At 46.9% G+C, this 572,627-nt stretch overlaps 12 protein-coding genes across 23 annotated transcripts; 9 read left to right on the top strand and 3 right to left on the bottom strand.

The window, feature by feature from the left end:
- The first annotated feature begins 15,893 nt into the window (after positions 1 to 15,893).
- On the top strand, positions 15,894 to 22,833 carry CTSH (cathepsin H). The gene is made up of 12 exons (XM_063314181.1): positions 15,894 to 16,130; positions 16,429 to 16,460; positions 16,871 to 16,979; positions 17,093 to 17,163; positions 17,777 to 17,881; positions 18,113 to 18,199; positions 19,706 to 19,761; positions 19,904 to 19,985; positions 20,081 to 20,149; positions 20,516 to 20,622; positions 21,814 to 21,939; positions 22,536 to 22,833. The coding sequence occupies exons 1-12, from the start codon at positions 16,028 to 16,030 to the stop codon at positions 22,609 to 22,611; spliced, it is 1,023 nt and encodes a 340-aa protein (XP_063170251.1). The 5' UTR covers positions 15,894 to 16,027; the 3' UTR covers positions 22,612 to 22,833.
- Positions 22,834 to 23,520: 687 nt separating this feature from the next.
- On the top strand, positions 23,521 to 69,098 carry BLM (BLM RecQ like helicase). The gene is made up of 21 exons (XM_063314049.1): positions 23,521 to 23,637; positions 32,779 to 33,473; positions 34,197 to 34,356; positions 39,861 to 39,970; positions 40,083 to 40,197; positions 41,146 to 41,864; positions 42,976 to 43,167; positions 51,576 to 51,694; positions 52,193 to 52,306; positions 52,523 to 52,621; positions 52,716 to 52,864; positions 53,015 to 53,121; positions 54,514 to 54,674; positions 55,446 to 55,641; positions 56,875 to 57,065; positions 58,901 to 59,042; positions 65,337 to 65,536; positions 65,770 to 65,962; positions 67,642 to 67,764; positions 67,982 to 68,183; positions 68,871 to 69,098. Exons 1-21 carry the CDS (start codon positions 23,540 to 23,542, stop codon positions 69,034 to 69,036), a joined length of 4,251 nt encoding a protein of 1,416 aa, XP_063170119.1. The 5' UTR covers positions 23,521 to 23,539; the 3' UTR covers positions 69,037 to 69,098.
- Positions 69,099 to 69,255: 157 nt separating this feature from the next.
- Positions 69,256 to 93,300, top strand: WDR76 (WD repeat domain 76). The gene is made up of 12 exons (XM_063314393.1): positions 69,256 to 69,621; positions 69,660 to 69,989; positions 70,433 to 70,488; positions 73,607 to 73,733; positions 74,107 to 74,199; positions 74,287 to 74,330; positions 74,413 to 74,566; positions 82,420 to 82,575; positions 83,654 to 83,868; positions 88,522 to 88,671; positions 92,805 to 92,858; positions 93,013 to 93,300. The coding sequence occupies exons 1-12, from the start codon at positions 69,256 to 69,258 to the stop codon at positions 93,266 to 93,268; spliced, it is 2,001 nt and encodes a 666-aa protein (XP_063170463.1). The 3' UTR covers positions 93,269 to 93,300.
- A 2,816-nt stretch (positions 93,301 to 96,116) lies between these two features.
- On the bottom strand, positions 96,117 to 219,473 carry FRMD5 (FERM domain containing 5). The gene is made up of 14 exons (XM_063313934.1): positions 219,238 to 219,473; positions 132,293 to 132,397; positions 129,645 to 129,687; positions 129,006 to 129,084; positions 126,185 to 126,282; positions 125,528 to 125,651; positions 124,174 to 124,261; positions 120,482 to 120,570; positions 106,823 to 106,886; positions 105,059 to 105,150; positions 102,421 to 102,495; positions 101,909 to 101,977; positions 101,629 to 101,735; positions 96,117 to 96,979 (listed from the first exon to the last, which is right to left on the bottom strand). Exons 1-14 carry the CDS (start codon positions 219,337 to 219,339, stop codon positions 96,417 to 96,419), a joined length of 1,698 nt encoding a protein of 565 aa, XP_063170004.1. The 5' UTR covers positions 219,340 to 219,473; the 3' UTR covers positions 96,117 to 96,416.
- Positions 219,474 to 238,378: 18,905 nt separating this feature from the next.
- Positions 238,379 to 254,993, top strand: GOLM2 (golgi membrane protein 2). 5 transcript variants are annotated; one of them, XM_063314299.1, is made up of 10 exons: positions 238,379 to 238,765; positions 239,623 to 239,677; positions 240,136 to 240,238; positions 240,799 to 240,889; positions 241,214 to 241,349; positions 241,631 to 241,711; positions 242,537 to 242,632; positions 242,743 to 242,901; positions 247,999 to 248,166; positions 254,604 to 254,993. In XM_063314299.1, exons 1-10 carry the CDS (start codon positions 238,439 to 238,441, stop codon positions 254,672 to 254,674), a joined length of 1,287 nt encoding a protein of 428 aa, XP_063170369.1. In that variant the 5' UTR covers positions 238,379 to 238,438; the 3' UTR covers positions 254,675 to 254,993. The 5 variants fall into 5 exon arrangements, with proteins under 5 accessions (XP_063170369.1, XP_063170372.1, XP_063170373.1 ...); XM_063314302.1 differs by having other exon boundaries at positions 241,211 to 241,349; positions 247,999 to 248,085; XM_063314303.1 differs by having other exon boundaries at positions 241,211 to 241,349; positions 247,999 to 248,085; positions 254,301 to 254,993.
- A 4,551-nt stretch (positions 254,994 to 259,544) lies between these two features.
- On the top strand, positions 259,545 to 311,916 carry CTDSPL2 (CTD small phosphatase like 2). Of its 4 annotated transcripts, none has more exons than XM_063314517.1 (14): positions 259,545 to 259,562; positions 260,867 to 260,972; positions 281,135 to 281,343; positions 299,471 to 299,609; positions 300,877 to 301,026; positions 301,243 to 301,458; positions 302,462 to 302,540; positions 303,098 to 303,209; positions 303,350 to 303,436; positions 306,818 to 306,880; positions 306,972 to 307,051; positions 307,846 to 307,972; positions 309,198 to 309,293; positions 310,365 to 311,916. In XM_063314517.1, exons 3-14 carry the CDS (start codon positions 281,158 to 281,160, stop codon positions 310,428 to 310,430), a joined length of 1,401 nt encoding a protein of 466 aa, XP_063170587.1. In that variant the 5' UTR covers positions 259,545 to 259,562; positions 260,867 to 260,972; positions 281,135 to 281,157; the 3' UTR covers positions 310,431 to 311,916. The 4 variants fall into 4 exon arrangements, with proteins under 4 accessions (XP_063170587.1, XP_063170586.1, XP_063170588.1 ...); XM_063314516.1 differs by lacking the exon at positions 259,545 to 259,562 and adding an exon at positions 259,570 to 259,760; XM_063314518.1 differs by lacking the exons at positions 259,545 to 259,562; positions 260,867 to 260,972 and adding an exon at positions 259,570 to 259,760.
- A 1,953-nt stretch (positions 311,917 to 313,869) lies between these two features.
- Positions 313,870 to 319,171, top strand: EIF3J (eukaryotic translation initiation factor 3 subunit J). Of its 2 annotated transcripts, none has more exons than XM_063313968.1 (8): positions 313,870 to 313,991; positions 314,075 to 314,184; positions 314,302 to 314,377; positions 314,462 to 314,553; positions 314,898 to 315,012; positions 315,314 to 315,472; positions 317,710 to 317,783; positions 318,278 to 319,171. In XM_063313968.1, the coding sequence occupies exons 1-8, from the start codon at positions 313,967 to 313,969 to the stop codon at positions 318,407 to 318,409; spliced, it is 783 nt and encodes a 260-aa protein (XP_063170038.1). In that variant the 5' UTR covers positions 313,870 to 313,966; the 3' UTR covers positions 318,410 to 319,171. The 2 variants fall into 2 exon arrangements, with proteins under 2 accessions (XP_063170038.1, XP_063170039.1); XM_063313969.1 differs by having other exon boundaries at positions 313,952 to 313,991; positions 318,218 to 318,320.
- Positions 319,172 to 319,908: 737 nt separating this feature from the next.
- On the bottom strand, positions 319,909 to 383,064 carry SPG11 (SPG11 vesicle trafficking associated, spatacsin). Its single transcript, XM_063313935.1, has 40 exons — positions 382,866 to 383,064; positions 382,137 to 382,321; positions 380,521 to 380,748; positions 373,878 to 374,073; positions 360,580 to 360,717; positions 359,998 to 360,440; positions 359,651 to 359,796; positions 358,703 to 358,835; positions 358,283 to 358,438; positions 355,717 to 355,895; positions 353,553 to 353,729; positions 353,113 to 353,184; positions 352,642 to 352,769; positions 352,169 to 352,344; positions 350,980 to 351,178; positions 350,638 to 350,841; positions 350,036 to 350,142; positions 348,804 to 348,949; positions 348,401 to 348,553; positions 347,405 to 347,471; positions 341,734 to 341,899; positions 340,797 to 341,002; positions 340,154 to 340,262; positions 336,063 to 336,213; positions 335,444 to 335,695; positions 335,035 to 335,235; positions 334,503 to 334,610; positions 333,094 to 333,256; positions 332,513 to 332,727; positions 331,314 to 332,073; positions 330,037 to 330,179; positions 329,747 to 329,948; positions 329,269 to 329,406; positions 328,477 to 328,610; positions 327,890 to 327,997; positions 326,471 to 326,639; positions 325,273 to 325,361; positions 323,125 to 323,280; positions 320,673 to 320,824; positions 319,909 to 320,513 (listed from the first exon to the last, which is right to left on the bottom strand). The coding sequence occupies exons 1-40, from the start codon at positions 383,048 to 383,050 to the stop codon at positions 320,333 to 320,335; spliced, it is 7,221 nt and encodes a 2,406-aa protein (XP_063170005.1). The 5' UTR covers positions 383,051 to 383,064; the 3' UTR covers positions 319,909 to 320,332.
- A 109-nt stretch (positions 383,065 to 383,173) lies between these two features.
- CIAO2A (cytosolic iron-sulfur assembly component 2A) lies at positions 383,174 to 388,660 on the top strand. 2 transcript variants are annotated; one of them, XM_063314253.1, is made up of 5 exons: positions 383,174 to 383,391; positions 383,482 to 383,646; positions 385,879 to 385,928; positions 386,866 to 386,911; positions 387,609 to 387,693. In XM_063314253.1, exons 1-5 carry the CDS (start codon positions 383,250 to 383,252, stop codon positions 387,617 to 387,619), a joined length of 414 nt encoding a protein of 137 aa, XP_063170323.1. In that variant the 5' UTR covers positions 383,174 to 383,249; the 3' UTR covers positions 387,620 to 387,693. The 2 variants fall into 2 exon arrangements, with proteins under 2 accessions (XP_063170323.1, XP_063170322.1); XM_063314252.1 differs by lacking the exon at positions 387,609 to 387,693 and adding an exon at positions 388,368 to 388,660 and having other exon boundaries at positions 383,178 to 383,391.
- Positions 388,661 to 391,131: 2,471 nt separating this feature from the next.
- ADAMTS7 (ADAM metallopeptidase with thrombospondin type 1 motif 7) lies at positions 391,132 to 465,358 on the bottom strand. Its single transcript, XM_063314392.1, has 24 exons — positions 465,355 to 465,358; positions 464,764 to 465,107; positions 463,176 to 463,374; positions 459,490 to 459,677; positions 459,191 to 459,274; positions 457,768 to 457,892; positions 457,303 to 457,452; positions 455,151 to 455,294; positions 453,903 to 454,047; positions 453,123 to 453,215; positions 451,752 to 451,897; positions 449,282 to 449,451; positions 446,617 to 446,750; positions 443,366 to 443,486; positions 442,596 to 442,840; positions 430,503 to 430,644; positions 415,099 to 415,225; positions 414,321 to 414,534; positions 411,970 to 413,676; positions 411,410 to 411,562; positions 410,084 to 410,257; positions 400,692 to 400,838; positions 400,408 to 400,567; positions 391,132 to 393,115 (listed from the first exon to the last, which is right to left on the bottom strand). The coding sequence occupies exons 1-24, from the start codon at positions 465,356 to 465,358 to the stop codon at positions 392,955 to 392,957; spliced, it is 5,277 nt and encodes a 1,758-aa protein (XP_063170462.1). The 3' UTR covers positions 391,132 to 392,954.
- A 9,387-nt stretch (positions 465,359 to 474,745) lies between these two features.
- On the top strand, positions 474,746 to 495,726 carry MORF4L1 (mortality factor 4 like 1). 2 transcript variants are annotated; one of them, XM_063313949.1, is made up of 13 exons: positions 474,746 to 474,863; positions 475,051 to 475,097; positions 475,272 to 475,339; positions 476,294 to 476,380; positions 477,262 to 477,342; positions 478,432 to 478,494; positions 479,808 to 479,833; positions 485,496 to 485,584; positions 486,115 to 486,216; positions 486,413 to 486,501; positions 487,503 to 487,675; positions 488,615 to 488,699; positions 494,974 to 495,726. In XM_063313949.1, exons 1-13 carry the CDS (start codon positions 474,824 to 474,826, stop codon positions 495,056 to 495,058), a joined length of 1,035 nt encoding a protein of 344 aa, XP_063170019.1. In that variant the 5' UTR covers positions 474,746 to 474,823; the 3' UTR covers positions 495,059 to 495,726. The 2 variants fall into 2 exon arrangements, with proteins under 2 accessions (XP_063170019.1, XP_063170018.1); XM_063313948.1 differs by lacking the exon at positions 475,051 to 475,097 and having other exon boundaries at positions 474,762 to 474,863.
- A 22,381-nt stretch (positions 495,727 to 518,107) lies between these two features.
- Positions 518,108 to 571,591, top strand: UACA (uveal autoantigen with coiled-coil domains and ankyrin repeats). Of its 2 annotated transcripts, XM_063314306.1 has the most exons (20): positions 518,108 to 518,203; positions 542,723 to 542,856; positions 548,764 to 548,852; positions 549,298 to 549,362; positions 551,665 to 551,722; positions 552,057 to 552,127; positions 553,605 to 553,711; positions 556,361 to 556,542; positions 558,384 to 558,424; positions 558,766 to 558,855; positions 560,726 to 560,833; positions 561,955 to 561,987; positions 562,312 to 562,410; positions 563,339 to 563,375; positions 565,360 to 565,409; positions 566,254 to 568,965; positions 570,001 to 570,024; positions 570,124 to 570,270; positions 570,660 to 570,725; positions 570,954 to 571,591. In XM_063314306.1, the coding sequence occupies exons 1-20, from the start codon at positions 518,138 to 518,140 to the stop codon at positions 571,023 to 571,025; spliced, it is 4,251 nt and encodes a 1,416-aa protein (XP_063170376.1). In that variant the 5' UTR covers positions 518,108 to 518,137; the 3' UTR covers positions 571,026 to 571,591. The 2 variants fall into 2 exon arrangements, with proteins under 2 accessions (XP_063170376.1, XP_063170377.1); XM_063314307.1 differs by lacking the exon at positions 570,001 to 570,024.
- Positions 571,592 to 572,627: the final 1,036 nt, after the last annotated feature.

The raw sequence follows: 572,627 nt of genomic DNA, 5'->3' as shown, positions 1-572,627 counted from the left end.
CTTGGTAAAATCCATCCCTAAAAGTGACAGTCCGGTAAACCCAGTTTATTTGGGGATTTTGCTGAACCAACCAGGGCACCCCCAAAACCACCAAGGGACCCCCCACTGGAGCCACGACAAAGGACAAACCTTCACGATGGCTGCCCAGCTGCAAGGCTACTCGTCCTGTGAAATGGGTGACTGGTTTGCCCCCTGCCATGGACCCATCCAGCTGCGTAAAGGCGATGGGTCGCTGCAAGGGGAACGTGGGTAGCTCCAGAGCCGCTACCACATCGGGGTGCATCAAACACCTGGAACACCCCGAATCTATCATGGCCCATACTTCTACAGTCTTGGATCGGGAGCCCAACTTCAATTTCACCGTGAGAATGCGGTAACTGCCACTCACCGATGAAGGCTCGCACCCTTCTTCCACCACCTGCCCAGCGGCACCCTTTAAAGCAGGTGGCTGCCGTTTCCCGCCGGCTGCAGTAGTTCGGGCTCCCCCTCCTCCTTGTAGAATGGCACCCCATCTCCCTCGCTTTCGGCCACCGCTGCCTTCTGTTTCCGCAGCAGGGAAGGGGACTTCGTCGGCGGCTTCCCCGGCCGTTCTTCCCCCTTTGCCTTCGGGCACGCCGCTACTCGATGTCCCTCCTTACCACATCGCAGACACTGCCCTTTTGCATACCGCTTCTCTCGCTCCTCTTCCCAGGCTCTTTGTCCGGGTTGTCCTCCGGTGCTCGGTGGGCGACTAGGCTTTAGCTCTCACCCCGATTTGGCAGCCCTCCGATGGGCGAACACCTCATGGGCATGCTCAGCCCTTCCTGCGAGCTGGATCCACTCGTACAACGTATATGGGTCGTCCCTCCCCAGGGACCAGCGCAACACCTCTGTGTTCAGGCCATCCTTGAATAACTCGATGATGGTGGCTTGGGACCAGTCATCGACTTTCCCGGAAAGCGCTTTGAACTCCAGCGCGTAATCAGCCACGGATCTCGATCCCTGCTTAAGTTCCTTCAAAGCTCGCTTTGCCCTCTCTTTTGCCAGGGGGTCCTCAAAGTGCTGCCTCAACACCCAGAGGAACTCGTTAAATTTCTCCAGTTCAGGCGCTTCCGACTGGCACATCTGGACGTACCAGTCTGCCGCCCTCCCTTTCAGCTTGGTGGCAATGGTGATGATCTTTGCCTTTTCCGATCGAAAAAGCGACCCCCATTCCTCCATGTATGCTTTAGCATTTGTCAGGAAGAATGAGAGTTTTGTCGGATCCCCATCAAACTTGACAGGGAAGTCTCTCAATCTGCCCGCCGACGGGCTGCGCCCCATTCCCGGGGCTTCAGTGGGCTGCGTCTCTCCAGCCAGCGGCGGCGCAGGGGCTGGGGCTGGCCGCCCGGACGGTGATGCTACTTCCATCTGGACCGCTTGTTCCCCTTCCCTCAGACGCACGGTCCGTCTCTGCTCTGGGGACTGCCCATGGGACGAAGGGGTCGAATGCCGTTGGCTTGACCCGTCCCGGGTTTCTTTCAACGAACTCAGGTCTAGACTTAGCTGTTTCAGTATCGTCTCTAATGAGTCCATTTTCGACTCCAACACCCGGATACGATCCGGGGTGGGGGAGCCCTCCTTGGGCTGCACCTGGACCACTGTAGGGGACAGTGGGTACCTCTGCCTCCAGGATGGACCCCCCGCCACTGAGACATCCCCTTGGGTCTCATCCCAGGTGACCAGCTCACCCGGGGTGGTTACGGTCGTCTCCGGGGCGGTTTTCATGCCCCCGGCCTCACCCTCCGACTCAGAGCTCGCCTCTTCCAGGATAGCTGACAGCTCCCCCACTTGGGACGGTCGGTCGGGGCGTCTCACAGTCGAATCCGGCTCCCCTTCTTCCATCAGCTCGATATCGGGTTCGGTCATCGCTGGCGCTCTCCCTCACAGGTTTAGACAACTTGCCCTTTCCTGGAAAGGGGCCAGCGGGGTCGGGATCTTTGATTCTCAGCTTTATGTAATGATTGCCCAGCCCCAAATACTCAGACTCACAAGAGGCTGCTAAATGAAATCTGATTTATTAAGGATCTTAGGACAAATACAGAGAAAGCTGAGAATGAGCAAAAAGCGTGCCAAATACAAACTTAAAACCCTCGGTGCGAACGTAGCCCGCCTCCCTGGCAACAGCCCCGCCCGGTCCAGGTGCTAGCAATCGTCAGACCTGCTAGCCTGGGAAAGTAACCTTGAACATAGCAGATAAAGCAAATACATTCCAAAGCACAGCCAAGAGATAACTGCTCTCATCCTCCCGTGAAAGATGAAACACGCATCCAGCTAATGACATGCAAAACATTACGATGTATCAAAGACATTGAAACGGCAAACATGACAGACGGTGTCTGTTCTCCTAAAAGGCCTTCTAGCAGTGTCCAAAGCTGTCAAGGTGAAGAAGGCTTCCCATCTTAACAGGGAGAAGAAAAAGGAGGATTAATCTTGGCAGAAACAGTGTGTGGAGTGTTCTTCATTAAGAATGAAAAAGGATTTGAAGGGCATGGCAGAAAATCATACTGAGCAGAACACCAGACAGCTCAGGCGTGAAAGGAGGAAAGCAGAGAAACAGCCCTAAGCCTCTGGTGGATACAGGACTGGTTCCTGAGCCAGTCTGACTCTCAGGGAGCTGGCTCTGGAGATGCCTGGGGATCACTAAGGTCTGGTGGCATCCACCTGGGAATACTCAGAGAACTTGAAAATGAAATTGCTGACCTCCTAGCCAAAAGATGGAGTCTGTCCACAAATGGAGTTCAGTGAGGCAAGACTACATCATAGTCAATATGACACCATTTTTAAAACAGGTCCAAAGCAGACCCAAATTAAAAAAATTACAGCCCAGACAGCCTATCACCTGTTCTGGGGAACTTGGCAGAAATGACAACCAAACAAAAAATAACTAAGCTGAACTAAGCTAAATAATTAAAGTCATCAAAATTGTCCCAGCCCAATACTGAGTCTGTTGCCCAGCGTGCCCTGCCAAAATTGAGAACCCCAAGGTGGAGATGGCAAAAATTTAACTTTATTCTGCACAAAAAAAAAAAGGTCACAAGGAGATCTCTCTCAAAGCTTGTGTGTCAATCAGAATTCACTTGGCACTTCTATACAGTGTTTACTGCACAACTATCATTTCACCATGTCACAAGATGCTTCCTGTCCCCAAAGTCCAACAGATTGTGCGACAGTCAATTAATACAGAGGTTAAACCTCAGCATTTCTGCGATATAAGCTGTTTTTGTTGTTTATTCGTTTAGTCGCTTCCGACTCTTCGTGACTTCATGGACCAGCCCACGCCAGAACTTCCTGTCGGTCGTCGACACCCCCAGCTCCCCCAGGGATGAGTCCGTCACCTCTAGAATATCATCCATCCATCTTGCCCTTGGTCGGCCCCTCTTCCTTTTGCCTTCCACTCTCCCTAGCATCAGCATCTTCTCCAGGGTGTCCTGCCTTCTCATTATGTGGCCAAAGTATTTCAGTTTTGCCTTTAATATCATTCCCTCAAGTGAGCAGTCTGGCTTTATTTCCTGGAGGATGGACTGGTTGGATCTTCTTGCAGTCCAAGGCACTCTCAGAATTTTCCTCCAACACCACAGTTCAAAAGCATCGATCTTTCTTCACTCAGACTTCCTTATGGTCCAGCTCTCGCAGCCATATGTTACTACAGGGAACACCATTGCTTTAACTATGCGGGCCTTTGTTGTCAGTGTGATGTCTCTGCTCTTCACTATTTTATCGAGATTTGTCATTGCTCTTCTTCCAAGGATTAAGCGTCTTCTGATTTCCTGACTGCAGTCAGCATCTGCAGGAATCTTTGCACCTAGGAATACAAAGTCTTTCACTGCTTCTACATTTTCTCCCTCTATTGGCCAGTTATCAATCAAGCTGGTTGCCATAATCTTGGTTTTTTTGAGGTTTAGCTGCAAACTAGCTTTTGCACTTTCTTCTTTCATCTTCATCATAAGGCTCCTCAGTTCCTCTTCACTTTCAGCCATCAAAGTGGTATCATCTGCATATCTGAGATTGTTAATGTTTCTTCCAGAGATTTTAACTCCAGCCTTGGATTCCTCAAGGCCAGCTTGTCGCATGATGTGTTCTGCATACAAGTTGAATAGGTAGGGTGAGAGTATACAGCCCTGCCGTACTCCTTTCCCAATCTTAAACCAGTCTGTTGTTCCGTGGTCTGTTCTTACTGTTGCTACTTGGTCGTTATACAGATTCTTCAGGAGGCAGACAAGATGACTTGGTATCCCCATACCACTAAGAACTTGCCACAATTTGTTATGGTCCACACAGTCAAAGGTTTAGAATAGTCAATAAAACAGAAATAGATGTTTTTCTGAAACTCCCTGGCTTTTTCCATTATCCAGCGGATATTGGCAATTTGGTCCCTAGTTCCTCTGCCTTTTCTAAAGCCAGCTTGTACATCTGGCAATTCTCGCTCCATGAACTGCTGAAGTCTACCTTGCAGGATCTTGAGCATTACCTTACTGGCATGTGAAATGAGTGCCACTGTTCGATAGTTTGAACATTCTTTAGTGTTTCCCTTTTTTGGTATGGGGATATAAGTTGATTTTTTCCAGTCTGATGGCCATTCTTGTGTTTTCCAAATTTGCTGGCATATAGCATGCATTACCTTGACAGCATCATCTTGCAAGATTTTGAACAGTTCAGCTGGGATGCCGTCGTCTCCTGTTGCCTTGTTATTAGCAATGCTTCTTAAGGCCCACTCAACCTCACTCTTCAGGATGTCTGGCTCTAGCTCACCGACCACACCGTCAAAGCTATCCCCGATATTGTTATCCTTCCTATACAGGTCTTCTGTATATTCTTGCCACCTTTTCTTGATCTCTTCTTCTTCTGTTAGGTCCTTGCCATCTTTGTTTTTGATCATACCCATTTTGGCCTGGAATTTACCTCCGATGTTTCTAATTTTCTGGAAGAGGTCTCTTGTCCTTCCTATTCTATTGTCTTCTTCCACTTCCGTGCATTGCTTGTTTAAAAATAATTCCTTATCTCTTCTGGCTAACCTCTGGAATTTTGCATTTAATTGGGCATATCTCCCCCTATCACTGTTGCCTTTTGCTTTCCTTCTTTCTTGGGCTACTTCTAGTGTCTCAGCAGACAGCCATTTTGCCTTCTTGGTTTTCTCTTTCTTTGGGATGTATTTTGTTGCCGCCTCCTGAACAATGCTGCCAACTTCTGTCCAGAGTTCTTCCGGGACCCTATCTACTAAGTCCAGTCCCTTAAATCGATTCTTCACCTCCACTGCATATTCCTTAGGAATATTAGTGAGCTCATATCTAGCTGATCTGTGGGTCTTCCCTAATCTCTTTAGTCTGATCCTAAATTGTGCAAGAAGAAGTTCGTGATCTGAACTACAGTCAGCTCCAGGCCTTGTTTTTACCGACTGTACAGATGTCCACCACCTTTGGCTGCAAAGGATGTAGTCCATCTGATTTCGGTGTTGTCCATCTGGTGAAGTCCATGTATAAAGCCGTCTCTTAGGTTGTTGGAAGAGAGTGTTTGTTATGCAGAGTGAATTGTCTTGGCAAAATTCTATCAGCCTGTGTCCTGCTTCATTTTGTTCTCCCAGGCCCTGCTTACCTGTAATTCCAGGTGTCATTTGACTGCCCACCTTAGCATTCCAGTCTCCTGTGATGAAAATAACATCTCTTTTAGGCGTGTTGTCCAGTAGGTGCTGCAGATCCTCATAGAACTGCTCTACTTCAGCTTCTTCAGCATTTGTGGTTGGGGTGTATATTTGGATCACTGTGATGTTAGATGGCTTGCCCTGAATTCGAATTGAGATCATTCTGTCGTTTTTTGGGTTGTATCCAAGCACTGCTTTAGCCACTTTACTATTAATTATGAAGGCTACTCCATTTCTTCGGTGGTCCTCTTGTCCACAGTAGTAGATCTGGTGGTCATTTGATGTGAAGTGGCCCATTCCAGTCCATTTCAGTTCACTGACGCCCAGAATGTCTATCTTTAATCTTGACATCTCACCAATAACCACATCCAATTTGCCCTGGCTCATAGATCTTACATTCCAGGTTCCGATGGTGTGTTGATCCTTAGAACATCGGATTCGCCGTTCACCACCAGCACCGTCGGCCGCTAGCCGTCCTTTCGGCTTTGAGCTAGCTGCGTCATCACGTCTGGGGCTAGTTGAGCTCATCCTCTGTTCCTCCCCAGTAGCATTTTGACCATCTTCCGACCTGGGGGTCTCATCTTCCGATGGTATACCGACATATCTCTGGTTGTACTGATCCATTTAGTTTTCACGGCAAGAATACTGAGGTGGGTTGCCATTACCTTCCCCAGGGATCGCATTTAGTCTGACCTCTCTGTCATGACCTTCCCGTCTTGGGTGGCCCTTCACGGTTTAGCTCATGGCATCATTGAGGTGCTCAAGCTCCAGCACCACGACAAGGTAACAATCCTTTGCTGAAGGATATAAGCTGTACACATCATAAAATAACTTGTTTCTGCAATATTTTTTTAATTTCAGCAATTTATATTTAGTTATTGCATCTGCAGTTCCTCTTTTACTTTTCCTGCTTCGCCATCTGCCTTGCTCCAGAATATGCCTTGGGGTTCCATTTGTGCTAGCTAAGCTTGGTGCTTTTTCCTGAACAGGCAAAGCAGCTTCATTCTTTTTGACAGCATTTTATAGGGGAACTGAGCCTTCATTGGGGGCTCCTCTATCATTTCCCCCCCTTTGATACCGGATGACATTTGCAAGGTCATCATAAGTCTCATTTCTTTTTTGCTCCTGCAAAGTTAAAAAATAGGTGGTATCTTCCGAGGGAACACGACAATGTTGTACAAGCATAACCTGTTGGGAACTCCTTCTGATGGTGGCACATCCCATTGTACATAAGGGATCACACTGAAAAAAACAACACAGTAACAATGCGATTATTATTAGACTCAGGCAGAATCCAGAAAATGCGAGTACCCATTGTAGATTAGGTTGACTGGTTAGAATGATTGCTGGCGGTTTATCGCTGGCATGACAGAGAACCACCCAGAGTCCCTCCGGTGGGAGGAGATGGGTGGTTACAAATTTGATATACAAACAACCAAACCTGCGAGTCACGGAGTAACCAGACTCGGAGGTGAGTCGGGTGGAGCTGTTTCCTTGTCCATCTGCCTGCTGAAAGGAATGTGGCTCCCCAGGCCACCTCGACTCCCCAGAGGAAGGTCCGCATTTTGAGTGGGGTTTGGACCGCGGGGCAGCACTGTTCCCCCCAGCCCCTACTGGGCCGTAGCCTCAAGCCAGCCCCGCCATCTGGAACGTGAAGGTGTCCCAATCTCTTGCGGAGGAATGTGGTTAGCGATGAAGTTCGCAAATTACAAGCTGGAGAGAAAAGCTGAAGCTGGTTTGTACATTGACAGAGGGAGGGGAGTAATAATAAAAAGTGTTCAGGGTTTGCTGAAGCCTGGCAAAGTTTCACTGATGCGCCGTCAATCCTGCACCGAATTTTCCCGACGTGGGTCCTGCGTCCTGCCGGCAGCTCGCTTTCAAATGAGGCTGAACGAGGCCAGAGCCAGCCGAGCCGAGCTCTCCCCCGCAGGATCCGGCCCGACGGAACTGCAGCCTCCGGGCGCCGAGGCGGCCGCCTAACCCCGAGAGAAGCCAAGAGGGTTTCCAGCCCGCATCCCCGGTGAGGAAGGCAGAGCCGGCCTTGGGCGGCGGACGGGGGGGGGGGGGGGCGCGGGCCGGTCATTCGTTGTGGCGGGGCTTCCGAATCCGAATGGCTGAACCGGTCCCGAGAAAGGGGGAAGCGGCGCGAGCGAGTAACTCAACGCAGCCCTGCCTCGGTTTGGCTCGGGTTTCCTTAAGGTGGGGCAGAGGGAGGGGCTGGAGGGCCTTCGGGTTGGGGGTCTGCCAAGGGGCGTCCTGGGACCCCGACCGGCCTCGGTCCTGACAGCCCGTCCGCGCCTGTGCCGCCCGCCTTCGAGTAAAGGGACTCCGGCGGGGTCTTCCCGGAGCTCTTCCTCGGGCCTGTCACCCTGTCGGAGTCGGCGAGCGACGGCTCGGCGGGTGGCTCCTGCCCTCTCCTCAGCGCAGCCCTGCCTCGGTCGCCGGGGCTCCTCCGCCGCCTCGCGCGCGGCTCGCTCGACGGCCCGGGCGATCCGCCTCGAACCGCGCCGGCGCAGGGGCAGCCCGTCCGGGTCTCCGGGAAGCGGCGCGACCGCAGCGGGTGACGGCGAGGCTCCCCAGGGAGGGAATCGCTAGCCAGGCGCCCGAAGGACTTCTCAGGGGGAGCGGCGCGTCGTTGCTTCGACGGCCCGAGTTTTCTGCCTCCGGAGGCACCCTTCCGGGCAAAGGGATCCTGGAACTGGCGTGCAGGGGTCCCGGGGGCCCCTTCCGAAGCGGCTCCCTTCCCCACGGAAACACGGGCTGGGAAATGCCCCGCTGCCAACCGAACGAGGGGGCCCACCTTGTTCCGGCCCCGTGGCTGCGACGCGCAGCCCTCCCTCCGCTGGGGCGCTTTCCGCGGGTGCTCGGGCGCCCGGCGGTGGTTGGGCCGGAGCCGCGGGCAGGCCGGGCGGAGCAGCAGCCGGGAGGGCTGGCGGAAGGCGGGATCCGGAGCTGCGGCGGCGGCGGCTCCTTCTCGGCTGGTCCGTGGGGACAGCGCTGAAGAGAAAAGAATCAACAGAGCCTCCAAAGGCAGGGATGGTCACTCTGAAAAAATTAGCTTGGACTTGTAACTTTTAGTTCTGAAACCTCTTGAATTAACCCAAGGGGCCATTCCACAAGGGGAAGTGTCTTATGTCTTCACTCTGTTATAAAATGACCTCAGCTGCATGTAACAGAGGGCTCTCTCTCTCCGTGCCTCTCTCTTTCTTTCCTCCTTATGCTTTTGGGTAGCAGGAATTTACAGTGGAAATACAAGGGTTGCCTTCCTTGCAAAATTCAGCAGTGGTGGTAACTTACTTAAGGTCCTGCGGGGAACCCCCAGTCCAGTTTTTATTCCGGGTCCCTGAGAAAGCAGGTGAAGCCTTTCATGTCAGTGCTGGGGAGGCTGCCTGCCCTGGCGGTGGGCAGTGTTCCTCCGCAACAGCATGTCTGCTTTCAGGAGGAGGCTCAAGGACTAGCTGAAAGGCAAGGGCCCTGGGCCTGGGAAGTCTGTCTGTTTGCTTCTCACTGAACTGAACAGAACTTTATTCACATAAGCTAAGAATTTGCACATCCAGCTTTGAACTGCAAAATTAGTAGCAAAGCCACTAACTCCTAATGCACATTGGGCTGGTCCAAAACTGCATTTCTCCTGTGGTTTTTTGGTTGATAACAGAGGAAAGCATTGCTGGGAACACATTGTCAAATTCATCCTCTGACTAAATTAAAGAGAATGACGTACCTCAATATACAACTGCAATTACATCTGTTTTAAGTTGAAATGCATGCATGATCTGTTGGTGTCACTGCAATGTTATTTGTGGCACTACTATTGTCTATTCGTATATTTTGATTTTTTTTCCCCTAGAATGCATTCTGCATGTTCACAAATATCAAAGCATTCCTGTGAAACTGTCAGCTATGATTTGTTTTTAAATCTTGGAAAATTAGATTATCACATTCCTTAAAAGAATATTGAAATCTGCTGGAATTATACACACAGAGACCAACTACATCCCAGAGGATTTCAAAATACCATGAAAAATGTGCTACGTGCAGAAAAGTCGGCCCTCAAAACTTTTGGGTGTTTTAATTTTCACAACTGGCTTATCCGCAGGCAATCCACTGACTGTCCATTTGGTTGAAAATTAGAGGGGCCCCTTATCTGTGGACTTCAGCAAAGGATCGTTACCTTGTCGTGGTGCTGGAGCTTGAGCACCTCAATGATGCCATGAGCTAAACCGTGAAGGGCCACCCAAGATGGGAAGGTCATGACAGAGAGGTCAGACTAAATGCGATCCCTGGGGAAGGTAATGGCAACCCACCCCAGTATTCTTGCCGTGAAAACTCAATGGATCAGTACAACCAGAGATAGGTCGGTATACCATCGGAAGATGAGACCCCCAGGTCGGAAGATGGTCAAAATGCTACTGGGGAGGAACAAAGGATGAGTTCAACTAGCCCCAGACGTGATGACACAGCTAGCTCAAAGCCGAAAGGACGGCTAGCGGCCGACGGTGCTGGTGGTGAACGGCGAATCCGATGTTCTAAGGATCAACACACCATTGGAACCTGGAATGTAAGATCTATGAGCCAGGGCAAATTGGATGTGGTTATTGGTGAGATGTCAAGATTAAAGATAGACATTTTGGGCGTCAGTGAACTGGACTGGAATGGGCCACTTCACATCAAACGACCACCAGATCTACTACTGTGGACAAGAGGACCACAGAAGAAATGGAGTAGCCTTCATAATTAATAGTAAAGTGGCTAAAGCAGTGCTTGGATACAACCCCAAAAATGACAGAATGATCTCAATTCGAATTCAGGGCAAGCCATCTAACATCACAGTGATCCAAATATACGCCCCAACCACAGATGCTGAAGAAGCTGAGGTAGAGCAGTTCTATGAGGATCTGCAGAACCTACTGGACAACACACCTAAAAGAGATGTTATTTTCATCACAGGAGACTGGAATGCTAAGGTGGGCAGTCAAATGACACCTGGAATTACAGGTAAGTATGGCCTGGGAGAACAAAACGAAGCAGAACATAGGCTGATAGAATTTTGCCAAGACAATTCACTCTGCATAACAAACACTCTCTTCCAACAACCTAAGAGACGGCTTTATACATGGACTTCACCAGATGGACAACACCGAAATCAGATGGACTACATCCTTTGCAGCCAAAGGTGGCGGACATCTGTACAGTCGGTAAAAACAAGACCTGGAGCTGACTGTAGTTCCGATCACAAACTTCTTCTTGCACAATTTAGGATCAGACTAAAGAGATTAGGGAAGACCCACAGATCAGCTAGATATGAGCTCACTAATATTCCTAAGGAATATGCAGTGGAGGTGAAGAATCGATTTAAGGGACTGGACTTAGTAGATAGGGTCCCGGAAGAACTCTGGACAGAAGTTCGCAGCATTGTTCAGGAGGCGGCAACAAAATACATCCCAAAGAAAGAGAAAACCAAGAAGGCAAAATGGCTGTCTGCTGAGACACTAGAAGTAGCCCAAGAAAGAAAGAAAGCAAAAGGCAACAGTGATAGGGGGAGATATGCCCAATTAAATGCAAAATTCCAGAGGTTAGCCAGAAGAGATAAGGAATTATTTTTAAACAAGCAATGCGCAGAAGTGGAAGAAGACAATAGAATAGGAAGGACAAGAGACCTCTTCCGGAAAATTAGAAACATCGGAGGTAAATTCCAGGCCAAAATGGGTATGATCAAAAACAAAGATGGCAAGGACCTAACAGAAGAAGAAGAGATCAAGAAAAGGTGGCAAGAATATACGGAAGACCTGTATAGGAAGGATAACAATATCGGGGATAGCTTTGACGGTGTGGTCAGTGAGCTAGAGCCAGACATCCTGAAGAGTGAGGTTGAGTGGGCCTTAAGAAGCATTGCTAATAACAAGGCAGCAGGAGACGATGGCATCCCAGCTGAACTGTTCAAAATCTTACAAGATGATGCTGTCAAGGTAATGCATGCTATATGCCAGCAAATTTGGAAAACACACAAGAATGGCCATCAGACTGGAAAAAATCAACTTATTTCCCCATACCAAAAAAGGGAAACACTAAAGAATGTTCGAACTATCGAACAGTGGCACTCATTTCACATGCCAGTAAGGTAATGCTCAAGATCCTTCAAGGTAGACTTCAGCAGTTCATGGAGCGAGAATTGCCAGATATACAAGCTGGCTTTAGAAAAGGCAGAGGAACTAGAGACCAAATTGCCAATATCCGCTGGATAATGGAAAAAGCCAGGGAGTTTCAGAAAAACATCTATTTCTGTTTTATTGACTATTCTAAAGCCTTTGACTGTGTGGACCATAACAAATTGTGGCAAATTCTTAGTGGTATGGGGATACCAAGTCATCTTGTATGCCTCCTGAAGAATCTGTATAACGACCAAGTAGCAACAGTAAGGACAGACCACGGAACAACGGACTGGTTTAAGATTGGGAAAGGAGTACGGCAGGGCTGTATACTCTCACCCTACCTATTCAACTTGTATGCAGAACACATCATGTGACAAGCTGGGCTTGAGGAATGCAAGGCTGGAGTTAAAATCTCTGGAAGAAACATTAACAATCTCAGATATGCAGATGATACCACTTTGATGGCTGAAAGTGAAGAGGAACTGGGGAGCCTTATGATGAAGGTGAAAGAAGAAAGTGCAAACGCTGGCTTGCAGCTAAACCTCAAAAAAACCAAGATTATGGCAACCAGCTTGATTGATAACTGGCAAATAGAGGGAGAAAATGTAGAAGCAGTGAAAGACTTTGTATTCCTAGGTGCAATGATTACTGCAGATGCTGACTGCAGTCAGAAAATCAGAAGACGCTTAATCCTTGGAAGAAGAGCAATGACAAATCTCGATAAAATAGTTAAGAGCAGAGACATCACACTGACAACAAAGGTCCGCATAGTTAAAGCAATGGTGTTCCCCGTAGTAACATATGGCTGCGAGAGCTGGACCATAAGGAAGGCTGAGAGAAGGAAGATCGATGCTTTTGAACTGTGGTGTTGGAGGAAAATCCTGAGAGTGCCTTGGACTGCAAGAAGATCAAACCAGTCCATCCTCCAGGAAATAAAGCCAGACTGCTCACTTGAGGGAATGATATTAAAGGCAAAACTGAAATACTTTGGCCACATAATGAGAAGACAGGACACCCTGGAGAAGATGCTGATGCTAGGGAGAGCGGAGGGCAAAAGGAAGAGGGGCCGACCAAGGGCAAGGTGGATGGATGATATTCTAGAGGTGACGGACCCATCCCTGGGGGAGCTGGGGGTGTCGACGACCGACAGGAAGCTCTGGCGTGGGCTGGTCCATGAAGTCACGAAGAGTCGGAAGCGACTAAACGAATAAACAACAACAAGAACAACTTATCTGTGGATGGGCTTATATGCAAGTACATACCAGACATACTTCAGATACTTCGGAACAGTACTAACGTGTGTACTCACAGAGAGACCCGTCCACAGATAAGCCAAACTCGATCTTTTGGGTGTGTTTTGGCACCTAAATTTCTCGGCTTATTCGTAGGTATATAAATATATTTGTGTTCAGGTGAAGGTAAAACATCTCCCTGGCTGCATTTTTCTGCACTACTGAATATCTCTCATCACCTTTTACAGCGTTAGGTGTTAGTAACCCTAATTGGCATTGCATTAACTCCTTACAATTTGTGGTATCTCAAGCAATGGCTGCCCGGAGAAGAATCTTATTTCTTTATAGCTGCATCTCTAAGTCAGATATCCACAATATTAGCTGTGATAAAAAGTCACCAATTCTGTTTGCCAACACAGGTATGTGCATGTGATCATTGACATGTTTTCAACATGAGGGAGGCATATCCTTGTAGAAATGCAGATGCCAACAATATTGCTGAGTGTTTGTTGAAAGATTTTGGCCCAATGCTTGGAAACCCTTTCCTGTATACACAGTGACAGAAGGACACACTTCACTGGCCAGTGAGGGTCCCAGCCAGAGTGCCAGTGCACAGGGCACGAAGGGACATTCACTTGATAGCTGAGGTTCATCCAGCTTTATTGTCATGTTCACTGTTTCAATGTGCATTGTACATCGTGATGTTTCACATGCCAAGGCGCTGACGTGCATTTCTGCTTGGGAGGGGGCTGCTGCGGCACTTGTGCCAGGAATGTGTTTGGGTTGTCTTCTCTGTTCAAGGACTTTTTCCCGCTGATCAGCAGAACTCGTTAGGAGCACCTGGGATTGTGAATTTGAGATGGTTGTACGGGGGGAGGGACTTCGCTTGCATTGGGGGTTTTTTAGTTCGAATTTGCCACGCTTTCCTCATTCTCAGCTTCCTTTGTATTTGCATACTATTCTTTAATAAACCAGATTTTATTCAAGCTTCTGCTTGTGAGTCTGAGAGTATTTTAGACTAGGCAATCATTACATAAAGCTGAGAATCCCTAAAATAAAACCGCTAGCTCCTATCAAGACCAATTCTTGTGAGGGAAGCAGTTAGCGATGGCAGAGTCGAAACTAGCGTCCGGGGAGCTTGAGGAGCCGACTGACCCATTACCTGAGTCGGCAATCCAGAGCAGAGAGCCGAGCCCCCCTCCCCCTGAGCTTTCATATTACCTGAGTAATACCACACACACACACACACACACACACACACACACACACAGCTTTGTTGTCCTTCTCAGCCTGGAGATTTGATCTACTTGAAGGCTTTTCAGGAAAAAAAACTGCCCTTGAAACCAGGTAGAAAGGCCTGTCCCAGATCCTCAGGCCACGGCCTTTAGGGTCAAGTATCCATCCAGCTCCCCTCCAGCTCCTGATGCCCAAGTGGATCAGCTGCTTCCACAACAGCAGCCTGATGCCCCAGAGTCACCACAGTACAGCTCAGGCCTGTTGTCTCCCTGTTCCCGGAAACTCCTATCCTGAGAAAACTCTTGTCAGCATCTGCTCCAGCAGGAAGTGTCTTCTGGGGCAAGCCAGGGACCTCCAAGGGATGCCTAAGATGTTGATTTGTGGTCGTTCCATTTCATCTTTCACTGTGTTGAGCTTCCCTGTGTCCCTGCTTCTTACGTCCCACGTCCCTACTGTAACTCTATCTCTGCGGCTTCGGGTTTTTTCTCTTCCTGTATGGCAACATCAGCAACTAGACGTCCCGAAGGCTTTGATCGAGCTGCCTCATAAACGCCGTTAGTACCCCCAAAGATCCTCAGCTCTTCCTCAGGAGCATGTCGGGTGCCATCCGACCCGAGGGGCCCATCACCCGGCACTACATCCGCAGCATCTTGTATTTCCTATCCAGGTGGCTTTCTCGGTAGAAACGCAGGAGTGGTTTACCACTGCCTTCTCCCGCGCAGATGAATTGATGCTTTGCCATTGTCCCCGAAGTGGTCTTCTGCCTCCGGCATCTTCCTCTGTCGCTGCTGCCCCATACAGGGGCCTGCTGGCTTTAGCCGGGCAGCTGGGAGGTGTATGCTCTTGGCATACACTCCTGATGTTCTTTACTCATCCCTTCCAGGAATGAACACACATACACAGAGACACAAGGTGAGGCAGCATAGCAGGACCTGAGGGGGTTACTTCATTGAATTATGTTTTCATCTTGTACGCTAAGGTATTCCCAACAATTTTCTCCAGCAGCATACTCCAAAGGAATCCATTTTTCTCCATTCACCCCTTCCAGCTTTCACAGCCATATCTTACAACAGGGGAAGTCTGGCCTTGATAGTGTATTTCCTTAGTTAATATTTTTGCAAGGAGTTCATGATCTGAGCCTCAGGCAATCCTCATTTTTGCCATGATTCTGGTGTTCACCATCTACATATAGTGTCTTCCCTTGTCGGAAGAAGCTTGCTGTAAAATGCTGAATTCTCTTGGTAGAACTATTTTGCTCCGAACTGCGGCATTCCAAGCTCCTACCGTAGGGATCTCCTCTTTGATTGGGTCAACAAGTGCCAGGGATTGTACACTTTGAACACACAACACAACGCCTTCCCTTGCTTCTGCTCCTTTGGATTCGCCGTGATCCAGTCCTGGGCAGTTTCTGCCCTACAGCCAGGAACCCGGAGCAAGAGCGGCCCGGCGCAGCTCCTCGAGTTTCTTACCCCGCGGCAGCGCCGCCGCCGCCGCCGCCGCCTTCCGGATGAGCCGCTCCGAAGCTGCAGACGCCGCCCGGACAGCACGCGAGGAGCGGGCGGAGAGCGAGCGGGCCAGCAAGCCTCCGAGCCACAGGAAGGGGAGGAGGCGGCGCCGGGGCCTCGCCGCGCCTCCAGCCGCCCGAGCAGGGTTCAGCCCCCACCCCGGCTCGCCACTTCCGAGGCAGCGCCGCTCCAGTGCCCAGCAGGACGCCAACAAACCCGGTGGCGCCTTCCCGCTCGCTCGCGTCCAGGATGGTCCCGCGGGCGCTGCAACTGTTGCTGCCGGCGGCGCTGCTGCTCTGCTCGGTGCTGGCGGCCTGCCTCGGCGGCGGCGGCGGCAGCACCCAACCCACAGGTACGGCAGGCGCCGGGAGCACCTGCCCCGCGCGCCCGCTCTCCTTCCCCGGCGCCCGGCCCCCCCGCAGCCGCCTCCAGCGCGACTCCAGCCCTGGCCGGCCGGAACAGGGCAGGGCAGCGCCTGGCCCGCTCGGAGGGAGCTTGGCCCGGGCGCCGGAGGCGAGGGGGGGCCGCGCGGTCCCGGGCGAAGCGGGTCGGCGGGCCGATTACCGGCCGGCAGCCGCCAGCTCCGAGGGAGCTGCTGTTGCCCCGAAGCGGACCGCCGCCCGCCCTGACTTGCCCCTTTCCCTCCACAGAGAAGCAGCTCTTCCAGGCGTGGGCCGCCCAGGTATAGCCAGCTGCCGGCTGCTCCCGCCCGGAGGCCGAGGCCGCAGCCCGGAAGCGCGCCTCTCCGGCCGCCTCTCCGCGCAGCAGCGACTTCAGCTGCCCGCGGCCCCGAAGCGGCTTTCGTCGCCTGCCCTTCGCGCGCGGCCGGAGGCTTGGCAAGTTGCAGAGCCGAGAGCCAGTCGCCGGCGGGGCGGAGCGGAGCGGGGGACTGCCGGGAGGGGGCTTCGCGGGCCCGCGGGGGAGCCCCATTCCCGAAGCGGCTCTCCGAGGCGAGGGCGCGGCCCCCCCCGGTCCCCGCGCGGGCGGGCGGCGGGGGATTCCGAGTCGGGCGGTGCGAGGCGGAAGCGGCCCGGAGGGGCTTCCCGAGAAGTTTCACTTCTGCCTCCCTTCTCTGTCTCTTCGGCGCCGCAGCACGGCAGGCGGTACCGCTCGGAGGAGGAGCACCAGCACCGGCTGCAGACCTTCCTTCGCAACAAGCGGAAGATCGACGAGCACAACGCCGGCAACCACACCTTCCGAAGTAGGGGCGCCGCTCCGGGGGGGGGCGGCTGCGCCCCCCCCGTTTCTCCTCGCGGTCAAGGAAAAAGCGGCCACAGGTTCCCCGCCCCTTGACCCCCTTTGCTCTCTCCTCAGTGGGCTTGAACTGGTTCTCGGACATGACCTTCGCTGAATTCCGGAAGCAGTTTCTCTGGCGGGAGCCCCAGGTAAAGGCCAGCCCCGGGATGCCCCGGCCGCAGACGGGGGGGCGCAACCGGAGCGGACGCTGCTGCCCCAGTCCGGCCGCAGCCCGCGAGGGAGCCTTCCCGTCGACCGTTAAGCGGCGTTTGGGCGAGCGCGCCACCAGACAAGCGAGAGAAGACCCCCACCACCTTGGACGGAACGGGGGAAGGGAAGGCTTTTCTCCCAGACCCGAGCGCTGCGGACCTGCCCCCGCCCCTTTGCAACGCGAGGGTGTTAAAAGCAGCCGCGCCCTCCGCAGGAGAAGCCAGAATTCTTTTCGGAGTTTTTATCGCCCTGGAGTAGATCCTTGCCTGGGTATGCCTCACGAAGCCCAAAGCCTTGGCTGGCCCAGACCCAGCACGACCCATCACAACACGGAGGACGGCCTTGAGGGAAGGAGGCCCCCACCCCAGGACCTCTTCCCCTCCCCCCAGTCCCTTACTTTCCCCAACTGTGGGCCAGGGACCCAATCCACTCCAGAGCTGCCTCGGGTCTGCCCCTCCCTCCACTCGGCAAAGCCGCCCCGAGGTGCTGCTGGGGGTGGGGGGTGGGGAGGGGCCTGATGGGGCTTATCTGGGCTTCCCTGCTCACCTCCAGAACTGCTCTGCCACCAAGGGGAACTTTGGGAGGAGCACCGGGCTCTGTCCGAGGGCCATCGACTGGAGGAAGAAAGGGAAGTATGTGAGCCCTGTGAAGGACCAGGTAATGTGCTGTGGGGGGCAGTTTCACTCATCCGTCCACTCGGTTTGTATAGCTGCCCCCCCCATGCCCACAGGGGACTCTGGGTGGCCAACAGGGGACTCTGGGTGGCCAGCAGGGTCGGGAGAAGGGGGCAAGAGGCTCCCATCTGGGTGCACAGGGCCCCAAGGACAGGCCTTGCAGAAAAGCAGCCAGGACCTTCTCATTCCTTTCCTCCCCCCCACCCCGCCCCAGGGCCCCTGTGGCAGCTGCTGGACATTTTCCACCACCGGCTGCTTGGAATCCGCGATTGCCATAAAAACCGGGAAGCTCCTGAATCTGGTGAGGCTCTTTTGAACTCCCTTCTTTTTTAACACGTGCCATAAGGGTTTTGTGAAGTATAAAAGAGGACCACTCGGTATAGGGTTTAATCTTGCACATGCTCAAAACCACACAACTTAGCATGTTGTGCAAACAGGAGCACAGCTGGAAATAGCCTACCCACAACCTACCTTGCAAGTCTTCCTGGGGAACCTTCCAGCCTCACAGGGTATCACCAGCAGCTCTGCAGACACACCTGGTGCTGGGCAGCCAGCCCTCTTGGAGACGCCCCTCCCCGCCCTGACCCCAACGGCTCTTCCCCCCTTGCTGGACTTGCACGGAAGGGCAGCAGTAGTGGGGGGCCTGCCTCTTGTGCGGTGCGCTTGTTGCAGGAAGAACAGGCAGCCCTGGCCAAGTCCCAGGGCCGGCACGCGAGAACCTCTCCTCTCTGCTGGTGGGTAGCTGCTGGGCAGCAAGGGAAAGCAGAGCCCCTGCAAAATGGCCTGTTTGCACCAACCTGGAGGGTCATGTTACACACGCACACTCCCAGGTTCGGCTTATGGTCACTCACTCACACACTCACAGCCTGTTGAGGCACATGGATCTTGCCAGCCCCCCTTGCTTTCTCCCTGGGTTTTCCAGAGAGGTGCGGCTTGAGCAGACAAGACACACAGCCCTGGTCAGCAGCCGGGAAGTAATTAGGGACACACACAGATCCCTTCCAACCGAACACTGAGGCACAACAGGTTCTTTGAAATACACAGAGAGACCCAGTGAATTTAAAGGAACAGCAAAATTTTATTAGTTGCAAAATACATTTGGTCTTTCTCATATGCACACGTACACTCAATCACACTTACACTTACCCACATCCTTCTAACTAGCCTGCCAGGCACTAGATGACTCCAGGAGTGGGCGGGCTCTGAGACCCTTTTTATCCCCAAAAGTCCTTGCTTTGTTGATGGGATTGGGGTGGGGGTTTCCTCTGATCTCCTTCGATGGGATCCACTTGCCGGCCAATTTGCTCGGACCCAATTTCCTTTGTCACTCAGGTGACATTTCCATTTCCTTAGGACTTGCTTCCTTCTTGTCTGCCTCCCCGAAGGGATCTTTAGACAAGATTCCTGGCTTTTGTCCTCTGCATAGGTGCCTGCTTTCTCTTGAGATCGTGGCAGCTTCAGCCTAGTCTCACAGGCTGTATGGCAGGCTTCCATCCCGGGTCCCAGATCACCCCAAGACAGCCAGGGTTGGAAGCGGCTGTTCTCTGGCTCCTCTGCCTTGGAGACATCCAGGCTCTGGGCAGCCGCGGCTCCTGCAGGGGCCACCTAAGGACAGGCTTCTCGGGTGCTGAGTACAGTGGCAGAGCAAGCCCAGTCTCCAAAGACCCCCAGCCTCCTCCAGCATCCGGGAAGGGCAAAGGCTGGGCGTGAGCTGGCTGCTCAGGAGACAGGCAGAAGGGCTGGGACCGGCCCACAGTACATACTTCCCCAGGCTGCCTGGGCTTGATTCACATGTCTCCTCTCCCAGGCAGAGCAGCAGCTGGTGGATTGTGCTCAGAACTTCAACAACCACGGGTGCAGCGGGTGAGTGATGCCTTCAGGAAGGGGTCTCCCGAATCGTCCTGGCTCCACCATAGCCTCTCCTCTCCCCACCCCAGGCAGCCTCCGCCTTTCCCTTTCCCTGGAAAGGTCCGCTGTTGGGTGAGGCCTTCCTTTCCCTCCGCAGGGGGCTCCCCAGCCAGGCCTTTGAATACATCCTGTACAACAAAGGGGTCATGGATGAAGAGGCGTACCCTTATCTGGCCAAGGTACGGGGGCGCTGCTCCAAAGCGAGGGGGCAACTCAGGGCAGCTCACCCCTTCTGCCAAGTCTCCTCTAAGAGGGCTTCTTTTGTTATGCACAGAATGGCACCTGCAAATTCCAACCCCAGAAGGCGGTTGCATTCGTCAAAAGTGTGGTCAACATTTCACTGGTGAGCAACCTGCCCTGCAGCATGTGCCTAGAGATGGGAGGCAGTGGCCTAAAGCCCTTTGCCCCTTTGGCTACCCGCCTTCACCATGCATTCCACAAACTGGATGCCCAGGGTTCTCTCTGCATTCTCCCTTGACTGCTCTCTTTTTTTAAAGCTTAAAATACTTCAAAATAGCTTGCTGCTTGGGTATAGGCCTACACTGCCCCCCTCCCAATCTGGGCTGAAACTCTGGTGGGAAGCCACAGCCCCTCTTTTTGGACATGCTCAGAGGGCCTTGCCAGCCTCTCCCTCTACCTCCTGAACAGCCCCAGCAGGGGCTGGCCAGATTGTGCCTCGCCTGGTAACACCTGGCCTCTGTCTTCCCAGTACGATGAGCAGGGCATGGTGGAAGCGGTGGGGATGCACAACCCAGTGAGCTTTGCCTTTGAAGTGAAAGATGACTTCATGTTCTACCAGCAGGGGGTTTATACCAGGTGAGTCCCCATTGGCACACCACACTGTAGGCTTGCTCCTGGATTATGCCAAGAGGCCACCATGCTGGGTAACCTCTGGTCAATCTCTCTCTCTCTCAGCCCAACTCACCTCACAGGGTTGTTGTTGTGGGGAAAATAGGAGGAAGGAGTATTAGGTATGTTCGCCACCTTGAGTTATTTATAAAAATAAACAGGTGGGATAGAAAATAATTATAATAAATTATCAGCCTGAAGCAGCCCTGCTTTGGCAACCCCAGCTGCAAGAATGGTCCCCTCACTGTGGCACCTCAGATCCCCAAGCCAGAGCTCCGAGGCAGCGCACCACACCGCACTTCTGCATGCACGTGGAGGGTCTGGAGGTGGCAAGTAACTGACTGCCTCAAGCAGAGGCACCAACCCAGTGCCTAGAAACAGGACCCCATCAAAGGGAGGGCTTTTGAAGCTTCTGTCAAACACAGTGCCCATTTCAGGCCTCACACTCGCCCCCCCCCCCCCCGTATCAGCCTTGTGCAACCCTGGCTTCCTGCATCTGGATCAAAGGAGCTATTACAGGCCTTCCCTTTCTTTGATCAGTCTGTAACTTATCACTCACGTGCAGACGAGCTGATCTTTAAAACCCCTCAGTCGGAAGGGCCCTTGAGTCCGTCCCCTGCCAAGGGCAAAGCCCCACACCAAAGCATCCCAGCCTGCGCTCCAACATGCCCAGCACCTTGCTGGGCCCCTGGTTCTGCTTGTGGAAAGGCTTGTGTAACATGAAGCTAGAACCCGCCTTCCTGACACACAGGGCCAGTCGCCCGCGATTGCCCTATTTGGGACAACAGGGAACAGCCCTTCGCCTCTTCAGATGCTTGGAAATGATATGATATTCCCCTCCCCCCATCCTCACTTCTCAGAGCTAAACGTGCTTAGTTCCATTTTTTCTCATCAATTTAGCTTCCAAGCCCTGATCATCCTTGCTGCCCTTCCGTGAGCCTGTTTTCCATGTGACTGTTTTCTTAAAATGTGGTGCCCCAAACGGGACAAGGCACTGACCTGAGCTCCTGTGCAGAAAAAAGAAACGCTGTTCCTTCCCACGATCTAGAAATTGTACTTCTGCTGATTCACCTTAAAACTGCACTTGCCTTTCCGGCACAGATTACCCTGCTCACACATACTTCGTTTGCAGCCAGTAGTAATTCGCTCTTTCCACAGCACGCGGTGCGATAAAACCCCGGACAAGGTCAACCACGCCGTCCTGGCTGTGGGCTACGGGGAGGAGAACGGGCTTCCCTTCTGGATCGTGAAGAACTCCTGGGGCCCCTCGTGGGGCATGGACGGGTAACGCGCTTCCCTGCTTTCCTGGGGACTCGGGGCAGGCAGCGCCCTCTGGTGGCTCCCCTCGGGCTACGGAAGCAGCCCCCAACTCTCGGGGGCTCCGGCCTTTCAGCCCCCGCGGCTCGCTGGAGATTCCGCGAAAGGGTCGCGGAACGGCGGCCGGGGCGCGGGGGGGGGACGCCCCTGCACAAGGGGGCGCCGCTGTGGGCCAGGCGGATCGCCCGCGGTGAAGGAGCATCCACGGAAACCGCCTCTTCGGCTCGAGACCCCGAGCTGGGGAGCCAGCCGAGGGGTTCCATTCCCCGGCAGAAACTCACCCACCGAAAGGAAAGGTGGAGCCCCAAAGCGGCCAAGGGTCCGAGGCAGCTCCCGGGAACCCGGGTCGCGGTCCGCTCCTGCCCTACAGTCATGCTGCTCCCGGAGGGCTTGTCCACCCCCTTTTTTTTTCAATGGAGGGGGGTGCTTGTGGCCCACACATTCCCACCGTTTCTGGGGATCCCCACGAAGTCCAGCGAGACGCTCCCCGCCGCGGGACGCCGCTCCTGCGCGCGGCCGGGATCCCGAGGTGCTGTCGTGCATGCGACTCTCTCCGCCCGCAGGTACTTCAACATCGAGCGCGGGAAGAACATGTGCGGCCTCGCCGACTGCGCGTCCTTCCCGGTCCCGCTCGTCTAAGGCGGGACAGGGCGCCTGGCTGGCGCTCCGCCCGAGCGAGCCGCAGAGCTCCCGCTGCCCCCCGGCACGAGGAGACGCCCTGCCCGGTGCGACGGCCCTCGCGCTGCTCCGCGGACCAGGGTTGCCGGCGGGGTCTCCTAAACCACCAGGATTTCGCGCTCCAATAAACCCACATTCTACAGCAAGAACCCAGATAACAGAATAAATCAGTTTTGAACTAAACGATTTTCACCTATTTATTGATAGGTCACTTTCTTTTGATTTGATTCCTCTTCACCGGAATCCTCGTAAACTGCGGCCGTTTCGTGAGAAATAATTTGCATCCTGAGCCTTCGCGTGCTGCTCCACCCTGAGGGTGGTTCTTTTATTGATCCCTCCTTTGGCTCCCAAGCCCAGGGCGAGCGAAGCGACGCTCCGGGGAAGGAAGGTGCGCCGGCCTGAGACGCCGCTCCAGGCCGCCTTGCTGCTGAAGGTCTGCGCTCCACGGAGCGCGATCGAGCCCAGGACGCGCATCGCGCCCTCCGGACTCGTCTGCAGGCTGCGGCGGAGTCACTCAGTGTCGAGGTGCATGCAGAATAAATAGTGCAACGCACACGAAAACTCAGCCTTCATTGAAGTGTAAAATTCGGAACCTGGGAAGCGGGCAGACATCGAGAGACTCGGACCCGAGCTTCGAGCCCAGCGCCGCAACCACCCCACGGCCGAGCGGCGGCGGCGAGCAGAAGCCCACCCCAAGAGCACGTGTGGTGGTGGGCGTGCCAACGGCGGGGCGGAGGGGCGTGGTCTCCTCGGAGCCGCCCCTGGCTCGCCGGAAGGCGTCGGCGACGCTTCCGCGCGCCCGGGGTGGGGCGCGCAGGAGCCAATCGAGCGCCTCCGGGCTGGGAAGGCGCGTCGTCCGAAGCGGGCGCCCGGCCTGGTCTCCGCCGCGATGGCGGCTCTTCCGCACAACAATCTCCGGGAGCAGCTGCAGCGCCACTCGGCCAGGGGCGCCCTCGGCCCGCGCGCCGCGCCCAAGCCCAGGCCCGCGTGAGTGGGGTCGGGGCCGGGGCCGGGGCCTGCCCGGCTCGCTCGGGGCCCGGGCGGGGAAGCGGGACGGAGCGCTCTCCGCGGCGCTCGAGGACGCGGTCGGTCGACTTGGCTGGGGAACTCCGGGAGCCGAAATCGCCCCTCCTAAAGTGGCCGAGGTTGACCAACCCGGCCCGGGAGGACGGAGCGGAAGGCGCGAAGGGGCCCGGCGAAGGGGCTGAGGCGCTCGTGGTGCGTCCGCCTCCCCGCCTCGGCGCGGGAGATCACCGCTCTGGAGCGGAGCGTTTTCCGCTCGCCGACTGGAGCCACCGGTGTCCGCGGCGGCCCGTCGCGGGCGGCTCACGGCGCGTTGCAGACCAGGCCAAGGCCGGCCTCGAGGAGCCGCTCCGTTCAGTCGCGCCGCGTCGCGTGGCCCCCAGGCCCAGGCGCGCCTCCGCGCCTTCAGTCCTTCGGTCCTTCGCCAACGGCCGTCAGGGTTGCGGCCAGTGTAATCTGGGGCGGGCGGGTTCCAGAGGAAGGAGCTGTGACAGGAAAGGGCTGCCCTCTGGCCCCGTGGGTGGGACGGAGGGAAACAGCCGGGGAGAGGTGGTCCCGCACCTGAAGGGCGTCATAGGTGGCAGCCAGCACCTGGAAGCGCACCGAGGGCCAGTGCAGCTCACTGAGCAGATGTGCAACGTGGGTGTCCTGAACCACACCCATAACTGCCCGCGCTGCCGCATTCTGGACCAGTAGCAACTTCCAGATTTTCAAGGGCAGCCCCCCATAGAGCACATTGCAGTAACCCACTCAGAAGGTGATTAAGTTATGAGTGACTGTGGGTAATGCCTCCCAGTCCAGAAAAAGGCACAATTGGAACACAAAACAAAGTTGTGCAAAAGCACTCCTGGCCATGGCTACCCACTTCAAACAGGAGCTGTGAGTCCAGGAGGATCCCCAGGTTGCAAACCAGTTTTCTTTCGAGAAGTGCAACTCCATCCAGAATCAAAGGTGGAAAAACACTGGATCCGGGGAGCCCTAAGACCTACAACCATTCAGTCTTGCAAGGTTTAAGCTGAAACCTGTTCTTCCCCATCCAGACCCCCACAGCCTCCAGACCAGCCTTTCTCAACCTTTTGACCCTGGAGGAACTCTTGAAATATTGTTCAGGCCTTGGGGAACTTCTGCGCAATCAGGCTCAAATATAGACTAGGAGTTACAAAATTACTACATTTGTACCAATCGAAGCGAATATTTGTAGCTCAGGGTTGACCTGTGGGGTCCTTGGTGCTCTCTGAGCCTTGTTTTCTTGCAGATGTTTCATTGCCAGGCTAGGCAACATCTTCAGTGTGAACAGGAAGAGGGCCTTGCTCTCTGTTTATATACTGTGATTTGTCCAGCTTGTGTTAGTGGGGGTGTTGTTCTCTCCCTGGGAGTTCCTTGATTGGGCTGTTGTTTGCTGCTTGGTTGATTGACTGAGTTAATAGTTCCTTGATTAGGGTGTATTGTGCTGTTTGATGGTTCTTCTGGTGTTAATCCTAGTGTTGATTTTTGCATATCTGGGTGTTGATTGCTGGCAAGGGAGTGTCCTGGTCTTTTGGCTTTTCTGTTGTGTCTTTCGTTACCTTGTCGTGGTGCTGGAGCTTGAGCACCTCAATGATGCCATGAGCTAAACCCTGAAGGGCCACCCAAGACGGGAAGGTCATGACAGAGAGGTCAGACTAAATGCGATCCCTGGGGAAGGTAATGGCAACCCACCCCAGTATTCTTGCCGTGAAAACTAAATGGATCAGTACAACCAGAGATATGTCAGTATACCATCGGAAGATGAGACCCCCAGGTCAGAAGATGGTCAAAATGCTACTGGGGAGGAACAAAGGATGAGTTCAACTAGCCCCAGACGTGATGACGCAGCTAGCTCAAAGCCGAAAGGACGGCTAGCGGCCGACGGTGCTGGTGGTGAACGGCGAATCCGATGTTCTAAGGATCAACACACCATTGGAACCTGGAATGTAAGATCTATGAGCCAGGGCAAATTGGATGTGGTTATTGGTGAGATGTCAAGATTAAAGATAGACATTTTGGGCGTCAGTGAACTGAAATGGACTGGAATGGGCCACTTCACATCAAATGACCACCAGATCTACTACTGTGGACAAGAGGACCACAGAAGAAATGGAGTAGCCTTCATAATTAATAGTAAAGTGGCTACAGCAGTGCTTGGATACAATCCAAAAAACGACAGAATGATCTCAATTCGAATTCAGGGCAAGCCATCTAACATCACAGTGATCCAAATATACGCCCCAACCACAAATGCTGAACAAGCTGAAGTAGAGCAGTTCTATGAGGATCTGCAGCACGTACTGGACAACACACCTAAAAGAGATGTTATTTTCATCACAGGAGACTGGAATGCTAAGGTGTCAAATGACACCTGGAATTACAGGTAAGCAGGGCCTGGGAGAACAAAACGAAGCAGAACATAGGCTGATAGAATTTTGCCAAGACAATTCACTCTGCATAACAAACACTCTCTTCCAACAACCTAAGAGACGGCTTTATACATGGACTTCACCAGATGGACAACACCGAAATCAGATTGATTACATCCTTTGCAGCCAAAGGTGGCGGACATCTGTACAGTCGGTAAAAACAAGACCTGGAGCTGACTGTAGTTCCGATCACAAACTTCTTCTTGCACAATTTAGGATCAGACTAAAGAGATTAGGGAAGACCCACAGATCAGCTAGATATGAGCTCACTAATATTCCTAAGGAATATGCAGTGGAGGTGAAGAATCGATTTAAGGGACTGGACTTAGTAGATAGGGTCCCGGAAGAACTCTGGACAGAAGTTCGCAGCATTGTTCAGGAGGCGGCAACAAAATACATCCCAAAGAAAGAGAAAACCAAGAAGGCAAAATGGCTGTCTGCTGAGACACTAGAAGTAGCCCAAGAAAGAAGGAAAGCAAAAGGCAACAGTGATAGGGAGAGATATGCCCAATTAAATGCAAAATTCCAGAGGTTAGCCAGAAGAGATAAGGAATTATTTTTAAACAAGCAATGCGTGGAAGTGGAAGAAGACAATAGAATAGGAAGGACAAGAGACCTCTTCCAGAAAATTAGAAACATTGGAGGTAAATTCCAGGCCAAAATGGGTATGATCAAAAACAAAGATGGCAAGGACCTAACAGAAGAAGAAGAGATCAAGAAAAGGTGGCAAGAATATACAGAAGACCTGTATAGGAAGGATAACAATATCGGGGATAGCTTTGACGGTGTGGTCAGTGAGCTAGAGCCAGACATCCTGAAGAGTGAGGTTGAGTGGGCCTTAAGAAGCATTGCTAATAAGAAGGCAGCAGGAGATGATGGCATCCCAGCTGAACTGTTCAAAATCTTACAAGATGATGCTGTCAAGGTAATGCATGCTATATGCCAGCAAATTTGGAAAACACAAGAATGGCCATCAGATTGGAAAAAATCAATTTATATCCCCATACCAAAAAAAGGAAACACTAAAGAATGTTCAAACTATCGAACAGTGGCACTCATTTCACATGCCAGTAAGGTAATGCTCAAGATCCTTCAAGGTTGACTTCAGCAATTCATGGAGTGAGAATTGCCAGATGTACAAGCTGGCTTTAGAAAAGGCAGAGGAACTAGAGACCAAATTGCCAATATCTGCTGGATAATGGAAAAAGCCAGGGAGTTTCAGAAAAACATCTATTTCTGTTTTATTGACTATTCTAAAGCCTTTGACTGTGTGGACCATAACAAATTGTGGCAAGTTCTTAGTGGTATGGGGATACCAAGTCATCTTGTATGCCTCCTGAAGAATCTGTATAACGACCAAGTAGCAACAGTAAGAACAGACCACGGAACAACGGACTGGTTTAAGATTGGGAAAGGAGTACGGCAGGGCTGTATACTCTCACCCTGCCTATTCAACTTGTACGCAGAACACATCATGCGACAAGCTGGGCTTGAGGAATCCAAGGCTGGAGTTAAAATCTCTGGAAGAAACATTAACAATCTCAGATATGCAGATGATACCACTTTGATGGCTGAAAGCGAAGAGGAACTGAGGAGCCTTATGATGAAGGTGAAAGAAGAAAGTGCAAACGCTGGCTTGCAGCTAAACCTCAAAAAAACCAAGATTATGGCAACCAGCTTGATTGATAACTGGCAAATAGAGGGAGAAAATGTAGAAGCAGTGAAAGACTTTGTATTCCTAGGTGCAAAGATTACTGCAGATGCTGACTGCAGTCAGGAAATCAGAAGACGCTTAATCCTTGGGAGAAGAGCAATGACAAATCTCGATAAAATAGTTAAGAGCAGAGACATCACACTGACAACAAAGGCCCACATAGTTAAAGCAATGGTGTTCCCCGTAGTAACATATGGCTGCGAGAGCTGGACCATAAGGAAGGCTGAGAGAAGGAAGATCGATGCTTTTGAACTGTGGTGTTGGAGGAAAATCCTGAGAGTGCCTTGGACTGCAAGAAGATCAAACCAGTCCATCCTCCAGGAAATAAAGCCAGACTGCTCACTTGAGGGAATGATATTAAAGGCAAAACTGAAATACTTTGGCCACATAATGAGAAGACAGGACACCCTGGAGAAGATGCTGATGCTAGGGAGAGCGGAGGGCAAAAGGAAGAGGGGCCGACCAAGGGCAAGGTGGATGGATGATATTCTAGAGGTGACGGACCCATCCCTGGGGGAGCTGGGGGTGTCGACGACCGACAGGAAGCTCTGGCGTGGGCTGGTCCATGAAGTCACAAAGAGTCGGAAGCGACTAAACAAATAAACAACATTGTGTCTTTTGAATGGTATGTACATGTTGTTACCTCTATGTGTCTGTTGATGGCTGCTTTATCTGAGTGCCAGGCTTCCAGGAATTCTCTGGCGTTTTTGGATTTGGCTTGGTTTAGGATGTTCACAGTTTCCCAGTTGAAAATATGGTTGAGTCTGTCCATGTGTTGTGAGATTGTGTCTTCTGACTGCTTGTTGGTGTTTGTGGATGCGCCCTGCTAGTCTTCTGCCTGTTTGTCCTGCATAGTGGCTGCTACAGTCCTTTCACTGTATATTGTAGATAACTGCTGTTAGTGGGGTTAGGGTAGCTACCCACACTAACCAAGTGCTCCATTACCAAAGCAACATCCCAACTTCCCACAAGAGGAGCTGTGTAAGAACATGATTCAGACAAGCATTAACGCACTGCAGAAACCCAGAACATGAGAAAAAGTGTTCAGGGTTTCAGACCACCTAAACAGCATCTTCCAGCAAAATGGATACCCGCTCAACTTTATCAAAAAGTGCCTCACCACCCAACCCACTCCAGCCAACAGAAGCTATGAAAAGAATAACGCTGCCATACATCAGAAACATCTCAGAAACCACCAACAGACTGACAACTGCATGGCATCACCGTAGCACATAAACCAACTAAAACATCTTAAGTAACCCAAAAGACCCAGTAGCCCAAGAAGGAAAAACAGGATTATCTACAACATACAGTGCAAGGACTGTAGCAGCCACTATGTATGACAGACAGGCAGAAGACTAGCAGAGCGCATTCAGAACACCTCCTCGCCAGCAATCAACATCCAGATATGCAAGGATTAACACTAGGATTAATACCAGATGAACAATCAAACAGCACAATACACCCCAATCAAGGAACTGTTAACTCAGTCAAATCAACCAAGAGGAAACAACAGCCCAATCAAGGAACTCCCAAGGAGAGAGCAACACCCCCACCAACACAAGCTGGAGAAACCACGGTATATAAACTGAGAGCAAGGCCCACTCCCTCTTTGCACTGAAGATGTTGCCGAGTCTGGCAATGAAACGTCTGCAAGAAAACAACAAGGCTCAGAGAGCACCCAGGACCCCACATAGTACATTCATTTCATGGGTAGGCCTGTATATATGCATTAACAGCGTTCTTAAACTAAAAATAAAGACTGAAACGTAGCTCTTTAATGTGAAATTGCCCGAATTTGAAATAATTTTTTAAATCATGATCTCCCAGGGAACCCCTAGTGACCTCTTGCGGAACCCGAGGGTTCCACAGAACCCAGGTTGAGAAGCCCTGCTCCAGACACTGAGACAGAACCTCCACAGCATGACTTAGTTGGCCTGGGGCAGAGATGTAGAGCTGGGTATCATCAGTATACTGATGGGACCTCACCCAGGGGCTTCATGTAAATGTTAAATAGGAGTGGGGAGAGCATCCAACCCTGAGGTGCCCCACAGAAAACAGGCCATGGGTTAGATCCTTCCTCCCCATCCATTCTGGAGGAAGGAGGAGTCCCAATCCCTGGAGCCAGTCCAGAAGGATACAGTGATTTATGGTATCAAAGGCACGGAGAGATTAAGGCATTAGCCCTTTGAGGTAGTCCAGACAAGAAGCACAACCCTGAGTACTAACTCTATCTTTATTGTAACAATCTTCTAGCAAAACTGAAAGTATTTCTCCCCTTGTTTCCTTTTACTCCCCAGAAAACTAGGGAGGGTCCCTTCTGAAATACTTCCCACACCCTCGCTCCTTCGGTGGGCTGAGAAATCTTTCACGTGCCAATTGTCCAGTCTGCGGCTCTTCTTCCTGTCTCCAAAGGTCACTCCCACAGACCATTACATAAGGAGAGCCAAGGTGGACACAGCGCCTCCATCCTGCTCTTGATAGAGGACATCCATAAATGCGATCAATGCCATTTCAGTCATCCGAAACCTGACTGAAAAGGATCCAGATAATCTGTTTCCACCAGCACAACCACCTTCTCAGAAACCTTCCCTAAAACGGGATGGTTGAAGATCCAATGAGAGTTATTCAAAATGGTTGGATCTAGCAATGGTTTCTTGAGGAAGATAAACAACAGCCTCTTTAAGCAGCAGCAGGACCATCGCCCTCTCTTAAGGATGAATCCCATCCCCACCCCCATCCAATGCATGTCATCTCCCAGGAAGCTTACTAGGAAGGATGCGGGTCCAACACAGAGATGGCTGAGCTAACAATTCCAGGTGCCCTCTCTGCTTTCTTAACAGTATTACCTAATGTGAGGAATGGGGGAAAAGAGGGAAACGGTGCAAGAGAGACGGCCGCCGGTAGCGAGCAGACATAACTAGGCAAGCTGACAGATTAATGCAAAACCCTGTGACTTCAGCTGCATTAAATGGTGTGAAATCATTGAGTTTCAGTTGACTGTTTAGGGACGGTCTTTGTAATCCCTTTTCTCAGTGATTGATACCCTGAGGCCAGTGATGGAGTGTCCTAGGGGGCTGAAACGTTCTGCCACTGATTTGGGGCTATTGCCAGTTTTGTGTCAGATTTAAGTGTGTTCTTTTGCATCGAGATTGGCTGGCTTGTCTAATGTAATGTAAACGGGGCATTGCTCACAATTGCTACATTGGAGGATTGATTTTGAGTGGGAACTTAAGACAAATGACATTCTGATTTTTTCTCTCTTCCACATCTATCTTGTAGTAGCTTATTCCTTTGAACTCTTGTGGTTTAGTTGATTGGTTTCAGTGGATGGATAGTTTCACTGTAATTTGAAAAATGCCTGTCTTGTTCCATAGTGCCTTGTTCAGATGCAAATGAATTGTAGGGCTTAATTGAAAATAATGAATGCTGTGATTTGGATGGATGCTGAAATGTGTGTACAGGTCAGTTGGCTTTCTGTATAAGGTGGCACATATACAGTATACGCTTTGTATAATTTCAAAATATTTATTTATTTATGAGGTGTAGCGTCTGCCACAATTCATCACACTGTAAGCTTACAAAATAACTTGTTACATAGATGGACAATCCCCCCAATCTGGACCTATTTGGGGGGATTGTAGGACATTTAAGGTACAGAATGACTATCTGCAATGCCCTAACAACAAAAAGATTAAACACTTTAGATACATGGCATAGGACCAGGTTACTTGAGGGGCCACCTTCTCCCAAGAACATCTGCCCACCCCATATGCTCCCACAAGGAGGGTGTGCCCCAGGTTCTGTAATGGTTGCCTTATTCTGACATACTCAGCCTCACAAGCAGGTTCTTAATGAGAACTGATTTATTGAAAGAATAGTGTGCAAATACAAAGAAAGCTGAGAATGACCAAAAGCGCGCCAAATACAAACTAAAAACCCTTGCTTCAAACCCGATCCCGCCCCTCGCCCCATCATAGCAACCACCCCCTCCCAGGTGTTGGTGACCGTTACACATCGGCCTGGGAAAGTAACCTTGAACACACGCAATAACCCAAACATACATTCCCCAGTAACAGTAAGGAGATTACAGCCCGGCACGGCTGAAATTCCCCCCCCCCCCAGCAAATGACAGGCACGAATCTGGACATTGACATGTGAAACGTTACGATGTACCCAGACCATTGGAACGATGAACATGACAGGTTCCTTCTTCTAAGTCTTGTCATCTTTTGGGACCTAGGAAGCATGCCAATTAGGGGCCGGTTGAGGGGGAGTCCCCCCGTGGTTGTTTTGTTGTGTGCTGCATCACCGTTTTATATTTTGTACTTACATATTGTTTCTTCTTTGTTTCTTCTTCTTTTTGATTTACTGTGCACTTCTGTTGTACGCCGCCCACACTGTCTTGAGTTGGCCAGTCTTAACCTTGAAATAAATAAATATCCATTTGTGCCATGATGGCATCCTGACTTTGTCCCCTGAGATTCCCAGGCAGGGCACAAAGGCAAAATTTGTTCCACAGACTAACAAATGTTATCCAACCCTAGTTTAGGTGCGGGTTGTTAGTGGGGTGAAGGTTTTGAAGCCCAGCTGGAATTTTTCCAGAACTTATTGACCATGAGTCCAGATACTGTAATAAATATGTTGCCAATGAATCTAGAGAAGGGATTTCTTGGGGCCAAAAATGACATTCTGATTTTGCCATAAAACGCTGGCATAAATTGATGGCATTTGAGTACCATCTGGTGTTATACATTTTTCTCAGAACTAAAGTAGCTGCAGAATTATTACATAAAGCACAGCTTCTTACAATATTCAAATATGTGTTTGCAATCAAACCAAAATACTGGCTTAAGGGACACATTGTTGAAATCAGTATCTCAGACTAGATCTGACTTGCTTCTAAGAGTTATAGTCTTATGACTGGCTAAAGTTGAAACTTACCCATATTTGCAGGGGATTTATATTCAGAAAGATGGATTCCCTTAATGACTGCACACCAGGATGTATGGGTGGAACAAAGTATTTGGCCTTGAAGGAGAAGAATATCAACTGTTTGGAAAAACAAAGTGGTGTTAAAAATAAGCAAACCAAAATTAGTGAGCTGTTTGAAACAACACTGAATGTTCAGGAAGGAAAACAAGAGTGTTCAAATGATCAACATGTCAACGATTTAGATTGTTTTATCTCTTCTGTGAAAGAAAGTGATCTGGACTGCAAACTAGGGGAATCTCAAATCCCTACCCCAGGCCATAATAATTGTTCAAACAACTCATTTATTGACCTTACTGATATTTGGGAAGACATGGATGACTTTGAAACAACTGGGCCACAGAAAATATGCCCAGGACAATCTGTATCATTTCGAGATAAGTGGTCTGTAAAAAATAGGAAGACTGCAAAAAGCCTGAATAACAGCAAGTCAAAGGTATCTAGCACAGGAAGAGACAGTGAAGAATGTAATGATATGTATATTTGTACAAAAAGGAAAACACTAATGCTTCACCGGGAACAAGAGACAGGTACCCTACCTGTTCCTTGTCTTGACCCTTCAAAGTCTAGTCAAAGGGAAGATTTTTCAGATGGAGAATGTCAAGAGGAGAAGTCTCTGGAAAGTCCCCAGACAGGCAAAAAAGAAAAGTCTTGGAAGGGTAAGTTGCTCTTTTTCTAACCAGTAAGGCACAGTTCTGTAGCAGGGATAACTTCTGGGAAAGTGAATTTACTACAACATGTCCCCTTAAACTTTAAGTTAGATGCTTTCAGGGGAAGTTCACCTCCTATTAATGTATGAACATAGATTATCCTTATGTTCTTCCGGGATGTTTTTCAACTTCCCAGTCTAGCTTACAACCCTGGAATTCCTCAGTAGTTTCCCATCCAAGAACTAGCCAGGCCTAACACTGCTTATTTTCCAAGTGTAGTGAAGGCGATGGGAAGATTTGTATCCTTATGTGTGCAGGCCTTCTGCCGTGATATTCCTTCCTCAAGGAGCTCGCAGCAGATACCCTCCCAGCTGTCTTCACATCAGCTGCATTAGGGAGGTTGTTCTCTCCCTCAGCCTGAAGTCATGTGAAGTGGTTTGCAGCTCAGTTGGTGATTGGACCGGGGTCTCCGTAGTCCAAGTCTGACCTCATTCCCTGTCATGTTACATGACTAGGTTAAAAAGGAAAAGTTTTTTTTTTTAAAAAAAGATAAGAGATATGTGTCTCTACTAATAAACACATCTAATCACAAAAAATCATTGGATGTACTTAATCCATGTTCATACTTAGTTGGTGTAATTTCACCTGAAATATTTCTAACTATTGAACATGTTCAGAAAGCATTATTTTTCACTGGCCTTTTGTGAAATATGTGCTCTTTTTTGGTTAAAGAACAGAATGATTCTGGCTTCCCATTAAGTGGGAATGAAGAACCTGGTGATGGAAGGGATGACCCTCAAATATTCAGTGAGTCTGAAGACTACGGGGACTTCATACCCCCTTCCCCAGAAGAAGATATGCTACCTGCTTCATTCTGGCTGAAGAGCATTAGGTACAGTAGGGTTTCTCTTAAGAGTTAGTATGAAGGTCAAAGACAGCATTTTTCTAGAACAGTTCCTTGTAGAAATAGCTGGCATTTATACACCTGAATGTTTTGCATGAGTGAATGATCAGAACTCTTACTAAATACAAAACAATGAAGGTAAAACAATAGAATGAGTAAAAAAACACATAGCAGTGGTATTAGAGTACATGAGTTTTGTCTCTAAACAGCCCCAGCAGAAAGGAAAAATGTTTACCAGTGGCTGTCAGCATAGAAACAAGCTTAATGTCTTTATTTGTTTTATTCTTCCCCCTACCACAACCACATGGGGAAATGAGCAGGAAGAGGATTGGTCCATAAGGCTCCCCCCACTTTCCAGTAGTGCTGGCCCCAACAGTACCCTGAGATACTTTAATTTGTATTTCAAAATACACAAAAAAACAGCAAGAACTGGCAACCTCTCAGCCACCTTTGCTGTGACTGGCCTTCTGGTGAATGAAGTTGGCTATCTTCATTAGTCTGGAGCATCCCTTATGGGGTGAATGCTTCCCCCAGGTAGTGGCAAACCTGAATAGTTTGGTCATGGAAATACAACCACTAAGAATTGACTTTAAAAATACTTCCTAGGTGGTACTACGCCTCTTAAAATTGCTTTGTGTCAACTAAACTTTTTCTAGCCAGGAATGGGTGTAATCAAGCTGGTATGTATTATTCTCAAGTGGCGATGCCCATTTTCCAGAGCAGATCATTCAGCAAAAAGTGGTCCTTCCCTCTTGTCCTGTTATCTTTGTTCTGGGAGAAGCAGTTCCAATCCTTCCTGGCTCACATTTGCAGGTCTTCATCTGAGCGTGACTGCTTATATTTTCCTCTGCTTGCTTTTGTCCAGAAAAGACGTTAGCGATAGCTGTGGAACAAATAGAACTCAAGCCTTTCCATCTGTTGCTTGGATTCAACTACCTTGGTTGCAGGAGAGAAGGAAAGAGAAACCATTTTCTTGAGGGCAGTCTCTCCGTAGGAGGCCTCAGCTCTATTCTTGTCTATAGACAAGAGGCACTGATTTTGCACCACACACCGTCTTCCGTCAGAAGGATCAAGGCATTGTACTATCAGCAGAAAAGTGCTTCAAGATTCTGCATGGTCCCAGGAAGAATAGGGCTTGGAAGGCCGTCTTGGATTTGAAAAGGATGATACGTAGAATAGAATCATAGATTTGAAAGGAACTATTTAGGGTATTGAGGCCTTTTCTCTTCCAAGTGTCGGAATCCAGGTTAAGGCTTCTCTGACATATGGTTGTCTAGCTACTGCTATAACCCATCACTTTTCTAGGTGTAAGTAGTCCCTGTTTAGTAACCACAATTGGGACCAGCATCTTGGTTGTTAAGTAAAGCAGTTATTAAGTAGAAACTGAGACTGTGCTTATGATCTTACTTCAGCTTTCCTTTGCTTTACAGACTTGTGATGGTCATAAATCTGAGGATTGGTCACAAAGTTACTTTTTCATCACCATCGTAACTGGACAGTCACTAAATGAGGCAGTCACTAAATGAGGCCTACCTGTAATTGGTTCCACGGTCAAAAGTTCCGGATGGAATCTCTGTAGAACAACAGAAGCTATTGACGCATACTGATTCACTGGAGATCTCTCTGCTTAACTTACCAGAGAACCCCCTTCCAAGATGTGGCTCTCCAGTTTGTTGTTAACACTCTGGGGGTTCTCCAAGATGATCATGGCCTTGATGGGGCATCTATACATCCAGGGCATCCATTTTTATCCATGCCTGGATACGCCTGTTATTCTTGTCTCTTTCTGTATCCTAGGAAAAGAAAGATACGTAACAGATTTGTTTAGGGAATCTACAGTTCATTGTGAATTAGGAGAAATGCTATCTTTGCAACTTGTCAACATCTCGGGTCAAAGAATCTTAGAGTTGGAAGGAGGCATTTAAGCCATCAAATTCACTTGCCTAGTGCAGAAGTCCAAGTTAAAGCATTTCTGACAGATGGCTGTATAGCCTCTTGTACATATTCAGGGTAGGAAACCCTGCACCCTTGGTTCCACTGTCAAGTTGCTTTTACACTTAGGAAAAATTTCCTAATATTCAACCAGCATTTGCCTTCCTGCAACTAAATCCATTGTTCGGTGCTCAGCACTGAGGTTATAAAGGCTTGACTTGTGTGAGATACTTCTGGTATTTGAGGAATGCTATGACTTCACTCTTCAGTCTTCTCAGGGATAAACAAGCCCAGTTCCTTCCATTTCTTTTCAAAGGAGTCAGTTTGTAGGTCATCTTCATTCTTTCCTGAACCAATTCCAGTTTCTCTGAATCCTAAAAGTATACTATTTAGAATTCAATTCTGGATGTAGAAAGATAGGTACATTTCTTCTGGAAGAAATAAGGCAAATTGTAGAACAATTTCTCAGGTTAATCCTCCATTTTTTCAAGTGTAGATCATATGGCTTTGCAAGGCTGCAGTAGCTTATGTAGAGGGCATAGACCTGAGTTATGTATACGAGCTCACTCAATTTCTAGAGTGGCTCTTTCTGCCACTTGTTCAGAATTATCACAAAAACTCATGTGTCTTTCCTGGTTCCATTTTTTGCAAGACAACCTTTAGGAGGGCGAAGCTGTTGAGTATTGAATTGAGTTAGTCACAAGAGATGCCAGCTTGTGATATGATGAGCTCACTGAAGGTCAGCCAAAGAATGCAGACAGAAGGTCAGTTTCATAGAACTATGGGTGTCCTGCTTTCATTCCCTGCTGGCTTGTCGTCATGCTCCTTTGTCCCCCCTAATTACAAAAGCACCTGTTCAGCATTAAAAGGGATCCAAGTCTACACTTTTGAGAAGGAAGAATCCAGGAATGCCATATCTTCTTTCTTTTAGCGGAACATATTCATGGGGTATTCAACTGGTGTGGTTTGCTGACTGTGGTCCTGTCTGCATTGTCAAAAAATTGCAGTGTAAAATTATTTCTGTCTTGGATTTCCTTCAAAGGGGCGAGAAGTGTTCAGTGCACAAAATTCTAGATAGAAATCTCTGTAGAAATCTTTGTACTTTCCACTGAATTCTAGAGAGCTAAGCCAGTACTTCAGAGGGCCTTGTGAGGGAAGAATTATCGCACAATCAGATTTCTGTTTCTAAGGTTTTGATATTTCTTCAGTCTGGTCTTAGTGCCTTCATATTTTAATAAGCACTGTTCTGAACAGCAAATTGGAGTTTCCTTCCATATACCAAAGGTTTCCTGCAAGAGGCTTATCTCTCGAAAACCCCTGCAATGCATAGGTTTGAAGACTTTTTTTACATCCATCATTTGAACTATTACATCTGGTTTCACTCAAGCACCTAATGTTGCCTTATCTCAGTTGGGAAGCGTGTCAGAATTGGGGGTTGTCATCCCAGGAAAAATCGCTCTGTTTCATCATGAAGGAGTCTGTAATTCTCTATATGGATCTTACTTTAATTATAAAAGTGAACTTTTCCCAGTTCCCAAAACACCACTGAAAAAGAGCAGCATAAAAGTGAATAGAATGATCAAAACAGACCTGCTGTTGGAGTCTTCACAGTAACCTGCCTTGGGCTGTAAAACTTCACCAGTGACCATTTCCAGGTAGATCAGGGCCTATGTACCTTTAGGCTTTGCCTTGCATCAAGATGAGTGCCTTCACTTCTGCAGCAGTCTTTGGGTGACTTCCAGGCCCTCTGCTTGGACCTTTGCTGGGCTCCATAAGCTGAATGTCAGTCCCTCGGAAAAGGGTTCTTCAACAACTTTTCCTTCCCATTAAGAGTTCTTTTCTTCAACCCACTTGCGGATGAATGCTGTCAAAGGGCAGCCCCACGTATACCCAGTGGGAGGTGAACGAAGGCATGAGTGGCCGTGAACAATGCCCCCCCCCCAACTATGAACAGTGCAACTGGCACAAAGGTGTATTTATGGAACACACACCCCCTGACACAGCTGCCACTTGCTCCTCGAGCAGGAAGTGTGAGTCAGGGAGGACCCCCCAAACTGCGCATCGGCTCTGCCTGGAGGAGCGTTACCCATCCAGAGTTAGCTGTGTGGACACACTGGATATGGAAGCCCCCAAAGCCCTCGGCCTTTACAGCTCTCCCCGTCCAGACCCGTACCACCTTCCAGCACCAGGAAAGTGCCCCGGTGGCATTGCTCGGATGGCCCGGGGCAGAGACACATAACTTAATATTGTCGGCATGGTGATCATACCCACGTGCAGATCTTTATTACAGCCATTGAGCAGAACGCAACAATCAGCAGCAGATGGAACAAAATGAAACAGATTGTGACTAGTTCAGTGAAGTGTTCAAAGTGTACCTCCATGGCCATATTCATAAGAATCGAATCGTACCGGTCGAATCGTACCGGCCTGATCATAACAACTGAGCACAGAATAAGTCAGAGTTGCCCGGATACTTTATAAAATGGGGAGGATGAGATGGGCCCTTGCAGTGCTGCCCAATCTCGGAAAAGGCACAATTGGTGCACAGGATCTTTATGCAGGAGCTGAGGGTCCAGGCAAGTCCCCAGAGTGCACACCAGAGTCGTGCCCCAGCCAGAGTTAAAAATGTTAAATCACCAGATATGGGGAACCCTAAAAACCCACAGCCACTCAGTCTTGTCAGGGTTGAGCCAAAGCCAATTCCTCCCCATCCAGATCTGTGCAGCCTCCAGGCACTGGGAAATCACCTCACTGGCATCACTTGAGCGGCCCAGGCAGAGATGTGCAGCTGGATATCATCAGCATACTGATGGTCCTTAACCTAGCGGTTTCCTACAGATGTTAAATAGGAGTAGGAAGAGATCAAGCCCTGCAGCACTCCACAAAGCAGGGGCCTAGGGCTGGTCCTCCCCTCCCCCAACCCTGACTGGAACCGGCCTTGGAGGAAGGGGAGAATGCCAAAGAACAGCGACTCCCACTCCCACCCGCTCAGCTGCCTCAGAAGGATATCATGCTCCATGGTACTGAAGCTGCTGAGATCATGGATTAATGCCATCTCAGTGCTGTGTCCCGGCCTGAAACCTGATTGTAATGGGTCCAGATAATCCAAAGTAATTGCAAAAATTACTCAACAATATTTGGTAATGAATTTTACTGAAGATTTGTTCTTTGTATTTACTAAGATTTGTTAACTGTCTTAATACAATAACTTAATACACCTTTTAATGACAGATTTATTACTGCAAAAAATTGGGAAATCAAATAATTTCTTTCTCTGGACTGGTAGTATTTAAGCAAATGGGAAGAAACACTCACTGAAAAATTAACACTTTCAAACTTTAATACGGTTGTTTTATTCAAATTTAATTTCAACAGAGTGGTTCCTAATGGTCATTGTCTACAGAAATGTATACAATTTTTTTGTAGAGAGAAATACTCTGTGTGTGTGTATCTAAAATCGCCATCTCATTAAAATTCTAATTGATGTATGAAGTATATCTACTTTATGATATATATATACTGTATATGGATTTCTTAATGATTCTTAACATTATTGTTAGGCATTTTCCCCAAAAAACAGCTGTTGAGACAACACCGAATCCTGAACTCTTGGTAAACCAACTTCCAGAGTCTGGAGAAACCACCAAAAGAAGCGAAGGAAGGAAGGAAGGTAGAATGTGAAGTATTCCCAGCTGTTTTCTTTTGGTGACTGCCAGCCAGCTTTGCACTGCTGGTGTCTTGCAAAATATGTGGTGCAGTAACTGAATCCTGTTACTTTTCAGGCAATTCCCTCCTGCATGTAATGGAGGATATCTGTAAACTGGTGGATTCTGTTCCAGAAAGGGAACTGAAGTCTGTGCTAGGTGGCCAAGAGCTCCTTCGGCTTAGAGGCTGCAGGTCTGTTGTGAGTTGTTGCTGGTTTGGAATATGATAATGTCCTTTGCTTTTTTAAGGTAAAGAAATTAGGATGTGCTAAGTTTTTCCAAGTTTCAGACTACACTTGAATAGCACTCGGTCCCCTGAGATTTTCATAGCTGCTAATGCAGGCTGTACGAAGCAGGTCAATATTTTTTATCTATGCCTGATAACTTCTGGAAACTAGAAGATTCTCCTTTTGTGTCACAGGTTATCTGTAAATGGAGTCCTTCTCATACTTATTCCAGAAGCAGAATTATGCAAATATGCTCCCTTGGGTTTCTTCATCAGGATTAGTATCCCCATGATTCCAGTCCTGTCCAGTTCAAGACTGCAAAACTTCCACAGAAGTCCAACTCTGGAAAGACTGCCTTGTCCATAAGGCGGAAAAGATTGTTAGTCATCTATAATATTAGAGGAACAGGAATATAGATAAAACACGAGAGTTCTTAATTATCAGAGAAAACTCCAGTAGCATTGTCATAGTTCTACAGGAAATTCATGGTTGGATAACCACCACCACCACCACCACCACTTTTTAAATGGGACAGCATTTTATTGTTGGTGGGCCATCTAGGGCCAGGAGCACAGCGATGGTATTGGCCAAAAATGTTTCTATCCAGAATGTGGAGTTAGGAAAGATTCCGTGGGACGATACGTTTTTATTAAGGGCAGATATACGTATATGATAGTAGGGATAATAGTAGAGCTTCACTTCATTGACCCAATCAAAATTGTGGAAATGCTTTTATATAATACACTCAAACAGAAGTTTTAATGACAATTATGTTTAATAGGCAGGTATCTAAATTGGGTTGTTTGTTATAAGCAAGGTAAAGATCAATAAGAGGAATGTCTGGGAAGGAAACAGCAAATTCATTAGGAGAGTTTAAAACAATATAATAACAACTTATCTTTTCTTATATCTAGAAGAAAACTGTTGAGTAATCACAGAAATGGAAACAGAAGTGGTACCGATACCTTTCTAGATGTAAACAGCAAACACAATTTGGACTATGGTGGGTCCCAAGATGATAGTTATTCTTCTCAGTTGGGAAAAAACCACTCCCCTCTTCCTCAGTGGGGCGCTTCTACTTCTAGACCATTTTCCGACAAGCTGCTCGGTGGGATGCATCACTGGCCCGGCCTTCGTCCACCGGGCTTGTCACTATTGAACTCTCAAGGATCGATCAGTGCGGATCCATCTGCTTTCTTGGAAGAGTCTGCTTTGGATACTTACTCTCTTGCCTTGGAAAGTTCAGGCATATCTTGTCCCAGAAGGGAAGCCAGTGGAATAACTGGATCCAAAAAGCCGGAATTAGAAGAAGAGGCACGCTGGTTGTGTTCAAAGAGCCAAAGAAAACTCCCTCTGTTTAAGAGCAAAGTTGGAAGTGAGAATTCTTTGGCAACTGGAGGGCAGAAGAAGCTTAATAATAATAATTTGGATATTGGTGATTTGGATGAATTTGATGGTGTAATAAGTGCTTCACCAACCAGACAGGCTTTTAAGGTGCCGGTCCAGTTTGCTGCAGAGGCCTCCCCTGCAAAATTATTTTTGGAAGAAAGCTCTCTAGCGTCAAAGGCAAATGGTCTTTTGCACAGCAATTTTTCTTACACAGGCAGTTCTGTCAGTGGCAAGAGTTGCCCTGGTAAGTTATACTAGTTCCTCCTTTAGTGTGTTCTGGAAAATAAGCTATAGTAAGGAATTACTGTGAAGAGTATAATTAACTCATTTGACAAACTATCTTGCATCAGACATTCTTATCCACAGATTAAACGTCCTCAACCTTTTTGAGCATATTTGGATTTTTAGGAACATGTGGACATTCACATCATAGTTGCTAGGGATACTTCCCAATTCACAAAGTGGCTAACCGTTTGTGCGTGTATCGGGTTACTAGAAAGTTACCTGCCACTACCACTAGCCCTGCTTACCTTCGTTCCCTTTTGGACTGGTAGGCATATTTCCAAAAAAAGTTCTGGGTTGCATCTGACTATCATTTTTTCTCTGTAAAGAAAAGTGTATGGATCCAAATCACAATTTTTTGTAATAATAATACTTTTTTTTAATGTACAAAGTCAGGAGGGGGCAGGGAGCTCGGTGCCCATTAAAGCAGGTATCTGCAAGTACAGTGGCACTCCTTGGCAGCACATCAGGAATGTGAAACTGCTGATTGCTGTCCAGCATCTCCATGATAGGTTGCATTTGAGTTCTGATACAGTTTAGGAAATACAACTTTTTAAATGCATTAATGTTAAATACAGCAAACAGTTATTTTCCAGTAGGAATATACTGTTAGGTTAATGTCAGTGAATGTTGTAAGGCCATATTACTGCTTCAATGGAAATGAACTAATTCATCTGTTACAAAGTGTCTATTTTGTGGTCAGTTTTTTGCATTTAGTTTTTAATGGACATTTTTAACCTGTCTGGATTGTGTCCAAAATTGCCATGTTGTAATGAGTGGGGACTGAAAGTATTTCACTGGCTGAGATGTGTGTCCTAAGACGTAAATCAGATCCCCTTCAAGATTTCACTTTGTTCTGTACGTGCATGATGGGGAACAGAGCAGGTGAAACCTGAGACTTAATCATAGATGTGGTTTGGTAACACACTCCAATCTCCACCCCTGAAACATGTTTAGATTTTTTCATGTAACATGAATTAAGTTTGAGCATCTGATGGGCTGGCTATAAAACACTGAAAATAGCAAGTATATTTTCTCTTCAGTCTTACAATAAAATCTTGTTTTCTTCCTAGTTCCGCTGATCAAGAATATACCTTCCAGAAATCCCACCCTAGAACCATTCAGAGGTTTAGCATTTCCCCATTCTAATGAGATGCTGAAGATATTTCATAAAAAATTTGGTCTTCATCACTTTCGGACGAATCAGCTTGAAGCCATCAATGCTGCTTTGCTGGGTCAAGACTGCTTCATCCTGATGCCCACAGGTATGTTTTCAGGTGGAGGTCCCTGCCAGTGGTGGAGACCATCACGATGGGACCCCATCTCAAATGCCATCCAACTTGTGCCCTAAAGGCTCCAAAGAAAGAGAGGGGAGCGGGAATCAAGGCTAACGTATGACATGTTAAACTGATTGAAATCACCAAGAAAAAAAGAGCAGTTAAAATCAAGTTGCTGATATTTTGCGTACCTTCTAATTGAGATATACTAATAAGCTGAACAGTTGGGATGAAATGATTCAGCCTATTCATCTAACCTTGAACTTCCTTTCTTCTGCTGCTGCTTGGACCAACTGTTACATCCAGTTCCTGTCAGCACACAACATTCAGTACAAGTGCTCAGACCCCTATATATAACTTATAAGTGAACCATAGCTATTAGGGGAAATTAAGTTCATCCATGAAATCCATCATTCTGTCTGTTTTGAAAAGTTATAAGTTATCAGTTTCAGAGCTGAATGCATTGCATAGTTTTGGTAGCTAGACTTTAGAACTGGGGAAAACTTAGATTTGAAACACTAATCTTCGAAGTGTTTTAAGGCTGAAAAACTCTGTTCTGAATTGAAGGTGCTTTATTTTGTGCTCAAAACTGTTCCAGGGTGTTCACACCATTGGAAAAGACACTGGTGACTGAAGACTGTTTAGATTTGAAATGCAGAACCCTACCAGTCAGCAAGTCACTCTGGACTTCATAGGTCATCCTTGTTGAAGAGAAAGTCAATAGTAATAAGTATAAAATATGTGACTTTGTTGTGTCATTTAACCTGATCATAGTTAATCTGAAACATTGATTCTGTCTATTCCTTTTTTTGTAGAAGAGCATTCAATGCTAGGTTATCATGACCCAGTTTTGAGAGATGGTAAGGATTTTTCCTTAGAAAGGTAAGGGTTTGTCCATATAGTTGCTGCAAGCCAACTCAGCTAGGTGCTGTTGAGTTGGCTTGCAGCAACTATATGGACAAACCCGTACCTTTTCAACTGTCTCCAATAATACCTGAAAGCTTTTCCAGAGACAGTCCTACACTTTTGTGGATCCTGTCCATCCACCTGATCCAATGTTTTCCTTTTCTACTTCCCTCGCCCCTGCCAAGGATTGTTAAAAGGACTATCTAGTCCATTATCTTCTCACATCACATGCCAAAATTATATACGTTTCTGCTTGCCTGTTCTCTCTACGAATATTTCCATCATTTATAGTCCATTTGGAAAGAGCTTCAGTATAGTCTTTCCATCTTCCTTTAACCTTCTCATTTCTCATTTTCCATTTCTGTTTTTTTCTATTTATCAACATTCTTGACTGAGATGTTTTTCCTTCTTCTTTTTCACTTGCGGTTGGAGGTCTGCATTCAGTTGTCATGCATCCTTGCATCTGAGGCTTTCATCTTTGACTATTATATAGCTTGTCTTGAAGACCACTTGGATTTTTTTCCTCTTTCAGATTGTGGAAATTCCATTTTTCCATTTCAGTTTTCATGAGTTCTCTTAACTCTTCCCATACTTCCTCAGTTTATTTTTTGCATAAGATAAGCATACTGTTAATTCCTCACATTTATCTTATATCCTGACTATAAGTTCTCCAGATCAAACTTGTTGGCACACCTCCGAGCTCTCGTTAATGCTCTAAATTTAACCTGTGCATTTGAAACCAGTAATTCATGATCTGTTTTGCAGTCTGCACCTGAAAGTGCCCTGGCTGACCGGATTGCACTTTTCCATCTTCTGTTTCCTAATGTGTAGTTCATGTTGGCATTTCCTTGTTCTTTGCAAGGAGCAAGCCATTAAGTTACTATGGTAACAAATTACTCTGGCAGAGTCAGAAGGTCAAACTTAAGTATCTTTAGTTTGGGGTGTGAAAAGGCATGACCATATAAGGTGAAGCTCCTGATTTGCCTGGAGGGCAGCTTGCCTGGGCTTGTTAGTTTTTCCTTTCTACACAGCCTCTCTTCCCAGTCCTCTCTGAGCACATGTGAATGCACAAGCTTGTAAATATGTTTAAATAAGAAGCTTTCTGTAAGCACATTTATTTTTATAGAAATGCCTGGTGTGTGATTTTTCTGATCTCTCGGGCCAAACGCTTTCCAGCACTCTGCCACAGGTTATGGGCCCAGTAAACCCCCAGAGAGAGCAGAGAGATCAGATCCACACCTCATGCACATATAAAGGCAGGTAACAAAGACCTGTGAAGATTTTCCTTGGAGCCGCCTGGAGATTTTCCAGCTGCTGCCGGTCTGCAGGACAAAGAAACCAGCTGAGATGACTTGCAAAAGAAGGAAGAAGCCATGGCTACCTCCCAGCCCTCAGTGATGCCTCTGAAGCGCCTATCAGCGATCAACTACCTGAATTGGGCCCTGAAGATGGAGATGTATCTTCGCAGAGAGAATCATTGGCTGCCTATTGGTGAGGAAACTCCCCCCAAATCCCAATGCTGAATGGCTTAGACAGGATGACCGGGCTAGAGCCACCATTATCCTGGGAGTGGAGGACAATCAGCTAGTGCACGCGCATGGGATGCAGTCTGCAAAGCAACTTTGGGATGCTTTGAGAGACTTGTATGTAAAGGCAACAGCAGGGAGTAAAGTTACTCTGACGAAAAAGCTGTATAGAGCCTACCGTGCAGAAGGAGATAGCCTTCCTGAGCACCTGCATCATATTCAGCAGCTGTTTGTTGAGTTGCAGGAGAGAGGAATGGAATTTACACCTCTCACAAAATCCTATATCCTCCTGTCCTCACTGAATAAAATGTGGGACACACTGATTTGTACCCTGGAGGCTATGCCTGAAGCAGACCTCACCCCATCATATGTTATACAGCGCTTACTCGCTGAATGGGAGAAGAGAGAGGAAAGATCCCCCCCCGCGCATCTCTTCTGGAAAGCTGCAGCACCAGAAAGGAAGGGAAAAGAAGAAAAAAAAAAGCTGAAGCTACAGCACTAGCCAGCCAGCGATGCTTCACTTGTGGTTCAGCTGGACATTTGCAGAAAGACTGTGCCTTGAGACCCAAGAGTAGAAAGACAGAGAAGAAGAACACAAGGGCAACACAGAAGAAGGCTCTTCAAACAACCCAAATTGCACAGGTTGCTGAGAAGGGTAATTCTGATGTATGGGTGTTAGATTCTGGGGCCAGTTGTCATTTATGTAATTGTAAAAGCTCTTTTGTGTCACTGTCTAAAACTGAAAGACAAAGTGTATCTTTGGCTGATGGGTCTGTGACCAAAATTATGGGACAAGGTGACTTGTATTTATCCTGCTTGGGAGAAACTGTAAAAGGTGTGTTGTATGTGCCAAATCTACAGTCAAACCTTTTATCTGTGGCACAATTGGCTGCAACAGGGTATGTCATAACATTTAAGAAAAATGGTTGTGAGATATGTAAAAATGGGAAATGGTGTGCTACTGGTATGTTAAAAGACTCCTTGTACGTTGTGCAAAATGCAAGGAAGCCAAGCTGCAAGGCTGCAGTTGGCAACACTCCGTATCATGACCAATGTGTACACCTGATGCACAGGAGATTTGGTCATGCTAATTTCAAGTATATAGCACAAATGCCACAGCTGTGTGCTGACCTAAAGATAAAACCCTGTGATAAACACTTAGACTGTGTAGTTTGCAAAGAATGCAAAACACTAAAAGCTCCTGTGAGTAAGCACAGTGACAGAGTTACAACTAGACCTTTGGAAACTGTACACTCTGACATTATTGGTCCTTTTGCTCCAAGTCTTGGACAAGCAAGGTATGCAATGACCATCATTGATGATTTCTCAAGATACACATTTATCTGCATCTTAAAACATAAAGATGAGGCATTTGAGAAATTTAAAGGTTTTGTGACATGGGCAAATGGAAAATTCCCAAGGCCAGTATCTGCACTCCAATGTGATAGAGGAGGAGAGTACCTTTCTCACAAATTCAAAAGGTTCTTAGCAGACAAGGGGATAGAACAAATTCTAACCCTTACAACAGAACAGCAAGGACTTGCTGATAGTAATCTTTTGCCTGGTGAAGACATTAAGCCAGAAAAGCAAACTGAAGATCTGTCTGATGAGACAGATGCTTCTCAGGAAAGTGATAGGAGTCAAAATTTAAGCCCTGTATTACCTCGCAGATCTCAGAGGAATAATAAAGGCGTTCCTCCATCACATTTTCAGGCTGAAACAGTAAAGGCTTTTCACATATTCACAGAACCTGAGTCCTTAGAACAAGTGAATGCTTTACCACCTGAGATTGCACAAAATTGGCATTCTGCCATGCAACAGGACTTAGCATCCTTGAAAGAAAATAAAACATGGAAACTGGTAAATCTACCTCCCAATGAACGCTGTCTGGGTTGTAGGTGGGTTTTCAAACTAAAAAGGGATGCTCATGGCAAAATCCAAAAATATAAAGCAAGGTTAGTTGCAAAAGGGTTCACTCAAAGGAAAGATTTAGACTTTGACAAGACTTTTGCACCAGTTACTAAAGGTGAATCAATTAGATTACTGTTAAAAATTGCTGCACTCAAAGAAATGTCAGTTCATCACTATGACATTCAAATTGCATTTCTCTATGGTGATTTAGACCACAAATTATACATGCAGCAACCCCCTGGCTATGAAAAAGGGGAGAATCTGGTCTGTGAACTGCAGAAATCAATCTATGGATTTAAACAGGCTACTAGATCATGGAACCAAAAATTAGATGAAAAACTGCAGAATGTTGGTGTTATAAAAGGAAAATGGAGATCTCAGTGACAGGAAACCCACTTCTGTGATTTTAATTCAATTTGCTGGGTCAAGCTTAGGCTGACATTCTAGAAAGCAAACACTTGTTGCTCTTTCCACTGCAGAAGCAGAGTTTTATTCTCTAGCACAAACCTGTAATGAAGTTGTATGGTTTAAACAGTGGTTAAAGGAGATAGGCATGGAAGTGAACCAGCCTATAACGATTTATGAGGATATTCAAGCTTGCATTGCAATGGCAAAATCTGAAGCTTGCAAGAATAGGACAAAACATATAGATATTAGATATCAATGTATCAAGGACATGATAGCCAAAGGGGAAATAATGTTAAAATATTGTGAATCAAAAGATATGATGGCTGATATTTTAACCAAACCTCTTGCTCTACCAAAACATACAGAGTTGACAAAGAAAATTGGTTTGTGTCTTACTCCTTAGCAAAACAAAGGGGAGTGTTGGCATTTCCTTGTTTTTTGCAAGGAGCAAGCCATTAAGTTACTATGGTAACAAATCACTCTGGCAGAGTCAGAAGGTCAAACTTAAGTATCCTTAGTTTGGGGTGTGAAAAGGCATGACCATATAAGGTAAAGCTCCTGATTTGCCTGGAGGGCAGCTTGCCTGGGCTTGTTAGTTAGTTTTTCCTTTCTACACAGCCTCTCTTCCCAGTCCTCTCTGAGCGCATGTGAATGCACAAGCTTGTAAATGTGTTTAAATAAGAAGCTTTCTGTAAGCACATTTATTTTTATAGAAATGCCTGGTGTGTGATTTTTCTGATCTCTCGGGCCAAACGCTTTCCAGCACTCTGCCACAGTTCATATGATGCCAATGTTGTGCATCAGGTGATACCTAGGTATAGAATCTGCATTTACGTTGCTTGAGGAAGGTGTTGGCAATTAACTAAGAATTATCTTCATAAAACATTTAACCATTTCCTGCTTTTAACAAATCTAATATTCCTCTAATTACATGTTCCTTCATTTCTCCAACTTTTGCTTTCCAATCACCCATTAGTACTAGTATGTCTTCTTTTGATGCTGTGTTTCTTGTAGATGTTCTTCATCATTGCATCTGTAATAGGGGAATATGCTTTATAACACTAATGTTCACTGGATATGCACTAACCCTAATTAGATATGATCCTGTCATTTATTGGATAATAGCTTACAGGCTTACCACTGCCTTTTTGTCCATCATTGCCACTCCATTTCTTTGTATAAATTTATGCTCTGCGTAGCATTTTGTGTAATCATGTCTATTAAAATGACCGATTCTAGTCCAGATAAATTCACTTTTTCCTAAATCATCCAATTTATCCTTCATGTCTGCTTTTAGTTTCAAGTTTTCCTTGGTTTGTGCTTCTCACATTCCATGTTCCATTTGCATGCATTCTTGTAAAGCAGGAAACTCTTCTTTCAAGACTGGTGCCCATCAGTAACTTGTAACTTGGTCTAACACATCATTGCATCCAGTTCTACTTTTGAAAAATTGAAGTTCTTCTCATGTAATTACCAGAATGGTTTCCCACCGTTTTATCATCTGGCACCCAAATTTACTTAAATGATTCAGCCAAGTTCATACACTTTTCTTAGTAATGGTACAGAAGTAGTTGGCCATTGCCTTCTTCCAGGTTTGATTCTGGAGTTCCTTCTCCTTGGTGGGCTGGCTTCTCTCACGTTTACAGAGCCCCATCTGCACGCGCGCACACACACACACACACACACACCACACACACACACACACACACACACACACACCCCGTGGCTCACCCTTAGCTTTATCCCGCCTCCTTGGAACTTACTGGCAGGGCAGCTGCACCAAGCGACCCCGTCAACATTGCTCTCAAAATCAGTGAAGCGGATGAGGCCTCCTAACGTGTCAAGGCTTGCAGGCAGGGGAGCTAAATATAACTTTATAGAAATTAAGTATACTCTAAACCAATTTTAAACTTTATCTACCCTGAATAAATGAGACTACTGGATTTCTTACTTCTTTGAATTATATATTTCCTAACACAGGCCCTGTCTAGACACTCTTCTGCCCATTATAAAGCTATTTTTTTCTGTTTTTATTTTAATGCATGAATTGCTGTTTATTGTTATTTATTTTGTTTATTTATCCAATTTGTCCCCACCCATCTCCTCCCATTGGGGGACTCTGGGCAGTTTACAACAATCAATTAAAACAACATTCACAAAATATACAATATAAAAATACAATAATAAGTAATATAAATAAAAGTAAAGATAAAAGGTCTAAGTGGCGAAAGAATGTAAAACAGTCCAAGTGTGGGAGGAGCGGTCTATAGCAGCCATCCCCATGTAGATCTATTCCCCTCTCCGCCCCAAGCGGGGCGGCAGAACCAGGTCTTCAGACTCCTCCGAAAGGCCAGGAGCGATGGGGCCAATATCTCACCTCTGGGGGCAGTGTGTTCCACAGGGCGGGAGCCACTGCAGAGAAGGCCCGCTTCCTGGACCCCGCCAGATGGAATTCTCTCACAGACGGGGTCCACAGCATGCCCTCTCTGCATGATCCAGTGGGGCAGGCTGATGTAATGGGGAAGAGGCGGTCCCTCAGGTAACCTGGCCCCATGCCATGTAGGGCTTTGAAGGTCATAACCGACACCTTGAATTGGGCCCAGAAGCAAACTGGTACCTACTGCAGCCCGCACAGCAGCGGTGTTACATGTGCCCTTATAGGGGCACCAAAAACAGCTCACGCGGCTGCATTCTGGACCAGCTGAAGCTTCCGGATACTTTTCAAGGGTAGCCCCACATAAAGTGCGTTGCAATAGTCTATATGAGAGATAACAAGGGTATGAGTGACTGTTCGAAGGGCCTCCTGATCCAGGGAGGGGCATAACTGGTGCACAGCACGTAGCTGCACAAAGGCTCTCCTGGCCACGGCTGCCACCTGCTCTTTGAGCAGTAGCCATGAGTCCAAGAGGACCCCCAAGTTACGCACCGGGTCTGTCTGGGGCAGTGCAACCCCATCCAGAACCAGAGATGACAATGTCCCGGATACGGAAGAACCATTAACCCACAGCCACTCCTTCTTACCAGGGTTCAGCTGAAGCCTGTTGTTCCCCATCCAGGCCCCCACAGCCCCCAGACACTCGGAGAGGGTAGTCATGGTATCACTTACTTCACCCGGGATGGAGATATACAATTGAGTATCATCAGTGTATTGATGATACCTCATCCCATGGTGATGGGTGATCTCGCCCAGCGGTTTCACATAGATGTTAAAAAGGAGAGGGGAGAGTACTGATCCCTGCGGCACCCCACAAAGAAGGGGCCATGGGGCCGATCTCTTCTTATTATGAATCACTGTGAGGATTTCAATCAGAGTGCATAATACACCCAACTCATATACAATCAGATCTTTGCTGTGCTTTAAAAAAAAGCTAGGGAATGATCCCCTAAAATGAATTCTATGCAAAGTATTGTATTTGGCCTGAAAGAGTGTTCAGGACCTTTCAGGGGTGCGTCACTTCTGCACCAAGCAGGAGGTTGAACTTGGTGGTTCTTTGCGTCTCAGTTCTATGGCCAGCTGTTGATCTTCACGGCAGCAGGAGTAACGGAGAAAATGTCAGTTGCAGCATTTAGCCTCCTCCATGGTTTGTGTCTATAACTCATGAACTTTGCAGCAGATCTTTCATATTGTGCTTATGCTCCATGCAGGAGGTGGCAAGAGTCTGTGCTATCAGCTGCCAGCCTGTGTGTCAGCGGGAGTCACCATCGTCATCTCTCCCTTGAGGTCCCTGATAGTAGATCAAGTTCAGAAGCTGACATCAATGGATGTGAGTTCAAGATGGTTTGCTATTTGATTTTCTGTAAATTACATGAAATGCAAAGCTGTATTAAAATAATCAGTATCTATCATGGCATGTTAATTTCTGCTCTTTGCAGCGTGACCGTGCAAATATAAAACTTTAAATCCTTGTAGAATTTGTGCTTGTACAAAAGTGTTGTATTTTAGCTAGTTAGTCCTGTTTAGAATCTAGGGAGAAAGTCTGAGTATAACTTGCTTTCACTAAAAGAACCATGTAACCTTGTCTTTCTCACAGTTGAAGGTCCCGCTAGGATTGTGTGATGCTTCTTGGGATCTGGTTCTGTGGCAGAAGGAATGGGCGCTGCCCAACAGCAAGCCATGGGTATTGCCTTCCTCACTTCCAGTACAAGCATTTGCCTAATTACAGATCAGTTTCAGAAAGAAATGATCAGCAGCAGCTAAGATTACTGTTCAAGCTATAGCTCTGTTAGCTGCAAATTGTGTGCCTTTTGTCCTCTTTGTCTAGATTCCAGCTACTTACCTCACAGGTGATAAGACTGATGCTGAAGCATCCAGAATTTACATGCAGCTGTCAAAGAAAGATCCCATTATAAAACTCCTCTATGTTACTCCAGAGAAGGTTTGTACAGAGGCGTGAGCAGCTCTGCAGCACTCCAGCTGAAGCCAGTGTGCTTGGATGGAGCCAGGCTTCTGCCATTGCCCATCGGAAAGTGATGGTTTGGCTGCAGTTGTTTGCCTGGTGGTGCATGTGGATGAGTGACCTAAGAAGGCCCTGAAAGGTGCCAGAGGAGTAGCTGTAACATGTTGGCCTCCTTTGGTTCTTGCTCTTCTGTAGGTTTGCTTGAGTGGCCGGCTGATGTCAGCTCTGGAGAATTTGTACCAGCGAGAGCTGTTGGCTCGTTTTGCGATTGATGAGGCACACTGCGTCAGTCAGGTGACCTGATTTAATTGAGGAGGCCACAGAGGGCTGCAAGAATTGTATGTACTTAATTGTGAGCAATGTTAACTTTTAACAATCTCTTGATTAGTGGGGTCATGACTTTCGTCAAGACTACAAGCGGCTTAACATGCTTCGAAAGAAGTTCTGCCTGGTTCCTATGATGGCTCTTACTGCCACAGCAAACCCCAGAGTGCAAAAGGACATCCTAAATCAACTGGAGATGCTCCAGCCACAGGTGTAAGTTTGAGTTAGGGGGTGAGAAGAGATTTCCTTCTTGGGCATTTGGGAAAAGGGACAGCTTCACTGGGATTCCTGTATAGATCAGCTGTATATTCTTTAGAAATTCAATAACCCTTTACTTCAACTAAATTACTAATATCCTTCTAGGTTTACTATGAGCTTTAACAGGCACAACCTGAAATACGACGTATTACCCAAGAAACCCAAAACTGTTGCTTTAGATTGCTTACAATGGATCAGAAAATATCACCCCTGTAAGTTAACAGCCATTCTTCCTCTGCCAATGTCTACTTGTATGAGGTTATTTTAAACCCAAAGTTTATTAGATTAATTCTGATATTTGATACCTTGGTGTTCCATAGTGAAATATATACATAATAGATCAGCCTTGTGGAATGATTCTGTAGATATCTAAAACTTATTTAGAAATGTCCCATATTGTAGAAAACTGGTGCACTGTAGTGGTTAATGCACATTTCTCCAACCCTTTTGGAACTTGGGGCCCTTTAATTTTGAAAAAGCATTTGGGCAATAGCACAAATGACCTGGTTGCAAGGGATGTGCCAGTCACAAAATTTTGGAAATGCCCTTTTTTCTACCTATATGTTTTTTCTGGAGTTGGAAACTTCACTACTCACGGCAAGAATCCAAATAAAAGCATCCCAGAGAGAAGGCTGTCCAGCCTCCAGTTGGACACACTCAAGGAAGAGGATGAAATGACTGGATTTTATATTTTTTTTCAAATGTGTTCTGTGTTGGGAAGGGCTAGGAATTTGGGCAGGTCTCTCCTTTCTCACACAGTGGTATGTATCCATGAGCATTACAGTATATTACATCCCCCAAGTTAAAGTATCAATTGAAGACTATGCTATGATGTTCACAGCAGCCAATATCATTTCCAGAGCCTCACCTTCTTCACTGTGTCAATGAATAGGGAAAAGCTTACTGTATTGTTTGGCTAAGAGTAAGGGATGGGAAAGGACCTTATCATCTGTTACAGTGTTAAAAGGGCAGGATAGAAATGTAGATAAAAGAACAACGTCAAGTCTAATGGTTGGGCTTGTTTCTGTCTAATTGTCAGAGGTTTGGCCCCAGAAGTCATAAAACCCCCTTCTGGGCCTTTTCCTCTATCATGGGTTGCAAAGGAGGGAGGGGGGAGACTTGATTGGTGTGAGTGACAGCTGGAAACATCACAGAGCCAGCAAGAATTAGAAACTTCACAGATTCAGCAAGTTGACACCAGAATGCTGTGGCTAAAGTGTTGTCTGCCAATAGGCAGTGAAGAATGTTGCTGAAGCCCATGTTGCAAAACAGAAGGCATTTGTAAATCTTCAATTTCAAACGAAGGCAGGGACTTGGGTCTGATAAAAGAAGAGGGCAGGGGGAAATACAATTACTTGAGACTTTAGATGCAGAGGGCGATGGTACTGTATCTTTCAATAAACGAAATACTTTACTGAGACCTAACTGGTTCCAGAGAGATTTCTTACTATTGGGATATCTGAACCCACGTTCCTCACACTAATTGAGGAATTGTTACAAGCTGCCATTAAGTAAAGGAAACAGATGGAATTCAAAACTGTACTGCCATCTTGAATAGACTTTTAGAGGGCTGAGACCCTTAATGTTTTTCCTTTGTGCGGCAGGTGACTCAGGAATTATTTATTGTCTCTCCCGGTATGAGTGTGACTCAGTTGCCAACGCTCTGCAAGGCAGCGGCCTCTCTGCACTTGCATATCACGCTGGTCTCCCTGACAGCACCAGGGACCTCGTGCAGCAGAAATGGATTAATCAGGATGGATGCCAGGTAAAACAAGTACACTATTAGAAAGTGAAATCAAATAATACAACCATGCCAGCAATTAAAATAAAAAGTGGAGGGTGTAGGGAATATGACTAATTCTCTACAAAGAGTAGAGCGATTGGGCTGTCTCCCATTGTTGGATCGCTTGCACTTTGTAAAGCTGTTGGTGTATCTGATGTTGCCCTCCCTGGGACGAGTTTGAGGTAGAACAGAATACAGAGGGGGACTGCATGCGGGAGATTTCTCTTCAACCCTGGCAGCATTCCTATGGGCTAGAAATGACAGAGAGTCAGAAGTATCAAGCTAGATGGACCCGTGTTCTGATTCCAGAGTATTACCCAACTTAGGGAAAGGCCAGCTCTGCTGGTCAGCTGACTGGATTCTCACTTTGGCTCTTCTCTAGCAAGGACCTAGACTCGCCTTGATCCCAAGCCACACCAGCACAGGCCCCACAGGGAACATGGCAGCCAGGGGCACAGGCAGTGAGCATGTGGGGACAGGCAGCCCAGAGCTGTTGCAGAGGATTACAAGCGCTCTGCCCAAGCTGAGCCTGCTTTGCCTCCTCTGTCGTTTCTTTGGGCAAAGAGATAAATTGAATGATCAGTTGGCAAGACCTGGAGTTGGACCAGCTAGATAACAGCCGTGCCCACGCCCATCGGAGGCGGCTTCCTGGGCTCCAGGAGTAGCACTGTGGGTCGGCCCCTCCAAGTGCAGGCAGGGGCGCCATCTTGCTTCTCTTGCGCGGAATAAGGGGTTTGTTCTGTGTCATTCCAGGTTATCTGTGCCACCATTGCATTCGGAATGGGGATCGACAAGCCCGATGTGCGCTTTGTAATCCACGCCTCCCTCCCTAAATCTATTGAAGGGTACTATCAGGAGTCGGGCAGAAGCGGGCGGGATGGAGAAGTATCCCACTGCCTGCTTTTCTACAGCTATAGTGATGTTGCCAGGCTGAGACGGCTCATCGTGAGTAAGTGTTCGTGGGTGCCGAAGTCAAGTGGGCTGCCAGGGGTTTTGAAGCTGGAGGCCTTTATTTACTTGCCCGCTTATGGTGCTGCTCGTTCCCAAAGGTTCTCGTCAGCGAACGGTGAAAAGTTAAGAAAACCCTGAACCCAAATACAGAGAGAATGTCTAGCCGACGCTCTGCTGATGTTCTTCTTCTGCGCCTAACTGCGTGCAGCACTTCCTGGAGCAATGCCCACTGCCCGCCTTGTGTTTAGGGCTAGTTGGTTCCTGGGGGAAGTGGTGTGGGGATGGCCAAGCAGGCGCAGCGTCCGCTCTGAGGAGACCAGCAGCAGCTTGTATTGTCCAAAGACTGCCTTTTCTAGATTGATAAACTCACCAGTCTTCTTGCTTGGGAGAAAAATAGGTACCGTTTGTCTCTAATGTCTTACTTTTCTTTCCTGTTTATTGTAATGCAAAGGAAAAAAATCTTGCCCACAACCTTAACTGGGATTTATTGCTTCTTCCTCTTTTGTCTGTTTACAAGTGCCTGGGGAGGCAGGGGGTCTCTGTGCCTCTCCCCCTGAGCTAACCTAAAAAAGGGGTTTCCTCTATGAATTTTGGATGTGCTTTTCCCCCATGTCTTGTACAGCTGCTGCTGTTCTTGTGGGGCTCGAAAAAGACCAGATTTAAGCATTCTCCAACAATATTCAAAGCCAAAATAAGACCGAACTTTCTATCTTGCTTGGACTATTACATGAGGGGCCGTTACATTCCAGCATTTCATAATTTAGCGTTGACTTTTATTAGCTAGAAAGTCAGCCAGCATTAATCTAGCTGATTATAACAACTGCCTAGCTGATTTATTTTGTTTTCTGTCTACCAAGGAATCTGTGTAGACAGGATGAGAATTGGGAACAGTTTGGGCTTTAATGGCTAGAACTGATTTTTCAGAAAACGGAAAATTTACAACATTGCCGGCTGCTTTTCCCAGCACGCTTTGGATGGTCCTTGTCATGACCTAATCTGACTCTGCATCCAGCAAGACCCATTTCAGGGTCTGAGGACCCTCCCTTGCTCCAGAAAAGTGGGTGCAAAGGGGTTTCTGAGGTCTGTTAGGTGTTTTTTTCCATCTTCACCAGCTTGCCTGGTAAATGGTTCCTCAGAAGGTTGCAGCAGCTTTGTGAAACTTCAGTTGCTTTATCCAGCTATTGCCTCTATGGATCTTTTTCTCACAAGGATCGTATTCCTTGCATTTCAGTGGAAAGAGAGGGTAACAGCCAGACCCGGCAGACGCACTTCGACAACCTCTACAGCATGGTGCATTACTGCGAGAACATAATGGAATGCCGGAGAATACAGCTGCTGGCCTATTTTGGAGAAACAGGCTTTAATCCTAGATTTTGTAAGGAACACCCTGAAGTAAGTTGTGACAACTGCTCCAAACAGCAGGTGAGCAGGCTCTGCCTTAAATTCTGCCTCTAAGCAGCTGAATCAGCTGTCTTCCTGGGAAGGGTTAAAAGCAGCAGGCTGAAGAAAGTAGTCCTGGGATTTTCCAACGATAACATACCATTCTTTTCTCTTGGGTATTTCATTGGCACTGTCCTTCATCCCCAAAGCGCCCATTTTATGGTATTCCTATTGTCAGTTATTAATTAAATTTACCTGTCTTAAGTTTTAAAGGCTATTAAGGTTGAAAAGGGACGCGGTGGCGCTGCGGGTTAAACCGCTGAGCCGTCGATCGGAAGGTCGGCGGTTCGAAACCGCGCGGCGGGGTGAGCTCCCGTTGCTCGTCCCAGCTTCTGCACACCAAGCAGTTCGAAAACATGCAAATGTGAGTAGATTAATTGGTACCGCTTCGGTGGGAAGGTAACGGCGTTCCGTGAGTCATGCTGGCCACATGACCCGGAAGTGTCTATGACAACGCTGGCTCCAAGGCTTAGAAACGGAGATGAGCACCGCCCCCTAGAGTCGGATTCGACTGGACTTTACGTCAAGGGAAACCTTTACCTTTACCTAAGGTTGAAAAATCTTTCTGTAGGGATACTACGTAAAGTGCAGGAAAAGGGTAGGAAAATAGATGAAACCAGGAGACAAGAGTTTGGGCTCCTCCCTCACTTTCATTGAAATGGCTGTGCGTTTTCTTTCTCTCTTTTAATCTTAACTAATTTCATCTTGCTCTCCGACTCCATCTTTGCAACTATCTTTTTCTGATACATGTTACAAAATGTCTTTCACGTAATCCTTCCACCACGCATCCTTTTTCACATTTCCCACTATCGCAACTCCGCACACTCGTGTGCCCTCTGCAACAACTTTTTTCAAAGCAGCTTCCTCTTTCTTGCATCTGCTTTCCATTTATTCTGTTGGGAGGTTAATTTATCTTCTAATACTTTTTCATATACTGTAGATCATGTGCTTTCTGTTACTGCCATCTTTCTAAATCAATTGCCCTACTTTCACTCTGATTTCTTTAACTTTTTTTCCCTCTGTCCATTTCTTTTCCTAAGGTGCATTATCAAACTATGGTCTGTCCTACATTCAGAACCTCTCATCACCCGATTGATTGATTGATTTGATTGACTGATTGAAAGTGTGTGGTACAGATTATTTTCTTTGCCACAGTATGCATAAATAAACAAATGCTTAAATCGTGTATTGAAGCCAAATAGGCCTTTTTCAAAGCAGATTCCACCACCACCACTCACAGGAATGTAATATGCAGCCACAATCAACTTACGAATTCCTATCTTCATAAACTCTCACAGTGATCTAGATGACACCAGTTCATCCTTGTTGTCAGTCCTTTCATTCTCCATGAAGCTTACAGTTTTACTTTCATGAATGTAATTTGTGAACTCCACTCCACCAAATCAGATCAGTGTAGTTCTCTCTCACTCACTCACTCACTCACTCCATGAATGAATTCAGTTCATGCTCTTTACCGTAGAGCCCTCCTACATTCCACGTTGTCATCTTCCCTGTGCCAGGGTTGTCACAAGATGGGCCCACAGAAGTGACCTCTACCTTTGGTCAATCAAGGATTTCATGAGCTGCTTTTTAGAAAGTTAGCGAGGAAATAGATTAGGCTACCAGCCACATGCAGCGTTCCCTTCTGCCAGTAGTGCCAGTGCCAATCAGGCATGTTTTGATCAGTGTGCAAGAGCAACACATTCATGCTGTTCTAGGCACACAAAGATCTCCAGATTAACTCGCAAGCCAATACAGGAGCTACATGCAGTGTACTGGCTCATTTGACATATTACATTAATAAAACTTTTTATTAGGTGTACAAGTTGAAGAATGTGACTGAAGAAGTAAAAAACATTTTGAGGTTTGTTAAGGAGCATTGTGGTGAAAAGGGAACTGGAAATACGAAGAAAAATGCAGGAAGATACACCCTCAATATGATGATTGACATTTTCTTGGGTAAGTTCTACATTATCCTTTCTATTTTTTCAACATTGTGTGCTGGATAGGCTGTAAAACTGGGTGGGACACTTTCTGCCCCACCCAGCCCACCCCCTTTTGCTAAGGGGGGACGGAACTGGAAGGAAGACCAGACGGCTCTCCGTGTGGCCATTCCCACGCGTGTCGCGTGACTCGCCTTCCCGCCGTCCTCCTTGCTCTGTCGGAGTCCGAGCATAGCGGTCTGTTCAGCCAGCAGAACAAGAGGGGCAGCATTTTGTGCCTAGCCATGGCCCTCCCTGCTCCCCTAGCTGCTAGGGGGACGGGGTCTCTCCCTCTGAGCCGCAGAGGAGCCGAGGGAGTTGCCCGAGGAGGGACGGGACGGTTCCTTCAGCTCACCTGGCTGCCTGGGTAGGGAGCGTGGAGGGCTGAGAGGGGGAGCAGGAGGGGCCCGGGCTCAGCTCCCATTCCTGCCTATGTGTGTGTAAGAAACCCAGGGAGACACGCTTGCTCCCGGTCGCCCAATCCGCGCACTCTCGCTCACACCTTCACAGCGGGTTATATCCGGATGCGGACCATACTCTTCCGTGCACGGTACCAGCGTTTCCGGTCCTTGGGCCTGTTCTTTCTGAAGGAGAGCCGAGAGCTGTCCAGATGACAAGCGTCTTGATTCCCTTATTAATCCAGGGCAATACTAGCTCCTGGGACAAACATCTTCTCCGATGCTCCACATCAGTTAGTCAGTTCCTCATCTGTTTATTGTATCGTACTCCCCTTTTCATGTCTTTGAATTATACATGAAAAGATGCCATTACTTTTCCTAAGACCGGCATCCATTCATGTCAGGGTCGGTCTCGCTTCGCAATAAGACACAGACTCACTTAATGGGTATTAAGGATTTCCGGTTTATTGGAATGATGGCTGACAGAACGAAAAACGGGAGCGGGGGTGGTGATGTGGAGGTGCCCCTTTTATACCCTCTCGTAGGGCCCCGGGCTCCTCCACCCTGCATTGTCCCAATCCCTCTTGATGGGACCCTTGATGGCTGCCTGGGCGTTTTCCTGGTGTCTTCCTTTGTCCCCCGGATTCGGTTGTGTCCTCCAGGGCACCAGGTGCGGCTTATCTCCGTTCTTCCGACGTCCTTCTTTTCAGCCGTCTATGGGTCCATGGGTGTGGGTGCTTTTGGGTGCTTGTGTTAATCCCTGGTTTAATTATCTCCTTCCTCTATTTCTTAATGATCATGATCTACGTTGTGAGGCTCTTTGTGCCTTGCAACGAGGTCATGACAATTCATCACCATGTTATGAACATAATTATTACAGTTAACATAAGGTTATTACTTTTTGAACTTCATGTAACTATCTTGAAAACAAAATGGACACTAATCCTAACAATTAACTCTTAAGTAATCCATTTTGTACGTAAAGTTCAGTTCAGTGAGAAGCAAACAGACAGACTTCCCAGGCCCAGGGCCCTTGCCTTTCAGCTAGTCCTTGAGCCTCCTCCTGAAAGCAGACATGCTGTTGCGGAGGAACACTGCCCACCGCCAGGGCAGGCAGCCTCCCCAGCACTGACATGAAAGGCTTCACCTGCTTTCTCAGGGACCCGGAATAAAAACTGGACTGGGGGTTCCCCGCAGGACCTTAAGTAAGTTACCACCACTGCTGAATTTTGCTAGGAAGGCAACCCTTGTATTTCTTATTTATAGATTTCAGTTGCCTGAAATGTATAAATTGGATGCCTATCAGCTTCCATTATTCCCCCTTTTATGGTACCCAATTTTGTGAAAAATCAAATATCTGTAATGTAAATGGTTGCAAGTACATTGAGATGTACCAAAAGACACTGTAAATCCTTGATTTAAATTACACATCCTGACATAGATGGAGCAAATCCTGAACTTAATCCATCATTTATTAAACTGAGAAAGCTAAGCAACATAATCCACGTGAGAGATCCAGCAGGGCAAAGGAATGTGGCCAAGGATGTGTATTTGGCAGATCGTGTCCCAAATTCCTCGTACAGGTAGTCCTCGCTTAACTACAGTAATTGGGACCAGCAGCTCTTTCGCTAAGCAGCACAGTCCTAAAGTGCAATGTCACGTGACTGCACTGCTTAGCAGCAGAAGTTCCAGCGCTTCCTGTTGTCGTTGTTAAGCAAATCCCACGTGATTGTTAGGCGCGATGTCACACGACTGCCATTTGCGATCTCCTGCTGGCTTCTCCATTGACTTTGCTTGTGGGAAGCTGGCAGGAAAGGTTGCACATGGTGATCACGTGACCGCAGGATGCTGCAATGTCGTAATTGCAAGCCGGTCGCCCAGCACCCAAATTGTGATCACATGACGTGGGGACCCTGCAACAGCCTCGTAAGTCTCATCCAGTGCCGTTGTAACTCTGAACAGTTGCTTATGTTTAGCGAGGACCACCTGTATATAAAGTCCTCCCAGATTTAGTAGTTCTCCTTGCCTATAACTCCAGTGGCCTTTAAAATAGTAATGGCCATCTTGTTTTCAAAGATAAAAAATCCTTGCTAATAGTTCCCTGGGAATGTTTTGGAATAATGGTATTTGTTCATCCAGTTTTCTTCTCTGTGAGAGAGAAGGATCATTATTCAAAAAGTGGATAAGAACACAAGGACGATAACACACAAGACACACATACCAACATACACCAACAGAGATAGCGCGTGCATTTGGCATAGAACGTATTTGACTGCAGCACAAAGAAACCTATATGGAGAACGAGAGAGGGAGGATTCTCTTTGAGGAGGTGTTCCCACCAATGCTCTCCTTTTCCTTTCCTGCAGGAGAAATGCAGAGAGGTACTGTGTAAATAATTTCCATTAAGCATGTGTGGCTTTGTTCATAATTTTGCAACCCCACAGCACTTTCTCTGACTTTTCTTAAACTTAACTTTTACAAACTGATGTAGAGATTGGTGGATGCCACAAACTAATTGTTCCTGGTCCACCCCATGTTTTATTCCTATTCTATTTATTGTCAGCTGTCCTGATGATTTACTAAAGAGGGAGGTCTATGGTCTGATACATGATCCTGCCCACTGATTGGTTTCTGGTGAGAGGGGACCCCTGGCAGGGCTCAGTGGCAGTGGAGCTCACTTCCCTGATAGCTCCTCCTCACAGGTCTGGTATACGGAGAGTCCTTGGTGCGTGCCTTTGAGTGGCAGCATCCTCCAGCCCATTCAAGTGAGTTGGCTTGGCCATGAAAATAGGCTATGCCCTCCTCTTCCTCCTCTACTTAATTGGTGGGCTCCCCTACTTGCAGTCTTATTTACCCACACGAACAACTCCTGCCAAATTCCAGCTGGTTGGGAGCTCTCCATTGTGATTCCCATCTATAAAAAGGGGGATAAGGGTGACCCTTCTAATTATCAACCAGTCAGTCTAATCGATATTGTAGCTAAATTGTATGCTAAATATCTTTTATATAAGACTGAGGATTGGGTGATTGAACAGGACCTGCTACCCAAAGAGCAAGCTGGTTTTAGACCTGGACACTCTACCACTGATAATTGTTTTATCTTACACCACTTGATAGACAAATACACAGCTAATGGGAATCAACTGTATACAACTTTCATTGATCTTAGTGCAGCATTTGCTCAATAAACAGGGACCTCTTTTGGAAGAAATTAACAGATATGAATATGGAACCCAGACTCCTTTCTCTAATCAAGACATTATATTCAAATTCCTGCCTAAGGGTACGTACTGGAGCAAAGGGTTCCTTAAAGGGACTATTAATACTCACAGAGGAGTCAGACAAGGATGCATACTGGCCCCTATTTTGTTTAAGTTACAGTTGTAATCGAAATTATTCAACCCCCCCTGCAAATCAGGTTGGTTGCCAAAATGTACAGACTTTCAGCTGTTTGCAGTGAACAAATCAAGCAAAAGCAATTGAAATAGCTCAACACAACGAATGTTTCAAGTGGTGTCCCCAAAGTCAACAGAAAATGCAACTTATTCTGACTTCTCCAGTCTCAAACTTATTCAACCCCCTGAATAGAATCCGTCACGACAGCACACATACAGGATGCAAAACAGGCGTTGTCTCAAGCACACCTGATGCAACTAATCAAGGGCTTCATTAGTTGCACCAGGTGTGCTTGAGCTGGAACACTTGAAATACCTGAACTGGCTAGGGGTTTGTTGAGTGTCACGTTTGACTGCATGTTAGAAATACAGTATGGCTAAGTCAAAAGAACGGTCCAGAAAGGTAAGAGAAGAGATCATTGCCCTTCACAAACAAGGAACAGGATACAAAATGATAGCGAAGGCACTGAATGTTCCCGGAGACACCGTTGGAAGCACAGTTCACAAGTTCAAAGTTAAAGGAGCAGTGGTGACACTACCTGGACGGGGCAGAAGAAGGAAGCTGTCAATGGCTGCAAGCAGATTTCTGAGAAGGCAGGTGGAGAGAAACCCTCGAGTGACTGCAAAAGACCTGCAGCAAGACTTGGTGGCAACAGGCACTGAGGTTTCAGTGAGCACAGTAAGGCGTACTAAACACAGAAGGTTCCCATGCCAGAACTCCAAGCTGTACACCACTACTGACCCAAAAGCACAAGAGAAGTCAGCTCCAATATGCTCAAAATCATATAAATAACCCACAGACGTTTTGGGATTCTGTTCTGTGGAGCAATGAAACAAAACGGGAACTTTTCGGCCCGATGGATCAGTGGTATGTCTGGAGGAAGAAGAATGAAGCATGCGCTGAAAAGAACACTCTGCCTACAGTTAAGCATGGTGGTGGCTCGGTGATGCTCTGGGGCTGCTTTGCATCCTCTGGCACTGGAAACCTGCAGCGTGTGGACGGCAAGATGGCTTCATTGAAGTATCAGGAAATCCTAGGAGAAAACGCCATGCCGTCTGTAAGGAAGCTGAAGCTTGGGCGTCACTGGACCTTCCAGCAGGACAACGATCCCAAGCATACCTCAAATTCCACTAAGGCTTGGATGCAGAAGTAGTCCTGGAAGATTCTACAGTGGCCATCACAGTCACCTGACTTGAACCCCATAGAAAACCTCTGGTGGGATTTGAAGAAGGCGGTTGCAGCACGCAAACCCAAGAAGATGACTGAACTGGAGGCTGTTGCTCATGAGGAATGGGCTAAGATTCCTCAGGAACGCTGCCAGAAGCTGGTGTCTGGCTATGCATCTCGTTTGCAGCAGGTCGTAGCAGCAAAAGGGTGCACCACTAAGTACTGAAGATGCTTGCCATGAAGGGGTTGAATAATGTTGAGACTGGAGAAGTCATGATAAGTTGCATTTTCAGTTGAATTTGGGGACACCACTTGAAGCATTCGTTAAGCTATTTCAATTGCTTGTGTTTGATTTGTTCATTGCAAACAGCTGAAAGTCTGTACATTTTGACAACCTGATTTGCAAGGAGGGTTGAATAATTTCGATTACAACTGTATATATAAGTGACATCCCAAAGTTTTTATATTCAACTGATACACATATTTATTTATTTACTTATGCCTAAACTCAAAAATAAACATGTAATCATACTGCTTTATGCAGATGATACGGCACTGATGTCACATGCCCAAGTAGGAATGAGAAGATTGCTACGCAGGATTAGCATGTATTGCACATTTAAATACCTGTCCATCCACAAATGTAAGGTAGTTGTTTTTGGGAAGAGGAGAATCGGGTATTACTGGACCCTGGACAGGAAACATACAGACCAGGTTAAGTCCTATCTACACCTAGGACTTGTTTTTACCAGAACAGGATCATGGCTCCCTCATTTCAAGAGGAGTTCCCTAAAGGCAACAGCCTGTGCCAACACCTTAAGGCAGCTAATCAGCCACAGTCACCTAGGATCGTTAACCCCAATTATAAAGGTATATAACAGTGAAATTGTCCCAATGATCACGTATGGTGCAGAATTGTGGGGTCACTTAAATGTCCCTTTGCTTGAATAGATACAGTCCTCTTTTCTGAAATGCATCTTGGGGGTGGACAAGTGGACACCAACTCGAGCATAAGAGCAGAGTTAGGTACACCCCCCATACAAAGCCACTCAGTAACAGAAGTATTTAATTATTGGCTGAAGATCCTATCCACGGACTCACAGATTACCCAAGCTTTGTTTTGAAGAGCAGATGCATAATATGCCTTCTCATGCTTGGGTGGCCCGACTTACCAATACCATTTCACAGTATGGATTTTCAATTCATTGTCCAGTCCAATCAGATCTTATTTCATATCTGATATGGTCAAAAGACTAAATCAATTAAGTATCTATCTATCTATCCTCTACTTCTACTTCTTCTTTTAATAGGTTCAAAAAATGCAAAGATTCAGCATGGTCTGTTTGGCAAGGGAGCAGCCTACTCACGCCATAACGCTGGGCGACTGTTTAGGAAGTTGGTGCTAGACAAGATTCTGGATGAAGACCTGTACATTAGTGCTAAGGATCAAGCGGTAGCGTACATCCAGCTGGGGGAAAAAGCTGGTGCTGTGCTGAATGGCTCCTTGCAGGTGCGTGACTGCAGACCAAGCTGCCCAAGTTTCTTCTGGTCCTTCAGTACAGACAGAACCTGAAGCTGCAGAGAAATGGTTCAGAAAAACTGAGAATAGCAAAGGTGGCTGCTTAAAAAGGGCTTCCCTGTTGTCACCCATCAGTTGTGCTGAACTGTCCCCTCTTCTTTCTTCTCTCATAAAGGATGTTTTGGAAGCTTTCTTATTTTTAATTTTAATTTTTAATCCTTTAGGTAGAGTTCTGTGAAACAGAAAGTGCCAGCAATATTCGCAAGCAGAAGGCTTTGGAGACCAAGATGTCCCGACGGGAAGAGATGGTTAAGAAATGTCTCTCCGAACTCACAGATGTCTGCAAAAACCTTGGGAAAGTGTTTAATATCCATTATTTTAATATTTTTAACACTGCCACGTTGAAAAGAATAGCAGGTAATGTATATCTTCACGGAAAAGTCTATATTATGTAGTGGAGGATATGCCCTATGTGTTGCAATAAAAATAACACGCTGGTATTATAACTGTCATGTCACTGACATGCCAGAAGTACAGTTTCCAACACCTCAGTGCAGAGCTCAAGTCCATGCGAGATAAATGCAATGCTTGTTTAAATAGTAGTCCCTGGCAATTTTTTCTTCCTTTATTTGCTATCTCATCCCCCCTTTTTTCTCACTTGCTTTCTCTGCTTGATGGATTTGAATCAGGTAAGAAAAGGCCGTGATACCTGATGACAAAAAATCTCTTCTTTGGTAAGATGCTGTAAGAGTTGTAAAATCTTGTCTTCAGATTTTCCAGCTTTTAAAAGTGCCAAGTTTCTATAGCCATGGCTCCGCTTCATGCAGAATATCTTCACCTCTGTTTGGTGGCCTTCAGGGCTATTGGGTGATAATGTTCTCAGTGAAAAGTCAGCCATATTTTTGATGTCATTCGGTCCCGACAGGGTGTCGGAAAGTCAAAGCCCATCCCAGAAGGCAGTGGTGGCAAGGCTGTATTGTCTTGTGGCGGAGTAACAGGGATGTTCCATGAAGTCAACAGGGAGCCATTTACAGCAGGTGCCCAGCATCTAGCTGCCCTTGGCTGATCTCCAAAAAGCTAAGCTGGGTTGGATCCAGTTAGACTTGGAATGGAGACCACCAGGACTGTAGCCTAAACTGGGAAGTCCAAAAAGTATCTTGGAAGACAGGGATGGCAAACCAGTTCGGTATTGGGGATGCCAAGGAAGCCGTATTGAGATGTCCAGTGTCAGAATCCACGATTGGACGAACACAGTGCCTCGGATCGTGCTCTCCTGCCAAGATGACAATGCATGTCCAGCCTGGCTGTGAACTGGAAGGGAGGGGGAGAATTCCAGAGAGATGGTTTATTGCTTGGGTGAACGCCAGGAGCCAAGGCCAGGCTCCCTGAAGACATCTGGAGCAGGCACGAAGGACACATTTGAAAGCGGGGTGAGAGGTGGCAAGGGGGGGCAGCCTGCTTGGGCAGTAGCATGTTTTTTAATTAGGGAAGGAAGCTGCGAAAACCCAGTTGCAGCTTTGCTTTTGAATTGAATGTATTGTTCCAGCAATAAAAGCTTTTCTGTTTCTAGACTGAAAGCTCCAATTTTGGGAGTTGAGCACTGCAGTTCGTACATCCAGGCTGTTTAATGTGGGGACGTCACTTTGCTTTGGATGCTGTGTCCCGCTCTTTCTGATGGCTACTTGGGCCATGTAATACGTAGAGCAAAATTCCTAATGGCTCTTTTCTTTACTATGACTTTCGCATGTATAGTAAATACTGTACTAAAAACTTGTTAAGATCTATATTCTAACTCTTTGTTTGATCAAACTCAATTTTTAAAATTGTGCTTTATTAAGCACAATATAAATTTGTGCTTTACAATATAAATTTAAGGAGGAAATAAAAACGCAGAGACAAAAGCCAGGAAATCTATATCCTAAACAAAACAATGACAAACAGTTGCTTAGAAATCCCCTCTGCCTGCCTGTTAATCAAAGAAGCAAATTCAAATAACCATCAGCGCATCTCAGCATTGTGCTGCTCCTGTGCGTGAAGCGCCTACAAGGGTCAGGCTCCAGTGACCCATTTGAAAAAGGACTATTTGTTTTTTTCAGAGACGTTGTCTTCAGACCCAACGGTTTTGCTTCAGATTGATGGTGTTACAGAGGACAAATTAGAAAAGTATGGAGCAGAAATAATAGGAGTGATGCAGAACTATTGTGCAAAGGCACTACCAGGTATTTAAATAACTTGGTTTACTTAAAATATGTAGGCTGGTCACACTGAAACAGAAAGGTCAACTTCAGGTCCGGTTGACTCTCTTCCTTATCACTAATACAGCTCATTTGCTTTGGACTACATGGACTCCTCAGGTGTTTTGGTGGCAGAAATGCTGCCAGAAGGAAGAAAAAAGCTTTAGGGTTGTATTAAGGAATGTGGGGGTTTTCTCCACAGTGGAAAACAAGCCTCTCTCGGCCACAGAGACTGATGTTAGCAGACTCGACAGCGCGGACGAGGCGGAAGAGGGAACGTGTATAGCGTCCAGCTATTTTCAGACAAAAAATGGCAAGGGAAGGAAGAGAAAGAAGTCCCATTTTTTTAGAGAATCAAAGAAGAAAAAAGCTGGATCTGGGGGACAGCAGGCTTATTCTAAGGGGTATGTTTTCTGATTCTTATAAAATTTGGATCAAACTCTTGGCATAATGCTAATTAAGAATGTTTTAACTATTTCATCATGAAAAGAGTCCCCGTTGGGGAGAGATGGGCAGTGATAGAAATTTGAATAACGAATGAATGAATGAATGAATGAATGAATGAATGTTCCTTGTAGTTACCCACTAGTAGGTATGTGTTGGGTTCTGACATTGACAGTAGCTTGGAATCCTTTAATTTTCAATTATTTAATGCAACAGTTAACTGGCTGTGTCTCCCCTTTTTCGCCTCACCCTATTGCCACAGCCTGGGAAGTATAAATATGTGAGCACCACAGATTCAGAGGTGATGGGAATGAAACTCTCGCTCTTCAGATGCTGGGGAAAGGAGTCTCACTGTTGTGTCACTATACAAATGTTTCCTTTACCCAAGTGGAAATTAACATTTAATTAAACTGCACAGCAGAAGTGCTAAGAACTCTTAAGTCCCCTGTGATTCTTGAAACCATAGATCAGGGTTTCTCAACCTCTGCCACTTTAAGATGGGTGGACTTCAGCTCCCAGAATTCCCCAGCCAGCTATGGGAGTTGAAGTCCACCCATCTTAAAGTGGCAGAGGTTGAGAAACCCTGCCATAGATCTATGAAGAGGATACGTTTATACTAATTGTTTTTTTTCCTTCCCCCTTCCTAGGAGTTCCAAAATCCACAAAAACGCATCATCCAGTTCTAAAAGTTCTACATCCTGCATTTTTCCAGGCAAACCAGGAGTTAGCAAGAGGCCTGGAATCATGGCACCACCAAAGCCCCAAAGCAGACAATACCTAAAACCTTCTTACACGCTTTTGGGTTGTCTCTGAAGTTATTTTCATTTCTATGAATGTTACTCAGCATAAAAGTATTAAATTTTTCACCGACTTTTCTATTAAATACTCGTGCTTCGTAGCTTGCTTAGACATAACGTAAGGAAGGCATGTAAATTAAGACACTTCTTCTGAGTTGCTGCATAAAGGATCTTTTGAGTTGGGAGTATAAATCCTCTGAAGGTGAAATAGGGCCTGGGAGGCGGGAGAACAGAAATGTGCTGGCAGCGCCCAGCAAAGCGGTTTGCCAGGCCTCCCCCGCGGTCGCCAGTTTCGGCCGGGAGTCTTCTCCGGGGCCAGAAGGTCGGCCTCGAGGAGGGCCGGGAGCCCCCCGGGCGCCTCCGGTCAGGGAAAGCGGGGGCGAGGAGGCTCCCCGAGGGCCCTCAGCCCGGCCGCTCGCGGGAAGGGCGCCGGAGGCTGCCGGTCGGGGCCCGCCTCCCACCCGGCAGCCGCCGCTCGCCCCTGCTCCTCTTCCGCGCGGGCCTCGCCTCGCCGCCCCCGGGGCCTTCCCGCGAGAGACCCCCGGCCCTGCCTCCAAGCAGGACGCCGCGCGAGCCGCTGCGGGGGCGGGGCGGCGGGCGGGTTTCCGGCTCGGGCGCCGCCCCGTTTTGCCCGCGAAGAGCGGCGCCGCGCGGCCCATGGCGGAGGCGCAGGCGGGCGCGGGCCGGGGGAGGCGGCGAATGGCGCGGGCGGGCGCGGGCCGGGGGAGGCGGCGAATGGCGGGCCGCGGCGCCGCCGGGCCTCCCTCGGGGGGGCTCGATCCCTGCCTCGACGCGGGGCCCGCGGGGGAGCCGAAGCCCCCGGGCGATGCCGACGCGCCCGAGCCGCCGACGCGCCCCGCCCCGTCCCTGCAGCAGGCCGAGGCGGCGCCGCTGTCGGCGTACGAGAGGAAGAGGCTGAAGAACATCTCGGAGAACGCGGCGTTCTTTGCTTCCCTGAAGCTGTTTGAGGTGGTTGTGAGGCTGCTCTTTCCGGTTAAAATAACGCTGGCCAGGACTGATAAACTGCCCTGGGCAGCTTTTTAAGAATACTTCAGCTGTCTGCAGGGGGCCGGTATTTCGCCGGTTACGTTGCGTTACAGGGTTAGAATTCAGAAGCGGCGGCGGCGGCGGCGGCGTTCCCCTGTCTGCTTTATCGCCCTGCCGAGTGGAGGCCGGGTCGCTTCGTCGCTGTAATGCCACGCAAGAGCGCTTCTTGCCCTGAACGCTACAGACCTGCTTAGATAATTTGTGTCGCCCTTATGCTGGAACACAAATTAGGATGAAGTACAGAGGGAAAACAGCTTAACCTGTCGGGCTGGCGTGACTTCGCTAAATCGGGGGCAAGAAAAAGTGTGTTGAAACGTTGAGCGCTGCATAAATGGTGTATCTCTGATCTTTCTCTCTCCTTCAAGTCAGCTGCCAGACTTCGAAAAATGACCCTGAAAAGGAAGACTCAAGGAATAAGGAGGTAAAACTGCATGTTGTTTGTAAATTAACCAATCGCAAATATCTGGCAATCCCAACAGAAAATTAATCCGTACACACTTGCCATTGGGAATGTTCTTGTTGCATGTGACCAGTGGCTGTTCCAATGGCATCTGTGGAACCCCCAAATTAAATAAAAATTAATTTTAATTTTTTAAAAGGTTGCATTGTATACAGTCATTAAATCTCACAAGATAAACAAAAAGACAGTTTATGACGGGTAAGGACGTGCTGAAAGGAGATGGGCGGAATACAAAAGTGAATGATCAGCACCAAAGAAGTACGTTGAGGTAGTCTGGTTGCATGCTGAGGATAAATGAAGACTGAATTGCAAAACGCAAAGGAAGAGCGAACAGGTCGAAAGGAAGGGGAAGATGGGGAAAGTCAGGGTCATTGCACAGAGTTACTGAGATCCTCAAAGAGGAAGAGGTGAGAAGAACCAAAGGCAGACTGCAACTCGGTGCACGCATGTGGTAGAAGCCAGGATGGGCCAGGATCAAGTGAGGAGGAGAGGGAATGGATCGCCTTGGTGGAAACAAGATTGAGGCAAATGTCCCTTCTCCGTCCACACACCCCATTATTTCCTGTTTTTTATTTCTTTTGCTTTTAATTTCTTAGCATGAAGATGCTTACCTCATAAGAGGTAAGTGTTAGGAAACCTAAGAAAAGAATCAGTCTGTCGGTTGCTTAATGAGAGCAGCAAAATGCTCCCTGGTAACAGCCAAGTTCTTACAGGCATTTTGGGCAAATATTTGGAACTACCTGTCTGGTTTAGTGGTTAAGTTGTTTGTCTAGGACCAGGAAGACCTGAGTTCAAGTCTGCCGTTGGTCAGAGAAGCTCCCTCTTGCAGCCCAACCTACCACGCAAGGCTGCTGTTGGGGAAAAGGAAGGGAGGTCCCAGTAGAGCATTTCAAGAAAGGTGGGATGTAAATCTGACATACTGATACTTGCCTTCACTTTTCTCTCAGTCTTTTCCCAAAACATGGTGGTTGCTCCATCAGGGAATTGTGAAAGGACAGGACTGAAGATGGAGAGTGATAAAAACATGGCTAGGGAATACCTCTTGCATCCAAGAAACCAGAAAATCTTGCTAATAGAATGGCTGAAACCCAATATATTGTCTTTGAAAAATCCTGGAGAATAAATTAAACACTGTAGAACGGCTGGTGACCCTATTTTCAGAAGGTGAAAATGAAAGATTTGGTTACTTTGACTTGTTCCTTGGAAGATTCTAGAGCAGTTCATCTGCAAGTCTCTTGAAAGCAATACATGAATTATCAGAAGTCAGCATGGATTTATCAAGAACTGGTCTAGGGAGAGTAATCTTTTTGATCAGGTAACCTGTTTAGTAAATTGTGAGTGCTATGGATGCAACATATCTTGAATTCAGCAAAGCATTTGCAAAACACTGTGTGTCATTCTCTGATTAGGAAGCTCATTAGATTGGATGGTAGGAGATTTCAGTGTATACATTGTTTGTTTGTTTATTAAATTTATACAGTGCCCATCTCTATGGAAGTGACTCTGGGCGGCTTACAAATAAAAGGTCATAAAAATCATTATAAAAGTACAAAAAATACAAGAAATATAAAGTTAAAAGAGAAAACCTAAAAGGCAGAGAGAGCGTTTTCAAACCACCAACTACCCCAGGGCTGCCTACCACTGTTGGGTACCCAAGCTAGTTGGCAGAGCCAGGTCTTGACGTGAAAGCCAGAAAGGGGGGCGGGGCAACCTCGCCTCGGGGCATGATGGTCCGCGGGGTGGGGGCAACAGCAGAAAAGTCTCTTGTCCTAAACCCTGCCAGCTGAAATTCTTTAGTAAGATGCCCTTCCTGCTGGACCAGGTGGGACGGGTCAATGTAATTGTTGGCTCAGCAGTCCTACTCTGGGAAGGATCCTTGAACATAGATATAGATGACCAGGGATACAGAGTGCCACAGAATTCAGCCCTGGGTCTTGTGCATACCAACATTTTTATTAACAGTATGGGTGACGAGGTGAGGGAATGTTTGTTAAATTCAGGGATGATCCAGAATGGGTCAGGATATCTAATACACTGGAGAACCAGGGGAAAAAAAGTGAGAGAAATTTCACAGTACCCTTGGTGTGTTGCTTGACCAGTCTGTCTTTATTTCTTAGTAGTACTTTGATAGAGCTCAGATTGCGCTGTTGGCTGTGGTACTGCAGCTTATGGATTATTCTAACGGGCCCACAGACTTTCCTTCACTGCAGTAAACTGCGTTCTCCAAACAGCTGAAAGGGTTTAGGGGAAGGTCAGGCCTCGTTCTCTGTCAGGATTCTGGAGTGAAAGATAAGGGATAGCAGATTTCAGTTATAAGAAGGCAGATGCTAATTCAGTGTTAGGAATCCGCTTCGAGCAGTAAGAGGGACTCTACCTCAGAAAGGTGATGGGTGCCCTTTCGTTGGACGTGTTCAGGCCAGGCAGCCATCTGTCCGGGAGCTTTAGCTGGGGTTCTGCTTGCCTGATGGCCCCATTGGGCACTCACAACCAGGATGCTCTTATAATAACTGTCCTGCCAGCTGCAGTTCTCAGGCAGGAAAAGGACATAGTGAAAAATGCTTATAGACCAGCCAGAAAAAAAGGTTATTTAGAGGGAAGTATAAAAATATGGATCTGTCCAAGAGCTTCGAGGGCATATTTTTACTACAGATCTCACACTTTAAGAAACATGTATGAATATTCTGAGAGACATGACAGTTTTCTTCTTTATCGTTTGGGGTGTTGGCTGGAGATTGGGCTGGAGGAAACCATTTGCTTTCTCTGGAGGGGCCACATCCTTGGAGAAAACTGGCAGCGCCTCCCCCCCCCCCCCCGCCAGAGGAAACGCTCCACGTGCAGCTGGTTAGCTGGCTGGGGAAGAGCTGCAGGGCTCGTGGTCCCCAGCCTCATCTAGCAAAGCTCACACTGAGTTCCTGTCTCCAGACTGTAGGGATGGTAAAGGGAGGAAATGATGGCAAATACAGCAAGGATTGAAACAGCAAGTAACTGAAAATAACAGGGCATAAGCAAATGTTTTAATGACCCAAATGTATCCTTTGAAGCACGAGATTTTAGAAGTGAACTCATATTGTCTCGGCAGAGTCAAATCTCCAAAGGCAGAAACTAAGACAGCTTGTCGAAGATCCGTGCGTTTGCAGGGAATAGATCCACTGGGCGTTCCCCCGCCAGAGTCAGAAGCACAGCTGGAATCTTCTGCTGAAGAGCACGTAAGAGGACCAAAAGGGAGAGTTGCAGGCTGGGATGTGCTCGTGCTTGGCCTTCCGGACAGCTCAGACCTGCAAGGGTCCTCTCACTTTTGCCGGCAAAGCCTTTCCGAGTGACAGTCGTCCGGCGCAGGGACTTCCGGTTCTTCCCGGTCGCCTTGGATTCCCACTGCCGCCTCACTGATAAGCGTGTAGTTGCTTTGAGCACGTCTTAGGATTCAGCTTTGCTCAGGGGACTTGAATTGTGCAAACAAAGCAAAATAATTTGAGCAGGAATCTATGAAGTGTTCCTGCTTGCCTTGCTGCCTTTCTGTGGACTGTACTGATAAGATGCAAAGGAATCCACTGCTTTTTATGTCCTCCCCTTTTCTGAAAGGCCCGGTTGCCACCAGGACCTCATCAAATGGTCGCTACTGTTCAGGAGCCAGAAGCTGACACATTCCTCAGCACATGGGCAAAAATAAGTCAGGTACTGTCAGAATTCACCAGTAAGTTTGAAAGAGAGCTTGAACACTTCATTTGTGTAATTTTGTATTGTTTTTCAACCATTAACTAGGTGGAGCCAAAGAAGAGTGAGAAGAATACATGTAACTTAGAAAGGTGACTCTGAAGTTCATCTTAACTTGCTTTTTAAATTTGGTTGATTTTTGTTTAAACTAATGTGTTAATTATTTCGGCCCAGTTACAGAATTCATCTCCATGGGATGGTCCTCAGGGAAGAACATGTTGCAAAAGTGGTGAAGAGCCGGATTTATTCTGTGGCTGTCCATCCCTCAGAAAGCAGAACTCTGGTGGCAGCTGGGGACAAGTGGGGGCAGATTGGCCTCTGGGATTTGGTAAGTAATTCCATAGTCTTTGCAGTCATGTGTTGTTATGCTTTCAGGATAGCTTCTGTAAGTCTTTGATTTCCTTGGGCAGGAATAGTTGAATGTTTAAGGAAACAACATTTTGGGCTGGGAAGATGCGAGGTGCTGGGCAAGTGAATACTGTTGGCAAGAAGATCAGACTCAGAAATGGCCCTGCTGCTATTCGGCTCCGTCTCCCTCTCAAGATGGCAGGATTTTGGTAGGGTAGCAAAGAGGCTTGTACTTTGTGCCAAGAAATGTAAGTCCTGTGATCTGGAAAGAGATGAAGGAGTTTAAGAAAGGCTTGCTGCCTTTCTGATCTCCCTGTCTCATATTGGATGATCTCCATGCTCAGCAGTCTTGTAAAAGTCTCAATGTTCATGAAGTCCTTTATAATTCAAAGGTACCAATGAAGTGAAAAACAGTGTCACAAGTGGGGAGTGAAAATACAGCCAATTTTAGAGTTAGATTAGTTTGGGCTCTGTGATAATTATTTTATTCTTGGGATTCATTTATTTATTTTTTTTAGATGTATATTGTCTGGAGTCCCATTTGACTAAAGTGTGTTAGTTGAGACTCCAGGCTTTAAACATCCAGAAATATCAGACAAACTACTAAAATGGTTAGGCACAGATAGTTTTTTTAATGTGGCTTTGCCCTTTAGATTAACTCATCCTGTGTTTTCAGCAGAAGCAAAATAATCTCCTTTCTGCGGGTAAAGAGGCAGCAAGAGGTCACCAGAGGGGAAAGCAACAGCGTGTCTGAGGGGAGACCATTCCGCTTCCTCGTGTTGAGCCTCTGGGCTGCTCAGCCATCCCGTAGTGCAGCTGTTCCTTTCTGTGTTTCTCTCTTCCCTCTCCTGAAGTCGTGGGGAAAGAATTTAGGGCAGCCTCTTCTCCTTCTGTCTGCCTGGTTCTGTTCCCCTCCTCCTGGCTGCCTGTGCACATTGCTCTCCCAGTGCAGAGTGAGGAACAAAGTGCCCAGTCAGGAACAAGAGGACTGCCCCTTGTTAAGGCCGCTTAGGTGCCCTGGAAAGAGAGAGCAATCTGCAGTTCCATGGCTTTCTTGGTGGAGAGAGGTTTACTCCTGCCATGTTGTTGGAGCTGCAGAATGTTGGAATTGCAACTCTGAGATGGTTGTGAATGGAAGGTTAAGTTCCCCAAAGTGGGCATGTGGCTGGAGCAATCCTTTTGACTTAGATGCCAGCCTTCCACTTACCCTTTTTTACTGCTTGGCAGAAGCTGCTGCAAGGCCTGTGGTGGCTCTTCCTCATGGAGGGATCTATAAGGATCTTGGCAGGTAGCAGGGGGTGCAGTTCCTTTTCACAGAAGCATAGGAAGGGTCCTTGAATCTACTAGTCCAACCCCCTGCCAGGGAAGTGATCCTCAGACCATGTCAGACAAATGGGCTGTCCAGCCTTTACTTGAAAACCTCCAGAGATGAAGCACCCCTGACTCCAGGAGGCAGGCTGTTCTGCTGCATGGTAGCTCTCATGATCAGGAAATTCTCCTTATTGCAAGTTTGGATCTCCCTCTGTAAAGCTTTCACCCACTCATTCTTGTTTACCTGCTTCCTTGTGACAGCTCTTCGAGTGTTGGAAGTTAGTCTCCAAGCCTCTTGCCATTCTGTCACTCTTCCTATACTCTTTCCAGTCCCTCACTAGCATAGAGCAGAACTGTCACTTCCTGTGATTTTGACATCATCCTTCTGTTGAAGCAGCCCAAGGTTGCATTAACTCTTGGCAACGGCAACACACTGGCTCCATGGTCTACCAGGACACCCAGTTCCTTCTGTAATGCCTATTTTGTATCTGTGCACCTGATTTTCCCTACCAACGTGCAGATCCTTACCTTTTGCCCCATTGAATTGCATATAGGATCCAATTTTCTAGTCTGTCAGTATCCTTTTGAACCTTGAGCCTGTCTTCTGAGGTGTTAGCAGTCCCTCCCAGCTTGGTGTCTTCCACACATTTGCTGAGCATCCCTTCTATCCCCTCATCTAAGTCATTTATGACAGTGATGAAGAGGGCTGAACTCAGGACAAAACCTTGAAATACCCCACGGAATAGTTCCCTCCTTGTAGACATAGATCCATTCAGGACCACTTGTTGGATACCGTTGTTCAACAGGAATCCATCTGGTAGTGGGGCCATCCATCTCTCATAGTCCCCTTTCATCAAGAAGGAGGTTATCGTCAACTTATCAGATGCCTTACTGAAGTCTAAGTACAGAACATCCACAGCATTCCCTTGCTCTACTGATCTAGTCACTTTGTCCAAAAAGACAGATTTGCTGGTATGACCTGTTTTTAACAAACCCATGTTGGCTTCTAGTAATTACCTTGTTTTCTAAGTGCCGGTGAAAGCATCAGATACTGATGTCAAGCTGATCAGTCTCCTGGTTCCTGATAGGAGACATTGTTTGACCCACTCTGCCTGACCTCACCATAGGAGATAGGCAGTCCCTCAGATAACCTGGATGTATGTCATGAATGGGTTTATAGGTGGTAACCAGCACCTTGAATTACACCTGGAAGCCCACTGGCAACCAGTGCAGCTCACAGGACAAAGGTGTCACATGGGCTGTAGCTTAGGAGTGGTCTTCACAAGCAGCCCCATGTAGACCACATTATAACTGTGAAGTGACTGGGGCACGACAGACTGTCTGGAGGATCACCAGATCTAGGAACAGGCTCAACTGGCCTACCAGATACAATTGGGCACAGGCTCTTAGCCACAGCTGCCATCTGCTCTTCAAGCAGGACCTGGAAGTCCAGGAGGACCCCCAGATTGTGCACCAGTCTTTACTGGGGAAGTGCGACCACATCCAAGACTAAAGATGGAGAGTCCACACATCCAGAGGGCCCAAAAATCTACAGAATCGCTTGGCTGGCCCAAAGTGGAGATGTACAACTGGATACCATCAGCATAGGGATGATACCAGTCCCCAAACCAGTGGGTGATACCAGTCCCCAGCAGCTTCATGTATATGTTGAACAGGAGGAGAGAGAGCATCATGACCTGAGGTACTCTATAGATAAGGGCATGACCTGAAACTGACCCCAAAGAAAGGAGAACTGCTGTAACGTGTTGTTTTGTTTGTTGTTTATTTGTTCAGTCTCTTCCGACTCTTCGTGACTTCATGGGTCAGCCCACGCCAGAGCTTCCTGTTGGTCATTGCCACCCCCAAGGTCAAATCCGTCACCTCTAGAATGTCATCCATCCATCTTGCCCTTGGTCGGCCCCTCTTCCTTTTGCCCTCCACTCTCCCTAGCATCAGCATCTTCTCCAGGGTGTCCTGTCTTCTCATTATGTGGCCAAAGTACTTCAGTTTTGCCTTTAATATCATTCCCTCAAGTGAGCAGTCTGGCTTTATTTCCTGGAGGATGGACTGGTTTGATCTTGCAATCCAAGGCACTCTCAGAATTTTCCTCCAACACCACAGTTCCAAAGCATCGATCTTCCTTTGCTCAGCCTTCCTTATGGTCCAGCTCTCGCAGCCATATGTTACTACGGGGAACACCATTGCTTTAACTATGCGGACCTTTGTTGTCAGTGTGATGTCTCTGCTCTTAACTATTTTATTGAGATTTGTCATTGCTCTCCTCCCAAGAATTAAACATCTTCTGATTTCCTGGCTGCAGTCAGCATCTGTGGTAATCTTTGCGCCTAGAAATACAAAGTCTGTCACTGCCTCTACGTTTTCTCCCTCTATTTGCCAGGTATCAATCAATCTGGTTGCCATAATCTTGGTTTTTTTGAGGTTTAATTGCAATCCAGCTTTTGCATTTTCTTCTTTCACCTTCAATACGCCAAAAAGAGATGTTATTTTCATCACAGGAGACTGGAATGCTAAGGTGGGCAGTCAAATGACACCTGGAATTACAGGTAAGCATGGCCTGGAAGAACAAAATGAAGCAGAACATAGGCTGATAGAATTTTGCCAAGACACTCTGCATAACAAACACTCTCTTCCAACAACCTAAGAGACGGCTTTATACATGGACTTCACCAGATGGACAACATCGAAATCAGATGGACTACATCCTTTGCAGCCAAAGGTGGCGGACATCTATACAGTCGGTAAAAACATGACCTGGAGCTGACTGTAGTTCCGATCACGAACTTCTTATTGCACAATTTAGGATCAGACTAAAGAGATTAGGGAAGACCCACAGATCAGCTAGATATGAGCTCACTAATATTCCTAAGGAATATGCAGTGGAGGTGAAGAATAGATTTAAGGGACTGGACTTAGTAGATAGGGTCCCGGAAGAACTATGGACAGAAGTTTGTAACATTGTTCAGGAGGCGGCAACAAAATACGTCCCAAAGAAAGAAAAAGCCAAGAAGGCAAAAAGGCTGTCTGCTGAGACACTAGAAGTAGCCCAAGAAAGAAGGAGAGCAAAAGGCAACAGTGATAAGGGGGAGATATGCCCAATTAAATGCAAAATTCCAGAGGTTAGCCAGAAGAGATAAGGAATTATTTTTAAACAAGCAATGCGCGGAAGTGGAAGAAGACAATAGAATAGGAAGGACAAGAGACCTCTTCCAGAAAATTAGAAACATCGGAGGTAAATTCCAGGCAAAAATGGGTATGATCAAAAACAAAGATGGCAAGGACCTAACAGAAGAAGAAGAGATCAAGAAAAGGTGGCAAGAATATACAGAAGACCTGTATAGGAAGGATAACAATATTGGGGATAGCTTTGACGGTGTGGTCAGTGAGCTAGAGCCAGACATCCTGAAGAGTGAGGTTGAGTGGGCTTTAAGAAGCAGTGCTAATAACAAGGCAGCAGGAGACGATGGCATCCCAGCTGAACTGTTCAAAATCTTACAAGATGATGCTGTCAAGGTAATGCATGCTATATGCCAGCAAATTTGGAAAACACAAGAATGGCCATCAGATTGGAAAAAATCAACTTACATCCCCATACCAAAAAAGGGAAACACTAAAGAATGTTCAAACTATTGAACACTGGCACTTATTTCACATGCCAGTACGGTAATGCTCAAGATCCTGCAAGGAAGACTTCAGCAGTTCATGGAGCGAGAGTTGCCAGATGTACAAGCTGGCTTTAGAAAAGGCAGAGGAACTAGGGACCAAATTGCCAATATCCGCTGGATAATGGAAAAAGCCAGGGAGTTTCAGAAAAACATCTATTTCTGTTTTATTGACTATTCTAAAGCCTTTGACTGTGTGGACCATAACAAATTGTGGCAAGTTCTTGGTGGTATGGGGATACCAAATCATCTTGTCTGCCTCCTGAGGTGTCATGAGTAAGGATGGCGAGCAGGGGGCTCTCACCCAGACTGTCAAGCGCATGCGTAGCACTGAGGAACTGTTCAGCCATTCAAAGAGACACAGATCGGGACCGCCTTAACCGTTGGGGTTTATATGGCTGGGTTTTCCCACGCTTTCTCAGTTTGTTAGGATTCTTGTTAAGTACTACTAATAAATATTAGAGAACAAGTCCTCGCCTCAGTGTGTTTCCTGGTAATCAGGACATGAGGAATCTGTATAACGACCAAGTAGCAACGGTAAGAACAGACCACGGAACAATGGCCTGGTTTAAGATTGGGGAAGGAGTACGGCAGGGCTGTATACTCTCACCCTACCTATTTGTAATGAATGCCTATTCTAAAACACTCTCAGACTCATGAGCAGGAATGCAAAGATACCTGATTTATTAAAGAATAGTATGCAGGATCACAAAGAAAGCTGAGAATGATAAAAGCACGCCAAATGCAAACTAAAAACCCTTGGTACAAATGGGATCCCTCCCCCAGTAGAATCTTCCCATGCTCACAATCCCAGGTGCTCCTAACGGCTTCTGATGGTCTGCGGGAAAAGTCCTTGAACAGAGCACATAACCCAAACACATTCCATTGAAATGAACATAGGTACAGAGCTTGGTACAAGGTTTCACAGCAGCTCCCTCCCAAACAGAAACGCGCGTCAGCGCCATGACATGTGAAACGTTACGATGTACAGTGCACATTGAAACAGTGAACATGACATACTGCCCCCCAAAAGAAAGAAAACACTAAGCAGCAGGCTTTAAAGGGTACGCCAAGTGGAAACGGCGAATTAAATCAGGGGCATTAACGTGGCAAGCAGACACCCATTCAGGATGAGGAAAGTGTTTCCATTGGACCAGATACTGGAGGGTGCCGCGAAGCTTGCGAGAATCAACGACCTCCTTGACCTCAAAGTGCTGTTGGCCGTCAGTCATGATCGGAGCAGGAGGAGGAGGTTGGGGATGCCAGCGGGAAGAGTGGTGGACAGGCTTGAGCAAGCTGCAATGGAAAACAGGGTGCAAGCGTTTCAAATTGTGAGGCAGGTCCAACTTAAGAGTAACTGGATTGATAAGACCAACAATAGGGAAAGGACCAATGAACTCGGGAGCAAGTTTTTTAGAGGGTTGTGGGGACTTGATGAATTTGGTAGATAGATACACTTGATCCCCAATCTTGAAATCGTGTTGCAAAGAACGACGCTTATCAGCTTGAAACTTGTAAGCAGCCTGGGCATCAGCCAAAGCCTGTTGAATCACCGGCCAGGAATCAGCAAGCTTAACAGAGGCAGAACATGTTTGGGGAGGGGGTTGTGGCAGTTCAGGGATGGGAACAAAGCCGTGACCAGAAACCACACGAAAAGGGGTTTGCCCGGTACTCTGATGGACAGCATTGTTGTAGGCCACTTCAGCAAAAGGCAGCAAGTCCAGCCAATTGTCCTGATGGTAGTTAATGTATGCTCTAAGAAATTGTTCAAGAGCGGAGTTCAAAATCTCAGTAGATCCGTCAGTCTCAGGATGGGACGAGGTGGACAGTGCCTGTTTGGTGCCAATCAATTTTAAAAATGATTTCCAAAACTGGGAAGTAAACTGTGTCCCGTGGTCGCTGACCAAATGGGAGGGGCTACCGTGGAGACGGTAGATGTGGATGAGAAATAGGCTTCCCCAGAAAGTCAGTGGGGAAGCCAGCAGTGAAGGTCACAAGTCACTGGGGTAAGTCTCCCCAACCCATGCACCCTTCTCAGCCCCCCTGTGCGTGCTCCAGCCACCCGGGCACCCCCATGCACCTTCCCCAACCTGCACTGCAGCCCCGCACAACCTCCCCAACCCACATTGCACTTCTCGCACACTCCTGCACACCCTCCCCAACAAGCGTGGCACCTCATGCACCCCAACACACCTCCCTGACCCACATGGCACATCTCATGCACCCTCCCTGACCCTCTCTGCGCACCCCTCCCTCCCCCACCCGGCAGCAGCCCCATACCTGCTGGCCGTCCTGGGACTTGCAACTTCCTACCGGCTTCCCCACTGACTTTGGTTGCTGGAAGCCTGCAGGAAGATGCCTCACCTAACCATGGTATTCAGTTAACAATGGCAACTGGGACTGCAGGGATTGCTGTTGCTAAGCAGTGCAGTCGTGCTTTATGACTGCATTGCTTAGCAATGGAAATTCTGGTCCCGGTTGTCATAAATTGAGGACTTGTTTGCAAAGAAGAAAGTGCAGACGCTGCCTCTGGCTGCTGCTGGTTGGTGCTCAAAAAGAACCTCAGAAGCCTGACTCAGCCAGCTTTCCCTGCCTTGATTAAATCAGAAACATAGGAATATCAGTGCAAAAGGCCTTTTGCTTTTGTTCCACCAAGTTGGGACTATTCTCACTTTTTGAGAATACCTGCCCTGGGCCTGGGCGGGACCCTCTCGGTAGACCACAGGCTCCTGTCCCTGCCTGAGGAAGGGATCCTCAGCTCCTGGTGCTGACCTTGTTGCAAGGTCTGCTGCTTATTGTGAAAAGCAGTGACTGTGATGCTGCTCTGGTTTGTGTTTTCCAGGACTGCAGTTTTGAAAGTGGAAGGCATGTCTTCATACCCCACAGCCAGCCAGTTAGCTGCCTGCACTTTTCTCCCACTAATCCTGCTCATCTTTTATCTCTGAGTCATGATGGCACATTACGATGTGGGGATGTAACCAGAAGAATTTTTGAGGAGGTGAATATTGATATTTTGCAGCCATTAAATAATGCTAGGAATCCTAGAATGTGATGCTTGGAAGGCACCTTGTGGATACAGATAGTCCTCACTTAACAACCATTCATTTAGTGATGGTTCAGACTTACAACAGTGTCGAAAAAATGACTTATGACTGGTTCTCGCATTTACGACCATCGTAGCTTCCCCGCGGTCATGTGATCATGATTTGGGCACTTGGCAACTGGTTCACATTTATGACCATCACAGTGTCCCGTGGGCACGTGATCGCCATTTTTTACCTTCCTGGCTCGTTTCTGGCAAACAAAATCAATGGGGAACCATGTGATTTGCTTAATGACCACGTGGTTTGCTTAATGACCATGTGGTTTGCTTAACGGCCACTGCAAAAGGGGTCATAAAATCTGGTTGGATTTGCTTAATGACCACTTTGCTTAGCAACTTAAATTCTGGTCCCCATTGTGGTCATTAAGTGAGGACTACCTGTACTCTACTTCAACCCCCTGCCCGGTGTGGGAGTCTGCTACTACAGGAACCTTTGACTTGACTTATTTTTTATGGAAAGGCTATAAACTTGATAGCGCTGTTCCCTTAGGAAGTGGAGCAAAGCTTGACTCTGTCAGGTACGGTGGAGTTTGGGATGGACTGTCCCGTTCTTGGCCTTCTGCCCTGTTCCAGGAGGCAGGCGGAATAATGCCCTCTCCTGTCCTCCTGGGGCATCCCTTGCTGTTGCGGAGAGCACCGCAAGTCAAGGCCTGGGGCGCTAGAGAGAATCGTTGCAGTTTTGTTCTAAGCAACAGCTCTTGGCTGTGTCCTTACCCTTTTACTTTTTTCTGAGTTAGAGATAGAATGTTCATTTTTTATTTATTATATATTTTTTTATGTTTGGGAAGGTAATCTGTCTGCAAGAAAGGCTGCTTTTCTCAGTCTTCCTTTGAACGTGCTAGATGTGACACTTGGAAACGGTGTGTGGAGGCTTAATCCCCAGCGGTTGTGAAAGGCAAGCATAAAATCAGCAGCTCAGGCTGAATTGTTTATTCCAGGCAGAGCCTACATGGAAGCCTCTTTCTCATTCCAGCTGTACAGAAACGAGAGCCACAGCCTTTCCTCCTTTGACTTCTTGGCGAGCAATGCCTCCACTTTGGTTGTAGGCACGTGGGATGGAAGAGTGGCCATAGTGGACCGGAGAACCCCGCAACACTCCCCTGAGCTCTCCGCAGATCTTCATGCAAAGACTCGGACGGTCCACGTTCACCCTGTCAATAGACATTGCTTTATGACCGCGGGGGAGAGGTAGGTTCCCACCCTGACGCCAGCGTTCACTCGGCTGGGAGGGAGCTGCCTGAGCAGGCAACAGCCACCCGTTTGCCTTCGAGCGGGCTCTGGGGAAAGGCACTGGGGTCGAGAAGGGTCCTCTGGGCTTCCCAGAGACGTGTTGGCCTAAGCAGGCTCCCGGAGCTTTGGGGCCTTAGGAAGCGCGAGTGGAATTCCTTCTGATCTCGCACTGTGGAGCAGGGAAGAAGAGGAAGGAGTCACCGTGGATGCTCGCAGGGACCCCCAAGTCACTTTTGCTGACTGGCCTTTTGGGTGTTCCCCCAAAGCACATTCTCTGAGCTGCCGTGCAAGCACTTCCAGGGAAAGTCTGCAGTCTACTCTGTAAGACGTGAATGGCCCAGAAGCAGTGGGACTCAACTTGATTGAAAGGGTGATGAGGACTTGTTTCTGTGCATACTTTAAAATCTTCTGTATCAATGTATGTAGTTGAATCCAAAATTTTTAACCTTTTTACATGTCCACGAAGCATAATAAAATGTCCCATCATGTTCACATTTCCAGCACACAGGTAGTCCTCACTTAACGACAGTAACTGGGACTGGAATTTCCATCACTAAGCAGTGCAGTCATAAAGCGAGACATCATGTGACCTCGTCGCTTATCAACGGCAATCCTGGCAATTCCCCTTGCCGTTGTTAAGTGAATTTTACTGGTCGTTAGCCGAGCACCTGCCCCAATCCAAGTCATTCTGGGCTTGGTCTCTCCCAGCCCCAAACCTCAGTTAGGTAAGCGACTGCCTCCAACTCCCCCCACCTCTGCCTTTTTGGCCGCCTGGCACCCTGCCTTGCAGGGCGGCAAACAGACCCAGCGCCGCGGGGCTCTGGGACTGCAAGAAGCCTGAGCCGCGGCCCAGCATGAAACTGCAGCCACCCCCGGCCAGCTGCGCGAAGCCACCCCAGGAGGCTCCGGCTGCCCCAGCCTGCACTCGTTCGCCCAGCCTCCGCCGCCCGTTCCCCGCACTGACTTCCACCTTGACCACCCGCCCGCCATGGGCGAAGCAGATGCACCCAGCTGCCTTTGCTGACTCCTTTTCGGACCCAGCTCCTCCATCGAAGAATTCCTCCACGTGGCTCCCTTCAGGACGCTGTCTTCAGAAAGCCACTCTCTCGTCTCAGAGCTTGTGGAAAGGGAGGGCAGCTCTCCGAAGTCTGTGCAACTGTATAACTCTGTCGATGCAGCCCAGAGTTGCGCTGGCTCTCGTGCCAAGCTCGTGCTTGATCTGCCGTCTCCCAGGATCCTCAGATCCTCCTCACTGCCCAGCCAGCTGCTGCCTTATCTTGTCACTGCGCATCTGGATTTTCCTAAGTTTCCTTACGTTTAGGTTGGGTTCAGTGTTCAAATCTATCAAGAACTTTTTGAACTTTGAGTTCGGTGTCGTCTGCAAAGTTGCTGAGCATCCCTTTTGTCCTCTCCTCTGAGTCACGCATGAAAAGCACGAGGTGATGAGCACCAGGCCCAGGACAGAACCCTGGGGGGCTCCCCTGCGTACGGGCCCCCACACGGCCACCGAAGGGGCGGGTTCAGCCCGTTGTGAATCCATCTGATGGTGGGACAGCCTGTCCCATGTTGCCCCATTACACTTGTCAAGTGCATCAAATGCCTTACTGAAGCCTAGGCTTGCTGCATCTGGGTCCACTGACCTGTTCACTTTGTCAAAAAAGATGGGTGAGTCTGGCATGAACTCTTCTTAACAATCCAGCTGGCTTCTAGTAACCGCCTTGTTCCTCTCTTTCAAACCCCGCTGCTCGGTGCTCTTTTCTGGGATTTCCCAGTTATGTCAAGTTTCAAGGGTCTGTAGTTTCCTGGATCCACTTGTTTTTCTTTCTTAAAGATTGGAAGAGCCTTCTGTCTTCTCCAGTCTCCTATCGCTTCTCTGTAATGTTGGCCAAAAAGTCACTTTATGTCTGATTCCAGCTTAGATTGCATGAAATTTTCCATTCACTTGAACTCTCACTTCTTTGACTGATAGACAGGGGATGATAACGTTCTGTTGCCTTACTGGCCCAGACGCCTTCTGTAGATACTCCGTAGTACCTCTGTGCATCTCACACCCTTTGTCTCTGCTAAAGCAGTAGGCATTAATCTCTGCTGGGAGGACGGAACAGCGAAGCTTTCCTTTCTTCTCATCTCAGCTGGGCTATGGACACCGCATTTTTTAATTAGTGAAATATATAGAACATAGTACATAAATTAAAGAAATCTAATTACTAGGTCTATCCATATTACTCATTTAAAACATTAACTTAAATATTACATGAGTACTTCAAAAAGTGATGCATCATTTAATTATTAAGTAATTTTAAATACTTAGGATATAAAGCATGTTATAAACCTTAAAATTACTTAAAAGTAATTTTAAATACTTAGGATATAAAGCATGTTATAAACACTTAGTTTACATGCTGAAAGAGAAGCTAACAGGTATGCATTGCATTGTTTTTCCCCACAAAATTCTTGTTTTGTTTGAACTGCTAGAAAATGAAAGATTTCTCAAACTGTCAACCTTTAATTTTTTTCTCTCTTCTCCATGCGAAGGGCACTCCAAGCATCAAAATCTAGCTAATTTGCATTGCAGATTGCAACTGCAGTATCTCAGAGGTTATCATGCAATTTCTGCTTAGTTGATTCCAGTGAAGAATCCGTATCTCCTATGCAGTCGTGTCGTGGCCAGGCATATCCAAATGCCTGACATTGCTTTCCCTGCAGTTCCACCCACGGGTCTTATTCTTCCTCTCTGGAATGGTTGAAAACAAGTCTGCTCTGCCTTCTTTGTGATGGCGGCTCTTACGGTGCTTTCACACAGCTACCATTCTGATTAGCGAGCCATTTAATTATGGGCTGGATGGTTAAGTGGCTACTGTGGAACATATAGGACAATTTGTCCAATATGATGAGAAGGTGAGAACTTTGTCCCTCCCAGATATGTCACCTCTAAATGTCTCTGAATTAATGTTGATGATCTGTGGAGTGGGAGGGAGGTCCTGATTTACAGGATGATTCAGGATCATTCTCCCCAAGACACTTGAGAGCGTGGAGTGTCCTCTTTAATTGTCCGTGGTGCATGGTGAGGCTACTTCTTTAGATGACTCAGGATCACCCAGCCTGTTACTGTGTGGGATTCCAGCAGCACTGAACATTTTCTGCTCTTGTTTATCAATGTGCTGGGCTTATTTCATTTATTTTGCGTATTTATTAATACAGACTGCTTCAGTCAAGGCCACTTCAAGTGGTTTAAGGTGATAAAGCAACGTGCAAGTGTGCCCCAGCATCCACAGAAGCATCTCCACCTATGATGTTGGATTCAGCATTATACTATGGCAGTAACGTTATGCTATTTATTTATGGATTTATAAACTGCTTTAGTCAAAATGACTAAGTGGTATACAAAAACAGTGGCTCTGGTCAACACAACCATAAGAACGATAATATACAATATATAATGCAATATATAATTACATTTTAAAGATCCCAGTTAGATCAACATTCCTGGCACTTTGGAAGCTCTACAGCACTCAAGTTCCAAAGGCCTTCTAAAAAAGTCAGCATTTTACGGGCTTCTAAAAGGCCCACAAGCCCAGAGGAGGGGAGCCCCTACAGAGAATGCCCCCGTCTGAGCCCCCTTCGTCATACAGCAGGAATCCTCCATGCAGGCAGGACCTACGTGGGATAGGCAATCTCAGGATTCCTGGACCCTGGGCCATATCGGGCTTTATGGATGCCAACCGGCACATCCCATGGACTTGTACTCAGAAGGACAGCAACCATCAGGGTAGCTTCTCCCAGCAGCGTTGCTTCGTGGTGGTAACGAGCCAGTAAGTCTATGGGCTGCTGTACTTTGCACCAACTGCAGCTTCTGAGTGGTCTCCAAGGGCAACTCCATGTAAAGCAAATTGCAGTAATCCACACAGAAGATGACTATCTTCAGTGCCACCTATGCTTGATGTGGGCTGTGTGTTGCTTGCTCACTATCTGTCTTGGTGGCCTTCCAAAAGTTCCTTTTGCCTGTCATACAGTCCCTGATAAGCTTTGAGTCTGTTTACTTTTCTGTATGGGTGGCACAGACATGCAGCAGCTGGCTTTGTGGGGCTGGGTTTTCTGCTGTCGTCTTCATCATCATCAAGTTCCCTGTCCCTCTGGTCCTTTGCTCCCGGGTGCGGGACACCTTTCTGCCCTCCTACGGCTCTGCACACCCAATCCCGTGGGAGCCAGGCTCAACTAGACTTCGTTTGACAAGGCTGAGGATGGTGCACAACAAACCGGAAAAAGAAGCCTCAAGCACAAACTTCATGTATGCTGAGCAGGTGACCCTGCAGGAAAGCAAGCAGTAATGGGGGAACGCCCCCACTGAATTCCAGAAGTGCATTCAAATATCCTCTGTCATTGTCACCTCTGAAGACCTGCTTGTTCCCTCCCAGGACACAGAGAGCCTTCCTGAGAAGCTTCCTTGCTGTGAACTTGGGTTCTCCTCCAAGGGAGAAGATGTGCATTCTGTTTCCTTGATAATGCTTGTTCCAGGACTGATGGGAGAAGATTCCCTTCCTAGGATCTCCTCCTGATCACTGGAGGAAACGGGCAATCCTGGTAAAGATCACGTTCCCATTGCTGTTACAGAAACGTCACTATTTATGACGCTCGGCACCTGAAGAACAGAAGCCAGCCGGTGCTTGCTCTCACTGGACACACCAAGAGCGTTGCTTCAGCTTATTTTTCACCCGTGACTGGAAACAGAGTGGTGACAACTTGTGCTGATGATACGCTGAGGTATGTATGAGTTGGCTTTGTGTTCGGTTTTGCTTCTGTGAGTCTTCCTTCTAATGCTCCTTTCCCGCAGCTCCGTGCAGCCAAAATAGCAAGGTATAAAGGCCAGGGGAATTGCCCAGTAACCTTCATGCTAGATGCTTCGTTCTTGAGGCAGATTTGCCCTCACGAGAGTTTTTTCTTTGCAATATGAGCAGAACAAAGGGAGTTAGTTTGTTTCTGTGTAAAAATGGGGATGAGACAGAAAAAGTAGGTTGAAAGGGGGGTTGGGAAAATGCTGAAGGACTCAACATGCATACCTTTGTAACCTTTTTATAAATACTGTGTGGAGTCCAGCAATGCTGGTTCTACCATTGACCATCAGGTTCGCCGACTGAAAGGCCAGAGTGTCAGTTCACAGAGCAAGAGGTGACCCGGTTCACTTCCCCCGGCTGTGACCCATCAGCCTCCAACCCCAGGGGAACAGAAAAACGGGGAAAAGAGCCTGCAGGATCCTTCTCCTTCCCAAAAAGTCTCTGGACGAACTTGCACAGGATCTGCAACTGCAGTAGGCATGGAGAAGTACCAATTGTCGCTGTGCAGGCCCAGATGTGGGCACACACTACCAGTCTGTGGCAGTGGTCCCGTTTTTCACCAGGGTTGCTCTAGGCATTGTTTTGCTCTCTCCAGCTCCTCCAAGTAGCATGGAGTCAGCTGGGATTGACAACTGGAGAACTTTGTGGATCAGTCAGGGTTGAGACTGAACTGCTAAGGAACTCCCCAACACTCGGGATCCTTTAGTCACTGGGGTGGGCCGTGTCAATAGGCTCCTCTCCTGTGCAGAGGTCAAGGGTGCTTGTGGTCCGCAGTCTGGCTAGAAAGTGATCAGAGCCTGGCAAGGGACAGACAGTAACCCGTATCCAGACCATGGTTCATCTGCTCTGATGGGGAAATCAGATCCAGCATCTGCTGGGGCCATGCCACGAAATCCCAGGCCGTCCCTGAGATCCCAAGGCATAGTGCCCAACCAGCTCACGCTAATCCACACCAGGTCAGTGCATTCACCCACTGCTGAATGTTGGATGGGCAGTCTTCATCAGCCCTAGTCTGAGTTGGGCTTCCTGGAGTCAGGCCACAAGAGCTAGGGTTAGAAGAGAAGACCTGCACCAACGTGCAAGTCCCCCTTCTCCAGCAGGCTATCCGGCGTCCCCTAGTGTGTCCTCCTCTGCCCGTCAGGGCTTTGGTGTACACCGCTATCTGCACCTCAGTGCTGAAGCCCACCCCCCACCCTCCTTGCTTCCCACACTGCATCCTGGCTGGTCAGCCATTCCCCACGCTGTCCTCGCACTTGAGGGAAGCCAGCTGTTAAAAGCCCACCCAAACCGGAGTCCGCTCTCCCCCCCAGCTGTCGGATTCAGTGCACTCAGGGTTCTACTTGCTCCATTTCGGAGGACCACAGCAGTTCCACAAACACACAGGGATGCTAAGCCACCTGTGTCTTGTTCCCCGTCCATCCGTGGTCCCCTTCTTCCTGCCCCCTTGCTCAGCCTGGACCTCTGATTACCAATCTTTCTGCTGCTGCCTGATAGGGCATGCTGGCGGCCATGTTGTTTCTCCATCCCGCAATGACCGCCACTTCCAAGGGCACAGATGCCTCCTCTCCCTCTCCGCCACTTCCACTGACGTCCGGCTCAGCGTCACTTTGAGATCGCCCGGTCTGATCCAACCATGTTCTCTGCATCTGTTCCCCTGGCTAATGAACAACCTCGCTCAAAACAAACCACTTCTTGAAAACCGGAAGTGAGTGGAATTGCTCTGCAGCCATCGCTCAGTCAGCGCAAGACAAGGCTGCCCTCAAATGTGCCTCTGTTGTCCAGGGCTGTGCTGCCCCTGCTGTGTCAGAGGCTGCCCCCTGTCCTAAGCAAGGGGGCTGCTTTTCTGGCTTTGCTACCCTCCTGTTGGCGTGCCAGCACCAGCGGTTAAGGGGCGGGTCTCCGCCTGCATTCTTCAGCTGCAGTGTCTGTCCCTTTTCCCACACCCTTTTTGGGGTTGAACTCACAACAGTAATGGTGAAAAAGACATCTGGGAGGGCAGAAGGAGCTCCAGAGAATAGAAAGGCCGTGATGGTCCTTCACACCCACTCTTCTTCTTTCCCCATTTGTCTCCAGGGCTTCCAGATCACCTGAGTTTGGCAGCCTCAGGGTCTTGATTGCAGCCTTTGTACTCATTTACTGATCTTACAGTCATCTGTTTGAATGCTGCTAATTCTCATTGGTTGACTATTCATCAGGTCAGGGGTTCCAGCAGGGGAGGTGGCGGCTTTATTGCCTGCCTCTCTCGGTTGTTTAACACCTGAGTTAATGCAGCAGCCTCCTGGCAGCTGTTCCCAATTCCTCTCTCCATTCCCTGATTTTATCCAGAGCAGAGCTGTTTGGGCTGATCTGGGCCTTCTGGGAGTTTTCTTGTCTCCCTGCAATGCAGGACTCTTTGCTGGCTCACTATTGGAGCCAGAGACCAGTTTAAGCTACTGGGGCTTCCTCCCCTTCCCCCCAAATATTCAGCTGTCCTGGTTTCTCCCTCTCATCCTCTTGGTTCACATTCTCTGTCAGGGACCTGGTCCCCAGCCCTGGAATCAGCTCCCAGTGCTCCCTTCGTGTTCTCTCCGAAAGTTTTAAGGAGTTTAAGGCCTTTGTGTTGGACACATGGGGGAGGAAAGGGGAGGAAAGCTGGTACAGCAATAATAGCTCAAGTTCCTCCCAGTTGCCTGGTGGGAGGTGGGAGGCAAAGAGAGGAATGGTTAACTGCAAGGGGGGAACGGGCTCTGCAGAAATAGGCAGGAGGAAGGAAACAGGCCAGGTCTGAAATTGGCAAACACAGTTTAAAACCATCAACAGTGCAAAGGTCTGGTGTGCAGAGCCCAGGGAAACCTTAAAATGAGGAACGGGAAAGCAGCAGTGGATTCTTTGGTGTTTGAGCTGCTTCACTGAAGCGTGTCGTTCCTTTCAGAACAGATGGGCCAAGCACCGGCTTTGCCTGGCGGCTGCCAGTATCACACTCATGATCATTGTGGCAATTTTACTTTTCAGAGCTGGTAGTTACGTTCTTAAGGAGACAACCTATGGACTAGGTGGTTCTCTATCTGTCTGTCTGTCTGTCAGTCTGTCTGTCAGTCAAATTTGTATTACTGCCCATCTCCCCTTGAAAGGAGGGACTGGGTGGAAACCAACTAAGTGGGAAACCACTTAGTTGGTTTCACTTCCACGACAGATACCAACTGACTTTGTAAAGAGGCTCTGAACTTTGAAAAACAAGTCCTCTATTGGGAACTTGGGACTTGAACGAAGAGGGTGGAATAGCCAAATATGGGGGAATAGTGGGGTACTAGCCCACTGAAGCTGTGCCTGGCTGTGTCGATTTCTTGTTGAGCTTGTGTCATTGGGGGGTGCCCCAGGAGAGGTGAAATTTGACCCTCAAGGAGGTTTTGATGGTCTTTGTGCAAAAAGAGATGGCTGACGACAGTACCAGTGTGATTAGCGCGCCCCCAGCATATGAGAAACACCTTCATAGGAGAAGCCTTGATGAGAATTGGTGGCAACTTTTCCTCCAGTTGGCGATATTGGCCAGGAGTAGAATGTTGGCTGGGGAGATCCCCAGTTGCTGTCCCCGCTGTGTGGCGCAGGAAGACTGCATGGAGGGGGCGCAGACCGCCCTGTTTCCATGGGGCAGGCTGTGGGCAGCACAGTTTATTCCAAGGAGGCTTCCTCCCAGCTCGGGGAGGGGAGGGGAAGGGAGCAAGGCTAAGCAACTTTGGGATAAGCCCTAAGTGGCACTTAAATCAATCAAATCAAATTGTTTATTACAGCGGTAAGCTAGACACAGTGAAATTTCCAATACTACAACTGTTATATACATCTATCTATCTATATCTATATATATATATATATATATAACAGGAAAAACAATGACTACTGTATCATAAGATCTAAATAAGAACATACATAATTCAATAAAATAAAAAATAGTATTATAAAGAGTGATAAATAAGTGGCACATAAGGCAGCAGTTACGATCTTAGCATTTGGGCCCTAATCCCTTAAAACCTAATCCAGGTGAAGGGATTTGTTATTTGGCTAAACTCTCTTGTTTTTGCCTTCCAGGATCTTTGGGACCAAATGTTTATCATCTTTAGCTCCTATCCTCACAACTATACGGTGAGTTAGGACGAGGAGGTTGGTACTGATGAGGCTGAAATTGTGCGCATGAATAAAACCATCCACAGTGAACAGGCCTTGGCGTTTGATTGTCGTTCGGGAATTTAGAGGGCAAGTGAGCAAAACCTGCACCCGTTTTCCCTTTTCTGAACAGGCACAACAACAACACAGGCCGATGGCTGACCAGGTTCCAAGCAGTTTGGGACCCCAAAAGGGACGACTGCTTTGTGGTGGGGAGCATGACGCGGCCGAGACAGATCCAGGCCTTTCACGCCAGCGGGGAACTGGTGCACTCCTTTTCCAGCGAGGATCGTCTTAACTCTGTGTGCTCCATCAACTCCTGGCACCCCACCAGGTATATTGTTGTAGGTGGAAATTCCAGTGGCCGCCTGCATGTCTTTAAAGAGTGAAGAGGACAGAAGAATGCTAAGAACAAAACAGGATTTGGTGTTTAGTTTAGTTTATGACATGTCTTGCCTCAGGACAAAGTTGGAAATTCATGCAGCCCAAGTTTGTCACTTTTTGAATGGGTTGTGAGACATTGTTAGGGTCAATTATTCACAGCAGCTTATAACTCTGTGTGAGGAACTGTGCAAGTTCTAAATGAGGTATTGCAGATACCTCATTTAGAAGTTAAATGCTGATATTTTTGTGATAGGAAATTTAAATGTTGGTGTGTTCAAGAGTGAATAAAAAGCTTATTTTATTCAATATTTTGAATATAAGCAGGGTGTTTCTATTGTTTAGTCCTGGTGTTGATTGAAAATTATGAATACACTGGAATCATAGGTCAGAAAAAATAACTCTTAAAAATCAGTGTTGGAGATGGCCACCGTGTTTGTAAATGTCTTTAAAAAAATACACTGTCTCAAACAATGGTATAAATCCCCTCCAAATGTTGGTTATTCATGCTTCTGTCATAGGGCCTCTTAAACATATTTAAATATTTCAATGATCATTGTGTACAATCATCCCAATTAATTTATTGAAAAAAGCAATATTTTCATCATACTTAAGTTTTTATTTAAATTTTAAAATACTTTTATATGGCATCAATGATTTTGCACTAACTACAGGCTGAATATGTAGAAAAATTTACACTTTTGAAGGAAAAATGTGACATACAGTATTTGGCACATGAATTATTAACATCTATATTATGAAAATGAAAATTCACATTTTCAGGTAATTCACCTTTTCCTGCTTCAGTGTGCAGCACATTAGTCCTTATTAAGAGTTTTTTTCCTCTGATAGAGCAACCTGTGGAAATCCCCCCCAGTTCATATTGTTGTGATTTGGAACAAATTAGTAGTTAACCGTGAAACAGAACCCAGGGCAGAAGAGGACAGCTTTGCTGGCCAGTGGGACTAAAACCCTTGGCAGGAATAGAGCCCAGTCCCTCGGAAGCTCTTCTGGGGCCCCCAGCGCATCCTGAAGTGCACAGGAGAAGTTTTCTTCTAATCAGGCCCAGGATTGTTCAGGGTCAACAGCTTTCTAAGAATGACTTGCCCCCACCAATGTTTGTATCTTGTCCATTTAAAAAATGTATTGCATGAAATAGTTACGAGTAGAATTGGACGGGTTTGAGGCATGAGAAACACCACCAACAATTAACACATGAACTGTTGTATCTTTCTCTGGAATGGAGAATACTAAATGAACACTTTTCACTCGCTGCATAGAAGCATCATTTACTACAGACTGAGGTAGGAACACCACACTAGAAGTTTTTGTTGCTGTGTTGCATAAAACAGTATTATAAACCCTTGGATATATCCCTCCATCTTCTCACAGACGATATAAAATTTAACGTATCTGTTCCTCTTAGTGAAAGCCAAAATGGCTTTCGGCTCCTCAGATGCCGGCCGTGGTGTTTAACGGTCGGCTCTGAGGTGAGCACTTGCTAGGCAATGTGCATGCACCCAGTCTGAGTTCAGCAGATCCTTGCCTGTTCCCATGTATTGCTAATGCTGTTAGTTGTGCTCTTTTTCTGAATGGCAAATGACCGGCTGTGGACGGAAAGTCAGTGCGTGAGGTCCCACCCCCACAGCCCTCCTTCCCATCAGTTCTGGCAGTGCTTCAGTTCTGAACCTGGAGGGCCTGTGGCTGCTTGGGCAGAGCCAAGATCATGAAACCATCCTCTTGAAATAGTTCTGATTAGATCCCCAGATGACTTGAAAGCTCTCCCTGAGATGAACTAGAACCCTTGCCAGTCAGATTTGGTGCTCTTGCTCTGCTCCCACTTTTTATTGCTCCCTGTACAGATGAGCTGCTTTTAGGGAATACCATCTGCAGCACAAGCGAAACAGAAAAAAGGCTGGATTCCCTTTACTTTGGAGACAAAGTTGGTTTGATTGTTCTCTTCTCCATGGTTGCATGTCATTTCTCCCCATCTTCATTTTAAATAGCACAAAACAGCCCACTTTCTCCTCGATCTAGAAACTGGGTGGGTTGGTGCAGTGTTAACACACTTCTAAAACATTTATAACCTTTTGAGTATCTCATTACTTGATACCCAAAACCACATTTATCCAATTTGTAAAGTAAAAAGAGGCTTAGTTCATTAACAAAATATATATATATATATGTATTTCTTAAAATATAGGTTGAAATAAGTTCTTTCATAATACAAAAAAAATTGTAGTTTACTGTGGCAGAATCCCATTCAAAGAAATCCAGATCTGATAACTACTACAGCAAGACTTCAGCAGCAACAATCAGGTACGTAGATTGACTCTTCCCGCACGCCGACCCTCGCTTCCTTTGGGGCCTGACCATGCTAAGAGAAGGTCTCTCTCTGAGACTGCAAAGGCCAGGGGTTGAGACTCACGAAAGGTTACATGGCCGTAGCACTCTGTGCTAAGGGAAGAAATAGATTTATGCCCAACTGCTGACCTCTCATCACAATCTATTGCTTGAAAAGAATTAACAATGCTGGGTGATCATACCATGTTGGCATTGGTCCTCTCGCCCCCTTTCAGTCCCCACATAAAGCCTGGTAATTGGTAAGAAAGTAAGACTGCCATATTTTCAGGGACTGTGTTCAAGGTGGTAGCGCTGCGCACAGTGGCAGTTTTAATAAAATAATACTATATTATTATTAAACTTACAACTCAGTAGCACCATTACAAAAGCTCCTGCATAAAGTAACAGCTGTCTTCATGACCTAGTGTCTCAGCTGAAGGCTGGCATTTAATGCAATGCTAGTAATAATAAAATAAGTTCCCTCTACTTGAAGTTTTTGAAGTTAACACCTCTACAAAAGCAAAAACAAGTTTGAAGAGTGCAGAGTAATTTTGAGTGTTGGAAAGCAGAACTTAGAGGACGCTTCCAGGAAGAGGACCTGCAAAGAAACTGGTGGCGAGGTGGTTGGACCTGGCATGGGCCTACCCCTTCCTTCGGCTGGGGAACCACCCTCCTGGGCCGCAGCTGCTTTGAGTCATGAGAGGAGGACTTAATTTATGTGCCGGTGGTGCCACGATGAACCCCATTCTCTGGGGAGGGGCAGCAGGGGTCTTCCACAGTCCACCTGGCTAGTTACTAGTAGGAGAACTGCCTTCAGGTGTCATTGAGCAGGCTGAGTGCGGAGCGGATTTTGCAGGCAAACCATCGCCTGAGGGGACAAAAGTATTGATAATGGAACTGTTCAAATTCGGGGGTCTGGCGAATATCACGGAAAAAGGCAACGTCAAGGTCAGACTCCGTAAGGATGATCAGGAGGAGGAGCAAAACCAAGAGGAGTCCGACTGTCACAAGGAGCAGACGGAGGACACTTAAAACAAACTTATTCACCTGTTCCGCCTGTGCTCCGCTGCTGCCGCACAAGGCCCAGAGGTCCCTCCCCAGCTCCGCTGCGGGGGGGCTGCCGGCCGCGGAGTCCTCCTCCTCTATGCTGCAGGGGCTGCCGTTCACCGGCCGGGACAGCAGCATCAGTTCGAGGCTCTCCTCGGCCACTGGTGTGGGCAGCACACTGTCCGACGGGCTGTAGACCTCATCTGAGATGACCGCCACGCGCTCGCTGCTCTCCACCCTGCTGCTCCGTGAGTGGGGCAAGAAAGTGTCGCTGTGGGACGTCGACCTGACCGGGGTGGAGTGAGCGCTGTCCCGCAAGGACTCGAGGCCTGCGGGAATGGAGAGAAGGATCTCGTGGCAGAGACGCAACCACCGTTCGTCCACCCTTTTTTTTTTTAAACATTGGAGCCCTCTGCTTGCAATTGGTCCTATCGGGATAACATAAATACTGCAAGTTTATTTAAGGATAGGCATTAATGGCTTGTTTTGCTCGACAGAAGCTGCTAGAGGAAGAATTGCTGTGGATTTAGCGGCAAAGCCTTGAACAGGAGGGTATTGGAACTCAAGGTTCAAAGCCCTCCGTATCTGCAAACAACAGCCCCAAACCCTGCCAGTTTGTAGGGTAGGGCAGCCTTCCTGCCCGACTCTTCAGATCGACCCACGCACCCTTTTCAGCTAACATGCTTTGCCACTGAAGGCAACATCTGGAACATCTCTCAAGTTCTGTTTCCAGTCTTGTCCATCATGGCCTCTGGGCATCGGCGGAATGTTCCAGGACTCTGGTCTGGGGCAGGAACCAGGCCACCTAGAACGTGTCCTGTAAGAGGTGGACGGCCAGGGCAGGTCCCTCAGTCCCCTCCAACTGCCACAGGGAGTCATTAAGGAAGTGGCGGCACGCGGGCTCCGCTTGGTGCTGCTGCCACCCAATTCAAATGTCTGTTTCCTGGAACCCGCACAGCTGGGAAAAGGCACAGCTGCTTTACAGAGCTGTCGGCAGACACACACAGGTGCCCACACCAGACCCAAAGCACCTCCGTCTTTACCTGCTCTGAATCTAAGTGCTGCGTTCCTCTTTTCACAGAGGTTTTGGTCTGAGGAATGCTTTCCCAACTAAGGTGCAGCTGGCAAAACATTCAGCAAGCGCGCTGGAGGACACTCTACCAGCACAATTTTGGTTAGTGCTGATCAGGCTTTCTCATAAAAGCACTGTTCACTGAAACAACAACCCATTAATTGCCTTCCATACATATCCCTTCTTCAGCAAAGGATCGTTACCTTGTCGTGGTGCTGGAGCTTGAGCACCTCAATGATGCCATGAGCTAAACCGTGAAGGGCCACCCAAGACGGGAAGGTCATGACAGAGAGGTCAGACTAAATGCGATCCCTGGGGAAGGTAATGGCAACCCACCCCAGTATTCTTGCCGTGAAAACTAAATGGATCAGTACAACCAGAGATATGTCGGTATACCATCGGAAGATGAGACCCCCAGGTCGGAAGATGGTCAAAATGCTACTGGGGAGCAACAGAGGATGAGTTCAACTAGCCCCAGACGTGATGACGCAGCTAGCTCAAACCCGAAAGGACGGCTAGCGGCCGACGGTGCTGGTGGTGAACGGCGAATCTGATGTTCGAAGGATCAACACACCATTGGAACCTGGAATGTAAGATCTATCAGGGCAAATTGGATGTGGTTATTGGTGAGATGTCAAGATTAAAGATAGACATTTTGGGCGTCAGTGAACTGAAATGGACTGGAATGGGCCACTTCACATCAAATGACCACCAGATCTACTACTGTGGACAAGAGGACCACAGAAGAAATGGAGTAGCCTTCATAATTAATAGTAAAGTGGCTAAAGCAGTGCTTGGATACAATCCAAAAAATGATAGAATGATCTCAGTTTGAATTCAGGGCAAGCCATCTAACATCACAGTGATCCAAATATACGCCCCAACCACAGATGCTGAAGAAGCTGAGGTAGAGCAGTTCTATGAGGATCTGCAGAACCTACTGGACAACACACCTAAAAGAGATGTTATTTTCATCACAGGAGACTGGAATGCTAAGGTGGGCAGTCAAATGACACCTGGAATTACAGATAAGCGTGGCCTGGGAGAACAAAACGAAGCAGGACACAGGCTGATAGAATTTTGCCAAGACAACTCACTCTGCATAACAAACACTCTCTTCCAACAACCTAAGAGACGGCTTTATACATGGACTTCACCAGATGGACAACACCGAAATCAGATGGACTACATCCTTTGCAGCCAAAGGTGGCGGACATCTATACAGTCGGTAAAAACATGACCTGGAGCTGACTGTAGTTCCGATCACGAACTTCTTATTGCACAATTTAGGATCAGACTAAAGAGATTAGGGAAGACCCACAGATCAGCTAGATATGAGCTCACTAATATTCCTAAGGAGTATGCAGTAGAGGTGAAGAATAGATTTAAGGGACTGGACTTAGTAGATAGGGTCCCGGAAGAACTATGGGCAGAAGTTTGCAACATTGTTCAGGAGGTGGCAACAAAATACATCCCAAAGAAAGAGAAAACCAAGAAGGCAAAATGGCTGTCTGCTGAGACACTAGAAGTAGCCCAAGAAAGAAGGAGAGCAAAAGGCAACAGTGATAGGGGAAGATATGCCCAATTAAATGCAAAATTCCAGAGGTTAGCCAGAAGAGATAAGGAATTATTTTTAAACAAGTAATGTGTGGAAGTGGAAGAAGACAATAGAATAGGAAGGACAAGAGACCTCTTCCAGAAAATTAGAAACATTGGAGGTAAATTCCAGGCAAAAATGGGCATGATCAAAAACAAAGATGGCAAGCACCTAACAGAAGAAGAAGAGATCAAGAAAAGGTGGCAAGAATATACAGAAGACCTGTATAGGAAGGATAACAATATCGGGGATAGCTTTGACGGTGTGGTCAGTGAGCTAGAGCCAGACATCCTGAAGAGTGAGGTTGAATGGGCCTTAAGAAGCATTGCTAATAACAAGGCAGCAGGAGACGACAGCATCCCAGCTGAACTGTTCAAAATCTTGCAAGATGATGCTGTCAAGGTAATGCATGCTATATGCCAGCAAATTTGGAAAACACAAGAATGGCCATCAGATTGGAAAAAATCAACTTATATCCCCATACCAAAAAAGGGAAACGCTAAAGAATGTTCAAACTATCGAACAGTGGCACTCATTTCACATGCCAGTAAGGTAATGCTCAAGATCCTGCAAGGTGGACTTCAGCTGTTCATGGAGCGAGAATTGCCAGATGTACAAGCTGGGTTTAGAAAAGGCAGAGGAAGTAGGGACCAAATTGCCAATATCCGCTGGATAATGGAAAAAGCCAGGGAGTTTCAGAAAAACATCTATTTCTGTTTTATTGACTATTCTAAAGCCTTTGACTGTGTGGACCATAACAAATTGTGGCAAGTTCTTGGTGGTATGGGGACACCAAGTCATCTTGTCTGCCTCCTGAGGAATCTGTATAACGACCATGTAGCAACAGTAAGAACAGACCACGGAACAACGGACTGGTTTAAGATTGGGGAAGGAGTACGGCAGGGCTGTATACTCTCACCCTACCTATTCAACTTGTACGCAGAACACATCATGCGACGTGCTGGGCTTGAGGAATCCAAGGCTGGAATTAAAATCGCTGGAAGAAACATTAACAATCTCAGATATGCAGATGATACCACTTTGATGGCTGAAAGCGAAGAGGAACTGAGGAGCCTTATGAAGGTGAAAGAAGAAAGTGCAAAAGCTGGCTTGCAACTAAACCTCAAGAAAACCAAGATTATGGCAACCAGCTTGATCGATAACTGGCAAATAGAGGGAGAAAATGTAGAAGCAGTGAAAGACTTTGTATTTCTAGGTGCGAAGATTACTGCAGATGCTGACTGCAGTCAGGAAATCAGAAGACACTTAATCCTTGGGAGAAGAGCAATGACAAATCTCGATAAAATAGTTAAGAGCAGAGACATCACACTGACAACAAAGGCCCGCATAGTTAAAGCAATGGTGTTCCCCGTAGTAACATATGGCTGCGAGAGCTGGACCATAAGGAAGGCTGAGCGAAGGAAGATCGATGCTTTTGAACTGTGGTGTTGGAGGAAAATTCTGAGAGTGCCTTGGACTGCAAGAAGATCAAACCAGTCCATCCTCCAGGAAATAAAGCCAGACTGCTCACTTGAGGGAATGATATTAAAGGCAAAACTGAAATACTTTGGCCACATAATGAGAAGACAGGACACCCTGGAGAAGATGCTGATGCTAGGGAGAGCGGAGGGCAAAAGGAAGAGGGGCCGACCAAGGGCAAGGTGGATGGATGATATTCTAGAGGTGACGGACCCGTCCCTAGGGGAGCTGGGGGTGTTGACGACCGACAGGAGGCTCTGGCGTGGGCTGGTCCATGAAGTCACGAAGAGTCGGAAATGACTAAACAAATAAACAACAACAAACATACATATCCCTTGGGAATACACTCTCCCACTCCAACTAGCAGGAAGGGTGGAGCCGGAAGGGGCTCTCCCAGAGCCTTCAGTCATTCAAGTTTTGGTCCTGTGAAACTGAAGCCTCAACTCTTGAACACTTTTTTCAATACCGAGTTCCACAACCTGATTCAAATCCATAGCGAAGAGAGCCAAGCAGTATACCAAAATGAATTCCAAAGAACCGGAAGTAGCATGGTTGCTACTGTTCTACAGGTGGTCCTCATTTAGCGACTGCCTCATTTAGCAATCATATGCAGTTAAGACAGGCATGAAAAAGTAACTTTATGACCAATCCTTGCATTTATGACTTTTGCAGGTCTGTAAAGCAAAGGAAAGCTGAAAGGAGATTGTAAGCAAAGTTGTGGTTTCACTTAGTGACCGCTTTGCTTAACGACCAAGTTGCCAGTCTCAATTGTCGCAAAACAAGGACTACCTGTGTCAACTGGAATTGCCAGCAAGGGGCAGCCAGCTCACCTTCCATGATGGAGATGTGAACGGCTCTCCTCCTGGTCCTGGGAACGCTGCTGAGCCGGGGTCCGTGGGGGATAGAGGGGCAGCTGCGGCTGGGAACCAGTCCAGCCCTACGAGAGGAAGGAAGGGCACCAGGGCAGAGTCTTGCGGAAGGCCAGGCACGATCGAGGAAAATGTGCACTTGGCCGTTCGCTTTGCAGCCGGGAGCGGAGCGCGGGCCCTGACCCCCCACCCCTGATTCGCCCTTCTTTCCCACAAGGGGCCCTCTGGCCCTTTCACTCACCTGTGTATTTCCGGAGGCTCCCTCTTAATTTTGGCACTAGACTCCATCACTTCTTTGGCAACTCGGCCACTGAAAGAGATTGACGAGCAGAAGGGGTGACAAGCCTGGCAGATGCCCGGCCTGAAATTCTGCTGGCAAACTCCACCTGTCCCCGAGATGCGGGAATGCAGCGACTTGTCTCCCTCATGGGCTCTGCGGCATTGCGAAAGGCAATAGCGTAATCCCTGTGTGGTAATTGGACTGTCCAGAATGACCGGAAAGCTTTTGACTGAGCACCCAGCTTGGCAACGGTACCTGGCCAGCCCTGCCCCTTCTGGAAGAGCCAAGCGGCAATGGATCTGTGTGGTACTGGGAAGGGGGACCACCAGGAAATGCCTGGCCTGAACATGTCAAGCTCAACTCAAAGGAGACATTTCTTTTGTATTGTCACCTCCCGTAATTCACTCAGGTTTCACACAACCAGGCGAGTGTCAAAAAATACCCAGTAACAGCTACTTACAATCACTATTTACCTGTATCGGAACCGGCTCCCCTTGAAAAATAAGTTGCTGCTGGAGACCGTGCGAACTTGGCTGGACTTCTCCAACCTGAAGCAAGAAGCAGAGGTGGGCAAATGGGGTCGGATGACAACACTTGACCCACAGTTACTCAGCATTTGAAAGTGCTGAGATGGGTGTGCGGGGAGGCCTTTGGAAGCTTATTGTTACCATGCACTGAACATGCAGCGAAGGCTCTGGGTGTTCCCAGAACCGGCACAAAGAACTTAGCCACCAGGGCCGAGCAGCTCCAGTGCTGCCAATGGCCACGAAGCAGAGAGGGTGGCTTCTGCTCTGTGGGAGCTGCACCCATGTCCGTAAACGGGCCGCAGCTCAGAAACGCAAAGTGGAAGAGTGGGCTTCCACGAAGCACCTTATGGACGTGCGGGTGCTGCACCATGAAAGGGATTGGTCTCCTCGGCCTTGCCCTGGTGGCCTTTCCAAGGGAGCATCTCCACAGGCCCCGCTGGAGTGTCCCTGCAACCCTTTCCTGAGCTGGCTGGGTTTTGTGGCTCTTCTCCACATCGTGATTACGAGTCCAAGGAGCATTGCGCAGGGCGCTCTTACAAGGCGCCCAGAAGTTGCAACTGAAGTGCAGCAGCTGACGCCTGCCAGGCTCCACCTGCGCAGCCTGGACAGCTGCCACCCTCCCCTGCAGGGCACCTGCCTGGGCAGGAAGATCCACAGGGAGGCCTCTCTAAAGAGGCTCCGGCTGCCAGCGGCACCCTTGCCTGGCATGCAGGGAGGGCGTTGCCTGCATTGTCCCCTGGCGAAGAAACGCACTCCTTGGGGATTTGCAATTTGCCAAGACATGTCTCTCTCCCCGGGTCATGGTTAATTTTAGTATTAGTGTGTTTTGTAATTTTGCATTAGCCGCTTTTGTCCATTTGTTGGTTTAGAAAGGTGAGACATGCGCCTCCTCAAGAGATGAAGAGAGGAAAGGGGGGTGAGTGCCCTCTTTCCCCTTCTGCAAATATCTTTTTGTGGATTTCAGTTTGACAGGGTAGGTGAGGAGGTAAAATTTAGCTGCCAGAGAGGGAGGAAGGGAGAGAGACCCCGAGTGATGGGGAAGTGAGGCAAATGGACAAGCTGGCTGATTCTTACAATGTCGACCAACAGGATGGCAGCAGGTGGTACAAACAGTTAAAAAAAACCAGCTCAAGAAGTCCAAGTTTCAGGCTTATGGGCCTCCATCTGAACCTTCATGAGGTTTTACAGAGCTGCTTAGAAGATTAGAGGAGAACCTGAAGTTTCCTTTCAATCTAAAAATTGAGTTTTGGTGAGGGAAGGAGAATTCCCCAGAGGAAACCAGGTACTGCAAGTGGGGTTTTAAAAGAGCCAGGAATAGAAGCTTTACCGTGTCTGAGAGTGTGAGCTATTTGTCAGCCCTTCAAGGTAGGCCAGGTAAAAAAACAGGCTCCACAAGGATGCCATGCTATTGAGGCAGAATCTCAGAAGCCTGGCTGTGTTTTCCCTTCCTCCCTCTTACGCCAAGAGTTAAGGCGGAGCCAGGTTAAGTTTCCTTCTGTGTCCTCTCCTCTTCCCGGGCTGAAATCCCATGCTGCCAAGTGCCACTGCGATCCTTCTCTGGGGTTCTCAGCCCCGCTTGACTGGATCATCCTTTAAAAACCACCACTGCCCACTGAGAACAGGCCCCCGCCAGACTGGCCACAGGTGATGCCGAGGAGTGACTCCTCAGGCAATGGAGCCAGTCCCAAATTCCAAGACTCACTGAGCTATTTGAAGGGGAATCCGACTTCATAGCTGAGTTTAGGTAGCACTAATCAGATTATCTAGCTGAGATTTAATTTGGCAATTTGGAAAATAATTTGATTCAACAGAATTGGAGACTGTGCAGTTCAGCTTGGGAATCGACAGCAAGATCTGGAAAAGCTGCACATATTAAATGTGATTTTAACAGTGTTTTAAGTAGACGGGATGAAATTGGCAAGCATGCAAGACTGCTCAGGACTTGCCAGACACATACACATTCTGATGTGGATCTCTACACAGTTGATTTAGAATAATTAAAAACTGTACTTTGCCACAGACTCATAAAAAACTGAAGCAGAGACATCTACCTCTTTCAGGACACGCATCAGGCCCAAAGCAGTTATCGTGGCCACCCTTCACCTCCCACCCCACCCCCCCAGAAAACCAGAGGATCCATAAAGCAATGCAGCCCATGTATTTTGTGTCAGAATAAGGAAAAATTAGGCTGCCCAAACATAGGATTTCCAAACAGGGCAATGCAGCACACAGAGCAAAAGGAAATTCATTCGAAGCAAAATACAAGATGTTTCTGGACAGCAGATGCTCTTCACCAGAAATTCTTTCTCATAGGCACTTTAATTTCTCAGGCTTCTGCCCTTTGTTTCCGAGACGGGAGGGGAATTCCCAGGGAGGAGCCAGAGGGATTGCCAACCAGATGAAGTGCCGGTATGGGGCAGCCTGTGGCCGCGGCAGGGCAGCCACTCCTGGGTTGCAACCCCGCTGAGCCCTGCAAACGCACCCAGCGCTTTGTGTGGGCGGCCGGGCTCTGCATTGGCAGGGGCTGGTGTTATACCTTCCCAAGGATAAAAAGAGATCCTGGGAAAATACGTATTTTACTCACTTATAAAAGGCTTGATTTTCAATCCCACATTTCCAGAGATGCTTGCAGGCTTCAGGAGTCGGAGCAAAATAGGTCAGAACAATTTTCTTTTCCTGTCAAAATCCCAGAAAAATCCTTGTTAATTTACAGGTGTTCTTAATACTGTTTGAAAGAAGGCATGCAAAATGTAATTTCCAAGCTAAAAAAAGGCCTGGACTTTTTAGACCTGGGTTCTGTTGCAGGGATGTCTGCAGGAGGAGGGGATGCGTCACCCCCACTAGGTAGGCCAGACAAGGAAATCAACCACCATGTAGCTAAAACTACTTTTACTGAGATGGGCTCTAAGAACAGAATTTTGCCACTCTTGATTGCTCTGTTCTTCCCCCTACCCCTCCCCCTCCTCGCTGTAGTCCAGTGAATTAGGGAGGCATCTGCCTGAGCGGCTTCAACAGGTTATCTGGGCGTTCTGGACTTAAGGATGGCTTCAGCCCCTTTTGCCTAGGCAACGGATCCCGCCTCTCTCCATCCAGTCATCTTTCCTGTGTGCTGCAATGCATGCAAGAGGGCAGGGGGCCACCATCCTGATGTTTTGACACAGCAGACACCCTCGCTCCCTTGGAACGCAGAGAGCCACCAACCTCAGCCTGGAAAAAGAGACGCGGTTTGAATGACAAGACTTGGGTTGAGTAACCAGCCTGAACCGCCTTTCTGGGGCCCCAGTCTTTCTTTGCCCCCCACCCCCCAACCTGGCACTGCTCTGAGCCCCTCCATATTCCGCTGCCACCCAGCTGACTGGCCAGGTGAGTGAGGCCAGTCAGCCCCAGAGGGGCGGGAAAGAGAAGCGAGGGGTGCAGAGCATTTGTCGGGGGGCGCCCTTGGAGGTGGCGGGGAAGGAAGGGCTCCTTGGAGTGAGGCGGGCAAGAGGACAGGCGTGTTGCTTCCAGCCCGGCAATAAATGCAGCCCTTCAGATCCCAAAGGTTTCCCAGGGCAGAACCCCTCCTCCGTGTACTTAAGTCCCAGTGAAATCTGTACCTGGCACTGCGCCCTGCTACCCCGTACTTGCAAAGATGAGAGGGCTGTCCTGGAAGGGCTGGTGTCATTGAGATAATTGGGATGATGATGCTGTTTGTTCAGGGGGGTTGCCTAGAAGATCCTGACTGTTTTTTCTCCATCCAAAGAGAAGGCTCAGCATTCAGCAGTTCCAAATGGATGGATCCATCAGCACCTCTCCACTACCCCTGATGACCGGCAGACCGTTTATCTGGTCTGGCCTGGCCTGGCCTGGCCTGAACTTCTCATGTCAATGGAGCCTAAAGCAAAGGAAGCTGTGCTGGCCCGTTTGGAAAAATTCCAAATCGTGGAGTCCTGGGTGCTCTCTGAGCCCTGTTGTTTTCTTGCAGACGTTTCATTGCCAGGCTAGGCAACATCTTCAGTGCGAACAGGGAGTGGGCCTCGCTCTCTGTTTATATGCCCACTCCCTCTTTGCACTGAAGATGTTGCCTAGCCTGGCAATGAAACGTCTGCAAGAAAACAACAGGGCTCAGAGAGCACCCAGGACGCCACAGTTCAACCCTGAGCTACAAATATTCACTTTGATTGAAATTCCAAATCCTCGGCCTGGTTATTACTTTAGTAAGGTAATACAGTATTTAACCGGGATACACACAACTTCTTGACATATCTTGGGTGGTCTGCAGGCAGAGATACCACCGGATTTCTCAGTTCTCACTAAGCAGATCTCTTGGGAAACAGAGGCCAGTCTGGCAGCTGCACCCCGCACTCACCTCTTTCTGACTTACATATAAATAGAACGTCTTGCCTTCAAATTTCATTTTGGCCACTTCGTTCCTACAAGCAGAAGAAAAGCACTTCCGTGAAAGAGAACACACCTCACCCCCCGCTGCATCGCCTCACAAAGGCAGGCCCACACACAGCGTGGAAGAGGTTCTGGCAAGATGCAGAGATTTTAAACCAAACTGCACAAAATGCAAAGTTAAGGAATTAAACTTCTTTCGGAGAAGGAGAGTGGTTGCAGATTTAAGTCAAACATTTATGGCTCATCCAAAGTGCAACGTGGCAAGGGGAGGGGACCTCTGGCCCACAACAGTGGCAGTGGCAGTGGTGGCAGCAGCGGCAAAAGGCTTCTCGGCATCCAGAGGGAGATGGGGGGGCAGCAGCGCCTGGGAGACTGGCGGGTGGAGAGCGAACAGAAGAGAGCCACCCTCAGCCGACGCAGCGAAGGAGGAGAGACAAGGCAACCGTGTCCACAGCAGGGGCTGGTGGGAACTTTTAGGGGACTTTCAGTGCCGAGAACATGAGCAACGCAGACAAATGTACAAAAGAATACATTTGGGGGCAACAAACTGAATATCGAGGGCACAGATTACATGGAACAGTCATGCAGCGTACTGACCAGGAAAGGGGTTTAGGGGGTATTGTAGAAAAATCCTTGAAGCTCAGGTGGAGCTGCAGTAAAAAAGGCAAACAGGATACTGGGGCATATCAACAACCGGCTACAAGACAAAGCAAGAGAAATGGCACTAACTATGCATTGCATGGACCAGATCACCGCCAGATTATGCCCAGGGGAAGAGGTGGCCCTTGTCCTGGTCCTGGGAAAGAAAGCGCCCGCAAGAGCAGCCCAAGCCCTCCACAAGGACCTTCATCTGTCTTCAGCGGCAGGTTCCCAGGGCATCCCACCCAGCAGCTCAGATCCTTTTCCCTCCCTCTAACATAGGAAGTTTAGTTCAGACTTCTGTTTTGAAATCTTGGGCCTCTTCTTTCAGAAAGTTGGTTCTTTCAAAAGGGTGCGGTCAACCTTGGATGGCTCTTGGCACAATGATGCCCATGGCTGCAGCAATGGGCAAATGGCCCACGGGCCATTTCCCAGGAGCAAAAGGCCCAGCCCAGCCACCATCTTCCCAGCCTGCAAGCCATTTTCAGGGTCTTGCCTGCCTCCTGTCCAATCAGCCCTTCTCCCTTTGGGTTCATCTCCATCGTTCATACAGTCAGCAAGTGCAGGAAGGTCTCCCTTTTTCCCGGAGCAGACATCTATTCCTCCTGCACCTGCAGCCCTGATAGGCGTGGGAAAATTATACCTACTTTTTGTGGCCGTGGGAACTTTCCTCTGGATGAAAATGGATGCTTCGGCCTGGTTCTAGCACAAGGCCAGAGTTCCAAACTCCCTACTGCCTGCGAGGCTTCCAGTCCAGGGCTGACTCTCGCTCTGCAGTGTTACCCACAGGGAGTGACTTGTTGGGCTCCCCAGTGTCTCTGTGTGGGTTTGCACCTGCGCAAAGGATTCTGCAGGACTCGCTTTCCAAGACCTGGGAAAGCAGACCCTTCTGGGCTTCACAGTCGGCCAGCCTCCATTGTGGACCGGAGCAAGGCAGAGACTGGAAGCGTCAGTCGGGAGGGAAGAAGCAAGATCCTTGCCAAAATGCCAGACCTCCCCAATGGTTTGGTATCACAATGCACTTTTTTTCTTCCTTCCATAATTAGGAGGATTGGCCAGATGAAAATCACATACTGAAGGATTCCAGGCCAGCTTCCAGAACACAGACACATTCCTCATCTTACGGCATCTCATGGCCAAGAGAGAAGAGCTTTCTGCCCCTTCTACTGATTTAAGGGCCACCTGTAGAAGCAGGGGCTGCCTGTGGAATAAACTGGCAAAGGCAGATGCCAATCTGCTACTTCTTTTTCTAAGGAAAGTGTTCTATGCTGTCTGAGGAGCAGAAGGGAGCCAACAGGGATGTATCTTAGCTTGCTCAGTTGCAAAGAACATAAAGAGGCAAGGAAAGACTCAAATTTTGCTCTTAGAATCAAAAATGCTAAAATGATTTGGTGTGCAACTGAGCTGACAGAATTCTGGAGGGAGTATTTTAAGAGATTTGTATGGGAATGTTAGTGATATGCAGAAGAATTAATAACATTAACACTAATGCTAATGTTAGTATCCAAGAAACATTATGAAAAAAGGAAGAAATGCTGGGAGAATGTTGAAAAGTGGTAAGGCTGCAGGTGTAGATGGTGTAACTAGAAGAATCTTAGAATGTTGATGTGGTTTACTTATCTGCAGTTTGTTTAATGTGTTTGTAAAGCCTGCATTTGTGAATGTCAAGTTGTTCCCTGTATAAAGAGAAAGCCAGTATGAATGAATGCAAAAACTGCAGGGGGGTTGGTTTGTTGAGTGTACTTGGGAAGGCACTAACTGAATTCTGAGCAAAAGAGAGCTGTTGATGGGCAGAAATAGTAAAGTGCAGTGTGGGTTTATCATGACCTATTGGTTGTTGAAAGTATTTATGGATGCACAAATAAGGAGTGTTTGGGTTGAGTTTACAGGGGTGTGGGTTAGGGGTGTGAAATATTCAAGGACCTTTTTTGCAGATGAGGCTGTTTTGTCGGTTGAGAACCCAAATTATTCGCAGCAAATCAATATAATGCAATGAGGATTATGGATATGAAAATTAATATATTAAAGTCCAAGGTAGTTTCAGAGTGGAGATTTAGAAAGTTATATATAAATGGCAAAAAGTTGCTACAATATGTACTGAAGATGAGAAAATAGAGAAATTTTAAGAAATGCAAACGCTTGTTGTAAAATTGTGGGTAGTATGCGGTCTGTTCCAAGGAACGGATGTTTGTCAAAAGAAGTGCAAATGACTGTGAGTGTTTCTGCCCACTTGTTCGTTCTATGAAAGGGAGAGCTGGCTACACTGAATACAGTAGGAATGAAGATGGCATGGCAAAAACCAGAAGTGTTAAAGGAATACTGTACAAAAGTGAATAACTGATACCAAGGAAGTATATGGGGGGAAGGGATTGCTTGTACAGAGGAAATGAATGCAGACTGACTTGCAAAACAAACATCTGAAGAACGAGCAAATGAGCCGAAGGAAGAGCCAGATTGAGAAAGCCCTGATTGGATGGAGTTGATGAGATCCTCAAACAGAAAGAGGTGAGCAGTTTAATGGTGTTGATGTAAACTTGAATTAACTGTATTTCCTTTCCTTTTTCTTATGACATGTCTTTGATTTCTGTCCTTTATTATTTCTTACTCTTTTTCAGAGCTTTGCCCTAAAGAGAATGGCATGATGGGCATGTATGCACATTGCAGTAATGTTCTTTCTTCCAACAGGAGAGGATCTCTGTAGCTCCCTGAGCTTGGCGGTTGGCAGCAGACGTTTCACCACCCGAGCAGGCAACGTCGTCAGTGCTAGAAAGGAGTGGGGTTTGCTCCCCGTTCATGTACAGCGGCTCACCCTGCCAGTCTTGGTGGGGGTGCGGTTTTCTCTTGGTGGTTCCTTGACTGGGACGTTGTTTTCTGCCTTTGTCTGGTGTTAACCCTGCTTCTCTGGGCGTTGGCTGCCGGAGAGGGCGTGTTCCGGTCTTTCTGTCTCCTTCTTAGCTTTTTTATTGTCTCTCTCGAGTGGTGTGCAAATGGGGTCTATCTCTATGTGCCTGTTGTGGCCGCTTGGTCTGAGTGCCAGGCTTCCAGGAAGTCTCTGGCGTTTTTGGATTTGGCTTGGTCTAGGATGCTCCCAGTTTCCCAGTTGAAACTGTGGTTGAGTCTGTCCATGTGCTGTGAGATTAAGGAGTTTTCTTTAGAGATAGGTGATAGATGATAGATAGATATAGATATAGATCTCAAAACTTTATTAAATTTTATAAATAAATTTAATAATTTAATAATAAATAAATTTAATAATAAATTTAATTAAATTTGGAGAGCCAGTTTGGTCTAGTGGTTAAGGCAATGTGCCAGAAACCAGGGGGCCATGAGTTCTACTCCCACCTTAGGCATGAAAGCCGGCTGGGTGACCTTGGGCCAGTCACCCAGCCTCAGCCCAACCCACCTCATAGGGTTGTTGTGGGGAAAATAGGAGGAGGAAGGAGTATTAGGTATGTTTGCCACCTTATTTATAAAAATAATAAAGGCAGGATAAAAATTAAAAAATTAAAATTAAAATTTTTAACATATAAGTAAAATCTAAAAAGCATGAAAGAAAAAACCTACAAAGAAAGAAGCGGAAACTAAAAAGGTATGAAATTACAAAGAAAACTGCTAGAAAGTTGTTGGAATTATCAGGGGGTCAACTCAGCATTGTCTCATAAGCATAAAAAGGGGTTTCTCTGGCAAATGCATCTCTATTGTGCTTGTGGGATGTCACATAGGTCACCTGATTTCCACTTCCTCCTCCTCCTTGGGTTTGGGGATTAACGATCTCCATTACCTTTTGGCACACCTGCAAGCGGGAGGTGCTGCAGAGTGCAGCTCTCATCCTCTCATCTCGCTTGCACACAGACATTTCTATTCCACATAGAAATGTGTCTACAAAGAACCAGTGTGTCATGACCTCGTTGCAAGGCACAAAGAGCCTCACAACGTAGATCATGATCATCAAGGAATAGAGGAAGAAGATAATTAAACCAGGGATTAAAACAAGCACCCAAAGCACCCACACCCATGGACCCATATACAGCTGAAAAGAAGGACATCGGATGAGCAGAGATAAGCCGCACCTGGTGCCCTGGAGGACACACCAGAATCGAGAGGACAAGAGAAGACACCGGGAAAACGCCCATGCAGCCATCAAGGATCCCATCAAGAGGGATTGGGACAATAGAGGGTGGAGGAGCCCGGGGCCCTACAAGAGGGTATAAAATGGGCACCTCCACACCACACCCCCCGTTCCCGTTTTTCATTCTGTCAGCCACCATTCCAATAAACCAGAAATCCTTAATACCCATTGAGTCTGTGTCTTATTGCGAAGCGAGACTGACCCTGACATAAAAACGGGAACCCCAAAAATTTTTTTACCTAACACCTATCCAACAAGCTTGTGAGGGACCCAGCTAGGTATGGAAACTCACGGAGCGAGGCAGCGCAACCCCTTGGCACCTGGCGACGAAGCCCCGCTCCCCTCGGGCGGGATGTGGCTGAGGTCCGGGTGGTGTAATGCCCCGGTAAGTATGGGATCCAGCTCGGGGGAAGCGGAGGGGGAGGGAACCACCCCGGCGCCCCGGACCCCGCAGGCCACCGGGGGTGAGATGAGGGGACCCTCTCCAGGCTCGCAGGCAACCCCGGAGGAAGCGCGAGACGAACCGCCACCCAGGGCGCACGGAGCCGAGGGAGCGCCTGGCACCCCGGAGGGACCAAGGGAAGGTCCGTCCTCCACGACGGCCAACGGCGAGGGCAAGCAGAATGGCGAGTGCACCAGCGGGAGTCCGCAGATAGTGGCGAGGCTCGACTCGCTGGAGGAGGGGGTGCAGGCGATACGGCTGATGCTACAACAGCTGACGGCAGCGCAGGGACCCCGCGGTGGCAGCAGCGTGGAGGCACACCCAAATGAGAGACGGCGGGGCGAGCGCAGCGGCGGCGACGGCGGAGCCCGGCCCAAGGAGCCCACCCGACGACCGGAGGTGCACCTGGACGAGAGACGGAGCGGATACCCAGCGGACGGTGGCGACTACGGCAGAGCCCGATTCCAGGAGCCCACCCGCTGATCGGAGGTGCACCCGGACGAGAGACGGCGGGACGACCTCAGCGGCGGCGGCGGAGCCCGATTCCAGGAGCCCACCCGACGACTGGAGGCGCACCCGGACGAGAGGCGGAGGGATGACCCAGTGTACGGCGGCGGTGACAGCCGAGCCCGGCTCCAGGAGCCCACCCGATGGAGAACGTCCCGCCCCCCCCATCCGGGCGATGGGTCGACTGACTTGCGAGGAGACCCAGAGAGAGACACGGATACCGCAAGAGGACTGGAGACAATCCGACCCGCATCAGCCCCCGTGGAGCACGCTGCACGGCCCAGAGGGGACCGGGAGCCAAACCAGAATGGCTGCCAAGGACTTTGGCATAAAGTTTGACGGGGACCCCTCTAAACTCCCATTTTTCCTAACAAACGCGAGGTACTACCTCGAGGAATGGGGTCCCTGCTTCAGAACTGAAAGGGGCAAAGTGAATGCCCTGGCCATAAAGCTAAAAGGTCGGGCCGCCGATTGGTACGTCCAGCTGTGCCAATCAGGCACCCGGGCGCTGCAGGGCAGCACAGAATTCCTGCAGGCGCTGGAGCTGCACTTCAGGGACCCCCTGGAGCAAGAAAGAGCTAAAAGGGTGCTGAAAACACTCAGACAAAGCCAGCGCTCCGTGGCAGAGTATGCCATGGAGTTTCAAGCCCTAGCCGGAAAAGTGGACACCTGGTCTCAATCGACTCTGATTGAGAAATTCAAACAAGGACTTAACTTAAACGTTCTACGGTGGGCACTCTGCCGCAACAATCCCAACTCCCTGACTGAATGGATCCGGCTGGTGGGGGAAGCAGAGGACGCCCACGACACGTTCCTCCACGCCAAGAAGGAAGCGCAGCAGACGGAGGCAGCGAGACCCCCATGTACAGCTGCAAGGCAGGGGAAGGCGAGACCCCAACCATGGAAGGAGGAACGGGACCGGCGCTTCGCCAAAGGGCAGTGCTTCACGTGCGGCAAGGAAGACCATAAGGCAGCAGCATGCCCCAAATCGACACCCAGAGAAAGCACGAGGAGGGCACCAACCGCACCAACCCCAGTGCCAAGAAAGCGACCAGCAGCGAAGGGGGAGTACCGAGCCAGACACTTCCCCTACAGCTCAGAGGAGGAGGGAAGCAATCCCGACGAGCCGACGGGAAACGACAACCACCTGGCCTAAGGGGCACCGAAGGACAGGTGGAGAACAGTGACAGGTGCAACGACAAAGGGGTGAGTGAGGAATGCCCCACCCTCTATGTCCGTGTCACCCTCACCCATGGGGATAAGACTGAAAAGGTCTGGGCACTAATTGACTCTGGCTGCTCCAAAAGCCTAATGCACCCAGACCTGGCAGCCGCGCTTAACCTCCGCTGCTATCCACTTCAGCACCATTTGGTGTTCACGCAGCTCGACGGATCTGCAGCGGAAGGGGGCCCGGTCACCCAATACACCGGATAAACCACGCTAAGGCTCGGCAGCCACGAGGAAAAATTGGCTTTCATCGTGGCACCGGTGGGGCAACCCCTACTCATACTAGGGATCCCATGGCTCGTGCAGCAAAACCCAGTCATCAACTGGAAAACCAGAGAGATTAAGTTTGCTGACGGGCGTTATCAAGCACCTTCAGGGAACAGGGTCCCCCGAGCGGCCATGGGGGGGCGACGACGACTGCAGAGCACAGAGAGATGGCACTGCCAGAGGGACTGCCAACCAAATACGCGGACTTCGCCGACGTCTTCGGCGAGAAAGAGGCGGACAAACTCCCCCCCCACAGGAAAACGGACTGTACCATTGAACTGGTCCTGGGGGTACCCCTACCCAAACCAAAAATATATGCTATGACCCAGCGAGAGCTAGCAGCATTAAGGGACTTTGTAGACAAAAACTTGGCAAGAGGGTTTATCGAGCCAGCAAACTCTCCAGTGGGAGCGCCAGTCCTCTTTCGTGAGAAAAAGGACGGGTCATTGCGGCTCTGTACAGACTACCGTGGATTAAACGCAGCAAGCATTTCAAATAAATACCCCTTACCCTTAATAAAGGACATCTTGTCCCACCTGGTAAAGGGTAAGGTATTCTCCACACTGGACATAAGGGAAGCCTACTACCGCATACGGATACAGGAGGGGGATGAGTGGAAGACTGCTTTCAACTGCCCATTGGGGGCGTTTCAATATAAAGTACTCCCATTCGGACTGGCAGGAGCACTGGGGGTATTTATGCAGTTAATTAACGAGGTCCTGCGTGACCACCTTTTTAAGGGGGTTTTGGTTTACCTCGACGATGTATTGATCTACACAGAAACAGAACGTGAGCACGAACGCTTGGTAAAAAAAGTGCTCAAGAAACTTCGCAAGGCAGAGCTGTTCGTTAAGCTCTCCAAGTGCGAGTTTCATAAAAAACAAATTGACTACCTAGGGTATAGGATTTCAGCTAAAGGAATAGAAATGGACCCAAGCAAGGTCCAAGCCATACTGGCATGGGAGCGCCCACGCATGAGGAGACAACTCCAAAGCCTCCTCGGATTCACCAATTTCTACAGGGGGTTCACCCCAAGGCTGGCAGTGATTATTTTACCCCTAACTAACCTACTTGGGGGACACGCGCAAATCAAGAAACCTGGGGGCACTACTAAACTGGACAGCTGATTGTCAAACGGCATTCGAGAGACTAAAAAACCTCTTTACAGCTGAGCCAGTGCTACAACACCCCGGCCCCACCAAGCCTTTTGTGGTGCAGGCAGATGCCTCCGACTTTTCCATCGGAGCCATCCTGCTCCAAAGGGACTCCAACAACCACCTAAAACCCTGCGCCTACCTTTCCCGCAAATTCTCCGAAACAGAGCGGAGATGGCAGATATGGGAAAAGGAGGCGTTCGCAGTAAAGACAGCTCTGGAAACGTGGAGGCACCTGCTGGAAGGGGCCACCTGCCCCTTCGAGGTTTGGACGGACCACAAGAACCTGGAGGCACTCAGCACGCCAAAACGGCTCAGCCCGAAGCAGGTGCGTTGGGCTCAGTTCTTCAGCCGGTTCAATTTCACGCTGAAGTTCATACCGGGCAAGAAGAACTTCCTGGCAGATGCCCTCTCCCGACGGCCACAGGATGACACGCAAGCCTCCGACATCGTGGGGACAGTATGGACCGAGAAACAGCTGGGCTGCCCAGCTGTTACGCGCAGCCAAACAAGGAATCAGCGCACGCCAGCACGAACGACAGGGAACGATCAGAGCCGGTGTTCAATTTCACCGAACTGGCAACAAAGACTCACACAAGCACTACAAACAGATACATGGTTGCAAAACAACCGACACCATGTATCTATCAAGGACAGCATCGCCTGGAAAGAGAAAGCCTTATACGTGCCAGAATCACTGCAGGGGGAAATCTTACACAGATCACATGATGTCAAGACTGCGGGACATTTTGGGTTCATAAAAACCCTTCACCTAACGAGGAGGCAATTTTGGTGGCCAAACCTGAGAAAAGACGTGAAAGACTACGTGGCCAACTGCCCCACATGTGCCACCACCAAACGGAAAGGGGGGAAACCCCAAGGGCTGCTGCAGCCAGTAGCCAGCCCCTCCCGCCCATGGGAAGAAATTTCCATGGATTTTATTGTGGACCTCCCACCCAGCCAAAGGAAAACAGTGATATGGGTGGTAAAAGACTATTTCTCAAAGCAGGCACACTTCATCCCGTGCACAACCATCCCCTCCGCACAACAACTGGCACGCTTGTTCCTAACACACATATACAGGATTCACGGCACCCCCTACAGGTTGGTGACCAACAGAGGCACACAGTTCATGTCAAAGTTTTGGCGGGAATTTTTAAAACTAATCAGGACTAAGCAAGCACTGTCCACTGCGTGGCATCCACACACGGATGAATCTACAGAGATCCTAAACTCAACACTTGAACAGTTCCTGAGGGCATTCATAAATTACCAACAGGACAACTGGGTAGACCTACTACCTTTTGCAGAGGTGGCCTATAATAACGCGGTACACCAGAGCACTGGCCACACCCCATTTAAGGTGGTCTACGGAAGGGACTTTGTACCGATACCAGAACTGCCGCAACCTGAAACCCGCCCTGCTCACCAGACAACTGGGTGGCACAGCTGGCAACAACCTGGCCAATCATCCAAACGGCCCTAGCAGACGCACAAACGACGTACAAAAAATATGCGGACAACCACAGGGCAGAGGCACCGAACTACAAAGTGGGAGATAGGGTCTACCTCTCCACTAAGTTCATAAAAACCTCACAACCCTTGAAGAAACTGGCACCGAAATTCATCGGACCCTTCAAAATCACACAGGTAATCAATCCAGTTACTTTCAAACTGGAACTGCCCCACAACTTGAGACGGGTCCACCCAGTATTTCACTGTGCACTACTGAAACCAACAAGCACATCCAAATGGCATACGGAAGAACCCCCGCCCCCACCCATAATGATAGACAACCACCAGCATTTTGAAGTAAAAGAGATACTGGACTGAAGAAAGCAAAGAGGTAAGCTGCAATACCTCGTTAAATGGAAACATTTCCCACACCCAGAGTGGGTCCAGGCACAACATGTCATGGCAAGACAACTAGCTAGACAGTTCCATGAGGCATACCCAGAGAAACCAGCACCATAAAGACATCTTTGGGGGGCAGCATGTCATGACCTCGTTGCAAGGCACAAAGAGCCTCACAACGTAGATCATGATCATCAAGGAATAGAGGAAGAAGATAATTAAACCAGGGATTAAAACAAGCACCCAAAGCACCCACACCCATGGACCCATAGACAGCTGAAAAGAAGGACATTGGATGAGCAGAGATAAGCCGCACCTGGTGCCCTGGAGGACACACCAGAATCGAGAGGACAAGAGAAGACACCGGGAAAACGCCCATGCAGCCATCAAGGATCCCATCAAGAGGGATTGGGACAATAGAGGGTGGAGGAGCCCGGGGCCCTACAAGAGGGTATAAAATGGGCACCTCCACACCACACCCCCCGTTCCCGTTTTTCGTTCTGTCAGCTCGCATTCCAATAAACCAGAAATCCTTAATACCCATTAAGTGAGTCTGTGTCTTATTGCGAAGCAAGACTGACCCTGACACAGTGATGAATAAGTGCTTTCTACTACGAAGCTACTTGTATCCAGATCTACTGAATAAATGTAAGCTATCTCTGGTTTTTTTTGTTCATCTAACTACTGTGTGAAGACTGAATTTATTTCTGAACGTAATTAAGCTTAAATGTGCAAGTTTTGGTTGATGCTTCTACTCTGCAGGATTACTGTTAGCTGCTTGGCGTTCTTTTATTAGCCTTTAAAACTCCATCAAAGGTGACTTCCTGCCTTCTGCAACAAGGTGTACATGAATCAATATCCATCCCTTACTCCAATTTAGACTGTGATATACATTATTTCTATAAAGCATTTCAATTCTCAGTGTAACAGCCCCCTCTAAAACAATTCTTCCTCCCATTTAACAAACATAAGAAACCCTTTGAACATCATTTTCCATAATCAGTAAAGAGTTAACTATTACCCTTCTTGACTCTCTTGTGAGATTAAGCAGTTTTCATCGACCCCAACTAAGACACCTTCATCTCCTTAATTTCAGAACACATGGACAGACTTAACCATAGCTTCAGACAATCAGCCATTGCCCATCAATTGTTGATGGGTTCAGAAGAGAGAGAAGGGCCAGGATCCGGCAAGGGACCTGGGAGAGGCGGGGTCAGGAGCAGGTGGAGGCATCCACAGAAACCCACTGTTTTCATGAGAATGGTGAAAGGGGTGGTGGGATGCTGTGCAAGCTCTGCCCCTCGGGGCCCCGCTTGGGATGCTGCAGCACCTGCAGACAAGGGGCAGAGCCTGCGCCACGAGGCCGCCATGCCGCAGACCCTCCCTTGCTTCTCCTGCAGACTCTGCTGGGAGCAAGGAGCTTCCAGTATCATTATGGCTCTCCAAATATTTATTACAAATGCCAGGAATATGGGTTTCAGGGTGAACCTCAAAATAAAGTCCAGTCCAGAGGTCTCCTATAGTTTTATGTGGCCCAGATTCCTCAAGCCCACTAACACCATCACTCCTGAGGTGCCTCCAGACCCGAAGCCCCTCCTGCCGATTAAGAATAGAGTTGGGCATTCTGGGAACAGCCACACACACCTCCTGTGCTTCCTCACTAGGTGAAGTAGAATTCATGGAAAAGGACTGAGCCCAAACTCAGTCCATCTTATTACAAAATGGGGAAATCCCCAAACAATGGACCTTGAGAAAGAAATAATGACGTCTCGGATGACGGAATGGCTGTTGTTAAGAAGTAAGAGAACATCAGAATTAGAAGAACATGGCCTGGGGATCGGGAGGCATAGTTTTTTCTGGTATGATAAAGTTAATGTAGACTTTAAAAATCATTATATTAGGAGTGCCATATTACAAATACGGAACAGATATAAACTCAGGCTGTGCCCAAAAATACTTTTGTTTGCCTTGGCTCAAGAAGCATTTTATAGAAAAGAAACAGCAGGCAAAGAAATATGGTTAACATAACATATTAACAAATACAGGAAAATGGAGAATTTAAGATGAAATCAAGAGAACAATTGACTGCAGAGGGATTTACTTTTCAATCGTCTTCATATGTACAACTAAGGGAGAAGTTTAATAAGGATAAAAAGCTACCAGGTATATAACAACATGTAGCAGAATCTGAAAGGTAATTCTGGGCAAATGATGAACACATAATTGGTAAAATGTATAAATTATTGTGGAGATTTGCAATGCAAGATGAACAAGCGCATGATAAAATGGGCTAAGAATTTTGGTTACAATATACAGACGGTTCGGTGGGAAAGAATGTGGTTGAAAGGATTGAAATTCCTTACATTGTCTTATAATTAAGAGATATTTTTTATAAAACGATGTACCTTTGGTATATGTCACCAGAGAGATTATCTAAGATGTATAAAGTTATCTCTAATTGTTGTTGGAAATGTGAAGAGCATGAAGGGACATTTTACAATGCATGGTGGACTTGTGAAAAAGCAAACAAAAGTGCTGGACACAAATACTGTACATATGATGATGCAGAGAATTTTAAAAATTAGTATTCAGTTGAAACCAGAACTTTCCTCACTAGGACAGCCAACTAGAAAAGATTTGTGGAAGATTGGTTTTATATATGTTAACTGCAGCAAGGCTATTATATGCACAAAGATGGGGAAAATACGGAAATACCCACAATGGAAGATTGGATTGTGAAGATGGCAGAACTTGCAGAAATGGCCAAACCAACTTGTCTGATTAGGGAAGGAGCAGTAACTACTTTTACAAAGGACTGGAAACCCTCTGTGGACTTTTTGCTGAAAATAGATAAAAATGAACTGGTGGTTTACGGATTAAGACGGGCTGCATATGGGAAGAAGGGAACTATGTTATGTAATTTGGGTGGAAAGAGTATTAACTATATTAGTAACTGCTGCAAAAAAGATTGGAAGTTGCTTCTTTAAATATTTTTCTTTATTTTTTCTTTCTTCTTTCTGGATCTATACTGTCATTCACTTTTTCTTCTATCTTTCCTATCTTTCTTTTTATATCTTTTTCACTTTTCTATAGTCTTTTAAATTTTTCTGTAGCTTTTAACTTTGTAAAAAAAAATCTTCAATAAAAATTATATTAAAAAAGAGAGCCTGACCGGGAGGATCAGGCCAAGCCAACAGGACGTGGGTCTGGCAAGATCAGGCGCCAAAGCTCCTTGGAGGGAGAGGCTGCCCTTGGGGCAGAGCTTGAAGACAGGCTTGGTGGCTTGTCCTTCTGCTATGGGGTGGGGGTGGGGGGTTGCAGGGAAAGCTGAAAATGTAATTTTATTTGGGAAAGCCCCCCTCCCCCCAATAGGTAACAGCAGGAACATGTTTTTGGCACAGGACTCACCACTTGATGAAGTGAACTCGTTTGTTTCCCTGCAGGACAACAAACCCAAACGGGGTGAATGCCAGAAAGGCAGCATTTCCAGACACGTCCTGCAAAACACCGAGAGCCTCATTAAATGGCGCAAGATTTAGGACAAACTCTGCTCTCTGGGGATCTGGTGCCTGAGCCCGAACAGCCGGAGTCTGTCATCTCTGGCCCCCAAGGTGCTGAACCGGAGGCTCGCCTGCCTTGAACGCCCAGACCCAGGCATCGCTTCTCCTCTCAAAGGCGCAGCTGCCAAAAGCTGCCGGAGCCCACCCAGCATCCTGGGCCCCCGACCCCAAGGGCCTCTTGTGCCCCCTGCCTGGAAAGGCACCAGCTGCACCAGGATCCCGGCCCTCCTCTGCCCAGCCGCTTCGTGCAGATTTATTTCTTGCCCTTCTGAGTAGGGCCAGTTCACGGGGCTGCTGCGTATGCAGAAAAGGGGGACTAACTCGGGGCCTGTCAGCCCTTCCAGGTAGAACAGACTGGGAAACCAAAGTGACACGTGTTAATATGACTTTTATTGTAAGGTTACAGTAACAGAATCTTGCAAGTCCAAACGTTTCGGCCTCAGGCTCAGATAAAAGAAATTTCTTTTAAATTTCTTTTATCTGACCATTGCCCTGGTTGTGCCCTTCTTCCTGTTCCTCCAGGTTATTCCTACTGCCCAATACTGGGCACTTCTTATGCCCCACTGTAACTTGTGAGAGTGGCTTCGAGGTCTAGAAAACTTGGCATCTGAAAAGTAAATTAGACACAGATTTTAACTTGAACGGGAAACCGTTCTTAGACTATGATCCAATACATGGACTGGTACCACAACCAACATTTATGTTTCTCTATGCATAGAACCTGTAGTTCAGTTTTATGAGATACCTAAATTAGAATAAATTCCTAGTAATATACACTGAACTTATTACAGCATATAATTCCATTCAGTGATTTATATTGTGCTGATCATGTTTGCTGATATTCAAGCTCTGCTTAAAGCTTAACAGTGATTCTCAGTCTTTTAATATAATCAGTGATTTACAACTAGCTAATGATAGACTGAGAGCCAGTCTGATGTTGTGGTTAAGGCATCGGGCTGGAAACCAGGAGACCCCGAGTTCTAGTCCTGCCTTAGGCAGAAAGCCAGCTGTGTGACCTTGGGCCAGTCACTTCCTCTCAGCCCTAGGAAGGAGGCAATGGCAAGACACTTCCAAAAAACCTTGCTGAGAAAACTGCAGGGACTTATCCAGGCAGTCTTTGAGAATCAGGCATGATTGAACAGATTAAAAAAAAAATAGATTGGAAAACCATAACCTCCATGAGCTTTCTAAATCCCTTGTTCATTCATCTGTATGTTACTCTTTTATTTCTTTTTCATGTTTCTTTGTTATGCTTTTATGTGTGTGTGTATGTGTGTGTGTGTGTGTGTATATATATATATAAAGTCTAAACAAGATAAAAATAAAATCTTGTGCAACTTTTTCAATAGAGGTGTAGCTTGAAGTTGCAGTTTGATTTCTTCCAGTATTTTCTGATTATACACTTTATTTTTAAAAGGTCATGAATCTAACCAGAGACCAAAGCAAAGTTTCTTATTCCCTTCCTGACTGCTAGCATGAATGCCAGATAATCTGGAAGTGCGAAGTCTAGCTGTCAGCATTTCAGCGTCTGCTTCAGTGAACATGGCCTGATCATTCCTTGCTAACACACACAAGAGATGCAATCATAGTTCTAGCAAAAAAACCCTAACCCCAACCAAGGGTGAACTACAGTTCCCATCATCCCTAGCAGAAGGCAGGAAAAGCACAGCCTTGCATCACTTTAAGGACTAACCAACCTTCTGAATCCTTCCCAAGTGCCAGACTTAACAGGCTCTTCCTCCTGACCTTCTTGCCTTGAACCCGTCCCTGAATCGGCCTGGCACTCTTACTAAGGAACAAGGGGCTTATTTTGGAAGATGGTCAAGGGAATTGCGGGGGGGGGATTAGCAATCGAAATTCAAACAGAGATACTGCTGCCTGCAGTGGGCCCTGAAAGCCAAAGGGGAGCAAGATGGTGGCATTCCTAGCTGGCACTGCCTGCTGTGGGGATGTCTCGCTTCTACATAGGGTCACACCACCATGCGGAGGGTCTGAAAACAAAATGGAGGAAAAGGCTCTTGCCTGCCTTGTAAGAATGAGCATCTGCATCAATTTAGCAGTTGGCAGCAAAAAAAAAAAAAGCTAAGCAGAGTTGGGCTTGAGTGGGAGACCACTCAGAAATCCCAGGACTGTAAGAAGTTGAAAAAAGGCAGCAGCAAGCCAGTTCGCTTCTGCTGCCAAGCAAAGGATGTGGGTGCATCCGGGATGGCCCCGGAGTCCCGCTCAACCCAAGTTCAACCACATAACAACAGTTGATTGTGAGCATGGGCAGCAGCTGATGGACCTGCTCCTTGATAACTGCTCAGATCTCTGGTTAGATTGAGGGGCTTCTCCCCTGCCGGCTGCTGGATGGAGGGGAAGGGGCGGGGGAAGAGAGAGGACTGCCCAACACTGTCACAACTGGATCCTGCTCAAGTCTGAGACTCAATCAGTGCTCACCAGCCTTAAATTATGGCTGTTTACGTTGCATAAGTTATATGTTTAAGTCACTAGCTTGAAAGTGGGAGCGAATAAAGGCAAAGCAAAAGACAACAACAATTAAGGCCAGAATGAGGCCTCTGAATAAGACTCACTGTAATTAAAGGGACTGCCCCAGCCTACCCTCCTTGCTTATGCAAAATGGGAGCAACCAGGTCAAAAGGAAGAATTTTGCTAAGTGCTCAGGCCCCCAGCTGGTATCCCTTTGGCATTACAGAGTTCTTAAACCCTTATTTTATTTCCAGGTGTGGTTTGGTTTACACAGTGGGAAGAAAATCTGCCACTCACCATGCAAAACAAGGGTCCAGCAGGTCAGAGTCCCACTGGGGGAGCTGGGTTCCAGGTGGGCAGACGGAGGGATGCCCAGCGGCCACGCTCCAGGAGTGCCAGGCAGGCAGCTCTTGAGCCCTGCTCTGATTCAGGGGAAGCCTCTGTTAACCCACACTGGGGACGTCCTCCCTTAACCCCGACTCAAATGCCCACCACAAGAGTTGACCCCGTTGATCTGACAAGCAGCTCCTTACTGCAGGTCCTTCTTAAACTGCTCTTACTGCCAAATTTCTTTCAAATGTTTTGATTTACCACTAGCATTTAAATGCAGCCTTGTTCATTTCTCTTTATTCATTTCTGACAAAGGAGGACGGTTGCAGTATTGCTTCCAGATACCAGGTGGATTACTATCAATCAACAATTTAAATCATGGCCAAGCAGGACAGCCCTACAAATCTGCTGAAGCAGCAGGAAACAGTGCAGGCTTGCTCAGCTGAGGGGGCGCTGGGGCGGGCAGGCGGGCATGGCGTGGATGCGGAGCCAGCCGGCGGTGGGGGAGGGGGGCTGCCCAGCTTCTGCAGGCCACTTAGCCCTTCAGGGGAAGCTCAGCCTCTTCTAGAAGGAGGATTTCACAGCCAAGGCTGGTCCTGCAGCTCCTGAGCTGGCAAGGGCAGCCGCTGCCCATTAATACATCGCCCGTGTTGGGCTGGCATGCAAGGGCTGCAAGTGCAGAAGAAAGAGGTGGCTTCAGTCCGGGAAGCCACTGCAGGGGGGGTGGCCTCCGCTGCGTACCTTGCAGGGGTGGGGGTCCACTCCATACGTCTCCAAGGTCTGTGCTTTCCGGAGAAAGTTCAGCTCTGCCGTCGCGGGGGTCTGCCCACTGGAAGAGAAGAAGAGGGGGCACACAGCCGCCCCAGCATCAATGCCCGTGCTTCTTCCACGCTGCGGAGCTCCCAATCCCACCTGGGAGCCTCCCCGGCTGTCCTCGGAAAGCCACGGCTGCTGCAGGCTTTGCTGGAGGGCTCGGGGCATGGGAGGGCAGGCCAGAGCTCAGCTGTTTGGGCGCCTCTGGAGCAGCCTGGGGGACCAGCCTGGCGGCCTGTCAGCCACTCTGCCAGGGCGGGAGGAGGCAGTGTATGGTTCTACGTGGAGGCCAATTTTGCGCAACTGGTTTGGGATTATTGATGGTTTTCATGCTGTATGATTAATTGGCCCTGCTTTCCTAGCCCAGCCAGATAGCTGTCAGGATGAGAGGCAACCCTGAAATATTCTAACAAACATGGTAATAAATAGCCTGAAGTGCTTAGAGGGGTCTTAATGCCTGCTTTCTTAGGTGCCTTTGAATCATATGATATGCCACCTTCTCACACAGTAAGAGGACACGGCAGGTAACACAGCAGCAGATGGAAGGAAGGCAGAAGAAGGGAAACCAAATCCTCCTCATCTGCTTGAACTGTGAGCAAACTGGGGGAGCAATTTTCCCCAGCAGTGAGGTGGGTGGAAGCCAGAATGTCACCTTCCAAATGTGGAAAAACTAAGAGGCCTTTCGGCCAGTACGGCCAAATTACTCCAAACCACCTCCCAGATTTTCAAACCTGAGTGCCATGTAATATTGGGATTATATTTTAGGATTAAATTGCCTAAATTAAATGCCACCTGGCTGGATTTGTACCTGCCAGACCAGCCCATTGGTATTTCACAGAGACTGTTGTCCTTTCCACGCTAAAGCCTTGGGTTTTTGGCAGACTAGCCGAGATGAGATTTAATTACCAGTTGTTTGGCCATAAGGGTGAAATTTACCCCAACCATCCTGCAGATTGACTGACCCCTGCTCTTGACCAGCCAACTGGGCTGCGGGGACTCCAACTAGACTGTTTCACCCACACACTTGACTGGCACGGGGCTCTCATTGGCACGCCTCACGCCACCCAGAGATGGTTCCACCCATCCACGCAAGCCTGATCTCGTCCTGCTCTGGGTCCTCCTTCTTTAGCTGGGCTGGATTACAGAATCCTAGGGATCATCTTGTCCAACTCTCAGCCCAGCCTAAGATTTTCTGAAGGAGGAAGCCCCCTTTGCACCAAAGGCGGGCCGTGGATCTCACAGACAAATGAACAAGCAGACCAGCCCCCAAGACCAAAGTCACCTGAGCTCAATTTTGTGGACCTCAGCAATTTTCCTCTCCAATTTCTCTGAGTGTTTGGGGAAAAACTGGAACTTGGAACTGTATCCCTCTGGGTGTTTTCCAGGATCATAGTCACCAATTTCCGCTGGAAGAAAGAACAGGAATCGGCAATAATTACTGTTTGCAAATGTAAGCAAAGGTGATCCTTGGTGCCTAGTCTGTCGCTGCTGTTTTACAAATATTCCCTTAACCAAGTACATTCGGTAGGAAGCTGATTTGCTGCAAGGCATCATATTTATTTTCAGGAATAAAGGGTTGTAAGAAAAGGATTGTAAGAAAAAGGCAAGTATTCCCTCTTCTCCTTGAAGTATTTTCTCTGGGAAGAAAGGGAAGGAAGTGGTGGAAAGAAATGGATGTGCGTGTGCAAATGGAGGCCATCACCACCAGATCAGGTGAAATTGGCCGGACGGTTGTAAAAGCCCCCTGGAAGCGCCCCCCCCCCCAGCCCCGGGGGCAGAAGGCGCAGGGCTTAAAAGGCAGCAAAGCTTATCTGTGCCGCGGGGGCGGGGCAGGCAGTCTCAAAGGAGGCCTTTCCGTCCCCAGCATAGCGATGGGTTGGAACCGGAACGGGAGTCCGCGCTTCTCCCAGCAGCCGCGCCTCTTGTCGGAAAGCATTACCTTGGAGGATGTAGGCAGCCAACAGAGCAGCGTCGGAGGTCTTGCACAGGAGGCGGCCGTGATACAGATCTCTCTTGATCTGCAAGAAGACGAGATACCTGTCAGGGGAACCAGAGCACAGGCGTGAGTGCCTCCCCTCCCTTGCCTTCCCGGAGAAGCAGCTCTGGAGTCTTCATTAAAGCCCTTTTGTGCCTCTTCCGCTGACCAGATTAAGAGGCGGCCAATCCTGACCGAAGGTTCCCTCTCCCCGATGGACCTGGGGGAGGCTCCATTCAGAAAGTGTTTGTGGAGCTGTGTTGCAAGGCCGCTTCTAACCGTCCTGATCGCTGCCCAGGGAGGAAGCCCATCGGAGAGCATTTCCACACCTCTTGTCCCTTTCCTGAATGCCGACTCCTCACCCTGCTGCTCTTCTTAACAATATTACAACTGAGTGAGAGAATTATAAAGCGAAGCTTTATTATTAATCTGTCCTAAAGAAGCAATGACCACACACGCTCTGGGGCCACAGAAGCAGCCCCCCACTTGGAATTACGTGGTTTTCCCAAAGAACACTCCATTTCCAACTTCTGCAGCCAGAAATAATTTCTGCTCAACAAATCTGAACCCATCAGTGCTTGACCTCGCTGTCATTATCGGCTTCACTATCACCTCCTTTATTTCAGCTGGAGAGTTCATGGATGAACAACAAAACCTTTAATGAGCACAGGCTACACTGTTCACCATTTTGATTCCTATCTTTATGGTATTTTATTGTATTTAAATTTCAAGCCAAAAGACACAGGAGCCAACATTAGGTTTGCCCCCATTTTAAACCTGCCTTTAAGGAAGGTTTCACTCTGGCAAAGCTGAGATGTGCCATTGCTGATGTCTTCTGGAGGGCACTGAGACTTGTGACCCAAAAGTTGAGGCAGCATTTGATCCCTTCCTGCACATTCATATTCAGTAGTACACAGATGAAAAGCAGCTAAAATCAGCTTCCCAAAATTTTGGAACATTCAGAAGTCCCTCCAGTTCGGCCAGGCAGCCATTTCCTCGGGAAGTTCAGTCTCTGAATTTCCAGGTGGTTGGACTAGAACTCCCTTCCAACCCTGGGATTTCAAGAGGTCCCAGAGTCAACATTCATTAATAAAGTTTGAGAAGGAGGGACAGCCAAGAAACGTTGGCCTTAATGATCCCTAAAGATATCAAATGTCTCTTTCCCAGCATGTTCTAACAGTGGTGAGAAGGTGGAGTCTGCATTTTGGGTCTGCAAGCAGCTGCTGCTGCTTACACTGCTTGTTAAACATTATCAAGATTTTTTATTGTAAATTGCCCAGAGTCCCTCCTTGAGGGGGAGATGGGTGGTGATAAAAAATTGATTGATAGATAGATAGATAGATAGATAGATAGATAGATAGATAGATAGATAGATTTAAAAGCGGCTTTCAACCCAGCTGGGCAAAAGTTTTTCACGTCACTGCCTGAGTCCCCCTCTTTGCTCAGGCAATCCCTGATTTCCCAGGCCTGGAGTGGGGGGGCCACAATAATCACAGCAAATTCTGCAGAAGACCAGCGTTGAGGGATCGCATTCAGCCCAGTCTTCAAACAAACCGCACAGGAGGCTCTGGGTGGCTAATGCAGGCTCTCCCAGGTGCTAAAATAATTTCAGGCTGCTTCCAGGTCTCTCCTTATGTAGTAAGAACATCTGAAATTTATTTTACTTTATTTCTTCATTCAGATTTGTTACAGCTGCCCAACTCCAACAGACAGTGGGTGGTTTACAATCTTCCAACAAAAAATGACTAAGTTTTTCACAGTAGTGAATCTTAATGGGAACCAGGCCCAGGCATGATGATACAACGTTTTGACTCTCTTCGCTCTCCAATATAGTTTGTGGCTGGGTATCAAAGGCAGGGGGGCAGGTGTATATTTTAAGGGGACTGATTAGTTGATGAATAGCCAATGGCCTGCCAATCCCATCTTCTCTCCTTCATGCCTAGATCACTTCTCCAGCTGATGCTCGAGGCTGGTCATCACATGAATACCCACCTTGAAAACAGAGGCAGAGGGGAACTGTATCCACTGTGATGCTCTGGTAAGGTGGTGGTAGCTTAAGGAAGGGGTTGGGTTTGAGAGGATGGAAGACAGCAGGAGAAGGCCATCTAAGACATGATCCAAGGGGGGAGATGAGGAACAAGGAAAAACCTGGAATGGACACCTCATCAAGGAATGCCACCAAAGGATGAAGACTATTCTAAGTACGGTTAGATGACAGTTGTCAAATGAAAGATAGCTACTACTGGTTATTAAGCCATCTCAGAGCCCTTGAGAAGGCAGCCCAATCCAAAACTTTACAATATCTAGTAAAGAGGGGGAGATTTACAACCTAGCCTGCTCCAAGGTTGTAATGGACCTTATTTCATCTCCACATATTTCTTAATTTGCCATCTTCTTGATGAAGAACTCTACAGAATGCCAAAGTTTGCACATTATTCCAGAAACCTTTATTCTGCCTGTTAAAGGCATTGCCTTTAAATCCAATAAACCATCCAGTGGGAGGCTCAGAAACAGAACTTGACCCTCACTGCACAGTGCTGCTGGATAAGCACATCCCTAGAGAAAGCCCAGCCAGAAAGTAACATCCCGGTTTTTCCCTGTGTGTTTCCTTCACATCCATCGCCCTCCCCATCTCTTCCTCTTTTCCCTCATTCCTTGCTGCGGTACCAGGGGAACAGGCTGAGCCAGGCTTTCCCAGGGTGTCCAGTGCTCTCAGGCTCCTCCCACCACGCAGCTTCTCCTGTGGCCAGCCCAAAGATGGACAAGACCCTGTCCCAGGCCTTACCTGGTGATCTCCTCTTTTAGAGCAGCTGGGTCGGTGGGGTAGAACTTCACTCGGAAGCACATGGTGAAGGGGGGCTGAGCTGCGGAAGAGGAAAAGATCATCAGGGGATTGGGGAACCCATGGGAATGCATCAACAGCCAGCCTGAGTAGGCCCTCAGGCCCCAGGGAGCCTTAACCCTCCTGGTGCCATCTCCAGTCTGGCTTAGCAGAATTGGATACTGAGAAGTGACAAGGGAGAAGGGAGTCATGTCTAGGAACAGACCCAGTGGTCTTATCTGTAGCTCGGACAGCAGTCTGTCCAGCTAGGGATCCATCTGGAAAAATCAAGAACTTCTCTCAGCTCTGTGGGATGCCATCAAGTAAAGGAGAATTTCTGCTCAGTGGAACCAGATTCCTCTAGCCAAGCGCAAGACCAATAACTCAACATGTTCACAGAGGCTCAGATGGTACCATGGAAGTTTGGACTCCAAATGTCAGAGTGGGAGATCCCTCCACACCGGCACAGACTGCTGCACCCGCATACTTAGTAAAACCAAGAAGACGCCTTGTGTGCTGCTTTTACCGCCGGGCAGAACATCTCCCTCTGCAAAGTTAGAGGCATCCCAGCTCACTGAATCAATCACGAAGATAAATACTTACATCGCATTTGCTTCACAACAGACTTTGTGAATTCCAGCCAGTGCTAAAGCAAAGAAGAGAGAGAGAGTTTCAAAAGCTGGCAAACAGAGGTTGGCTGCACCATCTTTCAGCCCACCCCCCATCCATCTGGCTTCAGTCATAAAATCCCACTAGCCACAAAGTAAATGGGGCTGGACTGGAGCTGGGTAGAGATCTTGTAGCGATCGTTGGGGTAGCCTGTTTTCAAAAGACTAGGATCATGATCTTTGCCAGGAGAGCAAGATTTGTGTCTGTAAATCGTTGGGCACCCAATCAAGCAGCGACCTGCTTCCAATATTTGGGGTACTTTTTTCACACCTGCCTATTTGGCCCAGAAGCTCAGCGCAGGGTGCTCCCTTTCTTAGGTCCTTGTGATCTCAAGGTGGTGGCTTTTTCTGGCTGGCCTCAAATTATTTGAGGCACAGGCAGTGCCACTGAGGCTGGTCCCTTTTCCTGACAATGCCCCTCCAGAGTGCTTCCGGTTCAACTGTCCAACGCCTGCACTCCAGGCACCTTGTGGGGTCTCTTGGAGCAGGCACCGGGACAGGGGTGGGCAGGGCTGGGCTCCGGGTCCACAACCACTGGCTGAGCTGTTTCCCAGGCCTTGGGAGGGGGGATTCCCTTCCGTATGGGAAGGCAGCAGTCCGGGCAGTGAAATCAGCACTGTTAGGGACTTCTCCCTCCTTTCCGTTGGGCAGGCAATTCTACCCTGGCAGCAAATCCCGGACACAGAGCTGCAGGAGGGCACCAAACCTTCCTTTGCCGACAGCTTCCGTCTACGTTCTTGGCCTTCCATAAACTTTAAAAGTGGGAATTATTTCAGAAAGTTTTGGAGGACAAAATGATGCCGTGAGATTTTGTTGCAGGATGTGTGTGCACGCGTTGCTCTTTGCTTTTGACTCCTTAACCGTTTTAATTTTGTTCTGTGGATGTTTTCTTGTACTGTGCCTTCACCATGCTGTGGACCACACAGAGTCTTTCGACTGCGCTGGGTGCAAACCCAGTCGATACTGCAAACACCTGCACCATCGACAACCAGCAGCAGCAGCAGCAGTGGCAGAACAGGCAGTTTCCGAGAGGGAGAGGCTGTTCCCTCAGGCCAGTTTAAGGCCTCCCTTTGCCCCTTCTGGGGGGAAGACAGAGGAGGAAGCTGCCCTTGGAGCATCTGTGCCCCGTACAGTTGGGGGCAGGCCACGCCTGTTGAGCATGTGCAGACAGGGATGGTGCAAAGCCCCTTAGTTCCCCACTATCCCCAAGCCCTCTGCTTCTGCAGCTAAGATTTCAGTTTAGACAGTGAGCCGTAGACCAGATTCGGACCGTTCCTGTGGATTGCTCATCTGCCGTCTCCACGAAGATCTATCGCTAACCTGGCCTCTCGGGCAGGTCTTCCAACAGTGCGCCCACCAGTCGCCCCCTCCTCCTCTTCCCTTCCACCTTTTCCAGCACTACAGACTTCCCCAGAGAGCTGGGCCCTTGTGTGATGCATCCGAAGTAGGATTTACAAAATGTGACTGTTAATTCTAGTTATCTTGTTGTATTATTTTATTTTATATCCTACGCTGTCTGTTTATCTAACAGGTTTTGTAATTTTAGCATTAGTAGTCACCAGAATTTCTATATATGCATGGCTCTTAGGGTGATCATAGCTTTGGGTTAATTATGATCGCTTTTAGATGCCTTTTGTATCTTCTGTCTACAGATCTGATTGCTGTTATTGGAACAGCTGGTAACTCTCCACAGAGGAAGTGTAACGTCTCCCCACCCGCCATCCCGCAACACAGACCTCCAGGACTCTGGGTCTTGTGGGAACCAGGCATGGACGGCGTGTGCCATGCAGGGGGCTCACCTCCTGGCCACCCGCTCTCTCGGGCACCGGGGCACCTTCCCAAGACCGTAGCCTGTTCCTGCCCAGGAGCCAGATAGCCAAATCCACAAAAGTGCAACCAGCACTCCCAAGAGGCACCTAATTCCGCCTCAAAGCAGCTCCTGCCAGGCCGGGGCAGGGCCATCCCTCGCTCTGCTGGGTGTTGCAGAGGGAAAAGAAAGGAGGGAGGGCCAAGTTTAGTGCCCCAGTTTCAACTTTTCCAGCCTGAGCTGTACCACAAAAAGCAGTGAATATGAATAGAATTTCATTTAATTTACAATGATTAATTTTAAATATGCTTTACACACACATACCCATACAGTATCTATTAACTATATAAAAAAATACAATTTTGGAGTCTCGGGGTATCTCATACAGGGCTTACAGGGCCACACGGGGCCCAGGGCCTTGACTGCACATCTCTGGCCTCGAAGGATGGCAGGGCATAAACCCAGAATGGGAGCAAAGGAGCAAGTGAAGATGCTGCAAACAAATCTGCTGTGCAGAGAAATCCCTCACGAGGCTTTTTGGCAATCGGGGCAAAGCAAGGTGAGTCTTTCTGGTGGAAAGAAGATGAGGGCGGCCAATTCTCCACCAGGGGCCAGTCTGGCCTTCTCCCTCCCTGCAGCCTTGGGGGACCAGCAGCTGAAGGGGCACTCCCGAAGTCCCCCCCCAGGAGACCTGCCCCCCCCACACCTGCTCTGCTGGCCTGGGGCTGGGGGAGGGGGGAGCTCGCCAGGCCAGACACCCCGAGTTGGGGACTCACTCTCTGCTTGTCGGGGTCAACAAAGCGGATCCCAAAATAATCCTTCTCCAGGAGGTTTAAGTGATGGCACAGCAGGTCGAAGAGGAACTGGCCTTTGGCATCTTTCTGCAAAACAAGGGCACGGCATCGATCAGGAGGCGGGCAGACTGCCAGCTCCCAGGAGGAGGAGCCCGGAAGCAGGAGGGCACGTGTGGAGCCCTTCCTTCCAGAGGGTTCACCCCAAAAGGGCAGCAGCAGCAGCAGCCGCCACGAACTTTCCCAGCGGTGAAGGGCTCTTGAGCCCCACACGCACAATGCGGCATCCAGAGATGGGAGAGGACGTTCTGACAAGCAGCGACTCTTGCCAGGGCCAGACAGCATCTTGAGGGGCACGCTCAGCGTCCGGGGCGGTGGCAGGGGAGACCTTTTCTGCGGAAAGCAGCTGGCCAGAAACCCCTCATGAGTCACGAGAGCCCTGCAGAACTTGGACCTCGGAGGACGAGAAAAGCTAGAGCAGATCCAATGGGGGCTGTGGCGGCGGCCCCCCCTCCCAGTCATCCCAGCCTCGCCCCTCCTCCTCCCTCTTCAACTCCCCAGATACCCAGGCCGGTGCATTCAGATGGGCTTAACCCCCCCTAGAGGTCTAAGATCTGGATGGTCCAAGTCTGTATTGCTTTGGCTGTCTGAGAGTCTGCCACTTCTGAATCACCCTTGTGGATTCCCACTCACCAGTCCGTTTTGGGACGCCCCTTGTGGGGAATCTGAGCCCTCAGTCATTGGGCTGCACGAGAGGCCAATGGGACTCATTAGAAACGGTCAGCCAGAATGAGGGTCTCAGACCTGGCCCTGCTGCCCTCTTTGCTCCAAGGGCAGCAGAGATGGCTGGAGACAGCTGCCCTGTCCTAACACCTGGCCCTACTGTTTGCCTGCTTTGGCCCTCACCCACTCCTGGCAAGGATGCGGCTCCCCCCAGCCCAGCCCAGCTCAAAGAGCCTGCCACACAGGCCTCTCGTGCAGGAGCAGGGTGCCTGCCCGGGCCTCTCGAGAGCCAGGTGTGGCCCAGTGCCTCCTTCCTCCGTGGTCCTTCGTGTATGCAGCACGTGCCCACCCTCCCCGGCAGCTCGCTCTGAGGGGCCGAGAGACGAAGGGAGCTTTTGGGGGGCCAACCTCAGTGGCAGGGCCTGGCCACAGTCCAGCAGCCCCCTTTGCCATCTGCCCCCCCAAACTGCTGGCAGGAGCAACCAGCTAGCAACGCCTTCCAAGGTTTGTGCTGAGGAAAGGCTGACCCCTCCCCAAGGGGCGAGCCTTGATCAAAAGGAAACTAAACCACCCCGGCAGCCACTTGCCTCCCGAACCTCTTCCAGGCGCAAGGCGACAGACGCCCCGTGGGAGAGTCCTCCGCACTCCCCTTGTGCCTATCTGGTCATGCCTCGTGGAGATCAAATGCGGTGGCAGGACAGAAGAAATCTGAGTATCAATACTGCGCATGTTTTTAACTTTTCACAAGTTCCCTCTTACGTGGGCTGTAAAGCTCCAACTTCCTCCCTTGGGAAGAGGCCCTCGTGGACCTTCAGCCCTTCCCCAACCAGCAGTCAAAGAAGGAAGTGGAGGAGCTGAGAAGCGCTGCCAGTCGCCCTGTGGGTACTCGGGCATTTGGGCTCTCTGGACAAAATGGCTCCTCTGGGGGCAACCCCCCAGCCTGCCTCTTTGCTTTGCCACTGTGCAGCAGCAGGGGGTCCCTTCCTGCTTGCACCTGGGGCAGCCCACTGCCTTAAACAGGCAGCTGCTCCAGAAACCCTGCCGGGCAGCCTGCGGAGAACTGTGGCCGCACTGGGCCTGTGTGAACGCCAGGGCTGCATCAGCCGCACCCAAGGGGGAGGGAGGGCGGCTGTCTGGATTCAGACTGAGCCTTGGCTAACGGGGCATCCCTGCAAGGCCACGGCTGCGTCGTCAGCAGAAAAAGAACAAGGCATGTCTCAGGTGCAGGAATATCCTCGTCCCCACTTTTCTATGGGCCATCCGTGAACAGAAGATCTCTGGACAACCAATGGGCCCCTTCAGGGACCTGGGTCAGTGGAAATTGCAGGACTTCAGGGAGCAGTGGTGGGGAAGGGCAGTGTGGGGCTTCTCCCTCTGCTTTAAATAAATGTTCTGGGTGGAGGGGTACCTGAGGATGCCACTCTTTGGCATCAGAGCGCCAAATTGCCTTGTGGCACTTAACCCCAGATCTCTATCACAGAATACTGTTCACAGATGGCTACCTCATCCTCAGACCTCTGGAGTACTCCTGGCCCAAGGAGTCATTCCAGCTCATAGTGGCTAAGCGGGGCAGGCCCAGAGCACAAGGATGTTAGTGGGGACCAGGAGAGCTTCAGGGCCCTTGAGATATGTATGTATGTATGTATCTATCTATATCTATCTATATCTATATCTATATCTATATCTATATCTATATCTATATCTATATCTATATCTATATCTATATCTATATCTATATCTATCTATATCTATATCTATCTATCTATCTATCTATCTATCTATCATCACCACCCATCTCCCTGCACAAGGAGGGACTCTGGGCAGTTTACAACACAACAAAACTTAAAATTCAATGTCCATATAAATACAATGAATATAAATATATAAATATAAATAGACAATAAAATATAATATGTAATAAAATCCCAATGGCTAAGGTTGTATCTCAGTCCGTGAGTGTAAAAGGCCCTTCTAGGGCACTAGCCATCCCCACGAATGACTGTTCCCCTTCCCACTCCATGCCTGATGACAAAACCAGGTTTTTAGTTCCTTACTGAAGTCCAGGAGCAAGGGGGCTTGTCTCACCTCTGGGGGAAGGATGTTCCGAAGGGCAGGAGCTACTGCAAAGAAGGCTCACTTTCGAGACCCCACCAGATGGAGTTCTTTTACGGATGGGGTCTGTAACATGCCCTCTCTGCATGACCAGGTGGGACGGGCCAATGTGATGGGGATGAGATGGTCCCTCAGGTAAGCTGATCCCATGCCATGTACAGCTTTAAAGGTCATAACCAACACCGTGAATTGGACCCGGAAGCAGACTGGGAGCCAGTGCAGCTCACATAGCAAAGGCGTTACATGTGCCGACCTTGGGGCACCTAAAATTGCCCGTGCGGCTGCATTCTGGACCAGCTGAAGCTTCCAGATATTCTTCAAGGGTAGCCCCATGTACAGCACATTGCAATAGTCTATATGAGAGATGACCAGGGCATGAGTGACCATTTGAAGGGCCTCTTGATCCAGGAAAGGGTGTAACTGGCACACAACCCGAAGTTGAGCAAAGGAGCCATGAGTCCAGGAGGACCCCCAGATTATGCATCAGGTCTGTCTGGGGCAGTGCAACCCCATCCAGAACCAAAGATGACAATGTCCCGGATACGGAAGAGCCGTTAACCCACAGCCACTCCGTCTTACCAAGGTTCAGCTGAAGCCTGTTGTTCCCCATCCAGACCCCCACAGCACCCAGGCACCTGGAGAGGGTGGTCACGGCATCACTTACCTCACCCAGGATGGAGATGTATAGCTGAGTATCATCCACATATTGATGATACCTCATCCCATGGTGACGGATGATCTCACCCAGCGGTTTCATGTAGATGTTGAAAAGGAGCGGGGAGAGTACCGAGCCCTGGGGCGCCCCAGAAAAAGGGCCGTGGGCTGGACCTCTCGCTTCCTATCAACACCGATTGGGATTGGCCCTGGAAGAAGGAGGTGAACCAGCACAGAACCATGCTGCCCACCCCCAACTCCCTGAGCTGCCCCAAAAGAATACCATGATTGATGGTCTACCATCAAGGCCATCAGCTCTGGGAAGGAAGGCCAAAACCTTGGGAGGCACCTGGGAAAATCTAGCCGTTGATGAACCTCAGCGGAGACAAAGGCAGATAAATGCTGCTCTATGACTGTAATAAAGTTTTGATTTGATTTGAAATTCAACTGCTTTTGGGCACCAAGAATCAGAGATCTATGGTGGATGATCTGACTCAACAGCAGGTCAAGTTTAAGGGATGCAACTGAATCAAAGCAGCAGCAGCACAATGGGAATGCCAAGCAAGTTTCCTAATTGCAGCACTAGATCAAGAAAGAGGACGCAGAAGGCAAAGCAAAGGAAGGAGAGATTATCGAGTGGGAGTGGGAACTGGAGCGGGGCAGCCATCCCCAAATGTTTCATGACATGGACAACGGAGTAGATGTATTTTCTGCTGCTCCAGAAACAGGATTCAAAGGAAAGGATTCAGATTAAAATAAGACAGACTAAATACTAGGAGAGAGTCAGTGTGGTGTTGCATTAACTAGAAATTCCACGGGAGGCTGTGGGTTCTAGTCCCGCTTGAGGCGCAAAGCCAGCTGGGTGCCCCTGGGCCAGTCCCTCCCTCTCAGCCCTGGGAAGCAGGCAAGGCCAAGCCACTTCCGAAATCTTCCAAGAAAACTGCAGGGACTGGTTCAGGCATCACCAGGAGTCAACACTGACTTAAAGGCGCGTAAGCACACACACACACAAACTAGATAGCACTTTCTGTACAAAGGAATAGACCACTTTGAAGACAGAAGATATTTTTAATTTAAATAATTTTTAAAGCAAGTACTGGATGGCCCTGGCCACCAATCAGGGATATTATATCAACGCATCAGTAGGAAAGGCCAGACCAGATGAACGCTGAGGTCCTTCACCATCTATCTCCACCACTGTTTAACCTTTTGCTGCCTGGACGTCCAGTGAGAACAAAGATAAAGGCGGTCTCCTTTGGTCTCCCATCCAAGAACTAACCTGCTTGACCCTGTTTGGCTTTTGGAGATCAGACAATGTTGGGTGGATGCTGCTAACTAGCCGGGCAAGTGAAATAAAATAAAACAACAACCTTCCAGTCCTGGGTTTGAATGATCTGAGCTAGGGTGCTCGGAAGGAGGGTTAAGCTGCCCTCCTAGCACCTCTTGTGCTCCCATGTGAGCCCCCCCTTGCTGACCCACTTGGGGGCCAGGGAGATGTTGCTCTTTCCTGTCAGCACCTGCCTGCAGCCCCTTTGCCTGCTCTCCTACCACCATGGCTCCCTCCAGCCCCAGTAGTTGTCTCTGCATAACTTACGTTTCCATGGAAGCCCCCTTCACCCCCAGGTCAGGCTGAAGGCACAAAACAGCATGGGACCCTGACACTGATGGGCCACCGTGGTTGTTCTAGAGCTGGTCAAGGTGCATGCGAACAACCGCCACCGTGATCACCTGAGGAGGTTCAACCTGGGTGCCTAGAGCCACAAAACACTACTCTGAGGTTGCCCACAGACAGGCCTTCATGGTGCCCTCTCCAGGTCAGGGTGTTGAAAAGAAGACCTCATGCCACTGAAGACCTCTGTCTTTGCTCATGTTGGATGGTGGCCTGTTTCTGCTTTTATTTTCCTTTCAGATGCAATTTTGCATTTCATAGGTGGTTTCACAATGTTTTTGTGTAGGAAGTCAAGTAAAAATATATGAAAGAATAATAACATAATTTCTGTACTTTGGCATCTCCCACTAGCTCTGCATTGAGGTAACAGAAACGTAGGTAGCAGAAATTGAATATTAGCAAAATCTGATCCAAGAGAGGATGCAGTAGCAAAGGTTTTGCGCTGCACTTTCTGCTGAGCTCGCTGTGCCGCAGCATAGAAGATTCTGTCCCTGTGGCTGCTTCAGATGGCATCTTCCTGCCCTAGTCTGACAACCTATGCTGCTATTGCCCAGGAAACCAGCTGAAACAGAAATAGTGATGTAACTTTTCTTGTCCACCCCCAAAACACAATTCCTCTTAAAGGGATTTGCAGAAAAAGATGTTTCAAGTGCCTGAAAATACCTTCTTTTGCAGCTTCAGAGAAAGGTGAGTTGATGTGATCCTGAAACACAGAAATGTCTCTGAAGCAGAGAAGAACAAGCATGGAATGGGCTCCTTTTCGCTCTCCCTAGCTTGAACTGCATGCTGTAAATCACTTCCTAAGTGTTGGAATGATCAGCATCGTCTCATAAGCCTAAGGGGGTCTCTCTAGCACATCTCTATTGTGCTTGTGGGATGTCACATGGGTCACCTGATTTCCACTTCCTCCTTCTTCTTGGGTTTGGGGATTAACAATCTCCATTACCCTTTGGGCAGAAATGCAAGCAGGAGCTGCTGCAGGAGGCAGCTCTCCCCTCTTTCATCTCGCTTGCACACAGGCTTTCTATTTCCATAGAAAGTGTCTACAAAAAACCAGTGATGATTAAGTGCTTTCTACTATGAATCTACCTGTATCCAGTTCTACTGAATAAAAGTAAGCTATCTCTATTTTTCTTCATCTAACTACAGTGTGAAGACTGAATTTATTTCTGAATGCAATTAAGCTTAATGTGCAAGTTCTCTTCTTTGGTTCATGCTTCTACTCTGCAAGATTGCTGTTAGCTGCTTGGAGTTCTTTTATTAACCTTTAAAAACTCCATCAAGGGTTATGGGCCCAGTACAGACCAGTGCAGCCCAGCAGGGTCCAGTATACTGACCAAGAACTGTTTTTGAAACGGCTTTGGCCGCACAGCCAAAAAGAAAGCCACTTGCACATTCAAAAGGCAAAGTTCAGAAAAGTTTTTTTTCTTCTCTCTGAACAATGGAGAAAGAGGAGGCAGTTTCCCCCATACCAAGAATGATTGAGGATATTTACTCAGCATGGCTATTCAGATTGAGGATGCAGCTAGATTTTGAAGATTGTTTAGATGCTCTGGATTTACCTGAACCTAAACCAGAGGATGGGAAGGAAGCCAAAAACCAGTGGAAGAAAAAGGATAAGAGAGCTAAAATTCTTATTGCTAGGTCTCTTCCAGATCACAGATTAGCAGAGATTAAAAATATTTCTACTGCTAAGAAAATGATTGAGAATGTATGCACCCTATACTCAGAAGCTGATGATCAGAAAGTCATCTCTTTGTTATGAGAACTGCATACATGCAATTTGGAAGACAATGGAAATGTAAATGACCACCTGATCAGGCTACAGGCAATCTTTGATCAGCTGAGCACAGTCCAGAATCTCATGAATGAAAAACTTAAGAAGTCTTTCATGCTGAGGACTTTACCAAATACATTTTTTCCATTTGTTGCTGGTCTGAATATAGAAGGGAAAAATCAGAATGCCGAAGGCAAAATAATCTGCATAACAATAGAAAGCCTGGCAGAGACATTGGTTGCCTAGCAACAAAAGGTAAACATGAGCCAGAGGAATCAGTGACACACCAGAAAAACAAAGGGACAGAAAAGAGGGCCATTATCTGTAATTCATGTAAAAGGCCAAGACATATTGCAAGGCTCTGCAGAAATAAGGACAAGAAAGATTTTTCCAAGGATAAATCCAAGGAAAAACATTTTAAAGGTGAAAAGGCTTTACACCCTGTTTATAAAGCTGATACCAATAAATGTCCTAGACAATGGGTAATCGATTTGGGGGCCAGCAGGCATCTATGTGGGAATAAAAGTGACTTTTGTGAGCTAAATGAAGCCACAGAAGGAAGCATAACATTAGCAGATGGCGATTCAATTTTGATTCAAGGAAAAGGAAGTGTGCCATTGCGATGCATCAATGGAAGTGAATACAAAGATCTCATAGCAGAAAATGTTTTCTATGTACCAGACTTAGAAGTCAATTTGCTAAGTGTCTCAACATTGAACAACAAAGGTTTTGATGTGATTTTTAAAGCTAATGGACAATGTAAAGTCACCAGCGGAGAAAAGATTTATGTTACAGGCTTTCAAAAGGATGGCATCTACAAGGTGCATGCGAACAACTGCCACCAGATGTCAGCCTCGCCTGTCAGCAGCGAAAGGAGGACAACAGCACCACCACCTGGCACAGACGTTGAATGCAATTTTAAGAATGAAAACTGAAGGCATGGTAAGAGATTTTGAAATAAGCAACCATGATGAATGTCAATCAAAATGTGTGATATGCATCAAAGGAAAGGCAACAAGACCAGCCATACTCAAACCAAGGGAAAGGCAGGCAACCAAGTCACTCGAACTTATTCACACTGATTTGTGTGTACCTCTTCAAGCATCAGCTGTCGAAAATAAATATGTTTTATGCTTTATAGATGATTTTTCCAGATACTGTGTGACCTACTTAATGAAGGAGAAATCCCAAACAGCAGACATGCTGAAAGTATATGTAGCCATGGTGACCAACAAGTTCAACAGAACCCCTCAAGCCCTCCAAAGCAACTGCAGAGGTGAGTTTATTTCACAAACCATGCAAACATACTTAACACAGCTAGGTATAGAACACAGACTAACCACTCCATACACACCTGAACAAAATGGAGTTGCAGAAAGGAAGAATCGCTCACTAATGGACATGGTAAGATGTATGCTTTTAGAAGCAGATTTGCCTGACAAATACTGGGCAGATGCTGTTTTAAAGGCTACATACTTACAGAATAGACTGCCAACCAAAGCCAACAAGGTAACACCTTTTGAGCTATGGCATGAATGCAAACCAAGCATAAAGCATCTGAGAGGATTTGGATCCAAGGCTTATGCACACATACCAAAGGAGAAGAGATCCAAACTAGACCCCAGAGCTGAAGAAGGCATCGTGATCGGGTATGCTCCAGGAAGCAAGGGATATAGAATCCTGAACCCAAAGACAGGAAAGGTAAGCACATGCAGAGTGGTGTACTTCGATGAACAAGAGAGAGGCTACCATATTCATGCTGATGATGACTGCGCAGAAACCAACAATGGCAGTTACCAACTTGAGATGTTTAGCCCAATATTTGAAGACACAACCACCACACTGACCCAGAGGGAGATAGAAGCCCAGGTAGAAACACACCAGAGTCAGATGGTGAGGCCGAGGGTGCAGAAGGGGTTGAACTGCCAAGTGCCACTCCTGAACCTGCTCCAAGATTCTCATCATGACCTAACAAAGGAGTTCCAGCCAAGAGACTCACCTACCTCGCAAGGTCGTTGTTACCAAAGGAACCTGCATCATGGAACGAAGTCCAGCAAATGCCACCAGTTGAAGCAAGCAAGTGGAAGAAGGCAGCACAAGAAGAGCTAGAAGCTCTACACAAGAATAAAACATGGACTTTGACAAAACTACCAAAAGGCAAGAAAGCCATAGGATGCAAATGGGTTTTCAAAGCCAAACACAATGAAAATGGAGAAGAACAAAGATACAAAAGGCTATTCACAAAAGTATGGACTTGATTACGATGAATGTTTTGCTCCCATGTAAAACATACCACAGTCAGAATGCTCCTGAGTCTAGCAGCTTCCAGGAACATGAGTGTTGAACACCTGGATGTAAAGACTGCATTTCTACATGGAGAGAGATAGAGGAAGAACTGTACATGCTGCAGCCTCCAGGCTTTGCCAATCCCAAGACACAGCAACTTGTTTGCAAACTTCAGAAGGGGATTTATGGCCTGAAGCAAGCAGCAAGGGCATGGAATGAGAAGTTGAACCAAGTACTTCTTAAGCAAGGTTTTCTTCAAGGCAAAGCTGATCCCTGTCTCTACACAAGACGCAGAAATGGCAGAGAGGTGTACATTCTTTGTTATGTGATTTGATGATTTGCCGTAATAGCAAAAGAGACTTTGATGAAATTGTGTCCAACCTGAACAAAGAAGTAGAAGTCAAGCATCTGGGCAATGCCAGCCACTACTTGGGGATACAGATTGAAAAAGAAGATGGAAGCTTTCTTCTAAGCCAGAAGCAAAAGATCCTAGAACTGTTGGAGAGTTTAGGACTGCAAAATGCCAATCCTATGCCAACACCAATGGAAACGGGTTTCCACAAGCAACAGGAACCTAGTGAACTTTTACATGACAGCAGCAGCTATAAAAGTGCCATAGGTAAGCTACTGTATCTAGCCACTTCCACTAGGCCAGACATAGCAACTGCAGTAAACGTTCTATGCAGAAAAACTAGCACACCCGCACAGAGAGACTGGACTGGTGTTAAGCGGGTGGGAAGGTACCTAAAGGGCACCATACACCTAAAACTAAAGCTACCAGGCACTGACAATCCTAAACTAGTGGGGTTTCCAGATGCAGACTGGGCAGAAAACATTACTGACCGTAATGTCTTCTGCCCAAGACATTACTAGTGGGCATGTATTTTTCTATGGGGGTGGAGCAATAAGCTGGGGAAGCCATAAGCAAGCTACAGTTGCACATTCATCCACAGAGGCAGAGTATGTCAGCAGCAGAAGCACGCAAAGAGGTTTCATGGCTCAAGCTACTGTTTGAAGACATGGGAATAGAGGAATCTACCCCTATTCAGGTCTACGAAGACGACCAAAGTTGTATTAGACTCTCACAGTCAGAAAAGATTAATGGGAGAACTAAACACCTTGATGTTAAGTATCATGTAGTAAAGGACTTGCAAGAGCAAGGAATAGTCAGACTAGACTATTGTCCCACAAGGAACATGACCGAGGACATTCTCATGAAGCCGTTGCCAAGGAGCAGTTACCAAGAACTGCAGAAGAAGCTGAACCCTGTGGACTCTGAGATGTACTAACTTGAGAAGGGGTGTTGGAATTATCAGGGGTCAACTCAGCATTGTCTCATAAGCATAAGGGGGTCGCTCTAGCACTAAGAACACTTCCTTTAGGAGTTTATCAAGCATTTTACTTAAATCCCTCCCTGAAAAAGCCGTTCTCTCCAATTAGGAGCCCTGGCATTTGGATCTCACCAAATGAGAGGGATGTTTCATGTGCTCTTCGTCCAGTGGCTGGCAAAGCCAGCAGCCTTGCTGAGCTCACCCCAGCAATGGCTGTCCTCCCAGAGAGCAGGGGGGACATCTCTTGGCCAGGGACCCTGCGGCACCACAGGGTTAGACTGGGAGCTTCCCTGCAGCCACCAGAAGGGGCCCCCAGGCGCACACATTCCTTTGGGGGCTCAAAAGGCAACAAGCCCAACAGGGGCCCTGAAGCTGCCACCCACCAGGAGCTCTTGGCTGTCATGGCCTTCCCAACAATGGCAAGGTTCTTTGGAGGCAGGCATTTCTCTTGGAACTATGGAAATAATTTCTGAATTTCAATGTGAATTTGCATAGATAAGAATATCTATTTACTTATTTTGTTTATTTACTATCTCCTCATCATGAGTGGAGTTTATCAGATTCAGGAGCAGGTGCATTAGCTCTGATCGCCAATAAGAGTGCAGTGGGCACTTTAGAAGGATGTATGAAACAGACTTGACCCCTAAGTTTGAGCAAATACATGTTCAGTCTTCATATGCAGTGCTGGCATATCAACCAGCCGTCACCCTCGTAGGCAGAGCATCTCTATGGGCCTTCTATGTATAGAAGTAATTGGGGGGTATTGGGGGGGGAGGACAATTCATCCACATTAGAGAGGGGAAAGTTTGGTTCTGTCCGCCTGGATGTCTAAATCCCAGACCGTCCGCTTAAGTTCTAACAGTTTTTTTTTCTAGGTTTAAAGCAAGTAGGACTGGTATTGACAGTCCACACTGTCTCAGATCTTAAGTCTATTTGTTTTTTCAGAGTGGATTGATGTATATCATATATGGAATAAGATGTGCCGATGATGTTCCCCAAATGATTTGTTTTGCCCAGAATCTTAGCCGACATAACCTTGCCCAGGCCTCTGATGAGATGCAGCCTAGCTCTAAGCTGGTGATGGCATTAGAAGTCGAGTATGGGATATGTGCTATTGATTTTAAGAAATTTTGTCTATATTTGTTTAAGGATTGAAAAGCTTTTGCAAATACATGTCTGAGTTCCATACAGCAACATGCCAAGAACTTTGACTTTGAACAATTTAATTGCTGCAGGACAAAGTTGTTCCTCTGCCAGCCAGTGAATTGTTGATCACTAGAGATACTTCTTGAGCTTTCATAGCTAATTCTTATTTGATGACCCCAACATGTAGGAGATTGAAAGTGAATACCTAGGTGTTTAAGTGATTCCACCTGCTCAGTGGGTCTGCCATTAACTGTCCATCTTGAAGGATTATCAGAGCGTCTTCTGGAAAAAAACGAAACTTTTGGGTTTTGGCAGTTAATTCCAAGGCTTTGTCTAGCATAGCTTCTTGAAAGTTCTCTGAGACATTGCCCCATTTTTGAAACCAAAAGAACAGCTGCATCATCTGCATACAGGAGACCTGGGATTGGACAATGAGAGAGGGATGGAGGATGGAGGTCTGAATTGGCAAAAGCTGCCACTGCATCATTAACATAAAGGCTAAACAAAGCGGGCTAGCCCTCAGCCTTGCTTAACCCCTTTATGAATGTGGATAGGCTCTGTTAGACCACCAAAATTAGTACCTTTAACCTGTGTAGTGGTATTGCAGTGACTCCATTCCCTGAGAAAAACTTTGGAGGAAACTAGCTAACTCATTGATTGGTCATCATCTGCTTAATTTGATAAGAATATCTTGTTTTTTTACTTTTTTTATTTGTTACATTATTTGCACACTGCTAACTCCAGACAGAGAGCCAGTTTGGTGTAGTGGTTAAGGCATCAGGCTAGAAACTGGCAGACCTTGAGTTCTAATCCTGCATTAGGCACGAAGCCAGCTGTGTGACCCTAGGCCAGTCATTCTCTCTCAGCCCTGGGAAGGAGTCAATGGCAAACCACTTCTGAAAAAACCTTGCCAAGGAAACTAGGGGCTGGTCCAGGCAGTCACCAGGAGTCAACACTGACTCAAAGGTACAAAATGCAAGCAAAAGAAGAAGAAGAAAACTCCAGAAAATTCTGAGTGGTTAGGATGCAGAGAAACAAACAAAAAGTCCTAAAAATTATAGAAATAATGTAGATGCTTGTGTGTGTGAGCAAACCATTAAACCCCAACAGGCTTTAAGAAAGTGAATAGTTTTAAAAGCCTTCTGCAACAATGGCAGACTCTCTGGAGCTTTGCAGGGAGGGTCCTTTAAAAGGGCAGAGGCAGCCACCAAGAAGGGGGTCTCCCCCTCCCCCTCCGTCCTCCCAAGCGAGTGGTCCTGAGCATCTCTCTCCGGGCTGAAGCACAGGTCAGGCAGACGCCCCTTGGGAACCTGAAGGTCTCTGGTAGCCAAGCCAGGCTGGCCTGTATAGGTTGAAAGCAGCCCTTGGAACTGCACTCCGAAACCTACCGGTAGCCAACATCCTACCCAGAGAATCATGTCAAATGGTTGTAACGGCTCTTGCTCACCAGGAGGGGGGGCAGCTAAATTTTGCACCAGTTGCGGTTTCTAGGTATGCTTCAAAGACAGTTCCATGGACATTGCATGTAATAGTCCACAGGCAAAGTGGCGAAGGCATGAGTCTGCACTGACAAGGCCTCCAGTCCCAAACAGAGTCACAACTCACACACTATCCCAACTTGCGCAACGGTTCTTCTAGCCATGGCCTTTATCTGCTGATCAAGCGGAAATCAGAAGACTAGGAGAACCTCTGAGTCATGGACCTGTCCTGCTCCTTTGGAAGAGTGCAACCCACTGAAAACCAACATAAGAACCAATGGAGTGCCAAATGCTTTTTACACAACAGCAACTCTGTCTTGCTAGGGCTCAATTTTAACTTGATCCATCTAGTCCTCCACAGCCTGTCAGTCTTGTTGTCCATGGACTTTTGGACTGCCTGCCTGGACTGGAGCTGAGCAGCACTATCTTAGGGTGGCTCTGCTTTTTCCTAACAGGGCCTTGAAGGCTGCACCATCCCCATTCAGTTCCCAGTGCAGGTCTTCCGTTTCCGTCCCATATCCAGGCCTGAACTTTGACTGAAAGGGTTCTGGATAATCCACTTCATTTAGGATAGCCTGCAACTGATACCCCAGCACAAAACTCCCTAAAAAGGCAAGATTGGAGACCAGGCAGAACATATCTAAATTGCCTAAACATGGGCTCTTACCCATGTTCACTCAAACTAGCTCCTTGACTTTCTCCACAGCACTCTAGATGCTGTTTCTGTCACATCATTTCCGGGAGCTCTTCCATAAACCAAGCAATACTCTAGGATTGGTGCCCCAAAAGAGGGCGCTGGGGAGCAACCATGGCTAGCACCTTCATCGTCTCTGGGTTCCAGAGGTCATGGAGCCTACCTGTTCACTGAGAAAATCATCAAGTGCCCCCAGGAAACCAACTGGATCCATTAGTTACCTAGGGTGGACCATCCTAATTGGTCCCCCACCCCTGGCTGGTGGAGATGGCAACCCAACCATAGCAAAGAACTTAGCAGTAATCTCTTCCTTATTCGATCCCGCAAACTATGAAGTGAAGGTGGGATGGAATACATGACAACCTGGAGGAGTGGTGCAGATACCCGTTGGGACGGATCCAAGGTTCCCATGGAGGCCTGCGTTCCTGCGCTCACCCAGAACCTTTTACCCTGGTCACAGAGACTGAAGTCCTCTAGGCATGGAAAGCTCAGGAGGCTCCAATATCAGGAAGAAACCCTGCTGCAGAATAGTGAAGTTCTTTTTTTCAGTATGAGGCTGCTGGTGGGGTGACATCTATGAAAGAGCCTCTGTAGAATTTTCTGCAGCCAGAATGATCCCTGGGATTTGTCTCATTCCCATTTTCATATACAGGGAATAAAATGTTCACTGTGATGGTTTTACTAGCAAGGAGAATTGTATTAATATTTTTGAGCACAACTCAACTTTGTAAAAATTAAAACATAAAACAATGAGATGCTAGTTGCTGTCACTGTGGTATTTCATACAGTTTTGCCAGCCAAGGCAGCAGGGGACGAAATCTCCTTGTGCTGAAGCAGCTGACGGTGCTCCCACCCCAGCCCACCGCCCCACCGGTGGCTCTGCCGCTGAGTTGCCAGAGCAGCAGGGAAGACCTGCCTCCTGTCACAACTCCTGCAACCTTGCCAGGCACTCAGCTCCCCGCTAAGCCCCAAAGAGAAGCCGTAAGCAGGCGGCACAGAACCATCCCGACTCTGTAGTCTCGGGAGAAAAGAGATAGGCCAGTGGGAGGGATGGGAGCAATGCCAGATCCAGAATGTCCGTGCTCAGGATCCTTAAGCAAGGGGGGGGGGAGTTTTAATTGTTGCGGTCTCCAAAGCTGAAATATGCTGTGTGCTTTGCGGCTAGTGAGTTTGGAGGTCAAATGCTTTCCAACTCTGCCCTTTAAAGACTCTCAGGACATCCCAGGATATTCACAGTTCCAAAGTTAACAAGCAAAGCCAGAGGCTCCTTTTGATTTGTTTTTGATCCAAACCAAGAATGCTCATTTCCCCCCTTTCCTGTGTGTATAAGCAGCTCCTGCTCAATCCAAGTTACTCTCTAAGAGCAAAAGTAATCACTTATCTGTTGCAAAGAAAAGGGACGTGAGAAGAAAAGCCAATCTGAAAAACTGAGACCAAGTGTTCTCTGCTATCTAGGAGACCCTGTGCCATGTGCCAACTTACTTGTAGGAGTGCATGAATCCTAAATGGGATTTCTGTGTTATGCTTTTGTGTGATTTTGCTCATTTCCGCACCCGATCAGAAATTCAAAGGAGAATGGGATGCGAGCTTCTTGGCTGGAATCACAGGCTGAAGTCTAACCCCGACATCTCCAAGACGGATCCATTGTCCCCTCTGTAACTCCCTCTGCTGAAAGTGACATTTTAATCTGCTCCGTTACGGAGTCTTCGGCCAAATATTTTATATAATCCTGTTGGAAGAAGATTTATTGAGGAGTAATGCTTCTTCTTTACACCCTGAGTCTTTATCTCTTTAAAACTGAACTCAAGTCTTGGTTTCCAAGAGTTTTTTCATCCATCTGCAACCATCATCTGCAGCTAAGCTTTCACTTTTCTCCTGCACTTTTGGGCAAAACTCCATTGGGCAAAGCCCAATATATCTCTATATGCTTGCACCCTCCCTGAGAATGAGTTGGCCACATCTGGACAACTGAAGCCTGGTGAGGTGTGACCACTACCAACAGGGCAGCACATGGGCTCTTAATAGCAAACAAGTGATTGAAGAATGCAATCTGACAAGTTTAGGGGAAGGGGGGGTTAGAAAAATGTCCAGCCAGCCTGCAGCAATCACAGATGATCTGTCCTGTATGCAGCGCAGTCCTACTGTAGTTCCACCCAGTCCATGCTGACTAGGTCCTTGCAATGGGAACCATCTGTTTTCTACTCTTCACATCAAAACATTCCTTAATGAGCCACAATTAAGAACAAGTATGAGACATGCTTGTGTCAGAACAAACCACTTAACACCATTCAAATATTCATAATGAACTGAACACAGAGGAATTCTCCAAGATGCATTTTTGAAAGAAAATAACCCTCGTATAGACAAACTGTGCAAGCAACTGTGGCCTCCAGATGGCCTTCTGCTGAACAAACTGGGCTCCTGGGGACATGTCAGTATCACAGAGCCTCAGCTCTGAAAAATTTGGGGATAAGGAGAATCAGGAGCCTTTGGGCTTTCTCTGTACTCTCTGCCTGAGAAGACAAGGCTGCTGGGATGAACATGATGATTACTCCAGGCTGGGGTGCCCCCTCCTCCTACTCCAAGTGGTTATTGAAATGATAAGGTGGAGGGAGCTGCAGGAAAATCCAAATTCCCATTTAGATTTGCAGCTTTCCTGGTGAAGACAAGTCACTGTGTGTTCCTATTATTATAGACGTAGAGGAGAGAGTTGGAGATCTGGCTTCCCAGTGATGCCTCTGGCTCAGAAGCTGAGTTGGGTTTCTTTGGGATCTGAACAAAAGTAGTACCTGAAAGTACTACTTCAATTGTGAAGCCAAGAATCCTCCCCTCCACTTATGAAAAATGGCCGGGGGGTGGCCATAGCAAACTCTAAATATCAGAACCGGAGTTACCCCATGTTTGCTTTTTATTCACCAGAAGGGCAGTACAGACTACGGAAGACCAGTCTCTCTCACAGAACACGGCTAAGGGGAGGGCACCAGGTCAGCCACATCCTGGAAGATAGGAGCTGCAATAAAAGACCACACAAGACCCATTGCCAGTTAAACTGCCCCACCATGGCAAATTGCTTCTGCCCCCGGGGAGTTACCAACAGCCACATCAGTTCACAAGTTAGGTGAGACCAGGCTGATCAGGTAGAGACCAGTCATCCAGCACAACGAAAGCTCTAAATGGTAATAAGTCCAAAGCTTTTTCCTCATGATAGTATGGTTAATCCTGCAAGAAAGACATGCCTCATTGCAGAAGCTATAATGTTCAGACATCTTCATCATACTCTATAAAAAGGTGTTTTGTTTTTCTAATCTGTTCAGTCTTGTCTGACTCTCAGAAACTGCCTGGACAAGCCCCTGCAGTTTTCCTGGCAAGGTTTTTTGGAAATGGTTTGCCATTGCCTCCTTCCTAGGGCTGAGAGAGAGTGGCTGGCCCAAGGTCACCCAGCTGGCTTTGTGCCTAAGGTGGGATTAGAACTCAGGGCCTCCCAGTTTCTAGCCTGGTGCCTTAACCACGACACCAGACTGGCTCTCATGAAAAGGTAACATCTCCCTTAAGTTGAGCTCAGCTCCTGGTGACTTCATCGATTTGTCCATTTAGGATTTGTTGGCAGCGTCACCAAGGTTGTTTACCACTGCTCTTTGTTAACATGAGTCTTCAACTTCCCAGCCTAGTCTATGCCCACGGACTTTTCAATTGGTCCCCCCATACCCTCCAGCACCAACCCTGCGTGGCTGCATGCCCATGCCTCTCAGACTAGCAAAGGGAGGGCGGGGGCCAAAGGCCTGTGTGAGTGCCGCTGCTGCTGCTGTCTCACAAAGGCAGAAGGAAACTACAAGGCAGGTTGGCTGACCTTCAGAATCCAGCCAGACTCCCACTGGGAAGGCCTAGAGATGAAGCCTTTGGAGACAGAGTCCATCGTACTGTGTTGAAAGAGGCCCGGTGCCACCTTTTGCTCAAAGGCCATTTGCCAGGGATTTCCACAGCTGAGACCATCTGACCAGCTGAGGAGGCGAGCTTTGGAGGAGGTGGGGAGGTGAAGTCTCTGGATTATGTGGCACGAGACACCACGTTTTCTCCCTAAGGAAAATTAACATTATGCTCTGGAAACATGCCTTCAAAGCGCTTTACTCTTTTCCATCGTGGTTTTGCCTTTACTCTCCTAACTCCCTAGTTTTAAGATTGGACAGTTAAGTAGAGCCTGCCCTCTGCCATGTACTCACTCACGCTTGGTGCTGACTGTCCCTGCCCTCCTTCCATCCAATCCAGACAGAATCTGATCTTTGGACCTGTTTCTGATGAAGCTGCACCTCCTCTACTCCGCCATAGCCTTCCCTGAATGCTGCCCACCTCACTCAGTCAAGCAGTCCCAGTCCGTGCTGGGGTGACCGGGATGAACCTCCCACTGCGAGGAGAAGAGCCCCAACGTCCTCTCCAGATCTGTTGCCCCAGTGGAAGCGGTGGTCAGAAAGAGCATCCATGCCTTGCAGCAGTTTCTTTTTAAGCATCTTCATTTGCTTCTCCTCTCCATACCTAGCAGCAAACTCCAGGCAATTTCTTCACAACGTAGAAGAAACTGAGCACTTAAGTCCAACTTGGCCCGCACTCTGGCAACCTCTGATACACGTGCACACACACAGCAGCTCTGGCGTCCTCCTGGAGATATTTTCGAACTGAGCTTCCACCTGCAGAGGATTCGTTCCAAAATCCCTTCGCCGCGTCGGGAATTGCTCTTGCGCTACAGAGGAGACCTTCCTTTGAGCCGCCGCGCCGGGGCCCTTCAGCGCGTCTCCACAGCCCAAGAGCGGACGCCCCCTTCTTTGGGAGCTCGTTGACGCCAAGCCCGCACGGGAGCGGGGCAGGGCTCTGCCTTGGCCAGCAGGGCGGCTTCTTCAGCAGGCCGGTACCAGGACAGCCCCCGCGGCCCCAGTTGCCCGGGGAGGCTGCGGCTGGCGGGCAGAACAAATTCCTCCCCAAGCAGGCGCAGCTTCAGCCCTCCCAGTCTTGCTGCGGAGCAGGTACCAGGAGAGCAAAATGTTTGGCAGCCAAGGCAGCCCTTCCGGGAACGAGGACGAAGCAGCGACACGAGCACAAGCGTCGGGGGGGGGGGGGGGCGAGGGGGCAGCGGCATCTGGGTTGCGCTGCTGCAGAAAGCCACGCCGGCCTCTTGTGGCACGCACCGCTCGCGAGGGCGGAGGCAGCGGGCCCTGCAGCCGCCTGGCGACGACCCTAAGCCGTCCTTCCGACGGCTGCTGGGTTGGCCTCTCCCTGGACGGAGAAGCACCGAGACCCTGAACACACCAAGGACCTCGAGCAACCCCGGCATTTCTTCTGCGATATGCCTTGTTTCGTGCTAGTTTTTGAGAAGAGCACGTTGCTAAGGGTCCCAGGAGCGCAAAAGGAACAGGAATCGAAGCAAGAGAAAAGCCGGCCACACTAAGTTATTGATCTCCTGCAGATCTTAGCAGGACAGTTGAAGGTCATAAACAAGCTGTCCTCCTTGCTCCAACAGATAAAAAGGGAAGCCGTGAAGGATGGGGGCACACGCAGAAATTTGCAGTCCGAAAAGGAAGGAGGAGGCCGGGACGGCAGAGTTAAAGCCAGACTACTTTTTATTGCCGAAAACACTGAGCAAAAATATGGATCTGCCCAGGACAAAAAAGATCCCGAGGGGGACCTGGTCTCTGGGAGCAAATCCTGCCAAACCAGGGACTTACTTGGAGGTTCCTATCTAAGCCACGTCCACTCACCCCTCCGCCGCAAGCCTCTCGCAGGCGCAGCCCGTCCCCGGACAGGTCCCTGCCGGTCCCCTCGGGGCTTTCGCTCAGCGGGCAGAAGCTGCGGGAGGGCGCGGTCCCTCCCCTCCCTGGCACGAGAACCCTCCTGGCGCCGGCGCCGCACGAGCGGAGCTGCACGCCCACGCCGGACGGGACTGCGGGCAGGGAGGGCGAAGCTCGCCGGGCCGCAGCTGAACCGGAGCCCCAGGCGGGGGCGTTTCCCCTGCCTTCGGCCCTTCCGCTTGGGGAGAGGCCTCTTCAGCGCTGGCGTGACCTGAACAATAGCTGGCGACTCTGGAACGCCGCCGCTCTCCTTGGCCATTGCCTCTTGGGCGTTAGGGCACTTAGCGGAGCCTGAGCCCAGGGGCGAAGCACACGCCTCAGAGAAGCCCCGGCCTTGTCCCGGTAGAGAGGCACCTGGAGAAGGCTGGGGCGAATCTGTCTCCGGAAGACTCGGGTAACGAAAACCCGCCTGGCCTGCCCACAAAAGTACCAGGGCAGAGGTGGGGACGGGAGCAGGTCCAGCCGGGCAGAGAGGAGGAGGCCTGTGCAAGCCTCTATCTGCAGCCGAGCCCTGGGTGACGATGCAAAATAAATAAACGGTAAAGAACTGCCAGCAAACCCCCCCCCCCTCCTCCTTGCCGGGTCCTTCTCACACCATTTAAACAAGCCACCATGCCTGGCAAGCCTCCGCAACCAGATAGGCTGAGATGCTGTAAGATTTTCTGTACTGTACACAGTTTTCTGATCTCTTCCCCACAACTGGCAGGGCAATGAGATATACCCACCCAGGCGGAGTCCTACTGAGTCTGTGCACTGATTTAAAAACTGTCACTGAAACCATCTTAAAGCTGTTATTTGTCTAGCAAAGGAAAGCATACAATATTGTGATATTGGTAGTTTTGCAGATGACTGCCATTTGCACACACACGGGAATTTACCCTTTCAACCATGACGGAATGCAGGTCCTGCTTTTCCACTGAGCTGCCTCCTGGAATTAAAACCTCCTTCCTGCTGTTCAGTGCCTGGTCAGACCCATCCAGGAAAGAGTGGATTTAATCTTTCTTCCCTCATGAGATGTGCAGTTGTTTCACTCATCCATTTTGAACGGATTTTCTCCTGTTGCTCCTCACGCTGATCATGTCTGAGGTCTTCACAGTCTGGTGAAGTTAACACCGTCCAGTATAAGTGGTGTCAACTGGAAGATCCTTCACTAACTCCAGATTATGTACTTCAGCAAAGGATCGTTACCTTGTCGTGGTGCTGGAGCTTGAGCACCTCAGTGATGCCATGAGCTAAACCGTGAAGGGCCACCCAAGACGGGAAGGTCATGACAGAGATGTCAGACTAAATGCGATCCCTGGGGAAGGTAATGGCAACCCACCCCAGTATTCTTGCCATGAAAACTAAATGTCATGACCTCGTTGCAAGGCACAAAGAGCCTCACAACGTGGATCATGATCATTAAGGAAAAGAGGAAGGAGATAATCAAACCAGGGATTAACACAAGCACCCAAAGGCACCCACACCCATGGACCCATAAGCAGCTGAAAAGAAAGACGTCAGAGGAATGAAGATAAGACGCACCTGGTGCCCCGGAGGACACAACCGTCGCAGGGAGACAAAAGAAGACACCGGGGAAAACGCCCAGGCAGCCATCAAGGGTCCCATCAAGAGGGATCGGGGCAATGAGGGGTGGGGAAGCCCGGAGCAATACAGGAGGGTATAAAAGGGGCACCCCCACACTACCTACCCCGTTCCTGTTTTTCGTTCTGTCAGCTATCATTCCAATAAACCAGAAATCCTTAATACCCATTGAGTGAGTCTATGTCTTATTGCGAAGCGAGGCTGGCCCTGACATAAAAACGGGAACCCAAAAAAATTTTTTTTCACCTGGCACCTATCCAACAAGCTTGTGAGGGACCCAGCCAGGCATGGAAATCCAGGAACCGAGGAGGCGCAACCCTTCGGCGCCCTGCGACGAAGCCCCGCTCTCGCAGGGTGGGATGCAGCTGAGGTCCGGGCGATGCAACGCCCCGGTAAGTATGGGACCCAGCTGGGGGGAAGCGGCGGGGGAGGGACCCACCCCGGCACCCCGGAGCCCGCGAGGCACCGGGGGCAAGACGAGGGGACCCTCTCCAGGCCCGCAGGCAACCCCGGAGGAAGCACGAGGCGAACTTGGTCCCCCGGAGGGACCAAGGGACGATCCATCCTCCACCACGGCCAACGGCGAGGGCGAGCGGAGTGGCGAACACCTCGGTGGGAAGCCGTGGACGGCGGAGAGGCTTGACGCGCTGGAGGAAGGGATGCAGGCGATGCGGCTGATGCTCCAACAGCTGACGGCGGCGCAGGGACCCCGCAGCGGAGGCGGCGCAGAGGCACCCCCGGACGAACGGCGGCGGGGTGAGCGGGGCGGCGGTGACGGCAGAACCCGGCCCAAGGAGCCCACCCGACGATTGGAGGCACACCGGGACGAGAGACGGGGCGGAGACCCAGCGGACGCCGGCGACCACGGCGGAACCCGACCCCAGGAGGCCACCCACCGATCGGAGGCGTGCCCAGACGTCAGACGGCGGGACAACCTTGGTGGCGGCGGCGCCTGGTCCCAGGAACCCACCCCACGACGGGAGATGCACCAGGCTGAGAGGCGGAGGGATGACCCGGCGGGCGGCGACGGCGACGGCGGAGCCTGGATCCAGGAGCCCGACCAAGGGAGAACGCCCCGCCCTCCCCCCCGAGCGACGGGACGACGACCTTGTGAGGAGACCCAGAGAGAGGCACCAATGCCGCAAGAAAACTGGAGACAACCCGACCCGCAGCAGCTCCCGCAGAGCCCAAGGCATGACTCAGAGGGCGCCAGGAGCCAGACCAGGACACCTGCCAAGGACTTTGGCACAAAGTTTGACGGGGACCCCTCTAAACTCTCCTTTTTCTTGACTAACGCGAGGTACTACCTCGAAGAATGGGGTCCCTGCTTCACAACCGAATGGGGCAAAATCAATGCCCTGGCCATAAAACGTAAAGGGCGGGCCGCCGATTGGTACATCCAATTGTGCCAATCAGGTGCCCAGGCGCTGCAGGACAGCACAGAATTCCTGCAGGCGCTGGAATGGCACTTCAGGGACCCCCTGGAGCAAGAAAAGGCAAAAAGGGCGCTAGAGACACTCAGACAAAGCCCGCGCTCCGTGGCAGAGTATGCCATGGAGTTCCAAGCCCTAGCCGGAAAAGTGGACACTTGGTCTCAATCGACACTGATTGAGAAGTTCAAACACGGACTCAACTTAAACGTCCTCCGGTGGGCACTCGGCCGCGACAACCCCAGCTCCCTGACGGGTTGGATCCGGCTGGCAGCGGAAGCGGAGAACACTCACAACACGTTCCTCCACGCAAGGAGGGAAACGCAGCAGATGGAGACAGCGAGACCCCCACGCACCAGTGCAAGGCAGGTGAGGGCAAGACCCCAACCCTGGAAGAGGAACGGGACAGACGCTTCGCAAAAGGGCAATGCTTCACGTGCGGCAGGGAAGATCACAAAGCAGCCGCGTGCCCCAAAACGACACCCAGAGAGAGCCCGAGGAGGGCACAAACCGCACCAACCCCAGCACCAAGAAAGCGACCAGTGGCGAAGGGGGAGTACCGATGCAGACACGTCACCTACAGTTCAGAGGAGGAGGAAAGCAACCCCGACGAGCCGACGGGAAACGACAACCACCTGGCCTAAGGGGCGCCAAAGGACAGGTGGAGGACAGTGACAGGCGCTATGACAAAGGGGTGAGTGAGGAATGCCCCACCCTCTACGTCCGTGTTACCCTCACCCATCGAAATAAAACTGAAAAGGTCTGGGCACTCATTGATTCGGGTTGCTCCAAAAGCCTAACGCACCCTGACCTGGCAGCCGCACTCGACCTCCGCTGCTATCCACTTCAGCACCAACTGGTGTTCTCGCAGCTCGATGGATCTGCAGCGGGAGGGGGCCCGGTCACCCAATACATCGGAGAAACCGCGCTAAGGCTCGGCAGCCACGAGGAAAAATTGGCTTTCATCGTGGCACCAGTGGGGCAACCCCGACTCATACTGGGGATCCCATGGCTCGTGCAGCAAAACCCAGTCATCAACTGGAGAACCAGAGAGATTAAGTTTGCTGACGGGCGTTACCAAGCACCTTCAGGGAACAGGGTTCCCCGAGCAGCCATGGGGGGGGGGGGGCGACGACGACTGCGGAACACAGAGAGACAGCACTGCCAGAGGGACTGCCAACCAAATACGGGGATTTCGCCGACGTTTTCGGCGAAAAAGAGGTGGACAAACTCCCCCCCCACAGAAAGACGGACTGCACCATTGAACTGGTCCTGGGGGTACCCCTACCCAAACCAAAAATATATGCTATGACCCAGCGAGAGCTAGCAGCATTAAGGGACTTCGTAGACAAAAACTTGGCAAGAGGGTTTATCGAGCCAGCAAACTCTCCAGTGGGAGCGCCAGTCCTCTTTCGCGAGAAAAAGGACGGGTCATTGCGGCTCTGTACAGACTACCGTGGATTAAACGCAGCAAGCATTTCAAATAAATACCCCTTACCCTTAATAAAGGACATCTTGTCCCACCTGGTAAAGGGTAAGGTATTCTCCACACTGGACATAAGGGAAGCCTACTACCGCATACGGATACAGGAGGGGGATGAGTGGAAGACTGCTTTCAACTGCCCATTGGGGGCGTTTCAATATAAAGTACTCCCATTCGGACTGGCAGGAGCACCGGGGGTATTCATGCAGTTAATTAACGAGGTCCTGCGTGACCACCTTTTTAAGGGGGTTTTGGTTTACCTCGACGATGTATTGATCTACACAGAAACAGAACGTGAGCACGAACGCTTGGTAAAAAAAGTGCTCAAGAAACTTCGCAAGGCAGAGCTGTTCGTTAAGCTCTCCAAGTGCGAGTTTCATAAAAAACAAATTGACTACCTAGGGTATAGGATTTCAGCTAAAGGGATAGAAATGGACCCCAGCAAGGTCCAAGCCATCCTGGCGTGGGAGCGCCCACGCACGAGGAGACAACTGCAAAGCCTCCTTGGATTCACTAATTTCTACAGGGGGTTCACGCCCAGGCTGGCAGAGACTATTTTGCCCCTAACTAACCTGCTAAAGACTAAGGGCTTGGGGGACACGCGCAAATCGAGAAACCCGGGGGCGCTACTGAATTGGACAGCTGACTGTCAAACGGCATTCGAGAGACTGAAAACCCTCTTCACAGCTGAGCCAGTGCTACAACACCCCGACCCCACCAAGCCTTTTGTGGTGCAGGCAGATGCCTCCGACTTTTCCATTGGAGCCATCCTGCTTCAAAAGGACTCAGACAACCACCTAAAACCCTGCGCCTACCTTTCCCGCAAATTCTCCGAAACAGAGCGGAGATGGCACGTATGGGAAAAGGAGGCGTTTGCAGTAAAGACAGCCCTGGAAACATGGTGGCACCTGCTGGAGTGGGCCACCTGCCCCTTCGAGGTCTGGACGGACCACAAGAACCTGGAGGCACTCAGCACGCCAAAACGGCTCAGCCCGAAGCAGGTGCGATGGGCTCAGTTCTTCAGCCGGTTCAATTTCACGCTGAAATTCATACCGGGCAAGAAAAACTTCTTGGCAGACGCCCTTTCCCGACGGTCACAGGATGACACGCAAGCCTCCAACATCGTGGGGACAGTATGGACCAAGAAACAGCTCGGCTGCCCAGCTGTCACGCGTAGCCAGACAAGGAATCAGCGCACGCCAGCACGAACGGCGGGGAGCGATTGGAGCCGGCGCTCAATTTCACCAAACTGGCAACAAAGACTCACACAAGCACTACAGCAAGATACATGGTTGCAAAACAACCGACAACATGTATCTTTCAAAGACAACATCGCCTGGAAAGAGAAAGCCTTGTACGTGCCCGAATCACTGCGGGGGGAGATCTTACATAGATCGCACGATGACAAATCTGCAGGGCATTTTGGGTTTGTAAAAACCCTCCACCTAACGAGGAGGCAATTTTGGTGGCCAAACCTCAGAAAGGACGTAAAAGACTACGTGGCCAACTGCCCCATATGTGCCACCACCAAACGGAAAGGAGGGAAACCCCACAGGCTGCTACAGCCGGTAGCCAGCCCCTCCCGCCCATGGGAAGAAATTTCCATGGATTTCATTGTGGACCTCCCACCCAGCCAAAGAAAAACTGTGATATGGGTGGTAAAAGACTATTTCTCGAAACAGGCACACTTCATCCCGTGCGCAACTATTCCCTCCGCACAACAGCTGGCACGTTTGTTCCTAACACACATATACAGGATCCATGGCGCCCCCTACAGGTTGGTGACCGACAGAGGCACACAATTCACGTCAAAGTTTTGGCGGGAATTTTTAAAACTAATTGGAACCAAGCAAGCACTGTCCACTGCGTGGCATCCACACACGGACGGATCCACAGAGATCCTAAACTCAACACTTGAACAGTTCCTGAGGGCATTCATAAATTATCAACAGGACAACTGGGTAGACCTACTACCTTTTGCAGAGGTGGCCTATAATAACGCGGTACACCAGAGCACTGGCCACACCCCATTCAAGGTGGTCTACTGAAGGGACTTTGTACCGATACCAGAATTGCCGCAACCTGAAACCCTGCCCTGCTCACCAGACGATTGGGCGGCACAGCTGGCAACAACCTGGCCAATCATCCAAATGGCCCTAGCAGACGCACAAACCACGTACAAAAAATATGCGGACAACCACAGGGAGGAGGCACCGAACTACAAAGTGGGAGATAGGGTCTACCTCTCCACTAAGTTCATAAAGACCTCGCAACCCTCGAAGAAATTGGCACCGAAATTCATTGGACCTTTTAAAATCACACAGGTAATCAACCCAGTTACTTTCAAACTGGAACTGCCCCACAACTTGAGACGGGTCCACCCAGTGTTTCACTGTGCACTACTGAAGCCAACGAGCACATCCAAATGGCATACGGAAGAACCTCCGCCCCCACCCATAATGATAGACAACCAACAACATTTTGAAGTAAAAGAAATACTGGACTCAAGAAAGCAAAGAGGAACACTACAATACCTCGTGAAATGGAAACATTTCCCACACCCAGAGTGGGTCCAGGCACGACACGTCATGGCTAGACAACTAACAAGACAGTTCCATGAGGCATACCCAGAGAAACCAGCACCATAAAGACATCTTTGGGGGGCAGCATGTCATGACCTCGTTGCAAGGCACAAAGAGCCTCACAACGTGGATCATGATCATTAAGGAAAAGGGGAAGAAGATAATCAAACCAGGGATTAACACAAGCACCCAAAGGCACCCACACCCATGGACCCATAAGCAGCTGAAAAGAAAGACGTCAGAGGAATGAAGATAAGACGCACCTGGTGCCCCGGAGGACACAACCGTTGCAGAGAGACAAAAGAAGACACCGGGGAAAACGCCCAGGCAGCCATCAAGGGTCCCATCAAGAGGGATTGGGGCAATGAGGGGTGGGGAAGCCCGGGGCAATACAGGAGGGTATAAAAGGGGCACCCCCACACTACCTACCCCGTTCCCGTTTTTCGTTCTGTCAGCTATCATTCCAATAAACCAGAAATCCTTAATACCCATTGAGTGAGTCTGTGTCTTATTGCGAAGCGAGGCTGGCCCTGACACTAAATGGATCAGTACAACCAGAGATATGTCAGTATACCATCGGAAGATGAGACCCCCAGGTTGGAAGATGGTTAAAATGCTACTGGGGAGGAACAGAGGATGAGTTCAACTAGCCCCAGACGTGATGACGCAGCTAGCTCAAAGCCGAAAGGACGGCTAGCGGCCGACGGTGCTGGTGGTGAAGGGCGAATCCGATGATCTAAGGATCAACACACCATTGGAACCTGGAATGTAGGATCTATGAGCCAGGGCAAATTGGATGTGGTTATTGGTGAGATGTCAAGATTAAAGGTAGACATTTTGGGCGTCAGTGAACTGAAATGGACTGGAATGGGCCACTTCACATCAAATGACCACCAGATCTACTACTGTGGACAAGAGGACCACAGAAGAAATGGAGTAGCCTTCATAATTAATAGTAAAGTGGCTAAAGCAGTGCTTGGATGCAATCCAAAAAACGATAGGATGATCTCAATTCAAATTCAGGGCAAAACATCTAACATCACAGTGATCCAAATATACGCCCCAACCACAGATGCTGAAGAAGCTGAAGTAGAGCAGTTCTTTGAGGATCTGCAGCACCTACTGGACGACACGCCTAAAAGAGACGTTATTTTCATCACGGGAGACTGGAATGCTAAGGTGGGCAGTCAAATGACACCTGGAATTACAAGTAAGCATGGCCTGGAAGAACAAAATGAAGCAGGACATAGGCTGATAGAATTTTGCCAAGACAACTCAGTCTGCATAACAAACACTCTCTTCCAGCAACCTAAGAGACGGCTTTATACATGGACTTCACCAGATGGACAACACCGAAATCAGATTGACTACATCCTTTGCAGCCAAAGGTGGCGGACATCTGTACAGTCGGTAAAAACAAGACCTGGAGCTGACTGTAGTTCCGATCACGAACTTCTTCTTGCACAATTTAGGATCAGACTAAAGAGATTAGGGAAGGCCGACAGATCAGCTAGATATGAGCTCACTAATATTCCTAAGGAATATGCAGTGGAGGTGAAGAATCGATTTAAGGGACTGGACTTAGTAGATAGGGTCCCGGAAGAACTCTGGACAGAAGTTCGCAGCATTGTTCAGGAGGCGGCAACAAAATACATCCCAAAGAAAGAGAAAACCAAGAAGGCAAAATGGCTGTCTGCTGAGACACTAGAAGTAGCCCAAGAAAGAAGGAAAGCAAAAGGCAACAGTGATAGGGGGAGATATGCCCAATTAAATGCAAAATTCCAGAGGTTAGCCAGAAGAGATAAGGAATTATTTTTAAACAAGCAATGCGCGGAAGTGGAAGAAGACAATAGAATAGGAAGGACAAGAGACCTCTTCCAGAAAATTAGAAACATCGGAGGTAAATTCCAGGTCAAAATGGGTATGATCAAAAACAAAGATGGCAAGGGCCTAACAGAAGAAGAAGAGATCAAGAAAAGGTGGCAAGAATATACGGAAGACCTGTATAGGAAGGATAACAATATCGGGGATAGCTTTGACGGTGTGGTCAGTGAGCTAGAGCCAGACATCCTGAAGAGTGAGGTTGAGTGGGCCTTAAGAAGCATTGCTAATAACAAGGCAGCAGGAGACGATGGCATCCCAGCTGAACTGTTCAAAATCTTACAAGATGATGCTGTCAAGGTAATGCATGCTATATGCCAGCAAATTTGGAAAACACAAGAATGGCCATCAGATTGGAAAAAATCAACTTATATCCCCATACCAAAAAAGGGAAACACTAAAGAATGTTCAAACTATCGAACAGTGGCACTCATTTCACATTCCAGTACGGTAATGCTCAAGATCCTTCAAGGTAGACTCCAGCAGTTCATGGAGCGAGAATTGCCAGATGTACAAGCTGGCTTTAAAAAAGGCAGAGGAACTAGAGACCAAATTGCCAATATCCGCTGGATAATGGAAAAAGCCAGGGAGTTTCAGAAAAACATCTATTTCTGTTTTATTGACTATTCTAAAGCCTTTGACTGTGTGGACCATAACAAATTGTGGCAAGTTCTTAGTGGTATGGGGACACCAAGTCATCTTGTATGCCTCCTGAAGAATCTGTATAACGACCAAGTAGCAACAGTAAGAACAGACCACGGAACAACGGACTGGTTTAAGATTGGGAAAGGAGTACGGCAGGGCTGTATACTCTCACCCTACCTATTCAACTTGTATGCAGAACACATCATGTGACAAGCTGGGCTTGAGGAATCCAAGGCTGGAGTTAAAATCTCTGGAAGAAACATTAACAATCTCAGATATGCAGATGATACCACTTTGATGGCTGAAAGCGAAGAGGAACTGAGGAGCCTTATGATGAAGGTGAAAGAAGAAAGTGCAAAAGCTGGCTTGCAGCTAAACCTCAAAAAAACCAAGATTATGGCAACCAGCTTGATTGATAACTGGCAAATAGAGGGAGAAAATGTAGAAGCAGTGAAAGACTTTGTATTCCTAGGTGCAAAGATTACTGCAGATGCTGACTGCAGTCAGGAAATCAGAAGACGCTTAATCCTTGGGAGAAGAGCAATGACCAATCTCGATAAAATAGTTAAGAGCAGAGACATCACACTGACAACAAAGGCCCGCATAGTTAAAGCAATGGTGTTCCCTGTAGTAATATATGGCTGCGAGAGCTGGACCATAAGGAAGGCTGAGAGAAGGAAGATCGATGCTTTTTAACTGTGGTGTTGGAGGAAAATTCTGAGAGTGCCTTGGACTGCAAGAAGATCAAACCAGTCCATCCTCCAGGAAATCAAGCCAGACTGCTCACTTGAGGGAATGATATTAAAGGCAAAACTGAAATACTTTGGCCACATAATGAGAAGACAGGACACCCTGGAGAAGATGCTGATGCTAGGGAGAGTGGAAGGCAAAAGGAAGAGGGGCCGACCAAAGGCAAGATGGATGGATGATATTCTAGAGGTGACGGACTCGTCGCTGGGGGAGCTGGGGGTGTCGATGACCGACAGGAGGCTCTGGCGTGGGCTGGTCCATGAAGTCACGAAGAGTCGGAAGCGACTAAACGAATAAACAACAACATGTACTAAGAAATTAAGGAGCTCTGTTCCCTAGTGCTGAACTAATTTTTTTTAAAAATAGCCCCAAATGGTATGGAGGAGGGAGCTCAACAGTCCAATAATCTGCTGCACAAGGACATATGAACGTCCTCCTTGCCTCAAAACTGTTTAGCTTAAATCATTTGTGGATGTTTCAAAACATGCATTCTTTTAACGAAAAGGGTTCTTTGGGTATGTTAGACAGAAAAGGAAAGCCAAAGAGGGCGCAGGAGAAAGGAACAAATTGATGGTGGGTGCTACTGAGAAGGCAGAACTTCTTCACTCTAACTTTATGCCTATCTTGTAGAGGGACAGGGTCATGATTATGCCACTGGGGGAAGGAGGGAGCTCAGCTCAGGGCAGATGAGCCAGCCAAGTAAAAGAGAGCTAATGGAAACCAATTGAAGTCTCCATTGCCAGGTGAACTCTATCCCAGGGTACTGAAGGAACCAGTGGACTTGATTACAGAAACCCTCTCAGTAATCCTGGAAAAGCCCTAGAGGAGCGGTTGGTCCCAGAAGAACAAAGGGAGCAAACGTCACCCCCAGCTTCAAAACGGGGAAGACAGCTTGATGTCTTTACGGGGCAAGGTTTCAAGCAGAGGATTAAGCGGCACGTTTGTGAGCACTTAGCTAGGCAGGCTACTACCAACAGGAACAGGGCTTTTTCCAAACAAAAATCATTCCACACAAACCATTATCTCATTCTTTGGTAGATCAGGCAGTGCCACCAGGGCTGCAACTGGGGGGGGGGGGGCAAGGGGGGCATGTGCCCCAGGCACCGTGCTGGGGGGGTACCAAAATGGGCGCGGAATCCATGTTTGCCCTGGGTGACACAGACCCTAGTGGTGGGCCTGGGTGCCACAGACATAACGTACCTGGAGCTCAGCCGCCCTTGACAGAGCCCTTCACGATATTTCCCTTCATAAGAAGGTACTGTGTGGGCAAGAGAGTGCTGCTGTCGAGGGCCCGGGCCCTGATCGAGTGACAGCACCAAAAGCGTGCTCCTTCAGGGCTCCTCTGCAGCTTGAGTTGGGCCTTGCATGGAGGGCCACGGGGCTGTCTGGGCTGTGTGCTGTTCCCCATCTTCATCAACTTCTGGATGAAGAAGTTGAGGGGACACTAATCAGATCTGCAGATCACACAAAACTGGGAGAGACCAGGCCAGGAAATCAACTCCACAAAAAGGCTAAAACTACATTCATTGAGATGGGCCCTAACAACAGAATCTTGCAAGCCTGATCTGTGCTGGACTTCCTTCTTCTTATACTTCAGTGAATTAGGGAAGCATCTAATGCTTCTGAATGTCATCTTGTTGTTCTGGACGTAAAAAATGCTTCAGCCCCTTTTGTCTAGCCAACAGGTCCTACCGTATCTCGATCATCTTCCTTACGCTCTGCACCAGGGTGGCCTCTCTCTCCCTCATCTATCTATCTATCAATCAATCATATATCTAATCATCTCCTACTTACCAATAATTTATATGTCCTTTTCTTTTCTCCTACCTTCTCAGCCAGGTAGAGATACTTTATCTCATTATTGTTTCTTTAATCTCTGTCTCTAATTTTATTGGCTCACTAGTTTTTACTCTTTTTGGAGGGGGTACTTTGCATAAGCTGCTCATCCCCAAAGGGGACTGCATGACTTCTCTCTGTTGTTCTGTGCCTTACAAGAAATTCCTTAGTAAGAATTCAATCCGAGGACATTGTGGCTGAAGAGGAAGCAGAGAGAACTTCAGCCCTTGTTTCCAGCACTGCCCTGCCTGAATGAGCCAGAAGGCTGCTGGGAGAAGGTCCTCTGCTAGGATTCAACACTGACATTCACATTCACATATCAGCTCTGGGAAACCATTACATGCCAGCAACATCAAACCAGATCTGAGATCCCCTGCGTGGTCCTGGTGATGAGGAAGGAACAGAACAGGGCACGGGCACCCAGCTGGTAGAACGGGAGGGTTTGGCCAACAGTAAGAATGAGTTCTAGTGATCTCTGATATAGTGGGATGGGGGTGTTATAAAAAGGGGTGGTAACACACATAGGTTCTGAACATGTTTAGAGTATCAGGTCAATCATTCTTTAATTTAAAAAAAGACTATGTCATACCACAATTTTTTATCTGAAGTTTTCCCCAGTGAATGTTTCTTGTATGGCAATTGACCAAATTTATATTTGAAGTTTTTACATTATCTTGTTCTGGTTCTTTGTTCTGAGCTTTAGCCCTTCTGACACCATCTCAGTACTTCTGGACTATTTGTATATACTCTTCCTTGACAAATCCTGTCTCTCTTTTCGCCTCCAAAACACATCATTTGTGTGTGTAATTTTCAAGAGGTAGTAAGTCTTTTTTTCAACCTCCTGGGATTGTAAATGTAGACATATCCTAGGGAGAGGGATGGCACCATGTCCATTTTATGGAACAAGATGGATCCAAACATGAGCTCAGAGATAATTCTGAGAAGGAAGGAAGGGAGGAAGGGAGGAAGGAAGGATTTTACTCCTGGGAGAGTGTCTCATCCAATAATTCAAGTCTAGCAAGCCCCAGAATTGGAAGATGGGTATTTTCAACTCCTATTTGAGATAGGAAAATTCCATTTTTTTCTTTGCTCTGAAGGCAGGTGTCTGACTCAATTACATTTGCCTAGGAAAAAGTGACATCATTTTCTCTAACACAATCAGAAAGGACATGCAGGGCTTTGCTGTGGGGCAGTGACTCGGCCATTGTTCATGACGTGGGGAGCTTCCTTCCTCAGAGTCCCTTCAGGGTGGTGGCTGCTGCCGTGCCCTGCCATGGCATGGCATCGCACATGAGAACCTGCTGCGCCACTCGCTCCAAAGGCTCCCACCGAGCTGGCCTTGGACTTCTGCTGTCAGGCCCCTTCGGCCTTCATGGAATGGCCAGCACAATGTCTCAAACACTTTGATTTCCCAAACCAGAGACTGTTCTTGGCTTATTCTTTTTCCTGGAAAGAACAGCGGCAGAGCATCAGACTAATGTAGTGGGTTATCTGTAGGCTAGCTGGAGCAAGCCAGCTGAGCTCAAGTTGAAAAATGAATAGCATGGCTGGCAACTGGAAGAGGCTAGAAAGCCAAGAGACGCGGGTTTCCCTGCTTGAATCTCAGAAAGGAAAGAAGGAAGCAACGGACCCATCTCAACGGTCACGTATATAAAGAAGGAACTCTGCAACCAAGAGGCGGGGGCCCGAGCAGAAGGGTCCAATTTGTGCCACTAGGCCCCACCTGGAATCAACTTGGGTGCGTCTCTGTTCTGCGTGAAATTATATTGGACACAATTATTTATTTATTCATTTATTTGTCTTATATGGCAGCCCATCTCATGAAAAGCAACTCTTATATAAATAAACAAGCATTACCTAAAACCATTATATAATAATTATTAAAAAGCATTAAAAACTATAAAAGCAGAACTAAAGCAGAGAAAAGAAAATAATAGATGAAGGGGTGTTAATAACAACAGAGCCACTTACTAGTCCACCAGTCCTTGGGGGTCCCCGGGCCGGCTGGCATAACCAGGTCTTGGAGGCTCAGGAGTGATGAGGCTGACTTCACCTCTGGGGGAGAAGATTCCACAATGCAGGCACCCCCACAGAAAAGGCCTGCTGCCTGGGGCCCGCCAAATGTAGCTCCCTAGACGATGGGACCCGTAAACATGCCCTCTCTGCCAGATCTGGTGGGATGGGCAGATGAAATTGGGGAGAGGCAGTCCCTCAAATAACCTGGTCCCGCACCATGAAGGGCTTCAACACCAGCACCTTGAACTGGACCAGGAAACAGAGTGGCAACCAATGCAGCTCGAGAAGCAGAGGTGTAATGTGTGTTCTGCCAGCAACACACATAACTGCCGGTGTGGCCGCATTCTGCACCAGCTGAAGTTTCTGGATACTCTTCAAGGGCAGCCCCATGTAAAGTGCATTGCAGTAGTCCAACCATGACCGTGAGTAAGGCCCCTCAGTCCAGGAACAGGTGCAGCTGGTGCACAATACAAAGTTGTGCAAAGGCCCTCCTAGCCACGATTGCCACCTGCTCATTGAGCAGGAGTCTTGAGTCCAGGAAGCCACCCAGATTATGCACAGGGTCTGTTTGGGGCAGTGCAACCCCATCTAGCACCAACGATGGTAAAGTCCCAGAACCGGTGGGCCTCAAAACCCAAAGCCACTCCGTCTTGCCAGGGTTCAGCTGAAGCCTGTTGTTCCCCATCCAGACTGTCACAGCCTCCAGGCACCAGGATAAGATGTCCACAGCACTGCTTAATTCGCCAGGGGCAGAGATGTATAGTTGGGCATCATCAGCATACCGATGACACCTCACCCCATGCTGGTGGATGAGCTCACCCAGGAGGCTCATGTAGATGTTGAACAGGAGCAGAGAGAGCACCGACCCCTGCGGCACCCCATGCTGAGGACGGGATCTCTCCCCCCCAATCACCACTGACTGGAATTGACCCCAGAGAAAGGAGATGAACCAGCACAACACTGTGCCGCCCACCCACAGTCCTCTGAGTCAATCCAGAAGGATACCATGTTTGATGGTATCAAAAGCTGCTGAGAGGTCAAGTAAGTCAAAGATGGATGCATTACCACCATTCTGTCCACACCAGAGATCATCCAAAAGTGCGACCAAGGCCATTTGCATCCCATACCCGGGTCTGAATCCCGACTGAAATGGATCCAGATAATCCGCTTCTTCCAAGATCCTCAGAAGAAGCTGTGCGACCACCTTCTCCACCACCTTCCCCAAGAAAGGGTGGCAAGATACTGGATGAAAATTGTCCAGTATGGTGGGGTCCAGGGATGGCTTCTTGAGGAGGGGGCGAACCAAGTCCTCCTTAAGAGGTGAAGGAACAACCCCCTCCCTCAAAGAAGAATTAACCATCACTAGAACCCACCCACATGACACCCCCCCAGGCCGCCTTAACCAACCAGGACGGGCATGGATCTAAGGAGCAGGTGGCTGAGCCCACAGTCCTAAGGACCTGGTCCACTTGCTCAGGCCCAACAGGTTCAAACTGTTCCCAGATAATGGGCAAGACTCCACCCAGGCATCTCTTTCAGACCTACAGCAAGGTCAGCATCCAACTGCGAATGGATCAGAGCGATTTTATCCGACAGACGCTGAGCAAATTCCTCCACACGTCCCGCAAAAGGTTCCCCAGGTCCCCTTTACCAATATTGTTATTGTTATAAACAATAATAATGTATAAATAAATTTATACATTATTATTGTTTATAACAATAACAATATTTTTTCTAAAATGATGTACTGCTGATAGATGACACAGAGAAACTATCTAAGATGTATAAAGGTACTTCTAATCAATGCTGGAAATGTGAAAAACATGAAAGGACATTTGTATACATACAGTATGGATGTTTATAACATCATCATCATTGTCGTCGTCATCGTTTTTCTTTTCTGTACTGGTGACTGCCATAATAAAGTATTCATTCATTCATTCATTCATCCATCCATCCATCCATCCCTGCAGACACATGACATCTCCTCCCCTGGATATCATGAATTCAAAGATAGCAAGATCACTTTCCCACCAAAGTGCCCATCACCTCCACGGCTTCAACCTGTGGGTGAGGATTAGATCTAGGGTGGTAGACTCCTTGTTCTTTCTTCCAACTTGTCAGCAAGGGGGCATAAGCACCTGTTGGACCCCTGTCTCTTGGCAGTGACTGAGTCCCAGCCAGTATCAGGATAACTGGAATTCCTCCCCCAGCATTACTGCCTGCCTCTTGGAAAGCCTGATCATCTCATGCAGAAAGGCCTCTGGTGCGCCTTCTGCCCACCCAGGTGGTCTATAATAAACTCCCTCAGTGGTAGCTGTTTGTTTCTCTCCCCTTCTATTCTTACGCAAACTGTTTCAGCTTGATTTCTATGCTCTAATTCCTATATTTCTGGGCAAGTATACTTATGTAAACTGCAATACTCCCTCCCTTTCTGTTGGTTCCATTTTTAAAAATAATTTTAGCCTTCCAGGCTATGTGCCTATCATGAGTATCAATCCTCTAACTTTCAGCGATGTCTCTGACATTTGTCTTCCTGTGTTAGCGTCTGTAGTTTTCCCGTTTATTTCCCATATTCTGTTCACTGGTGCAGAAATAGCTGAGATTTTGAGTGGCGCCACCTATTGGCCACTCTTTAGTTTCCTGTGAAATGTCCCCACCTTGACCTCCTCCTTCTGCCTTTGGATCCTGTATTCTTGGCCCCGGGTCTTGGCTGCATATTTGGTTCTGGGCTTTGGCTACCCTCCTGCTTTTATTCTAGTTTACAATCTTCCTGATGAGATTGGTGAGATGCCTGCAAAATACTTCCTCCCAAGTTTTCGTAAGATGTAACATCTCTCTCCCTAGAAGTACCATCTTCTTTTGTTGCAGAATCCAAACATTTCTCAACAACACCATCTATGCAGGCAAGAACCTGGATTTTGTTTAGTTTTGATGCAGCATGACCCCCAAACAGAAAGATGGGTGAAAAAAATACTTATACTTCTAGTTCCTCTATCTTCCTCTCCAAGGCCTTACAGTCTCTGAAGATGATTCTGAGAAGTCTTCTGGCCATACCATTCATTTCCACATGAAAGGTTAGTTGTCAGTGAGTCTGCAAGTTTGGGTAACCTGTCCGTCACGTCCTGGATAGGGCCACCTGGAAAATAACACACCTGCTGCTATGCCACATTGGGCTGGCACACAAAATCCTAGTGAGCTAGAAGTTCTGTATCAGGTTTAGCTTTCTATACATCTCAGAACCGTCTCTCTGGTTGCAATGGCCTTCAGAACTTTCAGCAGAGCTTCTTATTTAGACCACTGGCGGTGTTTGCCAAGAATCAACTTTATATGAGGGAAGGATGGATGCTGGTAACACGGCCAGGCCAGGCCTTCCAGCCAAAACATTGGCAGAAAACCCTACACGAACGCATCATTGCTAGCCATCAGACATCCTAATCTACTTGTCCTATGCAAATGACTCCAAGCATCACAACTGATTGTTGGTCATAGCAATTTGGGGGACACACGTCAGCTTTTGGGCCAAGAAAAGGAAGGTTATTTTTAGCAATTTTACATTGCCCTTTGGGATAGCAATGAAAGCAACCAGGCCTCTCCTTGTATCAAGAAAGAAAATATAATCCTACCTTCATGTCCAGCTGTCACTTGTCTTCCCTTCCCAGGTAAAGAGGCTCTGCAATTTTAAGGTCTGCACGGCAGGCAGCAATTCAACTATCCAGCTTGCCTTAACGCTCCTCACACTGGTCCCCAGGGCTGCTTTCCTTCAGCCCACCTCATCCGACCCTGCCACCAGCTCTACTTAGCAACACAACTTTGCGCAAGCCCTTTGCACAGTCTCTGTTTCCCAGGCCAACTCCTGATGCCTCTCTGGGTGTTCTGCTGCTGTTCCTGCGCCAACCCTTTTTGTCACACGAAAGGACCGCAAGAGTTTCACACGGGCACTGAAACAGTGTGGACAATGTTGGGTGAATATCCCATGCAGGTTGGGCCTTTCAGAAGAGGCCTCCTTATTCAGAAAGGAGCGCAGAAAGCCACCTTTACACCAGCGCCCATTTCCAGAGAGTTCTTCTTTACCTTCTGCTGCAGAGGAAGCAATTCATTTGATCGTGCTGGTCTGCATCTCTTCCCAGAAAATACTGGAAGTGCCAGCAGGCTGGCTGGGTGGCTGCTTTATAGCCGGAGCTTAGAATAATGGACGACTGATTAACTGAAGCAGCTTAGCTTTTGCCCTTGCACAGAGAAATTTCTTTGGGCAGCTGAATGCCAATTCATCTACCAGAATCAAGATACAAAGAATAATGGTATTTTTTCAGGAATGAAGAAGGTAGTAAAACTTACTGCTTTTTATCACATTGTCCACAATTTCCACAGAACTTGGTGGTGCTGACTTTCTCCGAGGTGCTCCCACACATCCTTTTCAAGGACCTAGACTCCACAGCAGACAGGAGGGCAACTGAGGCCAGGAAGCCACCAGAAAATAGCTTCCTGAAGGCTGGAAATGGCCAAGAGGTCCAGACCACACATTCCTACCCCAAGTAATGAATCCTTACATCAGCTAATATAAAAAGAATACTTTGATTAACCATGGTTTGTTGAATAACCCTCAATTGCAGCTATGGCATAAACCATGGCTTACAATCAATTATGTTCACCCAACACACTAAGCTAAAGCCATGTGAACTGCACTACAGCTTAGCGTGTTATACAGTCTTAAAGTGTGGAGGGTAAGGCACTTGCCCACCATCTGGCTCCTTCTCAATTAAGCCCCACACCGCTGATCACGGAGCACCTTGAGGCAAAGTCAGAGCCAAAGCTTGTTTGCCCTGGTTTGGTGATTGAGTGCACGGCTGCACACAAAAGGATGCAGACCCCCTTTCCCGGCCGTCCTCAGGAACGGCTGAACTGCCACAAACGGTTGGCTGAGGCCACCCTTCCTCTGGCGCACACAGGTGTGCAGGCTCCCTTGGGGAGCGGGGGAGGTTCCCACTGACCACTCCAGGCCGCGTGGAAGTTCGCCATCATCAGGGGGAGATGCAGGCCAGGCTGGGAGGGCACTTTGTCTGCTGCTGTGGCACAATGTTCAGACACGTCCCTCTGGATCACATCACGAAGCCCGCAAATAAGCTCAGCCTCTGCTCATGGGCACGGCACCACCGACAAACTCCAGTCTGAAGATGTTCCCCCAAAACAGACTCTGATCCCGCTTCAGAGATTAGCAGAAAGCCCTGGACGTCTCAAGGATGACAGCTGAGATCAGATCCCCAAAAACCAGGATGGGAAAGAGACACACCAACTGCCGGCTCCTTGGCTGAGTTCAGTCAGCCAGACGCCAATTTCAGTTCCGGCAGAGGAGTTACAGCAGCCTGCCCTGCTTTCTCCAGTCCCTTCGGTCTAAGTCGTTGGAAAACAGTTCACTGAAATGAAGCCGATGAAGAGCAACCGTTAGAAGCTAGCGAACACGCGGCTGATCCCAAAGAAGCGGGGGGCAACCGACACAATCAGGCACGTTGGGGGGAACACCCCGGGGCTGCTCGGGAAACCTTCATATTTTCAACCTTCTTAAGTTCCCAACTGTTGGGGCTAATTCAGGAACCCTCCCCGAGAGCAGACATGCAAGCCAGACGTTGCTGCCCTTTGAAAGGCATAACATGGGCCCAAAGCTGACCCAGTGATGGTGATTCCTTGTGGGACAGTCCGAAGCAGTCCTCCTGGGGCGCCAAAGCAGAAGCCAGCTGAAAGCCAAGGGAAGGACAAATGACCACAAGCTGCCCTTGAGGGAATCCTCAGGGGCATCTTCCTGGGGGCACAGGACCAGAGACATTCCCCAAGTGGCAGGAAACTCAGGAATGCAAACCCGGTGCTCTCAGCACATGACAGAAGCACCTGCGGTGCTGGCTGGGCCTCATGAGCCTGGAAAATGCATGGGCTCCCCTCTGTGGCCAGGGCTTATCCAGAGCAGCCCAGGGCCTTGAAGCTTTGGGACGTGCCAGGCGCAATCAGGCCCCTTAGAAACCGGCCAATGAAGATGCTGCAGATAAATCAAAGAGCAGAGACTGAATTCTTGTGTCACCTTTTAGAGCAGCAGCAGCAAGAGGACACAAAAAATGTTTCTAATGCAACTTTGAAAAAATGTTTAAATCATACTCTGAGAAAAATACAAGATCCTGATAGCCCTGTAGGGAAATAATTAATCAGATTCCCTATTCTCTAAGCAACTCTTATGAAACGAGATAAATGAAAAGACTCTTGGAGAATCATTGAGTTCAACTTCCAGCTTGATGCAAAAATTGCAGTGCAAGACAGAAATAAAGCATCTCTGACAGACAGGCTGACAGGCCAGAATGGAGAGCTCAGCTATCTGTTCTTCTGCTAAAGCAACACTTACAATTTAGGGATTTCTCATATTTAGCCCAAATCTGCTTCCCTGCCATTTCCATGCCTTTGGAAGCCCCAGGGCACGTCTCCTCTAGACTCTGCGAAACAAGACTTTAGATAGTGGAGGGATCTTCACGTCATTTCCTGCAAACCACCGCCCAAGCACTCCCTTCCATTCTGTTTGCAGCCCTGACCCGCAGAGCCCTCATGATCCTCATTCCCATTCGCCTGACACGCTCAGCATTCTCCGGCTGGGCCGTTAGAACAAGAGTTGGGAGCAGCCCAACTGCAGGCTGCTTAGCGCCCGTCTGAGCTTGGGTGCTCGTGGGGACCTGCCCCGGGCCCCCCTGGCAGTTACATGGACTATCCGCTTCCAGCCTCCTCAGGCCCGGCTGGCGTCCTCTCCACAAGCTCGGCTCCCGAGGCAGAAGCAAAAGACACTTTCCTTTGCTGAAGGTCATTTTTAATATCACCCTGCGCACAAAAGGTTCCTTTGGAAAGTGATGACAAAACAAATGTAGTCTTTATGATGCCAGAAGAGTCTTCTTGCTGTGACAGCCCAGCCGAGGCAACCCTTTCAGAAGCATTTGAATCTTCATTCCATCCCCTGTAGTGCTGCTGTTTCCCCCCAGTTTGTATCACCTACACGCAGGACAGCCATCCTGTCTACACTTTGGCCCAGCACCCAGCCTTGTGGCCCTTCCTTCCCAACCCCCTTCAAGAGGATGTGGAGCCCTAAGGAGAACGATGGCTCTGCCAGTCAAGAACGTCCTGGGAGTCCTGGTGAAATGCTCTGCTGAAATCAAGGTATCTATCTCCATAGGGTTCCCGTGACCTCCCAGATCAGTAACTGTGCCCCACAACAGAGAAGATTGGCCTGGCAGGATGTATGGTATTCTTGAAAAACCTTAATAACTGGCTCTTAATAATCAGTGCTGTCTTTTCTAGTTTTTTTGTTTAACTGATCAGCCATTTCAGAATTGTTCTTTCACTTCTCTCAATCTCAGCATCAGGCAGACCAAAGGGTCCTTTCCTGATCTGTCTTTTCCACCATTTTTAGGATGGGGACAATATTTCCCGTCTTCCAGCATTCCATGTATTCCCTAAGAAACTTTAAGAGCACTACCAGCCACCATGAAATGAATCCATGAACTATTTCAGCACTCATGGATGTCTTTCATTTGGTTTGGAGACTTCAGTTTATTCACAGTTGTTTTAAGTTCTCTCTCAGAATCTCTTTCACCACACTGGGCTACAATGCCCAGTTTATTTTCTTCATTAGCCCAGAAAAATAAATTCACATAAACTTTATAAATGATAATATAAAATCATGCATTCACAGACTGTAAGGGCTAGAAGTCTGGAGATCATCTACTCCAAGCCTGCTGTTGACCGCAGGAATCCACTATTACACCTTCCCCAGAAGATGGTCATCCAGCCTATCCTTAAACATCGCCAGTGAAGAGGAGGCTCTCACCTATCAGAACAGTTGTTCTTCTGTTCAATAGCTATTATTGTTGTTAGGAATTTTTTTCCTGATAACCAACTGAGATCTACCTCCTTGTACTTTAAACCCATCGCTCCTTGTCCTGGAACACGTCTGAACAAGTCTGATATATCTTCTGTATGACCACCCTTCAGATACTGTACCTGAAGACAGCTATCTTGTCTCCACACAACCTTCTCCTTAGTCTTCTCTAAACACACCCAGTGCTTCTGTTTGTTCTCTTAAGTTTTCCCTTACAGGCCCTTTATCATTGTGGTTCCTCATCTCTGGATATGCTTCCATTGGCCAACATCTTTCCTAAAATGCAGTGCCCAGAACTGGATGCAGTATTCCAGGTGTCGTATTGGTGACCAATACAGACTAGAGAGGCACAGTGATGTTATACTCTTGATACTATACCTCTGATGATGCATTCTAGGATCACAATTGTTTTTTTAAATAGCCAAATCTCATCTTTGGCTCATGTTCAGTGTGTGATCCATCAAGACACGCAGAGCCTTCTTGCATGTACTGATACCCAGTATACTGTAGTTTCCCCAATCCTACTCCCATGCCTTTTGATTTTTCCTTTCTAGCACAGGACTCTGCGTTTTCCTGGCTTCTGCCTATTGTTGCAGTTAAGATTCTTCTGAATCTTGATATCCCGTCACCTTTGTTCCCATCATTTTATTATCTGCAAATTTGATAATCACACCCTCCAACACATTCTCTAACCCCTCAGTGGAGCCCCTTACAAATACTGTACACTGAACAGCTCAGAGCCTAAGCAGAGCCCTGTGATGGCCACATAACACTTCCCTCCACTTGATGTGGAGCCATTGACCTACCTTTATTGAACCCACAAATCTGCAAAACCAGGGCAAATTAGATAAACATAAAAGGTTTAAACAAAATATGTGGGGTTTCACAGAGATCCGGCGGGCAACCCTGCAGCACATCTTGTTGCATTTTGGGATGTTGGCAAAAAACAAAGAGGGAATACAACTGAACGAAGTGGCATACCCAGATTTGGGAGCATATGGTGGAAATAAGACTGGTGAAGTTGTGATTACTTCTCCGCTCTTACTCTGTCTGCAGAGTCTCATCCAGCAATCTTGACCCAGCCCTTGACCCTGCATAGAGATGGGGGAAGAAGATCTTCCTGCCAGCCCCAACAATATGTTTGTGAGATTCTTTCTAGATAAAATTATTCACATTCAGTCTGAATTAGAGGCTACTTGGGAAGAAATGTATGATATTGATTGATTGATTGATTGATTGCACCATATTTATATTGATTGCCCATCTCACAGAGGGTGAAGATTTGAGCAATGTCTGGCAAGGCTACCTGGGATTCTTTGGAGCTTCTAGAGCTCAGAAAGGCAAACAGGGAGTAGCTGGAACAAGCAGCTCCACGCCTGCTGCCCGGCCCCAACAGTCAGGCTGGGGAATGGGTGGGGTGGCTGCGTTCAGAAAGTGATTGCAGGATGCCCCTTTGGGGTAGCGCCAGCTAGTTGGAAGGAGTATCTGGCTGATACCTAGTGTGGGGCCCCGTTATCTGAGGGAACGCCAGTCTCCTGTGGTCTCTACCCAGGGGGGAGGGGGGGTTCTGTCCTACCATTAAAACCTTCTCAATAAATCGTCAATCTGTCTGAGGCATTTAAGAGGAATCAATATATTTATTTATTTATTCATTCATTCATTCAATCATTCATTCAATTTGTCCCATCGGGGGACTCTGGGCCGTTTACAATAATCAGTTAAAACAACCTCGCAATAAAATAGAATATACAAATATAAAATTATTCTAATAAATAAATAGAAATAAGAGTAAAAAAGTAAAAAGTCCAAGTGGCAGGAGAATGTAAACTAGTCCAAGTGTGGGAGGAGTGGTCTATAGCAGCCATCCCCATGTAGATCTATTCCCCTCTCCACCCCAAGTGAGGCGGCAGAACCAGGTCTTCTGACTCCTCCGAAAGGCCAGGAGCGATGGGGCCACTCACCTCCGGGGGCAGCATGTTCCACAGGGCGGGAGCCACTGCAGAGAAGGCCCACTTCCTGGACCCTGCCAAATGGAATTCTCTCACAGACGGGGTCCACAGCATGCCCTCTCTGCACGATCCAGTGGGGCAGGCTGATGTAATGGGGAAGAGGCGGTCACTCAGGTAACCTGGCCCCATGCCATGTAGGGCTTTAAAGGTCATAACCGACACCTTGAATTGGGCCCAGAAGCAAACTGGTACCCAGTGCAGCTCGCACAGCAGCAGTGTTACATGTGCCCTTATAGGGGCACCAAAAACAGCCTGGGCAGCTGCATTCTGGACCAGCTGAAGCTTCCAGATACTTTTCAAGGGTAGCCCCATGTACAGCACATTGCAGTAGTCTATATGGGAGATAACAAGGGCATGAGTGACTGTTCAAAGGGCCTCCCGATCCAGGAAGGGGTGTAACTGGTGCACAGCACGTAGCTGTGCAAAGGCCCTCCTGGCCATGGTTGCCACCTGCTCTTTGAGCAGGAGCCGTGAGTCCAGGAGGACCACCAGATTATGCATCAGGTCTGTCTGGGGCAGTGCAACCCCATCCAGAACCAAAGATGACAAAGTCCCGGATACGGAAGAGCCATTAACCCACAGCCACTCCGTCTTACCAAGGTTCAGCTGAAGCCTATTGTTCTCCATCCAGACCCCCACAGCCCCCAGGCACCTGGAGAGGGTGGTCACGGCATCACTTACTGTCATGAGCACCGTTGAGCTGAATGCATCAGCACAATGGCACTCATAACAATACCACGGAAACAAGAGCAAGGGATTAAAAGATAAGCAAAGCGACGCACAACAACAGACACAGACCCCGAGGAGAAGGGAACGACCCTGGCCGGAAAAACCAGTCAAGAGAACACAAAGGGGGAAGAAAGAGCGACAAAGACAGGGCGGATCACGAGGCACGCCTTAAGCTGTCAGCAGGAATGCAAAGGATATCGCCCAGCTGACAGCAATCACCGGCCGGAGGAAGAAAACGATTATGAGAGAAGCCCGGGGCACCAGCAGGGGCCCCGCGACCCCTCACCTACCGGCAACGAAGCATACAGGACTTGGGGGAATGACACAACCCAAGGTGGGGGGGGCACTGACCGGCACGGGCTATTTAAACCCCGTACCGGCGCGCTCCCTTCACTCTCAGCTTTTTCTAGCTATGCACTATGCTGAAATAAACCAGAACCTGATCTTCCCTGAATTAGTGTCTGTGTTTTACTCAGTAGTAGGCAGCGCATGACATAAAGCTGAGAGTCATAAACTCAGCCTCGCCAAGCCCCACCGGACAACAACGAGCCACGGGAGGAACAGACGGCGAGAAGAACACGAGCGGAGAGCGATGGAGCCGACGCGTCGCAGCCAGGACGGGCGAGCCGCACGGCGAGAGGCGGAGGAGAACCGACAGAGGCCAGAGGCAGCGTGGACCCCAGGAGCCACGGACACCCTCCCGGCCCATCCCGAGCCTCAGCCCCACCCCCGGAGGGAGGCGGAGGCGACCCGACCACGGGAGGGAGCAACATACCTCCCGAGACCCGCGGAGACCTCCCCGCCCCACATCGCACCCCAGCCACAGGCATGGAGCTTCAGCCCAACTGCAAGAAATGCAGTGGAGGACGGAGGGACGAACCAGCCGATTTGCTCCCAAGTCGAGGGAGCTGACCAGCGGACAGAAACGCCTGACCCCCACCGGTGGCCCAACTACGCGGAGACGCCGACCGGTCCGATCACAGCTGCGGCGCGGACCTTGGACCGAGAAACGCAAGCCAGACTCACGGCCATGGAAGCCCAACTAAGGGACCTCGGGACCATGCTGCAGTCGCTGATGTCCTCCATGCCTCACATGAACATACCCGTGCAGGTACACACCCCTATTCAAACCCCGAGCGGGTCTTGGCACCCCCATAGGCCAAATGCTAACAAGCAAGCTTCCCTGGCGGAAGAAGCCATGGGACGGGACGCGAGGAGAGGGGATCCACCGAACACCAGGGTCCCAAAGGACTTCCCCATTTTCTTCGACGGGAACCCCGCGAAGCTGTTGTTTTTCGTCACGAACGCCAGGGAGTTCATGGGGCGGCACAGACACTCCTTTGACTCTGAAGCGGACAAAATCGCAGCCGTGGCGATCAAGTTGCAAGACAGGGCGGCAGACTGGTACGTCCAAATGTACGAGTCCAATTCCCCAGCCCTCTCTGACTTCCACGCCTTCATCACTGAGATGAAGCACTATTTTGAGGACCCGCTAGCCAAGGAGAGGGTTAAAAGTGCGCTTCAAGCCCTCAAACAGGGCGCACGAACTCTCACGGACTACGCCCTCGAATTTAAAGCCCTCACAGGGAAGATTAACGACTGGTCCGAGACTACCCTGCTAGAGATGTTCAAAAGGGGCCTCAGCCGCGAGGTACTCCAATGGGCACTCTACCGGGATGACCCGGAGACACTGCAAGGCTGGATCTACCTAGCGGGGAGAGCGGAACACGCTCATCGCACGTTCTTAATGACGACGGCAGAGGACAAAACAAGCACCAGCCCAAAGGTACCCGCGCCACACATGGGGCCGGCCGATCCCACGTACCAAAAGAAGAAGTTTGCTCGCGGAGCCTGCGCGAAGTGTGGGAAAATGGAGCACAAAGCGGCAGACTGCTTCTCCAACAGAACACTAACTAACGCTCCCAAACCCGCACCGAAAACGACGTTCAAACCAACTAACCCACCGCCGCCCCCCCACCGCCGGATGACCAGAGCCACAGCGACACCGGACGAAGACTTGGACGCTTACTTGGCGGGGGAGGATGCCGAAGTCCCAGACCGGCTGGCGGGAAACGCTCCCCGCCTGCCTTAAAACGCTCCGCGAGGCAGGCGGTGGGACAGGGGCGCGAAACACATAGACAGAGCGGCAAAAGCTCCGTAATAATGGGGACAATCAGGCTTTCCTTCGGCAACAGAGCCACCACGGCTGCGGCGCTAGTGGACTCGGGGTGCTCCAAGAACCTGATCCACCCCGACATCGTCGCCAAGCTTGACCTGCCTTGCCTCCCCCTCCCCACACCACTGGCTTTCCACCAACTGGACGGCTCTACAGCGGGAGGGAAACCAGCCACGACGCAGACCGAGCCTGTCACCCTGCAAATGGGCACCCACACCGAGCGAACATCTTTTGTGGTAACCCACATAGGGCGACCCATCATAGTACTAGGAATACCGTGGCTCGCGACCAACAACCCGCGCATTAACTGGAAGACCCGCACCTTCCAATTCGACAACGGCGCGTACCGGGCGCCAGTTGCGGTGGGCAGGATCAACCCCACAGTGGGACGGGCAGAGGCAGCAGCCCAGGACAACACAGCAACCCCAGAAGACCTACCTGAACAATATGCTGATTTCTCAGAGGTCTTCGGGGAAGAGGAGGTGGACCAACTACCCCCCCACCGCAAGACGGACTGTAGAATTGAGCTGCTTCCCGATGTCCCCTTACCCAGGCCGAAGATTTACTCGATGACCCCGAAGGAGACGACAACCCTCCGGGAGTTCATCGATAAAAACCTGGCTAGGGGTTTCATAGAGCCAGTATGCTCACCAGTCGGAGCGCCCGTCCTGTTCCGAGAGAAAAAAGACGGCACCTTACGGCTCTGCACCGACTACCGGGGCCTCAATGCGGCGTCCCTATCCAATAAATAACCCCTACCCCTCGTGAAAGACATGCTCGCCCACCTGTCCACGGGAAGAGTATTCTCCAAACTGGACCTCCGCGAGGCTTATTACAGGATCCGAATCAGGGAGGGGGACGAATGGAAAACAGCGTTCAACTGCCCCCTAGGCGCCTTTCAGTACAAGGTACTGCAATTTGGACTAGCGGGGGCCCCAGGAGTGTTCATGCAGCTCATCAATGAGGTACTGCATGAACACCTGTTCAAAGGGGTACTAGTTTACATAGATGACGTCCTCATCTACACCCAGACGCACGAAGAACACGTAACCCTAGTCAGGCAAGTCCTCGAAAAGCTAAGAAGGGCGAAGCTCTATGCCAAACCATCGAAGTGCGAATTCCATAAAGCACGCCTAGACTACCTGGGGTACCGAATCTCCGGTGAAAGCATAGAAATGGACCCCGCAAAAGTCGAGGCGGTGGTGAATTGGGAATGCCCACGTAACAGGCGCCAACTTCAAAGCTTCCTCGGCTTCGCGAACTTCTACAGGTCATTCGCACGGGGGTTCGCGGAGATAGCCCTCCCCCTAACAGACCTCCTCAAAACTAAAGGAGTTGGGGACACACGGCGAGCCAAGAACCCAGGGACAGTACTAAATTGGACTCCCGCGTGTCAGACAGCGTTCAACAGACTGAAAGCGCTGTTCACGACAGAGCCAATCCTCGCACATCCGGACCCAGAACAGCCGTTCGTGGTCCAAGCCGACGCCTCAGACTTCTCCCTGGGGGCCATACTGCTCCAAAAGGACCAGGCAGGAATCCTGAAACCATGCGCCTACCTGTCAAGGAAATTCTCGGAGATGGAAAGGCGCTGGCACGTATGAGAGAAGGAGGCATTCGCAGTAAAATCGGCGCTAGAAACATGGAGGCATCTACTGGAAGGAGCCACCCAACCATTCGAGGTCTGGACAGACCACCGGAACCTCGAGGCCCTCCGGACGCCCAGACGCCTCAGCCCGAAACAGGTCAGATGGGCCCAATTCTTCAGCCGCTTTAACTTTCAACTGAAGTTCATACCGGGCAAAAAGAACTTCCTGGCTGACGCCCTCTCCCGACTGCCCCAAGACGAAGAGCCCGTCCCAGATATGATTGGGACGGTCCTATATGCCTCCCAGCTGGGAATGGCAGTGACCACCCGAAGCAGCGCTCAGAAACAGCTCAACCCCACGTCTCAACCGACAGCAAGCCAACCAGCAACCAGACGGCGCCACCCGCGACTGCCAGGAGGGATACGCGCGGACCTCACCGCCACCCTCAAAACCGACCCCTGGCTACTAGCAAACCCCGACAAGGTGACAATGGAACAGGACTTAGCATGGGGGGAAGGCAGAATATATGTCCCAGACACGCAGCGCCAGGCAATCCTGCGCAGATCACACGACAGCAAACAAGCGGGACACTTCGGGTTTCTAAAGACCCTGCACCTAACACGACGACAATTCTGGTGGCCCGCATTGAGAAGGGATGTTAAGGCCTATGTAGCATCCTGCCCGATATGCGCTATGGCCAAACGGGCACCGGGTAAGCCCCCGGGACTACTACAAACGGTGGCGGAACCCTCCCGACCATGGGAGGAAATCTCCATGGACTTTATAGTAGATCTACCACCCAGCCAGAAGAAAACAACCATTTGGGTGGTGAAAGACTACTTTTCTAAACAGGCACACTTCATCCCCTGCTCATCAGTCCCGTCCGCCCAGCAGCTGGCTAAACTTTTCCTGATACACGTGTACAGGTTACACGGATGTCCCGTACGCGTGGTGACCGACAGGGGCACACAATTCACCTCGAAATTCTGGCGGGCTTTTCTAAAACTGATTGGGACCCAACAAGCCCTATCCACAGCCTGGCATCCCCAGATGGACAGAGCCACAGAGATCCTCAATGCCACACTAGAACAATTCCTACGCTCATATACCAATTACCACCAAGACGACTGGGTCGACCTGCTTCCGTTTGCAGAAGTCGCCTACAATAACGCCATTCACACGAGTACAGGGAAAACCCCGTTCAAAGTAGTCTCCGGGTGCGAGTTCATACCCATACCGGAGCTACCGCAACCCCCGGGACCCCAAGTGGGTGCTAGTGACTGGGGACGGAGGATAGCGGAATCGTGGCCAATAATCACGGCAGCGCTGAAGGAAGCACAGTCCGCCTACAAAGAACAGGCCAACAAGCACCGGCGCCAGCAACCGACATTCCAGGTAGGGGATATGGTCTACCTGTCCACCAAATTCATGAAATCACCTCAACCCTCGAAGAAACTGGGGCCTAAGTATATCGGGCCGCTTCGAGTAACACAGATAGTGAACCCGGTGGCAGTACGCCTGGACCTGCCGCACAATCTAAGGAGACTCCACCCGGTATTCCACAGCAGCCTCCTGAAACCAACAACCACCTCCCGATGGCACCCAAGCACGCCTCTGCCCTCCCCAGTGATGATCGACGGCCAACAACATTTCGAGCTAAAATAAATACTCGATTCTCGCCGTCAACGGGGCACACTATACTATTTAGTAAAATGGAAACACTTCCCCCACCCAGAATGGGTGGCGGCTCAACACGTTAAGGCACCGGACCTGACCCGAGCTTTCCACACGACGTACCCCGACAAACCAAAGGGGCGCCCAGCCGAACCGGCCCCTAGGACACACTTCCCCCCTCGGGCCTCCCCCCCCCGCGTCGCCCCCAGGGGAAGGGACCCCCCAAGCCTGCGACTTGAGTAGACCTCCTCCCCCCTGAGACTCACCCTCCCCCCACCCTCTCCAGGCCCATTGGGAAGGGAAGATTGGTCATAGGTGCATCGCCAGAGGGCAAATGGCCAGGATGCACACATGACAACATGACGAACATCAAAACTAAACAATCAACAAAACAAAAGGGATCTTACCTGGAGTTGAAACAGCACCCGACCAGCCACGCCTCCTCTCACGACGAACTGAGCAAGAACGAGCAGGGTGTGGTCGAGGCATGTGCACTCGCAGGGTGTGGTCGAGGCATGCGCACTCGAAACACACCCAAAAGATGGAAACGAGGTAGAGGGCGGAGCAAGGGGAGGGGTGAAAGCACTCCGGCGGGAAATACAAAAAAAAAAAAAAAAGAAAAAAAATTTTTGACAGCTCTCCCGGAAAAAAATGGAATGCCGGGGGGGGCTACCATTCGAAAGGGGGGCAGTATGTCATGAGCACCGTTGAGCTGAATGCATCAGCACAATGGCACTCATAAAAATACCACGGAAACAAGAGCAAGGGATTAAAAGATAAGCAAAGCGACGCACAACAACAGACACAGACCCTGAGGAGAAGGGAACGACCCCGGCTGGAAAAACCAGTCAAGAGAACACAAAGGGGGAAGAAAGAGCGACAAAGACAGGGCGGATCACGAGGCACGCCTTAAGCTGTCAGCAGGAACGCAAAGGATATCGCCCAGCTGACAGCAATCACCGGCCGGAGGAAGAAAACGATTATGAGAGAAGCCCAGGGCACCAGCAGGGGCCCCGCGACCCCTCACCTACCGGCAACGAAGCATACAGGACTTGGGGGGATGACACAACCCAAGGGGGGGGCACTGACCGGCGCGGGCTATTTAAACCCCGTACCGGCACGCTCCCTTCACTCTCAGCTTTTTCTAGCTATGCACTATGCTGAAATAAACCAGAACCTGATCTTCGCTGAATTAGTGTCTGTGTTTTACTCAGTAGTAGGCAGCGCATGACACTTACTTCACCCAGGATGGAGATGTATAGCTGAGTATCATCCACATATTGATGATACCTCATCCCATGGGAATGGATGATCTCACCCAGCGGTTTCATGTAGATGTTGAAGAGGAGCAGGGAGAGTACTGAGCCCTGCGGCACCCCACAAAAAAGGGGCCGTGGGCTGGACCTCTCACTTCCTATCAACACCAAATGGGATCAGCCCTGGAGGAAGGAGGTGAACCAGCACAGCACCCCACCCACCCCCAACTCCCTGAGCTGCCCCAAAAGGATACCATGGTTGATGGTATTGAAAGCCACTGAGAGATCAAGAAGAGCAAGGATGGATGCACTGCCACCATCCCGCTCCCACCAGAGATCATCCATAAGTGCGACCAATGCCCTTTCTGTCCCATAACCAGGCCTGAAACCTAACTGAAAGGGGTCTAGATAATCCATTTCTTCCAGGACCTTCTGGAGCTGCAAAGCCACCACTCTCTCAACCACTTTCCCCAAGAAGGGGAGGTGGGAGACTGGACGAAAATTGTCCAGACCGGTAGGGTCCAGCGATGGTTTCTTGAGGTGCACCAACACCTCTTTAAATGCAGCCAAGAACACCCCCTCTCCCAAAGATGTATTAACCATCACCTGGACCCAACCACATGTTTTACCAACCAGGAGGGGCATGGGTCTAGATGACATGTAGAGGCATTTACAGTCTGTAGGATCCTGTCCACTTCCTCAGGTCCAACAGGATCAAACCGTTCCCAGATAACTGGGTAAGCACGTTCCCCTGGTATCTCTCCAGACCACGCCTCACACCTGGAGTCTAGCTTGGAGCGGATTTACACCGACACTCACTCCCAGACTCCCCCCTCATCTCTCAACCTAGGGAAGAGTCTCTCACTCACTCTAGAGGGGGTCCTAACAACTTCCTGCCATCTCAGGGGTGGTTGGGAGAGGATGGGCAGGTTCTTATTCCCAAACTCCCCACTCCTCACCAACAAGGTCTGCCAAACCAAGGCCAATGGCCAATCCACTTTAATGGGGGCCAGTTCTACCCCCCAGGCCTGTAATATCAGTAGCCTGGTCTCCCTAGGCAAGTCTGCTGATCCACCTTGCCGCCGGTTTGCTGCGCTGCCAAACTTCTCCATCGCAGCCTGAAACACCTCCGCCTCGCTGAGTCTCACCAAGGCCTGCACCACCAGAGTTCACGTCGCTGGCCAAAAATGGATCAAGAGATGGTCCCAAAAAACCCAAGGCCTACAAGCCAATGCTACCCCAGGTTACTCTGCCAAGGCTCCCCGTGTGGCCAAGGTCCTCCAGAGACCGTCGCGCTGCCAGCCTGGTCCACTGCCACCACTACTACTGTGCCAGTCTGCTGTCCGTCCCTTGGGGCTTGCCACCTTGCAAGGGTCCCACCAAGCTCGCCAGTCTCCAACACTTCGTCCCACTCCATTCTCCGTGCAACCCAGTCCATAAGGTACCACGGTGGACCCCCTCAAATCCTCTCCCAAACCCCAGGATTAACCAGTGGGGGTTGGGAGGGGGGGGCAAGGGGGTCTCACACATACACACACACATATACACATCGTGTGTGTGTGAGAGAGACAGACAGACAGACAGAGGGAGAGAGGGAACACATTTATTTTTTCCATAAATTCATGGGAATGTTCAGCCATCTATTTATATTGATATTAATCTGGGTTAAATAGTTTGAAATATTTAGATTGACACGGGTGTTCCAACATATGTAGGAGAATAGTAACTAAGATGGAGATGGAGGGAAGCTTGTCTAACTTGCAGGTCACATAAAATTGGGTCAGAACCCTAGAAGCCAGAAACAAGATCTGTGAGAGAAATGACTGAAAGAGGCCACATGGAAGGTTCTTCATTTGGGAGGCCGGAGCCAGTTGTGCAGGGCGCCTGACTGATGTCTGCGGGGGGTAGTTGTCTGAGGGCATGCTTGGGTCCCCTTGGTTAGTGTTGCCATTTGGGACCCAGGAAGCACAGCATCTCTGCAGTGGAAGCTGCCCCCTGGAACGAGGTCCCCCCAGTGACGTTCTGGGAAGCCCTGGAGACCTGGCTGCCTGCCCAGGCCTTGGGGTGGGGCAGTTGGAACCCTCTTGTTAGATGGGTTGGTCACGTGCTGCACGTATTTTGAGGTGGTTCTTCAGATCTGCCATTTTGTTTATTTCCCTTAGCATATTTTTATTTTTCTCATTGTACTTGCATTAGTGTTTTATATTATGAGCTGCCAGAGCTGGTCTGAAATCCGGCAGTGCTGAAGTTGGGATGGAGGGATGGAGGGATGGAGGGATGGATTTGTGAAAAAGATCTTGGAATAGTAGCTGATTGCAAACTGAAAAGGAGACAGAAGAATGTAACTGCAAAAAGAGAAGAATGCAGTTTTAGGCTGCATCCATAGAAATACAATTAACAAAATACTGGAAGTAAGTATTTCACTATACTGTGTTTGGATATGGGCACCACACTATCAGGAGGATTAAGAGCAATTGGCACAGGTTGAAAGAAGGGCAATGAGGAACAACTGAGGATTGATATATTAAGTCCTATGAAGAAAGACGGAAAGAGATGGGTATGTCTAGCCTTGAGACGGGACCCCTGAGGAAAGATACGATATGATAGCCATCTCCAACCACCTGACCTTTTCTCTCTCATTCCAAAGTGCAGCAGAACATGCAACCACGGACCGAAGTTTCAGAAACAGAGATTTCATTTCATTTTAGAAAAAGGAAGAACTGTTCAACCATGGAACCATCATCCCAGAGAAGTGCCCTTAACTGTAAGTGTTCAAGCAGATGCCTAATGGGGATTCTTGCACTCTGCACAGGATTGGCCTCAATGACCCTTTCCATCTCTGGACTCCAGAGCTATGGTAATTCAACACACAAGGCGACTCAGCACCCATGCAGCTCGTTGTTGTTTCTTAGTTCAGTCTCTTCCCACTCTTCGTGACTTCATGGATCAGCCCACGCCAGAGCTTCCTGTCACACCACAACAAATGTCCCAAAGGGTTGTAAGATGAAGCCCTTTGGGACCCAGCCAGCCAGGCCTATGTAATTTCCAAGTTCGGCTAGCATGTCTGCAAAGCTATCTCAACCTCAAACCGCTCTAAGGTTTAAGGAAGAGGAGAGGAAGCACCAGAAACAGGGTTGCAGATGAGCATTTTTAAAAGGAGGCAGAGCTGCAACATCATATGCTAAATGCTACAGGCACCTGGACCATCTTGGCAGCGGCAAGGAGCGTCCTCCCCGCCACCAAGCAAGTGCAAGAAGCAGCTTCACGGGGTTCCAGGTGAAGGAGGCAAGCAAGAGAGAAGACCCCCCGGTTGAAGGACACGCCGTGTGCCTTGCTGCTTCTGCTCTACTCTGAGCAATCACCTTAGCAAGGCAGAGACTTCTCTGTAGAAATCAAGTATGGCCACAGGGAAATATTCCCATCTGCTGTTGCTAGTCAGCAGCTGTAGTTTACATAGCTGGAGCATTCAATAAAGACGACAGTGGCAGCCATTTCTAAGCTGTAGGCTGAAAACAGAGGCAGAGAGCTGATGGAATACAGGGCTCGCCATGGAGGAACACCCGCCTGCCTTTTTGCCCAACTGCTCTTGTTCAGAGGGAAGGAGAACCCAAAGGTAACCAGCCCCAGATCAATCAGACTGAAAGGACAGGTGGAGAACAAATGCCTGGTGACCAGAAGACAGGGCTTCTCCCCCCAGGGTCTCCTCCCTGGAAGAACCATCCCATACATGCAGGTCAGCGAAGGCACTTGGCTGGTGGGCAGACAACTAAATAAGCACAATAAATCTCTCGCTGTCTCTCTCTCAGCTGTGATCCAGCTGAGGAATATGTTCCCGTCTCAGTCTTGAAACCCACACTTGGAAAATCAGAGGTTGCTTGGGATCAGCTCAGCACATCTTTGTGGCTTTTGCTGCAGAGGAAAATGAGGTAGGGGAATTAGGAATGAGCTGACCCCTACCATAATTGGATCAGGGTTAATGCTCTGGCAGAGTTGGAAGAATGCCTCTTCTTGCTCCCATTCAGAAATTATCACCTGGCGGGGATCAGTTGCCCAGCCAATCTCTTTGGCCACCTGGCCACGGAAGATGGAGCAACACCCAAAAAGAGCTGCAAGGATCTAAAGGGCCCAACGCCATCTGCAAAGGTGCAGAGGTCTCATCCAGGCAGCACCTGAGGGAGCAGTCCGCTCAACCTTCCTCCAAAGGCCTCGTAACCATGGAAACCCATGCAGGTACAAAGCGGAAAGCCACAAATTTTACTATATGAGCTTTGGCTTCTGTGCATGGAATCTCCAGGGTCTGGGTGTTAATAGCTGATGCCTTCTATTTATCCTGAGTCTTTATTTTCTCTCTATTAAGTTCTTTAAGAAACCCTAAAAGACACTTCTGCCAGCTTGCCAACAATTGATTCCTTTCCAGCCACACACACATTTGCAGACACACATTGGCCTGATTAACTATTGATAACCCTGGCTTGTTCGAGCACTCATTTATGGTCTATTTTTGTGCTGTTTCTTTATGTTGCAAACGTCCAACGCTTGTGTTGATACAAGATCCCTGCCGGGGCCAGGGGACTCATGGCAGACGCTAGGATGAGCACAGCCGAGGGTGCATTCCGTGCCTTGCCTCTCTTTCCCCCACCTCATATTGCACCACCTCTGGGGGACCTTCCTTTCCACCCCACACCAAAGGAGCTTTGGTGGCTGTTCTGCCCTGCACAAATTGCACATACAGTTAAACTGCAATGAATACAGACCAGCAATTGAAAAATAGTTTATTACAATGGACTTTTGCCAATTTACTTTTTAGATGACTTGTGCCATTGATGTGGATCAGTTTTACCCTGAAATTTACAAAATATAGTACAAAACCATGTAGAATGACACAAATGCGAAACATTTTTCCATTCATAGATAGATGAAAGGGTTTATATTGTATTCCCTCTTTCAGCCTCAGATCGAAAAATAAGTTGCTGTCTTCTTAGTGTGTGTCCCACATGGTTGTAGGGTCTGTTAGGTCTTGCATGGCACTTACAGCCAAGCCATTGACGCCTGATGCAATGAGCTGGGCTGTTTTTCAGCTGGCTTGATGCTGATTTGGGCTGAGAGGGAGGGAGTGGTCAGAGGCCCCCAGCAGTTTCTGTGGCTCCCCACTCCTAGTCCAACACTCTCTCTTCTGCACCACTCTGGCTCTCTACATGGAAAAATAAATCTTTTTCTTACATACCTTTAAGAACATATAATGAACTCTTCCCACATATCTATAGGGTCCACACATATGATGCCAATCGCCTCGACCGCCCTCAGCTGCACCTCTTTCCTCTGCAGCCGTTCCTTTGCCTGAGCACCATCTGACGGGCCTTCAGAAAGCAGGTGGCATGCTGGGGCAGGCGCAAAGCATACCAGCATCTGCTTAGGTCCCAGACATGCTCCAGAGCCCATTTGCTGCAAGATCTTTCATGCAAACTAACTGAAACTGAGCAGTTGCAAATTGCAGAAAAAGGGCATGCTATGCAGACTAGTTTTAGCAGAGAAGCAGCAGAAAAGATCTGGTTGCAATTTACCACTTGTCTTCTGGGATGATCCTGAGGGCAAGGACAGGAGAGGGTCTGCTTGCACTCACCGGAGGAGCCCGGGCAAGGCTTTCTGAAAAGCCCTGGTGCTGATGGTGGCACCAAGGATTCCTCAACAGAGTTGCATTCCCTTTTGGATGCCACCCAGAGCCACTGAAGAAAAATCATTCGCTTTTGCCATGGCAACAAATGGGTTTTCCAAAAGAGAGGCTGTCAGAAATGCTCGAAATTTTGAACAGAAATAATCACCAGTTGCCAAGATCTTACAGGTACTTAGCGAGCCAACCAACCAACCAACAAACCGGTATTTGCAAGGGTGTGCTAAAAAGGAGTTGGGAAGATTCATGTGAGCCTCTGGGGGGATTATCCAAGCCTTTGTTTTAAAAAAAAGTTCTCAAACTGCTGCTTCTTCCCCCAGTGACCCAATGTTACTTTTTGGGCACCTGACCAACTGGACTCATTGCAGGATTCTTTGAGAACTGGAATGGGCCGTTGTGGCCACCACAGGGCCCCCCTCTGCTGTCCATCAAGTAGCCACTGCATCCAGGCAGCAGGCACTTGCCACGGCTGCTCCCCTCTCTGCTCCCCCCTCCCCATACCTTACCTTGTTCCTCCCTGTTCTCCTGGTCCACTACCTTTCCCCATGGTGAAATTAGTGAGCTGACCCCTTCCAGCCCAACAGTACCCCCCTACACACACACACACACACACACCATACAAGATTGGCAGCACACTCCCGGATGTTTGCTTGATGAAATAGCCAAAATCCAAGAGATTCCCAGTGGCTATGCAGGTGTTTGCTTATTTAAAAATGCATCATTTAAGAATCAGGCATCCCACTCTTAGGAGTTCAAAGGATTCTGTTTACCAGGAGCATTTTGCCAGATAAATTTCAGCAGCTGAGGCAGGGAAGCCTCTGGCTCCAAGCTCCAGGTCAGCACAAAATCACAATGTCCCTCTGGCAGACCTGCTCTCCTCTATTAATTCATCTTCACTCTGCAAGATTGCAGTGCTTCTTTTGAGCTGTTGAGCTATGGATCGAAGTGCACTGCCCTGGATCAAGCAAAGGTTCATCGTGTCCAGCACCTGGTGGTCTGCCAGAGTCCTCGAGACCATCCTTTTGCTCCTGCATCTCATCAGCTGAGATTCAGAACCATGCTAGAATTTCTGAGAAACAGCTATTGTGATCCGCAGCCACTCCATAAAATCTCTTCCCCTTTTCAAGCCATTCAAGCTAGGGTCCAATCCTATCACTGAACTATGCAATAGATCCTTGATAATTTGCTCAGCCTTTTCTGCACTTTTCCCAACAATGCCAGATTCTTTTTGAAGGGCAGAGACCAAAACTGCATCCCAGGAATTTCCATATGAGACTCTGCATCCATTTGAACGCAGCTCCAGATAGCTGGGTTGGTTTATTTCTGGCTCCCCTGAGGTACGGCTGCCACTGCTGCAAGGCAGGAGCTGTTTGGCTTTGGGTTCTGAAATGCTGTGACCCCATTTCCCTCTTGGCGGCTCTTGAGCTTCGGGTCCTGCACGGAAGCAGTAACTTGATGGTCTCACTGCTCCCCCTTGGTGGCCCAGGCTAAGGTCGCAGAGCGGCCAGTGCCCAGAGCTGTCAGTTCCCAGCTCCTCTGCAAGCAGTGCCTCAACCCAGCAACGGTGAAGATTCAAACTGCTTCAGTGGGTTTGGGGAGTGGAAATGCTGGTGACATGGAAGTGCTCTACGTGTGGTCACCACATGGGCCTATATAAAAGCATTTGGATGCTGGCAATTCTATCTTTTTTAAATTCTTCCTAAAGGAAGACTAATACAGAAGGTTTGTGTCAGCCAGAGACTTAATTAATACTTTCATAAAAAGTCAACATCCTACTCTCCTTGGTTCTTTATCAAAGCTCACCCATAAATCTATCCATGAAGTCAGAATGTTCCTCTCTCCTGCTTTGGAGGCTGGGGCTAGAAGGGTGGACGGAAACACTGGGGAAAATGTCCAAACGGTGCAAGCATTCTGCCGGTGAAACCAGCGACTTGGAGGTGGTGGCCCCCAACGTTGTTTAAGCAGCAGCTGGAGAGCGATCTGTTTGGGGTGCTCTGCAGGGAATTGGGCAAGGCCAGCTGGGCGGGGATGTCGACTACCAGAGGCTCCACTGCCCTTGGATCTGTTCTGACAGAGGCAAAGCTGCTGCCTGTGGGTTTTGTCCTGGACACTCCCTCTGTTGGAAAGTGAAGAGGACTTGCTGCTGCTGCTGCTTAAAAGCAGTTACGTGGCAATCAAAGCAAACGAGTAAAGTCAGTAGTCAACAATTGAAAGCAACAGCGGAAGGGCCTTTCCAGCCGCTTGTGAAACACCAGCACTCTGGGCAGCCCCAGAGTCCCCTTGAACTCGCAGCAACCGCAGGCCCACCCTCGGTCAGCAGAGGCTGGTGTTGAAGGAGACGCTCTCTCACGGCTGAGGGGAGAGACCCAGCAGCTCCTTCAGGGCAAGCAGGGAATGGCGCCCTGGCAACAATAATGGGGCGGGGGACTCCCAGGGGCTCGGCATCAGGGAGGAACCGGAGCCTTGCAAAGGGCTGTGAGGCCCGGGAGCAATTTCTGGCCGCCCTGTAGCCAAAATGTACTGAAACTGTCTTCCTGCAGAGCAAAAACATTTCCAAAACCAGCACAAGGGGGTGGGCTGCTCAGATCTGCTCCTCCCTTTATTCATTTATTCATGACATTTATACAGCCACCCATCCCAACCTTGTGACTCTAGATGGCTCACAGGACAAAAAGATAAAAACGCGGGATATCATCAAAAACACCACCACCACACAGCCGGGCCCTTAAGAAAACCATCTTGTGTTGGGCTCCACTACCCCGCCTGAGTGGAACCCCAGGTCCTCAGGCCTTCCCAAAGCTGCAGGGTCAGCCCGTCCTGATCTCAGGGGAGGCCATTTGCATTTCTGGGTGAGTCAGCCATCAGGATGCAGAATGGGAAAGGCTCCTGCTGGTGGTACTAGGAGGAGCCAGATAAAAAAATTCAGGAAGCAGAAGTGGCCCGTGCGTGCTTGAGGATAAAGGAGCCTTCTAGTCTCCTCGGCCAGGTGTCCAGCCACTGGCCTTTGCATCAGTTTGCTCTGGAAGAGAGCCAAGCCTGAAGCCAGCCTGGTCAGCACCCCTTGGCGAGATGCAGCAGCAGAGGCGGCCTGTCTCACGCTTGCCCTGTGCAAAGCTCTGCCTCGCCCCTTCCCAGGCCACCGAAGGTGGAGATTGAAGTCCTCGGTGTGCTGGGGATGCTGCAGCATTTCCATCACCAAACTCAGGCAACAGACCGAGACGCGCAGCCGCAAACAAGGGGGGCCGCGGGTTGAGAGGCCCCGAAGGCTCTGAGGTTTGTTGGTGCAAACAGAAGGGATTCTGCGTGTGACTTCATCCGCACAAATAAGCCTATTCATTACTGCAACTGGCTGAAGCACGAAAGCAGTGGGTCATTCATTTACAATACACTAGGCTGCTGATGCACCCAGATCCTTTTCAAGAGGCCGTACTTGGACCCAGCAGGGTTAGACACTTTCGCTCAGCCTCCAACCTTGTGGGGGGGCTTCAAGGCCACGGCCCCACCACTGGGAACGCTGTGCCTCTTGCTCATGGTTTGGGTAACTGGCCCTCAGACTCACCCCAACGCGCCCCACAAAGCAACACAGAGCGGGGTGGCCTTCTTGCTTTCCAAGCCCTTCGTGGCCTTCCAGATACTTCCCCCTTCGCTAGAGCGAAGGGAGGAGGAGAAGCTTGGTCAGGCCAAGGTACTTGTTGCGGGGGCGTGTGTGTTCCCGCTCTCTGTTATGAGAAACAGCAGCCTCGTCACTTCCCTCTCTGTCTACTGGATGCCCAGCTGACTACTGGACTTTTCAAGAGAGGCAGCAGGCTTGGCCCCCCCAGCCCCCCCAGCCTGTTACATTCATGCATTCATCCGTGTATGCTCAGGATGACAGACTTGACGTTCCCTCAGAAACTCCTCATGACAGCTGGCTGACCAGGCCAAGAGACCCAGGAAATGGACCTAGCGCACATCTGCCCTCTGCCCTCTCCAAAGCAGGCAGGCAGAAATTGGGCTGAAGCTTCCCAGGGACTTGAAACACTCTGGCAGGGTCAAATTGTGAACTGCTGCAGGTCTCTGACCGTTAAGGACGGTTCCTCAGCTTAAGCTCCCTCGGGTCCAAATCCAGTGTCCGTCCACCCCACCTTTCCCTCCGAGCACGCGGGACATTGCCTGTGGCTTCCCAGGCTTGCTGAAGGTGCCAGTGGAAGGTTCACAGTCCCCACATCCCTCCCCTCGGGATCTCCAGCTCAGGGCTCCTCCGCCAGGCTCCCGTGGCACCCTCAGCTTCCGCGAGAGGGCCCTAGGGGTTCCCTGGGAGATCACGATTTATTTTAAAAACTATTTCAAATTCGGGCAGCCTTAAAGAGGTCAGTTTCATTCTTTTTTTCAGTTTGAGAACACTGTTCAGGCACATCTGCAGGCCTACCCGTGAAACGAATGTAACGACTGTGTAACTCCTGGCCTACATTTGAGCCTGGACGTGCTCAAGGGGTTCCCCGAGGCATGAAAGATAGTTCAAGGGTTCCTCCGGGGTCAAAGGCTGAGGAAGGCTGCCTAACCGCTCCTGGCCCCAAGAGCTGCCGGAGTTCCTGGCCGAGTGGGGCTCGGGGTGCCAGTCCGCAAGCCCTTAGCTCCACCGGCCCCCGCTGGGCAGCCTCCTTCTCCCTGGGTCCCCAGGAGATCCTGGTCACCTCCCAGCTGCAGTACCTCTTCTCTCTCAGCATGGCCACTCCCGTCTCTCTGTTGCCGCTCCCCAGGACAGCAGGCTGGAGCGCCATTCTGGAGGGTGCCCCCCTTTCTGCCTGGCGGCTTTGGACCAGCTGCAGAGTCCGCCTCCGCCTCCCAGTGGGCGTGGCAAGCCTGGCCCCTCCTCCTCCCCCACTTGCCCACCGCAGGGGCCAGGCCTGAGTGGAGGCACCGGGCTTGGCCAGCAGCCACTGGGTTCCTCCAGGAAGAGCTGTCAGGCTAATGTGCAGAGAGCAAGAACTACTTGGCCCAGATTCCTTGAAATCTGCTTCCAAATAATAGAGGCAAGAGTGGACCAAACAATGTTCGGGTTTAATGCTGTTAGAAACATACTGTAATGGAGACCAGGTCATCCGGCAGGCTGTAGCAGGAGTCCTTCCCTCGAGTTCCTTCTGGCATTTGGAAGAGGAAAAGAGCTTCCCTTCTTCTGCCTCAAAAGCTGGCCTTCCAGGATTTCCCACGCTCCGGCCACTCTTCCAGTCCCGGAGCCAAGAGAGGCAGACTCTTGGGAAACCCTGAGAGGGCAGGGCCCGCTGCTGCAGGGGCCACCGCTGGCCTCTTTCCCAGGGTCAGAGCAGGCCGAGCAAGCTCTGCCTGGGGCCTCGAGGGAGAAGGGAGCAGTCCGCTGTCTCCAAACCCTGCCAGTGAAGACCGGCCTCTGAAGAAGCTGAGCATTCTGTGCTCAGGAGTGGTGCTTGGGAGGGACGAAAGCGCAGGTGGTATGCTCCCGGGCGTCTGTTTAATATGCTCATTTAAGCATTTTAATAGATAACGGGAGCATGATTTTTTTTTTTATCCCGCCATTATTATTTTTATAAATAAATCGAAGTGGGGAACATACCCAATACTCCCTCCTCCTCCTATCTGCCCCTCAACAACAGCCCTGTGAGGTGGTTGGGCTGAGGGAGAGGGGCTGGCCCAGGGTCACCCAGCCAGCTCTCATGCCTAAGGCGGGACTGGAACTGTCTGCCTCCTGGTTTCTAGCCTGGAGCCTTCACCACTAGACCAAACTGGCTTAATTATAATAATAAAATAATACATTAAACATGATTAAAATAGATATCAGGAGCATGAGTAAAAACAATAAAATGTGAGTGCCCCTGGTGTGTTTTCCCTGTGAACTTTGACTTGAGCTCGCTTAGCAGGAGGGAAGGAAGCTCTGTAGAGGCCCAACAGGCTGTTCCGCCAGGCACGCCCTTTGCTGCCCCGTCTCTCTGCACTGCAGCAGGAACACAGACCGACCGGCTGTCCAGCTCCACTGGAATCTGACGGGAGAAGGCGACCCTCGGCAGGAGCCGTCTTCGCTGGCGAGCGTGTCCTGGAGGTTCCTGGCACAGCCTTGCTTCCAGTCCAGAAGGCCAGTCCTGCACAATAGGAAGAAACCCTCCTCCTCAAGCAGCTGCTGGACTTGTGGCACTCAAGAACCCAACAGAGCCTTCCAAGGCCCCACCCAGCACAGCCCTTTCGCAGGTGCTTCCAACAGAGGGACTCAGGTGACCCCCTTCTGTGGCCCTCAAGAAAGAAGAAATGCTCCCTGACCCCACCAGAAGAGGACAGTACGACCAGCAACTCCGCGCAACATAAAAGAGGTTTCTAAGAATATAAGAAAGAGGTGGACCAAGCAGCTCTCCCACTCTGAACACAGCTGAACTTTGTCTTCTTTTACTGGCACTGAAACGCAGATGGGGAGCAAGGGCAAAGGAAACAGCTCTAAGCCAAGACAAGGAACAGCCAAATGCCCCAGGACCACCTGCAGGCTCACACTCAGAGGGCAGAGCTGCCCAGCCCTGCACCTGTCTGACTGGGTAAGACATTTGCTCTTCTTCACACAGTGTGTAATTAACTGTGGAGTTCATTACTACGCGATGTGGTGGTGTCCACTGAATTGGATGGCTTTAAAAGAGGCTTGCCTAAATTCAGGGAGAACCATTAATCTTGAGACTCCACGTTGGAGGTAAGCATGCCTCCAACCCGAGCTGCAGGGGAACAATGGGAGAAGAGGGGCAAGGCTTCCTCTCCTGCTTGAGAGCAAACAGAGGGATCTGGGGGACCACTCTGAGAAATGAAGTCCTAGAATCATAGAGAGGCTGGATTCCCACTTCCTCTCATTCTCTTCCTCCTTCACCATCAGAGAAGCAGCATGTTTTGGCTGCTCCTCCCTCCATCTGGGGCCATGTGGTCAGGCCTAAGAAAAGAAACTTTTCCCCTTTCTTCCCCACAGTTCTTAGCAGCTGTAGGGCTATGGGTAAACTATGTTTAGGGACAAAAGAAGAACGAAGATTTAATCTTTTCCACTGAACATGGATGTAACCAAACCAAGCATAAAGTCAGTAAGATATTCTTTTTACTTCTTAACCTACTCTGTCTAAGCGTGTGATTCTTTATGCTTGGGAGGGCTGAATGTGTAAGATCAATAACTGGTGTGAGAGCCAGTTTGGTCTAGTGGTTAAGGCAATGGGCTAGAAACCAGGAGTCTGTGAGTTCTAGTCCTGCCTTAGGCATGAAAGCGGGCTGGGTGACCTTGGGCCAGTCACTTTCTCTCGGCCCAACTCGGTGCAATGTAGACTAGCCTCCTCGTGGTGCACCCCGGGCAACGTGACTTGTCACGGCTCAATAGGCTACACATCTGGCTGCTGGACCTCACAAAGATTTCCCAGCATGGACACCAAACAGCTATGCCATACGATTAATAATAATAATAATAATAACCTGTGTTTCTCTAACATACCAGTTTGGTACCAGTTTGATTCCGGGTCCAATTCAAGGTGTTGGTTATCACCTTTAAAGCCCTACATGGCATGGGACTAGGCTACCTGAGGGACTGCCTCTTCCCTGCTACATCAGCCTGTCATGAAGAGGGCATGCTGCAGACCCCATTGGTAAGAGAATTCCATCTGGCGGTGTCCAGGAGGTGGGCCTTCTCTGCAGTAGCGCCCACCCTCTGGAACATCTTGCCCCCGGAGGTGAGGTTAGCCCCATCACTCCTGGCTTTCTGGAGGAATTTGAAGACCTGGCTCTGCCACCAGGCTTGGGGAGGGGAGGAGAATAGTCATAATTGGGGTTGGCTAGTGCCTTGAAGTGCCCCTCCTACGCAAGGACTGAATGAGACCACAGCCCTCTGGATTTTATTTATATTTAGTAGCTATGTGAAATTGATTTATAGTGCACTTTTATATTGGAATTTTATTATATATTTATTGTTTTTTTATTATTTTGCTGTAAACCACCCAGAGTCCTTCCGGTGGGTGGAGATTGGCAGTGACAGATTTGATGAATGAATGAATGAATGAATGAATGAATAAATAAATAAATAAACAAACAAACAAACATGCTCATTGAAGCTATCTAAGATAATATTCTTTTTCTGAGTACAGCTTCTCAGCTGCGTTAAGCTCTGCTCCATTTCAGTGGTTCTAGCAGGCCACTAAATGGCTTCAGAAACTACATGTAGGAAGGCTACACTAAAATTGCTGTTTGGTCAAAGGAAGGCAGAGCAAAGTCCTCGTCTGCTGCTTCTACTGATACTCTGGTAGTTTCTGAAACAGGTCCAGGGGAGCAATACTATTGTTGTAGCGCTAATTTTATTGTAAGCCGCCCAGAGTCCCTCTTTTGGGGGAGATGGGTGGTAATAAAATTTGAAAAATAAATAAATAAATATGAAGGGGACTGTTTCAGAAGCACAAGTGGACCCCTCAGCCATTTAAGACCAGCCCCCTGCCCAGTCTTAATCACACATATACACACATATACATTTCAAAATTGAGAAAATAACTTCAATCAATCAATCAATCAATCAATCAATCTTTATTTCAGTCATAGACCAGCATACAACTAATAACATAACAATTACATTAAAATAGAAATACAAAGTCATAGTGATAGCATAAAATAAGGTAAAGATGAAATTATTAATGTAAAATTACAGAGTGCAGGTATTAAAAAGCAAAAGAATCCTATAAAATTACAATTAATTTTACCATGAATAATCTAAATACTATAAATAACAAGGGCAAATAACTATAAAAGGACGTAAGTAATACTAGAATTTGTAAAACCCTATGAGAATATAAGCTATGCTAGTTTATATTATCAAATCAAATCAATTTTTATTCTGTCATAGACCAGCAATTAAACTAGAGGGTTTACATCCAATTAGAATAAAAGAAAAAACACTTAAAATTCTAAAAAAAATTCTAAGAAAAATTAAAAGAGATATTGCGGCATGCTATACAAATTATAGAGAAATATTTAGCTATGGTCAGTGAAGTAAAATCAGATTGGTCTGATAGAAACAGCCTTGAGATAAAAAGAATCTGAATGACCTGGATATTTAGTAAAAAATTGAGATGATAATTTCTGACGAGCATCTGCATAGAGGGGACAGTATAAAATGACATGTTCCATTGTTTCAATTACTCCTCTGCCACATGGGCACAGTCTTTGATTGAAAGGGATATTTCGATATCTCCTTTCAATAACAGGTGTTGGAAGGGCACTGAATCTAGCCAAAGATCAAGCCCTTCTAAATTTTGGAATCGTTATGCAGCTAAGATATCTAGCTGGTTGGAGAAAATGTGCAGAATGGCCCAAAAAAATGTTTTAGGTAAAACTGATAAGTCTGATTGTAGTTCTAAATCAATGGCCCGTTGTTTGAGATCAGCTAGTGCACATTCATAGCCCAACAAGATAACGGCTGCCCCTGAAAAGCCATATAATTGCAGTTTGGCATGTATTGCCTGGCACCAAGAAGATTGAAAGCTATCGGTCATAATCAAACAGGCCAAGCCAACTGGGAAGAAAGAAAGCTTAAGCCGGTACGAAAAAGTATAAATCCAAGCAGAAGTTTCTATTTTTAGTAGGCCAGCTTCCTGGCAAAGCACCACGTTAGGGACACAGCAAGGTACTTGAAAGATAGATCTTAGAAACTTGGATTGGACTCTTTCAAGAGAAAGGAATGACCTGTAAGGGCCCAACTGAGCTTCAAAAAGGAGCTGAGCTCGGATCTTAGCTGAGAAAACTTTAATCACTGCTGGTATATATTGAGCTCCTTTGGAGAAATAGAAAGATTGTAGTGCTGACGTTGCTAAGAAAACAACTTCAGATGACAAATTGAGCACTTTGTTGAAAGAGAAAGCAGTCTATCCCAAAGTTTATAGAAGGAAGGAACATCCATCTTGAGTGTATGATGTCTTATCAATAACAAGAACAACTAGGAGCATGGCTGACTTCACAGGATACAGTGGAAATGCTTTCAGTAGGTAGAAGGACTTAGAAGAACTATAATGGTAGGAGCAGACCATTTTATCTTCTGTTAATTGAGTGAATCCAAAAACGGCCATTCTTGTCCCTGTCCTGATTTTTAATTTCCTTCAGCCCTTATCGGCAAGTCTGCACCTGGAGGAGACCGAGCTCCATCGCTTCTGCTTCAACACTGTCAGGCCATAAATCATTTTCCAGAAAATGCTGCTGCAGCACAAGCCTGGCCATGAACTGACAGGGCACCACCAGCCAGCCAACGTGTTCTGTCCTCAAGCCCTGCCTCCTGCTTCGGGGCCTTGGCTTCGGGCTCCACTACAAAGGAAGGTTCCTCTGCAACACCTTTGGGGGGGAAAGACCTGGTTGTTTCTGTAGGGGAACCGGTGGCCAACTGAGGAAGGTCAGTGAACAAAACCCTGCAAAATATAAGGCTGAAGGGAGGGTCCATCTGCTGACCATCCGGAGAGAAGCAGCAAACCCAGAGCTGAAGCTCCAGCGTGGATTTGATGTCACCCAAGTCTTCTTGCTCAAACACAGAGTTGGAGAGTGAAGGAAGAGCCTGGTGGCATTTGTGGGGTGAGGAAGCAGGTCGGAAGGTAGACTGCCCCGCAACTAGAAGCAGAGGACAACGCGGTGTCAGGCAACTTGCACCTTCCCGGTATGCAACAGGCCTGCTTCCCAAGGGAACGGCGGGAGCTTGGCCCAAGCACTCCTTGCCGGGCGTTCCAAAAAGCGCCGCAGGGGAAAGTCTGGCTCCGGGAACTTACTGCACCTTCAGCCACAAAGGGGGGCATCCGCCCACCCTCTCAGCCCTTCCCCATTTCCCCTGGGAGGCCAGCTTCTGTGTCACGACCAAGACCTACCTCCTTATACTTCAAACCCGTCGGTTCTGGTCCTGCCCTTTGAAACAATAAAGCTCAAGTGCCCTTCAGACATTTGAACATATTACACCTTCCCTCAGTCATCTCCTTGGTAAGCTGAACAGGCTCAGTTCCCTCAGCCATTTCTCATGGGGCTTGGTTTCTAAACCCTTCGCCATCTTGGTAGCCCTTCCCTGCACTCCAACTTGTCACTGTCATTTTTGAAGTATGGTACCCAGAACTGAACACGTTAGCCTAAATGGGGCCTGACCAGGCCAGAGCAGAGGGAAGCAATCATTTCCCATGCACTGGCCTCTATAGTCCTCCTTTTGCTGCATACCAAGCGTCTCTTCAGCTGTGGCATTGCTGTTGACTCTGTTTAACTTGTGGTTAGTGAGAACACCCACATCCTTTTCACATGTACTGCTGCAAAGCCGGGTCTCCCATATCCTATTCTTCTGCCTTACATTTTCCCTGCTCAGGTACAAAACTTTATATTTCTCCATTAAATTCCATTCTATTCATTCCAGTCCACTACTCAAGCCTGTCCAGATTTTGTTGAATTTTTTCTCTCTTCTCTAAAGTATTAGACACTTTAGCAGGCAGCATAAAATATCAATAAATATGAGTATTACCCACTTGCTCCCGCGGATTTGGATGGATGGATGGATGGATGGACGGACAGACAGGTCACTCTTCCCAGTTCTGTCTCATCTGAAGTCCTGATGACTGTTCCCTCAAATTCCTCCATCCACATTGTTGATAAAGCTGCTGAACAGGACTGAGCCCTGTGGCCCTCTCCACAACACTTCCCTCCAAGCTGAAGGGGGCACAAAGGGGCACCCTTTGGTTACAGTCACTCAGCCAGCTGTGGGAATCTAACAGGGGAGTCATTGAGCCTATATTTTACCAGAAGCAGAGTATTTAAGGTTTTGCTGGGGTCCAGATACACTATGCTGATACCATCCCTCTGATTTACTGAGCTAGTCACTTTATTAATCAAGGCTAGTCTAATACAATTTGTTTGTGACACACTCATGATGGCTCCTATTCATTGTAGCTTGTCTGTCCAAGTGTTCGCAATCATTCTGCTTGAGGGCCTTGGCAGTACAGATGTCAAGCCGAGAGCTCTACGGTTTCATCCTCCTTGAAGACGGAGCAACGTTTGCTCTTCTCCCGTCTTCTGAGGCCCCACCAGCCCTCCAGGAGTGTTCAGAGATTAAAGAAGGGAGCCACGTCTGCTAGTTCCTTCAGTAGCGTAGGGTGTGAACCATCTGGCCCTGGAGACTTGGAATTGTTTAAATTAATCAATTTATCTCTTACCCTGTCCTGAGTTGCAGTCCCTCTCCCCGCCCCACCCCCCAATGGCATAACAACCATCACCCAGGCTCCATTTCCTTCTGTAAGACAGGCACAAAACAGGAGTTTTGCCTTCTCAACCTCACCTATTATGCATTTGCTACTTTTCCCCACACCCTGTTTGGCTTTCCTTTTCCTTCTAATGAACCCAAGGAACACTGGTGTTATTTTCGGTGTATCTTGTGAACCTCACCTCTAAGCTTTAGTTTTTCTGATGCAGTTCCTACAGTTTATGGAGACCACCTTGTATTCTCCTCTGGTTATGTGGCCCCCAGTCAAATGCGGAGAAGAGACAATGTATTAGACACATGACTGGAGAATAGCCATATTAAGTATATTTCATTTTCTTGCTTTATATCAGTTGACATCCAACTGAATGTATGTCTTGCGCCCTCCCATCTGTGGGACTCCTCTGCACACCCCATTCTCTTGCCTCCGATTCGGAGGAGGTGCTTGAAGTCAAAGATCAGTGGCAGCAGTTGCGGGGAGGTAGGAAGCCTCTCCCAGTTCCTACAGACAGAAATTCTATTCCAAAAGGGATTCACTGCGTGAACCAAATACCACTCATCTTAAGTGAGAACCCGGAAACAAAATTCAAGCAATCATAACCTGCTAATCTGCAATTTCCTTTAATTTCCATTTAGCAGAAAATTTACATGGTGCAGATATCCTTTCTTCTTATTTCAATAGGAATCAAAAATCTTTTTTACCCTCACTATATAAATCTTTGCAGAGGAGACATCTAAGCCTCTTTATAAATCCTTTCCCCAGCCGGGCCTTTTGCAAAGATGTAAGAGAACCCTTTATAAAGCACCGTTTTCTAAATGTACAGAAAGCTGGAAAGTCACTTTCAGAGCACATGACGCACAATGTACTGATTAGACAGCCTCCATTCCTGACCTTTATAAAAACCTCAAGGACTTTTTTCTCAGTTGTGTCAAATTCATTTGCCTGATTAGATAATTAAATTCATTTTTCACTGCATAGTTTTCTGGTGGTTTTCAAATGTCTCTGTTATATTTGTCCCAAAAAAGAACGATAGAAAGAGAGATACTGCATACTGAGAAATGCATTATATCAGTGTTAAGGATCTTGACAAGCTGGAACAACAGGCAGAAACCCGCGAGATGAGTTTCAGTAGAGACAAATGCAACATTCTACGTTTGCCAAGAAAAACCAAAGGCATGAGTATAGGATAGTGGTGGATCATGCTAGGCAGCACTACATACAAAAAGAATCTGGGTATTTTGGTGGATCACAAACTGAACATGAGCCAAAAGGGTGATGCAACTGCAAAAAAAGCAAATGCAGTCCTAGGCTGCATCAACAGAACATAGTGTCAGCATCAAGAGCAGTTATTGTTCCTCTCTACTTTGCTTTGGTTAGAATGTGCACAGAATATTGCATCCTGTTCTGGGATCATATTTTAGGAAGAAACTTGAGAGTTTCCAGAGGAAAACAACCAAGATAATAAAGGAGAAAAGAACGATGAGGAACGCTGGAAGCACTGGCTATGTTTATTCTGGAGAAGATAAGATTATGGGGAGGTATAATAGTTGTCTACATGTATCTGAAGGGTTGTTATGTAGAAGGTAGCGCAGAATTCTTCAGAATTGTTCCAGTATAATTGAGTTTAAATCACAAGGAAGTCGATTTCAGATGGGCGTCGGGAAAAACCGTCCTAATGAAAGAGCTGTTCAACAATGGTACAGACTCCCTTGGGAGGTGCCTTGGGAGGAGGGCCTCCTTTGCCGGACATATTTAAAGAGGCTGGATGGCCCTCTATTGGGGATGTTGTAGTGAAGAGGGAATTGGGCTAGATGATCTCCAAGATCCCTTCCACTTTATAATTCCACTGGGAGCTTGTTACCTGCACATCACCACTTCTGGAGCGCCCTGATGGCACCACCTTGGCAAAGCAACAGCCAAAGGAAAGGTGCCCCCAAAACAGCCAACTCCAATTCCATTTAGGAAGGAACCCTATTAAAAACCCACTGGCAGAAGGAGGATCAAGGAATGAAAGGTCAGGAAGATCAGTCTTCCCCTTGGAGGGTGATTAGGAACCCTCTGGGAGTATTCAGCTGAAGAGAGCAAGTTTGTCCTCCAGGACATGCCCTTCAGAATCCCAAACTCTTCAAATCAGACGTGTTCCTGAACTCTCCCCCTTGCACATCTGAGAAAGCAACCTCAGAAGCAGAAGCTCCTAAAATGGAGAGGCTGCAAACTGCCCATCAGCTTCTCTGGAATTCCTCGTTTCCCCATGTGAGATGGAAATGAGGTCCTTTCCCTACAGGGGGCCTCAACAGCCACTGTCTTCTGACTCCCTTTCAATCCAGCAGGGTCCCTGGGAATTTGCAAGCGGAAATTAAATCTCTGGCCTCTCACAGGCAAGTGGATTTTATGATAACTGAATGCTGACTGGAGATCATAGACATTTGCATCCCAACAGGAGGACTTGATGACTGAGGTCAAACATTGCTCTGAGTTACAGTTTGCTTAACCATGTTTCACCCAAAGCCTGGTTTACCAAGGCCAAGTTCATGCAACAAGCTAAACCAAAACAGAAAATCAGGGTCTGACGGCCATCCCAAGCCAGCTCTTCTCCTAATCCCAATACATCTTTAGGCTTCCCAGATTTGAATTTTCCAAGTTCTGTCTATGATTGCTCAAAGCCAGTGCAGGTCTCCAACCAGTCTGATCCAATGAGTCACACAGAAGTTCACACACTGCAGCCCTTTGGTCTGAAAGTTGTCACCTCAAGCAAGTAATCATTCCTTAGAAACAAGAAGGCATCTTGAGATACTCAAGGCTTTGGCTGAAACAGTGGGAGAATACAGAATGGAAAGAAAGGAAACAATGCAGAACACAGATGGGAAAAAAGAGGTTTAGAGCTGACTCCACATCCTCCTCATTTCTGTCAGTCGTGAGTAATAAGAAGAGACAGAGAACACCAGGAACCAGTCAGCTCTTTCAACGGCCCAAACAAGGATTCAGTCAGTGCTTACTTCAAAGCTGTCACAGCCCTGGAATCATAAAAGTGGGTCCATACTGAAGTGAAAGGAAATAAATTGCTAGACCCTTTCCCCATATGCTTTTCAGTACAAATTGTGGGCATTTGTCTGGCCACTTCCCCAAAACTCTGAGCAGTTGCTATGAGGGGAACCTACCTGGCTGCAAAAGTGCCATTCCTTTTGCTTCTGTTTAAAGCCACTGTAAACTGTGATTTCTAAAGAACAGCATGTTTGCATTGCTTCGCTTTTCGCAATAGCTTTAGCCAGGAGTGACAGAATGCAGCTCTGGGCTGTTTTCGCTGCAGATCCTGACAACTCTTCCTGGGTACACAAAAGCTTCTGTTAAGGAAGCAGGGTGAAATTAGCATGAGTTTTGTCTGTTGCCCTCTTCTCTGGCAGGAGACCATCAGGATGCAGCTCTGGATTCTTCCATGAACTGCCTTCAAGCAGAGGTTCCCTGGAGATATATTCTAAATTGACACTCTTGGAGGTGCAGGGCAGGGAAGAGAGAGAAAGTGCTGCCTTCAGCTCAGGGGATATGGGACTAGAGTTCCCCCAAACAGGGAAATTGAACCATCCACCGTGGTTCAAGGGGTTGCTAGCTTCACTGCATGAAATGCACAGCTGGAGATCCGGTGCTCATGGACTTTCCTGGCGTTTGGAGATCCCAGAGATGCGGAGCTGCCTTCCACATGGCAGAGCGGAAGTCCCCTTGAAAACGTCCAGGGATAGAAAGGCATGAAAAGCAAGGGATGGTGTGGCGGCATTAAGGTGTGGAAGCCGCTTCCTGAGAGAAGCTGGAGGATTTCCTCCCTCTGGGCCTGCTGGAGGTCTTGGCCTATTAACAAGGGAGCAGCCCACAAGGTCTTAGTTGCTCTGCTGTCCACCTCCTCATCCCTTGCCGTGCTTACAGCTGTCCCAAGGACAGCGAGGTTCCATTTGGCCATGCCTCGAGCCAGGAAGCTGGAGCTGGGCAGCGCAGGGCTCCTCCACAAGGCGCTTCCTGCTGCTGGAGATTCAGCTTCAAGGAGTTCTGGGCCCTCTGCGACCAGGCGGTGTCTCGGGCATTCTTCCTCCAGTTCCTGGCAGCACATGGCTGAGATATGTTTCATTCTGCCCTGTCTGTGCATGCCTGCATGTATATTTTCCACAGCCCAGCCTGTTCCCAGCATATCTTGACCCTTTTGTGGTTTTGATTGCACAGGCTACACTTCTCATGGCTGGTTGACAGTTCTGTTTGGCACTAGACCCCCCCTTAGCTCAGCTCGGTCTCTGGGTGACTTTCTGCTAATGCATTTCTTAAAACAATTCCCGAATGAGTTAATTTGGACAGGACAGATAAGATTCTCTTTCCAAGCTCCTCAGAATGGACAGGGAGAGGCATGTTCCAAGCAAACACAGATCCAAATATTAAATCTTCAGGCATCTGACAGAATTCCAGCAGGTCAGCATCAAAACTTCTTGACTAAACATTCGAATGGAGATGTCATTCTTAGGGAGAAAGGTCTAAAAACAGTTTTCACTATCAGAGGCCTTGAGAGCTCTCTCAGGAAAGGGGGAGACTCCAGTGAGACATTCCCACTGGAGGGAACAGCTCCCACCATCCTAGCCAAGATACCCCACAGTCTAATAACTGGCAATATTCATTGTTGCAGACCAAACAAGGTGATTTGCACAACTGCAAGCACTTGTGCATCTTTACAGCACAAACTCTGCTAATTGGGTCCTCTCTTTGAGAAAGATCCTCACAGTGGCAGTTCCTTCTGTGACCAGCCTGGAGGAGCAGTAATTTCACAGCAAGACCAGCACCAGAACCTGCAGCCTACAAGAAGCCAAGCCAGAAATGGCAAGGAAAGCGAACGCTGGCCAGCAGCATAGCTGGGTTCTGGAGACTGTTTCTGCCCCGCCTCCCCAGCTGTGGGACCCCCCCCCCAGGAGTGTCCTTGCTGTGACCCAGAGACGTCCCCAGGCTGGGGGAAGCGGCCAAGGCTCAGGAGCAGAGCCCCTCGCACAAAAGATACTCAATGCCGCCCCACAATAGCCACTTGTCCTAGAAAGCTGCTGAATCCGGCCAAGGGCAGCCCCGACATGGCTCAGAGAGAAGGGAGTCTAGCAGGGCGCAGCTGCTCACAAAGGAAGCCTCCCAGTAGCTGCTGATCTGTCCCAGCAAGCTCTTCTGCCTGACTTCAGCCCCCAGGCTGGCCCTCTCCTGCTTTTCCATTTCCGACTCAAGCACACCAATGGCAGCTCCCAGATTTTTCTAAGAATCTTCCAGGCACGCATGTCACGCTGACTGGTCTGTAATCCATCACTCCTCCTCTGCTTTTCCCCCTTCTTGCCTTCTGGGTGTGCTATCCATGGCCTCCATGCTTTCTCAGGCCCCCAACTGCGCCCCGCCCTGCCTATCCCTGCCACGGAACCCCCTCCAGCCACTCCTTTGCGCAGTGCCGGCAGTCGGACAGAGTGCATTCCCAGCCTCCTGGTGCAGAGATGCGGACGTCCTGAAGGCCTCCGCCCGACCATCCTTTGCTCCCGTGAACTGAAGGAGGCAGGCAGCGGTGGGGGACGGTCTCTCGCTTAGCTTTGCTGCCCCAGGCTGAAAAGGGCCATGCGCTTTGGCTCACCCTCTCATCCAGAGAGCGATGCCTTTGGCTCCGAGAGCGTCGCCCAGGAAATGCAGCAGCCATTCATCCAGGGTTCCCATAGCAATGTTCAGCCCTCTGAGCCACACAAAGGCCCCCTGAGTGAAGGCGAAGGAGAAGCCGTTCCAGACCGCCCACCAAGTGAGGCCGAGGCACCGGCAGCCGCCCAGCATTGAGCACGTAGCAGAAGCTTGCATGACATTTTCCTCTGAGGTCTACAGCCCAGTCTCTACCGAAACAGTCCCGGTACTGCACCATTTCCCTTGCAATGGCATCTGAGCGGTGCCCTGTCCCTTTGGCCCATGCCTCCTTGGCCCTTTCCAGGTCCAAGATTGGCTCAAATCAAGCTGGGAAGAACAGGGAGATCTGGATTACTGCGTCCCAATTTGGTTGCCACAAAGTAAGGATGCTGAGGAACTGAAAGGAGTGCAGAGAGGGCCTGCTGCGGGCCCCGCTGACTAGGAAGCGACGCTTGGCAGGTCCTAGGTGGCACTCCTTGCCTGCTGGGGTGCTTGCTTTATAGAATATTCTTTCCCCCCAAGTGATCCCTCAAGACCCGTCATCCCTCTTGACTTTCCGAAGGTCCCTCAAGACCCGGTTGTGCCATCAGGCCTGGGGCTCCCAGAGGACTGGTGAAATATTGAAGTGGCTCCACTGTTATTAACACCGGCTCTTCACCCAATATTTATTGTTTATTTTTCTGAGTTTTATATTCTTTATAATTTTAAAACTTAATATTTATTTATTTTATCAAATTTATACACCACTCATTTCACTATAAAAGTGACTCTACAATACTAATAATTGTTTTGTAAATATTGTTTTTTTAGCTTTCTTGTATGCGCCCAGAGTCACTTGGTTGTGAGATGGGCAGCCATATAAATTCGACAAATCAATCAATCAATCTGTTGAATAGTATTCAGTTGTAATCGAAATTACTCATTGCAAATCAGGTTGATTGTCAAAATGTACAGACTTTCAGCTGTTTGCAATGAACAAATCAAACACAAGCAATTGAAATAGCTTAACGAATGCTTCAAGTGGTGTCCCAAAATTCAACTGAAAATGCAACTTATCATGACTTCTCCAGTCTCAAAATTATTCAACCCCTCCATGGCAAGCATCTTCAGTACTTAGTGGCGCACCCTTTTGCTGTTATGACCTGCTGCAAACGAGATGCATAGCCAGACACCAGCTTCTGGCAGCGTTCCTGAGGAATCTTAGCCCATTCCGCATGAGCAACGGCCTCCAGTTCAGTCATCTTCTTGGGTTTGCGTGCTGCAACCGCCTTCTTCAAATCCTACCCGAGGTTTTCTATGGGGTTCAAGTCAGGTGACTGTGATGGCCACTGTAGAATCTTCTGCATCCAAGCCTTAGTGGAATTTGAGGTATGCTTGGGATCGTTGTCCTGCTGGAAGGTCCAATGATGCCCAAGCTTCAGCTTCCTTACAGACGGCATGACGTTTTCTCCTAGGATTTCCTGATACTTCAATGAAGCCATCTTGCCGTCCACACGCTGCAGGTTTCCAGTGCCAGAGGATGCAAAGCAGCCCCAGAGCATCACCGAGCCACCACCATGCTTAACTGTAGGCAGAGTGTTCTTTTCAGCGCATGCTTCATTCTTCTTCCTCCAGACATACCACTGATCCATCGGGCCGAAAAGTTCCCGTTTTGTTTCATCGCTCCACAGAACAGAATCCCAAAACGTCTGTGGGTTCTTTATATGATTTTGAGCATATTGGAGCTGACTTTTCTTGTGCTTTTGGGTCAGTAGTGGTGTACAGCTTGGAGTTCTGGCATGGGAACCTTCTGTGTTTAGTACGCCTTACTGTGCTCACTGAAACCTCAGTGCCTGTTGCCACCAAATCTTGCTGCAGGTCTTTTGCAGTCACTCGAGGGTTTCTCTCCACCTGCCTTCTCAGAAATCTGCTTGCAGCCATTGACAGCTTCCTTCTTCTGCCCCGTCCAGGTAGTGTCACCACTGCTCCTTTAACTTTGAACTTGTGAACTGTGCTTCCAACGGTGTCTCCAGGAACATTCAGTGCCTTCGCTATCATTTTGTATCCTGTTCCTTGTTTGTGAAGGGCGATGATCTCTTCTCTTACCTTTCTGGACCGTTCTTTTGACTTAGCCATACTGTATTTCTAACATGCAGTCAAACGTGACACTCAACAAACCCCTAGCCAGTTCAGGTATTTCAAGTGTTCCAGCTCAAGCACACCTGGTGCAACTAATGAAGCCCTTGATTAGTTGCATCAGGTGTGCTTGAGACAACGCCTGTTTTGCATCCTGTATGTGTGCTGTCGTGACGGATTCTATTCAGGGGGTTGAATAAGTTTGAGACTGGAGAAGTCAGAATAAGTTGCATTTTCTGTTGACTTTGGGGACACCACTTGAAACATTCGTTGTGTTGAGCTATTTCAATTGCTTTTGCTTGATTTGTTCACTGCAAACAGCTGAAAGTCTGTACATTTTGACAATCAACCTGATTTGCAATGGGGGTTGAGTAATTTTGATTACAACTGTATGACCTGTGGTATTCTACTCAATGTGTCATTCTGACTTGATATCAGGCCACTGAGGCACAACTGTTAGGTATGGTTCAACCAGCTCTGTATGCATCTAATGGATGCATACGGTGTTGCTGCTTTATATTTTACCTGTATGTACTACCTTCAAAAAGTCAATCTCATTTTCTTATCATAAATATTTTAGTTGTATTGCCATGTGATGTGATTATATATTGTGCAGTTAACTGCCTAGAGTTGAATTAGATTGTGGCAATCTCCAATTTAGCATATAAGTACATGAATAATGGTAGCACAGACCAACCAACTTGTTTGTCCTCTTCTCTCCTAGAATCTCATGGGAGACTTCATCAAATCTTTTGCTGAAGTCCAGCTCCACCATAACTGCCATGTTCCCAGGCCAACTAAACTGGTCACTCTATCAGACATGGAGATCAGGGTGGTTTGGCATGACTTACTCTCAGTATAGAGCCAGTCTGGTGTCATGGTGAAGGCACCAGGCTAGAAGCCAGGAGACCCTGAGTTCTAGTCCTGCCTTGGGCACAAAGCCATCTGGGCGACCTTGGGCCAGTCACTCTCTCTCAGCCCTAGGAAGGAGGCAATGGCAAGCCACTTCTGAAAAACCTGCCAAGAAAACTGCAGAGACTTGTCCAGGCAGTCACCGAGAATCAGACATGATTGAACAGATTAAAAAAAAAAACTCTCAGTATACCCATGCTGGCTCCTGCCAGCAATGCCTTTTTTCCTAACCACTCACAAAGCATCTACTTAATAATCTTTTTCCAGAATTTTTGTCTACTATTGTCAGCCCTTTGAGGTAGTCTGGACAAAAAGCACAAAACATGAACACTAACACTACGTTTATTGTAAGGTTACATTAACAGAATCTTGCAAGTCTGAAAGTATTTCTCCCCTCCTTTATTTTTACTTTCCAGAAAACTAGGGAGGGTCCCTTCTCAGATGCCTCCCACACCCCTTTTCCTTCTGTGGGCCAAGATACCTTTTGCATTATGGTTTTCTAGGCTGTGGATCTTCCTCCTCCCTGCCAACGGACCTGGTTCTGCTTCTCCCCGAAGTCAGGAGGCCCCTCCCTGCCATCGCTTTGGGAAAAGGAGGAGGCCATCTTTCTCCGGGGTTGTGGGGTAGGTAGTTGCATAGGACACTGCCTTTTGAGGCTTATTTAAAACATTTTATATTGATTTTATGATTTTTATCTTCTTATGCATGTTTTATATCAATTATCATGAGAAGCTCAGAATTTTTGATTGGGGTAGCACACAAATCATGTCAATAAATGCATTAAAAATAATAATGAAAAAGTTGTTTAGGGGCAGTGGGCACAGGCAGCCTTCTTTGCTATAAAACCACAAAAAGGGAGGTCCTTGCAATGGCCGCCAAACTCGGAGTGCAACTGCCCAAAGTGGGAGATTGTGGGGAGCAGTGGGAGATGGAGGAAGGAGGGGATGTGAGCCCAGTCCTCCCACTAGAGCCTTTAAGCCCATGCAGTGCTTCAGCCACCACCTGGAGCCTTGCTCACCCCCCCCCCTCAAGGGAGCTCTTCTCCTCACTTGAGCAAATACCTGTATCAGAAATCAATCTACCTCCTGAGCAGGCCTGAGGGGCTGAGCTGGATGGGCATGCAGGTGGCCACGGGTGGAACCAAACGCAGCCCACCATCCTTCAGTTTGCAAAGATTCCTGTTAGGGCAAAAAAGTGGGTTTGCAAACTATCTCTCAGTTGCAGAAAATAGGCAGGGTTTCCCAGCCCAGGCCAGGAAAATACAAGTGAACAAGGTTGCCTGCCTCAACTGAATGGTCCGTGTGCTTGGCCGAGCAGCTCCTTTCAAGGGTTTTGTCTGGGGAGCAGTGGCAGCCATTTTAGACACGTGATCGTTCCATCACTGCAATCTTTCAGCTTTTCTGAAATGGATGCCCCACAAGCCTTCCTGTTATCATTTCATTTCCTATTCTAAGCAGAATTGCTTGTGATGGAAGCAGATGGGACACAGCTGTCTCTTAATTAGGCTAGTTCATACTGCAACTTGGATCCGGGCTTCCTTGGGGACAGGCCTACATAAGGCTAAAAGAGAGCCATGGGCTGTGATGCAGCTAATGGCCTCCAACAGAAACCTCTGGGATTCAAGACACATCCCATCAAAACACTACAACATATACACGCCACCCCACTGCCCCACTCTCTCCTGATGTTCTGGCACACCCTGAGATCACCTGTTCCTAAGCAATCTTAGGCTTTAAAAGTGACAAGTGCTTTGAATTAGGCTCCCTCAGCAACTGGCAATCAGTGCTGGTTTTATGAGAGGGGGAAGCGCTGAGCCCAGAACGTATGCAGACCTGCCACTCTTTGTGGCAATGGAAGCTTCCAGAAGCTCTCCAGAAGCTCTCCACGGATAGCTCTATTCTGAACACCTGTTATAGACCAAGCATGAGGTAACCAAAGCCGAGATAACAGGAGCTACGTCAGAGGAATGGTTGCAACTGGTGCACTAGCTATAATTTTGCCCGTGCCCGTCTTGCTTACCAGTGCCACTCCCTAGAACCACCGGGCAGCAGAAGACTAAGAGGCATTCCACGCTCCAGCATGACATTTCAGAAGCCCTTCCAGATTCAGTCCCAGCCCCTGAGCCTGGCTTGTTGCTGATGAAGAGCACCTCCCCTTTCTCTTGCTTGATCCAGAGCACCTTACACCGGAGCCGGGTCTCACAGCCCAAGGTCACTCCAAGGCAGGAGAAGAGAAGGTGATGGTGGAGAACGGAAGAGCACCCCGCCGGGCCTTCACAAGCCACTGTCCTGAGAGGAGGACAGCCTATGGCAAAATAGCCAGCTGGCCTGGCCAGTGAAACGACTCTCCCTCACCAGAAGCAAGGCCGTTCCCTACGTCCTCTCACCACCCGCACCCACCCCTCAACCCGAACTCCTGTTTCTTGCTGGACAGGGGACACCCCTCCAAAGGACACCTGTGCTTTCACAGAACACCCATAGCAGCAATGGGGGCCCAGAGGGGTTTCTGGAAATTCGGATGATGGAAGCAGCTGGCACTTTCACCCAAGACTCCCATTTCAAATTTGAAATTTAAAATCTATTAAAATTAAAGGCGAGGGGGCAGGAAGCCACAGGAGCCTGCTTCTCCTGCTTAAAGACATTCAGCTATTCCTCCAAGGCCAAGGAGAAAGAGCCACAGAGTGGAGGATCACCACCAGCATAATAATAGCTCCTCCTCTGAAAGCACTGATGAGGCAGGCAATCAACTCCCCTCACCCTCTCCAGCTCAGACAAAGGCCCTGTGGGTGACGGATCATGGGAGCTGAAATCTGCGTCTGGAGGCGCCTCTCGTGCAGCAGGCTCAGTGTCTTTTCTGGGATGCCTAAACTAAAGGTCTGGTATTTTGCCTGAATATACATTATGCAATGTATATTGCAATGAGTGGAAGTGGAAGAAGACAATAGAATAGGAAGGACAAGAGACCTCTTCCAGAAAATTAGAAACATCAGAGGTAAATTCCAGGCAAAAATGGGTATGATCAAAAACAAAGATGGCAAGGACCTAACAGAAGAAGAAGAGATCAAGAAAAGGTGGCAAGAATATACAGAAGACCTGTATAGGAAGGATAACAATATCGGGGATAGCTTTGACGGTGTGGTCAGTGAGCTAGAGCCAGACATCCTGAAGAGTGAGGTTGAATGGGCCTTAAGAAGCATTGCTAATAACAAGGCAGCAGGAGACGATGGCATCCCAGCTGAACTGTTCAAAATCTTGCAAGATGATGCCGTCAAGGTAATGCATGCTATATGCCAGCAAATTTGGAAAACATAAGAATGGCCATCAGATTGGAAAAAATCAACTTATACCCATACCAAAAAAGGGAAACGCTAAAGAATGTTCAAACTATCGAACAGTGGCACTCATTTCACATGCCAGTAAGGTAATGCTCAAGATCCTGCAAGGTAGACTTCAGCAATTTATGGAGCGAGAATTGCCAGATGTACAAGCTGGGTTTAGAAAAGGCAGAGGAACTAGGGACCAAATTGCCAATATCCGCTGGATAATGGAAAAAGCCAGGGAGTTTCAGAAAAACATCTATTTCTGTTTTATTGACTATTCTAAAGCCTTTGGCTGTGTGGACCATAACAAATTGTGGCAAGTTCTTAGTGGTATGGCGATACCAAGTCATCTTGTCTGCCTCCTGAAGAATCTGTATAATGACCAAGTAGCAACAGTAAGAACAGACCACGGAACAACGGACTGGTTTAAGATTGGGGAAGGAGTACGGCAGGGCTGTATACTCTCACCCTACCTATTCAACTTGTACGCAGAACACATCATGCAACGTGCTGGGCTTGAGGAATCCAAGGCTGGGGTTAAGATTGCTGGAAGAAACATTAACAATCTCAGATATGCAGATGACACCACTTTGATGGCTGAAAGCAAGGAGGAACTGAGGAGCCTCATGACGAAGGTGAAAGAAGAAAGTGCAAAAGCTGAGTTGCAGCTAAACCTCAAAAAAACCAAGATTATGGCAACCAGCTTGATGGATAACTGGCAAATAGAGGGAGAAAATGTAGAGGCAGTGAAAGACTTTGTATTTCTAGGTGCGAAGATTACTGCAGATGCTGACTGCAGTCAGGAAATCAGAAGACGCTTAATCCTTGGGAGAAGAGCAATGACAAATCTCGATAAAATAGTTAAGAGCAGAGACGTCACACTGACAACAAAGGTCCGCATAGTTAAAGCAATGGTGTTCCCCATAGTAACATATGGCTGCGAGAGCTGGACCATAAGGAAGGCTGAACGAAGGAAGATCGACGCTTTGGAACTGTGGTGTTGGAGGAATATTCTGAGGGTGCCTTGGACTGCAAGAAGATCAAACCACTCCAGGAAATGAAGCCAGACTGCTCGCTTGAGGGAATGATATTAAAGGCAAAACTGAAGTACTTTGGCCACATAATGAGAAGACAGGGCACCCTGGAGAGGATGCTGATGCTGGGGAAAGCAACAGACTGTGAGAAGTCTGTCAGAATGTTGTTTTCCTGTGTACTTTTTCTGCTGAATGCTCCCAGTCGCTCAGTATTTTTATATCCACAAATGAATGCTTTGCAGGTCACTACTTAAAGTTAAAAACAAATGTCTATATCTTTTCCTTTTTTAAATAAAGTCTGACATATTTATACCTTGTGTTTTTGCTTATAATTGTCTACATGACTTTGAGCTGTTTGGGGAAAATGGTTGAAGCTGGGATCCAAATTACTGTAACAAATAAGTTGACCTTGAGTCATGACATCTTTGTCAATTCTTGGCTGGAACCTCTGAAGTGCTCAGCATCAATGAGGCATTAGCTGTCCTACTTGCCCCAATTTCTGAATACTGCTTTTCCTGACATTGCCTTCGTTTCATCTCTTCTGCCTGCGTTTCGGACACCGCGGGGACTCCTGGAATAGTTCACTCAGGGACTCGGTGCTTACCACTGCCGCCCCCACCAACCACAGGCAGAGGAACACGGGCATCCTAGACAGCACCCCTCCACTCAGGCCGACGCCATCGCCCACCTCTGGCTTTTCTCGTGACTCAAGACTCTCTGCCGATTTTGCAGAACTGTGAATGGAGCCGTTTGTTGCTTGCCGAGCACCAAACGGTCTGCACGGGGACCGGGACGCTCTGCCCGAGCAGGTAGGTCACCTACCGGGGTCCTTCTGGAGAGCCCAGGGAAAGAGGCGCAAGGGGGAGCTGCGTGCAGGAAGGGGGCCGCTGAGACTCTGAGAGTGCAGGAGGCTGCCAGAGGTTGGTCGAGGCGACCTAGGCGGCCTCCGGCAGCTCCCGCCCCATGCCAGAGCAGCAGCAGGCGGCCACGCGAGGCCCGGGGGTGGGGAGCCAGCTGCCTGCACTGCTCCGCATTCTCTTGGCTCTCCCTGGCCTGGCAAAACTGCACCAAAGAGGTATGAAAGAAGGACAAAAACTTGCTGAGGGTTCCTTCCTCTCGCGGGAAGAACAGGCAGAACCAGGAAGAAATTCGGGGGAGACGACAACCACGCTGGGAGGGAGACCTGCCTGGGAACGCATTGGGGGTTCATTCACGCAGCACTTACTGGAGGGGAGGAAAAGGAGCATTTTTGTCAACCTAGTTTTTGGGGGGATATGAAACTGTAGAGAGAGGAAACTTCCATCAATATTTATGGAGCAGAAGGGGAAGAACTCCCAGCCGCCCTGACTGGAACCAGAAGATTCCCGCAATCAGTTTCAGACCAGAACACCCCTAAGATTCCCCGGAGGCTCACAAGCCTCAAAGACCTCGGTGGCTTCACCCACCGAGTCGATCGCCACGGAGCCTTCGTGGCCGCGAGTTACAAACAGACTCACTTTCCAAGATCTCTCAGACGACTCTCCCATCTTGCGGCTCACGTGCCCTGCGAAAAGTCAGGGCAGCGCGAGGATGTCTGCAGACACGGAGAGTCTGGGAAGAGGGTGGAAGGAAGCCCCCCGGGACACCTGGCGCTGCCCCGCGCTTCTCCGTCCTTCCGCCCACCCCCCTCCCGCTCACCTTCCTGAACACGGCGCTGCTCCTTTGCCCGGAAGCGCTGCACCAACACACTTGCGCGGAAGCTAGCCAGGGAGTGCTGGGCGCCAAGCGTCTCGCCCACGGCCACAAGTGGGGAGGGGGAGAAAGGACAGCAGCTACCCCCCAGGACGCCCCTTGCTAGTCAGTGTCTGAGGGGCTGGCACAGCAGACTCTGTCTGGGCTATTTTTCGGGACTTTGGGCAGAGGTGAAGGAGAGCGGGCAGATGGAGAAGGACCCGGCAAGTCCATGGGCTGGGCGGACGTCTCGGGACGCCTGCCTCAGCGCTGATCTCCGTGCGACACCTTCCCAGCCCAACAGGCTCCCTCTTTATAATTGTGTCTGGTTCAACCATTACTCCCAGTCAAGGGCCCCCAGAATGGCCAGGCAAATGTTGCCCCCTCCACAGACCAGAATGAAAGGTACCGGTACAGCCACATTCTCTTCCCCTTGCAGAGAGCGGACTTACGCCTCTGGCTAAGTGGACGGGGGGATCTGCTCCAATGCAGGACTCGACCTGCGTGCGGGATGGGCTGAGCAGGAGAGGCAGCAGAGTTTAATTTACAAGCTCCCTGGATCCTCCGACCTTGTTGGAGGGCGACAGTCGCATTAGTCAGTCAGTCTAGGGCAGCAAAACATCAGGAAGAGTCTGGCAACGTTTTTCCCAACTGAGACATTGGACTCAAAGGCATCGGCTTTGATGGGCTGTCAGCTGGAAAAGGTGCTACCAGACTCTTCCAGATTCTTTTGGATCATCGGAGTTTATTTTAGTTATTTTAGAGTTATTCCCGCTAAACACTGAACAGATGCGTGGGTTAAAGTCACATCTTCCGACTAGAATCCAGTTCCTCACATTACCAAGATAATGAAAAAACACATTCTAGAAAATGCACACATTCGCACATTTGTTTTTAAATGGCAATATGCCGTCTGCCTTAAAACCAGCATACTCAACAAAAGCCGAGCCTGGAGTTAGGAGAGAGTTGCGGGTTGCGTCTTTCTCCCCAAAATGACCTCCAGAATGCTGTCTCTTTGCAAGCAACTGCTCTCCCTCGGGGAGAATTCCCATTCCTTGGTGTTCTTTTCTCACAAGTCAGAAATGTTTTGCTATGGAAGAGCCTGGAAACAAGAGAGGTCTCCTCCCCCACCCCCACCCCCACCCCCCGCTTTGCTTCTGTCGAGGTCTGCTGAGACCCCAGAAAAGGTCAAAGCCTTCGCAGGGCCAGCTCCTCAATTAATTACCCCTTTCTCATTATCCTATAAATGCCACGGGACGCACGGACGGCGGAGCTGCCACCTCCCAAAGTTCTGCTGGCGGTTCCCAGCCTCGGGAGGGAGAGCCGTCCTGTCAGCACAGAGCAGCTGCCCTCGTGGCCGTCCCAGGACAGGACAAGGGGCCGGAGTCGAATCCTGCGCCAGAGATCTCCGGTGGGGCGTGGGCTCCCGCACACTGCAGCAGGCAGCTCCTCCGGGCGCAGCTGGCCACCCGGGCTGACCCGGCCGGCCCGTGTCCTGTCGGCGAGCGTTTGGCGAGGGAGCCGGCGCTGCAGGAGGGGCAAGGAGTCTGCGGGGCTGCGATTTCCTGCCTCGGCTGCCGCGAAGCCTGACGCCGCACGAGGGACCGGAACCAAACGGGACGGAAGATTTCCACGCGTCTCACCAGCCATAATTTCATGATTAAGCCACAACGATCAGGGTCATTCATCACACTACGCAGAGAACCAGGGTTTAGGTGGCAGGTGAAAGCAGAAAACCAGTTCGATATTGGGAACACCCCGCCCCCACCAGGGGACTCTGACCTCTTCGCGCAGCAGCACCTGAGTGGACGGAGGGAGATGCCCTCTGCAGGGACTCCTCGGCCGAACCCATTAAGCTGCAGCCGCGACTGGGCCCGGCGGCAGGGGCCTCCCTCCACCGGAGCGTTTACCGCCCAGGCGAAACGACCTGCTCACGGCCCAAGAAACGGGGCACCTTAGGAGGGGAGCTTTCTTTTGCATGAAAGTACCTCAAGCAGTTCCCCACCCTCCACATTCAAAGCGTCCCACTCTGGGCCACGGGCCACGGGTCGCCCCTTATCGCCTGCCGCTGGGAGGGCCGGCAAAGGTCCCAGGGAAGCGGCCCAGCCGGTGAGACTGAGGGGAAGGGCCCGCGGCCAACCGGGGAAACGCCGACCTGCTCGGAAAGCGCCGCTCCTCCGGGCCGGACAGGCAGGCCCCGGTCTGGCTGCCGGGCACAGCGAGCGGCGGGGCTGGAGGACCAGCGGCGACCCAGAAGGCGTCTGGCCGTGGCCCCGCAGCCCACCGGGCTCCGCGGCTACCCAACGCCGCTTCTGCTGCTGCGGCCGCCGCCGCCTGCTGCCGCTCCAGCACCGACCCGAGGCGCCCGCCCGGGCAAGAGCAGCAGCGGTTTCGCGCTCCGAGGACCGGGCCGGCTCCGGCCAGCCTCAGGAGAAGCCGCCTCCGAGCCCCGGGGCTGGGCAGGACACACCTCGCTGGGCAGCCCCGAAGCAAGCCGCCGCGGCCTCTCTGCAGGAGGGGGAGCTCCCGCCCCGCCCGCGGCGACCACCCGCTCGCAGCACCACGGCCGGGCCAGCCGAGCTCCCGACGTGACCTCCGCTTCGCACCGAGCGGGAGGCGGCCGGGAAAGGGGCAAGCCCCTCCTGGGAGGGCTCGGTCCGCGGAGATGCCCCACCCCGTGGCGGCCCCCGCGGCGCGGCTCGGCTCGGCTCGGCCCGCCCCCCGCCGCGCCTCGCCTCGCCTCGCCTGGGAAGAAGTTTCTTCCCCGCCGCGATTCAGCGCGCAACGCCGCCGGGCACTGCAGGCAGGGCAGGCAGGCAGGCCTCCCCCGGCAGCCCCGGACGCCCTTCCTCGCCACCGGCTCGTTCCGCCCGCCGCCCGCCGCCCCCCGCCCGGCGAGCTTCCCCGCGCGAGGGCGCCGCTTCCCAGGCCCGCGCCCGCCGCGGCGTTTCCCGGGCAGCGGGCGGCCCGGAGAGACCCGCGCCCCCCCGCCGGCCCCCCCAGCTTTCCCCGCTGCGCCCCGGGCCGCCCGCCCGCCGCCGCCACCCACCTGGAGGGTGCAGGAGTACTCGTTGTCGTCGAGGAGGCGGACGGTGCAGCTGTAGTCGCGGTCCAGGCTCCTGCTGCTGCCGCTCATCAGCCGGCTGAGCATCTTGGCCGGGCGCCGGACGCGCGCGGCGGGGGATGCGGGGTTCCCCGGGCGGCCCCTTCACATGGCCGGGGCAGGCGGCTCCCTGGCAGGCGGTTGGTGCCGCCGCCTCCTCGGCTCGGCTCGGCGCGGCGCGGCGCGGCTAGACTCGCACAAAGCCCGGCTCGGAGGGAGCCAGCCAGCCAGTCAGCCAGCGAGCGCCGCCGCTTTCGGCCGCGGGAGGGGCGAGGACTGTGCCGCGCCGAGCCAGGCCCGCCGGTTCGTGGCCGCCGTGGCCAATCCGGGCCCGGCGCCGCCTCTGACGAGCTCGCGCGCAAACCAATGTGCCGCGCCGGTCCGCGCCGCTCGGGGGGGGGGGCTCTTCGCCCGCTCCGGCGGGGCTCGGGAGCTGCCGCAGCTCCAACTGCAGGTGACAGTGACCCCCCCACCGCGGCCCTTGCAGGGCGAGAACGCGGCGGCCCCCGCCCCCGCCCCCCGCGGAAATGGCGGAGCCGGCGAGCAGCTGGCTCGCCGGTCTTGCCCGCGGTGACCTCCCAGAGAGGCGCCCGCGGCGGGACAAAGGGCGCGAAGGGGCGCGGCGCTGGGGGTGCGGGCCGTCTGCGCCCCGCAGCAGCTGCAGCGGGCAGGTGGGCCCCCTCCTCCCAAACCGGTCCGGCCGCCGAGTTCAGATTTGCCGGTGACAACCTGGCGGGAGCTTCCGGATGAGCCCTGGGAAATGCTGCTGCTTTCCTTTAGAACGGGCTGCTGCAGGACACCTTCGGGGGGGGGGGGGCAATCTGGCCGGACTCCCAGCACATCGGCTTCCGACGGCCGAGTCTCGGTCTGGAAATCAGGGATACGCGAATGAAATACAGGATCGTCTCTCCCCGACCTCACCTGCCGGCAACATTTTTACAGCTGGGCTTACAACTTGAGCCAGTTATGAACTGGTTCTTCTTCCTGATGAACTGGTCCAAGTTGATTGCTGCTTGGCTCTTTTAACAGATCCAGTAAGCAGTATATAAAAGTATCAGGTAGAGAAGGTATTAAAACAGCTAAACAAACAGCAAAATTGTCCTAGAATCATAGAAATCGAAGGACCCAAGTGGGCATCTAGTCCAACCTCCTGCTTAGTACAGGATGTGCAAAAACATCTCAGACAAATGCCTGTCTGGCTTCTGGTGCTGTTCATGGGGCAGTTGTGTCAGGGAGACTGGGCAACAGGGACCACTTCAGGGCCATCGTCAGTGCACCTGCAATGTGTGCCCCCTTCCTCAAGAGGACCCAGACTCTATGCTATATTCGGAAGTGCAACCATGTCTCCTTACTGGGAGAGAAGTAAAAGGACTTGGGGAGTTTCTCCACCGCAGCACGCAGCACGCTCGGGAAGGTGAGAAGTTCCTGGGCAGGACAGGTGCGGCCTCTGGCAGTGGCAGGGAGCAGGGAGGGGAGGGCGAGGGCCCAGAGAAGGCCCGCGGGAGTGCGTGGCCTGCAGCTCCAGACAGACAAGCAGAAGGCAGAAGAACCTCTGGCTAATTCAAATGAATCCAGACCTCCAGAGCCAGAGGAACTGCGGGCCATGGTACAAAGGAACCAGCAGAACCAGTCTTGCCAGCCTGTGTGAAGCCCTGGAACACCGGCAAGGTCCAAGACGACTGGAAGACAGCAAGTGTCACCCTGTCTTCAAAAAAGGGAGGAAAGAGGGCCTGGGAAATTACAGAACTGTGAGGCTTTTGTATGCCCGAAGGTGGAAGGACTTACAAATTCCTACTGTGGAAGAATGGAAGGTGAAATTAATGGAATTGGCGGAGATGGCAAAACTGACTACATTGATTAAAGAAAATAATTTGTCTAACTTTATTTCTATCTGGAAACCACTTTTGGACTTGTTGCTTGAAACTGAAAAAAATGAAGTTTTGATTTGGCATTTGATAATTAGGACTGATAAGAATATAGAAATAATGTGCACCTTAGTTAAAAATAGAGTAAGAGGTTAATGTAATTTTATGTTTTTATCTGTACTAAAGATGGTCAGAAGTCACTCTTTATTTCTGCATTTTAAAGTTTGTTCTTTTTTGTTTCTTCTTCAATCTCTTTCTATCTTTATATGTTTTACTTGTATTTTGAAATTTAATAAAGTTTCTAAAAAAGGAAACTACAGAATGGTGAACTTCACATTGATAGTGGGCAAGGTCCCCAATGAGATCAAGAAACACACTTGTGAGCTCTTGGATAGGAATGCAGCAATTGGCAAGCAGTGGCACAGGCCTGTCACAAACAAGTCATGCCAGACTGACATTATATCCCTTTTTTTGGCAGAGTTGCTAGCATAATAGATGGGAGGAATGCCAGGGACATAGTATGCCTTGACCTCAGCAATGCCTTCAAGGGAAATGTCTAGCAATACGCTCCTCCATAAACTGGTGAAATGTGGGTTGGATGGTAGGAGTGTTAGATGGATTCATAATCAGCTAGAGAGCACCCATAAATGGCTCCAAATTAGACTGGAGAGTAAATATGAAGGGCCAGTTGGGGGCAGATCATCCTGGAGAAGGTATAGCTGTGTAGTCACTGGGAGTTGACACTGACTTGATGGTGCATAACTGTCACAAATGGAGTGCCACCTGGGCCCTGTATTCAAATTTTTTATTAATAACTTTGATGAAGGGCTTGAGGGAAGGCGATCAAATTTTCAGAAGAGTCAAAACCAGGAGGAGTGGCTAATGCTTTAGAACAGATAGAGGAGGTATGAAAAGGTCTGGGCAGACTGGAATAGTGACCCCAAATTGATGAAATTAAACAAGGAGAAATTTAAAGCCCTGCATCTGGAGGGAAAAAAATGAAAGGCACATGTGCAGGATGAGTAAGACCTGGGTTGGTTGGTAGTGGTTAACGTGGGAAGGATCTGTTGTAACCAAAAGTTGAATATGAGCCAGCAGGGTGATGAAGATGCTACAAAGGTAAATGCTTTCCTGGGATGCATTAACAGGACCATGGAGTCCAGAGCACAGGAAGCAACTGCTTGTCCCAACTCTGCCCCAGTCAGACCCCACTTGGACGAATGTGTGCCCCTCTGGACACCAGAGTTCAGAAAGGACAGTGACAGACTGGAGTCCAGAGGAGGCTGCTAAAGTGGGGAGGGAGCTAAGAATCGAATCCTTTGAGGAACTAGGTAAAGAAGACTGCAGGGAGACCGACAGCTGTCTCCAGGTGTCCTTGCCTCCTCTCCAGACATTTGGGTTTGGCAGTGGATTGATGGTCTTACAGGTGCTTTCCACCTGGGAGAGTGGCCTGTTGGTTGGCCCTTGTGTGGCTTTGAGTTCCTGGGTTCCCTTGTGTGGCTTTGAGTTCCTGGGCCAGGACCTTTTCCTTCTACCCAGTGATTTGGGACTTTAAATCCTCTGCTCACCAGTACAGGGAAGGCAAGCTTGAGCAGCACAGTGGGGCTTCCATAGGCCCAGACGCCTGTTACTGCTGGTGCTCAGGCAGAAGCAGCTGGCAGACTGTTGGGTCCCAGGATGGGCTAGGGGGACTTTGGGTTCCATGGAGTATGGAGTAGGTTCTATGAGCGAACGAGTGTGGGTGTGAGTGACTCGGCCTGGGAGATGGGGGTAAGAGGGAACTGGGGGATTGGAAGAGAGCAGGTCAGAACATCAAGACTGTGATCGGCAGGGGCAGATATGCCGAAAATCTGAGGGCAGGTCACCCACAGGGATGCCAGGAAGCTGCTTGAGAGCGATCCCAACCTGTGACCTCAGGCTTCTCTCTGCGTACCATCTAACCAAACAAAGGTAAGAACCAGTACTAGGGCTTACATAGAGGCAATAAGGGCAGTGAAACATTATTTCTCTGCAGTTACTCTGTCTACCAATAGGCATCCAGAAGTCCTATTCAGGGGACCTGGTCCCTGTTGGGGAAGGATGGATTACAAGACTATCTGCAGAGCTGCTGTGAAGAACATTATCTGCTTATTCACTCAGACTTGGACTCCAACTGGACAGCTCCAGATGAGGTGCCTGAGGGATAATCCATGGCAGAGCCAGGATGGAAGTGATGCATCTATCCTAATACTCCTTGACCTCTCAGTGGCTTCTGATACCATTGACCATGGTATCCTACTTCGCCAGCTTTGGGGGCTGGGAGGCACTGTTTTGGGGTGGTTCTCCTCTTTTCTTTGTGACCAGTTCCAGTCAGTGTTAACAGGGATCAGAGGGTGGTTCCTCACTTGTGGGGCACCATAGAGCTTGACACTCTTGCCCCTCCTGTTCAACATCTACATGAAACTGCTTGGTGAGGTCATTCATTGGTTTGGCATCCAATATCATCTGTATGCTGATGATACCCAATTGTATATCTGGACCCCAAACCGTTCAGGGGATGCTGTCAGTGTCCTGGCCCAGTGTCTGTCTAAATAGGGAGTCTAAATAGGGAGGGACAGACTCAGGCTCAATCCTGACAAGACCAAATGGCTGTGGTTATTTGGGGTCCCTGGTTCTGAAGATATTTTGTCTTTGGTCTTGAATGAGGTTGCCCTTCCCCACACAAGACTGGTGTGCAATCTGGAGGTCTTCCTGGACCCACAGCTCCTGCTCAAGGAGCATGCGGCAGCTGTGGCCAGGAGGGCCTTTGCACAAGTCCATCTGACGTGCCAGTTGCACCCTTTCCTAGAGCAGGAAGCCCTTCAGTTGGTCAAGCCCTAGGAACCTTTCAGCTAGATTACTGCAATGTGCTTTACATTGGGCTGCCCTTGAAAACCACTTGGAAGCTACAGCTGGTCGAGAATGTGGTGGCGTGAGCAGCAGTGGGCAAGTCACCATATACACATGTGTCATCCTTGCTTTGTGAGTCTGCTGGCTGCCAGTTGGCTTCCCAGTGAAATTCAAGGTGCTGGTTGTCAGCTCTGAAGTCCTGCATGGCATGGGGCCAGGCTACCTGAGGGCCTGTTTTTCTCCAGTAGTTTCTGCTTGACCAGTGAGATTGAGCAGAGCAGGTATGCTCCACTGCCATCAATTGAACCACGTCATCTGTTGGGACCTCAGCAGCACACCTTCTCTGTTGCAGCACCTGCCCTCTGGAACAGCATTCCCTGGAGAGCCACATGGCTCTCACCCTCTGCTCCCGGGCTGGGGGTTAGGATGGGCGCTGACCCTTGGTTAGTTTTTTGTGGGTTTGGAGTATGCTTGGTTGTTTTACTCTCCTAGATGCATATTTTTTTTATTATTTGACCTGTTTTGTCTGTGTTGTAAGCCACCCAGAGTTGCTTGTGAGTCGGGCAGTCTCCATATCTAATAATAAATAATAATAAAAAATTAAAATCTAAAGGGTTGTCTAGATATTTAAAGGAAAGAGTGGACTTGCTCTCCATTGTCCTGGATAGTATGAGCAGAACCAATGGGATGTAACTACAGATTTAGTTACAAATAAATTTAGACTAGCCATTAGGATGCATTTCATCACATTTATTTTATTCCAAATACTGAGAAGAATTCTAGGCCATCTGTCTCAGCCTGGGGTGGATGCATAACCATTGGAACAGCCAGTCGGCCAAAGCAGAGTGAAATTCATAGCATCCTCAGTTATCAGGGGAAGAGTGCTGTATTTAGAAAACATGGGAGGGGGTCTTTGACCCAGTGAGGAAGAACTATGATATCTCTCTCATTACAATGGAAGCGTAGGGGTTTACCAAAAACATCACATAAAACAGAAGAACCTAATATAATTTTCAAATTAATCTACTGGAAAACTAGCCATCAGGACCCTTCTCCAGTTTCCCAGATTTAATGGGAGTGGCAATTAATTGAAGTGATAGAAGTAAATTAAAGAGAGGAGCCTGGCACTTTTAAGTGTGATAATCTATATCATTATCTGTTGATGAAGCATTAGCAATATACACTTTAGAACAAAATGTAAAATATGTGAATCCCACCTTTCCCATGTGAATCCCAAAGAGAAGGTCCATATTACAGGGCTTAATTTGTTTAGGGTAAGAGGACAGTTGCTTAACAAGACCTTTTGCCCCTTTCCCGGTGCCATTGCTGGATGCAAAGTTTGGAAGTGTAAAGCTTGCTGAATTCATATTTAGTAGGACCAAGATCGGTATCCCTCAAAAGACAGATGGCCTACCAAGAAGGTGACTCATTCTTTAACTTTCTCTTCTAGGAATTTCATTTAACTCTTGCTTCTTTTAATAAGCATAACTTAACCTTAAACTTAAATCCATAAAAACTAAACCCATAAATAATAAACAAACAAACAAACAAACAAACTAAATCCATAAACTTAACATAAATCCTTGGGCAATAACCTCTACCAAAGACAGTGATGTAATCAATTAACTATGAAAAAAAGCCCTTTACAATTTTTGCTTAATAAATTTTTACTATACTTCAAGATATATTGAGAAACTTCTTAAAAGATACTAATTTTTTTAAATTATCAAATAAGGCTATAAATTTCACAAGAACACGATCTAAAATAATTCCAGTGATTCTATCTATCACGTATCTCTTTTTTAATGCTAAGGAATTAAATACCAGCAAATAATGTAAGTGAAAACAAACATCCATGTCCAGAGAAAAGGGGAGTCTGTGCAAGTTGGGGAATGTCACGTGAAGGCAAAGTTGCCTTCCGTACAGCTGGAGAGGTGGGAGGGTGTGGGCCTCCCTTTCGGTTCTCTTGGCAGCAGTGCCCGGCTGTCTCTCTGTGGAGACACTGCTTTGACTTGCCCTCTAGCCCATGACATGGAATTGTTTCCCCTTCAGGTGGCATCCCTCTTATTGCAGAAACACTGGCGACAATTGCCCATCTGTTGCAGAGAGTTTGTGGTGAGAGAATCAAAATCTCCAGCTCTTTGTCACTTAGAATGCTGTGAGTTTCCCCACATGGGCTTTCCATAAAAGCTGTTTATCGTTAGGAAACGTAGCAGTGCGTCTTTTGCAAAAAAAAAGGCAATTTCAGTTACCATCTTTTTAAACAGTTAGTTAGTAACTTGATAAAGTTAATAAAGAGCCAGTGTGGTGTTGTGGTGGAGGCACCAGGCTAGAAACCGGGAGGCCATGAGTTTGAGCCCCACCTTGGTCATGAAGCCCTCTTGCTCAGGCCTGGGAAGGAGGAGGAAAGGGGAAGCCACTTCTGAAAGACCTTGCCAGGAAAACTGCAGGGACTAGTCCAGGCAGTCGCTGAGAATCAGACACGATTGAACGGATGAAAAACAAAATAGTCATAACTTGTCAGTACTGAGCTGCAGACCATGAGTGACTGCAGGCCAGTGACGAAATGTGCGTCAGCACTCAAACGCTGCGGCTTATGAAGACATCAGCACATAAGTACCTCGAGGGGCCGATTTGCATCATGCAGCAATGCCATCATTTCGACGTAACCTTGGTTTGCTTGGATGCATGTGCTGGAGGTGCCAACCTTTAACACTCAATAATACAAAGGTCCATACCATAAAATACGGGGAACCTATAAAACAAATGGATTTTTTCTCACATTTGGGGGTGGTTTTTACAGACACAGGGCCTTGGGTCAATCACTTCAAACAAAGTTCTACAAAGGTCACAGCAAGTTCTAAAATGTTAATCAAATTACTTAGTTACAACCACCCAAGTTCTCTGCTCTCCATCTTAAAGGTCCACAAGGCAAAAGTTGTAGCCATGCTAACATATGGTGCCAAATTGTGGGGCCTATCAAAGGCCTCCTTACTTGAACAAAATCAAGCACGCTTTTTAAGAGCCATTCTGGGGACCGACAGGAATACACCTGCAGCAGCAGTAAGAGCTGAAGCAGGCACCCATTCCATTCATAGTCTAGCAGCAATCAAAGTCTTCAACTACTGGTGCAGGAGTCTCCCAGTGGAACCTGACAGACTACCAAAAATGTCTTGGAAGCCCTGGCAAATCCAGCATGCCTCATTAACATGTAAATTGAGTTGTCCCACAATGCAACTCTGAGGAAGCTGTTTGTTGCCACTCCCACTTCCTCTTTCTCTCTTCCTTCTTCTCCACCAGAAGCAAGCACATGGATGTGCGCTGCTCTCCTCCATTCTGGGCTCCATGTGGTGGGCCTGGAATTCCCCTTTCTTCCACGCAGCTCTTGGCAGCTGTAGGGCTGAGTGTTTAGGGCAAAACTAAGTATTTAGAAAGAAAAGAAGAACAAAGGAACTTCATCTTTTCCACCAAGATGGATGTAACACAAACAACCATAAAGTCAGTAAGAAATTCTTTTACTTCTTAACCTAATATGACTAAGTGTGTGATTCTTCATGCTTGGCAGGGCTGAGTGTGTAAGATCCATAACCTGTATTTCTCTGGCATGCTCACTGAAGCTATCTAAGATCATTTTCTTTTTCTGTGCCAGCTTCTCATCTGTGTTATAAGCTCTGCTCTATTTCAGTGGTTCTAGCAGGCCACTGAATTGGCTTCAAAATGTGCCTTGAAGAACAGATGGGCATACTTCAACCCACCACATGGATCAATCAACTTCTCCAAACTATCGCACACCTCAGCTTTTCAACACAATATTTACTCTCAGCCAGACATCAGGCCAAGGCAATATTTAAACAAAGAGCTTTAGATGTTAACACCCAAACTGATATTGAGTCACTTGCAAACATTAGGTCATTGAAATGGCTGGCTAAGAATAAAATGTCTTTTCAAATAGAAAAACACCTGACAATGGGTCTGACTCAATACCATAGGATAGCTCTTACCAGAGTAAAATTGGAGCAGCTAGACTCGATGATCAAATACGGACAATTCCATCAAGTGCCTTATTTTGAGAGGACATGTGTTTATGGAGCATCTGAAATAGAAGACATTGCGCATGTCCTATTTAATTGCCAATTATATGCCCCAGCAAGGGCTCAGTACCTTCAGACATTATGTCAGCACCTGATCATTCGAGCATTCACACATACATAGTCAAGAAGCTGGATCTCTTTGAACTATTTTAATGAAGCATAATGAATGGTACAGAAGGCAAGCGGCGAATAAAGATTTCCTGCTCAAACCTAATTTAAAACTACATCCCCTTAGTCAGTCCCCTTTTCCATGAAGCATGTCACTCCCCCTCTCATCCAGATGGTATTCCTCCTCTATCTCACCCCGCGTCCTTGATGTGCTCCATAGCCATAATAAACCACTTTACACTTCAACTTCGTACCCCCCTCCCATCTGGCAACATGAGAGAATGAAATGATGGGAGATGCTCTGATAAGGGTTTCTGTTAAACCTTTGATCGGGGGATCTGTCCTAACAGTGAGAATCACACTGAGACGAGGAATAGTTCTCTAGTGTTTACTACTGCTACAATAACAGAATCCTAACAAACTGAAGAAGCGTGGGAAAAACCCAGACATATAAACCCCAAAAGCTAAGGCAGGCCTGATCTGCGTCTCTTTGAATGGCTGCTTAATTCCTCAGTACTTCGCATGCGTCTTCCACCCTGGATGGGAGCCCCTTCCTGCTCGCCATCATTACTCATGACAGGATCTGACACATTACTTGGCAGAACCACATATTGGGACTGTAACAAATTACTATGTTACTTCCTTCAGGGCACAAACACATGTAGTCAATAGAACTGTTAAGTTTATAGTTAGGGCTGTCCAATTGAGAACACATTTTATAGAATATATGGGATGGCATGTAAAGGTGATGAATTCACCTAAACACATATTGTTTTGTATTTTATTATTTATCTTATAAGCCTCTGCATTATCTTACACTTTTTTAATCTTACTCTTTTATCTCTATTTCACCCTACTGTATTTTATCATATTTTATCTCACCTTAGTATATTTTATCTTATCTTATTGCATTTTATTTGTCTTATGTTACTATATTTTATTGTGGCTGATGCCCAGTTTTTTATATGGTCAATTGACTAATCAATAAAGTTATATTACTATATATTACCATAAAATACAGTGAATGTTAGAAATGGTGAATAAGTAAAAAGGCAGATGTGGTAGTCATCCTGAGCATATAAAAAGAGTAATGGAACAATTCCCCAGTAAAAGGAGTAAATTCTCTTCCTTCACCTGGAAAAATATATTCAGTCTGGGAGAATGTTTCAGTCATCTAGAAAAAATGTAGGTATTTGTTGTGCCAGATTTAATATGTTAAAAAATAAAATGAATGCGCTGCCCTACTCTGCAGGGAGGCGGGACCCATTCGATTGGTCCGCCCCTGGTGACTGATGGACCCAGTGGGTTTTCAGAAGGAGTTGGGGGTTATACCCGAGGATCTACTGCACGGTCCACTGTAGGTCCTGGCTGCAGCCTGGAATAGGGAGGTGGCCGGGGCCTTGGACATGATTGCGCCTGTGTGACCTCTCTTGCCTCATCCAACCTGACACTCCCTGTGGTTTACAGAGGAGTTGAGGGTTTTGAAGAGGGTTAAGAGACATCTAGGGTGCTGCTGGAGGAAGACAGAGACCGAATCCGACCGAACACAAGCTAGAGCCACTATTAAAGCCTACTTTGTGGCAGTTAAGTGTGGTGAAACATCAATATTTCTCTGCTCTTACTGTTTCTGCAGAATGCCGCCTGGCAGCCCTGTTTAAGATCACTCAATCCCTTTTAGGGAAGGTGGGCCAAGTGACCAACCTACAGGGTCACGTGGAGGAATTTTCTGTGCATCTTCAGGATAAAATCGCTCGGACCCATTCGAAGTTGGACTCCGAGCGTGAGGCACAGTTGGAGGAGATGCTGAGGAAAAGTACTTACCCATTATCTGGGAACAGTTTGATCCTGTTGGACCTGAGGAAGTAGACAGGATCCTCCGGGCTGTAAATGCCACCATGTGTCATCTAGACCCATGCCCTCCCTGGCAGCCCGGGAGGTGACATGTGGTTGGGCCCAGGCAATGGTTAATACATCCTTGGGAGTGTTCCCAGCTGCCTTTAAGGGGGGGCTGGTGCACCCCCTCCTCAAGAAACCATCCCTGGACCCTACTGTGTTGGACAATTTTTGTCCTGTCTCCCACTTCCCCTTTTGGGGAAGGTGGTTGAGAAAGTGATGGCATTGTAGCTGCAGAGGACCCTGGAGGAAATGGATTATCTAGACCCCTTTCAGTCAGGTTTCAGGCCCGGATATGGGATGGAAACAGCATTGGTCACACTTATGATCTCTGGCAGGAGCGGGATGGTGGCAATGCATCCATCCTTGCTCTTCTTGATCTCTCAGTGGCTTTCGATACCATCAACCATGGTATCCTTTTGGGGCAGCTCAGGGAGTTGGGGGTGGGTGGCATGGTTTTCCGCTGGTTCACCTCCTTCCTCCAGGGCCGGTCCCAATCGGTGGTGAAAGGGAGTAAGAGGTCTGACCCCCGGCCCCTCCTTTGTGGGGTGCCGCAGGGTTCGGTGCTCTCTCCGCTCTTCTTCAATATCTACATGAAACCACTGGGTGAGATCATCTGTCACCACAGGATGAGGTATCATCAGTATGCTGATGATTGTCCCATTCAGACTATGAGGCAGCCAGACAGGGTTATTATCAAAATCACTATCTCAATGAGGTAGGCTGGTTCTGATCAAGACCACCCGGGCAACAATGGGAGAACTGGCAAGGTTGCAGGAGGAGATTGTGGCAAAACAGCTAGGCAGGATTTGCTGACTGGAGCTGAGAAACTGGAAGAGGCTTGGGCATGTGGCAAAACTGGAACTGGAGGCGAGTGTCCGCAACCTGGACCACCACCTGAACTAGGCTGGCACCTGGAAGCTAGGCGAGACCGAACTGGAACCACTGGGCAAGGCTTGGCTCTGTAGGCAGGACTGGACTGAACTGGACAATCCAGCTGGACTGGGTACACTGGGCTGAAGACTCAGGACAAGGCTGATAACTTGAAACAAGGCTGGACTTGGCTGGAGATTCCGAGCTAGGCTGGGAGCTTGGCACATGACTAGGCTGGACTGGAGGTGCTTGACTAGGCTGGGAGCTTGGAACATGACTGGACTGGACTGCAGATCCTAGACAAGGTTGAGAAACTGGAGCATAACAAGATTGGCCTGAAGTTCCTGAACAAGGCTGGGCAATTGAAGCATGACTACACTGGACTGGAGACCCTGGGCAAGGCTGAGAGCTTAGAGCACAATGAAACTGTGCTGGAGATTCTGGGCACAACTGAGAGCTAGGAACGAGGCTGCCCAAGACAGACTCGGTGCGAACCTTGGGGGTCATTCTGGACTCACAACTCCTGCTCAAAAAGCAGGTGGCAGTTGTGGCCAGGAGGGCCTTTGTGCAACTTTGTGTTGTGCACCAGTTATGCCCTTTCCTGGATCGGGAAGCCCTTCGAACAGTCACTCATGCGCTGGTCATCTTCCATATGGACTATTGCAATGCGCTCTACCTGGGGCTACCCTTGAAGAGTATAGGGAAGCTACAGCTGGTCCAGAATGTGGCCGCACGGGCAATTCTTGAGGCCCCAATATCAGCGCATGTAACACCTTTGCTCCGCAAGCTGCACTGGGTACCAGTTTGCTTCTGGGTCCAATTCAAGATGTTGGTTATCACCTTTAAAGCCCTACATGGCATGGAAAAACATAAAAAGTTGAAGCCCTGCAGAGCCCCTCAGTGTGGTGGAGTGGCGGAACAGCGGAGCCATGGCAAGGTGGCCAGGCAGCACAGGCAACTGTGACGAGGCCGGGAGGTATGGTGCAGCAGGCTTTCAATACCATCGACCATGGTATCCTTTTGGGTCGGCTCAGGGAGTTGGGGGTGGGTAGCGTAGTCTTACGCTGGTTCACCTCCTTCCTCCAGGGCTGGTCCCAATCGGTGGTGATAGGAGAGATCTGCCTCTCGACCCCTCCTTTGTGGGGTGCTGCAGGGTTCGGTTCTCTCCCCACTCCTCTTCAACATCTACATGAAACCGCTGGGTGAGATCATCTGCTGCCACTGGGTGAGGTATCATCAATATGCTGATGATACTCAACTATACATCTCCATCCCGGGTGACTTAAGTGATGCTGTGGCCACCCTCTCTTGGTGCCTGGAGGCTGTAGGGGTCTGGATGGGGAACAACGGGCTTCAGCTGAACCCTGGTAAGATTTCCGAAGTGTGTTTACATAAGGTCAAAGTGAGATAGCAGAAAGTTCTCAAGGGAAAGTAAAAACAGAAAGCTGAAGGTTCAAATCATCTGATTCAATGTGTAGGAAAATGTATCTTCAAATTTAGTACAAAAATAATAACCAGAAGACAATTATTTATTCTCAATCCTCCTTAATATTTGGAAGGAAAATTAAGTCCAAAACTTAAAAAAAATTTTTTTTAAGTAATCCCAAAAATAACGATAAGCACCAAGAGAGCCAGCTTCTCCTCACTGTAGAAAGCCTCTTAGGGTGCGCATACTTAATATATATATATAAATTGGGTGATTTAGAAATGGGGTGGCCAGTCTTAGTGTCCCTTTAAGGCTACAGCGCAGCTTGGAAAATGATGTCCCCACCTCCCAGTTAGCTCTTACCAGTCAAATGCGAAACACTGTTTGCAATCATCTGGCTGCAAGCAGCCGTCTGGAGGGCAGATAGGGTGATTCTATCTTTTCCTTTATCTGGAGAACACCTGGGCTTCAGGAAAACTTGCATGAGCCTGAAAAAATTGCCACATTGTCAGCATTGCCCGCTAAGCCCGCAGGCACAGCTGTTCAGTCTGCCATGTCCCCATCAGAAGTCCACAACATAATCTGGTTTTAGAGGACATTGTTGGCAGTCCATTGCCATGGTCAGATTGCTCTCTGGATGCTTTTCAGCTCACTGGTGTAACCCCAACTTGTGGGCAGGGAGGGCCTGTTCAATTGGCCCACCTCAGGAGCCTGATGGACCCAGTTGGGTTTCAGAGGGAGCATGGGGTTTTCCTCAAAGATCTAGTGGGCAGTCCAGCTGAGGCCTTGATTGCAGTCTGGAATGGGTGAGTGGCTTAGACTGTATTGCTTATATGCAGCCTCTCCTCTTGTGCTGATCCAGAGGTGTGCCTTGCTATACTGAGCAGCTCTGGGAGATGAAACACATGAAAAGACCCCTATTATGGACCTTTCATCTTTAGTTTTTAATGGGGTTGCACTCCCCCATGTGCGTCTGGTGTGCAATCTGGGAGTTACAAGCTCCTGTTTGAAGAGCAAGTGGCAGCTGTGACCCAAGAGGCCTTTTGTGCAAGTTCATCTTGTGCACAAATTGCTTCCACTCCTGGACCAGGAGGTCCTTCAGACAGTCATTCATGCCTTGGTGACCTCTCAGTTGGATTATTGGAGCTGCCCTTGAAGACTACTCAGAAGCTACAGCTGGTCCAGAACGCAGCAACACAGGCAGTGACAGGTTATTACGGTATAGGCACAAGTCGCCATTGCTTTGTAAGCTGCACTGCTTGCCAGTTGGCTTCCTTATGCAATTCAAGGTCCTGGTTATCACCTATAAAGCTCTGCATGGCATAGGGCCTGGTTACTCCATGTGTTTCCACTCATCCAGTGAGGGCACTGAATGGGCATGCTCCAGGTCCTGTCAATTAAGCAGCAGCATCTCATGGGAACTAGGAAGCATGTCTTCTTGGTGATGCTCCTGTCCTGTGAAATGATATCCCTACCTGCTCCCTTCCCCAAACTGCTAAAGACCTGGTCGCAGTTTTTTGCACCCCCCTCCTGATCTTCCAGTCAATTACCTTCTTTTTCCCTGGTATACTTTTTTTCCTTTTTTAATCTGTAAACCACCTAGAATTCCTGTGGAGTTGGGTAGCCTCAAAATTGAAATAACAACAATAATAATAGGAAGGCAACACCAAGAACCAAAAAATGAAATTGGAAAATCTATGCAGGATCACTAGCATCCTACCCTGTTGAAAAAGCCATGCTTCCTATGGTATCTTATCTTGGCTATATCTGAATTTCTTCAAAATTCAGATTAATTTTCTCAAAAAAATTCTGAATCTATTTTTTTTAATCTAATTGCTTTCTGATCTTTTTTCATCTACTTTCATACTGTAAAAGCACTAGAGAGTCAGTTTGGTCTAGTGGTTAAGGTTCTGGGCTAGAAACCAGGAGTCTGTGAGTTCTAGTCCCACCTTAGGCAGGAAAGCCGGCTGGGTGACCTTGGGCTGGTCCCTCTCTCTGAGCCCAAGAGCCAATCAGGCATGGTGTTGGAGGAAAATTCTGAGAGTACCTTGGACTGCAAGAAGATCAAACCAGTCCACACTCCAGGAAATAAAGCCAGACTGCTCACTTGAGGGAATGATATTAAAGGCAAAACTGAAATACTTTGGCCACACAATGAGAAGACAGGACACCCTGGAGAAGATGCTGATGCTAGGGAGAGTGGAAGGCAAAAGGAAGAGGGGCCAACCAAGGGCAAGATGGATGGATGACATTCTAGAGGTGACGGACTCGTCCCTGGGGGAGCTGGGGGTGTTGACGACCGACAGGAAGCTCTGGCGTGGGCTGGTCCATGAAGTCACGAAGAGTCGGAAGCGACTGAACAAATAAACAAGAGTTCTAGTCCCGCCTTGGGCATGAAAGCCGGCTGGGTGACCCTGGGCCAGTCCCTCTCTCTCAGCCCAACTCGGTGCAATGTAGACTAGCCTCCTCGTGGTGCACCCTGGGCAACGTGACTTGTCACGGCTCAATAAGCTACACATCTGGCTGCTGGACCTCACAAGGATTTCCCAGCAAGAAAAGCAGCATGGACACCGAACTGCTATGCCATACGATTAAAAAAAACAAAAAACAACTAGACGATGTCCACTTTCTCCTTTGACTTTCAGTATTTATTTAGAACTCTTAGCTTGTACCATTTCTGAAAAATGATATATTTCTTTCTGAAGGTCATACTTGGATTCCAGCACTGATGCATCTGATTACTGCATTTGGGCAAACTGTGGGATACTCTGTTAATTATTAGAAGTGATTGCAATAGGCAGTTATTTATTAAAAACTAATTATCATTTATAGATGGACTAAATTTATTAATTTAGGTATTTTCTTATTCCATATGATATTTCTCAAATAATTATATTAAACATGAATAAGATATACAGAGATACTTATCTGGATATTGATAGACGGGGGGTACCTTAAGCCTTTGGGACAGGTATAGCAGACATGTGCAAAATGAATGTTAATTCCAAGATAAATTATATTTTGCATGGAATTCCCACATCTGGAAAACACATTAAAAAGCTCAATATACTGTTCCATAAACCTCTGTGAACATTTTCAATTCCGAAGGTATCTTGGTAAAAGACATTGCTGTCAGTTAAGAGGTGGAGGCTTTAGTTTCTTGAACCTGGAATTATATCCTTATATTTTTGGTGTATTACTTGTCAGCAGTTGTAAATAAAAATGCTACTTATGCCATTAAATATGTCTTTTAACTAGCACCATGTTTTGGACAACTTAATCTAAGATAAATTCTCTTTCCTGGGATCTTTTGGAATATTCACACATAGCACCTCTAATTAATTGGTCTTTTCCTCGTTCAAAATATTTATCTTACTGCTGTATCTCCATCAGTCTGAAATGGTGGTATGTCAGTTGTGTAAAATAGCATTTTGATATTTTTTCTTAAACTAAATTGACACTGTGGGAGAATTCACATCTTAAAAGTGATTTTAAAAAACTGTGATATGGAAGATTTAAATGGATGTTGGGATTTTTTTTATCAATAATGGGACAGTGATTTCCTTTGTTAAGGGATAAAAAATGTCATTTTGTTTGTTGCCGCTCACTGGCAGCATTTACAATCTCTACTGACATCTCAGTTGGGGCCAGTGGCATTTTCAGCTTCAAATCCACCACAATTATTAGATGTGATCACTTAATCTTAGGAAACACCCTCCTTAATCATTAAAAATACTTTTTATCATTAAATTTGGTATGTAGACTTTAAAGACCAAATGAAACAAGGAATTGGAGATCCCCATTTTGTCTACAGAATGGGAAACTGTCTTAATGGCTTTATAAAAAACGTGGACCTCATTATTCTAGAAAAGGAACAAGTTGTTGGATGCAATGAGAATAAGGCTTATTAAAACATTTTTGTGATTTCCTAAAATTGTTATGTTCTGAAGATGCTATAACACATTTTGATACTGAGATGGGGTTTAATATTTTGGATGTTCTTTTGAATTATATACCTATTACTAAAATGGATTGCAGGATACTGGAAATGAATTCACCATACTTTTAATCACTCAATGGCTTGTCTTTCAATATTGAAAAAAATTAATTTATGGCCCCAATTACTCAGTGGACTGAAGCCCTGACGTTACTTGCAATTTATGAATACACATGTAGATTATACATGGATGATTATTATGAAATATGGCCATTGTTCACTGAAGCCTGCGTAAAACTTTATATACTTGTATGAACAGCCTATATACACACACTGAGTCTATACTGTCAGTCTGGCTGAAGCCTCTGTCCCTCGGGAGACCACCTTTTCAGACTTTATCCTGCATTTGGTTAGTACAACTAATAATTCCACCCTTCAGGTAACCAATTATTTCTGGAGTAACTCTTTTATTCTAGATACCCCGTATTTGCTAAGCAACTATTCAGACTCAAATACTGTGTACAAACCGAAAACTTCACTACATGCCATCAAGCTGAAGCAAATCTCACTTTTCAAATAATACCGTTGGTGACCTTACTAACCAATCCTTGATGAATGCATGTTGCAGTTAAAAAAAAGCTTCGGCAACTTTCAAAGGAAATTTTCGGAGAAATTTGGTCCGATAAAAGGCGTGTAAGATAAAACTTGGCGTGTAAGTCAGGCCGACTTTGACGTTTTCGTTAGGAGTGAGGGTCTTTCGGGCCCTTACAACAGGGGACAAGGCGGGCGCTTAGCAACTCCCCGCACGCACGGCTCCAGCCCCTCCACCTCTCCCGCCAAGCCGAGCACTACAGAAATTGCCGCCATTGAACGAACGGCTGAGAGTTCCCCGGCAGATCTCCCGGCATTCAGCTAAGCCTTCAACTCCCAGAATTCCCCAGCTAGCACGTAGGGACCCCGGGAGCCGAAGTCCCCGGGGAGGCCCGGAGTTGACGCCCGCCCGCAAGCTGCCGATGCAGCTAGGCCCGGGTGCGACCCGAGCCCGGCTCCGACCCTGCAGGGACCGCCGGGCAACGGGCGAGTCCTCCGCTAGGACAAGCTCCTTCGAAACGCCCCGGCCCAAGACCGGCTAGTCTGGGAGGAGAAAGGCCCGGCGCGGGCAGGGCCGCCTCCGAGGGAGCGTTTCGGCCCTTCGGCCCTCCCGGAGCCCCATCCCGGCCCCCCGCCCTCGCGAGGCCCGAGGCCGCGGCTCCCGCCGGGCCGGGCGCAGCACGCCTCCCCGCCGCGCGTGAGGCCGCGCCCCGCCCCCTGACGCACCGGCGGGGCGGGGTTGCGCCGGCCGCGCCGCTCGCCAACCTCGCGGCGGCGCGCGGCCCTACTCTTCTCGCGAGAGGCGCGGCTGCGGGGCGGACGGGAGGGCGACGCGGAAGTGGCGGAGCGCGGCGGCGGCAGAGGTGGGCTGGCCGGCGGGCAGGCGGGAGGCATTGGCCGCCTCGAGGGGCTCCTCCTTCCCTCACCCCCGGCGGCCCCCGGCATCGGGCCCGCTGCGACCCTGGCTGGCCCGGCCCTTGGAGGCGGGAGCGGCGTCCGGCGTCGGGCAGGGGACCCCCAGAGGCAGCCCGCCCCCAGCGCCTGAGCTCGCCGGAGCTTTGCCCGTGGGGTGCCGTGGGCCGGCAAGGCCGCCCGGCAGCGCCGGGCTTGCCCTTGAGAGACTCCCCGCGAGTAGCGGCCCTGCCCGCCCTTGCGGCGGCGGCGGCGGCGGCGGCGGCTTTTTTCCAGAGCCGGCCAGGAGGCCCCGCGCCGAAGGTTTCCTGCCCCGAGGCCCACCAGTACACGCCGGGAGGCGGCGCTGCTAGCGCGGCGCGAAAGCTCCCGCTCGGCGTCTCATTGGTGCATAATTAGTGGTCCAGATCCGGGACCAGAGGGCAGAAGGGCAGAGACCCGGACGGCCTCTAGATGTCGGGAGAGGGCCTCTTCGCGGCCGCGGGTGACGCCTGGCCGAGTTGCGAAGACAGGCGTTGCTGACTCCTGCCCTTCTGTCCCGCCAGGTGCTAAGGAAAGCTGAACGCCCTGTCCGGCCTCCCCCATGGTGGGGTTTGGCAGCAACCGAAGGGGTGGCCGCCTCCCCTCCTTTCTCTTCGTGGCGCTGCTGCTCGTCATTGTGGTTCTCGCCTTCAATTACTGGAGCTCCTCATCCCGCCAGACTGTCCTGCAGGAGGAGGTGGCTGAACTGCAGGGCCAGGCCAAGCGCGGCGATGTCGCCCGGGGGCGCTTGGAGAAGCGGAATTCGGAGCTCTTGCTCCAGGTGGAGTCCCACAAGAAATACCTGGAGCAGAAGGAAGCCGACCACAGCCATTTGAACAGTCAGCTCCAGGCCAAGGATGGCCAGATTAGGAAGTGTGAAGATAGCAAGGTGAGGGGTCCCGTGGAGACTGACGGTATCTTGTGTGACATTTTAATCTGCGGGGCCTGAGTATTGTTGCAGCTTTGGTTAAAAGCAGTCATGTTTGGCTTTTGAACTCTTACTAATATATGTGAAGGTTAAAGGAAAGTTAAAGAAAGGCTGTGTGCCAGACTTGAATATTAATATCGACAGTGCCTTCCATGAAGGACAGAAAGATTCCTTCAGGTGTTATCTCTTCTGTGGTACAAAATCATTCAGATTCTGATCTTCTGCAACTTCTGGTTTAACTGAAACCAAATCACGGTTGATCAATCTTCTGCTATAGAGTAGGTTTGCCTTTGTAATGTGGTTTTAGAGGAGTCAGTTATGCTTCAATATACTTTCGTTATTCTGAAACATGGGTGAGTAGTGGGGTTTCAGTCCATACTTCAGCTATAGATATGAGAAGCAGGCATCTGCAGGGAAAGCAAATTGCCTTCTGTAAGTTACTTTTGGGGCACATGGTATGAGCTGGTAGCTGCACCGGTCAGCTTAAAAAAAGCTGCCTCCTTCCTTAAGCAATTTGGAGGCAAACCATAAAAAAATAGCAGCATATGTTTTCTAAGACACCAAGTGAGATACCTTCATTTAAGCCAAAGAGAGAAAAGGGTCTGATGGGTGGCGACTTATGCTGTCACCCTGTCCCTTGAGGCTCTCAGCTGCCAGAGGATGGTGTGGTAGTGAGGCCACAGACCAGAAACGATTGCCTGCCCCGGTCAGAGCTGAACAGGCTCGTTTTGATACTATCTTCAGAATCAGTCATTCTAGAGAATTTGATTCTCATAGCAGGGATCTGTACAACTTTGCTAATTATTTCTCCTTTTCAGGTCAAACTTCAGAGCAACATATCATACCAAATGGCAGACATACATCGCTTAAAGGGTAAATGTTATTTTATAGCTGAATAACATATAGCAGTAAAATCTAATACAAAATAGGCAAACGTGTGCTGTCTTGATGTTTTGGAATACAGCTATAATCTCTCCTACTTTTTGCAGACTACTATAATTTATCTTTAAAATATTCAGCTATGTAAATATTCTAAATTTATGAGAATATGAAATATTAAAAATGGGCAGGCAGCATCTCTGAAAAAAATCCATTATCTCCTGGACTATTTTAATGGGCCTCAAATATCAAAGCAACAGCTTCCTCTGTTATTTTGTAACAGAGTAGCTATAGGATAAGGATCCAGAAAGGTATATTTTAAGTTTTATTTAATTCAGTAAACATTTACATTTTTTATTACTATAGAGGAAAATTACCCAGCAGAAAACAAGGTTAAGTTTAAGGTATGGAGCATTTTTTTTAGTTGTTCAAATGTGTACGCTTTGGTTTAGAGCAACTTGCAGAACTGCGTCAAGAATTCCTACGACAAGAAGACTATCTTCATGAATACAAGAAAAACAATACACAACTTCTTAAAAGATTGGAATATGAAAGGTGAGAGATTAAACGTGAACAAAAGTAATCTGGTTATCACACATTTTGTTGCTACCAGGTCAGCTCATTTGCTCATGAGCTTTAGGATCAGTGTTGGGTCTTATTTTAACATTAATGTTCTTTTGTGGCTGTATATAAAACAGGTTAAAAAGGTGTTTGGGCTCAGCCATGATGATTGATGGGTCAATACAGCTTTATAGGAAGAGAAGAATGGAATGGGTTGTTTGTAGAAATCAAAAGTAAATGCAAGTAGACTGCAGTTATCCAAAGTCAACAGACAATATGAAGTGGTCAATTTACTGGTATTTACAGAGATTGCTGCAATAGGGTGGGAGTGAAAAATTGTGTGCTACCCTGCTTGGGTTCATGACTTATCAAGATTTTTGTGAAGGAGTTCCTCAAGAAAGTTATAGGCCTAATTTCGTATAAAGGCCTCTTAATATATTCAGTGTCTTCTGTGGAAAGGAACTTTACCTAGCAGTTCACAAATAATATAGTGGGGAGCCTAGAAAATCTGTGTCAGTCTCAGTTCTAAATTCTGTTTTCCATCTTTGGTCTAGTTTTCAATGTGGGCAACAGATCAAAGAATTAAGAATACAACATGAAGAAGATATGAAAAAATTGGAGGACCAAGTTATACAGGACCAGAAGGTGCACTGTTCTCTCTGCTCTGCATGGGGGTGAACCCAGGATTCTGCTGTCTGTTTTTGCTCCCTCCCAGCATGGATGTAAGATGAGACTAGTAAGGAGCAGTCTTGGCAACACTAGTTGCCATATCTGGGTAGAGTTTTTATTTTTTTGCACTTGGGCTGTGGGCAATAGGTGAGGTAAAGGTGAAAACAAAGTAGTATGATTTCCATATGTTGATAATCTTAACGATGAAATATGAAGCATTGGCTTGATTGACTGAAAGATAAATTAATGTGTTTCTTTGTAAATTTAGCTTTTAATTCTTAAGGAATGTTTTCACAGCAGACTACACACAGGAGCCAGTTCATCCAAGACATTGAGAGAGGATTGAGTGAGAGTCCAAAAATACTGAAGGCAACTCAAAAACTGAATGAAATTAAGAATGAAACACCATCAACCAACAATATATCAGATGGCAAAGGTCTGTCTAGGACAACTGTGGTAAGGCATCAGGGTCCCTCTGGTACTCATGGGAGAATGAAAAATACTTGCCTGGCAAGGCACTCAGCCAGGGCCACAGACCTAGTGGTGCTGCACAGTTCAGTCAGCAGAGATTTGGGGGCGTAATCTGGATCTGCAGATGGGAGGTGAGGTAACTTTCCTCCATCACCATTTCTCCTATCCCTGTAACAGTTTGAATGCACGTAGTCTTAAGAGCTTCAGTGGACAGTGCAGCAAGGGAAAAATATCTTGTTTTGACAGAAAAGATTAAACCTGGGGATGATGCAGGCATGCCTGGAATAGAAGAGAATGACCCTGCCAAAGGTGAAGATACACTCACTGGTTAGTATCTCAAATCTAATGTTAGCTTTCTCCTGCACTTCTGCTTGCTCCATAGACAGATATTTCAGTTGACAAACGGGACCCAGGATACTTAAAAATACCACTCTGATAAATAAGAGTGGTGATGATTTGCTTACGCATGCAGTAAAATACACTTGCAACATTATTTCTGGCTTCTCAGTTATTTTGTTTTTCAGATGGCATTGACAGTTGCCACTAACAGCTTAATGTCCCAACTTGTGAAATAGGAGAGGCATGGGCTGGAAGACAGGTCTTTGTGGAAGTCCTGACACTGGTCAAGAAGTCTCTTAAGACTTTCCTTTTTAAATGGGTTGTAGTGAGAAGAAGAATCTTTTTTTTTTTTTAGTTACTTTTTGATCCTTAAGAATTGTGAGAGACTGCATTGTTGAGAGAGTACTTCTGCGCACTGCCCAGTCCCAAGATTGGGGCAGTATATACTTTTTGTTAATAAATGCACTTCCAAATTTGAGGAAAAAACATTGTAACATTATTCTTCACTGGTTGTTAATGCTGGTAGATGCTCTATCAACAAACCCTTCAGGGCTACTAAGTAAGAGAGCGGTGATTCTCTCATTCCCCCAGCAGCCAGAATTATGCCAGTTATAACTAAGGAGGTTTATGGTGAACATCTAAATTTGGTTAGAGCGGTAGCTGGATCTGTAACGGTCTGTCTTCTGTTGCAAACATTGACCTTTGGCAGAGTTATTCATTCTGCCTCTTTGAACCAAGTGCTAAATAACTTTGTTATAGTATGTTCAATTAGTATTTACAGATGGGAGTCACATTGTGGATTTGTGCTTTTAGCTTTGAAGAAGACACTTTTTTCAACTTCTCAAAATCAGCATCAGCCCGGTGGAAATCTTCTCACAGAAAAACCCCATTCTTTAAATCTGGCTCCAGGTAAGATCATCTGTACTGAGTGAAGGTCTTTTGATTTGCCCTTCATAATGAGCTTTATTTGCTTTTTTCTATGCTCTTGAACTCTGGTTATATGTTTTTGTCTGCTACAGGTGTAAATGAGGGTAATGCTGATATGATAAATCAGGTACCACCAAACTACCTTCAGCGTGCAATTCCTGTTCACACGTTGGACATTCAGAAAACAGAAAAAGAGCTTGTAAAACAGGCTTCCAAGGACAGAGTCAGCGACTTTCAGAGAATGAAGCAAAGTGAGTCAGACCATTATCGGTGACTGTAATTGCATGTGTTATACCAAGATCATTAAAACAGCTGCTAATAACACTGAAACATGAGAAATGCTGCCTTTGGAATATCGAGGACCTGAATGTTTTAAGTATATTTGCATTCAGATGTCTTTGTTTTTAAAAATCTTGGCCATTAATTGCTGCATGATAAATACATTTCAGAAGCTCGGAGCTCTACTTCTGGCAGTTTCCATCCACTATTCTAGGCTCATTGTCCATGATGGTGGTGTGTGGTTTGTGAATCCATAATCCTGCAGTGCTGTGACTTACAATGTGATCAGAGCTTCATGTAAGTCCTATCAAGAGACTCTGATTAAACAAAAAGTGTACTTGGTAGTGTTTTATATCCTTATAGAACACCCAGAGCTAATGTTCACTGCCTTTGTTGGAAAAAAGTATGCTAAGCTCTCGGATAATCAGCCTCTCTTAAGGGAACAACTTGAATCAGATGTTCAAATCCATGAGAGGACCAACAGGGGTGAGTTTGAAGGTCCCTGCCCTATAAACAAAATAAACAAAAAACAAACAACCTTTACATGTTGGTTGCCACCTTCAGGCTCTTGTGTTCATGTAGATGTGTGGAGGTTAGTGGTGCCCCAGTCAAAACAGATCTCAGAAAAAAAGTTGTCAGTGCTCATGAAGCTGGAAAAGGCTATCAACCAGTTCGTCCTCCATCCTTCTGCAGTCAGGATGATAGCATACAATTGGAGAAATGTAACACCATTAAACTCTTCCCAGGAGTGGTTGTCCAACAAAAACTCTCCAAGGGGGAAGGTATAGAATGCTCTGAGGGGTCCCAGAGTACCCCATGATTATGACAGGATCTGCAGACTGCTTTTATGCTGCCTGATGTCCGTGTACATGACATCATGTACCATAAGAAAAACACTGAATAAGAGTGGCATGCATGGGAGGATATCAAGGAGGAAACCACCAGTCTCCAGAAAGCACATTGCTACCCATCTTGAGTTTGTCAGAGAGCACTTGGATGATCTAGCAGGCCATGGAACACTGTTTTGTGGGTAAATGAGAAAAAGCATAACAAATGCATTGGCATCGAGAAATGTCACGTTTGGAGAAAACAACTGCATTTCAAGGAAAGAACCTTATCCCAGCCATGAGGTGTCGTACTTGGAGAATCATGGTCTGGAGCAGCTTGGCAAAATCAGCAAGATTTTTCAAAGGGAACAAATTCAGAATCTAACCTTTGGGTAGGGAGAAAAACAGCATGTGTAAAATGGAGAAGGCCATATAGGGCAGGAATCCATGCCAAAAAAATACCTGGTGGTTCAGGTGGATCACAAGCTGAACATGAACTAGCTGTGTGATTCGGCTGCAAAAAACAAAAGCAAATGCAATATTAAGCTGCATTAGCAAAAGTATAGCATCAAGATCAAGAGAAGTGATTGTTCTTGATTCTGTGTTGGTGAGATAGTTGTCTAGAATATTGTATCCAGTTCTGGGCACTGCATTTAAGGAACGACGTTGACAAATGGATCATACCAAGTGCTGAACAATAAAGATGATAAGGGAACTTGGGAGGGAAAAGCTTATGAGGAATGGTTGAAAGTGTTGGGTATATTTAGCCTGGAGAAGACTAGGGAGACATGATTTGTGTCTTGAAGTATCTTGAAGGGATGTCATGTAGAAAACAGGGTAGACTTGTTCAGAGTTGTTCTGGAAGACTGGGGAAGAAACAATAGGTACAAAAAAGATTTTAGTTTGAGGTCAGAAGACTATTCCTTAATGTTGGGGTGCTGTTGGGGATGCTGTAGAAGTGGATTCCTGCACTGAGCTAGTATACTGCAAGATTATGGGTAGTTCTAAAGATTCACAAACTCACCATTGCAAACATTGCATGTCCGTGGAGCAATAGCAGATCTTTGCAGAAGGTGGTACAGGATAAGGTTTCTGGGAGGGAAAACCTTGATTTGGCTGGTGGACTAGTAGCAAAATATAGGTGGCTGATGTTTCCTGCAACACGAAGATTAATAATAGTTTGTAGAACTGAGAATATCATAGTGTTAAACCAAAATAATTGCACAGTTACATGCTGAGAAGCAAAACTAATGTGGCAATTTATAGATCAGCGTAAAAGAGAGAATGGAATAGCTAAACCTCATTCAGGATTAGATCTGCACACAGAGTTGGAGTAAGACTTTGAATTAAGGGTATATCTGATATATTTGAAGCATATATGACTTTAAAAATTATTGTATTTATTTCCTAACTTGAAGCTCTGTTAATTTTATTAGGGCTAAACTGTCTGGGTTGTATGATAAAAAACAAAAGCAGCCACATTCCATTTCGCATTAGATTATCTCACTGGATTTATCAGAATTATAGACACACACAGTAGAATTGAAAGGTCCCTCAGACATTACATGGTCCAACCACTTGCACCGTGCAGGATCCTCTGAGGTGTTTTGGACAGACGATCATCCAGCCTTGCAAGGCCTCCAGTGGAGAGGAACTCACCAGTCCGTGAAGCAGCCTGCTCCACTGGTTAACAGCTGCTGCTGCTCAGCACATTTCCACAATAGCTAACCTGAATCTACTTCCCTGCATCTTCAGCCTGCTAGCTCTTCCCTTCCAGGGCATTGGAGAATACATCCGCTCCCTTCTGTGTATAACCATCTTGTAGCTATTTGAAGACTTGCTGGGAAAGGTTTTTTTGTTGATAAATGGGAATATAACTTTGTCGATCTGTCTGCTGCTACAGTATTTTTAAGGATACAAACTTGTGTTTTCAGCAGATCTATTATGTTCACGCTAAAAATGTATAAATATAGCTGTGGTATTTGTTCACGAACATGACAATCTCAAGAAGCGTATTGTAAAATGTGATCTGTAAATAATAGTATATTTGGCAACTAAATATAATAGTATATTTAACACGGGTGGAAAAAGAGGTTAGCTTTGCTCTCCCTTTCACTGCTGCTGTATCTGTGCTAGGGCTGAAGACTTGTTAGAAGAAAAAAGATCCTATATAACAGGATCAGACTTTTTCTTCAGTTTCGGAAGATTGCTTTCCCTGATGGTAGAATAGGCTGCCTCGTTAAGTGATGAGTTCCCCTTCACAGGAGGTCTATGTATAATCTGTGATCAACATAATTTATTTCTTCTAAATCTGCAACCTCCAAGTCAAGGCTGTTTCTTTATCTAAACTCCTGGATCCTGTTTTATATTGCTTAGCATTACCTAATATACTGATGATTTTGAATGATCAAATTGATACATACACTAATTCAAACCATATTGTGATTCTTTTGCTCAAGTTAGGAATATCTGATTATTAAATTGCTTATATTTTTAAGGTAATATAATTTTACACACCTCTCAGAAATAGAAAGTGTCTTGAGTTATGCTCCCATGGTACAGAAGAATCCTTTCCCTTCATTTAAAAAGTAGTTTGACTGTGAGTACCAGTTGAGGAATCGACAATTGAATATTACAGTATTATAAAAGCAAAAGCAAATTCTAGAAGTGGCAAAACAAATACAAATCAGCAAGTCGTACAGTAGCCTGATAAAGGCACCGTTACTTGTGTTCAGACTTGAGCCATGGAATGAAAAGCATGGAAATGGCGTGTTTGGATTCACTGTTCCAGACAGAAATATCTTCTAGGATACTCCGTTCCGTTTCTATTCCCATCCTGTTTTTTTTTCCTTTTCTTTTTTCCCCCAGCTGTCAGTGCTGCAGTTAAGTATTCTGCAGAAGTAGCTTTTATTTACAAGTCATGATCAATCCTGCACTTTTCATGGGATCCCCATGAATAGACCTGAATCATTCTTAGCCTTCTGAAACTTTGCGAAATGGGCCTTCTGCTGTGTGGAGCTGATCACACACTGTGGCACAGCCATATTTCCTGGGCTCTGGCGGGCCCAGCAGATTCAAGCTTCTGTCAACAAGTAGGACTTCTAGAGCTGATAAAGCGCGCTCAGAATATTCTTGTCCCCAAGAATGAGCACTGCTCAGAGTCTGCCTTGTCTGCAAGGTTAAGCTAGTACTTCTTCCTTTGAACAACTGAAAACTTCCGAAGCCAGGAATCCTTTGCTGCTCTCACTTTTAATTACGGCACTGCAGGTTTCCCAAAGCAGGTGCACAGTGACAGCTCTTAGAAATAGTTATGCTGACATTTATTCACCCAGTTTCATACAAAATGCATGAAACTCTCTTGCTTGCAAGTTAGCATAGCATGTATGCCCTGTGCCTGAATGTTTCTGCAGTGTGCGAGAAAGGTGTGGGACTCAAACCAAACACGTAGCAGTGCTTAAGTGCTGAGCTTGTAAAGGGGGCTTTTGAGGAAAACATGGAAGAGTTTGCAGGTTTATTTCTTACGCATCACTAGTCTCCTCTTGCAGTCTTTTACCTCCGGTAATCAGCACACTGGGCTCCAGTTCATTGGATCGTGCCGTTCTTGCAGCATACAAGAAGTTTGATGTAATTTTCTTCAGTTTAACTTGTTTCCATTGTGAAATTACTTTTCACAATTTGTACTTTTCTAAAATACTGGGAATTGTCTGTAGGCCAGAGTCGGTCAATTGTTATAAATTTTGCCCAAGCGACCAGAATTTTTCATCAACTCTGATAAATGGAAGTCAAGGTATGCTTAAAGAGTATTCAGCTGGTATAAATGGGTTACTTGCCTTCGTTCAGAGCAAGCAGTTAAGATCTCTGCGTGGAGAATGTGACAAGTTGAACCTCTGTAGAATATGTGAGATTTCCGACACTTCTTTCAGTTTGTTTAGCCCAAAAGGCTGTAATGCTTTCCCCTGCAACAGGAGGAAGGATCTTGTCACACCAAGCAAAAGCTCTGCTCTTGACTCACGTTTCAAGCCTTGTGATTTTTTTCCTGTGGGGTTCTGTGTAAACAATATTCCCCTTTCCGAGGTTCCTGGCGCCGGAGGAGCCGCATGTCCCTTTTCCACAATTTGTGGAACTGCCGGGCCGAGCGACACGGAGGCCCACCCTTGGTTGCCCTTCCCCATGCCTGGTGCCTCCCCCTGCCTCCCCCTGCCCCTCTCCTTGCTTCTGACTGACCCTTTGCCTACTTTGCAGGCCGGTTCTTTGATGAGAACGAATCCCCTGTCGATCCTCAACACGGATCTAAGCTGGCAGATTATAATGGGGATGATGGGAACGTGGGTGAGTATGAGGCAGACAAGCAGGCTGAGCTGGCCTACAATGAGGAAGAGGATGGTGATGGTGGTGAAGAAGACGTCCAAGGTGAGCTGAGGCCTGGTCTCCATCCCGTTTGTTAACTTCATCGTACGGAAAACACATTGAGTTTGTGAGGAGTTCCATTATTTAGCTGGTAGGAAAAGTCATGCTTGAGTTGGCACCTGGCGTTTGGCTGTACCTGTTTTTGTAGCAGTTTTGGTGGGGGAATATTTCTAAACTTGAAGCTATCCGTCTTGAAACTGCTTTTCCAAATAACTGGAAGTTAGGCTTTGCATGTGAAGGGGCAGACTTGGAAAAAACCCTGTTAGTGTCAAGGTGCTGCATTCTCTCTCCTCGCTGCTAAGGTCTAACAAGGTGGGTTTTCAAAATCACGTTGAGTACCCTGCTCTTCCTTGCTCACAGAAATGGCACAGATAGCCTTTGTTACCTATGGCTCCACATATCTGGGGTTGGTAGATAGAGGCCAGACCTTGTTATCTTAAGCAGCAATGATTTTCTGTGAACGGAGTTACTCTCCTCACCACCAAGATGCAGACCAATTGGATCATGCCCTGGTTGGCTCATGGTTGGGTTACTGCAGCTGGCCAGTTTATCCATATCTTCTCTCTATCCTGATACGGGTCTAAAGAGTGCAGTTTACGCAGTGCTGGACCCCTCCCAAGCTACCCTGTCTTTTTCTATCCCCAGTCCCTGCACTGGCTGTGTACGATTTGGAAAATCTGCTTGTAGCTCATGTGCACCTGAGTCAGTGAACTGGCCAGGGTTGGCTGGTACCTCTGCATACACAACGAGTTCCGTGGTCACTGAGAACTTTTTCCAATCTGCTGGCCCCCCAAATTAAGTCTGGGATTCTGATTTTTCAACATTTTAAAAGGCACTAAAACAATTTCTCTTTTAAGGGCCTTTGAAATGGGTTTAAGTATCAACTCTTCATGCAGAACCCTTATTGTTATTCCAATATCATTGCTGAATATTGTTTTAAGCATTATGGGCCATTCAGTTCATTGAGTCTGTACATTTTAAGCCATGATCCTAAATTGCAGTGTAGTGGATTATTGCTCCAAACTGCTGGTATTGCATACTGTGCCTGGTAATAGATAGATGAAAAATAAAATTACTACCTACTGCTACTAAAGCAGAACTGTGTCCCACCTTTCTGTGGTAATAGTACCACCTCTGGAGCACCACTGCTCTGGCTCCCCCATTCTCCTTACAGCAAATGGAGGCTATACCTATGTCATAACAGTACCTTGTGAAATTAAATCACAAGCTCAGAATCACATAAGACTGTCAATAGCTGCTGCACTGGACAGCAGCTGTGAATACAGTCTTCGCATCGTTAGACATCTTTAACTAAACGTATTTTTAGGTGTCTTCCTCCCCACCCAGTTTTTTGGTGATATAGGCATTTACATTAAATCCTGCTCCTCCAAACTCTGCTTAGAATGCAGGTGCTTCTATAGTTTATTGTCCATCTGTTCTGCTTGCAAATAACAGTCTTCCATTGATGAATTTTGTGCTGCTGGTGAAACCTATCACTTGCATGGATCTGAATCTTTAACTGGAGTATACAGTTGAACTTACTCTTGCTATGGAGAAACTAGCTGGGGTTTTGAGTCCCCTGTTGCAGAAATGATATAGACTGTGATCTTTAAAAGCTTAAGCAAGGAAAATTTGATTAGTCTTCAAGATGCCACACAGTGCATTTGCTGCAGGAAACCCTCTGGGGCCAAAGGATTGTCACTTAACCTAGAGGGCAGAGGGAGGGAAGTGTTTCAGAAGAATTCATGGATTTAAAAAGGATCTCGCTAATATGATGAGAAGGGATATGTTGAATGATGAAGGAAAAGGTGGGGTTATGAAAAACAAGACCGCTGAAATTCAGTTCTCTGGAACGTCTCGCTAAACCAGGGGTGAGTAATCAGCAGATGGTGTGTGCCCTTACAGCTGCAGGTGGGTCTGAAAATGGCCCATTTGGTTGGAAGTGTCTAAGGTGAAATGGGGTCACTCAGCTTTACAGACTATAGGTGGGGACCTTGATGGTGTGATTGACAACAAGGGGCGATGAGTTTTGTGGACTTCAGACCCCAGTGCCAGAGCCCCCCTGGGCGAAGATCTTGGTGGTGGGGAGATGGCGAGCCTCTGTGATCCCATGCCCCTTACTGAAGCCCCCTAGATGAGGAAGGGGGATTGAGGGGGGGTTGGTTGATGGTCTCAGCTGCAGAAGGGACTTAGTAAGCACGACGGGCTTCGGCGTGTAGGCCCCAGCGGTGAGGAGTGGGGAGTTAGATCAGAGCGTGGGTCATTCCCCCAACCTGCCCAGAGATGGCAGGCAGTTAAGAGGGTCCCTCCAAGTGTGAGAGATGGGGGAGTCCAGAATTGTGTGGTGGTGTGTAAGAGTGCTCACCCCCTGTGTGAGAGAAGGGGTGGACAGGAATGGATAAGGTGCCTCCCCATTGACCGTTGAGAGAGGCTGAGGGGGGCACAGGGTGAGTGTGGGGGTGGTGGTTAGGCTCTAGCAGTGCTGAGAGCGTGAGCTGGTGCGCTGCGGGGCCTGCCACCATATGGTGGTTGATTGGATGTTGATGAAGATGTGTGAATGGAGGAGGAGACCCTTATTTCCACCCAGGGTTTCCGGAGGTCTGGGAGTGGAGGCAACCAGCCCTGGAAATTCTGGGGGCCATAGGGCGGGGTGTGCCATTGAGGTGGTGATGGGCCGGGGATGTTACGACGGGAACTGGAGTGTGGGCCATCTTTGGGGAAGACGCCCCCTGTGGTTGCTACCGGTGGGGTGTTCCAGCCCTCTGGGTTCAGACCCAGGCCCTGGACAGCAGATCCTTGAGGGCCCCAGCCTCCAGCTGCTGCTGCTTAACACCAGGTCAGTTAACAACAAGGCCCCCCGCATATGTGATCTGATCATAGAGGAGGGGGCAAACCTGGCGTGTATCACTAAGACCTGGCTGGGCTCAGAAGGGTGGGTAGCCCTTTCAGAAATGTGCCCGGCTGGGTTTCAGGTGTGGCACCAGCTGAGACACCAGGGTAGGGGAGGAGGGGTGGCGGTTGTCATCCAAGAGTCTCTAGTGGCCTTCAGGGGCCCTGCTCCACAGGTGGCCAGTTGTGAGACCCTGTTCTTCAAGTTGGGTTCCCGAGAACAGTTGGGAGTGTTGCTGCTGTACCAGCCTCCCTGCTGCGTAGCAACCGCCCTGCTCGAGCTGCTTGAGGCTGTCTCAGGGTTGGCAGTGGAGTTCCCCCGGCTTATGGTTCTGGGGGACTTCAACCTGCCTTCCCTGGGGCGTGCCTTGGAGGCAGCTCAGGAGTTCATGGCCACCATGGCAGCTGTGGGCCTGTTCCAGATTATTCGGGACCTGACTCGAGACAGTGGCCTCACTCCAGACTTGGTTTCTTGTTGGAGCAGTGGCAATGTAATATGAGGGGAGAAGTACATCTTTCCCCATTGTCATGGTCAGATCACTCCCTGGTGGCCCTGAGATTCTCCTGTGCTGCTCCCCTCTGCAGGGAGGCAGGACCCATTTGGTTGTTCCGCCCCTGGCGACTGATGGACCCAGTGAGGTTTCAGAGGGAGCTGGGGCTTGTACCCGAGGATCTGCTGCACGGTTCAGCAGAGGCTCTGGCCACTGCCTGGAATAGGGAGGTGGCCGGGGCCTTGGACAGGATCGCGCCTCTGCGGCCTCTCTCGCCTCATCCAACCTAACACTCCCCGTGGTTTACGGAGGAGTTGAGGGTTTTGAAGAGGCTTAAGAAACACCTAGAGCGCTGCTGGAGGAAGACAGACTGAATCCGACTGAACACAAGCTAGAGCCGCTATTAAGGCCTACCTTGTGGCGGTAAGAGCAGCGAAACATCAGTATTTCTCCGCTGTTATTGCATCTGCGGAATGCCGCCTGGCGGCCCTGTTTAAGATCACCCGATCCCTTTTGGGGAGAGGGGATTCAGAACTCCATCTCCAGGGCCATGCTGAGGAATTTGCTGGTCATATCTGCAGGATAAAATCGTTCAGATTCGTTCCAAGCTGGACTCCGAGCGTGAGACAGAGTCTGAGGAGATACTCAGGGAACGTACTTACCATGTTATCTGGGAACAGTTTGATCCTCAGGAAGTGGACAGGATCCTTCGGTCTGTAAATGCCACCACTTGCCAATTAGATCCGTGTCCCTCCTGGCTGGTGAAAGCAGCTTGGGAGGTTACATGTGGTTGGGTCCAAGCGGTGGTGAATTCATCCTTGAGGGAGGGGGTGTTCCCAGCAGCTTTCAAGGAAGCACTGGTGCTCCCCCTCCTCAAGAAACCATATCTGGACCTATACTGGGCAATTTTCGTCCAGTCTCCCACCTCCCCTTCTTGGGGAAGGTGATTGAGAAAGTGGTGGCACTGCAGCTCCAGAGGATCCTGGATGAAACGGATTATCTGGACCCCTTTCAGTCAGGTTTCAGGCCGGGTTATGGGACGGAAACGGCATTGGTCGCACTTATGGATGATCTGCGGTGGGAGCGGGATGGAGGCAGTGCATCCATCCTTGCTCTCAGCGGCTTTCAATACCATTGACCATGGTATCCTTCTGGACCGACTCAGGGAGTTGGGGGTGGGCGGCATGGTTTTGCACTGGTTCGCTTCCTTCTTCCAGGATCGGTCCCAGTTGGTGTCAGTAGGGAGCGAGAGATCCACCCCGCGGCCCCTACTCTGTGAGGTGCCACAGGGCTCGGTTCTCTCTCCACTCCTCTTTAACATTTACATGAAACCACTGGGCGAGATCATCCATCAACATGGGATGAGGTATCATCAATATGTGGATGATACTCAGCTATACATCTCCTCCAGGGTGAAGTAAGTGATGCCGTGACCACCCTCTCTGAGTGACTGGGGGCTGTGGGGGCCTGGATGGGGAACAACAAGTTTCAGCTGAACTCTGGTAAGACAGAGTGGCTGTGGATTAATGGCCCCTGGGTTTCTGGGAATTTGTCATCTTTGGATCTGGATGGGGTTGCACTGCCTCAGACAGATCCGGTGCATAACTTGGGGGTCCTCTTGGACTCACGACTCCTGCTCAAGGAACAGGTGGCAGTCATAGCTAGGAGAGCCTTTGCTCAACTTCGGGTTGTGCGCCAGTTACGCCCCTTCCTGGAGCGAGAAGCCCTCCGAATAGTCACTCATGCCTTGGTCATCTCCCGTATAGACTACTGTAATGTGCTCTACATGGGGCTACCCTTGAAGAGTATCCGGAAGCTTCAGCTGGTCCAGAATGCAGCCGCATGGGCTATTCTTGGTGCCCCTAGATTGGCACATATAACACATTTGCTGCGCGAGCTGCACTGGGTGCCAGTTTGCTTCCGGGTCCAATTCAAGGTGTTGGTTATCACCTTTAAAGCCCTACATGGCATGGGACCAGGCTACCTGTGGGACCATCTTGTCCCCATCACATTGACCCATCCCACCCGATCATGCAGAGAGGGCATGTTACAGACCCCATCTGTAAGAGAATTTCATCTGACGGGGTCCAGGAAGCAGCCCCCTGCCCTTTGGAACATCTTGCCCCCGGAGGTGAGGCAGGCCCCTTCACTCCTGACCTTCAGGAAGGCCCTGAAGACTTGGTTCTGCCATCTCGCCTGGGGCGGGAAAGTGGGTAGCCATTCGTGGGAGTGGCTCACACCCTAGGGCCCCTCCCACCGGATTGAAATCTTTAGAGCCATTTGGATTTTATATCTATTTATATTGTATTTTATATTTGTAACTTCTTTTTATTTCTATGGGATTTTAACTTGTATTGTTATTGTATTAATTTCATTGTAAACCGCCCAGAGTCCCTCTTGGGGGAGATGGGCGGTAACAAAACTCAAAAAAGCAAGCAAGCAAGCAAGCAACCCCAGCGCCCCTTTCAGACAAGACAGGGAACATCTCCTCCTCACTCTGCTCTGGGTCATGTGACTGGGGGAGCTTAGAATGGAGGAGTTGGCCACAGTCCAAGCCACTGCCCCTCCCATGGGAGTCACTGGTCTTGATCTTTGTTTCTGCAGCCCCTGGATGGATCTTGACCAATTTCAGACTGGATCTTTGACTAGCTTCTCCCTCCACACCAAATTTGGTCCTGTTCTGTTCAGTTTTCAGAGTAGGATAAACTCAGAGAGTCCCAGAACCCTTTACATAATTTATTTCCACCATTATGTTAGGTTGGAAAGAAGAAAAACCCAAGAAAACTCGCCCAATTTTCTGTTTTGGAGGGGTCTAATGGGCAAAATGGGTCATTATGCCTTTAACTCTCAAACCAAGATGGGGGCTGAGAAATCTGGACCCACTTACTGCTTTGATATCACAGTATTGCTGGCCAGCTGCCCCCCCCCCCTCCGCCAGTCAGGGCATGAAAAGAAAAGGGCAGCTCTTTGCAGCGAAGTGTTCATTGATGTCTCCCCCTTCCCCTTCCCCATTTGTAGGTTCTTTGAGAACTAAAGGTTGGTTTTCCTTGTTCCCTGCAGATGATGAGGAGAGGGACCTCCAAATGGATCTTGTAGACTATGGGAAGCCACGCTTTAACAATGTACTTTAAAGCCCAAATTACTTTCATCAGAGAAATCCTGCAAGCTTTCAGGGGTTGCTGCGAAAGATTGAGAAGACTATATGCAGTGCGCTGTTTAATGTGAAACCATGGCAGCAAAAGGTAAAATGCAGTGATGTGCGTACAGCGGGTTCTGGCCCCTTGCAGACAGACAAGAGATGGCTTATCCTACAAGCTGAGGAGGGGGTTAGAGTTACTGGACTGGGCTGCAAGACTGTTCTTTATCTGTAATCTTTGCGTTAATAATTAACATTGCAAAATAATTTTACATGTTTCTGAAATAAAGTGAACATGTACAGTTTGTATTTCATATATGGTAATGATGACTTCCTTGCAGAAAAAAGTATATAGATGGAACATTGAAACAGCGGTGTATTTAATTAATGCAAATTGTTTTCTCTTGTCTTGTGACTTGTATTTTATGGTAACATTTCATTTTGAAAAAATAGACTGAAAATACATCAAATGTGTTTATGGAGGAACTTTGTTTAATACAACTCAGCAAGATCTGTGTGGCAGTGAAATGATACAGGAAGTTAGCCCTAGGAGAATGACTAACATTACCCATAGCGAACATTTTGCAACAGTATTCTCATTTTATATGATATTTTTTATCAGGCTTTAAATCAAAATCTACAAACAGTATTTCTAGCACACAGAAGTTATAAATATTCTGTTAACCCACTTTTTTCTTTACAGCTGTGGGCTTTGATTGTATGCAATAATAGATTAATTTATTGCAACTTGCTTAAAACTGCAATCTTGGATGTTTTTAAATTCATTCCTGCCTGAACTTGTTATGTCCACTTCCTGGATGATGCTTTTTTTTTTAAACATAAGTACCGCCAGAGGGATTCTGCATGAAAATGGGGAGGGTCCACAGTCATTTGTGTGTATGTGTGTGTTCAGATGTGTGTTCAGTGTAAGGCATCTTTTTATTTCTGGGGGGGCAGGGGCCAGGTTGAATGAGCACTTTCTGATGTTCACAGCAATGGTTATTGCCCTCCAACAGTGATAGGCTATTAACCCAGACAATTTTATCAATAAGGGCTACTGTGAATAAAATGTTTTAAGTCCTATATGTCAGGCTTGATTGTCTTTCACTACAGATAGTCCTCACTTAACGACAGTAATTGGGACCAGAATTTCCATTGCTAAGCGACGCAATTTTAAAGCACAATGTCACATGAATGCACATCTTAGCACAGCAGTTCCAGCACTTCTGGTTGCCGTTGTTAAGTGCGATGTCACATGGTTGCCATTTGCGACCTCCTGCCAGCTTCCCCCTTGACTTTGCTTGTCAGAAGCCAGCAGTGAAGGTTGCAAATGTTGATCACTTGACCGCAGGATGCTGCAATGTCATAATTGCAAGCCGGTCACCCAGCACCTGGATCAAGATCACACGACTGCTGGGATGCTGCAACCATTGTAAGTACAAGGACTGATTTTAAGTACCACTCCTTCAGCAGTGTTGTAAGTTTGGTCACTGAATGAGTGGTTGTTAAGCGAGGACCACCCGTATTTCTGTGCTCAGGTTAAAGTTCATTTTTGATAAATTCATTTGTGATCACTGCATTACATTGAATCACATTAGAAAAGTACTCATTTCTGACAATTAAAATAGAAGTCTGTGTCTGGGATCCTTTTGAGCCATAAGACGAAAGCAGGGCCCCTCAAGGGGAATTGTTTTTCTTGCAACCTTTCTAAGCTGTAAAAAAAACTGCTGGGATTACAAACAAATATTCAGGCAATCCCCCCCTCCCCCCTGTCTTCATGTTGCAATTTATGAACTGACAAAACATTTATTTCCAAAGCTAGGTGTAATTTTGTTAAAAATCTGTTGAAATTGAACATTTAATAGAGTCTAATAAAAGCTTAATATAGCTTCCATGTCTTTGCGTCCTCTCTACTCTGCGTTGAGTGTGTCCTGTAGATCCTGCAGGAGAGTTGGCCTGTTCTAGGCCCTGCCTTGGCTGGTTTCTCCATTCTCAGAGACAAAAGAAGAGAGGATTTGGGGGGTGCTCCTGTGTCCAGATCCAAGTATTCCAAATCAGCTCATTGTACACCATTGTTATTTTGGGGCTGTGCAACGTAAGGAATTTTTTGTTCTAAGTTACTTGGTTGAGGAATATTACATCATATACCCCCAGGGTGCATGCAGTATTTTGCTTTAGGTCTAAACACAGCCGTGACAGTTGCAACAGGCTTTCATTCTCCACATGGCAAAAACCCTAATCCACCCAGCTGGATGGCAGCACATGAGTGACCTTGGCTGATCCCAAGAAGGCTAAGGCCTGGTTTGGATGGAAGGCCCTCAGGAGGTCCCAGGGCTAGGCTGGACTCGTTGAACACCAGCAACAATTGCAGAAGGCAAATGCAAAGCCCGTATGCATTGTTGCCAAGAAATCTCACAGACGCATCTCTGCAGTCACCAGGACAAAGCTGGACTCACGGGAATGACTTTTGTGTAGGTTAAACAGCTTGCTTATACACAGGTGGCAGTAGAAAAGAATTGCTTAGATGAGCATCATTACAAAAACATCAAGATATATACAAATATATTATTTCACAGATAAGAAAATTTCTATTACTAGTTCTAACTAGCCGCCTGGCGCAAAAAATTTTTAAGGTATTTGATATGTGTTTATATGTAAGCACAAGACTTATTTTTCCCCAGAACAATAGCCCTGTGAGGGAGGTTAAGCAGAGAGCGACTGGCAGAGTTCCACCCGGGAAGTTTCTGTGCTGCGTCTCCCTGCTCTTGTTCCCCCACGTTAACTACCACACTGCCCTGGCTTGCTCTTCTTGGCGTTACGGAGTTGGAAGGGACCCTCGGTGTGGCTGCCTCGCAGACACCTCCAGAAATGAAGAACGTACAAACCTCCGTGTGTAGGCTGTTCTTCTGTTGTCCAGATCAACATGAGGAAGTCTTTCTTTACATTTAAGTGACATCTGGACAGCTGCCATGTGTGCCTTAGATTTTGTGGCAGTGGAAAATACAGTTCTTGACCATCTGTGCCCCTTGGTGTATCTGAACACCAGTACCACGGCTTCCTTCAGTTTTCTTTTCTCCAGACTGAGCACCCCAAGTTCCTCAGGTAGGCCAACTGCCTGTTCCATCTGTCACCCTCTTCTGAACCTGATCTCGCCTATCAATATCCTTCGGAAATACGGTGCCCGGAATCATAGAGAGTATCCCAGGTGTGGTCTCAGCAATGTAAAGTGGAGGGAAATTAGGATTTCCCAAATCTTTGACACAGTTCTGCTTCTAATGCAGCTCAGTCGTCTGTGCGTGTATTTTTTCCTCTCTAAATATAATACTTTACATTTCTCCCTGTTAAAGGATGTTCTGGGTTCTCAGTCCAGTCTTTCAGTCCTTCCAGATTAGATTGCTACCTCCATGCTGGGTATAGGCCACGCCTCCCAGATTTGCTAAGCAGTTCATTGATCTCATTGTTCTGTTCGTTAAAAGTGTTGAATACTGGCCCCAAGACTGATCCCCACAGAACCTCGTTGGTTACTCTTCTTCTAACTCACTGTACAGCCGTTGTTGTTGACCATGAGGCTTTGGCACGTGTCTGGCTTCTGTACCAGTCGGTGGGCACTCCTGTTACTCCTGGCACAGTGGAATCACTTGGCTACGCGTTACGGCGAGTGCAGCCTCTGCCATGCCTGGTGTGGACCCACTGGGACATCTAGCAATGCTGTGGGGAGCTGTGGAGCAGCCCAGGATCCTACTTCTGCCTCCGTGATCCTATTCCTCTCCAGGAGGAAAGTGGTGGATCCATGGTCACCCACCACTGCAGTCACTGATGGGGAGCTTCAGCCACCACTTAACAGCTGGGAAAGAATGTCCCAGGGAAGAAATCCAGATAGATTATTCTACTCGCAGCGTTCCCCCGCCAGAAGAGACCTTGACCCTGGGCACTCAGGGCGCTGCCTGTATTACCAAACAACCCTAGCCTCTTTCTCTGCTCGAAAATTCCAGGGGTCCTCTTTGCTTTCTCCAGTCCGGTGCCCCTCCCCGCTTCCCCAGAACGCCCCCCCACCGCCCGCGATCATTGCCAGAGGTCCGTGAGACGCTCCTGCCAGTGCCTTCGGTATTCACGCGTGCACTTCAGCAGGCGGCCCTGGGCACTTGAAGGCTCCAGCAGTGCCTTTCCCCTTACAGTGGACGGGTTTCTCCGGTACCCCTTTAAAGCAACCGGGGTGATATGAGGCAGCCTCCAGACACGGCTTGGTGGGTTTCCAGTCCACGGCAAGGGAGCCCCCTCATCGCTCACGGCCACGCAGAGGCGCCCGGGCTCCTAGAGGACACCTGCCCGCTTGCGCCAACCTCGCAGCGCTTTCGGGCAGAGGCGCGATTTCTTGCCAGTTAGGAGGCAGCTCGTCTGGCGCGCAGCGGCGCGGACAGCAGACCCCTCTCTTCCCTGTTCGCACATTTTTATTTGGATTTCCCGAATTCTCTTTTTCTCCGTGCCTTAATATTAACGCCTGACTATCCAAATATTTTACGATCGCCCAAGGCAACTAACGGCTCCCCGTGCCGTTTTTCTCTCCAAAAGCAGCCGCCGACAGAAAAAGCGCCTCGCAGCCACGCCAGCCCTGAGCGCCGCGCAAGGGGCGGCCAAAGCCGGCTGCGAAGGCTCTTCCGGCAGTCCCTGCGCGGGTCCTCAGCGGACCTCCGGCCTCGGGACGGCCCACTTCCAAAGGCGGCCCGGCCCGGTCCGGGGAGAAGAGCCCCCGCGAGCATGTGCGGAGCGCCTCTCCCGCCAGGACGCCCCGCCCCGCGCGTGCGCAGTGGCGGCGTCGGGCAGGCCGCTGGGCTCGCGCCTTCCCTCCCCCGCCAGCATCCGGGTCCTTCCGCGCGGTGCAGCAGGTCGGTAGGCGGGAAATGGCGACCGGCCGCTGCCGGGGCTGCTGAGCGCGACTGAGCCCCCGGCGGCGGCGGCGGCGCTTTGTGCGACCCGCGCGGCGGGGGAGGCCTACCGGGCCTGGGCTGCCCTGCCGCCGCGGGGCCGGGCTCCGGCGGCGGGGAGGCGCCGTCCTGCCCCACCTTCCCCTCAGCGCCTCACAGGTAACTGCCGCGGGCAGCGCGGGAGCGGCGGGCCCGGGGAGCGCGTCCGTCCCCGGGGGCGCCCGCGCAGGCCCTGCGCCCGCGCCCCGCCGGCCTAGGCCGAGCCGCCGCGGGCGCTCTTGTTGCTCTTGCGCGGCGAGCGCCCCGGGCCGGGCAGGGCCGGGGCGAGCGGGCGCGCGCCGCCTCCGCCGCGCCCGTGCGGGTCTGGCGGGCACCTAGCAACCGGTCCGGCGGGCTGCGGGGGAAGCGGCGGGTCCAAGGTCACCCGCGCGCGGGGAGTCTCCGCCGGACGGGCTCGCCGTCGGGCCCGCAGGACGCGCTCGAACCCCCGGAGGGTTGCCTTTGCCGAGCCCGGGAGAGGGGCTGTTCTTCCCCGGGCGGTGGGAGGACCGCTCGGGGACCCGGGAGCAGGCCTTTGTTTCCCCGCGGCGCAGCACCGGAGGAGGCGGTTGACACAATGAGCCTGAACTCGGGGAGCTACTCGCTTCCTCTCGGCAGGCGGGGAGGGGTCGCGCCATCCCGTTAAGCGGGGAGCCGGAGAGCCGCTGGAGTGGAAGAACTGCGCAGAGTTCGCCTGTCTTGCGGCCGCCGCTCGCCCCGAACCCGCTTGTTTCACCTGCTCGTGGCCTGGTTGTGGGGGGGGAATAGTAACAAAGTACGTATTTTTTAACCGCTTTCTCAATTGTAGACTTCAGTTTATGTAATTACTACTTATCAATACCTGTGCCATTTTACTAAAGATAAAAATATGTCCTGAAGAACTATTTTAAATTTGGCACAATAGAAATGGAGGTGCAAGGAAAGCGGAGTAGGTAGTAAACAGGGAAGGGAAATAGCGTTTTTGCAACGACTGAGCCTTTGTTACAGGCTTAGGTGTATGAGGGGTATGGGGTGAGGCAAGGACTTGTGAATAAAGCCGGTAGAGCGCCTAGGGAGAGTTTAGGTTTTAAGATTTCTGTGGTAATGGAAGCAGTGTCTCTCTTGGTATACAAGTACAGGACAGCTTGAAGGCTCTTCTAAGAAGGTTTCAGATCTATTTGCACATTAATCACTGTTCACTTTTATTGGACAAATAATTTAATCTCTGTTTTCCATTTCTCCATTAGTAAAATGGGAATAATACATCACAAACTGCTGGCGCTGCAAGGGTTAATTACTTAATGTTAATAGAGGGCTTCGAAGATTAAAAAGAAGATTAAAAAGACCGTACAAGTAAGTTCGTGTTAGTTGATTGAAATTTAATAGTAATTTTTAATTATTTTACATTTGGAAAAATGAAGACATCAATGACTGTGATGAATGTTGTTTTTGGGTGGGAGTAGAATAAACACCCTGTGTGTTTTGCCTTCCCTGTCTGTCATAAGCATAATTTAAATGTTGCTTTAGTGACATGCATGCATTACGCCTTCTCCTGAGCTATTACTTAATGCTTCAAGGAATGGTTTTTATAAATGTAGTCATCAGGGGTTTATGAATTTTCACTTGGCACAGTAGTTGGCCATAATTTGTGGCCGTGAGTAATCCTTCCTTACCACCAGATCCTCTGTGTATGCCAGATAACTGGGAGTCTCGTTTTGCTCTGGGCATTGGAAGAGGCAGAAGCTGACTAAATATGTTGGGCTTTCTGCCTGCTGTCAAACTGAGCAGAACAAAAGTATGAGTATAAGCTGCTGCTTCCCCTCCTAAACTTTTTTGAGTTCTGCTAGTGATCCCTTCAGTCCAGTCCAGGCTGGCAGTGCCCGAGTATCTCAGCTGATGGCACAGAAGGAAGATAATCCCATCTGAAAGGGAAGTCAGAGGTTCATAATAAAAGAAGGCAACCCACCAAAGTGAATGATGGAGTTTGCAGATTGCAGTGCAGACATACTGGATGTCATTACCAGCCAACGTATCTGAGGATTATGGGAAATATAGCACAACACATCTTGAGGCCCCAGGTTGGGGAAAGCTCCAATGAGCAGGAGAAAAATCAGTGTCCCTCCCTGAGGGGGGAATTAGAATAAAGTTGGAAAGCTGCCTTATACTAGATCATATTCTTCATCTACCCTAGTTTTATTGCTCTGACTGGCAGTGGCTCTTCAGGATCAAAAATACAAATCTTCCCATTAATTGCTGTGCAGTTATTTTACTTGGAGATTAACTCCTGGACCCTCTGCCGAAGGTTGGGTAGAAGAGGTGAGGAGGTCTATTGGTGATGTAGATTTATTCTTTTTGCGTATTGTGGACTGTTTGTTTCCTTGCTGAGCATATGTAAAGGACAAGGGCACGCTTACTTTCTTATAAACACTTATAGTCTAGCTTTCTGTACCCTGAGCTTTAGAGGCTTGGCTGCTGGACTGCGTGCCAATTAGTTCAATTAATCAGGATAATTGCTTTGATTCTTTAGATCTTTTGTTCCTTACCAGAAAATGAAAAATTCTTAACTTTTCTGAAACTCTCTGTGGGACATTTTATTTCTGTTGGTGGATGGTTTTATTATTATTTAGAAGTGAGTGGTACTGGCTTGTGAAATCTTATTCTAGTTCAGCCTTTTTAGTATGTTGTTCTGTGTAATGTTATACTCCGTGTAATATTGCACTCCATTAATGTACTTAGTTACGATCATGTGAAGTAGTAAATATACCCCATGTAAAGTTGCTTTCTCTTTTTTTAAGATATGTAGACATATCAATATTTTATCTTCGTTCAAAGAGTATGTAAAGATAAAGGTGATGTAATTGAAAAAAAAACCCTATGAAAAATTGACTTTTCAATCATTTATTCAACAAAAAATTAAGTGATACGCCATTTTGTTCTGTGGAAAAAGTACACTCTTGACTCTAATACCTGTTATTGCCCCCTTTGGCAGAAACAACCTCAAGTAGGTGGAATTTTTGCTGAAAAAAGAAAAAAATGAACTTGACGATTTATGGGTTTGATGATTAGAAAGGGTAGACTATGGGAAGAAGGAAATTATGTTGTAACCTTAGAGAGAGAGGGTAAATATACTTGTAACTGCTGTTAAGACCAGAAGCTGCCTCTTTATATCCTGTCCTCTCCCTTCTCTTTCTCTTTCCTATTTCCTTTTTTGCACTTTTTTTACTTATTACTTACCTTTTCTCTTTCAAAATTTGTATTGTTTTTATTCTTTTAAAAATTTATTTAATAAAAAATTATATATAAAAAAAGAAACAACCTCAAGTAGGTGATTTTTATAACTGTCTACCAGTCTGACATTAACTAGAAGGAATTTTTTCCCTCTGTGCAGAATTTTTTTAGTTGTGTGATGTTTGAGGGGTTTCTTGTATGCACAGCCTATTTCAAATCACCCTGTAGCATCTTGATGGGATTTAGATCCAGGCATTGACATGGCCATTCCAGAATCCTCCATTTCCATTTTTTCCAACCATTCTTTAGTGAATTTCCGGGAATGTTGTCATTGTCATGTTGTAAGATCCACTTTCGGTTGAGCTTCAATCTGCAGACAGATGGTTTTACGTTACCCTCAAGCACCTTCTGGTACAATGAAGAATTCATAGTGGATTTTATGATGGTGAGCTGCCCTGATGCAAAGTAGCCCCAAACCATGACATTTCCACTACCTTGCTTTATAGTTGTATCAGATTCTTCTGGTTGAAATGCTGTCTTTCATTTTCACCAAACATGTCAACTGTGGCCATAATTCTACCTTGCCTCATCTGTCCAGAGCACATTGTTCCAGAAGTCCTGGTCTTTGCCTAGGTGTTCATGAGCAAACTTGAGCCTTGCCCTGATGTTCTTTCTGGACATCAAAGGTTTCCTCCTGGTACACTTTCCATGTAGACCTAATTTGTGCTGCTTCTTTCTAATGGTAGACTCATGCACTTTGACATCAGTAGTGGCAAGAGCTCCCTGTAGGTCATGTGATGAAATTCTGGGGTTCTTAGAGACTTCTTTCAGCATCTTGTGTTCTGCTCTCAGGCTGAACTTTCTGGGACAGCCTGGCCTGGGCAAGTTGGCAGTTGTTTGAAATCTTCTCCTCTTGTCGATAATCTTCTGGACAGTGGAATGATGGATGTCCAGTTGTTTGGTGATCTTTTTTAAATCCCTTACCAGACTCCTCAGCATCTATAACCTTCTTTCTGAAGGCCTCAGAGAGCTCTTTTGAACTAGGCATGATGATACTGCACACTAAAGCAAATCAAATATTTGAGATTTCAGTAATACAGGTTCCTTCCAGACCTCTATAATTCTAATCATTTGTACCTGATCTGGTGTATCTGATTCTAATTTTAGGTATTTGAGATAGTGATAAATGTAGGGGTGTACTTACTTTTTCCATATGCAAAATTTGCATTTATCTTTATTTAAATTACACAATGGACTACAAAATGTGAATGGTGCATGATATTGTTATATTGTATCCCCTTATATTCCTCTCTTCCTGCTAATGTGATTTCTCGGCTCCTTCAGACTCATGCTGTATCCACCTTAACTGCTCTTCCTATGCTATCATATTTCAGCTGAGTTTGAAGAAGCCAGGAACTCTAATGCTTACACCTATTTTGGAGAAATTCAGTTTGGAAGGTGCTGAGATTTAATAGATATAATTTAAGATTAAATATCTTTATTATCTATTCATCTTCATCCTAGTTTGAGAGGTACTATTTGTTAATCCTCATAAATAATTTTTGTTTGGTTTTAAGCTTTACATGTCTTCTGATTCTCTAAGAGTGTTGGCAAACACTTCTGTAGGCTTTGTAGCAAGAATATTATAGGAAAGTGGAGAAGGTTAGTCTTCTAGATAGTGAGTTCTTAAATTTATTTATCATATTTCTATCCTGTCTTTCTTCTGGGAACTAGAGGGTGTGTGTGCCTCCCCTCACCTGTTAGATGAGAGTGAGTTACTGACCAAAAGGTATCTGGGGTTTCATGGTCAAAGGAGAATAAATGAAGAGGCCTGATTATGGACTGAAAACTGCTTAAATGTAAAGAATAGAAGTTAATGGGCAGTTCTCACAGTGGGCAGATAGGGGAGTCCCTATGGATGTCTGTTGGAACTGGCATTTTTAAACTTTTCCATGACCTGGAATTAGGGATATGGCTGGGTTTGCAGATATCACCAGTTTATTTCTAGTGGTTAAAAAAAGATACAATTAAGAGTTTCAGATCAATTTCTCTTTTGAGATAAAAAATGGCAAATGATTTTGAATGTGACACATTTTGGAAAAAATTGTAGTAATGTCTGAGCTTGTGACCGATCAAGAAAAGGGTTGTTTGTTTATTTATTTATTAGATTTCTATCCTGCCTTTCAGTTAGGAACTCAAGGTAGAGTATAACCTTCCCTCCCACTCTTTTTCCCCAGAACAGCCACCACCTTGTGAGGTAGATTGTGATGAGGGAGGCTGGCCCAAAGTCACCCAGAGAACTTTCTTGTCTGAGGGTAGACTAGAACCTGGGTTTACCCAGTCTAACATCTTAACCAATATACCACATGTAATCTTAGTGTGGCTTCCATGAAATTATAGACCCAGTGCCCAGTTGCTATGAAAAAGGCAATTATTTGTTAGAAATCATTAGAAAAGCTATAAAAAATAGAACTGTAATACTGTAATGCTTTTATGTAAATGGCCATATTTGGAACTCTGTGAAGAATTCTCAAGCTAGATTCCTGGTGACTGTATGGAGATGTCCATATAGTTTTCATGGCAACAGTACAGAAATAGTTTGCCATTTCTTTCTTTCAGGGTGGTTTTTTTTTTCCTTCCTTCCCAGTTTAGCCTGCAGCCCTGAGATTTTTTTTTTGGTGGTCTCTCATCCAAGTACTACCTAATCTTAATCCTGCTTCATTTTTTTCCCCCTTTGGAGCAGCTAAAGTCAATTAGGTGCTATCCATATAAAAGTTATTGTAGAGCTGGGAAGTACCTAAGAAAGGGCAATCAGTCCATCAGTCTGACAGAGAGCTGCATCAAGAACTCCTGGGCCTTATAGCATTAGGGAAACTAAAGGAATCGGGGGTGGGGGGATTTTAGAGTCGTTAAGTGTGGTTTAGGGAAACTGGAAAGAGGGAACTATTTCTCCCTGTTATTACCAATTCAGCAAGTGATTGGAGAGTCAAGACAAACAAAATGAAAGAGATAAAAATGTAACAGGTCATAATTAAACTTTATTAACAATTGCCAATTTGGATGGCTTTTCAGTGGGTTAGACCAATTCCTGCCATATGAATAACTGCTAATTATTTTACTGTTTACTATACCCAGGATTATATGGGAACTAAGGAGGAAAAACTATTGCCTCATACTCTGCATTTTTTTTCCTTTTCATACTTATTAAATTTCATACTTATTAACATATAAGCCCTGCTTATATGATATATGCATCTGGTTGGCTCCTGTGGAAAATAAAGATGTGAATTAAATAAACCCTTGGCTTGATGAAGCAGGGCTCTTTTGTGCATCTAAAAAAGAGGTCAACAGTGTGTTAGGATAGAGTATTACACATGGTATGCGTGTTTTCCATTCTGATAATGTTTACTGTCAGTAAACTGGACTGAAATGAATGAAAATAATGTATGAGCAAATCTTCCTTTTTGAGCTGAGCTGCTGTTCTGCACACATTGTGCTAATGCAAAGGCTCTCAAACTTCATAGTGTGGCAGCTTTCTAGAATGCTAAATTGATTTGCACACACATCCCCTACGTAAAATCAGTGGTTCTTAATCTGTGTATTATAGGGGATCTCAAACGTGGTGGCGTGGCAACTGCCTGCTGCCTGTTCGTGCAGGCAAAGTGAGGAGCAAATCCCAGAGAGGGTTTTGACAGGGCTCCCCCTTTGCCTGGGCAAGCCTGATCCTTTTTTTTTTTTAAAGTGACCCCTGCCATTGTTGTTTATGAACCCTCAGGGGCATCCAGCCCCACAGACTATACTCAGACATGGTTTCTTTGGGGCACAATTGTGAAATGAGTTCCAATACCTGAGTACACTCGTCACACTAAACCAGACTTTCCCAAACTGAGGTGTACCTCCCTTGGGGAGGTGAACACAGAGTCCAAGGGAGGTGTGAAGAACCTTTTAGTTACATTGTTACAATAAACCCACCTTTCCTAAAGTTTCATTTTATTGTTTTCATTGTTCGTTTGTGTTCATTTTGATGTTTGGATTTTTAGGGGAGGTGTGTGCATTAAGATTACACTAAAGGGGGATGTGATGGCAAAAAGTTTAGGAATCCCTGCACTAAACCATAAACCATAATTAGCAAACTACAGTGACTGGATTCACAAAACATGCTAAACCAAGAAAAAAACTTATTATTATTGTTGTTGTTGTTGTTGTTATTTGGCATGAAGAGTGAGCCCTGATTGATACAGGGTCCTGTTGTGAGCATCCAGATGGAAGCTACTTCATTCTAAAATTGAATTATGTTTATCTCTTTTCCAGCATTTTCTTTCATTAATATTAATTGTCTTATTATATCCCTCATAGCTATAAATTTTTTTTGAATGATTGAAGCATATAAAGATATATTTTTTATATTCTGGACAAGTTTAATTCTGAATATATTTTGAGAAGACCCTCTTAATACAAAACTGACTAGTCTTAAATGATAAATTATTCTGAACCCTTATATTTCAAGTTCTGTAGTGTTTCTGTCTTACACTGTAGTTTTGCTCCATAGTTGAGAAGCAAAACCGTATCAACTTGAGGATAGTTTTTATCTTCAAATAAAGCCCATTACCTAATGTTACTTCTGTTGTTTTACTTTTGTTCTGTGAATTTTATTCCAGAGCTCTCTGTGGGCGCATGTGGCCTTCAGAGTCTCCTTCAACTACAGTGTTGTCATATAATTACTTCCTGTGTGTTTAATAATCTTCCCCATTGGTCATATTTAAATTTCAATTTGACCTTTAATTGGTCTCTGGAGCTCCATTTAAGAATGGAAGGGAATGTTATGTATTAAATAATAAATAAATAATATTTAATATTGGGCAGTGTTGGGCTTCAGGGTTTTGGGATTGTGGTTTAAACCAGAGATTTCCTGATGTTGACCTGTCTAGACATGGTCACTAGATGCTGAAGTCCAACAGATACCGGCCATGAAAGCCTGTATCAGAATATTTGATATCTTTATCCATTTCTAATTACTGTTTTTGTAAATGGACACTATTCCTGACTTATATGCATTTCATACAATTATGATGTATTTTTGCATTTCATGGTTTTCAGCCCCACAATACTTTGTTTCTCTATGTGCTTATGTTTGTATGTAACATTTCAGTTGTGGGCTATACTTTGGCAACAGATCAATGAGTTGTAGTTCATGGAAGATAATTATAATGAATCTGTGAGTTTTTAAGATGTGACAGGATTCTTTGTTTTTCTAAAACTGCAGTAGTTTAACTGCTGGGATTGCCTGTTTCTTGTTTTTCTCTCTTCTCCCCCCACCCCCAAACATTGTGTTATCTCTTCTGAATTTGCACAGCAGATATCTGCCTCTGATAGACACTGTACTTAAACAGATATTGAGGCTGCATTTTTGCCCCATGGAAATAAGCATGGCTTTTGTCAATACATCCGCCCAGAGTTGCTAGGAGTCAGGCAGTATATATATTTAAATAATAACAATAAGACTGCTAGGATCTCATGTATACTATGCCGGTACGTTACGGCATCCAAGGTTCTTGGGCAGAAGTCAGTGCAAATGAAGGCCAACGCCAGCCAAAGTACTGGCAGTTGTGATTTCACATTGTTGTGTATATAACAATAATAACAATAATAATGTCAGTTACAGAGATATTGATAGATTGGTAATTTAAATGGAATATCATTTACAAGATGAGACTTCAGTGGTCTCAACTTATTTTTGGGTTTTCTTCTGTTTAGAAGAAGAAAGGTTCTTACATTCTTAACATGTTTTAAGTAGAATAGACTTGATATTAGGGTTTGGATTTCAGTCATCTTTGCTCCTGAAAATGTAGCCAACCATTCTGGAAGTCTGCAAGAGCAGGATTATACCAGGAGGTACCCATGCAGCATCTGGTTAGGTTAGGATTCCATAGAAGATAGTGTATGTAACACTTCCTGCTTGGAGGTAGCAAATGTTGCCACTACTTCATAAAGTAAAAAAAGGGGGAACTACAGATCAGGGTCATAAATTCCTGTGAAGATTATCGAGCAGATCATGAGGAGGTCAATTGCCCATCAATATTCTTTGTCATACTGTCAAGAGGGTCATATAGTTAGTCCTGGGCCCTTCAGTTGTCAATAGTAATGGATAAGGAGATGGAGACAATGAATGCTTATCAGTTTGCAGCTGGGCCAAAATCAGGCTGGATAGCTAATCGCTAGGAAGAAAAATCAAAATGATTTTGTACTCTGCTAAAATAACAGAATCAAGTGTAATAGAGACAAATGAAAATTATTCAGTTAACAAAAAAAATAAAAGCAGACAAACGGTTGTGAAAGTTACTAAACTTTTTAGAACTATCTAAAATCCTGCAGTACTTCAACCTACATTGTGGTCAGCATCCTCTAAGAGATTCTGATTAAATAAGCAACATTCAAAACAGTATACCTGGTCAGTTGTCATTGGACACATTGTTGTATTAGAAAAAAATGTAAAACGCTCGTAAGGGTGTCATTTGAATCAGAAGTTCCAATCTGTGAGATGAAAATCAGATGTGAGTTTGGTGGACCCTTACTTGTGGCAGATTTGTGCAAGTGAATAATGCCCCAATGAAAAGAGTTGTCTGTGGACCTCAGAAAAAGGCTTTTGATGCTCACGAGGCTAGAAAGGGCTACAAAACTATTGCCAAAACCTTTAGCCTCCATCCTTCTGCGGTCCGGATGATAGTATACAAATGGAGAAATGTAACACCATTTAACCTCTTCCTGTGGTTGTCCAACAAAAACACTCCAAGGGGGAAGGTATAGAATGCTCTGAGGGGTCTCAGAGTACCCCACAATAATGACAGGATCTTCAGACCACTTTTACGCTGCCTGATATCCGTATACATGAAGTCATGTACCATAAGAAAAACACTGAATAAGAGTGGCATGCATGGGAGGATATCAAGGAGGAAACCACCAGTCTCAGAAAGCACATTGCCACCCAACTTGAGTTTGTCAGAGAGCACTTGGATGTTCTAGCAGGCCATGGAACATGGAATCCCAAGGAGAAAACTACCAGTCTCCAGAAAACTGGCTTGCAGTCCATCAGGGAACAATGGATTCTGGACTGTATCAGCAAATTTACCAGAGAATGTCAAGGTTCATTCATTCATTCATGAGATGAAGCTTAAACAACTGTGGGTTATACAGTGCATTCGGAAAGTATTCAGTCCCCCTTCACTTTTTTCAATTTTGTTATGTTGCAGCCTGATACTACAGTTGTTCAAAATCATTTTTTTTCTCATTAATCTACACTCAGTACCCCATAATGACAAAGTGAAAACAGAATTTTAGAAATGTCTGTAAATTTATTAAAAAGGAAAAACTGAAATATCACATGTACATATGTATTTAGACCCTTTGCAACAACACTTGAAATTTAGGTCAGGTGCCTCCCATTTCTCTTGATTGTTGCTGAGCTGTTTCTACACCTTGACTGGAGTCCACCTGTGGTAAATTAAATTGATTGGACATGATTTGGAAAGGCACACACCTCTCTATAGAAGGCCTCACAGCTGACAAGGCATACTGTATCAGAGCAAAAGCCATGAGGTCAGAGGAACTGCCTGCAGAGCTCAGAGACAGGATTATTGCAAGGCACAGATCTGGGGAAGGCTACAAAGAAATTTCTGCTGCACTGAAGGTTCCCAGGAGCACAGTGGCCTCCATAATTCTCAAATGGAAGAAGTTTGGCACAACCAGGACTCTTCCAAGAACTGGTCGCCCGGCCAGACTGAGCAATCGAGGGAGAAGAGCCCTAGTAAGAGAGGTGACCAAGAACCCGATGGTCAGTCTGACTGAGCTCCAGAGACCCTGTGTGGAGATGGGACAAAGTTCCAGAAGGACAACCATCACTGCAGCCCTCCACCGATCTGGGCTTTATGGCAGAGTGGCTAGACGGAAGCCTCTCCTCGGTGCAAAACACATGAAAACCCGCTTGGAGTTTGCAAAAAAGCACCTGAAGGACTCTCAGACTGTGAGGAACAAGATTCTCTGATCTGATGAAACCAAGATTGAACTGTTTTGCCTCAATTCTAAATGTTATATCTGGAGAACACCAGGCACCGCTCATCACCTGCCCAATACCATCCCAACAGTGAAGCATGGCGGCGGCAGCATCATGCTGTGGGGGTGTTTTTCAGCAGCAGGGACTGGGAGACTGGTCAGGGTTGAGGGAAAGCTGAATGGAGCAAAGATATATCCTCAATGAAAACCTGTTCCACAGTACTCAGGACCTCAGACTAGGCCGAAGGTTCACCTTCCAACATGACAACGATCCTAAGCACACAGCCAAGACAACACAGGAATGGCTTAGGGACAACTCTGTGAATGTCCTAGAGTGGCCCAGCCAGAGCCCTGACTTGAACCCTATTGAACATCTCTGGAGAGACCTGGAAATGGCTGTCCACCAACGGTCCCCATCCAACCTGATTGAGCTTGAGAGGATTTGCAAAGAAGAATGGCAGAAAATCCCCCAATCCAGGTGTGCAAAGCTTGTCGCGTCATACCGAAAAAGACTCGAGACTGTAATTGCTGCCAAAGGTGCTTCAACAAAGTACTGAGTAAAGGGTCTGAATACTTATGTACATGTGATATTTCAGTTTTTCCTTTTTAATAAATTTATAGACATTTCTAAAATTCTGTTTTCACTTTGTCGTTATGGGGTACTGAGTGTAGATTAATGAGGAAAAAAAATCGAATGACTGTAGTATCAGGCTGCAACATAACAAAATTGAAAAAAGTGAAGGGGGACTGAATACTTTCCGAATGCACTGTATAGCATGATAACAGTCCTAAATCTACAACAGCAGGTCTAAGGCAGAAGAAATTGTCTGCATTGGCAAGACTGACTCAAAGCCTTGACCTTAGCCCAACTGAAATGTTGGGTCATAATCTGAAGTGAACATCTCATGAAAGATAGTGAGTTGAAACAGTTCTGTAAAGAGGAATGAGGCAAAATATCTCAAGCCAATCTGTGGGTTTGATCAAGGGGTACCACAAATGTAGTCATACTCTTAAAGGAAGTGTCACCAGTTGCTAAAACTAAAGCTTTACAAACTTTTTTTCAGCAAAGACAATGAATGTTGGCTCAGCGTGTTCAGTAAAGACATCACACAGTGTACTGTTTTGTGTATCGTTTGTTTAACCGGAATCTCTGTTAATAGGACTTGGATGAAGTTCTGATCACATTAGGTCAGAGTATTGCATAATTACAGTGTATTAGATTTTACTATTATAATCAAAATTATTAATAAAATTATATCAAACAGTATTGTGCAATTATAGATATTTCTAAAGGATTCACAAACTTTTTCTCACTTTTGTCGTATGGGTACTGATCTTAGTTATGTGAGAAAGGGAGCCTGGAAATAAGTTATCACAATCTGGATATGAGTCAGTCATATGTCTGGGTTTGGTTTAGGCTGCATTGGAGAAAAGTATGGTTCATAAATCATGGGAATAATTTGAGGAAATTCTGCTCTAATCAGGCCTTATCTTGAGTATTCCATCCAATTTTGGCACTACCTTTTTAAAAAAGAGAAAGTGCAAAGAATGGCAATGAGGTTGTTCAAGAGACTGAAAACTAAATCTTAGGAAGAGAGGCTTAGGGAATGGTTATGCTTGGCTTTGAAAAGAGAAAGTGAAGTGCCTGAAAGGGAGTCACACAGAAAAAGGTCAAGACCCATTCTCTGTCACCCCAGATTGTACTGCATGAAACAATGCTATTAAGTTGTTGGAAAATAGATTCCAGTTAAATAGAATTAAAAGTTTTTCCTAACAGAGCTGTTCAGCTGTAAAACAGATTTCTGAGGGAAATGATGAGCTATCTGTCACTGGATGTGTGACACCAGCCAGAGTCACTTGTTGAGATGGGTAGCCATATACATTAAAGAAATAAATAACATAAAATATGTTGTAGGAAAAGTTGGACAGGCGTTTGTTGAGGAGGCTTTTAATTTGGATTCCAACACAGAGCAGAGAGTGGACTCCATGGCCCTTCCAATTCTTGGATTCTGTGATTTATTGGAGTAGCATCTTTTCCTCTTACGCTTGGTTGTGGAGTACTATTTTAAAGATGGTGATTACTAACTGGAAAATAATAGGAAACACAACCATGAACCATTAAAAGAACATGAGGTTAAAAAGAAACAAAAGCTGTTCATATAAACATTTAGAAACCACAAAAGAGAGAGCCATTTGATTTTTTTTAAAAGCATACATCCACTTCCTGGTATCTTTAAGAAAAAACAAATGCTTGAAATGGGCAATTCAAAAATGCCGGTATAATTATTTGAGGACATGACTTCCCCCCAAAAGTCTTTAAGGGAAATGTTTAGAAATCCAGCTAGACTATTCTGGCTTTGTAACAAGATGAAAGTGACTTCCTAAAATAAGTTTTTATATGTCCAGTGCCATGGATTATACGTTCATAGAACTTAGTATCTCTGGGAACAGCTGTTACCATAATCCCAACTGGATGGTCCCGTGTTCTATGAAATGTTATAAGCAATCAGCAGAGGAGTAGTCCTCGGCTTACGTCCATTTGTTCAGCAATGTTCAAAGTTACGGCAATGCTTAAAAAATGGACGTATGGCTGGCCCCTGAAGTTCCAGCCATTGCAGCACCCCTGTGGTCATGTGACTGCAATCTGGGTGCTCAGGTGCCTGGCTCGTGATTATGACATTGCAGGGAGCCATGGTCCTGTGATCGCCGTTGGCAACCTTTCCTGCTGGCTTCCCACAAGCACAGTCAATGGGAAATCTGGCAGGGAAGGTCACAAGTCACTCTGGCAAGTTGCTCCTGCCTGCAGCACACACACACTCAGCCTCCACAGGCCCTCCCTGGCTCCCTCAACTCATACACAGCCTGCGCTGGGCCTCCTGAGCTGTCCCCCTGGCTCCCCCATCCCCCTGCGGCACCCCATGCTCCTTACCTGGGACTCCCACCACTTCCCACTTAATGACCCATGCATCTTGGGGTTACAATGGCAACCAGGATTGCTGTCATTAAGCACTTAGCGACAGCAGTCAGGGTCCCAATTGCTGTTGTAACCTGAGGACTACCTCAAGGAGTCCTCACTTATTGATGAAAATTGGGACTAGAATTTCTGTCGCTAAACAATACGGTCGTAAAGCATGATGTCACATGACTACATCACTTAGTGACAGCAATCCCAACAGTCCCCATTGCCATCATTAGGTGAGGACCTCATATGACCGCAACTGCGACTTTCTGCCAGCCTCCAACAATCAAAGTCAATGGGAAAGCCAGCAGGAAGTTTTAAGTCCTGGTCATGACAAGCCTTTCCTTAGGCTGCTTGCAAGCAGGCTGGCAGACAGTTGAGTGCTGTGTGTGCGGGGGGTGGGGTGGCTGTAGTGTGGCATGAGGGCGGGTGAGGGTAAGCGCCACAGAGTATGGGCTGGCACGCAGATGGGTGTTGCGGCCCAGCGAAAGCATGGCCAGGCAGGTGGTGGGTGCTGCAGCCTGGCACGCGCTATGGAGTACGAGATCTCCGGGATCTCATACTCCATAGCGGGGGTCCTCAAGAGAAAAAGCGACAGGAGGTGTGTGACTTGTGACCTTACCTGCCAGCTTCCCCATTGACTTTGCATGTAGGAAGCCAGCAGGGAAGGTTGCAAATGGCGATCATGTGGCCGTGGCATGCTGCAACCATTGTAAGTGTGAGCTAGCTGCCAAGCTCCTGAATTGTGATCACATGAGTTGTGGTGCTGTGGTGGCCGCAACTTCAAGGACTGGTCTTACGAGATTTGTCGTACCACTTGTTCAGTGCCAACATAACTTCAAACTATTGCTGAACAAGCATTAACCTAGGACTACCTCTGTGTGACAATTCCTCTTAGCTGTATTTTATACACTTAGCTGGAAATAATGGTGAATTCACTGAAGCTTGCTTCTCAGTAGAGTTTATGCAGTCATAGGATTGTATTGTAATTTAGTATATTTTTGTGATTTATAAATAAGGGGTGAAACTCAATTGAATTTGGTTATATTGTACTCTTGCTTCCTATGGCAGATACTAAACTTAGTTTGAAAAAATTCCGATAATGCTGGTATTTATATATTAGAGTCATTGAGAGTTAGGCATCATATAAATTTAATAAAAAAAAATTATTATTATGAATATCATACTGAAGAAAGTATTGATAAACTTTATTTTTAAATATTTTAAACATTCTAATAATTGCTTGAATAAAATTGCATATTTCGTATTTCTTCATTTTCATTTTCTATTACTGTGAAAAGGAAATAAAAAGTTTTTAGAGTATTAATCCTGGTTTCAAACTTAGAGGGCTTCAGTAAAACTGGTTTATGAGCCCATGGGCTGAAGCTTTTTCATACATTGATAGAAAGTTCTCTACTGAATCATAAATGAAGAGTATGACAAATCTCGATAAAATAGTTAAGAGCAGAGACATCACACTGACAACAAAGGTCCGCATAGTTAAAGCAATGGTGTTCCCCGTAGTAAGATATGGCTGCGAGAGCTGGACCATAAGGAAGACTGAGAGAAGGAAGATCGATGCTTTTGAACTGTGGTGCTGGAGGAAAATTCTGAGAGTGCCTTGGACGGCAAGAAGATCAAACCAGTCCATCCTCCAGGAAATAAAGCCAGACTGCTCACTTGAGGGAATGATATTAAAGGCAGAACTGAAATACTTTGGCCTCATAATGAGAAGACAGGACACCCTGGAGAAGATGCTGATGCTAGGGAGAGTGGAGGGCAAAAGGAAGAGGGGCTGACCAAGGGCAAGGTGGATGGATGATATTCTAGAGTTGACGGACTCATCCCTGAGGGAGCTGGGGGTGTTGACGACCAACAGGAGCTCTGGCGTGGGCTGGTCCATGAAGTCACGAAGAGTCGGAAGCGACTAAACGAATAAACAACAACAAAACCATAGTATATTAAACATGAATGTGTTAAATTAAACAAACAGATCTTTACTATGAAATGGAGCTACCTTTTTCCCCATTCACTTTGGACTCATAGGGCAGTGCTTTTCTTTAACCAGAACAACAATATTTGAAGGAGTGGACCTATCTCTGTCACCCTGGGCAGGATCAGAACCAGTGGGTTGAAACTGCAAGGCAGTAGATTCAGGTGAGATAGGAGGAATTTCCTGATAGTAAGAGCTGCCAGCTGATAGAACAAGCTGCCTCATTAAGTGTTATGCTCCAGTGAAGGCTGGATGGCCATCTGTCCAAAATGCTCTTTGAGATCCCTTCCAACTCTACATTTTAGGATACAGGTAGCCCTAGATTTACAACCACTTGTTCAGCAACTGTTCAAAAATACAATAGCACCGAATGAGGGGGACTTATGATTGATCTGTGAAGTTGCAGGTGTCGCAGTGTCCCTGCGGAATTGCAATTACGACGTTGCAGTGAGCCGCAATCACTTGATTGCCATTTGAGACCTTCTCTGCTGGCTTCCCACAAGCAAAGACAATGGGGAAGCCAGCAAGGAAAGTTGCAAGTCACTCCTGCTGCTTTTTCTCCCAAGGAGTCTCACTATGGAGTACGAGATCCCAGAGATCTTGTACTCTGTAGCATCCCCTCCACCCACCTACGCTCCGTGGCGTGCACCTGCCTGCAGCATCCCCCACCACACCGTATAGCATTACATTAAAAGAAAAGTAAAAAAGATTTGGAAAGTTTTATCATAAACAAAACTCCAAAAAGTTTGACCAAATTTCTCAAAGTTCCTCTTAATTCAAATGTTGATGAAGAACACACATCAACAATCCAGTCAAGTGTAGGTTTATGTTTTCAAGTGTGTATAGCAATTCTTTTGGCAATCCCAATGCTTAGAAGGTTCACAACCGTTGATGTCTCGATTCCAAATACTGGCAGTATAGCCAACTGGAACCTATGTAACTTTGGCGTACAGTGAGAAGCCGAAAGATGTTAATAGCAAAAAGGGATTCTCTTTAAATTTTAAAAATAAAAGGAAAAGCAGAAAAATCAGTGTACTAACCTCTTAGTGAAAACGGCAAAATGCTAGCAGATAAAAGGCACAGCTAGTCAGCTATTTTGGTTCAGTCTTACAATATGTATTCAGACATGAAACTATAAATAGCAGGAATAAAACAGGATTGAAGTTTGAGATTAATAGAAGCATGGTCAGGGAAAATCTTTACTCTGATGAATTTAAATCATCAGGAACAAATGAATTGCATCATAGGAAGTGGAAGGAATTCACTGAAGTTTGGCTTTTATATGTTATCTTTGAGAAATCCTGAAAAACTCTTGAAATGTCAGATGACTGGAGGACAGTGAGTGTTGTTTTTGTCTATAAAAAAGGGGCAAAGAAAGATCTAGTAAATTGCAGAGCAGTAGTACAGAGCAGTAGTCTTACACTGACACGTGGGGAAATTCTCAAGATTGATCTGTAAAGTCCTTGAGGAAGGGACAGGGGGTAAATTTCCTGCCTGTGATATTTTTCTGCAGCATCTTGCCAATACTGCTTAGTTTCACCACAATCTTTACTCTTCATCAGTAGAGTTGATTGTGGTGGCTGGGGCAGTGTCTGGCTGGCTGTTTTATCTGTTATGTACAATCACCTGATCCCTGCCCTGTGGAGGATCTGTAGCAGACTGCATACAGGAGGTGGCCAATGCCTCATTGTGGGAGGGTTGATGCCAGCAGTCTTGAGAGATGCTGTGGTGTACCCCCTCCTTAAGATTTCCTCTTTGGATCTGTATAAATTCCCTTGAGACTGTGGTCAGTGTTCATTTATAGCATGCCCTACAGGAAGTGGATTATTTTGATCCTTCTCAGTCAGGATTCAAGCCTGGGCATGGGAGAGAAATAGGATTGGTCACTCTTACGGATGATCTTTGTTGTGGGTGTGGGAAGTGCACCCTTCCCTTCTTTTGGACCTCTCAGTAGCCTTTGATATCCATAACCATGGTCCTTCTGGATTGCGTCGAGGGATTGGAGGCTTTGTTTTATGGTGATTCTATTCCTTCCTCAGTAGGTAGTTCCAGTTAGGGAGGAGGTATCAGGTCAGCTCTTTGATCTGTTAGAGAGCGACAATGTTGTCTTTTTCATATCTGGTATTCAACAAAAGGAGTGTCAACCTGGCTATCCAAAGTATCTTAGTAGGTAGAGTTAAGCACCATGGTAATTGAATGGGTCATACTTCCTTCATGGATCTGCCTGTTCCCCTTTTACTGTATCTCCCTTTGCCACACTCTACTTGACAAAAATAAAATATACCTAGACCACAATTACCTTCACTTAAGCCACAGAAATGTGACATGAAGTGGGGAAGGAAAATAAAACAAGAATGAGATCCTAAAATGAAAAAGCCCTCTATCCTACATTTTATTTACAATACACACACACACACACATAGTCTATTTATCCACAGCCTCTGTGTACGCACAAGTTTGCCCATACCATGCCACCATTCAACCATCCCATCTGTTCTCACTTAGAGGATGAACAAAAAATGATCCTCCCTGGGACAGCAAAACTATTCCCAGTATCATACAGAACCTAGTAAAAGAGAGGACATTTACTCCCTGAAGTAGTAGCCAAAATTGACAACCTTTTTTTGGTGCTTCCTCCTTTTGGATCCATCTGGTTTAGACCAGAGCTAAATAGCCCACCCAGTCTTTCAGAATAGAACATGTCTGGGGAGGCAGGGCTTATTGTACCCAAGCCTCAAACTCATTGCAGGATGCAGAAAGAGGCAGGTAGTCGTTTAACCTTTCATCATCATAGCTTCCCATCAGCGGAAGCTTCTTTCCTCTGTTTTTGGGCATAATTGTTTTCCCATATGATAAGCATAATTGTTTTCCCAGAAAGCTAAGAATGTGAAAAGATTTTGATTGGTTTCTATCTTTGCGGGCAGTGTGTAGAAGATCTGGAAATAGATATGGGATTGTTTAAGGGTCTGTCACTGAATTGCCCTCACGAAGAGAAATGTCCAGTTAGAATGTGATTGGGCTGTTTTACAGGTAGTCCTTGTTTAGTGACCACAATTAAGACCAGCAACTCGGTCGCTGTGTGAGGGGGTCACTAAGTGGAAAATCATGTGACTGCAATTGTGCTTACAATTTTACTTCAGCTTTCCTTATTCCCCACTCCCCACCCTTTGGAATGCTCACCTGGCCTTGGGATAATTAGCAAGAAGGGAATTAATGTTTGTACATACATTCATTGGAGAGGAAGGGATTACAAGAAAGTAAGCAGGCACACAATGGGGAATACACATAGAAAGGAATGTGCAGGTGCCAGCTGTTTGTCTAGCACACTTGGGGCTGTGAGCTGTGAGCATGCATTGTGTGCCTGCTTACTCTCTTATAATCTCTTCCTCTCCAATCTCTCTGCTCTTTGAGGGGGGATAAAAAAGGGTCAGGCACAGGAGAGATTGCCTAAAGGGGTTGCTTGTTTATGTCAAGGTCCTGTCCCAAGAAAGCAGCACTCCCGTACAGTCAGTTGGTTACAACAGTATTGGCAGGTGACACATGACGGATCAAAGATCTGAGTAATTCATGGGTTACAAGCAGCTGTATAAGTACATTTTCTCCCCCCTTCCCATTGAAGAAATCTGTCTCTGTCTCTCGCTTTTGGTGTGAATCCACTGATCGCATGGCTGCCCGCTCTGATCTGTCCAGGGTGCTGATTGCTGGTAATTCACACTTCCCCATCTGCCACTTGCCTCCTGTCAGCCTATCAGTTGGCATTGATGGGCTGACGAGTGTTTCCTCTCCTGGCGCTGTGTGCGAACAAGTTGGTGGTGGAATTGGTGTCAGGGTGGCGCCGGGGGGGGGTGCCCTCCTGACAGTTTAAGAAATCGCTTTGTGGGGGGAGACAAAAAAAGGGTCAGGCCCAGGAGAGATTGCCTAAATAAGCAATTTCTTTAGGCAATCTCTTCTGTGCTGACCTGTTTTTTTATCTCTCCCCCTTGCAGAGCGGAGAGATCGTAGAGGAAGGGATTACATAAGAGAATAAGCACACAATGGGGTATACACCAGATGTTTGCCTAGCATACTTGTGGCTCCCAGCCCTGAGCACCCTGGGCAAACAGCTGGTGCCAGGGCATTCCTTTCTATGTGTATTTCCCATTGTGTGCCTGCTTACTTTCTTGTAATCTCTTCCTCTCCAATCTCTCCGCTGTGTGAAGAGGGGAGTAAAAAATGGGTCAGGCAGAGGACTATGCGTACTAAACGACTGTAATGATGAACATGTAACTGAGAGATGCTGCAAAGGTAATAAATATGTGCCTTGGTCCCAAAGTTATTTGTTCAGCACTGCCATAACTTCAAATGGTCGCTGAATGAGGTAGTCGGTAAGTGAGGTCTACCTGTATTTAGTGTTTGAATTGTGTTTTCTTTGTGCTGTGCTCTTACAGGGTTGATTTGCCAGTACATGTATTTGTATTCAACTATGGTTACAGTGTTACGTTCTAGTTTTCTAGCTCCATCTCATGACAGCAGAAATCTTTGTGCTCCTGCAGATATAATTCCAGCACAGGGCAATATCTCCAGCACGGCGCAGAAATGCTGCAGGATGGAGAGGCTGTGACACCACTGGGCTGTAAATCTGTGATATGGTTGCACTTTTCCCAGGCAAAGAACCTGTTCTGCATGCAGAAAGTCCTGGATTCAGACTGTGACATCTCACACAGTTCTAGATTCAGACATCTCACATAGTTTCTACCTGAAATCCTGGAGAGCTTTTGCCAACCAGTGTTGATAGAAAGCAGCTTTCTGCATGCCTAATGTATCTGACTGAAGTAGGTGGAATAGGGACTTGCTTCCACTAAAGCTGTGTCAAATGTTAGATGCTTTTCCTTTAACAGCTGCTTATCCTAGAAGGCTTTTTTCAGAAAAGCATGCATGAATGGAATGAAGAAAGGCATGTTTGGGAGAAAAGGGCTCCATGTGCTGCTGTTTGCTTTGTATGTATGTCTTACCTGAATTACCAGCCTGGCTGATTCATAATAACTGAGTTCTCCTGCTTTGTTCTTAGATCTGATTGTGTAAGAAATTAAAATGGAAGGTTTCTAAACAATGGCATTTTTCAGATTCCTAGACACCAGCCTTAGTTTTTTGAGTAGCTGGCATCCAGTTATACTCTTGATAATGGTTTATATTGATTGCAGAATGAACTCTTAACTTCTCCTACTTTTAATTAAGTGCTGCTGTTAGGGTTGTTAGAAAATCAGTACTTTTAAAACTTAATGTATTTTCTGTTCTTGTTGTCTTACATAGTTTTACATGTGATACCATCAAAAATGAGGCTGAGAACACGGAAAGCTTCTCAGCAGTCAAATCAAAATCACACACAACGTGCATTGAGAGTAAAGAGGAAATACTCAGAGGTGGAAGAGAGCATATCTGTTGGTGGAGGAAAACTCCAGAAAAATGAAACTGGCTTACTATCTTCAATTAAAAAGTTCATTAAAGGAAGTACCCCAAAGGTAAATATTCAGGAGTCACTGTTATATTTTGACATGATTGTGTTAATCTGCATAATATATCTCCCAAGATGGCTTACAAAAGCAAACGTTTAAATGGCAACCATTTTTTTTAATCGGTTCAGTTGTGTCCGATTCTTGGAGACTGCTTGGACAAATCCCTGCAGTTTTCTTGGCAAGGTTTTTCAGAAGTGGTTTGCCATTGCCTACTTCCTAGGGCTGAGAGAAAGTGACTGGCCCAGGGTCACCCAGCTGGCTTTGTACCTGAGGTGGGACTAGAGCTCATGGTTTCCCAGTTTTAGCCTGATGCCGTAACCACTACACCAAACTGGCTCTTAAATGATAATTATAAACATTTGAAATAAAATCAGTTGTAAACCTATCAGCCTGAGCACATTCATGAAAGACAGAAATCTGTCTGAAGACAGCAGGAGTTTTCCAAAGTATTTCAAAGACATAAGGCCACTGCTGAAAAGGTTCTAACTCTAGTTTTTGCCAGGCTGATGCCTCCTAATAGGTCAGAAACAGAAGCTTTGAAGAGATCCTGGGTTCCTCTGTGGGCAGTCCTATAAATAGCCTTGTCCCAAATCATTTTGGGCTGTAATGTCAGTATTATTATTTTGTCCAGAAATAGGTGGCAGCCAGTGTGGGATCAGTACAATGCATGCTGGTTGTCTAGCCCCTGTATCATCAGGGTGTATTTTGCTCTTGTTGTTTTCTAAACTATTTCTTAAAGCATTGAATGAAGATCCTCCCAGATCCAAGTCTACCTGGCTCAGCCAGTCCAGCTGAATTGTATAAGTTCTGAATTTTTCCTTTTAAGAGGCAAGTGAATACTTAGCTAATTAAAAGCCAGCCCAGGGAACAAAAAGAAATAAAAGAAATCCACTGGTGAATCAAAAGTGAAGACAAACATGGAGTACTCTGCAGTCATGATGTATAATACTTACAGCACATAAGCATTGTAATTCTATCTGAAAACAGGCACCATTGTCCTTATGCTTGAAGAAAAGGTCATTGTTGGAGCAGTGAGTGTACTCATTTCAGTTGAGAGAGGAAAAGGATTTATCAGATCAAAAGAGATTCTGCAGGAAAAGCTGACAGGACAAGAAGTTCTCCATAAGGAAGGCAAACTAAGGAGCAAGCTCACTGCATGAGAGTGCAACAAGAAGCAAAATATATAGAAGATATTCTGCACTGCTGGGAAGCAGCTTTGAGGACCTTTCAGAAAAAGCTGATCCTTTTTTAAAAAAGAATTTTACTAAGTTTCAGACAGATAAAAGCAACAGAAAAACAAAAAACTACAAAGAAAAAAAAGAACTAAAGAAGTGTAGAAACACAAGAGAATTTTTTTTAAGTTATAAAAAGAGGTGACTTCCAACTTTTAACAGCAAAGATATACAACAACAAGGATATACAACCCTTAATATTAGACCAAGATCACATTATTTCTATAAATCATAGCATTGGCACATTATAGAAATCACTAAGTATAGTTGTTCCCTCCAAGAAAAAAGAAAAAATACACACACACACACCCCTCCTAATCAACTCCCCCAGATAACATTTATTTAATTCTTTCCTTCCTATTCTGTGCATTCCTGTCTACTATAATAAAAAACTAAAAAAAACAAACAAATAAATTGTCTACCATTATACTTGATAATACAGCAATTTTAATAATCTTAATCATGTCAAACCCAAAATCAGACTTTTTTTTATACCTTAATAATCTTAATCCAAATCATTAAAGATAAATGAAATCAGCCAAACCCTAAAAGCAATCCAGATAAATAACTCTTATCCCGGTTCAAAATAAACCAGAGCATTTACATATCCCCATAATGAACACAGAGCCTTTTCCTTAAAGAAATCAAACAGCCCAACTGCCCCCCTCAAAAACTCCAACTTCTCTTCTGGAAACCTCCCATGCATAGTAACCTCATCTTTTCCAAGGCATTCCATCAGAAGATCAATTTCACTTGTGGCTTGTAACTTGATCACTCCGTTTAATTTCAGCTCAACTCTCCAGTCTTCCTCCAGCATCTCAGCAGAAGTTGAAGAGACATTCCTGATGCTATTAATTTCCTCAGTTTCATCCATGACATCCCCAACCAGATGAGACATTTTGAAACTCATATTTTCCACAATATCCTGAATGCCTTGCATAAAAACTTGATAAGAATCAGAAAAAAATTTGCTTGAGTTCTCGATGGAAGTCAGAGAAAGTCTGTTTGAGGTCTTCCATGTCTCACACAGTAGATTATGGCACCCCCTAGGAGCTTAACCAACGAAAGTCAAAGATATGAAGGAGTGTGTTTACTTAAGCAAAAGTGAGATTGCAGACAATTCCCCAGGGAAAGTAGAAGCAGAAAAGTTAAAGTTCAAAACAGCCAATTCAACATGTAGAAAAATGCTAATTTCTTCAAATTTAGTACAAAAATAATAACAGGGAGACAATTATTCACTCTCAATCTTCCTTAATATTTGGATGGAAAACAAGCCAAAACTTTAAAAGAATTTTTTTAAATTAAGCACCAAGAGAGCCCACTTCTCCTTGCTGTAGAAAGCCTCTCTTAAGGTACATATACTTAAAAAAATATGTAAATTGAGTGATTTAGAAATGGGGTGGCCGGTCTTAATGTCCCTTTAAGGCTATAGAGCGGCTTGGAAAATGGTGACGTCTGAGCCTGCCAGCAGCTCTTACCAGCTGAGCGTGAACTCCGTTTATGATCTTCTGGCTGCAAGCCGCTGTCCTGGAGGACAAATGGGGTAATTCCAAGTGTTTTCCTTCCCTGGTAAAACGCTCCTGGGCTTCAGGAAAAACCTGCCTGAGCCCCAAAAAACTGCTGCATTGTCAGTTCTGCCTGCCAGCTGTTCAGTCCACCATGTCCCCACCAGAAGCCAAAGCTGAGCCTTTAAGGGGAAAAAAAAGTGATACTACAGAAGAGGGATATAGGACAGTGGATCTCTGAAGTAAAGCAGGAATGCAGTTGCAGAGTCATTGTAGTTAGTGACTCGATAGCACAAGGAATTGAAATAAATGTGTGCTGACTGACAGGAGCAGGGAACAAGAATGTGACAGGGTAACTTCCAATTATCTGCTAATCTATCGGGGAATAAATAACACTGTAAAACATAGCAGTATAATGAATTTTGAAGATGTTGAAAGGAAGCTCAAGACTCTGCAGTTTAGGTAGTCTTCCCATCCATTGTTCTGTCCATGGGAAAATCTCAAATATCTCTAAGATGATTGCTTCTACCAAACAAAACGATTGCAGGAAATTATGGACTTTCCAAAGTAGCAGGAACATTGGAGGAAAGTGACCACATAATGCTTCCGCTCCTGATTTTAAGGGAAACTAAAGTTGAATGCAGTTGAGTGCGTATTCTGACTTAAAAAATAATTTTAATAAAGTCAAAGCAATTATAAGTAGGAGTCCATGTCAAAATAAGTTAATGGGGAAAGGAACCCAAGATTGGTGAGAGTTACTGTGAAAAGAGATGTTAAAACCGCAATTACAAATTACATCAATTATTATGGCAGGTGGAAAAGAACAAATCACTAAGGAAGAGTACATAATTAAACTGGGCTTGAATTAATGTCTAAGGTTCAGTCTTTTTCTTGGGAAAATGTAGTCAACAGTTCTTGAACTCTGCAGAAGAAATACTATGCCAGAGAGTGCCATATTTTTTGAATAATTTTTTGATGAATCAACATATATAGTACTGTAGAAAATGACATAAGAACCAGAAGACCTCCTGGCTGGAGGGGACAGCCTTCATTTTTTTAAAATAAGAATTTTATTAGATTTAAGACAAAGATAAAAATTACAAAAAAGAAAAAAACTATAAAAAGAAAAAAGAAAAAGCTGAAAAAGAGTGAAAACACAAGATTTTTTTTTAATTACAAGAAGTAACTTCTGACTTTTAACAGCAAGGACATACAACAAATTTTCCATAATCCCTTACTCTGTATTAAACCAAAATCACATTATTTCTATAAATCATTCCATTAGCACATTAGAAAAATCACTAAATACAGTTGCTCCATCCCCTTATAATAAAAGAAAAAGATTATCTATCTATCTATCTCCTAATCAACTCCCCCCAAAGATAACATTTATTTAATTATCTCCTTCCTACTACTATTCTATACATTTCTGTCTACTATAATAAAAATCAGACTAAAAAGCATATAAATTGCCTGCCATTATAACTAATTATACAACAATTATAATAATCATATTAAGCCTAAAATCAAGCATTATTATACCTTATTAATCTTAATCCAAATTGTTAAAGATGAATGAAGTCAAACCAGCCTTAGAATCAATCGAGATAAATATTCTTAAGCCCTTACCCCACTTCAAAATAAACCAGAGCATTTACATGGCCCAATAGTCACAGAGCTTTTTTCACAAAGAAATCAAACAGCTCAACTGCCCCCTTAAAAACTCCAACTTCTCAACAGAAAGCCTCCCATACATAGTAACCCCTTCTTTTCCATAACATTCCATGAGCAATTCAGTTTCACTTATGGCTTGCAATTCAATCTGTCAATTTCTTCAACTTGACTGTCTGATCTTCATCCAGCATTTCAACAGAAGCCCTGATCTCACTATTAGAAGAAACATTTCTGTTGTGGTTAAGCTCTTCAATTTCTTCCACAACATCCCCAACCAGATGACACATTTTAGACCTCATATTTTCCACAGTGTCCTGAATGCCTTGCATAAAAAGTTGGCAGGAATAAAAAAAAATCTGTTTAAAGTCACTGAAAATCCGAGGAAGTCTGCTTGAAATCCCCCATGTCTCACACAGTAGATTATGGCGCCCCCTAGATACTTAACCAGCGAAAGTGGGAGATAATAGAAAAATTCCGAAATGTGTTTACATAAGTGAAAGTATGATAACGGGCAGTACCCCAGGGAAAGTAGCAACAGACAGCTGAAAGTTCAGAGCAGCAGATACAAAATGTAGGAAAATGCTAAAATCTGCAAATTTAGTACAGAAATAATAGGGAGACGATTACTCTCAACCTTCATAATATTTGGATGGGAAGCAAAATCCAAAATGTAAAAAGATTTTTTTTAAGAAATTATTTTTGTGATAAGCACCAAGAGAATGCAAAGTCTGTCTTAGGGTACATAAACTTAAAAGTGTTTAAGTTGAACCCCTGTTTCAATCCAGGGTTTCCAGGGGTCCGGGATTGGAGGCAACTGGGCCTGGAAACTGGGGGCTGTAGGGCGGGTCACTCTATTGAGGTGGTGACGGGCCAGAGATGTTATAGCGGGAACCAGAGGATGGGCCATCTTCAGAGAAGACGCTCCCAATGTTTGTTACTGGTGGCGTATTCCGGCCCTCTGTGTTCAGACCCAGGCCTGGTCAGCAGATCCTTGAGGGCCCCAGCCTCCAGCTGCTGCTGCTTAACACCAGGTCAGTTAACAACAAGGCCCCCCGCATATGTGCTTTAATCACAGAGGAGGGGGCAGACCTGATGTGTATTACCAAGACCTGGCTGGGCTCAGAAGGGGTACCCTTTCAGAAATGTGCCCAGCCAGGTTTCAGGTGTGGCATCAGCCGAGATGCCGGGGCAGGGGAGGAGGGGTAGCAGTTGTGATCCGAGAGTCTCTAGTGGCCTTCAGGGGCTGCTCCACAAGTGGCCAGTTGTGAGACCCTGTTCTTCAAGTTGGGTTCCTGAGAACAGTTGGGAATTTTGCTACTGTACCAGCCTCCCTGCTGCGTGGCAACCTCCCTGCCTGAGCTGGTGGCCATGGGCCTGTCCCAGATTATTTGGGACCTGACTCGAGACAGTGGCCTCACTCTGGATTTGGTTTTCTTGTCAGAGCAGTGGCAGTGTGATCTGAGGGGAGAGTTAGATCAGTCCCCATTATCATGGTCAGATCATGCCCTGGTGGCCCTGAGATTCTCTGGTGCTGCCCCACTCCGCAGGGAGGCAGGATCCATTTGACTGCTCCACCCCCGGTGACTGATGGACCCTATGGGGTTTCAGAAGGAGCTGGGGGTTATACCTGAGGATCAACTGCACGGTCCAGCGAGGCCCTAGCCACAGCCTGGAATAGGGAGGCGGCTGGAGCCTTGGACAGGATTGCGCCTGTGCGACCTCTCTTGCCCCATCTGAAGTTAGACTCTAAGCGTGAGTTACAATCTGGGGAGATGCCGAGGGAACGTACTTACCCTGTTACCTGGGAACGGTTTGATCCTGTTGGGCCTGAGGAAGTGGACAGGATCCTCCAGACTGCAAATGCAACCACACACCATCTTGACCCATGCCCTTCCTGGCTGGTAAAATCAACCCGGGAGGTGACTTGTGGTTGGGTCCAGGCGATGGTTAATACATCCTTGAGGGAGGGGGTGTTTCCAGCTGTCTTCAAGGAGGCGCTGGTACACCCCCTCCCTCAAAAAGCTGTCCCTGGACCCTACTATACTGGGCAATTTTCACTCGGTCTCCCACCTTCCCTTTTTGGGAAAGGTGGTTGAGAAAGTGGTTGTGTTGCAGCTCCAGAGGATTCTGGAGGAAATGGATTATCTGGAACCCTTTCAGTCAGGTTTCAGGCCAGGATATGGGACAGAGACTGCAGTAGTCACACTTATGGATGATCTCTGGCAAGAGTGGGATGGAGGGAGTGCATTCATCCTTGCTTTTCTTGACCTCTCAGTGGCTTTCGATACCATTGACCATGGTATTCTTTTGGGTCAGCTCAGGGAGTTGGGGTTGGGTGGCGTAGTCTTACGCTGGTTCACCTCCTTCCTCCAGGGCCGATCCCAATCGGTGGTGATAGGAGAGAGAGATCCGCCCCTCGACCCCTCCTTTGCGGGGTGCTGCAGGGTTCGGTTCTCTCTCCTCTCCTATTCAACATCTACATGAAACCTCTGGGTGAGATCATCTGTCACCATGGGATGAGGTATCTTCAATATGCTGATGCTACTCAGTTATAATCTCCATCCCGGGTGAGGTAAGTGATGCGGTAACTGCCCTCTCTCAGCGCTTGGGGGCTGTGGGGGTCTGGATGGGGGAACAACAGGCTTCAGCTGAACCCTGGTAAGAAGGAGTGGCTGTAGGTTGACGGCTCCTCTGTATCTGGGAAGTTATCATCTTTAGATCTGGGTGGGGTTGCACTGCCCCATTCAGACCCGGGGCATAACTTGGGGGTCCTTCTAGACTCATGACTCCTGCTTGAAGAGCAGGTGGCAGTCGTGGCCAGAAGGGCCTTTGCGCAACTTCATGTTGTGTGCCAGTTACGCCCTTTCCTGGATCCAGAAGCCCTCCAGACAGTCACCCATGCCCTGATCATCTCCCACATAGACTGTTGTAGTGTGCTCTATATGGGGCTACCCTTGAAGAGTATCTAGAAGCTTCAACTGGTCCAGAATGCGGCCGCGTGAGCAGTTATTGGTGCCCCAAGATTGGCACATGTGACACCACTGCTGCGTGAGCTGCACTGGGTACCAGTTTGCTTCCAGGTCCAATTCAAGGTGTTGGTTATCACCTTTAAAGCCCTACATGGCATGGGGCCAGGTTACCTGAGGGACCGCCTCATTCCCCTAACATTGACCCGCCCCACCCAATCATGCAGAGAGCACATGCTACGAACCCCGCCAGTAAGGGAATTCCACCTGGTGGGGTCCAGGAGGCGGGCCTTCTCTGCAGTGGCACCCGCCTTCTGGAACATTCTGCCCCTGGAGGTGAGACAGGCCCCTTCACTCGCAGCCTTCTGGAAGAACTTGAAAACCTGGTTCTGCCACCTCGCTTGGGGTGGGAGGGGCACCAGTTCATCTTGAGGGTGGCTAGTATCATAGATCTCTCCCCAACAAATAAGATCTTCACTGCTTGGATTTTTTATCTATTTTATCTTTATTTATTGGTCTATTTATATTGTGATTTATATGTTTTAATTCTGATTTTATTGTAAACCGCCCAGAGTCCCCTTTTGGGAGAGATGGGCAGTGATATAAATTTGAAGAATGAATGAATGAATGAATAAATGAATAAATGAAAAATAAATTTGGTGATTTAGAAATGGGATCGCCAGTCTTAATGTCCCTTTAAGGCTACAGCGAGGCTTGAATATGGTGACGCCCCATCCTCCCAGCTGCTCTCACCAGTTGATCGTGAATGCTGCTTGCAATTTTCTGGCTGCAAGCAGCCTTCCCTAGGACAAATGAGGTAATTCCAAGTGTTTTCCTCTCTCTGGAAAAACACTCCTGGGCTTCAGGAAAAACCTGCCTGAGCCTGAAAATTGCTGTGTTGTCAGTTCTGCTCGTGGAGCCCGTGAGCACAGCTGTTCAGACCCTCACATTCCCACCGGAAGCCAGCCTTCTCTTCATAAAGGTAGAAAATGGAGGAAATAGAGGCCACGCAATCTGACATCAATACCTGGGAAGATTAGAGTGATCATAAAGAGATCAGTCTGTAAGTTGAAAACAATGCAGTAGATATTGTAAGTCAACATGGAATTGTTTGGCTCTTTTAATCCAAAATTTATATCATATTTGGATCAGGTAATTTTCTTCATATATTGTGGAAATAACAGCAAGATCTTGATTTCAGGAAGCATTTGATAAAGTTCTCCATGTCATTCCAATTAGCAAATTAAATTGGGAGTGAATGGCATAACAATTTCATAGCTAGCTTGAAAGTTGTACTCATAAATAGCATGAGCCAGTTTTCAAGTGGGGTACTACAAGGTTCAGTTTTGTTTTTGTTGTTTATTCGTTCAGTCGCTTCCGACTCTTCGTGACTTTATGGACCAGCCCACGCCAGAGCTTCCTGTCGGTCGTCAACACCCCCAGCTCCCCCAGGGACGAGTCCGTCACCTCTAGAATATCATCCATCCACCTTGCCCTTGGTCAGCCCCTCTTCCTTTTGCCCTCCACTCTCCCTAGCATCAGCATCTTCTCCAGGGTGTCCTGTCTTCTCATTATGAGGCCAAAGTATTTCAGTTCTGCCTTTAATATCATTCCCTCAAGTGAGCAGTCTGGCTTTATTTCTTGGAGTATGGACTGGTTTGATCTTGCAGTCCAAGGGACTCTCAGAACTTTCCTCCAACACCACAGTTCCAAAGCATCTATTTTCCTTCTCTCAGCCTTCCTTATGGTCCAGCTCTCGCAGCCATATGTTACTACGGGGAACACCATTGCTTTAACTATGCGGATCTTTGTTGTCAGTGTGATGTCTCTGCTCTTAACTATTTTATTGAGGTTTGTCATTGCTCTTCTCCCAAGGATTAGGCGTCTTCTGATTTCCTGGCTGCAGTCAGCATCTGCAGTAATCTTCGCACCTAGAAATACAAAGTCTTTCACTGCCTCTGCGTTTTCTCCCTCTATTTGCCAGTTATCAATCAAGCTGGTTGCCATAATCTTGGTTTTTTTGAGGTTTAGCTGCAAGCCAGCTCTTGCACTTTCTTCTTTCACCTTCATCATAAGGCTCCTCAGTTCCTCTTCGCTTTCAGCCATCAAAGTTGTATCATCTGCATATCTGAGATTGTTAATGTTTCCTCCAGCGATTTTAATTCCAGCCTTGGATTCCTCAAGCCCAGCACGTTGCATGATGTCAGTTTTGTAGTCTTTAGTATTTCTGTTAATGGCTTGGCTGAAAAAGTGGAAGACATGCTTGTATAATTTGCAGATGAAACTGGCTCTGGGGTCGCTGGCTTAAAGCCAAAAGGAGGTCCAGCTGCTGATGTGGCTTCAGGCAGAAGGAAAGTTTGATGCTACTGGGACGTGTATGTGTGGAATGCCAAAACCATCAACCAAGGCAAACTTGATGTCAGAGTAGATATGTCAAGATTGAACATTGACATTCTGGTAACTGGTGAAGTGAAATGGACTTCACTGAGTCGTGTCACGTCAAAAAAATATCAGATCTTCTACTGGGACAAGAAAAAATCATAGAAGAAATGGAGTAGCCATCATTATTAACAAAATAGTAGCAGAATCAGTGCTGTTACAACCCTCCAAATGAGAATGATCTCAGTTCAAATTAAAGACAACCCAATTTATATTATGCTGATTCAAGTCTATGCTCCAACGACAGATGTAGAGAAGTGGAAGTGGGACAGTTCTAGGGTGACTTGCAACTCCTTGTTGACACAACACTAAACACATATTAATTATAGGAGGCTCAAATGCTAAAGTTGGAAGTAAACTAGCACCTGGAATAATGGGAACATTTGGCTTCTGTGAATGAAGTTAAGATGACAGATTAATAGACTTCTGTCAAGAAACTCAAATGTTTTATATCAAATATCTTCTTCCAGCAGTCTAAGAGAAGACTCTACAGAGACATACTGATGGACGTGTAGATATCAAGTTGGACTGTACCCTCTGCAAGCAAATTAAAATGGAGCTCTGTTCAAAGCAAAAGCAAAGCTAGGTGTTCACTTGTCATATGAAGGAGGGAGTGGACCTGCTTGTTCTCCGATGTCCTGGAGGACAGAACTGTTGGGTTGAAACTAAAGGAAAGTAGATTCACCGCTATCAACCAGTGGAACAGGTTGTCTCCTTCACTGGAGTAAATGACCTCTAAGGCTCCTCCTAACTATATAATTCTTCAGTCACAAAAAACGGAAGAAGGCAAAAAGAGTGTTTCTGAGATTGTGAAAATAGGTGAAGGAAGATAGGAAGCAAAAGGCAGCAGAACCTGAGGAATACCTGCTTAACTAAACACTGTGTTTTGGAGAAGAGCAAAAAAGAGGCAAGGATTCCTATACATTTCGCCTTCAAGTTAAGGGACAAATTGTGGTTGCTAAACAAGGAGAAGGTGTATTGACACATCTTTTGATTAGTAGAGAATATTGCTTTTTCCAAAAGAGATAAATCACACATTTCTGACAGCTGTTCTTTGCCATCTAGAATAATATAACTTTTCCAATTTCTTAATATAATTCTTTTTGCCGCCCCCCCCATGCTTGATGCAACTACAATTCCTGATAAACAGTCAAATTCCAAAGCTTTCGTATATAATTCAACGTTACATTAACATCTTTAACATTTGAAGATTTTCCAATAAATCTATTAATATACATTAATACACTATTTCCAAAAGATGCTAAATGATCACATACCCATATGATATGGGTCAGTGAACCCACAAATTTTTTTTACATCTCCAGCATAGGAAATCTTCAAATGCATTTTTGGGGAGTCCAGTACGCTCTAAATTTTTTGATGAATCAACATTGATTTCAAATCTGTAGATACCATTTTAACATTTTTAAGGAGATGAAGCTGTTGATGTGGCTTTACTGGAAACTGCAGTTCTTTAGGCCATGTTTGAAATATCCCAGAAATGTCCACTCTAAAAATATTCTTTTTGATAGAGATGTGTTACAGGTTTCATTTCTGTCATGGATTCCATCAAGTAAGAGAGCAACCCAGGTGCCTTCGAGGCAGCCAAAGCATCTGGTCCATATTGATCCGTTAGAACATGCTTAAGCTGAAGATACCTCCACTGTTGCAAACTGGGCAGACCAAATTCAATTTGAAGTTTGGAAAAATTCTTAAAATAGTCATTATATAGTACTTGATTTAAATTCATATCCCTGCTTCTGGCCAAGCTTTCCAATAAAATGATGTATCACCAATTTTCAAAGTAGACTTTTTCCAAAGAGTTAGATATTAATGATTTTTGTTACCAAAATTCAATTTACATCCCAATTTGCCCAAAGATTTCTTACCACTTGTACTCCTGCAAATAAAACACCTTTTCTGCTATATGTTGTTGTAGCCACTTGCCATGATTGCCCAGGAAATAGGTAATAACTTTCCAACTTAACCCATAAAGGATAATATTCCATTATATTTTCATTCCATCAAGAGATGGCTGTTAAAATGTTGGCCCAGTGGTATTTTGCAAGTCAGATAGATTAAAACCATCTTCATCAAATGTTAATCTCAGTTTAGCTAAGGAAAACCTTGGTGCTCCACAATCCCAAATAAATTTCCTAAACAACTTGTCAATCAAAAGGAAATACTAATTTTGTATTAACATAGGAATACCCCTAAGAACAGAAATAAAACGAAGGACAATATTCATTTTAATAACATTAACTATGCCCCACAAGCTTAAAGGAATTTTAAGCTAATATCTAGTTCAACCCTTTCTAAAAATTTCAGCATATTTATTTCCACATATTTAGAAATATTTTTGGGTATATAAAGCTCCAAATATTTGATATAATCAGTAGAAATCACAAAACCCATCTCTTTACATAACTGTTGATATATTAGAGCCCAGGGGAAGTAAACAAGAGTTATCCCAATTTTTCTTATAACCAGAATACTTTCCAAAATACTGTACAACCTGTATAATGTTAGGCAAAGAAACAGAATACCGATCCAAAATTGCCATAATATTATCAGCATACAGAAAAAAAAATTATACTCACACCCTGCCAATATAATACCTTAACATTATTATAATAACTAAAGATTGCCTTACCATGGTGGCTAAAGGTTCAAGGATCAAATTAAATAGCAAGGGAGAAAGTGGGCAGCCCTGCCATGTATCACACTGTAACTGGAAAGAATCTGAAATCGTTTGATTTGTTATAACTCTGGCATATAGTTGCAGATAATAAACCTCAATCCACTGGATAAAATCCTGTGGAAAGCCGTATCTAATCATCACTTGCTTTAAGAATTTAATCCAAACCAAATCAAAGGCTTTTTCTGCCTTTAAAGATACTAATACTGCAGAGTCTATTCTGTCCTTGCCTATCTCCATTATATCAATTAGTAATCATAAATTATCAGATGCCTGACTATTTTTGATAAACCCAGTTTGGAAGGGATGAATTATATCTGGTAAGACCTTCTGCATGCATCTAGTCAGTATGGTAGGTAAAATCTTGGTATCCACATTAATTAATGAAATAAGTCTATAATTGGCACAAAATTTAGGATCCTTACCTGGTTGTAAACTCTTATATATAGAATGATGGCAGTTTACCATCCTTAAAAGTTTCATTATGTATCTCCAAAGTATAGGAGCCAGCAGACCTGGGAATGCCTTATACTGTTCCTCTGAAAATCCATCTGGGCCAGGAGCTTTTCCAATTTACAATGATTGAATAGAATCTAATAGTTCCTGAAATAAAAGAGATGCTTTCAGCATGTCAGTATTATTTATTTATTTATATTTCAAATTTCTATCACCGCCCACCTCTCCCGAAAAGGGGACTCTAACGATAACAGTTGAATGTCCTCCTGACTCAGCAATTGATCAATCTCATGATGGTCCCTCTTCTCATCCAAACTATAAATAGACTTATAAAAAAATAAAAACTGATTATTAATAGCAGCAGAGTCAAAAACAGTCTGGCCATTCTCGGTACTATTTCAGAAATTAATCTCTGCTGATTTTGTTGCTTCAAACAGTGCGCCAGCAATTTACAAGGTCTTTCACCAGACTTCCAATACTTTAATTTTAATCTGCTCAAAGAAAATTCTACCTTCTCAGCATAGAAATCCCTAATTTGGCTAATACAAATGCTTTGTAAGCCTGCTCTATGGGTTCTTTATGCAAAAGATCTGCCTGTTAAAAATCTAAGCGTCTAAAAAATCTGACAGTCTCTTTGACCAGAATTTCTATGACCAGAATTTCTAACTATTGATGCATAAGACTTTTTCTTGCATACAAGCCTTATAAGAATCCCATACATTTTGACTTTGGTTTTGGGAAGCCGGCAGGAAGTTGCCTCACCTAACGACCATGGGATTCAGTTAACAACAGCAACCGGGACTGCAGGGATTGCCATTGCTAAGCGATCCAGTCGTGCTTTAAAACCCTAAAGTTGTGCATTGCTTAGTGACAGGAATTCCAGTCCCAATTGTTGTAAGTTGAGGACTACGTGATACAATTAATTAAAATTGTGAAGTTAGTTGTGTAACAATGTAAAAATCCCTCCTCTTATAATAAGGAAGTATTAAAACATAGGGTGGCTTAAGCTTTTTAAACTGAAGGGTTAAAGTAATAGCATGATTTGATATAACAATAGGATGAATAGAGGAGTCTAAGACACATTCCATTAAAGGAGGTGAAATTAAAAAAATCTAAAGCAGATTCTATGAGCATAAGTAATGGAGTGAAGTGAATGCCATACATCTTTCAATTGAAACTTAAAAGCTTAAAGGCTGGAATACTTTCCACTTTTGATTGTAACTATAGTTTTTTGGAGGGGTACATTACTACATCCATCAAAAAATTTAGATCACTCCCTAGAATCAGATAGTCAAATACTATAACAGTATTCTTGCTGTGCACTTAAGAAATAGTTCTGGATATTTTTTTAGGCCCATAAAATTTAACGAGTTATATCAAATTCAAGCTATATCCTCAATTTAATAATAATAAAAACGTCCATGAGAATCAATGTATGTTACTACATTAATCTCTTTCCCAATGAATAACGTAATTCCAACTGCGTTAGAACTTTTTCCACTAATATAAGAGAAATTTGACCATCCAATTTCAGAAAAAAAGCTATTTCATCCTCTCTAGAATGAGATTCTTGTAGAAATATAGTAACAGCTTTATATCCATTTATGACTTTAAATATCTTTCTACATTTAATAATATTTTGCATCCCTTTCACATTCCAATTCAGTACAGGTAGTCCTCGCTTAGCAACCATTCGCTTAGTGATGGTTCGCATTTATGACAGTGCTAAAAACCAACTTGTGACTGGTCCTCACACTTATGACCGCCACAGCATCTCCGCAGTCATGTGATCACGATTTTGGTGCTTGGCAGCCGGTTCGCATTTATGACCATTGCAGCGTCCTGTGGTCACATGATTGCCATTTTTGTCCTTCCCAGGCGGCTTCTGGCAAGCAAAATCAATGGGAACTGCATGATTTGCTTAATGACCACGTGGTTCACTTAACACCCATGGTGATTCACTTAATGATCGCTGAAAAAATGTAAAATCATGTCAGATTCACTTAATGACCACCACTTTGCAACCGAAATTCCAGTCCCAATTGTCATTAAGCGAGGACTACCTGTATCCTCAACCTAAGCATCTAAAAGGCATCTATTATAATATACGTATTTACAGAACGTATAACAAACAAGCCACATTTAAAACCACTGAATATTAAATGTACCAATGTATGTATAGATAATATACTGTATAACTACCAAAAAGTATTAAGAAATTAACACTAAAAAAACTACTTCTAAAGTACAAGACACAACAATAAACAAAAAATTGTGACTTCCGTAGAGAACTAATCACCCCCTCACCCCCCCTCCTCCTCTTCTCCCCCAATTATTTAAGAAACCAGAAAGAAAATTCAAGTTAACATTGGAGCTTTGTAACTAGATTCAGCAGAGGGCAGTGCTGGCAAGATAAAGACAAAGGAAAAACTTTTCCCACAACAGCATGGTCCTTCCAAAGTGGCAACAACCAGTCACTGCGCAGTCAGAACAGCCAGTGCAGCGTGAGGATCTGTGAAGCCCTTGATCTGCTCAGAGATTGGCAGGCAAAAAATAGGGAACAAGAAAAAATATTTAATAGATTTTTCTTTAGCCAAGGCCTAAGCTAGGGAGAATTTTTTCTTTTAAGAGATCACAAGAGACAATTTTTTTAAAAAATTGAGAAATCAAGGGGAATTATTACGTAGAGCCATTTCCTCTGCCTATTGAAAATTTATATGATGACCAGGAAGCAACAGAAAGGTATATGGAACAACTCAGTTCAGGTTGAGAATGGGAAAGGAGTGGGCTGAAATTGTGTATTTTCCCCTTGTTTATTTAACTTATATGGAGAATATGCTGAACTAGAGGAAATGGAAATTTGAATTAAAGTTGCTAGGAGAAGCATCCATGACCTCAGCTACACTGGTGATGCCACTTTGATAACTGGAAGGAAGGAAGGAAGGAAGGTGTTTTTTGTCTTATTGAAGATGAAAAGGAGTGCAAGTGCTGATCATCTGCTCAACGTGAAAACCCTAAGATTATGTCAGAAGGCAATGCAAATGACACAAGCAGGAGCTTCAGTTTCTATTTCATTGCGCCCTTTAGCCAACAAAACCTTGCAAGAACCTAAAGAAACAGTTACTGATAGACAGTCATGGTGAAATGATGTCCATCGGATAATGATAAGTCTTAAGTGACAGAGTCTTAAATGAGCTTGGAATAATTGAAAGATTTGGCGTTGTTAATTCATGTTGCAGTAAATTGAAAGCTATAATTGTATGCATGGCCAGTTAACATGTTGAGATCATACTTGATAGTATTGCTTCAGATTGGTAGAGTTAAGACAAAATCGTAAATTACCTTCTAACTAGTTTAGCATTTCCATACCTCAAATTGTACTTAATTTAATCATATTTTTGTTTCTGCTATTCCTGTTTGTTTGTACTTTCCTAGAGATGAATTTTGATATGTTAGTTTCTGGCAGGAATACTGCTGATAGGTGAAGTAAAACCACTACCACACTCTTGCAGCCAATAGCCTTATCTTGCATGCCTGTAACATGGGGTAGAAAAGTGGATCTCCGTGTCCTCTTACCCTGATCAGAATGGAAGATTACTGGGATATTTTCATTGCTTAGATTGCTGGTGGTAGAACAGTCTTCACTGAGATGCATTACGGTAATTCCTCTGTATCAGTTCCTGATCCAACCCCGTGATGTGGGAAAGCAGCAGGGCATTGTGTCAACTTCTGTTTTAGGAGGGTAATATTTTTCCTGGGGATTTAAATCTGTTTGGGGCTTGGAGGCAATATTTTTGTTTATTACATCAGGTTTTAGTGGATTCTCAAATACTGATAAAATAGATGACTGCTTTCCCAGCATCTTTGATGTTGCCCAATTGAAAGTACTCCAAAACAACTTCATAGGAAAATTTTGGGAGTCCCCCAGGGCACCCCTGCTGCTTCTCTAAGGATGGAGATGGGGTCGCCTTCCATTGCAATTAGAATACATCTTGCATTGTTGGGGCACTCTAAGAAACTAGAAGCCTTCAAGGATCCCGTTTTGCTGAAGTTGGTTTTTTTCATTACACAGCTAGGAACCAGTGGACCAAACTTTTGTTGCCTATCCTACAAATGTATTCCCTATTCTCTCTGGGGAAATTTGGCTCTTGGAACAGAGAAAATATCAGATAGGTTTTTTGAAAGAGGTGCCAGTAAAGACGCTACTGCTGTACAGTGATCCAAATTTCCATCTTAGTTTCATCATTATAAAAAACTAACCCTCTTCCGATATCTGGTTAACATGTGCCCCACTGAGAGAGGCCTTTACATCCTTTCACTTGCAGACCATGCTTTTGGCATATGTTGAAGGGAGATTTTGTAAGCACCCTGTTATACAGCGTCTCTGTCCTTGTAGTGCTGGTCAAGTGGAGGACATTATTTCCTATGTTCTCCACTGCTCCGTTTACAAAAAGATCAGTATCAAACTGTTCACGGTAGGTGAATTTAAGGACTCAGACTCCGAACAATGTAATTATCTTCTTGCAGCTGTGTTTCCCCCTGTTGGTGGTCAGATTGCTACTTTGGCTTTGTCATTTAAACTCAGAAATTTGTTCTGTTTTATTTCATTGTATTTTCTGCCATGCTGTTTTGTTATGACCTGTGGTTAAACAATAGACTTATTTACTTATTTACAGTGTCTTTGATATTGGAAAAGCAGTGCAACATCCAGGGTGTAATTAAGGATCAACAATGTATGTCTGCTTTCCATCTGTGAACTGTCTCTGTACTTGCGGAATAGAAAAAGTGTAGTTGACATTTAAAAATCTATCTAAAAATTGGGCAGCAATTTTTTTTCTGTATGGAACAAAAGGTTTCTTTTTTCTTTCTGTTTCTTTTTATGGGTTTGGGGGTTTTCTCTTCATTTTGGCATATTAAAGCAGTGAAAAAATTGAAACAAATAATATGGTCTAAATATTTAAGAATTTAAATAAATGAATTCTTAGTCTGTTTTCCCTAACTTTTATGACATATTTTCTGCCAAAAGTCCTACAAAGTGAAAAGTGTGGAAAAAAAGTAGATGTTGAAAAATTCACTTTCCATGAAGCAGTAAAACTTGTCACAAAAAGCTTACTAGTAAAGTTTAAGGTATAATTTGGTGGTTTTGTTTGTTTATTTTTTAAGGATGAGCGAGAACATCCTGCAAAAAGAAGTAGAATTGAACGTGACATGGATGACAACTTAATTACATCCACTCCTCGAACAGGAGAAAAGCCTAATAAACAGCTTTCTCGAGTTAGGCGGAAAAGTCAAGCGAATGGAGGTTTGTAAATATATTCCAGTCCATTAACTGAAAGGAGGCCTTTGGCCCTTCTGCAATTAAGACTTCTTTCAGAGAAGAAGAGAACGACTTCAGGACTGTGCTGACCGTGTCAGGAGTGTACTTTGGCCTGAGTTTTACCCTGAAAGTAGTTTCTTTATTGTGCAAAATGATTTTTTTCTTAAACATCTGAGATAAACCATGATGCCAAGTTTGTGGACTGGAAACCAAGGCTAAGAAAGTCTACAGAGAAAGATTGATCAATTTTTTTAAACTTCTTGTGTTGGATTCATTTCAGGATTACTTATTCTAAAGTAAATTGTGCCAAGGAATCATAGGTGGCAAATACAACTGAATACTCATGATTTGTGTTTTTTTAATCTGTTCAATCATACCTGATTCTCGGAGATGCCTGGACAACTCCCTGCAGTTTTCTTCGCAAGGTTTTTCAGAAGTGGTTTGCCATTGCCTCCTTCCTAGGGCTAAGAGAGAGTGACTGACCCACGGTCACCCAGCTGGCTTTGTGCCTGAGGCGGGACAAGAGCTCACGGTCTCCACTTTTAGCTTGGTGCCTTAACCACTACACCAAATAGTGGCTCTCGAATATTCATGCATGACCACATTGTTTTATTTACACAATTAATAGGATAATGTTCTCTTTCATGAAAATGGCTCTCGAATATTCATGCATGACCACATTGTTTTATTTACACAATTAATAGGATAACGTTCTCTTTCATGAAAATGGGCTGCACTGTATGTTAGGGAACGCTGTGCTTTTTTTCTTTATTAACCATATAAGCAGTTATAATACCTGCAATTTATAATTACCCATTAACAACAGTTATCGTAAGCCAGTATAATAAGCAGTATGGGTATAACAGCAGATTCATTGCTTTATCTGTATTAATATCTGTATTAACAAATCATATCATCTGAATTAACAATTGACAGTATAAATACTTCTGCTGCAGTTTTTAGCTCACTTACAATATTTTGGGTCTTTCTTAAAGATCTCTGTTATGGCAGAGTCAGTGGGAGTTTCTCAGACTTAGAGCTAGCCAATTTTGAAGCTTCATTGCCTTGGAAACCACGAGCCATAGCATCAGCCTTGTGGAGATGCCAGTTAGGGCACGGCTTTTCTGCTACTTGCTGTGGTACATGCGTGCTCGTCTGGGAGTCTGATGCTTAATTGAAACTTTGTCACTCCATCCTATATTGGAAAAATCACATTAGTAACTTAGTGCACTTTTTTGTATGTCTGTTCTAGAAGCTGGAAATTATGAAATGGCAAACCAGCATGTTAGGCAAAATGGAAAATTGGATGATAATCCCACCAGCGGCAGCCCCCCGAGGACTACATTATTGGGAACCATATTTTCTCCTGTCTTCAATTTTTTCTCACCAGCAAATAAAAATGGCAAGTACTACAGAAAACTGCATTTAGCTGTTACGTACATCTAAAAAATACAAAATTGTTGTTATGGAATAGCCATTTTCTATTTGGGCATTAAGGAAAAAATAGGAACATACTCTGTTAGGTTTCCTTTTAGACCTTAAATCTAAACACAGAAGAGTACTTGTAAATGTTCAGTAAAGTTAAGAGCACTAGTGTTAAGTAAAAGCATTATTTCAGGAACAGCAGGCTCAGATTCTCCAGGCCAGGCTGTTGAAGCTGAAGAAATAGTGAAGCAGCTCGATATGGAGCAGGTAGACGAGATTATTACCAGCACCGCCGTCGCAGCCAATGGAACGCCCTACTCCAGCCAGGCAGCCCAGGTCCGAACAACCATCAACAGCGTCTTGGAAGAAGTAGGTGATGTGGCTGATTGTGATCTGCCTCCACTGACTGGTAAGGAGAAGAGCCTTTGGTGGGTTTTGAGCCGCTGCTGGCGCTAACATCCTGCTTCTCCCACAGCACAGGGACAAAGGCTGCTTCAGTTTTTATTGCTTTCCCCCTGATCTGTATGTGGGGTGTCCAGAGAGTCACGAGACGCTGCAGCTCCAAACTGTTGGGAGCAAAGAAAACGTTTATTTGGGCAAACGTGTTTCTCCTAATGAACCTCTTCAATATTTTATCTTGTAAATGGCCTGGAGTCCTTAGGGATTCAACAGTCTATCAATTTGATTAATAAATGATAAATTCTTAATAGGAAGCCCTAGTCATTTATACCTACTCACTTTATTTGAGTGTGAATACATTCCAACAAACAATTGCCTTGTGTATTTATGTTTCATCTACACACGCATGTGCATGCACACACACACACACACACACACACACCCCGCCCCAAAGCCAAGGGCAGTATCACTCTGGCTAATAAGAATTTAACTTGATAACACTGTTTTCTGGGCATCATTTAGATCTGTATTCATTTTCTTAACATAATGTTTATACCCCCACAATCAGATGACTATCAAAACACAATTCCACAATACAATAGGACATCAGTGTGAAAGAAAACAAACAGTAACCGCCATCCTTATTAGGCACTTAAAGTTAAAAGTTTGGTTTAAAAAAATTCCTATTTGGCTCTGCACATAATTCGTATCATGTCAGTAACTTTCATCTATCCCAACATGCCTATGAAGTTATACCTGGCCCTTACCTGCAAATATTCCTAATCATTTAGAGCTTGATATATGTGGGGACCTATTTTAAGAGTCAATTATAAGCTTGAAGTGTATTGATAAAAGTTCTTAATAACACAGAACAGTGGAAGACAAGACCTTCCAGACCAAATAGATGTAAATAAATATTGAAATGTTTTAGCAACTAAATGATCAAGTTACTGCTAAGAGAAAAATTCCCGTTTCTTCCTATAAACTAATGAGGAACTTTTGTGTTTTGTTAGCACCAGTGTCTCCAGACAGTGGTTATTCATCAGCTCATGCAGAAGCCACCTATGAAGAAGACTGGGAGGTCTTTGATCCGTACGTGTTCATGCTCAGCCATTACATTAGTGTGTGTGTTCGTGTGTGTGTGCATGCGTGTAAATAAATAAAAACACAGATTCTGTTCCTGTTAAATATTTAGATCCAGTGTTAAAAATTAGGTTTTATGGTAGTTTTACACACCAGTATGTTTTTTCTTCTTTTGATTTGAAAACTTACACTAGTGTTAATAAAGATTGATGTTAGAATTGTTTACTTTACTTTCTCTGATAATGAACTTGGCTGGTGCATGCTGGCAAGACAGTAGCCAAAATTGGCCCTCTGTAAAACCAAAGGGAGAAGCAGTGCGCTTGAAGAGCCCTAAATCTGGAAAAAATGCCAAATATTTATAAGGGAAGAACCACAGAAAAATGAGCATTGGGCTAGGTAGAATAGGAAACTTCTAAGGTTTCAGAAGATACTTCCCAAGCTAATTGTATATACTGTAATTAGTATGCCTGGGGGGTAGCTTAAGACATATAAGCCTTTATCATAGTTTAAGAGTAAACTATTCGCTGTCTGATAAACAATCAAACCATGTTGTGACTGGTCTTTAGGTACTACTTCATCAAACATGTTCCACCACTAACAGAAGAACAACTTAACCGGAAGCCTGCTCTTCCATTGAAAACGAGAAGTACACCAGAGTTCTCTTTAGTTCTAGACTTGGTAAGAAAAGCATATTTGGTTGCTTTACTTTTGATGGAAATATATTCTGTCTCTGGCAAACTGTAAATTGTAGGGCTATTTCAGGAAGCACATTTTTCTATTCCTCTGCTAAATTGACTAATTTTTTAAATTATTTATAGGATGAAACACTAGTCCACTGTAGTCTAAATGAACTGGAAGATGCTGCACTCACATTTCCAGTCCTTTTCCAAGATGTCATTTACCAGGTAATCAAAACCATGTTAAGGTGAAATACAGACTTGCTCCTATGAAATTAATGGGCAAACGTTATGTATTTGGTATCTTTTTGCTCTCCTAAAATGTTGGTAATTTAGCGGCATTGGTTATATTCTATGATATTTTGTTAAGCAAGTCATCAGATCTTAGAGGAGTTGTGGCATATGGCTTACTACTTTGACAATTTCAGTATAATTCCATTGTAAAAATCTCAACCATTAGGAAGCTAGAAGTATTCCTCTGAGCAGCTTTCCTCCTTGCCAGGAGATGGAGAAAAAACCTTCTAAGCGTATATGGTTATCGTTTTATAAAACAAGAGCCTGCTACAGACATATGTTTCCTTCCTTGCATGAGAAAACCAAATCGTGCTGGCTAAACACTCCATTCTTAAGGGGAAGGTCAGCATTGGGAATAACTTGCTTTTAGAAGCAGATCCGTTCCTTCATTCCTAGTTAGGTGCTGCTTTGTGGCAAGAGTTGCTTTGTTGATGAAGACTGCCAGGTTGTTAGCTGTTGGTTGTGCTTCACAACATATTCTTAGTTTTCATCTACTGTGCATTCAACAATTCTGCCAGCGAAGAACAGGGGAAGGAGGAGGAGAAGGAGGTGTGTTCCAGCAACTGCCAAAGATGCTGCACTGACCCCGGCTGTTGTTCTCAGGTCCCTATTGTGTGATGTACCTGGGAGTAGCAACAGCTTCCCTCCATGTAGTTCGCACGATATTGGACCCCTCTGTAGTATCTTTGGAGAATGACATCAGACATCTTAAACGGACACTTGTCCAGGTATTTTACCCTAATTTTAAAACTTGTCTTTTGTCTTTTGTTTTATTTACAATCCTTCAACATCCTGAAACCATAAAACGAAATCTTCCAAAATACATACGAACTTGGGTTTCTTATCTTCTGTCATCTGTTGATGGCAGTAGTCAGAATCCTCTTCATTTACATGCACTTAGAGGATATAGCTAACCATTCTGGATAGTAACAGGAAGAGCTGAGATTGGATTATGCCTTTTTTCCTGTTGTAGCTAGAATGCTTTTTGGATCTCTTGCCTTTGGTATATATTACTCAGAATAACCATCTCTGTTTTCTGGGGGTTAATTACAAAAAATTATATATTTTGAAATAATAAAAAATGTAAAGTTTGCATTTGACAGACCCTAAATCTTGCTGGAAGTATATCTTTGATTCCTCGACACCTTTTTTTTTTCTTAGTAAGTGCAGACCTAGCACCATAAAACCTTACTTGGAAATTCAAGGACATTTTTCTGGGAGTGCGCCCTCCAAACCCCCCCCCCCCCCCCGTTTCCATCCGGGGCATCTTAATCACTTCTCCAGAGTAAGCATTTCTTAGGAACTGCAAATTGTGAACATACCAGAATCAGTCCTCATATGTAATCATTGTGGATCTCAAGACAAACGCTCCTATTTGGCGTAGTTTTCTGTAAAGCAGTTTCCGAGTCCATGTGCTTAGGACATGATTGTTATCATCTTAGGCCATAGTGAAAACGGAGGATACCTCTCTGTATCTGGCTGAGTTGGGGAGGGGGATTACATCAGTTTTGATAAAGGCCCAGCTCAGTTTCAGATCTTCAGTGCACACATCTTGTGTTTCCAGCCATATCCTTTTAACTTGTTTTATCTTAGTATCTTGTCATTCTTGTTAATTCTTGAAACATCAGCTTCAGCATTTTTTAAACAATCTGAAAAATGGTCACATGCAGGAGGAAGAAATGTCAGGGTTTTTAAATAAATCCCCACGAGCCCTGTAGCGAATGCATTTATTTCAGCGGGAGTCTTGTGTGCTTGAGCTACTTCATTAGCTGCATCTTGCCTTTAGAATTTAATTAATATAAATAATAGCAGCAGTGATCAGACATAGTGCTGAAGCACTCCATGACAGCCTTTGTAGCCTGAAAGGAAGGCGCCATTGAGGAATGAACTCCGGTAAGTCTCAGGGGAGGGGTATGGGCAAGGTCTTTCTCTTCACCTGGTCTTCTGCACTCCCCAGGCAGCACGGGACATGCGTGCCGAAACCACAGAGCGGTGACTTAAAATCCTTGGTCATGAACCTCTCCCCTTTGTTGCTCCCCAGTTCACCTTTTAGAGCGATTGTGAAGGCAAAGGAGAAGTGCAGCTTGGTAACTGAGATGTGTGCAGCTCAATATGAAGGACTGGGACCCTCACATCTTTTTTATTATTCTGAGAGTAGAAGCTGCAGTGTACTTAAGACTGATACCTGTTAGTTATTTACTTTTTCTTAAACTTCTATCATTTGCTTCACTTAAGTCTAAATGTCATAGGGATTTTCAGTGTACAATTAATTGTGATAATTACAATAAAAAACCATTGTAGTTCACATGCCTATATGAATGAACATGGACAAGAAATTTGCTTTTCATAGTTTATAGTTAAATAATGTCTCTTATTCCTTGGACTCAGTTGGGTTAAACTAATAATACAATTGGCAGAGGTCTTGGTAAAGAGATACTGATTCGTTAGATTTTTCTCCATTGGCGACACTTTGAAGGGCAGCAGGTATTTCAAAGTACTTTAGCCAGTGTCTGCTCAGCATCTCACCAAACAGAATTGGTTTTTTGTGCTTTCTTAAACATGGCCTTCAGTAGGGTTTTGTGAAGGGGAGAGAGTCTTGAAGTCTCCACAGCCACTCACTTTACTTATTTATTTATTTGGGTGGGTGGGTGGGTGTGCACGTGCAAATATAACCAGAGAACCTTGTTACATCATCATCATCAAATGTCAAAGAATAATATTTCTCTTAAACCATATCTTTGCTGGTGACTTTCTGATAGAAGATATAGATAAGAATAGATGTTGACTAGATAAACTAATTCAGTTGGTTAGAGTTTTGAGCGTTGTACCTGAAGAACAAAATTCTGTTCAGTGGCATAAAAAGAGCTTTTCTTGGGAATTCTGCCTTGCTTGGATATAAAAACATTGCTTCTGATAAAACTGAGTTATCAGATATGTCGTTGTGGCTGAACTAACCAGTCTGATGAAAGGTCTGGCTGAAAAAGGATCTTAAATCTCAAAAGCATTTGCAAAAGATTATCTGTGTTGTGTTTCTGATGAAAACATAAGAAACAATGTTCAAAGCAAAAAGGCTGCCTGTAATTGCTATTATAATAACAGCACTAAGCCAAGTTCTTGCTGGGGTGTGTGTGTTGCCTTTATAATTATACAAATATATTAATTACTATTACTTGTTCATAGATTATTAAAATTATAACTAATAGTGATAATATATTAAACAGTGTGCCTTACTCAATAGTTTCTGAAGTCTCTGCCATTTGAAATAAAACTTCCTCTGTGTTCTGTAATTAAATTACTATTTTGTTTTCTTTTTAGGTTTATGTTCGATTAAGACCATTTTTCAGAGAATTCTTAGAATGTATGTCCCAAATTTATGAGGTAATAGAACTTGCTTAAAATTTTTGTGTGTTTAGTTCTTTATTTTCTTGGTGGTACGGATGGCAATTGCCTCTCCTTTTCTGTTTTTTAGATCATTCTTTTTACTGCTTCTAAAAAGGTTTATGCAGACAAATTGCTGAACATACTAGACCCTAAAAAGCAGCTGGTCAGGTAAGCTTGAATAGAAAGCTGCCGCGTGTTGTTTTCATTTTAAGCAGAATAACAAAATAGGTATATTTAATACTATTTTAGCATCACAGTAATGTATAACATGCAGTGGAGATAAAAAGCTGTTAACGGGCCTGCTGCTAACCTTCCCTCGAGTCCTTAAAGAGACTCAGCCTGAGATCATGGTCTTTCAGCAGTATCTACAGGTGACCATTGTGACAAACCCTGCAAGGTAGCTTTAGCCCGTGAGAAGAACACTCCTCCTCTTGACCTCTGCCTCTCCTCCAGACTAGAAACTGCTTTGAGGAGGCTGGCCAGACGCCCCTGCTCACAGCTGACACGGTGTTTCGTGTTATGCAATCCTGGGAAAAGGCTTGGTGGCTTTAAGGTGCTGCTGCACGTCCTGAGACTGCCCAGGCCTCGGGTCTTGTCTGGGCTAGGCCCATTCCATGGGCAGACTGCGGTTAGTTCTGACCGACGTGCCCTCTGCTTTGGGTTCCCCACAAACTCTCAGCTACTGTTCAGCGTAATATCGAGTGTAGTTGGAAGAGAAAAACAGCACATGGCGGACAGGATGGGTTTGCCCAGGCCCCTAAGCTAGGAGTCTGTTGCATTGCCACGGGTAGCTAGCTGAAACCTTTAATTGGGAAAGAGTTGAACTTGCCTCTCTTAAACTCATTTTTATAATAAAGCTTTGTTACTGAGAAGATGGTTCTTACAACTTTGTACTTCAGAATAGATGGTTTTTCTTTATCTACCCTTGTCTGTATGCAACCTGAATGTGTTCTTAACTACAGGCACCGACTTTTCCGTGAGCATTGTGTTTGTGTGCAAGGGAACTACATAAAAGATTTAAATATCCTTGGTAGAGATCTCTCAAAAACGATAATCATCGACAATTCACCACAAGCCTTTGCCTACCAGGTGAGTTTATTTCCTATAGGTCACTTTTCAAATTTCATTAGAATACAAAATAAAGTCTCCTTCAAATCAGTCACCACACCTGTTGACTTTGGAGGCATTTTTAAAGTGTTTTCTTGGCATCAGCATGGAAGGGATGGATTGGCCATCTTCCATGGTGGTTTTTGGACCCCCCAGTTCGATGAGGCTTCACTTCACTGAGTCCACCATGTGCTCTCAATACCCAGAAAACAGCAGAGCTATAGTGAACCCCACATAAGGCTGAAAAAGTTTGCTGCCTAGCTCAAGCTGGCCATAAAGAGGAATAGGCCAAAATATCTCAAGCCGATCTGTGGGATTGGTCGAGAGGTACAGAAAATGTTTGGTTGAGGTCACTGCAGTTAAGCTAAAGTTTTGCAGACTTTTTCCAAAACAGTCAGTCAGTGTTGGCTCAGTGTGCTCAGTAAAAGCATGTCATGATGCAGTGGGTTTTTTTGTTGCTTACTTAACCAGACTATCAATTAATGCAACTCTGATGAAGTTTTGATCACATGGTAGTCCCAGCAGTGCACAATTATGGGTATTTCTAAAGGGTCCACAAATTTTCTTCCTGCCGCATCCGGGTTCATTTTTTTTTGTGCCATCTTGTTTCTTTGTTTTGTGTTTCTCATATTGTTATTTGTTTTTAAATGTTTTTAACAATTTCTAAATTGCCCAGAGTTGTTGGGAGTCGGGCAGCATATAAATTTAATTTATTAGTAATAGTAGTAGTATTTGCCTCGATAATCATAATTTCTGATTTATTATAATGCACATCATAAAAACATATAACAACTGTGCCTTGTGATGATTTGTCACCAGGGCATGAGATTGAATCAAACCTATGATAATAGTCCTTTTTTTTATATAGTTGTCTTCATCCTATATTAATTCTGCTTCCTTCATAGAACATTGGAATAGGGGACTCATTGAATATTCTTTTATTATCATTTGGCATAAATTGAACATGGATTATGTAAATTATGACTGCCATCTTTCGTGAGCAAAATGAACCTGTGCAGAGATGTTTTCACTTGTTCTCTCCCACCTTCCACCACCCACCCTGGCCCCCCCATATTCATATTTGGGGAGAGTTTTTAAAAAATTGGATTATTGGGGAACTGCTGAAAGGAGACCTTCTTACCTCTGTCCAGACACTCTAGCACTTTATTTTACCTCTTTTTTTTTATTATTATTATTACCGATTTAGCTTTCAAATGGAATTCCTATAGAAAGCTGGTTCATGGACAAAAATGACAATGAGCTCCTAAAGTTGATTCCTTTTCTGGAAAAACTCGTAGAATTGGTAAGTATTTTTAAAATTATTTTTTCTTCTTAAACTGTCATTGATTAAATTAGCACAATTCCGGATACTGTTTTTGACTTAGGAAAGCCCCTTTAGATGTCTTTGCATCGCTCTCTCCCTTTGGAAGTGCTCTCTCCCTTCTGTATCCTCACAATTTCCCTGATCTGTTCAAAAATACATATGAATAAAGGATCTTAAAAAGCTGTTCTGAGTGGCTAGCCTCTTAAAGATGAGTGCTCTGCCAAAGGTCAAGCAAGATGATGTTTCATAGAGCTTTTAGAGCAAAGGCGCAGCTCTTGTCCATACTCATTTGTGAGTAAATTCTATTTTTTTAGAATCCATGTTTTGATCAGAATGTAAGTCTGTGGAACAGAGCTGAATGTTAACCTAATGCCACCCTCACAGAGGGGTCTACATAGAAAAACATTCGGTGCATGCAAGATGTCATCTGCACGCGTTTGGTAGGCATTACATTGAGTGAGACGACACAGAAGAAAGCCAAGTTCCTGACCGCCTGAGCTTTAACTCAGGAACAACTAAGGCTGGTGCGCTTTTCTCATTTAATCCCACCTGCCAGTAGGACCAGTTTCACCAAACAGAAGTTCAGTAAGAACTTCCCAACATTTCAGTAGCCATAAACTAGCCTAACGTGTTGGGTTCAGATCTGAATCGCTAAGCGGGGGACGTGACAGGCATCATGGTTTGGAAGTAAATTTAAGCATCTTGCCTCTACTAGTTTTTTGGTCAGTGAAACCACCCACAGTCGAGGAAACCCTGAATGGGGATTTTTCAGCATCCTTGTGTCTTGTTTTCTCTGGATGTAGTGGTTAATTGAAAATGCAATCCGAGGGATTTTAAAAGCTGTGGAGAGGAGTTCAGAAGGGGAATATTTCCTAGTTGGATTCCAGGCTTGACCCAGGCAGTGACTCTCTCTTGGTGGCTCCCCCCCCACCCCCCGGAACAACGAGCAGCAGTTTCTGGCCAGGCTCAGATTCCAAAGGTTATCACAAAATAATGTTATTGTAATACATGAAAGATGTTAAATCTTTGTTTTGCTTTCCCCACCTCTAGAATGAAGATGTTCGACCTCACATCAGAGACAGATTTCGCTTGCATGACTTACTACCCCCCGATTAAACTCAATCTTTTGTCAAAGAGCTGAAGGGACAGAAAATGCAGGACCCTTTTTTCTTTTTGGACTAGAACAAAAACATTGCCATTACTGTTGAAATTTTTGCATTTTTGTACCCTTTCTCGCTTTTCTTATCTCTGGTGCCCAGCAGTAATAAAGGGTTGCAGAAGAACTTTCTATATCGCCAAATGGAAATACACACAGTACAGTAGGTAGGCTAGAACAGAAGTGTCTTTAGATCTAGTGCAACTCCAGCTATTATTTCTAATGTACAGAACATCTACCGTTTTTAAAGAATTCTGTTTCTGCCACCAGCAGTTTATCCTATAAAAACACAGGATTTTATGAAATCACAGGGATTGAAAATGGACTCTTGTTTTCTCTCTGTTTGGTGCTCTCTAAGTGGGTTTGCAGCCACTTTGTGTTACTTTTAAAATTCTCATTTCAACAGGAATGGCCAGTAATTTTTTTTTCCTGTTAAGGTTTATAACCTTTTTACACTTTTGACCTGTATTCAATTTTAGAATTTCATTATGCATTCCTTTTAGTTGAGGTGGCTTCATACTTTTCTGGGAATAGCCAAGTTTTATTCATTTTTATTATTCAGTCGAATGGCCATTTTCCTGCTTTGTCTGCCTGAATACTGTATATTTGTTTTTTAAAAATTACCTAGTTTTATTCCATGTAAGTTTGTTTGTTTGTTTGTTTATATATATATATATATATATATACACACACATACACACACACACACACATTCATTCATTCATTCATTCCTGTAATATTCTACTGTAGTGGAAATCTTTTTAAAAAAATCAAGAGACTGGCTAGATAAGAAATATAAGAATTACTAATACTCGGAATAGTTAAACCATTGTGATGGCATGTGCTGTGGACAGATGATGTCTTGTGGCGGTGTGCACAGCTCACAGACAACTATCGGTGCCTCAGTCTCCTCTGCAGAGGAATTTGCTTGGTCTGATGCAGTTCCATTCCCGCTGCATCAGGATCCCCACAAGTGGAATACTGAGTGCAGGAGAGCATTTGAGAGCCCTGCATGGGTTGGCCCCTCTACTATGCAGTTCGTTACAATCAGTTCTAAGCTTCTGTGTGGCATGGTCCCGCCACAGTGACACTGCCTAATCCTGTGGTCCTGGACACTCCCTTGCTGCCAGTGCAGCTGACGCGCTATCATAGTGGTTTTCTATATTATACGGAAATAGTTTTCAAGCCTTGGTTCTCTAATGCAGGTTGTACAAGAGGCTGATATTTTTTTAATGGAGTGCGATCTCCTTTTAGGAGGCTTTTTATGGAAGGGAAAAATTTGTAAAAGCTAGCTAGCTTTGCCTCTAAACTGCATTGACATGCCACAGGCTTGGGCTGTTTTTATGTAAAGGATGTTGCAGAATGGCACTTTTTCTAAAGAGAAGTTTGATATTTTGTATGCTTGTTAAAGAACAGTATTGGAAATTAAAGGTGGACAACTGATAATTGAGAAGTATGTCAATTAATTTTTTATGTATATTACCTGTTACTTGTACAATTTTATTGTACAAATTACACACAGCTTCATTTTTGAATGAGTCCTTAAAATAAGGAAAATCTTTTTAGGAAAACATTTAATTTTTGTATTTTTTGATTTTAAAAGGCATGAGTTATAACTTTTTTCAATGTATTAATGAAGATTTTAACTTTTCATCAGGTTGAGTGTTTTCTTACTATATTATCTGTTATATATGTAGCTAGCACATGTGTCACTGAACTGTTAAAAAAGTTAGCATGTAGCAAGCCTGCTTTGTGGGAAATCATTACTCATTTAGCACAGAATTATGGTGGATTTTCTGCGAAAAGAGGAAAAGAAAAGGCATTTGCTATCCAGAATGCTAACTTTTTTGTATTTAAAGAAAGGTATTTTGCTTGCGGGAAAATGCTACAGATTCATTTTAATGAGAATCTTTGAATTGTATTTATCTTTAGGGCATCTGGGCATCTTTACGCTGTTTGTCTTAAATGTCTTTATTGAAATAAAATGTACATAATGTTACTATAAATATATATATATATATATATATACACACACATACACACACACATTATATATAATGTAAGCGTGTGTGTATGTGTGTTTTCCCAGAGGTAATCCCTGTAACCACGTTGATAGCTCATAACTCTTGTCAGCGGTCTCCAGAAGGTAGCAATTTATGCTTGTTTTGAGCCCATGGCTAGGCCAGAAGGCTAAGGGTGTATGTAAATGCCCACCCATTGATCTTCCCCAGCTTCAAAACAGAATTGTGAAGAGAACAATCTTTTTTTGAGGAACAGTGGATGCTTGCCTTTCGGAACTGTGTGTGCAAAAGGGAGTGAGTGTGTGATTTTCTTATGATAGTTTGCTATGCTGCATTCAGAGATTATTTTCTGCAAATCCACTAACAAGTAAATTGAACAGCAGTCCCCTCCTTGTATAAAATAATGGACATTTCTCTGTTATTTGAAGGAAATCTGTACAGCATCTTTTTAGAGTACCTTTTTAAAGCATATGTGTTTTCATGAACAAAAATTATAAACCACTGCTTTTCGTTAAGGTGGAACACTGCATATAATGAAACTTGTTCTGAAACTTCTGGTCACTGAAGAGAAAAAAATAAAAAAAAGAATGTGAGGTTCTACAACCTAAATGACTGGTAATATGGGTAACGATTTTATTTAGGACAACCAAATCAACCGCTGCAGGCTGCTCTGTAAATACATATTAAACTATCATTTTGTAATTTGGTGCAAGTCTGATTTTTAATTTCCAGTGTCCCTTTTCAGTGGAAAAGTGAAATTGTTTGATGGACGAGTCTTAGACTATAGTTTGATACAATTTGGGGTATAGATATCCTAAAGTAGAAAATTTAATGTCCCTTTGAGCCCAGTTTAGAACAACTAAGACATCTAAAATCGTGGTATGTTTTTAGAACAGGCAGTGGGTAGTAAACGACCAGGCTTCCCCAGTCTGCGCCGCTGACCCCCTTTCTTAGAAGGGCACCCGGAATGCTGGGGCCGGACGGCGCCCTCCCAGCGTCGCAATCCTGCCAGAGGCCACGGAACGGGCGCGGCGCCTTCCGCCCTTCCCGCGCTCTTCGGAGCGACCGGCGTCGTCGCCGGCGGGAGGCTCCTGATGTTGGGCGGCTCTGACCAGACCGGGGAGCGGGGTAAGGTTCCGGGAGGGCGGAGGCACTCGGCGGGCAGGGCTGCGGCGGGGCAGGCGGGCGACTGACCCCGAGACGGCTCCCTCCCCGCGCCGCTTCGCCCAGAGGACCGTCGCCAGCCGCGCACTCCGCGGGGCTGGTCCGGGCCCTTCCGCCCGCCGCCGCCGCCGCCGCCGCCGCCCCTCCTCTCGGGCGGGAAAATCGGGGCCGCTTGGTTCCCGCAGCCCCCGCCCCTTCCGGGGACGCCGCGGAAGCCGGAAGCGCGGCGGGGCGGAAGTACCGGCGTGCCGCGCGCGGCCCCTCCCTCCTGCTGGCCTGGGCGAGCCTCGAGCGAGAGGGCGGCGGGCAAGATGGCGGCCGAGGCGGACTCCTGGGGTAGGTCTGGCCGACCCGCGGCGCCCCCGCGCCCTGCTCCGGCCCGGCCCGGCCCCTCGCTGACCCCTTCTCTGTCCCCGCAGACGCGGACACCTTCGAGGCGCCGGACCCGCTGGCCGGGCACCTCCGGCCCACTCCCGCCGTGGTGGCCACGGACCGCTGGGCCGGCGAGGACGAGGACGACGACGTCAAGGTGGCCGGGGGCTTGGCGCGAGAGCGGGGCCTGGAACGGCTCCCGGGGAGGGCGGGCGGGCGGGAGAGGCCTCCCGGCGGGTGACCGGCGCCCTTCCTTCTGCTCTTCCCCGACCAGGACAACTGGGACGACGAGGAGGAGGAGGAGAAGGAGAACGAGGCCGAGGCCGAGGCCGAGGCCGAGGCCAAGCCAGGTGAGGGGCCCGGGCGGCGGGAGCCCCTCCTTGGGAGCCCCGGCGCCGCGGGCGGAAGGCCAATAACCTTGTGCCTTTTCACAGAATCCAAAGTTTCAGAAAAGAAGAAAGTAGCAGAAAAAATAAAAGAGAGGGAAAAGCTGCAGAAGAAAAAGCAAGAGGAGATTAAGAAAAGGGTAAGGCTCTCCGAGCGCCTCTCGCCCTGCAGGAAGTCCGGATCCGCTTTCAACGCCGCGGTCGCTGGCCCGGGCGCCTTCAGCCGCGGACAGATGGGCTCGGGGGCGCCTCTCTGGCGTTTAGACGGAGGCTGGCGCTGACAGCTCTTTGGGGAAACGTTGCGTCTCTAAAAACAATTGTGAAATGTTGTTAGGTAAGCCGAGTTTGGTCTGTACAGTAGACAATCTTTCACCCTCTCTGTATATCTTGGTCACCGCAGTGGCTTTCTTCTGAGGTTAGCGCGTATGCTGCCTGAGAGCTGATCGGGCACACGCCGCTATTCTGCTTTATATCCCCTTTTAAGTTAGAGGCATCGGAAGAATCTAAAGAAGTTACGCCAGAAGAGCAGTTAGCAGACAAGCTCCGGTTGCAGAAATTGCAAGAAGAGGCAGACCTTGAGTTAGCAAAAGAAACTTTTGGTAAGTTCGAAGGCTGTGCCAACCCTCACTGTGCTTAGCTCCATTTTGCTGATCCGGAGCACGTGTTACTTCCTATTAGAGGTGCAAAAGGTTGTCCAAATCCTGCTAAACCAGTGCTTCTCATAAACCAAAGCTGTTTGGGGTCCTCAGTTGTTTTTAAGAATGTTGGGGGGTCCTTAGACCAAAACGTTTGAGAACTGCTGCTCAAAACGTTTTTTCCTTGCAGAGGAAGGTGTCGTAGTGAGCTGATTCTTTTATATACTTAAGCAGCTGTTATTATACTTTGCTCATCTTCCTACAGGTGTGAATAACGTATGTGGAATAGATACTATGAATCCGTCATCAAAAGATGATTTTACGGAATTTGGGAAATTGTTAAAAGAAAAAATAACACAGTACGAGAAATCTCTATATTATGCTGGATTTTTGGAAACATTAGTTCGCGATATATGTATTTCGTGTAAGTACATCTTAACGAAACACCATTGTTTGCCCCCTGCTTAGCTTGGAAATAAAGGACAGGTTAGAACAGTAGTCCAGTGAGAAAAGCTAGGCCAATTAGGTTGAATTAGCTATTTAATTATTAACTCTTAATCTGAGGAAGTGTTTGTAATCTCGTCTACATTCTGTTTTAAGGCTACTGCTAAGATAGTTGGGCATTCCTACCATTGCCAGCTTTTTTTCTCTTCTACCTATCTGGTTACCTATTATTTATTTTAGAAGAAGACACCTGGGTGATTCCCAACATGTTCTGTAGTTTTCAGAAATAATCTAAATATACATCACCTCAATTCAGGATCATTTGAGGAGAAAAATCTCAGGTCATTTTCCTAAATCGTTCATCAGATTTATAATTTCTGCCCATTTTGGTTTGCATGTACTTTTAAAACTTTAAGCAGCTACTGTATTCTTCTACAAAGATGAAGCCCACTACTTTCTAGAGTTAAAATCAGTTTCTAATGACTGTGTTAAAAATTTATGTAGTATAATTCATTGAAGAGAGGAAACCTAACTAATTTAATGTATGCTTTTAAGGAAGTTTCTTTTAAAAAGACATCTATTATAAAACTGTCTTATTCGACCTACATCTGATGAGCCACAGCCTCATTCATCAGAATGGCCGTATTAAACATGTATCTTTGTTTTTCCTTGAGAAACAGTAAGCGTAGGCAGCACTTCCTTTAGATTTTTCCTTGCTACAACTCCCTCCCCCCTAGTAAAGGACATCAGCCCCTTCCACAGCTAAGGTGAGAAATGAACGTGGGGAGACCTCGCCCCCCTGCTGCCACTCTGAACAAGAACCCTTTCCGAGCTCAGTCTGTCACGGTTTATGGGAAAGCACGAAGTTACATGTTTGGAAAGCATTCACTTACTTACATTTTATTCTGCCACGGTTGCTGTAGACAGCTTTTGTGCTTTTTGTTTTGTTAATAAATTGTAATTATTTTTTTATTTTATTTTCTATTCTGCCTTTATTATCTTTATAAATAACTCAAGGCGGGTCAGAGATGACTCAGTGCTTGCACAGGGGACCTTTCACTCGTGATTAAAAGGAAAAGAGAGTTTAACGTCTTAGCCAATGTTGAGTTTATTACAGCAGAACTGAGCCAGTTGGTACCATATGTAGATATTCACACAAACTATTCCTCATTTTTCCTTGATGCTTTATAGACTAATCTCAAGTTGATAATGGGAGACATTAAATGTATCGTGGACAGCTTTACCCGTCAAATGTTGCCAGCAAGTATTCTGGGTGTTTTTTAAAAAGTATGTTAGCAAAAAGCAGTGGAGGAAGGGGCATACCTGGCTTCTCTCTACTCAGTTAAATGAATATTCATTTCAGCACTTAATATTTTTGTGGTGTGTACAAGGTAAATCAGCTTTATCTGTTAGTAGACGCCTTGAGAGGAACAGCCATTTTCAGCCCCTCTGAGGAATCTGGCAAGGAGTGCATTTTGTGCTCCTGTCCCACTGTTTTTGGAAGGAATTCTCTCTGGAGAAGGGGCACATCAGAGAAGCAAGGGGCAGCTCCACCCCGAGGCTTGAGGGAGCCAGGCCAGGAACGGGGGAAGAGCTGGACGTGAAGCAGCTGGCATCGCCGGGGGTTCCAGGGTGGCCGTCCCGCCTGATGGTTCCAAATGCTTGGTGGCTTTGCCTGTGGGGGCAGTGGCTGAGGGCGTCGCCATCCAGGCCCTCTGACCTGGGCCGAGGCCTTGGGTGGAGGGGGCGCCTGCGAACAAAGGCTCGTTTCAGTGTCTGGTCTATGAAACTTTGAGCACATCAGTGCGCAGTACAAAGCCCATCTTTTGGCAAATCAAATGTTCTGAAAAAACGTTAAGTTTTTACATTATTGCCCAATGGTGGATTTCACATTTTTCCTGTGAGCAGCATAGCTAGTCTTGTTTCTTGGTGGAGTGTGGGAAAGGAAGAGCTCTTGGTAGAGCCGGGCACTAGCTGGGCTGTCTCAGTTCTGGACTAGAGGTCCTTCTAACCCTGAGGTGACCTTCCTCACAACTGTGTGGTGTCTTTACCTACCCATCAGCTGCTGGCTCACCTACACGTTTCCCCAAAATACTTTTCCAGGTATCTCAGATGTTTTCTTGCCATGTAAGATTCCATTGCTGCCCTTCTTTGGAAGGCAGAAAAAGCCATTTCTGGAAAGCCTGTAAATAATCCTTCCACTCCTTGTTTCTTTAGTGGAAGTCGATGACTTGAAAAAGGTCACCAATTCCTTGACGGTGCTATGCAGTGAGAAGCAGAAGCAGGAGAAGGTGGGTCTGGGGCTCTTCTGGGATTGGCGGCTGTTGAGATGCTCCAGTGGCTGCCCATCCTGGATCCTGGGGGAGTGGCTGGGCTTGCGCAGGGATCCGTGCCTCTGCCAGCTCAGTTAGCCTAAGTGTTACGGCTCCTTGAAAACAAGTGCTGGCCTTAGACTTTCTACAGCTAAGACGACGTGTTGGTCTCTTCTTCTGGCAAGCGGGTTAATTGCTTTCTGGGGCAGTCTGTAAACTGCTCACAGTCCTGATTAAAGTGAATACTTGGCTGAGTACAGAATCCTGCCTGTCAGAATAAATGCAGAGGCATTTTGTTGGCAGGGTTAGGAGTTTCGTACCTTCCACATGTTCTGGATTTCAGCTTCTATCAACATCGGTTTCTTGGGGAAAACCTAGCGTGGTGGTAGTTTCACTTACTTTCCTTCTTCTAGCCCAGGATTGGGGAGGTCTGATGGTATTCATAGATCTGAGCAGTTCCTTTCTCCTTCCAGCAAAATAAAGCCAAAAAGAAGAAAAAAGGCGTGGTGCCTGGTGGCGGTCTGAAAGCAACTATGAAAGATGACTTGGCGGACTATGGTGGTTATGACGGCGGCTACGTACAAGACTACGAAGACTTCATGTGACCTGCCTGCCTGCCTCGGTTTGCCCACACGCCCCTAACCGTAGCACAACTCCTTCCTTCCAATTCTGCCAAATGCTACAATCAGAAAGTGCAGTATCTTTGTGCTGTTGGTCATCCTGTCCCGACTTGACACATCGGAATACCTGTCTTGATGCCGAGGGAATAAAATTATGAAGCTCAATTTTTTATTCAGTGATAGGAAATAATGGAATATCGATAATGTGTGTCTTCATAGCAGCGAAGCAGCACTAAATTGGACATTAATTTCGACGTGGCCGAAGTTGTATTATTACCAGCAGTTAGTAATAACAATCTTAACTGTACCTTTTTTACAAGACTCTCCCCAGAAAACAAAAAACAAAAAAAAGCAGTTTGCAGCAAATGCATGGGTTTGCAGTAGTATTAAAAATGGCTTTTCTCTGTATTAGGACTTGGTTTTTCAGCGGCTTGAGGGACTTGTGATGTCGCTATGAATTTCCCTGACTTCCAAGCTTGAAAGGGGCAAATGGGCTGTTTCTCTTGCACTGGGAAGGGGAGGAACCTTGTCTGAGCAGTTCAGTTTACACTTTGCTGATTCTTTGGGACAATTCTGTGTCACCAGGTTTTGATGGCTCTCACAAGATGGCTGTTCTTTCATGTATGGGAATCCTGCTTAGCAAACTGCAACAGTTATAATAGTTGGGCAAATTGTTATGTTCAGAATTATGACATCTACAAATGTTTTATAAAAGCAACTAATTTAATAAAATCACTACCGTGAGAACTGAGATCTTTGGTCAGTTTGTGCTTCTCGCACAGGCAATAACAATTGACAAGGGACCAAATCACCAGAGAAGGAAAACACCCTTCTCTCATCCCACATAAGTGCTCAGGTAGGGTGGCCCTTTCTGGCCACACCTTCCCCTCTTGCACACACACACGCACGGGCACACAACTCTCGTCTGATGTTGCCCTCCATCAATAGCCAGTGATTGGAAAGATTCTCCAAAGAAGAAATAGGTAATTTACCAAGACACATGAGAATGCAGCATACCCAGTGGGTCTTTCTTAACATGCAAGTGGCCAATTTGTGCTGTTTTTAAGGCCAGCTCAGTAATAAGTAGCCAGAACCGTGGTAGAGCTTCCAAAATAATCCCTGGAGGAAGGGGGGAAAGCACCAGGCCATCTTTTCTTGCCTTGACTTCCTAGGGCAGGACGGGATGTCTAGCCTGACTTGGCCTTTGGCCTTGCTGGCACCAGTGGGCCTGCCTGGCTACTCGCTCTGCGCTTAGCCGCCTCTCAGTAGTTTCTGAAGTGTCCTGCTTTCCCACACTCCAAATTAATAGAACACCAATATTTTCTGGTTCTATGAGCAATTCATGTGCCTGATACATCAAGGCACAAAACCACCAACACAAGGCAGAGTTGCCCACCTTTGCACATTAATGGAACGTGATGTACACAATGCCATCTTCCCTGGGTAGACCTGCCAGATTCTGCAGTCACTGAAACCCAAAATAGCACATTTACAAGGCTGCTTTAATAGGTACAATATTAGATCTGAAACAAAAGCTACCTGTCTCCTGGTAGTCAAGAAAAAACAATTCTGAAATACTCCTAAGGTTAAATTCAGGTATGGTTTTCTATTTTATTGTTTGGCCATGAGTTAATACAAAACAATCTCTGGCTTCAGCCAAGGAAGTTGGTCTTCAAATGAAGTTCTTACAATCCAGTGGTGGTTGTGTTCCATTCTGACTTCAGAAGTCAACGCATTCAACACCCATCCCAAGATACTAATACCAATCCGCAGTATTTTGTGCAGCATCTTGGGTACTCTTCCCCCACCACCCGAATGACTGAAAATGTAATTGCCCAAGCTTCTTTCTGGCTCGACAGGTTTGTGAGGGCACCGGCTGCAGCTCTGCTCTGCCCAGCCAGGATAAGCTTAATTAGCCAGCAGATCGTTCAGGCAGCAGCCTGTCTGGGTGTCGTTCAAAAGCATATTTACAACATCGTAGAACTGGTTGTCGTAGGCAAGCTTGTAATAGAGGTAAATGTCATCACAATAGGTTAGCAGCTTCTTCAGGTTTCTCAGGGCAGACTCGTTCGCCGTGTGCTGCTTGAACCTGGAACGAAGGCCGCTCGGTTAACGGATCGCTGCCGCTCAAGGAGTTCTGCCCCTTCGCCTTCTCCTCAGTTCTCCAAGAGGAGGAAGAGGGGAGAGGGCAGGAAGCGAGCATCCCCAGCTGCATGGGGAGGAAGGAGGGGTGGCAAAGGCAACTCACTTCTGGGCAACATCCTCAAACGTGCCGGCCTGGAGCAAGCCATGCTGCTTGAATTCTTCCAGGTAGCTGAAGTCGCCCTTCAGGATCACTTGCTGGTAGAGAACTTCGGACCAGTCTGGAACGAAGTCATAAGCCTCTGCCACCACAGCTGCCTGGAGAAAGGTTGGAGGGGAGGGAAGAGGAATTCTAGTGAGCCTTCCGGAGCAGGAAGGTGGCCTCTGAGCCACATCACAACTGCCATGTAAGAACAGCTGGTGCCAGTGCCGGTACCCAATGTCCATGAGACTCAAGCCTGGCAGCCTGTTGAAGCATCAGACCTGACCTCAGCAATTGAAAACGAAGACCATGTAAGGGGGCAAAGTAGCAAACTTCAAGAGCTTATTGTACAGTGGCACTTCAGGCACTTTCCCCAATGGCAGGCTCTGCCAGTTACTAATAGTAGTGGCAGAGGGACTGGTGGGGGGAGAGAATTCTGCCTTCAGAGACTTTCTATCATCTGCATATTTTGAAGGGTCTATTCTTCCAAATACTAGGGACATGGTGGCTCTGCGGGTCAAACCGCTGAGCTGCTGAGCTTGCCAATCGGAAGGTCGGCGGTTCGAATCCGCGTGACGGGGTGAGCTCCCGTTGCTAGTCCCAGCTCCTGCCCACCTAGCAGTTCGAAAACATGCCAATGTGAGTAGATTAATAGGTACCGCTTCGGCGGGCAGGTACTTCGGCGTTCTGTTTAGTCATGCCAGCCACGTGACCACGGAAGTGTCTACGGACAAACGCCGGCTCTTCGGCTTTGAAACGGAGATGAGCACCGCCCCCTAGAGTCGGACACGACTGGACATAATGTCAAGGGAAATCTTTACCTTTACCTATTCTTCCAAATGCTAGAGGAGGCTAAAAACTGTGGCTTGACTTTATTTATTTATATATTTATATTTCAAATTTAGTCACCCCCCATCTCACTTGAAGAGTGACTCTGGGCAGTTTACAATAAAACAAGAATAAATACTAATTAATACACAATAAACAGTGCGCTTAAATAAATAATATATTCCAAGGCATATATGGTGAATAAGAAGTTCTTGATTTATGGGAGCATCCTCAGGGTGCTAATCACCCCCAGGGTTGGTTACCCCTCCTCACGCCCCATGCAAGTTGGCAGAGCCAGGTATTCACCCCTTTCTGGAAGGCCGGAAGAGTGGGGGCCCGTCTTGCCTCTGGGGGAAAAGTGTTCCACAAGGCGGGGGCAACGGCAGACTTTTCCCTGAAATATCACCCCAAAGGACTCTCTTGCCAATATAACCCTGTAGTGTTTCTCAATTCCTGTTCTTTGCATGAAATGCTGTTGCATGCTCAGGGCAAGCCGTCGCAATCCCCACTGTCCGGGATGCCAGCTGCAGTGGGACCCGATCACACTGACAATCCAGAGTCTTCATCTGAGACTGACGCTGAACTGTAGGGCAAAGCTGGCTTCATCTCTGGACCTCCTTCATCCTCCCTGGTTTTTGCAATACCTCGCTGAGAGGACTAGAAAGCTTTCACAGTTGTATGCTGTTTTGGTTGCTTTTTATACAAACACTACCCAGCTACAGAGTTTGGATTTTTTAGGTGGTTTTATACATTACACCACATTATTCAAAAAGCTATTAATAAATAAGAAGTACAGGTAGTTCTTGGGTTATTGTGGCTATTGGGACTGGGATTGCCGTCGCTAAGCGATGCGGTCATAAAGCGGGACATCATGTGACCGCATTGCTTAGTGACAACAATCTCAGCAGTCCCAGTTGCCGTTGTAACCCGAAGACACGCGGGTTGTTAGGCGGGAAGTGGCGGGAGTCCAAAGTAAGGAGTGCAGGGGTGCCACTGGGTTGGGGGAGGCCACAGAAGGTCCTGGGAAGGCCAGCGCAAGCCGCACGTGAGTTGAGGCGGCTGGGAGAGGGCTTGCAAGGCCTGGTGCAGGCTGTGCACAAGAGCAGGAAGGCCAGAGGTGGAAGGCGCACGTAAGCGCAGGAGGGGATGATGCAGCAGGGCGCGAATGCACGAAGGCCAGGAGGACTTCCCAGAGCAACTCCGACCTTCCCTGCCGGCTCCCCATTGACTTTGCTGCGGGAAGCCGGCAGGGAAGGTCGCAAATGGCGATTGCGTGACACGGGACGCTGCCACTGTGGTGAGTGCAAGCCAGTTGCCAAGCGCCCGAATCGTGATCACATGACCGTGGGGGTGCTGCGATGGCTGGAACTTTGAGGACTGGTCACAAGTGCCACTCGTTCAGCGCGGTCACAATTTGAACCGTTGCTGAACAAGTGGTTGGTAAGCAAGGACTACCTGCAGGTGCTTGGGTGTATGATAGGAAGGAGGTCACCTCCCAGAAGTGACAGCCTTCTAATTTGGCATTTTTCTTCTATACCTTTAAAGATAAACCAAACCATCTCTTCTAGAGAGTGACGGTCCTCCTCACCTGGTAGAACCTGGGCAGTGCCAGGATACACGGCAGCAAGCTCTTCCTGCTCAGGTTAATTAGCTTGGTGCTGTGGTGACTAGTCAGGAAGTGGAGCTGCAGAGTAATGAGTTTGGTCAGCCTCCTGCAGCGCAAGGACTGGCACACACAGAAGTCCTAAACAGAGGAGCAGGAACACATCAGGCAAGCAAGAAGGGAACAGCTGGGGCAACCGTCTCTCCCATTCCTTTCCACCCGAAAAGCAGAATGGAGACATCAACATTGTCACATATCCTCCGCCCTCTGGATCCTAAAACATCTGAGCAGGATTCCTGGCAAATCACAGGTGACACTACTGGTGCTCTGCTTGCCGACTTATTTATTTGTTTATTTGCTTTTCAAATTTTGTCACTGCCCATCTCCCTCAAAGAGGGACTCTGGGTGGTTTACAATAAAACAAACAAACAAACAAAAAACAGATTAAAATACAATAAAAACAGTACCTCTTAAAAATATAAATATAAAATACAGAATCCAAGATATTATGCTTTAAGTTCATTATGTGAGGAAAAATGGAAGCATCAGAGCTTGGCTAGCAACAAGGCAAGAGAAGGAGCACGGGATGTATGATGGTAGAACTGTACAGCTGGAAGGCATTTCTTAGGCTCACTTCCCTGCTCCAAGCAGGAATTCGAATTCTGCAAATGCTGTAAGGGCAGTTGTCCTGCCTCTGTCCATCTCAAACACACCCAATGGAGGGCAGCCCACCACATCCCTGTGTAAGTAGTTGCATTGTTGAATTGTTCTTACTGAGTTTTTTCTAAATCTCAGGCAAAATACACTTGCCTATAATTTAAATCTGTCAAGTCTGTGTCCTGTTCTTCAGGATAAGAGAGAGAACCTTCTATATGTTGTAGTAGTAGCAATCATAATCATAATCATATATGCTGCCAGGCTCACAACAAAGAAAGTACAATAAAACCAATAAAACACCAAAGACGGCAAGAATGACAAGCCAGACAGGAACCAAGGAAAGGGGCGTCACTCTCCCTCACCAAAGGCCTGGGGAGGAGCCGGGCCTTTGCGGCTCTTCTGGACCACAGCAGAGGGGGGCCACCTGGGTCTCTGGGGGAACCTCATTCCCCAGGGCAGACACCCTTCGGGTATCGGAAGAGTTCAATCACCTCCTCGTCAGTCCTGGCAAGTGAAATACTCCTAATCCTTTCACTGTCGATTTCCACAGGAAGAGGGGCCGGGGTGTTCGTTTTCATACATTGCGTTGCTGTTCTTGGTCTGCACCCTCTGCTCGCTGCCTGGAATCACTGCCAGGAGATTGGTGGCTATCTAAGTTGTCTAAATAAATCAGACTTCTTTCTTGTGATCTGTTAATGCATTTCCTTGCATATAAGGGAAACTGCATATACATGCGCCAAAAACAAATATTTGAACATCTTTAACTCAAGAGTATTATGCCTTAGTGAATAACATAGGAGCAAACAGAAGAAGGAAGCAAGCAAACTTTATCCGAGGTACAGAAAAAGGAGAATGTGCCAGGAAAGTGTATGGAGAACTGGAGTCTAATTTCTAGGGGAGCCGTGTGACACCTGGGACACAGTAGGCTTCGGTTTGCATGATGAGGGGTGGAAACTGGGAGTCGAAAAACAAGAACAGAGAACAGGAGTAAGAAGGGAACAACAATAGCTACTTGACGCCATGACAGTAGAAGGAAGGGAGGAGGCCGCTGTCGGGAGCAGAGAGAGGGTGCCCCGTGACTCAGCAACCGAAGTGCCGTCCTTCCAGGTCTCCACAAGGCTGCCCGTCAGAACGCCTCAGATGCAAAAGGTGGAAAGAGGGGAGGCGGCAAGGGGCACCTTTCCAAGGAGGCCTCGCCAGACTGACAGGGACGAAATCGACCCGGACGAATGGAGGTGAATGGAGACGGTGGTGGTGAAGTGAGTGGTGAACAGGCAAGCGAGGAATGTTCTGCAGAGACCAGCCAATCCAAAGGACTCTCCTTAAACAATTTAAAGAAATCTTCTATTTTTTCTCAAGGAAGAAATGACAGGAATCCCTAGGTAAGATACTGAAAACAGAAGCAAGACTGGATCCTTTGGAACAGGTCACACGTCTGAGATCACCGTGACTCTAGAGGCCTACCCTATGTCTTACCTTGGAGTAGCTCTCTGCAGCATCCAGGAAGAGGGTGAGGGCCTTCATCAGGAGCTTTTTCAAGCTTGGCACATTCTGAAGGCTCTCCTCTAGAAGGAAGAGAGCAGCTGACTGTTTGGGTCATCGTGACAACCCCACCACGGATCAGGGACATTTTACAAAGCCCAAATAGCAACAGCCACCTCCTCCAAACTGCTCTGTATACACGTGGCCAGTCTCTCTCTCTCTCTCTCTCACAGGTGCAAGGTGAGTACCCTAAGAACAGATGGTCCTGCTACTACCTCTAATGGGATGAGAACATCTTCACGACGTTAGAAGAAATCTGGGGGGCTGTGAAGTCTAACCACCGCTTAACAAAGGATGCAACTACAAAAGTCTTGGCTTGAAAAGCTCAGGACTGAAGTGGCTTCCTTGGGAACACCCCCTAGCAGAGAAGACTGCTCCACCACAGCCATCCTTGAAATCCAAACTAGGCCAGCGACAGAAGGAACCTCGTTTTCTCCCCAGTTCCATCCCCTGGAACGGCAATGGGAAAATCCGGTTGGCAAAGGATGATTGATTCAATAGGACCAGGCTCCAAAGCGATACTGGCGTAAGAGCAGCAGCCATCTTTCCTGGTCTCACTGAATCCAGGCTGCTAAGCCTCCTCCGAAGGACAGTATTTGGCACAGACTTAGAAGACATCTGCGTGCTGTTGCACTGCGACTGCCACAGGGGGCTCTTTGCCCTCCCCAGCAGCAGCCAAGAGGCAGCTTAATTTGCAGAACTGCTCCCTGGATGCTTGCAGAGTGTACTGAAGCCCTGCCCAGCCAGGTCCACAGCAAGACTCCTGTCTGTGAAACACGACCCCCAGCATCCTCATCCCTGTCGTCGTTCAGCGACACTTGGGTGCCACAGCTGGCCTCCCCGGTTAGAGAGCACTCCACCCAGTTGTGGGGGATGCCTGGCTCTTGGTAGCCCAGTGGAGGGACTACGCTGCCCGTTCTTCTGCTATCAGACACCTGCCAGACCCATTTTTAAAACTCCTCAAGGCCTGGGGAAAGGACAGAGAGGAGATGGCGCTTGTAGAGCTTTGCTTCCTCAGGAGAGGCAAGATGAAAGGCAAGCAGGCACGAGGAAACTCCGACGAGCCCAGCCCGATGGGCCCCTGAGCACAGGCTCCTCCATCAAGGACCTACCTGGGCAGATGAGGACTTACCCCACGGCTGAGATTCAATGAGCTTCAGCTGGATGTTGGCTGCAGCCTCGTGGTTCTCCCCAATCTCCCGGCACATGCTGAAGCAGAGCGCAATCATGTTGTGCTTCTCGCTGTCTCCTGGGTGGCAACGCTTGATGTAGTCCAGCAGGGCTGTCTTGAGCGTCCCGTTCTGCCAAACAGAGGGAAGGGGACAGATGCAGCAGAAGGGAACCTGGCATCTTGCCAGCTACAAGTCTAAAACTCTCCCCAGCTGCCAGAGACATCCTTCACAGTGGCAGAATCCCAGAGATGGGGGGCCCCTGAGGCTATCAGGTCCCAACCCCCCACTCAGCACATCCCCAGCTGATGGCCGTTAGCTTGAACATGTCCACCAAACCGGAGCTCGCTCCGGATCAGGGCTCCACTGCAGAGCTGCTCTTACAGTGGGATGCTTTTCCTAACACTGATTCAGAATCTACCTTCCTTTCACTTAAATCCAACATTCCACATCCTGCACTTTGGAATGGTAAAAAACAGGCCTTGACTTTCTTCATGGCAGCACACTTTGAAATACTTGGAAACTCTAGGCACTAAAACTTTCCTTGATTGCCATTTAACGTTTTGCATGCTACTCTCCAAACTTCCGAAACAGTTTCTGTTCTCTTTCCCCTTTCTAAAATAAAGTTTAAATCAACAATGCTGTGTGCAGTTGATCATATTCCAAAAGAGGAGGAGGGACCTGCTTCCCCAAGTTGTAATCAAAGCTCCAAGGCCAGGAATTGGGGCTACAGAAGTAATAATAGTTTTTGTTGTTGTCAGGAAAACAGGAGGAGGGAGAAACTATGTATGCTGCCCAGAATTATACAAAATAAAAGCAGGATATAAATCGAATAAATTATCATTGTCATCTTTCCCTATTACTTTCCAGTAATCCACTGTACCATGGAAGGAAAAAAGGGCTGGCGGTGGTGGGACAGTGGTTCTAGGGGACTTCTGACAGAGGAGGTGGAGTCCTCCCATCTTTCTATGAGTCCAGCACCTTTCTGCTACAAAGATATATTATGTATACAAGCAGTGCTACAATCTACTTAATCAAAAAATGGGAGGAGGTTAGTTTGACAGGATTTGTTGTTAACAAATCCATGTTGATTTCTGGTAATGACTGCACTGTTTTTATGCCCTTAAATCTTTATGATCTGCTCTAGAATCCTGCTAGATACAAATGCCAGACTGACTGGTCACTAGTTCCATGCAGTAACCCTCTTTACTTTTTGAAGATAGCCTGGAAGGACAGGATGGGGTGAGGAAGGAACACAAAACTGCCCCACCTTGACTCTCTTTGGCGTAAGAGGGAGGAAGAGCCCCCAACCCCTGAACACACTGCATCTGTACCAAATAAGTAGCGGACTGGGGAAGGTAGATCTTATCCGTAATACCTACCGGGTCCAACTTCTTTCTCATGAGCACCTCAAAATAATGTTTTTCATGCAGCAGGTCAAAGATGTATGTCATCTCATTGTATCTGCCAATGCCAGTGAGAAGTCGAACCTTCGGGGAGAGAAGAACTTTCGCGTTAGTGAGGCTGAAATGCCCCATCCAACATGACTGCCAAAACTCTAGGATTATTAGGTCACCCCTAATAATCTAATGGTTGGGAGAAGCCAAACATTCACAAGATCCACTCCTTCCGAGGGGCATAAAGGTGTCTGTGGAGTATCTGCCGCTTCCTGAAATCCAGCGTTTCAGAAAGGGTGTCTTAGAGCTCTCCCAGCATCTCCCCGCCCTCTGTTTAGAAGCTGAGAATTAGCAGATACTGAGGTCAGGCGAGGAGACTGGCCTGCCACTCACTTTGCACCGAAAGAGGTGGCAGCCTTCAGGTAACAGCAGAGAATACCTTGCGGCCGCTTTACCCCTGGTGACTGGGAGGAGTAAGTGTCTGCTTCACAGCAGCCTGCTCTAAAATCCGCAAGGCCAGGGGATGGACACGGCAACCGCAGCCCATGCATATGCTCAGAGGAGTTACCCACCACAAGACCATACTCTTCACGTGGTGCCAAATGTTCATCTGTGAGCAGCCGGGCAGCTTGGAGGACACGAGTGATCCCTTCCATGTGACAAGTCAAGCTGAAACAGTTGTGGGCCAGAATCAGGAGCTCCGTGGCTAAGGAAGGAGAGGGATGTCCATGAACAAACACTTGTATTGCCCGTACGCTGGCCCTGGTGCCCTCCCACATGCTACTAAACTACAACTCCCAGCAACTTCAGCCAACATGGACAATGATAAGGGATGCCGGGAGTGGTATTTCAGCCCTGATCCAAAAGAAAGCCAATGTTCAAAGGAGAGGACAGACAGCAAGATCATTGATTCATCATCTGCCAAACGAGAACCACCTCCGGGTGTTTTGAGGACAAAACCAGTTTCTCCTAGCTGCAGGCACCCACCTACTACTTTGTTTCTCTTGGAAACATTTGCACATCGCTAAAGAGCTCAAGCAACAAGCCCCAAAGGCGCCCAAGACATCCCCATGTGAGCAACGGCTTCCTGGCTTTGATCATCACAGTCATGTGGCACATTCTCAATATGCGCCGATATGGGCGATGCAAAAAGAGTGAACAAGAGATACAGCATGAGGACGTGGCCAAAGCCCAGTGGGAGCCATATTCCCCAGGCCAACAGATCCTCACGAGAGCTTTGCCAAAGTATACATGTTTTGGACTTCAGTCTTAGTCGAGGCGCAAAAGTCCTCATACACCTAATATGATGGGGTATCTGAACTCCAACCCCGCAAGGACCCCCTTTCTGCCCACCATTAACTCACTGCAGGCAAGCTCCCCATGCAGCACAGACGAAACCTTATCCAGCAGCTTCGTGCCAACAAGTGTGTGGTCCTGGCAAAGCTTGGCCAGTTGCAGGAACCTCTGGCTCTCCTCTGCTGGATTTAGAACTGGGTTTTGCTCTGTACGTAAAATAAATATTACTTTAATTGCACATTCAACTCTTCACAGGTTAGGTGGACAGGCAGCATCTCCCTCTTGTCCAGTCCTAGGAATTATATTCCTTCAGGAGCGTGACCCAGTTTGATTAAATAATGCTACATACAAGCTACAGTCACAACAGCACTTAATGGTTTAAGGCTTGTGAATCACAGCAATGCAGAGCAAACACTGCGCAGCAGCAACCAAACGACAAGCGTGAAGGTACAAATGCAGGCCAATTTCCAGGGAGCAATAAATCCCGGGAGCCCAACACAGAGGCAGGCACTTGTGTCCCTCAGCAGAAGCAACCAGCGAACTTACTGCCTCTTCCTCGAGAACGGGCCAGCAGCTCTCGCGTGACCTCTTCTGCCACGAGCTCAGCCACGGCCTCTGCCTCCAGTCCCTGATTGGTGATGAAGGCCTGGGCCTTCTTGTACCAGTCTGGCTGCTGGGAGGACAGGATTGCCTGAAGCAGCTTCTCCGAGTCGTGGACAGCAATCTCACTGAAGGAACAGCCAAGCTCCTGCAGAGCGTCAGGGGCAGATCGGAGTCAGACGGCAGGATGGCTGCCCACCTTTCACCCACCCTGATTCCGGGCCCCAGGTACGTACTTTGGAGAGTTCGTACAGGCAGAGCGTCTGTCGACAATAATTCCGGCCATGCACGCATTCTGCAAGTAACGCCTGCAGGCTTCTGACAACCCCACGATCTGGAGAGAAGCCCCCCATGGAGGACCAGGAATCAAGGCTTGAGTCTGAGAACAAAACCAAGACACTGAACAAGTAGCCAGTGGAATCTGACAGGCAGAAACCCAGCTATGGGGTGGTGGGGGTGGGCTGGCATCACAGTCCAGCAGGAATTATCCAACTCTATTCAGAGAGGGTGGGATCAGTCCCCACCACTTGCCATGCTCACAAACTCTGAACCAACAGGTCCTCTGGACTTGCAAATGAACTGTTGAACAGCTTCATCTTTCTCTACCCATTTCTGAAGAGGGAAAATGGTCCAGTTAATCCTCAACTTACGACGGCAACTGGGACCAGAATTTCCATCACCAAGCAATGCAGTCATAAAATTGCCATCGTTAACCAAATCCCACGGGCGTTAGGCAAGGCAACTTCCTGCCAGCTTCCCACAACCAAGTCAGAGGGGGAGCCGGCAGGAAGTTGCAAGTCCCAGGCCGGCCGGCAGGTAAGGGGCTGATGCCAGGTGGGGGAGGGAGCAAGGGAGGCACAGCAAGGCATGGGGAGGGTGCAAGGGTGGCATGGGGAGGGTCGGGGAGGGTGCATGAAGGTGTGAGGGAGGTGCGGCAGGGCTGCACAGCAGTGTCCAAGTGGCAGGTACAGCACAAGTGCAGAGGGGCTGGGGGAGGGTGCGCGGGTGGGGGAGACTTACCCCAGTGGCTTGCGACCTTCCCTGCTGGTTTCCCCACTGACTTTCTGAGGAAGCCGGCAGGGAAGGTTGCAAGTCACTGGGGTAAGTCTCCCTATGCCCGTGACATGCACACCACTGTAAGTGAAAATGAGTTGCCAAGCACCCAGATTGCGATCACAAGACTGCGGGTATACTGGGACGGCTGGAACTCCGAGGACTGGTCCTAACCGCCATTCGTTCAGCACCATTGTAACTTTGAGTAGTTGCTGAATGAATGGTCTTAAGTCGAGGACTGCCTGTGCTGATTTTGAAATGTCAGAACAGCAAAATTTAAGCAGGAGACCTACATCCCCTGTATAAATGGCTGGTGGCAAAACTCAACTCCCACTGCTCTTCCTGCTCCATTACAGGAGGAGACTGGCAGACCAAGGAAATGTGCCATAAAGAAGGAGCATGTAGATCTGCGAGAGAGGCTCTGGTCTAGCTCAGATGTTTCAGGGCGGGTGCAACTTACAGCAGTTCAACAGTTTTTTTTCAGGCTCTGCTTCTCTGTTCCTCCTGCCTTCCTCTGTTCCTTCAGCTGCCAGAAGAGCCTGGACCTCTGGATGAAAACAGTCCTGAGGGACCTCTCCCAAGGCCAGCGTTCTGCAGTGCAAGATCAGTGAGACATCTCTGCTGTAGAAGTTAAAATACCGGCAAACCCGGGCAGCTTCGTGCACACTTCCTTCATCTAGAAGACGCCCAATAAGAAAACTCAACGATGCCACTTCAGCTTCAGAAAGCGTAATTTGGGACATATCCTGGGAAGGGAACCCTCCAAGCTCCAGGTACTTAGGGATGTTTAAAGCAGCGACCTTAGAAAAGGAGAATTCCTTGGCTAAGGAGTCGAAGGACAGCTCACTACTCATGGAACTCTGGTGGGGAACTCTGGGCTCGATCTGCCCTGTGCCTCGGCTTGCAGCCTGCCGCGTGACGTGGCACAGCCAAATTTCCTTCTCTATCTTTTCCAGATCATCAAGAGGAACTGGGTCACTTTGGACAAGCCAGTGTCCAGCTAAAGTAAGCAGGAGTTGCCTCTCTAAGATGCCAGATGCCCTCTCGTCCTCCAGGCCCTCAGACACCAAGTCTGCCTGGGCTGAGAAGAAGCTGGAGGCAGCTTGATTCGAGATGGCATTTTGCACATAGTTCTCATGGCACTTTTTCCAGAACTCAGTTCTTGTCCGTTCTTGCGTCCAATGGCCAACCTGTTTCAGGAGGGTGATGCTTTGGAGCACCTGAAAAGAACACAAACAATGAGAACCAGAATTGCTCTACTGTGCAGAAAGGAGAGACTGAGAGAGACTGAGTGCTTGTGTGTGACATACACAATCTCATTAGTCCATGGGTGGCTCATACCTGCTCTGGGATCCCCCGCACTTGCTACTCATTCCCTCTTCCAGGCAGAAATTCAGTGAACTCTGGAGATTTGGGTGCACAGCTCCCACCACTGCCTTCACAGGTCAGGCTGCCTTGGGCTGGCAGGGCTGGTGTCCCAAACGGCCCAGGGAAACCAGACTGCCACTCCGCCATTTCAGATCCGTGCACTGAGCTACCCTGACGGGGGGAAGGGGAAGCAGCCTCCAACAGCTATGTGGACGGCACTAATTTTGCAGCAGACAGAAATGGAGCATAATCGACCAGAATAGAAACCAAAGTGCCTCAACTCCAGCCCACCTCCTGAACGACCACACTGTCTACGGGCAGTGCCGCCAGCTGTGCCACCTCACGAGCCACTGAAAAAGAGCTGCTCTCCTGCAGCTGCTCCAGAACCCTTCGGCACTCCTCCTGAAAGGCCTCAAAGCTGTAGCTGCTTAGAAGGTCCCGACTGACCGAGACAGGCGAATCTTTCAGGATGGCACCGAGGGCACTCAGCTTCTTCATGTCTGACCCTGCATCCAAACAGAAGAAGAGCAGTAGCCACAGGGTGGGGGGCAGCCTGTGACTGAACGTGAGGGGGACTCTGGGAATGGAGCGAAGGGGCCCTCGCCCGAGTCCCCCCCTCGCCTGGAGGCCCATCCCGGAGGCGGCGCAGAGACAGGGCTGCAGCAGTGGCAGTCCCCCCGCTGGGAGAGGAACAGCAGAGCAGCCCTGCAGCTAAATCATCCAGAAGGGCCCAGAGCCCAGCATCCTGTCCCCAAAATGGTTACCCAAGAAGTCCACCAGCAGGGCAACTTACTGCTACCTGTCTGGAGCCCCTAAGCTCCAGCTGGCAGAGCAAACAGCAGCTACGGGGAAGAAAAGGAAGACATCCTTGCCATGTAGAAGAGCGGCTCCTGCATCTGCAAACAGCTGAAGGAGTTTCCTGAATTCATACTCTGTTCTGCACTGCCGCAGCATCAGCCCGAGGAGGAAGGAGGCCTGCAGCTCCAGCCAGGGCACAGGGAGGATGGGCAGCAGTGTTTTGTCCTGGGCTTGAAGCTGCACGAAGACCAGTATTTCATCATTCAAGGCCATTTCAAAACCCTTTCTCTTCAGCTCTGGTACGAATTAAAACTGCCACTCAAGCAGCAAGCATTTTGGTAACTGGAAACTATGTGCACAAAGAAATTTTTGTACAGGTAGTCCTCGCTTAACAACCACAATTGCGACCAGAATTTCAGTTGCTAAGTGAAGTGGTCATTAAGCGAATCCAACCCGATTATACAACCTTTTTTGCAGCAGTCATTAAGTGAACCACATGGTTATTAAGCGAATCATGCCGTTCCCCATTGATTTTGCTTGCCAGAAGCCGGCTGGGAAGGTTGAAAATGGTGATCACGTGACCATGGGAAACTGCGATGGTCATAAATGTGAACTGGTTGCCAAGTGCCCAAATCATGATCACATGACCATGGAGATGCAGCAACGGTCATAAGCGTGAGGACCGTTCACAAGTTGGTTTTTCAGCATTGCTGTAAGTTCAAACCATCACTAAACGAATGGTTGTTAAGCAAGGACTATACTTGTATATACATGGCCAGATGAAGTCTTTGACTGAAAAACCCAGCTTTCCGAACAACGTCTGTTCCTTGAGAAAAACCTTTTTCTGGACCAGGCACCTTCATCCCACGCTTTCCCTCAAATTATGCAACTTCCCCAAACATTGGTTCCTACATCGGGAGTGAAATTAACCTTTCTCATTCATACCCCTTCTCCTCCCTACCTAGCCTACTGGCAAGTACAAACGGGCCACATTCCTTTGCCTCCACGTGGGACAAGCATGAGACCGAGAGAGACCCTGCCCGCACAGCTGAATTTCTTCTTTGGCCACAAGTAAGACTGAGAAAACGGAGTCGATCCAAGCTCCCTGATGGCGCTGGCTGTGAAGATCACAATGCTGACGCCCCATGCAAGATGGCAGCCAGCAGCTGAACACCAGACGCCCCCACCGTTGAGGCAACAGACGTGAGAAATGCTCACATCTTTGATCGCGTCAACAGGGGCTGAAAAGGCCCCGTTCCCACCAGCACAACTCCGGTGAGCCTCTGCCCAGGAGCCAAGAAAGGGCCCGCCTGGCAGCGCCCACTGCCCTAAGGCGTTTCGATCACCTGGAAGCCAGGCGGCGCCAAAGGGTTGTGCGGCATCCGCGCCTCTTTCCCGAAGAGGGGAATCTGCCTCAGTCGTTCAAAGCTGGCTTCGTTCTGTCTTTAGAAAGCCACAGGGAGCCGATTCGGTTTCTGCTTACTTTTGAAAGACTGGCTTGAAACGCGAGTAGTTTGGCCTTGGCTTTGCCGTAGTTTTTGTCCTCCATGCACAGTTCATGCGCTTCCAGCATTGTCAGCAAAGGAGAATCCTTAATATCAGAAGACAAACAAGAGCGCTGTGTGCCAGAAATTCTGCCCGGAGTGGGTCGCACGTGCTCCGAAGGGGAAAGCGTGAGTAAAAGACAGAGCGCCCAGCAGACGGGGCAGGATTCCTCTTACCATCCGAAGCAGAGATTCCATCTCTGAGGGAGAGGGCAGGCTCTCCTTTGCCAGACGCTTTTAAGCAGGGCCTGGACAGCCATCTGGGAGGAGGAAGGCTTTAATCTGGATTTTTGCACGGAGCGCGAATCCAGTCTCAGTGCCTCTCCCAAGTCCTGAATTCAGGCTCTTCCTCAACGGAAGACATCCTCCCTCCCCAGGCACTCCACAAAACGGGACCGTGCCCAAGCAACGGGGACGCTTGCTCCCATGGCAATCCCATAAGGGCCAGGAAAGCTGCTGCTGTCAGCTTACCTTCAGGAAGAGCCGAAATCCATGAAGAAGGGTCCTGACCTTCTGCCTCTTCAGCAGCTGCTGCCAGAGAAGGGCCAAGTCCGGAAGGCCCCACTCATGGGTTTCCACTACGCCTTCAATGTGGCTGACCACCTCGCTGGTGGTGGAATTGTCCACGGAAGTTATTATCCAAACACAGAGACAATGGAGAATACTGGCATCCTGTCCAATGTGTGAATGTGAAGAAACAGGGAGAAGGAAAACCAGTTTAAAAAAGCAGAAAGCTATCCATACCTAGTAACACCCATGCAATAGCCTAAAATGTCACAGCTCGCCCATGCCCAATGCGCAGCGCCTGCATCCTTCTAGAGTCATGTTCCTGAGAGCTGAGCCGCAAGCGGTCCCTCTCAGGGGAATGAAGAACCTGTACCTGGGAGCAAGCAGCGAGCACGCTCAGGACGGGTGCGTGGTGCTTCACCGAGGCAGCCAGGAGGAGTCGCCAAGGGCACGGCTGCTCCTGGCTCTGGAGCAGGAGGCGGAAGAGGTCGTCCTCGGGCTTCGGCTCGAGCCACTGCAAGCCCTTCTGCTCTTCCAGCAGAGGCCCCAGAGCCTGCACTCTCTCCAGGGCCAACTTCAGGTGGTCCCGCAGGGGCAGGGGGAAGTCCCGGAGAAGAGGGATCACCTGGGAATGGGAAGGGAGCCGATGTCTGGGCACCAGAGGAGTAAAGCCTCTGCCCAGGACACATTGTGCCGAAGAGGAGAGATGCCCTCCCAGGGTGGGAGGAGGAGGGGGGAGGGATCCCCGGGATGCTGACGCCCCCATCTGTGGAGGATTAAGGCTCCAGAGGGCCCCGGGAAGGCGGAAGGGCGGGCAGTGGCAAAGTGGGCCTGCTTCCCCTCACGTCCACCCCTTCTCCACCTCGGCCTCTCCACAAAGCACCGGAGCGCTGCCACTCCTCGGCATTCTGATGCGCTTCTCCCTCTGCAAGGACCACCTTCCATCCACGTCTCACAGGGCTGGAGTGCCTCAGCATTCAGCAGCTTCTTACCTCAGCTGGCTGGTAGCCATGCAGCTGCGCCTCAGTAACAAACTGCAGCCATTCGTTTGATCGTGCACAGGCTTTCAGGTACGATGTGCTCAGCTTGATATTGTGGAGCTGGCAAAACTGGACGACCAGGGACCAGTGCTCCCTCGCCTCCCTGGACGTCCGAAAGGGAAGCAGGCCTTTAGCTCTTCACATGCCACTCCTCCTCCTCCCCTGCCACAGCAGCAACCCGTGCTGCTCTCACCCTCCTAAATACCGTAAACAGGGAGAACTAGGAAGTGAGCCAAAGGCCACAGGGAAGGGCCCACGGCCTTATCTTTGGAGCTATTACGTATCCTAGACCATGAACAAGGGAGGAAGAAGGTGCCACATTCAGGCCAAGCATGATTTCTTCCTTCCTTTATTGATTCTAATGCCTCAAACTGTTCGCTGGCAGTTACAGCAACAAGTAACAAAAAAGCAACAGGAGAAAATACAGGTAGTCCTCACTTAATGACCCTAACTGGGGCCGGAATTTCCATTGCTAAGCGAAGTGGCTGTTAGGCAAAACATTGCATGACTGCACTGCTTAGCGACGGCAGTTCCGGTAGCCCTGGTTGTGGTTGTATTTTCTGACCCTTCACCCACGTCACTTACAAACAGCCCCAGGCCTAGAATGGGACCCTGAGCCTAACTCCAAAACGCTTCCTTCCGGCTTGAAGGAGGAGCTGCTCCAACAGCACTCTATCCGCCCAGTGGTCGCCCAGCCCAGCCCGCCCTGCAATCTTCCCCACCACGACCTTATGGGAGGCCGCTCAAGCGCTTTGCTGAAGGCACCCTCCAAGTCCTCCTGTCAAGCGAACTGGCCGTTCTGTCGGAACAGGAGAACCGGTCGGCTTGGCAAGACTCGCCTATGAGAACCGCAGCTGAATCCGATTCAAGCCACGCCTTCTTCTCTCAACGCTCACCAACTGACCGCTTAGCCATCACTTCTAGAGTTTGCCCGTTACCGGCATTCTGCTATCGGGTCTCTAGTTATTTGGGTGATTTTTCTCTTTTTCAGGGTGGAAGGAGTGAAGAGACCACCATCCCAGCTTCCCGCTCCTTCCCTTCCTGCCCAGGGCTTCCTGGCCCTTGGCAGGCCACGTCTGGCTGTGGGTATGTTCCCGTGTGAATTAGTAGGAAGAGAGATTTGCCAGAGGGCTGGAAGGGGCACATCCCGAACGTGAGCCCCAGGAAGGCGGCATTCTCCTGGCAGATGGCCATTTTGATCCCAGTAGAGAGGCCCCAGTCATTACCACCCATCCCTTTAGGGCAGAGACAAGGATCCTTTCATCTGCACAGTCTGTAGAGTCCTTTTCCCAAGTTACAGAGGCTTCTAGATTCTTCTATTCCGTTGCCTTTCTCAACTTTTTGACCCTGGAGGAACCCTTGAAATATTTTTCAGACCTTGAGGAACCCCTGCATATTCAGGCTCAAACATAGGCCAGAAGTCACAAAATTATTATATTTGTCTCATGGGTAGGCCTGTGAATGCCTGTATCTATGCATTAACAGTGCTCTTAAACTGAAAATAATGAAGCTTACCTCTTTAACGTGAAGTTGTCCGATTTTGAATAATTTTTTAAATAAATCATGATCTCCCAGGAAATCCTTAGGGATCTCTCACGGAACCCTATGGCTCCAGGGAACCCTGATTGAGGAACCCTGCTCCAGAGGATAAGAGCTCTTCTGGGCATGTTTGGGCTTCTTGTCACGTTCCTTCTTCCCATCTATTTGGCTTTCCCCTCTCTTTGGGGGGATGCTGTCCTCTGTGACTGACTGAGGAATTCCTCATTTCTCCTATAGGCTGGGCGTACATAGTTTTACCTCTAACCTCTCTCAGAGAGGAATGGCAAAAGGTAAGCTGGGATGGCAGGAAACACCTAGTTCCTGGCCATGATGCCCACCAGGTTGTTAGTACACACATAAATGTTCCTAAAATTCCAAATACTGTATGTCCCCCCACCCCTCCCCCATCGGTTTTCATGAAGATTTCTGAGCCAGGTTAGATTATATCCACATGTACCATCTCAATAAATGGTTAGTAAAAAGAGCTGAGTCTGCCAGCAATGACTTACAATACTTTTCCCTGGTTACCACTCTGATACTCTATTTTTGCCTTGAGACTAAGCAACAGACTCCAATGAAACCGAAGGCACTTCCTGTGTTCTCCCCTCCCTCATGATCATCAACTTCAGGCCTAGAACGTTTCAAGGTAAGGATCAACACATGGATACAGACACATTCCAAACTGGTGTCTATTATTCCAATTCTTCACCTTCACAAAAAGTAGTGTAAGACCTCACACTGTGTAATGAATTCCTAGTAGTCTGATACGTCATGGCAACTTACAGCTGTAATTGAAATTACTCAACCCCCATTGCAAATCAGGTTGATTGTCAAAATGTACAGACTTTCAGCTGTTTGCAATGAACAAATCAAACACAAGCAATTGAAATAGCTTAACGAATGCTTCAAGTGGTGTCCCCAAAGTCAACTGAAAATGCAACTTATCATGACTTCTCCAGTCTCAAAATTATTCAACCCCTTCATGGCAAGCATCGCCAGTACTTAGTGGCGCACCCTTTTGCTGCTATGACCTGCTGCAAATGAGATGCATAGCCAGACACCAGCTTCTGGCAGCGTTCCTGAGGAATCTTAGCCCATTCCTCATGAGCAACGGCCTCCAGTTCAGTAATCTTCTTGGGTTTGCATGCTGCAACCGCTTTCTTCAAATCCTACCAGAGGTTTTCTATGGGGTTCAAGTCAGGTGACTGTGATGGCCACTGTAGAATCTTCCAGGACTTCTTCTGCATCCAAGCCTTAGTGGAATTTGAGGTATGCTTGGGATCATTGTTCTGCTGGAAGGTCCAGTGACGCCCAAGCTTCAGCTTCCTTACAGACGGCATGACGTTTTCTCCTAGGATTTCCTGATACTTCAATGAAGCCATCTTGCCGTCCACACGCTGCAGGTTTCCAGTGCCAGAGGATGCAAAGCAGCCCCAGAGCATCACCGAGCCACCACCATGCTTAACTGTAGGCAGAGTGTTCTTTTCAGCGCATGCTTCATTCTTCTTCCTCCAGACATACCACTGATCCATCGGGCCGAAAAGTTCCCGTTTTGTTTCATCGCTCCACAGAACAGAATCCCAAAACGTCTGTGGGTTCTTTATATGATTTTGAGCATATTGGAGCTGACTTTTCTTGTGCTTTTGGGTCAGTAGTGGTGTACGTCTTGGAGTTCTGGCATGGGAACCTTCTGTGTTTAGTACGCCTTACTGTGCTCACTGAAACCTCAGTGCCTGTTGCCACCAAGTCTTGCTGCAGGTCTTTTGCAGTCACTCGAGGGTTTCTCTCCACCTGCCTTCTCAGAAATCTGCTTGCAGCCATTGACAGCTTCCTTCTTCTGCCCCGTCCAGGTAGTGTCACCACTGCTCCTTTAACTTTGAACTTGTGAACTGTGCTTCCAACGGTGTCTCCGGGAACATTCAGTGCCTTCGCTATCATTTTGTATCCTGTTCCTTGTTTGTGAAGGGCGATGATCTCTTCTCTTACCTTTCTGGACCTTTCTTTTGACTTAGCCATACTGTATTTCTAACATGCAGTCAAACGTGACACTCAACAAACCCCTAGCCAGTTCAGGTATTTCAAGTGTTCCAGCTCAAGCGCACCTGGTGCAACTAATGAAGCCCTTGGTTAGTTGCATCAGGTATGCTTGAGACAACGCCTGTTTTGCATCCTGTATGTGTGCTGTTGTGACGGATTCTATTCAGGGGGTTGAATAATTTTGAGACTGGAGAAGTCAGAATAAGTTGCATTTTCAGTTGAATTTGGGGACACCGCTTGAAGCCTTTGTTGTGTTGAGCTATTTCAATTGCTTTTGCTTGATTTGTTCACTGCAAACAGCTGAAAGTCTGTACATTTTGGCAATCAACCTGATTTGCAGGGGGGGCTGTTGAATAGTTTTGATTACAACTGTATGATCCCAGGAGCAACTAAATATAACAAGTGGTCTTTCTTGCTCTTTTAATTTTCTTGGGACCAACCCACACAACCTTGAATCACAAACTCACTTCTTCATCTCTTGATGTTCAACCTTATCCCACACTGCTTCCTCTAAACAGACGAGAAGGTCTTCTGCTGCAGTTTTTTCTCCATCAGCCAGCTCTGCTAGCTTTTCAACTGAAAATAGAACAGGCAAAACATTCTGCTGAGGTACTATCAACCCATCATGGTAGATCACACTAAGAAACCATTGCCATATAGGTCAGGACTACTGTTATTTTAACAGCTGTAGTAACAGAACCTTGCAAGTCTGAATGTGCTTCTCTTCCCCTCACTTTATCTTCATGTGAACTAGGGAGGGGCCATCAGAGACATTTACTCAAGTTAGTTTCTTGGCCCAGGCTCAGGTCCCTCTTATCTGACCTTAATAGCGGCTCTTCCTCCCATCCTTCAAAGCCATTCCCTCTGCGCTCCACAGACACCACCATCATTCAGCAGATTTTTTTCATCAATTAGACATCTCCTTATCAGTAAGAATAGTTAAAACAGAAAGATGCGTAAAAGCAGATTTTGCTTCAAATGTTTTCCTATACCATTCTGACATCCCCATGGATATGGATTTCTTATGCACAGCATTTCTATAAAATATTAAGCTATGTACCCCAAGTGAGAATAAAATTCAAAGGCAGGAAACATAATTGGAAACACTACCCAAGGACTGTCTGATGGAGCTGTGCTGTGGCTCCTCTCTTCTAGACATGAAGCTCAAAATCACATTGGCAGCTTTAACATCCACTCGGAGTTTGAGGCTATCCAGGCCCAGCATTTCCAAAAAGCAGACAGAGGTTGCAGCAAGAGAAGGTGCATAGAAAACTGAGAGAGCCACGGAGTAGGCTTCGTTACCCACTTGCTGAACCCTAGAATAGAAAAGGCATGATTTCTCTCCAAGCATGAATTCCGCAAACCTCTGAGCAGCCAGCGTCATTCAGATGAACGTAGGAGTATTACCAGAATTCCAGCATGTGAACCGGTTTTCCTCCAGAACTAAGACGGTGACCCTTGGGCAGGAGCTGCCGGGGCCTCTTCCTCATGGCCTTCAGAGGGACCAGTGAGGAGGCAGGTCTCTTCAATGGCATTCTGTCATTGTGGGTTGACTCGACATCAGCCACTTCGACCCGCATCACTCTGAGAACCAACCCTCACCCTGAGGGTGTTTTCTGGTACCACCTATGTCTGTAGTACTTGTACTCACTTCTATTGTTTACTGTCACAAGTATTTAAATCAGCAGATGGTGCTTCATGTTAGCACGATAGATAGATAGATAGATAGATAGATAGATAGATAGATAGATAGATAGATAAATGGTGCGAGGATAGAGCAGGATCTGGGAGATCCAGGTTCAAGTCTTCTCTCAGCCACAGAAGCTCGCTGGGTTGGGTGACTCTGGGCCAGTCTCCCTCTCCCAGCCCAACTGTCCCACAAAGTGATTGTCGTGGAGGAGAACAGGGAGGAAGGGGGGCCATACAAGCTACACTGATCTCCAGGAGGAAACACAGGGCATAAATCTAATGGATAAACATGCATAATGGAATAATTTTAACAATGGTTGTTCTAACAGAGTCACACATGCTTCTTTTACATACTTACAGCTCCTTTGGGATGTCGCTCTTTGATAGCTGCTGAGCTAAAAATGCTCCAAAAGCAAATGAGGGGCGTTCATGATATAAGTAGTAGGAGAAATCAAGATGTTCTATTATAGCATGCTTGTTTACAAGAGCCGAGCATGAGAAGTGAGGGAGGTCATTGCAGATATCTGGCAAGAGCACAAAAAGGCAGAATTGCAAGCAGCCTAAACAAAACACAGCAGAAACTGGCTTTGTCTTATTTGTGTTAACATCAGAATAGGAATTCTTGATCCTGAAACAGGTTTTAACATTTGGCCACTGATATTTCTCTTTGGTAGGTCTACCAAAGGACATGTTTGTGTGTTGGCGTGAAGCTCTTTTACTCCCCATGGAGCAAATACAGGAGATGTTTCTGCAATATTTTGATCCACAGTTGCTGAAAGAAGTTACTGAGGATCCCAGAGAATGTGGGAGTATTCCATGAGAAGACTTCCACTTACCCGAGCATGGAACATGCCACTACACTGTCAGCCTTAAGAAGACATTAGGATCCTGAATTCGGAATGGCCACTCAGGCCTTCAAGTTCACACCCCTGTTCAGGGCAGCAATCCTAATTGAAACACTCGCAACAGAAGGCTGTCCAGCCACTGTTGGAACACATCCAGTGAGGGGGAGCCCATACTTCTCCAGTTCATTGGTTCCACTATTGAACTGCTCTGTTAGGGAGTCTTATCGAACATTCAGCCAGAATCTTCCTTCCTATTACTTAAACTCCTTAGTCCAGGTTCTGTGTACTGCTATGTTAAAGAACAGACCTTGAACTTCTTCTGGACAGCATTCTTTCAAGGGTCTTATCATCCCCCCTACAGTCTTCCTTTCTCGAAGCGGAACACATCCATCTGCTTCAGGCTCTCTTCACAGGATTCAAATTTTTAATCCCGCTGATCCTCTTCATTGCCCTCCCTGAACTGTTCCAATACTGCTGGATCCTTCTTAAAAGAGGGGTACCCAAAAACTGATCCTGTACTCAAGCAGGGAGCCTGACCAAAGCAAAATAAATCTGAGTGACTACTTGATTTGGAAGTTGTATTTCTGCAGATGCAGCCTAAAATTGGGTTTGCCTTTCTTGCAGTTCTTTGCTGGCCTACATTCAGTTTGCTGTCAACTACTGTTCCAGATATTTTCACATGTAACATTGCCAAGCCAGATATTTTACCAACCTAATTCTGTGGATTTTCTTTTTCTTTCCTAAATGATGAGCGTTGTCTCGGTTAAATTTCATCCTGAAACTTTCAGCCTGTTTCTAACGGTTTGAAATAATTTTGAATGTATTTGTGGCTTTTAGGGTATCAGTTATCCTACCCAGTTTTGTGTCAACTGCAAATCTGATTCGCATTCCTTTCACTTCATCATCCAAGTAATTAATAAAAACACTGAAGAGTGGAGGACCCAGGAATGATCCTTATGGTACCCTTTACCATAAGAACTACTGAGAAACATTTTTTGAGTACAGTTCTTAAATCAGTCACATATTAACTGTCACATTATTCAGCCCACGCTGAACCTACTAGCATTTATATTCGGGTATTTTTCATTTCATTTCTTCCAGCAATGTCCTAGTTTCGTCCAGTGGGAACATGGTGGACTGAACAGCTGTGCCCGCGAGCTCTGCAGGCAGAACTGGCATCGTGGCAGTGTTTTCAGGCTCAGGCTGGTTTTTCCTGAAGCCCAGGAGTATTTTTCTGGATCGAGGAAAACGCTCAGAATTGACCCATTTGTCCTCCGGACAGCAAATAGCAGTCAGGAGATCGTATACAGCATTTGCGATCGATAGGTAAGATTTCGCCAGGAGGCTGGGATGTCACCATTTCCAAGCTATGCTGCAGCCTTAAAGGGAAATTAAGTCCAGCCACCCTATTTCTAAAGCACCCTATTTATTTATTTTATAAGAATGTTATTAAGTTTAGAACAAAGATAAAAACTATAAAAAAGAAAAGAACTACAAAAAGGTAAAATAACACAAGATGAAAAAAGGTTTTTTTAAAGATTACAGAAAGAGGTGCCTCCCAACTTTTAACAGCAAGAATATACAACAATTTTTCACAATCAATCCCTTACTCTGTATTAAACCAAAATCACATTATTTCTATAAATCATTGCATTAGCGGATTATAAAAATCACTAAATGCAATTGCTCCCTTCCCTTATATTAAAAAAAAAGAAAATATATAAACCACCTAAACAACCTCCCCCCCACAAACAACACTTATTTAATTACTTCCTTCCTACCACCATTCTATACATTTCTGTCTACTATAGTAAAGATCAAACTAAAAAAAAGCATATAAATTTTCTGCTCTTATAATTAATATTACAGTTATTACAATCTTAATCATATTAAACCTAAAACCAAACATTTATTATTTACCTTATTAATCTCAATCCTCAATATTTAGACCAGATTGGAGTTGACTGTAGGGGTGACAGTTTGATATGAATTTGTATTAGTTTTATTTGTATCTACTTGTATTTACTTGTATGTTTATAATGGCTTTTTATTTTTTTTCTCTTATTCTTGATATGGTCAAAAGACTAAATCAATAAAGTATCCATTCTATTCTATTAATCTCAATCCAAATCATTAAAGTAGAATAACATCAAACAAGCCCTAAAAGCAATTCAAATAAACATTATCAAACCATTACCCCGCTTCGAAATAAACCAAAGCATTCACATATTTCCAGAATACACACAGGGCATTTTTCACAAAAAGATCAAACAACCCAACTGCCCCCCTTAAATACTCCAACTCCTCAGCAAAAAGCCTCCCACAGATAACAACCCTTTCCTTTCCATAACATTCCATCTGAACAGCAACTTCACTGATAGTTTGCAATTTGATCTGTCCCTTTAAATTCTTTAGGTCAAACATCCCACCGACATCTGGCATTTCAACAAGAGTTTCGATCTCGTTGTTAATGGAAACATTTATTTCATTGTTAAAATCTTCAACTCCATCCACAACATCCGCACCCAGATGCCACATTTCAAAGCTGATATTTTCTATAATGTCGCAAACATCTTGCATGATAACGTGACAAGAATCAGAAAGAATCTGTTTGAGGTCTCGATGGAGCTCTGAGAAATTCTGCCTGTAATCCTCCATGTCTCAGGCAGTAGATTATGGCACCCCCTAAGTACTTAACCAGGAGAAGTAAAAGTGTAATGGAAAATTTTTGGAACTATTTACATAAGTAGAAGGCTGATAAGAGACAGTTCCCCAGAGAAAAATGGCAGCAGAAAACTGAAGATTCAAAACAGCAGATTCAGCGTGTAGGAGAATATTAACTCTTCAAATTCAGCACAGAAAAAATAACAGGGAGACAAACACTTAGTTCCAATCCTCCTCTATATTTGGATGGAAACAAGCCCTAACTTAAAAAGATTTTTTTAAAAAAATTAATCCCAGAAATAACAATAAGCACCAAAGAGCTCACTTCTTTGCCGTAAAAAGGCCCTCTTAGGGTACATAAACTTAAAAAGATAAAAATTGGGTGATTTAGAAATGGGGTGGCTGGTCTTAGTGTCCCTTTAAGGTTACAGCGTGGCTTGGAAATGGTGGTGTCCCCGTCTCCCGGAGGCTCTTACCCGATTAGCACAAATGCTGTTTATGATCCTCAGGCTGCAAGGTGCCATTCTGAAGAGCAGATGGGGTGATTCCGAGCATTTTCTAATCCATGAAAATGTTCCTGGACTGCCTGAGTCCAAAAAAATAGCCACGCTGTCAGTTCTGTCTGCGGAGCCCATGAGCACAGCTGTTCAGTCCGCCATGTCCCCCACCAGAAGCCCTACCCCAATTTTTTTTTAAGTATTTGTACCCTAAGAGGCTTTCTACATTAAGGAGAAACAATCTCTTGGTGCTTATCGTTATTTTTGTGATTCTTTTTTTTTTTTTTTTTTTTGAAAAAATCCTTTTTAAGCTTTGGATTTTGCTTTCCGTCTAATACTAAGGAGGGTTGAGAGTATATGGTCTCCCTGTTATTATTTTTGTGTTAATTTTAAAGATTTTAGCATTTTTCCTACATGCTGACTCTGCCATTCTGAAATTCTACTTTCCTGCCGCTACTTTCCCTGGGGAACTGTCTGTTACCTTATCTTAACTCAGTTTGGAAATTTTCCATTACCTTTCACTTCTGCCAGTTAAGAATCCAGGGGGTGCCATGATCTCCTGCCTCAGACATGGAGGACCTTAACCAGGCTCTCCCCAACTTTCATAGAGACACTAAAGCAGATACTAAGCAGATTTTTTTCTGATTCCTGTCAAGCTTTTATGCAAGACATTCGGAGCATTGTGGAAAATATGTGGTTTAAAATGTGGTTGGGGATGTTGTGGATGAAATGGAAGAATTTAACCGCGATGGAATTGTCTCTCCTAAGAACAAAATTCAGGCTTCTGTTGAAATCCTGGATGAAACTGACAATGAAGTGAAGAAGTTTAACCAAGAAACTGCACTGCAAGACATGAGTGAATTTGACTTTCTGATGGAATGCTATGGAAAAGAAGGGGCTATTATGTATGGGAGGTTTTTTGAAGAGAAGTCTGTGTTTGTGAGGGGAGCAGTTGGGCTGTCTGATTTCTTTAAGAAAATAGCTCTGTGCTTATTATGGGGAGCTGTAAATGCTTTGGTCTATTTTGAAGGGGTTAAGGGACCAAAAATATTTATCTGGATGGTTTTTTGATTTTGGAGGATTTCACTTATTGTTAATGATTGGGATTATGATTATTAAGGTTTTTTTTAAAAGTAATATTAATTCATGTTTCTTGTATTTTTAATTATAATAGCAGACAATTTACATGTTTTTTATTTTTTTATTTTTATCATAGTAGACAGGAATGTATAGAATAGTAGTAGGAAGGGAATAATTAAGAAATTGTTATTTGGGGGGGGAGTTGACTAGGTGATTTATATTTTTTCTTCTTTTTTAATATAAGGGGAGGGAGCAATGATATTTAGTGATTTTTATAATGTGCTAAGGGGTTGACTTGTAGAAATAATGTGATTTGGGTTTAATATAGAGTAAGGGATTGATTATGGAAAATTGCTGTATATCCTTGGTGTTTAAAGTCGGAAGTCACTTCTTTTTGTAATCTATTTTAAAAGAAATTCTCTTGTGTTTTCACAGTTTTTAGTTCTTTTTTGAATTTTTTTTTTGTTTTTCTGTATCTTTTATCTTTTTCTGAAATTTAATAAAATTCTTTTAAAAAAGCAATGTCCTAGTTTCTCTCTGTGTGTGTGCACAGACTTCCACCTGTCCTAATATGCTGGGGGTGGTGGGCGAACATACCAAGGGTAAATACAAACACAGCCAAAGGCAAAAGTGAATTCTCCCACCTTTTCTTACCCTCTTTCTCCTCTACTTCCCTCCCAAAAGAAAGCCACCCCAACCCCAGGTTTCTAAACCTAATTTTCCTATGTTAGACAAGGAGGGAGGCTTCAAGCAAACTAGGCTTATACACCAGCCTGGGTTTAAAATCCAATTGGCCACAATAAGACCAAACTTTTTGTCTGAGAGCAAATTTCTTAGCATCATTTGGTTCTCAGAACTTCACCTACTAGTAAAGGTAAAGGTTTCCCTTGACGTAAAGTCCAGTCGTATTATATTCTGACTCTGTACATGAAAGTTTACTTACCAGGAATGGCTAGTGTATTCGCTGACTGCCATCCAAACAACTTAGTGGAATCAAGTGGAACTAAGGACTAAATAAATAAAACATTAATTTCAGACAGCTTAGATCAGAACAGGTTAATTTCAGGGGGCTCAAGTATGTACTACTCAGGGAGTCCTGCAACCATTGTGCAGTTTGCAACTAAACTGTCTGCACATCAAATTTGGAGCCAGCCTGGTTTGCCCACATCACACACAGCAATGCAAGAGGATGTGGAAGTGGTGTTTTTCCAAGGCAGGGCCCTGGCGTGCAAAAGGGTCCCATTTCAAGGGTCTGCATCTACAGACTTGAGGGGGGAAGCAGCAACCTAAAAATGACAGCCTCCTGCCCTGGAGAGCGAATGGATCAGTGCAGGTGATACGGATCACACGGAGACACGGTCTAAGCTTCTGTATATAGCAGCCTTTTACTTTAGGGATCCTTGGGGGAAGTCAAGCAATTGGTTACTAAAGCAACGGTGACCGGTATCTAAAGAACCCAGTGCAGGTTTCAGGTTTGCCCAAACTTTGCTGCTATAAACAGTGCAGGTCCCACCAGGAGTGGGGTACCATCAAAGGGGCTGGAAAGCCATCAAATAATTGTGGGGAAGCACAGAGGGAAGGAGGCAGGGCCAAATGGAAACCATCCAGGCATGAGGATGCATCAGCAAGCCGCTGGCGTCCCTAGGTGGATCACAGGAATGATCTGAAGTAGGCACCATCTGGGGGTGCCTAAGAATTGCCCCCTCAGCTTTCTCCTGAGACTGCCTGCTTGTGGAATTGCAGGGTTGGGATGGAACCAAAGTTTGCGCTGCTTCCAGGATGGCCCCAAAGCGGGCTCTGCCTTAGAGGCTACTCCAGCATCCTGCATGGGGGGAGACTTCCATTTCCACTGCAGCTCTCTTTCCAGGGATGTCTGGCCTGCCTGAACTAGATTTGTCCGCTACAGTGTCCCACATTTCCTGGTGGCATCAAATCCTACCTGAACGAGGTGGTAGAGAGAAAGATCAGAAGGTAAGATTCCATGAGGCGTGATCTGAGGGAAGAGGGCAGCTCTAAGCTTGGGGTAAGGAGCAAGTGCCATCCTGAAGAGCTGGGCATCCACTTTCTCTCTTCCATCTCCCTTCTGAACAATCTACAATAGAAAAAGCATCTAAATCTACTTGCAAAAGTGATTTACTGGCACACCATATTCCACTCTTTTGAGGCAGCCCAATGGCTGTCCTTCCTGTTTTTCCAGTGAGGGGCCAGGCCAACATCGCCGACTTGTGGTCAGGATGCGGGTCATTGGTTGAGGTAGGTCTTCAGGCCCTCCCCTCTTTCTGATGCTTCTAGCCCTTTACAGAGGAGCAGACCTGCTTGCAAGCCTCCTGCACCTGGCATACCTGGTCGATACCTCCCCTGGCGAACATGGTGGTAGCGAGGGCAAGAAGGGTTCGTCCCTCCAGCAGCATGGTGCTCACGCTGGCCTGGTTGCTGGGAATCAAGATCTGGGCATTTGCTAGGCTAGCCTGAAAAATCATTTTTGCATCTGGGGCAGGAGAGCAGGGAGTGAAGAGGTGAAACAAACGGAGCATTATCCACAAGAGAATTCCATACGAAACAGACACAGCACAGTCAACAAGGTAACCAGAACTGGTTTTAAAATAGCTGCTTTAAACACACACACACAATTCTAGTATGTATTTCTAAAGGTCCCATCCATGACACAAGCCATTTTCCTGCCTCTCAAAGGTCTTGTCTACAGAGAAGTGCAAAAGCGTGGGTCAGATCTGTGTGCAAATGAGTCCCACAGAGGGTCTGCCAACTCCAAGCACCCCCCACTCATTCACGGCAAAGAGAGGAGGCACCTGGAACTTCTGGGGCTGACCAGGGCAAGCTCATCCGGCTGTCCTTCGGACAGCACCACAGGCAGCCCACCCCAAACCCCCTCTCCGCTCCCAGAGCTGCCCCCCCATTGTAATTTTAAATCTGACAGAAGAGAAAAATTATTAATCACAGAGGAAAAAAACACATTAATTATATTTTATTTCCATTTAGATTTCCCTTTTGGAAAAAGAGAGACTAGTCCACTCCCTCACAGAATCTGGTGATCTCTTGGATTGTAGCCTGTAAGACTGAAGCATGTAAGTTTGGACATTCTGTCCTGACTCTGCTACTTTTCTGAAGTGCAGCCCACTGGCCAGCCACTCAAGAGTGAAATACAGACCTTGGCCTGAGAAAGGGCCACAGGGCTTACTTATAGCTTTACATGTCAAAATCAGTTTGATCCAGAAACCAAGGAGAGTTGAAAATATCACCAAATCACAAGGGAGACTTGATTCCCTGAACCCCAAGCCTGTTCTATTCTGGACTACTGCGGCTTTCAAATCCATTTCAAAAGCAGGTCAAGATGGCAGACAATCCAAGAGGTCACTGGAGACTGTGAGAGAGCGGACAGGCCTCTCGTTCTCCGAAAAGGAAAGCCATCGGCACGTCAGGCGAAGCTAGTGACGTCTTTCTGCCCGTAATGACCAAACAGCACTAGGAAGTAAGGCCAGAGAGCGCAACAGCTCCTGAAATACCTGCAGTGATTTCCCACAAACCTTGGTCTAGACGAGGCAAAGACAGTGCCTACCTCCAGGGTTGTTGGCAATGTCCCGACACTGCACTAAAAATTCAAACCAAGGGTCTGCTTCACGCAGCTCTTTATCATTCAAAATGGGACAATCTGAAGAAAATAAACTGAAAAATAAAAAAAACAACATTTCACAGAATTATAAGGACAGAGCAAGCACTCTCTCTCCTGCCCAGATATGAGCCAATCAATCAGCTTGGCTCAACAATCAGCTGCACTGTGAGAAAATCGTCCTGCCTCCTGACCGCACTATGGCAGGAGGAGACTGGAGGGGAAGGACCTTCTTGGGGCAGGGGGTGGGGGGCTGCCTGTTCCCACAATCCCACCAGAAAAACCCTCTCGTCTCCTCAAGTCAAGGCTCCGGCTGCCAAGCACAAAGCAAAACCTGCTTCTCCCACAAAGCATAATGAGGACCATGGCAGAAAGGACAGACATCAGGGAAAAAACATTAGGTCTAGTTTGTAAGCAATATAATTGGAATTATTTTTAATACTTGAGCAGCTTCTGAAGGGCCACCATTCACAGAATCTGCCGCTCCTGTCACTGCTATCTGTATTCCCCAAATGCCTCTGCAGAAACCATTTACGGCCGTGCCTACCTACCAATAGTAATCCAAATAGGTGTAGAGAAGATGATCCAGCCCCCGTTGTAAGCAATAAAGGATAAAGCACGTGTGAAAATCTAAGCCGCCCACAGACATATAGTCCAGAACAGGGTGGGGGTCCTGCATCACTCCTCCAGCACAAGCCAGTCTTTGCAGAAGGCCTTCAAAGTCTTCTAGTTCTGCTGGCACAAAAGTCCCACTTCTGTCAAGAAAAAGCAAAGCAACGGTTTCATGCAGAAATAGCAGTGATCTTTCCAAAACTGCTAAGCAGCCTTTTCTTTTAAAAGAGTATTTGGAAAGCTGGATGGAAATTGACAAATCAGATGGCAAAGGCTTATACCTAGCTAGGATGTCCAACACTTCATTTCGCAAGTAATGGCTGCATAATGTACTTTGTCCAATGGCTTCTAAAGGGAGCGGCGGCCAGTTTGCAACGTTGTCTTGTGGCTGAGATGCAGCAATCCACGAACTAATATTTACCCAATCATGCCAAGACGATAAATACATCCAGAGGACCTCAGGATTACAGAACTTAAATTCTAATTTTTAAAGAAATTAATACATATAGTTAAGTGCAAACACTGGGTAGACACTAGGAGCTATGCATACATCTAAGGTGACCTTCCTCAAGTTGGGTGCCTTCCAGATAGGTGGCATTTCACGCCCCGAATCCCCTGGCCAACATGACCATTGCAGAGGATACTCAAGCTGATGTCTACATGTCTGGAGGATGATGGTGTAGCTGTTGCTATTAGTGGGAAATGAACTAGCAGAGGACCCCCGGCCAATTTGCTCCTCCTGGGCCAACCTGCTACTCCCTGTTCCTGCATCCCATCTGCTGCTGAGAGAAAGCAGTTGGAGACTTCCCTGTGCCTCACATCTCTCTTTTTTGGCCAGATGCCCCCAATATTCTTGCCCCTGCTGTGCAGCTCCAGGAGATTTCTGGGACAGATCTTTATTTTTACAGATTCTAAAAATGTGCTGAGTTTTCTTCTGTCCTTCATTATGCTTTTATATGGCTATGCTCTGACCGTTGCAAGACTCTCCAAAGTGAAATAAATGCACTGATAAGGCGAGTTATATTTTCTAAAACAAATTTCCAGAAAACAAGCTTCCAGGAAGCTAAAAGGTGTGTGGTTGCACGCACGTTGATCTGAAACAAATTGGAAAACATATTTTCCTTATTCAACCTTTTTCTTCGCTTTCCCATCAAAACGTCCACAGTGATGAAAGTCTTACTCCTGCTCCCTATATATGAGGGGGCAACTTGAGGACTGTTCTAAGCCCTCTCTTAGAAAGGAAAATTCAGGTAGATTTCTGAAATGGGCTGCAAGGTCTTAATGGGCCTATTTTGCTCCTAACCCCACAAAAATGCCACAAGGTGGCCCTGCCCACTTGGGGGTGGGTCTGAGGGGCACCAATAAGGGAAGGGGAGTCTCCATGCAAGCCACAAGCTGCCCACCCTTGAAGGAGCCCAGTGTTCCAAGAAGCCACAGTTCCACACTCCCGTAACAGCAAATACTTGCCACCTTCCTGAGATCTCACAGGGAGAAGAATCCTTTCTCGTGCAGGTGGATTCCACCACTGACCCCAGTTTAGCATTACTCTGTGCTCCCTGTTATGAATTCTGTCTTGACTGCAATTCAAAAAGGCATCCAAAACAGCAACATCGATACAGCCTGGTTCTTTTCTCCAAGATCTAGAACTGATAACCAAGCATTTCCTTGAAACCAGCGTATTTACTCTTTCCAAAACTTGTTACAAAAACATGATCATTCAACACCAACAACAAATGAACCCAAATTCAACAGCAAATACTCCTCAGATTCACCCCAGATTTATAGCCAACAGCCCACTGATCTCACTTTTCCCACACCATAAAAAGTTCCTTGGTGGAAAAGGCAAGACACAACAGTGGCTCCTTTTCCTCTGGCGCACATGCCGGGTGTTCGGCTCGCCCCAGAGGTGTCCTCTGCCTGTGGCTGAGCTGGAGATGCATTACCTGCAACTGGCTGCCCTCCTTTCCTTTCTCTGGAAGGGTCCCAAATAGACACATTCTACCTGATCCACAAAGCCGATCGTTTCCTTCTCAGCTTCAGAAAGAACATCTTCCTCTTGCAGCATGTTCACCTTCAGAGTCAAAACAAAACAGAAACAGTCTGTTTCTTCTCCATCCACAAGACGCACATTTTCAAGTTTCTTTTAAATCAAACTTCAGACATGGCAAGGAATAAAGGGACAGCATTATAAGTGGGCAAAACCATGGAAGTGCGGCAGGTTCCTTTCATAAGCTCAGAAAAGGATGTCCCTGCAGCTGAATTTCCACTTCAGCTACTAATGCCAGAATCCATTTATATTGACCATTTCTGAGATTCGGGTAAAAATGAACAATCTGAGGCGGCTGGCAGAATACATCAGGAAAAACACAATTAACTGAAATCATTTTGTGTAGAAAGATTCTCACTAAACTTACCAAAAAGTCCCGGACATGGTAATCTGTTGTGTAGAAACATATTTTGTGCAGTTGCTGCTTCACACTGAGGCCCTACCAAAGGAAAAAGAAATTCTCCTGCAGGAAAGTTTGCAAAGAACGTACATAAGGAAAAGTCCTGGCATAGTTCTCTGTACTGGCTTGAAAGGTGCTATATTTGCAAAGGATCTGAGGCTTGGCTATGGCTTCCTAAGTGCATGTTGTGAATAAACAGTGGCTCAAGGAGGCAGAAATGTCCCTCAGGGTTATGGGTCATCCTCTCCCACTTTAAGCCTAGCACAGAGAAACATTGGAGGAATAATTGTTTTAACCTATAATTTTGCTCAGGATGTGAAGAAACAAAATCCATGTACATGAAAATACTCTGGAGCAAAGATTTCAGATGGAGCCCTGTGCGGGGGGGGGGGTAAAGTATTACTCACCATGTTTCTTAAAAGTTCAGAAGCTTCATTTATGTCATCCTTCAAGAGGCTTTTGTAAGCCATCTCCAGACCTATTTGGGTCAGCTGCCTGAGATTCTGGGCAGGGTTGCATGTCAGACGGAAAAAGGTTTGTGCCTCTGGCAGTCTGTTGCTTAAAAGGGCTTCAGTAACAGCTTGCTGGAAAATTAAAACAATGAGCAATTTCAAGAGCTGTCTTAGGAGATCCCACCCTGAATTTCATATTCTTTCTTGGAAGGTTAAGGAGAGCCAAGGGAAATGGGGGGTGAAGTAGAAGAGGAATGTTAGGTCAAAGCATAGGGGCACAAATCCAACTGAAGGTGAGAACTCCATCATTACAACTTCAAAAGAGCTGATCAGGGTAATGTTCTATTAAGTCCAGAGGTGGGCAACATTTTGGCTGAGTGATCACATTCGGTGGGGGGATGGTGTTCCACAAAGCATGGGAGATACTAGCCAATCAGATAGTCAAGTTAAGCCACCACATAGAGCTTAAAAGACCCAAAAGTATTCCTACAAAGACCACAAGCCCATATCTTATTATTCAGCAGCTAAAAAGCTCTGAATCCACAGAGGCTATTGAACCAATCTATTAAAGGGAAGCCATTAACTGACCTCTCCTCTATAAAACTGCTGCCACCATTTTTAAAAATCCTTAAGCTGATGATCATAAAGACATCACCTGACAGTAACTTCCATGAACCTTTGGCTAAAACTCAAGCATTATCCCCAAGGTTTAGTACCACTCATTTTTCAAGATTACTTCCAATCCTCTTGGTTAAAGGACATTGAATTTAGCCTCGCAAAGCTAGGATTTTCTACAGATTCAATTCTTAGGATGGATTACAAACAGGCAAAATTGACCCTGAAGCAAAGGATAAAGGATATAGAGAGACAAATGGACTTACAGAAGGCCCCTCATTTCCTATCTTCAGAGCATAATAAATATATTGTCAATACCGCTAACTACCTTTCCCAACTTGAAATTCCTAGCCAGCGGAAAGCTTTCTCCCTAGCTCGAAGCCATGCACTCCCTTCTGCAGTCTTGGAAGGCAGATACAAAAAAATCCCAATAGCTGCAAGGCGGTGCCCTTGTAACAATGGAGAGATAGAAACTACAGACCACGTCCTTCTCCATTGTCCTTTTTATAAGAGAGCTCAGGAGTAAACTAATATTACCTTTGATTAGTAAATGCCCTAGATGGAAAGACATAGATTGTATGCAAATGTTACTTATAGCTGAATATCCAACTGTCACGGCGCAAGTTGCCAGATTCTGCGCAGCTGCTATAAAGATACATCAGATTATAATTGGAAAAATGTAGTAATGTATCCCTTGTAATAACGTTGTGGTCTATATAACACATTTTATATATGATATTTTACTCTGTTTATCACTCCTTTTAATATTTTACATATATTTTTATAAATACTTATACCTGATAGAATATTAGTCATGATAATGCAAATTAATAAGATTGTTTTTAAACTTGATTAAGGGGCTCACTTACATTGTGATCCAAATGCATTTTAACACTTAATTGGAACTTGTAAACTCAAATTTAAAATTATTTTAATTTAGATGGCTCATATTTTATGGCTAATGGCTAATGTGCGTATTTTTACAGAATTATATCTTGTACTGGTCAGTGACCATAATAAAATTGAATTGAATTGATTCAGGTGTGTGTAGAAAGCACTTCCCTTTGCCCCTTGGCCATCCATTTCAGACATCTCTCCAAGTTTAGTACTGCAGGAGGAGGAGGATGACCCAGCCTGTGAATCCAGAGGCCTTCTGGCATGCTTTTCCAGCTTAATTATATCCTTTTATGAAACAATGACATTTGTACATGTGTATTGCAGATTTACCAGCAGTACCTTTCCAATATGAACCAGAATTTTTTCATAGCTATATCACACACACACACACACACACACACAGCTCTCTTGCTAAAATAATTACATCCCAACTTCGCTCCTTCACACTGAAATCAATTACTTTCAAGTGCTGAACCTAGACTAGGCTATGTAAGTGGCTCCAATTTGCTATGTGTAAGTGTAGGAAGGAAATTGTTTAATAACTTGAGATTCATGGGTGAAATTTGTGCAGCTATATATTCTGATATTCACACTATATTCTGCTTACCTCTGTATCAAATTTTTCCCACATCTGGCTTTGCTCCACTGGGAGTAGGTTAGCTTCAGAATCCCAGGGCTGACCTATGACACCGGATGGCTGATGAGGGAACCTTATCATAAATGTCCTAAGTTTAGTGATGTAGCTGGTGAAAATGTCAGCACACTGGAGCATATTTTCATCCAATTCTGTGAAGAGCATCAGGAAGAAAATCAAGTAAAGCTAACAAAAAGGTTGCCTGGGGAGACCGGTCTAGTGGTTAAGGCAATGGGCTAGAAACCAGGAGACTGTGAGTTCTAGTCCCGCCTTAGGCATGAAAGCCGGCTGGGTGACCCTGGGCCAGTCCCTCTCTCTCAGCTCAAGAGCCAATCAGGCGTGGTAGGAGAGTTCTAGTCCCGCCTTAGGCATGAAAGCCGGCTGGGTGACCCTGGGCCAGTCCCTCTCTCTCAGCTCAAGAGCCAATCAGGCGTGGTAGGAGAGTTCTAGTCCCGCCTTAGGCATGAAAGCCGGCTGGGTGACCCTGGGCCAGTCCCTCTCTCTCAGCCCAAGAGCCAATCAGGCGTGGTAGGAGAGTTCTAGTCCCGCCTTAGGCATGAAAGCCAGCTGGGTGCCCTTGGGCCAGTCCCTCTCTCTCAGCTCAAGAGCCAATCAGGCGTGGTAGGAGAGTTCTAGTCCCGCCTTAGGCATGAAAGCCGGCTGGGTGACCCTGGGCCAGTCCCTCTCTCTCAGCTCAAGAGCCAATCAGGCGTGGTAGGAGAGTTCTAGTCCCGCCTTAGGCATGAAAGCCAGCTGGGTGCCCTTGGGCCAGTCCCTCTCTCTCAGCCCAAGAGCCAATCAGGCGTGGTAGGAGAGTTCTAGTCCCGCCTTAGGCATGAAAGCCGGCTGGGTGACCCTGGGCCAGTCCCTCTCTCTCAGCCCAACCACCTCATAGGATTATTGTTGAGGGGCAAATAGGAGGAAGGAGGAGTATTAGGTCTGTTCCCTGCTTTGAGTTATTTATAAAAGTAATAAAGGTGGGATAGAAAATAATAAAATAATAAAATAAATAAAATAAAATAAAATAAAATAAAATAAAATAAAATAAAATAAAATAAAATAAAATAAAATAAAATAAAATAAAGGCTGCACAGTTATCCACCACAGCAACTGCAAAGCCACCCCTCCACTCTGTTTGAATTGAGAAGACACACAGGAAGAACGCTGGACGTGGGCTGCCGGTGGCCTTAGTCAGACGGGATGGGATATTGCAGACAGAGGAAGGCACCACAGAGTTGGGCCAATGAAATGCTCCCTAGATCCTTGTCCATCTTGGCTGGTAACAGCCAGTAGAGAAGATTGCTCTGCATGGCTACAGGAAGCATTTAATGCAAGGGAATAATGCCCACTCCTTGGAAAGTGGGGTAGTATGCTCTCTTTGCAGAGGCTGTCCAGGGACCCTGAGGTTTCAGATAACCACTGTCCTGCAGCAACTTCCCATTTTGGGGAAAGGTGCTACAGGAGGTGATACCTGGCTAACTACATATGTATTTGAAAGAAACTAATCTGAATTCTTTTCAGTCTGGCTTCAGGCCTAGTTCTAACACTGAAGCAGTCTTATTGATCTTGACTGATGGCCCTACAAGGAGAGAGGGAAAGCTGCAGGACTGATTCTACCAGATTTCTCAACAACCCTTCATCCCAGTGATCCTAAGATACTTGTGAAGCCCTTGGGAACTGGGCACATTACACTAGGCTAGTTCATCCCTATCTTTAGGATCACCGCTTGAGTATCAGAGGAGGAATTACTGTTCATCCTATGAAGTTTGGGCTATACGATCCCTCAGCGTTCCATTCTTTCTCCCTGTTCTTAGTACCAACATGAACGTTCTGGGGGAAATCATCTAGAGTCTAGCCATGGTTATTCACCCAGACAGTGGCTGCATGAAGTAACTCTAGAAGCCAAAGGCATTTTATTTTTTTGAGCAGGCTTTTAAAAAAGCATTTAATATTATTTTATTGAACTCTGTATAGACTTGATAGCATAGCTGCAGGTTTTTAACACTGTTTTTGTGTGCTACTCTGAACTTTCTTTGGTATGCAAAGAAAATGGATAACAACAATAACAACTCTTAAAAAAACATTTTTTCCAAATATTAAAACAGGAACAAGTGGCCTTTTCAAGTGGTTGGCACTATCACACTAATTTATACAATGTCACAGGAATCCATCCATCTATTTTAGAGAACTGAAATATAAAAACTTTTAATAAATTATACATGGCTGAAATCTGGGGAAATCATGGTGATCCTGCAAGATTTCAGCCAGCCAGCCTGCCAGCCAGTAAAATGTTGTAACAAAGTGGGAGTTAGTGGACACCGTCTAATGGTATAGCAGGTACTGTATTGCAAACCCTCATAATATACCTTTAGCCACTTAATACGCACCTACTCATTAAGGGTGAACCTGCATGCTGCCCTATTTTTCACGTTCTTCTTCTGATAATTCAAGGAACACAAAATTTGTAAATAAACCCATTCAGGAAACAGAAATTCTGTTGTTCAATTCAAGTAAAATAGACACATAAAACTGACCCTACCTTCCCTGTGGATAAAAATCTCACGGAGTTGTCTGTTAAGAAAGGATAAGGTGAGGTTCAGCAGCTGCTCAGAGAAGTGCTTGCTCTGGGTTTCCACATCATTTTCTTGAATTGCCTTACAAAGTAAATCCAGTGCTGGCCTCAATTCTTCGACACCTGTAGGAGAAGGTGGTGAACCCAAGAAACACTTTAAGAAATGCACAAGGTTGCATTTGTCTTCAGTGTGATGTCAAGATACACTGTATGCAATCCATTACATTAGGCATTCTGAGAACCTACGGACAACTGATCCCCAGGTATCTGTCCTGAGCACCTTCTAGTGATTTCGCCTCTGCATTCGGTGCAGTCTGCGTAGCATTCACTCATGTGACACTTCATGTCTGCTACATTTCATAAAATGTCAGTGCGAACATTACTCACTCTTCAAGTAAAAATCTGACACGATATTTGCAGGCTGATCTTGTATGGAGCATGCTGCAGATAGACTGAAAAGGTTCTCTTTATTCTTTAGGAAAAAATCCACAGTGTCCAGCTGCCTGTTCTCTAAACCAGCCTAAATATTAAAAAAAAAAACAATAATTATTGTATACAGAGAACCACCATCCATACTTTGATCCCTCTTAATCAGCACCTGGCCTGAGTGTCCAACTGAGGCATGGATTGAACCTCTCAACTCTTGAGCTCTCTTCTCAGAGGTCTGGCTGTCACAATACCAAGACAAATCTTTGTCAAATTACACAGGAATTTTTTCTTGAGGGGTAGAGCACTCCTCTGCTTACAAACTCCTTAACATGAATATGCTAGGTAACATATTTATTCTGTAAAGAATAAAATATTTAAGTAGGCAAGCCAACAAAATGGGTGCTAGAATTATTTCAATGTTATTTATAATTTACTCTTACATAGACTTGTAACTATCACTGACTTGTAACCAAAGAGTAGCCAATACTTCTTGGCAATCTGGAGCGAAAGAACCTGTGGTTTATGCAAGACTCGGGCTTCTTTACAGGTTATAAACGACTGGGAGGAAAGAGAAGGTAGGCTATTCACCTAATATGCAGATGACACTAAAATACAAATCGTAATAATTAAAAAAAGAACACAATGATCTTCACAAGATGAAGAATTGTGATGGATAACCAAGTCTATTTCTTGTCCTGTTAGCAGAAGATATTGAGTCTCCACTGGATAAGTACCAGTACCATTTAAATTAGAGCAAAAAGTGTGGGGAATCAATCTTTCTACTACAGAATGGATGACCAAAACCTCACAGCTTCACAAGCACCAGGGAAATAGTTGAAGTATCCAGATATAATGCTGCTACTCCCAATACTGGAAACGAGGAAGGTCCCACACTTCTTTGTTTACCTCTAAGGCATGTACAGGAATAGAACACCTTCCCCATCTATTGAGGCGGCAAAGAGAATCTACAGTGCTGGCATTTCCATAGATGATCAGTCTATTCAAGAATTCCTCTTGTGTAAAGCCAAACAGGAACAAGAAGAGGCCAGTCTCTAAGGATTATCACAAAAGAGAGAAGTTATTTTCATGCCATCTTATTCCTTGTCTACAGAAAACATGTTCCAGCAGACTTGAACACAGCACCCACACAATCATTTTCAGTGATGTCAATACATAGTAGACAAAGCAACTTCTGCTTTGAAAGGTTTCTAGACAAAAAATCTTTATTTGAAATTAAAACTAAAGATGCTCACCTGAAAGGATGAGCCATAGTGATTCCTCTCTGGTATATTCCACAAAAAAGGAATTTTTGCCCACGTAAGACTGTATGATGTCCTGAGTCACAAAATCCCACAAAACAAGAGTTAGTCCTTCACTTTCACTTGAGACAGTGAACAGCCCATTAAAACCTGTCACATATTTACAATCAAGTTTCACACACTCTTCTAGGTCACCTAAATATATATTCTTCCATTGTCTGTCTCTAGTGCTTTTATCATCTTTCCTTCTGGAGCTTGAAAGGACAAATGCAACATCTTGAAAGAGGGAGGCTCCAGAAGTTTCCGAAGTCTTAGAGTTAAGAGGTTCTAAATGCAGAAGATACTGATACCAAGGCAACTCAACATCAGTATGCAAATTTGGAAAATGATTATGTGTGTGTGTATCATACAAAGATATTAAGTGTGTCATCCAGGATCTGGAAAAAAGGGAAAAAAATATTATCAAAATTTTCAGCAATACGTGAAATGAAAATGTAAGAATTGCACTCTTCAATGAAACAATTCCTTTTCTCTCACTGTCACTATAAAAGTACAAGAGTCATTTTGCAAACCAACCTGTCCGTCTGGAATGAAGGTTGCAAGAACTTCATGCTGTAATTTGAACTTCTGAGGTCATGTTCATCTGTCCCCTCCAACTGCTGTATAGGAAGATTCTTAAAGCTTTGCTTGCAAAATAAATGGTCTGGATATTCTCTGGGAAAAAAGGGGTATTATAAATAAGGCAAGTTCCCTTTTACTTCTCAAACCTCAATAAGACTTAATCTGACAACTTATATCCATAAAAATATTACAAAACACACTGATTCAAAAAAACAAAATGGGGGGGAATAAAAATATGATTCAACAGCAAATTTAACCAATTCAGATCACATAAAAGTGCTTTGGAGGGACCTGAACAGCCGAAGGTCATGACCGAAGAAACAAACTGAGGGAGCAGATGGGCGTTTGCCAGTACAGTTGCAGGGACTTCCTGACAAGCTTCCCAGCCATGGGGACAATGAACACTTGAGTCTGAGAATAAGAGACCAACTCTTTTTACAGATGAAACTTTAAAAAATAAGTGAAGATAAATTGGCAGGAGTCTGCAGTTATGACTTGTCAACTTTATGGCATGAAGGTCTTTATGTATGATTAATGATCAGCAAAACTACAAAAACATATTCACAACAAAACAATGTTCAGTCATCATCCATTGCTTTGTTTTCATCTCAACTACACACTATTTGGCTGCCACGCAGGATGAAATGTTCATGTTTGAAAGTAGTAGCTTGACATAAAACTCATCCATTCTGCCACGGTGTACAAGGGGCAAAATGTAACTCTTCCAGAGATCCCTATAGAAAGTATAGTAAAATAGAATATATTGAATTCTTTCCGTTTCCCCAGATTCACACAGGCAAGCACACTCAACCAATGCATTTTAGAGTATCTACCCTGCAAAAGTGCAAAAGGAGAATATTATGCCTAGCCCTAAAAAATCATTTTCTCAATTTGGGGACAGTGAGCATTTTTAGATAATTTGCAGGTTTTCAAGTAAATATTGATGCTTCTGTTCTGCCTGAAAACCACCATGTAAATCTGTACAGTCAGTGCAAATCTGCGGAGAGCCTCGAAGGACTGAGGCAGTGAGCAGCCAGGCTTCATCTGAGGATGAAGAGTTATCAGATCAAATGGACAATTACCTATCGCAATAACTGGCAGAGGAAACAACTTCTCATAAGGAAGAGAATCAAGCGAGCGAACTAGCAGATGAACGTGACTCCCAGGAGCAGAGACAGAAGGTATCTGAATCAGTTTTCAAATTCCCAGAAAACAAACAGGCTTTGAGCCTTCAGGGATGGAGAAAAAGACTGTGCAGACAGAAGACAGAACAGGGGCAGAAGAGATGCATCTGCATTCTGCCAGAACACAAAAGGGATGGCTATAGTAGCTGTGGTCGATAAGTACAAGGAATCAAAACAAACGTGTGCTGACTTCACACGGTGCAAAGTGTGATGCCTGCAAGAATCCAGGACCAGAGATGCAACAGAACGATTTCCAAGATTTCTCTAAGTCCACCGAAAACTATCCTTTCCAACGATACTGCGAAGAACAGCTATAACTGTATTATGAGAAACTCTGAAATGCTCAAGAACTTGGGACGTTGCACTGGCCGTCTCATCCAGCCTTCCAAGTTCACGGGAGAGGACTGAAAACAGAAAGTATGCTGCAAGTGAATGGAAGGATGAATGAAGGGAAATTAGAATGATTTGGGGTCTAGAAAAATTAAGGACGTTGAAGGGCTAGCTTTGAGAAGACTGAGGGGGCATATGATACAACGTTTTCGATACCTGAAAGGATGTAATGCAGAAGTTCAAGAAAAGGCTCCTCGTTGTTCTAGAATGCAGGACATCGGATACAAATGAGTACACAAGGGCTGTACAAATGTCACAGAGATTGTAATTTTTCAGTATATCATTAATTAATTGTAAATAACTGAATATATTGTTTTAAAACCTTGAAAATTGTTATTCAGCTCTAAGCAAAGCAAAAATATCAGGAACCATAATTAGCAAAGTATATATCACAAAATGAAACTGGCAACTGCGATAAATTCTGTCCATGCTACTAAAAGTCTATTGTAATTTGATAGTTCCATAAAATTAAAATATAGTCTGTGCTGAGAGAAGCCGAATTTTGGATGTGGTACAAATATTGAACTGTAGTCTAAGAATAGTTTCCAATCTGAATTAAATTGTCAGAATTACTTTTGCGATGAGGGTTATTCGAGACATTGCAGCATCCTCCCACGACTTAGTGAACCGTTCTTCCGCTGAAGGGGTCCAATAAAAGGCTTGCAGCAGTTAGCATATACAACGCTAGCTCAGTATTCTTTGTGGGAATATATGGTTTAGTGAAGTTCAGTAAAAAATACTAAATTTTTTACTAAATAAGAGATGTTATTTTCATCACAGGAGACTGGAATGCTAAGGTGGGCAGTCAAATGACACCTGGAATTACAGATAAGCATGGCCTGGGAGAACAAAATAAAGCAGGACATAGGCTGATAGAATTTTGCCAAGACAACTCACTCTGCATAACAAACATTCCCTTCCAACAACCTAAGAGACGGCTTTATACATGGACTTCACCAGATGGACAACACCGAAATCAGATTGATTACATCCTTTGCAGCCAAAGGTGGCGCACATCTATACAGTCGGTAAAAACAAGACCTGGAGCTGACTGTAGTTCAGATCACGAACTTCTTCTTGCACAATTTAGGATCAGACTAAAGAGATTAGGGAAGACCCACAGATCAGCTAGATATGAGCTCACTAATATTCCTAAGGAATATGCAGTGGAGGTGAAGAATAGATTTAAGGGACTGGACTTAGTAGATAGGGTCCTGGAAGAACTATGGACAGAAGTTCGCAACATTGTTCAGGAGGCGGCAACAAAATACATCCCAAAGAAAGAGAAAACCAAGAAGGCAAAATGGCTGTCTGCTGAGACACTAGAAGTAGCCCAAGAAAGAAGGAAAGCAAAAGGCAACAGTGATAGGGGGAGATATGCCCAATTAAATGCAAAATTCCAGAGGTTAGCCAGAAGAGAAAAGGAATTATTTTTAAACAAGCAATGCGCGGAAGTGGAAGAAGACAATAGAATAGGAAGGACAAGAGACCTCTTCCAGGAAATTAGAAACACTGGAGGTAAATTCCAGGCAAAAATGGGTATGATCAAAAACAAAGATGGCAAGGGCCTAACAGAAGAAGAAGAGATCAAAAAATGGTGGCAAGAATATACGGAAGACCTGTATAGGAAGGATAACAATATCGGGGATAGCTTTGACGGTGTGGTCAGTGAGCTAGAGCCAGACATCCTGAAGAGTGAGGTTGAATGGGCCTTAAGAAGCATTGCTAATAACAAGGCAGCAGGAGACGACGGCATCCCAGCTGAACTGTTCAAAATCTTGCAAGATGATGCTGTCAAGGTGATGCATGCCATATGCCAGCAAACTTGGAAAACACAAGAATGGCCATCAGATTGGAAAAAATCAACTTACATCCCCATACCAAAAAAGGGAAACACTAAAGAATGTTCAAACTATCGAACAGTGGCACTCATTTCACATGCCAGTAAGGTAATGCTCAAGATCCTGCAAGGTAGACTTCAGCAATTCATGGAGCGAGAATTGTCAGATGTACAAGCTGGGTTTAGAAAAGGCAGAGGAACTAGGGACCAAATTGAAAACATCCACTGGATAATGGAAAAAGCCAGGGAGTTTCAGAAAAACATCTATTTCTGTTTTATTGACTATTCTAAAGCCTTTGACTGTGTGGACCATAACAAATTGTGGCAAGTTCTTAGTGGTATGGGGATACCAAGTCATCTTGTCTGCCTCCTGAGGAATCTGTATAACGACCAAGTAGCAACAGTAAGAACAGACCACGGAACAACGGACTGGTTTAAGATTGGGAAAGGAGTATGGCAGGGCTGTATACTCTCACCCTACCTATTCAACTTGTACGAAGAACACATCATGCAACATGCTGGGCTTGAGGAATCCAAGGCTGGAATTAAAATCGCTGGAGGAAACATTAACAATCTCAGATATGCAGATGATACAACTTTGATGGCTGAAAGTGAAGAGGAACTGAGGAGCCTTATGATGAAGGTGAAAGAAGAAAGTGCAAAAGCTGGCTTGCAGCTAAACCTCAAAAAAACCAAGATTATGGCAACCAGCTTGATTGATAACTGGCAAATAGAGGGAGAAAATGTAGAAGCAGTGAAAGACTTTGTATTCCTAGGTGCAAAGATTACTGCAGATGCTGACTGCAGTCAGGAAATCAGAAGACGCTTAATCTTTGGGAGAAGAGCAATGACAAATCTCGATAAAATAGTTAAGAGCAGAGACATCACACTGACAACAAAGGTCCGCATAGTTAAAGCAATGGTGTTCCCCGTAGTAACATATGGCTGCGAGAGCTGGACCATAAGGAAGGCTGAGAGAAGGAAGATCGATGCTTTTGAACTGTGGTGTTGGAGGAAAATTCTGAGAGTGCCTTGGACTGCAAGAAGATCCAACCAGTCCATCCTCCAGGAAATAAAGCCAGACTGCTCACTTGAGGGAATGATATTAAAGGCAAAACTGAAATACTTTGGCCACATAATGAGAAGACAGGACACCCTGGAGAAGGTGCTGATGCTAGGGAGAGTGGAGGGCAAAAGGAAGAGGGGCCGACCAAGGGCAAGGTGGATGGATGACATTCTAGAGGTGACGGACTCGTCCCTGGGGGAGCTGGGGGTGTTGACGACCGACAGGAAGCTCTGGCGTGGGCTGGTCCATGAAGTCACGAAGAGTCGGAAGCGACTGAACGAATAAACAACAAAAGTAAAAAATACTGCAAGTTGAAATGGGGGAATTCAGTTTTTAAGATGTTTCATTCTAGTATGAATCATTTTCCAAAATGGTTGAGATTTACAACAGTGCCACCAGACATGAAAGAATGATCCGACCTGGTTGCATTTCCAGCAATTGTTAGAAAAAATGAACTGTCCATTTTAGCATTCAGGACTGGGGTTTACACACAAAGATAAAACATTTCTCACCAGTTTCCTCCAATTATAATGTTCTGCGTTTAATGTTCTTCTTCCATTTAAATTTTCACTGTTGTATTTTTATTACAGTATCTCAATTCTGCATCCATTTATTTATACAATCACTGACTTGTTTGGTTTCTGGGTCAGACTTTACTAGTAATTCATTAATAAGGTCTAGGAAATGCTCTGAGCTACGTATTATAAGGTTTTCAAATTCAATCAAATCTCTATGTATCTTGTTTCTGTTTTCTTGTTTCTCCTTGTTTCTGCAATTCTTTTATACCGTATATACTCACGGATAAGCTGAGAATATTCGGTGCCAAAATGCAGCTACAGTTGGATTAAACTTATCTGCAGATGGGCTATTCTTTGAGTATATATTGTAATACTTTTTTAAAGTCCTTTTATATACTTGTGTATAAGCCCATTCACGGATGAGCAGACTCTTGAATTTTTAGCCAATATACCATGAAAAATGCAGGTCAGCTTGACCACAGATGGACTTATACATGAGGATAAATGGTACTATGCTACTTCTTTGAAGATACTGAAAGCAGTCAGGTGGACTAAGCCATTGGAAAGTACTGCCACCCATATCTCTGAAGGCAAAGACCTGGGACACAATCTCAGATAATGAGTAATAGGACGATCTTCACACAGAACATACTGCATGAACTAAGTCTGAAGAAAACTGGAAGTCGTTGAAGACTGAACCACATTAATGTTACATGCTTTGTAATGTAATCTACAAATACTGTTCTGGCATCACATGCAATTTCTGGATTCTTTTCAAGAGTAGACCTGCATAGAATGCATTGCAGAACTGAAATTTAAATGAGACTAAGGCAGTTGTGACAGTGACCAAACCTGCTTTTTCTAGAAAAAAATACGATCTATCATCAACAGGCTTTGGCTGATTATGTCCCATCAAGCTGGTATTAACTCTTAGCAGCCACACAGATAGATCTTCTCCAGGATCTGTCCCTAACTCTCCCAATGGTTGCACCCGTCCAATGGGTGTGCCCTTGCAGTGGTGCACCCATTGCTGCTGTGTCCATCCACTGCGCTAGTTGTTCTCCTCTTCTCTTTCCTTCCACCATTCCCAGCATTGCAGACTTCTCCAGTGAGATAAGCATTTGCATAACGGGTCAGAAGTAGAATAACTTGAGTCTGGTCATTTGCGCCTTGAATGAGAAACCTGGACTTATTTGACCAACAAAATCAAAGGGTTTGCTTTTAATATAATTTTTATTGAAGACATTTTTAACAAGATAAAAACAATACAATAAAATATTAGAAAAGAAACAAAGAAAATAAGGAAGAACAGTAAATAAGTAAGAAATGAGAGCCAGTTTGGTGTAGTGGTTAAGGCATCAGGCTAGAAACCGGGAGGCTGTGAGTTCTAGTCCTGTCTTAGGCACAAAGCCAGCTGGGTGACCTTGGGCCAGTCACTCTCTCTCAGCCCTAGGAAGAAGACAAGGGCAAGCTACTTCTGAAAAACCTTGCCAAGAAAACTGCAAGGACTTGTCCAGGCAACCTCCGAGAATCAGACATGACTGAACAGATTAAAATATAAAATAAATATGAAGGAAATAGAAATAGAAAGGAAAGGATTATAAAGAAGTGACACAAGTTCATTTTTATCTTTTTACAGCAAAAAGTCCATAAGGGGTTTCCAGTCACTGATAAATGTATTTGTTGATCTTTCTCTAATCACACAAGTTAATTTTGCCATCTCTGCTAGTTGTTTCATCTTCATTAACCATTCCTCCACTGTGGGTATTTCAGAATCTTTCCATTTTGCACATATAATAGTTTTGCAGCAGTAATCATATATAAAAATAATCTTCCATGGCTCTTTTCTAATTGACTGTCCATTAATCCCAGCAAGAAAAGTTCTGATTAAATTTGAATGAATGATATGGGGGGCATGAATGGTAGCTTGTAAAGGTTGGTGGCGGCGGCGTGGGTTTCCCTTTGGCACTGAGAGTGAAGGCTGAAGTGCCTCAAGGGAATCAGTTACCCCTCCCCTAGATGGATGGATGTAGGAATGACATGTGGGGATCCCCTATCTTAGGAGACAGTAGGTATGGGGTAGAGGGTGCTGGGGCCTCAGGGAGTGTGGGGCGGATCAGAATGTTATGGTGGTGATGAGCATGGAAGGGAAGGTATGGCGGGAGACGAGGGGCATTCTAGCCCCTGGAACTCAACCCCATTTCCTGGACAGCAGGCCTGCAGAGGCCCTGGCTTTCAGCTGCTGCTGCTAAACACCAGGTCAGCCTGTAATAAAGCCTCCCTCATCTGTGACTTAATCATAGATGAAAAGGCTGACCTGGCTTGTATTACCAAGACCTGGCTAGGTCTGGAAGGGGGTGTTCCCCTCTTGGAAATGTGCCCAGGTGGGTTCTGGTGTGGCACGAGCTAAGACTCCAGGGCAGGGTAGGGGTATGGTGGTTGTCATCCATGAGCCTCTTATGGCTTTTAGGTGAGACCCTGTTCCTTAAGTTGGACTCTAGGGATCAGTTGGGATTGTTGCTATGGTACCAGCCTCCCTGCTGCGTAGCAACCTCCCTGCCTCAACTCCTTGACTCCGTCACAGATTTGGCAGTGGAATTCCCAGGCTTATGGTTCTGGCTAATTTCAATTTACCATCTCTGGGAGCAGGGTCTCAGGAGTTCATGGCCACTGTGACGGCCATGGGCCTATCCCAGATTATCCAGGGTCTGACGCAAGACACCTGATCTGGTTTTCTTGTCAGAACAGGGGCAACATGATCTGGAGTTCGAGGAGAGCTCTGTGGCTCCGTCATGGTCAGATCATGCCCTGGTTGCCATGAGATTCTCTAGCGCTGCCCCCTGCTGCAGGGAGGTGGGACCTATTAGATCGCCCCGCCCCTGGCGACTGATGGCCCTAGAAGGGTTCCAGAGGAAGCTGGGGGTTGCTCCTGATGGTATGCTCACAGTCCAGCTGAGGCCTTCGTCACCGCTTGGAATGAGAGGGCAGCTGTGGCCTGGGATTGGATCATGCCAGTGCAACCTCTCCCTTCCTGTGGATCCCATCACTCTCCATGGTTTAGGAAAGAGCTGAGGGAGATGAAACAGGAGAAGAGACATCTAGAGCACTGCTTGAAGACAATGGACGAACTCAACCAAACAAGGGCAAGAGACTCTATTAAGGCCTACCTTATGGCGGCAAGGACGAAGCAACAGTATTTCTCTGACCTTCTTGCATCTGCTGATCGCTGCCTGGCACCCTTGTTTCAGGTGACTTGAGCCCTTCTGGGCATGGGGGGCCCAGAGATTCTCCTGCAAAGCCACGTGCAGGAATTTTGCTTGGATTCGTTCCCAGTTAGATGCCAGCTTTGGTGCAAGTCCGGTGGAGATGCCTGGGGTACAGTCCAGCCCTATTATCTGGAACAGTTTGAACCTGTGGCGCTGAGGAAGCGGACAGGTCCCTCATGACTGGAAGTTCAACCACCTGCTCCTTAGATCCATGTGCCTCCTGGCTAGCTAAAGCTGCCCAAGGTGTCATGTGGTTGGGTTCCTTGAAAGAGGGGGCTGTTCCTCTGCTTCTTAAGGAGGCATTGGTTCACCCACTCCTCATAAAACCATCATTGGACCTCACCATACTGGTCAATTTTCTTCCAGTATCCAATCTTTTAGGGAATACTGGAGGTGGTATTCATGCAGCAGCTTCAGCAGACCCTGGATGAAGTGGATTATCTAGATCCCTTTCAGCCAGGAGTCAGGCCTGGGTATGGGATGGAAATGCCCTTGGTCATGCTTTCAGATGACCTCTGGCAGGAGTGTGCTGGGGTAGCGCATCCATCCTCCCTGTACTCGACCTCTTGGCAGCCTTTGATACCACAGACCATTGTAACTTTCTGGATTGGCTCCGTGGGGTAGGAGTGGGTGGTTCTCTTTCTTTCTACAAAAGTATCTTGTTTTTCATGTTCAGGGTAGTAAACAGCATGATCTGTCTCGAGTAAGGATGGCGATCAGGAAGGGGCTCCCATCCCGGCTGTAAAGCGCATGCGTAGCACTGAGGAATTAAGCAGCCATTCAGAGAGACACCGATCGGGCCCACCTTAGCCTTTGGGGTTTATCTGTCTGGGTTTTTCCCACGCTTCTTTAGTTTGTTAGGATTCTGTTTATGTAGCAGTAAATAACATTAGAGAACTACTCCTCGTCTCAGCGTGTGTCTCACTGTTAGGACATGATCTTCTGACCGAAAGTCCTCAATTCCAGTCCTTTTAAACTCACTGATGCTAAAGATGTCAATGTGTAGTTGATTCGTTTTGTCCTTCGCTGGGTTGAGCTCTCTCATGATCATGCCTCTCAAGTTCCATATTCCAAATCCCACTGTAATTCTGTCTTTGCAGCTTTGGATTTTTTTTTTCAGGTACAGCAACAAGCGCAACTAGATGTCCTGAAGGCTTTAATCTAGCCATGATATAAACAACATTAGTACTCCAGAAAACCCTCAGCTCTTCCCTCAGTACCTTGTCGAGTGAGGGGTCCATCACCCAGCGCTATACCCTCATCGTCATGCCTTTCCCCATGCAGCATGAAATGATGCCTTTGCCATTGCCGCTAAAATGACTGTATATCTCCAGCATCTCCCTGCAGTGCTGCTGCCTAATATACAGCGGTGCTCAAACATTTGTGAACCCTTTTGAATTTTCAATATTTCTGCATAAATATGACCTAAAACGTGATCTGTTTTCCACACAAGTCCTAAAACTAGGTAATTAGTTTTTAATTAAACAAGTGAGTAAAAATATTATATGTTCATTGATTTATTGAGGAAATGATCCAAAATATTTGGACCTCTAGGATTATCAGTTCATTTGAAAGGGAAATGAGTCAGGTATTTCAATCAATATGATGAAAATCAGGGATTAGTGCGGGAGGTCCTGCCTTATTTAAAGAATGATCTTCACAACACAGGTATGTGGAAGTGTGTCATGGCCCAAACAAAGATGATTTCTGAGGACTTCCAAAAAACAGTTGTTGTTGATGATGTTCACCAGGCTGAAAAAGTTTACAAAACTATTTCCAAAGAGTTTGGGCTCCATCAGTCCACTGTCAGGCAGATTGTGTACAAATAGAGGCAATTCAGCACCATTGTTACCCTGCCCAGGAGTGACTGATTAAAAGCACAGCTCAAGAGAAAGTGGGTCATACGCAAGACGACCCAAAACATACATGTTGTATAACCAAAGAATGATTAAAGCAGGAGTTAAGGTTTTAGAATGGCCAAGTCAAATCCTAGCTTTAACCCTAGAGAAATGTTGTGGAACAGCAGAGGGCAGTCCACGGGAAGAAGCCCACCAACATCCCTGAGTTGAAACTGTTCTGTAAGGAGGAAAGGGCTAAAATTCCTCCAAGCCAACGTGCAAGACTGATCAGCAGTTACTGGAAATGTTTAGTTGCAGTTATTGCTGTCCAAGGGGGACACAGCAGTTACAGGCAGTCCTCATTTAGCAGCTGCCTCGGACAGCGACTGTCTGGTTATGAGGGTGATGAAAAAGTAACTTTGTGGCCAACGCCCGCATTTCTGACCTTTGCAGCGTCCCTGTCGCATGTTCACCATTACAGCCAGTTCGTATGGGTTGTCCTGTGCCTGGCCCCTTATTTCACCCCCCTCGCAGAATGTAGAGATTGCCTAAAGAGCTATCGCTTCCTGAGCTGTTTTTCTCCACAGCAAAGCGCCTCCCTAAAAAATACTAACCACAAGTTAACAAGCTCAGCTGTGACCTTAGTTAGTTGATTAGAACCCTCCAGCCCACTGGCAGCTGTTGCCTGAAATTGACCAGACCTTAATCAGTGTCGCACTGAAGGATTTTTGTGTCCTAAATGCTCATTGGTCAGATGAATTTTTATTACTGTCGTATTTGCGAGCGGTCGCTATCCGAGGCAGTCGCTAAATGAGATCCATCTGTACGAGGTTTTTGACTTCTTTAATTGGGTTCTCCTTATCTAGTTTTAGGAGAACTAAAGGAGAACTTGTGTGGAGAACAGTTCAGGTTTCAGGTCACGTTTATGCAGAAATATTGAAAATTCAAAAGGGTTTACCGACTCTTAAGCGCCATTGTAGATGCCTGCTTGCTTTAGCTGGGCCATTAGGAAGACCTTCGTGCCTCTGGTGGTCCTGCTCGGAGCATTATGCTCTTGGTGTGCGGCCCCAGCATTCCTCACTCACCCAACCAGGAAGGGACACTCCCCGCCCCTGGCCACAATAAGGCAGACACCAGGATCTGTCGGGGTATCAATAGGTTATTCATTCCAATTATGTAAGATTTCCTGTCCAGGTAAACTGTAAAAGATAAACCACGCTCACTCCTTCAACTATAGTAAAGGCCCACAAAACAAGTCACATTCCAACGAGCCTCCCCAGTCCTCTGACCCCAGCATGGAACTAAACACCCTGTTTCAATCTACTGCACTGGGACAGCTGAACCTTTGTACGCAGTGGCAAGAATTATCACGAGGCAGTCACATTCTGCCCCAACCATGGTACTTTATAGAGGATGTTCTAATTCTCTCTTCCAAGTACAGACAAGCTGGTAGAAAGATGACTAACAATGGAAAAACGGAGGTGATAGGAGCAAGGACAGAATGGTACGAAGGAGTACACTGGAGTGTTGGTGTAAACTTTTCTTTTTCCTATCTCATGGCTTAATTTCTTGGGCTCACTATTCCTAACTCCCCTTCTGTGCTTTGCATAATGCTGCTAACCTGTGGAGAGCAAGGAAGAAGATCTTGGTGGAAATACGCAGGAACTGCTATGCAGGCAAAAGAGGCTAAAATGTTTTTAAGTCCAGAACAATAGTATGACATTTGGAAGAGGCTCAGAAGACGCCTCCCTAATCCATAAGTATAAGAAGGAAGAGGAGGTACAGCACAGTCAGACTTGCAAGATTCTGCTACAGGTGGTCCTCACTTAACGACCACTTGTTCAGTGACGGTTCAAACTTGCAATGGTGCTGAATAAGTGGTACTTGCAACCAGTCCTCGGAGTTCTGGCCATCACAGCATCCCCGTGGCCATGTGATCACGATCCAGGTACTCAGCTCACGATTACACTGCAGCCCAGTCACCATTTGCTACCTTCTTTGCTGGCTTCTGACAAGCAAAGTCAGTGGGGAAGCTGGCAAGAGGCCACAAATGGCAGCCACACGACATCCTCGCTTAATAACCCACAGTGATTCGCTTAATGACAGTGACCGGGAGTGCCAGAATTTGTCGCTAAGCGGCACATCACATCGTATTGCATGTTATGACATCCCTTAACCAAGGACTACCTGTATTAGTGATTTCCTGCTCTTGTCTACCTAGTGGGACTGACATAACCCCAAGAAAGAAAGGCATGATGGGTTTTTAATGTACGTTTATAGGTTTAACCTTGATGCTGTGAACTGCTAAAGGACTTCGACCTTTGAGCAGTACAAAATTGCAATGAAAAAGACTCCTAACTAATCTGTTCTGGTACCCTGCCCAAGGCAGCAACGAAATGTTCATTTCTTAAAATGCAGAAAGACTTTTTAAATTTCCAGGTATTAATGCATTATCTTATCACAGCTCCCCGCTGCCAAAAGCCACATACCATAGTAAATGAAGCATAAAGCCTTTTTCACAAGGCCGTTTTGTACCAGTGAGTGCCCTCTGCCAACCAAGTTAGTGATCCTGGATAGCTTGTTACCCACTGGCAGAGTTCCTCAGTTTCCAGGCTGAGGCGTCTCCAGAGCCAGGCCAGCAGAAAACCGAGGCCAGTTCAGGCATCTGAGCAGAAGGCAAGTGCCACAAGCCTTTAGTTTACTCACTTCAGGACTGAATGGAGGTTCAAAGGGAAACCAAGGAAGCCTGAGCCAATCATCTGCTTAGCAACCTCTCTCACTGCCCCACCAGACCTAGCCGAGGGGGCCCACGCCGAGCCCCTTTGAAAAAAGGGTCACCTTGTTGGAGTCCCGCCTTCTCAGCATCCCCCTGGAGATTCAGATGGCCCCAACCCTGTTAGCCCTTTGTAAGGCACTGGAGACCAGGATGTTTCCCCAGGCCTTTGGGTCAGGAGGCTAGGTGAGTTCTGCTGCTGTTGACACGGGGCTTTTTTGTGAGTGGGGTGGTTTTCAGGCTTTTAATCCTTGTAAGCCACCCAGAGTAACTCGTATGAGATGGGGAGCCATATAAATCATATAAACATGCTGGAAATCAAGGCAGCCTCCGAGAAACAGGCTCCTTGCCAGCTTTCACAGAGTTCAGTCCACCTACCTGAAGTACAAGTTGAGGTCAACAGCAGCAACACAGCTGGAGCAGCTGAGCACCACAGCCACGCTGAGATCATGCGATACATTTAGCAGCACAAGAGGAAAGGGCATATCCTGGTTTCTCTCTTCTTGCCCCCATGACTGATAGAGAGAGACACTGACATGGGCCAAATACACACCATCTGTAGTGCCAAATATATCTTTGCAAAGAATCAAAGAAGCTCACAGGCTATTGAAATGACAGGAAAAAATAACAGGGGGAAACATGCCATTCTACAAGCACGATTGCATGCACGTCTGCTTCAGTTTGGGCAATGTAAGCTTACTTCAGAATAAATGTGCACAGGGAATCAAGCAAGCTATAATTTCAGCAGAACTTGCGCCAAGGAAACATTGCCAATTTAATTTTTTTTTTACATCAGTCTTTCTATGCTCTGAGAAGGCAAACAAGGATGCAGCCACTCAAAGACAGATTGACTGACAAACAGCAGGGCTATTCTTCTGAATTCCAATCTAGGGAAAGAGGACACAACTGGGGGGATCTGGTGTTAGAATGGCAGCAGCCCTGTTCCTTTTTTTTTTTAATATGCACTGATTTCTCTCTCTCTCTCTCTCACACACACACACACACACACACAGATTCCCCTGGACACAATGCCAGAAAAAGAGTAAGACTTTTGAACCACAATGGAAATGTCTTCTAAGCAGACCTGCATGAAGTTCTTACCTGTTACTTTAACTTTCATTTTCACAAACACTTGCATGCAGGCTTTATCCAGATTTCCAAGGACTGGTGGACATTCTAAGAGTTTCAGACTTCTTATAGCCCAACTCATCCCTGTTCAATGGAGTTGACTTTCAAGGCTTAATCGAGGACTAAAATTGCTTAAAGAGGCTTAGGCAGCCCTGTTTCAAGTGAGCAAAACTGATACGGTACCAAGTGAAACATGGCATCTTTCTGCAAATATGAATACAGATTACGGTTTATGTGCAGTTGTGAATATAGCAGCTGCCGATGTTTGAACACAACTGTAAAATCCTTAGTAAGGCCCCAAAAGGTTACTTTCTCAGTAGGCCTACAAGCCGCCAGGGAAGACAATCCCACAGGTGGGTATGTACTCAAAGTCACGATGGCTGTTCTGTCTGCATTTGACAGCCATGGGCTCCTCTAAGCAGCTGCCTGAGCATTTCAAAATGAAGACAATTCACTTACAAAGTAAGGGAAGATGGTTTCAAAAAAGTATCTCAGAACCAACAGATCACTTGCTGAAAGGTTTAGCTGGCAGAAAGTTTGTGGAGAGTTGTAGTTGTGAAGGAGTACTGCTTACAAAGTATAAGAACCATCTGCAGAGGAGTTATCAGAAGGAGACCTTTCCTCTGGCCACAACAAAGGTGGCCACCTGAAGCATAACAAAATGCCTCCGGGTTTGTTTACCTCCCCCTCTCAGCTGTTCAACTGTTTAACTGTCATTTATACCAGCCTTAAAGCTATAGACGTGCTCAAAAAGGGATAAGGAGAGCTATGATTTATATCTGGGCAACATAGCCAGGATTTCCAAATTACTACAGTTCTTCTTTGACTTTTCCTTTATTTTCTTTCTTTTCCTTTTCTTTTTTTGTAAGAAACCCAAAAGAAATATTTGGACTGATCAAAGACAGCATAATACATTTTACAAAAAACAGAGCTGTACTAATTTGAAGACCACTGATTGTGATTATTCTATTTGTCTTACTTGGATTTACTTTCTTGCACTCAACTTCGTTCAGTCTATATGCCATCTGGCTTTTTTTGAAAACCAGCTTATGTTCCTTTTTATTTTCACAAACTGAGGATGAATTTTTGCAACCACAAGAGCGAGCTCTGACACAAGAAATGCCTGTGTGAGGTTTTTCAGTTTGGAAATGAAATTTAAATGAAGACATTTAGTCTGAGGAAATGCTTGGAACATTCTCTACAGAGACTTATACTGCTATATTTGGTTAACTTGGCAAGAATTTCCAAATGAAGATAGCACTTTCGTAAGTTACTTTTTTCCAGATTGATAGAAGACTTCATAATGATTATACAAACGAGGGCTATACCAGCTTGGAGACAACTGACCTATCTATTATCCCTTTTGCCTTATTTGGATTTATTTTCTTGCATTCAGCATTCATTAGTTTGTATGTTATCTGGCATTTTTTTAAAACAGACTTTCGGACCTATATTAACTTGAAGGGCTTTCTTCATTCTTTTTTGTCTCATACTCTATTTCACAGACACTTACGTACTACAAATTATTCAGGTGTAAATGAGTTTTATCTTATCTAGTTATCCCAACTGTATGATTTGTTCTGGATCTGCTTAATGAAAAGAAATAGAGGACACATCCTAATATCCTAAAACATTACATATTTTATTGTAAACCTCCCTTTTTGGGGGGAGATGGGCGGTGATAGAAATTTGAGTAACAAATAAATAAATAAATATCCATAAAAAATTAGTAAGAAACAACAGAATAAGAAACAGATGACAAAACCAGAAGAGGTCCAACCTATATCACAACAATTGTCAACAAGTGGTTCCTCTGTTATTTCATCAGAAAATAAAGAACTTCTTAGAAGTCAGCAAGAAATGCATACAATGGAAGATAACATCAAGAAATTAAATCAACAAAAACACTAAGACCTGGAAGCAAAACTACATTCCTTTAACACTGACTTTAATAAAAAAATATATGACAAATTAATAGCTAAATTAGAACAGCGTGATAAAAAAAATTATAGGCATCCAAACAAGACATCAAGAGCTGCCATCAGACTACGTAATCCAAAAGTCAAAATTTCAGGAGTTGGAAGCTACATTACAAATTGCTGAAGCAGAATTATGTGAAAACAATGTAAAGTTCAGAGGTATACTGGACGATGTGGGTAGAGGATTTAGAGAAATGGAAAACTTACTCAAAACTTACCTTGATTTGGACACAGATGAAACTCTGGAAGTTGAAGAAATGTGCAGAATAAACCCATAAGCAGCATGAAGAAGAAAATTGCCCTGTATCAAATGTATGTACTTTTAAGGCCAAACCCGCCTCCTCAATATTAAAAGAAAGGAGGAGTAACACTCCTTTAAAAGATAGGTATATAACCGAGATTCTACTAGATGTGCCTCTGAAGATACTTAGAAGGAGGAGACCCCTGAGATTTTTAACAACTGCCCTTCAAGAAAGAAAGATCAGATATAGGTGGGCTACTCCATTCTGCCTGAAGGTCTTTATGGATGGTGGTAAAGCTGATTTATAACTAGCACCATGGATCAAATTAAAATATTTTCAACTAATATTCACAGGCTAAATAGCCCATTTAAAAGAAAAAAAGATTTTCTGAAGCTTAAAAAAAAGAAAATACAAATATTATTTGTCTTCAAGAGAGAAAAGATTAAAAAGGATAATGTTACAATGTAAATATCTCAGTAAAAAAATTGCAGCCTTGGGCAAATGGAAAAAATGGGGTAGTCATATATGTGAAAAACTTACGGGATTTGGAAAAAAAATTTCAAGATGGAGATTTCATACTGAATATGGGAAAATAACAATTGCAGAACGAGGTATTATGATTCTCATGGTGTTTTTCTCCAGACAGGGACAAAGCTGCTTTATTTAAAAGGAACTCTAGTAAAGTCCCTCAAAATGTCTTACATTATGCTACTATCTCTTTCCAATGTCTGAAGATATAAATACCCTGCAGAGAAAGAATATACTCATTATTCTTCAGATCACAAAATTCACCCAAGAATAGATCTGTGCTCGATTTGTAATTAGTTAACTAATTTCACAGATTGTGGTGGATTTCGGCGGTGCCGCTGGTTCTCAGGAAGGAGGGAGCACATTCCATGAACGGGAACGAGGTAAGAGGAAACGTAGTCTGGGGGCAGTTGTGGAAAAACCAAGAGATTCAGACCAGCCCCGCCCTGGAGCCTTCCCAGGTTATTCCCCCTTAGGTGAGGTAGAGAAGGTGCTTGAGTCTGGCAAGATTCTGTCTGTATGGTGTTAGCAAATAGAGAACGGAAGGTTGGCTGGACAGATTCTTGGTCGTTCTTGGGCTGAGCCTGACATAGATGTAGGTGTTGCAGCTGTTATGCAGACTGCAATCTAATAATTCTAAGATTAAATAGAGGAATCTCCAAACTGAAGAGGTGGAGATTTAACAATTACTATTGCACGAAGACATCAAATCAAGTTGTCAACAGGAATTAAAGGACTTCTTCCAAGTCAGTTTAACCCCAGATGTTTCTTTGTGTACAGCTTGGGCCTCTAGCAAAGCATCTCTAAGAGGACTGCTCATCTCTCTGGCACCAAAAAGAGTAAGCCACGAAAACTGTCCCCCGCCCTGCAAGGCCACATCGTACTTTCTAATTCCATAATATTTTAAATTTAATTCTCAGCCTTTTGAGGTTTGTTACTTGTCTCTGCCAATCATTTAATATCTTATTTTCAATTTAACAGGCCTTTATTATTTTTTTGTCAAACAAAATTCTCAGCTAGGTAACTCTTTTAGCAGTAACATTAAACCCTGTTATTTGCTGCAAATAATGCTTCCCTTCTTCAGCTAAACTCCATGTCAGCATTTGGGTCTTGACCTGTTAATCCAATATTCTTCCAGTAAACCATGCTGGTGTACACATATGGTTTGATTGTGGTTTATGCTCCCTCCACTCTAACATTTAATTAAAAACAAAACATCCAAATGCTTTGGGCTGCTGAAACACAAGTTGAAATATTCAGCCACAACCACACAAGATTCATATGGGAAAAAAGGATGAAAAGCATTTGAAGAGAAGGCGGCCTTCCCAATTGTGCAGGAAGGGGGTAGCTTCGTTATGCTTTGGGGTTGTGTGGCAGGCAGTGGAACGAGAAATCTATGTGGGTGGAAAGAGGAATGGATGCAACTAGTATCAGCATATTGTAGAAGCTAATGCCCCACTGCCAGGGAAGAAACTGAAGGTGAAAGGAGGATGGATACTGCAGTAAGACAACAGTCCAAAACATAACTCCAAATCAACCTTGAAGTACTTATAGGAAAGAAATATAAAGGCTTGATAGTCCCCTGACTAGAAAGTTCTGGAGGGAGATCTCAATCATGCTATGCACGCCAGGAGACCAAGAATACCAGGGTAGAGAGAGCCAGCTGGGTCTAGTGGTTAGGGTGCTGGGCAAGAAACCAGGAGGCTGTGAGTTCCAGTCCCGCCTTGGGCATGAAACCGGCTGGGTGACCCTGGGCCAGTCCCTCTCTCTCAGCCCAACCAACCTTACAGGATTGTTGTTGGCAGGAAAAGAGGAAGGAACATTAGGTAGGTTCCCCACCTTGAATTATTTATAAAAATAATAAAGGTGGGATAAAAATTAAATAAATAAATAAATTCTGCAAGAGTGGCAAAAAACTTCAACAGCAAGAATAGGACTCTTGGATACAGGTTGTGTTTAACCCTAACCCTATTTCTGCAGAAGAGGTGTTCAAATACAAGACTGCTTTATTCACCGTTTTCTTATTCTGAATCTGCAAACAACTGCATGTAGCAAGTATGCCTTCAAATTTGCAGAAAGGTTTCATGTTTACCATTGTACCATGGAGAGGCTGTGTCAGCTTCTGTTCACTTGAGGGTTTACTGAAACACTATTCAACTGGGATGTTAAAACGTTAGCATGCAACTGGACATTTAATTGTGAAAAATATATGAATACAATGTGGCTGCTCACAAAGCCCCCAACAACTCAACACAATCAAGAAATCAATGAAAAATTAACAAAGCCCTTAAGACCTGGCTCTGTTCCCAGAGCCGGGGTTAGTGTGTTTGTGGAGCCCCAGTCGTGGTGAGGTCACGGCTGCTTTCTTGTCCGGGCCGCTATGCTTTGGTGTTACGTTTTTAACTGCTTTAATTGCATATGTTGATAGGTTGTAAGCTGCCCAGAGTCTTTTGGAGTAGGCAGCCACAATAAATCTAATGAATAACAACGAGCAATACTTTTTTCCTAACCTCTTAAGTCAAGTCTTTTAAAAGCTCCTGTATAAAATGCCCTCCCTGATTTCAGCTGAAACCTATTACTGTGGTATTTTTTTGAGCCACTGAGGAGGTGTAATTAGTGTGCATAGTTTTCCCGCTAGAGGCCTGGAAAATGAATTCAAGGTATTTAAAACATTTAACTCTTCATGATTATCTGTATGCCACTGGTGAGTCTCAGGAGGAAAAATAACTTTTGTCTGATGGTAATCCACTCCTCTAGCAGTGCTGAACAAGGTCCTGAAGGCCCTTTCAGGGCCAAGGAAGGGCTTCAGAAGAGAAGCTGTGGGTCAAGCACAAGAGCCCTGTGGGTGGGGCAGCCCACAAGTCAAGCTTTCTTCAAGTAAGAGCTAAAGCATGGGTGGGCGCCCCACAGACTACAAATCATGGGATGCATGCATTCCCCGTCCACCCTTTGTGCCCTCCCCCCCAGTAAGAATCCTTGGATCAACGGTGCACTTTTTGCCTTTCTCACAGTATAAGTGGGAATTTCCACTCTTAAATTTCAGCACTACCCAACCTGGGACGTGACCAAACATACAGTCCTTGGAAGCCCACCCACCACCACATTGGTCCAAGCAAGGTTCTCCAGCTTTATCTTAAAGGATACATATCCATCCGGTCTCATCCAGCAAGAAGAGGACGCCTCTGCAAAAAGTAACGTCCGCTATCCGTTCCACAGTTTGTGGCGGCAAATCTAGTCTAAAGCAGTCTTCTACCTCTTCGCCCATTTCTCCTCCAGGAAAAATGAGATGCACAATCACAGAGTTGTTGAGCAACAATAAAGCCCTGCCATTCTTAAATGACAGCACTTTCAAAGAGGAAATAGATGGTAAGCCTGCAAACAAGGCACAAGGAATATTTTCATGTTCTGTGATGGAGAAACAACGTGCACAGAGGAACACTAATAAAAAAGCACCACCCCAATTAGATTGCTAACCTAGCACCTGGGGAAATTCCATCTTCTTAAAATTTTTTGCAGCCCCATAGACCTCTCCACAGCTTCCAAAAATTGACATCATAGTTTCCTGCAATTTTGAGGAGATATATATATATATATAAAATCTCTCTTCTCTCTATATATATTTATCTCCATCCCTACAATTGTTATTCTTTATGCTTTACCATGGATATTTTATCGTTCACTGTTATACCTTTGAATATTTTATATGTTACTACATAAGCCACCATGAGTCCAACTCAGCAAAGAAATTTAAATAAATATGTTTTGTAAGTTATATATGAATTTAACACTGACAATTATCAGACTCTCACAGCAGTTTACAATAAGAACAAAACCAGGCTTAGCCAGAAATATTCAAAACAATTAAAGGGCTTTTCAAAAAGATGTGTTTTTACAGCTTTTTAAAAGCGTACAAGCTCCCCAATTCAACAGGAAGAACATTCCAGAAAACAGAGACAACTAATGAGAATTCCTGAACCCAAGATGAGCCCATGGGATCTGTAAATAAACTTGCCCAGATGATGTTAAAAGGGGCAGTGGGGGGGAGAATTACAGAAAAGAAGACATTTTCTCATATAAACCGAATGCAAGCTGTGTTGAGCTTTAAAGGAAATAACCAGATTTCTATTTCACCAGGATGTAAGCATGCACCACTCCGCACTGTTTGAAGGTAATTTTCATCCAAGAAAAGGCTGTTAGCATATCAGTCAATGCAAAAAAAAATATATATTCCTGGGCACCTGTAGGAGTGCTATGCAGAGACATGTCCTGCACAACACCCATACACATAAGCAAATCACCTTTCTTCTAGTTATTGAAGAATCTAGTTGTCAAAGCATCTTTTCAAAGGCTCATGCAGCTGCTTCAGAAGCAACTGTTCCTGGTTGTCTCCACATATGTGTGAGTAACAGACAATACTTCCTCTAAAATCACCAGTAAGTAAAATGGCTGCATGGGAACACGCAAGCAGAGCCAGCCAGGAACAGCAACCGCTTCTTATTCCCAGATCTGTCTGGCCATGGTGGATGGCACTGAAAGCCACAGAGAGGCAAAGAAAAACCAACAGAGTGACATTCCCTCATTTGATAAATCAATCTCAGCTCTGTAGCTGCTCTGAAGCCAGTTTGAGATGGGTCAAAATAACAGGTTTAAAAAAGAAAAAATCCAGAACAGCACCCCTTGTCCCTCCCCCCCCCCCGTTCCCCACCAGCAGCATGGGTAGACTCCCATGGTTCCTTGTGCCTGTACTCGAAAAGACTCACTTGCATTTTTAGAGGCAATCAGTCCCTTCAGTCGGTCTTCAGGGCAGCTTTGCAAGAGGGCTGCATCCCATTTTCCAAGCTCTAAAATAACTTCATACAGGAAAAGTCCCCTGGTCTTGGTGACAGCAAGCAGCTGGAGGCGATCCGCTGCCGGATCCTCCACCTCGGTGCTCTCCCACAGGAAGCTAAGAACAGCAATATTCGTTAACAGATCAGATCCTCACCTCCAGCAGTGTTCTGCTGGGCTAATACGCACACGGTGGCCTTGCGATATCGTTTCAGCAAAGCCCCGTCTCCCTCCAAGCAGCATTTTCAGCAGCCACGGGCAGTGATACGCAGCATCCTCTTCCGGGACGTTTTTGGGCGTCCCGCTCGGATCTGCAGAACTAACATCTCCTGGTGGTCTCCCATCCAAGTGCTAACCGGGCTCCACTCGGTCCGGCTTTCCAGGCGAGCCAAAGTCAGCGGGCGTCTGCCGGACGCCCTACTCCTAGGAAGCACCTCCGCCCGGCCTCCGGAGGGACCGGACCGGGGCGGCATCAGCCTGGACGGCCGCCGGGCCGGACTCCCGGGCACTGTCCGTGCGCCGCGGCTGCTGCTGCCCGGAGCCGCGAGGCTGAAGCGGGGCCCCCGGGCGAGGGGAGCCGCGCCCGACCAGGCAGGCCGCTGGGGAGGCACGGCCCTCCCCCCCCTCTCTCCCCCCCCCCTCCCTCCGCAGGCCGCACTTACTCTTCCCAGGCGCCCGGCAGCGAGACGCCGGGGAGCCGCGTCGAGGGCAGCCCCAGCAGGCGCAGCTCGGCCGGCCCGGCCACGGCCAGCGCTCCCCGGCCGCGGCTGAGCTTGGCGCGCAGCGGCCCGGCCGGAGGGCCCGCGGGCGGCGGCGGCAGCACCAGCACCCGCAGCGGCGCGGCCATGCTCCCCGCGAGACCCGCGCCCAGCTGGACGCGCGAGGCCTGCCGGGCGCCGTAGTCCGCCCGCAGTTCCGGCCCCGCGCCCGAGCGCGCAGCCGCCGCCCCGCCCCCGGCCGGAAGCGAGCGGCCGCCCGACGTCGGTCGCGCATGGAGGAGCCGGGCCCGCCGGCGGCCGCCTTGCCGAGGGGGCCCCGGGGCGGCGATGCTGGCGCTGGGGCTTCTGTGGCGGGCGCTCGCTAGCGCGGGCTATGCGCACGCGGCGCCCCGGCGAGAGGGCCAGAGCGGGCGCGCCGCCGCCGCCGCCGCCGCCGCCATGGAGCAGGAGCGGGCGCTGGAGGTCTACGGTCGGTGGCCCGCGGGGGGCGGGGGCGGGGGCGGGGGCGGGGCCGGGCTCGCCCCCCGCTCAGGCCCTCGCCTGTGTTTGCCCCGCGCAGATCTCATCCGGACGATCCGGGACCCCGAGAAGCCCCACACGCTGGAGGAGCTGGAGGTGGTGAGCGAGAGCTGCGTGGAGGTGGCCGCGACCGGGGAGGGCGAGTGCCTGATCACCATCCGGTTCACGCCCACGGTGCCCCACTGCTCCCTGGCCACGCTCATCGGTAGGGCTCGCGGCACCTCGCGCGGCCGGGGGTGGGCGGCGGCGGCGGCGGCCCAGCAGCCTCCTGAGAAGGTCGCCTTCCGGACGGGGGCGGCGACCCGCCGCAGTGTCTCTGTGGGCGCCCCAGGCCGAAGGGCGGCATTGGCTGCTCTCTCGGGCGAGCTCCCGGTGGGACCTGCGAGGGGCGCTCCTTGGACCGAGCGGCGGCCGCCGCAGCGGGGTGGCTGCCGCTGAGCTCCGAATGCCTTGAATCGGCCTCCGGAGCGGGCTGCGCAGTGTCCCCAGGAGCAGCGCGGCCATCGCAACGCCCAGGCCATCGCGAAGGGGAGGCCGCCGAAGCACAGCGGAGCCCACCCGGAGGGTGCCGGTCCGTGTTCTAGCCGCGCTCCTCCAGGCTGGCCAGAGTGGGCGGCGGTTGGGGCAGCGCCGCGGTAGCAGAGCACGAGCAGACCAGTTTGCCCCGTGCAGCTTCATGCCAGATGTCCAGCAGCGCTGGAGATGCAAGGTGCAGGTCCGCCCGGTCAGGGACCAGCCCCAGTTCTGGGTTTCCCTTCCTGGCCGGCTCACCCAGCCTCGCGAGCCTTTGCCTTTACCTGCCACCATGGCGAGCCTCCGGATTCCTGGTGAAAGCAGAAAATTTCTAGTGAAAAAAGATTTATAGTGAAAGCAGAAAAAAAAAACTTGCCCTGTCTTCAGGTCTGCTTTGCAATGGCCCTGTGTTGTGAATGTTAACAAGTCTCTCTTCTTTTTTTCTGAGTTACCTTTTTAATTATAGCTGTTATTTAACGTGAGCTTGGGATCATTTTTAAAACTGAAGGGGCGGGGCATATTTAAATAAATAAATAAATAACTGCACATGTGGTTACTTTACATATTTGCAAGACCAAGCACTGGTAGCAGGCACCTTAAACCATCCTGTGGTTCTGCAAGTGAGATTGTTGCTGGGGCAGATGGTAACCGTGCTTAATCATTAGGAATAGTTTCGGGCTGAACTACACCCAGCCATGCCTCCCGTGCTTTCCCCTTCCAGGCCTCTGGACACAGTGCCAGGGAGCAGAAGCGCGTTCCGTTTTTGCATCCTCTGTGACATTAAATGGGGGCTTTGTAGAAACAGAGGGATGGGGAGAAGAACCCACCTCCCCCCCAGACACACCCACGCTGCAGTGCCTGACACAATCAGGCCATTCTACCACCCTGGTTCCATTTTATTAAAGCCATCAGGAACCCCGGAAGTGGTCCCTGGCAGCTCTTCCACAGGGCGAGGCTGTCAACCGCAGCTGGCTGCCGTGTCCTCAGGGAGTCCCCTGGCACAGAACCACCTCCAGGAGCACCTTTTAACTGTGACCTGCTTAACAAACCGTGGTAGCCAGAACAAATCATGGCTTAATCACATAGGCAGGCTTGCACATAAGACTCAGCCAATATTTGTTTTCATCATGGGCTGCTGAACAAAGTTAGCTTGGCAGAGTTAAGTAATCATAGCTTGTTTCATTTTTTTCTCCAAATTTGTTCTACAAAAAAAAGACAAAATGCAAAGACAGAGCAGAAATTTACTCGAATTCTGGACTCAGACATGGCAAGTGGTAGTTAAAGCAAGTAGGGCTTTATAAACCCACATTAAACTATGGTTTATTGTCAAACCAAAAGCCATGTTTTTTTGGGGTGCATTTGAATATCTTTTAGGGACAAGCCAATCGTGGTATAATGGCTTGGTACTGTCCTTGAAGCCACCCTTTCATTTTTTATCTATGGGGAGGCTTCTCGCTTTGGGAGTCCCTCGTTTTAGTCAACATGCGGCCTGCAAGCATCAAACCTGAGCGCTCTTGTGCTTGCTCTGTGGCGCATCCTGTGCACTCAGCCAGAGGGATTTCTAGGGAAATGTTTATTTGCCATATTGGTTCTGCTGCCTGCAAGACCCTCACTGGAAGCAGCGTAGGTTACTATAGGAGAGGCTGTTACCTAAGTGAGAAACATTACAGTGTGTTGAAAACAGCTGCTGTTCCATGTTATTTGCCACCATTCGGCACAAATGGACTTTGTGCAGTGTTCATGCTTTTCAAGGAAGGCAACCAGAATCTGCCAAAATGCTTGCTAAGCCAGGTTACCAAAAGGTGAACAGGTCTTTTCACCGCATGACTCTTCGTCATTACAGTTCTGGTAAAAAGATAGTCGAGAGGCAGAGGATGAGTCTCTGTTTGAAAAGGAAACTGAAATATTTTTCATGAAAATTTAGGACTGTGTTTGAGGATCAAACTTCAGAGATGTTTACCTTTCAAGCACAAGGTATGTCATTTGTGTTTTTCTCTACACTGAACTGTGAAATTGGTCCTCTTGGAAGACCATGATTGATTGCACTACCTAGGCTGTAAGAGTAGCCCAGATATAAGAGACAGCTTGCGTGTCCTCAGCCCTACAGGAGAGATTTTGTATTAGGGAAGGGAGGAATGGAGAGGCCTGAGGGGGTCTAGTCAGGCATCACTGACACATGCGCTCTACAGTAGTGCTTCCCAAAGTGCGGCCAGGACCGCCAGGCAATCTGATTCGGCCTCCCCAGGTCTCCGTGCTTGTGAATAATAGGTCAGCCCCACCTCCCACTGCACACCCACAGTCAGATGGTTCCTGAGAATGGATCAATACCTGCCAACTGGTTTGTTGCAGTAAGCAAGCAACAATACACGTATCATGAGCAAGTGACGGTAACGAAGAGGTTTCAGAAGCAGGCATTAACTTTCAGTTGGTTTGTGTTGTGCTAAGTTGAACTGTGGCTTCACACAACTCGAAAAGAAAGAGTATAAACAGAAACAAATATCAAAAAATGGGATTTCATTGGGCTAGAAACCCCTGAGGCCCTTAGGATTCAAATTCTTGACCAGCAAGTTGTCCTGTGAACAGTAGTTATGGCATGGAGGTACATAAAACAATTCAAGGAGTAAATATTTAAAGTTTGTATAAAATAATACAATTTTAGTTTTAAAATTGGGGTTCAATTTTAGTTTTAAAAGGCCTTTAAAAATGGAAGGAATTACCTACATACTCACCTTACACATTCAGAAATATAACCGTTATAATATACATGAGAAAGAATTCCCATGCTTTTAAAGCAGAAATGTTGAGGACAGGGTGTTGGTTTAACATGGTTTCAGTGCATTGAGAGACACCAGTGCAGATTCGTTGTGGAGCAATAGGTGTTTCTAAGCTGATGTTTTCCTGTCTCATCTAGCTGGAAATCTACATATCAGAGGGGGCACATTCTATTGAGGAGGACAGTAAGTATGCCTTCAGCTTGTGCTTAGGGTGAGGTATTTTTAATGGAAAAAAGCAGTTTGAAAACTAATCTTACTCTCCTGATAATATAGTTAAGAGTCTGCATATGGAAGGAAGATAATATTTAGAGACCTCTTTTAATTCCTTGTATTTTCAAATGTGGCCAGAGAGGGATTTATTTACGTATTTGTTAGATTTGTACCCTGCCTTTCATTCAGAAGCTGAAGGCAATGCACAGTGCCACCTTCTCCATTTTTTCCCCGCGGCAGCGACCCTCAGAGTTAAGTTAGAGGGAGTGAAAGAGTTCCCTGCTTGAGTGGGAGGGGGGCGAGAGCCTGGGTCTCTCTGGTTCCAGTTCAGCATTTTAATCACTACATCACATATGGCCTGCGGTTCATTATTAGAAGGGGATTCCATTGTTAGGGGGTTAGACCTGCATTGCTGGGGACTTGCTGCAAGTCATGCACTCCAAGTTGTCCCTTGAAAGGAAGTCTGCCTGGTGGGGGAGTGGGACAGATAGGATGAGACTCCCTGACTGTCCATCAGGTAGGGACTGATGCGTGTGAGTGAAGCCCACTGCCACACATTTGCTTCAGCTATCACACTTGTTGCAGTATCCTTTTTAATCATACTTGTGGCACTATGCCACAGCATGATGATTAGTAAGTATGATACTTGCTACCATAATTTTTCATTTAGAAAAAGGTTGATGGATAATACATTCTGAGAAAAATAAAAACAGCAGTTGTAGACCCATTAAGAAAGGTATGAAGAGAATTTCATGGAGAAAATCTGTCTACTGCATGTGATCGCTAACAGTCAACATTGACTCAATGGCACATAATCGATGAAGAGAACTGGGCGGTCCCTCTTGATCATTCCGTTAATAGGATGTGGACTGCAGTCCTGTGGATGAAAAGTTTATTTGGTTTCCAGTCAAAAGCTTCTTGAGCATTTTACCTGAGGGACCGCCTCTTCCCCATTACATCAGCCTGCCCCACTGGATCGTGCAGAGAGGGCATGCTGTGGACCCCGTCTGTGAGAGAATTCCATCTGGCGGGGTCCAGGAAGCGGGCCTTCTCTGCAGTGGCTCCCGCCCTGTGGAACACGCTGCCCCCGGAGGTGAGATATTGGCCCCATCGCTCCTGGCCTTTCGGAGGAGTCTGAAGACCTGGTTCTGCCGCCCTGCTTGGGGCGGAGAGGGGAATAGATCTACGTGGGGATGGCTGCTATAGACCGCTCCTCCCACACTTGGACTGTTTTACATTCTCCTGCCACTTGGACTTTTTACTTTTTTACTTCTAGTTATATTATTTTTTACTGTATTTTACTCTTTGTATTTATTGTGATGGTTTTAATTGATTGTTGTAAACCGCCCAGAGTCCTCCGACAGGAGGAGATGGGCAGGGACAAATTGGATAAACAAACAAACAAACAAATTTTTCCATTGTGTTGCAGTCAACAAACAAATCAATGATAAGGAGAGAGTCGCAGCAGCAATGGAGAATCCCAGTTTGCGGGAGATCGTGGACCAGTGTGTGCTGGAGCCTGACTGACGTAGAATGTATCTGGCACCTTTGTATTAGCTTCTTTATAAAATTACCTTGAATTTAATATGAAAAAATTCTTTGCACCTCTTACGTATTTTTTAAAAAATAATTTTGAAAACATCCAATTAATTGCAAACAAGAGTGAGCAGACGTGATCAATCTCAGATGAACTGTAAAGAATAAAAAGTTAATATTCTCTTATTGTTGATTTTTCTGAACATGAATCATTTTTATTGCCAGCTCATGAATGTGTGTTTTAATTTTTAAAATCTGATTTTTAGTTGATTTACCCACTTCTCTGTACTAGGGTATATTTGAATAGCTACTCTGTAAAAAGGTGAATAAAATACAGAATTGTTGAAACAATAGTCTTTTGATATAATTTCCCCTGTAGATTAAAAGCAAAAAACGCTGTGTCAAAACAGGTGGGAAATAAACCTGAATCCATTAGTTCCACAAGTGCAAGGCACGTATGGGGCAATCCTGTTGGCACTTGGCAATAAAGTGGTGGAAGAGCCATGCTCCTGTGGGTCTGCCTGGGGAGCTGGGCACAGTAACTCACTAGACCTTCTGCCGGGCCTCCCTTTTGAAAACTGCCAGGGCGGGGAGCCTCTTTCCCCACCTAACAGCTCACTATCAGGAACCATCTTCCCTTTTCATTTCACTCCTTGTCCTCCCCCCCACCCCCAATTTCCACCCCTTGGACGCATCAGCAGTTTAGCTCCTCCTAGTCTTTCTGGCAAGCCAAATAAGCCGGGCCCTCAAACCGCTCCTCGTAGACGGAACCCCCCTAGAATTGGATGGCTTCCTGGCCCGTGGCCATGCTGTCCCACTGGGACTGAGTTTTGGCTTGGTTCTCCCTGGCCAGCTGGCACCTGGGCACTGGGCCAAAGCCTCAACCGCACTGATGGCCTGCTTGGCCCAAGGCTGAGATGCAAAGCTGGGTATCCCCAGAATGCTGAAAACCATTATCTTAAGGGAGAAAACAAGTTAGGCTGCTAGAAGTACCAAGTCCAAATGAAACATGTTGAAGAATAGCAATAATTCCTTAAAATGTCATGCTCCCCAAACGTTCCCAGAACATCTGATTTACGTATGAATTGAATTTAATGGTAAAAAAAATATCTTCGTGTCTGTGCTTACCCTTAGAAGGTAAGATACCAAAGACCCTTGTGCTGAGGGCCACTGAGGCCTCAGGTCCAACACCTCATCCAGACAGGAATCTCTACCAACGGCACTGCTTGAAATGTTGAGTCAAGTAGATGACAAACCAAAATATTTTTCAAAGTTAATCCAGGAGCATGGGAGACCGAAAATATCTCCCTCTCTGTTGGTTGAGAGGATTATGATGTCACCATTGAATTCTATTTTTCTGAGTTTTATAGCTATGCAGTTTAAAATGTCTGGCCCTTAAAAGAAGCAAATTAAAGTCAGTCAGATGAGGTGAAGGTGGGGTTTCCTGTTCTAACAAATTCTGTGTTTCTCATAATTTTTTCCTTCAAGATTACAACATAATCTTCAGATCAAGAGTTCGGTTGTTGGATGACGTGGCTCTCACTGTACAGATCTTAAAGACAGATGGATTTTGAAGATGATTGCCAGTGTGTTTCTGCACCTGGCTGTAAGATAGCAGTGGTGCTCTTCTTCAGTTTTTTGTAACAAAAATGAAGCTTTTCCAAAAAATTAAAATAGTATTGGATGTAATTTGTCTTGGAAGAGATTCTTCTAGGAGTTTCCTTCTGGCAATGCAATATACCCTAATTTTTGATGTCATGTGGCTGAATGCATTTGTGGACTCCATTGTTTAGACAAGTCAAACTACTGTGATCCCCATAAATACAAAGAAATCCTTAAACCAAAAGGGCACAAATTTTTCTAGGCTTTTTTTGGTGCAAGCTCTAAATACAAATTAAATATGGCTAATGTGATTACTGTCTAGTTATGTATCAATTAATTTTCTAATTCTGTAACAACACAATGTAACATCTGGTGACAACTTTTGTAGGTCCCTAGAGTCTCAGGTTATTCATTTCTGCTTTAAAGCAAAATGTTTTGGTGATCCCCTTGAAAATTTAATCCCACAGTTGAAATAGGCCACTGAGTCCAGCCCCATCCAAGTTAAAGAATTCCCCCACCACCACCACCAGTATCTCCCTCTGCCCATCCCACTTAGTGCTATCCTCCTGTCTGCCCCTTCTGCCGTCTGCGGGGGATTCTCAGGGGAGGCATATGGGAGACCTCCGCCATTCCCTATTTCTATTCCACTTGCTGCCTTAGCTCAACAAACAGCTGGGTTAGAGGCCATTTGCAAGTGGGTGGGAGGGCCAGCCAAGACTGGGGGAGGCCGTGGGGTGAAACTCTCCAGTCTGCCAAAACCCAGAGAAACAGATGGAGGGCCAGAGCATCTCCACGGCTAAAATCCCATTCACAAAGATGCAAAGTGGGATCCTTGAGAAACAGAACAGAATTGGCACAGATTTTGAGCAAGTCTTGATCGATCTTCTCCCCTTTCAAAAGCCATCTGGGAAGGGTGCAGCTGAACCAGACTGAGCGAACACAGGCATGATACACTTTTGTACTCTCAGGGGATTATAGTTCTGCTAAACAAACACAGCACAGAGACTAAGAAGAGATGGGTACAATTTTAAAAATTCAACAGAAAAACAAATACATCAGGATTAGATGTAACTTTGCTATTACAGTTTAACACACTTGAACCATTAGAAATTTAAGTAATTACAATTTTCTTTTATCCATTCAATCGTGTCCAATTCTCAGAGACTGCCTGGACCAGTCCCCGCAGTTTTCTTGGCAAAGTTTTTCAGAAGCAGTTTGCCAATGCCTCTTTCCTAGGGCTGAGAGGGAGTGACTGGCCCAAGGTCACCCAGCTGGCTTCATGTCGACGGTAGGAATAGAACTCACAACCTCCTGGTTTCTAGCCTGATGCCTTTTCCACGACACCAAGCTGGCTCTCAGTTATTACAATACTCTTCTTCAAATCAATTTTGATTCTTTCTGATATATTGATAGGGAAATTCCATGTTAGAATGAGGATGAGGTTCTATATTCAGAAGCAGACAAATTGGTCTTAAATAAAACCGGCCAAGTCAGTGGAACAGTTGAGAGCCAGTCTGGTCTTGTGGTTAAGGCCCTGGACTAGTGATGGGGAGACCGTGAGTTTGAGAGATGTCTGAGGCACAAAGCCAGCATGGTGACTTTAAGCCAATCCCTTTCTTAGCCCTAGAAGTCAAAGGACGTCCTGGGAAAAGGCAAGGGCAAATCGCTTCCACAGCGTGGCCATGAAAACTGCATGGGCCAGTCCATACAGTCACCAGGAGTCAAGATGACTCAAAGGGACCACAACCACCTCCCAAAACAAAGCAAGCAAAACTGTGCCGCCCTTCCTTTAAAACAGAGCTGTTCTTTCCGTTTTCTGAAGATTACACAAAGTTTAGATGTGCAGCCAGTGTAGACTTCTAAGGGAACTTTTATACAATTTCTCCAATTTAAAGGTGCAAGTTAGAAAGCAAACACATGATTCTGAGTCGGATGTATTTTTGCTAGTGTAGCTATCAGTATAAATTACAAATGCAGGAAACGTAGATTCAATATCAAGCATTCTTGGCTCACAAAGGAAAAGGTACAATGCTCTGGGGAGACCTGGATTTTTTCAGCATAATAGTCCTGGCTGTGCAGTGAAGGAGGCAGAACTGTTGCGTAGTCAGCCTAATTCCCATCCAGTCCCTCACCTGGGCAATCTTCAGGCAGCCTGGCCTTGGTGTTGCTAGATCAGGGACAGGCATCCTTTCAGCCTGCCAGTTTCAGGCAGTACCAGATGGCAAGTCAGGGTGGCACAGGACTGCCAGCCCTGCTGAAGGAGCTGTGAACCCTCCCACAGCTGGGCAACCTAAAAGCCCGTCTCAAGAGCAGCAGCACCCACCGTGTGTGTGCGTGCGTGGGCGCGTGCGCATGCTGCATCTCTCCGTGCAGCCAGCACCAGGGATATTTAACTTCACTGCGTGAAGCTCCTCACATCTACAATAAGAAAAATCATCATAGTTATAACACAACCAAATGATCAAATTACATTCTGTGGAATGTTACATGCTCATTTGCATAAAATATAAAAATAATTGGTTTTATTCTTTTTAAAAAATCACTCATTAAGAATTCTGTGCTGGCCTGCCAACACTGAGCGACACTCGAATGCGGCCAACTGTAGCACCAGAGATGTTTCTGAGATGGCTTTCAAAAGCTGCTTTCCTGAGGCCAGGCTGGTTTCACCCCACCAATTCCCTCCCTGCACTGTGGGTGCAAGGCTTTCCTTTGGTTGCCTGGAGCACAGGTCAGTCACAGGCTTGAGTGCCACACCAGGGCAGGAAACACTGGCTTGTTTCCGAGAACCAGGCAAGCCCTGTTGACGGAAGAGCTGGCTGGCCAAAGTGGGTCTTCTCCAGCTGCTCGCCCACCGGAGGCTCCTGAAGCAGGGAGGCGCTCACTTCCGGGAGGAGAGCTCATCCCCACGATCCCGATGGCCCAGGCCATGCGGGCGGCAGGTCTGGCAGCACTGGACGCTGACTGCCGGGAGGTAGCACCTTCCCAGCCACAGCAGAGTCTGGCAGAAGCCGAAGCTCAGGCGGTCACGCTCACAGACGTCTGGGAGAGAAAAGAAGGCAGGATCCTCCGTAATGGGTGCCAGTCAGCCTCTCCACATTTCCATCTCTCCCCCTTGGAGGGCATATTGGGCAGGGCTTGGATTACAAGCCCTCACAGTGGACCCATGGGGGGCGGTGTTGCACAGACTGGTTGACAGGATAAAGTTTCTTTCTTTGTTTATTCATTAAATTTATATAGCCGTCCATCTCAAACCAGCGACTGCGTTACATCTACCTCTCTCCTAACTGGATTAAGAGGTTCACCCAACCTACAGCCCCATCATTAATCCCATTAAGCATGTTGTATGAACCCAACCAGCATGTGTATTTTTCTTTAAAACAACAATAGCACCAAGTCAGGAATGAGGGTCTTGGTCCGCAGTGCCAGTGGCAGTTTCCCATCTAATATAAACTCACTTTGGGTGCTGTGGATTTCCATGGCCACTGTGATACCTATGGCTGATACGCTGTTGGGGAGAGGGTTAACTTTCCTCCCTGTGTGTCTTGGGCTGTCTGTCTATCATCTATCTATTTATATATATCAAATGTATTCACCGCCCATCTCACTCAGAAAGCAACTCTGGGCAGTTTACATAAAATAGGAATATATTAGTTAAAATACAATAAAACAATACAATAAAAACAATCGTCCTAATAAATAATATGTTCCAAGAGGTAGATGGTAAAAAGTACTTAATTTAATTTCCAGGGAGCACCTTTAGGGTGTTAACCACCCCCAGGGTTGGTTACCCTCTTCACACACCCCACAAGATGGCAGAGCCAGGTCTTCGCTCCTTTCCGGAAGGTCAGGAGAGTGGGGCTCACCTCACCTCTGGGGGAAGAGTGTTCCACAGGGTGGGAGCCACAGCAAAGAAGGCTCTCTTCCTGGGATCCATGATGACATTCTTTCAGAGATGGGACCCACAACATGCCCTCTTTGCCTGTCCGGGTGGGACAGGCCGATGTAATGGGGATGAGACAGTCCCTCAGGTAATCTGGACCCATGCCATGTAGCGCTTTAAAGGTAATAACCAACACCTTGAATTGGACCCAGAAGCAAATTGGCACCCAATGCAGCTCCTGCATCAAAGGTGTTACATGTGCCACCCTTGGGGCACCCAAAATTGCTTGCGCAGCTGCATTCTGAATCAGCTGTAGCTTCCAGATACTTTTCAAGGGTAGCCCCATGTAGAGTGCATTGCAATTGTCTATACGGGAAATGACCTGGGCATGAGGGACTGACCGGAGGGCTTCCCAATCCAGGAAGGGGTGTAAGTGGTGCACTGCTATCCTGACCCCTTTCCCTCTTCAACTCTTAGTCAACATCCTGAACATTATGCATCATGCAGATCGGCCCTCCATTGCATTGGCTTCCTTCACTCTCCTCACTCCTGCCTACTTTTAGTTCTGCCCACCTCCCCACTGTTCTCTGCAATCCAGAGATGTCTCAAATACAGCTCAGGGCTGTTTCAGCCACTATGTAGGACAGACAGGCAGAAGACTAGCAGAGCGCATCCACAAACACCAACTAGCAGTCAGAAGACACGATGAGAACTCCTTAATCTCACAGCATATGGACAGACTCAACCACAGTTTCAACTGGGAAACTGAGAGCATCCTAAACCAAGCCAAATCCAAAAACGCCAGAGAATTCCTGGAAGCCTGGCACTCAGACGAAGCAGCCATCAACAGACACATAGAGGTGAACAACATCTACATACCATTCAAAAGAGACAGTAGAAAAGCCAAAAGACCAGTACACCCCCTTGCCAGCAATCAACACCCAGATATGCAAAGATCAACACTAGGATTAACACCAGATGAACCATCAAACAGCACAAGAATCAAGGAACCTAATCAAGGAACTGTTAACTCAGGCAATCAACCAAGCAGCAAACAACAGCCCAATCAAGGAACTCCCAAGGAGAGAGCAACACCCCCACCAACACAAGCTGGAGAAACCACGGTATATAAACTGAGAGCAAGGCCCACTCCCTCTTTGCACTGAAGATGTTGCCGAGTCTGGCAATGAAAGGTCTGCAAGAAAACAACAAGGCTCAGAGAGCACCCAGGATGCCACAGCCCAGCGCTTTTCTGACACAAGCGTCTTCCCTTTGCTGGCGTCACTCTGGGAAACACAGGTGGCTACAAGATGTAAATATTATGTATTTGACTTATGTAATCTCAATAGAACTGTAGAATTACTGTAACCAAATTAGAGAATTGTGAAAATAAATTATTTAGTTAAGGTATAAAATTGTATTACTTAGGGAGTTGGCTTTGAAACGGAGATGAGCACCGCCCCCTAGAGTCGGACACGACTGGACTTTACGTCGAGGGAAACCTTTACCTTTACTAGGGAGTTGGAAATCCGTTTCCTTTCTTTTAAACCTCTTCTTCTCTTTCTTCTTTCTCCTTTCCTTTTTTCTTTCTCTTGTTTTTGCATTTTATGTTTATTGTTGATTTGTCATTCTATGTTTGTATTATTTGTGTAAATAATTTAATAAAGACTATTTTAAAAAAAAAGGAAACACAGGTGGCTGTAAGATCTCCCCAAGCAGGAGGGCAGGGTCATCAAAGCAGACCTGATCTAATCTTTGGTGGCGGGGGAGGCGGGGATGTCAAGTTGCTGCTGGGAATCCAAGTCCAAACTTCTGGCCCCTGCTTGTCAGGCTGATAGCCGAGGCCAAGGACTGCAAGGCTCCACCATCCAAGATGGACAGAATAACCTCACTTCTTCCACTGTGAGAGGCAGCTGAGTGTTTAAAAGCACATGTTACCACTGTCCCGGCCCCATCATCTCTGGATCTTACCTGGATGCCATTCAAAGGCAGTCCCTGGCTTCCAAAAATGGCCGCCCCCTTTACAGCCTGGAAATGAACCCTAAACCTCTTCCACGTGGAGGGACCACGTGGCGGATGAAGAGGGCCCCCTTCCTCCACAGCAGCGTACCCCCTTCCGCCTTTGTGCTAACAGCTGGCCAAGCAAGACGGGTCAGGTCCTTTCCCCCAAGAGAGCCTTGTGCAAAGCCACTGGCTTGCTGCTTCAGCAGGAGGACGGAGCAGCGGGCACTGGAAGGCAGCCCGCCGGCCACCTGAGTGACCTCGGAGACTGGGCCAGAAATCCAGCCCCTCGTTCCAGTTGGGAAGCGGACTGCAGCCCTCCTCCTGCTCTTCTGTTGTTTTCTTTGTAGCTCAGGGTGAGGGTTCTCCACACATTTTTCAACTGTCTGCTGGAAGAACAGGACCTTTGGGTCCTTTTGGACTGTGTCTGGAATGCCCTGTCCCTTCTTCGTGGGCCACAGGGCACCCGAGAGGAGAAAGCCCAGCACCTGGCTTTACAGGTGGGAACACGGGACTGCGAGTGATCCACCCTGGACCGATGGCCTCGAGGCAACTGCAGCCCTTTTCTTCCTCATTCCGAGCAGTTCCCTGCACTCGAAGGACAAGAGACCCTGACGCTGCTTTCAAACCAGCCACTTTGAAGACACTCAGCCAGACCCTTGCCAGAGATACAGCAGAAACGCTGGACTGCCCTTCATTCGCTGTGGGGCTTCCTTCCCTCCTCCAGACTCCAGTGCAAAGGGTTGCCAAGAGAAGATACACAGACTGTTAATTGGCAAGAGACTGTTTCCACCAACAGTTTTAAGCCATCAACCCTGGCAACTAAACCTCATTGATGAGGTCCCTGAACCCCTTTCACCACTCCCACAGCAAAAGGAACTACCACCAAGAAGGTCCTACCAGTGCCAAACAACAGTGAGCTGCTCTGTGGGTTGACAAAAAGAGACACTCAGAGTTGGTTGGAGTCAGGTGGCACCCAAACTGAATTAATCAAACAAGCAAACAAACGAGAGAATCTAGCACTCAGTTCTGGGTGCTATATTTTCAAAAGGGTGGTGATAAGCAGGAAATTGAGGAGTCAAATCATTCCTCATAAGCTTCTCCAATTAGGATGAAGGGGAAGCATGTTATCAGAAGGTTTCAGGGCAGAAGCTAGAACAAATTTGTTCTTTAGTGCTCCAAAAGACAGGACAAGAACCAGGGAAAGAAGTTAAAGGGAAGCAATTTTTGCTGGACATCAGGTGAGGAGGAGGAACATGGAGGAGGAACATGCAGCTTGACAGACTGGAGGTAGTGTGGAAGAGCTGATGGGGAGCTACCTGTCAGGATGAAACCTTCTGCAAAGTTCCTTCAAATTGTAAAGCGCTGGACTGGATGCCTCCAAGATCACATCCAGGTCCATGATACTTACAATCTTATCCCACGATGCCCATCATGAAGCCCTTGGCTGGACTCCTTTGTACCAGTTAAAGAGGTCTAATCTGTCCTAACTCTGGGCTCATGAGAAGTGAGAGACTTGTCTCTACTTCCTAAAGATTGAAAACAAGCTCAGGAGACCTTGCAATGTTTGTCCAGACTTCCATGGCTTGAAGAAGCATCACTTCATCACTCTAGACATCTTTAGAGCTGCAGAAACCTGAAACGCTACAATCTAGCTGGTCAATCCAAGCAGGAGGCAAATCAACTAATCTGAGCAGTGCCCCCTGGCAGTCTGCCCTGAGAGGGTCTTTGCTGTTCTTTGAGCATTAGGCAGTGGCCTGCTTGCTTGCTTGCTTACTTATTCATCAAATTTATATGGCTGCTCATCTCAAAGAACATGACTCTGAGCTACGTACAATAATCAAGTGGCTTAGCTGGAAAGTTTATTTTTCTCACTGAAAAGTGGCATCTAAAATGCGTTTTTTTTCTAATCCACTGAGGTTAGAAACCCCCCATAGGATAAAGGTTAGGCCCTTAAGCTTTGGTGGGCCAACTCTGTCAAAGGCTAAATGTTTCCCTGTGTTTTACAAAACCCACATCAGGATGTTTTCTTTTTCTATACTATTCAAGTAAATGCTTGTTGTGTAAGTATCAGCTACTTACATAAAACACAAAAATGGCCTGTAAGTCAGCTTAAAGCAGGAAGTGGTTATGTTTTCTAGTTTTTTTAGTTTCAAACAAGCTGGCTGGTTTTCTAGCCTCAATTCAGCAGAAGCACATAAGCTGGAAGTTGGAGACTCAGAAAGGAAGAGCCAGTTATTATCTGTTTCAGTTGTATGTCTATAACGTCTAGGGGCCAATAGAAATAAACTTTAATCCATCCACCTTTGTTTAGCCTAATCCTGACCCCCAGATTCACAGGAGGTTTCTGGAATAATTTCTTTAAAAAAAACCCTGTAAGGAATTAATTCAATCATTATTCTTCGCTGCCAGATTTGTTACTCTAAAACCAGGAAACCTAAAGGACACCTTTCCCTTTCCTTAGAGGCCCAAGTTCATAATACTTTTCCTACTTAGTTATACTGTAAATTGTTTGATACCTTTAGCTATCAGTGTAATGTGTTTCATTCAGACAAAATTACCTAGTTTCAATCCAGCAGTAATTAACAGCAATCACTCCTAAATACTACATCCAGTTTTGGGCACCATATTTTAGGAAGGGAGTTGACAAACTGGAGTGTGTCCAGAGGAAAGCAATCCAAATGTTAAGGGAGGTGGAAGGAAAAACTAAGCAGAACAGTTAGATATGTTTAGCCCGGAGAAGAAAAGACTATGGGGAGATACAGCTTTCTTCAAGCCTTCAGATGAAAGGCCATCCTGTAGAAGGCGGGCAGAATTATTCAGAGTTGTTCCAGAAGTCAGGAAAGAAACAACAGATTTAAAGCAGATGTTGGCGAACATCAGGGAAAACAGTTCCTCATGGTAAGAGCTGTTCAGGATTGGAACAGACTTTCCTTCACAGGGAGGTGTTTAGAGGATGGCTGGACTGCTGTTTGCAGGAATGCTGTGGTAATGGATTCCTGCCCTGGGCAAGGGGTTGGACATGATGGGCTCCGAGGTCCCTCCTAACCCTTACATTCTATGATTGCATAATTCAAATAAAGTGAACAATTTAAAAACCAGGTAGATTACTTTGATCATGCCTTGGCATCCATGAGAGCTGCCTTCACAAACTTGAAGAAAGCCAGGAGTCTCTAGAGAAACCATGTATGAAGAAAGCAAGCTGGTGGCAGCCTATTCTGTGCGTCAGCCGTCCCCAAACAGGGGCCCTCCAGAACATGTAGAACTGCAGCCCCCAGAATTCCTAGCCAAGATGGCTGTGCTATCTGGGGAATTTGTACCCCTGAAACATCACACAATTACTGAGTTGGAAGGGTGACTCAAACAACCAATGCAGGAATTCACGATAAACTCTCCCCAGCAGGTGCTGTCCAGCCTCTGTTTGAACACATGCAGTGAAGGGAAATCCCCACCTCTCCAGGTCATGGGTTCCACTGTTCAACGCCCCAAAGGCACTACTGGTGAATTTAATCAGAACAATGACCTGGTGTTAAGGAAACGGTTAGTCTCTTGCCCACATGCTGGGACCTTGATGCAACCAACCTTTTCAACCAATATGGAAAATCTGATGACAAGCAAATGCAGCCAGGTCCTTAGCTGAACCCCCAGCCCCTTCTCTTCCCTTAACCCCCCAGATGCAGAGCCTCAGGGTGAGGCTTGAAACCTTGCTTCCCCCTCGTGCTCTGCCCTGCCTGCCAAACACTGACTGGGGCCACTGTTTACCACATTCTTGGTGGAGATGAAATTTGGAACGCAGCAGAGGAAGAGGCCTGTCTCAGGTTTCTTTTCTGGACCGACAGGACACCCTGAGACCCAGGAAGGGGAAGGGGCACGTAACTGTCAGCGCCTGCGAGACCAGAAAAGCCTGCGAGTCAGTGGAAATGCGGGATCAGGGCCAACCTGTGACGGCCACCTGCTCAGGCATTTCTCTCAGATCGGAGGGTTTGCAGAAGCCAGATGCTGCAAAGTCAGTCCAAGTCCAAGGGTGAACGAGCCCATGGGCATTCCTGCAGACAACCCCCAAACCAGAGTCTCCTGCTGGCAACCAGCTCAGGGACCAGAGGTAGCCCCCAGCCACCAAGTTGTTTGCATCTGGCTTAGGGAAGATGTCTTTCAAAATCTGCCCAAGCAGAGGGCAGACTTGCCATGGCCAAGCCTTTGCCAGCAAGTTTCACTGATGCCAATCTGGAAGCTGCCCAGATGCCATAAAAAGACCTACCAGTCAGCTGCATGTGGAGCAACTGCACACACAGCTTACATTGGCACCCTCCTCACTCGCAAGCCATTGCGTGCCTCATGGGCACAGCCAGACCTGTCCAGAGAATGGTCCACTCAGCCAAACGCCAAGCAGTGCCCTAATGAGTGGCTCCAGGCGATTCAGCCAGAGCACCCACCCTCGGTGCCCGCTTACTTGCTTCACCAGCAGGACAGTCTGGGGAACTGCATTTCTGGGTGTCCTCCGGCCACTGTTCGTGCTCACACAAGCTGCGGTCTTCTTCTGCCTCCCCGGTTTTTGTGTTCACACACTTCACCTGCCTCCTCTGGATGCCCTCGCCACATGTGGCCGAACACTGCGGGAAGCAAAAGAGCTCTCTGACCACCAGCCCCACCCTGGCTGGCTTTCCTCTGAGGCCAAAGGAAGGCTTCACCCGGCTAGGATGGAGCGGAGAGACATCGCCAGAGAACTGGGCTTACCTGCCCCCAAGACCCCACGGTCCACTTGGCGCACGGCTGGCCGTTGCAAGCTCTTGTGCTGTTTGGTCGGAGGGCTGGGTCACACCTCCCAGATCCGGGGCAGGTTACCAGGCGCTCCTGCTCACCCCCTCCGCACAGCTCCGTGCACTAGAAGGGAGGAAGAGGCGTTCACAGGTGCGGATCCAGCTCAGAAGCAGCTGGGATGGCCGGCCCCCTTGGGGGTGCTAGCTTCCCGCCAAGCCGCCACAGGAATCCCAAGCTGGGTGCTGATCCTCAGCTGGGGAGCACGCGCAACCAGAACCCCCCAAGAGTAAGCAAGCAAAGCGCCGCTCCGGAGCTACTCCGGCTTCTGTTTCAGTTGAGGAGGCTCTGGCGCTGTGGGAGCTGGTTCTGGTGGAGCCCTTGAGACTCCTTCTTGGACATGCGGTGCTCCAGGCCAGAAGCACAACGGGGCACCTATAACCTGCTGGTCTGTTCTTCACTCAGAAACAGCAACTCAGCTTCTAGCCTGGCTTGTTTCCCTCCCTCCTCTTTTAAAGGCTCTCTCTCTGAGGGCTGCTGGCCCATGAGCTCAGCTGGGAATTTATTCCATTTTCTAACATTCAAGGCACCTTATAAACAATACAGCATTAACATAAAAAGACCAGGGACAGTGGCATTCAGCCAGAAGTCACAGAGAACTCCTGAGCGTTTGTTACGGTTAGCCCCCTCGTTGGTCTTGGGTGGCGACTTTCACAGCGCCTGGGCTCTGACCCTCGCCTGCCATGCCTTGCGCTGAAGTGGCGAGGGGAGAAATGCCAGGCAGCTCACGAAGGGACTGGCACACAGCTGGCTGTGTGTGCAACAGTCCTGGAGAGCCCCGGCCAGGAGCTCATTTTCCTGTCGATATAGACGAGTTCAGCAAAGAACATGGAAGAACCTGACGTTGCATGGAGAGCAACGTTTCGTGCAATGAGACGCAAGCTTGGTTTTACGTAATTGTCTAATATTGTTCACTGGACTTTAGCAGGAGTTATGTTGCATAGTCTGCTGCCTGATCAGTAAACCCAGCTGAATAACTATGTGGGGTTCAAGGGAATAAGCAAAGACCGTTAGGAAAAAACCCACAGTGGGCACCATGTGTCAGGATCCCACAATCCAACGAACTCAGTGCACTTGATTGCTGCTTCCTGCCAGTGCTAGACAGATGGGGAAGGTCTGACGCGTGTCGAGGTTTGTTTATGCCGAAGCAAGGGACCGAGGCCACAGCGACGGCTTGGGCCGGAGCGGGGAGCGGGGAGGTCAGCTCACTGAGAGAGGCACGTTCCAGTCAGGTTTTGCGCGCCTGTTTTAAACAGCTGCAGCTTTCTTTCGGAATCGGTACTTCACGATTCAATTAAAGAGCTTTCCTCTCCTACAATGGGAATGAGTGAGGCTTCTATAATTGACTTCTGAGTGCAGCATTCATTACAGCAGGTGCGTGTGCTTGAAGTAAATTAGGAAATAAAGAATTCAGGATGGAACAGTAGAAAGAGTAAGAAAATTCAAAGTTTTAATTTGAAAACAGTACGCCATATAAAACTGTTCACAGATCACCCGCTTATTTTTCTTTAGGTATAGTTAAATTATGAATTGAAGTAATTGAACTTCATAGAATAGCAGGTTTAGAAGATAATTTTGATAAATCTATTACATGAATTAACATCACTAAAGAATCAGATACAAATTATTCTTATATATTATTTAAATTATTTTTTAAAATTTCAAGTATTCTTAATTCCATTGCCTACCATTTGGTTTTGTATATTCCAGAGAATAATTTCTTAATTTATGTACGATAAAAAAAAAACTGAGATTATGCAATTATACAGTATAAACAAAACCATGAAGGAGTTTAAGTAAATAAAATTTGAAACATTATTTTGATGCCTTGCATCTAAGAAAATAAAATTGTATGTCTATGTTAACAATAAGAGAAATGGAAATAAAAATGAATTATGCGAAACAAAAAAACCTGAATTTGTAAACAAGCTGGGGAAATGGCTGGTGTATAAATTATGAAAAGAAAAAGAAAAAATGATACTGAAATTACATAGTATGACAACAGACAATGCAAATATACAAAAATATTCCATCAATTTTATTCAAAGTTACATAAAGAAGAAGAAATTCCCTTAGTGAAAGTTCATGAATATTTAAAGAAACAAAATTTACTGAAGATACAAAGAAACAAATAATGGATGGACCTGTAGCAATAAGGGAAAATTGTGAAGCTATAAAAAAAGACTCAAACAGGGAACGTGCCTGGACCAGACGACCTACCAGATTCCTGTTACAAACATTTTGAGGACGAACTATTACAACCCTTGCAAAAATGATGAATTCTGTCTTATAGAATGGAAGAATACCAAAGAGTTGGACAGAGGCTAGCATAGCATTAATACCTAAAGAAAGCCAGAACTTGACTTTACCCAAAAAAATATCGACTAATGTCATTACTGAACAATGACTGTATCTACGATGATTTTGATTGAGAGGATGAAAATAATTTTAACAGGATTTCATTCCTGAAGATCAATGTGGGTTTTTACCCAAAAGGCAGATAAGAGATAATATTAGAAATGCATTGGACACCTTGGAATACCTAGAACAGCATAATGAAAAACAAGCTGCACTGATCTTTTGAGATGCAGAAAAGGCGTTGGACAATTTGAACTGGACTTTTCTGTTTAAAATTCTGGAAGATATGGGCTTTGAAAAGAGTTTTATTAAATGGGTGAAATCGATTTAATACCTTACAAAAGACACAAATACTTGTCAATGGAGAAGTAACAAAACCTTGCGAGATACAAAAAGGAACAAGACAAGGATGCCCTTTATCTCCACTTTTATTCATTCTAGCTCTTGAAGTATTAAACAGAGATGTAAGACAGGATGAGAGAATTGCTGGAGTGAAGATTAAAAGACAAATATATAAATTAAGGGCATTTGCTGACAATTTGGTGGTAATTTTGGAAGACCCTTTGGAAGGAATAGAAATATTAATGGAAAAATTAAAGGATTTTTGTGAGTTAGCTGGATTTAAAATTAATAATTAGAAAATGAAGATGTCAAAAATATGAGGATGGAAAAGCAAAAAGAATTGATAAAAAACAGGTTTTCAGGTTGAGAAAAAAGTAAAATATTTGGGTATTATTATGACTAATATGAATTGTATGTTATTTGGAAGTAATTTAAGGTATGGAATGAAATCAAGAATGTTATGTAAAGATGGAAAAATTACAATTGAGAAGAATTTCTGTGATAAAAATTCTCAACTTTTCAGCCTTTCTCAACTTTTTGACCCTGGAGGAACCCTTGAAATATTTTTCAGGCCTCGGGGAACCCCTGCACATTCAGGCTCAAATATAGGCCAGTAGTTACAAAATTATTATATTCCTTTCATGGGGAGGCCTGTCTGTAGGCATTAGCACTCAAACTAAAAGTAAAAGAATGAAACTTACCTTTTAATGTGAAGTTGCCCAAATTTGAAATAATGTTTTAAATAAAACGTGATCTCCCAGGGAACCCCTAGTGACCTCTCGCGGAACCCGAGGGTTCCATGGAACCCTGGTTGAGGAACCCTGACTTAGAATGTTCCGGTTTCAAACAATACCTATTTTGACAACTGATGTACCATTTAAGCAATGGCAGAAAGATGTACCTAGGTTAATATGACAAGGGAAAAAAACAAGAAATAAATTTAAAATTCTTTCAGATGAAGGGGGGATTTGGGACTGCCTGATTTGAAATTGAACTTTGCAGCTTGCTGTTTCATTTGGATGAAAGAATGGGTGTTACTGAGAAACAAAAGAGAATCAGAAGAGCACAACCTGAGATCTGGATGGCATGGTTGTTTATGGTACAATAAAGTTAAGATTAATGTAGACTTTAAAAATCATTTAGAAGTGCCATATTGAGAATATGGAATAGATACAAAACCAGGCTGTGCCCTTAAATGCCTTTGTGGATCTCAGCACAAGAAGCATTTTATAGAAAAGAAACAGCAGGCAAAGAGAAATGGTTAATATATTAAGAGTTGTTAGAAGAAGAACATGGAAAATATAAGATGAAGTCAAAAGAGCAATTGATCACAGAGGGGCTTAGTTTCCAGTGGTTTTCGTGTGTATAGTTAAGAGAAAGATTTAGACAAAAGGACATTTGGAATTGAACAACGTAGGACAGAATTGAAGCTGAATTATGTGCAAACGATAAACATGTAATTGCTAAAATGTGTAAGCTTTTACTGAAATTTGAAATGGAAAAAGAACAAGTTAAGGCGCGTATGATAAAATGGGTAAGAACACTGGTTACACTATACAGTTGGATTAATGGGAAAATATGTGGCTGAAAGGACTGAAATTGACATTATGTTACAATTTAAAAAGAGAATTTTTATAAAATGATATACCATTGGTATATGACACCAGAAAAACTTTCTAGAATATATAAATGTACTTCAGATCTATGTTGGAAATAGGGAAAACATGAAGGGTCATTTTATTATGCTTGGTGGGCTTATAAAAAAGCTAGAATATGTTGGGTTCAGATACACACAGTGATACAAAGAACTTTAAAGATTAATATTCAAATGAAACCAGAACTTTTTTTGCTGGGATTAATAGACAATTAGAAAAGACTTATGGAAGATTGTTTTTGTACATGGTAACTACAGCGAGATTTTTATATGCACAAAGATGGAAAGACTCTGAAATACCCACAATGGAGGAATGGTTAGTATAGATGACAGAATTTGCAGAGATGGCAAAATTAACTTCTTTGATCAGGGAAAACACATTTGTCAGTGACTGGAAACCCTTCATGGACTTTTTGCTGAAAACTAAAAAAAATGAACTTGTGATTTATGGGTTTGTTGATTAGAATGGGTAGAATATGGAAAGAAGGGAGCCATGACGTTACCGTAGAGAGAGACGATAGGGTGTAAGTGTAATGATTGCCCTAGCCCAAATACTCAGACTCACAAGAGGCTGCTAAATGAAATCTGATTTATTAAAGAACTAAAGACAAGTACAAAGAAAGCTGAGAATGAGCAAAAGCGCGCCAAATACAAACTTAAACCCTTGGTGCAAACGTATCCCGTCTCCCTCGTAATAGCCCCGCCCGGCACAGGTGCTAGCAATCGTCAGAGTTGCTAGCCTGGGAAAGTAACCTTGAGCTCAGTAAATAAGACAAATACATTCCAAAGCAAAGCGAAAAGATAACTGTTCCCATCCTCCCCGCAAAGATGAAACACGCATCCAATTAATGACATGCGAAACGTTACGATGTATCAAAGACATTGAAACGGCGAACATGACAGTAAGTGCATTTATAACTGCTGTAAAGATCAGAAGCTGCTTCTTTCTTTTCTTTTCTTTCTTTTTTCTTTTCTTTCTTTTTTACTTATCACTTTTCTCTACTTTTCCTTCTTTAAATTTGTATTGTTTTTACTCTGTAAATAATTTCAATAAAAATTACCTACAAAATAAAATTCATTAGAAAAACAAATAGTGTTTAATTGGTACAACTTACATTGACTACTATTTCATCTCCAGATGTGTCAAGATAAATTGGCTCCTGATACTCTTCCACTTCTCCTATTCCTTATCTTTCTATTTCAAAGCAGGAGAATTAATTACAAGGAATGGCTAGAGGTTTTTATAGCATTATATCCTTAAATAGAACTATTGAACATGCTGAAAAGTACTCAGTATGCTGAATTGTACCAGTTTCAGGTTCAATCATTGCGTCAGAAAGATCTCATTGATTGAGACTGTGAACATTTCAAAAGTATTTATTTATGGTTTTTGATATCACCAAAGGGACGCCTGCAATTTACAGCACCAGAATCAAGACCTCATAAAACAAATACATAAAACTGATGCAAGCTAAGAAAACCATCAACTCATGGCAGTGTCTCTGCAACCCAAGTCACAGTTGTTACAGATCAAAGAACCGCTCTCTCTTAGCAATACCACAGTCAATGATGCTAAAGGCCACCGAGAGGTCTAAGAAATCGGAAAGGAATCTCCTCATCTAGGTCTGAGTAAAGGTTGTCCACTGCAGTGACCAGCGCAGCTTCTGATTCACATTCCATGCCTGAAAGGAATCTATATAATCTGCTTCATCTACATCTAGGGCAGCTTTCCTCAACCTTAGCAACTTTCAGATGTCTGGACTTCAACTCTCAGAATTCCCCAGCCAGCAGCTGGGAGTTGAAGTCCAGACATCTGAAAGTTGCCAAGTGTCATGTTCACCGTTTCAATGTGCTTGGTACATCGTAACGTTTCGCATGCCATTTGCCTGATACGTGTCTGATCTCGGGAGGGAGGAGGATTCCTCTTCGGGGAGTTGTTATCTGTTGGCTGCTAGGTTGGAATGTGTTTGGGTTATCTCATGTGTTCAAGGTTGCTTTCCCAGGATGTGTGGAAAACGGTTACCAGCACCTGGGAGGGGGGTGGTTGCTATGGCCGGGCGAGGGGAGGGATCACGTTTGGAGCCGAGGGTTTTTAGTTTGTATTTGGCGCGCTTTTAGTCATTCTCAGCTTTCTCTGTATCTGCCATAATTTCCCTAATAAATCAGATTTCATTTAAGTAACCTCTTGTGAGTCTGAGTGTTTGGGGTAGGCAAACATTACACCAAGGTTGAGGAACACTGATTTAGGGCATTCTGCAGCTACATCTCTACCACATTCTTGATGACTTTCCTTGAAAATAGAAGGATGGAGATCTGGCAGTAGTTGTCAAAAATAGCTGGATCTAGGGAAAACCTCTTCAGAAAAGAGTGGATCACCTCCTCCTCCAAGGTGGTCAGCACCATCCTTACTACAGAGAACTGTTCACTGCTACGCAAAGGAGTTGCACAGCATCCTATCCACTTCATCAGAATTCACAAGCCAAAACAAATCCCAAGTAACAGACATAACCCCAACCATCTCTTCAGACCACAAGCCTGGGGAATCCAGACTTGAATGGATGTAAGTGGTTTTATTAGTGAAATATTGCACAAAGATCTCACAGTGGTCAGTGGGAAGATCCCTCTCCAATTGCTCTGCTCTGTGAGTGGGGGGGAGGGAGGGGGAGGAGGAAAAAACTGAGCAATTTCTGTAGGCAATCACTCCTGTGTCTGATCCATTTCCACCCCCTCCCCTCTTGCAGAGCAGAGGGATTGGAGAGGAAGGGATTGCAAGAGAGGAAGCAGGCACACAATGGGGAATACACCGGGCTGTTTGCATAGCACGCTGCAGGCACCAACACATTGCTTTCGATGTGTATCCCCCATTGTGTGCCTGCTTCCTCTCTTGCAATCCCTTCCTCTCCAATGGATGTAAATAGAAACATTAATTCCCTTCTTACTAATTATCCCAGCATGGGGAGGGCATCCCAAAAGGTGGGGGAGTGGGGAAAACAGAAGCAGTCACAGTCACATGATTTCCCACTTGGCGACTGCTTCACTTAGTGAGAGTGGCTGGTTCCAATTGTGGTTGCTAAGCAAGGACTACCTGTACTTCTTTTGAGAAGCATTTGGGCCCTACTGGTGATGTTGGGCTGCCTTTTGGGGCATTTTTGCTGTTGCTTTTGAATTTTTACATGATGCATTGTGGAGTTTGTGGAAAATGATGAGTGATTCAGTTCTTAGGACTGAAGAGTGATTCAGGTCTTTTTTATTTTGTTTGTTCTTGTAAACCACCGTAATAGGTCTGAGTGGATGATGTATAAGCATACAAGATAAACCAATAAATATATATTAATATATGCAAACATCCACTCCTTTTTATTCTTGTTTTATCAGTTACTTTGTTTTTGTCACAGGTTTTTCTTGTAATCTGATATTTCAGTGTTTTTGTTTTGCAGAAAATAGGAGCAGTAAAGCATTCAGTGTTCCTTTGCTAGAGGGTGTCAACTGTGTGTAGAAAGCTGTGCAGGCCCATCTTTGGGCCCAAATCAACCCAGTTTGTGAGATGCAGCAAAATTCATTCACTTCACTGTTTAATCTAGATGCATCCAACGTGCACTTTACAAATGTAAGGATGGAGAATCCAGGAGCATTTGGATGCTCCAACCTTACACAGGATCGTTGAAGAACGGAATATGTAAGGGACAAAGAATGACAAGGGGGTGGGGGAGAAACACGCCAGCCGGCAAGGAAGCAGAGGAGCGATCAGACAAGCAGTTGACACCTCGAGGCAAGAGATACGAAAAGCCATCGAATGGGAGAAGCTCTGGCGCTGGTGGAGGCAAGGCAGAAAAGAAGAAATTCAATCCGAAACAAAATTGAATTCCAAAAGAAAAGAAACTGAGGGGGCGGGACGGAAAGGGGGAAAGGGAAGGATCTGTGGCTTTGGTAGAGCATGATGCACGTCTGAATTAAAGAACCGCACATATCCCTCGTGGCTTGTGTGGAGGTTTCTGAGTTCGGGCTTTAAAGATCGTGAGCCTCACAACAAATTCTACACAAACTAAATCAAAGCTATATATTAATTACCACCTTTTCAAAAGTCTGCACTTTGAATAACTCAATATTCAAAAAATGTGCCAAAATTGTGCATTAGAGAAAAGTGTGCATTCATTAGAAATACATACAAAAATGCATATACAGTATACTTTCATAGATGCTGTTTCAAAAAGTCATACTGATAAAGCAATGGGAACAGTCTTAAAACTGGAAAAAATAAGATGATCAAACTTGTCTGATTTGCCTGTCCCTCTTCAGGATGGCAGGCAGCAGCTAGTCCGTCTTACACTAAGGAAACAGCCTGAGATGACAAAGCTCCCCAGCCCTGATTTTACAGTTTGGCAGCTCACAGCTAAGGCCCTGCAAGCTGACGTGGAGTACAAGATGCCTGCAAGCCATTCAAATGGCGCTTAACTGGAAAAGCCTTGTGCAAAGCAGTGCTGCTCAGTGCCGGACAGTGGCAACTGGGACCATGTCACATGAAACGGCCTGAGACTGTATCAAGCATACAGTTTCATTTCCTTGTATTCAGTTTCTTTACGGTGAAATTTGGGAAAGGCATTTGGGGCTTCAGGAGTATGGAGAAAATCACTTTGAGCACTGCAAGGTTAACAGTGAAGATTCATCACTGAGTAGCTTTGTCTCAGTCCCAATGATGCATTTGATTCATTTATAGGCTACAAAGGACAAAGGGAGATGCTGTGAACTTTCCTTCAGAGCAAATCATCACTCAGCGGACAATAACAATGAACTAAAGCTACAGGATGCAAACCCGGGCCCTATACTCAGTAGCACGTCAGCCAGTTCAGCAAGGCCCCTTGACTGTGACGTTGTGTGTGTGTGTCAGCGGGACAGGACTAGTGAATAAGGGCTCAGAGTGTATTCGCAGCCTTCCCCCGCTTCCAGACATTTGACTCACCTCTCTCCAGGCGGACGTGTACCAGCTCAGACAAGGCTTGGCATGGCACGGCAACTGTGTTGGAGGTTTGTATGAGGCAGTCTGGCAGTGAAAGGGTCGCAGAGGTCGCTGGCCACGGGTGTCAATGCAGTGGATGCCCCGAACTTTCACGCCTCCTCCACAGGTTCTGGAGCACTGGTGACAAACCAGATAGAGCACAATGAAAGCAGAAAATGAGCCACATCCTTCTGATGTAGAGCAGCAAGCAGCGACCTCGCTGCCAGGAACAAGTGTCATGACAACAAGAGGCCATTCTGGCCTGCCTTGATGCTTGGGGTCCACCGATACTTTGGGATACTGACGAAGTCAAAGGCCAGCTGGTCCAGACTCTGCCCTGTGCAGGGTTTGTAGTACAGGATGGAAGCCGAGCACCCCTGCAGACGGCCACTCAACCTCGGCTTAAGCACCGCCAGCACTGCCCCTTCCTCTGGAGACCATCTGCTCCTCCACTGAACCAACGTTATGGCTAGGAAGTTTTCCAGAGAGCTGGTTGGAAGTTGCTTTCTTGCCATTTCTACTCACTGCTTCTAGACCTGCCTTTGGGAATAACAGAAAACCACCTACACTGGTTCTTGCTTGAGAGATCTTCCAATCCTTTAGGCCGAAGCTCATGTCAAGTATTTAAGTATTTGGTTCCCAGCCAGAATCTCCAGCTCCTGCCAACATTCCTTACAGATATTAGTTAGTTAGTTAGACCCTCATTCTGGACGCAGTCAAGGTTCGCCAATTCTCAGAACTGGGCATACTATGTTTCTCTCCTGAAATATTGTTTCTACTAAATAGCAGCCTTGCCTAAGTCCAATAAAAAAAAAAGTACATCTGGCCCAGTTGCAAAGCCACTTTTGGCCAGAAACATTTGCCGTCAGCCAGAAGGATTTTCCAAACCTCCTACCTTGTCAATGCCAGAGAATGAGTCAGGGAATGCACTGTGAAAAACATCTCCTCTGCTCAGAAAGCACCCGTTTGCATCATTTGCTGGCAATGCTCGCCAGGAGGAGGGTGTGTGTTGGGCGGGGGGCAGGAGCAGGAAGGAACACCAAAGAGCCAGGGGGACTCGGGAGCTTCAGTGGGCAGCTTCTGGCCATAAATCTAGCCTTTGCATTTGCGACCAAAGTGGGGAAGAGACGGCTAAAACCCAAGTCGACTTACAGGTCCACTCGGCAGAGAAGCCTAAGGAAAAGGACAGACCCACAGGACAAGATGGAGGAAAAGGATGCATGCCCGGGCGCCCAATTAGTAAGAAGTCCGTCTCCACATAAGGCTTTGTGTGGGATTAGGTCTGCCTACCTTACTCCATTTTCCAACACGCCACTTGGAACACGGTCTCAGATAACATTGCCGGGCAGGAGCCGGCTTTCTAGCCAAGTCACAGTCGTTCTCGTTTCCAGTGCTGCAGCACACAGCCCTCCAAGCAGCGCCAAGGCCACAGGTTGTGGAGCACTGGAAGCAAGAGGAGCCCCATCAGCCTCTTCTCTGTTCAGCTTTCCAAAAGGAAGTTGCGCTGCCTCTCCGCCCGGCCTCTCTGGGACACTCAAAAACACCAGCCCCACCACTGCTGGGTCCCATTCCCACCTGCCTTTTCCCCTGGCCTTCTGAGATCACAACTGGCCAGGAGAGAGGCCACTGTTTGGACAGATTTCAGAGCCAAACCCAAGAGCCAAGACAGGAGACACAACTATATTCCGCAGTCCCGCTAATTCATCTACCTGTTTTAGCCCACAGAGTGACCCATGTGGTAAAAAGAATTTTAGCGGAGGCAAGAAGGGAGAAAAGGGGAGGAGCAAACGACTGGCCAGAGAAGAGTTCTGTCCACGGTGATGGTAACGTTGGCTTTCCTGAGAACTTACCTCACTCCAGTTTCCTGCTTCCCAGCTGGCATTGAGAGCAGCTGTAACAGCAGCAGCAGGAGCTACAGAAGACAGCATCTTCCCTTCCAGGTCCTGAAATTTCACCTTCACAAGGCTGGGCCCAGCACCTCCTTTACTACTAGCAGTTATCACACGGGGAGATGGGCGTTCACTTCTGTCCCTGGAGAATCCTTGGTCCTCAGTGGATGATATAGGCTTAGTGTCCAAGTCTGTCTTAAGCTCATTAGATTGCTTCTGTCTGGGAGGTAGTGAAGTAGAAGGGGAAAAGTTGGGGAAAGTTGAGCCCTGATGCAAAGAGTTTGACTCAGCTGGTATCGGTGGTGTCAGAGTGCCTGGATGGTAAAATGTGTGTGTCTTTCTGCTGAATCCAAACAACTGGTATGCAGAAGTGAAGGGAGACACCCATGATGGAAGCTCAGCTGTGAGCGACAATACTTTTTTGAGGTGGTTTTGTGTATTTGATCTATGGGCCTGGTCAGGCCCTGAGGTGCTACTCATCTCTGCATCCAGGACGGCAGCGGCAGAGGAGGCTTCAGCAGAAGCAGGCAGAGGATGGGTAAGGTGGTCGGGTGCCCCAGTTCTTCTTGCAGTTGTTGCAACTGTATTTACCTGCTTTTCTTTCAGTGTGTGAGCAGTGTCCATATTACCTTCACCACCGACAAAGTCTCTGTCGCTATTACTCTGCTTTCTGCGGCTTTCTTCTGCCATTTTCCACAAACCATTATCACCGCTGTCACTGAGTTCAGGAAACTTGGGGTCCTGCATCCTCCTGTCAGGATTTTCTGTGCTGCCAAGAGCACCAAACTCACTTCTCCAATAGTTGTCCTTGGCAGAAGACACTGCTGGAGTTAGTACAGCCAAGTAAGGAGAGCTGGTGGAGGAATCAGATCTTACTGTGCTGTCTTTCAAAACAGTATTTGTAAAAGGAGGTTCTTGAGTAGTATCACCAAATACCGGTTTGTTGCTGCCAAAAGGAAGATGCTTCACTACTGAAGTGGATGGATGATCTTCCAAAAGTGATGGCTGGGAGCTTTTCCCATCAACTGCAGCAGAAGAGCTGTTGACAACTGCCGTACCAACAGGGTCCTGCAAAGGGCCAATTGTGCCACTATCCTGAATATTATCATGCTCCTCCTCGTGTTCCTGCCCAGAAGTGGGAGATGTTATGTCTTGACTAGCCAGCTTGACTTCTGGCTCTGTGGTGGGAGGAAAATCAGGAAGCATTTCTTGAGGAACCCCCTCCATCTTGTGAAGAGTCTTGACCCCAAAGTTGGGATTCAAGTCCTCCCTTCTACTGTTCTTTTCCTCAACCAGGTCATAAGACAGATCCTCGTGAAAATTGATAAAATTATAATCATAGTAAAAATCATCCACAAACACATTTCCCTTTTTATGGCTGTTTGGGGGGAGAACTTCCTCTGTAATAACGTTTTCAGATTTGGGAGCTGAAGGACTAAATTTGGAGGCATGATAATTGGGGATGAAATCAATTTCATTAAATAGCTCCTGGCTCAAAGAGCCACTTCCAGACCAGTCAGGAACGCCGTTCTCTCTCCTATCCCAACAGGGCAAGAACAAGCAGTCCATCTCAGAGACAGGTCTTTCTGCTGGATCACACCTGGCTCCGGCATCAGCAGGGCAGAAAACCGGACGCCTCTGTGTTCCTTTCCCACACGTCACCGAGCACTAGAAAGGCAAAGGAGGGACTCTAAAAGTGAGTTACTGCTAGACAAATGCCCAACGCAGGAAAGACTGGGGAAAAAGGAAGCTAGCCCCCACCCTCAAGTTTCAGGTCTTTGGGTTTCAAAGTTAACTTTAACTTCTACAGAAGATAAAACTTGATTGTGGGTCCAGGGAGAACAGCTTAATTAGAAAGAAGTGTCCGGCTAAGAATCCTTCTTCTGGGGGGACACAGGCGGTGGCAAAATCAGATAGATAGATAGATAGATAGATAGATAGATAGATAGATAGATAGATAGATAGATAGATAGATAGATAAATAAGAGAATTAAAAATAGATTTATTATCTGGAAGAAAGCAAGCTGATTTGTTGAGGGAAAATAGAGATTTGCAAAACTTTGGCTGGTCTCAAAACAACGCACAGTTCAAAACCAGTTGCTCCCTATGGATTAACATTTTGCCAAGCACAGAAGCCCAGATATCATGACCAGCCTTGGAAGGGAGGCTCAAAAACAAAAAGAAAGAGAGAGTGAAGGATTTTATAAACTGGCCCAAAAGGGCTAGTAGAAAACCCCAAGCTCCTGCCAAGCCTCTGTTCTTCTTCCCAACACCTCAAGGTTCCTGTAACTTTTGGACTGTGATTCTCTCACCTCTGACCAGCTGCCTGTGACCCACTGTGCCAGGCAGAGGACTTCTCGGTTGCAGGGGGCCGTGGTCTCTGGCTTGGTGAGATGTTGGCACTTGTTGAGCTGTAGAGCCTGCTGCTCATCCAGGGCCACACTCTGAATACAGAGGACAGTCCTTTTCATCAGTCCAGAGTCACCGCAAGTGGCAGAACATACCTGCCATTCGCCAGCCCACCACCTGGTGGAAACACCCAGAAGGAAAGGGTTAGGTCAGGAGTCTCACCATAGCGTCAATTGTGGACCCATAAAGGACCTTTTGCTACAACCTGAGCTGTCCCATTCCCCTAGACTAAGCACATGCAGGTGCCTGAACTCATCACCAAAAGTCCAGGTGGTGGCTTGGTCTTGGTGCTGCCTGAGACCACTTCTTCAGGAGACCAGGCTGGTTCCCTCATGCACAAAACACCACTTTACCAGTGAAAACAGCTTCTGGAGCCATAGACCTCAATGAAGTGCTGCCATAGAGGCCCAGCCTCAGGTTATCTATCTATCTATCTATCTATCTATCTATCTATCTATCTATCTATCTATCTATCTATTAAATTTTGCCACCGCCCATCTCCCCCCAAAGGGGGAGTCTGGGCGATTTACAACAGATATTATGACTGGGCCCCAAGTTCTGCCAAATTTGCAGAGCAGAGCAGCGTTCTTCTCCCAGACAAGCATGACTGAGCAGAGCTTTTCTTTTCAATGGCACAGCATCCTACAGCCAGAATAGCTTTGGGGGAGCCCGTGAGCTGACCTGGCTGGACACGGTTCCTCGTTGCAATTCCTTCGCTTGTCATCTGGCCGGCTAAGAGCATCACAGTACTGCTCCTCCACAAACCCAGCGGCTTTCTCAAGGCAACGCACCATTTGCCTCTGAACCCCTGAGGGCAGGAGGAGAGAGCAATTATGCAAAGCAATGGAAGGAAGCAAGGAAGGAACCACACCCCTAATCTGGGCACAAGGGCACATCCCAAGGACCAAGGATACACATTGGGCATGGCTTATCTGGGGACAGAACAAAATCCTTTTGTGCCATGCTGTGGTTCCCACCTGCGAGCAAAAATCACAGAGAGAAATCTGAGTCCCCCATGACATATAAACTGTTATAAACTTGAAACTTTACTTTTGATTTCAAGCAGATCTGAACCTAGGATTAAACCCTGACTTGGAGTAGCTCTCCAAGTTTCCAGAGAGAAGTGCTTTTACATATATGCTGGGTTACCCACCTTTCCTTTGGGGTCTTAAATTCTATCTCACCCCCCCCCCCCACTTCTTCATAGGTTGTTACTTCAGCTGCTGCCCAACACAAGGGCCTTTTGAAGAATGTAAATGTCTACTGAAGTGTTTGCCTTCCACACATGCTGCAAATGGCCAAGGGCCTCGCTCCTTCAAGGACAGGGAGCAGGGGGTCCTAGAATGTTGTAGTCAAGGAGCCATTCAGACAGACATGATGGGGGACTGAAGTCATCAAAAGTCAGGTTAGAATTACAACAAGCCAAGTACAGACATAGTATGGATAAATAAATAATATATATTTAATAAACTATGTAACTTAAACTTAATCAATTAAACTTCAATAATCCAAAAACAGATAATAGACTCTTTCTCACTGTTACTTACCTCATGTACTATGTTCAGCTCCAGTTCTGAGTTGGTGCCCCCCACCTACCCTTGAACTGGTAGAAAACTGACATGAAATCGGGGGAATCATGACCAGGGAAAAGCAGCAGACATGGTGGACCTTTAGTTTTAGTGCCAGCAAAGCATTTGACAAAGACTCCCATGAGATTCTAGTAGAGAAGGTGGCAAAAGGTAGGCTGGGCTAAGCAATCATTAGATGGACCAAGAGCTGGTTGAAAAAATGTACCTAATGACGCTAGTGGGTCAGGGGCTCTGGGTCAGAGTGGAGGGAATTGTCAATGGGAGTAACACAAGGTTCTCTTTTAGTCCCTGTCCTGTCCCACATATTTATAAATGATTCTCATGAGGAGTTAGAAAATATGATTATCTAATTTTGAGATGAGGCAAAGATAGGGGAGATAATAAAAAGGGGGCAGTGTCAAGATTCAGAAAGATCCAGACTTCTGGTGGGATCATGGCAGACTGAACAGCTTTGCCTGCAAGCTCTGCAGGTAAAACTGGCATCGTGGCAGTTTTTTCAGGCTCAGGCTAGTTTCTCCTGAAGCGCAGGAGTGATTTTTGGGGTCAAGGAAAATGCTCGGAATTGACCCATTCATCCTCCAGACAGCGAGTTGCAGCCAGGAGATCACAAACAGCGTTGGCGATCAACAGGTAAGACTTTGGCGGGAGGCTGGGATGTCACCATTTCCAAGCCACGCTGCAGCCTTAAAGGAACATTAAGTCCAGCCACCCCATTTCCAAAGCACCCAATTTATATATTTTTTAAGTATTTGTACCCTAAGAGCTTCAGCAAAGGATCGTTACCTTGTCGTGGTGCTGGAGCTTGAGCACCTCAATGATGCCATGAGCTAAACCGTGAAGGGCCACCCAAGACGGGAAGGTCATGACAGAGAGGTCAGACTAAATGCGATCCCTGGGGAAGGTAATGGCAACCCACCTCAGTATTCTTGCCGTGAAAACTAAATGGATCAGTACAACCAGAGATATGTCGGTATACCATCGGAAGATGAGACCCCCAGGTCGGAAGATGGTCAAAATGCTACTGGGGAGGAACAGAGGATGAGCTCAACTAGCCCCAGACGTGATGACGCAGCTAGCTCAAAGCCGAAAGGACGGCTAGCGGCCGACGGTGCTGGTGGTGAACGGCGAATCCGATGTTCTAAGGATCAACACACCATCGGAACCTGGAATGTAAGATCTATGAGCCAGGGCAAATTGGATGTGGTTATTGGTGAGATGTCAAGATTAAAGATAGACATTCTGGGCGTCAGTGAACTGAAATGGACTGGAATGGGCCACTTCACATCAAATGACCACCAGATCTACTACTGCGGACAAGAGGACCACAGAAGAAATGGAGTAGCCTTCATAATTAATAGTAAAGTGGCTAAAGCAGTGCTTGGATACAACCCAAAAAATGATAGAATGATCTCAATTCGAATTCAGGGCAAGCCATCTAACATCACAGTGATCCAAATATACGCCCCAACCACAAATGCTGAAGAAGCTGAAGTAGAGCAGTTCTATGAGGATCTGCAGCACCTACTGGACAACACGCCTAAAAGAGATGTTATTTTCATCACAGGAGACTGGAATGCTAAGGTGGGCAGTCAAATGACACCTCGAATTACAGGTAAGTATGGCCTGGGAGAACAAAACGAAGCAGGACACAGGCTGATAGAATTTTGCCAAGACAATTCACTCTGCATAACAAACACTCTCTTCCAACAACCTAAGAGACGGCTTTATACATGGACTTCACCAGATGGACAACACCGAAATCAGATTGATTACATCCTTTGCAGCCAAAGGTGGCGGACATCTGTACAGTCGGTAAAAACAAGGCCTGGAGCTGACTGTAGTTCAGATCACGAACTTCTTCTTGCACAATTTAGGATCAGACTCAAGACATTAGGGAAGACCCACAGATCAGCTAGATATGAGCTCACTAATATTCCTAAGGAATATGCAGTGGAGGTGAGGAATCGATTTAAGGGACTGGACTTAGTAGATAGGGTCCCGGAAGAACTCTGGACAGAAGTTGGCAGCATTGTTCAGGAGGCGGCAACAAAATACATCCCAAAGAAAGAGAAAACCAAGAAGGCAAAATGGCTGTCTGCTGAGACACTAGAAGTAGCCCAAGAAAGAAGGAAAGCAAAAGGCAACAGTGATAGGGGGAGATATGCCCAATTAAATGCAAAATTCCAGAGGTTAGCCAGAAGAGATAAGGAATTATTTTTAAACAAGCAATGCGCAGAAGTGGAAGAAGACAATAGAATAGGAAGGACAAGAGACCTCTTCCAGAAAATTAGAAACATCGGAGGTAAATTCCAGGCAAAAATGGGTATGATCAAAAACAAAGATGGCAAGGACCTAACAGAAGAAGAAGAGATCAAGAAAAGGTGGCAAGAATATACAGAAAACCTGTATAGGAAGGATAACAATATCGGGGATAGCTTTGACAGTGTGGTCGGTGAGCTAGAGCCAGACATCCTGAAGAGTGAGGTTGAGTGGGCCTTAAGAAGCATTGCTAATAACAAGGCAACAGGAGACGACGGCATCCCAGCTGAACTGTTCAAAATCTTGCAAGATGATGCTGTCAAGGTAATGCATGCTATATGCCAGCAAATTTGGAAAACACAAGAATGGCCATCAGACTGGAAAAAATCAACTTATATCCCCATACCAAAAAAGGGAAACACTAAAGAATGTTCAAACTATCGAACAGTGGCACTCATTTCACATGCCAGTAAGGTAATGCTCAAGATCCTGCAAGGTAGACTTCAGCAGTTCATGGAGCGAGAATTGCCAGACGTACAAGCTGGGTTTAGAAAAGGCAGAGGAACTAGAGACCAAATTGCCAATATCCGCTGGATAATGGAAAAAGCCAGGGAGTTTCAGAAAAACATCTATTTCTGTTTTATTGACTATTCTAAAGCCTTTGACTGTGTGGACCATAACAAATTGTGGCAAGTTCTTAGTGGTATGGGGATACCAAGTCATCTTGTATGCCTCCTGAAGAATCTGTATAACGACCAAGTAGCAACAGTAAGAACACACCACGGAACAACAGACTGGTTTAAGATTGGGAAAGGAGTACGGCAGGGCTGTATACTCTCACCCTACCTATTCAACTTGTATGCAGAACACATCATGCGACAAGCTGGCCTTGAGGAATCCAAGGCTGGAGTTAAAATCTCTGGAAGAAACATTAACAATCTCAGATATGCAGATGATACCACTTTGATGGCTGAAAGTGAAGAGGAACTGAGGAGCCTTATGATGAAGGTGAAAGAAGAAAGTGCAAAAGCTGGCTTGCAGCTAAACCTCAAAAAAACCAAGATTATGGCAACCAGCTTGATTGATAACTGGCAAATAGAGGGAGAAAATGTAGAAGCAGTGAAAGACTTTATATTCCTAGGTGCGAAGATGACTGCAGATGCTGACTGCAGTCAGGAAATCAGAAGACGCTTAATCCTTGGAAGAAGAGCAATGACAAATCTCGATAAAATAGTTAAGAGCAGAGACATCACACTGACAACAAAGGCCCGCATAGTTAAAGCAATGGTGTTCCCTGTAGTAACATATGGCTGCGAGAGCTGGACCATAAGGAAGGCTGAGCGAAGGAAGATCGATGCTTTTGAACTGTGGTGTTGGAGGAAAATTCTGAGAGTGCCTTGGACTGCAAGAAGATCCAACCAGTCCATCCTCCAGGAAATAAAGCCAGACTGCTCACTTGAGGGAATGATATTAAAGGCAAAACTGAAATACTTTGGCCACATCATGAGAAGACAGGACACCCTGGAGAAGATGCTGATGCTAGGGAGAGTGGAAGGCAAAAGGAAGAGGGGCCGACCAAGGGCAAGATGGATGGATGATATTCTAGAGGTGACGGACTCGTCCCTGGGGGAGCTGGGGGTGTTGACGACCGACAGGAAGCTCTGGCGTGGGCTGGTCCATGAAGTCACGAAGAGTCGGAAGCGACTAAACGAATAAACAACAAAAAACCCTAAGAGGCTTTGGTCTATTTTGAAGGGGTTAAGGGACCAAAAATATTTATCTGGATGGTTTTTTGATTTTGGAGGATTTCACTTATTGTTAATGATTGGGATTATGATTATTAAGGTTTTTTTTAAAGTAATATTAATTCATGTTTCTTGTATTTTTAATTATAATAGCAGACAATTTGCATGTTTTTTTATTTTTTATTTTTATCATAGTAGACAGGAATGTATAGAATAGTAGTAGGAAGGGAATAACTAAGAAATTGTTATTTGGAGGGGGAGTTGACTAGGTGATTTATATTTTTTCTTCTTTTTTAATATAAGGGGAGGGAGCAATGATATTTAGTGATTTTTATAATGTGCTAAGGGGTTGACTTGTAGAAATAATGTGATTTTGGTTTAATATAGAGTAAGGGATTGATTTCTGCTGAGACACTAGAAGTAGCCCAAGAAAGAAGGAAAGCAAAAGGCAACAGTGATAGGGGGAGATATGCCCAATTAAATGCAAAATTCCAGAGGTTAGCCAGAAGAGATAAGGAATTATTTTTAAACAAGCAATGCGCGGAAGTGGAAGAAGACAATAGAATAGGAAGGACAAGAGACCTCTTCCAGAAAATTAGAAACATCGGAGGTAAATTCCAGGCAAAAATGGGTATGATCAAAAACAGAGATGGCAAGGACCTAACAGAAGAAGAAGAGATCAAGAAAAGGTGGCAAGAATATACGGAAGACCTGTATAGGAAGGATAACAATATCGGGGATAGCTTTGACGGTGTGGTCAGTGAGCTAGAGCCAGACATCCTGAAGAGTGAGGTTGAGTGGGCCTTAAGAAGCATTGCTAATAAGGCGGCAGCAGGAGATGATGGCATCCCAGCTGAACTGTTCAAAATCTTACAAGATGATGCTGTCAAGGTAATGCATGCTATATGCCAGCAAATTTGGAAAACACAAGAATGGCCATCAGATTGGAAAAAATCAACTTATATCCCCATACCAAAAAAGGGAAACACTAAAGAATGTTCAAACTATCGAACAGTGGCACTCATTTCACATGCCAGTAAGGTAATGCTCAAGATCCTGCAAGGTAGACTTCAGCAGTTCATGGAGCGAGAATTGCCAGATGTACAAGCTGGGTTTAAGAAAAGGCAGAGGAACTAGGGACCAAATTGCCAATATCCACTGGATAATGGAAAAAGCCAGGGAGTTTCAGAAAAACATCTATTTCTGTTTTATTGACTATTCTAAAGCCTTTGACTGTGTGGACCATAACAAATTGTGGCAAGTTCTTAGTGGTATGGGGATACCAAGTCATCTTGTATGCCTCCTGAAGAATCTGTATAACGACCAAGTAGCAACAGTAAGAACAGACCACAGAACAACGGACTAGTTTAAGATTGGGAAAGGAGTATGGCAGGGCTGTATACTCTCACCCTTGTACGAACTTGTACGAAGAACACATCATGCGACATGCTGGGCTTGAGGAATCCAAGGCTGGAGTTAAAATCTCTGGAAGAAACATTAACAATCTCAGATATGCAGATGATACCACTTTGATGGCTGAAAGCAAAGAGGAACTGAGGAGCCTTATGATGAAGGTGAAAGAAGAAAGTGCAAAAGCTGGCTTGCAGCTAAACCTCAAAAAAACCAAGATTATGGCAACCAGCTTGATTGATAACTGGCAAATAGAGGGAGAAAATGTAGAAGCAGTGAAAGACTTTGTATTTCCAGGTGCGAAGATTACTGCAGATGCTGACTGCAGTCAGGAAATCAGAAGATGCTTAATCCTTGGGAGAAGAGCAATGACCAATCTCGATAAAATAGTTAAGAGCAGAGACATCACACTGACAACAAAGGTCTGCATAGTTAAAGCCATGGTGTTCCCCGTAGTAACATATGGCTGCGAGAACTGGACCATAAGGAAGGCTGAGAGAAGGAAGATCGATGCTTTGGAACTGTGGTGTTGGAGGAGAATGCTGAGAGTGCCTTGGACTGCAAGAAGATCAAACCAGTCCATTCTCCAGGAAATAAAGCCAGACTGCTCACTTGAGGGAATGATATTAAAGGCAAAACTGAAATACTTTGGCCACATAATGAGAAGACAGGACACCCTGGAGAAGATGCTGATGCTAGGGAGAGTGGAAGGCAAAAGGAAGAGGGGCCGACCAAGGGCAAGGTGGATGGATGATATTCTAGAGGTGACGGACTCGTCCCTGGGGGAGCTGGGGGCGTTGACAACTGACAGGAAGCTCTGGCGTGGGCTGGTCCATAAAGTCACAAAGAGTCAGAAGCGACTAAAAGAATAAACAACAACAAGAAGGGATTGATTATGGGAAATTGCAGTATATCCTTGATGTTTAAAGTCAGAAGTCGTTTCTCTTTGTAACCTATTTAAAATTTTTCTCTCATGTTTTCATACTTTTTAGTTCTTTTTTTGTAGTTCTTTGTTTTTCTGTATCTTTTATCTTTTTCTGAAATTTAATAAAATTCTTCTAAAATGTAGAATAAAGTTCTACATCTGAATAGGAAAAATTAAAGGAACACAAATAGGATGGGGTTAGGGAATCATACATGATAACAGTATATGAAAAAGATCGGGATGTCTTGACAGATCACAAGCTGAAGTTGAGCCAACCCTACAGGCGGGGAGGGAGGAGGTGCAGGTGCCTAAATTACATCAACAAAAATACTGTTGTCAAGATCAAGAAACGTCCTCCGTTCTGTTCTGACCAGACTGAACCTAGGGTACCGCAACCAGCTCTGGGCACTCCATTTTAGGAAAAATGTTGATAAACGACTGTGCCCAGAGAACGTAAATCAAAATGGCAAGAGGCCTAGAAGAATAAGCTTACAAGGAACGTTGGAGTCATTGGACGTGTTTAGTCTGAAGAGAGACGACTGCATGGGGATATGATCACTGCATTCAAGGGTCTAAGGGGCTGCCATGCAGAAGGTGGGCAGATTTGTTTCTCTGAAGACAGGATAAGAAGTAGGGGGTTTGGAATTACAAGGAAGCAGGCTTTGTTGGACACCAGAAGACTTTCCTCAGGGTAAGAGCTGTTCCACAAGGGAACAGGTTGCCCTGGGAAGTAGTGGACTCGCCGTTGTGGGAAGTGTTTAAACGGGGGCTGGATGGCCAACTGAAAGGGATGCCACAGTAAGGGATGCCTGGACTAGGCACGGGTTGGTCTACCTCAGCAACTCTAAGATGCGTGGACATCAGTTCCTAGAATTCTTAGCAATGGCCATGCTGACTGGGGAATTCTGGGAGTTGAAGTCCAGACATTTTAAAGTTGTCAAGGTTGGGAAACACTGGTCTAAATGGAGACACTTAGTCCTCCCAACTGTTACATTGTAATTGTACGAATGTGACAGGATCCAATGACTATAAGCTTCTCCGTCCTTTCGCTTGATAAATTAAGGACTAGGAAATGACTGGGATCAGGAAAGGAGCTGAGTCATACCCAGAATCATGTATCTGCCTAGACATACTGTGCGTGGTACAGTGGGTACAGCTTGAGCAATCCCAGGTAGCTTTTACAAGCAGTAGACGACTCTATGGAAATTTGACGTTCCACTGCTGTCCTTTTTGCAGCCCCCCGAGTATAAAAAGGGAGGATCAGACAGAAGGAAGTCCCCAACTTTTTGCAGAATTGGAAAAGCAGTCCCCACACTTCTGGACAAGTTTTACACCTCCAACTGTGTTAGCCTGAAATGGCAAGTCCTGGCTGATCTCACTCTTGCAGGTCATCGGACCCTACATGGCTCACTTTGTCAGCGGGGCATGCCAAATTTTATGGAATCTCAAGACTGCACTTCAACAGCGTCAGAATAAGGGGGAAAGCGCTAATTCAGTTCACCCAAGGATGACTGAAGCCTTTGTTACTCATGACTGAGACAAGATGAAGGGAGCGTCACAGGGACATGGCAGAAAAATGAGACCGCAAGAGCATGTTCTGCCCCAGTTGAGGAAAAGCAGGCAAGCACCTCGAAGATCACCAAACTATGCTGCAGGTACAGATATTTCTGACCTGCTGCTTTAATGACTTATTTGACTGGTCTGCCCCAGGCGACTGATGGAGCCAATAGGGTTTCAGAGGAACTTGGGGCTATTTCCAAACCTCTGTGGCATGCTCCAGCTGAGACCTTAGTTGCTGCCTGGAATGAGCAGCGATGATAAGCTAGATTGGATCGTGCCTGTGTGGACTGTATTTGGGGATCACATAGAATGCCCTGGTTTTCCAAGGAGCTCCAGGAGATGAAAGGGCTAGAGCACAGCTGTAGGAAAATGAAGAGCGAATCGGACTAAGAACCTTTATTAGGACTTACCTGGTAGAGATAAGAGAGGCAAAGCAGGCCTGCTTCGCCACTCTTATTGCACCTGCAGATAGCCATGCAGCAGCCCTGTTTCAGGTGACCAGGGCAGCCTTTCCAGGGTTGCTCTGAAGACTATTCTAGGGATCTGTTGGACAAAATTGCTTGGATCTGCTCAGAGTTAGACTCTGGCTGGGCAGATCCTACAGAAGTGACTGGAATTGTTGTTGTTTATTCGTTTAGTCGCTTCCGACTCTTCGTGACTTCATGGACCAGCCCACGCCAGAGCTTCCTGTTGGTCGTCAACACCCCCAGCTCCCCCAGGGACGAGTCCATCACCTCTAGAATATCATCCATCCATCTTGCCCTTGGTCGGCCCCTCTTCCTTTTGCCCTCCACTCTCCCTAGCATCAGCACCTTCTCCAGGGTGTCCTGTCTTCTCATTATGTGGCCAAAGTATTTCAGTTTGGCCTTTAATATCATTCCCTCAAGTGAGCAGTCTGGCTTTATTTCCTGGAGGATGGACTGGTTTGATCTTCTTGCAGTCCAAGGCACTCTCAGAATTTTCCTCCAACACCACAGTTCAAAAGCATCGATCTTCCTTCTCTCAGCCTTCCTTATGGTCCAGCTCTCGCAGCCATATGTTACTACGGGGAACACCATTGCTTTAACTATGCGGATCTTTGTTGTCAGTGTGATGTCTCTGCTCTTAACTATTTTATCGAGATTTGTCATTGACTGGAATTAGTTTTACCTAATTAGCCCTGAAGAAGTAGACAGGGTCCCTGGAGCTGTGAGCTCTGCCACTTGTGTTTGGGGAACCTGGAGGAAGTGAATTATCCAGACCCTTTTCAGTTGGGTTTCAGGCCAGATTATAAAGCTGCAACGACGTTGGTTGCACTTGTGGATAGCCTTTGGATGGCTTGAGACAGGGATGGTGCATCCATTCACGCCCTCCTGGATTTCTCAGCAGCTTCTGATACCGTCAACCACGGTATCATTCTGGACTGGCTTTGGGAGTTGGGAGCAGGGCATGTTTTGCAGCAGTTCTCCTCCTTCCTCTGAGGCCAGTTTCAGTTGATGTTGTTAGGGGAGGAGATGTCAAGCCCTAAACCCCTCTTACGTGGGGTAAGTTAGGGCTCAACTCTCTACCCATTCCTATTCAGTATCTACATGATACTGATGGGTGAAGATATCCATTGGCACAAACATCATCCATATGCCAATGATGCTCAGCTATATATTTCCATCCTTGGCTGTACAAGTGATGCTGCCAAGGTTCTTACCCAGTGCCTGGAGGCTGTGGCAGTTTGGATGGGGGAGAGCAGGTTCCAACCCAACCCTGGCAAAAACAAGTGGCTCTTGTTTTGGGGGCCCCAAGATAAGAGCCAGTTTGGCGTTGTGGTTAAGGCAACGGGCTATAAAGCAGGAGACAGAGAGTTCCAGTCCCACCTGAGGCATGAAAGCCGGCTGGGTGCCCTTGGGCCAGTCACTCTCTCTCAGCCCAACCACCTCACAGGGTTGCTGTTGAGGGGCAAATAGGAGGAGGAGGGAGTATTAGGTATGTTCGCCGCCTTGAGTTATTTATAAAAAAATAAATGCGGGATAGAAAACAAATAAATAAATAAATGTGATTTTTCATCTTTAAAACTTGATGGGGTTGTTCTCCCGCAGGCAGAGTTGGTATACATCCTGGGGGTCCTCTGGAACTCATCGCTTCTGCTGGCTTCTGCTTAAAGAGTAGGTGGCAGCCACAGCCGGGGCCTTCCTGTGGATTTGTCTCATGTGCCAGTTGCACACATTTGTGGACTGGGAGGGGACTTGAACCCAGGTCTCTGCTATTAGTCTAGTATATTCACCACAAACCAAACTGGCTCTTTCAGTCCAGCTTGTAAACAAATTTACTACAAAATAAACCCATTAAATTCAAATTGGACTTAGTCCCCCACAAAGCATGCAGGGAACAATTCTGTGGGTAAATGCCAATTCAGGGTCCAAAGCCAGTGGTGAATCTTAGGAACCAGCTGACACCTTCTCTTAAGCTGGTCTCCAACCAGCAGGGCTGTGTAGAAAAAGCCCATTTCCCATCCCAATCCCTGGCCATGCTCAGCCTGGCTGCTGCTGAGCAAGGCTGGCTGGGCGGCGGCGGCGGCTGCTGCTGCTGCTGCTGCTTCATTGAACGGGAAGATCTACCACTGGGCACCAGCTCTTCTGACCACGGCCACCTACTTCTTGACAAACGAGTTTGACAAATGCCTCTCCTTCCATAACTACTTCACCGGCAGCCAAAACACACACGCTTCCTTAGAAATGGAGAATGCATGTTGGCCAGCGAAGAGGAAATACTCCTGGGGGGGTCATGATGTTGGAGAATTCCCAGTAGGAAGGCCACTAGCCAAAATCTGATGTATTTTTGGCAGCTCTAACTGCTGGCAGGAAACTAAAAAATCTGCCTGGCTGGCAAACATTCCCTTTCAGTTCAGTTCAGAAGCTGTTTGACAGAGTTCATCATCCCCATTTGCCTGTCTTTGTCCTGGACCCAAATGCACGCATTATGTTTCCTTTCTAAGATGGTGTAAACAGCTATTCCTAATTCTGATAAGCCACAAATAGTTTGAGTCGTTTCTTTCAGCCTTTGCAGCACCACTGCTGGTTTTGGATGATCAAGTCTTCTGCTGAATCACTGCAGCCTCTGCTAATCCCATCTCAGGGCCAGGAGCTGCCCCTGGATGGGGGGCGAGCCCAGGGTCTTCAGTTTGCCCACGGCTACAGTGCGCCCACTCCCTTTAAAGGCTCTGCATCCCTACTGGCGCTCAGCTTGCTCTCTGCACGGAGGCCCCGCTCTCACCTTCACGTAACTTGGTAGACAACCTAGATCCTCTCCCCTTTCTCCCATCCTCCTTGCTCCAGAACTTGGAGAACTTAAGGTGAGCAATACTATGGGGGAGAATGAACAAGGTTGCACAGCTGGGAGTGAATCAATCTCTTATTCAGCTTCTCCCCAAACGACAGCCATTCACACCATTCCTTAGCCCCACAGGATCAGCCCGGGGAGCTGGCACTTTGCTAGAGGGCCTGTCTGTGTGGTGGGTTCAGATGAGTCACATAGGTCAGCCTAGCTGTATCGTTCAAAGGCTAGCACTCAAACAGCCCGCGAGAGCTCCAGAGTGGCCATGGGTCACTTCCAGCTCCTTCCCGCTCAAGAGCAACCCTGTCGAATCATCGGAAATAGGTGGTCCTACAAGCCATATCTAAGGGCAGTGGTGACATTTTTTACTGCACCACAGAGAAGCAATGAAGAGTTATCACTGCAAGCAAAAGGGGTCTTCAGATAAATGGCATTCCAAGGAGGAGGAGGAGGAAGGAGAGAGACACACACACACACACAGAGACAGACCCGGAGACATCTGGCCAGCAGAACTAGCTTCCAAGTCACAGAGACCACCCAAGTTTCAGGCCTTTCCCCAAATCCCTGTTTGTTGCAGCTCTTGCTTACAGGGTCCATGGACCTTTAAGGTCCCTCAGTACGAAGCCTTCCTGCTGGCATGAGAGACCAGTCTCAGCATTTCTCAGCATCTGTAGGTGCAAGAACACAAGAAGGGCCTTGCTGGATGGGACCCCGGGCCTGCCTGGTCCAGCGGTCTGTCCTCCCAGTGGCCAAGCAGATGCCTAAGGAGGCCCACAAGCTTGGCAGCAGAGGGCCTTCAGAGGCAGTCATGCTCCCATCAAGGCTAATAGCTGCTGATCCCCAGGACTTCCCTGAATTGGGTCCAACCCTTTTGTAAAGCCAGCCAAGCTGGTAGCCAGCACCACATCTCACGGTAGTGAATTCTAAAGTTGAATTACATGTTGTATAAAAAACAAAATCCTTTTGTTTGTCCTGATTCTTTCAGGATTCAATTTCATTGGATAACCTCTGGTTCTAGTATTTTGGGAAGGGAAAATAGCTTCTCCTTATCCATTTTATCCACACCATGAATAATTGTATGCACCTCAATCATGTCCCCTTTCATTTGCCTTTCTAGATTAAAAAGCCCCAAATGCCACTTTTCTTCAACCTTTCCAGCCCCTCAATCATCTTAGTTGCCCTCCTCTTAAATTTCTCTAGCTCCATCATATACTTCTGGAGATGCAGTGACCAGAACTGCACACAATATTCCAGATGTGTTTGCACCATCAGTTTATACAAGGGCATTATGGCATACTGTTTCTTATTGCCCCTAACATGCTGTTGGCCTTTTTTATAGCAGATGCACACCCTGTCAAAACCTTAATTGAACTGCTTACCATTATTCCAAGATCTCTTTCCTTGTCAGTCCCTGGTCAGACAACACTCAGAACACGCAGTCTTTTCCTAAGGAAGCACCGACACATGAAAAGCAGCAAAACCTCCTGACCTGGGAGGGGACCCTGCCATTGGGAGGTCTGTTGACTCTATTGCTGACTTCTCCCATCGGTGTTCTGACTCTCGGAAGGCCACAGCTGCGTGTCCAATGACCTTGCAGGCAGGTGGGTGTGGAAGCAGAAAGTCAGAGCTGTTTGCCAACACAAGCTGTTTGCCTCTCACTGTCACAGCCTCTTACACAATGCTGAAAACAGGGCAATGGATCAGCAGGCTCCAAGGAATGAAGAAGCAATGTGTCTTCTACACCAGGCCCCCACTTCTGGACCCAAACCAAGTGGACTAGCTCTTAAATTACTATGTGGCTCATGCTTCCTATGAGCAAGTACAGAAAAATCCAGAGAAGCCGTCTGCAGCAACAGCCAAGGGATGCCAAGAACGAACGTGTGCATTTGTCTCTTGCTTTAATACATTCAGCTGCAGAGCAGGAATCTTACTTTATGTTTCCCAGTTGCCCCATAATCTTCCCCTGGCAGACAATGAAAGCCCACAATGCAATAACCACGAGGAAGGATTGGTCACAGTCATGAACCAATGGCACCCGGCAGGGAAACCACCCTAGCATTGTCAAATACGTCAAATTCCATCCTCATCATCCCAGCTGCCCTCATAGCCATCCCTCCTCCCTGCCCTCCCCATCAGCAGAAGAAATATCTTCTCCCGCCTGTCCAGATGCAGCGTGAGACTGGGTTGCACCCCATCTTCCAGCATCAGAAACCCTTTTGGCCGGCAAGCATGGCCAGCCCAACTAAAGGAACCCAAAGGAAGGGCCTCCAGCCCTGTGCAGAATGTTTGTGCCTGAGCCACACACCCTCCGCCTTGTGGTGGAAGCAGTAAGATCTTCCTGAGAGAGCAATATTTTTCTGAACTTAAATCTTCCTGTGCTGCCTCATGGAAGATTTGACCTGGGTCTGATGCCTCAAAAGCAGACCCTTTTCCTAGGGCCGTGTAACTTGAGAATGCTCACACTTTTTTCTTTTAATCATATGGCATAGCAGTTTGGGTTCATGCTGCTTTTTTCTTGCTGGGAAATCCTTGTGAGGCCCAGCAGCCAGATGTGTAGCCTATTGAGCCGTGACAAGTCACGTTGCCCGGGGTGCACCACGAGGAGGCTAGTCTACATTGCACCGAGTTGGGCTGAGAGAGGGACTGGCCCAGGGTCACCCAGCTGGCTTTCATGCCAACTTTATATTCAGGATGCCTACCCCAGTCCTGACTGTTATTTTACCGAAGTGCCTACAGCGCTGGACTCTGGCTCAACTGGGCCCCTTCAGCCCCCTGGCTTTCCACGCAGCCCCAAAACAAGAACAGTTCCAGGGTGACTGCAACTGGACCGTTCTGCTACTGCTCACCCCACAAAGAAAGCAGCTTGCCCCCAAGCAGGAAGGCAAGGCTGTTGGTATTTGGTTGTTTTGCAAGTAGCAAGCCACTAAGTTACTACGGTAACAAACCACTCTGGCAGAGTCAGAAAGTCAAACTTAAGTATCCTCAGGTTGGGGTGTGAAAAGAATGACCAAATAAGATAAAGCTGCTCATTGCCTAAGGGGAAGCTTGCCACCAGGAAGTCTTTAGTTTTCTGTTTAGCCCAGCAGCAGCGGCAGCTCGTTTTCTCTACTCAGAGCGCGTGTACATGTATGAGCTTGTAAAGCCTTTGTGCCTATCCAGGATATCTGGGTATGAAACTGTTTACATTTTTATGCTTTCTGTAAACACATTTATTTTTATAGAAATGCCTGGTGTGTGTTTTTTCTGATCTCTCGGGCCAAACGCTTTCCAGCACTCTAACAAAGGCCGCCTCACCTGTCCCACAAGTAGCTGTGCATTTTGTCCAGGGTCCGTAGTGCCAGAAGAACTCAGCTGGAGCAGCTGAACTCTGATTCTTGGACTCCTGCTGGATGGTGTACTGATAGCGGACCCCCGGGTTCTTCTCTTGAAACAGGAGCTGAGGGCAAGGCAAAACAGGTTTCGCTAAGTGAACTGAATGCTGGGGAAACATGACGTCCTGCACAAGGAACGCTGCCTCTTGCATCTCCTGTAGTGAAACAGTGGCAACTGCCCACTTATGGTGAGCCTGGGAATTCTGTCAGCCTGCTGATGGCAAATCGCTATGCAGGTAGTCCTAGCATAACAACAATAATTGGGACTGGAATTGCCATCACTAAGCAATGTGATCATAAAGCCCAACATCACGTGACTGCATCGCTTAGCAACAGCAATCCCAGCAGTCCCCTTTGTCATTGTTAAGCGAGGATTGAGGGTTGTTAAGCAAGAACTTCCAGCTGGGTTTCAACAAAGCAAACTCAATGGGAAGCCGGTGGGAGGTTGCAAGTCCCGGTCACGATAAGCCTTTTCTCAGGTGGTTTGCGAGGAAACCGGCAAACGGGTGAGTGCTATGGAGCGCAGGTAGACAGTGGGTGCTGTGGCCCAATGAGAGCACGGCCAGGCAGGGGGGTGCTGTGGTGCGGCATGAGTGTGGGAAGGCAGGGGGTGAGGGCTATGGAGTACGGCCTGGTGCACAGGCACGTGCTGTGGCCCAGTGCAAGTGTGGTGGGGAAGGGGTGATGCGGCCCAGTGTGGGTGTAGACGGGAGGGTGAGTGCTACAGAGAGCAGGCAGGCAGGCAGGCAGGCATGTGCCATGGCCCAGCACAAGCTCCGCCCGGCAGGGGAGGGGTGCTGCGGCCCGGAGCAAGCGTGGGTGGGTGTTGTGGCACGAGCGCAGCTGGGTGGGCATGTGCTATGGGGTGTGGGCGGGAGAGGTGCTGCAGGCGGGCACATGCTCAGAGTATGAGATCCCCAGGATCTGATACTCTGTAGCAAGACTCCTTGGAGAAAAAGCAATGGGAGCAGGAGCCATTTGTGACCTTCCCTGCCGGCTTCTCCATTGACTTTGTGTGTGGGAAGCCAACAGGGAAGGTTGCAAATGGTGATCATGTGACCACGGGACGCTGCAACCGTTGTAAGCATGAGCCAGTTGCCAAGCACCCAAATCACGACCACGTGACTGTGGGGGTGCTGCAATAGCTGCAACTTCAAGGACTGGTCATTAAGCACCACTCATTCAGCAGTGTTTAATTTCGAACAGTCACTGAATGAGTGGTTGTTAACTGAGGATTACCTGTAGAACACCTTCCCTCACTGCACTAGGTCCGTGCAAGGCGAGAGGTTTTCCAGCAGATTGACAGAACCGGGATGCTTCTACAGAGGTGCCCTTTTCCCTCGTAACCCTCTGAATCGAAGTGAGCCATCCAACCAGGGTCCTCACCACTGGCTGGAGCTTCTAGAGTTGACCTGAGCTTTCTCCACCTCCAACACAGCCAACAGGAAAGAGCAAAAATAAGCATTCCAGCCAACCTCCCCCCTCATTCTCATTTTTGCTGCATTTGTTTTCACTGCAAGGAAAAAATGGCCATTGGGATCAGGTCGACCAGACCAGGAAACAGATGCTACAGGAAAGCTAGAACCTACAGGTAATGGCAAAGGTTTCCCCTGCACAGTCGTGTCCAACTCTAGGGGGTGGTGCTCATCTCTGTTTCTTAGTCGAAGAGCCAGAGCTGTCCAAAGACGCTTCCACGGTCACGTGGCTGGCATGACAGGCACGGAACACTGTTACCATCCCACCAAAGTGGTACCTATTTATCTACTCGCATTTGCATGCTTTTGAATTGCTAGGTTGGTCAGAGCTGGGGCGAGTGTGGGAGCTCACTCCGTCACGTTACTGAGATAGGTTACTGTATAACAACAGAATCTTGTACAGTAGGCCTGATTGTGCTTACCTCCCCTCCCTCTTATATCCCAATGAACCAGGGAGGAGCCTGTCTGAATCTCCTTCAGATATTATCTTGTTTTCCAGGACTTAAGGAAAATTTCAGCCTGTTTGCTTATACAATGGTTCTTGAAAGCTTCCAAGAAGCATTTTGTATATAGCATCTTCCACCAGGATGGGGAGATGGGACCTGAAGTGGGACACTTGGCTTTTCCAGCTTGGCAATGAGAGTCATAAAGCACCAATTCAGCCCCGGGACAGTGGAAAGATTAATCTGGCCATTCAAGACTGCTGGTTTATGGCATTCAAGAAAAACATTTTTCCTGTACTGGCAAATTTGGCAAAGAGCAGACAAGGTACAAGCACAGAAATAATAGGAAGATTCTGCCACTGCAAGTATGTCTGCATTATAATCCCAAGCAATTTTAAAGCTATTTGGCTTACACTGGTCATGAGAACAGAACATTTGTAAAGGGATGTTCCTCAGGACTCTCTCAGGGATCATATGCACAGCAATAAGAATCACAACGCCTCAAAACCCTATTTCCAAATGATTCCCATGAGCAGCAGACGGATGATGCCTAAGGCAGACTGGCTCAAGTCAATGTGGCACAACTCCTGCCACAGTTAGCAACCCTGTTGGCAAAATGTTCTTGGAATAAGAAGGGGCACTATTTCAAAGGGTAACCGAATAATATTCTAAACTTATTTTTAAAACTTTACAAGTTTCAAGGCCCAAGGAGATTCCCAAACAATCACCTCTGATAAGCCATTCCAAATGAGCATGAAGAAGAAAACAATATCTTGAGGAGAGCAAAGGGGCACTTCCTCTGTTCTTTTGTAGCCAAAAGAAAGGTGCTACCACTACATACTCCCCCCTATTTGCTAGACGACACTTGGACTTTCTTGTGTAGCAGAGAAAGTAACTGAAGCTGTATAGAGATGGGAATATAAACTGGCCTGTTTGGCCCAGACAAAAGCCTGCAGAGCTGCAAGTCGAGAATAAGCCTCTTTGAGACAGTAGATGGTTGCCCGTCCAGGACCAGCGAAAGGCATAAAGGAAAGCCACTTCTCTGACATTCCAGGAGGGTCAATGCTGATCTCTGGATATATGGGGGACCACAAGCATTTCTCAGTTGTTTTTTTAAATTTTATTGCAATTTCCAAAAGAGAAATGCAGAAAAAACCCTAAAATTAACAACTAAATTAATATAAATCACCTAAACATAATTACATTTAATCATGTAATAATGTATCAAATTGTGTATTAAAATTATCTATTTTTGCAAAATATTATGAAACCTATAGCCAAACATATTGTACCATTGTTTGCTAGAAAATATTGCCTTTTCAAAAATGGATAAATTACACATTTCTTGAATCCAGTCTTTAACATTTGGGGTAATAGTACTTTTCCAATCTCTCAGTATAATTCTTTTGGCCATTCCCCATGCCCAAGATAATTAATACTCCTCAAAAACAGTCAGATCCCACAATTCTGGATTATAATTCAAATGACATTTACATTTTTAATTTGGAAACATTTACCTAGACGTCTATTAATATATGTGGGAACCCTTCAAGTTTGTCCACACCACAAAACAGACTCCACAAGAAGACCAGCTTTATTGAGAGAGGCACTAGTAACAGAATCTTGCAAGTCTGTGTTTTCCTCCGTCACCTACCCCACTGAGTCAGCGAGGAATCAGTCTGAGCCCCTTCCTAACACCATCTTCTTTCCCAGGGCTCAAGTAGGCTCCCCTTTAGTTTTTCTAATGGTGTCTGAATATTTCCCTCAAGGCCATCTCCATAGTTCTCATGTCTACATAGTACAACATGTTTTCCAAAAAGAACCAAAACTGGACATGACCTAATCTCATGAATTAATGTACCTTCAAATTTCCTGAGCGTTTCTCAAGAAAACAGAAGAGGACATGGAACCGTTGGCTTGTGTGGCATTCAATTACCACCATGGGGGCCATTTCTCATAAGGCAAATGCAGAAAGAGAAGAACCAGAATGGAAGACCTTAGTCTCTTCCTGAGTGTGAGGAGAGGAGGGGGAACCAAGTCTCCTTTGTTCCAAAGCTTTTCACAGCCAGTCAAATCCACACCACATAGATTGGAAAGTGGGGAAGCTGGGAAGGGCACGATCTAGCAGGATTAAGGTCTTGCCGATGCCAAGACCAAGAGCCTTGGACTGGTTTGAGCTCCACCTCCAGGGCTCCTATCCAAAACATTTCAGAGTCACAGCAGCAGCAGGAAAAGCTGTGTGGGTGGAGGAGAGCTGCCCAGTGTCATGTTCACCGATTCAATGTAGTTTATACATTGAAACGTTTCACATGCCATGGCGCTGATGCGCGTTTCTGTTTGGGAGGGAGCTGCTGTGAGACCTTGTACCAAGCTCGGTATGTGAAATCAGTACAATGGAATGTGTTTGGGTTATGTTATCTGTCCAAGGACTTTTCCTGCAGACCATCAGGAACCGTTAGGAGCACCTGGGATTGTGAACTTGAGAAGATTCTACGGGGGGAGGGATTTCATTTGCACCGAGGGTTTTTAGTTTGAATTTGGCGCGCTTTCATCATTCTCAGCTTTCTCTGTGATCCTGTATACTATTCTTTAATAAATCAGATATCTTTGAATTCACACTTATGAGTCTGATGGTGTTTTAGAATAGGCAACCATTATATAAAGCTGAGAATCCCCAAAGTTGTACCGTTAGCTCCTGCCAAGATCAGTTTCTTGTGAGGGAAAATAGTTAACGATGGCTGAGTCAAAATCTACAGCTGGGGGACTCGAGGAGATGGCTAGCGTGATGCCCGAGTCGACGGTCAAGAGCGGAGAACTGAATCTCACCCCAGAACCTTCAGAATCCTGAGACCTGTCAAGGGATGAATCGAATTCCAATTCTGATGCAGAGGAATCTGACAACGGGAAAGAGCCAAAGCAACCAGCACCCAGCAAATTACTCACAGAGTTGATCACCTTGGATGAGGTGGGGGAACCCCAACCAATGATGTCGGGGGTGTCCTGGAAGTATCGGTTCCCGCTAACCCCAGACAAAGAATCTACTATGGTGTCAACTGAGAGGAAACCGGGCGCGCGAAGGAGAGGGGACTCTTGAACCCCTGAGAGACTAAGTCTGGTGGAAGCCAAAATAGAATCGATGGAGTACATGTTGAAAAAGCTGTCTTTGTCACTGGAGGGGCAGGGGAGATGCAGAGGAGATCCCAGCTTCCCGCAACCATCCCCCATCCTCCCATCCAGACTGCCGGCAGAGTGGGGCTGGAGACGGCTCCGGGATGAATTTCCACCCCGCAGAGCCCGGCCATCAGTATCCCCACCCCATAAGGGGAAAGCTACTGTAACCTGGGGCCAAACCACTCAAGTGCCTGCTGGTTCCACTCCAACCGGAGGCGGAGTGAGAGACTTTTCTGTCAAATTCGATGGGGATCCAACAAAGTTATCTTTTTTTTTTAACAAATGCTAAAAGTTATATGAGCAATTTGGGGCATGCTTCCCTTCTGAAGAGGCTAAGATAACTGCCATTGCCACCAAGTTGAAGGGTCGAGCAGCTGACTGGTATGTTCAGTTAAGTGATGCTGGCTCCCCTGCACTTGATTATTTCGATGATTTCATGTGGGTGTTAAAGCTGCATTTTGAAGATCCTCTGGCCAAGGCAAGAGCTAAGAAGGCGCTGAAGGATCTTACCCAGGGCCAAATGTCAGTAGCTGATTATGCCCTAGAGTTAAAAGCTCTGGCTGGGAAAATCACTGACTGGTCTGAGTCAACTCTAATAGAGCGTTTTAAAGAGGGACTCAACCGGGACGTCCTACGGTGGGCGTTGTGTAGAGATGACCCAGAGTCATTGTACGACTGGATCTGTCTGGCAGGAAAGGCTGAGCACGCTCAGCATACCTTCATGCAAACTAGAAAATCTGAAAAACCTCCCGCCACCATGAGGGGACCCCGAAGTGCTGCGACTGCTGCCCGGCCAAGCTATAGAGCCTGGGATGAGGAGAGAGATCGGCGCTACGTGAGGGGTCAGTGTCTCCGATGCAGAAAGGAGGGCCATCGAGCAGCTGATTGCCCAAAAGCCAAGGCTGGAGATCGAGTGGGGAAGCCGCCAGCCAAATTGCCCCCCCTCGCGGTGAATGACAGCAGCCAAGGGGACAGCCGATGCTGAAGAAGTAATATACTTCTCGGGAGAGGCTGAAGATGACTCTAAGGAGCCGGCGGGAAACGCCAGCCACCTGCCATGAAGGGCGCCACCGGGCAGGTGGAAGAGGATGGGCGCGAAGATGCTATGGTGAGTGCTGACTGTCCCACTTTAGCAGTAAAAGTGAAATTGGGTTCCCGCACAAAAACTACAGAGGTATGGGCTTTAGTTGACTCTGGGTGTTCCAGGTGTTTAATTCACCCTGATCTGGTTGCTGCTTTGGAACTGCCTAGTTTCCCCCACCAGCATCCTTTGATCTTCACACAGTTGGATGGTTCAACCACATCTACCACCTCCACGGTAGCCCCTCCCGTTTAATTTCTGACCGCGGCACACAGTTTACTTCCCAATTTTGGAAATCATTTTTAAAATTGATTGGCACTAAACAAGCACTGTCTACATCGTCCCATCCTCAGACTGACAGTTCTACTGACATTTTAAATTCCACCCTTGAACAGTTTCTTTGAGCATACATTAACTACCATCAAGACAATTGGGTGGAGTTGTTACCTTTTGTTGAAGTGGCTTACAACAATGCTGTGCATCAAAGTACCAGACAAACCCCTTTTCGTGTGGTTTCTGGTCACGACTTTGTTCCCACCCCTGAACTGCCACAGCCCCCTTCCCAAACATGTTCTGCATCTGACTGGGCTGTTAAACTGTCTGATTCCTGGCCAGTAATTCAACAAGCTTTGGTTGATGCCCAGGCTGCTTACAAGTCTCAAGCTGATAAGCATCGTTCTTTACAACACGACTTCAAAGTTGGGGATCAGGTGCATCTATCTACTAAATTTATCAAATCACCTCAACCTTCTAAAAAACTTGCTCCCAAATTCATTGGTCCTTTTCCTGTTGTTCAAATTATCAATCCAGTTACTGTTAAATTGGACCTGCCTCACAATTTGAAACGCTTGCACCTTGTTTTCCATTGCAGCTTGCTTAAGCCTGTGCACCACTTGCCGCGTTGACACCCTCCCCCTCCTCCCCCTGCTCCAGTTATGACTGACAGCCAAAAACACTTTGAAGTCAAGGACATAGTTGATTCTTGCAAGCTTCGTGGCACCCTGCAGTACCTGGTGTGATGGAAACACTTTTTTCATCCTGAATGGGTGTCTGCCCACCATGTTAACGCTCCTCATTTAGTTAACCATTTCCACCTTGCTTATCCTTTGAAGCCTGCTGCTTAATGTAATCTTTGTTTGGGGGGGGGCAGTATGTCATGTTCACTGATTCAATGGAGTTTATACATCGTAACGTTCCACATGCCATGGCGCTGATGTGCGTTTCTGTTTGGGAGGGAGCTGCTGTGAGACCTTGTACCAAGCTCTGTATGTGAAATCAGTACAGTGGAATGTGTTTGGGCTATGTTCTCTGTCCAAGGACTTTTCCTGCAGACCATCAGAAACCGTTAGGAGCACCTGGGATTTGTGAACTTGAGAAGATTCTACGGGGGGAAGGATTTCATTTGCACCGAGGGTTTTTAGTTTGAATTTGGCGCACTTTCATCATTCTCAGCTTTCTCTGTGATCCTGTATACTATTCTTTAATAAATCAGATATCTTTGAATTCACACTTATGAGTCTGATGGTGTTTTAGAATAGGCAACCATTACACCCAGCACCCAGGATCTCTTAAATCAATTCCTTTGTTCTTGAACTCACAAGCAGCTATTCAGCAAAGACAAATAGCAGTCAAAAGAGGAATGTAATTCCTTGGCTGGAAGGCATTGTTCAAGTAAGCACCTCCAAGTGAGATTAAAAAAGTCCCCCAATTCATTAAATCCAAATCTATCTTCTTTCACAGATGAGGACTTTAATATTGATCAACATTGGGAACATTTATTGATTTTAAAATCAACCCATAGGCGGCTTATTTGATTAATGCAATGGCCAGTTTTATTATTATCATGGTCTCAGAGTGGTCCCCACATTAACAGCAGTCACTAGAAAAGTAGGGACTTCCCCACCTGATTTCAGCATCTGACTACCTGTGCAAGTGGAACCTCCTGCACATACAGGCTACTTCCTGGGCCAGAAGTGTGAAACTGTTTCCTGCAGCAAAGCTCACTTTTATTATGTTGGCTGGGACCAGTAGGGACAGGAGTTTAGAAACACAGGGGAGGACCCAATTCCCCACCCCTCCTTGCAGGACACAGTTCAAGGCCAAATGTAATCATATGACATCACAGGCCAATGAGGATGGTTCGAAGTCTGAAGCTATATGCAGCCCAACCTTGCAAAATCACCCTGGAACACACTTTTGGCTTAATTAAGATGGAAAAGAGAGTGGGACATACCTTTCCAACTCCCATCCTTAGATCTACTTGAAATGGAGAAGAGAACCCAGAAATGACTGCAATGCCAAGCACCGGGAACAGGACTTGGGAGAGGCATGAGAATGTGGAGGCATCCAGTAATGAGGACATAAATACAAGAATTAACAGTCAAGTTACATGAACCAAGGATTCCAGTGCCTCTGTATAAAAGCACAGAGCACGAGGAACAAACAGGAAGAACTTTTAAGTCTTAATGCAGGAATCATGCCAAACTAACCTGATCTCTTTTGTGCGATAATGACCAGATTAGTAGGCCATTGGAATGCAATGGACACCGTACCTAATTTCTGCAAAGTGTCTGACAAAATGTCGCATGAAATTCTAGTAGAGAAGACGGGAAAATGTAGGCTGGACATTAGATGGAAAAAGAGCAGATTGGCCAATCATATCACTGAGTGTAAATCAATGACTCCACATCAAGCTGGGAAGACCTGCCAAGTGGTGTAAGGTAGAACTCTCTTCTAGGCCCTGTGTCGTTCAACATACTTATATAAGATTTGAATGAGGGGTTAAAAGTATTAAATCTGCAGAGGACAAAAATGTAGGAAAGACAGCAAAAACCTTAGAGGACATTATCAAGATTCAGGAGGATCTTCACAAGCTGGAACACTTAGCAGAAAGTAGAAGTAGAATGTCACAGTGAAGACCATGCCTTGCACAATTCTGATCTTTGTAGATACAGACACATCACGGCATCTGAATATCTTTCCCAGAGTCTTCATGGTTGCTCTACCAAGTGCTAGTCTGCAGTGTATTTCTTGACTGCTTGTTCCTTTACTGTTGAGGGTTGATCCTAAAAGGCAGAAGCTCTTCACCACTTTGGTATCTTCATTGCCAATTCTAAGGCTGGTTGCTCTACCTGATGTCATTAGTTTGGTCTGAGCTTCCCTGTGTCCCTGCTTCTTACGTCCCACGTCCCTACTGTAACTCTATCTCTGCGGCTTCGGGTTTTCTTTTCCTGTATGGCAACATCAGCAACTAGACGTCCCGAAGGCTTTGATCCAGCCGCCTCATAAACGCCGTTAGTACCCCCAAAGATCCTCAGCTCTTCCTCAGGAGCATGTCGGGTGCCATCCGACCCAAGGGGCCCATCACCCGGCACTACATCCTCAGCATCTTGTATTTCCTATCCAGGTGGCTTTCTCGGTAGAAATGCAGGAGTGATTTACCACTGCCTTCTCCCGCGCAGATGAATTGATGCTTTGCCATTGTCCCCAAAGTGGTCTTCTGCCTTCGGCATCTTCCTCTGTCGCTGCTGCCCCATACAGGGGCCTGCTGGCTTTAGCCGGGCAGCTGGGATGACCTTCAGGCCTTGGTGACCTTGCTAGTGACCCTGCTCTTGGCATAAACTCCCAATGATGTTCTTCACTCATCCTCCCAGGAACATGCCCCCCCCCCACGATGAGGCAGCACAGCAGGAGGGGGGGTTGCTGGAGAGACTGGGTAGCAATTGGATTAGACCTCTCCAAAGTCCCTTCCAGCCCTTTCATTCTATGCTTCTGTGAAACAACCCGGCACCGCGTGCAAACACTCCAGAGCTCCACTTTTGTGGCCTCTGCTGCATCTGACTCAAACCACGTGAACTCTCCCCACTGCAAGCCATCTCTGCACAGGTCCAAGGATAAACAAAGTCTGTCCAGTTTTTCTCACACCTTTTGTTCCAAGCACAAAACATGTCCTGAAAAGAGCACTAACACCTGAAGTCTAGTGTTTAACGTAGCTCCTGCAAAGAAAGGTGATTGCGCTATGCCAAGAAAGGACTTTTGTTAGCCTAGCAGATGGACCTGGCCCTCACACCTCCAGGCGTGGCTGCTTCCTGGACATCTGGCAAGCTGGACAGGGTCAGTGAGAGCTCAGCTTGGCGACCCTCCTCCACCTGTGGGCGCTCTGCCACCCCCTTCCCCTGGCTCGGAGGGAGGGCGAGGCAACAGTTCAGTTCAGTGCTGCTTGCCACAGCAGGGGACGTCAAGCCGAGCACGTTTTTCACGGGGTTGTGAAATTCACTAGGCACTGACTAGAAAGATTAAGCTGCCTGTGACGTTTAGCAAAGAGCACAGGTTCAGGCGTGGGAGCTGAGAACACCTATGACTCTCACAGATCTCTTGTGCTACACGTTGCAAAACGGAAGATTTCCTATTTGATCTGGGCTACAGGCAAGGAAGAAAATTGGCTTCTCTGCCCGAGTAGGACAAACTGTGGGAAGGCAGCAGCCGAGTGTCAGTGTGGGAAGGGCGGGCAGGGGAGGGGAGGGGCCCTCCCTGAGCTCAGCTCAGCTCATGAATCCTATACTTAAAGATTTTGCTGCAGGTAACACCTTCTTTCATTATTACAAAAGCCCTGTTGGTATAGGAGTATTTGGAAGAATTCTGAATTTCCTAAATGCTTTTTTTAAGAGCTGCATACACAGATTTGCATCTCTTCTCAAAACTGCTGTGTTTGGGGGATGATTGGCAAAGTAAGTACTCAGAATATAAGCAGTCACACAAGGCATTATGCAGAGAAATCTGCCTTATCCAGCCCAGCACTGTGAGATAGGAATTAATTGTGCAGACGCTCAACCGCAATTCTGCAAGCCACAAAAAATGGAAAAGCAACATCATCCTGTGACAGGAGGGTTACATCCAGAAACAGCCCTGGAACCACTTTAAGAACTAAACGTTCATTACACCCACTCGTATTTCCTTGGCTGAAGCAGCTTGGCTTTTCTGACCGCAGAGAGGCAGCGATGGGGGAAGCAGTCCTGTTCTACTTCTGCCTCTCACCAACCCATGGAAACCTGGGCAGGAAAATGGCTCCCTTGAAGAAAAGCCTCAGGCCGCCCACCCAAAGAGACCAGCTGGTAGCACAGGTCAGGCCTGGCTTCAGCTGCCCTACAAGTGCTGCCGACCACTGAGAAGCACAACCTGTCCCCCAGTGCCTTGGCTGGAAACAGACTCCATTCGGGGTCCTCACATCCACCCACAAAACCGGTGTCTGTTGCTACAGCCTTCGTGACCGTCTGCAATGGCCCGGGTCATACATGTTCCCTTTGCCTCCACTTTCTTTCCAAAAAATGCAGCCCCCATCCAACTCCCAGTTAATGTCTCAAGGTCACCACTATTTGGTGAAAGGCAGAGGTCTACATCCAAATGGGAGATACTGGAGGACAATCTGCTCCCCTACTCCCTGTAAGGCTACCTTGGGTCCCAAAGTTAAAAAAAGAAATAAGACAGATATGCAAAACATGGCAATGAATCCAATGTGTTCCTGGTTTGTTGGCTCCAGAGCCCCAAACTGCCTGCAGAAAATCCCAGGCTGACTTCAGGCTTTGGAAACAGGGCTGGGAAACAGCATGGCTGCTACTGCTGTTGCTACTTATCCAAGAACCACACTCCCACCCCCACCCCCCCGGGCAAAATGGACTGATGGATCAGACCCATGGCAGCTTCCTTTTGGCTGGCCCCTGAGGCCACCCCATCCAGGGAACAGAGAGCCTTGCCCACAGCAGTGACCTAAACACAGAGCTTGCCACCCTCCAGCACATGCTTCACTGGCCTGTCCTCCAGAGCCCAGCCTCAAGTCCTCCTTTGCCTACCTGAATCAGGATCGGTTCCTCTGTGGGCCCTGGAGAAGTCAGGTTTTCCCAATTTCCCATTCTCTTGTAAGTGAAGGTGGTCCCAGCCACCTTGTAGTCACCATTCCACTGGATGGTCCAGCCACCATTCAGGAAGTATTTCTTGGGATCTTCACTTCTCAAGGCCAGGAAATTCTCTGCTTCAGCCACCTCCTCAATCTGGATCTCACGCGCTCCAGCCGGGATCAGACCAACATCAACATAACCTATTGGGGTATTGAATGCTTGTGATCAACAGGCAACAATGGAAGGTCCTCTTTCCCACCAAGTGGAATGAGCCCACTCTTTCTGGCAGCTACCCCAGGGGAGCCCTCTTGAACTTTTCCCAAGGGCTGACGTCCATTCTAAGGGAAACTGCACCGGGGTGGCCAAACAATCCCTGGAAAAAGATGCAGATCTGCTTTCATACAGACCTTGCAATAGGTCAGGAAATCCTCCAGCATTTCCCAAAGGAAGACATGTAAGCATACATTTCTTGGGAACTGTAGGCAAGCAACAGTACTGCCACTTCTATGAGATCCAGCTTCCTGCCCAAGTCCTTTGGGATCACTACACTTCAAAGTTCTTTCCCCCACATCCTCATTTGTTCTACATCCTTTCTGTCAAAGCACATCTCAAATATTAAGCAATCCAGCAGAACTTCTCAGTTCTAAAGAGGAACAAGGAGTGATAAGAATTCAGAAAGATCTCCAACCTCCCCCCAGCCTGCCTTAAATGAAGAAGGCCCTCACCCAGCCCCTCACTCTCCTCAAAGGTCTTCTTAACTGTCCAACAGGTCGATCCATCTCCGTGGCACACACCACACCGATCCTCCACAGCGTAGGAGTCAATTTCATAGTCACAACCAATGTTCTGAAAGACATGGGAATGGGGCAATCGGCACATCCCTGAGCCAGCAGAGCCACCCAGTGAAGTGGCAAAGACCGCATGTGTTGCCTGTTCCACAGGCTGCATACAACTAAGTGAGCCCAGCAGAGGCATTATAGTGGCTTCCCCACTTCCTCGATGTTCTCTGAACAGGCTACAAATTGTCCATACTTCTTCAGTAGCAAATCACAGTGTTTTGCCTGGTGTCATTCCATCAGTTATATGGATAGTAGCCTCCTCTAGGCTTGCGGGAACGGCTCCAACAGCATCACTTTTAAATTTAAGATTTTGTTAGGTGAGTTATTCTTAGATAGCAAGAATACGCTAGCTAGAAAAAACAGGCTCTGTATCGTAAGACGATACTGCTGCTTTTTCAGCTGCTGGCTCCTGTGAAAGTGGTTAGTGGCACTGATCAGAGTGACAGTTACCCAAAGAGAGGACAGATGCTCCTGCCCTCCTTCACAAAGAGGCAGCCACGAAGCCCCATACATAGAAGAGGCAGGAGGAAAAGGACCAGAGTTTGGCCATCCTCAGTTGCCTATATAAAAGTGTCTCATTTGAAAGCAGCGCGTTAGTTGGAGTTCTGGTACTGTAACTTTAATGTTCCTGCTGCTAACTACTGTTCATCAGAGCTCTTAGATCCCAACTGCAGGGAGGGAAGATGGGCACCACAAACGAGCAAGCACTTTCTGTGTCTGCCACAACTGGAACCATCTCGGTCTAATTCCTGACTGGGTTTGCAGAGATTGTACTTTTTATTTTATTTATTTATTTATCCTATTTTTATCACTGCCCATCTCCCCCACATGGGGGACCCTGGGCGGTTCACAGTAAAAACAATTTAAAATTCAATAAAATTATAAATAATACTAATATTTCAATAAACATTTGCTGGTCAGTAGCTGCCCCGTGCTCAGAGCAAATTCTGCTAAAAAAATACCCTCTATTTATTGAAAACATTATTATATAAAATTAATGAAGTAGGGGGAGGAGAGGGGAGGGAAAAACGAAGGTGGTGCCCCAAGGTAGCCAGGTAGCCCCCATCCGTGAGACTCGTGCGACGGCAGGAGTCTCCCCCTGAGAAGGGGGCTCAAGTCACCACAGCGGCGGGGGGGGGGGGGGGCAAGCAGCAGCCAGCCAGCCAGCCAGCCAGCCCGGGGTGCAAGCCGGAAGAGAAGGGACGGCAGGTGGGCATCCTGGGACCAGGCTCAGGTTTTAAGACTCTGATCTTCCTTTCGGGAATACAGCTTAAAAAAAAAGAAGTGCTTAAAAAACTGTAAAAAGACTACCTAGAAGTGTAATTGTGCACAAAGCCACATATATTATCAGAATTCTCATGAACTCTCCTCACATACAGTAACGTGGAGAACCTACGCAATTGCTGAGTTTTCATATCTTTTAAAAATACTGGTTTGTTAAAAACAACTAGAATATATTCAGCCCTAAAGCCAAACCTCTAGATTCAAGGTTTTCTGCCACTTTATTCAAAAAAACTTTGAATAAAGTCAGTGAAACTACAAGAAAATACAGTCAGATTCAATCAGGAATGCAAGTATTTCTCCAGTATGCTCATGTGCACTGGTGGAAAGGGCTGGGGTATTGCTATGATTTTTAACAATAAGAAATCAAAATATGACCTTCCAGTGATAGGAAGATGGTAGATGAGATCTCAGGATGATATACAATAGACTTTCATGTATTTCTTATATCCTACATTTCAGCAAAAGCAGTTAACAAAATTAATGATCTTCTTCTGTCAGGTCCTCTGCGCAGGGATAAGTGTGGGAAAGGACTCCGCTCGGGCCCTGAGGACTCATTCTTGGGTTGAGCACAGGGCACCATTCCCAGGATGTTGGAGAGGAACCCAAGAAGCCAGCACTTGGCCGCTCCACCTTTGGGTACCAGCAGTGAGCCCCAACCCATTTCTCTGGTGGGCATCCTTTTGACCTCCTGCCCAGGGGGAGCTCCCGTTATCAGGCAAAGCTATCATAAGACCGGACTCGGCAGTCAACTTTGGATCAGCCCTTCCATGCCAAGTTCCAAGAAACCCCTGGCAGTATTAGGGCTGCCAAGGAATGTCTCATTATTTTCACCACCTCTTCCCTTTTCCTGGATCCCTGCACTCCTCTGGCCCTTTGATGCAGAACGGAGCAGTGGTAGAATGCTCTCAATTGCATGCAATGTCCTCCAGGTCGCTCTTGGAGACCAGCTCACCCAAGAAAAGGTCCATTTGTCCAGCAAGTTCACTGCAGTTAAAACCAGCTGGGCTGACATGCTACTCTCAGACATTCTCTGGTTTACTTGGCTTGGGCTCAGTGCAATCTATGAAGGTGGGCATTGTGCTTTGTAAACTATGATTTATGGCTTTGTGTAATGTGTGGTGCAGCCACTGACCATTTTGCAAAAAGGAGCATTTGCCAGCTTACTGTGAAATGCCAGAATCCACCCTGAGGCCACCTGTTCTTGTCCTGAGCATTGCCCCTCTGCTTTCCCACCTCCTCCCTTGTCTGGGTGCTCCCAGTGCCTGGAATCAGCCACAGAAGACACAGTCACAAATGAACCCACCACATTTGAGCTGAGCACTGAGATAAGCAACTCCTGGCAGCTTGAAAGTCATACCAAGTTTCACTAGTATGTTGAGGGTGGGGGCATCCTGGGCCTGTTTTGGGAAGGCTTTAGAAGTTTTAAAGCTGAAATAGGTGTCTTAAGCATCCACAAACTTGCTCAAGCATCCACAAACTTTCCCAGATCCTATAAAAGAATCCAAATGTTTGGCTTCACCATTCTGGGGAATCCTGGAGGCCACAAAGAGATATTAGCAGACCACATGCAACTCCAGGCTGTATTGTTTGCATTTCTGGGGTACTGCATTGTGGAAACCAAGCTCATGTGACTCAGTATATCATGAAATGTGGAAAACTGGAGTAACTGAGACAACCATTTTTAAATTAAGCAAGGTGAAGAATGTTGTGCCAATATAACCACTGTGTCCTCCTTTCCTACAAGCCCAGCATGCAGATCTTCCCTGCAAGCCCATGTCATTTTCCAACCTTAACATATGGAGCTTCAGACATACTCAGGGGTGGGGGGGAGAGACAACACTCCACGTGCCTACCTTACAGATCCCATTAATGCACCTGTCCTGCCTGCCATTTCCTTCATAGCACGGCGTGCCATCAATGGCAGCATCACGGAGCTTTTCAGCAAAGTACTCACTGTTGGGTCGACAGTGCAGTTCACATGGGTCACCTGCAGAGACCAGAGAAAAGAGCTGGCTGATCAAGGGCCTTTCACCCCAGGCCGGCCAGCAGGACCCAAAGCATGACTTGCTGCAGCCCAGAAGCCCCAACGAGAAAAAAAGACTCTGTGACTCATGGAGAGGACTCAGACCACAGCCCATGTTACAGGTGATATGGTGCCCGCAGGCATCAGCGCGACCCTGGACAGCAGACACAGGGTTTGGGGCCCACCAGGCTCCCTACCTCACCTCATTTCTTTCAGAATATTATCTCCATGAAAAAGTAAATAGGAATTTACCATGCTTCAAAGCAAAGCAACAGCCTCCAGCATCATATTTATATTTTTTTTTCAAATTTTGCTACTGCCTATCTCCCCCCAGAACTACAATTTATTGCAACATTTGTATACTGTCTCAATCACACACTCCAGGTGTCATGTTCACTGTTCCAATGTTCCTGGTACATCGTAACATTTCGCATGCCATTTGCCTGATACGTGTTTGATCTCAGGAGGGAGGAGGATTCCTCTTCCGGGAGTTGTTATCTCTTGGCTGCTGGGTTGGAATGTGTTTGGGTTATCTCATGTGTTCAAGGTTGCTTTCCCAGGATGTGTGGAAAACGGTTACCAGCACCTGGGAGGGGGGTGGTTGCTATGGCCGGGCGAGGGGAGGGATCACGTTTGGAGCCGAGGGTTTTTAGTTTGTATTTGGCGCGCTTTTGCTCATTCTCAGCTTTCTCTGTATTTGCATACTATTCTTCCAATAAATCAGGTATCATTAAGTATCTGCTTGTGAGTCTGAGTATGTCAGGATAGGCAATCATTACACCAGGCAGTTTACAATTAATATACTATAAAAAAAACTCAGCAGAATTCTCAAAATCAAACAAGAGTGTCATAAATGCCCACAACCTTCCCCACCTCCTGAAGGCAGAGGCAGAAGTGCCCAGCCCTCTTTGGCCAGCTGTTCCAAGGTGGCAGGCCAGCCAGGCTCCTTCTTATCCCCCACGGAAGGTATCCCCTCTGAGCTGAAACATGTGGGACAGGCTGCTCCTGCGCCGAGAGATGGGGGTGCCCAGCCACGTGGGCCTCCACAAGGCTGGCAGCCCCACTTGGAACAGTACCCACCAGCAACCAACTCAAAATTGGTGTTCTGTGGAATCAGCCTCATTGTCATGTTCACTGTTTCAATGTGCACTGTACATCGTAACGTTTCACATGCCATGGCGCTGATGCACGTTTCTGTTGGGAGGGAGCTGCTGTGAAACCTTGTGCCAAGCTCTGTATCTATGTTCATTTCAATGGAACGTGTTTGGGTTATGTGCTCTGCTCAAAGTCTTTTCCCGCAGACCATCAGAAGCCGTTAGGAGCACCTGGGATTGTGAGCTTGGGAAGATTCTATGGGGGGAGGGATCTCGTTTGCACCGAGGGTTTTTAGTTTGCATTTGGTGCGCTTTTTCCATTCTCAGCTTTCTTTGTGATCCTGCATACTATTCTTTAATAAATCAGATATCTTTATGATCCTGTTTATGAGTCTGATGGTGTTTTAGGATAGGCAATCCTTACACTCATCCCCTGGCAAGAGGGCAGCCACATTTGGTACCACTGCACTTTCAGGGCGGTTTTCAAAGGCAGCCCCAGGTGCAGTGCTCTGAAGTAGTCTGGCCGTGAGGCGATGAGGGCATCAGTCACTGTTGCCAAGGCTTGTCACTCCCAAAAGGGCCCAACCTGAGCACCAGCAAAGCCTCCCCAGCCATGGCCTCCACCTGCTGATTAAGCAGCAGCCTAAGAGAACTCCAAGTCAAAGACCTGGTCTGTCCAGGGAATTGTGATCCCATCCAAGCCCATCCTCCATCTTTTGGGGGGCAGATTTGACATGCTTCATCCCATCCAGTCCCCAACAGCCTCCGGGGGACACACACTTCACCTCCCGCTTGGCCCAGCATAGGTGTACAGCATCTTCGGCACAGGGATGATACATCCCCACAGCCCAGCAGACACCTCTCCCGGCAGTCCCCTACTGATGTTAAAAAACAAGGGGGAAGAGCCCAATCGCACCACGCAAGAGTGGCAAGTGTTGTTGCAACAGTTACTCCTCCATGGCTACCGACTGAAACTGCCCAGGTGGGAGCCACCATGGAACAGGGCCCCTCGTCAGCAGTCCAGAAGAGCACCATGGCTGATGGCATACAACGCCCTCAGAAATCTAACAAGAACAAGAAGGAGCACCCTTCTTCCATCCAGGTCTTGACAAAGATCCTTCACGAAGAAGGCCAGTGCAGTTTCTGTCCCAGGCCCAGGTCTGGGATTTACAGAACACGTGGGACTCTGCTGGATGAGAGCACATACTGGGAAGTAAGTTAATCCTCCAGACAATGGGAGTTGAGTGACGAACTGTGCCCACCACAAGCACCAGGGGACAGACGAGCCCCACATGGCACCATCTGTAAATGCCCCCATCCCCCAGAAGCTGCCTCCCCAATGCACAGGTCTGTGTCTCACGTGCCTCCTCACTCAGCCCATCCGGCCTGGGAGAGACTTACTGTTGCTGGGGACCGGGGTCCATTTGTAGAGCTTCCCTTTGTAGGGCCGGAGGTCGAAACGGCTGCACTGGACCTGCCGGAATGACGGCTTGCCTTCCGGACACGGCTGCACGTTGCAGACTCTGAAGCGTCTCCGCTCTCCCAGGCAGTATTTCCCGCCGTACTTGGGGCTGAGGTTTGGAGAGAAAAACAAACTCGTGGGCACAAAGAGGAAACGGTCCTCTTGGTGCTCCCGCCTGAGCAGGATGCCCAGGCCACAGCAAGCCGGGGCCGCTTCTCTGGACAAGCCTGAAGGCAGCTGAAGGTGGACTGCCCTGGGCGGCCCGGGAACGATCCTGCGAGTCATCCCTTTGACCCCCCTTTGACTCTTTCAGGGCACGTGGCATTGATTCATGGTACTTTCTAGAGCCAATATAGTCCTATCCCATCAACGAAACAAAGGATGATTTCCACGCAGCGCCACACGCCCACGGAGAGCCCGGGAGAAGACCGGCAGGGCTCCTGCCCTGCATCAGCCGCTCTGACCTGGGGCCGGCGGGGCGCACCCTGCAGCCACCCATGGCGCCCCTTGGGCCAAAGGCAACCTGAGGAGGGGCCAGCCGCCCCCTTCCTCAAGAAGGGCAAATTCCCAAGGACCTCAAGCAGCGCTCAGCTGCCTATTTAGGCCAAGCACAGAGTTTGCGGGTGCTTATTCTGCACAGGTATGCAAAAGCGCCCATCCCACCCACCCTTTCAGGAACGAGCCTCAAGCCAGAGGGCTAAGAGTTTCTGCTGAAGAGGAAGGGCACCGAGCCTCTGACAGCTGCTGGCCACAAGGCTGGGCTGCTCCACACGGGCTGGCATCTGGCAAGGAAAAAGCGGGGAGGCTACAGAATCTTGGAAGCCAACTCAGGGGCCCCTCGGCCCTCATTTCTCTGCGGGTATTTTAAGGCAGGGTGGCCTTTGATCTAGGATGCTAATCTCTTATCTGATACCATAAAAATGTTCTTATTCTGAAATATTTTGGAAACATTCATTTTCTTGCTTAGGCTCAGTAGGAAACATTAACCTGCTCCTTTACCCTGTTATAGTCACAAGAAAAACCACTTCTAATTGCCTTTCCAGGGGTCTCGCCACCCCACCTAGAGACACTGGAGTGGGGTGGCTGATAACGCTTATCTGACATGCAAGCAGCAGCTCTCTGAAGCCTTCAGGCCTGATCGCCTCTCAAGCGTGCTTGGAACCAGCAGCCGTCCTGGCCCTGGAAAAACACCCCGGAGCAAATGCGGTTAAACTTGCCTGAGGGGCTCTCTGAGCCAAATAGGTTTCCAGGCAGGAACCGAACCAGCCCCCTCCCCCCGTCCTTCCTCTCCCCTCGGGCAGCTCCAGCCAGGGACAGCGGGTCCTGCCCTTGAAGACGAGAGAGGAAACTGCTCCAACCAGGGAACGATGGCTGCGTGAAGGCAAGGGGGGGTGGCAAGAGAGACTAGAAATGGCCCAGAGAGCTCCTATTCCCAAGCCCTGGAGAGCAATGCAATCTCTCTACCCCTCCTCACAGATTCTATTGTGGGAAAAAAAGAAAAAAAAAGAATCGTAAGGTTGGAAGGGACCTTATGTCCAACCCCTGCCCAGGGCAGGAACCTCATACCATCCCGAACAAATGGCTGACCAATCTTTTCTTGAAAGCTTCCAGCGATGGAGCACCCACAACTCCAGGAAGGAGGCTGTTCCACAGCTTGATAGCTCTGAGAGTCAGGAAATCTCTTATTTCCGGTTTGGCTCACCTTCTGGAAAGCTTCCACCCTTGTTGTCTTACCCTCAGGATCCATGGAGAATTAGCCTCTTCCCTGGGACATCCCTTCCTGCTCTCATGTCCCCCTCAGCCTTCTCTTCTTTAGGCTGAACAGACCAAGTCCCTTTAACTGGTCTCCGCAGGATTTAGCCTCCAAGCCCCTCACCCTCTTTGTTGCTCTTCTCCGCACTCTTTCCGGTTCCTCGGTGCGCTTTATATATTGTGGCAACCAGAACTGGACACAGGAGTCCAGGTGCCATTTGACCAGAACTATCTCTTCCCCTGATCCTGGCACTGTACCCCAAACAACTGCACCTGCTCTTTTGAAATGGAAGCAGGAATGGGGAAACATGAGAGTCACAAAATTGGGGGGGGGGAGGAGGACAACTGCCGAGTAAAAACCTTGTGCAAAGCGCCCCTTGTGGGAAATATATACTTTTGGTTTCAGAAAGAACCAGCCTTTGCTCCAATGAGCTCCTGGAAGCGAGCACCACATGATCTCTGGGGACATCCTACCAGCTGAAGGGGCTCTTGGTGGTCCCCAGACTGATGAGGGCCAAAGGACCCATTCAAGGAAAGGGGCAATTTGGGGAGCCACACACATCGGGGCCAGGAGCCTGAAGGAGAAGGCCTTGCTCTAGGGGAACCAGGACTCCCCTTCTGAGAGGCGCTTCTCGGGCGGGAAGGCCAGGCACTCACGCAGGACTGTTGCACTGCCGCTCCGCGCTCTGCACTCCAGCCCCGCAGGTCCGGGAACAGGCTGCCCAAGAGCTCCAGGCTGCCCAGCCTCCGTGGATGGACTCCGGGTTGTACCCGACACTCACACACTCTCCATTAAAGCACCACTGTGGAGGGAACAAGCAGACGGCCATCAGGGGGATGAAGGGGCGCAGGGTGCTCCCTGGAGGGGCAGGCAACCTTTTCACTTACTGCTAGCTGAAGTCTCATCCCCTCCAAGGGTGCCTATCAGAGATTACCGGCTAAGGACCAAAAAGGGCTGTAGGGGACCGCCCCTCCGCTTATGGTCCTCTCTGGCCCTGTCGCTTGGGCTGCTAATGGCAGGTTGGTGCTTGCAGAAGTCTGAACTGTGCGCACACGGAGAGCTTTTGAAATTGGGCCAAGAACCAAAGGGTGGCTGATACCTTTGAGCTGGGCTCAGAAAAGCTGAAAACCAGAAGAAATGGTGATGTGAAGCATTGCAGTGTGGTAAGAAATTTTGCTGCTGTGCTTCTGACTAGCGGAAGTCTCCAGAGCACCTTCCCAGGCAGCTAAAAAGATGGTGCTTTGCAAGACACTGGATGCACGCTCTGTGGCACGTGAATGGGTGTTAGCCGGGCCTCCTGTCCAGAGGGTCCCTGCCAGCAAGGCAGACTCTGCCTCCAGATAAGGCAGTGTCGGGTCCAAGATAGTGAGCAGGCTGCAGAAACTACCAAGAGGGGGAGCAAAATGCCCAGTGTTGCCTCCTGGACCTGGCAGGAGCAAAAGCACTTGCCAGCTTGAGCCAGGCAGCCCATCCAGAAGGGGCATCAGCCAGGATACTAATGCTGCCAAGAGAACCCCAGGACGGCACTCTGCCACCCCTACCCAACAACTCTCCCTCTTTCAGCAGCTCCCAAACAGGCAACCAACCCGTTCATGAAAAGGACTCAAGAAAACTCATTGCATTCAAGAATGGCTGGAGTTGATAATGGCCACCCCGCCTGAGCACCACACCCGGGGAGAGAGAGTGGCAGCTGCCTCCGAAAAGGAGCCAGTGCTACTCCCTCACTGGACATCTGCTCTCATCTGCCCATCAGACGCCTCCTCCCTGTGCCCAGCCAGGGCCCAGCAATTCAGGGAATGGCATGAGTTGCAGCGTCAGGGGCAGCTTTATCTCCCCAGCATCCTGCCAAGCATGCCTGCTTAAGGAAACTCACAAGTTCAATGGTTCTGCTGTGGGGTTTGGACTGGACTGCAGACGCCCCCTGCTGCCTCTGCGGCAGGACTTGGCCAGAAAGGCACTTGGGGAGAAGCTTCGGGGCTTAGGCTCTCTGGCACAGAGACAGGCTCGAGGCCAGGCCCAAGACGTACCTTGTTCTCATCGCACTTGGTGCCATCGACCGCTGCGTCCAGCTTGGAATGGCACGTGCTCCCCACAGAGCACCAGAGTGTGTTGCAGACGCTCTGCAGAAAGAAAGGAAATGCACTGAGCTGCCCCTGTCTGTGCTGAAACTGCGGCTTGCTTTCTCTCGTGCGCAGCAGCACCGAGCGGGGTAAGCAGCCCGGGGGCAGGCGAGGAGACCCCCGGGTGCGTCTCTTCCCAACGGTGGAGGCATCTCTGGCCAGGAGGAGGACCCAGGCTTCCCTGTATGAGGGAAGCGTTTGCTGTGCTCTTGACAGGTTCAGAACTTGGGGAGGAACACCTCTGTCCCCTGCTGCTGCTTGGAATACTGATGGCTTTTAAGTGTGCGATTTAATTCAATAAATGATTTCAATTCATTTTTGTGAGTGGCCACAAGTGCCCTGTTCATCAGGAAGCAGAGCGCAGATGCTGCAAAGGAGCAAATGAGAGCCAGCACAATGCAATGCAATGTGCGGCATAACGAAGCCTCATGAAACCTCTGCCCCCAAAGCCAACGGAGCTGCCAGCAGCAGCCAACGTCCCGCTCATCACTTGCTTTTTTAAAACAGCGGCAGGTGTATAAACACATTCTCTAATCAGACCCAAAGTCGCAGGCTGACGCTACCTCCTTCTTCAGGCACCCGGCAAACCCCTCGGTCTTCCCAAAATGCTCCTGCCTCAGACGGGCCCCTTCCCAGAGTGACTCTTCCCCGACGGCACAAAGCCCTCCCCGGCCTGCCCCTCCTTACATCCATGTCGTCACAGTAGGTGGAGTAGGCGCCATACTGGAGCCGGCACTGGTGGCTGACATCGTAGAGGACTCCCGGAGGAACAGAGGGGAAGTCAATCACGTCCTTGGCCGGGGGATCATCCAAACAAAGCCCCCAGCCCCGGCTGCAAAGAGACACACCCAAGTAAGCAGCTGGAGCATCGGGGGGCGGGTGTCTGACGGCGATCTGGAAAGGGACCCAGAACACATCATCTGGGATGACTCTTGCCCCACTGCCTCCTTCACCGAGGGCACAAGGAGAGGGAAGAGGAAACAGAGAGCTTTAGCCTCTGGAGAACCCCCTCCTCTCCCGCTTCAAGATCCAGAGAGGTGCTGGCAAGCCCTTCCGCTGCAGCCTCCACCCGGCAACCGCAGCTCACACAGACCAATGTGGCTCAGCATTTCCTCCAAGAGCTGGTCATCCACCTGTTCAGAGCTGTCCTGCCCACCCACACACACACCTCCTGGAGGAACAGCTCTTGCCCGGGGGGTGGCATCCAACAGGCAAGTTGGTCAGGGTGGAGAGAAGGTGGCTCTTAATGGCCCCTCAAACACGGAGTCTTGGAATTGCTACCCAACAGGTTTTGAAGGTTGCAGCAGAAGGAATCCAGGTTAAAAAAAAATTAAATGTCTTTATACAAAAATCAGACTTGCACAACTGCAAAGGAGGTGCAAGAGGGAGATTCCAGGAGGGTCCTTGCTGGCTGGGGGGAGAGTCCCACACCGTCTCCCCCTTGGCTGCAGGCCATCTGGGTTGATGGACGTCTCTAGGCAGAAGCCAGAGAGAATGCAAACGGACAGCTGTCGATCTGCAGTGGGCACGTGGGCCTCCTGGAGAGCCAGGGCAGCAGCAGGCACCGTCAGGCAGGGACCTGCAGCCCGATCACTCCCACGCCCAGGAGGCCAGAGGAGCTCCAGGACGAGATCCACCTCCCAAACCGGCGTGGGCGGTGCTGCCACCTCGGCAGGCTTGTTTAAGAACCCAACTGAGTTGTTTAACCAGGAAGCTTTGCTGACTTCCTAAGCAGGAGACTGACTGGAGTCGGACCTTCTGCTTTATTTTAAGATATTGTATGTCGCCCTTCAAAAAGCTTTCCCAAGCAGCTTGCAACTGTTCTAAACGCAGCAAAACTAGAGATAAATATTCAAGAATGGGGGGATCAGAAGCCTCTCTGTTCCCACTGACTCCTCAAGGAGCTGGCGGCAGCAGCGGAAGGCGCAGACTTACTCAAGGAAGCGGGTGACGTATTCCCTGCTGCAGCGAGACCAGGTGAGCGGCGACGTGTCGTACAGGAGCTGTGGAGACATGATGAAAGGCCTTTTCCCAACTGGCTCACAGTCATTGCCGCTTCCGTCGTGCTGAATCCCAAAACTGCAAAAGCACAGCCCCCAAAGGCAGTGAGACACGCGGGCAAAGGGGCTCTGCAGCAGCACCCCGGATCCTCTGGGGAGTCAAAAGAAGGGCCGGGAGGCAGGTCGGGGAACGCCGGGCTTCCAGGCACATAACAAGGGCAGCAAGAGAACAACCGCCCCGCATAAAACTTTCTGCTGAGCAGACCTTCTCGGGTGGAAGGAACAGCCAGGCTCAGGGGTTTCAATCCATGGCTGCATCTCTGCAGGAGTTGGCTGTTAGTGAAGACCCCCCTGCCCAAGGCCCACGATGGTTAGACAAGCATCTTTTTGGGTGGGGTTTAAAAGGGTAAGCAGCAAGCCTGGGGGCAGAAGATGGGGCGGCAATGCATCGAGAGGGGGTGACTGGGCTGCTGGGGAAGTGTCACAACCCAGAAAGGATCACCAGATCTGCTTAGGACCAAACAACTTGCAAAGGTCTTGCTGGCAACGGCTAGGGAATTCTGGGAGATGAGCCACGTATCTTAAAGTTGCTGAGGTTGAGAAACGCTGCTCTAGACCGCCCTTGAAGGTGGGCAACCATGGGCGGGAGTTGCAGGGTCAGGCTGAGGAACAACAGTCAAACCAACGGGCTTTGAGAATCACAGCTGTTTTTCCCAGAGGAAGCCCTCTTCGAAGTTGCAGGATTTCCCATTTTTATGACTTCAGCATTTGACCATTTTTATGGGTTTTAAACAAATGACGAACATGTTTTCTACAGGTAGTCCTAGCTTACTGACTGCCTTGTTCAGCGACCGTTCAAAGTTATGATGGTGCTGTCCCATGACGGTGTTGTCACATGATTGCCGTTACAGTCAGTACATGTCGTCCTGTGCCTGACCTGTTGTTTTCCTTTTTTTTCCCCTTGCAGAGCAAAGAGACTGGAGAGGAAGGGATTACAAGGGAGTAAGCAGGCACACAATGGGGAATACACTGGCTGTTTGCATAGTGCACTCGCAGCTGCCACCACCAGTGCATTCCTTTCTATGTGCATTCCCCATTGTGTGCCTGCTTACTCCCTTGTAATCCCTTCCTCTCCAATGAATGTAAATACAAACATTAATTCCCTTCTTGCTAATTATCCCAGCCTGGGGGGGGAGCATTCCAAAGGGTGGGGAGTGGTTAGGAGACAAACAAAAGCCAAAGGTATGAAACTTATTAGCCTTGTCAGTTTTGAGCCAGAAAGCACAGTTGCAGTCACATGGTTGCCCACTTAGTGACTGCAGGCCCGCAACTAGGGTCTGTGTCACCCAGGGCAAACATGGATTCCATGCCCATTTTGGTGCACACCCCCCCAGTGCTCATTTTGGCACCCCCGATGCTCATTTTGGTGCCCCCCCAGCACATGCCCCGCTTGCACACACACCCAGTTGCAGACCTGAGCGACTGCTTCGCTTAGCAATGGAGCTGCCAGCCCCAACTGTGGTTGCTAAATGAGGAATACCTGTCCTTTTACTTGCTATGCAATAGAAAGCTAAAGAGAGCTTTAAAAAAATCAGGGTCAGAAAGCAAACGATCTAGGATTGTCCACTGTGATCCCAAAAGGGATTATTTTGTTGTTTTGCAGTTGTACATTTGTCTCTCTCCTCCCCACCACCCATATAGGTGAAGATGCGCTTTGAACACCTTCTGCCGAGCCCTTGGCAGCCAACCACAACCAAAACTAAGATTTCCCCCAGAATTCCCTCGATGTGACTCATAAAAATGGAATGGAGTAAGGTTACAGAAATGTTGGCAACTGGACAGCTTTCGCTTCAGAACCCAATTTACAGTATCTCTCAGCTTATTAAGGGAGAGACTTCTGGGGGGTTTTCTATTAAAGGACCCCATGAACCATTTCCCAGGGGACTGGGGCATGTGCAGGTGGCCAGACTGTGAATCTCTCCCAGGCTCTGAACATGCCAGCACACCCTCCTTCCGGTGATCAACCTCTGCAAATCTCTGCTCGGCCTTAATCTCAGATAGGCCAAGAGGCCCGGCTGCAACATTACCTGTGTCCCAGTTCATGCGCCACAGTGAAGGCTAAGGGGAGACCCGTGTCCTCATTCACGTTGCAGCTCCGGTGTGGCTGGCACATGCCGGAGACGTGGGCCAGGCCCAATGTCTCACATGGGCGGTTCATGGCGGTGCAAATGTCCTTCCTTTCCAGATCAGGGAGTAGCACACAGAGAGAACAAAAGGGTAGTCACAGTACTGAGCAAGACTCAGCCAGGCTGAAGGAAAATAAATCAGCAACTGGAAAACTCTGGGAAAGAACGAGGGGCCACTCAAAAACAGAAGCAAACCAACACGCTCTGGCATTTCACATCCAGCTACAGAACATGTGAGACGCCTTTACAGTTTGGTGTGGGGCCACAATCTCCACAATGTTCACCATGCACGCTCTCCCTTCAAGAAGTTCCTCACTTTTAGTGAAGGTGACACACCTTAAGACAGCACCAAAGCCCCAAGGATACCTGGTGAGCAGGATTGCAACGTCATGGTGCAGCGGGTGAGCGTCCCCCTTGGGGTTGATGGCCTTCTGCCATTTGCAAAAGCTTCTCAAGGTGTTGTCCGCATGGTGGCTAATTTTCAGATCCTCCTACAGAAAGAAAATTAGAGCCCTCAATTAACAGACAGGGATATCGTACTGCTATGATTATCATTGCTGGCAAACCATTGACAACCATTAAAACAATTAAAAACTATACATATAAAAAGAAACATAAGATATTATTATCATTATCATTATTATTTCCCCTTTCCTCTAAAGCTGAGATTGCCTAAAACCTTTATATGAGTTCAACAATCTCAGAAAGTCTGAACAAATGCAGTGGGTTTTTAACACGTTACAGTTATTGACAAGGTGTTGTCATCCATCTCATGTGCAACCTGCATCTTTATGACCCCTTTTTTGCCCCCTCCTGCCTCATTCCAGCTTAAATCCCCCATCAGTCCAGCCACTCCATACATCTAACAAAGGGAGCTGCAGCTCATGAGAGCCGATGCCTTTTAATGAGATGTGCGGATCAGAAAAGGGCTCCTCCTGATTTCTGGCTACCATAGACTAACGCAGCTCTCTTCCTACAGTATTGGGGGGGGGGAGATGTTTTCCCTAATTTCCCCCCAGCAACAATCCCATAAGGTAAACTGGCCTCACAGAGAGCGACACTCCTGTTTAGGGTTCTGAGAATATGCCCGAGTTCTGCGTTCCCGCTCTACTTGCGAGGTTGGTTCCCTTCTCGGATGCTGCGTGATGGCTTCACAGCCGCTGCTGAAGTTCCTCTGACCATGCCAGCCTCCCAGGAAGCTCTGCTCTGTCATGAGGCAGCAGAGGAGCCCCCCTGGGAGCTTGCTGGAGTTTACTAAGTACTCCTCGGGCGGCTTATAGAGACACGCTGACCTGCCCCTGAAGACACTTTCCACCCAGGAAATGCACAAATTCCTCCCCGAACATCTTGCAGCCTTTCCATCAGTGGCACACAAATGCACACTACCTCCCCCAACAGTTATTATTCTTACAATGTATTTAAAACCTTTTCAATTTGACCTTCATCTTTTTAATTATTAGAATGGCACGCAAGACTAAAAATGCTACAGAATATACCCTAAAAAAGAAATCATCAAGGCAGCCAAGCCAAAAGAGGTTCGTATGCAAAAAGAATTTTGGCAGCTGCCTGGACCAGCTTTCAAGCAACCTGCAGCGAAGTCTGCTGGGGAACCTAAGAACCCGGTGGAATTGCCGCAGGAAGAAGGGACAAGACACGCAAATAAATAGGGACCATCACAGAGGAACTTGACACAGAGCAGCTGGAGGCAATGGAAGGAACGTCCTGAGTCTTCTTTGTCCTGAACCTGCAGGTATGAGTAGAAGCAGTCTGACAACCTTCTTCTTTTTACCTCCTCATCTTCCAGAAAGATAAGACGCACAATGGAAATGTGGACCGGGTTCCCAATGCTGGCATCATGGAATAAACCAGCCACCTGTGTTGTGGGAGAAAGAGAGCCACTTGGTGAGTTCTGCACAGGGGAAGGGAAGCCCCCCCTCCTTGTTCCACAAATGCATCCCAAACGTTTCGTACAACCAGATCAGCCCAAACCTCTCACTTTGCTCAGAAATGCAACCCTTGCCTCAGCTGAGGTACATCTTGGTCTGCTCTGCAAAGGAACCACAGCCAACAAGCCTTCACAGCACTCACCATGTTCATGACTGTCAGGACGTACTTCTCAACATGCCCGCTGCCATGGTACTCCACCATCTTAGTGTCAGCCACAACCAGGGTCTCCACCCATTTCTCCTTACTGACAGAGCGTGGCTTGATCCGCCGTTTCCTCCGCTGCTTCTCCTCCCACTTTTCTCTCCACTTTTCTGAGTTTTTTGGGTTTTCTTGAGATGGGAGAAGGGGGGAGATGGTGAGATCTCACTGTGGATGGTGGCCTACTCTGAAGGTCTCCATCTCCTCCAGAAGGAACTGAGCTCTCCAGCCATCCTGCTTTAGAGCTGGGAACCAGGCTCTACCCATCCATTCCTGCCCCCCACGATGCCTCCCCGAATCCAGGAGTCACAGTGCCACCATCCGCCTTGAAGACACCTGAAAATCTTCTGATATCCCTGAGAAGACAGCATTTGGAGCATCTTCCTTGTTGTATAAATGCAGGACACTCAGCCTATGGGTCATATGGGTTCGTGCCTATGAAAATCCAGACATTAGGCCTATGGGAACCCTGACGCACACAAATTGGATCACTAGTGCTCTTAACTGTCTCAAGCAGCCAAGCATGCAGAGAGAAAGCTTCCAATTTTTTTTAAAAGTAGCTAACTTTCCTATACCAGCAACTTTACTTTTGTAAGGAAAAATGTTTCCCATGATGGAAGTACATCTGTTTCAATCCAAGCTGAATTCTGCCCATCAGATATGGCCAAGCAAGGTGAGCATTCAATTAAAGCCAGGTGAACAGAAGACACTGTGGATACTAAATCATTCAGTAAACTGGTTCACGCTGTCCAGATGTGCTAGACTACGACTTTTCTAAAGTCCATTAAGTGTGGCTCTGGAGGGCAGGGGGCTAGTAAAAAATTTGCTCCTGTTTCTTACAATCCTTTGAGCCAGGTCCATGTTCAGTAATAAACTTTGGAATACCCACTCCAAAAATGCTGAGAACATTTTCCTGAACTGTGTCCAAATAACAAATTTATTACTAGCAGCAGATTTTTTACAAACATGCAATGGACAAAAAAAAAATTGGTATCCTCATGTACCTTACATGAAAAAAAGGTAAAACAACAAAATATATTACAATTCAATAGAAGAACTGCATGGGCAGGCCTACAAATGTACGTAAAATACAAGACAAACATTAAACAGATTGAAGTATGTAAATCAACAGATCAAATGCCAACCAAGAGGATTCAACCAAGAGTAGACAATAGGATATTTCCCAAAAGAAGCTTGTGTCCACTAACATGGTTCCTTTTGTACTTTTCAAATAACCTTTGCTAAGTTCCTGTTCTGTTCTGCCCAGTTACCTGTCCGTGTCCAATTCTGACTTCTGGCTGGTTCTTGTTCTGTTCCTGCCTCATAGCCCATTACCAGCCCAGTTGCCGGACCCAGTCATGGGCCACTTCTCATTTCCCCTATAGCCAACCAGTTGCCCCTGAGCTAAGACCCCTAGAGAAGAGGGGGACAAGCCAATGGCCTCCGTTGCTGGAAGAAATGCACAGCCATCAATACCTTCTGCCCCTTTTGAAGCCCATCTAGTTGGTGGTTTAATGGCTTAGAACTATAGGCTAAGCTGCAGTGTTCTCCATCCATTCTGGGGTTGGCAAAAACTCTCCCAGCACGAAAGCCATCACCCTCCTGGCCAGTCCCCAACATCCCCCCAAGGAAAAATGGGTCCCAAAGTCAATCCACTTTGTCCCGCTTGAAGCTGCCCTCGGACAGGGCCAGAAGAAGGGGGAAACGTGGCTTCCATGCTGCTGCCTACCCACTCGGTTGCTGAAGGTCCTCCCTCCCTCCCTCCCATTACAGTAATTCTTGGAATCCCTAAAGGATGTATTTGTTTTGGTGCTACCACTAAACCCTTTTCTGGGGTAGAAATCCTTTTGTATTCCTGTACTTCTTTGTTGCTGACAAAATGTGAGTAGGTGGAACATGGGAAAGGTGCAGGATGATGCAATCACTTTGTTCACATTTAAAGGAAGAGATGATTTAACTTTTATAAAATAACTGAAAAAGGACTGTCCAAAGATTTTGCGGCCCAGCCTTCCTGGCACTCAGACCCTCACATTATTCCCACAACCCGGTCTTCAAGCCCCCTGCCATCCGCCCTCCCAGGGACCCCTCCCTCCAGAATATAAACTCACAGGAGGTGCCCATGTTGCCTTCCTTGACTGGCGGTTCCACCACCCAATCATCACAAACACCAGAGACCTAAGCTGGGGCAGCTGGGGCCTGCCCCCCTCCCGCCAGTCTAGGAAGTGGCGAAGGCAAGGGGCCGCTTGGGTGTGCTTGGGCCTTTCTTGGGGGCAGCAGGCAGGGCGGCTGGCTGGAGAGCCCCTTTCTTTTATCTGTCCCAACTCTACCGCCACTCAGCTTCGCTGAAGGAGGGGGAAACCCTTCTGCCTAAGTGTTTTTTCCCCAGGAGGCCTGATCCTATTTCTTCTGGGTCATCCCTGACTCAGTTTCAGCAACCTTGAACACAATAAGCAGAACTGCACACTCAACCATTTCCCTCGCCCAGTGATTAGCTGGATGTTTTGGATAAATGAAGGCATTGTCTTATTATGGGCTGCCATTCTGCAGCCGGAAGACTAATATGCTCCAGCTGGTCCCCCACCATGTTCCATTTACTACCAATCAGGGTGAAGGAACAAGTTTTGTTTCTTCTGGAGAAGAGGAAATGAACAGCCAAGGAGATGTAGCATTGATCGTGCAAATGCAATTAGCGTGGACTTCCGCAATGTAAACAGAGCTGGGGCGGAAGGGGGAAGGGCACAGGCTGAATACCAAAAGTTTGGTCCTATGAGAAAAGAGATGGGTGTACAATCAATAGGCTTCTCAAAATGCTGGTTGGGGGAAACCATTTTATAAAAGGAAAAGTTTGCTGCTTTGAATTTATGGGCTAATCACTGCAGCAGAAAATATTTGCCACAGGAGTCCGGTAGCACCATTTTTGGCTAACATGTTTTATTAAAAGGCATACGCTTTGGTGAGCTGCATCTTTTAATAAAACTGGTCAGTCAGAAAAGTGCTCCCAGACGTCTTCTGCTTTTGGGCTACCAGACTCACGCAGCTCTCCTCTTACTGTGACAGTTCCCTTAACCTGCACTGGAAATGGTATTTATTTGTCCAGCTGTTTCTTCAGATTTTTCTACAACTGTAATTGAAATCTTCTCTTCGCGCTGGGAACTCAGTCTCCTAGCTAAACCCCAAAGACAGCATCATCTGGAGGGGCCCACCACAAACCCCCCCCCCCCGAGATTTGGCATGCTTTCTCTCTCCAGCTGCTGGCCACTGCCCTCCATCACCCGGGCAACTGACAAGCAGCCATGCCTCTCTCCTGTTCTCCTGGCACCCACCCGCACCGGCCAGGGCCGCCCACCAGCCATGCAGGGGGGCTTCACCAGGCGCTGGGGATGCGGGGGAAGGGGAATTTCCCCAGCGGCACCAAAGCCGGGCAGGAAAGCTCAGCCAACAGGGCGGGGCAGGCCTCACCAACCCTCAGGCGGGAGGACAGCACCTCAGCACAGCCACGCGGAAGAGCCCAGAACACCTAAAGAGAACCATTCCTCCCCCAAGGAGAGGACACAGAACCATGGCTTCAAGCGGTGAGGAACCGGTTAGGAGGCTTCCCTACACGTGACTCCCACATCAGGAAACATTACCTCGCACTCCACACGTCCTGGCAGAGGCTGGATGCTTCCTGTCCCCTTCTGTGCTCCAGACCGAAACAGACTCTCCGGCTTCCTGCTCCAGAACGTGGCGTCGAGATATCCTGTGCGGTTGGGCTGTACTCTCCCTTGGGTTGCTAGGAGCCAGCGGTTCAATCAGGAAATCTTGGCCAGCCAGATGAAAGATGCCTTTCTGGGGAGGAAAGTCGCGGGTCCTAAAGGCTCTCAGTCTGCAGAAATTGGCACGCCACTTCAGCATGTGTGTTTTCAGCCCACTCGGTTGAGCAAGAAGGTGGAATAAGCCTCTTCTCCTAGGGACTCTCCCAGGGAAGCTAAGCTAAGCTAAGCTAAGCTAAGACAAGACATGGGGAGGACGCTGCCTCTGAGATCTGCTGAGCAAATCCATTTCGCTCTCTCAAACCTGGGCATGCCAACCGAGAAACGCCTGGCCTTCAGAGGCAGCCCAGCACTGCAGCCAAGAGAGGTGAGCGCCCCGCCAGACGCACATGCAGTCTCTCTGGGCCCAGCATCCTCTGGGCTCTGAATCTCAGCCTGCTGTTCAAGGCCCACTGAGAGTTGGTGATCCCCCTTCAGCCCTGGGAGCCACGTTGGGCCAGGATGTCCAAACTCAGAAGCACCTTCTCAGACCAACGACTCTTGTAATGCGTGCTAGTCTGAAAAGGCCCTTCCAGACTCCTTCCGATCTGAAAGGAAGGCGGACCCCTGGAAAGGCGAGGGCGCCGGGATCAGAACCTGGCCGAGGAGGCAGGACAATTTTCCTCCCAGGCTTCTCTGGCCTGGAAAGCTCAGGAAAGCAGCACAGGTCACTGTGCGCGACACAGTACTCGAGGTCAGTGTTTCGCAAACCAGGTTCCCCAAGAACGTAACGGGGTTGCCTGAGAGACAAAGGGCAAAGACCAAAAACTCTTCATTCAAATGCAGCCAACTTTTATCACTAGAGCTTTGGCTCTTGATCAGGGATTCTGGTTTTGGCTTTTGTTTTGGGATGAATGGGTTCTGCAGCCTGAAGAGGTTTGAAAATTGCTGCTCTAGAGCCAGAGGCAAAAAGGTGCTTTGAAGCCTGTAGGAGCTGTGCCTGGGGTAGCAGCTCTGAGCCTGGGAAAAGACAGACTAGCTTTAAGGAGCTGGAGACAGCCCGCCTCCAGCTCCCGGTCCCCCAGGCCCTGAAGCACCTTCTTGCCTTCCAATCCAGAGCACTACACAACCCTCCTCTGCGCCAACCTCACTCCCTTCTGCCAAACCTGGAGTGGGTGGGGTGGGTGGAGGAGCAAAGGGGAACATCTGTGGGAATGGGTTCACATGTGTGTTTCCTGTGGAATTATCTTCAGCAATATATTCTTGAACACAATCTCCCCAAAGATACATCTGTTTATGAAAAACAAAACTATGAGATGCACTTGTGCTGACTTCACAGAACGATTGCTATACCAGATGTTGAACAAAGAAGGAATTCAGCCTGAAGGCCGGCCAGCAGGACTTAATCTCAGCACTGGGAAGGACGCCAGAGCCAAGGCTTCCCCCCCCCCACCGTTCAAAAGACTCCCTGCCCCAAGACACTCACCAGCCCATCACACGTGCTGAGGGCTGCCAGCCCACTTTTCCTGTCCTGGTTCTGAACGGACCCTATCATATGACACAAGTTCCGGCTGGACGCTCGAATCCAGGCCCGAGAGATGCCTCCGTACCGCTTCTCGCTAACAAAGCCGGGAGCCAAGAGGTGAGGGTTGAGGCTCAGGTTGAACCTCAGCTGCTGCCCTCTGAGAACGAGGGTGTAGAAGGCCCCTGGGTGAGTCTGAGAGAAAGCGGCCCGTTTGGACAGCAGCCGGTGGGACAAGTTGTAGGAGAGAAAGGCCCCGCTCTCGTCGACCCTGATGGGGTGCACCACGTCATAGCCGGGATCTGCACCTGAAAGAAGCCCTTTGGAATGAACGGGGGGGGGGGGGGGGGCGCAGGGCCGCAACTAGGGTCTGTGTCACCTGGGGGCAAACATGGATTCCGCGCCCATTTTTGCGCCCTCCCAGCACTCATTTTGGCGCCCCACCAGCGCGGTGCCCCAAGGGGTTCTGCTACCCATACATTCATCTCGTATTTGGCAGATGCTCCCCTTGTTAGGGTGACAAAGGGGCAAGCTGAACCTCTCTGAGGCACCAACCCATCTGGACAAGAAAATCTCCAGTCTGGTCTGGAGCCTTTGCGTTTGGATGATTAGAGGCTGCAGGATGCTCTTCTTCCCTCCCACCTGGTTCAAGAGGGTCCCCGGCCACCTCCCCACCTGTAGGCAGGGCCCCCTTCTGCAGGTACAAGTGGCCCTAACCTTGGCGGCTCTCAGTCGGAGGCGAAGTGTTTTCCCCGCCCCGGGCCTCCAGCTGGTGGGCGAGCTTGCCTCCAAGAGGCTCCGGCTCCTGCGGGGGCCTCAAGCCGAGGCGAGGAAGGGGCGGGGGCCCGAAGCAAGCAGCTCGAGGACAAAGAAGAGCGGGCTGGAGGGCGCCGGCATCCCTTTGTCCCCCCGCATCGCCTCTCCCGCGGAGAAGCCGGGCCGGGCGGGCGGTTCAGAGGCTCGCGCAGCGCTTGTTCTTGCAGGGCGACTCGACTTCCAAGCGGGCTCGCGGGCCGCGACACTCCCACGACAGCGCGGCAACCTTTGTGCGCGTCCAGCCCGCCCCCCGCCCGCCTCGCCTCGCCTCGCCTCGCCGGCCGGGAAGAAGCCCCGCTTCAGGCAGGGGGGGCTGCGTGCAGCTCCGGGCCCCGCTCCCCGTACTCACCTGGGGGCTCCGCGCAGCCACCCCGGGCCAGAACGACGGCGGCGGCTACCAGGAACAGCGAGCGGGCCATGCCTGTTGGAGCAGGCAGGGCGGCCTCAAGGTGCCGGCGGCGGGCGCGCGACCGACCTCCGGGCTGCGACGCCCCGCCGGGCAACCTGGCTCCTGGCAGCGGCCGCGGCTCGTGCTGCCTCTTCCATACCGGCGGCGGGAGCGGCGCCCTCCTGCCGGCTCCGCCCCCGCCCGGCCGCTGCCCTGATGGGCGGGGGGTCGAGGGCGGCTGCCGGGCCCGCCCAGAGGCAGCGGGACGAGGGCGCGGGCGGCGCGGCTCCGCTCCGCTCCGCTCCTTCTGCCTCGCCCCTTCGCCCTCCCGGGCCGGACCGCGAGCGCCTCCTGCCGCCGCCGCGTCGGAGGGGCCCGGGCGGTCGGGCGGATGCGCTGGCTCCCGGGGCTCCGTTCGCGAGCGGGGGTCTCGTGTCGTGGCTGATCCCCGGGAGCGCTCGCTCTTTGCCCGGCTTGAGCCGCTCTGCCAAGCCGCGCCTACTTCGGCCGGGGCTGCCGCTCTCCTCTCGCCCAGCGTCCTCGGGCCTCGCAATGTAGCAGGCACCAGCCTAACAGCCTCGCCCGGCGCAAACGGGGAAGCCAAAGTCCGTTTGTCCGCTGGCGGCTGCATTCCCACGACCAGCTTCTCTTCAGACTTTACTCAGTTACTTCCGTTGTGTAGATTTGTATGATGCATCTTACCATGAACTAACCATGTAGGCTCAAACAACATACTAAACTAAAATGTCTTTGGCTAGGGTTCCATGCACTGGCAGGGCCGCAACTGGGGAGGGGGGGGCAACCGGGGCATACGCCCCGGGCGCCGCGCTGGGGCGGGGGGGGGGGCGCCAAAATAAGCGCGGAATCCATGTTTGCCCCGAGTGACACAGACCCTAGTTGTGGCCCTGTGCACTGGATGCTGAGAGAGGAGGAGAGCAAGGGGGAGGCAGCACTGGGTGGCTTGAAGGAGGCTGCCAAAAAAAAAATCACATCATGGCTTAGAGCATGAGAGAATGCAGCAATCTTGGTTGCAAAACTTTTTTTATCTGTTCCACACAAATATGCCAGTTGTGGCATATTTACTGAGCCACAGCTAACTGCACCATAGTGCAGTGTGTTGGTTTGGTGCAGACAACGTGCTGTGTCCCTGGTGTAGTTGCATTGTGCTGTTTTAATCATGCTGGATTAAGCCACGGCTCGCTCACCTCAGAGAGGTGATGCTGGCACGCACTCTTGCAGCGTTCCATTTGGTCCAAATCACAGTTTCCTGTAAACCCAGTTGGAGATTTGAACAGATTTGTGCACCTGAAAGTGAAGCGCCTCACAATGTAGTTCTTAATATGCCAGACTGGACTCTAGTCCTGAAAAGCTGCTCTTCATCCTCCTTGCACGGGGGAGGAGGGGAAGTGGCATGCAGGGACTGGCAGGCCAAGGAAGGTCCAAATAAAGAGACACACAAGCTGACTCAGCAGTTGCTCTCCTGGTGTTCAATAGAGTTTTACTTCACGTTCAGGTTGTAAACGTGCAACTTTGCCAAACTGATTTATCTGAACAGAACGGAGCAGCTGCGCTCGGGTCTCCCAGCTCTGGGGGCAACAGAAGCGGGCCGGCAAAAGTGATGTGCATGGGGAGGTGGCAGAGGGGGGCGGGAGGTCGCCCTTTCTGCTTAGTCTTGGGCCAGCCCTGCTCTCTGCACCGAGCGATGCCCATGACTTTTGCCCCACAGACTGATCATCACCTAGGGGAGAGGCTGTGTTCTGGCTGTGGAGCCCCCCCCCCTTCTTCTTTTCTGCTGGTGTTTGTTTAGCTGAAGTGAGGTGCTGACACAGAAGACACAATGGCAGACAATCCTTGCAACCAGAAAGGGAGAGAGACTGTCCTAACAGCCAGGAAACACACTGAGACAAGGAACTGGTCTCTAATATTTATTGCTAGTACTGAACAGGAATCCTAACAAACTGAAGAAGACATATAAACCCCAGACATATAAACCCCAAGGGTTAAGGCGGTCCCGATCTGTGTCTCTTTGAATGGCTGACCAATTCCCCAGTGCTACGCATGCGCTTGACAGTCTGGATGGGAGCCCCCTGCTCGCCATCCTTACTCATGACAGAGACCAGTCCGGATGCCCCCAGAGCTTTCTAAGACGCTGAGGAGGAAAGGGGGTGCCTACCAGAAGCGGGAAAGAGTTCTAGGTGGCTACTAAAAAGTGTCAGGATTTTCTCAGACAGGCTGAAACTTGGAAGGAGCTGAGACGTGTGAGACATGCCAAGACCTGTGAAAAAGGCCTTTGGGGGTAGACCCAAGAAAGGTCCGTGAGAAGGCTTGACAGTGAGCAAGGCGAGAGGGCAAAACATCTCAGCTCCCGTGTTATGCCTCTCTTCTCTCAGGAGGGAAACAAAGTCCTCGCTGGTCAACACTGCAGAAGGGGCTGGAGCTCAGGACAGTCTAGGACAGGATGAAAGAGCATTTAGCTAATTTAAATTAACTCAAGTTGATTTACATTCTAGGGTTGAAGGAGCCAGTAGAGGGGATTAGAGAACCACGTACTATGATCTTGGGATCTCCTGGACAACCACAGAGAACCAGAAGACTGCAGAACAGCCACTGTTCTTATCTTCAGTGAGGGAAAGGAGGTCAACCCAGGAAATACAGCTTGATGTCTGTAACAGGAAGATTATCAACATGGAACTGCTGGGAGAGGTGATCCATTGGCACATGGTGAGGTACCATCAATACACTGGTGACTGGTTATGTTCACTCAGGTCAGGGTCAACTCATAGTGACCACCCAGATACATTTTAGTAGTAGTACAGGTAGTCCTCGGCTTATGTCCATTCGTTCAGCGACTGTTATGGTGGTGCTGAAGAAATGGACGTATGACCAATCCTCAAAGTTCTGTCCATTGCAGCACTCCCCCCGGTCACGTGATTGCAATCTGGATGCTCGGGTGCCTGGCTTGCGATGATGTCGCAGGGAGCCACAGTCCTATGAACGCTGTTTGCAACCTTCCCTGCTGGCTTCCCACAAGCAAAGTCAATGGGGAAGCCGGCAGGGAAGGTTGCAAGTCACCCCAGTAAGTCACTCCTGCTTTTTCTCCTGCCTGCAGCACTCTGCTGGCTGCGTGTAGCCTCTGCCAGCCCTCCCCCAGCCTCCCCCACCCCCCGCGGCGCCCCCGTGCTCCTTGCCTGGGACTCCCGCTGCTTCTGGCTTAATGACCCGGGCATCTCAGGGTTATGACAGAAACTGGGACTGCCTGGGATTGCCATTGCTAAGTGATGTGGTCACGCGATGTCACATTTTGCAGCTGCATCGCTTAGCGATGGCATTCCCAGTTCCCATTGCCATCGTAATCAGAAGACTACCTGTAATAGTAATAATGCTTGTGAGCACTTGAATAGCAGCGAGGAACTCATGTTCATGAGAGCCAGCATGGGTTTGTCACAAATACCGTTAAGTCGTATCTGATAATTATTTTTATTTGTGAGCTGAATAAAGGGTTTGAGGGGATATAAAATTTTCAGATAACCCAAAGCGAAGACAAGTGGCTAATACTTTAGAAGAGAAGGTTCAAAAAAATCCAGACAAGTTTGAACAGCAGGCAGAAATAAGTTTAATGGGGTGAAATATACATCTTGTTCCTGGAGAGAGAAAAATGGAAGATTCAGGCACAGGATGACGGATACCAGGTTTGGTAGTAGCACGTGTAAAAAAAAAACCTGGATATTCTAGTAGTTCGCAGGGTGAAAGGTGAAAGCTGAAAGGCAGGGTGAGCCGGGCGTCCCCTCCAATGGGAATGCGTCCTTTAAACCACAGGACAGTGATTTGCTGCAGTAGCAGCATCTTTAAAAAATAAACCAGAAGGGTAAGCCATAAACAGCCCCAATGCCACGGCACCGGCAGGCAGCCAAGGTTTATGATTTGACTCCTGCTTATTCTCCTTGTTCCTTTGACCTTTGAATAGTTTAGTGACTGTTGTATATTCCTTTTGGTACATTTTAATGAAAGCCTGGTGGCAGATTCAGCCTTAGGCAGAAAACTTGCTTTTGTATCCGGTAGTTTGACAATGCTTTTTGATCTGTTTGCAGCTGGTTACCCTCTTAATCGCCCCCCCCCCCAATTCCAGCTTGTTCTATTTTGAGGCATTTCAGGAAGTTGATTCTTCCTTTTTCTCCCTCTAAACCGGACTCTCAAGCTCAACCTCTGGCTACCGCATGCGTATTTCACTGCTCTGTGGCCCTGGGAGCGTTCCAGATTGTTCCTCCTCCAAGCAAAGGTTGGCCAACTTTCTGCTCAGCTGTTCTAGCACTCAGTAACCATTCTTGGATCATCGTTTTCTCCCGTTCAACCACATTTTGGTCAGGGCCAGATGCTTGGGGTTTATCCCCAACTGCCCTTGGAAACAGTGTTTCCTCCTCATCATTTGGTCCATCAGTCAGTTTTATTAATGAAACAAAGCCATAATGTGGCTTGTTCATCTTTGTCTTTTCTGTGCTGCATGAACATGCTAATTACTGCAGTGTATAAACCATGACTCATGTCAAAGGAGCCAAGTAGTTTTATTCAATCAGCTATGCTTAAGGAAACCATTTATTTACTTATTTGTATCAGAAGCATCACAATTAAAATAAGGCATACTGTAAAACATAGAATTTAAAATATAAAAGTTAAAATATATAAAAGTTAAACAGATCTTGCCCAGAAACTGGCAACATTAATTGTGTTCTGTTGCGCTGTCATGAGGTCCTCAAATGTGCACTGATCAGGGCACAAAGGACAGGTGTACATGTTTGTTGTTGTCTGCTTGTCTCCACAGTCACGAAGGGCAGAGGCCATCGGACAGCTCCATTTGTTCAGAGTATCCCTGGATCTTGTTATGCCTGTGCGCAGTCTGTTCAACGATTTCCATACTTCCCAACTTTCGCCAGACCCAGGTGCCAGCAACTCTGCCGGTTCCATCCAGTGTTGGTTCTTTGTAGCTTTTCATAGGTCCACTCTACTTTTAAGTTCATCAAAATCTTCCATTGACCTAAGGAAACTTTTCCTGGATTTTAATCTCTGAGGAGCTAGTTGTAGGCCATACAGAGGGTGTTGTTTGAATACTGATGATTTAAGGCTCTCTCTATATGCTGCTGCTTCTCTGTGGACAGCAAGCAGGGCAATGCAAGCTAGGCGGTCGACCTTATCTAGAGAGGTTAGGTTTCAGACATCTGGTAATACTTCTGCTAGTTTCATTCAAAGCAACGTCTACTTTCCCAGCATATGCTGATTTATACCAAACTGGGCAGGTATATTCGCCTACCAAATAGCAAAGGGCTAATGCTGTTGTTTTAAAGACCTTTGGTTTGGCACCCTAAGTAGAACTCATTAATTTCCTGAGAATATTATTTCTTCCACTGACCTTCAATTTAGTATTGATACAGTGCTGTTTTTATGTTTAGGGCCCTATCTAAAGTAACCCCTAAGTATTTAGAGTTGTAGCAATGCAAGGAAGGGTTGTAACACTCCTTTCCACGTAATTTGCAGCTTCCTAGCAGCCTGCCTATTGCAAAGATGGAAGGCACATACCTGAGTTTTTGTTGGGTTTGGCCTTAGCTGGTTATCATGATAGTATAGATTCAGCTCTTCCAGGGCTTCAGTTAGGCATTGTTCTACCTCCTCAAATGTTTTTTCCCGTACAGCCATTGCTCGATATATAGTTGTTAGTGCCTGCAGGAAGCAGCTGATCATTGGTGTAAATATTGAAAAGGGGTGGGGCCAATACATACCCTGTGGTAAGCCATTCCTCTGATTCCTCCACCTACTTCATCTTCCCTGGAACGCCATGAAAAACGTATGGTTCTGAAGCAGATTCCTGATTATGTTTGTAAGCTTAAAATCTTTAGTCATATCATACACTTTCTACTTCAGTCTTCTGAGATTGATGGTATCATATGCAGCTGTAAGATCTATAAATACAGTTCCTGCTATGCTGCCCTTTTGAAATCCATCTTCAATGTACTGAGTTAAGGATTTGTGCGGTACAGCTTTTTTTGGGGCAAAATCCAGCCTGCTGTGGTATATGTAGCTCTACAGCTACAGTAAGGTGGTTTTGTATCATTCTTTCAAAGATTTTGTGAGTATGGCACAGGAGAGAAATTAGGCAGTAGTTCTTAGGATTGTTGGCTTCTTTACCTTTAGAACTGCTATAACCTTAGCCTTTTGCCAGATACCACGCATCTTACATTGTTCCAAACAATCATTAAACATTTCTAGTAGCCATTGTCTTGCTTTCGGCCCAAAATGTTTTATCTGCTCAATAAGGATACCATCCAAGCCAGCAGCTTTCTGTGATCTATACTTCCTTATGGCATCTCTCAGCTCTTCCATAGTAAAAGGGGACGATTAGTTAGTTGTTTCATCCTCATTTCTATTGATTTTAATCTTATATTTTGGAAGCGTTCGGTCTGAATTACCATTTTTTAAAAATACTTTATTAGAAAACAAAATAACATAAACAACATAATACATACAAATACATATAACAATGAACAAAAAAAAAACAGAACAGAAAGAAAACAACGAAGATTAAAAAGTGGTTTCCGACTATCTAAACTGTGATTTTGGGTCTATAGTTGTGTTCTCTTAACTTCTTCTCTATTTTCAATCTATGTCACCCCTATTTCTATTTGATTGTTTAGTTGCTAAATCCTATATACATATTATTTTTTGCATTGTCCTTATATAATCGAGAAAAGGTTGCCATTCATTCTTAAAATCGTCCATATTTGGTCCTGATCAATAATTTCTTGGAGCAGTTTTTAATCTGTTAGAATTGCCATTCTTAAGGAGCTGACTGGCTATTTGGTCTGCTGTCATGTTGGCATAGTCTCTAGAGCAAGTTGGGTCATTATTCAGGCGACTCAACAGTCTCCAAGCTTTGTGGCTACTTATATTTAGTTCCTCTATTAATTTAGTCCAGCTTTCTTAGCTTCAGCTATGGAATTAATTAGCTGCTGGCCTGCATTCACTGTGTCCTCTGCCACAGGATCAATGTCAAAGAGAGCTAGATACTTCTGCAATTTGTCCTTTGTCTCAGCTGTAAGACCTTGAATATAGTTGGTTTCGCAACCCGGGGGGGCTTGATAACCGAGAGCACTTTTTAACAGTCTCCATAAATTTATCATAGGTGCTTGGTTTAGGCATTGAGTAACAGCACTGTCCAGTAATGTCTGAAATTTAGGCCAGTCGGCTTTTTAAAATTTATACCTATGTCTAAAGGGGATACCGTAAGGTCGAACCACAGCACGTAATTAGCTGATGCTGGGTATTTGGGATAGGTGGGCAGACTGCTTTAACACATCGTTGGATTATATGATCGCTCACAAATATCAAGTCTGGGTTATATCCCCTGCGCCACCTTCCACTGTTAAATGAAGCTGGTAGTTTGTTGTTGTGTAAGAGAGCCAGGTTGTTCGAATCCGCCCACTGTATCACAGCCTCCCCATTCCTGTCATCCTCAGGATACCCCCAGATGCTGCTGTGGCTATTAAAGTCTCCAGTGACAAAATTTCTATTATCCCTATTAAATGTGTTAAATTTGTCGCCCTTGATCTCAATTAGCAGCGGTTTATACACTGAAGTTCCCATGCAGTTACTCAGGTCTACAGTTATTACTTCTATATTATCTGATATTGTTGTAGACCAGACCTGGATATCAGGCTTCACAAAGACTGCACTGCCGTATTGTCAGTGGGGCCTTTCAGCTACTAGCCACATGCCCTGTACTTTAGCTCTATTCTGGTGACTGTCTCTATGGGTCTCCTGTAAACATAAGACATTGCAATAATATTTTTGGCATAAGTCCCACATCAGTTCTTCCTTACATGCGGACAAGCCCTCAATATTTACTGAGATAGTCATCTGTGGCCCTGAAAAGGTCCTCTGTGGGATACACATTTTGTCACTCAGAGGGGAGGTTAAGCGCCTCGCTACACTTCGGATGCCTCTGGAATGAAAGGAAACCGTAACTTCACACGATGGGCAGCTCAGCTCGCCCACCCGAGCCCAGAAGGCCCAGCTGAAGAGAGCGATTTTCCTCGGGCCCAGACCACCCCGCCGCCTGAGCCTCCCGAATACCAGCAGGGGGTTCTCACGCAGCGCTGGGGCGCGGGTACCACCCCTCGTGCCTGGGGCGCTGCCGGGAGGAAAGGGCCCGAATCCAACCGAGGCAGAACGGAATCCGAACGAAATCACGCTCCGACGAGGTCGCAGGGCGGGTCCGCGCAGGCCCGGCCCGGCCCGCGGCGGTTTGGCTGCCCGGAGGGCCTCCGCGGCCGCCTCCGCGCTGGAGGCGGAGGAAAGGCAAGCCGGGAAAGCGCCGCCGCACCGGAAGCTGAAGGGCCCGCTCGCATCTGCCGCGCAAGAGGGGCCGGCCGAGAGCTCGGGCGCCGCTCCAGCCGCGGGTCGAAGGTGGGTGAGCGGCGTCCCGCGCGGACCTCGCCGGGGCTCCCCGGGACAAGCCGGCGGCGGAAGGCGTCAGGGAAGGCGAGGCTCCCGGGAAGAAGCGCAGCCGGCGAAACCCCCGCCGGGAGCACGGCCAGCTCCTCCGGCCGGCGCCTCTGCCGCAGCGAGGGGACCGCCTTCGGGGGCAAGACCAACGCAGCCCCCACCCGCTCTGGCCGCCGCTTCCCCGCCGGGCTGGGCGGGCGGGCGGGCGGACTACCGCGCCCGGCATGCCCCGGGGCCGTGGGCGGGGCTCCTCGCGCAGGCGCGCCGCCTCCCCTCCTGCCATAATGCGGCGGCGGCGGCGGCGGGAGGGGGAGGCTGCGTCGCTCCTAAATGGCGCCCAAGCAGGACCCGAAGCCTAAATTCCAAGAGGGTGAGCGGCGCCGCGGCCCGGCGGGGGGCGGCGGGGGGCTCCCTTTGCCGCGGAGCGGGGGGCGGGCGAGCCGGCCAGCCTCCCAGCCAGCCTCCCTCCGCTCCGCTGTTCCCGCGCCGGCCCAGCCCGGCCTGGCTCGGCTCCCCGCGCGGGCCCGCCGCCGCCACTAACGCCCGTTTCCGCGCAGGTGAGCGGGTGCTGTGCTTCCACGGGCCTCTCCTGTATGAAGCCAAGGTACGTGGCGGCCCTTCCCCGCAGGGGCGGCCGGTGGCCGACCTCGGATGGGAGACCACCGGGCGATCCCGGGTTGCAGGCTCGCCCCGGGCGCCGAAGAAGGCCGAGGGCCTCCCGGGAGCCGAGCCTTCCCCCTGAGGCCGGTTTCTCAGTAAACGCCTCTCCTCCTTGTAGTGCGTGAAGGTGGCCATCAAGGACAAGCAGGTGAAGTACTTCATCCACTACAGCGGCTGGAATAAGAAGTGAGTACCCGGCGCTGCCAGCGCCTCCAGGCCTCCGAGGGGCGCAGCCAGGCCGGGACCCCCGAGAGCGGCCCCGGGCCCCTTGTTGGCAGCCCCCCCACCGGAGGCGCGCTAATCCAGCAGTTCCTTTTGGCCTCCGGATCCAAAGGTTTGGACTTGCCTTGGCGTTTCCGGTTCTTTTCTTGTTTCTGCCTGGCATGTATTCTTTTCCCGTTGTCAGTTTCATTATCTGTAGTTTTTATGTTGGAATCATAGCATGTAAAGTTGGAGGAACCCGGAAGATCATCTAGTCAACTCTGCCCAGGGTAGGAATCCGGCACTCTAGCATCCCTGACTGATGGCTCTCTGGCCTAGGAGAGTCCACCCCTCCCCAGGCCAACCGGTCTATTGTGTGAGAAGTCTTCCTGATGAGGAACTGCAGTCTGCCTCCTTGTAATTCAGGCCCACTGTTTCTTCTCCCGTGTGGACCAACTCTGACCAGTTCTGGCCCCTCTTCTGTGCAACAGCCATTCAGGCAGACATCCTGTTTCCTTGTAGTCTTCTCCAAGATAAAACATGCCCAACACCTTCAACTGTTCCTCCTAAGTTCTTCTTTCCGGGCCCTTTGTCACCCTGATTGCTCTCCTCTGGACGGGCTCAGTTTGTTAATGTCCCCCACTCCTGAAAGTATGGGGCCCAGAACTATTCTAGAAGTGGTTTGTCCAATCCAAAATAATTGTGCTATAACTTAACTTTCCTTGATGAAGAGTAGAATATGAATTCACAGGGATGTACATATCTGAAAAATGAGTTAATTCATTTTCTGATTTAGTTGTGTTGGGTTAATCTATCCACTGCATACTTAGCTGTTGCTCTGTTCGGGGCTGCCAGAAATAAAGGCAGAGGTCCCTGCCTGTTTTATGAAGTCACAGCCTCCTTGCTGTGTGGTCCAAAAGCTGTTCTGTTTTCTTTCAGCTGGGATGAGTGGGTTCCAGAAAGCAGGGTACTCAAATACGTCGACACCAATCTGCAGAAGCAGAAAGAACTTCAGAAGGCCAATCAGTGAGTATTATCCAATGAAACCTTTCAGCGTAAGAGATTGGTAAAAGTTGGTCGACTGCATCCAGCAATTCTGCTGGCTAGCAATCAGCACCTGAGACAGGTTTGAGGGCTTAGTGGGAGATCCTCAACAGCTTGGGGTTCACTTCCTTTATGTGCAATTACTAAGATACCTGGATAATCTTGCCATTTGTAATGTGATCACCGAACCTTCTCTGTAGCGGCTCCCGTGGGCCCAGTATTCAAATGGTAACAACTGTGATATTTCTTAGGTGCTTGTTAAAGTCTTTCTGCATCCAGGTCTTCCCTGTGTGCTGGCTCAGGATCGCCTAGGCTGGAGGGGTTGGTTTGGCGTTCCCCGGGGGGTGGGTATTGACTGCTGCCTCCTTTGCAGGCAGACCCTTGGCTCAAGACCAAGGGCTATTTTGAGCTACAGTAGATGCTCCCTGGGGAGGAAAGTTAGGTTGGGAGGGGGTTTAAGTCCTTTAATTAGAGGTTAGGATGGCTTTCCCGATTCCTACCAAGCCCGTAACCCCTACCCTGTTTTTAGGCAAAAGAAGGGGAAGAGTCTTACATTTACGGGAGCAGTCGTTTTAACGGAGTTTACTTCATTTAAGCTGAAACCCAATGACGGTTGTGATTGTGCACCTTGTAGTTTTGGTGCCCTTTCGGCCTTGTTCTTCGAATGATCTCTCCTGCATGCTGCACAGGGCCAAGGACAGCCCGGGTCCTCCAAAGACGTACAAACTCCCCTCAAAGCAGCAGCAGGAGAGGCCAGAGCATTCTTTGGGAGATGCTGCACTCCTTTTCCCCAGTATACTGCTGAACATTTAGGGAGATGTACATATGTGTCTAATTAAAACTTCTCTGCCTTCCTTTTAAAGGGAACAGTATGCAGAAGGAAAGATGAGAGGTGCTGCTCCAGGCAAGAAAACGTCGGGACTCCAGCAGAAAAATGTTGAAGTGTAAGAAAGCATTTTTTAATGTTTTTTTTTTCAAACCCTTTCATCTAGAAGATCCTAACGATCACATATCCAAATCTTAAAATGGCACCATGTATGTGAAATGTTGCTTTAGAAAATGTAGCTCTTATCCATCTGTTCTGAAACCTTTGCTCTTTAAATAGCTGTTAGTCGAACATAAATGGACTTCTTCCAATCCTCTTCACTGTTACAGTTTTGTTGTGATTGGATCCATAAAACTCAGAATAAATATGTAGATTTTAAGCGGAAGGATTTCATAACAGCATTATAAGCCACATTAATTTTGCATTGAGTTACAACCTGCGGTCATTTGGGGCTTCAATCCCAACAACTTTTAGAGGCTTAGGCAATTGCGCTGTGGGTAGGACTTTTCTCAACATAAGCCTTTCTTTAGATGCAAGTGACTTTTTAAATCTGGATCTATTCTTCAGATTAGCTGAGGACAGAGAATCGCTAGACATGAATACTGGGGGCCCTTTCCAACTGAGCATGCTAGATGGGCCTCATCTGGATATTTCCTTTTAGAACACTGAGGTTCTAATTTTTAGGAGGAGGTAACTTAAGCTGTTTTTCAAGAGGTGGGATGTTATGACCAGAATTCCCTATTGTTCCTTCTAGAATGCTACACAGTTTCTTGAGTGCAGATCTTGTCTTTTTGTGTAACCCTATTTATGAGCAGATGGTAAGCAGGAGTTGCAGTTACGGTACTGGTATTGATTTCAAAGGGAATTGTTTGTCCCTTGGAAACCTTCTCAGCAGCAGTTCCTGATCTGACCTCCTTTGAAAAAAGTCCAGTTTTTGTAAGCTTAAAATCCCCTTGGGTTGCATCTGTAGATGGATAAAACACACTTAATTCAGAGAGTCACTTATCTTAATTGGATACCCTTCTAAGCAAAATAATACTAAACATTTCTGGGGACTGGCAATAGTAGTCTGTAGGCTTGCTATCTGTCCAGGAGCTTGTTAACTTCTCTAGGTGGTGCCATTTTTTCAAGCTGAACTGCATTCTCTTAAAGGTTCCGTGTGTTGGGTTTGACACTCTCTCCTTAACTCAACCCCCATTGTGCCTAGATTTTTCAGACGAGATGGAGCGCATACAGTTTGCAGTTTGGAGACCCCTGCAATATCGACGCGGTGAGTTAAGGATGGATTGTCACACCAGGATCTGCATCCTGAAATCCAGATTTCCTTGCTTCTTTAGATTTTCTGTGGAATTTAGTTTAAATTTTCTCTTTCTCTGCAATATGATGAACATATTAAAGAGTAATGACATATCATTCCTTGAGTTACCTAGTACAGAAGACACTGCTGGAATTCAGAACTTACATTGACTCAAAAGTGTTCTTCGTGAGTCTTTTTCCCTGAGGTAATCAGCGGATTGTCCCCTTTTAAACTGATAGATTTTTTCAATTAGTTCTAGATGTGCAAATTTGATTGAAGCAATATCCAGATGTTGCTATAGATGATGGAGTAGCAAATTGCGCACCCAAAATGAGTGAAAGTCCAAGCATTCTACTCGTGGGGCTGGTACAGCGTATTGATGAAGTTGGGGAAAGCATCAAGCATCAGCTGGCATAATCAACAAGTTCAGTTTCTGCTATGCAAAATAATTACCTGATCAAACCATATTTAAGATCCTTAGGAGTTTCTAATCTTTTTATTATTATTTTTTATTTTAATTTTTATCCCACCTTTTATTATTTTTACAAATAACTCAAGGCGGGGAACATACCGAATACTCCCTCCTCCTATTTTCCCCACAACAACCACCCTGTGAGGTGAGTTGTGCTGAGAGAGAATGACTGGCCCAAGGTCACCCAGCTGGCTTTCGTGCCCAGGGCCGCAACTAGGGTCTGTGTCACCCGGGGCAAACTTGAATTCCACACTCGTTTTGGTGTCCCCCCGAGCTCATTTTGGCAGCCCCCCCCAGCACGGTGCCCGGGGCACATGCCCTGCTTGCCCCCCGCAGTTGTGGCCCTGTTCGTGCCTCAGGCGTGATCTTTGCTGGTAATGTGATTCAAAGTTTTCATAAAATGGTGAAAGAACTATTAGGCTGGGATAGGATGAAAGGCTGCTACCACAGATTACCTTTAAGTTGCTAGTAATACTTGTTTTGATTCTGTGACTTCAGGTGAAGGCCTGACAAATAATGAGGAAAATGCACTATCTCTGGAGATAATTTAGTTGGTTAAATCTTGTATTTTTTGTTCCAGCAATGCTAGGAATTCATCTTCAAACATTGATTGTGCAAAATTTATTCTACTTTGATGGTATTTTTTAAAATGTGGGCTTCAGCAGCTTTGGAAAGTGATGGGTCCAGCATGATGTTCTAAAGTTAGTTGAACTGATTGATGCTAATTGACTGAAGAGTTGTGGGAAAACAAAAAAAGTAAACTCAATGGAACTGTTTGCACGTGCAGTAACAGGTATCTTTTTCTCTTTGGCAGGAAGACCAAAAAGAACAAACAGAAAAGTAAGAATTGTTTTATAAGGCTTTTGAATATTTTAATCAACATCCTAAGGCATAGAAAAGGGATTTTGAAAAAGGTGGAAATAACTTAGCGACTTGCCCATCATAATGACTCCCACGTTAAACTTCCAAATTTCAATCTCAGATAATGACATTATGCATGTTTGCTGCACAGAGAATATTTGTTTGTTAGATTAATATCTTTTCCTCCTTTTCTGTAGGAGCTCAAGGTGGCATATGTAATAGTCCCTCCCCCATTTTTTCCCCTTAAACCCCAGTCCTGTGAAGTAAATAGGTTGAGCAGAGAGCAATTGGACCAAAGTCACCCTCTGAACTTCCGTAGCTGAGGGTGGAGTCGGCCTCTTCCCAGTACCAGTTCAACACTTTTAACTGTCTTCTCCACACCCGCTCTCTCAGTGAATCTGCAAGGCCACTAGCTCAAGTGGGATCATGTTTTAAGGTTTAAGGCATTCTGTTTGCCCCTTAGGCTCCTCAAACTCTCCCCACAGATAATTACAATTTTTGATCCTCCTCACTTGGCGGAGGGGGCCCTCTGAGGCCACACAATAGTGGGAAGTGGCTCCTGGGGTGCACTTTTTGCATTTCTGTGCTAGACCCAGCAAAGAATTGTGGGATAGCCATGTTATGAACCATGGTTCGTTTTCAACTGGTGCAAAATTATAGCTTTAACCCAGTGTATTTGGAGGAGGGGAAAAGATGTCTTCAGGAATCAATCTGGTTTTTTCTCCCAGATAACAAATGGGAAGGCAAGCTTCTTTAGAACATTGGGTGGAAGCCATACTTAGAGCAGCACACTCTTCTTGGCAACGTGAAAGGGGGGAACTGTGGCAAATACATATATTTTTTGTTGTTGTTGTGTCCAACCCTTCGTGACCCCATGGACCACAGCACGCCAGGCCATCCTGTCCTCCATTGTCTCCCAGAGTTTACTCAAATTCATGTTCATTGCATCGGTGATGCTATCTAACCATCTCATCCTCTGCCGTCCCCTTCTCCTTTTGCCTTCAGTCTTTCCCAGCATCAGGGTCTTTTCCAGTGAGTCCTCTTTTCGCATTAGGTGGCCAAAGTATTTGAGCTTCAGCGTCTGTCCTTCCAATGAACAGTCAGGGTTGATTTCCTGTAGGATGGACTGATTTGACCTTGAAGTCCAAGGGACTCTCAAGAGTCTTCTCCAGCACCACAGTTCAAAAGCATCAATTCTTCGGTGCTCAGCCTTCCTTATGGTCCAACTCTCACAGCCGTACATCACTACTGGGAAAACCATAGCTTTGATTATACGGACCTTTGTCAGCAATGTGATGTCTTTGCTTTTTAATATGCTGTCTAGGTTTGCCATAGCTTTCCTCCCAGGGAGCAGGCACTTTGTAATTTCATGGCTGCAGTCACCATCTGCGCTGATCTTGGAGCCCAAGAAAATAAAATCTCTCACTGCTTCCATTTCTTCCCCTTCTATTTGCCAGGAAGTGATGGGACCAAATGCCATGATCTTAGTTTTTTTAATGTTGAGTTTCAAGCCAGCTTTTGCATTCTCCTCTTTCACCCTCATCAAGAGGGTTCCTCTTCACTTTCTGCCATTAGGGTGCTATCGTCCGCATATCTGAGGTTGTTGATATTTCTCCCAGCAATCTTAATTCTGGCTTGTGATTCATCCAGCCCGCTGTTTCTCATGATGTACTCTGCATATAAGTTAAATAAGCAGGGTGACAAAATACAGCCTTGTCGTACTCCTTTCCCAATTTTGAACTAATCAGTAGTTCCATGTCAGGTTCTAACTGTTGCTTCCTGACCTGCATACAGGTTTCTCAGGAGACAGGTAAGGTGGCCCGGTACTCCCATCTCTTTAAGAATTTGCCACAGTTTGTTGTGATCCACACAATCAAAGGCTTTAGCGTAGTCAATGAAGCAGAAGTAGATGTTTTTCTGGAACTCTCTTGCTTTCTCCATGATCCAGTGAACGTTGGCAATTTGATCTCTCGTTCCTCTGCCTCTTTGAAACCCAGCTTGTATTTCTGGTAGTTCTCAGTTCTCATACTGCTGAAGCCTGGCTTGTAGGATTTTGAGCATAACCTTGCTAGCATCTGAAATGAGCACAATTGTACGGTAGTTTGAACTTCTTTGGCATTGCCCTTCTTTGGAATTGGGATGTAAACTGACCTTTTCCAATCCTGTGGCCACTGCTCAGTTTTTCAAATTTGTTGGCATATTGAGTGCAGCACTTTAACAGCATCATTTTTTAGGATTTTAAACAGCTCAGCTGGAATACTGTCATCTCTGCTAGCTTTGTTATTAGTAATGCTTCCTAAGGCCCACTTGACTTCACTCTCTAGGATGTCTGGCTCAAGGTCAGTGACCACACCATCGTGGTTATCAGGGACATTAAGATCTTTCTTGTATGGTTCTTCTGTGTATTCTTGCCACCTCTTCTTAATCTCTTCTGCTTCTGTTAGGTCCCTGCCTTTTTTGTCCTTTATCGTGCCCATCTTGCATAAAACATTCCCTTGATATCTCCGGTTTTCTTGAAGAGATCTCTAGTCTTCCCCATTCTATTGTTTTCCTCAATTTCTTTGTATTGTTCATTTAAGAAGGCCTTCTTATCTCTCCTTGCTATTCTCTGGAAATCTGCATTCAGTTGGTTATATCTTTCCCTTTCTCCCTTTCTCCCTTGCTTTTCGCTTTCCTTCTTTCCTCAGCTATTTGTCAAGCCTCATCAGACAGCCACTTTGCTTTCTTGCATTTCTTTTTCTTTGGGATGGCTTTAGTTGCTGCCTCCCGTACAATGTTATGAACCTCCGTCCATAGTTCTTCAGGCACTCTGTCTACCAGATCTAGTCCCTTAAATCTATTCATCACCTCCACTGTATATTCATAGGGGATATGATTTAGGTCATACCTGAATGGTCTAGTGGTTTTCCCTACGTTCTTCAATTTAAGCCTAAATTTTGCAGTAAGAAGCTCATGATCTGAGCCACGGTCAGCTCCAGGTCGTGTTTTTACTGAGTGTATAGAGCCTCTCCATCTTTGGCTGCAAAGTACATAATCAGTCTGATTTCAGTATTGACCATCTGGTGATGTCCATGCGTAGAGTTGTCTCTTGTGTTGTTGGAAAAGAGTGCTTGCTGTGACCAGCGTGTTCTCTTGACAAAACTGTATTAGCCTTTGCCCTGCTTCATTTTGTACTCCAAGGCCAAACTTGCCTGTTATTCCGGTTATTTCCTGACTTCCTACTTTAGCATTTTAATCTCCTATGATGAAAAGGACATCTTTTTTTGGTGCTAGTTCTAGAAGTTGTTGTAGGTCTTCATAGAACCGGTCAACTTCAGCTTCTTTGGCATAAGTGGTTGGGGCATAGACTTGGATTACTGTGATGTTGAATGATTTGCCTTGGATTCGAACTGAGATCATTCTGTTGTTTCTGAGGTTGTACCCCAGTACTGCTTTTCCCACTCTTTTATTGACATGAGATCTACTCTACTTCTTCTAAGGGATTCTTGCCCGCAGTAGTAGATACAGCGGTCACCTGAATTAAATTCGCCCATTCCCGTCCATTGTAGTTCGCTGATTCCCAAGATGTCGATGTTCAATCTTGCCATCTCATGTTTGACCAGCTTACTTGATTCATAGATCTTACATTCCAGGTTCCTATGCAACATTGTTCTTTACAGCATTGGACTTTCTTTTCACTTCCAGACACGTCCACAACTGAGCACCCTTTCGGCTTTGGCCCAGCCACTTCACTCTTTCTGGAGCTACTCGTAATTGCCCTCCACTCTTCCCCAGTAGCACATTGGACACTTTCCAACCCGAGGAGCTCATCTTCTGGCGTCATGTCTCTTAGCCTTTTGATGCTGTCTGTGGGGTTTTCTTGGCAAGGGTACTGGAGTGGGTTGCCATTTCCTTTTCCCGTGGACTACGTTTTGTCAGAACTCTCTGCTGTGACCTGTCTGTCTTGGGTGGCCCTACACGGCATAGCTTGTGGCTTCATTGAGTTACGCAAGTCCCTTCACCACGACAAGGCAGTGATCCATGAAGGGGAAATATATATATATTTATATATAAATATAAATAATATAAATATATATAAATAAAAATACAGTTTTCCCATGGCAAGAGGCCTTGTACCCTCCTGAGAAATACCAATCCTGTTCTCTGTCTTGCCTTCTAGCAGTACAGGTAGTCCTCACTTACAACGGCAATTGGGACTGGAATTTCCATCGCTAAGTGATGCAGCCTTAAAGTGCAACCACATTGCTTAGCAATGGCAATCCCTGCAGTCCAGGTTGCCATCATTAACCAAATCCCGTGGGCGTTAAGCAAGGCAACTCCCTGCCGGCTTCCCCCAACCAAGTCAGAGGGGGAACCAGCAGGAAGATGCGAGTCCCCGGCCGGCAGGTAAGGGAGCGAGGGTCAGGGAAGGTGCGCGAGAGGTGTGGGCAGGGGAGGGTGTGAGGGTGTGGCGCAGGTCAGGGAGCGTGTGGGGGTGCAGATGGGTCGGGGTGCATGAGAGGCGTGCGGCTGGGGGGGTGCACAAGTGTGTGGTGCAGGTCAGGGTGCGTGAGGGGTGCAGTGTGGGTCAGGGAGGGTGTGAGGTGGTGCGCAAGAGGCATGCCAGTTGGAGAGGGTGTGGGTCAGGGAGGGTATGCAAGTGGTCAGTGTGGCACAAGTACAGAGGAGCTGGGGGGTGGGTGCGCGGGCGGGAGGGACTTACCCCAGCGACTTGCAACCTTCCCTGCCGGCTTCCCCATTAACTTTCTGGGGAAGTCAGCAGGGAAGGTTGCAAATGGCAATTGTGATTGTGGGGCACTGCAACCGGTTGTAAATGCAAACTGGTTGGCAGGCACACAGATTGCAGTCACATGACTGCGGGGGTGCTGGGATGGCCAGAACTCTGAGGACCGGTCATAACCATTCAGTGCCGTCATAACTTGGAACCGTTGCTGGCCGAATGGTTGTAGGTTGAGGACTACCTCTAGAATTGTTCATTTTCAGCTTGTGGCAGTGCTGGCTGGAAATTACAGTTTTAACCCAGTATATCTGGAGGTGGGGAAAAGATTTGTTGTTTATTTGTTCAGTTGCTTCCGACTCTTCGTGACTTCGTGAACCAGCCCACACCAGAGCTTCCTGTTGATCGTCGCCACCCTCACCTTTTCCAGGGGAAAAGATACACTGGGTTAAAAAAGTTGGTAGCTCTCAAATCTTAGTTCAGATTTAATGAGCAAACAGATCAACTTTAAATATATTTATTTCTTCAGTTAAAAGTAATAGTTTCGGAGAAAAGGTTGAACTTGAAGGCATTCTGTTTGATCGTAATTTTGGCAGAGGCATTGTTTTATATATAAACGAGAGGAAGGTGAGAGTATTGCTCAATTTTGATTGAGTCAAAAAGTTTCCAGTCTCAATTGGTCCAAACCTTGCATCTTTTAAAAAATGCTTTTGTAGTTGCTCTTAACAGTAGTGAATAATGGAGGAAAAAACGTTTTGTATGGAGGTTTTTTGGGTAATTGTTTTTGAAAGGGTCATGTGATGGGCAGGACAATCCTTTATGTCTACAGCATTTGTTTCTGCTCTAAAGGGGCATGAGGAGAGCGCAGCTTTTGAAAATGCTTAGCCTAAAATACCGCCTTAATTCTTCTGCTTGTGTGTTTAGCTCCAGGAGTTGGCGAAGGAAGCAGTTCTAGTGAAAACCCTCAGCCTCCCAGGAAGAAAAGGGCCCGTGTAGACCCTACCGTTGAAAGCGTAGGTCTTGGGACGCTTGGGTCCACTTTCCCGGGATGCAGCCACGCCCAGCCGCACGTGATCCTCCCTAGGATTTGGCTCTGCTCCTCTGTTGGGGAGCCCAGAGAAGGTTTCAGGGGGTCAGCCAGGGTCCCCTTGCTGAGAGCCGCGTTACCATTTTCTTCTCTAAGCCGTGGTCCTCTGAATTAGATGCCAGAAAGGATGCGTGGCAAATTTTGCACCCTCAGATCACACCAAGAAACGCATGGCTTGATTCTTCATTCTATCGGTTACTTTCTCTGGTGGGTTCTCCGTATAGGTTCCTCGGTGTCTTTAGCAGGGACAGTTCTTGTACTTCCTTAAAAGACGGACATTTGGATCTTGTAGCTAACCCTTGTGCATCGACCGACGCCCTGGTTGCCCCTCTAGGTCCAAGGTAGCACGTGGCCCTTCCTGCTTGGCTGCTTAATTTGGGGAGGCTTATTCTCAGGGTTGTACTCAATTCAAATTTAGTATCCCAGCACTTAAAGTTTGCATTTCTGTTTCTTCAGGAAGAAACTTTTATGAACAGAGTTGAAGTAAAGGTAAAAATACCAGAAGAACTGAAACCATGGCTGGTAGATGACTGGGATTTGATTACCCGCCAAAAGCAGGTGAGTTTGAAATTGTGCCTTTGATCAGCTGGCTCTTTCAAGTTGTTTGTGGTAGTGTTTCGGCTTGATAATAGGCCATTAATATTTTAAATGTCCTGAAGTCCCTGATCGCAAAGGCACGCAAGATGGTTGGCCTTCTGGGCTGATAGAAGGGCTTTTTTTATCAGCCTCTGATGGTCTCTGGCTTTTTTCCTAGCTCTTCTACCTTCCTGCCAAGAAGAATGTTGACTCCATCTTAGAGGACTATGCAAGTTACAAGAAGTCCCGAGGAAACACGGATAACAAGTGAGGAACAGGGACTGGAGCAGTTGGCTTGCATCGAAGGGCAGGGCAGGCACCTCCTGCTGATGACAAGCTCAGCTTCCTGGCCCAACACTTGGAAAGGAGGCTGGGTGGACAGAAGCTCTCTTCTTGCTTTGGGGAAGCAGGAATATGCTGCCTCTCCAGATGCTTAGTTGTGTGGTTTTAAGCAGCCTCCTATTAAAGTCTTGGATCTAGCTTAGATTAGACTAGGGTGGAATACTTTGCTTACACAGTAAGCCACCTTCTGATCCATTTTCAGCCCCCCTCCCTGCTAAATGCAGGGCGGCAAGGGCAGCCCAGGTCATTGATCCGGTGTGCGGCTCACTCCGAGGACTGCCTCGTTCTCTTGAATCTGTTCACAGGAAGAGCTGTGGCAGCTACAGGGCTGCTTAACTCTGGCAGACCCGAGGGCTCTTCCTTTGTAGGGAATCCATCCAGGGCAGGGCAGGGCAGGCTACATCCACCTGCAGGAGGCTGCTGAATGCAAGACCTCCCTGGGACCAGTTTGGCCAGCAGTCCGTATGTGCCCACAGCCCTGTAATATCCTTTGGGTCTCTCTCTTCCTTCCGAATACAAATGTTTTTTGTATTTTTGCCGCATGCCAACTGTGATGCTTAACTGCACTGAGGTTGGGGAAACTGAAGGAATGGACTTCCTCTCTCTTGAGTGATATGTCCCTTCCGTGTCCCCCCAGTGCCTCTGATGAGAGCCAAAGATGCTCTCTCCCTGCATCTGTCCGAAGCTCTTCCACTCTTCCAGAAAACCAAATGCCCTGAAGCAAAATGCCGTCATTCCCCACTCTGTGGCTGACATCCATAGAAATGGCTGCTAATCTTGGCATTGCCCTCCTGTGATTTGCAGCAGTGCCATGTCTGCCATCAAGTCACTGGGCATATCCTTTGGGCACACACCTGTTGGGGATCAGGAAAGTGCTCTCGTTCATGGTCTCTTACAATATTTTTGTTGTTCTGGCTCTGCCTCAGAGAATATGCTGTTAATGAAGTTGTGGCAGGCATCAAAGAATACTTCAACGTCATGCTGGGGACCCAACTGTTGTATAAATTTGAGCGGCCACAGTATGCAGAAATCTTAGCGGATCATCCCGATGCACCAATGTCCCAGGTCTACGGAGCACCGCATCTCCTCCGGTTGTTCGGTATGGATTACAATTTATGTGCCAAAAAGCTGAAAGATCTTTACAGAGAAACCCTTCTCTGGCCAGTACATTTTTTCACATGTGCCATTGCCTCTGTAGAGATCTTACTCCTTCCTATTTGCATGAGTTTTAGGCCTCTCTTAAAGCTGTCCAAGTTTAAGGAATCACTCTGTTAGGCCAACTTAAGGATTGTGGTAGCAAAATTGAGAGTTGTTATCCTTGAAAAGTGCGATATCAAGTAATCCTGAGGGGTTATTTCCTGATCAAGGTGACTGTAAGGTTTCTTGATTCCTCTAAGGTGGGAAGCAGCGTGTCCAAACCACAGAGGGCTTCTGGCAGAGGGAGGCTCCTTGTGCAACCAGCTAAGAGGTTCTGGCATCTGCTAGTCACTCCTCTGTGCTTTCCCATCATTTCTTCCATCCTTTTTTCTTACCCTCAGAAAATAAATGGGTAGAATATAGACAGACAGTGCCGTGGGCCTGTGTGGTTAGTCTGGAAGGCTGAGATGTTAAGGGCTGTGTTTCTAGCAGCACAAGATTCCCTTCTGGCAGAAACGTTCCTACCTCATCTCCCCTCAGCTTAGATAAAGCTGAGAAAGTTGATGGAGATGGAGTTGGGAGGCTGATCTGCGACAGTGGCACGAACGGGAATTGGGTAGTGAACGGAAGGGGGGGCTTGCTCCCTCGATACCACACCCCTGCCCCTCTGGCTTGAACTTCTGCCTGTTAGACAAAGCAGGCCAGGCTTTTTGCAGGGGCAGGAGCCCCTGTTCAGCGAGCACTCCCTCATCCTAGGTCTCCTCCTCAGTAGCACTTCAGGGTACTGAAGTACCTCAGCTCAAGCTCAGGTGAAGTGTCAGGGTTAGAATCGTTGCTCCTGAGTGTCCTCAAACATGTTTCCCTTGATGTATCTTTTTCTTTTAATTTGTATTTGGAACAGTCAGGATTGGAGCAATGCTTGCTTACACGCCTCTTGACGAGAAGAGTTTGGCCTTGCTGTTGAACTATTTGCATGACTTCCTAAAGTACGTATAAAGATTACCTTTGTCCTGTCAAGCAAAGTGATGTATGTTGGTCCTTGTGAAAATCTGTGCGATGTTTGCACGAGGCATCACGTAGCAAAGACATCACCCAGATCCGGGTGTAGTGTGCCACACCAGCAGGGTATTAGGACTGGGTGATCTCTCAGTACGTGAGACCCGGCCTGTGTTGGTAATGGATAGTCTTGCCTTGCGGGACGGCCATTAATGTAGAAAACCTCTTCTGCGGCCTCCCTTTCCTTTTTAGTGAGAGGAGACAGGCAGGGAGGGGCGTCCACCCCATAGTTCCCTTGGTCCCTAGCTCCTCCACAACATCCTTTTACGGTGTGTTGTGATCTGGGTATTGTGGGGTGAGGTTTTTTTTCCCAGTCAGTGTTGACTCTTGGCAACTGTCTGGACTAGTCCCTGCAGTTTTCTCCTACGGCTGGAGACCTTCCTTAGGATTCTGCTGCTGCTTACGGTGGGGACTGATATGTCTAAAGAACAGGTGACACAATCCCTCTCCGACGGGGAGAAGGGATTGTTTTCTGTCTTCATGAAAACGGAAACACCCTTGCAGGAGAAAGCTGGACCTGCTGGAAAGAAATGTCATGTCGTGTGTTGGTCTTCATGAAGGAGGCAGCTAGCTAGTCCTGTTTGCTGGCCTGGAAATCAGGGCCATGAGACCTGCCACCTTCTTCTTTCTTCTTGGTCTGGAACGGACTGCTGGTCTTTGTCTGATCTATTTGTCCTACGAAAGTTTTCTCAGAATGCGCATACTTCGTTTCCACCTCCGCCTGTTTTGCAGATCTCTGTCCCGGTGGTCTTCCCTCGGGGAAAAAGATTCCTCTGCTTAGGGAAGGCCAGAGGCTGATGTTGAGCCCGCGGGGTCTTGTTCAAGTAGGGAAGATATACAGGTAGTTCTCACTTAACGACCATTTGCTTAACAACGGTCCCAAGTTACGACGGCCTTGGAAAAAGTGCTTTACAACCTGTACTCTCACGACTGTCACAATCCATCGCACCACCCCCACTGTCACATGATCGCAAGTGCTGAAATTGTGATCACGTGACTGCCAGGATGCTGTGACGGTCGTAAGTGTGAGGACCAATCGCAAGTTGAATTTTTCAGCACCATTGTAAGTCTGAACTATCACTAAACGAATGGTTGTTAAGTGAGGACTACCTGTAGTCCGGATCCAAATTTCTTGAAAAGTCCCAGGCCACTTCCCATCCTCGATTTGCCTTCCAACTTTTACTGGAACAGTTAGAGCAGGGCTTCGGGGCTTCCTCCATTCCCAGAAGGAGTCTTCTGAAGACCTTTGCATATGAAAACTGTTTCAATTGGGATCCTGTTCGGGCTTTCCCTCTCAAAACTGATGAAGAAAATCCAGCAACCTCAGACCTCCAGATCTTGGACACAACTAGGCATTATTAGAGAGGCCTTGTCTCCTATCCTTTTTCCTAAGGAAAAATATTTGGGGATTTTATCTTCATCTCTGTCTTTGGGTTCCCAAATGGAATGAATATTTATATAAACGTCGTCGTGATGGTCCACAGATTTCAAATAGACACCCTTTAGAACAGCAGGATGACTTCTGCTCTATTGTTATTTGGGAAGTTACCTGCATTCCTTAGAGCAGAGTCAACAGAGAGTTTGGATGCTGGTAGGCACAAGTCCTTCCTCTTTTTCCCATAAATATTTGCCAAATTAAAAATCTCTCTCTTAACACCTGCTCTGCTATTTCAGAATTAGATTTCGTATGAACAGAATCTCCCAGTTACTTTCACATCAGGTGTCAAATGATGATGTCTGGATGCTTGCATTAGGACAGGGTGATTCATGAAAGAGCTATGGAATTTAGTAGCAGAGATAGCTTATTCCAAAGACCAAGTAGTACAGGGATCAGGACCAGCCCAGGAATTCATTGGTGGTGTTTTGGTGGATTGGCATATTTCTTTGCTTGTTGGGATCGCAAGCAAAACATTTAAAGCAAATACAGACTGTGTGTACGATTCATCTTACTTCTAACTATATTCAGAGTCGCTTTGGATCTAGATCCTCAGACCTGTTTGCATCCCTAAAAACTACTCATTTCTCTGCCACTTCTTTGGGTTTTCTACCAAGAAGCAGAGACAAAGGGTATATTAACTGTTCCTTGATCTCCATAACTGTTGCAAACTCCCAGACTTTCTCTAATTGGACCAAGTACTTGGCAACAAGCCTTGCCTTTGTATTAGCGCTGCGCCTCTAAAGGCTACTTCCTCTGGGGCTGAACCCTAAGGTGGCCTTCTGGGTAGAGGAGAATCTTGAAGCTAAGGGTATAAATACTGGTTTCCATCCAAATTTTCCATATGAGGATTTTTTTAAATTTTATTTTGAGATCTGGATTACCCTATGGTGTTAAGTTAGCATGAGAAAAAATAAAAAATGGTATTTCCTACAAATAATGTACCACACTTTTCAAGTTGATGTAATAATGAGAGGAACTATTTGAAATCTATTTTTATCCCAAGGTAGTCCAATTGACTAAAAGCTGTAATGTTTGAATATTCTAAACCAGAGGCTTTCCAAATTTTTCAGGCTATGGAACCATTATTTTTAAAAAGTGCTATTGATAGAAAATTGGCTGTGTTTTTAGCCCTTTGTTTCTCACAGAACCCATCAAGTTCTCCATAGAGCACAGATTGGGAAAAAATTGTTCTAGAGGACCACAAGGAGAATTTCCATTATGGGAAATCGTCCAAAATGTGGTACTAACCAATAGATGTTCAAAATGATACAATTCAAGATTTGGAAAACCAAATTCCCCCACCCCACCCCTTTTTAATAGATAGCTCCATTTTGATCTTCAGTATTGAAGATCCTCACAAATTGAAGATCCTCAACAACTGTTTGAAACATGGTATTAAATTTTTGAAAATATGTATCCAAATTCCACACATTTTTAATGTTTTAGGAAATCTGTTCATTTGTAATACATAATTTTTATTGAAAATTTTAATTACAGTAATAAAAACTAATTTAAACTAAACTCAGAGAAAGGAAAGTAGAGAGAGTAAAAAGTGCAAAGAAAAAAATAAAAGAAAAATGAAAGAGTGAAATAAAGAAAAAGAAAAATATGTAAAGAAGTGACCTTGAGTCTTCATCACAAATATAAACAAGTTTGGTAGCTCATCACCTCCTATAAGGTTACAAACAGGTCTCTCTTCTTCCTATATCCCGTTCCTTACCTATAAGCAAATCCATAAGACATCAATTTTTCAATCCCGGTATCAGCAAAAAGTCCGTAAAGGGTTGCCAGAACTTTGCAAATAAATGTCTTTAACCTTGATCAAATAAGCCAACTTTATATTCCTTCCTTTTACTTCCAACAGTCTTAATCTTTAGTTCCTTCAAATATTGTAGGATTTGATCTCTCTTCAGTCCTCCTTTGTCCCATTGTGTAGATTTCTTCGAGGCTTTAACAAGCCTCTTTTGTAAATCCAATAAAAAGACATTATCCAGGTCATGGAAATGTGTTCATTTTAGGAGTGTTAACTTTGGCCTGAAAGGATGGTCTTTAAAGACAGCTATCTGTCAAGATCTAGAGAGATCTTACATATTTTATTCATATTTAAAGTGAAGAGCTCCAGGATAGTTAATATATAAAAATATATTTTTAAATATATTTCATATTTAAAGTGAAGAACTTCATATTTAAAGTGAAGAACTCCAAGATAGTTAATATATAAAAATATATTTTTGTATATTAACAAAAATTAAATACATACCATTTCAGATACAAAATTAATAATTGATTAATGATTCAGTGAAGCAATTTTTATCTATTGGCCTCAGTTCCAACTTGGTTCAATTACCCGAATATCCAGCTGTTTTCCCAAACACATTTATCAATCCATCAAAGCTGGAATTGAGTCATGAAGTACAGACTGAATGAACATATACATTAGTATTATTTAGTAATAGTAGTGGTATTTAGTAGTATAATAGTATTCTAAAGAACTATGCAAACCACGAATGTTACAATCTCGTCTAATGGTAGGGGTACAAACAGATACTAAAAGTCAAAGAGAAGCGTGGGCATCTGTGCCTAGTGCCTTTATAAAGTAGAAAAGTGGTTTAAAATATTGTTAACTTTCACTTTGAATGTAGGAGGTGAATATATAAACTGGACCCAATTTTTAGGAGACTCAATTATAGAAATCGTAAAGTTTAGGAATAAATGGATCAGAATTTTTTATACCATTCCACAGGAAGTCTGTCAGGACAGGGTGCCTTACCATTCCGCAACATTAAGGTCACCTTTTTCAGTTCAGCAGCAGCCAGAGCATGGGTTGATTCTTGCTGCAAAAAGTCTGATTGGGGAGAGGAGCGAAGGCTTCCCTTGATCCTGAGGCCGGGCTTCGGCAGATGCTGCCTGGGTTGCATTTGCTTTTGTGGTTGCCTTGTGCACAGCCTTGGTTTTCCCCACCCAGGTGAAGGGCTTTGCAGCGCATTCCCTTTTAAATGCTCCCAGACTGACTGTGTAATGCAGTTGCCCAGATGTCAAGCTGACAGGCCTGTTATTGCCCAAATACTCTTTTCCCTCTCTTTACTATAGGAGTAGCATTTGCCCTTCTCAGATCATCTGATTTTCTGGTACTATGCCAGTCCTCCCTGATTTCTCTAAAGATCAAAGGAAGGGGCTTAAGTTTGGCATCCGCAACCCCCTTCCAGACTCTTGGAGGTAACTGATCTGGACCCAGCCTCCTTCCTGGAAGCCCTGGGCACCCCAGCTGGCTCTTTCTGGCCCTCAGGGGCCCCTCCCTCCCTTGGCAGCTGTTCTGCTGAAGTCCCTTGAACACCCGCCCCTCTGGAGGGAAGACGGGAGCCGTCGAAAAGCTCTGCTGCCACCGGCTGCCCGTGCCCTACCCTCATCTCCTAGCCGGGACCCCCCCCTTCTTCATTTTACTACTGACTTAGCAAAACAAAAAAGGCCTTTTTTCCCACTTGCTTTTGCAAACCAACGTTCCTTTTGTCTTTTAGCCTTTCCAACTAAAGATGAAGAAAAGGTGCTAAGAACTTTGTCTCTTGCCCTGTATGTTTCAGGCATTTCGTAAACACTGCCTCTAAGAGACAGGAGAAAACGCCCCTGTGGCAAAGGTGCTGAGGCCACATCTCATTACCTGCCTAAGCCACGTCATACCCTCTCCCAGCAAGAGACGGCTGCTTATGCCTCTGGTACTGATTTTGCCATGACAGATTTGTAGGAAAGCAACCTGGACTATATCAGACCCTTCAGGTTAGATACCTTTCTGTCTGCAGAAGTGGCCGGCCGACAGGAGCGCAGCAGTCTGCTTTCCTTCAGTCGTAGTCTCAGCTGCCATATTTCCTATCTCCTACCATAGACTTCAGGTTAGCTAGATCAAATCCTGTGCTTGGGAGTCTTCCTCTCCCCAACGTGGAGGAGGTGCCTGTTTGAGCTCATGAAAGTATCCAGACCCATGGTTCTGTGGGTGCTTGTGCTGCATAAGTTCGGGTGGGACGCAAGCGTGGCACCCATCTTGGTCCCCCTGAGTTGGGTGGAGTCTTTCCCTCAGGGAGGCGAGACCAGGGCTCCTCCAGGTACAGTTTCAAGCTCAGCCAAGGCCAAACTGGGGTAGTCTGCTGACATCTTGCTTACAACGGGGATCCTGCTCATCCTGATTCCTGCTTTTGGGGGGCAAAAGGGGAATTAACGCAGTATTTGGTGCCTGTCCAGGCAAGCCAGATGGGGTAGCAGGGCGTGAGGGGGGATAAATGAGCCGCTTTCTTTGAATTGAAGTTTGCAGTTCACCCCCCCGAGCCACAAATGGCATCACTGGAAAGAGTAAAAGCACATTATTAGCTTGTTTTCCTTTGAGAATATATTTGGGTGGAAATAGGAGTGGGAGGTGAATTGTTTGCATATCCCCTCTTCAACCCCCCCCCGCCAGCTTTGCTGTGGAATGTTGCCACTGAACATCAGCAGAGTCATACTGGGGTGCTAAAAGGGCTTGAAATGATATGCCTGCAGCAACAGGCCCCGTTGCTATATGTTCTGGCCCTTTCCCCTGCCCCAGAGAGACCCTTACCAGTAGTTTGGGCCTTGGACTCAGTTCCTCAAAAGAATACAGAGGGACAATGATGTGGGACAGCAGGTAACCAAGGTATGAGCTGGGTGGATTGTGAGATGCTGAGTAGGGGTGCTGTGAAGATGTGAGGACCTCCTTGGTGTCTCTCTCAGATTCACATCTGGGGCTTTTCCTTCCTCTGCAGGTATTTAGCAAAGAATTCCTCTGCATTGTTCAGTGCAAGTGACTACGAGGTTGCACCTCCAGAGTACCACCGGAAAGCTGTGTGAGCTGCTTGCTGCAATAGCGCACAGGAGGTGGCACGTTACTGGAAGAGATCCTTTGATCTCCCACCCAGTTCCCGGTTCACATTTGTCTACGGTCCCTTTCTTGCACGTGTGTCTCTGCACAAGTGGCAGAAGTATCGGGTGAATAGTGTCTGTGTCTTCAGGTGGAACCGCCACCTCCAAGCCCCACGGGCTTTTCTTCAGTTCTGAAGGGAGGCTCCTGGAATGCTTGATTGCATCGGTCTGATGTTGGAACGTCGCTGGAAATGCACTGTTGTTTCATGGCCTGAACTCCTGCATGCTTCTTGGTCCGTTTTCTTTGAAACAAAGCCTCACCTGCTGATGATGGTTTGGTACCGTGTTGTCACCCTTTCCCACAAACAAACTCTTGCTGCCAGTATTGATGGGGAAGGGGGACCAAGCACAGATAGGGGTGGGTGGGAGGGAAGGATCCTTGTGTGCTTTCTTGGTGTTGGGAGGATAAAATGTTGCGAGCAATGTCTGTTCTTTGCATAGCTGAAGAATTGTGGGATTAGTACGGGGAGGGGTGTTGAATGCACCTTCTAGCATAGGAGGAATTTACCATTGCCCCCCCAGGTATGGTGATACCATGTTCTCTGGAGGAGATAGGTACAAGTCTCCAAATAAAATTTTCTACTTCAGCTATTAAAGGCTTAAGTCTTTTTGTGCTTTCTGCAAAACCACTTTTACTGTATCTTTAAAGGTTGAGGAGTGACTGATTCTTGCCATAATTCAGCACTAAAGAATTAGATCAGCGAGCAGAGAAGAGCAGCCTGCCATCTGAATGCTGGCATGAGGAAACAGCAAGATGATTGGGAAGAATCTGGAGGTGTGGGGTGCCTGTTTGTTTGTGATTTCTGTAACTCGTCCCGATCCGGGCGGTGTGCTGCAAGGGTAGAAATGAAGTCGGGAACCCAGAGCCTGGCTGGGCAGATCTCTGACAGGGCTACATTGCTGCCGCACTCAGCCAGGTTTTGGGAATGTGCCTGTTTCTGCACTGCCAAATGGTTCTGAACAATGGTGGGGCAGACCTGGCTGGCATTCAGCAGCGACCCTCCGATGATCCAATGACCAGGTCTCCAGGATGGGGCTGCTGAGCCAGAGGAGGAGATTGCCCCCAAAGCGGAGTTCCTTTCCCCCACCCAGTAACCCCCACTGCATCTCCGTTGACCTGACAACAATGGGATACCACAGCTACATTGTGCACCCCATATTCTAATAGTTCTGCTCACCAAACACTCTTTTTCTGACAATCTTTCTATGGTTGGGAGGTTGGCAGGTTGATGAACCTCACCCTTTGTCACAAAACACCCACCCTAATTCACATCTTCTATCCTCCTCCAACATCTCTGACTCAACATGAAGATGAAGGGAGCGCACCGAGACTTTCTCACTGGTCCAGGAATGATCTCCCCCCCCCCACCTCCCAGTCTGCACTCTCCCTATCAACCAAGCCAACCATGCTGCCCCCAACTCTCATTTGAGGGTCCGCTAAAGGCCGGACATGGGGTTTGGCACTCCTCGCTGCTATACAGGTTGTCCTCACTTTAACAACCTTGATGGGGACTGGCAACTCTGCTGCTAAGCAAAGTGGTCACTAAGTGGGAAATCATGTGACCGCGATTGCTTTCTGGCTGGACAGAGACAAGACTACTTAGTTTCTGTCAGCCTTCCCAGGTACCAGGCAGGAAACACGACCAGATGAGCCAATTCTGCTTTATTATAAGGCTACATTAACAGAACCTTGCGAGTCTGAAAGTACAGACCTCCTGCCTGATAAGGTAGGGAGGATCCTTGCTGAGTTTCTTTCTCTGCCTGTTATGTGGCTGCAGGCTATGCCCCCTCTTACCTGATTGTTCCCTAGGCAGCGTCTCTTCCCCCCACCTCCGTCTCCCAAAGTCATTCCCAGGTGCCATTACAGTCTCACACCTTCAGCTTTTGTTTGCCTCCTAACCTGCCTGCTGACTGTCTTGTACGTATTGAAAGCAGTGCAATTGCATTGCAGCTCAGGGCTGGGATCTGCGGGCGTGCTATGCAAACAGCTTACAGCACTCTCTTGAAATCTCTTCCTCTCCAATCTATCTGCTCTGGGTGTGGGGGAAGAAAAAAGGCAAGCAGTTTCTGTAGGCAATCTCTCCTTTGCCTGACCCTTTCCCCCGCAGTCCACAGAGCAGAGAGATTGGACAGGGATTTAAGAGAGTAAGCTGTTTGCTCTTCTACACATCGAGAGCAATGTGCTGGCAGTGGGAAGTGGTCCTGATTGTGTTGCCTTCAATGTGCAGAAGAGCAAACAGCTTACTTTCTTGCAATCCGTTCCTCTCCGGTCTCTCCACTCTGCAAGGAGAGAAGAAAAAACACCAGTCAGGCACAGGACAATGAGTACCGACTGTATTGTAACGGAGATCGTGTGACCGAGGGATGCTGCGAATGTCTAAATGGGCCATAAAGTTATTTTTTCAGCACCACTGTAGCTGAATGAATGGTTGGTAGGCGAGCACAATGTGGAGAAGTATCAAAGCTCTTCAAAGAGGGGTCACTGGAGGTCCACCTAGAACATTCCTGAGTGCCTGTGACCCTACAACATAGCCCCATCTCCCAGGTGCCTGTGTGCCCCATGCTTCAGTTCACTGTTGGCAGACCATTTTAGGGGCCGCTCTGGCTGGCCCAAGTAAAAGAGAGATCCAAGCCTTTGCCCCTGATGCCCCCAGCTTCCACCAACCCTCTAAAGGTGCTTGTTCCACCCCCCCCCCCCCACTGTGGCTGTTCTTGTCTGTGAGGGCCACTCCTTCCGAAGTGACCTCAAGCCCAATTTGTTAGCTCCAGTAAATCCACTCTCCCAGACTCACCTCAGCTCCACGGTTCTGTCATTGCTGCAGGCCCTCCTTGGCCAAAACGGCTGACTTGGCTGCCCTGCTATCCACCATGGTTGCACTGTCCCTCTGGCTCTGCTCAGCAGCTTCTAGGCACAATTGATCGCTGGGCGCCAGCCCTTCACCACCCTTCTGGCTCTACAGTCACTACCAATGCAGCTGTGCTCTGCTACCTGCTGGTGGGTACCTGCAAAGCCCCCCCCCCCGAGAACGGTGGTCACCACACACAACCACTCTGCTCTTGCAGCTGCTCTTTGGTTCCAGCCAGCCGCTCTCCACAGTGGCAACCACCACACCTTGCCACCCCAACCATGCCATCACCACTACTCCCCTTGCTCCAAGCAGAGCCCCACTCCTCACTGCTCTTACTCCCCAGCACGCTCTCTCCCAGGCTGCTGTCCTTCCAACAGAGCAACTTTCTCCAGCGGCACAGCAGGTGGTCTTCCTGGCCAAGCACTTTCCGCTGTCCTCTAACCTCACAACTGTGAAAGGTCCATCATTCACCACAAAACTTCCATGACTTAAGCTATATTCCCTCTTCCAAACCTCCAACCTCACACATTACCCATTTACCCTCTCTCATGCCATCTTGGAAGTACCCGTTTTACTCTCCATCCTTCCCTTATCACCATCAGCAACGCTAGCGCTGCTCCAGTTGAGAACTTGGGTCTCCAGCAGCAGCAGCAGCAGATGATGATGATTATGGGTTTCTGTGACACTCCTGGCTCAGCCTGGCACTGTGCAACTAAGTGATGGTAGCATACTGATAGCATCTACTCCAAATCAGTGAATGACCTCGCCTACTGACTTCATACATGTTAAATAACATAGGAGAAAGCATAGAATCCTGCGGTGTCCATATTGGAGTAACCAAGGATTTGAGTACTGCCCCTCCTCCCCGACTACAGGCCGGAACCATCCATGCAAGTTGGAGTGGAGTTATTGGATTACAGGGCCCCCAACTCCCGACCCTACGAGATCATCCAGCAGGATACCATATGGTAGTTGATAATATCAAAAGCTGCCACTAGATCTACTAGGACCAAGAGGGGCATACTGTATGCCCCCTACCAAGGTCCCAGAAAAAACCATCAACACTTTCTGGCCCTGGATCCTGACTGGAAGAGCTTTGGATTATCTGTGTCTCCTAGGAGCTTCTGTAGCTTAGTCAGTACCGTCTTTTCAACAACCTTCCCTAAAGCGGTATCGAGGAGGAGAAGGGAACAGACACCAAGGAGCATTTGCAATAAGCTAAGGCCAAGTGGTTGGTTTACTTCAGGACCTGGTAGAAAGTCTGCTTGATTACTGAGAGTATCTGAAAGTACTGAAAGCTGGTGGGGAGAGAGAAATGCTATTATAAAGTGTGTCTCCTACTTGAGTTAACAGGGGGCTGTGGATCTTCAGCCTGGTATGCATCCAGTTTTCTCTTGGCAATTCTGAACAGTTGGAAGGCTAGAAGATTCTAGGTTTGAAACTCGCATGTGACATAACAGGGTAGAGTTATGAGGCTGGCAGGATGGACAAGTTGAAGGAGTGTTCCCTTCCCTACTTAGAGGAAGACTCAGGCTGGAAATGTAACACAGTCGTCTGTGGCCTCTGCTATATTAGCCAGGAGCCTGGCTTCCTATGCCGTGAAGTATTTGGAAAGGGGATCCTGCAGCTGCTGCCTGGACTGCTCTGGTCACTCTGGTAGCTTACAAACAGGCATTGGTTTCAGTGCTTCTGAGTTTTCCTGAATGAGTAATTGTCAGGAACATTGGATGTTCCACTGGTCTGACAAATGTTCTAAGCCAGATATTAAAAATATGCTTTTATTCTGGAGCATTTTATTCCCAGCCGAAATCTTTCTGTATATCCAACACTGCCCTACTGTATTTAACTGAAACAAAAATAACAGAAGTGTCTGAAATAGCTGCTACTTGTTCTCCAGAGCAGTCTCTCTGGTGAGTGTTGACTAGAGCAGAGCTTGGGAAGAAAATTCAGGGTTATGAGAGGCTCCAACAGTCTGGAATGGCTTGTCCAGAAGGTGGCCTGTGGATATTTCCTGCTGCCTCTTGAAGGCTCAACAGGACACATGTCTAAGTTCCACTTACGCTGCAGGATGACTCTGGTTGAATGGCTGGACTGACTGATTTACATGCCACTCAGTAGCAAAGGTTCTCTGGGAAGTCTGTAATAAAAAATGTAAACCACAATTGAAATCTAAAAACCACAAAAAGAAATATTTAACATCAAATATTAGTGGATGATCTATAATACTTTTAGGATTAAAACAATGAGATGATGCCCGCAAGATTGCAAGGGGGCACATGGGTGGGCATATCTGGTAAGACATCCCACAGCCCAAAGCCTGCTGCAACTCTTTTGAGAAGAAACCCAGAGACACGTGTTGAAGGTCTGATGGCCGGTATTCAGGGAAAAAGACAAGACTGCAGGTCGTCTGATCCTCAGGCAGTTACAGGACTGATTACTTCACAGATTAATACCAGCTTCTTCAATTGAATCCACAAATGGGAAGATTCGGGTCAAGGGTTGGCTTTGGTTGTTTCTTATTATGACCTTTGCTGCCATAGTTTAGATGAAATTTCTGGGCAGCTGAAAGGGTTGTACGTTGCATGAGCCCGCTCAGCAGTAGTGCCTGTAAGAAGGGTCTAGGTATCTTGGTAGACCACAGATTAAGCATGAGCCAGCGGTGTGCTGCAGCTGCTAAAAGAGCCACTGTAATCTTGGGTGCAGTGGTCAGACCACATGTGAAACACTGTGTCAGATTCTGGTCACCACAATGCAAGGGGGATGCTGAGGAACTAGAAAGAGTGCAGAGGACAAAGATGGTGAGGGGCTTGGGGGCAAAATCTGATAAAGAGCAATGAAAAGGGCTGGGTCTGTATAGGCTACAGAAGAGAAGGTTAAAGGGAGACATTACAGCGCTTGACAGCTGTCACATGGCAGAGGGTGTGGATTTGTGTTCTGTGGTGCCTCTAATGGTAGGACAAAATCCAACGAGTGGAAGCTTTACAGAGGGAGATCCAACCTAGAAATAAGGTGGAACGGAACGGCCATCCTGGCCACTGGATAACCAGCTGCCCCCTGGGGTCACGGGGGCTCCAGTCCTGGCACTTTTCAAGCAAAGGTTGGACAGCCACTTGGCTGGGATGGTGGGAGGATTTCTACCTGGGCAGAGGGTTGAGCTAGAAGACCCCAAGACCCTTTCCAACCCTAAGATTTTGTGACCCTCCCGAGAAAGTGTGAGCTGGGGCCTGTCCAGGGAGCCCCCGGGGGCAGCAGCTGAAGCCAGCAAGGCAGCCTCTGCCTCCAGACAAGCCTGCGTGGGGTCCAAGAGGGCCCCCCAACTACGTGCATGGACACGGTGGGCTGACTCCTCCAGAAGAAGTGGAAGACCCCTCTGTGGGCAGCTGAACTGCCCCAAAGACCCCCACCCTCTTTGGATGGAACCCCTGGTTCTGGGCTCTTCTCCAGGCCATGGGGGTGCCTGCCTCTGGGTGGTGGGGAACGGAGAGAATGACCAGATGGCAGAAACTACCAATGGGGGAGCAAAGTGCCCAATGCTGCCTCCTGGAATCGCCCCCCCCCAGCAGGAGCAGACCCCCTGCCAGGCTGGCCCACGCAGCCAGTCTGGAAGGGGGCACCAGCCAGGACCCCAGTGCTGCCCACAGAACTACCCTGCTCCCCTCCACCCCAGCGACTCCCAGACAAGGGACCAAGGCCAAGAAGCTACCTGACCTGGGGAGGACCAAATCCCAGTGCTGGGGGTGAGAGCTGTTGCCTTTCCCTCAGAGCGGCTGCACCTGAGAAGAGGAAACATGGTAGAAAAGCAGAGCGGAGCGTGAAACAGGCGGGCCAGCCAGGCTGCCTTACGGGGCTTACGGACCGCTACAGAACAGAAGGGCTGCTTGTGCTGAGGCCACCATAAAATGACTGACTGACTGACTGACTGACTGAAGCAGGCAAGCTGAAAGCCTTTAGGAGATTCAGCACCCTTTCCCACAGATTAAATAGGCACCAAGGCTGCTTAGGATACTACTGTTGTGAATTAATCATGGAGCCAGTTGGATGTCCTGTTTAGGCTAGAAACGGGAGGCCCTGAGTTGTAGTCCTGCCTGAGGCGCAAATCCAGCGAGGGTCAGGGCCAGTCTCTCCCTCTCAGCCCTGGGAAGCAGGCAATGGCAAACCACTTCCAAAAAACCTTGCCAAGAAAACTGCAGGACTGGTCAATACTGACTCGAAGCCACACACAAAACACACAACACAACACAACACAAAGCCTCATTATACAACGGAGGAACATAGTCACAGTCACTTCCTAGGCAGTTCCACCCCCGCCGCCCTTCCTTCTCGGGCAGCAAAACTAGCCCCGTCGCGGGTGGCTGATTTGGCCCTTGTCCGAAGAGCGGGCGCGAGGCCCGAGCGCCGCCAGTGCCTCCCGGGCAGCCCCCGCCTGCCTCGGCCCCCCGCGAATTCTGCCTCTTCCCGCCAGTTTCCCCCTCCTGCCGGGAGACCCGCAGGGCATCAACGGGGTCTCTCCGCTTTCCGGCCTCCGGAGGGGCCTCGCAGGGTCTCCCCGCCGGCACCGGTGCGGCTGCTGCGCGCGGCATTCTCAGGCCAGCCGCCCTCTTCTCCCGCCGCCGCCCCCGTGCGCGGTCCGCGAAGAAACGCTGAGAGGCGGCGGCGGGGCTTTGCGGGGCGGCCCCGTCCTTCAGCCCGGTCCTTGCTCGCTCGCCCGCTCGGTAGCTTCCTTTCCGGCAGCCGGACGTCGCTTCCCTGCCCCCGGCCTGCGGGGCTCTTTTCTCCACCTTTGTTGCCCCCGCTCCGCTCCGCCCCGCCGGACCCCACCCCGCTCCCCACCGCCGCCGCGCCGAGCCTTCCCGAGGACGCTTCGCCCGCGGCTCCCGGGCTCCCGAGAGAGCTCCGGCGGTTCAGCTGAGAAGGAGGCGCGTCCCCGTTGCCGCGCCGGGGGGCGGCCGGGCCGGGCGGCGGCGGGAGGCCTGGCTCTTCGGGCCTTTTGCACCCCGCCCCATCCCCGTCCTGCCGACGACAGAATGAGGTTCTCTGACCCCGCTAGAAGAGAAGGGAGCCGGGCTGACATCTGGGCCTGCTGGTCTGCGTTATTGTGCTGTAGTTGAGGGGGAAGATGGGCTGTCCCCGACGGGCAGGAGCAAATCAACTCCCCAACGGCCGCCATTATCCAGGATGGGCTTGGATCATGGAGGATGTCTCTGATATGGTCATTTGACTAATCAATAAAGTTATTAGTTAATCCAATTAATCATGGAGGATGCTTTTATATGGGTTTAGGTTGTGTGCCTATTAGGAAATGGAGTGGTTCGTTGGAACCTAGCTAGGGCATCCTGAATATGCACTCTCATAATAAAGATACGTCAGGCTAGATCAGCTAGCAAAATAGGGGGTAGGGAGAGGTTTTAAGTTGGCTATGAGGATACTGGCTATGGTTTCGTGATGTCGTCAGGTGGTGTCATTGCTCTGGAGATACAAGTTTCCCCAAACTGAAATAATTCCTGGTGAGTTGGAATTGGGAAGACTGGTGCACGGATCTGCTGCAGCCCCGCTGAAGACGGTATTCCCGGTGACCTAAAGTCCGTTTTTCATAGGGCCTTGCTGTAAGGAGTTTCAACGTTCATGGCCATCTGAGATTGCTGATGGATTGTAGCTTCCGCAGAAGGTCTCCTCTATGATACTTGGTTGCATTGTGGTGTGTCAGTGAATCCATATAAACCACCAGACATCCCATTTATGATAGCATTAATTCCAGGGACAAAAGGTCATCCAAGGCCATCTGGCCTGTGCATTTTGCGTGGTAGAGAGATGTGCTGAGGAGGATCCCAGGGCCCTGAATAATGGGCTGTGGAGGTTCCCTCTTGGCTTCCGGTACGCAGTCCAACCTGTTCGGGATGACTGTCATTCCTCCCGTGTTTGCTTCTTTAATCTTGGAATCAGCGTTGTTCCTGAGATTCTGGATGGCACAATATGGGTGAGATTGGATGATAAACCGCACTGTGCTGATTATCTTCACTTGGGTGTGGCGACAACAGCCAGGTGGGGCTGGTAACTAGACTTGCTGTGGGGAAACTCTGCAGGTGTCACGCTGGTTTCCTTTGACCTTGCGAGGAAAAGTGATCTCTGAGCGTTATGGCTGGAGTGGTTTCCTGCAAGAGCTGGGCATGCGTTGGCCCCTGGCAGTGCATAGCTGGGAGCTTAGCTCCTTCAGAGCCATTAGGGGCTCCCTTACGTAAGGACACCTGAAGTTGGAGAGAGCAAGGACCATTTAGTCGAAAGTCTTGCTTGCTTCCTTCAGCTGTCAGCTAGATGCTTCAGGGAGGATGGGAGGACAACAGCAACTACCTCTATTCTGATCCAAGGCCCTCGGCCTCCAGTCCAAGGAGGAATCAATAGTGTGGTGGATTTCAGTAATGCTGCTGGTTCTCAGGAAGGAGGGAGAACATTCCAAGAAGGAGGACAAGATAAGAGGAAGTACACTCCAGGAAGCGATTGAGGGAAAACTAAAAGGTTCAGACCGGCCCCGCCCTAGACCTTTCTGAGGTTATTCCCCCTTAGGTGAGGTAGAGAAGGTGCTTGAGTCTGGCAAGATTCTGTCTGTATGGTGTGAGCAAATACAGAATTGAAGTTTGGCTGGACTGATCCTTCGTTGTTCTTGGGCTATACCCAGGGCCGCAACTAGGGTCTGTGTCACCCGGGGCAAACATGGATTCCGCGCCCACTTTGGCGCCCCCCCAGCACTCATTTTGGCGCCCCCCCAGTGCTTATTTTGGCGCCCCACCAGCGCAGCGCCTGGGGCACTTGCCCCGATTGCCCCCCCCAGTTGCGGCCCTGGCTAGACCTGACAAGTAGCTGTCAATCATGGGAGAAGTTAATAAAAAAATAAATGTCTATGATAGCACACTTTAAGATGAGCTGGGGTTATAGTAAAAGCAAAATACTTCCAGTTTCAACCATATTAAAAATAAATAAATTAGATGAAAGTGAAATTGATTTATGATAACTATCTGAAATACGGTCAGTTGTATGTTAGTGTTATTTCCCCATTTTCTCTTGATCATTAATATACGTTATGTATTCTGTGACTCCTTCTGGTCTGTGGACTCCGAGGGATAGAGTGCTATCTAGCACATCCTCTGCTGCTGTGGACTGGATCTCTGCCCCACCGGGTTCCTTGAGGCAGGGGTGGAAGTGACTGGCTACATCCAGGAGGTGGTCAATTCCTCTCTGCAAGAGGAGTGGTGGTGCAGCCTTGAAAGGGGTGTGGAGTGTCCCCTCCTTAAAAGGCCCTCCTTGGCTTCTGGGGAAGAAATGGCAGATCTGGATGGGATGAAACAGGCCAAAGATGAACCTAAGCAAGAGAGAGTTGCTTCTTGCTTGTTGAGATTCTCAGCCAGCTCCACTGTTGTCTCTTGAATACTACCCTTCAGACAGCAGGTCTGTGACTTGGGCTTCTCCTGGACTTGTGGCTGTTGCTGAGTGGGCAGGTGGAGGCTATGACCAGGATGGTCCTTGCGTAGCTTTGGCTGGTGCACCAATTGCAGCCTTACCTGGGGCACGAGGACCTCACAATAGTAACTCATGCCCTTATCACTAAGTACCTGGACTGCCACAATGTACCTTTTACAGGATTGCCTTTGATGACCACACAGAAGCTACATTTGACCCAAATGCTATACCCCACCTTCTAGCAGGTGTTGCCCCGGAATGTATTGCCCCCAGTCTTAGGGGCCCACTCTGGTTACCAGTTGCTTCTGAGGGCAGCTGTGCTGGTTTTGACCATAAAGCCCTAGATGGCATGGCCCCAAGGTTTCTTCAGGCCTGCTTTCTCTGACCAGTATTGACCTGTCCAGTACATTTCTGTGGGAAGAGATGCCTGCTTCTCTCACACTTTTGTGGGGTGAGGTCAGGGGGGTAGAAAGCAGGAGATGGGGGCTCCTGTAATGGCTCCAGCCCTCTGGAATAGCCTCCTTGGAATATGAGGCTGGGCACCACTTTGCAGGCCTTCCAGAAGCGGCTAAGACAGAGGTCTTCCGGAGGACCTTCGGTGGTTGGGGGTGATTTGCCTACTTATATTAGTGTTCAGGATCATTGTTATCATCAATGTGATGATGAATTGTATTTTGTGGTTATTATGGGTGTTTTATCAGTTAATCATTGACTGTGGATATTTTAATTTATTATTACTGTGTCTGTTTTAATTGTCATTATTGTGGTTTTAATATGTATCTCTTATAAGTTGCCCTGAAATGATATGAGTTGGTGGCACATAAATCCAATAAATTATATTTTTATTACAAAGTAATACATAGCTTGATATATGCATATAATTAGAAACAATCATTGTTTTCGAAAAAAAATGGTCCCCTCAGAATTTTGAATAAAGACCAAAACATCTTTCACGCTTGCAAATTTAGCAGCAAAGATGGTTCGTGGTGGGAGTGAGGCCTTTGCTATTTTGGGCTTTTTCCAGCTCCTGCAGCCCAGCTGACCATAAAAAGCCTGAGCTAAAGACTCGGTCAGTTCTAATGCTTAAAAGAGGGTCTCTTCTAGGAAGGGACACTTTGTTACAATTGCTAATTAGTGAGGTAGTAATAACTAGCATACGGTCCTAGAGTTTTTATTTAAAAAACATTGCTTGTATTGAGTGATTGTATTGCAATAAGCTTTGGAAAATCAGATTGAGGTAAAAGAAAAAAGAGTTACAAAGTGTCCGTCTGTTTCATTGCCTAGTTAACGCTGTGACTTTTCTGTTTGTATTTTGAATTTGTAATCATTGTGTTGGATTACAATAAGGAAAGGACTTACATCTTGTGGTGTAACGCTGGTAGCTGGTTCCTGATTAGACAAATGAGTGTATTATGTGGAAATGAAATACATACTGCGTACAGTATCTTGTAGGAAAATGCATGTCTAGGAGAGGGAAAGTGCCTATTTGTGTTTTTACTGTAGATAAAGAGATTTCTGCTTGACCCTAAACAAGGAAATTTGCCATAATTTTGAGATAAGAGAACATCTGAACAGGATGTGGAAAACAGACATCTGTCACAGGAAGAATAGGATATGAAAAGGGCAGATGTTCATGCTTATAGAGCAAAGGTTATTGTAATGGGCTGACACATTCTGATTGGCTAAAATTTGCCCAAAAGACCTATAAAAGAATGGTGAAAATTAATCCCTGGCACAGCTGTCCACTCAAAGAAATTTGACAACTTCGGGTGAATAAACATGCTTTGACGCTCCGCTTATCATCTGGTTATTTTGACTAATTCCCAGCTTGGGAACAAGCAATGAGAAGGAAGGAGTTTCTTCCTTCTCACACATTGCAAGTCCTATCCTCTAACCCTTTTCAAAAGTAATGTAACTTGGTAACCATCATCATCTTTTGAAAAAGCAAATGTTATGCCTTGTGTTAGGAAGTATTTCCGAGTTTTTAATCTCTCATATTGCATCATTATTACTGGGTTGTTGCTGGAAGGCTACAAAGTACCCCAAAGTTCTCTCACCTGCACTAAATAACAAAATGTTAGTGCATAAGGGTTGGAAATTACCTTGGAGATCATCTAGTCCAACCCAACAAGAACAAGAAAGGAATTGACTGCTACAGCATTTTTGATTGATGGCCATCTAGACTCTGTTCAAACACCTCTATTCTGTCCTTGAATTGTTCTTGCCATGAGGAAATCTTCATGATGTCCAACAAATCCTACAACCTTGCAATTTAAGCTCATTATTTCTCGCCCTGCCTTCTGAGCTGGCCTACCTTGTCTTCTACAGATTCTTGAAGACAGCTATCGTGACTCCCCATAGTCTTCTTTCCTGTTCTCCAAGCTACACATACCCACTGCCTTCAATCGTTCCCCCATAAGCTTCTCCTTCAAGGCCCCTTATCATCCTGACTGCTGTCCTATAGCCACGCTGCAGTCCATCAAGGTCCTAATTTTTGTCCTAATTCTTCTGGGAGATGGGAAGGGACAAGTGAGCGCAAAGAACTGTCTCTTGTCCAAGCATAGACTGTGAGTGCCTTTCCTCCAGATGGTGGGATCTTGTCTTCCAACTATCACTGGTTTTTCACCTTGAGCAGAGACGCGGGCTGGATTGCACTCTGGTTTAAAGGGAGCCTTTAGGCAGTGTAGAAGTTTTGACCCCAAAGAAACATGCCTTGGATTGTTGCGGTTGTGTGTCACCCGGCAGGTTAGGTTGTGGCATTTTGCACACTGCCTTATTTATATTCTCTCCATAGTGGATCGGCATACTGGGAGAGGAAAAAGAAGCAACTCAAGAGACTGGAGGAGGCTGTCTGGTATGCCCCCCTCCAGCTCCCCCAACTGTAAATAGCTCACAGGGAAGGCACAAGGCATATCAGCTACCAGCAGGATGCTACTTTTAAAATGATAAATGTCACGTCTGTAACCTGCTGTAATTTTAGGTCATTTGCAAGCATAGCCCGAATGCCTCGCCTGAAGGCCTCCCTGCAGGTGTAAAATTAGAGGCATTATTTTCAACTGTCTTGGGGGTGTTGAATACGGTTTTACGCTTGATGGCTACTCAACTGGCAAAATCCTTTAGAATCTATTTGTAACCAAGACAAATTCTGCCACAGAGAGAGACTCATATACTTATAGTCTGAGAAAGAACAGCGCTCCCGTGGACTGCAGGAAAGGGGACAGGAATCTGAGTCTCCCTGGTCCCAGGCCAGGGCCTTCTTCCCCAAAGCAAATACTGCAAATTACAAAGTTGGGAGGACCTTAACAAGTCACCCAGTCCAGCCTCTTGCGTACTCTGGAAGACTGCTGTGACCGGTGGAGTACCTAACATATTTGGTACCCAGTGGCCGCCCCTACTGGATGAATGGCACTGCAAAGCCTCAAAAGTGCCGCCATCTCCATCTCTTGCTGCATATTGGCAGGCCAGTGGCAGTGGCCTGACTCCATGCCCACTGCTGACCCTCTGGTTAGCCTCCTCCTCATGTTTGGCAACACCATGTTATTGTCTGCATCCAGGGCAGACAGGCAGGGTTAATAAAATAATAAATAAATAAATAAAATGAATACAAATGTCCACCAAAATGTCTCAAAGCAATCTGTTCTGTGATCAAACATCTCACATGTTTGTCATATGTCCACCATGTCACAGCCTATCCATTTTGCCTCTTCATCATCTCTGCCTTGGAGTGATTTACTTGCTTGCTTTATTTGTATGCCACCCATCCCCAAAGACTCTGAGACTTTTTCATCCTTCCTGTTCAGATCTTTGTGTTGCTCTCCATCTTTCTCACCCTTTCTGAACATGTTTCCAGGCTGATGTAATGCTTAGGCTGTGATGCCAAGCGTTGGAAACCATTGTCCAAGCAAAGTCTAGCTAAAGCAGAATAAAATGACAGCTTCCATTCTAGTGTTGATGCCATCTAGAACTGCATTAGCCCTCTTAGCTACTGTATCACACTGTCAATTCATATTGGCTCATATTGTAGCATATCTGACCCATCTGACCAGGTGAGGGTAAAGGTGTGTTTTCCTTGGCTGCCTGGGTGAGAATGGGGTGGCTGGGAAATAGTGGGGAAGTTGAATATGGAGTGGGATATGGGCATATACCCTATGTTGTGGGGGCTGAATGTCAAGCAGAAGTACCCAAATGCTTAGGGGTGGTTGCCATATCCCATATTGTGTGTGGGAGGGTGGTAGAGTTGGGTCCCTTAGACTGGGAGTTGAGAAGATGAGGGTCGGGGGGTTGGATGTGGTACAGGGGGAGAGAGCAGGCAGGGACATCATGATGATGATGGGCAAGAGGAGATATGGCAGGAGATGAGGGTGGGCCTCTCTCAGGGAAGATGGCTTCAGGTTTAGTACTGAAGCTGCATTCCAGAGCCCTGTGCTCAGCTTCAGGGCCTGGTCTTCAGAGCTTCAGTGGTCTGTCTCTCTGCTGCTACTGAATGCAAGGTTGGCCTGTAATAAGACTCATCTTCTCTAAGATCTAATCATGGATGTTCTGCATTACTGAAACCACTCTAGATGTGGTTTTTGTTTTGGGGCATTGGTGAAGTGATCTAGTGATGGGGGATATTAACATCAGTCCCTTGTCACCTTCAGTAAAGCATCGTTACCTTGTCGTGGTGCTGGAGCTTGAGCACCTCAATGATGCCATGAGCTAAACCGTGAAGGGCCACCCAAGATGGGAAGGTCATGACAGAGAGGTCAGACTAAATGCGATCCCTGGGGAAGGTAATGGCAACCCACCCCAGTATTCTTGCCGTGAAAACTAAATGGATCAGTACAACTAGAGATATGTCGGTATACCATCGGAAGATGAGACCCCCAGGTCGTAAGATGGTCAAAATGCTACTGGGGAGGAACAGAGGATGAGTTCAACTAGCCCCAGACGTGATGACGCAGCTAGCTCAAAGCCGAAAGGACGGCTAGTGGCTGACGGTGCTGGTGGTGAATGGCAAATCCAATGTTCTAAGGATCAACACACCATTGGAACCTGGAATGTAAGATCTGTGAGCCAGGGCAAATTGGATGTGGTTATTGGTGAGATGTCAAGATTAAAGATAGACATTTTGGGCGTCAGTGAACTGAAATGGACTGGAATGGGCCACTTCACATCAAATGATCACCAGATCTACTACTGTGGACAAGAGGACCACAGAAGAAATGGAGTAGCCTTCATAATTAATAGTAAAGTGGCTAAAGCAGTGCTTGGATACAATCCAAAAAACAATAGAATGATCTTGATTCGAATTCAGGGCAAGCCATCTAACATCACAGTGATCCAAATATATGCCCCAACCACAGATGCTGAAGAAGCTGAGGTAGAGCAGTTCTATGAGGGTCTGCAGCACGTACTGGACAACACACCTAAAAGAGATGTTATTTTCATCATGGGAGACTGGAATGCTAAGGTGGGCAGTCAAATGACACCTGGAATTACGTGTTCTCCAGGTAAGCATGGCCTGGGAGAACAACACGAAGCAGGACATAGGCTGATAGAATTTTGCCAAGACAACTCACTCTGCATAACAAACACTCTCTTCCAACAACCTAAGAGACGGCTTTATACATGGACTTCCCCAGATGGACAACACCGAAATCAGATTGACTACATCCTTTGCAGCCAAAGGTGGCGGACATCTATACAGTCGGTAAAAACAAGACCTGGAGCTGACTGTAGTTCCGATCACGAACTTCTTACTGCACAATTTAGGATCAGACTAAAGAGATTAGGGAAGACCCACAGATCAGCTAGATATGAGCTCACTAATATTCCTAAGGAATATGCAGTGGAGGTGAAGAATCGATTTAAGGGACTGGACTTAGTAGATAGGGTCCCGGAAGAACTATGGGCAGAAGTTTGCAACATTGTTCAGGAGGTGGCAACAAAATACATCCCAAAGAAAGAGAAAACCAAGAAGGCAAAATGGCTGTCTGCTGAGACACTAGAAGTGGCCCAAGAAAGAAGGAAAGCAAAAGGCAACAGTGATAGGGGGAGATATGCCCAATTAAATGCAAAATTCCAGAGGTTAGCCAGAAGAGATAAGGAATTATTTTTAAACAAGCAATGCGCGGAAGTGGAAGAAGACAATAGAATAGGAAGGACAAGAGACCTCTTCCAGGAAATTAGAAACATCGGAGGTAAATTCCAGGCAAAAATGGTCATGATCAAAAACAAAGATGGCAAGGACCTAACAGAAGAAGAAGAGATCAAAAAATGGTGGCAAGAATATACGGAAGACCTGTATAGGAAGGATAACAATATCGGGGATAGCTTTGACGGTGTGGTCAGTGAGCTAGAGCCAGGCATCCTGAAGAGTGAGGTTGAATGGGCCTTAAGAAGCATTGCTAATAACAAGGCAGCAGGAGATGACGGCATCCCAGATGAACTGTTCAAAATCTTGCGAGATGCTGCCGCCAAGGTAATGCATGCTATATGCCAGCAAATTTGGAAAATACAAGAATGGCCATCAGATTGGAAAAAATCAACTTATATCCCCATACCAAAAAAGGGAAACACTAAAGAATGTTCAAACTATTGAACAGTGGCACTCATTTCACATGCCAGTAAGGTAATGCTCAAGATCCTGCAAGGTAGACTCCAGCAATTCATGGAGCGAGAATTGCCAGATGTACAAGCTGGGTTTAGAAAAGGCAGAGGAATTAGGGACCAAATTGCCAATGGATAATGGAAAAGGCCAGGGAGTTTCAGAAAAACATCTATTTCTGTTTTATTGACTATTCTAAAGCCTTTGACTGTGTGGACCATAACAAATTGTGGCAAGTTCTTAGTGGTATGGGGATACCAAGTCATCTTGTCTGCCTCCTGAGGAATCTGTATAACGACCAATAGCAACAGTAAGAACAACGGACTGATTTAAGATTGGGAAAGGAGTATGGCAGGCCTGTATACTCTCACCCTACCTATTCAACTTGTACGCAGAACACATCATGCGACAAGCTGGGCTTGAGGAATCCAAGGATGGAGATAAAATCGCTGGAGGAAACATTAACAATCTCAGATATGCAGATGATACCACTTTGATGGCTGAAAGCGAAGAGGAACTGAGGAGCCTTATGATGAAGGTGAAAGAAGAAAGTGCAAAAGCTGGCTTGCAGCTAAACCTCAAAAAAACCAAGATTATGGCAACCAGCTTGATTGATAACTGGCAAATAGAGGGAGAAAATGTAGAAGCAGTGAAAGACTTTGTATTTCTAGGTGTGAAGATTACTGCAGATGCTGACTGCAGTCAGGAAATCAGAAGACTCTTAATCCTTGGGAGAAGAGCAATGACAAATCTCGATAAAATAGTTAAGAGCAGAGACATCACACTGACAACAAAGGTCCACATAGTTAAAGCAATGGTGTTCCCCGTAGTAACATATGGCTGCGAGAGCTGGACCATAAGGAAGGCTGAGCGAAGGAAGATCGATGCTTTTGAACTGTGGTGTTGGAGGAAAATGCTGAGAGTGCCTTGGACTGCAAGAAGATCCAACCAGTCCATCCTCCAGGAAATAAAGCCAGACTGCTCACTCGAGGGAATGATATTAAAGGCAAAACTGAAATACTTTGGCCACATAATGAGAAGACAGGACACCCTGGAGAAGATGCTGATGCTAGGGAGAGTGGAGGGCAAAAGGAAGAGGGGCCGACCAAGGGCAAGGTGGATGGATGACATTGTGGAGGTGACGGACCCGTCCCTGGGGGAGCTGGGGGTGTTGATGACGACAGGAAGCTCTGGCGTGGGCTGGTCCATGAAGTCACAAAGAGTTGCAAGCGACTAAACGAATAAACAACAACAGAGCTTTAGATCATCTTGGAGGCTATCTAGATGTCCAGACTGAAAGTAAGTTCACTGTTGGCAAAGTGCCCCTTTCCCAGAATCCCTTGCCTCTCTCTGCCCTAGCTGTTGCATCCTATAGGGCAGCCTGCCTCAACATGGAACCCTCAGGCTTGTCAGACTACAACGCCGATAATTTCAGTCAGTATAGCCTTACAGAGTAGGGACGCGGTGGCGCTGCGGGTTAAACCGCTGAGCTGTCGATCGGAAGGTCGGCGGTTCGAAACCGCGCGGCGGGGTGAGCTCCCGTTGTTAATCCCAGCTCCTGCTCACCTAGCAGTTCGAAAACATGCAAATGTGAGTAGATCAATAGGTACCGCTTCGGCGGGAAGGTAACGGCGTTCCGAGTCGTCATGCTGGCCACATGACCCGGAAGTGTCTATGACAACGCCGGCTCCAAGGCTTAGAAACGGAGATGAGCACCGCCCCCTAGAGTCGGATTCGACTGGACTTTACGTCAAGGGAAACCTTTACCTTTTTATAGCCTTACAGACACCAGCTGGAGGACAGCTGCCTTATGAGGCCATTTCTCAACCTGTGCAAAGGTCTTTGCTTTGAAGTCATCTGGTTCAGGTACCCCTGAAGTGAAGACAGATAGGCTCCATGAATGAGTCAAGTTAATGACTCCATGTGTGTCTTAATTGCTGCCAGCCAATTAACTCTCATTTGTCAGCTGCTGCAACTTCTGGAGTATTTGGGAGAGAGCCCAGGCAGGCAGGAATGGGTTGGATAAAGCACTCTGTGACCAAGTGAGCCTCTTCTTTCTGCTATACGTTCAGCTCTTTTCCTGCTGCTGTTTATGTACCTTGAAGAAGATGCTTGCTTTCCCCTTGAAAGTGTCTTAATGTGAAAGACCATGCATGCATGCAGAAAAAAGATTCTGTACTTTGAACATTTGCTTGATCTGCGATAGGTCCCTGGTTGACCCCCCAAAGGAAGGGCTCCTGTCTAGAGAAAGATCCTAGCACACCTCTCTCAGAGAGACAAAAGCCATTTTCATATGACACCATAAATCAGATAACCACATTTTAACCCAGGGTGTTGTATGAATCCAGTCCGTGTGTTCAGTGCATAGTTCAACCAGGCATTAGATTTAATTAAATATATCATGGGTGATTATCTGTATGTACAGAGTGCATAGTATGATGACAGAGGAGATAAATTATGCAAAGAACCTATTGGGGTGATAGACCACACTAAGCAATAATGAAGTCACAGAGTCTGGCTTTGGCTCTTTTCTCCCACCTACAACTGTCGAAAATATGATCTTTGCCTGATGGAGGCCACATTTCTTTGAATCATAGGATTGGAGGGGACCTTGGAGGTCTTCTAGTCCAACCCCCTGCCAAGGGCAGGAATCCTCAGAGAATCCCAGACAAATGGCTGCCCTCTGCCTGAAAATCTTGCCTTGAAAACCTCCAGCGATGGAGCCTCCAGTACTCCAGGAGGCAGGCTGTTCCATTGCTTCATAGCTTCCATGTTGTTTATTCATTCAGTCACTTCCGACTCTTCGTGACTTTGTGGACCAGCCCACGCCAGAGCTTCCTGTCGGTTGTCAACACCCCCAGCTCTCCCAGGGATGAGTCCATCACCTCTAGAATATCATCCATCCATCTTGCCCTTGGTCGGCCCCTCTTCCTTTTGCATTCCACTCTCCCTAGCATCAGCATCTTCTCCAGGGTGTCCTGTCTTCTCATTATGTGGCCAAAGTATTTCAGTTTTGCCTTTAATATCATTCCCTCAAGTGAGCAGTCTGGCTTTATTTCCTGGAGGATGGACTGGTTTGATCTTCTTGCAGTCCAAGGCACCCTCAGAATATTCCTCCAACACCACAGTTCCAAAGCGTCGATCTTCCTTCCCTCAGCCTTCCTTATGGTCCAGCTCTCGCAGCCCTATGTTACTACGGGGAACACCATTGCTTTAACTATGCGGGCCTTTGTTGTCAGTGTGATGTCTCTGCTCTTAACTATTTTATCAAGATTTGTCATTGCTCTATGGAAGTCATAGCTTCCATAGTCAGGAAATTTCCCCTTATTTCAAGTTTGAATCTTTCTCTTTAAAGCTTCCACCCATTTGTTCTTGTCCAACCCTCGGACAATCCACAACTTCTTCCCTTGTCCTTAATCTGTGGTCTTCCAGGACACCTAGTTCCTTCTGGCAAGTACTTTGTGAGACTGGTCTACCCAAGTGGTGTATCCCTTATGTTGACCTCACTCCTGAGCTACAACGCATATTGCAATGCTGCTGACTGGAAGGGGGCTGTTGTGGCTTATCTTCACAGGTGATCATTCTACCCCACAAGAAAAACTGCTTCTGAAGAGGCTAGTGCTCCTACATTAGTGGACTGCTAAACATGGCGTGGATCCTAGTGATTTTTACATGAGATTATCTGAAATAAATTATCTGAAATAAAAAGTCACCTCTGTCTCCATGGATCAAAAATATGTCTCTAATGGATTCTGATGAGTTTTAAACTAAAGCATCATAAAATCAAAGCTCTGGTGACTTCCAGCATTGCTGCTGGGAAAAAATGGTGGAATGGGTTCTTATGGAGCCTCGTGGGTAATCATGATTTTTACGCAGGTTTCAATTGGAACATCCATTGTTACAAACACGAACTTCATGCTTCATGAGGTGGGGGTACTTCCACCAGTGCTTAAGTAGCTGCTGGTTCACCTCCTGCCCAAGAAGCCATTATTGGGCCCAGCCATGTTGGATAATGTCTGTCCTGTCTCCAATTTTCCCTTTTTAGGGAAGGGTGTTGAGAAGGTTGCTGCACTGCAGCTTCAGAGAACCCTGGAGGAAGCAGATTTCCTGACCCCTTTCAGTCAGGTGTCAGCTCTGGATATGGGACTAAAACAGCATTGATCACATTTGCAGATGACCTCTGGTGGGAGCCAGATGGGGATGATGCATCCATCCTAGCTCTCCTTAATCTCTCAATGGCTTTTGATATCATTAGCCATGATATCCTTCTGGACCGGCTTTGGGGGTTGGGAGTGAAGGGCCTAGAGCTGCACTGGTTCTCTTCCTTCGTTTGGAGTTAGCTCCATGTGGTGTTGATTGCAGGAAAGAGGTCCAGCCTACAAGCCCTGCTTTGCGGGGTGCCTCAGGGCTTGACATCCTCCCCACTCGTACATCAAGCCACTAGGTGAGGTATCATCAGTGCACTCAATATCACATCTCCACCCCAGGCTGATGGAGTGATGTTGTCAATGTTCTGTCTTGGTATCTAGAGACTGTGAGGGTCTGGATGGGGAAGAACAGGCTTCAGCTCAACTCTAGGAAGACTTAATGGCTTTGGGTTTTAGGGTCGGTCGGATCCAATGATCTTCCATCCATAGTTCTGGATAAGATGGCATTACCCCTAACAGAACCATTGTGCAAATTGGGGCTCTTCCTGAACTCTTAACTCCTGTTCAAAGAACATATGGCAGGTGTGGCAAGAGGGCTTTTGCACAACTTCATTTTGTATGCCAGTTGTGCCCTTTGATAGATTAGGAGGCACTGCTCATGGTCAGGCATGCCTTGGCCAGCTTCAGAGTGGATTACGGCAATGCGCTGTATGTGGGCTACCCTTGAGGAACATCCTGAAGCTGCAACTGGTCTATAATGTTAGGCTTACGTAGGCAGTTATGCACGTATCTCTGCTCCATGAGCTGCAGTGGCTCCCAGTGTGCTTCCAGGTGGAATTCAAGGTGCTGGCTGTCTCCTATAAAGCCCTTCATCACATGGAGCCAAATTATTTGCAGGACTGCCTTTCTTAGATGGTTTCTACCTCTCTCATCAGCCTCACAGGAATGGTATGCTCCAGGTCCCCTCTGTTAGTGTCACCTGATGAGACCCAGGAAGCCTTTTCTGTCTCACTTTGGATCACCATACCGCCCCACCCCCCATTAGGTTGGTCCCGATCCTCTGGCTTTTCAGAAAGCTTTGTAAACTAGAATATTTTCCCGGGCATGGGAGTCAGGTGGTTAGATTAGTGTGTGAGCTGTTGCTATTTATTGTTGATTGGTGTCCTCAATTGCTGCTGTATGTTGCTTATTTTGTATTTTCAGCTGTACTGCGTTAGCTGCCCAGTCACTCATCTAGTCTGTAAATGACACAAAGCTGGGAGGCTGGCTAATACTTCAGTAAGAAGTTTGATTTAAAAAATATTTCACGCTTGAACCGTGGGCTGAAATGAACAGGACAGAATTAAACAGGGAAAACAGGTAAACTTTTGTATCTAGCAGAAAAAAAATGAAGGCCACACAGTATAGGATGGGGGAGCCCTGGATTGACAGCGGTCCGTGCGAACAGGACCTGGTGCGCGTGGCGGACAAACTCAACCCGACGCAGCTGCTGAACAGGCAAAGGCGGGTTTTGGATGCATTAACAGGAGTCCAGGCCTTGAAAAGCAATTGCCCCCACCCGGACTGCTTCACTCGGATTTTAGAAAGAACCCAGCGAGAGAGGGGAGGTCGCCCGCAGCCCCGCTTCTCCAACGGGCCGCCCCACGGGGGAGAGCGCGGGCGTGATCGCTCCGGCCGGAGGAGACGAACAGAGCGGCGGGCTGCAACCACGCGCGAAGAGCGGAACGGGCAGCCGCGTGAAAAGGCGGGAGGGCGGAGGAGCGAGGGGACGACCCCAACCAAAGCCCCCGCGGAACTGGCTCCGCCCAGGGGCGCGCCCCGGAGCCCCCGCGAAGGAAGTCCCGCCCCCCTCGCGGGCCGATTGGCCGAGGCGGGGCCAGCTGCCCCGGGTGCTTGGACGCGGGCGCCTGCGCTTCTCCCGCGCGGCTGAGGTAAGCGGCGCTCCGTCCCGCCGGGCGGCGGCGGCGGCACCATGAAGAGCCTCAAGTCGCGCCTGAGGAAGCCGGAGGCCTCGCCCGCCGCGGGCGGCCTCGGAGGGGTGAGCGGGGACGGCGCGGGCGCGGGCGCGGGCAGTTCTCCCCTCGCGGGCAGCCCGGGCGTCCCCCTGGTGCGCCAGCGGGAGGCGCGCCCGCTCTGGGCCCCGGCCGTGTTCCCGGAGCGGCTCGGCCGCCCAGCTGCGGCGGCCGCCCTCTCGCCTCAGGCCGGGGGCTTCTGGGGAGGCGGGCGGGTCCCGGCGGAAGAAGGGACCCCTGTTTGCTCCGCTGCAGCCGGAGGCGAGGCCTCTTTTTCCCCCAAGAAGGTCCGGTTGGGGTGAGAGCGACGGGTGTCTCCGTTGTTCCTGCGGGCCGGGAAGCCGTTCCTGGACTGGGTCGGCGGAAGAGCGGGGATCCGTGGTTAGGAGCCCGGGGCAGGAGCTGAGGTGAGGAAACGCGCCGGGGAAAATCGCGTCTCCCTGCAGCCGTGGAACCTCCGATTCAGCCGACCTTTTACAGAGGTTGCCCAGAGACCCGAAGGCCTAAAAAGAGCGGTGCGGGGCTGGTCGGTTTTCCTGACAAATTGTTCTTTTCCCGGAATTTCCACCCCCCCCCCCGGATTTGATCTCGCGGAATCAACTTTGTTTACTGCCCGAGGGATCCTCCTTCAAAGGAAGAGAGGCTAGGAAAACGTTTGGAGATGGTGTTTTACTCAGGAATAGTGGAGATGTTTGTGTGTTGATTATTTATTAATGTGAACTTTATGCAGAATTCAGAGTTTTTGGCCATCAGGAGATACACTTCATCTGTGCACTGAGGATGAAAGCGCAACTTGCAAGACAAGCGAGGTGGAACCAGGAAAGAAATAGGGCCATCTTATAAGAGATGGCGAGGAGGACTGCTTACTCCTGCAGTTTCTGCCCTACAGTGCTGAAGAGAAATGGGTCTTCTTCCCAGAACGAGGATTTAGCCGCAGCCTAAAGTTGTGTTTCTCCGCAGTTTCTGAACTTTGGACTGAATACCTAGCAGTTTTTATTTCTTAACTGTTGTCCAGCCAAGGTTGGATTTTAAACTCTGAATTCTGTTTTGCGAAAAATGGGGTTTGAGAGAGTACCTTTTTCTTTAGAGCAGGAACAAAAGAGAGGGTCCCTTGGTGTGTGTGCCTTTTCTGTTGTCATTGATGAAATTAACTTTGGGGTGACATCTTTGTCCTAGTTTTACCCATTTTGATGTGTGCTGACCTTGTGTCTGAAGGAAATCCAAAACCAAAACCTGGAGTTCTTACTACTTGCTTCTTTGGAAAGCCAAAATGTCTGTTTTTCATTCTACGGTACATCCCCTGTGCTTTATCAGTTTAGTGTACACCTTCACATGCCAGACAGATGTGACTTCTTCATACAAGGAATTATTTGGATTATTATGTTGCATGTGAACTGTGAGTCTTCCCTAAGCAGATCACATCTGCGTCTCCCATGTACTCTGGCCCCTGAAGTTGAACTAGGCCACAGGGTCCTCAGTACAGAAAAGGGGGTCTTTTTTGTTTTGTGTTCAGTTATCCTGTGAATATTGCTGATGAATGACATAGTGAATGAACAAGAAAGGTACACTTTGGATGCATACTCAAGGTATGATATAAGAGAGCAAATACAAGATTAACTGCCCTGCAAAACTCTTGGGTGAGTGTTGCAACTTCAGTGCTGTATTGCTGTGTTCTACATTTGGCTAGCAGCTGGGTGTACTGTCCAGAATGTAGGGTTTTAATATTCTTGGAAGTTAGGAGCTGCTAAGGTGCTTTTGTTGAGTTTTAGCTTTGAGGGTCCAGCATGACAAACAATCATGTGCAGTAGATCCCACTACTATACTCAGTGGTCTCTGAGATGTTTTGTAAAATATTGGTTTTTCTTTATTCATGGCATGTACTTTAACAATGTTGGAATGGAAGGGAGGTTTGTAAAATTTGTTAATAACATCAAGGTAGGGAGATTGGCTAATGCCTTAAAGGATAAAATCACAATTCAGAATGACCTTGTCACTTTTCAACATTGAGCCATATCCAACTGGGTAGCTTTCAGCTGTGTCAAGTGTGAGATCCTGTAGCTGGGTAGGAAAAGTCAAATGTGTAGAGACCTGGGAAACCTTCCTTGATGACAACGCGTGTGAGAAAGATCCTTGTGAACTACTGGATGAACCCCTTTCCAACTGATGCATTCCATGATTCTGTGAAAAGAGTATCCTATCTTGAGCTTTTTCTTGCTGATGTGATATAAAACTGCTTATTCTGTTGGAATAGCTATTTGAAATATGCAATTTTCCAAGGAGGCTCTATACTACACTTGGAGAGTAGTATTTGCACTCAAGTGTATTCTTTTAGTCTCTATCGCGCATGAGTTGTGTAATAGATTCCCTTGTATTGACTGATACGGTGTATGAACGCATATTCTAACTTACGCTGCTTTTTGTATATAAAACATGCTACTGTTAATACTTTTAAAGTGCTATCTGGAATCTAGTGAATAGCCGGTAAGTGCTGGTTGTTGCAAATTTGCTGGAATTAAAATAATGCAAACAAACAATATAGGAAAAGTGGAAAATTCAAGATTCAACCACTGATAGATTGATTCACGTGTCCCAATTGAGGGCTCCCTGTAACGATGATTGGAATCAATTTCCTTTGAAATGTTTGTTCCGTTTGGGGGAATGGTATTTCTGTGTATGTGCGTAAAGGATGTAGGTTTGTCTGTTTTTGATCAGTTACGTCACAATCACTTCCTTTACGAGCCTGATTCTGAATGTGGCTAGACTGACCTTACTCCAGATTCTGTAGCATTCTGATGTATTTGGGTGAATGAATTTAGCAACTGCACGAGAAAGATTAGAAATTTTAGTCTGCTTGCAAGATGAACTAAAGGTGTGTCCATTTAATCAGCACTTTTATGCCTTGGCTGAGGATTGTTTTTTGGAGAGTGGAATTGAATATCACAAGCTTGTTTTTCAGGGAGTTCTTGGCTCTAGGTGTTATGGCTTTGAAATAGCTTCGAAGACTTTACTCTTCTGTGAAGAATCAGTTCCTTTTTAGAAGGTAGACTTACTGGGTTGTTTACTTTTTTTTAAAATACAAAGAGTACATGTTTATACAACTCTGTGTTGGAAAACTGAACACCTACAATGAAGTGTTATTAGTGGATAAATGAGTTAAGACTTGTCTGTATTAATTATGGGGTGAAGGAGACTTATTCTAAAACCTGCTGTTCTACGCTTCTATTCAAGAATGTCAAGATTTTTCCCCTCCCCAGCGTGAACACCATGAGGGGAGCCCTCCTTTGCATCAGAAACGTCCTGGGCTTAACCCTTAAGAGGTTGTATAGGGTGGGCAGCTTTTTTCAGTCTGGGGGCTTAGCAAGTGAGTGAGGCCATTTGGTGGGGGAAGGCTTTAAAGCCACCTCTCAGTAATCTTAGTGAAGGAAGATGCTGGAGGGAATGGAGAAATTTGCTTCCTTTGCAGTCTGCTCCTGAAGGGCAGAGTTGTTCCAGAAGGCAGGACAAGAAACAGTGGGTTATTACAAGGAAGCAGATTTCACTTGGACATCAGGAAAAACATTCCATTAGTAAGAGCTATTTAGTAATGGAAAAGGACAGTCCTTTGCTGGAGAGGTTTAAAGAGTGGCTACCTGTCAGGGGTATTGAGTAGTCAGTTTTCTGCCCTGAGCAGTGGGTTGGACTAGATGATCTCCAAAATCCCTTCTAATCCTCAGAATTAGGAATCAAGAATTGAGATACTTAGGAGTAGGGGATAAAAGATATATTAATCTTATCTCTCCCCCCCAGTTTCTAATGAAAGTTGTATGAGAAAAGTAGGCATGCAAGGAAAATATTTTCATTTTGGGACTTTGCATAGAAGGTTCAGTTCTGTCAAGTGAGAATGGTAAGAAGGATTAGTTATACTCGAGTAGAATAGAATCTTTTGCCAAGAATCTTCCTCTTAAAGGAATGTCTCCATTTGTATTTTGATTTATAACCAAAAAGGAAGTGTTCGTACAATCACAAGTGATGGTGTATAGCTATCAACTGGATTTAATTTTTCTTGTTCCTCTGAGTTTGTGTGTGTGTGTTATCTGGTATGTGTTGATGAAGATTCTCAGTCCTCCAGGTGGAATTGTCTATAGGTTGAGTCATGGCAACTGGATTTCTTTCTTTTTGGTTGGAATGTTTCGCTGCTTGTCCAAGCAGCTTCTTCAGTCTGGGCAAGGGTTGGTGAGGGGACCCCATATACGTCTTCCAGGGTGGCTGCATTGTCCCTACACCTGAACGGCTGTTAATTGTGCCATGGAGGTGTGGATTGTCTTTGGGATGTCTTACTCCTAGATCCCTCGCTCATCCCCAAGTGGATCATTAAGAGAGGCCTTCCTGGTGAACTTGTGAAGTGGTCTTAACCTTCCTGGGGACTGATGAAAGAGCAGCATGAAGAATGGGGGACAATTTGTGTCTGAGGCCTCCACCTCTATTGAGGGAAGGATTTTCCACTTTGGCATGGATGGATTCCTTAACCCCTCTCTCAAACCACCTATCTTCTCTGTCCAAAATGTGAACATTGTTGTCCTCAAATGAGTGTCCTTTTTCTTTTAGATGAAGGTAAACTGCTGATTCTGGTCCTGTGGTGTTGCTCCTCCCGCGTTGGGCCATCGTCTTGTATAAAGGCTGTTTGGTTTTTCCAGTGTAGAGCTCAGAACACTCCTCACTGCCCTGGATTGCATATACAAGAGGAGCAACGTAGTATATGCAATCCAGGGCAGTGAGGAGCGTTCTCCAACAAGCCGCTCAGGTGTAGGGACAATGCAGCCACCCTGGAAGCCATATATGGGGTCCCCTCACCAACCTTTGCCCAGACAGAAGAAGCTGCTTGAACAAGCAGCGAAACATTCCAACCAAAAAGAAAGAAATCCAGTTGCCATGACTCAACCTACAGACTATCTGGTATGTGTTTGGAGGGGAAGGGAGTGTCATTGTTTTTGGAAACAGATCATAACTTTTCCAGTGTACAAAATTGCATAACTTCCAACTCCCTTTTCCTGTAGAAGTATGTAAAGTTATTTAGTATGATGGCTCATGGGAATGCATTCCACTCTAAAGCCATGGCTGGCTTCAAAATCTTTTTGTATGAAATAACAAAACTTTCCTTGTTCATAAATTTTTCCCTCAGTGGCGAAGATATAAAACTGGCAAAACACATGCTTAAACAGTCAGATAATAAATAGAGAAAGCTGCCAACAAGCCAGTATGTGTTGGTTGCTCTTGGTCCCTTCCTGCCCTTACATAAGAGGGAATGATATTTTTGTGTTATGGATGCTTTTATAACATTACCATTGTGGGAAAGTAGGTCCATTGAAAAAATGGCTGCCACGCTGGGTATGACAAGTCAAACTGCTTGCTTATGTGGAGACAGAGTTTGCTACCCTTCCTCCCTCTAGATACTCTCTACCATCTCTGCTTAATTTTGATTTTATTTTCTGGATATATGATTACAGCTCTAAATATGACTATGGATCCATTTCAATCAGGGTTTTATCTGGGATATGATCATGAGGCTGCTTTGTTCACCTTGTGGATGACCTGCATTGGAAAGTAGATGGCGGGAGTGCAACCCTACTAGTTCTCCTGGACCTCTTCACTGATTTTGGTATCATCAACCATGGTGTCCTTCTAGGTTGTTTGGTGGGGTTAAACTTTGGAGGTACAAAGTGATTCCAGTCATTCCTGTCAGGACATACCCAGAAGGTGGTGCTGGGGGACTACCAAGTTCATCACCTTGATCATTGATCTGTGCTGTCCCACAGGACTCTATCATGTCCCCTGTGCTGTTTAACGTCTGCAATAGGGCTTCCCTTGAAAAGTGTCCAGAATTTGCATTTGGTGCAAAAGGTGGTGACCAGATTGGTGCGAAGAACTGGGATCATGCAGCCCCTACACTGAAAGATTGGCAAGGGTTACTGGCTGCTGCCACACATGATTTAAGATGCTGGTCTTGACTTTTAAAGCCCTGTATGGTTTAGGGCCTGATTATCTGCAGGGCTGCCTCTCCCCCATGAACCTGCCCAGTTACTTGGACCAGCGGAAGCACCTTCTGAAGATGCTCCTGTTGCCAGAAGCTCTTCGGTCTGGCACCTGGAAGAGGGCCTTCTCCTGTGTGGCTCCCGGGCTTTTGAATCATTCCTCAAAGAAGTATGTTTGGCCCCACTCTCCTAATATTCAGGACAGAGATTCCAAAACCCCATCTCTTCCACCAAGCTTTTAACTGTTAACAATTTAATGATACTGATTTTAATTACATTTTTGGTTTGTATTTTTGGATTCCTGTAAGACCACTTTAATGTGGTATAGACATAAAGGAAGGATACAAATGCATGGAAGAAGGGAGGAAAGAAAGACAAAGAATGAACTGGTCTGTAGCTACTTGCAGTTTTTATTTTCTAAGCATATCTACGGTTGGCTCTGCATTTAATTTACAAATGCAATCTTGTGCTACCTTTGTATTGCACACTTTTTCATACAATGATTCAAAAGATATTGCAGACTAATATGATGATGAAACCAGAATGATTCCTATTGGGTTTTATGGATAAGGAATTAGAAAAGAAATATTGGAAATTAATATTGTATATGGTAACTGGAGAGATTATTGTATGCAAAAATTTGGAAAAGCAATGAAATAACCTACAGTGGAAGATTGGATTATAACATTAATTGAACTTGCAGAAATGGTGAACCTGACCAGCTTCGTTAGAAAAAAAATGACAAAGATCTTTTTTAAAGACTGGAAGCCTTATATGGACTTCTTGTTGAAAGAAGAAAAGATTGAATCGATGAGTTCAGGATTTGGGGACTAAAAAGGCATAAAGAAGATGGGGAAAAGGTTAAGATCATAATTACTTGATAGAGAGAAGGACGGAAGGCATAATTATATGTCTTCTTTTTTTTATTCCTTCTCTTTTTCTTACTTTCTATATTTTTGCTTATTTTTACTGTATTGAATATACAGCATGTGTGTGTGTATATGAAAGTTGCACACTTTTTGTGTAATTTTGGTTGGTTGGAATAAAAATAACAGCCAACTTTCTTTATGAACCATTGTGGCTATGACTGTTCTTGAATAAAACAAGCAGATCCCACTATATACAGTTGTAATAGAAATTATTCAACCCCCCCTGCAAATCAGGTTGATTGCCAAAATGTACAGACTTTCAGCTGTTTGCAGTGAACAAATCAAGCAAAAGCAATTGAAATAGCTCGACACATGAACTCTTCAAGTGGTGTCCCCAAATTCAACTGAAAATGCAACTTATTCTGACTTCTCCAAACTTATTCAACCCCCTGAATAGAATCCGTCACAACAGCACACATACAGGATGCAAAACAGGCGTTGTCTCAAGCACACCTGATGCAACTAATCAAGGGCTTCATTAGTTGCACCAGGTGCGCTTGAGCTGGAACACTTGAAATACCTGAACTGGCTAGGGGTTTGTTGAGTGTCACGTTTGACTGCATGTTAGAAATACAGTATGGCTAAGTCAAAAGAAAGGTCCAGAAAGGTAAGAGAAGAGATCATCGCCCTTCACAAACAAGGAACAGGATACAAAATGATAGCGAAGGCACTGAATGTTCCTGGAGACACCGTTGGAAGCACAGTTCAGAAGTTCAAAGTTAAAGGAGCAGTGGTGACACTACCTGGACGGGGCAGAAGAAGGAAGCTGTCAATGGCTGCAAGCAGATTTCTGAGAAGGCAGGTGGAGAGAAACCCTCGAGTGACTGCAAAAGACCTGCAGCAAGGCTTGGTGGCACAGGCACTGAGGTTTCAGTGAGCACAGTAAGGCGTACTAAACACAGAAGGTTCCCATGCCAGAACTCCAAGCTGTACACCACTACTGACCCAAAAGCACAAGAAAAGTCAGCTCCAATATGCTCAAAATCATATAAATAAGCTACAGACGTTTTGAGATTCTGTTCTGTGGAGCAATGAAACAAAACGGGAACTTTTCGGCCCGATGGATCAGTGGTATGTCTGGAGGAAGAAGAATGAAGCATGCGCTGAAAAGAACACTCTGCCTACAGTTAAGCATGGTGGTGGCTCGGTGATGCTCTGGGGCTGCTTTGCATCCTCTGGCACTGGAAACCTGCAGCGTGTGGACGGCAAGATGGCTTCATTGAAGTATCCGGAAATCCTAGGAGAAAACGTCATGCAGTAAGGAAGCTGAAGCTTGGGCATCATTGGACCTTCCAGCAGGACAACGATCCCAAGCATACCTCAAATTCCACTAAGGCTTGGATGCAGAAGAAGTCCTGGAAGATTCTACAGTGGCCATCACAGTCACCTGACTTGAACCCCATAGAAAACCTCTGGTAGGATTTGAAGAAAGCGGTTGCAGCATGCAAACCCAAGAATATGACTGATCTGGAGGCCATTGCTCATGAGGAATGGGCTAAGATTTCTCAGGAACGCTGCCAGAAGCTGGTGTCTGGCTATGCATCTCATTTGCAGCAGGTCATAACAGCAAAAGGGTGCTCCACTAAGTACTGGCGATGCTTGCCATGAAGGGGTTGAATAATTTTGAGACCGGAGAAGTCGTCATAAGTTGCATTTTCAGTTGACTTTGGGGACACCACTTGAAGTATTCGTTGTGTTAAGCTATTTCAATTGCTTTTGTTTGATTTGTTCATTGTAAACAGCTGAAAGTCTCTACATTTTGACAATCAACCTGATTTGCAATGGGGTTTGAATAATTTTGATTACAACTGTATTTACCTGAGGGAACCTTCTGTAGATTCTTCTGCACATGGGACTTATTAAGCTGAGCCTGTTTTCTTGGCTCAATTGCAACTCTTCCCCTGGAGCTGTAGGGCAGGCTCCCTTCACTCATCCTCTTCTTTAAAGTGCCTTGGCCACCTTGCTCTTGGTCTTCAGAAATATTTTTATTATGTGCCATCAAGTCATTTTTGTCTCCTAATGACCACATGTCATGACCTCGTTGCAAGGCACAAAAGAGCCTCACAACGTAGATCATGATCATTAAGGAATAGAGGAAGAAGATAATTAAACCAGGGATTAAAACAAGCACCCAAAGCACCCACACCCATGGACCCATAGACGGCTGAAAAGGAGGACATCGGACGAGCAGAGATAAGCCGCACCTGGTGCCCTGGAGGACACTCCCGATTCGAGGGGACAAAGGAAGACACCGGGAAAACGCCCATGCAGCCATCAAGGATCCCATCAAGAGGGATTGGGACAATGAAGGGTGGAGGAGCCCGGGGCCCTACGAGAGGGTATAAAAGGGGCACCTCCACACCACAACCCCCGTTCCCGTTTTTCGTTCTGTCAGCCATCATTCCAATAAACCAGAAATCCTTAATACCCATTAAGTGAGTCTGTGTCTTATTGCGAAGCGAGACTGACCCTGACACCACATAGATAGATTTTTTCCATGACAGTCTACCTCTAGCCAGTTTTTTCAGGTCTTCCAATAGTGCACTCATTGCCAGTCCATCCACCCTGCTGTTGGTCATCCTCTTCTCTTTCCTTCTTTCAGGAATATTAGGAGTCACCTTTTTCTTGCTGCATAAGAATGGTTAAGCCCAGTGGCTGAATATTCAAATCAGGATGATCGCTCACCCCAATCCCATTTTATATTCATCCCTTTGAGTTTTTTCTACCTAGAGAACTTTTTAATTTATTTTAATTTATTAAGATTTTCTATCCCGCCTTTATTATTTTTATAAATAACTCCAGGCGGCGAACATACCTAATATTCCTTCCTCCTCCTCTTTTCCCCACAACAACAACCCTGTGAGGTGAGCTGGGCTGAGAGAGAGTGACTGGCCCAAGGTCACCCAGCTGGCTTTCATGCCTAAGGCTGGACTAGAACTCACAGCCTTCTGGTTTCCTTAGCCACTAGACCAAACTTTGTATTTGTCTCTGTTGAAAGTCTTCTTCCTGGTTTTTGCCTGTTGTTTCTGCTTGTCAAGATCTTCCTGAATCTTAATGCTGTTCTCTGCTGTCTTTGCTATCCTCTCTATCTTTATGTCATCTGCAAAACTGATAATCATATTTTCTATTCTCTCATCCAATTCTTTATAAATATATTGAACAACCCAGGGCCTAGAAGAGAGCTTAGTGCTATACCACTTGACACTTCCTTCCAGCTTGATGCGGAGCTGTTGACATATACTCACTGGGTATGATTGTTTAATCAGGTCTGTATCCTCTAATGACAGCATAAACAATCTTCTGTGATAGGTTACCATGGGAGAGTGTTGAATGCTTTGCTGAAATCAAAGTACGTTGTGTCCACCACATTTCCATGGTCAGTAAACTGGCCAGTCTATCAAAAAAGAACAGGTTGGTTTGCCATGATTTATTCTTGATAAATCCATGCTGGCTTCTGCCAAATAATCTTCCTAGCGTTATTCCTGTGCTATGGCAGGGTCCGCTTGTCAGCATATCTGTCTCCATTTGACTCGATCCAAGGCATCTTCAGGGGTGATGTTCACACATTCCATGCCCTTCTTAATGTGGTCCATCCACCATTCCTTGGGTCTGCCATGGGGTTGCTGCCTACCAGGGTCCAGATGCATGGCTGTTCTCACCACCGAGTCTTCTTTGCCGCATATGATGTGTCCATATCATCTAAGCCTTCCTTCCCACAGTTTTGCCATGATTGGCATGACTCCCAGTCATTGTCAGACATCGTCGTTCATGGCGTGGTCAAATTGCATTAGTCCAAGGCACCATTGGAGCATTCGCATTTCCATCACGTGCAGGGCCTGTTCATGCTTTGCTGTCACTGGCCAGCACTCCAATCTGTAGAGGGCGACTGGGCTCACGACCATTCTGTACACCTTTGACTTGAGGCATAGGGGCATCCAACGATCACACAGGACTCCAGTCACCTGGTGCCACTTCATCCAGGTGGTGTTGACACGGGCGCGGGCATCTGGAAGGCTATCGCCGTCACTGCATATGAGGGAGCTGAGGTACTTGAATTGCTCTACTTTCTTCAACTCTTCTCCACCAATGCTGATGGTTCCATCGGTTTGGGGGCTGCATTCCATATATTCTGTTTTCTTGATGTTCAGTCGAAGTCCAAATTCACTGAGCTGTTCATTCCATTGCCGCATTTGCTCTTGGAGGCCTTCATGTTCATTCGCCAAGAAGACGTCAGCATAGAGGAGTGACTGTGGATGAGGTGATTGGAGGTCAAGCGTCACAGTGTCCATGCAAAGGACGAATAGTAGGGACGAAAGCACCGATCCTTGATGTACTCGGACGTTGATGGTGAAGGGAGGTGATGTCCCACTGCGCATCGGACCAAGCTGGTGACATTATGGTACAGTAGTTGAATCCACTGGATGTAGGTTTTGGGGATTATAGGGTGTGCCAAATTTGTGTGGGATACGATCTAAGGCCTTTCCCAGGTCAAGGAATGCTATGTGGATGGGCTTGGTCTTCTCACAGTGCCTCTCCAAAAGCAGCCGAGCAGCGTGAATGGCGTCTGTTGTTCCATTCCCTTTGACAAAGCCACATTGGTTTGGAGTGATGGAGACAGTCTTGCGGAGCCTGGCATTAGTAACCCATTCAGATATTTTCATGGCGTGACACAACAGCCGGATCGGCCGATAATTCAAGCATTCAGTCATGTCACCCTTGCCCTTCCAAATTGGTACTGTGGTACTAGTTGTCCAAGCTGCTGGGGCTGCACCCTAATTGATGATTTGGTTAAAGAGGGCAGCAAGAATCGTGGCACCTTGGTGGCCGAGGATCTTCCATGCTTCGGCTGGGATGTCGTCGGGGCCAGTTGCCTTCCCATTCTTCATCTTCTTTGTTGCTTCTTTGACCTCCTTGATGGTAATTGGTGGCACAGATCCAGAGACCGGATCAGCACTTTGGATTGGAGGGTGGTCAAATTCCTCATTGCTAATTTTGGAGATGTAATAGCTCCATCGGCGGAGGATGGCGGGTGGGTCTCGAAAGAGTGGATGGTCTTCATCCTTTATGTGCTTGATTTGGCCAATGCCCTGAGTGGCTTGATGATGTGCATTGGCCAAGTGATAGATTTTATTTTCTCCTTTGGGCGTGTCCAATTCGTCGTATACGTGGTTGTAGTCAGCAGCCTTGGCTGCCGCTACTGCTCTCTTGGCAGCCAATTTTTGCACCTTGTAATGCCGGAGATCTTCATTGGTGCGGGACTGAAACCATGCTTTTAATGCCTTCTTCTTCTCCTTCACAGCTATTTGTACTTCTTCATTCCACCACCAAACTTGCTTATCGATGGCCCATTTCCCTGGCTTTGTCTTCCCAAGGATGGCTCTCGCTGCAGCATGGAATTGTCTGACCAATTTGTCCCACATGGCCGATGTTGGCTGGTCTATGTCCACACTGATGGGACAAAGGGCAGCCATGAACTGAGCTTTGCGCTCTGATAAGTGCCGCCATTTTGTCTGTTCCACTCAGGATCACTTTCGGCCTAAAATGTCCAACTGGAGGTCCATGACGAGAGGCCGGTGCTGGGGGGCGATTGATTCCGAAGGGATCGCTTTTACATTGGTCACCAATTTCAGGTCACGTCGTCTCACGAGAAAATAATCAATTTGAGTCCTGCACCCATCACTGGTATAGGTGATGAGATGTGTAGGCCTCTTCTTGAAGAATGTGTTGGCCACCGCCAGCTCGTGTGCTTTGGCACAGTCCAAGATCCAGTTCCCATTGTTGCTGTGAGTGCCAGACCCGTTTCCACCAGGACATTGGCTGTAACCATCTCTCGCTGATCAAACATGACCGTTGAGGTTGCCTCCTAATACCAGATGTTCTTTGGGGTCAACAGTTTGCAGATGGGTGTCCAGTCTCTTAATATATTGTTTTCTACTACAGATTAAGGTTACTATGGTAACTAATCATTTTGGCCGAGTGAAGAGGTTGAATTTAATTGTCCCCTTTTCACGTGTTAATGGTTGCATTGCCTAAGGGAGGAACTTGCCTGAACTTGTTTGAGTTTCAGTTTCCCTTCTGTGTAGGCTTGCAGAGAATATGCAGCTGAGAGAAATCTCTCCTCTCAGCAAACAGCCTTTAAATATGTTTGCTTTCTGTAAATAAAATTATTTTTATAGAAATGCCTGGTGTGTGACTTTTCCGATCTCTCCTGGGCCAAATGCTTTCCTAGCACTCTGCCAACACAGTCCTTCCCAAAATTCATCCTTCTTGTCATCGGGGCATCCAGTTTGGGGGGCATAGCATGTGACGATTCAAAGAGTAGTTGCGCCAGACTCAATTTTGATGATCATGAGTTGATTGGATAGTCAGTGGACATCGATGATGTTATCCCGATACCTCTTGCTGATCACTTTACCAATGCCATTCTGAGTGCTGTTTTCTCCATTATATAGTTTGTATCCTTTGCTGATCTCCCATGCTTTCGCTCTTTTACACTTCGTCTCTTGGATACACGCGATGTCAATGCGGTGGGCCTTCAGAGCTTTGGCCAGTTCTCGGCTTCTCCCAGTCATCGTTCCAATATTGATGGTCGCAACACGTAGATGGACTAGCTTCTTTAGCCCACCCCATCCACAGGTGGGTAGCCCTCGCAAATTTCCCACGTCACTCGGGTGAGGGCAGCGCGTGTCACTTCTGGGGAACGCCCTAGCCTTCAGGTCCAAAATTTGACAGGACATAACCATTGATACGACTGAGGTACACTTAACCGATGTGTCGCTCCATCTGTCGATGAAGGCATTTTATACCTACTGCCAGGTGTTAATAAGAGGCCGCTCCTCTGGAGAGCAGATGCCATCCTGCCGAATAATCTATTATTCCCTAAATGCTCAGAAAATGACCACTTAATAATCTGTTGTAGAGTTCTGCCTAGTATTGATGTCAAGCTGACCAGTCTATAGTTTGGCAGATCCTCTTTTTCCCACTTTTTGAAAATAGGAACATAATTTGCACTTCTCCAGTGTCCTGACACTTTACCCATTCTTCATATTTAAAAAAAAAATCACAGAAAGAGGCTCTGAGATAATATCCACAAGCTCCATGAAAGCTCTTCGATATAATTAGTCTGGTTCTGGAAACATATATTCATGCGTCTTTACTTTCCTTGGTTCCCATTCCCTTCCTTTGCCAATTGTTCTGCTAGTTTGATTGGAACTCTGTTCCCCTTTGGGAAAAACACCAAGCTAAATTTGTAAAATTTGTAAAATCGCCAAGGTAAAGTTGATGGACTCTAGTATTTAGTATGTAGCGTGCAGTGCTATGGCAATCAGAATAAGGATCAGTTACGTAACCCCAAAAGAACATTCTTGTTCCTTTCAAGAAGGGAGCTGAGGAGCAAAAGGTGATGGTACCTGGGTTCTCACATTGTGTAAGGCTGTTGTGTGCTTAACTAAACAAGCCATAATTAGCTCATCGCCTTTTACCATAAACCATGGCTTACAACCACAGTGACCGGGCAACATAATATTAAGCCAAAGCTAAACAAATGACTTTGTTCTGTGTGTGAATTCAGCCACCATGTGTGTAGTGTACAAAGAAATGCAATTGGGCAGAGGACTGGAAAGCGCTTCTGCAGGGCCTTGATCTGCTGAGCTGCTCATTTTGGCAAATGCCAAGCCAAAGACTCTGGTGGGCTGGGGCACTACATGTGCCACTGGAATTGCAGAAATGCTGGGTCAGGAGGAAGGAAGAAGAAGGGGAGAAATTCAGGGGGAAAAGGAGTTTATTTATTTATTTATTAATCAAATTTATCACTGTCCATCTCCCAAAAGGGACCCTGGGCAGTTTACAATAAAACATAAAATATAAAACTGTAAAACACTATAATATACAATAAAATAAATATAATAAAACCCCCGATGGCTGGAAGTTCTCTATGATTTGCAAGCAGAGTGGGGTCCTTCTAAGAAACTAACCATCCCCAGGAATGGCTACTCTCTCTCCCGCCCCAGGCATAATTACAGAACCAGGTCTTTAGTTGTTTCCTAAAGTCCAGGAGGGAGGGAGCAAATCTCACTTCCAGGGGAAGGATATTCCAAAGAGCAGGAGCTGTTGCAGAGAAGGCCCGCCTCCTGGACCCCGTCAGATGGAGTTCTTTTGCAGATGGGGTCCGTAGCATGCCCTCTCTGCACGACCGGGTGGGATGGTTTGATGTAATGGGGAAGAGGTAACCTGGACCCATGCCATGTAGGGCTTTAAAGGTGATAACCAACACCTTGAATTGGACCTGGAAGCATACTGGCAACCAATGCAGCTCATGGAGCAAAGGATTGATATGTGCTGATCTTGGGAAACTCAAGATCGCCCGTGCGGCTGCATGTTGCACCAGCTGTAGCTTCCAGATAGGGTAGCCCCAGTTGGTGCATTCATCAGTGGGTCCTGTGCTGTGGGCTTCTTGGGCAGAAAATGCAGCTTGAAAATGGCTACAGGTGACCGCTTAGTCGAGGGGATTATTGTTTGTGTGGCTCTCATGTGAGGTCTCACTCACTAGTCAGGAGATAATCTAAGGCGGGATAGGGTACAGCTGCCACTATTGCAGTGCTGACATATACCTCAAATTTCTTCAACTGAAATTATGGAAATGATGGGGCTTGAGGATACATGAAATCATTCTGTAGGGAACGTGGGAAATTCCATTTTGTGGGGATTTGACACTGAAAGACTGAAAGAAAAGTAGAGGAGCCAGCAAGTCAGATAGTGGGGAGGTTTCTCCTCTCAGCCGGGCTTCTAGAGGAGGGGCGGGCTCTCCGTTTTGTCTCTGTCTTTTTGTCTGCTCCCCCCACCCTCAAGCTGGCTGCAAACCAGGTAAGAGCAAAACTCCAGCCAACAACCCCCTGGCTGGACTCGAGTGAGCTTTGGCAGCAAGCTGGAATCTGTGTTGGAACAGGGTAGCTCGTGTTTTACTTTAGGGGCTGAGATCTGGGCCACGTAAATTTCTGCTGGCAATTGGGTGTGAGAGAGAGAGAGGATCCTGGGGGGAGGGAGGAACTGACTTGGAGAGTGACCCTCTTCAGACGCTGAGCAGTCTGGTCTCTGACCTCGTTCGGGTGTAACAAAGACTTAACACTCTTAGTGAACCAGGGGTGGCTTCTCCTTCTGAGGAAGGGATTACAAACCTTCTGGGCTGTAGAAGGAAGGGGCGTTCAGTGGCAGAGAGGATCTCTCTCGGGTGAGGTGGCTGGGGCCAGTATCCCTAGTCTTCTCCCCAGGAGTTGTGGGGAGGGGGCAGCTGGGGTGTGGGAAGAGAGCTTGGCGACTCATCAACATTAGCAGGATCCAAGCCACTACCTCTTGTGCACGTGCACACGCCCCTCCTGATCGCGATGTGATGCTAGCATGTTATTAAACTGAGTGCCTCAATTAAACCCCCAGCTTTTTCAGTTCCTCCCTACCTACGCAATTCCCACTGCAGCCTGGAATGTCTTATGTGGCTTCTCCAAAGCAAGCCAAGGAATGACTGTGCAGTGTATTGAACTTTAGGATGTATCTCTCTACGTGTTGCTCCCAGAACGACTATCCTGTCGAATTCCATGGTGAGAATCAGAATATTCCTCATTCCTCAGTAGAAATTTGATCCAGAATTCTATTGTGTCTCTCATTTTAAGCTTGCTGACTGCATATTGAAAGATGTTTCTGAGATATTTTTAATGAAACAGAACCAGGATTTGCAGGGTGGTGCTTAGGTGCTTAGTGGGAAGCATGTAACTTGGAAGGCTAACCTCAGAAAGGAGGTGTAACACATTGCTGTTTTGGTTCTTTTTTGAAATTGTCTGAGCTCTTAGGTAATGGCAGCTTTATCTATTTAATTTATTTATTACAACATTTCTGTAACACCCTATCTCCCAGAACAATGTTCGTGCAACATAAACATCAAAGGTGTCTGACCAAGGCAGAATGAAGTGGAACTATTGTTTTCCTGAAATTTGCGAATTTTATGGTAGTGAAACTTCAGTTTAGGAAGCCTTGACTGCATTGGAATGGATAAATTTTCCATGCTGACTAGTGTCATTTGCATTATTGTGATATTTATGTAAATAATGTTTGCTTCAATTTGTCATTTGCATAATGATGTCACTACACAAATGATGTAAATTGACACACATCATGTGATTTGCATTATTTATGTAATAACCTCAATATACAAATGATCACCATGGGTGATGTACTCTTTGATTTAATGGACATTTATGAATAATGGACAGCTGCCCCCCCCCCCAATCTGATATGAGGTTTGCTGACTCATATTCCATGTATGGTTGGCTACAATTCCAAGATTTTTTTCACGTATACTATTACCAATCCAGCTATCTCCTGTCTTACAAGGACTTCTGATTTACTGATTTATTTTCTCTACCTGAAAACTAATTCCTAGTTCTGTATTAGTTGTTCAGATGTTAAGCATTTCCTGTCTCCTAGCTGTCCTGGTCAATATAAACATGTTGAAGAATTTCAGTCTCAGGATTGAATTCTGTGGCATTATACTTTATATTTCACTTCATGTTAATGAAGAGCCATTGGTGAACCTGGTTTGAACTTGTTTTTCAAGCCAACTGAAGATCCAGCTAATAGCCATGCTATCTAAACCATATTTAAATGGCTTGTTAACTAGACTATCATGGAGTACTTTAGTAAGTGCTTTGCTGAAATTAAAGCATATAACGTCCACAGCATTCCCACAAGCTACTTAGCAAATTACCAGTCAAACAATGAAATAAGCTTAGTCTGAGATTTGTTATTGGTTATTGCTTGCTGATTATTGGAATGACTGCATCAGTTATAAGGTCAAATTGCTCTATGATCTGTTCTAGAATCTTAGGTATTTATGCCAGGCTGACTAGCCTATCCTCCTTATTTCTGTCTTCAAAAAAGGGAGAAAAGTTCCCCTTGTCTAATCTGTTTTCACTTGTTCTCCAGGATTTTTTGAGGATATGCAGGTAGATGATACTCCTATTGTCCTTTGAGCAGCCAATGGCTTGATATATTGATAACTGAGGAGGGATAAGTCTTGCAGAATAGTATGTACTATTATTTTTCTTAGAATGCAAATAGATAACTATTTCTAGTTAAAAATTAATGCGCAGACTCTGAGTTCTGCAGAATGAAAAAAGAAATTGGCTCAGTGAAGAGCTGCTTGATAATTGAGGAATTAGAAAACTCCAAATTGCTGCAGAGACTCTATTAATGGTCCTTCTGCATTTGCAGCAGCTGTATGCCCTTTGCTTTTCTTTGGTAATTTATGAGCAACCTGTCCTACTTCTCATCCTTTACCTTTCCTGTCAGATACTGTGAGTCAAAAAAATTATGTGTGTAGATTCTCTTTCAAGGGAAATATCGTGCCAAAGCCATTGGCTGCATCTCATGAAAACCCATAAAGCACAACCTTTATTGAAATAAATGGGGTGTAAGTAAGCTGTCTCCCCAACCCCTTGCATAAAGAAAACAGGAAAGAGAATGATTTTATAGCATTCCATCATGGGTTTATGTGTCCTAACAGAACATATTAGAAGCCAGGTTTAAACTCTGTTCTGCTGGCTTATGAATCTTGGGTTGTGCTCAACTACCTTGGGTTTGGATGATACACAAAGCTGTCTCCTAACTGTGGCAACCAAGACTTTGGGGGCATGAAGATAAGGAAGCTATTCTAAGTTTCTGTAATTGGGACTAATTCCCACATAACTGATAAAATAGAAAAAGGCCAATGAAGAGGGGTTTTTTTTTGTACAAGTACCTGAAGTATTTGGATTCTTGAAGCAAAATAGATTTGAACATCATCCAGATGTTGGGGAACGCAGGACTGAGAAATATAGTCTCTTGTTTTCTAGATGGTCCTTTTCAAAATAAATTATGAATTTTGTCTTGTAGTGCCAAAATGTTGTGCCAAAATGATTGCATCTGTGACTTTGATTTGCTTTGACTGCTTTTGTTATTTTTATTGTTTGCCATTTTGAATTAGGATTTTTAAAAAGGAGTATTAGAAAATCATGACCACAGATACCTCTGTATATGGAATGAACAATAAAAATAATAAAAGCAACCAAGGAAAAAGATGTAGAAATCAAAGTCATAGATGTCACCTGGATGAAGCAATAAAAGATTGTCTTAGACTGTAGCCCTGCATGTCCTTCACTTGCCCTGTGGGACCTGGTAAGTCTTATTTCTGGAGAGCCAGATGGAAGATTGTGCTCTTAAGTCTTTTTGGCAGGATTACGGAAAGTTTTCACATTTCTCAAGCTCTGGCCATCCATTTTTTCTACCCACAAATTGGAAATAGCAGATTACTGCACTTTAGGGCTTTAACCTGCATGTGGGAGATGCCTGAATACTGGACAGATTGCTCATTTTTGGACAGATTAATTCTGAAGTCTGTATGCCACTTGAATTGCTCTTAATTTGTAATCTTTGCTATTATATTCTGAACCTGGAAAAAGTATTCCAGAACAGACATTTCCTCTGAAAGGTCAGAGGAAGTATACATTGTATAATCTAACAGTATCCCCCAAGTGACCTTTTTTCAATATTTATTTATTTATTAAACAGATTTATAAGTTATGTTGAAGTTAAATATGTTGACATTAAATGCAAAATTGAACGGATAACTGCTGAGGCAAAGGTAATTCAGATGGATTACAGCAGGTCAGGCAAACCAATTCATCATGGATGTTTTTGTAGTTCATCATTTTTTCTTGAACCCTTAGATGGTAGAAGTTCAAGACACCTTCCGCAATCTTTTGGCTGCAATTGGCTTGCTGGAATGTGTGTTTTTAAAAGAATGTTCCTTTTAATGTTAGAGCAGGGATGTGGCTTTGCAATGCAGGAAGAAATCTTATTATAATTTTTTTGAGTTGTCAGGATGTAACTTTAGGAGAAGCTTAATTAACTCAGAATTCTGCCACCTTCATCTCTGATACCATGTTATGCATGGAGTGCTACAGCTCACCACAGGAGTGAATTGACCAAGAGAGCTAGCAGGCCTCAAATCAGCTGGGAGTTGCCTGATTCAAAGACCACAAATCTCAGATGTCTCGAAGAGTGCATACCTGCTCGGATGGAAGGCATGGGAGTGTTCATATTGTCAGTCGCACGTTCTGTGCCCAGCTCTCCCTGACACTCATCCCATCTTGAGGAATTAACTTCTTAACGAAGTGGGGCTACTTTGAGAAGTGGCGAAACCAATCAAAGAAGTGACTTTTCACTGGCTGTTCTGCTGAACTGCCATTGAGGAGCCAGTGCTTACTTAGAAGAGCATTTTGTTCTTGGTTTCAGTTTTCCAGTTGTTACAATGAGTCTTGCGGGGAGCAGAGAGTTAAATGAACATGCGCTCTCTCTTTAGAAGGTCTAGACCACTGTTTGAAGCCATATTCACAAATTATTTTCAGTTATTCTGCCTGGGGTCTAAATGTCTGGAAAGGCTCAGCCTCTCCTGGGGTGTGTTTCATGAGATAGACTAAGAGAGCCAAATCCATCACCATCCAAATGCACTGAAGGTGACATCATTAGAGAGACTGCACCTTGAAAAAGCAGGAAGTAAGAATAGTGAACCTGCATTTTTCGCATTAAGTGTTTTGACAAGACGTCTCAACTAGCCTGTAGAAAAAGCCTGGCAACAGAAATCAGCTGAAGCTTACCTCCTTTTCAAATGGAAGCTTCTATGAGGATTTCTTTTTATTTTTTAAAAGGCAAAGGCACATGGGTCTTTTAAATTAACCTCTGAGATGTTTTTATTAAAATAGATTCTTAGATTCCTCTTGCTGGATAGCTGAAATTTAGCTTGCTGCTGTCATCTGGTCACAAAGTGGCAGTTACTGTATCTGAAAGCCATGCTATGCCAGGCCTTCTGGGTGGTATTTAGAAAGCCCAGTTTCCTGTGGCTTTGCTTTGAGGTGTTCCTATTCAAAGCTAATTAGGAAAGGCACAGTATCCCCTGTTTTCAGAGGATGTCGCCCACTTGTGGTGGGATCAACCTATTAATTCTTGCCTTACTAGCTGACATATTACTCACTGGTTGAGCATGCACTGAATGTATTATTAGCTATTTCTTTCTATCACCCTGCTATCAAGTACCAGGCAAATCAGAAAATAGCTCTGGACCCATGTGAGACTGTCTGCATATTGTTTACAGGATATTTTGGACCTGGGTAATATTTACTGTGTCGGAATCGCTGAGGCAGTAGTTGGTGCCACGGCCCAAAGGCTGCAAAACAAAGCCCTCTCAGCGTAGGCTTCCTTCTCCAGTGCCAGGCAGGGGCAACCCAAGCAATTGTCAGGACATGCTGGGAAGACAGTTGTGCTTGGCAGAATTCTTGAGTCTTTTCAGTCATGAGGTCTGAAGAAGAACCTGAGGATGGAGAGAACAAGACTAGGGATCCAAGTTAAGAAAAGGATGGCCAAGATGAATACAGCAGGGCAGCGGAATTCCAGATTACAGCGAGCAGCCTCCTTGGACTCAGGCGGGGCATTTCTTTTTTTGTAGCTGGATGTGGGGTGTATTGTTTGCTCTTGGCCGCAAGGACTTGGAGCTCTAGGATGAGTTGCTGGTTTTCATGTGCTCTTAAAAACGTAGTAGGTATCAAGTATTTGATAATGAACCGAGCAAGCTTTTGGCAGAGCAGTCTTAAATTTGTTCCAATGCGTATTATCCCTTTTTAATATTGGTTGAGTTCCACCACTGTAATATTTCTGTTTATAATTTTCTTCAATTATTGGTTAACTTACAACTACTTTTGCATCAAAGATGGTGGATAAATTGACACAATAAGCTATTTTGTATAGAAATAGTCTGGATTTATTGACATGTGTTTCAAAGTATTTGTGCAGCGTTCAATTTTTAAACACATTTTCACTGTAAACTGTTTTTACTGTGACAAATCCTCAAGAAAGGTTTTAAAAGAAATGTCACTTTTGGTATAACTTCAATATTTTTTTAAAACTTGGATCATCAGAGCATTTATGAACTGTTACATATTCAACTAAAGGAAGCATTTATTGCCCTAGGATTAAAAATCCAAGAGGCATTTTTGGAAGAGGTCAATGTTTATTTATTTATTTATTTATTAGATTTATATTACTGCCCCTCTCCCCCAATATATGTGTTTCAGTCTGGATAATGTAGATTATATGGAGAGGAAAGTGGCGGAAGTAATACCTTACTTAGTCTCAGAATGTCCCTGCCTTGCTGGGACTCTCCCATCTTAGAAGGATTGCTTTAATGATTGATTTCCCAATCCAATTAAGCTGTATACCTGCTGCAAGTGTTTAGTCCATGTTCAAAGCTAGTGAGGCATTTTGGGGTAAGGGGACGCATTTTGGGATAAGCAGTGGATTGGAAAGTGTAATTCTCCCTGTAGATGCTTTGTTTTTTGAATGTTTGATTTCAGAGCCTGGCTGCAGATTTTGACAGAATGGAAGACAACCTGGAAGACATTTTGGGAAACTTGTCTAGTCCTGCATCTTCCTTACAAATAGCCCATCACTTCCTTGCTGTTATGAGGAAGTGCCCATGACTTCCAGTCCCATGTTTGTTTCTCTTGCAGTGTCTGATTTGGCTTTGAAAGGGTGCAAGTGGCTCTGAGTGGTGTAATGTCTTCTGCTTGGCAAGTGGAAAAAGGGACCCTTTGCAAAGGACTAGAGAGGAGAAGGGCTGTGAGATGGAGGCAGAGGGACCCCATGCCACCCTAGTCCAACAAAGGCCCCATTGTTTGTGGGATAATGAAGTAAGATACCTGGTGGTATCTACACAGTTTCTGCTCATTGATTTTGATTATGGAGGCTTAGGCTATGGTCTGAATTCTTCCTCTAAAGGGATGTTGGCACACAGACAGATGGCGGCCTCCAGGGTCCTTTGTTGAAGCCATTTAGAAAACAGAAATGTGTGTGTCTCTGTGCTCATTTCTAAACTGGGTTGTGGAGATGGGAGAGATGGAACTATAATTTTGTGCGGCTTGTTTTAGCTGTCTTCCGAGATTCTCCTTGCACAAAGGAAGTTGTCTGTTATGTGCGAGGAAGTGAGTGAAATCAGAGTCTGGTGTGATCATGTAGAAGAACAGTGTGTGAATGGAGGCCACAGTGCAGGTTGATGTATGAATGTGGCACTTGCTTCAAAAAAGTCAACTGCTCTCTTCGTCCTCTGTATGCTGTACAGAGAGGATGTTGTCACTTGCTGTGTGGGCAGGGGCAAAAAGTAGTGCATCCAGATCTGCTCGTCTTTTTACGTAGTGCTTTTCCTGATGTTGGCTGGAAAAAGCACATTTGGTGCAGTAGGAATGGTACCATGGATGACTGTAGTGCTTATGCCTTTTATTTCTATATACCTTCAGCACAGAACCATTACTAGATGAAACAGATTCTCTGCTGTTCAGATGGTTATTTTTTTCTCAGCCTAAGGATGAATCTCCAAGGAGTCTGGAAAGCAGGAGGAATCTCACGAACAACACCAGTTCAGATTGCAGTTCAAATGCTGCTGCCATCATGTGAGAAGCTTTGGGATCACACACAGACACACACTGTTCAATCTGTGGTAGTGCTCAGAAGCTGAGCTGAGGAGGATGGAGAGATTTTGAGGAGAAAAAATGATTAAAAACCTAGTCATACTTGCAATCTTTTCCCCCAAAACAAGGAGTTCTGGGGAGGATTCGGGAATGTTGATTCTCTTCTGTACATAACATTATTTTGGTTCTGAAGGCAGATACCTCAGGCCATTTCTGTTTGAATAAAAGATTCTGTGGGGAATTAGAATTGCCATGGGAACACAGGAAGCTGCTTTACACACTCAGAATATTTGCCTCTCTGGTATACTTTTCATCAGCTCAATGCCTCCAAATGCATTAGGCTCTATCTCCCAGGGTCCCTAGCCAGCAAAGCTGACTGGAACGCTCCTCACTGGGGAAGATTGTGCGCTCCATGCCCGATCCCTTCACCAAGGTGACCTAATCTCCTAGGCCACCCAAAATGGCATGGCTCCCACATCCCCGTCTAAAGTTGCCACCCAGTTCCAACTTCTGGCATTATTTTAAGCATGATGATAAACTGTAGAGAGTATTTAATGGATTTAAATTTAAGTTCCATCGCATTCATTTTTTTTCTTATTTCCCCTTATTTATTGGAATACAATCTCCAGTGAGCCACTTACAAGACTGAGTATGTCTTATATCCTCCAGAAGTTGCATAATTCTAGTTTAACCAAGGTTGCAACTTTTGCTGAAGACATTTGCATCTTGAAGAGCATTCAGGAGTATACTGCTCTTTGTCAGGCTCATATTGTAGAAGAAATAATACTGTGCTTAAGATGGCTGCTAAAAATGTAATTAAGTAGATTTATTTCTTGTTCTCCTAGACCAGAGAAACATCTCTTCCAGGGAGTCTGCCTGCAAAACTGCTTAAAACCTGTCTTTTCAAGTGGTTTCTCCTTTTAGCAATGTGCCAGACGAGCACCAATTCTTTCAGCTCATTCTTTTTTATTGGAGATAAAATAGTGAACATTTGCGTGAAACAAATGTTTTCTGGAATTCCTGCTAGATTTTCCACTACTGACATTTATTCTGCATTTTTCAAACAGTTGACTGCAGATTGGAACAAATATGATGATCGTTTGATGAAAGCAGCTGAAAGGGGTGATGTGGAGAAGATCTTGTCTGTCCTTGCTAAAAAGGGAGTGAACCCCACTAAACTAGATCTGGAAGGGAGATCTGCGTAAGTAGGAGAAGTTTGATCGTAACTATTTTGGCCTCCCTCCTAACCCCCGGCAATTTGGGGAGAAACCTTGTATGTGTAGCTTTTCATATCGACTAGGTTTTTCAGAGGGGTGTTATTCCTAATAAACACCTTTAGTGTTTATTTCTTAGAAGCCTCCTTAAGCCTTTGGAAAATGCCATAGAAAATTTTAAAATAAATAGAAAGTTGTTGGGGCTTTTATCCCGGGAAAGGAATTTCATATTTATAACTCATGTTGTGTTTTTGGAGCAACCAGTTTTATTTGAAATTCTGTAAATTAGAAATGTTTAGAGAAGCATTGGATAGAGCCCCTTTTGCAAACATTCCATTAAATGCTGACAAAATGTATTAGACTTAAACCTGTCTCTTTAAACAACATCTGGAAATTCAAATCTGTTCCTTTATTTAAGCCCAGGAACAGTATGTGGCTCTGGGGAAAAAACCCTCAGATGCACAGTTATGTGATGAAGGATACCTGACTTGTGATAGTATGTATGAAAAGAATTTCAGGTTGTAATCAAACACAAGCAGAAAATGAGGCAAATGTTATACAAGTGATCCTGAGCTTACGTCCATTCATTCAATGACCATTCAAAGTTACGGTGGTGCTGAAAAAATGGGTGTATGACCAGTCCTCGAGGTTCCAGCCATTGCAGCACCCCACGGTCACGTGATTGCAATCCAAGTGCTCGGGCGCCCAGCTCATGATTATGACGTTGCAGGGAGTCGGAGACACGTGATTGCCATTTGTGACCTTCCCTCCCAGCTTCCCACAAGCAAAGTCAATGGGGAAGCCGGCAAGGAAGGTCGCAAGTCGCTCCAGCTTTTCCTCCTGCCTGCGGCACCCCCCACCCGCCCTGCCAGGCCCTCCCCTGACACTCTCACTAAAAAAGGGGAAATGTTGATAATTTCCAAATCTTCTGAACACCCAAAGCCAAGATGGCTTGAATACCGGCTGTAACTGATGCCACAGAATGACTTTCTCTCTCAAGTTGAAATGATGAGACTGATTATTGCTCGGAATGTTCTGTGGAACCTGGGTTGGGCGCCTTGTGGCCAGTGATCCTGGGAGCCTGAGTCGGTTGAAATGTACTTGGGCACAGCAGCTCCTGCTAAGGCTAACATAATGCCTAAGATGGTCGGGAGGGCTGAAGGGCCATGGCAGCTTTCAAAACTGAACAGTATTACCGCTTGCCATTGGAGCTTCTGCCCCCACTTTTTTTGGACTCTTCACTGGAGCCTTTCCCGGAGCCCCCCAGACGATGTGGGGGATGACAATAATATCCGTTGGTGGCAAGGAACAGCAGTCTCTGGTCGGGAGGTGTATTCCGGCATATTAAGCCGGCGAAAGTGAGGACAGCTCAACAAACTTAGGCGTTGCGGGGGCCCCTGGCGAGGGCAAGGTACAGTGGACTTTGGCAGAGCGGTGAATCCTGACGGACTAAGCTGGCAGAGGCAGCTTGGCAGACCTTGGCAGCACAGCAGGCCCTGGCAATGGAGAAAGCCTTGCAGCGGGCCCTGGCGACGGAGGGAGCCTTCCAGTGGCAGGCGGGCCTCAGCAGCGATGCGGTGGGCCTGGGCGAGGAATGAGCATTGGTGGCTCGAGGTGGCGGCTAAGCAACTCAGTCGCTGTGTTTTAATGGGCTGATGGTCTGGTTTAATAGTGAACTGCAATCTGACGGACAATCTGGGTGGGCCTTGGATCAAGACCTCAGGCCTTAGGAGCCTTTAATTTAGGTCTCTCCTAGGAGAGATCGACCAATTGCATTCACAGGACTTTGGAACAGCGGTATTAAGACGACAGCGAAATCTAGCTGACCATCCCTCGTTAACCGTCCTGGTGCTATATATAATTGGAGTCATTGAGGATCCCTCCTAGTGAATGGTGTAGTCCCTCTCGGGTTGAGAGACATGAGAGGGAGTACAGGTTTGGATGGGGAGTGAGAGAATACTCACCCCCTGAGTGAGAGACGGGGTGAGGAGTAGCGGCTGGTGTGCCCTCCCCTTGACCAACAAGAGAGGTTGAGGGGGGCACAGTGAGTGAATGTGTGGGCAGTGGTTGGTCCCTGCCAGTGCCGAACTGGTGCGCTGGCAGGGCTTTCCACCACCTTGTGGCTGACTGACTGGGAGTGAGGCTACATGAGTGAATGGAGGGACCCCTGTTTTCAACCAGTGTTTTCAGGAGTCCAGGAGTGGAGGCTAATGGATTCAGAGACTCGGGGGGGGGGTTAGGGGGGGCAGGCCTTTAAAGTGGTGACAGGCAGGGGGCGATATGACAGGAGCCGGAGGGTGGGTCACATTCGAGGAAGACGCCTCCGGTGTTTATTACACACTGTGGTGTGTTCTGCCCCCTGTGCACAAACCCAGGCCCTGGACAGCGGACTCGTGGTTGCCCTGACTTTCGGCTGCTGCTTTGTAACACCAGCTCAATTAACAAGGCCCCCCTCATATGTGATTTGATCACAGGAGGGGGCAGACCTGGCGTGCGTTACTGAAACCTGGCTGGGCATGGAAGGAGGGGTTCCTCTTTCAGAGATCTGCCCAGCCAGGTTCCAAGTTTGGCACCAGCCGAGACCTCAGGGCAGGGGAGGTGGGGTGGCTGTTGCCATCCGGGAATCCATAGAAGCCGTCAGGGGCCCTGCCCCACAAGTGGCCGGATGTGAGACCCTGTTTTTCAAGTTGGGTTTCCAAGAGCAGTTGGGAGTGTTGCTACTGTACCAGCCTCCCTGCTGCGTGGCAACCTCCCTGCCTGAGCTGCTAGAGGCCGTCTTGGGGTTGGCGGTGGAGTTCCCCGGGCTTATGGTCTTGGGGGTCTTCAATCTGCCTTCCTTAGGGCAGGCCTCAGAAGCGGCTTGGGAGTTCATGGCCACCATGGCTGCCATGGGCCTGTCTCAAATTATTTCGGGCCCGACTCGAGACAGTGGCCTCACTCTGGAACAAATTTTCTTGTCAGAGCAGTGGCAACGTGATCTGAGGGGAGAACTACATCTTTCCCCTTTGTCATGGTCAGATCACGCCCTGGTGACTTTGAGATTCTCTTATGCCGCCCCCCTCCACAGGGAGGCAGGACCCGTTTAATTGGTCCGCCCCCAGTGACTGATGGTCCTAGTAGGGTTTCAGAGGGAGCTGGGGGTTATACCTGAGAACCTGCTGCACGGTCCAGTGGAGGCCCTGGCTGTCACCTGGAATAGGGAGGTGGCCGGGGCCTTGGACAGGATCGCGCCTGTGCGGCCTCTCTCGCCTCATCCAACCCAACACTCCCCGTGGTTTACGGAGGAGTTGAGGGTTTTGAAGAGGCCTAAGAAACACCTAGAGCGCTGCTGGAGGAAGACAGAGACCGAATCTTACCAAACACAAGCTAGAGCCGTGATTAAGGCCTATCTTGTGGCAGTAAGAGCGACAAAATGTCAATATTTCTCGGCTCTTATTGCATCCACGGAATGCCACCTGGTGGCCCTGTTTAAGGTCACCCAATCCCTTTTGGGGAGAGGGGATTCAGAACATCTCCAGGGCCGTGCTGAGGAATTTGCTGGGCATCTGCAGGATAAAATCACTCAGATCCATTCCAAGCTGGACTCCGAGTGTGAGACAGAGTCTGAGGAAATACCCAGGGAACGTACTTACCGTGTTATCTGGGAACAGTTTGATCCTGTTGAACCCGAGGAAGTGGACAGGATCCTTCGGTCTGTAAATGCCACCACTTGCCAATTAGATCTGTGTCCCTCCTGGTTGGTGAAAGCAGCTTGGGAGGTTACATGTGGTTAGGTCCAAGCGGTGGTGAATTCATCCTTGAGAGAGGGGGTGTTCCCAGCAGGTTTCAAGGAAGCGCTGATGTGCTCCCTCCTCAAGAAACCATCCCTGGACCCTACCGTTCTGGACAATTTTCGTCCAGTCTCCCACCTCCCCTTCTTGGGGAAGGTGGTTGAGAAAGTGGCGGCAGTGCAGCTCCAGAGGATCCTGGATGAAATGGATTATCTGGACCCCTTTCAGTCACGTTTCAGACCCGGTTATGGCATCCTCGCTCTCCTTGACCTCTCAGCAGCTTTCAATACCATCAACCACGGTATCCTTCTGGACCGACTCAGGGAGTTGGGGGTGGGCGGTATGGTTTTGCGTTGGTTTGCTTCCTTCCTCCAGGATTGGTCTCAGTTGGTGTTAATAGGGAGCGAGAGATCCACCCTGCGGCCCCTACTCTGTGGGGTGCTGCAGGTCTCAGTTCTCTCTCCATTCCTCTTTAACGTTTACATGAAACCACTGGGTGAGTTCATCCATCACCATGGGATGAGGTATCATGAATATGTGGATGATACTCAATTATACATCTCCATCCTGGGTGAGGTAAGTGGTGCCGTGACCACCCTCTCCGTCTGGGGGCTGTGGGGGCCTGGATGGAGAAAAACAAGCTTCAGCTGAACCCTGGTAAGACAGAGTGGCTGTGGATTAATGGCCCCTCGGTTTCTGGGAATTTGTCATCTTTGGATCTAGATGGGGTTGCACTGCCCCAGACAGATCTGGTGCGTAACTTGGGGGTCCTCCTGGGTTCACGACTCCTGCTCGAAAAGCAGGTGGCAGTCATGGCCAGGAGGGCCTTTGCTCAACTTCGGGTTGTGCGCCAGTTACACCCTTTCCTAGACCAAGTGGCCCTTTGAACAGTCACTCATGCCCTGGTTATCTCCCATATAGACTACTGTAATGCGGTCTACATGGGGCTACCCTTGAAGAGTATCTGGAAGATACAGCTGGTCCAGAATGCAGCCGTGTGGGTAATTTTAGGTGCCCCTAGGGTGGAACGTGTAACACCTTTACTGCGCGAGCTGCACTGGGTGCCAGTTTGCTTCCAGGTCCAATTCAAGGTGTTGGTTATCACCTTTAAAGTCCTACACGGCATGGGACCAGGCTACCTGAGGGACCGTCTCGTCCCCATTACATCGACCCGTCCCACCCGGGCATGCAGAGAGGGCATGCTATGGACCCCATCTGTTACAGAGTTTCATCTGGCTGGATCGTGGAAGCGTGCCTTCTCTGCAATGGCGCCTGCCCTTTGGAACGTTCTCCCCCCAGAGTTGAGGCAGGTCCCCTCGCTCCTGGACTTCAGAAAAAAATTAAGCATGCCTGTCAACATGCCTGGGGTGGGAAAGAGAATAGTTCTTCTTGGGGATGGTTAGCTCCGTAGAATTGCCCTGTTTGCTTGCGGATAGAGAGAATATTTTAGTCTTTTGATTTTTATTATATTTTAACATATTTATATTTTTATATTATTGATATTATTGTATACTATTGATATTATATTATGGTTAAATGTTTTTATTGTGAACCACCCAGAGTCCCTCCTTGTGGGGAAGATGGGGGGTGATAAATTTGATAAGTAAATAAAATAAAATAAATAAACAGCGCTAGGAAAGGAAGTGAAATGTGGCCATAGCACTCTGGAGAGGTCTGTGAGGGGATTCTGGCTGCATCTTTTGCCCCCCTGCAGTAAACAGGGCAGGGTCTCAGCAGGGCCAGCTTCTTGGGCAGTATTACATCGTTCCGTGTCTTGCCCCTTCCGTATTCTGTTGTGGTCGATCAATCAATAGTTCCTAGCCATAGCAACAGCTTTACAAGCGTGTTGTTCCAAGTATTAGTGGATTATATAAATGTTAGGATTAAATTCTGCTTTAGCTATAGCTCAGAAAATCATGTTTTAAAGTCCAGTTGCTACTGAAAGGTTACTTAATCTTGACATTTTTCTTCCAAAGTGTGTCTCTTTTCCCATACACATGTCAAATAACATCAGCTGTAATGCTTGGGAGCAAATTCCATTGGACTTAGTAGGATTTACTTGTACAGAATAGACTTATACAAGTGACCAAGGCATCTATTTTTTTTACCTTTTATTTCGCTCAGATTCCATGTTGTAGCCTCAAAGGGTAACCTTGGTTGTCTGAATGCCATTCTTGTACATGGAGTTGACATTGTGGCCACTGATGTAGCAGGTATGATTTCCTTGTTTAAAATAGAATGATTGCATTTTGTTACTAAATAGCTTTGAGAGGACAACTCATGTATTGTGTGTCTGGCCCTGTGAGCCCGTTCAGTTCCATGTTGCTTATTTTGTTGCCTCTGGTTGGAACTGTAGTATCTTTTTGGCAGAAAACTGAAAAAGAGAGAAAGAGGTTGTGGAACAAGTTACTCTGCACTACAAGTCAGTTTAAATTAGTTAAAAAAACAGTTTTCTTCCCCTTCCTTGAGGTATATAATTTGTTTAAAATATAGTGACCAGTTTTAATCTGCATTTGTGAACCACACAAGTTTACCTTTATATGTATAAATCTGTTTTGTGTGTGTGTGTGTGGGGGAGATACGTATGTGTTTGCATATGTATATAGCATATATTTCCTGGCTATGTTCAGAGTTTCCTTGTTACTTTCTTCTCTTCAGGAAGGAATGCTCTACATTTAGCTGCAAAATATGGACATGCACTTTGTCTGCAAAAACTATTGCAGGTATTGAATATTTGACTGTTAACTGTTGTGTAGAAAAGAAAGTATTACAGGGAATGTTGTTTTTTTGCATGGGAAAAATTCATGACTCTGATTAACTGTTTAGATGCCACATGTCCAGTAGGATTTCAAAATAAATCCAAAAAAGTAAGCAGGAAACTGAGTAACTTTGCATGGTAGAGGCATTTTCTGTGTATGTGCAGGATTCTCTTTCTTTGAGATGAAGAGGGTCGGTGGAGGTAAGTGCAGGAATCCAAGTTTTGTTTATCCGTTCTGTTGCTTCCAACTCTTCATGACTTCATGGACCAGCCCATGCCAGAGCTTCCTGTTGGTCGTCACCACCCCCAGCTCTCCCAAAGTCAAGTCTGTCACCTCTAGAATATCATCCATCCATCTTGCCCTTGGTCGGCCCCTCTTCCTTTTGCCCTCCACTCTCCCTAGCATCAGCATCTTCTCCAGGGTATCCTATCTTCTCATTATGTGGCCAAAGTACTTCAGTTTTGCCTTTAATCTCATTCCCTCAAGTGAGCAGTCTAGTTTTATTTCCTGGAGGATGGACTGGTTTGATCTTCTTGCAGTCCAAGGCACCCTCAGAATTTTCCTCCAACACCACAGTTCCAAAGCATCTATCTTCCTTTGCTCAGCCTTCCCTTCCTTATGGTCCAGCTCTCGCAGCCATATGTTACTACGGGGAACACCATTGCTTTAACTATGCGGACCTTTGTTGTCAGTGTGATGTCTCTGCTCTTAACTATTTTGTCGAGATTTGTCATTGCTCTCCTCCCAAGGATTAAGCGTCTTCTGATTTCCTGACTGCAGTCAGCATCTGCAGTAATCTTCACACCTAGAAATACAAAGTCTTTCACTGCCTCTACATTTTCTCCCTCTATTTGCCAGTTATCAATCAAGCTGGTTGCCATAATCTTGGTTTTTTTGAGGTTTAGCTGCAAGCCAGCTTTTGCACTTTCTTCTTTCACCTTTGTCATGAGGCTCCTCAGTTCCTACTTGCTTTCAGCCATCAAAGTGGTGTCATCTGCATATCTGAGATTGTTAATGTTTCTTCCAGCAATCTTAACCCCAGCCTTGGATTCCTCAAGCCCAGCATGTTGCATGATATCTTCTGCGTACAAGTTGAATAGGTAGGGTGAGAGTATACAACCCTGCCATACTCCTTTCCCAATCTTAAACCAGTCCGTTGTTCCGTGGTCTATTCTTACCATTGCCACTTGGTCATTATACAGATTCCTCAGGAGGCAGACAAGATGACTTGGTATCCCCATATCACTAAGGACTTGCTACAATTTGTTATGGTCCACACAGTCAAAGGCTTTAGAATAGTCAATAAAACAGAAATAGATGTGTTTCTGAAACTCCCTGGCTTTTTCCATTATCCAGCGGATATTGGCAATTTGGTCCCTAGTTCCTCTGCCTCTTCTAAACCCAGCTTGCACATCTGGCAATTCTTGCTCCATGAATTGCTGGAGTCTACCTTGCAGGTTCTTGAGCATTACCTTACTGGCATGTGAAATGAGTGCCACTGTTCGATAGTTTGAACATTCTTTAGTGTTTCCCTTTTTTGGTATGGGGAAATAAGTTGATTTTTTCCAATCTGATGGCCATTCCTGTGTTTTCCAAATTTGCTGGCATATAGCATGCATTACCTTGACGGCATCATCTTGCAAGATTTTGAACAGTTCAGCTGGGATGCCATCGTCTCCTGCTGCCTTGTTATTAGCAATGCTTCTTAAGGCCCACTCAACCTCACTCTTCAGGATGTCTGGCTCTAGCTCACTGACCACACCGTCAAAGCTATCCCCGATATTGTTATCCTTCCTATACAGGTCTTCCGTATATTCTTGCCACCTTTTCTTGATCTCTTCTTCTTCTGTTAGGTCCTTGCCATCTTTGTTTTTGATCATACCCATTTTGGCCTGGAATTTAACTCCAATGTTTCTAGTGTTTAGCAATTCTGTCAAAGGGATAGGAGGAAAAAGCTTTTCCTTCAACGCTTAGAAGGAACAAATCAGAAAAGTCATGTAGAGCTTGTGGTCTGATTTTTAGAAAGCTGCATTTGCTAATGTTCCTGTAGACATTATTAGAGTAGATATGATGTGATGTATAAAGTTTGGTTCTTATATGAGCTTTCCTGATCCATGGATGTAACATTTTAGAATGAAAATGTATTTGAAGTGCTTCTTGAAGTGTTGCCAGGTTTAGACTCTGCTGTTATTAAAATCTAATGCTAAATATTGGAGGTATTAAATATCAACAAAATGGTAATAAGATATGCTTGGCTGTTCTACAGTACAACTGTTCAACAGAAAATGTGGATCTGCAAGGACGTACTGCTCTTCATGATGCCGGTAAGGGATGTGCTGTGTAGGTAGCTAGGATTCCTAATGTTGTGAGAGAGGTAGCAGAGGTATTAACAGCATGGAAAAGGCAATAATCAGTGCAGATGCTGCTTGTGTTTCACCAAAAGTTAGCTGATAATTGTTAAGGCAACTTTATTTATATCTCAGTACTTTGAAAGTGACAGATTCTGAGTGAGAATTTGGTAGACATATTGCAGTGAATACCTCTCGATATTATTAAAACTGTCTAGAGACATGTTCTGCAGATCCTGCAGCTAATAACCTACCAGTGGTTGAATCTTGAATTTTCTACCAGTAATGTCTGTTTTTTTTCTCCCCAAAGCAATGTCAGATTGTACATCCAGTATACAGCTGCTATGTGACCATGGAGCCTTGGTGAATGCCAAAGATGCTGTAAGTACTTTCAGAGTCTTCTTCTAGGATTAGTCAAGTTCCTTCTTTTTTTTCTTTTGTTAATAGTAATTTTATTAAAGATTACAATTACATCAATAAAAACTAATATAAACTTTAAAAAAATGAAAAAATAGAATGTGCAGAAAAAAATAGAAAAAATAGAAAGAAAATAAGAATCTAGTAAAGAAAAGAAATATATACAATGACTTCCCCCTTCATCATACGTATAAACAATTTGAGTAACTTATCACCTTCTCTTAAAATAGAACAAATGATCTCTTCTTCCCATATCCCATCTCTTATCTATAAGCAAATCCATAAACCCTCCTCATTTCAGTCCTGATGTCAGCAAAAGACCATTCAAGTTTACCAGAGATAACATATCTATTTTAACCTTGATCAAATAAACCAGCTTTATAGTCATTCCTTCTAACAATCTTGACCTTTAGTCCCTTCAAGTAATGTCCTAGAACTTGATTTCTTTTCATTTCTTCTTTGTCCCTTCTCAAAAATTCTTCAGAGCTTTAACAAGCTTCTTTTGTAAATCCAGTATAGGAAAATTATCCAGGTCACTCTCTTGGTTTGTTATTTCTATATACCTTTATATATCAAGTCATCAGCTGGTTTCTTTTGTGTGTCCAGTGTAGCATTTTTTCCCATGTCATTTTGGTAGCCTTTCATTTTTAAATCCGCTTCTGGGTCCATTGTTCAAAAATATCCTTGAATATGTCCAATGTTAAAATATTTTGCTTCATTCTGTAATTGTAAGTCAAGTTTGAGTGTTCTTCTCCTTTAATTATAATCTTTAGTTCCCTCTAGTGTCCAATTTTTAAGTCTTACGTTTTTTTAAGAAATTCAAAACAAAAGCATTTTCCCATGGGAAGGATTCTTTATAATTAATTCCAAAATTTTATTTCAAATTTATCTGAACCCTTAATCCATTTGTAACTTTCTAAAATCAAAGTTTTAATCACCTTTCTGCTGTTTATTCCAATTTTTTTTTTAAGTTCTTAAACTTGTAGTTAAGACTTCTTTCATTAAGGATTAAAGGAAACTCACTCGGTGCGGTAAAACCTGTTGATCCAAAGGTTCCCAATAGCTGAAAAGCAGTTAACAAGCAATTTCTGAAAGTGATTAGAAAAGGAGTTATGCGAACCCAGCATCCTTTTGAAGGCACTGACCACAGTTTTAGCAAAAAGATGGGTGTTCCCTCGTCTCCCAGAGCTCTAAACCCGCCAGAGACCTCTATCTTGCAGTCTCCTTGCGAGGACCAACTGTATGGAGCGCTTGTGGGCAATCTCAAGTCCTCTCCTTGTTCGGAGTTGAATTACGAAGAGCTGGTCTACTTGCCGGCTCTTCATTCTGCTGCAGTCGTCAGCTCTGCTTTTTGGGGAGCCATCTTGAGTTCACCATTTCTTCCCCAGAAGTCCAAGTTCCTTGTTCTTTTTCCATGATGTTTTCCTTTCCTTTCTTCTAGGATGGAAGGACACCCCTGGTGCTGGCCACTCAGATGTGCCATCCAACCGTATGCCAGTTTCTGCTAGACAGAGGTGCTGAAGTCAATGCAAGAGATAAGCAGAATCGGTAAGACACCCCCTGGCACCTGTGGATGATCTACCTACCTGCTTCTGGAAGAACATACATGGTAGAATTAGTTTCTCTGTAGTATATCCCTACCGAGACCAAGTGATCGTGGGTTTTGGACCCCACAGGTTCTGTAACTCAAAATATTTCATCCCTGACTCTGAACGGTGTTGACTTGCCTTACTTGGATTCAGTGTGGGGGGTCTCAAATCTTCAGTCTGCCTGAAGAGCAGATGGCGGCTGTGGTCAGAGGAGTCTTTGTACACCTCCATTTTGTGTGCCACTTTTGCCTGTTCCTAGAATAGGGGGCCCTGTTCATGGCCATTCATGTCTCAAGTCACCACCTTGTAAGCTATTGCAACACTCTGTACATGAGGCTGCCCTTGAAGGCCATCTGGAAGCTACAATTGGTTCAAAATGCAGTGCTATGGATAGTTAGGGCACCTCTTGTTACAGCCATTTGACACCTCTATTCTGTGAGCTGCACTAGCTCTCAGTGGTCTTCTGGGTACAGTCCAAGGTGCTGGTTATCCCAGTAAAGCCCTATATGGCATAGGACTGGGTTACTTGTGGGACCGCCTGCCCAGAGAGCATCTGCAGGTCCCACACGCTCCAGGTCCCTTCCTTGGAACGATGCCATCTTATGGGGCCCAGGAGAAGTGTCTTCTCACTGGCAGCTTCTGTCTTCCCCAAGCCTGCAGGCCATTAGCAAGGCTCTTCCCTGGCCCTGTGGGGCAGGAGGAGTAGAATCCCCAACTTGAGGAGGCACAGTCTATCTCTGCTCTAATCTCTATTTGATAGTTTTTAGTAGGTTCTAAGGATACCTGTGGTTTCTTTTTGTATTTTTTTTCCATGTTTGTATGCCACCCAGAGTCACATTGTCTGAGTTAGGTCGCTGTGTAAATGGTATAAACAAATAAATAACCAGATGCTTAATACAACTAAAAAATAACCCTAGTGGGGAGTAGCTGGCCCTTTAAATGAAAAGCCTGCCTTCGGTGGCCAACAGGGGGAAAGAAGGGGGCCACCCCAGGCAAGGGCAGAAGTTAGTGTGGCTTGGGCAGCGTCGTCCCTTCTTTCACTGAAGTGGATGCGGCTGCCGGCCTGAGCTCCTGACTCCTGATGCCGTTGCTGCTTTCCCTTTCTGGTACTTAGCCAGGCCCAGGGCGGGGGGTGAGGATTCCCCTTCAGGCTCCCTGGCTCCCGGAGTGGGGAGGGGGGTGGCAGCCGCTGCGATGGAGCCCAGAACCAAAGGGCCTTGGAGGAGCGCCGGCCTCAGAAGCGCCTGTTCCCCCCATTACCTTATCTTTCATAGAGCATCAGTGTTCGTGGCGCTCCATAAGCAATGCATTTGTTCAGATATAGGAATAAACTGGTAAGTAAAGTGCCAGCTTGAACTTTGGGCATGGCATATTTCTTCCTCCTATTTGCTCATAAAGCTTCCTAAGGTGTATTGTAATTTATGAAAGGTTAGTAGTCTAGGATATGAAACCACATGGCTGTGTCTGACATCAAGAAAGCCTGGAATCTGGAGCATCGCAGCTGGGAAGGCAGATGGTCCTTCTTCCTCGGCCTCTTCTGATAACAGGAGTGGCTGAACAAATCACAGAACTTCCAGCACATCTGGAAAACACAGGTTGGCAAGGCTAGCTTAGTGTAAGAGGGGAGCTGTGAATTCAGGCGTGTTTTCCTGCTATCTAGCCAAAACTTTGGAGGGGGCGGGAGGGCATTGCTTTGATGTGCTTGTAAGGAGGACAAATTCCCAGATCACACACTTCATTGAGGATCAGTCCCCAGACTACTTCACACTGAACGAAGCCACAGAAAAAGCTTCCCTCGGCAAGAGGAACTGACACTAGAACATTTGAATGTGGCCCTAGTTTTAAGTAAGCACTTTATTCAATTGAATTGAAAAATACCTTAACTTTGGAATTATACTGTATGTTTCAAAAGGAAAAAGAGAGAAAGCTCAGATGTTTGTTTGTTAGTTAGATTTATATCCCACCTTTTCAACAGGAACATGCATAGTGCTGGGCCAGGTGTCCCTTGATAATATCCCTGTAAGCTGAGAGGGAGGACTGGCTCACAATCACCCGCTGAGCTTTGACGCCTGAGGCTGACTTGACTGTGGGCCTCCTGGCTGCAAGGCCTGAACCACTGCGCTCCTCTCGTCGGAAGCATAAAAACCACTCCCTGTTGGGTGATCGTACAGTAGCTGTTTGCCTCCTAATGAATGTGAATGTAGAGAGCCAGGATGACGACTTCGGAGTTACGTTCAGGGAGGTGGGAGATTACGAAGAGACTCAGACTGGGCTCCTGGGGTGGAAGAGGGAGGGAAAGGAAGGCACCACACGGACAGACTTGCAAGATTCTGTTGTTACAGCCTATCCCAATAAAGTAGAGTTCTAGTTTTCCTGTGAAATCTGTTTCCTGATCTGGTCTACCATGAAGGGCTGACAGAGAGAGACGTTTCAAACTTGTTCTTCTGGATTCTTTGGTAGAAGATTCTGTTACACAGTTTTGTAAAGTTTGGGTTTTCATGCAGTGTAGCATTATTACCTATTCTAATCAAACCAAAGTTGAATAAATGCTTTTGTTCCATGGAATTTCTTCAGAGTCCTCATTTGTGCTTTCTTCTTTCTTTTGCAGGACTGCTCTGATGTTGGGCTGTGAGTACGGCTGTAAGGATGCTGTAGAGGTTTTGCTCAAAAATGGAGCAGATGTTACCTTGGTTGATGCCCTAGGCCATGACTGTTTCTATTATGCAAGAATTGGGGACAGTGTTGAAATCTTGTCTCTGATAAAGGCTGCCTTTGAGGAATCCAGCAAAGGTACATACATCAGCTTTCCTTATATTTTCAGGGGAAATTCCTTCTTTTCTCACGATAGGGCTGCAGCTGGATTTTGGCAAGGGACATTTCTTTTAAGTTCATTTGTAACAGAATGGAACCTTCCTTCTCACTGAGAAGTCCTGCACTCAGTTGCCATGACTTTTTAGGGTAAAATTCCTTCCTGCTGCAGAATTGGTTCTACTGTATAAACGTGAAGGGAGGCTTTAAATGACTTGGTCATTCATACCTTAATTATCTGATGTTTGGACTGTTGTAATGTGCTCTACATGGAGCTGTCCTTAAAGACCACTTGGAAGCTATGGCTGGTCCAGAATGAAGCAGTCTGAGTAGCGGTGGGTGCTTCATGATTTGCCCGCATGACACTCATTTTGAGGTCTGTGCTGCTTCCGAATGCAGATCAGGTGCTGGTGGTAACTGAAGCCCTTCATGGCTCAGGACCTGGATACCTTTGAGACTGCTTCCCCTTTGTTTCTGCCCATCTGATCAGATCAGGTGGAGGAGGTGACCTTCAGGCCCTTTGCTCATTACCAGGCATCAGTTTTTTTTTAATTGCTGCCCTTCTCCTTTGGAACCACCTTCCCCCTGAGATCCAGATGGTCCCACCCTTCTGGGTTTGGAAAGGCCACCAGGATCTGATTTTTTCAGAAGTTTTAGGGATGAAAACGTTGCGACCTGTTTCTTCTTGTAATTTGGGGGGTTAGTTGATATAGCGTTATCTTATTTGTATCTGACATGAAACTTTGTTTATATTATTTGTTTTATGTTTTTGTGGTTCTGTGGTTTTATTGTTGCTGTGAGTCACCCAGAGTTGTGCTTTAAGATGGGCAGCCATACAAATATTTTAAATAAATGAAATAAATAAATTATGCTGGTTATTAGAGATGTTGTATATTTTTAACCTTATTTATGAAAACAGGGTTTGTAAGCTGCTCACAGGGTACATTCAAGGAAGCAGGAATTAAACAGACTTAAATAATATGCTTTAATGCAAAGATTAGAGATTAAATATAGGATCTTGGAAAGTGTGATAGGAGCTTCCAGCCATCTTTTATTAGTGAGTTTGTCAAGGCAGAACCTCTTTCAATGTCTTCTTCCTGGGCTCTTTGCAAGTCAGACTGTGCTGCCATTTATGAAATAAACTACTAATTAACTCCTCTCCCATTTGTGCATTGTTTATGTCTAGTATTCCTCCAGTTTTTTCCCAGTCTCAGGCAGCGTTGATCTGAGTGGCATTTAAACCCTTTAAGTAAACAAATACTCTTTTCTTGTTGGTCAGGAGCTGTTAAGAATTTTTGTAGATTTCCCTTCAGGCTTTGCTGGGTTCACTCCCAGCATTTTCAGCTCATGTGGCTAGTGGGAACTGCAGTCCAGTGAACCCAGAAGGCTTTCAGCTTGAGCAGGCTATTCTAAATCTCCTTTGGACTTGATGTTCTTTATTGTTGGATGTAAAACATGTCAGGATAATTAGCGAAGAAACAATGCTAAGTGGAAGTTACAACTCTAGTTTCTTTATTGTTTCTACCATACACAGAATCTTGCCAGACTAAAGGTTCCTTAACTGAGCTAAAGGGAAATACCCCTGGGCAGTGCCAGTCTGACTTTCTTCCTCGGCCCCCCCACACTCTCCAAGCTGTGCAAGCTGTGAGAATGCTTATCTGCCTGGAATGCACGCTCTACTCCCTCAGCTCTGAGCTCCGTCACAAACATTAGTGAAGGTGCAGACTGGTAGACCAGTCAGCTTATAAAGAATAAGTTTGTTTTTCTTCACATTCTGCCTGAACTTGGATGGAATATCTAAACAGAAACTTTTTTTTTTTTAGCAAGTTACGAAGTTGTGAAGAAAGGGCAGCAAATGCTGAAGGTAAGGATTCTGGGTGATGTCCAGTGTAAGTCTTAGAGAAGGGTTCTCTTCTTTCTGCCCCTTGGAAGTAGTTGGAGGAAGTTCTGCCCTCTAGAGAAGATATTATATTGTTGGCATCACCAGTGATTGGGGCCTTTCTCAAAATGATTGGCCTCTTCATCAGGATCGGTGGTCCAGCTTGCCACCTCCTGCCCAGTTCTGCCCTGCAGAGGCAGCTGGACTCTGAATCTGCAGTTGCCTGAGTTGGATGTAGAGAATGGGGAACTTGTGCAGATGAGGGAATTGGTATTTCTGAAATCTTTCCTTACTGCAGATGAACTTCAACAGTTCTTACTTTTCAGGTGTCCAGCATGCTGCCCAAGTGGACTCAACCAAATGTCTTGGAGGAAGTGAGCAATAAACCATTTCTGAAGGAGCACCAGAATGTACAGGTGAAGAAAGGAAGAGTCTTGGGCTCTGAAGAGAGTGTGGAATTTAATCTATCACCTCTTAAAAACTCTAGATTTGTTTCTAAGCTTCTTTCAGAGCCCTACAATGCCTAATGCAAAAGTTAGACAGCTTCTAGCCTTGGCAGGCTCCTGAGGATACTTGCACAGTCCTGCAGAAGGCAACACGTACATATAAACCACCGAAAGACAAAGATAATAACAGTCTTTGCCAATATGCCCAAGCTGCATAAATGGCTCATTGACAGAGGTAAAAGAACGGTAACATTTTTTGAATTCTTGGAGTGGCATGGTACTCTTCCGGGCCAGGCAGGCCAAATAGAAACATGTAGGAACTCACTAGCTATCCTGACATTTTTCTACACATCTGTCATTTCTTCATTAACGTCTTTTAGGTATACAGTAGATGTACATAGAAGCAGACATCATTACTGACAGTGTTGATATTGTAGTCGCTAACTTCTGGTTCCATTCTTCAAAAATCTCCTTTAATATTTCCGATGCTATAATGTTTTGTATCATTTTCTAAGTCCCAGTATTAACTGATATCAGGCTTGTATTATTTTTTTCTTCTAATTAAAATCTTTATTCCCTCTCTCGTGTCCAGCTTTTAAAATCATCATTTTTTTCTTATGACTTGCAGTTGTCAGGATAGCCAAAATAAGTCTGTTTCCCATGAGAAGTTTATTTTTTATAGTTAATTCCAAAATCTTACAGTAAAAGTCAATATTCCAAATTTATATGGACCCTCAATCCATTTATAACTTTCTTAGATCAACTTTCTCCTTATCTGGAAAGGTTCCAAGGAGCCGGGTTACCTCCTCCCGCAATCCTCTGCAATAGCATGTAGTGTGTGACATATGAAATTACATCTAAGCCACCTTTGTGAACACTTGACTCTTAGCTGACCACAATTTAATTCCTAACTGGTCTATCTTGAAGTGGTTTTAGGCTGGAAAAGTCTGTGTGTGTATGTGCAGCTAGATGGTGACGCTGTATGCTTAGGAGGATTTTGGGTTTATTACTTAGTATTGTTACACATTTGCTAGTATTCCGTTGTAATACTTTAAAAAAATACATTAAACAGATACTGATTAATTTTACACTTATAATTTAATGGCCTTTATTATTTTTAATAATCATGTGATATTAATACATTTTATGGATAATTTTTTAGTAGTATCACCACAGTTTTATTTTTATGTATGGAATTTAGCTGTAAGGTTTTATATCGGAACATAGTATGTTTCATTTTCTACTGAAATGGCAGTGGTTCTTGCTGTCTTATCTCATTTAATGGTGGCCTTTGACCGACATCAGGCTCTGATTAGCCCCAAGTGCTGTCTGCAAGGAAGTGAGAAGGGACCCTGGCAGAGTTTTGGCTGTGCCGTGCCTGTTTGTGGGTTGAAGGTGTTTGTGGGCCTGAGCAGCTGAGAGTGGCTGTCATGCACTGCTCCAGGGACGCGGGAGCTGGCTGAGCTTGGCTTCCCCCTCGCTGGCTCAGTCTGCCCTGCAGACAGTGTTGGTGGTGTTCCGGGCTTGGGCTGAGTAGTGCTTGGCCTGGGGGTGGGCATGAACCAGGCTGCAGGCTGAACATGGCCAGTTGCTGCTTTCTCCAGTGGTGGTGGTGGGGATCGTACTTCCACTGCTCTGGAGGGCAGGAGGCTCAGAGGCAGCTCCAGGAAGAAGTCAAGTCTTCTGCTGTGGACGGATGGCCAATGGAAGGTGTGGAGGACAGGAAAGGGGCTCTGGGTGTCCCTCTAAGGGAGGGGCCTCACTTTGGGTGGGAGCTAAGATTAGGTGCAGTGCCTGATGAGCACCCTCAGTTTGAATAAGATGATTTTCTTGTTCCCAGGAATTAGAAAGAGAAAATGAAGATTTAAAAGGAAGACTGAGGGAAATCCAGCAGGAGCAACGAATCCTACTAGACAGAATAAACGGGCTGCAGTTGCAGCTGAACGAGGTAACAAGGCACAGTCCGTGGTGCCCTTGGAATCCAGCAGTTATGTAGTGCTTGACATTCAGTTGAGATTGCTGTAGTACGGCTTGCTTGTACTTTATCAGGCCTCAACCTCCAGATTTCCTTTTCCCTTTTTCTTTTTTGTCTCCCCATCCATTTCTGGGCCACTGTTAGAATAAAGGTGATTACATTTGTTCCTCCCTGAGGAATGTTCTCTGGCCGAAGAGTCCCCAGTCTACATTAGGCCAGGTTTCTTCATGTGGGTTCCCTCTTGCTGGAGCCTGGCACCGCTTTCACCAGCTGTGAAAATAAAGCTGCAGCAGTGGTGGATGTGCCCACGGAGAATCTGATTCTGCACAGGCCAATCCAGCTTTGCCTTCTGGAGATGGTGTTTTTCTGGCTGCCCCACAATCCAATGAGGGTTATTTAGCAGTTGGGGTGGGAGACATTTCCATGGCCACACCTGCCATCTGCAGTATGCTTCTCATGATGAGTAGGTGTGAGTTGTGTCTGCTCAGGAGAGATGCATGAGTTGATTTTCCCTGGTTTTCCATATTTGAACTGAATGGCCTAGATGTCCAAACACTAATCTGCACTTGGGGAGCAAGCCAAATGTTGTTACCAAATGCTTTGTCATTCTAGTTTTAATTAACTGTTCTGCCTATTGTATCAGCACAGTATTTTTAAAAAGAGGCTATGTTGGCATGGCATCCAAGAATCTCAAACTCAGTCAACTATGTGCTTTACTGAGCTTTCTCCCGTGGAAGGAAGATACTGTGGCAAATACTAATATCAGGAGAGGCTGATCTCGTTCTCGCTTTCCCTCCCTCCTGCAGCTTTTGTCTCAGGATCTTGGCTTCTTTGAACCATCAGAAAATTGGCTAGGGGCTGGGACAGAGGGGAGGGAGATTTTCTAATTCTTGAAATTGTTGTTTGGGGGTGTGAATGCAAGGCGGAAGAATTCTGTTTAGAGAAACATTTTTGGCCAAATCTAGGAGGATATATGAAATACAGAGGAAAAAAAGTTTTCTTTGCCAGGTGAATTATAGCACTAGTCTGTCATGAATGGTGAAAGAAACAATAATTTCAAGTATGATTGAATGCATGTTCTGTTCTGTTTTCAGGAGCAAATGGCTGCTGATGATCTTGAAACTGAGGTAAAAAAAGAGATTCTTTCTATTGTTTACTCTTATTAACCTGAAAGGAAACCATTTTTTTCATCTCCTTTGATAATTGCCTGACTGATATAAAATCGTAAAGCAGGGATGGGCCTTTTAAAAATATTTTGGGCTGATTGTGATATCATGCCAGGATTCATGTAACGGCAGTATATTTTAAGAATCAAGTAACTTTAGCCTGTCTGACTGCTTTACCCTGAGGGATGATGGGCATATGTATCAAATCTATACAGGTATATTATCCCAGAAAGAGAAATAGACATTTCTGGCTTCCCATAGCAGTGCTCTGTTGCTCTCTTCCAGAAAGATGAACTTAGGAGGCTTCTGGCCACGAAGGAAAAGCAACAGGAAGAAAGCATGCGGATGCTCGAAGCTCTGAAGTCAAAGCTGAGGTTCCATGAGGTGTGTCCCTTAATTTGGAAGGCAGTCTTCAATTCTAGCAGCCCTTTGCAGAGCCAGAACAGACGTTTGTGTGTGTTTGGGTGAGTGAGCGAGCGAGTGAGTGAAATGATCGGGTGAGAGAGAATCTCAGAATATAAGGGTTGGAAGGGATCCTGGGGATCATCTAGTCTGCAGGGATCCACAATTAAAGCATCCCAGCCGATGCCCTTGCTTTAAATACTTGCAGTGAAGGAGAGTCTACCACCTCCTGAAGTGTCCTGTTTCATGGCTCAGCAGCTCTTATCACTGCAGACTTTTTCTTGTTGCCCCATGTAAATCTACTTCTTGTATTTTAAACCCATTGTTCGTTGCCCATTTTCTGGAACAACTCTGACCAATTCTGCCCAGTTGTCTACATGAGAGCCCTTCAGATACTTTGAGGACACCATTGTCTGTCCACAGTCTTCTCTTGTCCAGGCTAAAAGTTCCCAGTGCTTTCCATTGTTCCTTGTCAGTTTTCCTTCCAGGCTCCTTAGCATCTTGGCTGCTCTCCTCCGGGAGGGCATGCTCCAGTTTGTCAATATATTTTGAGGGAGATGGGTGGTGACATTTGAAATATAAGTAAATAAAATAAATAAATATCCATCCTAAAAGGCAGAGCCCAGAACTGGACAAAACAATCTAGCAAACAATCTAGCAAAACAATCAATGCAGAATAGAGTGAAACTGTGACTTTTCTTGATCTACTGTAGTTGGAGAGCTCAGTCCTTGTGCTGCTATCTCATGCATGCATTTTGTTGATATGAATGAAGCTTCCATACATTTTATCTTAAGTTTGTATCATTCTGTAAAATTCTGAATGAATTTTAAAATAGGAAGTCTCATTTAAAACTCCTGATTGGCAGCCAATTATTTGTGTGAAACCCATGTTCATTTTTTGTTATTTCAGGGTGATCATGCAGGATCTGGAAGCAGCCTTAATAACAGTAGGTAGCTCTTGATATCTTGTTCAGCATGACAGTTACATAATAAGCTCCCCTGCCCAGTCAGTCTTTCTGTACAGTTTTGCAGTTGTGTGCTTATGCAGCCTGTGGTTACTCTCTTCGTGTTTGTCTCCCAGTAAGCAGACTAGTTACTAGCAGACTTTCTTCCAAAACAATGTATGTTTCTTTCTGTAGGCAAGCAGTGGAGTGAAGTTGGGGAGATGTGGGTTTGGTAGGCTACTCACTGAGATTGAGTCCAAGTACAGAAAGTGCATGGATGTGCCCATAGCAATCAGATCCTGGTGGAGGGTTCCAGGAAATGGCCAATAGTAGGGTGGCTCTCAATGGATTTGCTCAGGTGGTCCAGGGTTTGGACATTTTGTACTTTGAAGAGATGAGAGTGGGTTGGTTCTCCCAACCACCGTATGATGTTCTGCCCTCCTTGGCCCTCCTTTGTCTTCTGCTCTGTGCCTCTTTTCTGTGTGAACGCTTCACTCTCAGCATTGATGTTCGTGAGTTTTGTGACACCTGCTTCTATATTTATCTGTGTTTGTGGGGGGAGCTAATGAATGGCTTGTTTATATGTAGCAGATGCAGGAGGACATTGCTGGCAGATTAAAATATGTGTCAGAAAGAAAACTGACCCTCTGGTGTTGCTTTTGACCTGATTAGGCCCTGTGATAATAGACCTGAGTAGTTCAGGCTGACCCTGAAGGAGTCAAGGCTGACCCCTGAATTCTTGCAAGACTTATGTTTTGGCCTTTGCAAGCAGGGTTGCCTATCATGTGGGAGAGAAGCTTCACTATCCTTGGCCAGTAGCAATCTTAGCAAGATAATGGCATATTCTATAATAGCATTTTCCTGCATTTTCCTGCAGTTAAGTCTTATTCTGCTTTCACTTTACAGGGCAAATACAGTAATCTAAGTTATACTCTATAATTCCTTTAATTGTAGATTTCTGTCAAGTCTGAACCATAGAGCTTGGTAAGGGATTTTGAGAAGTGGGGAAGTACATAGGGACTGTAGTGGTCAGTAGGTTTCTGATATAAATGGTGCTGATATCTTCATTATATAGTTCCCAATATATGGGGACTGGCTTGGATCTAAGATGATGTTGGGGTGGGTCGTATGTTCTCATGAGCGTATCTTAGATAGTAAAGGGGCTTTCTTTTACTTGCCAGCTTTAGATGCTACCTTTTCTGTACAGGAGCATAAGGCGGTGTACAGAGAACGCCCTCTTATTCCCCCCCGCCACTTGTGAGGTGGGCTGGGCTGAGAGAGAACTTCAGTGGCTGAGGGGGGACAAGAACCTGGGTCACCACACCCTGCTGGCTCGCAGTTTTAAGAAAGCATTGTTCTAAGACATCAGGTCCCAGTCTGATGATGCTTCTTTCCTTGGCAATTTCGTAATCGACATTTCATATGACAAAAAGATACAGGTTCCAACACAAGTAGAACAAATGGACAGACCTTTGTTATCATGGCAGTATTCAGAATTTGAAAACAGCATTTCAGCCTCTGGTAGCTGAGTGTCTTGTGCTGCTAACCTAAAAGGAGCCATTCATGCTTGGAACTTCAGAGCAGATTCCACTGTGAAACTGCTGAATTATCCTGATATTCAATTCTGTCATCTGTAGCCTAAATCGAGATAATATTTTAAATCTCTCAGTAAGTGTTCATTAGTTTACTATTGCCAGGATGTTTGTGGTAACAGCTCTGCTTTGTAAAGCTATTTACATCTATCATTACTAATATACTTGTTTTAAGTTAATTAAGCTTAATGTAATTATTACTGTGTTCTTCATCTCCCAAATGTGTGCACAAGCTTACATAAATACTTCGTGCATCTGAAGAGACAGCACGTAATTCCAAAAAGTGTTGGTGCAACCAATGTGTTAGTTTGATTTTTTTTTTCTTTTTGAAAATATAGTAGGTAGACATTTGTTTCAAATTAGAGAATGAATGTATTTGTTTTATTTTTCTGAAGGGAAAGAAAATGTACTAAAGATGGATCCAGGCTATTCTGCAGAATCCCAGGTACTTGATTATTCTTGGCTCCAGTGCGACTCATTTGCTTTCCAAGATTAATGCAAGTGTGATCCATGCAGTATTTGGCGTATAAGCCTGTTACTGGGCACCCCCTGGAGGTGCCGGGATTCCTCAGCAGAACTTACTGTAGCTCCACATCTCTGTAACAGCCATGTGAGAAGGCATGGGCTTTGAGAAGTGACTGTCTCCTTTGCCTAGAACATGCCTCCAGAACCCCCCCTCCTTTTTTGCTGTCCCTGACCCTCTCCAACTATGGTTGTTGATGACTGGTGACATGCTTTTCTGCCCTGCTAAGGTGGGAAATTCATAAAACTGCAGACTTATCCCAAAAATAGAGCTGAAATGTTGGTTTAATGCTATTTAGAAACCAGGCCTCTTCCAAACACGATTCCGATAAAACTGTGTATTTCAAAAAAGAAGAAGGAAAATCCCGGTTGTGCTGATGTACATGATCTAGCCCATCTCCTTTCCATCATTGCCCCCCTACTGCAGCCTTTAGAAAGTTAGTAAAATAAAGAGTAAAATAAAGAGGCAATACATTTGTGTTAGTGGAGGAAAGTCCTTCTTAGGTATTATTTTACCTATTTCCTACTTTTTACCCTAAGATGTAGTTGGTGGTCCATCAAGGCATCAATATTTTTCATCCTTCTAACCAACATTGGCCTACCTTTTAATTTGAAAGATCATGGAATGAACTTGGGACTGGGTGCATTCGAAACACTACAGTTGAGCTAGATGGAGGCTCTTTGCTTTTACCTAAAAAGCTTTTAAAGTTACTTTTTTATAGAAACCATTGCACGAAATTTAGTAAATCCCTCTGTTTTGTTTAAAGCAAATACTTGCTTTGGTGCCAGCTAACCTCCAGAGCCGATCCATGGCGAGGCCTTTGGAGCTCTTAAGTCCAAGGCAGCCTTGTGCCTTGGAGACCGACGCGCTCAAGCGAGAGCTGAGCAGCACAAGGAGCTGTTACGAGGCAGCAAGAGGAGACATAAGCAGGCTTCAGGCAGAGCTGTCCCGCAGAACTGCAGAATGCAAAGCCCTGGCATCTGAGTGTGAAAGAACTAAGCAGGAGTCGGATCAGCAGATAAAACAACTGGAGGATGCTTTACAAGATGTGCAGAAGAGAATGTTTGACTCAGAAGGGAAAGTGAAGCAGATGCAGACACACTTTCTTGCCTTGAAGGATCACCTGACAAGCGAAGCTGCTGCAGGTAGCACTACGGTGACTGAGGAGCTGAAGGATCAGCTGAGAGACACGAAGGCTAAGTATGAGGGAGCTTCAGCTGAAGTGGGCAAGTTGAGGAATCAGCTGAAGCAGAACGAACTCTTGGTGGAAGAATTCAGACGAGATGAAGCGAGGCTGGTGGAGGAAAACAGGAAGCTGCAGAAAGGACTTGGCATGTTGAAGGTGGAACGGGAGAAAAGGGAGAGGACTTTCTCTGAGGCAGAAGAGCAACTGAAGGAAACGGCGGTGAAATTGGCTAACAGGTTTGAAAAGATGAAGAGTTCGCTGTCCAGTGAAATTGAAGAGAAGGGCTGGAAGCTAGCTGAGTCAGAGAAGGAGCGTGAAAAGCTGTGCACAGAAGCTCAGCTCCTTAGGACAGAGCTTGAGAAGCAGAAAGCCCAGTTTGCCCACTATGTGAGGCCAGAGGAGCACAAGCACCTCAGAAGCAGATGTGAGCAAAGGGCCCGCGAGCTTGAGAAGGCTCACTTGGAACTGAAGCAGAAAAACCAAGCCCTGCAGAAGGCAGTAGAAAAGGCTCAGGTGGACTACAGCCTCCTGAAGCAGCAGATGGAGACGCTCCGGGGTGAGGTGAAGACTCAGTATGTGCCTCTGAAGATCAGCGAAGACACCAGGAAAGCAGTGGGAGAGCTGAACAAAAAGCTGACAGAAACCACTGAGAAATACCACCGGTATAAAGCAGAAGCAGAGAAGCTGCTAGCGGAGAAGCTGTGCCTACAGGAGAAGGTCAGTAAGCTTCAGACAGCTTGCATCCCTCCTGAAAAGCATGAGAAGGAGGTGGGAGCCTTAAAATCTACCTTGGCAGACTTGCAAAAGCAGCTTGATGAATTTAGCAAAAAATATGAAGGAGAGCAGGCCAAAGTTTCTGAACTGGTAACTAAAAACACAGCTCTTCAAGATGTCATGAAGAAGCATTACGTCTCTTCAGAAACTCATGAAGAGGCCAAAACTGCATTGAATGGCATGCTGGAAAGAACAGGTAAAGAGTTGTCAGATCTGAAGGAGAAGATGGAAGAGGTGAAGCAGGAATATTTGAAAGTGAATGAGGAGAATGGAGCACTGAAACAGAAGTTGAGGGGGCTGCAAAGTCAAATGCAAGCTGAGTATCTCAGTACAAAGGACCATGACAGTAAGGTTGCCGCTCTGAATAAAAACATTCAGGACCTTCAGAGAAGCAACTCTGAAATGCTGGCAAAGTACCAAGAAAAGCAAGAAGAGGTTGCACAATTGCATGCAGAGATTGAAGCCCAGAAAAAGGAGATTGACTTGATTCAGGAATGCATCAAGTCCAAATATGCTCCCCTCGCCAGTTTTGTTGAGAAGGAACGGAGCTTTGAGGCAACTGTGATGGAGCTGAAAAACCAGCTACTGGAACAGGGGGAACAGCTCAGAATAAAAGAGGAAGAAATCAAGAAACACAGCCAGGAAAACAAAAAGTTAAGAGCTGGGGTCCTGGCTGTCCAAAATGATCTGCAGCAAAACTATATCCTTGCAGAGAAATACCATGAAATGGAGGGGATGTTTGCAAGTAAAATGGACAACCTGAACAAGCAGTTAAGGGAGCTGCAGCAAAAGTTTGCTGAGGTCAAGGGAGAGAAGGAGAGGCTTCAGGAAGAGAGTGCCAGGCAGCGCTCCGAGGCGCTCCTCATGCAGAGCCGCCTGGAAGGCCAGTACATGCCTGTGGAGCAGGTGGAGGCCCTGGAGAGAAGGCTCGGCCGCACAATTGAGGAGCTGAAAGGAGAACTTGGCAGCAAGGCTGCAAGGAGTCAGCAAGAGCTGCAGAGAACCCAGGAACTGCAGCAGGAATTGGCCCATCTGAAAGCCACCTCGGTGCCTCTGGCAGAGCACTCCCAAACCAAAGAAAGGCTGGAGAAGGAAATGGTGGCCCTGCAGTCCAGATGGAGGGAGAAGGAGGAAGAAAGCCAGCAAAGCAGAGAGGAGACTTCCCAGCTGCGCTCCGAACTTCAGAGCACTAAGCAAGCGCTAAGCAAGCTGGAGAAGAGAGAGGTGGTGGAGGCGTCTGAGCACAAGATGGTGAGAAGCAGGCTAGAAGGCCAAGTCAGCAGCATGGCTGAGAAGCTGGCTGAACTGACTAAAAAGAAGGAGAAGATGCAGGAGGAGGCACTGAAGGCAAACACAGAGGAGCTGTCCCTGAAGGAGCCACTTCAACCAAGAAACGTTAACATTGAGCAGGAAATCAGGGACCAGAAAGAACGGTGTGACAAGTCTCTGAGCACCATTGTGGAGTTGCAGAAGAGGATCCAAGAGTCTGCCAAGCAGGTGGAAGCCAAAGATAACAAGGTGAGCCAGATGAAATGGGGAAGCCGAGCTGCCTGAGGATTAGAGACCTCTGAATGCTGAATCACTCGTTTCTAGATTTCCTAGAGTGGATTGTGTTCCTCTAAATAGCTTTGGAATGGATTCACTTGTATGAAACCATTAGATAAGCATTGCTTGCGGCATCTAGCGCTCATGATTGCAAAAGGCTGCATTCATAAGTCCCACACAAGTACTTTATGGAACCCACCAAAGACACTAAAATGTCAGTAGCCCCCCTGAACACCCACCTGTTCTTGTGGACATTTACAGGGAGTTCCAGGTGAGCAGGAAGCTGCCCCATCAGGTTTTGTGCCTACATGGAAGCCACTGGGTGTGCCAGTATTACATAGATGTTCTTCTGCAGGTGCTTGGCTGCATGTGCAGGTGATCTGTGGAAACTGATACCGTTTATGGAAGCCTTACCTGGACTGTTTCAGTGATGAAAACATCTAGCTCCTGAAGGGCTAAGTAGGACTTTACTCTCAGTTAAAATGGCTGTCTAAACCTGCCATTGTTTGTTTGTTTATTAATTACAATAGCCATATATCCACCATCTCCACTTAGACTCCTGATAGCTTACATGTAGTCACTGTAGCGCAGCAGCTGGCAAACCTTTCAAGCACGGGGGGGGGGCATTGCATCATCTTGCACAATGGCACTGCCATTTAAGAACAAAAAAAAGTAATGCCCCTAATTTCAAAAGATAGGTAAAATTTGTCAATCTTAATCTTACTCTCAAACTCTCAGGAGTTTGGATTTCTGACTTGAAGTCTCCCAGGATTTGGGTTTCCTTCCTTCCTTCCACAGCTGGGATCGGTGGCGTAGCAGATTGTTCAGTGCTAGCAGCTGTTACTGTGGCTGAAACAAAATAGATGAGAGCTGCTTAGAACGGAGGAGTCTGCATTGCTTCCTGCTTGCTACCCTTTTACGTAATGCAAGAACTCAGTGTAACAATGGGGTCAGCCTTGCTTTAGGAGAGCTAGGGCAAAGCTGAGCTTCTGCCCCCTTCTCTCCCAGATGAATGTGCCAGAATACCAGCGGTTGGGTTGCATTCTTGCTCCTTATTTGCGGGCTGGGGGTGATAGGAGGGCAGGGCTGGTTTGTGTTTTCACTGGAAATTTGGCAATGTCTCTCTTGAAGATAACTGAGCTTCTCAGTGATGTGGAACGGCTCAAACAGGCCCTTAATGGCCTCTCCCAGCTTACCCACAATATTCCTGCAAAGAGGCAAAATCCACAGATGGAAGTGCTCCAGAACCAGGTGAAGACTCTGCAGCAACAGCTGGCTGTAAGTAGGGATCTGTGACCTAAGAATTAGTTGAAGTGTGTTAGGAGCATGAGGGCTTAGAAATGGTGGGAAAATAACCTCTCGAGTCCTTGTATGACTTGCAACTCTGTGCATCTGCAGAAGAAGCCTGAATGCTGTATGTGAGTGCATCGCCGCTCTCTTCCGTTAACACTCTCTTTTCCTTTTAAAGATGATTGTTTTCTGGCCCTTGTATGCCAGCACTCTCCTTGTAAGTCTGTGAGTGCTGTCTGGTCTGAAATCTCAGGAGGGAATTCTAGGGATGTCAGAAGCAATATCAGTCCCCTCTCTTCAGCAAGAGTGAGGCTGACCAGCCTGAGCATTTCCTGTAGAAAATTAACAACAAAATTAATTTTGTTCCTTTGTTTCAGGATGCTGAGAGGCAGCACCAGGAAGTCATCTCAATATACCGGACACACCTCCTTAGTGCCGTTCAGGTATGTTACGCTGCAGGGACTTTAAGGGGGGTACTTCGGGCCTGCGTAACTTCTTCCATGATGATTGCTCTTATGCTGGAATGTGATTGGAGTGAAATCACTCTCCCTTAGGGCTTAGTCAGACCCCAAGAATTATTCAAGTGATACAACTTCAGAAGACGAGTGGACTGATCTTAAATGTTTAGTGGCTTCCTTTTTTTAAAAAAGGGCGTCCTCTTAATTTTGCAGGGTCACATGGATGAAGATGTGCAGGCAGCCTTGCTACAGATCATCCGCATGCGACAGGGACTGGTTTGCTAGGGAAACGGTGGGGGCTCTGCTGACTTCTTAGCCGGCCTGTTAGTGGCCAGCAGCTGGTGAACACCTCCTCTCTACCTGCTTGCAGCAGGAATGTGGAAAAAAGTATTTACACAAACTCAGTTCTAAACAAAAGGAAAAGATCATTCATGATTTGAAAAATAAAAGAGTGGTTTTTATTTCTAGGTAGTCAAAATGATGACCAAAACAAAGTCCTTCTGAATGTCAGACTGACAGCCCTAAAAGAATAATAACCCTGCCCTGCCCAGACACAGCCCCTTCCACCTCCTTGCAAAACACGGCACATGGACAAATCTCAGGTCCTGAGCCAGTGTGCTCAAAGAAGTGTGCCTGCATCGTTTGGGGGTGGGGGCGGTACCGGATTGAAGGCGTCTGCAGTTGTGTCAGACAAGCAACGTCCTGGGAATGGCCTAAAGGCTCAGTCTGTGCTCCCTGGTGGCTTGGCTGGCCAAGCTGCCTCTTTGAAGACTTGCTAAAAGTAGTGCCTTTTTATTGCTGTTTTCATGAGAGAGAAATATGTACATCAGATAGTACTTTGCTTTTTACAAGATACTTTTTCACAGATTCTTTATTACTGATTTATTTGTAGTTTCAAGGACAGCAGGACTGGGATCTATCTGTATCTACATAATACCATTTATATCTATATAAATGAAAAGCTGTTATACTACCTTGAAATGCAGCAGCCTAAGATTGTGTTTGATCATTCAAACACAAATTTAAAAAATAAGAAATCAACTCTTTACTGGCAAGCTAATTAACAGCTAAAGTAGTTGGAAAAGTTAAAAAAAAAGTTTTTTTGAAAAAAAATGCAGAAACAAAAGAATGCCTGTGCCTCTTGTAGTGGGCTTGACTATGCTCCTGGATCCTGGACCCCACTTTGCAGCCTTGAGTTGGGGACTGGGAAGGGGTGGAAGAGCTGTTTGTTCTTTCCAGATCTCTGGCTGATTGAGCTGGGGGTCAAGAAAGGAAGACGCATCCCCTTAGCTGGAGCAGAGGAGCAAGCGCATCTGTTACGTCACCCACTAAACTTAATAATGTTCTTAATCATATTCTGCGAACTGGTGGCCATGACTGTCAGCTACAGTTGTAATTGAAATTATTCAACCCCCATTGCAAATCAGGTTGATTGTCAAAATTTACAGACTTTGAGCTGTTTGCAATGAACAAATCAAACACAAGCAATTGAAATAGCTCAACACAATGAATGCTTCAAGTGGTGTCCCCAGAGTCAACTGAAAATGCAACTTATCATGACTTCTCCAGTCTCAAAATTATTCAACCCCTCCATGGCAAGCATCTTCAGTACTTAGTGGAGCACCCTTTTGCTGCTATGACCTGCTGCAAATGAGATGCATAGCCAGACACCAGCTTCTGGCAGCGTTCCTGAGGAATCTTAGCCCATTCCGCATGAGCAATGGCCTCCAGATCAGTAATATTTTGGGTTTGCGTGCTGCAACCGCCTTCTTCAAATCCTACCAGAGGTTTTCTATGGGGTTCAAGTCAGGTGACTGCGGTGGCCACTGTAGAATCTTCCAGGACTTCTTCTGCATCCAAGCCTTAGTGGAATTTGAGGTATGCTTG

Source organism: Candoia aspera, chromosome 13, assembly GCF_035149785.1.
Source record: "Candoia aspera isolate rCanAsp1 chromosome 13, rCanAsp1.hap2, whole genome shotgun sequence".
NCBI classification, from domain to species: domain Eukaryota; kingdom Metazoa; phylum Chordata; class Lepidosauria; order Squamata; family Boidae; genus Candoia; species Candoia aspera.
Note: the sequence above shows the minus strand (reverse complement) of the source record. Positions and strands in the feature narration are given on the sequence as shown.

Excerpts from the sequence above, each read along its gene's own strand:
- CTSH (XM_063314181.1), top strand. The coding sequence starts at position 16,028 with ATGGTCCCGCGGGCGCTGCAACTGTTGCTGCCGGCGGCGCTGCTGCTC. Across the intron at positions 17,164-17,776 it reads TTCTCTGGCGGGAGCCCCAG|AACTGCTCTGCCACCAAGGG; the intron begins GTAAAGGCCAGC and ends GCTCACCTCCAG. Across the intron at positions 18,200-19,705 it reads CCGGGAAGCTCCTGAATCTG|GCAGAGCAGCAGCTGGTGGA; the intron begins GTGAGGCTCTTT and ends CTCCTCTCCCAG.
- BLM (XM_063314049.1), top strand. The coding sequence starts at position 23,540 with ATGGCGGCTCTTCCGCACAACAATCTCCGGGAGCAGCTGCAGCGCCAC. Across the intron at positions 52,865-53,014 it reads GAGATGCTCCAGCCACAGGT|GTTTACTATGAGCTTTAACA; the intron begins GTAAGTTTGAGT and ends ATATCCTTCTAG. Across the intron at positions 53,122-54,513 it reads GATCAGAAAATATCACCCCT|GTGACTCAGGAATTATTTAT; the intron begins GTAAGTTAACAG and ends TTTGTGCGGCAG.
- WDR76 (XM_063314393.1), top strand. The coding sequence starts at position 69,256 with ATGTGCTGGCAGCGCCCAGCAAAGCGGTTTGCCAGGCCTCCCCCGCGG. Across the intron at positions 74,331-74,412 it reads AATACATGTAACTTAGAAAG|TTACAGAATTCATCTCCATG; the intron begins GTGACTCTGAAG and ends ATTTCGGCCCAG. Across the intron at positions 82,576-83,653 it reads CCAGAAGAATTTTTGAGGAG|CTGTACAGAAACGAGAGCCA; the intron begins GTGAATATTGAT and ends TTCTCATTCCAG.
- FRMD5 (XM_063313934.1), bottom strand. The coding sequence starts at position 219,339 with ATGCTCAGCCGGCTGATGAGCGGCAGCAGCAGGAGCCTGGACCGCGAC. Across the intron at positions 129,688-132,292 it reads TTGACCCCGACAAGCAGAGA|CACTGGCTGGAATTCACAAA; the intron begins GTGAGTCCCCAA and ends TCTTTGCTTTAG. Across the intron at positions 124,262-125,527 it reads GTCCACAAAATTGAGCTCAG|TGGGCAGACCCCCGCGACGG; the intron begins GTGACTTTGGTC and ends CTTCTCTTCCAG.
- GOLM2 (XM_063314298.1), top strand. The coding sequence starts at position 238,439 with ATGGTGGGGTTTGGCAGCAACCGAAGGGGTGGCCGCCTCCCCTCCTTT. Across the intron at positions 240,239-240,798 it reads AAAAGATTGGAATATGAAAG|TTTTCAATGTGGGCAACAGA; the intron begins GTGAGAGATTAA and ends TCTTTGGTCTAG. Across the intron at positions 242,902-247,998 it reads CTTTCAGAGAATGAAGCAAA|GCCGGTTCTTTGATGAGAAC; the intron begins GTGAGTCAGACC and ends CCTACTTTGCAG.
- CTDSPL2 (XM_063314517.1), top strand. The coding sequence starts at position 281,158 with ATGAGGCTGAGAACACGGAAAGCTTCTCAGCAGTCAAATCAAAATCAC. Across the intron at positions 303,437-306,817 it reads TCCAAGATGTCATTTACCAG|GTTTATGTTCGATTAAGACC; the intron begins GTAATCAAAACC and ends TTTTCTTTTTAG. Across the intron at positions 307,973-309,197 it reads CACAAGCCTTTGCCTACCAG|CTTTCAAATGGAATTCCTAT; the intron begins GTGAGTTTATTT and ends TTACCGATTTAG.
- EIF3J (XM_063313968.1), top strand. The coding sequence starts at position 313,967 with ATGGCGGCCGAGGCGGACTCCTGGG. Across the intron at positions 314,185-314,301 it reads ACGAGGACGACGACGTCAAG|GACAACTGGGACGACGAGGA; the intron begins GTGGCCGGGGGC and ends TTCCCCGACCAG. Across the intron at positions 317,784-318,277 it reads AGAAGCAGAAGCAGGAGAAG|CAAAATAAAGCCAAAAAGAA; the intron begins GTGGGTCTGGGG and ends TTCTCCTTCCAG.
- SPG11 (XM_063313935.1), bottom strand. The coding sequence starts at position 383,050 with ATGGCCGCGCCGCTGCGGGTGCTGGTGCTGCCGCCGCCGCCCGCGGGC. Across the intron at positions 374,074-380,520 it reads GGATGAGACCGGATGGATAT|ATATATTTGGCACTACAGAT; the intron begins GTATCCTTTAAG and ends TTCTTTGCAAAG. Across the intron at positions 341,900-347,404 it reads GAATACACTAGCCATTCCTG|ATATCTGCAATGACCTCCCT; the intron begins GTAAGTAAACTT and ends TGCTCTTGCCAG.
- CIAO2A (XM_063314252.1), top strand. The coding sequence starts at position 383,250 with ATGCTGGCGCTGGGGCTTCTGTGGCGGGCGCTCGCTAGCGCGGGCTAT. Across the intron at positions 385,929-386,865 it reads GTTTACCTTTCAAGCACAAG|CTGGAAATCTACATATCAGA; the intron begins GTATGTCATTTG and ends TGTCTCATCTAG. Across the intron at positions 386,912-388,367 it reads ACATTCTATTGAGGAGGACA|TCAACAAACAAATCAATGAT; the intron begins GTAAGTATGCCT and ends ATTGTGTTGCAG.
- ADAMTS7 (XM_063314392.1), bottom strand. Across the intron at positions 430,645-442,595 it reads AGGAACCGATCCTGATTCAG|CTCCTGTTTCAAGAGAAGAA; the intron begins GTAGGCAAAGGA and ends CCTTGCCCTCAG. Across the intron at positions 414,535-415,098 it reads GAGGAACCGTGTCCAGCCAG|GTGGTGGGCTGGCGAATGGC; the intron begins GTCAGCTCACGG and ends TGTTTCCACCAG.
- MORF4L1 (XM_063313949.1), top strand. The coding sequence starts at position 474,824 with ATGGCGCCCAAGCAGGACCCGAAGCCTAAATTCCAAGAGG. Across the intron at positions 475,098-475,271 it reads CTCTCCTGTATGAAGCCAAG|TGCGTGAAGGTGGCCATCAA; the intron begins GTACGTGGCGGC and ends TCCTCCTTGTAG. Across the intron at positions 477,343-478,431 it reads CAGCAGAAAAATGTTGAAGT|ATTTTTCAGACGAGATGGAG; the intron begins GTAAGAAAGCAT and ends CATTGTGCCTAG.
- UACA (XM_063314306.1), top strand. The coding sequence starts at position 518,138 with ATGAAGAGCCTCAAGTCGCGCCTGAGGAAGCCGGAGGCCTCGCCCGCC. Across the intron at positions 549,363-551,664 it reads GTCTGCAAAAACTATTGCAG|TACAACTGTTCAACAGAAAA; the intron begins GTATTGAATATT and ends GCTGTTCTACAG. Across the intron at positions 562,411-563,338 it reads CAAAGCTGAGGTTCCATGAG|GGTGATCATGCAGGATCTGG; the intron begins GTGTGTCCCTTA and ends TTGTTATTTCAG.